The 445,035-nt window shown below is 37.5% G+C and overlaps 2 protein-coding genes, 1 long non-coding RNA gene and 3 other non-coding genes across 18 annotated transcripts; 4 read left to right on the forward strand and 2 right to left on the reverse strand.

The window, feature by feature from the left end:
• Positions 1–49,787: 49,787 nt before the first annotated feature.
• LOC134740833 (uncharacterized) lies at positions 49,788–143,002 on the forward strand. 2 transcript variants are annotated; one of them, XM_063673479.1, is made up of 5 exons: positions 49,788–49,959; positions 79,597–79,733; positions 138,903–139,159; positions 141,554–141,731; positions 142,211–143,002. In XM_063673479.1, the coding sequence occupies exons 2-5, from the start codon at positions 79,599–79,601 to the stop codon at positions 142,505–142,507; spliced, it is 867 nt and encodes a 288-aa protein (XP_063529549.1). In that variant the 5' UTR covers positions 49,788–49,959; positions 79,597–79,598; the 3' UTR covers positions 142,508–143,002. The 2 variants fall into 2 exon arrangements, with proteins under 2 accessions (XP_063529549.1, XP_063529550.1); XM_063673480.1 differs by lacking the exons at positions 49,788–49,959; positions 79,597–79,733 and adding an exon at positions 137,375–137,516.
• A 58-nt stretch (positions 143,003–143,060) lies between these two features.
• On the reverse strand, positions 143,061–419,423 carry LOC134740816 (voltage-dependent L-type calcium channel subunit beta-2). 12 transcript variants are annotated; one of them, XM_063673453.1, is made up of 13 exons: positions 419,288–419,423; positions 399,952–400,061; positions 161,890–162,006; positions 159,131–159,250; positions 157,184–157,370; positions 155,092–155,112; positions 154,086–154,311; positions 153,379–153,502; positions 151,846–151,986; positions 150,313–150,480; positions 149,414–149,516; positions 146,785–146,850; positions 143,061–143,842 (listed from the first exon to the last, which is right to left on the reverse strand). In XM_063673453.1, the coding sequence occupies exons 2-13, from the start codon at positions 400,015–400,017 to the stop codon at positions 143,433–143,435; spliced, it is 1,749 nt and encodes a 582-aa protein (XP_063529523.1). In that variant the 5' UTR covers positions 400,018–400,061; positions 419,288–419,423; the 3' UTR covers positions 143,061–143,432. The 12 variants fall into 12 exon arrangements, with proteins under 12 accessions (XP_063529523.1, XP_063529524.1, XP_063529525.1 ...); XM_063673454.1 differs by having other exon boundaries at positions 419,329–419,418; XM_063673457.1 differs by lacking the exons at positions 399,952–400,061; positions 419,288–419,423 and adding exons at positions 145,242–145,316; positions 192,048–192,275 and having other exon boundaries at positions 143,705–143,842.
• On the forward strand, positions 253,536–253,608 carry Trnaa-agc (transfer RNA alanine (anticodon AGC)). Its single transcript has one exon. It is a non-coding gene; the product is annotated as a tRNA-Ala (tRNA).
• On the forward strand, positions 406,105–406,177 carry Trnay-aua (transfer RNA tyrosine (anticodon AUA)). The gene has a single exon. It is a non-coding gene; the product is annotated as a tRNA-Tyr (tRNA).
• On the forward strand, positions 406,467–406,541 carry Trnai-gau (transfer RNA isoleucine (anticodon GAU)). Its single transcript has one exon. It is a non-coding gene; the product is annotated as a tRNA-Ile (tRNA).
• LOC134741194 (uncharacterized) lies at positions 412,038–413,561 on the reverse strand. The gene is made up of 3 exons (XR_010127861.1): positions 412,948–413,561; positions 412,565–412,672; positions 412,038–412,189 (listed from the first exon to the last, which is right to left on the reverse strand). It is a non-coding gene; the product is annotated as an uncharacterized LOC134741194 (long non-coding RNA).
• Positions 419,424–445,035: the final 25,612 nt, after the last annotated feature.

Consider the following 445,035-nt stretch of genomic DNA (forward strand, 5'->3'; position numbering starts at 1 on the left):
AACACAGACTAACAAGCCAATTCGAAGGTGCACTGACATCAAACTGTAGTTGTATGATTGATATGATTCCAGCATAGAGTAACTCATGGAGACTATATAAAGGAGCCAAATCTCTATGTATGAAAGGTGTCCATCAAAAAACAATAATTAGGTGGCGCCACGATACATCGAAATACTACCAAAAACAACCTACGTAATTTGGTCGGGTTATTTGTTGGTTCATGTTATACTCATGTCCCAGAGCCTAACTAGCGCCACCGGAGAGATTAGGAACTATTATTTAAAGCTGAAAGCGGTCACTTTTGCAACAATTCTGCCATAAGAGATTGGCATCCCAGTAAACCCTCCTCTTGAATCACTCTATATTTCACATTACACACAGCTGTAATGTAATAATTTTAATATTTGACGTGTATATTAAAATAGGATTTCACATCTAAATCTTGGTTTACATTGGTTTTATTATTGGTATAAGGTTATGAGCTTTATTATCTTTTTTAATAATTTTATGAGCGGCATTTCTTTAAATAGCCTAAAAACAACAGCATCCAATAAGATTTGATTTGACCCTTATCTGAAGAATCGAAGATCATCTAAGTGGCTTAATGATCTATATCTAGAACGGAAATTACACCGCGTTGCCGCACTTTTTGCTGAACCGAAACTGGTTTAACTTATTGGGCAATTCCTTTAGCCTTCTAATTACTTTAATAACATTGCGTGCCCGTGGTTGATAAACAATAGAGTTTCCGTTATGTACAAAAAATCTCGCCATCGTTTTTAGTGGTAGGTACTAAAACATAATACTTAATTTTAATCCAGAGGCCGTGAGTTCAAGTCTCACCCAAGGCAGTAATTTTTCCACTTTTAAATTTATTCTAAGCTTAATAGCATCGATCGCAGACGTTTTTGCTTGTTAAAAATTAATAATACTTAATTGTTTTGTTATACATTACTGCCATAGAACCAAAAACCCCTTTATCAGTGTTGCAATTAATTGAAAATAAGGATTGGAAAAACTGTCACGGAACCTTAAACTCACCGTCAGTGCCCGACTTAACCCGAAAAAAGGCCAATATTACATGTATGGTCCTAATTCAAGTTCCAGTCAAATATGTACCGTAAAATGGGGTGAGTAGGGTTCGCGGGGAGAGTTAGGTTATGAATGGGGAGAGAAGGGATGAAAGGGGGGTGAGATGGGATTTTAAGGCTACTGATACAAAAATAATGTATTCCAATTTAAAATGGAGCTATAGTAATACTTAAATAAAAAAAAAATCGATCCAAAAATCTTCCAAAATCACCTTTGTATGAAAACCCATCTCACCCCAATTACGAGGGACTACGGTATGAGGTGGGTTTTCCTGTTTATCGTCAAAGTTATGAAATGGAACTATCCAAAATAAAATAAAAACGTCCGGAACACACCATTCAGTTTGTATATGTAAAAAAAAAATGTTTTCGAGGTTTGAATGTCAGTTTTGCTCCTACTCACCCCATTTTACGATATAGGTATTTTCAATTTATGTTGAGTATATAATATAGAAAGAGCATTAGTGTATCTGAGCTCCTAAATAAATGTAACGAAAGTACATATCATAAAAGCTCGTTAAGAATCAACGTTAAAAACGGGACCATAGTTGTACTTAAGGACTATAGTTTGATTTTACGGTACATATTTGCATTTGTGATACTGCTATTTTACTTATCAGGGCAGCATAATCTTTAACCTACCTAAATATACAATATTAATATACCTCAAAGCCATAATTTAAGTTAACGTCAATTATCATTTAAATTGGTCTTGTGCAGATAAAATCGACCAATAGATCAGCAAGTTAAATTAAATTAAATTATATGTTGAACCTTAGCAATAAATTGGGGCCACCGAATGAACCGCATCCGATCTTGCATCGATAGTTTCGATTTACATAAGAATGCATTCGATACATCGATTCCTCGTCGCGGCTACGGATTCGATCTTCGAGATCTGTCTCGAGATATAATAGGACAGGTAGAAATGCGTTTATTCTTGAGCAGTCTTGTTTCAGTTGCTGCGTAAATTGTCTGTTTTAAAACAATACGCCATTTATTTCTTAAATTCAAACACTTACTGTATTCGATTAAACAGGATACTAATCTAAATGTCAATGTAATGTTATACGTATATGTCTATATGGTACCGTCGAGTTTATCTGACGATGGTGATGGAAGATGGCCACAGGAACTGTGAATACAATAAAATAATAAATAAATAAAAATAAAAATTATTTAATTCAGACTTTCAAAAAATCCATATTTTGTTAGTGATACTTAAACTAGGGAACCTATAAACTAAGTGTTAGTCTAATTATAACATTTACAACATTTACATAATTAAGAGCTAGCCATAAAAACAAAAACAAATACAAACAAATACCTACTTACTTACTTACTTTATTAATTTGTACTGCCTATTACAATATTAGCCCAGTGCCTTAATATAGGGCAGTCGAGGCGTCCAGCTACCATCCTCAGGATGCTGTTACTGCTGCCTCTCACTCGTCTCAGCAAAGAGGCTACCCTCTTGCGTCTGATGGCATGACAATAAAACAAACTATCTTGCAAAAATTTTGGTTATAATTTATATTTTCTATTAAAGCTCAGAAACAATGCAACAATTTCAGTAGGTAGGTACAGATCAAAACTATGTCCGGAGAACGTTTGGGCGAAATAAGTCAAAACCAGAATAAGGATCCAAAAGGAGGACATTATAAATAAGTTTTTGGCAAAAATTTCATTTTTGGTACAAGCTTTTACCGCTGACTGTACTTTTTTTCACAGGCATCTAATACTCATCGACACAATTCTAAAAACCCCAAACACAATTATTAGGTTGCGTTGTTTTATTACAGATTTCCTATGACCACCTATGTTCATCATCAGATCAGCTCAATGGTACCATAATATTGCATTGTCACCCGACTTACATGCGTATGCAAATTTTCAGCATCATCGGAAACCGGGAAGATGGATTAGTTACCTTAGATTCCATTACATAGTTGATTCCATCATGAAGTTCCAGTTCATATCTTCCGGCTCCATCATCAGATCAGTTCGACAGTACCATATTATTGTATTGTCATCAGAACTACATACAGTTGCCAATTTTCATGACGCTACGATCCTTGAAAGATAACTAATTTAACTAACTAAACATACAGGTCGACCTATAAATGCTTGTTAAAAACCTAACCTAGGGTGCCGGCGGCGGCGGAGGCTACCCAGGCTGCCGGTGGTCAGGGCTGCAGAGAGAGGAACCGGCGGACTAGGCATACGCGCCGTGTTTAAGGCGGTTCCCTGAGCCAGAAGGCGAAAAATCTCCTTATATGATCATGTTTTTCTAAGAGGCGTTGATATTCGTAGACGTGAAAAAATATATGTAGTTCTTGACTATATTATCTTTAATATCATAGCTTCCGATACACGAATTATGACACTTCGCTCGATACAATTAATTCCCAAAGTAACCTCTAACTCTGACTTTTAATCCAACTTTACTCGGTTATTTATTATGTGATACTATAAACAAAAAAAGAAGAAAAAACAATCTTCCCTTAAATAGTAATTTCATAGCTTTAGAATTTTGATATTGTAAGGCAACGTTTTTAAAATAAATAAAAATCGACAAAATTCGATCAAAATTGACACTTGGCGCGCATGATCTTTCCCGTTCCTTCTTACGAAATGTGACAGTGACAGCGGCAAACCGATGGAACGGCCTTAAGGTAGTACAGGTAGTAAGGTAGACTCTAAACAATTAACCTTTGTGCAAGTGTGCACAAAAAAAATGTTGGCAATAACTTATTTGAAGCGCGCGCTTCATTCTCTTGGCTCCTTGCAAATATTCCCGGTAGCAATGGGCCACTAAAGTGGTAAGTGGTTACGCAACAGAGTGCACGAACAGTTACTTACTGTCTGATAGGGACCGGTCGGCTGCAGTCACACCGACGCGAACTAAGCGCAAATGAAAACAAACATGAAATGAACTTTGTAGTTAATAGACGCTTGGATTGAAGATGTAGAATTTTATTGTGTTGTGAATCATCCATTTTACAGGATATTTATTTAACCAGCACATCAAAGTAGGCACCTGCTTACTTTGATGTTCTGTGTGCTTTAGTAGCTATTATACTTATCTAATTCTTATAATAACGAATATTGCCTTGCCTTCAATATTTTATTTTATTTTATAATGTGAACCTTGAGGTAGATTATCGAGATGAGGTAGACGGTCATAGATTTAAATTTATGACCCATTTCGTACCTTGTCACAGTGACAAGGATCTCATATCTACTAAGTGTGATAAGGTACAAAATGGGTCCGAAATTAAAAACTTTGACTGTAGGTACAGTAGGACCTATGGCACTTACGATACGGCCATTGTGAGTTCGCTGTGATAATGGCTCAACGAAATAAGTTTTTTAATTCGCGAGGTCTACCTACAGCTTACAGAGCTACTAGTGTGGTTTGTCTTAGTTTAGTTACCTATTTGTATAAAACTTACCTGTTTTTGTTATTTGCAGCTAAAAAATTTTTTCTTCTTGCTTTAATCAAAATTTAATAATTTTACGGTTTAGACTTTTATGTTGTAGAGCCTCACAACAGTTTAAATTCGATTCTTCTTACTTTTCTGTGTGCGGTGTGAGATGCGCCGGCGCGTGTCGCCCCGACCTCGCAAGGCCGCGTCCGCTGCCGAATATGGCTCCCGCGCTACACACGTTTTTTTACAGCCCACATTCCACCGAGTAGCGGTTCGTTTTGCCATCCCTGATCAGTCTGTAGAGATTGTAATGAGGCATTTAATGGTTTTCTGCAGTTTTGTCGGAGTTTTTTGTTTATCCGTCAGGTTACGCCCGGCCCGATTTGTATACACCAACAACCATGCGGTATTACTGCTGCATCCTCATTCAGTTTTAATTTTGTTTAAAATTCATTGTGATTCTCTGCAATTTTGTTCGTTGACACCGACCATACAGATAGCCATCATTTTAATTTCATTTCATTTCATTTCATTTCATTTCGTTTAAGGAAAAAACGTGTCTCGAAAATCAAGAAAATTTATTCTCGATCAGAGGGCGCTACTAGCTTTGGCCTACTGTCGTATAGATGGCGTTGACGGTTTCGTTTGTTATTTAACAATTCTAACGCATATCAGTGAAAGAACATGGGTAAAAATCATAAAAATAATTAATGCAAATAAAAAAAAACATTTATCCATATTTAAATACATTTTATCGTATTTTTATAAATCTTCATTTTTAGTTTTAAAGTGTGTCGATAGATGGCAGTGAATTTACTGTGGTTACAAAATCTACTATGACAGTACCGCTCTATCTTATCCTCTTTGGTATTACGTAAGAGCCGATAAAATACAAACTTACAAAAATTCTCTAGAAATCAAATTAATGGGATATTGTCATTAATATGCGATCTTAAGTTTAAATCTTAACATATAAACTTAATCACATAAGCATGCCATTCCTCAGCTTTTTCGCTGGAAATCATAGTTGGAAGTAAATATCTACTTAATACAATCATTACAATCAATCAATCAATCAATCAAAATATTTATTGTTGGTCATGAGTTACAGGGATGTTATTCTAATGTACAATGGTCTTCATGTCCTGCCTCAGAGAGGCGTACAATATGGAAACTTAATTCTAAATGAGATCATTTATGTAAATATATTAGCTTAAGCTACACATTACAAAATTGGTTAACATAGCGTTTTATATTATTCTGTTAAAAAATCGGAGATGCTGTAAAAACATTTCTCCACAAGCCATTGAAAAAGTTTTCTTTTGAACTCCATAGGCATCAACTTCTTTAGGTGAATTGGTAATTTATTATATATTTTTGGACACATAACCATAACACTCTTTGAAAAAAATGCCGAAGTGGATGTAGGATATCCAATATCATAACCATATTTTGACTGAAGACGTGGTCTTGGATTTCTACTTTCAAACATAATTGGGTTATTTTTTACAAACAGACTTTTTACAGTTTTCTCAACAATAAACTAAACGATTGCGTGGGTTACTTAACTAGTTTTTAATCCGCCTACACCAATCAGGTAACTCGATTGACAGTCCTCACCCATAATTTTCCTATCAACCATATCAACATAATAATATAATCCAATGTCATGTCGAAATGGTAATATTGTAAATACCTGTATGTATACCAACGGTGTCAGCATGGTTGCATTTTTATCACCTGTCACTATGCCTGTCACTTTCGCCCTTACATACTTGTTAGAACGTGACAGGCATGGTGACAGGCGATAAAAATGCTACCGTGCTATGCCCGCAGGACGGGGACGGACACTGGACAGGGCATATAATTACAGGTCGATTTACAAGAATTGGCACAAGCTTTTCTTAGCTGTCCATTCATATGAGTATAATTTATTTACATAATATTAATTTAAGTAAATTTAGTAGCATTACAGCTAAGCCATTTCAGTATTTACCTGGTGGTGTAAGATACGACGTACCTACATGTAAATCTTGTTTCATTTCACGCATAAACCGACCTTTACACGTTCCTTAATAACTACATATTTATACTAGACTTATATTGACCGGGATATACCGTGATTACCTTTTGTATTATTTGTGAGCTCCCGATATTTCGACGCAGTTACATGCATCATGTTCACGGGTGACTGTGACCCGTGAACATGATGCATGTAACTGCGTCGAAATATCGGGAGCTCACAAATAATACAAAAGGTAATCACGGTCTATATCCCGGTCAATATAAGTCTAGTGAAACTAACCGTGAATCATTCAAAACTACATATTTATAATTATAACTTATTAATACATAATTATTATCTTAAGCATTTTTCAGTCTAATTTTATTATATTTCCCCCAACCTTTTCTAATTTTACTATCTGTCCCCTGGGAACCCGTTTTACAAATACCTGTATGTTCCTTGAAAAATTAATTTAAAGCTCCTTTCAACAGAAGTTATAAAAGACTTTCGCTGACATTACACACATTACATACACATTACATTATTATTATTTTATTGACATTTGGCCGAACAAAGTGATGATTTTTACCTAGTGTCGATTCGTAATTTATTTAGTAAGTAATTAATTAATGTACATATATATAAAAAGCATGTTTGTAGGTTAATAATGATAGGGTTAATATTTTTATTAATGTTTTTTTTTTTTTTTTTTTTTTTTTTTTTTTTTTTTTTTTTTATTACACACTTGTAATGTCAGCGAAAGTCTTTTATAACTCCTGTTGTCACTACAAGCGTTTATGAAGTGAGGCCCTGTTAGGCTATCTATATTACAAAAAGTTGTGCTAGCTCTAAAAACAGTAATCCAGTAAAGCAACGTCCTTCCCAAGCAGTTAAACAAATCCACTTGATTAGCACAAATTGTTAATGTTAACGACATTAGGGTCAGCTGTCAGCTCACACCATTGTGCCGCGACCTTGTCTCGTTACCCCGCCTAAACACGGCTCTTTTCTAAAAAGACTTATCTTACAAATAACCTACAAGGCTTTATAACATTTTATAAAGAAGATAAATTTTAGGCCATTGTTTACTGGGAAAATAAACGAATCAGACAACTATTTTAAATATCGTTGATATAAAATTTTATTGAGATTTTTACGGGCCGTTAGCTACGGGAGATTAATTAAATACGTTTAATTAAAACGTCGTTTTTGTAAAAAAAACTATATAGCTTCCGTGTTAATCAACAAGAATAGTTAGTTCAAAATAATGTGTAAGGAAATAATGATGTGAATATTGTAGTTTGACAGAAAAAATACAATAATGGGTATCGTGTTTATTTACCTCTATTGCTAAAATTAATATTGAAGGTCGGAACTTTCTCATATGTACATAAGTATAATAATCCCAAAAAGGAAAAAAAATCAACGTGGCTATTTGTAAAGTCCAGCTGTCACTTTACTAAAAGCAACTACTGAACATGCCACCAACACCAAACGACAATAATAAATAAATAAATATTATAGGGACATTCTTACACAAATTGACTAAGTCCCACGGTAAGCTCAAGAAGGCTTGTGTTGTGGGTACTCCGACAACGATATATATAATACTTATACAAATACTTAAATACATAGAAAACATCCATGACTCAGGAACAAATATCTGTGTTCATCACACAAATAAATGCCTTTACCGGGATTCAAACCCAGGACCATTGGCTCAGGGTCACTACCCACTAGGCCAGACCGGTCGTCAAAATACGACAAATAATAATACGACAAATTCGTAATACGACGTTTCATTTGGGTTCCCCAAAATCTTTGAATCTCTTGTGGTATACTTGCCAGGGTATTTAGGTGTTCAGTCGATCATTAAGGTCGTGGGTTCGTGTGTTCCCACGTCCGTCACGGCCGGCTGCCGCGCGTTCGCCGGTTCGATTCTCACCTTGTTCTCACCGGTGTCTATTTACGACACCTCTGTTTTCTTTATTTGTCGCTCCCGTTAGTTACCTCTTCACGTGACGTGTCGATACTGATGTGATGTCCCAAAGCGAAAATTCAAATGCATAACTTTCCACTTACAATACAATGATTATTTTATTTATTTTATTTTATTTATTAGGAAAACTTACAGCTGAAGTAACACGTTAGGTTATAACATAGAAGCAGTGAGCCAATTACAAGTTTCCACAGATAGAAACTGCGTAAAGTGCATGGTGTGCGAAATTACAACTAATAATACTTACTAACTTATAAATATACTTTACTTATCTTACTAGAGAGGGAATATTGGTTTAAACAGTTAACAAGAAGAACAAAAGAGAGAAAAAAGAACAGGATAGAGATACAATGTTGAGTTAACACTTTTTCCACTGTTAACACTTATTAACAGTGGGAAAAGTCCTGAGTCATTAGCTTACGTATCGAACTAAAGCTATCGCAGAACAGATCGATGAGATCATGATGTTTGCAAAGCTGATTGAAAGACTTACCAGCTCTTAGAAGGAAGGAGTTTTTCCTGTAATTAGTATGAACGGAGGGAATATGGAAGGTTTTTTTGGTGCGAGAGGATATGCGTGGGGGGACTGTGAAAGTTATATTGATTATGTGAATTAAATTTACGGTTTCATCCACGTAATTTTTTTTAAATGAATTCTTATTTGTCCAGAACTCAAGTATTATGTGCAAATAAATAAAAAAAACTAATACTAAGGCCAATCTTGTGTCGGTACAAAAGGTTAGGTCAAATAAAAATCTTAAAGAGTACTTTGCCTTCCCGCCGGTGTTCATTCGCAAGAGTATCTTTACGGATCTTTCGGATGATATTGCTACGAGAGAACAGTAAGATGACCACAGTACAGTCAAGGGCATAAATATATATACATTCCCGAAGTTTTAAATATGTGCACGCTCTTACACCTTAGACAATGTGTTCACATATTTTTGAGCCATTTGTCTGGATCGATATTTTTGCCTTCGACTGTACAAGTAACATAACAGACAAGAACTTTGAAATAAATGTGAGTTTAATCTTTAGATCAATCATAACAGCACTAAGAAAAACGACTGCCCTAGACTTAACAATACTAACAAGTCAATATCCGCATGTATCAGTTACTAGATGGGTGATAGACTATAAGATGACACCGTTTATGTCCAATCAAACATCATCAAACATCAAACATTTATTCAGCAAATAGGCCACAGGCATGGAGACTATATAAGCCACAGGGGCACTTTTACATGTCAATTTTTACAAGCAATAAAATTAACCAAAAATTACAAAAAACAATTACACATATGGAATTAATAAAATATTAGATACTTTGTCAGAGATGTATCCAGTCTAAATGTCAAATTACACAAAAAACTAATAAAAAAATATACAAACAACAGACAAGTACTAAAATTATTTAGAGATGTAAAAGTCTCTAGGGGTCAGAGATAAAATATATGTATATAATAATAAAAAACGATCATCGAATTATCCTTAGAGGTGTAAAGGGTCTCCAAGACTTGAGTTGTATAATTAATAAAAAGACAAGATATTAAATCAGACAAACAGACCACCATCCAGCAATGGAAACAAGCGCTTGAGGACAATGGTCTGCGCATCAGTCGATCCAAGACCGAATACCTAAAATGCAGCTTCAGTGACCAGCCAATTCCAAGCACAGACATCGTCATTGAAGGACAGCCAGTGCCTAAGGTTGATCAGTTTAAGTACCTCGGATCCATGCTGACGGCAGATGCCAACATAGACGCAGACGTCACCCACAGAGTAAACGCAGGATGGTTGAGATGGAGGACCCTAACCGGGGTACTCTGTGACAGCCGCATGCCAGTTCGGCTAAAAGGGCGCGTCTACAAAACCGCAGTACGACCGGCATTAATGTATGGCTCCGAGTGCTGGGCGACCAAGAAGAAACATGAACAGAAGATGCACACCAATGAAATGAAAATGCTGAGGTGGGCAGCGGGAGTGACGAGACTGGACAGAGTCCGAAATGTATATGTACGAGGCTCTTTCAAGGTCGCTCCCATTGCAGAAAAGATGGCTGAAAGCCGTATGAGATGGTTCGGGCATGTGATGAGGCGTAACGAAGAGTATGCTGTCAAAAAAGCCTTGGCCATCCCAGACAAAACGAACGGCAAAGGGAGGCCGCTTACCACGTGGTGGACAACCGTTACCAAAGACATGGAGCGGGCGCAGACTAACATATCGACAACCCAGGACAGAAAAACCTGGCGCCTTCGAACGAGGAGGGCCGATCCCAAATAACGGGACATGGCAAAGAAGAAGTAAGTAAGTAAGTAAGTAAACAGACAAGAACCGAATGAAGTGTCTCACGTTAATGCCACTCAAATCTGACACTGATACTCGTATTGGCATTGATAACAGTGTCAAACTGCCCCATTATAACACCGTCTACGACTGACAAATCGTCAATCTTATTGCCAAAACATAATAGGGTCTGGATGGTCAGTGTTAAAACATTTAAAGATATGTATTCGTATCGTATCGTATCGTATAGGAGTAGGGTTGCCATATGAAAAAATGTAATATCCTGGCAAAAGTCCAGATCATCATCATCATGTCAGCCGATAGACGTCCACTGCTGGACATAGGCCTCCCCCAAGGCTCGCCACTCCGACCGATCCTGTGCCGCTCGCATCCACCGAATTCCCGCGACCTTCACCAGTCCAGATATTACCTTAAAAATCCTGACAGTTCCTTGACGATAATTTTACCAAACCCCACTGGTTTCTTTAATGAGGCCTGCGTATCTCGAAGTTTTTTAGCTGCTGTATTAGCTACAATAAGCCTCCGCTGTAGTTGCAACTCCAAACTTTAACTGGCTTAGTGGTTAGTTGAGCTTTCTAAAAACCTTAATAGCACTCGCGAAGACCTCCCTTAACCCTGACAAAGGACGAAAAATCCTGACATGTCAGGGGAATCCTGATGTATGGCAACCCTATATTAGGAGTGAATTTATCTTATGATGATTTAGATTATGTCAGTATCAGTTTCTGTAAGGCTTCTCACGGGTCGTCACAGCCTCTTTAGCTCGAGGTATGGTCTACCGCGTGTCTGCGATAATCCCACTGTCTACATATCTACACACGCATCCGTCCTTGTTACTCTTGTGTTCTACAGCTAAAGTGTAAATGAGATGGTTGTGTGTGTTGCGGTTGATGGTGTCGGTCTCACGGGGTCGCATCCTTCGGATTGATGTCCGTGTAATTAGGGGACAATTTGAATTCACACCCATTTGTATGTCATTTTGAAGATTATCATACGTTTTGAGGCTTGGGTCTCAAAAGATAGTTATCATATTTGAGTTTGAGACTATTTTATGAATTCATCCCGAAGATGCATTCGTGCGAATGGCGAGACAAATGAAGATTGCAAGCGAGGAAAACGTTTTTGCAGCTTTCACACGATGATACGATGCTCCGTCTTTGGAATGAGTTCCCTGTCGAGAGTGCCGAGGTTTTCTCGACGGACTTCAGTATGGGGTTCTTCAAAAAAAGGAGTTTCTAAGAGCGCTCTTACAAGAAAAGTGGAAATAATGTAATATTGATGATATTCCTGGACGAAATTCAGAACTCTACGCTGACTACGAGACTGAACGTTTCTTAAGAAACATTTATATTTGACACTCCCATCCTCTCCTCCTTCTTCTCCCATCCTCCCTCTCTCTTTCACACCCTTATATACAAACACACCCACACACACGCTCTCTCACACATACTCACTCACCGGCTTTAATTTGTAAATTTATTAGTCGTTTTTAGCTGTAAGTTTCCTCTTATTTTAATTAATCTCTTCTTAAATTAACTTTTCCTTTTCCTTTTATAGTAGTATAGTTTTGAAGTTTTATTATTCAAATTTAAATAAAATAGGTGTAATATTCTTTAATGTCAACTGCATTCTAGGACCCCAAGTCACAGGCATAGCCTAGTTTGGGATCCACTGTATCCATGTGTCTGAAAATTGTTTCTATTGTCAATAAAAATTATTCTTATTCTTATTATTAGAAACAAGGAGTACTTGTTGCAGTAAGAGCGTCTTCTTATCTTTAGGAATATCGTCGTCGGGTCGGTAACGCGCATGTAACACTGGAGTTACTAGCGTCTACAGGCTACGGTGGCCGTATGCTTAATATAAATAAACAAGTTCGCACTCATATTCGCTTCTTGATTAATTCGGACTGTTAGAATTGGATAAAAGTTGTGATCCCTTAGTAAAGAACAACGGTTCCTAGCGATTATTGAAAAATCACTTTCAGCTATAGTTATTTAAGCAATAAAAAGCATCGACAGACTTTCTAAATGTTTTTTCAATAGAAGCCACTGATACATAATACCTACTGTGAAGACTATTTCAATTCATTTTCGTATATGGACGGTTGTGTATGAAGAAACTCCCGCGCAGGTCTCCAGACCGGACGTCACGTTGAAACCACACCGGCATGGTCATCGACATTTTTAATATAATAATTACATACCTACTGCACCTGCGGGCTTAGCACGGTAGCATTTTTATCGCCTGTCACCATGCCTGTCACGTTCTAACAAGTATGTAAGTGCGAAAGTGACAGGTGATAAAAAATGCACAGAAAACTAAAAATGCAACCATGCTGACACCGCTGGCCTGCCATTCCTATCCGTTATGTAACAAACTTTGTGGTTAAAATAGTTTGCTAGAAGAAATACATACCATGACATCAAGCCATAAGCAAAACTCGCTAGTTTTCATTAGGGACTTATAGTTATCAATAGTCATCAACATATTTAAAGTACAGAATCGGAGATTTTATAGCTAAGGAATAAGACCAAGAACAACTAATTTGTCATAAAGCAAGAATTTAATTAAGTATATAGTCATTACTTATACAAAATGACAGTTGGTGGACTTATAACACGAATCTAATGCCTTTTGAAAATGTAATCCCTGTATTTCTGCTAATTAGGACAGTCAGCGGGAGAAGTAGCTTAGCTGGCTATAGGTATCCAAAATTACCTGAAAACGTTATGTTCAGAGAACAAACAATCGGCTTCAACAAATGTATTGTTTTGTTACTATTTTTACACTGATTCTAACTGAGGATGTTGCGGATGCTGATTTTTTGACATCCGCGGACGCGGATGCGGACGCGAATATTTAAAGGCTCACATCCGCGGATGCGGATGTCAAGATTATGCACATAAAAAACGTCAAATATTACATTTTAGTATTTTTTTTTATTATAAAAAACGAAACTTTTAGTATTTGAACAAGAATATATAATAGGTGCCCTACAATCATACTATACTAAAGTCCAAATAAAACAAACTTTTCACTTCTTGTCGTTCATAGGCTAAAGTGCTCAATTGATAAATCACAAAAACGAAACGAGATTCCTATTGGCTAATGACAAAATTACCTAGCACTTACGTCGCCACTAAGACGTTCCTTCACCTACCTGTTCCACATCCGCATCCGCATTAAGCTCCGCATCTTTTTTATGCGGATGCGGATGTCGAAAATTATGCGGAAGTTCCGCGAACGCGGATGCGAATGCATATATTCGCAACATCCCTGATTCTAGCTAATACTTAACCACTAAGCCTTACAAAGAATGCTTCAGAAACTCGAGCCACCCCGACTGCGGTGAGCCGCTCCCACGCATTGTTTACGGACAGGTGCCGCCTCAGGTTCACTTTTCCCGAAGCTACTTGACTCTCGTGTTGAGTTTAGTAGCAAATGTATGAACTCGCACTTAACACTTGACTAGTGTTTGTAATGGGGCTTACGAATTATCAGTAGGTAAACCATCGATGCGGCACTTACATACTTTATTGAATCGAGATAAAGGTCTATCAATAGTCAGTAAAGAGTCAAGAGTGCTGCGGCTGCTACATCACACAGCTACAGCTACAGTCCCCGGCAAGCTCGGCTGAATTTCACCTTCCCATACAAACGGAGTTTCGTTCTCATTTTAAAACTACGTGTTGGATTGTAATGAAACTTTGCACGTACAATGACATGAGGTATATCTAGGTCTGTAATTAGTTTATATAGCTCTAGTATATAAAACAAACGAAATAGAGCAAAAACAAGTTTTGTACGAAAAACTTAAATTCCCTGTATTTTTTTACTATTTGTATCTGAACCTACATAAACTAATTACGGACCTAGATATACCTTATCCTATTGTAAGTACAAAGTTTCAGAGCAATCTAGCTAGTTGTTTTAAAATGAGAGCGTAACTACGTTTGTATGGAGAACCGAGCTTGCCGGAGACTTAAGAACATAACTTCCAAGTAATCCCAGTAACTTGTCACATTGTTCTTCTGAGTAGATATTGAAACCCATTGCAATTTAAGCTTGGTATCATCGTCCCTATGTCCACTAACAATTCCTAAACCTTATTTCAAAGCCATAAGCTCCACCGATCGTGAGTTAAGACTGTTGCTGTTACCGCGGAAGCCCGACTGCGAACAGGCAATTGATTGCGGTTTCAAGTTTCAGTGCTTTCCAAGATATTAAGTAGCAGTATCTGTTCCAATCGAAGTCGGTGACCTGATGAGCCCGTCTGTAGTCATTTGTTTGGATTCTTCAGTACTTAAATAGGTATGTGTTTCGTACCTTAGCTGTGGTGTGACATATCTCGTCGTGCAAATGATTTCTACACAAGAATATCTAGAACTATATCGTAAGCATAATTATTAGACCGAAGTTTGACTTCTGTTCTTTGTAGTGGTAGGCTTAAATTAAGAAACTCGATGTTGCCAGGCTCAAAAGTGTTGCCGTTACTCTCAGCCCTTTAAAATTCCCCTTTACAATTCTTATAGGGACCGTGCGCGTTGGAGGGTCTGCCATCTTGTAGCCTGAATCGGAACCAAACTCGATGTTGCCAGGCTCAAAAGTGTTGCCGTTACTCTCAGCCCTTTAAAATTCCCCTTTACAATTCTTATAGGGACCGTGCGCGTTGGAGGGTCTGCCATCTTGTAGCCTGAATCGGAACCATAAACATGTACATCACATGTACTTTGACACTTCACTCCAAAGCAAGTGCTACCATGTGGGCTACTTTGGTAGCATAAACTACACATTTACGCCTCGCGCCAAAAATCTGACGTCTCCGTGCTGCCCCCTACCCCCTACAGTTTATGCACGCTCCCTATACATTGGGCGTCGAAAAAAAAAGATCACACAAATCGATCGGACATAACTTATGAGTTATATCCGATGTTATGTGTAATTCTAGCTCTTAGCGTAATTTCACAGATACCTAAGGTTTGATTTTGAAGTTTCAAAAAATATTTATCAGTACGGTTTTTACTCACTATTATTTTTAGTCGCTTTTGGCGACATGTTTCGGATTCTTTGGGAATCCATCCTCAGGCACGAGGGTTGTACGTCGTGCACTCAACCGCCGCGGACACTCGTGCCTGAGGATGGATTCCCAAAGAATCCGAAACATGTCGCCAAAAGCGACTAAAAATAATAGTGAGTAAAAACCGTACTGATAAATATTTTGAAATATGTCTCACGATAGTTTAAGTGCGATTAAGTTTCAAAAAATTATATAAGAAACTATTTTGGAGGTTTCTTTACAATATCGAGTACATATATGTATAGGTATTTTGGATTTCATTTCCACTTTCAAAGTCAGGAAATGTAACATGATTGATTAAAATATCCCGTTATATCCTGAGTCCCGAGTAGTGATGTGCCGCCGAGAAATTACGCACTTACCGTAATTCTCATTAGTGAAAATTACCGTAAATTACCGAGAATTTCCGGTAACTTACCCATGAAGTATATTAAATTAAGATTGAATTTTGCTTACAAGTTTTGTGGTTTTAAAATATTTAAATGTTTTTTACGTTATTATTATTAAGTGTACTAATGTTTTCTGACACGTGGTTGATTGGTATAATTTATAGTCTTATTTCTCCTTATCTTAGTACCAGCTCTATTTGGGCTTCATTGTACAGCTGAGCCAAAGTGCTTTATCCTGGGTTACCATAGGGGTTAGGTTCTACTTTCATCTCGCTCTTGATATTGAACTACCATGCGTTGGGAGGTCTTCGTCTTCCCAGAAATCTTGTGAGGATATTGAATTGTATTTGTAGCACAGGCAGGTTTCCGTAACTCGACGACAGGCGCCTAGTTTTCGTAACGGGGGATGGGAGCTAGTCCAGCCAACCCAACCCCTCAACAGGAAAGGTGACCTGCTGGATCCTGGAAGAGCGACTTCGTGAGTCTTTCATTGATGCCATGCATGGCTTGTCGGTCTCCAGCCTGGTGAGCGTATCTTGCTTTGGCATTGGGAAAATCGATTCCGCACCTGATCCTTACCTTGCAACTTGGCAATTTCGTCCGCACCGTTATTAGCTCAGAATCCACTCTGTCCCTTGATCCATTGAAGGGTGAGCTTCTTATTATGACATACAGGTTTGCCATATGGAGGTCTCTATTAGTCGTTCGTGGCATTCATGTATGAGTTTTGATGTAATTATATGGCTTAGGGCCATTAGAGTGCTCTACTGGCGGATAGTATATGGGTGGAGGGATCCTACTAACCTTCCTAGCCGCCGCATTGATGATGCTCATGCACTCAGTTTTGAGCTCCTAGCGGAGTGGTAATGGACACGTTCGGGTCTTCTGAGAAGGTTCCAGAGCCCAAACCACTGTCTGTTTTGGACCCATCAGATCTGAAGATAATCAGTTTATAGGTAAGTCCTCTGTGATTCGTCGTCCTCATATGATTTTATTTTGTACCTTTTATCGAAAATAGTTTATGAATCCGATCCGTGCCTGCTCTGAGAACTGGAAAGTCTTCGTAAACCTTTTCCAGGCATATTGTGTGCCGAGCTCCCAGGTTAGACCATATGTTGAGGTCGTTGAGGTTACAGCTGGGGGGGGTGGCCTCTTGCTGTATGTGTAGGTGAAGCGGTGGAAGGTTTAGCATGACCTTCATGACTGCAGTATTTACCTCATGTTTTGTGGGGATGTAAGACGGATTTAATAGCCAGACCATCTAAGTCTTCTTTTAGTTTGTCAGTAATAGGGACCACTCTGAAAGCTAACTATCACGTGCTCATTGCGCTATCGAGACAAGTAACAGGACATAAAAAAGACAAGCGCTATGAATGCAGGATCTTGATTCTTGAGGGCCATCAGGAGCTAATTTAATCCGTTAGTACCCAAACTGTACAGAAACTGCAGTTTCCACGAGTTTTTTTTTACCTGCGGTAACTGGTGGTGGAACATGCGAACCCAGCTGATAAGCACTTACCTGTTCACAATACAACAGCCTAACTTAAAATAAACATGAGAGATAAAATATCGTCAAACACACTTTTTGTATTGTAAGCAATTACAAATCAAACTCTACACATCAAGCTTGCTTACATATGACTTATTGAAATATTAACGGTTTTTAGATTACATCACTGTACACTGTACATAATTTTTTTATTTTTTTTTGGTAAAGAATAAATGTATTCATTATGAGATGGATTTTATACTACTAAGCTGAAATAATAGAGAACTCACTTTATTTTTCGTTAGGCAAGTACTTACTTTCATTAAAAACACTTTAAATCGCACATCGAATGAAACTTATTAAACATTAGTAAAATCATTTAATATTTATTGTGTATTTCATCTCTAACATCTATTTATATCATTGATTAAAGTTAAAATTTCTCTTAGAAAAATTACCTGAGAACATTCGCGGGGAAGATTCCCCGTAATTTACGCGGTAATTTACGGTAATTTTGGTAATAAACTAGTTCCTTTTGACAGATTTTTTTGAAAATTTCAGTACAGATTGTATTACCAAAATAAAAATAAATTCTGTAAAAAAAAGTTTAAAAAAATGAAAATTAAGACAACTTTCTCCATAATTACCCGTACGGAGAACGTTACCGCGTAATTTACCCCACGATTCTCTTTGTTCTCGTAATTTACGGTAACGGCACATCACTAGTCCCGAGTTACCGAGTATACTTATTTGGTGTTAATTCTACCATTAAAACTCCCACAGCGTACCATTTAGGAAGTATTGTTCCTCGCAGTCGGAACAAATGACGGCACACCGCGCCTTAATGTCCATAAATTACAATTAATTACAGCGTTATTTTATCGTACCGCCGTGTGAAAGTATTTGATACTATGAACAACAAAGTTAACTGACTTATACTTTATGTCGTTGGAGTAAAGTTCACGATGGTTAATTAACACGATGGTTTATTGCCGCGCATAGCGTCACGTATGGATACTTTTGATTCATAATCAATTTATCAGCCCATATACGATACGAGTATCTTACGTCGCACTGCTTGCTCTTATGGCTCGTTTAGGTCCTATGTTAGCTTAGCTCAATGCGGATTGTGAACTTTACAGACACCTTTTGTGTGAAGTGAAGGTTTCCTCACGATACGCTATACTTTCACATTGTAAATACTAAGTGATAAAGTACCACGATATGCATAGCACGAACCGGGCTACGCAATATCTATAGATGTGCGAGTTGAGGAAAGTTTCCAAAAAGTTGGAAAAAATTCGGAAATTTCAGGAGAATTTACAGGAAACAAAAGAAAATTTCATTCTGGATATCGAAAGAGGAAGTTCCCGAAATTTCCCTTTCATGTGGAAATTTTGCCATTTATGGAAACTTCGACGGCACATCAGTAGCTACTACTTACTGTTTCGTAGAATGAGTAGAGTCACAAGCTAATAAAATTATATTTAAATATTCCTTTGAGAACGTTACCCTTTTTGAGTAACGGCTTCCAATATTCATATGAAAAATACAGCACTAAATGTCAATTACCGTTAAATATAGGCTGTCACCTGAAGTCACGCGTAAACGCCTTAAATAGCACCCTGTAGGGACTGTAGCCTTTAGCAATCTGAGATTACATCCCAACAGAAAAACATCTCTATGTGGTTTTCGGCAAGGTTCAATATTGTGTCTAAATTTGAGGAAGGCGCCCCTGTAAATATGTATCATATGGTCTTTAGCAATCTGATATTACTTCTCAACAGAGAACCAACTTTATTTTCTTCTAGACAAGGTTCCATTTTGAGTGTTCATGTGTATGCAGGGTAGAAATAAATCGGTTAGTGCACAAGGGCGCTAAATAGAGACGTATGCGTGAAACGTGACTATTCAAGAAGGGAAACGTATTATGGTTATTGTTTCCTACACTTCCGATATGGGGTGGCTATGGTTGACGAATAATAAAATATATTCTTGGGACCTTGGCCTGCCTGTAAGTTACTAATTAATTGATTAATGATTATTTATATTTAATCCTGAACCACATCCGATCGATCTGTCAACAGTCAACTCATTACAGTTAACACTTAATTCGCCGTCTTTGTTGAAATTCGTCGTCTACGAATGCTTTGTATTCCTAAAGTCATCGTCAATAGAACTTGCAAACGATGTAAATAAATATGACAGATTTTGCTAGCGTTTGACACATAACCTAACATATTTACGAAATATTTATCAGTACGGTTTTTACTCACTATTATTTTTAGTCGCTTTTGGCGACATGTTTCGGATTCTTTGGGAATCCATCCTCAGGCACGAGTGTCCGCGCCGCCCGCCTCGTCGTGCTTGACTTCGTTCGATACAGCCGCCCTACCAGACCTTCACTTGACGACTCCATCTGCGGACTGCCCCGCGCCCCCCGCCCCCGCCCCATCAGCGCGTGCGCAACGAGCGACGAGGCGGGCGGCGCGGGCAGTGCACGACGTACAACCGCCGCGGACACTCGTGCCTGAGGATGGATTCCCAAAGAATCCGAAACATGTCGCCAAAAGCGACTAAAAATAATAGTCAGTAAAAACCGTACTGATAAATATTTTGAAATATGTCTCACGATAGTTTAAGTGCGATCATATTTACGAAGGTTATTTTCCCTGAAATATTAATAATTAACATTTAATTTAACCATTTAATTTAACTAAACATTAATATAAATAAAATATTTAAGTATATAGACTGTTGATAACGTCATAGTTGTCCTTTTAAAGAGCGAGATTACGAAGTAATGAGATTAAAACGGTTTGTTTACATTGTTCGCAAGTTCTATTGACGACAACTTTACTTAAAATTACATCTGTTTCTCCTTAATAGATTATTTCTATTCTATTCTAATATCGCAAACGACTGAGTAAATATAAATATGGTGATTGCAAAGTATTGTTTTGGTACAATTCATTGTATATGTATGCAGTGTGCCTCGAATGTTTGGTACTAAAATGGTTAGGAATCTTTAGGCCGCTTAAAACATTCGCCGAATAAAATTTGACCCTCGTATTCAATGTAAGAACGACACATAAATGTTAGTTTTAAACTAAGCAAAAAAGCCTAAAGCAAGTTACGCGATAAGACCGGCTGTTGTTCGCCTCTACTACTACAAACAATTACACAACACAACTACTACACAACCAATACAACAATAACACACTTACACAACAAACAATTACACAATTACACAACTTACTTAAACAATTGTTTTTTCACATCACCAATTCGAAAAAGGGCTTTTTCTTCCCTACTAGGAAGGAGGGATCAAAGTAACACTTTTCTGTTCTAGGACACTATTTTTAATTTTTTTTCACATTATTTTTTTTAGCTAAATAATAGTTTTAAATATTATAATTACCTCATAGGTGATGTGAAAAGCATTATGTGTCACATGGTAGCAAAATTATTTCCATCTTGGGCGTAACACACTTGAATCCCTCACTACGCTCAGGATTCTACTTTAGAACCGCTCGCTACTCTCGGGATTCTATTATAGAATCCTTAGCTTCGTTTAGGATTCAATTGTACGCCCTCGCCGTAAATATGTCATTTTACTCCCTTGTGACACAATCTACTATTTGTATGTAAAGTGTTTTCTATCTATCATATGATAGGTTTTTCCCTAATTGTATAGTTACGCGTTGGTATAATAGGTATGAGTATTCCACCACCGTACTGTCAGCATGGTCACCGCGGCCAGGTGGCGTTTAGCGGCGCGCGCGCAGCTATTTCAGGAGCAATTAGGAAAGCGCGCGGTTCCGATTTCAAACGCGCCGTTCGATGCGTCAGTCTTAGGTAATGCAACCGGTAATAGTTTGTATAGAAATTACCGGTGAACTGGTAAACTGTCTGTAACTATTTCATATTGATTATTTGCCGTTTGCATTCCCTAGTCTAGTCAATCTAATGCGCCTAATGCCTCTAGCTAGCCATCGGAAGGCATATGAAAGGTCTCTACATTGAATTTTGAATAGACAAACCAAAATTGCATATGTGTTGGCAAATATTGATTTGAACGCGGCTTAGAGTATAGGAGATAATATGCTCGACAAGCCAATTAGGTTAGTATACTATAAATACTCATATGCATTAAAAAGCTGAAAACATGCGTACGCATCTTTAATTCTTTACAAGTAGGTACTGACGTATAACGAGCGATTTCGGCTCGATGCTGATAGATGTGATTCTATCCTTATGTTTCTACGAATTGCGCTCTTTGTTTACTAAATCTGCACCGACTTGGTAGGATGGTAGGGACAAAGTGTGGCAGCGCCAATATAAACATCATATTTTATAATTAGGTATGCACGCATGGAGTTCTGACTCTGTTTTCAGTGAAATTAAATGACATGCGAACCGGAAAACGCAGCAGGAAAAGACCCACAAGATGGTCCAACGATCTAGTTAAAGGTCGTGAGCCGATGGATGAGAGCAGCGCAAGAGTGGTCGTTGTGGAGATCCCTGGGGGAGGCCTATGTCCAGCAGTCGACGTCTTTCGGCTGATATAATGATAAAGATGAAACGACATGTAATTATTTTGGTTCTATATGACGAGCAACTTTCTGCTTGAAACCGAAGCATAAGACTATAACTTACTCTTTTAGACGCTCATCTTAGCATTGCCTATATGTTATTTTTGAATGGAGCTTTAATCCTTAGAATTCAACGTCGCTTTTAAATTTAACAACTTTTTTTTGTCGTATATTTGCTAGGGTGTAAAAGCTTATACGACAAACGCATAAAAGTTTACTGCATTTTTGTGCTGGAATTTCGGGGATTTATGCGAAAGTAGATTATTTTTGTTCGCGTATGTTTTTTCAAGCTGTTTGGTGGGTTGCAGCTGGTTTCCAGTCGATCGAAACCGGATTTTTGCCGAAATCGAAACCGAAACGTTAGGTCGGTCGACTAAGTTTTGCTCGAAATCAAATCTACATGATTTTTATGCCGAAATCTTCCATTTCGGCCGGACGCTACCGAAAATGAAATTTCGGCAAGCCGATAGGACCGGCAGTTTTTTGGTAGAAACCGATGAACCTTCGGCCGAAACATGATTTTTATGCCAAAACCGACACTTCGCTCGGACACCTAAGAGGCCGTAGTCGATTTTGGAGCAAAAATTTAAAATTGACAGATTTAGTCGTTGAAATTATACACGTTTTGTTACGTTATATCTAAATAACAAGTATTGATTTCTATTAGCACGTCTTCTCATCTTGCCTTTTAATAATGAGGTCGCGAGCGTGCGTCACCAGTAATGCATGAAGAGAAGGGGCAGTTTTTAAAAATTCATCAAAAAATCATGGTGGTAAATTATACAAATTGATGTATAAGAATAGTTTCAGCAAATGTTGTAGATTGCTTAAGTATCAAAATTACGTTGAAATTAAGTCGATTTTCAGAGAAATTGTCACTTGTTTTGAAGTAATTTCTGGAGAAAATTGATTTCGTCTAACTTTCATTTACACTACTTCAAAGTCATAATAATAAAAATGTAGTCTGATAAACGTCAAGTACAGGATATGTGTAATACAAAATTACCATGTTTAGTAGTCCAAACTTTACGAAATTTACAAATAACAGCGACAAAATCAGTGCTTTACGCGCGTTTACCTAAACGTCCATCAGAAAAGCAAACATTACTAATTTAGTGAGTCTGTTTTCAAAAAATTGATCTGATAAAAGGTAAGATAAAGAGACGTGCTAATAGAAACCAGTACTTGTTATTTCAATTAGGTAACAAAAGGTGTAAAATTTCACGGGCTAAATCTATCAATTTTTCATTTTTGCGACTAAAATCGACACCGGCCTCTTAATAACAATTACAGAAATTTAGGTTGGAGCCACCCGTTAACCCATTCGCTATGCGATTGAGAATCGATTCATATTGTTTAGTTTTTGTTTTTCCGCAATTTGGCAGGCTTGAAGCACCCATAAACATTCGGACTTGATCGTATCGGGGTCACTGCATAGGTTCGGTCACAGACTTTAATTGTTGATCCATTTAAGGTTCAAGCTAATTTGGTTGTCAATATTACTGGTATGAAATGTCCAATGTAATAACCATCAATGGATCAACAATTAAAGTCCGTCCTATTTATTAATGTTTAATTCTGTTTTATTTATAGGTATATTAAGTTTGTAAGTAATTTTGGCCCCTATAAAATCCGTGACTGTACCTAATATACATTGGACAAAGCCGAAATGTACATATGCATTAGGGTATTTAGAATCAGTATACCAAGTATCATAACAACTGGTGTAGCGGTTACGAAGAAATTAACAAATTACGATTTTTTACTTTGGAGCAGCCTGTATGTGTTAATAGCTCCTGAGGTAATAAGAAGTATGAAACCTTCTTCGATCTTATTGATTATCTTTTTTATTTATGACATTAATAAGATTCTGACTTTTGACAAATGTCATCATTGCCGCACATTTTTGAACAAATTATCTAAAGCACTGCCAATGATTAATACAGCATGTTTCTTTTTGTTGTCGATCATTGGAAATAACTTTCTATTGATAATTTATTTTTTTATCTTTATCAAACAAATATGAACGTTACAGCATTCCTGAGAAGTAACCCTACGTGGGATTTCAGGGTTTTTCCAATGGCTAAGGACAGCCTGTATATTGATAGTAAATAAAGTAAATAAAATAAACAAAGAGATTGACTTTAACGGTAAGTATGATAACTGTGCTTAACTTTTTGAGTCATAAAACGATGCTATAAAAACGATGCGAGCAAAAACCTTGGAACACCCAAAATGCAGGGCTTATCTCTTGTTTTATTACTTTATTAGTAATAAATCTCGTATTTGTAAAGGGCGATTGCTGTAAATGTCGTCTGGCCACTGATTTACTCATTACTGCAAATCATTTTTTAATACAGTTGCTCAAAAAGTGCTACTTTACGTAGCTGTTTAGCGTACGGAAAGTTGGTTTTCGCGACTAGTGCTTTTTACTTTTGCAATTTTTTTAAATTTATACTTGTTCCAATTCATGACTGATGAGTATTAATATTAGTTTCCTTTAAACGTCGTAATCAACATAAAAACCTACTGTTAATGTAAGAATACGAAAAATATACATATTTCATATTTTATTACTTACCTCTTCAATTGTTTCTGTCTTATAGAACATGCATTTAAAAAAAAACTTTCATTGAAGTGGGTTCAATAATAATAACACCCAACTAAAAAAACACCTCTCCATAATGTCAATGTCAATGATGTCACAGAATTAATAATATAAAAGTTTCGAATTCCTTACTTGTTGTTTTTCTTATTTTTTCACAACTGTATTAAAAAACGTCGTTCGATACACGTGCGGAAATATCATTCTTCACTCGTCCCGTATATCTCGGTACTCGTGAAGTAATGACATACTTTCCGCACTAGCATCGAAATGTACTATTTCTTCAGAACTGAACAGTTGAGTACAATCGACCCGATTCGAACTTTAAGATATTACTAGACTTATATTGACCGGGATATAGACCGTGATTACCTTTTGTATTGTTTATGAGCTCCCGATATTCAATATAAGTAAATATTTGTGACATTTTCAACCAAAATGTACTACATTGTCGCTTGTCAATAAGGTTGATTTCAAATTGAAGCTGTATGGAAATAGCGCCTTATTGACAACCGACAATATCAACCTGAAATCTAACCAATGGGAAACGAGCAGGTATTCAAAGATTCAAAGATTTATTTGTTCAACATAGGTAAGTTACAAGATGTTAAATACATATTTCAGTATCACTATGTCGTTCCTATTGGCATACAAATTCAATAAAAATACACGCTAATCATAATATCACAGAAAAACAATAATAGTCAAAACAGGGTTATGTCATGCAGTAAATCTTAATTAGGTAATTCAGTCAAACATTCTATAATAGAGTAATATGCTTTCTCGGTAAGAAAAGCTTTTAGGTTTTTTTTTAAAACATTATTCTTGTCTTTACATGCAATTATATTCGCCGGTAACTTGTTATATATTTTGTGAGCCATTCCAAGTATGCTATAAAGTAAAAGTAAAGTATTATATAAGTTTTGCCATTATTCCTCAGTGCCACGTGGCCACAATAATCATGCAGATGAATTATCCAAAATTATCATTCATGTAACAACGGCGCGGGTGTTTTGCATGCCACCGGTGCGCTTTCCAAGGCTGTTGACGACTTGTACATATATTATATGCGTAGTAGCAGATTATGAGTGGGTCGTTCAACCCTTAAAATGGTCAGATAAGCCCGAGGATGCTTTACAAAAGCATTGGGTATCAAGTATATGTATAAAACAGTCACGTCATCTATGTAAATACTGTAAATAGTTTTACAAAGTGGCAGCATAGAAGGATTTGTATGTAACAATACCTAATAGGTACGCTCACTAAGGAGGCTGTGCATAAAATCCGCGTAGCACAGAGAGCCATGGAGCGCGCCATGCTCGGTATCAAGCTTAAGTAAGGAATGTCGAGATCCGTCGACGCACCAAGGTGCAAGACGTTGGTTTCGCCATTACCAAACTAAAATGGAGTTGGGCGGGACATGTTGCTAGGCAGAGTGATGGCAGGTGGACTAAAATGTTAACGGAATGGTGGCCGCTTTCGAATGAAAGAAGCCCCTGGCGTCCATCGGCTCGTTGGGTGGACGACATCCGGAAGGTTGCGGGTCATTTCTGGATGAGATTGGCTCAGGACCGGGACAAGTGGCGTACTGGAAGAGAGGCCTATGCTCAGCAGTGGGCGATAAAGGGCTGATATGATGATGATGATGATGAATACCTAATAACTAAAGCAACTTATAAGTGGGGTATTTGACCCTTGAAATGATCTGTCTATTTGAAATAAGAAAATTAACCTTTATAGCCCTTAACTTTTGGGTATGTCTACAGGAAAGACGCGAACACAGTTTTGTGTTTGACCCACACACGACGCTAAGTAGGTGTGAGTAAAGCAATGTTACGCTCCGCAGAGCATGTCATGTTTGTGTGACGACATTTTTAAGTGTTCATGTAGGAGTGCGACCGCCAATTACTTACTTATGAGGTTGTTGAAATATCCTGCGGATTTTAGAAACAATTTTATGTTAAAATAAACGATTTAAAAATAAAGTGTGTTTCGAATTTATGTACGTGAGCACCTTGAACGCTGCAGTTAAAAAAATCCAATACGAGATGGCCCCAAAATATGTTGACACTTATTTTTTGCGACATATTGTTTATAATTTTATTTTAACAAACGTTTGCGTTCGATCATTAAAGCTAAATGAGAATATTTTGAAGATTATTATACGTTTTGTTTTAGTTATATGATTGTTTTAATTTTTATTAACCTTTTGTACAAGACGTGTAAGAGAAGTATTTCTAAAAAAATATTTGTCAACGAATTTTTGGGCCATTCTGTGTACTTATTTATTTTTTAAAGCTTTATTGCACAACAAATTAAAAATAATGTACAAATGGCGGACATAATGCCTAATGGCATTCTCAGTCACCCATCGGGCCAAGCAGAGACATGTAAAAATGGTACAACAAAGGAATTATAATGGAGTATATTCAATAAGGTCTTTTTTCAAAAATTGACCTTCAGGCTTCAGCTCTGGATTAGAGAAGGATTTTTGTTATTGACGATGACGACTGTAGGATTTCTTTTTATATACATAGTAGGCATAGAGTAACTGATACTAGAGCGGTACTGTCTTAGTAAATTTTGTAACCCCAGTAAATTCACTGCCATCTGTCGACACACTTTAAAACTAAAAATGAAGATTTATAAAAATACGATAGAATGTATTTAAATATAGATAAATGTTTTTTTTTATTTGCATTAATTATTTTTAAGATTTTGACCCATGTTCTTTCACTGATATGCGTTAAAATTGTTAAATAACAAACGAAACCGTCAACGCCATCTATACGACTGTAGGCCAAAACTAGTAGCGCCCTCTGAACGAGAATCATATATTCTTGATTTTCGAGGCACGTTTTTTCCTTAGACTGTATCCATCTATTACGGAGTTATATCTATCTTTGATAGTAGGTAGGTATCGTTTACCAACATACATTGTTACACTTTAATGACCAAAAACATCCAAATGACTAAATGATAAAGAAGTTCCTTGTATTGTAGACACCCTTATTCTTGAAGATGTATGTTCATCCCCAAGGATTAACCTACTCAAACTAAATATGTTTCGATTTACGTTATGTGGCATAATTTTTAGAATAATTATAATCTAGGGCAGTTTACAAAAGTCATTCCGGTTTACTTCACTTTGAAGTTGGTATAGAACAGATCCCTGATGGCGATTCTCACTCTACACCTGATGTAAACATTGCAGATTTACCTAAACGATGTCGGCCAATCTGTCTGGAGGCCAATTCAGACATTTCACTTACATTTAGACTTCAAAATGATGTCATTTTGTTCTCATTCGCCCGCGCGTATTGCTCGCGCCAATGTACGGAAAATTCTAACAAAATGACATAATTTAGATATCATTTTGACATCAAATGTAAGTTCGAGTTGGCCTCCTGGTTAATGTTCAGACTCAACTTAAAGTAATTGACGAAACCAACAAATATATTACGGGTAAGTACTCAGAAATCATGCAGAAAGCTATAAAGAACCATTTAAAAATATGAACATTAGTAGTTCAATTGCCATTACTATTCGTAAAACCAGCAATCATGATTTATTTCAATTTCAATTTGATATAATATAATTTGACGAAAAAATTATTTAAAGAAAAACATTTTGCACATATTTACCGTAACAATAAATATCAAATTCTAAGGAAAATAATAGAAGGCTAAATAGAAGGCGAAAGAAGTAGAGGAAGGAGGAAGCTTGCCTGGATGGATAATATTAAAAGCTGGACTCATATTAACGACGCTGCCAACCTGAGCAGATTGGCACATGATAGGAATATGTTCCGAGAGATGGTCGCCGACGTCCGATGAGGACATGACACAAGAAGAAGAAGAAGAAAGTAATTGACAGTGAAACTGAAACCAAACAAACTGGGCCCAATATTGTTTATAGTCAACATAACATTATTGCTTTCGTATCAATTTGATTAAAAAGGACATGCCATATTATATGTGTTTTAAAACCATGCAATGGCCCCGGGAAAATAGCTGCTTTCACTTGAGTTGAACACTACTTTTCATTTCAAATAGGTACTAAGTATAAACGACGTATTTCTTCAGGCAATTAGCCTCATGCATGAATCGCACTTAAACTATCGTGAGACATATTTCAAAATATTTATCAGTACGGTTTTTTACTCACTATTATTTTTAGTCGCTTTTGGCGACATGTTTCGGATTCTTTGGGAATCCATCCTCAGGCACGAGTGTCCGCGGCGGTTGTTCGTCGTGCACTGATCGTGCAGTGCAGTGCACGACGAACAACCGCCGCGGACACTCGTGCCTGAGGATGGATTCCCAAAGAATCCGAAACATGTCGCCAAAAGCGACTAAAAATAATAGTGAGTAAAAACCGTACTGATAAATATCTCATGCATGAAGTTTATATTTAAACGAAATATGTTTTATTCGGATGTTTGTTACCGTTATATCATGTTACAAATGCATTTCCGTTTTTAAATTACCATTTAATTACTTAAAATTATAAATAAAAAATACAAAAATTTGCCCGCGAAAAGCTAGTGAGCGAAACGCTCGAAACGCCACGTGACGTCACGCGTTCGACAGATTAGTGTCATTAGTAGCAAACGTCAGTTGGGCCGCCCAACGTGTGACGTCATCACGCTCTGTCGAATTCGCGCCAAAAATTATGAGCGTTTCAACCGCTCAAAAATTTTCAACATTTTAAATATTTTTTAATAAAATAATGTTAAGGTTTACAAAAGTATTTTTATCATTTCCGGTGTTCCAACGATATAAATTATAAATCCAAAAATAAAAATAAATTCATGCATGGAGCTAATTTAACTTTTGAAAATAACTAGAACGTTTATGATCACACTGCTATGCTATGTCAGCGAAAACTTTGTGCAGAGATAGCATAGACGGATTATTTTAATTGTTTGAGATATTTATTACGTATTGACGCCATCGCCATACGGCTAAATAAATCATATAAGTGACTTATACACTTCAGCACATTCCCTCCATATTTATGAAGACTTGTTTTTGCCAGTTACAACTGACGGAATAAACATCAGCTGACGCAAGAACTCGCCACCAACTTTGCATTGCTAAAGGATTTCAGAATAGCGCTATATTTGTATCGCAGGATGTTTTGTTCCACTTGGGCCTACATCCTTTTAATATGAATTTGAAATAGCAGTGAATATTGTTTTCGTATGAAAGTGTAACTATTGCAAAAGGAAGTAATATTATAGCCTATATAATATAGGTACAGTACATTTCCTTAACGTTAATGTGAATGATATGTTTTATTAGCATTCTAAAAATAAATACATTCTCGTGTCTCGTGGTAAAATAAAATCGTTTTCCAGTGAATTTTTTATATAATTTAAGATGGATTGGGTTCAGATTATATGTAGAGGGGGAAATTACATTTACTAACATTTGATAATGATAACGCTAATCAATGGTGTGTCAATGGGGCCAATGTAAGTCAAAATAAAAGTGTGATATTATACACTTTCTAAAAAGGGACAGTAAATAAAATAGCTAAAGAGGAAAAACAATTACCCAATTTGTGTAGGCTAAAAAGTAATGAAAGAAAAAATAATTAATGAAAGTAAAAATCGATGCGCTTATGCAAGTGTTTTTATTCTCGTAGGCGATGGCGCCGTCATGTCAATAAGAGTGTATCACTTATCAAAAGTCCAATTTATCTCAACTACGTTGTCGTTTACGGCTTTTTTCCTATGGAAGATTAATTTTGACGTGTGGGTGTAGCCCTTAATTCTCATTCCATCGATGGTTTGCTAGACAGATGCATAAAAGAACGCAATGAAGAACGATTAATGTTTGATACGTATCTTCACCATGCCGCCTCTGTAGGCGTTGGATTGGAAAGCTCCTAAACAACTGCCATTAAAAGAAAAGCCTTATTTCCCTGTAAAAGGCAAAGGAGATAAGACCTTTTGGTGTAACTTAGAAAAGTGATAAATAGTAAATTTAAAGACCGGATAAAGTCAGCGGGAGTATTTTCCCTGTAAAACAAAAGACGGCGTAACAATGGTGCAATAATTGACGCCATGGGCCTTATTTTAATTGGCGGAATTTGCGTCAAATGGTGTGTTTTACTTTATTACTTTTTTGCTTGTTGACGCAAGTTATGTGTAGATTAAGCTAGGCTAGGTACCTAAAGAAATAGACTTCGAAATGAGGTAACATCTAAAGATCGACCTACTGCGCCTTAATTTTCGGCACATGTCCTTTCATTATTTATTTGCGGAAACTTATAAAATCATTATCATTGTCTGTCAGATAACTCTATCATTATATTATTATCTCAGCACACCTATCTGAAACCAGGCAAAACCACTCAAACTAAAAAACGCAATAAGGAACTGTTTACACACCACACAATAGGATTCTCATTAATTATACGAGATCCATCAAATCAGCGTCTACGCATTAAGATGATAGCTTATATTTTCCAAATATATACGTAGAAAATTCGACTTTGTAACTTAGCAATTAGGTTCAAAATGTAATGTTTTAAACACGAATTGAGTGGCAAACTTGATTGCTGCAATACCGATAGCATCTAAAGGAAGATGACGGACAATGCTAACTTGATGTATTAAAATTGTAAATTACCATTTTCTGAGTTTGTTCCTGAAAGATAATGAATAATCTATTTGGTACTTCGCGCAAGATGTTTATATAAGCTTTGTATTCTGTTCGGAAGTATTTACGTATTGGGATAACATGCAGATGTAGCGCCATTCAAAGCTGGTTAAAACCAAATACCTCAGAAACTATCACAATGCGTGTCTCGCACAAGTTCGCTGATCAAAAATGTTCGTTTTTATTATCATAGTTGGATTCTATCATGCTAAAGTACAACATCAGCTACTACCACTACTACATTTCACACGATCTTCGGTTTTCTCTTTTGTGACGAGTCGCTTGCCTATCGGTGTTCTATCGGATACATTTCGGGGAGTGCGCACAGGAACTGCACGACCTGATCCCACCTTCCCCTTTCCATCATCGGACATCCAGGCGCGGGTAGGGAATGCACCCGTTCGTGGTCCACATTGCATTCGTTCGGACGAAACGTTTTGCCTCCTCCTTTTTGGTACGGACGGCTAAGGAATGGAATGCGCTCCCGCCATCTGTATTCCCTGATCAATATGACCTCGGTCTCTTTAAAACAAGAGTGAATAGGCTGTTACTGAACCGGTGAGCTCCATCTTAGGCCCTGTCTTCACTTTCCATCAGGTGTGACATGGGCCAATCGCCGATCAGTTTATAATAATAAAAAATAAAAAAAACTTGCCGTGGTTTTGGTTATATTTGTCCTATATGTGTATTTATAAAGTGTCAGCGTAACGTAGTTTATGCGATTGGAGAAAGATAGGTGAAAATTATGCTTTAATAAATGAATGGGCTGATAATGACAACGAAGGCATATAGTTCGAAAGAAGTTTTTCCCCTCACTAGCTCGGAAAGCCGTCTTTTATCCTTTAAAACTAGCGGGGAAAAACGCATTTTATCCACTAGTGGGGTAAGTAATTTGACCTTGGATGGAGCGTGTTTAAGTAGCTTGACAGATAACAAAACGTAAAACGCTCATAATAATGGTTCGTTCGATATTAATTATCATTAATTTTTTAATTAATGATAATTATTATCATTAAATTTAATAAAAAATACCTGATTTAGCTTTATTTAATGATTTTAAGTCATAAACCTTAAAATTCCATAATAAACGTTTGTTTTTTAATAATTATGTTAAATATAATTCTGAACGCACAAGTTAAGTCGATGCAATTTCAAAACGCATCATTGACATTTCATACGTCAGAAATGTCAACATTGTCAACAAAAATTTTACTTAAAAACTTCTCAGGTAAAGGTACAGAATTTCCGAGTTTTTTGTTATAATATCGTAAAAAAATGAGTGATTCCAGTTGATGAAGATGATCTAACACCTGTGGATGTTGCACTTTCCTCGCTATAGTGAGGGGAAAAGTTTTGTGTTACACACGGGTGCAAATGTATTTTACTTCTCGTGTGTTAAAACACTCGCTACGCTCAGGATTCCATTTTAGAATCACTCGCTTCGCTCGTGGTTCAACTATAGAATCCTTTCGCTTGCTCGTGTTTCAATTCCACACTCGCGGGTAAAATACAACTTTGCACCCTTGTATAACAAATAACTATTTCTTATTTCCAAGTAGATACCTCGTTACAGTAGACTAGCGCCGCACCCGTCACGGCCCGCGCGTGCGCTAACAACGTCACGTCGCTCGCGCACGATTCGGCGCTGCGCAGGTTCAAGGTCCGGCTAGATCTTTGTTACCTAATGGGGGGTAATTTGCTGTTTCTGCTCACTAATTATGTAAGCGACTTCCTAAAGAACGTTATTTTTACTTGCACTCTTTTATACGGTGGTACCTACAGTGTAAAGGGTTCGAATGTCAACTGCATTACTTGCGGCGTGGTTGATGCCGCCGTACGAGTATCTGTTAATTACCTTGATAAAATGAATGACGGAATGAACGTTTTAATTGCGGTTGTAATGCGGCGACGAATACCACTTCATTTTATAAAGCAAATTGACAGATACAGCCGCGGAAAACTACGTCGACGCAGGAGTTGCAGCTGCAGATTATATTCGAACGTTAGAGCGTTTTTACATCGATCCGATATCGGATGTCAGAAGGAAGAATAATGTAAGATATAATGTGTTTCTCTGTATTTATTTATGCATTTAATAAATAAAAATAAATTATTATTACTAAAAAACGATAAATAACGCAAAAAAGGTAGACTTAATGCCAATGGCACTCTCCTGCAGCTGTTTTTGTCATCGGCGCCTTCCGACATCAGATATCGGAAAGGCGCTTCCGATAAATTCTGCCATGTCGGAGCCCCTCGTCAGCTGTCGGACCGATAATATTTGTTTGTGTGCGTATGCGTGCGCCCGGGCACGCCCCCGCGGCCTGACTACGCGGATGTCGGATCCTACATCCGACATCAGATCGGAAAATATGAAAACGCTCTTACCTTTAATCGACTTAGGTTCTAAATCTAAAGCTGATAAAGACTGCTGGAGCCACTAAGTGACCAGTAAAAGTTTAGAACTGTGTCAAAAATAATGGTATAGTGACCCTGCTGAGTGATGAACTAAAATTCAACAGGTTATTCCTTGAAACTAATCAAAATTCAGGCCACCCAAGCCACATCGCAGAAGTGCCCAGTCAAATATACTGGATTCATTGTACCGCTAGCCCAATCACAGACATATAATAGCCAAGTATATTAACCTAAACCTTATTTCAAGAGTATAAGGTTCAGAATAGTCATTTAGGATTGTTGCTACACCGAAAAAAAAACTGGTTGTTGTAACGAGAATTCGGTAGACCCTACAATTTTTATCGTAGTATATGTGACAACTCTACAGATAGTAAACTCAATTAACTATTATATTAACAAATTAAACATTGCCCGTTACAAACGAATTGTAATCGCTTCAAATATATTTTTTTTATACTACGTCGGTGGCAAACAAGCATACGGCCCGCCTGATGTTAAGCAGTCTCCGTAGCCTATGTACGCCTGCAACTCCAGAGGAGTTACATGCGCGTTGCCGACCTTAACACTCCTCTCCCTCGAGCTCTGGCAACCTTACTCACCGGCAGGAACACAACACTATTAGTAGGGTCTAGTGTTATTTGGCTGCGGTTTTCTGTAAGGTGGAGGACCTCCCCAGTTGGCTAAACAGAAAAAAATGTTAGGATAACGCAAAATTTGTTACAAGAACAAATTCCCATTTACTATACATTCTGGTAGTATTGTAAAAAACATTTTTTTTCCGTGTATTAGTAAATTAAGAGAATGGTGGACGATCGCTTCTCCATACAAACGTAGTGCCCGTTTTCCTCTCTGGATATTGACATCATATTTTTTTTACATAATTTATTGTATATCGACCATAGTTATGATTTTAGTTGAGTTTTTATTTTATTTTATGATTATTATAAGAGTTAGGAGCTAAAAATAAATTCCATACAAATTTGTAAAGCTCCAACGTAACTTATGAGGATAAAAAATTAAAAGTAAATCAAACGAATAGGCATAGCTGTGATTAATATACATTAAATTGCTTAAAAATATTATCTAATATAACGTTAACACGTAAGTTAAGTGACGTCATGTATCATAGAGGAAACAAAAGACTACGCGAATGCTATAGCATACGTGTCCGCGAATGTGTTAATAACAAAAAAAAAACATTTATTTCGGACGATATTACAATCCATATTTTGTTAGTTACAAATATACTTAAATTACTATGTTAGTACCTAAACTAAGATGTTGGGAGGTCCAGTGCCTAATAAGTGCACTGTCCTATCTCCCTGCCACGACGGCCGAGACTGTAAATACCCAGTAAGGAAAGTGGAGACTACGTTAGTATAGTCAAAGATAAATATAACTCCGTAATAGATAGATACAGTCTAAGGAAAAAACGTGCCTCGAAAATCAAGAAAATTTGATTCTCGTTCAGAGGGCGCTACTAGCTTTGGCCAACTGTCGAATAGATGGCGTTGACGGTTTCGTTTGTTATTTAACAATTTTAACGCATATCAGTGAAAGAACATGGGTCAAAATCATAAAAATAATTAATTCAAATAAAAAAAATCATTTATCTATATTTAAATACATTTTATCGTATTTTTACAAACCTTCATTTTTAGTTTTAAAGTGTGTCGACAGATGGCAGTGAATTTACTGGGGTTACAAAATTTACTATATTTACTATATAGTGAAGCGTCCGCTTGACGTCCTCTTCTTTCGTCTTAAACACCCTTATTAGACTAATACCTGCAGAGACTACCGTGTAATAGAGTAGTTTGTCGCTAAGTATAGTTGCCGCAATAATCCACGAGTTTAGGACAAGCGTAATTACTGCGTCCGCCCCTGACGTTCCGGTATAATTTTAACTTGCTGATTGACTCCCGATTCCGGCATTTGATGCCGCTGCGATACAATTACATGATTTGGAACATTCCAGGTTATGCTCCAAATATCTGAAAGGCGGCCTAGCCAAGATGAAAATCGCTTGCGCTTCGCCATCGAATCGCTTTGTGTCTCTATCACTCTTCCATATTAGTACGACAGTGACAGTTGCGTTTTGTTCCCTGCGTAGCCATGGAGACTGTATAAAGGAGCCAAATCTCTATGTATGAAAAGTGTCCATCAAAAAACAGTAATTAGGCGGCGCTACCATACACCGAAATACTACCAAAAACAACCTACGTAATTTGGTCGGGTTATTTGTTGCCTTATATGGTTCATGTTATACTCATGTCCCAGCTTAACGCGGTCACTTTTACAACAATTCTGCCATAAGAGATTGCGATCCTTTCTATACCATCCATATGCGTAGCGTTAGCGATTGGCATGTTGTCAACGGCCACAGCTGTTTTTTTTTAATAGATTGCTAGGATTCCAGTTTTTTTTACCAATTAACATCTTAGATAGAAAGGTGTTTGAAACCCGAGGAGATACTAGTAAACTATTGTAGTAGCCTATTTTGTGTCCTACTACTCCTCTCTTACTGCAGGAGAAAAGCACTCCTTTTCGTTATTCGGTTCTGTCGCCTGTTGTTTTCTTTTCTACCATTTCCTGCAGAATGCGTCTAAGTAGGTAGTTTTTTTGGAAAAAGGTTCAAAAAGGTGGAAATTGACTTAAACGCCATTAGGGTTTATTGTGAGTACCTACGCTGTGATGACTCAACGAAGTTTTGTTTTTACATGCTTTTTAGGGTTCCGTACCTCAAAAGCAAAAAAAGGAACCCTTATAGGATCACTCGTGCGTTTGTATGTCTGTCTGTCTGTCCGTCTGTCACAGCCAATTTTCTCCGAAACTACTGGACCGATTATGTTGAAATTTAGTATACATATGTAAGTTTGTGACCCAAAGATGAACATGTAACGTAAACAAATGAATTTTAAACATGGGGCCACTTTTGGGGGGTAAATGAGAAAATTAAAAAATATAGTTTTGCAAACTATATCGTGCTACATATCAAATGAAAGAGCTCATTGTGAGAATCTCAAATATATTTTTTTTATAATTTTAGGATAAACAGTTTAGAAATAGGCAGAAAATGACCATTCCCCCCCCTTTATCTTCGAAACAACTGAGTCTAAAATTTTGAAAAAAATACACAATATAGTTTTTTACCTATAGATTACTTGTAATCGCACTTGTAATAACGTACTATTAATATACCCTAAGTCATTGCAGTCATCGATTTACAACACCATTATAGCACCGAGCCATGTCCACGTAGTTCCGCTGGTAATTTTAACCAATCAGCTTACAACTCACGCGCAAATACCAGTGGTTTCCCCGACCCAAGGCTACTGTGTACAATATAACAGCGACATAACTGATCATTCATGAACTTTATGTCATTGCAATAAGGTTTACGATCAGGTAACTTTGTACGAAAACCGATGACACTAAAACAGACTTATTTCACATACTAACTATCATACATACGACGCTTTAAAAGGAAACACAATACACTATACCCGAAATTTAAAGCTAATTTAGAGTATTTGCATGACTTTACGAACTTCTTTGAACAGTTTGAACGTGTATTAGTTATATTTAGTCGATAAAAGCAGGTAATAGAGTCACAGAATAACTAATAGTACTAACGTACAGAAAATTGACTCCTTCACAAAAGCCAGATTTAGGTACAAAATTATACCTACACTCGCCGCCTGCAAGCAAAATTGAAACTTATAACGCTTTTTGTGCCTGAGGCTCACACGAAATGGCCACGCGCTCAATCACAAAGGCCACGCGCTCACATAAAAGAAATAATGGCTTTTGTTAAACAGAATGCCATTGTTAGTACAGGTAAGTGAACGAGCTCAGTAGAGATAGCGTTAAATAGACCAGTCGTTAAATTTGAATTAAACTTTAGAACAAGATTCATACAAGAGTTTTGAATGATTCACGGTTTGTTTAACTACACTTATATTGACCGGGATATATACCGTGATTACCTTTCAAACACAACACAACACAACGGTTTACAATTCAAAAGGTAATCACGGTCTATATCCCGGTCAATATAAGTCTAAGATTCATATTTTTGTTCTAAACATGACACAGCCTAGCAGACACGTAGACAGTATCTAAACACATAAGTGAAGATATCCGCGTCCGCGCCGACATTCTCGGGTCGCAGTCGCAGGACAAACTACCACATCCCGGGTTCTAACCTCAATTACTGGAGCATCCAGGCTTGGTAGGTAGGCTTCCTGGACCATTAACTTTTTACAATTATAACAGCTTAATGATATTTAATGTGATATGAACCTGACTAAACACTGTGAAAGAGAAAAACTGATTGTTTTTACAAGCTTTTATTTTTTATTTTCACTTGTCCTGTTGTCTGTCGATAATCAAATCTTGCAAGTTAAGTTTGACCCACTTCCCGGTTTCTATTGAAAACAATGAAGCTAAAAATTTCCATACGTATGTAAGTTGGGTGTAAGTTAGGTGACAATGCAATATTATGTTACCATCGAGCTGATCTGATCATGGAGACAGGAGGTGGCCATTGGAGCTCTATGATAAAACAACGCAACTTTAACCGAGTAGGTATAAGTTGCCTGTGGAAAGAAAAGTACAGTCAGTGATGAAAGCTTGTATCAAAAATTAAGTTTTTGACAAAAAACTTATTTTCTCTCGACTAATCTTTCAATTTCATTCCATCTAAGGCCCCGATTTACACGTTGAAGCTAACCTTAACTTAACTTAAAGTCATCGTTATTTATTTCCACTAATATTTAGGTACAACCGATTTTCAAAACAACATTAAAAACTTTACAACTTTAAAAATAATCTAACATTAACCTTACTGAAAATATTGTTGTGAAGTGAGTTTGGTGAGTTATTAATAGACTAAAAATGCATTGCTCTGTATTACCTATATGGAAGAAAAAATTGTGGTTTACCCATATACCATTGCAACTTATCTTGTAAAGGGCTTCTCTTATTATTTCGGTTATCTTGATTGCATTTGACATACTCCACCGACTCGCTGCCACTTAGGTTGAATCAGCAGAGACATGCGAGCTTACAGTGCTTTTTGTATCAACATCGCCTCCCCCTTGTAGTCTCCTCTTCCTAGTCCTTGCTGCAGGATCTGCTGGCTGGAGTTATCAGTATCAGTTGTTATCTTGATTGCAGTTATAATGCAAATGACTATGTTAGCCAGAAACCGTATGAATTTATTTGTTTACGTAGCTTGAGTCACGTGGCTAGTTTTAGTACCTTTGTGTTATTTTCCACAATGATTCATGGATCATTTGGCTGTTTGTTATCGATACGGTTTATAAGCGTTACCGTGATCGTAAAGGGTGCATGATGTGTGAGTGTGATTCAGTGTGTGATGTGTGCAAACCACAGAAAAGATTTACATTCTGCTTGTCTGTGATTAAGTTTCGCGGAAGTTTGCTTGGGGCCAACACAAAGAGAAGATGGTAGCTGGATAATCCGGAAAAATCAGGAGATAGAAGACCTGGTCTCCGAACCAAATATCATCGGCGAAACCAAGTCAGCAAAACCGCTGGCTAGGGCATCTCGAGAGAATGACAGGCGATAGATAGAGCAGCCAAAAGGGCCTACGTTGGACGCCACGTAGGTCGACGCCCAGCAGGTCGTCCTAAGTACTGCTGGATAGACCAAGTCGAGAAAGATCTACGCGTCCTGCAAGCAGAAAACTGGGAGGGGATCGCAAAAAACAGGGCGTGTTGGCGCCAACTCGTATCGGAGGCCAAGACTCACTTTGGGTCGCTGAGCCAGCGGAGTTAGTTAGTTAGTTAGTGTAGGAAGTTTGCTAGGTTTAGAATTCTTATGCTGGTGCATAATTCTTTCAGGCTTTTTCCGATAAAATATGTTACAATTAGGTATATATTTCTTTTTTACTCGGTTTCAACGAAGCTTCCAGCAACAGCAACACAATTGAGCTACATAAATAAATAAATAAATAAAAATCATTTAATTCAGAAAACACAGGTTCCATAATATGGTTAGTAACTCTTTACTTAAGAACTATGTTAGAATATTATTAAAAGGAAAGGAAAACTAAACTAAAATTAAATTAAATTAAAATTACAAAATAAAAAAACAAAAACATATAAGATGCGGCCACCCCCTCCGCCGCTTCATGCATCCCGTGAACTCCTTCTCATAACATGCAGATCCATGAAGCGGCCGAGGACGGGCGAGTCCAGCCTGTCCGCTATCATCTGCAGGATGCTGTTGCCGCTCCCTCGCACACGTCGTATAACGGACGCCGACTTTTTGCGCTCTTAGTGCATTGTACGCCCGCTGCGTAAAACTGACCCATAGACCACTCGTGTAAAAAAGTACATAGAACATTGTTCTTTAACAATAGGATGAGCAGTTTTATAAATAGGTCCCACTCGTTCCCATACGAGTAAAATGGTAGGTTGTTGCTTAGATATAATTCCGATGGGGCATATGATAAGTTCTTTAACTATTTGTTTGTTGTTAAAAAAATATTGTTTATTAAAATATAATATACTAGCACTAGGCGATAGAACGATAGAATAATGCCCATGCGCAGCGGAGTGTGGCGTGAGTCACCCCCAGCGCGCGCGCGCAAGGCCAAGAGTTAATAATAGCTTCATCTCATCCACAATAACGATTAGATTCCATACTGATGTGCCGTTGGAAAGTTGGAAAAAAAAGTTCACATAGTTTTATACGGATCTCGAAATTTAACAAAATTAATGTTTCCTTGATTTCCTGTTAAATTTTCCTAAAATTTTCGAGAACTTTCCACAAAAGAGTAAGATTCCATATTCCATGGTACACGAATTCATAATTATACATACTGTAGACCGCCCGCGGCTTCGACCCCGTGTAAGAAGATCAAACTATTGACCCCAGCATTTTCACTTCTTTAGGGGTTGAATTTTGGAAAATTCTCTTAGTGATTATTTGAAGAATAAATATCAAACGTCAGGTCGATAGTATAGGTTTAGGGTATGCATCAGCTGTCTGATTTATATAACTCGATCCATTCGTAGGTAAGGCGAAATAAATTGAAACATAACTCACTTTAAAAACATAATTTCACAAAACATCAACTTCCTTCAAGCCCGTCTTTCAAATAGAAACGTCACCCGCTGTTCCAACTTATTACGTTTCACTTCATATTTCATTACGCTCGATTCTGATTTCTGACATGTTCAGATTTCAAGATGGCAGCTTCCGGTGCTTCCTGCGCGGGCGCATGCTTCAGTGGCGGCAGTTTCAGTACCTACACTACACACTTTGATATATATAAGGTAAATCTTGCTACTTAAGAGGGAAGAATAACTTTGCGATTATAATGAAATAACGATACTTTTTCTATGAGTTTCATTTCGGGAGAAAACGGTTTCCAGTTACTAAATCTTAACAAATCACTTTGATTTTAATGTCGATCGCTTCAACATAATATATTCTAAGGTTTACGGGTTTCGCTTATTTTTTAAAACGATTTCTTTTGGATTGCAATTTTTGAAAAATGGGTAACCTATAAACCTAATTTTTCATTGTGTCAATAACGTACTAAAAAATCATGGAGAATGGAAAATATTTAGAAGTGGAAAAACATTTGCTCTTTTTGTATGGACGAGTACATAGTACCCTCTTAACGAATCCTAGATAAACTTCGGAAATGAAGCCTATTACAGCGGAGGCTTAGGCTTTTAGGATTTTGTGAATAAAATACTATTAAAAGTGACATTTTTTCAACAAGATATGTTTGAAGAAATTAGATGCATAAACACCCTCCCTTTGTAATACCATTACGTAAGCCCTTTAAAAACCCTAACCCAATACCATTTTTGGTTAGTGGAAAGAATGGAAGGCTTACCCCGTATACAAGTTGGGTCGATCAAACGGAAACCCAAAGAAATGATAATCTTCAAACGCTTAAAGCCAATAAAAGGCTAAAGTTGTTAAATAAAAAATAGTAAAAAAATAAAAAATAATGAGATACACGGCTTTTAGGATTGTGTGAATAAAAATACCATTAAAAGTGACATTGCTTCAACCAGATATGTTAGAAGAAATTAGATGCATAAACTCCCTCCCTTAAAGCCAATAACCGGCTTAAGTTAAATAAAAAAATTCCCGGTCCCGGAATAATATTTGAATGATTTCACTTAGTTATCGTGCATTTCGCCTGCGCCAATACATGTATGAACATTAGTTAGATGTTATTCTGACATCAGTGTACGATCGAATTGGCCTGCTACTGGGTACGAAGTACATCGGTGCTAGGCGGTGGCAGGCGAGTTATATCACGGTGTTGTTGTGGTCAATGTGTAAGGCCTGTACATACTTTGTAATTACACGTTACTCAAACATGCCATTTTGCCATTACCAATTCTAAATAGGTAACATCAAAGGAAAACGATTTTGTAAATACGGTTAAAGCTTCGTTTTAATGAACATTATTTAATACTTTAATAAATATAAAAGCATAATAAACATAAAACATATTTATTCCTCTTTAAAAATTCAAGTTGATACTTACTTACTGCACTCACGCTGTGGCGCGATGTCCCGAAGTGGATCTTGGTCTCCGACACCAAAGACCGCCATGCTACTCTGTCCAAAGCCGTGTCTGTCCAGTCGACGGCGCCGAGTTCGCTGAGGTCTTTCTGCACGGCAAAAAATTCAAAGAAATCCAAGTTTAAGTTGAATTTCGGGGAAATTCAAGTTGATGCTTACACATAATAAAGAACTATACGGTACAGAATTCGAAAAAACAGGGTTTGTGCCTTCCAGTTGACCGGGTTCTGTCCCATAGGAAACCAGCTTACATCCGAGTTTCACAATTTATAGAAAGTAATAATATATGTCGTATATAATGTATCTTATATTTCCTATGTATTTTATCTTATGTATGTATTTCTTTAATGAAATCAATGTTATCTCGTCAGTGTATCGGGTAACAATGGACAACGTTCTTCCGGGATATATTTCACGCTTCATGACGCCGGTGCTGGGGCCAATACCGTCCTGATTGAAAACAATGAACCATTGGGTGGAGACCTAGACCGGCATTCAGCTAAAATTAAAGTTCTAATTCCGCTCCTATTTTGTGATGTACTCGTATTACGTCGTAACCTGTAAAAATAATTTAATGACAATATTGACACAAAAAAAGAGACTGGACTACATTTTAATATCAGTATAGGAATACATAATCTTAGATAAGTACATAATACTTACAAAACTATATATTTAACTCCTCATCTATTAATCAGTACCTGTAAAAGGTTTATAGCAAAGCAATAAATCTTGCATACTAGCGAATCCTAAACGCCCTTTCTACAGAAGAAGCAAATTTTGTATTATTGGGGTGCAAAATTTCATATTTAGATATAGGTACCGATATATAAGGAATTCAGGTTACAAAATAAATGTGTACGAAGGCTATTTAAAGGCTTACTAATTGCGTGCATGTTTCTTTAAATGACGATCCGGTTCTGGCAAAACATTAATCATTGACATTTACATTTATGTCAACATCGATCCGGTTCGAAGGATCAATCTTAATTATACCTACTTTTTAGATTAATTTTATCACTAAGACGTTTTTAAGAAAATATATACATAGATGTTTGTAAGACAGAGAAGGGGCTACTTAATACATACATACATACATATAATCACGCCTATTTCCCGGAGGGGTAGGCAGAGACCACGGATTTCCACTTGCTACGATCCTGACATACCTCTTTCGCTTCCTTCACTTTCATAACATTCCGCATACACGCTCGCCGGTTTAGGGTGCTCGACCTGGCCTTTCTTCAGGATTTCCCCGATCTGATCAGAGAAAGTCCGCCGAGGTCTGCCCCTTCCAACACCCGTTTCTACCTCTCCTTTATACACTCTCCTTGTTAGCCTTCTTTCACTCATTCTTTCCACGTGTCCAAACCATCTCAACATACCTTTCTCAGTTTTTGTCACTACATTTTTTTTTTTTTTAAATTTATTTATTCACTTTAAATATTCATACAACTTTTGCCAGTATGCCACTATTGTAAACCTCTTTGGTTTATGTAATAGTTGGCGAGTTCGCGCGGTCCGATCCGCGTTTGCTTAATACTATTAGGTATATAATTATATTATACTATTATATATATGTAAAACTAATCTATACACATCAAATCTCTGCATCTATTTTATACATTACTCTAGACTTAGGTAGTATTTTTTTAGTCTTGGCATACATCTGCCGTGGTTTTCAACAATGTTAATGAGATCATACAGTACATACACCTTCTTCACTTCACATCTTCGCTCAGTCCACACTTTTCCCTTATCACACTGTTCCTAATTCCTACTAACTTAACAGTTAATGGCCTTTTAATGGCTTTTATTTTTGTGGCTTCTTAATACTTAATGGACAAAACAGTTTATTGTTTTATTTTTTCTCTAAAATCATTACTCCATTAAAAGGGGAATGCCCTAATACGTCTAACACCTTGTAAAATATGAATCAAATGCATTTGACATCATCATCATTCGCTTGCCCTTGTCCCATTCACTTGGGGTCGGCGCAGCATGTCTTTTTCTTCCATACATCTCTGTCACCCGTCATCTCATCATTCACTTGCGTTAGTTTCATATCATCTTTCACACAGTCCATCCACCTTTTCCTCGGTTTTCCTCTCCTCGTACTTCCCTCCACATTCATTCTTAATACCTTTCTCGTCACATGACTTTCATCCCTCCGCATCACATTTGACATCAATAATAAAAAATAGTTACCAAGCCTATTAACAGAAGAAAAATCGTCAAAATCTTAAGACCAGAGGACCTACCGAGAAGGATTTCTGCGTTCGTTAGTCTATTTACCTCTCTTAGATCGAGTGGGCAAGAGTGGTAAAGAGGCAGATAATGACATTTCGATTTTCGCGGCAGGCCCTCAGTTCCTCCTCGTTTAAGACGAAACAAAGTTAATTGCGCACGCGTCGGGCCGTGTCGCTTTTGTACGGAACCAGTGGCTTATGACCGCGTGTCTTAACACACGTGTGCTATGATTATCCAGACACGGTTGGTTTCTTTCAAGAAGCTAAATTTTAGTGCGTTGGCCGCGTAAGGCCATTGGCCTGGTCAAGGACCGGAAATATTTTACTAAGTAAGCTTTTTTGTCCAAAATGTCATACCTATTGGATACAAGCTTTTATATAGCCTGGCAATTTTCTGTCAATCCAAACTCAATGGGGTTGCATTGTTTTATCACCTAGTTCCTATGGCCATCTTCGGTATCAAATCAATCATATAACAGATAGATATCATAAAATTCATAAAATTGCATTATCAGTTAAAGTGTGCAAACAATTCAGCAGGATTTAACAAGTGGTCAAAATAAGGTAGTTTAACAGCGGTTAGCAAATTTTGGAGACAACTTGACGCAGTTAGTTCCTTAACTTACACATGATTTTTTTATTTATTAATAACAGCTTGAAAACATTGATACTCAATAGTTTTGTGGGAAAGTGGTTTGCTCGGTGACTGGAAACTAATAAATAATCTTAAACATGTATAGCGGTGGTCCCAGGAGAGACCCCTGCGGTAAACCACAGGCATTTCATCGAAGAAGACACTGAAACTGATGAAACCTTACGATAACTTGTTTCAAGCATATAGGTATTAAGAAAATACTTTCGTTTGTATTGTTTAGTTATATTAGATTTGAGTATCCTTCTGTATAAATCTGAAAAAAAAAGTTAATAAAAATATAGTTAATAATATTGTCTTCGGTTACCGCGATAGTTACTCATGAAATAAAACTATGAAAACGGATTATATCGTGTACCTATATATTGAATTTCTCTCCCGTCACCCGTTGACCACGAACGCTGTAAAGAGTTCGAAACGTCGGGATGTATTATAAATTCAATATACGCGATATAATCCGTTTTCATAGTTTTATTTCATGAGTAACTATCGCGGTAACCGAAGACAATATTATTTTAGAATTAACTGAAAAAAAAACATAAGGAATCGTTGAATATGAAACGGTAGAGTATACTTGTGACACTTGGGTACGTTGTTTTGATTTGAATACCTTAGGAGTTAGGACAGATCCTTTTTCTTCGGAAACGGTTTAATTAAACCTTATGCAAATGGCTTATAAAAGGAGGTACTTCAACTCTTCATATGTAGTATAAAAAATAGTGCTGGCGTCATTAGGTACCTAGTGCTAATTCTATAGGTGGCAATGGTGGCATGGAATCAAAATGCCTCAAGATAGTTGCAATGAGAAAGATTTTGTTTTCCTGTGAATTATGGATGGTATAGAAAGGATGCCAATCTCTTATGGCAGAATTGTTGCAAAAGTGACCGCTTTCAGCTTTAAATAATAGTTCCTAATCTCTCCGGTGGCGCTAGTTAGGCTCTGGGACATGAGTATAACATGAACCATATAAGGCAACAAATAACCCGACCAAATTACGTAGTTTGTTTTTGGTAGTATTTCGGTGTATGGTGGCGCCGCCTAATTACTGTTTTTTGATGGACACTTTTCGTACATAGAGATTTGGCTCCTTTATATAGTCTCCATGCTGTGAATAAAGTAAACTTGACTTTGTTTCCCCGTAGTTATATAAACAAGCGTGGCGTGTTATCGCTCACGCCACGTGAGCCGGTTAGTGCAATAATTTACACTTTACTGTGTGAGGAAAAGGAAATAGGAAAGGCACGTGCTTTTTGCAAGGTCAGTCGGCGAGTCATGCTCGATGGCCGGTGATGAAAGTAAAGAGAGTCGGAAGCTACTTTAGTGCAAAAACTGCAGGTTTAATTGCAGCAGAGCAATCTATAAGTTATTATGGTATACATGGAATGGTAGGTAAAGGTTTTAAGTTTTAGTATATTTAAAATGTCTGAGTCTCACTGAAGTTTTGCATTTATATTCTGTAAGAAATCCTGTATATTGCATATTACAGCTACGTAATCTAGTACACTCTTAGAGTATATAACTAAACGGAGTAGCCATTAACAGGCGTTCCGTTCCCCTCTGTTGAAAATAGTCGGCCAATGGTCATACACAAATTACACAATGTATGGACTGACGTTTATCTGATGGCTATTTTGACGTTACGTAGACATTTGACGTTCCCTTGCCCGCAAAATTGGCAGACTTTTATGTACAGCAAATTACAGACAATTTGTCTCCGTTGGTTATATTTTATATCCTCCAAGACTACATTCGTCTTTTACTTTTAAAAATCTGTAATACTTTAAATTCCCCGACTGAATATTAAATGGTTTATTTACAAAAGTACCACATATAAGTAAAAATGCTAATTAAAATATCTATTTGCACTTTTTTGCATAGGTACAATTTTACCTACAAATGGCAGAATTTATGCCAAATAGCAAACTCTACCCAGTCAACCATTTGATATTTGATGATGTAGATATTATAATAAATAAATAATAATAAATAAAAATTAAAAAAAATTTAAAATAAATAAAAATTTAATAAAAATTTAATTTATAATTAATAAAAATTTTGTTTCTTTGTGGTGCAATAAAGAATATTTATTATTATTATTATTATTATTAAATATTATAGGGACATTCTTGAAACACAAATTGACTAAGTCCCTCGGTAAGCTCAAGAAGGCTTGAGGTTGTGGGTACTCAGACAACGACATATACATATCATACTTATACAAATATTTAAATACATAGAAAACATCCATGACTCAAGAACAAATATCTGTGATCATCACACAAATAAATGCCCTTCGAACCCAGGACCATCGGCTTCACAGGCAGGGTCACCACCCACTAGGCCAGATCGGTTGTCATTATCAAACCAAAAAAATAGGCTAATAAATGTAAGAAACTTGTTACATTTGTATATCAAGTGGGTGTGAAAAGGTTAAAAGGTTCTAATAATCCCACATGAACGTTGAATATTCAGAAGGAAATGTTTATTTAACACTACCCACGTTTAGACACTTTAGACGTAACTTGTGCCGTTATTACAGCCTTGAGACTCGAAATCCGAAATACAAATGTCTTAATTACCCAATCAATAATCGACGAGTCTCACGGACGCCGCGGTGTTATTCACCACAAGTACCACAACCATAGAGGTATGGTGGACAACAAATGTGCCATTTTCAACCAAAAGGGTACTTATTGTCGGTTGTCAATAAGGCGCTATTTCCATACAGCTTCAATTACAAATCAAACTTATCGACAACCGACAATGTGGTACCTTTTGGTTGAAAACGTCACAAATAACCCTTGCATTGCGTATGTTCTGTCCCTCACCAGATCTATATAATACTAGGTCTATGACCACAACCGAGCACGGGTGAATTTCGAAGGTTAAGACGATAGTAGAGCGAAAAACTTCATACAATTTTTGTAAAGCCTTTATATCTTTTTTTATTTTTTTGAAATTAACATTTACAGTGAGTAGTAAATGTGAATATCGCCTTTGAAAAAACCGGCCAAGTGCGAGTCGGACTCGCGCACCGAGGGTTCCGTACTTTTTTGTATTTGTTGTTATAGCGGCAACAGAAATACATCATCTGTGAAAATTTCAACTGTCTAGCTCTCACGGTTCATGAGATACAGCCTGGTGACAGACATACGGACAGACGGACAGCGAAGTCTTAGTAATAGGGTCCCGTTTTTACTCTTTGGGTGGGGAACCCTAAAAATAGGTAGGTATGTAGTTCAAAAACTCGCGGAGCTAGAAAATATTGATAGCATCTTGATTCAGTCTTATACTTCGGGATCAACAAGACAACATCAGAGGTAATTTTGAGATTTGTGTTATGTAGCGTATAAGCGATTAAGTTTCTTTTATTGAATAATAAGATTCATCATCATCATCATGTCAGCCGATAGACGTCCACTGCTGGACATAGCCCTCCCCCAAATAATAAGATTAACGTGTAAAAAACCTTGGAAGTCTAAATAAGTGTCAAGTTATGCTGGTTTACTTATCTAACAACACTAACGTTGCTTATTATGAGAATACGGTTTGTAATTAAGTCGATAGATAGAGAACCTGTCGTCGACGGATTAACTGGTAATCAATTAAAGATGGACCCTGATGCGGCATAATGATGAGTCCATAATTAATGACAGATCGACGTCTGACCGATTTAACAATTGTTAATTGATGGGCTTCTGTTTTAGCCTAATTCTGTTAAACAAACAATAGGAAGGTAGGTATGTACTTAATTTTAATTGGTAATAGAACTCCAGCGAAATCGGTAATTAATGTAATTTATCTAATCTTCTTAAACAGAGGCATTCCTGGGAAACATAGGTTATTATCTTTACCTAAAAGAAGTTTCAGCAATTTCAGTAGTGATGTAGTATAGTTTAACGTTGTGGAAATACTACAATCCAGGGTTGCATTTTGCAAAAGGCTCGTAATTTGTTAATTGTTGTTTACAGCATTTGCTCTTAAGTTACAAGCTAAAAAAAGATTAAAACGCGATTCAAGCCATTTAAATCTAATATATACACAAGATAAGACGTGAAATTCAGGGAAGATTCCTGAATTTCCTTGCCACCCTACTTCAGTGACTGTCCTTCTGTCAAATGAAACAAAATGATATTAGTTTAGTACCGATCTCATATAATCCGTTTGTTTTTATCCATGACCCGACGAACCAAAACAAACGCTTGCGCGCACGCAGCCTTCCCGCCACTTCGCGCCGAACCTCCACGCGCGCCGCCCGTGCCGCGCCGCCGCATAGACTCGCGCGCAATCGAACGATCGACTAGTGCAGTGCTGGGATTCTGTGATGTTCTGTTCTGTGACTGCCCTGTAGGGCTCTGGATAATCGTGTGCTTTGTGGATTTTCAGTAAGGTAAAAACTTCTTTGGTGTTGCTTTGATTTTACTTAAGTTTTTTTATGGCGCATTGTTTTTATCGTCTATTGTTTTCGAAACTTTTTTAATGGCAGACCAGCCACGCGTGTTTATAGCCCTTTACCGTTATTAAATTCACGTTCCATATCAGTCATATCACTATTGTAGATATTTATAATTTTTGTTTTTATGTGACCTTTATAATCTTAACGTGTTTTTAATTGAAAATTTTTATGGGAACTTTAAAATCGTAACGCTTTTTTTTCAAGTGGATGCAATGGCATCTTATTAAACAACTTTGGTTCCAAGTCCTTACTATAAATAGGCCATACTGCCTGGGACTGGTAACTGCGTCACTGGAATTACAAAAACGTCGTCTCGTCAGCCAGTTGTTGACGCTCGAGACAATTAGATCTCGACCATCTTGGGATGGGAAAATAAATAATGAATACCAACGTCTAGATTCTTGGCGGCCGTAATAATTATTTATTCTTATAAAGCTGAAAATTGCGAGTGATTATACATCTATCCTGTTTCTAAGTTTGATAAATATCTAACCTTGTTATAAGATTCAAACAATTTATTAAGAAGACGCGAATATAAAAACAAAAATAGCTGTGAGTAGTTGTAATAATGATGATGCTAATTAGATTGTTAAAATATTGAAGCGAGCATAATAAGTATCTCTTATTACAATTAATAATTAGTCTGCCGTACCTTCAATTGAAAATAAAGATACAATATTAATACCGATTCAACTGTTAAGGAGGTCGCGGAAAATGACTCACCGTAAAATTTGTAAAAAGCTCCAGCCGCGAATGAAATACGAAACACCTTTTTGCGTGATTCATAAAGAAAACTGTTTCTTCCTCTATGTTATACTGTTACATTTCTTTATTAAAAACTATTCCAGCGGCGCCATTTTTTATTTGAAACGCATTAACACCTTCAGCATGAAATTCCAAAGCGGCCACGAAGAAATAATCACAAATGCTGTGCGGTGCTTCTAAAATGAAAAGTTTAGGGAATCATCATAGCGAGCATTAATGCGGTAAGCCTACGCTTTTTGATACAAACACTGGAAAAACAACAATAGGCGATGCCACAACACATTGTTGAAGATCGCCCACCCATTTCTATTAACCATTCACTTAGATTTGTATCTTCCAAGTCAATGCACGAACAGAAAAGGTTAATAACGACGTTCCGTCAATCTATTTTATTGTAATAATGATAAATTCGATTAGCTATACACATATCACCGTGTTAAGCAACCTCTTTACCTACCAAAATTATAGGTATTACAAATTACACTATTGACATCTTCTTATACAAAAAAAAACAAAAGATTCCGACTTCTTTATCGCACTCAGCCCTAAGAGTTAATTCCCGAGGTCATTGCTCTACCCACTTGATTGGATTATGTAGGTGCATAGTGCATACCTCTGACTGCTGCAGGAATTCACGCAGCTAATTTGACATGATTGAGTTATTATGCCTCTACTTGCCGGTGATTATTTAACAGGATGATGGATCATTGATCAAGTCTAAATTATCCAAATCCTATTATTGATTTATAAACACGCAAATGCACTTTGTATCTGACGTTTCAATGGTTTTCATGTAGTATTGTTACAGCGTCTTAAATGTAAATTAGTCAGAGAGTGAGCGTTTATAATTGCCATCATTGTAACATCAGTAAAAATCGCATCTTGCTGAAACAATGACGGTAATCAGTTCGTTGATCCATTTTCTAAACAATTATTTTAGCACAAAAACTACGAAGCACATTAGAGCCATGAACACACAGCAGGTAATATATCTTAGTTAAAAATGAGTTAAGATCTCGTTTTTTACTGTTTTGCTTAACATTTCTTTCGGCTTTTCAAATATTAGTTAGTCTCGGTTTCGGTATTATCACAACAGTGGTCGTTCAAATTTGGATCAGAGGCTAATGCATGTTTGCTTAGGACTTAGCCGCTTGCATAGGATTTCGAAGAAATCTCCGAGATTGTTTGCCCAGCTTCAGATACTTGCATTTTTGTGTTGCGTGCTGCAACCTCAAATATTTAAATTACTTAACTGTATGTAAAGTGTAAACAGGCGGCGATGCTAACGTGATAATGACTCGTTTTATTATTTCTCACACTCGGTCACACATAACGTTTAATTTTGAAGAACTTGATAAGAGTTGATAATTTCCATTATTTTCATAACGGGCTTTCCTTTTACAATATTTTATTAGAATCGCAATACATTTTTTATAAGTCGTAAGCACAATTATATAGTTCATACCTAGTTTAAACACAAAAAAGCCACGCAAAAGTCACCATTGAAATTTTAACATTTCTTCGTAGCGTTTAAGTTCTGGTAATGATTTGGTTCTTTTTCACATTATTATGTGCAGTTAATTTGTCCAAATTTGTGATTCAAGTGGTTGAGTTCTCGATAATCTCTGGTTGCGAAAGGATGGACAATGCTCGATATTCTGCGCAGACGCTTGCTCGTGTGAACAGTGCACAATGCTCACGGCTCCCACGCTCGTGGGTGGTTCTTGCGACATTCAGAACATTGTCAGCGGCTGGTAAATTTAATAGATCTCTTTTCCAAGCATGTCCGACGAGGTCAACAATCTTAAGACATACGTTGCCATCCCTGATTACGCAAAGATTTGGTAGATGAGGGTAATTGCATGGTTTCTCTCTTCAAAATTTGGTAAACAGATCAGAATCTGCAAAATTGGATTTCCTTTAAAGGTTATGCTAATTTATTTACCAATCAGTGTCGTCCGGTCACAAGATTTTCCGAGAACTTAAGTGCGCTGATGACGGTCAATAACTATTGACCGATGAGTCACAAATGTCGTGTCGTTTAAACAAAACCTACTTATGGTAACCATTACTTTAATTCATTAGTTCCACGCTCATGATTTGTCGTCGCTAAATGTCGGACCTTGACCTTTTATAATCGGTTGCCGACTGAGAGAAGTCCACGATCTCCAAACACGATTAGAAAAAGACTTCCTTCTTAGTTCACTCTATGTACATCAAACGGTGAGGACAATGATGGATCGTGATCATATAATTCAAAGGAAAAAAGGGGATGACAGAAAACATAATCGGTTGTATAATTGTGGACTTATTATGAGGATTTATAGAAGATCGTAAAGTAATTCCTAAACTTGGATTGACAAGCGAAAGTTTGTTGGTAATCCTGAACTAAACACCACGTTCACACCGCACGCGATGTAGCGTGAGTACCAGAAAGAATGCGAAACTGCGTGTGTCCACAGACGTATGAACCAATGATTTACTCCATATTGCATCGGTAGAAACTGTGGAAAGCATTGAGTTAAGAGCGTTCTTACAAGAAAAGTCGAAATAATGTAAAATTGATGATATTCCCGACAACATTTAAGATTTTACGCTCATTATTAGAAATAAAGAGTACTTGTTCCAGTAAGAGCGTCTTCTTATCCTTAGGAATATCGTTGTACATTTTAGAAAAAGGACTAATTAAATTAGTAATGATTGTTTTTCTGATGGTCGTTTACGAAAAACCGCGTGAAGCACTGAATTGTGAGCTCTTATTTGTAAATTTTGAGAAGTTTACTCTGCTAAAGTTGGATATTTTGTATTACTAATATCCTGTACTTTAGGAATATCGAATGATATTCTTCCTACATGCTTTTAAGAGAGAGAAACTATGAGAATAAGATATTCCAACGGTAGAAACTAGTTGTTTTCTAAATTATTTACTGTTTTAAAGTGTTCCACAATAATGATTGACATCTCCTTGTGTTAGTTACCGTGCTAAATTTGACGCTTTATTTTTGAAACGTGTTTGATGTTATTTGTTACTGTCCCAGTAACATAATAAATGCCCTGTGTTGTGAATCTGTTTACGCTGTACAATGTACATACACATAGCTTGTGAGCATTGTAACAGTTATTGATTCCATAAATAAACCTACCTGAATAGTTGAAGAATTCTCATCTAAACACTGTGAAATTACATGGATTGGTCGGCATATTTTCGATGAAAACTGTTTATCATCGTTAATATTCGATGCGCATTCTTCGGTGTAAAGCGGTAATTGAAGAAGTAATGCCCGTATATTAAGTACACAATGACTCGGTGACTTTTTTGTAACATCCAGTGGCTTTATCCGGAGTGGATCCTATCTTAGGCATTCCATTCTTGGACGATGCCCTTTGATTCGGAAAAAAGGAAAAACGAACTTTCCAATCGTCTAATTTCAAGGCCGTGAGAGCATTAACACGTTTTTCAATTGTTTTTTTCCTGCACGATACTCGAGACGCATTCAAGCGAATTGTCACGAACGTCTTCAGCTGTTTATCATTAATCATCGCTCTTAACACTAAGTTGCACGAAAACGGGGAAACTCTAGATAAACGTAAGACTAGATTTCTTGAAGACAATTTGTGAAACTTCACAAGATTCACCGTCATTGTTTTAACAGTAAAGGATGCAAATACCGTTATTGTTTGGATCAGAAAGTACTAATTCAAAACTTAATTACCATGAGAATGCCGTTTTATTCTAATTAAAATGAAATGCGAGGTTGAAACCGATAAGAATGAGTGTGCAGAGGTTGAAAAAACCTTTCGTTTTATTGTTAGTTGTTTTGACTTTTGAGCAATTTCGTAGAAATCTCTTTTTGATGTCCTTGATAAGGTTAGTTTTTTGGACTAACGGATGCTGGCAGTCAAGGCTAGAGTTGATAAGAGTTTAACTATAGTTTGCCCAATGCAGATAACGGGTTTGGTTTGCAAACATAGCAAATGGGTTAAACCCCTCTGGACCGTTGATACGGGATATCTGATAACAGTTCTAAAATTAACATGTTACAGTTTAGTTTTTTATTATGAAAATGTTTAACACGTTTGGGTGAACGGATACAATACATAGACTCTATTTGTCAATATTAGAGCGTTTGGAGACAATCTCGGCATCCCACACACAAAGACATTAATCATCGTCATTCCCTTGAGTCGGCACATTTGTTTTAATTAGTTACTTGTCACCATAAACTGCGTGTTTAGCACAGACTATTGGATTTTAAATTAATTTGGTGTAGTCACAAGGAACCGGGATGGGAGCATATTGAGCGTAGCTTTTTGGATGCTTGCATGATGTCGGAAAATATACACCGAATAGATTTTACCAAATTTTAGAGCCTAGTTAAATCTACGAATATTACAAATATCTATGTCAATATTTTATTTAGTATCTTTTTCTACTTATACATATATACATTTAGGGAATGTATGAATGTAAGTACGCCATTATGCTTCTTTTTCGTCGTTGTTATCAGCTCTACCTACTTACACATTACAAGCAATAACACAATTTAATTTAGTGTAATCTGCATTCAAAACTATACTGAAAACATCAGTTGTGACAGAATTTAAAGTATAAGTTACTCTTGTCACCCTTTTTTCTTGCACTTCACCCTTCACGCTTCACCCTTTTCTCAGCTTCAAGATTCTCTCGAATCTTCTCCAAATAGCAATGTCATTACCACTTACATTTCCAATTAAAGTCCATCCTTTACTGACGCCGGACACTGGACAAATACGGAGGGTCTGCCGTATCATTTCATACCACCTAACTGACCAATAGTATACCTTATGGTGTTACAATAAGGTATAAAAAAAGGTCAGTGCATGTTTTCGAGTACGCAGCTGAAGGCAATTGAAACAAATGAGCACGGCGCCACGGTCCGGTACCCTGATACCATCGCAACCACTATAATAAGACCTTTTTCATACGACTATAGAAACATTCTTGCTATAATATGTATTTCAAAATAGGGAAGTTCTGGCGTAGTAAGGTTCAACGAAATATGGTTTAAGTCGGAGGTCTTAAGAATTTGACGAGAGTATTATCATTTGATGGATATGAGACGTGCGTTTTGTGGCTAGAATATTATATCATTTATACCCGCTGTAGACTGAGAGACAAAAATTCACTGTAAACCTTGTAAAAATTCTTACAATGAGAAATAGAGAGGAATCTGCTTGAAATATAATTCATTGGACTGCGTGGAATGTTTCAGCTCAAATGCATTTCATTTTAATTTCATTTCTACATTTTTATGGTTTTATATCCTTGCATTGTTTCTTGGTACCTACTTGGCTTTTAGGGTTCCGTACCCAAAGGGTAAAAACGGGACCCTATTATTAAGACTCCGCTGAACGTCTGTCCGTCTATCCGTCTGTCTATCTGTCACCAGGCTGTATCTCATGAACCGTGATAGCTAGACAGTTGAAATTTTCACAGATGATGTATTTCTGTTGACGCTATAACAACAAATACTAAAAAGTACGGAAACCTCGGTGCGCGAATCCGACTCACTCGAGCACTTGGCCGGTTTTTTTTTTCATTATAATACAGTGAAGACAATATACAAGCAAGCAAGTTAACATTAAAAAAATGTGAAATAAAAACATTAGCAATGATTTTGCTGTTTCTATTCTACGTGTTGAAACAGTTATCAGTGTAACATTTATTGAATCAATGTTATGCAAGGAAACACTGATACGATTATTTGTTGAACCTGAATAGCCTGTACTGGCTGTACCACATAAATTTCTATGTGTTGATAACTTGATAACAGCTGATAACAAACTCAATATAGAACTGAAAGTTAGAGAATCGGATATGGTTTATATTGGTTTTAAAATTGATACAATACAATACAATACAAATCATCTTTATTGCTCACCAATATAAAAAGGACATGACATACAAATTAAGCACTTAAACTATGGTAGACAACAGGCGGTCTTATCGCTAAAGAGCGATCTCTTCCAGACAACCTTAGGGTAGTGGAGACAAGGCAAAAAAAAAAACAAGTAATGTGAGTAGGTGATGCAGTGAGTGATAGAAATTGAGAAATAATAATACCTAATAATACACATACATAAATAGCAAATAGTATAAACTACATATACTACCATACATAAATAAATATCATATGTAACATATTTACGAATATATATAAAACACCACAACGAGGACAACAACAATTAGCTCCATGCATGAATTTATTTTTATTTTTGGATTTATAATTTATATCGTTGGAACACCGGAAATGATAAAAATACTTTTGTAAACCTTAACATTATTTTATTAAAAAATATTTAAAATGTTGAAAATTTTTGAGCGGTTGAAACGCTCATAATTTTTGGCGCGAATTCGACAGAGCGTGATGACGTCACACGTTGGGCGGCCCAACTGACGTTTGCTACTTGCTACTAATGACACTAATCTGTCGAACGCGTGACGTCACGTGGCGTTTCGAGCGTTTCGCTCACTAGCTTTTCGCGGGCAAATTTTTGTACTTTTTATTTATAATTTTAAGTGATTAAATAAAGATAAAGATATAAAAAAGATAAAGATATAAAAAAGTAACTAAGTAGGCATTTCTACTACTAATTAAGTTCATTAAGGAAGTGGCAACAATTTTGTGGTCTGCGGAGCTTACTTTTTCCATAGCAGTGTAATGCTACTCACTTTGCTTTAAAAAAAATAAATAAAAAAATTGTAATTGTTCTATAGTCTTATGTAACGTATGTATGTTTGTAAGCATGTTTGATATTTAGGTACTTTATTAGTTGTGTATCTAATTGTTACTTCTGTGTATCTTCCTATTTATAGGCAGTGCCGAACAAGCCCTGTTTCTACTTGTTATTAATATCAGTATGTTATAATTAATGGAACTGGTCTTATTGTATATCTGCAAGTTTAAACTTATCTGTGTGACTGTTTGTTTCCTAAAAAAATTAAAAAAAAAATTGTATTAAATTAGGCAATAAGTTGCGAATACATTTGCTATCAATAACCAAATTTAGATGTTATTTATACATAATAACGTAGGTACATAACATTCAATTCAAACAGACTATTCTTCGGGCCATTTTGATTTCTTAACAATTAAATTTATGATTTTTATCTTCATATTTAATATTATCAGTCTTATCTCGTTGACTCTTTTCAAACTTTCGAGCGTGGGCGCTATCGCCTTATCAAGTATTTGTTACTTTCTTACGAAATCATTCCACGGTGCATTCTAATATAACTGTGTCAATTAATTACATTTGACTGACATTGGTCTGATAATAGACCGTCGTATTAGTAGTACATACGTAAACAAGTTTGGGAACAAATCAATTTTTTTTTATTTTTTTTTAAGTAGTCACAGTACTATATATAAATTAAAAACTGTAATAGATGTCATATATTAAAGAAAAAGTGACGAAGCCCTCCAGTGGTGAAGGCCGGATTCGAACCGGCGTCTTTAGCTATCGCGGCTAACGCCATAAACCCCTAGGCCACCCCGCCACTATATGCCATCTTAGTAAGACTAGGCGTCTTTGACCAGCTCTAAGGGCAAGCAGGGCGCGCTTGCACCTCCTAAACGAACTTCTTACGGATTTACGTTGTAGCGAGAGAGACTGGTGCTGCCATCTATGAACAAGTTTGGGAACAAATTTTTTTTTTTTTTTTTTTTTTTTTAAGTAGTCACAGTACTACTACCCTTTTTCTTTAATATATGACATCTATTACAGTTTTTAGTACATACGTAATTAGAACTCATAAACTTATTACCAAACATACCGTATAAAATTACGGCAAAACTCAGAAGCTTCCATTCTAGGTGACTGATTAATTGATAAAAAACCGGCCAAGTGCGAGTCGGACTCGCGCACGAAGGGTTCCGTACCATTACGGAAAAAAACAGCAAAAAAAAATCACGTTTGTTGTATGGGAGCCCCATTTAAATATTTATATTATTCTGTTTTTAGTATTTGTTGTTATAGCGGCAACAGAAATACATCATATGTGAAAATTTCAACTGTCTAGCTATCACGGTTCATGAGATACAGCCTGGTGACAGACAGACAGACAGACGGACAGCGGAGTCTTAGTAATAGGGTCCCGTTTTTACCCTTTGGGTACGGAACCCTAAAAATCGAGTTTCGGAGGTAAAGCTACTAAACCTACTTTTTTTCGTGTCATTGTAAAAATGGAAGACTAACAATTAAGTCCGCCTATAAAAAAGCTTTTATCGAAGACAAAAACCCATGAAAAATAACATCAAACAACGAACGAGGATAATTAAAAATAATGTCATCAATTTCGTCCGTCGCAAACCGAAGTTTTTGCACTAACTGTTAAATGGAAACCGAGAGAGACAAGGACGGGGCAATTTAGAGACAATTGAGGTAATTAACTGATAGTTAGTTAATTGATTTAACAAGCGATTGGCGATCTTCAGATCTGGCTCATTGGCGCCGCTAAGCGACAAAGATGTAATTGTTCTAGTTTTAATTTAAGTAAAAAAAACATAGGCACTTAGGTACTTAGGTAAAAAATATTTCGCGTATTTTTTGAAAACTTCTAATGGCTGTTCCATTATTTCAGTTGCTAGCTAGTTATTTATCCATGCATGACACAAATAAGCGCCTATATTCGCTTTAATCTACTTAAATACTGGGGGTATAGGCCACCGGCCTAACCAAGGGCTAATCGTATATAATATAAACTATAATAATGTGTGGAAATGATGACGTGACTTTTTGTCGCATATGTCAACTCGGTACTTACAATTTTACTTTTCGTTTAGCGTTTATCGATAAAAAAATAACGCCTTGTCTACGGCCCCTGAACTTATAAATTAAATAGATACTTTTAAATTATGGGTATCACTTATGTAAGGGACGACCTTAAACACGAAACAATAATGAGTGAATGAATCTCGAACTGTTAAGAAAATATTTCTAACTGTAAAATTAGACACGTTTGTACCGCAACGTAATCCATGACATCTCACCGAAACCTGTAGAACAATGTGACCAAATCACTGCAATTACATTTACATGACGTATTCCCGAAATTTGAGCGATTAACTTTCTAAACGTAAGCGCACGTTTTGAACGCTAATTGTCACTGCTCTGTCCGACGCGTGAACAGGCCTAACAACCTTTAGGAAACTGGTTTGAATTTAGAATTTATGGCTCGGGAATAAGGTAGAAAATTGTACGTTTTCCAATGGGTGTTATGAGACTAGGGCATAGCAGCTGCGGTCATAGTATTAAAATTTGTTGTAATATATGGTATTATTGGGTATTTCTTGTGGTTTTGTTCTCATGGGTGTCAAGACGGAGGTCATTTGAAAGGTTCTTCTCCATTCTAAATGGCATAAAAAAGGAAAGGCAATTCTAGTATTTTATTTATAGTTATGTTGAGAACTTATCTCAGTTGTTACAAATAATGATTTGCTCCCGAGAAAAATGCAAACAGAAACAAGACCTGAGATATATAATATATATATGGCGTTAAATATTCATAAACTTTTGTCAAGGCCTTGGTAACAGTCTTGGTAATGTATAATGTAAACACTTTTTTCTACTCGTCGAGTATAATCTGTGAATTACAACTTCACATGCAACACTACAACCTTACTCTTTTCAACTTTGGATAGTCTATGGCACTTCCGACTCAAGCATAAGAATTTTATCGATACGGTTTAGTCAATTATAAAAATTTTGAAAATAGAACTTCAGACATTTCGATAAAATATTTCTTGTTTAAGGAGACTCGATTCAATGCAAATTAGTCTACTTAAACACGCTGCTGCGTCGCATCTGCTTTGTGATTGGTTGGCCAACAAAAACATTTTATTTTATGTTGTAGTAGAAACAATTGCTTCATAAGTCAGAAAAGCGCACGTGACACCATTCATATAGCAACATCCATATCCTACGAAAACCGCTTAGCGTTGCTTGTTAGTCTCCATAGGCTACGGTGGCCAAAATCGAAAAAAAAAACTGTCCAAAAATGGAATTTAGCAAGGAGCAGGTACCAGGGCCTCATGAGTTACGAGGAGGTGTCGTTGACCAACCCGCCGCGCCGGGGGCGCCGGGCCCGCGGCGGCTGCGGCCGGGGCGCGTACGAGTATAAAGGTATCGCGGGCTACGGCAGCTCGCGTATCTTAGCTGTATACTTTTGGTTTGTTTACCTATATGATTCTACTAGTTGAAAGCATTATTTTTTGTCTCGTAGAAAAAGTATTGTATACAATAGTGATATAATCAAGCTTTTCAATCTCGTAACTTAAGCAACTCAGCAAGCTTCGTTGCTTAAACACGGTACTCGACTGAAAAGCTCTCTATTATATCACGATTGTATAAAATACTATATTGCACATAAGACAGGTTAAGATATACAATTAAACAGAAAGTATACAATGTACAAATACAAAGGCGATAACCGTTTGATAAACGACAAAATTTAGCAGAGGTTTGAAAAGTTTTATAAAACTATATAAATTATAAACTGAAATAAATAAATAATAATTATTTTCTGTAAATAATTTAATTTGTTCTAATACTTAACAGTGTTTTATAAAACTCCTGAATTTACTCGCTAGCCGCTGCAAGATACGCTTTTTTTGTTCGGTAAAAATCGTGAGTTTAAATCAGTGCACAGTGTCCGACTCTTGTCAAACATAAACCGTATTGCGAAAGAGTTGTCTTCCCTGTACACGTTCTAGTAAGTATTTCTGCTACCATTATTCGTTGAGTACAAAATGCCTCGATTCCATAGGATCTTTATGGCGTTTGTGACATTCATGCACAGGAATGTCTCGACTCATTTGAGCCGTGGGACTCTTTCTGTATTATTTCAAAAGGACGTATCTGCAAGTAAATCTTATAGTAACATACAACCTTTTTTTGGGTGGTGTGGGATTTGCTTTCCGCTCTAGACGGTTTTGCTCGCATTGTTCATCTTTCTCATGTGCATTAAATTAACGGGACATTTTAGTATTTTGTCGTAACGTAATGATACGGTGGCTATGTGAATATCAGGTTAGTTGAAATGACAAAGGAATATAAACAAAAACTTAAGAGCACGCGTAAACCCAGCAAATTAGAAAGGAAAAAAAAACGGCGCGCCGTGCGAAACTTGCGACGGAAAATTTGACGATCGCGCGGATTTTAACGTTTTTCCTCAATAACTCTTGCAGTTATACTTCTGATTAAAATTTCGTTGCACAAATCCCTCGGCTATATCACTAGCTATTTTATACTAAAATTATACTGCTATGGAATGCAGGATAATGATATAAAATTAAAAATAAATGAAAATTAGACATGTTTTCGTGATTTTTTTTTCTATCGAGCCAACTTTAACCTTTTAAGGTTTCGCTTGCAGTCAGCCCTCGAAAATATAGTCTAGTTTCTATATGATTGTTTTCATTGCCTTTGCCCTTCATTAAAATGTTTAAAAATTGAAAATATAAACTGCAATTTTGCAGGAGCCCCCTCTTAAAGGGACAAAATATTTTTTGGCAATAAACAAGCTTATTTTTAATTTGAATGAAACTCGAGTACCTTTACAATTCTGTCACATTTCGAGGAGAAAAATATAGTTAAGCAAGTAAACGAGTATATTCTGGCATGTTATAATTATAATATACTTAGAAGACTGTCAATAGGAGTGGCTAAACCAACCACACAATTTGTAAAATGTATAAAAATTTATTTAGTAATACAATTTATTTTATTATTTAAATTGTAAAATTACATGTAAAATACGAAATTTTACTAATAAATATCTGAATCTGAATTTAAATAAACAAAAATTGGTTTCGAAATGTTACGCACTATTCTTGGTTAGGTATTTTATGAATGTTTCGTTATCCTTAGTGGATAGAGTTTATCATAATTTCTTAGAAGCGAACAATCACCTTATTAATATTTTATCGTGCCATACTAGAACGTTTGACATTTCTTTCAAACAATAATTACATTTTAACTTATCTGCAAACCCTTAGCCAAGCAAATTTAAATCTTCTCCCCATATAGTTACAGCTTATATTCGTTTATGAAGAATGTGGACTCTGACAATCAGTAAGATCGAAGATTCGCACGCGTACTGAATATCCATTAGATTACGAACTGCCTCTAGTTTAACAGCATACCATGCATTTCTTTATTTATTTAAGTACCTATTTATTCAGATCCAATAATAGATTACGATTATTGAAACACTATTTCATTTTACAACTTTTAAGGCGGTTCCCTGAGCCAGAAGGCGAAAAATCTCCTTATATGATCATGTTTTTCTTGGAGGCGTTGATATTCGTAGACGTGGAAAAAATATATGTAGTTCTTGACTATATAATCTTTAACAACATAGCTTCCGATACACGAATTATGACACTTCGCTCGATACAATTAATTCCCAAAGTAACCTCTTACTCGGACTTTTAATCCTACTTTACTCGGTTATTTATTATGTGATACTTTAAACAAAAAAGAAGAAAAAACAATCTTAACATAAATAGTAATTTTATAGCTTTAGAATTTCGATGTTGTAAGGTAACGTTTTTAAAATAAATAAAAACCGACAAAATTCGAACAAAATTGACACTTGGCGCGTATGTTCTTTCCCGTTCTTTCTTGCGAAATGTGACAAAGACAGCGGCAAACCGATGGAACGGCCTTAATATAAAATTCGAATAGGCATAGTAGTAGGTAATTACTGCATGAGTAATTTTGTGGCATTTAACCACATTTAATCTAATCCTTGTCTGGTAACAATTACTAATACGTTTTATACTATTGTTTAATTATTAATAAATAGGTACAAAACGCCATTCGAAACTTAAATAATAATGTTTTTTTTTTACAATTATGGCCTGGATGCGAGTCCTTTAAGCCAGATAATAATGGGAATGATTATGTGTTTTTCGTCGCATCTGTTTTTGCGATTACTTGGTATAAACGTTACATAAGTCATGTACGCGATGTTAAAAATATGTACAAATATTTTTTATGTATTGAAATATATTTAATATACTTAAATGACAACAAAAGTTATTCGCAAAAAACTAAAGACTTCAACGCGCTTTTCATTATTATATTTTCGAATGAGCTACGATTAATGTATCGAATGTTTCAATAAATAAAATGTAACAGACCGCACAAAGGCGATGATCAAAATTTAAAAGGGGGAGGTGGTCAAAAAAACCGTATACTATCTTGCTAACTTACCAGTAAAGTTTGATAAACTCAAATAATTTTAAACTCGCCGGCTTTGCAATTCTTACTACGGACTGCACATCTACTCATATCATACTTGTAGATAATATTTATAAAAAAAAAATATAGATTCTCAAATGGCAATCATACAAGTATTTTCTATTTAAGCTTTAAGAATTTTTGTAATAGTTAAGTAGATTTTAGTTTATTATGTGTGGCAAATAAATGTAAAAAAAATATTTCCCCTCACTAGCTCGGAAAGTTGTCTTTTATCTTTCAATACAAGCGGGGAAAAACGCGTTTTATCTACTAGTGGGGAAAGTAATTTGACCTTGGATGGAGCGTGTTTAAGTAGCTTGACAGATAACAAAACGTAAATCGTTTATGATAATGATTCGTTCGATATTCATTATCATTAAATAAATGGTTTGAGAATCTAATGAAAAATATCAAATTTAGCTTTATTTAATGATTTTAAGTCATAAACCTTAAAATTCCATAAGAAACGTTTGTTTATTTATAATGATGTTAAATATAATTCTGAACGCACAAGTTGAGTCGATGCAATTTCAAAACGCATCGTTGACATTTCATACATCAGAAATGTCAACATTGTCAACAAATCTCACCGACTCGCGTAAAATTACACAACTTCCAGAGTTTTCTGTTATAATATCGTAAAGAAATGAGTGATTCCAGTGATGAAGATGATCTAACGCCTGTGGATGTTGCATTTTCCTCGCTATAGTGAGGTGAAAAGTTTTGTGTTATACACGGGCGCAAATGCAATTTACTTCTCGTGTGTTGAAACACTCGTTACGCTCAGGATTCTATTTTAGAATCACCTATAGAATCCTTTCGCTTGCTCGTGTTTCAATTCTACACTCGCGGGTAAAATACAACTTTGCACCCTTGTATAACAAATAACTATTTCTTTAAGCTGATGTTTATAGGAAGTATATTCATCTTTAAAATTCTAAACAATCTCACGATCGAGATCAATTAGGCTGAAATTCAACACTCGACTTTGAAACTGATACGTGAAGCATAATATTGTAAACAAAATGAGAGATGTATAACAAAACTGTTTAGTCTCGAGCCTTCCTAGTACAGATAACGACGGGCGATAGCAACACGCCCATCCGTGTCGTTTTACATTTGACAGTAATCTTTTAACAAAAATTATGGATGGTATAGAAAGGATGCCAATCTCTTATGGCAGAATTGTTGCAAAAGTGACCGCTTTCAGCTTTAAATAATAGTTCCTAATCTCTCCGGTGGCGCTAGTTAGGCTCTGGGACATGAGTATAACATGAACCATATAAGCATAGAGTAACTTATACTAGAGCGGTACTGTCATAGTAAATTTTGTAACCCCAGTAAATTCACTGCCACCTGCAGTTTTTAAAAATACGATAAAATGTATTTAAATATGGATAAATGATTTTTTTATTTGCATTAATTATTTTTATATGATTTTGACCCATGTTCTTTCACTGGTATGCGTTAAAATTATAAATAACAAACGAAACAGTCAACGCCCTCTATACGAGTGTAGGCCAAAACTAGTGGCGCCATCTGATCGAGAATCAAATTTTCGTGATTTTCGAGGCACGTTTTTTCCTTAGACTGTATCCATCTATTATGGAGTTATATCTATCTTTGATATAAGGCAACAAATAACCCGACCAAATTACGTAGGTTGTTTTTTGATGTATTTCGGTGTATGATGGCGCCGCCTAGTTACTGTTTTTTGATGGACACTTTTCATATATAGAGATTTGGCTCCTTTATATAGTCTCCATGACAAAAATGATGAGATTGTTTTGTATACAACATACATGCCAGTTATGTCCTTTAAATGGGTAAAAGTAGGTATTATGTTATTATGGTATTATGTCAGTCGTATGCGTAATATAATCAGACAAGTAATATTTAAGATATTTAGAAAACCCAACTTTATTTTATGCACCTATTCTATTTCTTCCTGTTTTTATAGTATTTGTCATAAGAACAACTATGTCAACTATGTTGCCTAAAATACATCTTTAGTTACGGCACGGCATGACTCAATAATTTGCAATTTAAAGTTGCAAATATTTCAAGTTAGCACTGAACCAATCTACACTTGAAGAAATAATGCGACGCTAACTTGCCTATTGTTAAATTATAAATTTAAATTATCAATTTCGTATTTCAAGATAATATTTCTTCAGATTACTTGAATATCAAATTATCAATGTTTTTGCGCATTGATTTATTACTAGCCAGTGCTGCGAAGCACACAAATAAATGTAGTAAAAAAAGTAATTCTAATTTCAAAATTTTATTTAAAATAGTTGTCAGCCAGTGTTTGAGAGTCCGGATATCGGCTTCACACTTTCCAGCGGCGGATACGTCTGACGCCCGTTGCATACAAATTATAACAAATCACCCGCGCGCTATCCGCCTGGCGACGACACTCAAGGATGCACACCATAGACACGCGTAGCTCTTAAAATAGATTGGATACTAGGTTTTTTGCCAAAAGATTTAACTTATAAAAAGTAATGGGGCTTATGACGCGGGTCAGATTGAAAATAATCAAAGTAAATGTACCTGATTAATATCAGAAGCAGAATAAGATTAACCGTTATGTCTAGACAACACCAGTCTACTTTAGAGGTAGAAGAAATTTACCGTGAGTTTTAACGATTAAGTATTTATCAACAAAATAAGATAAGCTAATCCAAACAGTACTAAAAGAGCAATAACAGTAAAACGACAGATATATTGTTTACCGATAAACTTAATTATCTTGTAAGCCTTTCCAAAGGGCTTTTCGTTGCTAGGTCAGTTTCCTATCTGTAAACTAAATCGGCTTTAACTGTAATGCTGTTAGAGCCTTATGGTAGTGTGAAGATAAAATAAATGTCCTTTATAATGAGTGTAACAGAAGTTTAGCCGTAGCGTCACGTTTTGTAGCGACAGAGATTAAGAGGTGTCAGGTTTGACGCCTGTTTCTTATCTGGTCTTTTATGTTCTTTTGTGTTGAACACAGGTGTGGCAAAAAACAGTTCCTGCATAGAATTTCACGAATTTATGAGATTCCATTAGCATAACTTGGACAAAAATACTTACTATAAAATCTTCTTTAATGGAAACGAATCAGTTTTTTACTAACTAAAATATACTTATTTCTGGTCTGGTAATTCATATAAAACATATTTGTTATAAATTTTCTTGTACTAATTTAAACAGGTCCATATATACCTATGTTTACAATTACAAGTCGTTCACATGAAGAAATTCAAGTGCATAAAACCTGTAACCAGCCATTAAAAATGAACCGTTCGTGCTGCACATATTTGGATGTTGTGTAATTGTGTAACATAAAGTTCACATCACACGATCGTTTATTACTTCCTTTAGTCGATTAATTAGCACGAATTTAGATACCGCATCACTGCCAACCTGACGGCGTTAAAATGCAGACCATAAATACACGGATGTGGCGTTCGGTTTTTAAATGTTTTTAAACGTTGCCCAACTGGATTCTAGGGTTTTGAGCTAGGAACGACGAATGCCGTTAGTTTAGATACAGGTTTTAAACATTTTACTTACCGAGGACATTTTGTGAATGTTTGGAAACATTTTATGAGTTTGGAGCTATTTTTGTAACTTGCCTTGACATAATCACGAAAAAATATGTGTCTTAGGTCCTAGTGTGTAATATGTTGCTTACGTTGTATAGTTGCCATCAAATAAACACTAAATCATTATTAACTGATCTAGTCTAGTATCAAGTTATTAGATTGTGTTTAAAAATGTATCTGAACGGATCGGACCACATATATACATAGGTGGTATTAAAATCAACAAAGAATGAAACATTGCCATTTGCCCTACACCAGCGCCATCTTTTTTACTTTATTTTAATTTAAACTTGGTCATCAGTCGTCCTGTCTTCGATTTGCATTCTTTCAACCCGTAATGCATCTTCATTTAGTTAGTTCTCTTGACTATCCATTACGAGATCGACGGAGCATTCGCCCTCGCCCGCATGCGCGTGCGGCTCTGATGGACGCGTGCTCATGAGTTTGCATTTCTATTTACCATTCTAATTTCAACTTTAACGTATTGTCAGTAAGGCTCTTTTTTACGGCACCTTAATGGACCGGAGAACATTGATCACGCTTTGCGATTTCTCATGTTATTGCTTTTGAATATGGTTGGTATTTGTATGTATTTGGTCACAATGAAAGAGTTAAGCATGCAGTCTGTTTGTTATTACATTTAGCTTGCATTCCAGTGGCCACTATTTATCCAAAACCAAAAAGTCGTACTTATAAGGGAAGGGCATTGAGATACCACCATATTGGATATAATTCGTCAGTAATGCACTAGTGTTTTGCCGCGGCACGCGTCTATTTGGTTTGTCATGTTTGCGATTGGCATTTGATTTGTGTTCCCAACTTGTGTTTTGCTTGTAGTGATCGTGTTTTATTGGCGATGGACGCTGTAAATAATGAGAAATGGAAGGAAATAGTGTGTATTTTTAGCACTGTTTTGAAGGTTGCCGTAAACATTAGCGCTAAAATGTTTACCGTTTAGACGCAAGAATGGTATGGTCTGACTCTTCCCAGTGTTTCTCGACTGATGAATTTAATTCGCATCATTCATATGTATAAGTGCGCAGTAAAATCGATTTCTTGTCAAACAGAAAACTAAAAAATCTATATTCTTTTAAAAATATAGTGTCTATGTGGATATCTATATAGGCCACGCATGTATGTATGTATGTGTGTATGGGTACGTAGGAAACATGAAAAATTCCGAGTCATAAAAATCATTGTCAGCACACTATCTTTTCCCATAAAAGTATGTCTATGTTTATCAAAATCGAAAATTTGTTTATCATTACCGGCATGGGAATCTTTATATCCGGGGGCTAATGATCGGATCGGGCCGGACCGGGCCGGATCAATAAAATGCACGTAATGCGTCGGTATGTCGATTGTCGATCGATCGAAACGTTTACGGAATCTCTGGCACTCTCGGTTTCAACAAGACAAAACTATTTGTAAACTGTTCTTAGAAAAGTAAAGCAAGAGAGAATAGTCTTTATCTTAATAATAAGTTTTGCAATTTAGTTTATGTAAATAGTAGGTACCTACCTCAATTTCACAGAAAATTATTCTTGCCCTTCTGAAAATACCTTTTTAGTTCCTTGCCCTTCCATCCACAACCACATGTCACCACATCATTATTGTCATTATAACGCTGCCGCTGCATTAGCTAAAAGTAGGATAAGATCGAATGGAGGGTAAGATCGTATGATCGCAATTGCTTCTAAAATAGTAGTTATTTTACATCAGTAGCAATACAATGTATGACGCCTTTTCATCCCGCCCCTCTTGCCACATTGTAGTAGGTAACCGCTCAGTCGTGTGTTACGGACGTTTGAAAAAAAAAATGCGGAAAATTTTAAATTTTATGGAAAAGACAGAATTTTTTCAACGTATGCAACTCCTCCTCCTCCTCTCCTTGCTTAGAGTTCAAATTAGCAATTAGACCGATCTTAGTCCAAGAGGGTTTTTCGGTTTGGTGCCTTGTAAAAAATTCAACTTTGAGTGTAGATTACTCCTAAACTATTTTATTTAGAGGCATTAAGTGAATTAATAATAAAAGTTTGTTTTCTTTTTTGTCATTTACAATAAACATTCTTATTAACAAATAAGTAATATATTTTTTGTGACGTCCTTCCAACTCGCCGAAAAATAGTCCGGTCTTACCCGAGTATACCTTAAATTATATTCTGATTTTAAAAGACGTTAAAATATTTAAGGAAAGAGTACTTTATCGCGCGAATACCTCTAAAAAACTACAGATAATTAATTAACAAAATTATGATTGAAACCTTATTTAGTACTTGTTTGTTGTGGTTATTTATAACTAACATCTATGGAGTATCAGTGCTTCTAAATAAAGAATTTATTATTATTATTAGTGCTGGTTTTACATAATATGTGCGTGTTTAATATATGCGTGAGCACTTTCGATTGTTGTTTTTATTGCTATCCTAATATGAACGAATGGCATTCTCGTAAAACCAAAACCGTTTATGTATTCTTTATTTGGAAGGTGCACTATAAAAAGATGGACAACAATTTTCTTTCTCTTTTTCGTTATGTTAATTAGCATGACTTAAAAAAAAAAAACTATTGCCACACCTCTGGAAACAATTTACAATTTATGAGAAAATAGCTTAAAAATACAAAATAAACAAACTTATCAACTAAACATAATAACTCTAAATATTCTTTATTGTTTTAAGTCTAATTTATGGATCTATTTATTTTATAATTTCGTTAAATTAAATAATATCCATATTAATTCATATCAATAGGAAGTTATAATTTAGAGTTGTGGACATTATGCGTATCCAGTATGTAAATTCGTGACACGCCTTACAAGATTATTACGTGGGAACATATTTAGGACTGCACCTAATATAGAAGTGGCCACAATGCGTATTTAGCGAGTTGTAAAATCGCTAAATTGATATTTTGACAGCTGATCTTTTGCAAACCAAGCATCTGGGTTATGGATGGTATAGAAAGGATCGCAATCTCTTATGGCAGAATTGTTGTAAAAGTGACCGCGTTAAGCTTTAAATAATAGTTCCTAATCTCTCCGGTGGCGCTAGTTAGGCTTTGGGACATGAGTATAACATGAACCATATAAGGCAACAAATAACCCGACCAAATTACGTAGGTTGTTTTTGGTAGTATTTCGGTGTATGGTGGCGCCGCCTAATTACTGTTTTTTGATGGACACTTTTCATATATAGAGATTTGGCTCCTTTATACAGTCTCCATGATCTGGGTGGTGTAGAATTGTAGATGTAAACATGCTTATTAAAGCAGGTAATAAAAACTTGATTTTTGTCATGTTGATGATCTAGTGTTTTATATAAAAATGTCGGTTTTATGTAATGCTGGCACCACACTTCGTTATGTGTTATTCGTTATGCGGCTTCGCTGTATTTGCCTAAATACATGTTTATGTGAAACGAACAACAAATAGGGGTCCCACACTTCGCCGTATTTGGCGAATAATTGCGCTGCGTCTTTATCGTGTCCTTTGAAGTGTGTCAAAACATACACGTATTTGATATTTGCGCTTATGCGTTATGTGTGCGAATAAGGCCAATACAGACGCATAAGTCCTCCACACTTCGTCGTATTCGGACAAATAACGCGCATAACATAACACATAACGAAGTGTGGTGCCAGCATAAGGTCAGTACTTTAGCATTGTGTAAAATTATGTACTTAACAAAACATGACATTTAGAAGGTGATCATTTCTGACAAGCAGTCTCGGTTATTTTTTATGTTTGTAATTTCTAATGCGTATTCATAGTAAATCTTCAATTATTTAAGGAACTTCAACGACCGTTGGTTTGTGTATGACTCTGCATACAATAAATTAACGTGTAAAATCATCTTTACACAATGAACAAATATAAATCGCCGCTATACTTACTCAACGTCGTATCTGCAACACTCATTTGATGACAAAAACACCCGTATTCCGAATGAAAGAAAAGCGACATTTCCATCAAATGATTGTTTGCAAATATGAGGTTGATAAAGTATAGCGACGAAATATCGCATAACTGTAGCCTTCACCGGACCAAACTAGTCATGCATGGGTCTACAATTAAAACCATTTGTGAACGGAAGTGGGTATCTTTGTACAATTAGATGTTCCTGCTATACACTGTTACAACATTTTCGCCTGAGGAGGTCCGCAATCTATAATAAAGGAGTATTGCCATATTTTAAAGCCTTGATCGGCACTCACGGTCGTCTTAAAAAAGCAAAGTTTAATATGTATTTTTAACTGAAGATATAGAGTTTGTTACTACATTAAAAACAATCGAATTCTTTACTTCGAAAAGCAATTCTAGAAATATCGATCGTATAAAAAAATAATTCCTTAGACGAGACTAGTTCGAGAAAGTAAAGAGTAAGCGTCGTAGACCCGCTGTATGGCCTGTATGAACTGTATGAAGCCTGAGCCACGAATGTATGAAACGGATCAAAATATTTCGACAAGTTATTAATCGGCTAAAATTATACTTATAGCCCGTTTTGTAATAATGTTAATATGAAAATGATATGAAAACTTTTATAAAAGTAAATATTTACGTGTACTATTTACTCGTGCGTACTTTATCAGAGAGCAAAAGTGCTCCTTAATTTTCCCAATGTTACAACAAAATTAGGCATACAGTCGTATATCTGAAGTATTTACTGTATAAATTAGCGTGCATATTCTTGTGTATTTAAGACATTATGAAATTATGAGTACATAATGTATTAGTGAGCTACTTCATGTTTGACAGTTCCGCTCGTTCTGATTGATTGCGATATAATTCGTATTGAATTGCGGTCTGTAATTTAGCGTTTGGGCGACGATTAAATGTTAATCGTGTCGACTGCGGTATGTTAATTTGTAGTTACGGAGAGATTATAATGATAATTATCGAATTTTATCGTATGCTTTCCTATTTTTGTAAGGAATACCTGATAATTATTAATATCCAATATATTCAAGAGAAATATATTCTCTTTTAACATATATATCCTTTTTATAGCTGTATCTATATTTGGACTGTCATAAATAGATAACTGACAAATGAAATCGCATAAATAGCAAGGTACTATTAAATTAATTAATTGCGTTATACATAATTATATTTATCAGAATATATCTTTTATTTCTCTTGTTTCTCAGCTACTTCCTCAGTATCTAATTCTCGTACAACAATCGCTTGAACTTCAAACTGTATGAAATCCTCTTTAAAGTTCAAACAAACCGTTTAATGTTTGAACTTGAAAGGGATTCGTTTCGTCACTCACCTCGTAAGTGTCAACATCTTTAGTACCTGTTATAAATACCCCTTCAATAACCCTTATATCCTTGAAATGAAGTCTACAATTGCAATTGTCTTGGGAATGTTCAGCGTCGGTCGCCCTTTAGCAAGTTAAGAGGCCGGTGTCGATTTTAGTCGCAAAAATGTAAAATTGATAGATTTAGTCCGTGAAATTTTACACCTCTTGTTACCTAATTGAAATAACAAGTACTGGTTTCTATTAGCACGTCTTCTTATCTTACCTTTTATCAGACCAATTTTTTGAAAACAGACTCAGTAAATTAGTAATGTTTGCTTTTCTGATGGACGTTTAGGTAAACGCGCGTAAAGCACTGATTTTGTCGCTCTTATTTGTAAATTTCGTAAAGTTTGGACTGCTAAACATGGTAATTTTGTATTACACATATCCTGTATTTGACGTTTATCAGACTACATTTTTATTATTATGACTTTGAAGTAGTGTAAATGAAAGTTAGACGAAATCAATTTTCTCCAGAAATTACTTTAAAACAAGTGACAATTTCTCTAAAAATCGACTTAATTTCAACGTAATTTTGATACTTAAACAATCTACAACATTTGCTGAAACTATTCTTATACATCAATTTGTATAATTTACCACCATGATTTTTTGATGAATTTTTAAAAATTGCCCCTTCTCTTCATGCATTATCGGTGACGCACGCTCGCGACCTCATTATTAAAAGGCAAGATGAGAAGACGTGCTAAAAGAAATCAATACTTGTTATTTAGATATTACGTAACAAAACGTGTATAATTTTAACGACTAAATCTATCAATTTTACATTTTTGCTCCAAAATCGACTACGGCCTCTTAACGACTTGGCAAAGGGCGCCCACGCAGCGCGCAGATGTTGCGGATGCGCGGGCGTCGCGACACGCCTCTATGGTGGTGTTCAGTCGAGTACACAAACTTACACTCTTTTTCTACTCGTTGGCTGTAATGTTTGAATTATCATTTCGTATACCAAACTATAATGTATTAACAAAATGTGATATAAATATCTAAACATACTTAATTACATTTTGCTTCTTCTTCTTCGCCTAGCCTTTTCCCATATCATTTGGGGTCGGCTCTCCTCGTCATTCTTCGCCAGGCGTATCTGTTCTGGGTCGTCGAGACATCTATTTGGGCTTTCTTAAGGTCTTTGTTAATGACGGACATCCAGGTCGTAAGGGGTCTGCCTCTGCCCGATCTTTTGGAGCCGATGTCGATGTTAAGGACTTGTCTAGTCATGTGATCTTCCGCCCTCCTCATGACATGGCCATACCACTTTAAGCGCGATTCGGAGAGCTTATCTTCTATTGGCCGGATCTTAAAGCTGCCGTGGATGTGCTCATTTCTCACCCTGTCGAGTAGAGTGAGTTACTTAATTACATTTTGCTAATGTAGCAATTAATTAGCATAGTACCTAGCAAAGTAATACGCATAGTAGCAAGTGTAATTGATGTAAACCGTTCTTGTGAATATAAATAAATATAAATAATAATAATTAAATAATTGCGTACGTTTCATGTATGGGCTCCCAACTCATTTATAATATTCATTTCGATACGCTGTAGTCAACTATAAAAAAATTGACCAATGACGTGCCGCCATACTCTCATAGAAAAGACATAAACGAGCAACTGATGCTTAAGTCCTTTCGGTAGTCTTAAATTATATTTCTTCTTTCTCGTTTCCTCGTTGCTGAGGATGCATAACGATGGTTATATACACATTATTGTTAAGAACTAAGCGATAAGTGGGTTATGCCGCGTGGGTAGGTATGTGCTTTGTAATTGAAACTAATTTTCAACATACGACATACGGCATCTCTATACTATCATAGAGTAACTTATACTAGAGCGGTACTGTCATAGTAAATTTTGTAACCCCAGTAAATTCACTGCCATCTGTCGACACACTTTAAAACTAAAAATGAAGAGAGAGAGAAGATTTATAAAAATACGATAAAATGTATTTCAATATGGATAAATGATCTTTTTTATTTGCATTAATTATTTTTATGATTTTGACCCATGTTCTTTCACTGATATGCGTTAAAATTGTTAAATAACAAACGAAACCGTCAACGCCATCTATACGACAGTTGGCCAAAGCTAGTAGCGCCCTCTGAACGAGAATCAAATTTTCTTGATTTTCGAGGCACGTTTTTTCCTTAGACTGTATCCATCTATTACGGAGTTATATCTATCTTTGATACTATCTTAGCATTTGCACCCCATCTTTAATAGATATAGACGACTTATAAACGTGAAAAATTATAATACCATCGACGACTTTCTGAATAGATTACCATTATTCAGCTCTAAACTCATTATCAGCGAACCAAATCTCACAATAGACAGAAGCGTGACATACCGTCGTCACACAGTTAAATGACCATACGTAAGCCTTATTGCAACTACAGAAGGTCCATAAATGCTCCGTTAAGTCTGCTTCTGTTAATACGTGACGCCACAAAAACGCCGAAGCGCGTCAAGATGTTTAGCATTAATTAAACATGAATAGCGTCCCGCGGCGTGCAGGTACCCTGTTCTAAGAAGGGATGTCCATCCCTTATGCTATGCGGTGGAGTATACTCGAAGTGGATTGTAACAAGTATCACATGGTAACACTTGTGAGGGCCTAACGTGAAAAACGAAAATCGAAATTTCGTCATATGCCTCAGTACACTATAGCTTTTGCTTATTTGAACAGTGCGACAGTGGCAGACGAAGAAATGTCGATCTAAGTTTTTTGCAAAGGGTCTACGTCTTTGAATATTCGTTTTAAGGGTAACTAGTGGAGCTATAATTAGGTATCATTTATAAAGAAAAGAAAAAGATCTATAGTGAAATTGCAATTTTCATAACACTAATAACTAATAATATATATAACATTAACATTAGCTTTATTAACTCTAGTCTTGTCAGCGACCAATGAAGATATAGGTATAGGGTTATTATTGGGTTGTTGTCCCATCCTTTTATAAGAGCTTATGGCAAATTAATATTCGTGCCAGTGATAATAGAGGCAACAATATTTTCTTTTATGATTACAATTTACCCCCTTTTTTCTTAATACCTTGGCGTGCCAATGTTTTCTTTAAATGTCTCGGTTCTGCTCACACGATTTCCTTTTACAGAAATAATACGTACCTTATCTATAAGTAAATAATTAACTCTTTGTATGATTGAATTACTCATATATTTAACTATAAATGCAATAGGTATGTGACACATATTACATGTATTTCTACAATTCTAGGCTAGGTTAGTATTACGTAAAATTATCGTTTATCACTATTTACCTTGTAACAACTGGCATACTTCTATTGTCCCGATATAAACTCGGACAAACATAGACATACGTTGAACTACATCCATATTCCAAATACTTTGCAAAATAATGGAACTAAGAAGTAATGACTGTACTATTGTCACAAGCAATAACCTATTTCCTTTCGTTTAGACCAGAATCGGAATCACGGTCAAAAACTGTGTCAGTTTTTAGTGTTCCGTGCAAAACTTTGTTTTGACAAACGGAACACTTATGGGATCACTTCGGTCTTGCATCAGTTAAATGCGTTTTTCTCAGAGACCGTTTGACATAGATACCTAAAATTTGAAACAGTTATAGCAATTACCACCACTAATATTGTAAATAAGTCAAAACCACTTATTTATTTAGACTTTATTTCGACCCGGCCATTTCATAAATCAGTCAGTGTAAAATCAGAACAGAATGTCGAATATTATTATCGTAAAAATGTTATTGCATCCTGCAGAAACTATAAACTGACTTTTTTGACAGGTATGTAAATGAATGCTGCTAAAATGTATCTTGTGTGGCAAGTTTAGGTACTGCAGTCGTACTGTGATTGCATTTCTTATAAAAAGTAGGTATGATTTTTGGCGCGCATATTTTGTTCTATCTAGCGATAAAAAATTTCATCGGATATTACCGCATTGCAAGCGGCTCCTCCTTTTTTAAACTGTTTTTCATTCATTTCAAGTGTGGTTACTCATAGAGTATGTCTGAATGTCTGCCAAATTAAACCAGTTTGACAGTACTGGCTTCCCTCGAATGGCTGACCCAAAAAAAAAATCCTCGCCGGACATATTTTTTTTTATTTAACTAGATTCCCCGCGGTTCCTCGCGGGACGATTTTCGGGACGGCTGAAGTGGTTTTTTTTCATTAGTGTTAGGTTCTAGGATAGTATAGTTTAGAGTAAGAGTAATTTGTTATTGTGATGTATAATTGTATATTTGGTTTAATGTAATGTAATTTAGTATAATTTTTAGAGTATGAAAGATTGACTGTTATAACCAAATAAAACCTACAATAACTACTAGATTCCTAATTGTAAAGTTAAGATACTGCCGACCATATTTAGACCGTGCCTGCGCCGGCGCCGGATGCAAGGTCATTTGATCGCTAACATGTGCGAATTTACACCAGAACAGATCATTTCATCAAAATCCGAGGCAGGGTAGTAAAATGCTTTATTATAGCCATCGTCATTTTTATGACAATTAAAATAGTGCCAAGGTGAAGTTCTGAGAATTTAAACATTTTACAGAAAAACACGGCACGCCTACGTTTTAGTCGTAGAGTAAATTGAAATAAATTTGAGTCTGGAAAATTCATGACATTCATTTAAACAGTGATCATGTTGCCTACTTTTTTTAAAAGAATACTGCAGATTGTTGGATCTTGAGATTACTTTTGTGTCCTCATTCTACACCAATCTGGCAATTGTCACTACAGCGCAGACAAACAGCCAATTTGCTGTACATTTCTGGGTCGACCAGTAACAAACAGTCGTTAGATCTAGTAATTTACCGCGATTGTAGAAACAAGGCGACACCTGCGTAGATGGCTTATTGCCTACTAAGTACTTCAAACCGCTACACATTTTAGGGACGGACGCATGACCACGCGTTTGGCGGACACAATTCAGAATAACGAAAGATGAAGATTAATCAAAGAAACATTGAGAAAATAATCAAACACGGACTAGAATCCTGCATCGACCTTACCGGAGCAAATACTTCTACCTTCAAATTAGTTACAATTTTGAAACGAACGTAAAACCACAAATTCGCTAATCTTTGCCAAATAAGTGCAGTTACAGGTCGATTATCGCAACAGCAACAACCCGTTTAAACAAAAAAAGGAGTCCGCATATAAATTAAAGCTCTTATGTCATTTTGGTTCTAGATTGCAATCGCTTTCGATCGCGTAATGTAAATGATGTGGGTGACCGGTGAGAGTAGTTCAAGGTAGTCACCACCGCAAACACGGTAGCTGTAAGATAGTTCACTTTATCGAATAGTATTTTGTAGTTATTCTATCTCAGTTGAAAACAAAATGTCTCAACAGTTTTCTAAAGTTAAGGACCATCTTATTAAAGTATTTGAAGCGTCCCTAAAATGGTGAGCTCTTGTTTAAGCTATGCTTTGTAGGCATTTTTGAGCTTCAATAAAGACAAATAAAAAAAAAATCGTTTATTTCAGATCTGCATTGATCCATAACGGTGTTAGTATAAAAAAAAACCTAAAAACTATGCTAAGTACTAAATTAATTAATAATAGTACAACTAAAAAATATTTATCTCTAAGTAAAAACTAAAAGCTAGGTATTTGGTTAGACGTGGCCACTCGGAGACCAGGAGCGCAGGTTGCCATGCTTTATTTCGCTCTCCCAATGGCCACCTCCACCCAAAACTTCGTAACAGGGCAGTCGAGGCGCTCGGCCAACACCCTGAGAAGACTGTTGCTGTAAAAGATGACCGATCGATAATAATAAGTCGTTTTCAAGCAAAAGGTACCACATCATCTCTTGCCATAAGAACGCTCTGACAGGTTTTTCGTATAAAGATACAAAGCAATTTTCGTCCTTTTGGTAAGTGACAATATGGTTTTGATTAAAAACGACACAGTTATATATTTATAAGTAAGGACTTTATTGCACAATGTTACGAAAATGTCTTAATGGCCAACTTAATGCGTTTTAGCATTCTCTAACAGTTAAGTGCCTACCAAAGTTGCAAAGAGAAAAGTAATAATGTGATAAACTGGGGATAGAAATATCAGCCATTTATACCAGTGAAATGGCTGTAGATTTGATGCGATATGTTTGGTGCCTTCGGCAGCGTTTCTATATCCTGTTTAGTTGTTATTAAGTGCTTTAATTCTGGCACGCTTTCCTCATGGTCTGCTAGTTTCTGGAAAAGCGCATTCTTTACGAATCAAACTTGATTATATAGAGTACTCGATCTAGTAGAATAGGTGGATCCACGAAGGTGGATCACATTACAATCCGTAGATTAATTCTGGGGTTAGATCGCGAAGATTTTTATGAATCAATCATATCGCGTTGACGCTCGTTTGTTATAGAACCTCGAAAAATATAATTTCATGGCATTTAATCACTTATCCCTTTATTCATAAAACTTGGCAACCTCTCACAAGTCTCTGTTAATTTTGCGGGGCAAACTATCATCAACTGTTTGTAAAATTAAATCGAACACACCGTCTATCCGCCATTAGCAATCACAAGCCTAGTTCATCAATATATGCCGTTTTTCTCTTATCGCTTAAACGCGCATCTTTCTTTACAGACATGCTGAAGCACGTGGCGGTGTCTCCGCACCGCGCACGCGCGGACTCCGTCAGCCTGGCCTCATCGGCCTCTTGCTGCAGTCTCGGCTCGCTGGACCACAGGCACGACTCCGTCGGCGACCTCTCGCAGAGGACGGTAAGTTACAATTTCTTCCCTTAGTGCTCAGCATTTATGAGGTCTTTAACCCGCTTTGGGCCAAAAAAAGCTATGCTATTGTCTTTATCCCTTCCATTTGTGAAAGGAAACCAGCAGTGGGAAGCATACGTCAGCTCAGGACAGACCAAATCATCAGAGAATTTCAATCTGTTGTTAAATTTGTGAAGCTCGTGATGGACTGTTACAAAAATCAATGTGATCCAAAATAATAATGACACCAAACAATGAGAAAATGATGACTTCTTTCCAATCCTTTAAAGGTTAAAGAATTAGAACACTTGTAGCCAAATTTAGGTTTCTTAATATACTGTTAGGTACTACAATTTCCGTGGTCCAGTCCGTCCAGTTTTAATACATTAACTAGATTACTACGACGAATATGTTCGCTACAATAAACCCGGGAATGGGGAAAAATGTGCAATGTGCTTAAGCCCTCTTTGGCATCAGTTTTCGAAAAGGTACTTTTGCGTAATACTTTCATTACTTGCTCAGCTCTATCAGTACCTATTATATCACGAATCATGACGCAATTGAAATATTAAAGAATTGTCAAGTAATTGACTACAACGACAATATTATGTTCCTATCTTCCATCATTAGAAAGCTAGACATTACTTGGAAATAATGCAAGACCTCTGACTCCAGCATATTATTATGTAGTATAAAAAATCCCTCATTTCCTATATTTAGGTACCAGTTAGCATTACGTTTTCTCAAATGATTCTGTAATTCTTTTTGTACGTATAAGGAAATGTCGTCCCTATTTTCTTTTCATGTAAGAAGCAATGAGTTACCCCACAAGGCCTTGACCGCGAGTAAACTTTGATGCAGGAAGCATTATGGACTTTTAAAGCCAATAAATGTTTTTGATAGTGCGTTATCGGTGTTTATTTAAATTGAACATGTTTTGAGTAAATATTAGTTTCCTCCCTTTATGGCCTCGAGTTGTGATATCAGCTCACAAATTTTCATAATTTTTATTATTAATAGCAATGAATTTATTCATGTAGATTCTTTCCACTTGATATGACATCTTCCTGATGCCATTGATGTTAAGAAAAAAATACTTATTGGTATATTTTTGAAAAAAAAATCTATGTTGCTTAGTTTTCATATTACCTAAATAAGAATAAGAATAACATTTATTTGTATTTATTTCTGATTTACTTATAGCAGTATTCTTTACTTTAAAATTATGTTTTTCAATCCAGGCAATGTAGCACAAACATTATCTCAGTGCCTTGCGTGCGGTTAATCACTAATTAGTTTTCTAAATTAATATAAACACATATTAAGAAATCCTGGGAAGACTGCATTGTGCGAATTTGCATTAAAGTCCACAATAGTTAGTTATATTCTATTGTGTGAGCAATAATTCACAAAGAATGAGAACAATCTGGGAGTTATGGAGAAATACCTCGGTTTGAGCCGTGGTTTGTGTTGAAATTATTATTGGCTTGGTCCGTCATCGCCCGCCCTCCAATTTAATATCTGGGTATATCTTCAAATTTCAACTGACAATTTACTATTGTGTTCGAAATATTTGGAGTTATTAAAGAGTTCTATAACAATACAGAAAGGATAAATATTCACGGGTAAGTAAGTTACGAGGTTCCCTATGGTTGCGCTATTGCGCAGTCTAAACGAATCTTGAAGGATATGATTATTCTAATTATGATTCGTCTGATGATTAAGTAGGTACTTTATTCAAGTTAATATTAGCTATAAATTTATTTCAGCCTTTATATCAAAACGATCCACTTATTAAAATCCTTTTAAATACGGCAAGCAGCAGTTAAAACTCCTATATGTAGACATCTTGATGAATGCCATCACCAGTTTTGTGGCCACTTATTTAATTTTGCTAATAGAGTAGTCATTCGTTTAGGCATCTGCGACTGTCTTTTGTCTTCATAGAAACTTCCGTCGAGTTTATCCGTCATCTTGACTGCCTACTAGCAATAATATTTATCTCGTCCAGACGATCAGCCATTATTTTTAATAAAATACATGTAAAACTATTACCTGACTCTCTCTCTGTGGTCGCTCCCTCATGACTGAGGATCGTGGTCATCAGTGGATGTGGATGCTCCACACCTGGTTCTTTTAATCTGCCTCCATCGGTGCCTGTCCATCGCGTCTCTGACGACCGAGCAAAAGCTGGTTGAGGATGGGGCCCCTTTTACTTGATCGCTCCATCTAGTTGGCGACCGTCCCCGGCCTCGATTACCTGACTAGGTAACTATTATTTTATGGCTAGGTACTGATCGAAATTTGTCTTTCACAATGAACAAGTTTTAACATAACACCACGAAATTAAAGCTCACTAATTAAGCGACACTGACATTCTGCATTTATCTTAACTTCAATTTAAAGCGTATAAACAATTAAATTGCAATTTCAACCAAAATACAGTGTGTATTAAGTCCATAATTAAATAATATTGTCTTCGGTTACCGCGATAGTTACTCATGAAATAAAACTATGAAAACGGATTATATCGCGTATATTGAATTTATAATACATCCCGACGTTTCGAACTCTTTACAGCGTTCGTGGTCACCCGTTGACCACGAACGCTGTAAAGAGTTCGAAACGTCGGGATGTATTATAAATTCAATATACGCGATATAATCCGTTTTCATAGTTTTATTTCATCCATAATTAAATGTTTGTTCATTAGATGCTTTATTGTTTCGAATGAGTGATGACCAAGTGAGATAGGGAAGATTTCTCGATTGTTCAGCTCGGTATGGTTTTGAACGCTCTGTTTAGATGAACAACGTCTTAAACTACCTATGAAACTCGTATAGCTAGTGTTGCTATCATTCTCTTTAAAAAAAACCCGGCCAAGTGCGAGTCGGACTCGCGTTCCAAGGGTTCCGTACATTACACAATTTAAACAAATGTATTTTTTATGTGAAACGTGAGTGAAATGTCTTTAAAAAACCCGTAGGGGTCGGATCAAAAACTAAGTAATTAAGTCCGACTCACGCTTGACTGCACATTTCTAATAGGTTTTCCTGTGATCTATAGGTAAAGATCTATTTTGTGTATTTTTTTCAAAATTTTAGACCCAGTAGTTTCAGAGATAAAGGGGGGGGGGGATGGTCATTTTTTGCCTATTTTCTTGAATAACTTCTAAACTGTTTCTCCTAAAATTATAAAAAAAATTTTTTTGAGATTCTCACAATGAGCTCTTTCATTTGATATGTAATATATAGTTTGAAAAACTTTATTTTTTAATTTTCACATTTACCCCCCAAAAGTGGCCCCCGTGTTTAAAATTTATTTGTTTACGTTACATGTTCGTCTTTGGGTTACAAACTTACATATGTATACCAAATTTCAACTTAATTGGTCCAGTAATTTCGGAGAAAATAGGCTGTGACAGACGGACAGACAGACAGACAGACAGACACTCAGACAGACAGACAGACGCACGAGTGATCCTATAAGGGTTCCGTTTTTCCTTTTGAGGTACGGAACCCTAAAAGTATCTCCATACCGTCGTAAGTCACAAAGCACGTTGTATGAAAAAGTGCCTTTTTAAGCACATGGGCGAGCGTGGGAGCATTATAAAACGATGGGATTTGGACAGATGGTCCGAGCAAGTGTACTCAGGGCATTTGTTTTTCAAATATAACCACAATAGGTGCTGTGTGCTAGTTTACTTTCCCTGTTGGTTTAAGTTTGGCTCTGTTTAGAGTCATCGGCTGATCACGTACTGACGGTATTGACTATCTCATATAAACATTAATTTCCCTTTTATTATAAGATAGAAGCTAAATTTGGAAATAAAATACATTTTTTTTATAGAAATATTTACTCGACCTATTTTGTAATAGTGCAACCAATACAAATTCAGTCAAAGGAGTTGTATATTTTTTTAACATTGTGATTAGTCAATGTTTAATATTAAAAAATTGTTTCATTAAAAAAGTATTATTTCCCAAAATGTAAATAAATATAGAGTCTGTGCGGAAAGAGAGAAGTCGTGGAATGTATGTACTACATTTCACCACTGTTCTCTTTCCGAACACTATTAAATAACATTATGATTAAAACAAATAATAAAAACTTAAGTAACTAAAATATGACAATAAAAAAAATGTGGTTGTCTGTAAAGTCGGTTTACGGACGATAATTTTGCGTGATAACGTCATAAGAAAACATTGATGAAAAATTCTATACTTTCAGTTTCCATGGAGATCTGTCCACAACGTTTCCATGGAGATCTGTCCACAACGTTTCCATGGAGATCTGTCCACAACGTTTCCATGAAGATCTGTCCACAACGTTTCCATGGAGATCTGTCCACAACGTTTCCATGGAGATCTGTCCACAACGTTTCCATGGAGATCTGTACATAACGTGACACTTTTTCGTGCATGCCACCGGTGTTCATCGATTTATAAGACGTTATCACGTCAAAAGTTATCGTTCTCTTTCTTGTTAGTCACATAACAAGCATTTTTATCATACCTAAAGTCCATGAAACTAATGTGATGAGACTGAATTGACGTAAGGTTGAAATTTGCTTGTACATACTTAAATGATTTATATTTATTTTGTATTATGTTTTATTTTTGAAGTTTAGTCGTAGTAAGCGCACATGGCGTCGCCTCAGGCATCTGACCTTTTTGTACACATCTTACAGCAATATATAACTTACACATGTGCAATCTGTGCTAACCACTGTCATCACTATTGCCCAATTTACTAATTTAGTGTTTTGTTACTCACAAGCTATTTTTTAGTACAGGATATAGCTAATATTTTGCCAATTGTTTAGGTTTATGGTAAGTTGCACGTTGCACGCGGCGCTGGCGATATTATGCATGAGATGACGCGCGGGTATCATATTTGCAAGCAAGTAATCTATTGCCATCAAAATTGTTATGTAGGTATGTGTAATTCTAAAAGCTTGTAATACAAGTACACACTAATTTAATATGGTATCGGACTAAAGAGAAACTTAAGGTACTTAGGTACCTCATTAAAATGTTTCATATAAGAAGTTTCGTTAAGCAGAACGTTTCATCTTCTGGAATTGGTGTTGTATATACTTAATAAATATTTTACATTCTCTTAGAAGTAAAAGAAAACGTGCAGCATAATAAAATTCCGCAAGGCAATTACTACACCTGTATCTTATTATCGAAATTTTCCTTAGAAGTATTATCAAAATGACACGGAAAACCACACATTGCTCACAAATAGCGACCATGACACAGAATAAATAATAGTACTATATAGGTACAGAAGATTTACTCTCTAACAAAACGCGTCTATTACGACAAATAGGCCGCTAGGTGGCGCAAGCGCGAACAGGCGTCCGTTCCGTAGCGGTGCGCGGCAATTACTATGGCTAGACACCAAAATTGGTGTGGGCCGCATGTACTTGTAGCGACGCGACGAAATCGCGGAGTGAGCCACGCCTGACCATGATTAATCTTAAATTTTCGTCGAATCATCGTGCCGCATGCACTATTGCATGACTGCTTCACAGGGCGGACACGCTATACATCAATAATCACTTGCGTTTATATGTGTGAACGGCACGTCTGTGCACGCGTCATGCGTCATAGTGTGAGTAAGTTGCTTAAAAACAGTACTGAGCGGCCGGCAAACGGCCGTCAATCTGCTGTCGCGGGGCGAGGTAATTCGAGTCGGGGCGGGGCGGTGCGTGGCCGTTCTGTATGATAATACTATTACTTATCTGTGACTGCCTTTAATACATGACATACTATGTATCTACTCAATCAGTAGGTACGGTCAAGGGTTTGATTTCTGTACGATTTTGTACCTTATCATTCTTATCAAACCGTAATAAGTGACTTTCGATCAGAGAAGAGTCCTTATGTTTTCCTGATGGAAAGCCACATATACTACTGACTGATAATGGGATAACCGACGGCTTTCATACAGTATGCGTTTGCGTTAAGTGTCATTTTGTATGAGATTTTGAGTTTCCAAAAGTCCCGCTTGGAGCGCTTTTCAAAATCCCATACAAAATAGACATAACGCAAACGCGAACGCGCGTCACGCTATCGAATTAAATTTACACTAGGGATTCTGGTTATTGTGACAAGTGAATCGTTTTATCGAGTGATATTATATATACTTTAGACTATACGTGTATAATTATTCCATTAATACTTTACATAATTTTAATTGCATATCAATAACTTCGAAAGCGCTTGCAATCACTAATCATTTCTATTTTGTTATTATCTATGGCCTTTTCTTTCCGGATCCCGACAATCTCTCTATTAAATAACCAATGAAATATTCTCATTTCCCTTATCAATGAAGCGTGAAACATAGCATATAATTTTACTAAATATCACCACAGATCAAATATTCGTTTCATGACACGCGAGTTCATTTTCCCGCCGCTAGATGTCGCTTTTTACAACCGACAATGGCACCCACGCCCTCGATTTGCCTTTCCCATGGTTTCTTAGATGATTAGCACACCACGCGATCGTAGTATCGACAATCATGTGAATTATCAGGCCGTTGAATATTATAGCTGCGCATGGGCAAGTGAATTTAAATCTTCGGAAAACCAATGTATCTTGAGCCTTAGATTGGTTGTAACTCTGGCTTATCAGAAAGCTGTTTAACATTGTTTTTTTAGAGTCGTTAACTGGTTTGCGTTGTCAAGCTATTGGAATGGGGTGTTAGGTTAATTTTTGTGTTTTTGCTTGGTAATGTGGGCTCCAGATATGTTTTCCGGGAAAGAGAAGAATATGAGATAATAATTTTAATAATTGTATCGAAACTTTCTCATTATTATAAATATTATAGAGATTGAGCTAAACATATACTTGCTATATACCCGTTAATTACTGATAGCAAGCCTTTAAACATATTTCAATATACATGTTTTTTATAGTACATATATCATTCTAACAATTCTTACAGTAATTTTTAACAAGCAGAAATGTCTGCGATCGATGCTATTAAGCTTAGAATAAATTTAAAAGTGGAAAAATTACTGCCTTGGGTGAGACTTGAACTCACGGCTTCTGGATCCAAGTTCAAGTCTCACCCAAGGAAATAATTTTTTCACTTTTAAATTTATTCTAAGCTTAATTCTTACAGTACCTAAGCATTATTTTGAGGATTTAAAAAAACAATATCTTTAGAATTAATAGTATCCTGGTTTTCGCACAAAACATAAAACATACGAATTGAGAACCTCCTCCTTTTAAAATTGAAGTCTGTTAAAAATAGCGTTAAAGCACCAAAAAATATTAAACAATAATAAAAATACGACACCGTGGGCGTGTATCCTCACACATTTTAATATATAAAATAACATTGTTATACTTACATTGGCTTTTAACATTTTTAAATAAGCTAAATAACCACTTGCGTTAACCGTACCACTTGCGTTACCCAAACGTCCCAAAATTACCATTTGTCCCAAAATTACAAATCACAAAACTGTTCGCTTCATTTGTTTCACATAAACCCACATCTCCCATTCCGAGATCCTTAAACCGATGCTCTAAATGCCATTTCAGTAACATGGAGATGTGCGTGTGACGATATGATACTTAAGTCGGTAGGGTAAGGTTTAGTTTCGCGAGTGAGGTAGTAATGTCTAGTGATGTGATGTATTTGGTTCGAAGGAATATTTTGGAATAGGTATAAGTGTCTCACTGCAAAGTTTTTCCGATGTAATATGCGCACAGTATATTTAGGTATATTATGAAAGTATAAGGCTACAGTATATTATGATTTGTAGTGCTATATTATGATAGTATAAAGTTCTCACCACCTCGGTTAAACCGTAGAATTACATCTTAGTTCAGTTCCCTATTTAATTTCTTAGTTTTAATTTAACTTTAAGTATACACAAGGCCTACAATTAACTGTGCAATAAGTTTAAGAATCGAATGTAACAACGTAACCTAACAATGTATAATTGTAACCCCTGTTGGCAGACCTTTTAAAAAAAAAAAAGAATATTCATTATTTTAATTCCTAATAAATTCTTTATTATGAAACTGTCATGCACAAAATATAGATTCAATCTCTTTTCTTAACCTATAATAACTTAGATTTGCCTGAATTTATAGCTAAACACATTGTAGCACAAGAAAAACGACTAAACTCTTCTGTAAGTTCTAAAATTTCTGTTAATGAATCTATGGCCAATATTCCTGGTAATATTTCCGCATCCCAACACTACTCGTAGTGATGAGATGAGACCGCCGCGCGCGCCGGTTCACACGGCAACATGTGCATCCTGCGGCATTGTTCGGTTTATTTTTCTACATCGCCCATTGTTTGACGCGAAATGCATCTGTGCCAGAGAAATATACAATTTTAGAGCGTTTTTGTGTGTAAGTATATTTTTTTGTACATAAGTCGAAGTGCATGTGTGTTTTTAGGAATGTCCCATCGGAAATCCGGAAAAAAGCCGTGCTGAGACAATTTTGCAAAATGTTTTATGAAATAGGTACCTATTGCGATTTTTGAATCTTAGTAAATTTTACCAATAGGTACGCTAATAATCTTTAATAAAATGATAGAAAAAAGTTTATTTCTGAAATTGCCGAAAGACTAATAAGATGACGTACTAATATTTGCGTATGCTGCGCTACTTTTTAATTATGTCTGATTTTTCAGTAAAGTTGCAACGTATTTTATAAACATTTATTCATTTTATTCCACTAATGAAATGAAATTCTTTATTTTCAGGCAACTATTGGCCCAAAGATAAATACCTTAAAACTAGCATACATATTATATTATATTATGCTAGTTGTTGTGAGGCGATGGATGCTAGGTGCTCAACTGTTCCAACATAATTTGTCTGTCTGTCTATACTAATGTTATGTGATATTATTGTTGTTATAATTGTTGCTGTTTTATGTATTATTATTGCTGTTAGTTTTAAGTTTCGTGACGCATTGGTTCAACTGTAATGTCATGTAAACATTCTTATCAATAAAATAAAAAAATAAATAAAAATATATCTTGAAACTAATAACTAAAACCACACAATTATGGCTGTGATGCAGTTCGCAACCCCGCAGTGTCACTATTGTTTTTAGCTTTTCGTTAAAGCTAAGATAAATTAGAATCTAATGAGTCTAATGTTATTTGACAAGTAGTCAAGTAGACAAGCTAAAATTACTTCAGGCATTCGAATATGCCCTAGGTTGTCAACTTTTCACCGATCTCACATAGAAAGCCGACCGGAAGTCAGTCCTTCCTGCGTCCAATGATCACGCAATTAAGCCATTGCCGCTTCCGGTGTTAGTAAACAAGCGCCGGCCATTGTCGAGTGACCTTTCACTGGCTTGTCAACATGGAGTTAATCTGCATATGTAGATAATGGAGAGCGATGGAGGAAGTTTTTGTGGTTCCTGATATGACAGGGTACATACATACATGTTTCGGAGAGCCTAAAAGTGGAAAGTCGCGCGAGTGACTAAAAACAAGCGAGTGAAACCGCTAAGTTAGTTAACTTTTTCTCTTCTTTATTACATGGACTAATCACCATTTACTCCATTCCACCCTCACTAGCCACGTCTATCGCATGCATCCAGATAGGTGGGCTAACATGGACACCAATGGATGCCGGTAGAGAAGCGTAGGCGGGGTAGGGCCAGGCGGAGATGTCGAAACGACTTTGACAACTTGCTTAAAAACTGGCTCGAAAAAGTACAAAATCGAGTTATGGGAAACCAGGGGAGAGGCCTTTGCCCAGCAGTAGGACACAAAACACGTAAAAACACTTACTTATAACGCAACTTACAGGGTTAGGCTTACCAGATGTCAGGAATTTTCGCCTTTTGTCGGTAATGCGGAAGGAACACGAAAATGTCAGGATTTTTTTTAATTAATAGACTTTTTATATATGTTTTAAAAATCGAAATCATGTTTAATATTCGCATTTGCAGAGATAACAATATAATAAGTAGGTATCGTCTGCCTCTGTAATTAAAAATAATGTAGGTAAATCATCTTGTTTAATTAGACCCCCCCCTCCCATCGTCGTCAACGATGAGTGTCAGGAAAAATATTCGCAATTTAGGAATTTTTTCAGGAAATTCAAAATTTGTACCTGGTAACCCTAAACAGGGTGCATATTATCCATGTGCTTTGATCCAGTTTCAATCGCTCTGCTATGTAAATTGCACTCTTATACTCCATGCCGAGCGGGAACCTACAAATTACCTTTATACAAACAATTGTAACGGCACCGCACCACCCACGCTGTATGCGGTACATATACGTGTAACGAGCAAAACAAAAGCTACCGTATCAAATGAGCCACTCGCTCACGCACGGTGTCATCATAAAGGATGCTCATGCGCATTACACAGTGTAACGCGCAAGCAATATATTAACCTCTCGTCTGTGTATGTTAAGAATCTTGACCGAAATTTAAGTTCATTTTTTTTAATTTTTTGCTGCTCTTTCTTTTTAGGGTTCCGTACCCAAAGGGTAAAAACGGGACCCTATTACTAAGACTCCGCTGTCCGTCTGTCCGTCTGTCTGTCTGTCACCAGGCTGTATCTCATGATCCGTGATAGCTAGACAGTTGAAATTTTCACAGATGATGTATTTCTGTTGCCGCTATAACAACAAATACTAAAAAGTACGGAACCCTCGGTGCGCGAGTCCGACTCGCACTTGGCCGGTTTTTTTTCTATGCTGTAGCACAACCGAGGTTTGAACCGGCGATTTTTTACCCTCACACACACTTAAAAGGTTAATATGTAAAATTATTGTAAGTTAAGGAAATAAACGCGATGATCGCCCTCGCAGAGAAATGTGAGCTTTCGTGGGCTCAAATTTTCACACTATTTAAGTAACAGATATCAACAATCAAACAAATGTATCCCACAGCCGCCAGACGGATATCACTGTCGCCCACTATCCTCTTAATGCAGAATTAAAAGTAAATCTTTTTTATGAGTTTTTACACTGATATTAAAATTAAATACTTATTCCAAATAGACCCAAGGGTCCCACAATGGAGGAGGATATACAATTTAAAACCTGCACCGTTAATTTTATTGTGAAAGTTTTGAATGTTGCAAGTTCCTTTTGTTTCTATAATTGAATACTTTAACTTAATTAAAAAAACAGAACATGAATTAATTGAAATAACAGGTACGCTTAACGCTGCTTTTTATATAAGTCTTTGCTAAAATGGAAAGATACTGTACTGCTTGTATTCGTTAACTGTGGCGAGCCCCGACCAAAGATAACGAAATGTAATGATCTGGGCAATCTGATATATGTCTTCATAACCGTTATACAACTATATTAACACCAATTGAAAACCACTTTCTACTGAACGTTTCAAATGTCAAAGCTATTTTCAATTATTCTCGCTTTGTTTTTTGTTAATAAGTGAGATAATCAAAAATGGTTACTCAGCTTTTGATAAGCAAGGTAACTAAAATACTTGCATTTGTTTTGAGAAGTGGCTTATGTCTATGTCAATATTAGACTTATATTGATCGGGATATAGACCGTGATTGTGATTACCTTTTGTATTGTAGGTAATCACGGTCTATATCCCGGTCAATATAAGTCTAGTGAAACTAACCGTGAATCATTCAAAACTCTTATGTCAATATTAATCAATAACGACCCGCAAATGTTGTTTTCAATGGTCTAGGAACTCTTAAGTGTTATTCTTTTGGGATGCTTCAAGAGAGCTGCAGCTGCAGCTCGCGAGCCGCGATTAGCCGATTCCTGTACTAGACGACAATATATGTGCCATTCTCAACCAAAAGGGCACTTATTGTCGGTTATCAATAAGGCGCTATTACCATGTAACTTCAAATTGAAATCAACCTTACCAACAACCGACAATGTGGTACCTTTTGGTTGAGAACGTCACATATAACACAGACAAATAAGTAGGTACTTAAATAAAAAATAACTCAGCGACATGTGAGAAACCCAGTCTCAGGCCCGCAGTTACACCATAGACAAATAAGCAAGCTTGCTCAAATGCTCACTCTTTACTCCATACATCAATTCCGTTACTTAATCAATAATAAGTTGTATGGGAGGTACATATATGATAAAACGTATTATTCACAAGTTTTAAACCCGTTTAAAACTTTTTAAGTTTAATTCTTATTGCAAATAAATTTTTGCAATCCTCGCTTAGATCCCAGAGCCCAAATTAAGAGCTTTAATCTATGTATGTCCGCCTGTTGTCTAATTTGCTTAATTTGTATGTCATGTCATTTTTGTGGTATGGAAATATGGAATGAGTACTCTAAGCTTACTTATTCCTCTATGGTTACAAAGATGAACACGAAACTTCATGCGCGTGACTCGATTTCAGATCAATTATTTGAAATATACCCAAGAACCGTTACATGACTTGAAATCCTTGCGAATAAAATTACTAAGATTATATATTACTAGTGGCTGCATCCAATTTATATGCACGCATGCCATAACATACTTACATGCTAGTGCTGTGCTATTGAGGTCCATCTGCGTGCAATTGAAATATATATAGAAGATAAACGTAAGATTACATAACGTTCCATCGCTTTGCCGCTGTCTCTGTCACATTTCGCAAGAAAGAACTTGAAAGATCATGCGCGCCAAGTGTCCATTTTGATCGAATTTTGTCGATTTTTATTTAACTTAAAAACGTTACCCTACAATATCGATATTCGAAAGCTATGAAATTACTATTTAAGTTAAGATTGTTTTTTCTTATTTTTTTGTTTATAGTATCACATAATAAATAACCGAGTAAAGTTGGATTAAAAGTCCGAGTTAGAGGTTACTTTGGGAATTAATTGTATCGAGCTAAGTGTCATCATTCGTGTATCGGAAGCTGATATTAAAGATAATATAGTCAAGAACTACATATATTTTTTCCACGTCTACGAATATCAACGCCTCTTAGAAAAACATGATCATATAAGGAGATTTTTCGCCTTCTGGCTCAGGGAACCGCCTTAAGAAGTTATTCCGATTACCGAGCATTCGCCTCATCAGACGAGTACATAAGGGTGAAATTGGTATCCGTGACAAATATACACAATCGGATGTTAACAATTTTTGCATGATTGCGTTAAGCGATAGGAATCACACTTATCTAAATGACTTTTTGTAGATCTTATGTCATTGCACAAAAGGTTTACCAATGGTCAGTTACGTTGTACAGTCGAGTTCACAAACATATTCACAAGCCACCGATCAAAAATTTATTTACACGACCTTATTAATAGTGGTAAATTTATTTTTGGGACGTTGGCTTGTAAAGTTGTTTGTGAACTCGACTGTACTATATGTACAACATTGCGTTTTGTTTCTGAGCGTGCGTGTGCGCAGACACAAGTGACATGACATCACGTAATGATGCGCGCGTGACACATCAGTACTGTACTGTATGTGTTAGTATGGCAAAGGCTTCGGATCCTGGAGTAAATCGATTGGCGAGGCACATGTAGTTTGACGTCATGGTTTTTTTATACTACGTCAGTGGCAAACAAGCATACGGCCCGCCTGATGTTAAAGCATTCTCCGTAGCCTATGTACGCCTGCAACTGCAGAGGAGTTACCGACCCTAACACTCCTCTCCCTTTTTGAGCTCTGGCAACCTTACTCACCGGCAGGAACCCAACACTATGAGTAGGGTCTAGTGTTATTTGGCTGCGGTGGTTGACTAAAATGCTGATTGTACTGTGTAATGTGTATTATTTGGCAAAAAATCGTTTACCTTTGTAAACGCTAAGTGTCTTCCGATTGGTTTATACCATAGGGTGGGCCAGTGATAAATTCTCTTTTCGTATTGACGTCTTTCGTTAAAATGCATTTATCATTGGCCCACCCTATATTATGAACTTAGACCAATCTATTTCTATTTCCTAAAACAGGTGTTAGCAACGAATTAGTTAACTAGAAGTTAAAAATGTATGCAGATAATAAAGTTAGATACTACGTATATATTTTATGATTACTAAGAATGATATATAATCTACAAATAACAAGATTGTAGCACAGAAATGCTCGTGTAAGAGTGACTAATAACCAATCATGTTTCTATGACTGTGCCAAGAACTTTGCTCAGTTGTTAATATGAAAAATCTTTGCATTATGCACAAAGAATCTAATTTCCATATGAAAATGAGTGAGTTATGACTTGTTTCCGCGAAGGCAGTATGTGCCATACCTGCGAAAAATTGTGTAAATTATGTAGTCCAAAATAAAAAGAATATAATTGCCATCTGTTTATATAAGTAGAAACACAAGTACACGAAAAATTTACATTAGCATCCGATGTAAAGGTGACCTCACCACACTATTCGTCTTTTCTTAGATTTTTAGGATTTTGTGTAAATGAATCAATATATAAAATTCGACCGATTTTATTTAAATAAATCAACCACGTCATTGTCGTTTCCATCCGTGAGCATCTCGGGATAAACGATCGCTTCTGTTCATAAAGGCAAATCTTACAGCATGTGGTTGCAAGTTTAGGTATAATTTATAGGTTTATAGGTAGGTGGGGTAGCACACTAGAGCGTTCCATGTTCCCGATTAAAAACGGTTGGAGGAGTCGCCGTCGTCGGACACGGCGAGGAGGACTATATAGTCTATATACATATATAGGTTATAACATAAATACCTATAAAATACCCACCTATAAAACACAAACCCCATCATCGAACCCCCGCGAAGGTACGAAACCCGTAGTGCGCGCGCGGGACTGCTGCGACTCGAGCCGCATAGACTAGCTAAGTTCAAAAAACTCACCCACATCATGGGCCGTAAGGTGTACAATCATCTATCGCGGGAAATTGCACAAAGTGCTTCACTTTTTTAATCAAAATTAAAAAAATGGCTTCTTGAGCAGGCGTTCTACGACCACAAGGAGCTTTTTAATTGATTAATTATTAAGTTTAACCTTATGGTTTAGAATTTTATGATATTTGTATATTCGTATAGTTACACGCTGTACTTGTTGACATGTAATGTTATATTATGAATAAATTATTATGATTATGATTATGATTATGAAATAGTAAACATTCCCATTCATTAAAACATTCTCATTCATTCGACAAACATTTACATTCTAAGAAAATTTGGTAATAATGACTACAGATAAAATTACGCAGATACGCAATAGCTCAATAGCAAAGCGCATGATATCTGTTATCGCTAAATATAAACATAAATACATGTTAACGGCTCCCTTGATCAAAAGAACCGCACAATGGTAACAGTGGTACCAGGGGGGGGGGTAACCCAGTTGCAACAAGTTCTTAGAACAGATAGCGTATCGAGAAAAATAGCTGCATTCAATACGATGCAATCAATAGAAGACAAATTGGAGTCGATCGATAAATTCATAAACATAAAGTAAGATTAGTAGGAATTTTTGTTATCTCCTGAAAGCTATGAATGTGTGTATTCTTTCAGTAATAAATAAAATAACATGTTAATTGCTTGTATAGTAGAGGATCATAATGGAGTGAAAAAAGTTATTGTTTAAATGATGCCCTATAGCTATGTTATAAAAAAATATGTACTATTTCAATAAGCATATACTTAATATGAAGGGTACACGGAAAGAACATGTCTATAGTCACTTTAGTAACATTTTGAGTAATCGCGGTTTTAAAATTTGGAACCATGTCAAAATGTTAATAACAAAACTTCCGTGAGACACAGACATATTAAATATATTAATGTGTCACTCACGTATTTTAAGTCGAAAACGCTCGCGAGTCTGCGCCGGTCCGTCACCGTCGCCGCAAGCTCCTGATGACGCTCCTCGGTACGGAGTGAAAATATGTCGAGCGTTTTCGACTTAAAATACGTGAGTGACCCGTTATTAATATATTTAACATGTCAAAATGTATGGTAATTCCGTGACCAGGTCTCTTTTAACTAAAAAAAAAGTTGTGTTACATATATTATACAGTGGTAGCAAAAGATATAACCAATAGTTCATAAAGAGCTCTACATTTTGAAATGAAAATCTCATTTTCCGAAAAGTGACTAGACATGTTCTTTCCGTGTACCCTTCATATAAGGTAAAGTAATTTAATACCTATTATATTAAACATTTGATAGTCTTCAGCTGATCGGTAGCTTTGGTTCCTTATTACATTTAAAAAGGTTTTCCAAGGTAACATCTATAATCTTTTCTGCTTTGGTCTAAGGTTGACTGGCATAGAATGCATTATGTCATTAAGTTCGCTTTTTCTAAAAATTTTGTGTTAATGAAATAAAACTATGAAAACGGATAATATCGCGTATATTGTATTTATACTACATCTCGATGTTTCGAACCCTTTACAGCGTTCGTGGTCAACGGGTTGGGAATTCAATATACGCGGTATAATTCGTTTTCATAGTTTTATTTCATGAGTATCGCGGTACCCGAAGACAATATTTTGTGTGAAGTTAAGTTTAAATAATATTAACAAAAGACAAACTGTGTAATAAACTAGTAATTGGTGCATTTACGGAAAAAAGTAGACATCATTTTCCCGTGAATTGACCCCTTGCCCTGCCTTGCCTTGACTGCCGGCCTAGCCAAGGTGACAATCGCTATCGCTTCGACAACGAAACGCTTTGTGTCTCTCTATCACTCTTCCATATTAGTGCGACAGTGACAGTTGCGTTTCGATCGCTACGGAGCGTTAGCGATTGGCGTGTTGACTACGCGGCCTGGTAATGCACCGATGGTTAGTCATGTCCGCGGTCGAGGAAAAAACCTCGATTTTAACCGCATGTCCTTTAATCGTGCTTTTCAATTCGCTACTGAAGGATGATTGTCAACTATTAGAGTTGTGCATGCTCGTTCACTGAAAACATCGCTCCCAACTAGTACAATTTCAGTGGTAACAGACAGACAGAATATTATAATATTAGGACTTTTTCAGTTAGAGTTAACTATAATACCTAAGTAAATTCGCAATTATTGGCGTATAAATCATATAGTTTACGAAAATAACTGACATCACCAAATTGGATCTTGTTATCTGCAATAAAGAATACAATACAATACAAAATTCCGAGTAGTTGTTATGACAATGAATGAAATCAAAGCTTCCAATAATGTCGAGGGCACAATTTGTAGACTGATAACCTGTGCACTCGCGACGCGTTAGTTCCACATCGTGTCTATTAGAGCTAGAGATGTACAAGATGTCGATAGTCATGTCACTTATCGAAACATATTTTTATCGCTGTGTGCTAATATTATATGAGATTTAATACAAAATCAGGCGGCCTAGCCAAGGTGAGAATCGCTTGCGCTTCGCCATCGAATCGCTTTGTGTCTCTATCACTCTTCCATATTAGTATGACAGTGACAGTTGCGTTTCGTTCGCTACAGAGCGGTTGCGATTGGCATGTTGTCTACGGGGCCAGTCCAAGGGTATCTGATTGTCTTATTTTTTATCCAATCAGCCACAAAAATACATATTTTATTTCGGGTAGAAATTCAAAGTGCCCTTTGCACTCCTGCACCTTGACCTTTTTATGCTTCGAACTTAGTACTCCATAACCGATCAAAACGACCATAAAAAATTTGAAAACAAAAATCTCGTTGTTAATCGCCTAAGCTCTTCATATACCTATCCAGACCAGTGTAGCTTAATATTGAATCCATATTAAATCACATTTAAAATCGGGTCTATCGCGAATTTATTTTGTTACCTTTATTTACCGATGTTTCGACACAGGTTTCACTGGTCGTGGTCGCGGCTAACTGATGTCCCAGCAAAATGTCAAAACAGAGATTTGTGTGGCTACCCGACGAAAAGTCGACAGACAGTCGAAGAGTCGACGAAAAGTAATATTGAATCAATATGAAGATATCTGGCCGCGGAGCTCCAGCATGCCAGGCGCGCGCTCCAGGCAAACGAGCTCAGGATACCGCGGGTCAACCAGAGGTCCCACATTAAGATCCCCACAGTTGAGCGCAGGCCTGCCATTCTGCCTTTTGTCAGGGGGGTCACGGACAGGATCAGCCACATCTTGAAGCGTGCTTCTATAAAAACATATTTCAAGCCAATGAAGAAGATGTCACAATTCCTGAGGCCTGTAAAATGCAATACCCCTCTACAGACTGCAGGAGTGTACAGGCTGGACTGTGAGTGTGGCCTATCATATGTCGGGCAGACGAAACGGAGCATTTCCACTCGGGTGAAGGAACACATAGCTGATGTCAAGCACCGTCGACCTAGGTCTGCTGTCTTTGAGCATGTCATGGATAAAGCCAATCACTCAATCAAGTTTGATAAGCCTCTGGTTCTTGCCAAGGAGAAGCGTTACATACCCAGAATGCTGCGCGAGGCCATTGAGATTAAGAAATATCCAAACTTTAATAGGGAAGATGGCTTTTCTCTACCACCAGCTTGGGATCCTGTAGTCCACCTGATAAAGGAGCAAGCGAGACATAGACTGTGAGACCGTAGTGTTGGATGATGCTGGACATTCTGATGTTTTGAAAAGATGTGTCCCGCCGAGTTTGTTGCCGGTCCCATATTGGGATACCCTCCTACAATTTAGGAGGGAATTAAATCTTCTCGGGTCCGTGGTGTAGGGTTGGAGCCGGCATCGTTTTTTATCGCGTATATATATATATCTTTACTTGAAAAATAATTATAGTGTATAACTAGCCTTATGAACCGATTTTGCATGTACAACCAGCCTTAAAGTTTGTAGTCTATGATTGTTCATTATTTTAGTATGTGGGTATTTTTGCATTTTGTAATTTTTCCTCAGTCACCCGTTGACCACGAACGCTGTAAAGAGTTCGAAACGTCGGGATGTATTATAAATTCAATATACGCGATATAATCCGTTTTCATAGTTTTATTTCACAATATGAAGAGCTCACTGCAATGATTACAACAAAAAAAAAACAAAACGTATGTATTTAGATGTTTGGGTTGCACAGTAACAGTAGTAGATAGGGTGATAACCTTTGTTACACTTAGCTATTGTGAGTGCTATGTCTAGATATCACCGATTATCGATAATACGGTGACAATGGCAAATAACTGGTGTTGAATAAAACATCGGGATTGTTAGTAAATAAACGGTAAGGGAACAATGGATTTTCAAAAGGGTACTTAAATATTGTTTGTATGAAAGTCAATGCCATTCATGTGTTGAATCACATATACACATAAGTAGTTCATGTTTCGTATCGATGCAATGAAAATTTATATTGTAAACGCGCTTGATAAACAATTTATTATTTATTATTTTTTCGTTATTTTATCGTAACGTAGCCTATTCTTCATCGTTAAAGAGTTCGCAAAATTATATTGTATGGAAAGTTTCATAGTAAACCGCCGCGGCGCGCCGGGTGACGATGCAACTGGCACTCGAGTTAGTGCCAGTTGCATCACTTGCACCATCCGCACTTGACAGACTGATCTTGCGTTTTACCAATCCAGTTCTAATCAAACATATGTAAGCAACATTTCTGTTACATGCATGCCGTGTTTGCCTGTAATTGGGTGAATACTCAAGCAATCTTATTTTATAACTCGTCTATATAAGTATTTTTTGCATTGCACCTGTTGGCAAACCGAAATAAATATATAAAATAAATAATTGCGATATTAAATGAGACTCTTTTATTTTAAAATATAAGCAATTCTATATTATCAAGTTTTATTGTTATTTTGTTATTCACCTTCTTTATGTATAATATTGTGGCGTCTCCTCTAGCTGCCACTGTCGACGTCATCTAACAGATGGCGTTAGGGAGCTAGAACGCAATTAGCTAGAAGCCTACATCGCGGTTACGAAGTTTCAAATGTCACTTACTATATATACTCCTTCTGACTAACTCTCAGTGGACTTCGGTCCCCAGGCATAACACCCGCCTGGAGAGAGTACTCTCTATTGCCCTCTCTCTATTTCTACCACATTGGTGACTTTCCGACATTGGACAGCCATGAAGACCTCAAGATCCTGATGACGCCGCCTCGCAGCAAACCAGTTTCCTCTGAGTGTGCCACCTTGCATGCCTCTGTACAGTTCTGTACATATATATATATCCTGTAATAATCTTGTAAATATTCATGCCTGGCACCTCAACCTCTCTCTCTCTCTCTCTCTCTCTCTCTCTCTCTCTCTCTCCGCTCGCCGCTCTGGCTCTGAGCAACTGCGCTCGTCACACTGGCTCTGAGCAGCTTCGCTCGCCTGTGACTCTGAGCATCTTCGCTCGCCACACTGGCTCGAGCACACACCTGGTTTCGCTGCACGCTTCATACGTCGTCGCTGACCCCTCCGCTCAAAGGGGGGCTGATGTGGCGTCTCCTCTAGCTGCCACTGTCGACGTCATCTAACAGATGGCGTTAGGGAGCTAGAACGCAATTAGCTAGAAGCCTACATCGCGGTTACGAAGTTTCAAATGTCACTTACTATATATACTCCTTCTGACTAACTCTCAGTGGACTTCGGTCCCCAGGCATAACACCCGCCTGGAGAGAGTACTCTCTATTGCCCTCTCTCTACTACCTACCACAATATTAAGGATTTATATCTTAAGATTGTTTCAAATTAATCATCTCTTTAACCATACAAATAAGAATAGGTAAATTATCCTTAAATGTAACAAATCGTAGCAAATCTTTATCTTATTATCATTGTGACTAAGAGAACGCCCTTTACAGTAGCACGCGTGGTGTAAATGGGTGAAGTGAACTATCGTAAAATTATCGATAATTTGATCATGTCCCCACTCCAGCCCGGATGGCGAAGGGCTCCAATGGGCTCAATTGTCCGGAAGTCCCGTCCGACCGGAAATGCACTTGCCGCGGCGCGTGACGATGAGGGCGTGCCATGTTGGGGGTAATCTGATATTAATAGTTCCGTTTTCGAAAGTTCTGCTCGTTTAAGTTGCTTTGTGTTGGGGAATCCCCGTGACATAAAAGGGGAATAATAAATATAAATTTGTATTAGGGTCGTTTAACATTTCGACAATTGTCAAAGGTCCACTCCATTGTGTAAATGAACTTTTGCGTTGCGTTGTTAAATCGTGTCTAGTAAAAAAATCTTAGATGCCTGACTGTCTGTTGAAAATCTTGGTATTAAAAGGTCAGATCTGTGCGAAAACTCCATGGTTCATTTAGTTACGCCCGGTAAGGATGTTTGTAACCTAGAAATGTGTCGTTTTCAAACAAAAGGTACCACATTGTCGCTTGTCATTAGGACGCTGTGACAGGTCATTCGTATAAAGATACAAGCAAATTTCGTCCTTACGATAAGCGACAAAGTGGTACTTTTTGCTTGAAAACGTCACAAATACTTAGTATTTATCTTTGAATGATATGTGCATATCGCAATTGTTATTATATGTTATGTCATTTATGTCATTTACCTTGGCAATAGTTTATAATTTCACTTATTCTGACGTAACGCAATAACTAATTCCGTATTTTTTTAGTATTCCTATTTATTGTAGAAGTCTATTATGTTCAATACAAGTTGTATAAAAATGGAAATGTTTACGTAGATCTTACATTGGTCGACTTTTAAAATGAAGTGAAATGAGATCTCATAACATAAAAGTTATAATTGCTTTGTATGGCCGTATTTTGCTGCTATTCTTAAGTACACTAAATATTAAGTGTACTTTTTGGGGTCCCTTTGTTTGACATAATTATTGAAAGTCATAATGTAATGATTGTCATATTATCATTAATCATAATTCTGAAACCGTTAACTTTTCAGGATTTTCCTCGGGTTATCCTATAGATAGGTTAGGTTAGGTTAGGTTTGTTTTATTGCAATCCTGAAAAGTTACGCGTTTCTGAGAAAAACCAAATTATGACAAAATATGACAATCATTACATGACTTTCAATAATTATGTCAAACAATAGAGACCCGTATTTTTTTTGTGATTAGTTTGGTATTAAGCTAAATTATAATATTTAAAATTGTAGGTATTTAATACATATGTATCTTCTAGGAAACTTTAAAGTATATTGTTAGGAAGGCTTAACCCATTTACACTCACCAGTGCGAATTCCTCTGGTAATGTATGCGGCGCGCGACCTCGCCGTTCTAGGAAACATTTAGTTGCGCTTGCGCCACTGGTAGCACTGGCGACGCGTGCGCAAGTACTTGCCCAATCTCCAGGATCTAGTTATCCGGGGTCTACTGCGTTGTATGTTGTATATGTCTGGCTATGCCAACTCCGACAGGACCCGCTTGCAATCAAAGCCCTGGAGGTGCTGGCTTGACGCCAATGGTTCCATAAAAGTGGACGTCCATGACAATGTGATGCGGAGAAGAAAACATCGGAAAGAAGACCTTGGGCTCCGAAGCACCGGCTGAAAGCGCCAACTGAGGACGCAACCGGGATAGACGCTAAGATAAATAAAAGAGAGCGGGATCTATTGTAAATAAATGATTTGATGCCAATAGGGAATATTACGCGAAACTCTGCGTAGGTGGCGCCAGTACCACAATCTGAGGGTCTATCGCGAAACAAGAACATCTAAATTTTGTTATCTAACATCTCTGTCACTTGCATATTCGAGCGATAAAGAGGCAGATAGCGTAATTTCGGATTCGCGTTTCCCGGTAAGTCCTCTGTAAACAAACCGCTTTGATGCATCAATGTCATATTTTATTATCTCTGAAAACTTGTCAAATACCTGTTAAAGGTAAGTTTGTATAAGTTACTCTATGGTTTACTAAAAAGGCTTGTGATGCACTGGTGGCAGTACATTACAGTAATATCCCCTATTGGTTTGGTAAGGCTTTTTGTTATCCAGTTGACGTATGCTATGCTATGCATAGTGTTCAACTTTAGAGGGCCTAATCGTTTGCAGAGAAACGAAACGAAACGCTGTCGGTCTCTATCGTACTTATATGGAAGAGTGAAGAGACAATAGCGTTTCGTTTCGTTTTCAGCAGACGATTGTCTGTCATTTTGACTATTAGGCCCCCCTGTTCTTTAGAAATACTGCTGTCTTCTCTTAAAATATAATCGAGGCCTAATGTTTGGTTGCTTTGCGCCACTCAGTCGCATAGTTTCCAAATCTTGAAGATAAGCCTTTGAGATTGGACGGGTTGGGAATTCCTTAAGGTCGACAGTAGCGTAACGTGGGCTTTGGAATGTATTACGCGTTTTTTAAGGTTGTTCCGTGATGACAAATACATTTAGCAGTACTCATGGTTCTGCTTGCGATGATCAAAAGGCAGGAGACAGCTTGATGCTAATTATATATATATATATATATATATATATTATATATAAACATAGTTGGTACTTATGCCTAAAAATATATATCCATACTTACTAATATTATAAATGCGAAAGTCTGTCTGTCTATCTGTGTGTTACCTCTTCACGCTTAAACCGCTGTACCGATTTAGTTGAAATTTGGTATACAGATAGTTTAAGTCCCGGGGAAGGACATAGGATACTTTTTATCCCAGAACTCACCCCTCAAGGGGGTCTAAAGGGGGGTGGAAATTTGTATGGGGAATCAATAACCGCTGAGCCGATTTAGATGAAACTTGGTATGGGGATAATTTGAGCTGTGGAAAAGGATATAGAATAACTTTTATCCCCGAAATCATCCCTTAATGGTGTAAAAAATGGGGTTGGGTAATGAATAGTGTGGACCAATTTGGGGGTGAAAAAAGGATGGATTAAAAAGCAGATTTGTTTAAGAATTAAGGTACCCAAACTACTAATTTCACGCAGACGAAGTCGCGGGCAAAAGCTAGTAATATATAATGTAATATAGTGTGATATTCTCCTTGCTATTTGGAATAGTTTTTGTTAAAATGATTCTTATTAATGCTAATTAATGACTGCCCTGAAGCATGCCGTATTTGTCGTGACTCAATTATTGTATCAATAAAGCGGATCAGCAATAAATCAACAACGTCAAACAGAGTCCGGTTTAGTACTCTATTCAATACTAAGCGGAATTTCAAATAGACGTACGTGTAGACATACCAATGTACGCCAAATAGCAGTGTCTTTTGGAACACTGATATACAGATATGTATAACTCTGCCTCTTCTTAAAAACTTCACGTTTCAGTACTCCCGAAAAGAAAATAATGATTGAAAACTTTTTGGTTTCACGCGTCATAATTAGTTGTGTAAAAATATGGGTGCACTCATCATACTCGAAAACATGTCCCAATAGCTCTTATGTCAGCGAATTCAGAACTATGGGACATATTTTTGAGTAAGTTGTATACACACATATTTGTACACTTGACAGTACGTATATACATATATACATACATATAATCACGCCTATTTCCCGGAGGGGTAGGCAGAGACCACGGATTTCCACTTGCTACGATCCTGACATACCTCTTTCGCTTCCTTCACTTTCATAACATTCCTCATACACGCTCGCCGGTTTCGGGTGCTCTTGACTTGGCCTTTCTTCAGGATTTCCCCGATCTGATCAGAGAAAGTCCGCCGAGGTCTGCCCTCTCTTTGTTAGTCTTCTATCACTCATTCTTTCCACGTGTCCAACTCCAAACCATCTCAACATACCTTTCTCAAGTTTTGTCACTACATCTTCGTATATTTGTATCTTCGCATATTACAACAATTACTTTACTATTATGTGCATCAAGTTATCTATACACCTTGACAAATAGTAAATTGGCCATATTAGTACCAGATTAGGAGCTACATTTTGACAGCGTTGTGTTTCTCGACAGCAAAATGAAGTTTGCTTTTACGTCTTGGCGGTGACCTTGCGCTAGGCCGTAGTCCGCATTGCTGATGCTAATTTATTAGTGGCAGCCATTTTACTATGAACATTCTTGCTTGTGTCTCTAGTACTACAAAAGCTGTAACAGATTATAATAGGTATTTATTATAATTAAATAATGAACACTGACAATTACAATTTATGTATACGGGTAACGTTTTAATGGACACTTGGCTGATAATAAATAATGGATACATAGAAAGATATACATTAAAAAAACCGGCCAAGTGCGAGTCGGACTCGCGCACCGAGGTTTCCGTAACGTGAGTGAAAGGTAAATTGCGGTTTACGATTTATGACGTATTAAAAAAAACTACTTACTATATCTCGTTCAAACCAATTTTCGGTGGAAGTTTGCATGGTAATGTACATCATATATTTTTTTAGTTTTATCATTCTCTTATTTTAGAAGTTACAGGGGGGGGGACACCTTTTACCACTTTGGAAGTGTCTCTCGCGCAAACTATTCAGTTTTGAAAAAAAATGATATTAGAAACCTCAATATCATTTTTGAAGACCTATCCATAGATACCCCACATGTATGGGTTTGATAAAATAAAAAAAATTGAGTTTCAGTTCTAAGTATGGGGAACCCCCAAAATTTGTTCATTTTTATTTTTGTGTGAAAATCTTAATGCGGTTCACAGAATACATCTACTTACCAAGGTTCACAGTGTTCTTATAGTTTCGGAAAAAAGTGGCTGTGACATACGGACGGACAGACAGACATGACGAATCTATAAGGGTTCCGTTTTCTGCCATTTGGCTACGGAACCCTAAAAACGAAGGTTTCTTAGTAAATGTTGTACCTTTAACGAATATCCTTATGATATGAAAACAATAAAAATTTGCAATACCATTTACCTTACTATTTGCTAAGATAGATATAACTCCGTAATAGATGGATACAGTCTAAGGAAAAAACGTGCTTCGAAAATCAAGAAAATTTGATTCTCGTTCAGAGGGCGCTACTAGTTTTGGCCTACAGTCGTATAGATGGCGTTGACGGGTTCGTTTGTTATTTAACAATTTTAACGCATATCAGTGAAAGAACATGGGTCAAAATCATCAAAATAATTAATGCAAATAAAAAAAATCATTTATCTATATTTAAATACATTTTATCGTATTTTTACAAATCTTCAATTTTAGTTTTGTTTGTTTGTTTGTTTGTAATACAGATGGCAGTGAATTTACTGGGGTTACAAAATTTTCTATGACAGTACCGCTCTAGTATAAGTTACTCTATGCTATTTGTAATAAACGTATTATATTTAATGGTTTACTAATTAAGGATAAGTGTTTAATCAACGCCAACAATAAGGATTTGTGTGTAACCGCAGTGTTATGCAGTATTATGCGTTTGGTGATTCATAATACAATCATTGCACATGCTAGGAACTGGGCGCGTTCATGCACTTATGTGGGCTGTAAGATAAATCCTGGAGTCCAACTCAGATTCAACAACTGGTTACGGTTTTGATCTTATTTTAATACAAGTAACTGTCAAAAAATTTTTTTGTGACACTTATTGCTGACTGTACTTTTTCTCGTTTGCATGTCTATCGAGTACTTCTTGAGACCTTTATAATGAGCCTAAACTTGATGTGTTTGTGTTTTTCCATCGAGGAGTTCCTTTGGCTACCTACCGGCTGCATCATCAGAACAACTCCATGTTAGCATATTATTGCATTGTCACCGGAATTACGACAGTACTCCAAATTTCAACTGAATCAGATACCGAGAAGTGGTTCAAACTTTAGTTACAAGATTTGAAACACTATACCTAATACAAAGGTAGGTATATACCGTATAGGTAGGTGCGTATATACGCAGTGAAGCTAAATAAAAGTGTGTAAAAACCTTGAAAACGCTCACGCTGATTAGTGCATGCGATATGAAGTGAGAAGAGTATCAATGAGAAGATCGTCAAGGTCGTGTCAAAACCAGTTCAAAACCATAACAAGTTCTAAAATCCGAATCAGGCTCCTGATTAGGTAATAGTTGTAGATATATATAGGTATATTTATATCCTGTAATAGTACATTACGATACAAGTGCGAAAAATAGGAATTTCGCACATGTGTCGTACCTACAACATTTTACAGTACCTATGGCCCCTTTAAGTTTTCGACATAGTTTTACGTAATGTGCTAGTTATCGCACTAGTGCTGTAAAGTAGCACCATATGTACCAATAATAATATGGTTAAAGTAAATATACTGACATCAGATGGTGTGCAATCTAAAGCGCAGGAAATTGAAAATTGGTAGAAAATTTGTGATAGCGAAATTTTGCTATTTCGGTTGATCATTATTTACACTAATATAGCTTAACTGTGTTAATTGGAGAAATTACCGTTCCTGAATCAATAAGACAAACTTGAGTACGGTTAGTATTTAAGTACAAGTAAATTCGAGATGGATTTTCTTTAAAAGCCCCAGCCAAGAAACGAGGAAGATATAACCTTCAACGTTCATACTCCTATGACTAAAACGTTTAACACATGCCCTTAATGAACCCTTCTTGCTTGAGTAAGTACTTGTAGTGACGTCAAACGAGTAATGATCTAATTGACGTGCGCATGAGTCATTCTGCAGCGTCTCCTACTACTATGCGGATTTTGGCTACTTGAGATTTCTCTGGTAGTCTTGGGCAAGGGTACTTTAAAATAAATAAATAAATAAATAAATAAATAAATATTATAGGACATTCTTACACAGATTGACTAAGTCCCACGGTAAGCACAAGGAGGCTTGTGTTATGGGTACTCAGACAACGATATACATAATATATAAATACTTAAATACATAGAAAACACCCATGACTCAGGAACAAATATCTGTGCTCATCACACAAATAAATGCCCTTACCGGGATTCGAACCCAGGACCATCGGCTTCACAGGCAGGGTCACTACCCACTAGGCCAGACCGGTCGTCTTTAAACTTTAAACTGCTTGCACATAATTTAATTGTTATTGTTTTGTTATTAATATGTTATTATAATTATACTAGTAGATTAGATTAGATTAATTGATTTCTTATTGGAAATTACATGGTATTTAACAATGTCACAATGTTTCTAAATAACATGAATTCACAAAAAGATCGTCAAATTGTAAATAATTCAGTAAAATAATTAATAAAAAAAAAAAAACAAATAACAAATAAAAAATTAAAAGTCAAATAAAGTGAGATAAAATGTCAGAGAATAATGATAATAATACTAAATAAAAAGTCAAAAAAATTTCTCTTCCGGAGTATAAATAAGCGGTCAAAATGTATATATTGCTAGGGCACCCTAGTTAATAATAATGTCACAATTAATAATAGTATTGCAGTCAAATTAAAATAAAATTCCAATTAACAGCTAAAACAATAAAAAATAAAAATATAAAACAATAAAACAAAAATAACAATGTCAGATTAAATTATTATAGAACAAATATTATACATTTTAATCGCATTTCAAGTCTGTGTATTCCTTCACAGAATACAGCGATTTTGTGAGTAACATTTCTTTGAGTCGGCATCGTCTTTGAGTAGTGCATCTCGCTTGCACTAATCAAGGTACGAGCGAGGTGCACAGGACAATTATTATCAAATTGAAATCACATTTACATCAATGTCAGAATACTCTCTTTTTCGAAATTTACTTCAGTCTTCAATGAGACTTCAAGATTGAGTGACTCGCAAATTTGTTTCTGTGTTATTTTATGTTTCGTATAATAAAGTATTCGTATCGAATAAATATTTGTGTTTGTTACAGGTAAGTTGATTAAAACAAAAGCTGATTATTCGACGTTGACGACACGGCGTTTTTTATTCATCTGTATGAAGGTATTTTTATTGTCAAATGGTTTTATAAATGCGTACCATTGCATCCAAAAAATGTGCAGAAGATTACCAAAAACCAATGATTGTTTGTTGTTAGTCGGAGCAATAACGATCGGGAAATCCTGGCATTTCTAGTTAGTCGAGGCAAGAACTATTGGGAAATCAGTGACTTTCATGTAAACATTACAGAAGTTAATGATTTGGATATATTTTTCGAAGATTATTATTATATAACTTTAAAGAAGTAGTAAGAAGGTCATGCCTATAAGTACTAAGTAAGAAAATTTGCATTTAAAGTCTGTTTATTTTGTGATGTTCACAAAAATTTGTCTTAATGGTTTCCGAATATTTCTACACGGTAGTCAGTTACTTCAACCTATCACTTAAACGTAAGAGTAATTAGTCGTAATAAACAATTTTGATTGCTTGTACCATTTGCTTAATTACAAATTCATTGGTGGTAAACACAGATCCGGGTATCGGTTAATCCGACCTTGCGATTTTTGAATGTTCGTCATGTCCATATAGTACGAGGAAGTTGACATTTTACCAAGTTACATTTAACGATGTTCTAGGAAAATATTATTATGCAAATATTTATTGAAAATTAAGGTTCGTAGTTCGAGAAATATACTTATTGAAGGAATAGGGAAATTTAGAAGGGGTTTCCTAAAGTTTAGATTATCCTTAATGTTACTTACTCCGTTGGCTCAGCGACCCAAAATGAGACTTGGCCTCCGACACAAGACAGCGCCACTTTTCTCGATCCTGTGCGACCTCTCGTCAATTAGTGACTCGAAGTTCGCGCAGATCCGCCTTTACCCTGTCGCACCAGCGATACCTTATCCTTAATGTTATTTAAGTTATTTTGGTAGTTAATCATAATAATGCGCTTAGGAAGTTTTTACAGAATTACAAATACTCTTATTAAAAAGTTAAAAATGCAGCTGTTTTTAAAAGTCGCCATGGGTTTCACCTATTCTAAATATTATACTACTTAAATACTTTTCTGCCACAAACGCAAAGCCCACTAATAATTTTTTTTGTTTGTCGCTTGATGCAGTCCTCAGCGCTTATTAATCTTCCTTGTGTTATCCCGGCTTTTTGCCACGGCTCATGGGAGCATAGGGTCCGCACCGTATTATAGAAAATAATCATAATATGTGTCGTTTTCAAGCAAAAGGTACCACGTTGTCGCTTGCCATTAGGACGCTCTGACAGGTTATTCATATAAAGATACAAGCAAATTTCGTCCTTATGATAAGCGACAAAGTGGTACCTTTTGCTTGAAAACGTCACATATTTTTATTGGCTACATTGTTCTGACATTTACACAAAATATAACCGTGCTCTCCAATAAGGTACCTAACCTACCTTGTAATTGTAAAAACTCCGTTTAACCGATTACAGCGTATGACGTTAAGTTATTCAACAATTATCATCATTTGCACCAACCGGTAACGTTGACCTTAGCACGACCTATCGGTTCTAAGAACCGCAACATAATTCAATAAGCACTACCTATTTGCCGCCGTTAGTAACTGTCTTCCAATCCCTAAACGAAGTAACAACCATTCTAATTTAATAATCTGTTATGATTTTGAACTGGTTTGGATACGCCCTTGAAGATTGTCTAGTTGATTGGTGCGCATCTCACGCACGACTTTCACCTCATGTCGCTTGCACCAGTTGCACCAATTAGCGTAAGGTCGTATCAAAATAGGATCAATACCGTATCGGGATCGGGCTCCATGAACGTTTAAAAGTCCACCTCTCTCCACACAATTTTTCTACACCAGGTGGTGTCATGCAAAAACTCAGTTCTTAAGAATCAATACCGCATTTAAGATTTATTACCTTTTTTGCTTAATCTCGTTGGCGCCGGTGACTAAGATGTCATTTAGTCGCGTGACAAAAGAATCTTGTTAAATGAATGTCCGAAATGAATGGAATTGGAGTGCATGGAGTCACCAATGGTCCTTAGAGTCGGATAAACCGAAAAATGTGAATTTGGCGGCTTTCTGTTATTTTTTTATGGAGGCGCCATAAACTTTTGCAAGGAATGTGCTTTTTATGATGGATTTGTCCAATACATTGTTAGATACTATAATAAATAGGATTTGTTGCGAAAAGCATTTATAATGTAATATTTTCGGTGGCATATAGTTCCCTACTTTGAGAATTGGTTGTTTTGAATGAAACTGTTGTCAAAATCCGATTGTAGTACATATTTTATTAAGGGTGGTAAACAAGAGTTTATAGTAGTATTTCCTGTATCGCCCGTAGCAAGCACAATGGTTTTCATCACACTCGTGAGGAAAAAAAGGGAAAAAAATATTTTTCTACCTAATTTTGGGCGTACATTACAGCCCTAGCCCTAGTTTTTTTGGTGTAAGTACCTAATTTATCACGTTTAATTTTTTTTTATTAGCCTACTTTGGTGTCCCACTGCTGGGCAAAGGCCTCCACTCGACCCTGTCATCGGCATTTTCCCACCATTTGGGGTAGAATGCGTCCAAGTCGTCCCGCCATCTCCTTTTTGGTCTGCCTGAACCCCGGCCTGCACCGTTTAATTTATAATTTCAAATTTCAAATTCCAAATAGGTTACTACCTTATTTGCAAAGTAAGACAATTCTACAAAGTCCACAATTCCACAATTAACAGCAACATCAAATGTTAGTATAATACTAAATAATTGTAATTTAGATATGGAAGAGCGGTGCCTCCTAGGCCTCCTAGCACAGGTTATTTTGTAAATAACTTAAAAGGAGATACCAGCCACTGTCATATTTGTAAAGTTTTTGAATGCAATAAACTGAAATTTGATTTTTTTTTAATATCTCATATCAACCATCAATAACTAGTTTACTACAAGGTCACTTAGTTTTTACGCTGATCTTATTTAAAACACACGAAAGCGACACTTAATTACACTACATATAGTATGCTGGCTTGATGATACTTATTTTAAAGGGATAAGGTCTCTTTTTGAGCGACTAAACTGTTGTAAAATATGGTATGTCGACTGATAATGAGACTAGAAGTATGTCAATAGGTAAGTGCTTCCCTTGAAACCAGTAATACCTTTTAAAATCACATTGGGAAAGCGATCATCTTCAAGATCTCGTTTTTAATGGTTTACTTGATTTCACTTGTTTTGATTAAAGGGAATGTCATAAGATGTCTGTATATTAAAGATTGCGCATGTGTTTATAAAAACTAAAGATTCACTCGGAGTTACGCTCTCATTTGAAAACAAAATGCTGATATTTCAAGTAACACATAATTATAATGCCGTGTTAGTTTTCGTTGCTAAAAATTGACGTAAAAAGTAAATAGATGTTTTACTTACAAAACTGTGATTTACATACAAAAATTATTAAATCTTAAATGGAGTGAAGATAAATGATGATTATTATGTTTACTGTAACCTAATGGACCAAGAGACTCGCGAATTTAATTACTCGAGAAAAAAATTAAGTGTCATGATCATGAAAGGCTATGATGAATCTATTGTTTTAAGCTCAGTATTGCGATATTATTCAATAAGGGATTATAATTAAAACAATAGAATAATAGATTTATTTATAACGCAGTTATTATTTATTAATGCATAATAGGAAAACCAAGCTATATAAACGCATAAAGGTTATATTCTATTTATACGGAATAATATACAATATACATATACGGATTTATAGCGTTCCAGAAATGACTGGATCGGATGACGCCAAGTGCGTTATACATACGTCAACCAAAATAATTAATTGTAATAAAGAGGTCAAAGAAAAAAACGTGCCACTTAGTTTGCCATCCAAAACAGATGTCGCTATACTGCGCCATATTGCGGTCACTGAATTGTCAAACGTCATCTTTTGACAATCAGAGTTACCTGTGAAATTCGAAGCACGAAACTGTCTTAGATTCTTACACATCTTACTCAATCAATGTATCTTTGCTCGTACACTCGCTCGTACTTGACAGACGTCATTCTTTTTTTTTATAGTTCGTGTAGTTGGCGCTAGTTGCATATGTAGCTGTAATGTTCAGCCAAGGTATGGTTGGACCGGACCGATACAGGGACTGACTGTTATGTTATAAGTACGATGCTTGCTTTATATAAATATTTTTTAATTTAAGCGTTATGTTGTATCTTCTTGCTGTGTACCTTTTTCTTATTTAACTATTTGTTCATTGTATGTTATTTTATGTATCTTTTCTTCTTGTCTGTTACCTTCCGTAATTCTTCTCACCTGATGGTCTCATCGGAAGATCAGCGCTGGAAGTCACCAGCAACATGCTGAGATGAGGCCATTTCGTGGCACTTTAATCTTATTTTATGTTTTCTTTTATATTATGTAATGTCTTGTTTGTTTGTGCTTACGAATAAAATCTCATTCTATTCTATTCTATTCTACACATCAGGGTGTACAAAACAACTTTTTGAATTTTGGCTTCGTTGCAGTATTTGTTAACTATAAGTACATATAAATTGTTACTCTTTAGCTGCTTTCAATTTGGTTTTTTAAACAACTGATGCAGACTATAAAACATGGCATCTGCCATTGCCATTGAGTTCCATACCTACACCAGAATGCCTCACTCATTTATTGTAACAAGATCATATTTGTCATCATGGGTTATATTTATCGCATATTAGAATCATCGTTAGTCAACTTGTTTTCCATTTTCTTTAGTAAACACATTTACTCCAGTTGATGGATTACCTACTAATTATTACTAAATATCCATTCAGGTAATTGTGACATTAAACAAATTTAGAAATCATTTGTATAAGAAAGACGTAGGTGGAATCGCGCAGGCGCCGCGGCGTCAGCATCACGGCTTATTTTTTATTTGCTCGAACTGCTGCATCTCAGACCGAGAAAAGTTAAAGTCTGTTCAGCAGTCTAATCAAATATACTGCTTGTTTATAGAACCTTAAGACCTGAAATGGCGTGCATTTGTACATGGACTTTAAATGTTTTAGCTGTCAGATGTATAGGTAGATAAAGCATTTCTTTGTAAGTAATGTAACCTCATCATTAATCCTTCTGTGTTTTGTCTGGTGCAGTCAAAATATATATCTTGTGAAGGTGCACAAGGTGTAGATACTTAAATAATTCTTAATAACTTTAATAAGTGAGTCCTACCTTATTATAGACCGCGAGCCAGGTGCAAATTTCGTCAGTTGTCGCCTCCCGGGCGAAAACTCGTATAGCGGTTAACGGCTATGTATAATGAACCCTCGTGAACGACAGCTGCCGCTACGTTGGTGGGTTCAGGAATGGCAGCCACCGAAACGCGTAACACGGTCTTTCCACCGCGATACAACCGGCTGACGATTTGTTTTAGTAACAATAGCATCTAAACTATCATCTGACAAAGTATCAAACGGGAGGCGATGACGCCGATGACTGAAAAGAATTTTCTCTTTTACATGTTCATGTGACCAGCTTACGGTCTTTCCACAGCGATACAATCGGCTGACGATTTTGATTATTCACAATAGCATATAAACTATCATCTGACAAAGTATCAAGCGGGGGGCGATGACAAAAAAAAAATATAGACTTAATTTACTGCCATTCCTCAACCCACCAACGGAGCGGCAGCTGACGTTCACGAGGGTTCATCATAAATAGCCGTTAACCACTATACGAGTTTTCGCCCGGGAGGCGATTGGTCATGGAAATCTGTTCCTGGCCCTCTATTAGTTGTTTAAGCCGGGAATAGGAGATCGTAACACGTTTATAACTGTAGGTATATATTTACTATGTAGTGTAGACTGTGTAGTGGCGCAAGTAATACAATAAAGGGATTAAATATATGACAGAGTTAGGAAGATAAACTAATAAGTGACTCTTTGATACATACGAAGTACTCTGCCTTTGAACCAATGTATGATTTTATACCAGTTGCGGTGGAGACTGCAGGACCTTGGGGTGCGGAGGCTAAGGAGTTTGTGTGGGAATTGGGTCGGCGACTGAGAGATAGGGGTTGCGATCCTCGCTCCGGATCGTACCTGGTCCAACAGATCTCCTTGGCAATTCAACGGGGCAACGCAGCCAGTGTCATGGGGACGTTTGGGCCGGCTACGGTCCGGGGTGGCACCATAGCCTAAATAGTTTAATTTAGTGGTTAAGCTAGACAAAGCCTGTTGCGGATTACATCATTTGTAAGTCGATGACGAAGCCTGTTGCTGATTTGCTTTCGTGTCCACTTGACGAAGCCTGCGTTGCCGATCACGATCTATGCATGGATGTTATTTACTGTTTTATTTATTGTGACGTGAAAATAAATGCTTGCTCTTTGATTAAGTTTGGAAATTAGGGTAAATATTTTTATCTTATTAGGATCAAAAAGACTATTAGAAAAAAACCTTTTAACAATTGAAAAAAGTGAAGGCGTGGGTGCGGTTTAAGGTATTGTAACTATCACAAAACTAAATAATTACCCAAACAATTCCAAGTCACAAAATATTAAAATAGTACATATAACACCCTTGAGAAGCACCAGTTCACTGCTTGTCCCACGCAATTTGCCAAGGCTTAGTTAGACAGAACTAAAAAGCTTGGAATCTGTGCACTGTTGAATGCTAAGGTACTCCCACATAAAATTAGTGTGTGGTCCAAGTCCAAGGAAAATACTTTTGTGGAGTTGTCAACAACTGTTAAGGAAAAATTAACACATTTTGTCATAAAAGGTCGCAGAGCATAATTATAGTGAACGTTATACAACCAAATCAATCGTCGACGTCTACTATCAATAACTTTTTTCATGTAGGTAATTATAAATACGCTCAATGATATATACAGTGGTACTACGTAAACGAAATTAATAACTAGCTTAAATCTAAAATACGCTCAGATCAGTATTTTTTTTAAAGTAATGTATATAATGAGCTTTCATTTGAGATATTAAATATTTAAATCGGTTCATTGGTTTGGCTTGTAGAATTTTTTGAAATATTCTTTAAAGAAGTGGCGCCATCTCTGTTCCTAAGGGGTGAAACTGCCGCTGCTGCGGGTCAAATCGCTCAGTTTGGTCCATACTATCACTGTGCAAAGCGGCTTGCTTTTATCATGAAGTGCAGCATTTTGTTCATAACAAGTATGGCTATTTTAACTTTTGAGTGTCATTTTAAATACCTACTAGTAGTTAAAAATAGGCTTCGTGATAGTATGTATGTTTCAATTAAATATCATAAGAAAACATGGGCTTGAAATGTCATAATTTTAAGTTAAGGATCAAGGGGAACTGGATATGTATTTAACTTCTCCGGTCTGTATAAAAGGTTTATTAATATAAGCTTCCGATCTGCGATATTTGCATGCTTAGGTCTATAGTCTGTAATGCAATTTATGCAATGTATGTACCAAGGTACTCGTACTCACACTTTAACTCTTGAAGTGTCAGGAACCGCCTCGAGGACAATTAACTTCATTTAAATTTGGAATTTGATTAATTAAAATTAAATCGAAATTCCTTCAACTCAAAAATGATGTATGCCACTTGAAAGGTTTGAAACAAATATAGTGACCATAGGCCTTCTCGTTTTGAAACTTTACAAAGAGGCCCTCAAAGGTTATTAATCGGGCGCCGGCTTCACAGAACAGCAACAGAGCATCTTAACGAGATCACGGTCCAGTGGTACATCCCGCCATTCCTGTGGGCGGCGAAGCGCGTCCTGAGGGCACGTGTACCGTGCGCGCGCTCGACCGTGTAGAACCGAGATCAGATTTTATCGGGACTTAAACTAACTGAGAAGATGGATTCAAAACATACTTTAAGACCGAATTTGAAAGAAAGAAAATACATTTATTTGACGCCACAACATAGTACATAAAAAAGAAAAGCATGCAGACAAAAAAACATTTGGACGCCAAAAAGGATTCCCACTCAGCATAGTGCCGCGGCAAACCGTGGCGCTGGTGTTCTGTGGGGACCTGGCTTAATCTAAAAATAATGGCGACACGTAAGTACGCCAACGACACACAAATAAATTTACATTGACATAAAAATACAAACATTATTAAACAGAAAATTAAAACAAACAAAATATTAACTACCGCCTTTCTTAAATATACTATTGTGAGACATACTAACGCCTACTTAGGCTCTCCGAAAGATGTCGCGCGAGTGACTAAAACAAGTGAGTCTAAACCGTGAAATTATTTAATGTTTAATACTTTTAAGACATGTGGCGTGACAATGACAACGCTAACTAGGGTAAAATTCGGTGACACATGAGCGGCATGAGGAAGCTGAAGAAATGACTAAAGATTAAATTTGCCATGGTATGGAATGCATAGGAGACCTTCTTGGAGATGGAAAAAATTACAAAACACTCATGATGAAAATGCGTTGCCAGTAAAAAAAATCTCATTTCTTGATTTTTACGACTTATCTTCGTTCTGTTCAAATATGAACTTGGATTCTTTAAAAGATTTAACTTGGTCAGCTGATAATATGCTTTTATTTATTGTATTTAATATTTAATCTACTTAAATTAATACTGTTATTGGGATACCCTCCTACAATTTAGGAGGGAATTAAATCTTCTCGGGTCCGTGGTGTAGGGTTGGAGCCGGCGTAGTTTTTATCGCGTATAAATATATATCTTTACTTGAAAATAATTGTAGTGTATAACTAGCCTTATGAACCGTTTTTGCATGTACAACCAGCCTTAAAGTTTGTAGTCTATGATTGTTCATTATTTTAGTATGTGGGTATTTTTGCACTTTGTAATTTTTCCTCAGTCACCCGTTGACCACGAACGCTGTAAAGGGTTCGAAACGTCGGGATGTATTATAAATATACGCGATATAATCCGTTTTCATAGTTTTATTTCATGAGTAACTATCGCGGTAACCGAAGACAATATTAAGGCTATAGGTAATTTAAAATAAACCAAAAAAGTCTTTATTTAAATTTTAGCCTTTAAGTTTCGCGTCATCACAATAAGCTACACAAATAATACTCTTAATCATCACCAGAGAATTCATTAAGGCATCTGAGGTCAATTCATAGCATTTACTTTTCATCTTAACGCATTCGCGGTCGATTACCTTGCGACCGCAAATTGGTGCGTATGCGCATATGTTTGCCATCAATCTGCGCAGGACCATACCGGGCACGCACGTGTGGTTGCAGTGGCCATTTAAGCATTTATCATACTGATGCGGATTCGTACGTCGCTTCGGTGTCTGAGGGAGACAGCGATATGCATTATAGGTATTTTTTTAAACCCATATTAACCATAAGGTTGCGAAGTGAATATTTAAACATAAAAAATTAGGTCTTGCTTGAGTGGGCTCATAGCGGCTTTCGGATCCGCCGCATCCAATGTGAAGACAGTCTTTAACATGAACGAAACATTTAACTGGAAGCTGGAATAGATCCCTTAAGGGGATAAGTTCGCCTTTGTACACATTTACTGTATTCTCTCTGTGTTATGTACTTGTTTTGTGCAATAAAGTATTTACTACTACATGCGACTGTAAAGTAAAAAGGCATAAGTATGTGTTCTCTGGGTTATTTTAGGGTCCCTATAAGGTTTTAGTTTTGATATATATAATGACGTGGCTTGGAAAGCCTTGGATCAACCTGAGATCCTTGCAAGTGTTACGATTGTGCAAAAGTAGGCGTAGCGTAGGTTGATGCGGATGGTACAGGTTTTAAAGTCTTTAAATAATTTATACACGTTGTGGGAATTAAAAATTAAAAGTGCTATTTGAAGCATATTGATACAAGCTTTCATCGCTGACTGTACCAAGACAACTAATAGGTACAGTCGAAGGCAAAAATATCGATCCGGACAAATGGCTCCAAAATACGTGAACACGACTTTATTGTCTAAGGTGTAAGAGCGTACACATATTTTTGAAACTTTGGGAATAAATAATAATTAAAAAAAAAAAAAATGTTTATTGAGTTCGCACAAACAAACGTAATTATAACTGGGCAGGTGCCTCTTTTTAAGCGTACAATGACACTTGTGTCAAGAGACACCGCTCTCCCGTAGGTGGTAACAGAATTTATATAAAAGCAATAGCTGTGGCTTAAAACTAATGTTTCTTCAAAATAACTAAAAATAGAAAGAAATTAAGTACCTATATATAAAGCTAATTTTAACAAAAATCTGTTCTTAATAGAGTACCTAAGCCTTTTTCTTTTTATGTAAGGTACAATGAGGTGGACTACAATTTTAATAAAGTTTTAATAATCGAGGGGATGTGTGTGTGTGTGTGTGTGTGTGTGTGTGTAAATGTGGGAATGTATATATATTTATGCCCTTGACTGTACTCAACTCAATACAGAGTTCCTATGGTCACCTGTGTCCATCATCAGATCAGCTCGATGGTGCCATAATATTGCATTGTCACCCAATTTATATGTGAAGTTTCACCTCAGTCGAATAATAAGAAGTGGGTCTAATTAAACTTGCAAGATTTGACCCGAATATATAGGTACAATATGTATATATACAAAACTTGCAAGTTAAATAAAAGCTTGTAAAAAATACTCATGTTTACATGAGTTGCACTACCTAAGTAAGTAAACTAAATTAATTAATTTACAAAACCAATTAAAACAATATGTAATCGCTATGTTGCACCGCCTACAAATTCTCTGCTTTGCCCGAAGGTTGACTGGTAGAGAATGCCTCATAGCATTAAGTCCGCCTTTTGTACGATTGTATTTTCTTTTGTGCAATAAAGATTAAATAAATAAATAAAACACCATTGCAACTATAATTGTTATTACTTTGCCCGTTACAAATGCGGGCAGACATTATACCTACATTAACGTTTGCATATAAATTCTATTAATTTTATAACATTTGTAAAGTTATTATACCTTTAATATAGACCTACATACCTACTCGTTTAGCCCTTACTAAGCAGTAAAGATCTCACAATACTTAATGTCAGTACTTATTAATATTAGCTGGTGTTGTGTTCCCTTGCGTGGGCGCAGACGGCTTTGTACGGTAACACTTGTGATTGACCTACTTTTGGAACTCGAATAAATGGGTTTTAAGCAAGTGCAGTTTATTTGTGCCATTTTCAACCTGAAGGGTACTTGTCAGTAAGGCGCTATTTCCATATAGCTTCAATTAGAAATCAACCTTGTCAACAAGCGACAATGTGGTACCTTTTGGTTGAAAACGTCACATTTTAACGTCCGTATTAAGGGAGAAGGTCTTATTTCAAGGATCCTTGCCATGTATGAATTTTAAGATTTTTGCTGCATTAAATTGAAAAAAAAAATCCTTTAAAGATTGTTCAATGATAATATCTGTAGATGTCAGGTATTACGTTTTTTTCGCACCATTGTAGGGTTATAATTATTTTGCTCCCTATGTTATTTTGCAGTGAAATATACATTCAAAATATAAACAATAACTCACCTGTAGAGACTCATTAGATCATTTATGTTAGTTGACATGTAATTTAATTTAAATAATATTAACAACTTTGCTTATTAAGCTAAATTGTAAAGACAATTTTAGCTGTCACCATAACTTCTGCATCTTCCAACCAGTGGCCAAGTTTTTTTTGTTGTACACGCGATTATCCTGCTTATTTCTAAATACATAAAGCATGGATTATGGGTTACATGGACATAGTGCCTTTCGCTTCGAAATATATATATGGCAAAAAATGTGCAGCAAATTAAAATGATTAAAGCTAAAATTAGAACAGTTATCTAAGCGGCTGCAGTTGAAATGAAACGCAACCGTAAAAAAATGGCGTCGCATATTTCGCATTTTTCGGAAGGGAAATAATTTTAAGTTACAGTTTAGGAGCAGCTGTCAAAGACACAGACACATCACTTGATTGAAAAATACTAATATAATTTTTGACAATATAAAGCCTTATAAATGCAGCAGTTTAAATGAAACACAAGTAAAGATTGGGAAAGAAACCAGATGACTAATCGTGAACAGCGATACTCGAAATTTAGTTATCTGCCTCTATCGCTCTTCCACATTTGTGTTAAGCCCTCAGTCTAAAAACAAACCTATAAAAGAACCTTTAAACCGGTGTACAACTCACTTAGCACTTATCTCATAAAACAAAGAGGCTTCAGATTGTAATGTGCGGGTCGAGTTGCCTCGACAACGCGCCCTTGTGCGACCCTTGATCAGTATTGTATTATTTATTTAGTTATCAGATTACGCCGCCTTGACTGACGTTTTGCCGATGATTACGAAAGTGAACTTTCGCGCGATCTTAATTACGGGGGTCGTCCTTATACTCGTTTTTTTTTGTTCTTGTTATGGCTTTTGTTAGGTTAGCCAATGTCAGGTTGTGGAGGAGTTAAAAGTTAGGGAAAAAAAACCGCGTCCGCCGCGCCCGAAGTTTCCCCCTAATACTCTTAATACAACGCGACTAATAATAATGTATAATATAGAATAGGAATAAGCAAAATTGACATGTAAATCTTTTTATATTTTTATCAATAAATGATCTATCTATCTATCTATCTACTACGCGATTGTCGCTAGTCCTACTTGCAAGCCAATTCGAACAATGATCTTGATATCAACTAGATATGAAACAGAAACCACAACGAAATATTTAAGAAAGTCATGTCAAAGAGCCATCATCAAAGAAAGAAAGAGGAAGAGGAGGAATGTGAAAGAAAGAGGTGGATGTGGAAGAGATCCCTTATAGGGATAATTCCGCCTTTGTACATTGTATATATTTTTGTTCTTTTATTGTGTTTCCCAGGTAGCAAAATGACGTCAAATGACGTCAGCGACGTCATAATGACGTAATAATGCCGTCATTATGACGTCGCTGACGTCATTTTACGTCATTTTGCTACCTGGGAATTGTAATCTGTCTTATGTACAATAAAGTGTTTACATACATACATACATACAAATTTTACATTTCCGCAATTCCGGATGTCTTCTTGAACGATTTCTTTAAGATTTGCTTAAGATATTACTTAGACATCCAATGGATATCTAATGGATATCCCAAAACGTCACAATATTTACAATGTAGCGTGAAATGACAATTAGTTTCTCGAATCGAACTGCAAAAGATAACTAGTTGAGAACTAAACTATAACGTATCTATTAGATCTCGTATTATTCTCGTATCTAGTAAATATCACGTTGTTCGAATTGACCGGTTGGTCGCGCGATTGTCAATTAGGACACCTTACTTATTCGAGTTCAATATGTTTTATCGCGCGTTCGAACGAGTAAAATTCGCGCAAACTTGCGATAATCCCGTAGTCGCGCTGTATTAGGACTACCCCTCAAGTTCCATATTTGATAAATTGTTTCATTTGATGCCGCTTTTTGATTATGATATTTATGATCGTTTGAAGAACGGATTTTAGGAATGGATAAGGTGACAATCGCCAATCGTTAACGCTAATTTGTTAACGTTTTATTTGTTATGATTTGTTTAATTGTTTTTTATTTTTTACCTTACTATTTTACTGAATTATTATCTTTTACAATTTGACGATCTTTTTGTGAGTTCATGTTATTTAGAAACATTGTGTCATTGTTAAATATCATGTAATTTTCAAAAAAAATAATAATCTAAATATCTATCTATCTAATCTAAAAATATGTGACGTTTTCAATCAAAAGGTACCACATTGTCGCTTGTCGATAAGGTTGATTTCTAATTGAAGAGATGGAAATAGCGCCTTACTGACAAGCGACAATACCCTTTTGGTTGTAAAATGGCACATATTAAATACATGAAAATGACCACTTGATTTTTCTTCGTATTAACGATTAATGGCGAATATTTCCATAATTACATTAATTGCACTTCTAAGCCATAAAATTGCTACTATCTACATGTTAAAACTTAGTTTACAATAAATTTAAAAGTGGAAAAATTACTGCCTTGGGTGAGACTTGAACTCACGGCCTCTGGAGTTCAAGTCTCACCCAAGGCAGTAATTTTTCCACTTTTAAATTTATTCTAAGCTTAATAGCATCGATCGCAGACGTTTCTGCTTGTTAAAAATTAATTTAGTTTACAATTTTCGTTACCAACTGTACGTACTTACCGCCTAAAGGCAACTACTGTTTTTTCCGAAACTGTTTTGAGAAGCAAACGCCGTTATACACTTGACAATAGATTTGTTATGTCAATCATGGAGACTATATAAAGGAGCCAAATCTCTATGTATGAAAAGTGTCCATCAAAAAACAGTAATTAGGCGGCGCCACCATACACCGAAATACTACCAAAAACAACCAACGTAATTTGGTCGGGTTATTTGTTGCCTTATATGGTTCATGTTATACTCATGTCCCAGAGCCTAACTAGCGCCACCGGAGAGGTTAGGAACTATTATTTAAAGCTGAAAGCGGTCAATTTTGCAACAATTCTGCCATAAGAGATTGGCATCCTTTCTATACCATCCATAATGTCAATATCTGTCTTTATCGTAGGAAACAGTTTATTAAAACGGCACAATGAACCACTATTTAGTTTTTTACATTTTAAAGGCATCAATAGACGGACGATTGTTGGTACAATGCGGTTGTACGCTTGTTAACCCTTAAATGCATGATTTTTTGTATAACTTTTTAATAAATTGAAATAGATGTGTCATGTTGTATAGATTGAGGGAATAATATTTTGGATAGCTGCATATTGAGCCACGGACCATCAAATATACGATGCATATATACATCATTATGCATTTAAGGGTTAAGGTCGCAGATAGGACGTTGTACATCCGGTGTCTTGGTGGTATAAGGTACAAGACATAGCGTGTGAATTTTTGTTAAGGTTGTGGTTCAGAAACACCGGGGCAAGGGAAACAGTTGTATGGAATTTTAACTATAAAACTCCCGTGAGACTCGAACATAATTATTAGATTATTTTAAAACAAACAAACATGAGCTATTCGACTTTATAATACGTGAGTGACCCGTTTTAAAATAATCTAATATACTTGTATGGAATCCTCATTCTGTTTATCTTGCCCCAAGTAAAATAAACTATGTTTGTCTTACCCCACCTGATCTTACACGGTTTTTTTTGACCGAGCGTTAGTGAAGGTCTCCGTTTCAGCTTGAACAAAAATGCTTTAGTATGTCCGGATGTTCATCTATACAGGTCGCATTTCTTAACCGATTCTCGTGAAATTTTTTGAGCCGGTTCAAGCATTAAATATATTTTTTTGTAGATTCAGTTTTCGGATTTTTTTCAAAATGGCGGAGCTATGGGGGTTCGCGAGGTCTACAGGTCACAGAGACACTAGTAATTAGTTGGCAAAGGCCGTCCAAGCTAACTTTGCACCAACAGAACTAAGTGAGGGAAGTTTGACATTAAATATGACATTACCACACTTTATCATTGCAAATGCCATGCAGTTAGCTTTGTAATATTGTCCTTATTATGTAAGGTTTACATCAATGATATAAGAATAAAAAAAAAGAACGAGCCAAAATTGTTTGTTCTCTTTAACTTGTATTTTTCCTAGGAATTGGGATAACGGCTAAGATGATAATCTAGAATTTGAAACACATACTATAACACATATTATAAAAGTAAATTTTAGGAGTAAGTAACATTGTTTTATTACCTTTATGATCTATGAAAAATACCGTTAGGTACTCTAACATCTCCTTTTTCCGGAGATAATTTTTCCCCTTTATCTTTCAAAAATAAATGTTTTCGCTAAGAACAAATTAAAATATTTTTTATGAAAATATTTTTTATGAAAATATTTTAATTTGTTTTTTTCAGTTAATAAATGTTTTACTTTTCGAACAGGATAGACGAAGAATATTCAGTAACAGGTTTTAAAATTTTACATTTAATCTCATATTGATATCACTTGCAGCGATCTCATACTTATTGGTGCGTGCGGGATACACAGTGGCGTCAAAATTAGATCAAATATACGCTCATCACTTGTCGCTTAGTCGTCAAACAATATGTTATCAGAGCTAATTTTAGTTGATACATCAAACGCGGCCGAAACGCTAGCGTTATGGGCCGACGGGACAGTCCAGTCTGCGCGGGAGTTCAGGCAATCCGTTATTACCTACTCAAGTCAAGAGTAATGATATCGGGGCAGTAAACGTTGGTACTCTGAACAGTCAGCAGAAATAGCTTTGAAGGGCAGTGTTAACTGATATTGCGTTGACAATTTAATAGAATTATCCAGGCGATATCGATGAATATATCATCAAAACTGCGTTAAAAATATAATAAAGTAATAGCTTTCTAACCAAGCACTAAGAGATATTTCTCAAGCACTCTCTGATGGACTCATTGGGCTGTCTAGGAAACTAGTATATATTTTGAATATACTTGCAAAAGCAGCGAAAGCGGCGCAAATCCGAAACAAGAACAATACCTGGCCTCGACACGGCACACGCTATTAAGAAAGTAGGTAGTTAATTTGCTATTGTTTACTCAAATCGATTTTAAGCTGAACCAATAATTGTACGGTTAGTTGCCAACATTGACCTAAAGATTTTTTTATTTTAATTGGGATAATTGGGTGTTGGAAAGTTGTAAAACAAGCCTACTTTGGTTGCTATATAAAATAGGCCCTAAGATAACACCTTGGGGTACACCTACCTAAAATTGTTCGTGGTTAACTTTAAATGCTGAGTAAAAAGGACATAAAACGAATCAAACTTCATTTTGAAACATTGTACGCGTAATTTATTAATAAAATATTACAAAATGATACAGATAATGTTAATTGGTAATAGAAAACCATTTCAGAGCACCTTGCCCGTAATGTAACAAATGACCTTAGGCGCCATTAACCCGTTGTCGTTATTAGCGTCCCTCGTCCCGTCTTGGTTCCAGAATTAATTATGAAATTATGCTCAATATTGAGCAGCTGCTCGTAATTGAGCGCTCGTCAATGAGTGTAGCAAACGTACAACGGTCAACACGTCCTTCAACAATATTGCTTAAAATATTCATGTCAATCACTCCTCACTTGTTAGAATTTGAAGATTATTTATTTTAAAAATCTTCAAAAGAATTTCTAATTTCATTGTGATTCAGAAGGTCACACATTTTCACATTAGAACTACAAGTTTTAGATAAGTATTTCTATTAATTCCACTTTTATTTCATATGTTGAGAATATAATGTTATTGTAACGGCGTTGATTACATTATGTGATTAAAGCTAAGTTTATGCTATTGTCTTGATTCTTCCTAAATTTACATAACTATACTACCTATATAAAAAGCACTGTCATAGTGTGATGACAGTGCTCTTTAAAATTTACAAAATTTTAGAGAAAAAATATTTTATCGAAGGCAGAGTCTTCGTTCTTTGGTCTACTGAAATAATTGTCGTGGTTGTAAACGAGTTGGGGACCGCTTGTAAGCGTGAAGCGCTCCTTAGCGACCCGATGTTGACACAGACATTTCTAACAACGAATCCAAAGATTGCAGTTGCTTTTACGTAATGCTGGACTTAAGAAAAAGATGTGCTGCTACAACCATACGAGTACGTTGCTATATGTAGAACCGTAGAAGGGTTATAGTTTTGTTTATCTGATACATACTGGTATAATATTCAAAATAAATGGAAATTAATAGCTAAACTCACAAGACAGGACAGGACAAAGCAGTAGGCTAAAAGTTATAAGGGCAAGGTGTTGAAATTATTATACTTGCCTAAAACAAGTGTGCATTGCGATCTTTTTGTGAATGCATTTTATTTTGACATGTAATATATAATTTACATTTTCAATGAGAAATAATTCTAATCTAATCTAATCATTTTGGTTACCAGTAAAATAATCATAAGTGCATAACCCTACGATGTTAATTAATTATGTAGGTATTCGTTTGTTTAGTTTGAGGGCATTATTATCCTTGGCTGTATATTTAGCACTATTCATAATTTCCTTATAGCAATTTACCTAATGAATATAAGAGACATACCATGTACCGGTACTGGGTAGCTCACTAGGAGCTACATCCCTTTTAGTCCTTTAAAAATACAAACACTTAAGTGACACTTCAAATTGAAATGTTAAATTTGAAACCTTGTCATTGTCACCCGTCAATACCGAGTATTTTGGGAGTAAGTTGGAGAGCCCCTCATTTTTTACAATGTTCAAAATTAGACAGTTTTTAAGTTGATTGTGAAAAATCTTATTTTAATAAATTAGGTACCTTAAAAATACTTGTACAGAATTATGTTACGAATCCAAAAGTTTTTTTAAACTAATGTGGACTCCTTATCTTTCAGAAAAAATATGCCTTAATTTGTGATATCATTTTGTCAAATTTTCGATGAAGGACATGATAATTCTAAACAAAACCACTTTAATAAATTGAAAGTATTAATACACGCACTAAGTATATCATAAATACATTGGTATTAAATTAAGAATTAGCAATCAAATTGCAAAACTAATCCAAGAAAGTCCAAATCATAAACTTACCGGCAACCGGGCCCGTTTCCATATCAGTATATTTACATAACCTCGTTTTACTCAAATAACATTGTTGCCATGGAGTTGCGTTAGCGCATTCTATAAATCGAGTTACATGTCAATAAATTATCCCGTAGTAGCCGGTAGAGGGGCGTGGACGGGGCAGGCCCAAACGGAGATGGCGGGATGACCTGGACAGCTTCCTGAACAACTGGCCGGAGGAAACACCAAATCGGGAGTCGTGGAAATCAAGGGGAGAGGCCTTTCACTTAGATTTCAGGTCTTATAATATTAAGAGAGGTTATGGTTAAAATTATTTATAAGCTATTGTGTTCTATTACTAGCTATTGCATTAACATTAACAATTGCTCTCATTTATTTCTTGGTTGCGTTGATATTGCGTTGACTGTTTTGACAATAACTAGTGAATCTAGTGATTATTCGAAAATAATAAATCTTGTTTTAATAAATACGGAATTGGGAATAATTATGATCGAACGAAGTACATATTGTTTAAAGATGAATGAAGCGCACACCTGCTTGAAAGACATACATATAATCACAGATGAGCACGTGCGTATAAATAAATTTAATAATACGTTGCATACCTGCTCTCTTAAAATCTCTCTTATCTATCTCATTCATACTTATGTACATATAATACCACCAACCTATAAACGGAAAACAATGGATATAAAAAGTGAATATGCTCGAGTTAAAAAAAACTCCCAACAGATGTCGCGCCGTGATTCCGCTTCCTGCACCTGGCTCCGCACGTGCGCAAGTTCTTTCGCTCAAAAGTTCACTAATTTCGAAACGTCATACCTCACGAACAAACTAGTATCACTTAAGACGTTTTGAAAAGTTATATTTCACCCTTTACTCTTGGTCTTTCATTCATTACATTCCAAACGACGTACCTTACGAACAAACTAATGTGACTTGGGGCTTTCTGTAAGTTGATGTTTAACCCTTTACTCTTGGCAATAAAGACATGTCTAAGAAAATGATCACCAAGTTGGTGTCAGCTGGCTTTGTAAAAAACTTCTGCAGCAATATCTGGATCCGGTTTTGGTTTTTTCTTGTTTTAGTGGAGCACATGGTTCCTGCGTTTAGGGTAATCACTATGTAGTATAATGATATGGATGGTTACAGGTGCTCTGGCAGCCGGCTTGTGTTTTGTTTGGCAATTTGTTCTGCTGAAACGGTGTCAGAGTCAGGTTAGTGATACGGCTGTCGCAATTACCAAGGATTACGAAACTATTGGGCTATTTTATCTAGATATATAGGAGGGTCTCTATTATTTGACATAATTATTAAAAGTCATTCTCAGAAACGCGTAACTTTTCAGGATTTCCATAAAACAAACCTAACCTATCTATAGGATAACCCGAGGATAATCCTGAAAGGTTAACGGTTTCAGAATTATGACTAATGATAATGTGACAATCATTACATTATGACTTTCAATAATTATGTCAAACAAATGGACCCCTATATAGGACCGTTGCTTATTTTAAATTATGTTATAAATAGGACGTAGAGGAAATTATTGATAAATATTTGTTTTACAATGCTGCATTCCAAAGTATGCGATTGCGGGTTAACTCGTTTGCGTCTTTTCTATAGAAATCGCACAGTTAAGAGATCTAAAGAAAATTTTTACGCTGCACCCACACAGGGGGGATAAATCTGTGTGTACTTGAGATTTAATAGAGATACATGTATATGCACCTGCCGGGCTAGCGCATGATTGTCACGACAGTATCTCGCCGCGAGATTGACTACCCGTCCCTCTTTAATTAATAAACCTAAAAAAGACGGGTAGTCTATGCCGCGGCGAGATACTGTCGCGTCGCGCCAATGATGTGCTAGGCCTACAGGATCATTAACTTTTATTGTTTTATAATATTTAAAACTTTCGCATCAGGTCTATCGCGAATTTATTTTGTTACCTTTATTTACCGACGTTTCGACACAGGTTTCACTGGTCGTGGTCGCGGCTAAGCTAACTGACGTCCCAGCAAAAGCCATCTCGTTTTATTGTTTTGTCCATGGACCTTTTCCCGAAATTCGAAAAAAATCTATTTGATCTCTCTGTTTTTGGCAATGTACATAGAAAATGTACGGTGTCGTTCATGGTAGCCCATCGAGCTCAACAATCTTCTACTTGTCCGTTCCACTCCAAACCGTATCTAAATCGGTTGCACCACTTGAAGTCATTACAAGCTTCTGCATCTATTTCGGATTCATTGCCTAACAACTGTAACAACATTGAGGTGTCTTCTGTTTATTTGACTGTAAAAAAGGGGTTCTTTACGTGGCAAGAACTTGAAATGACTTTTACGGGTTTTACACTGAAGTCTCTTAGAGTTATACTACCCAGCTGACGTCTTATCCAGTGTTCGAATCGTTTATTAATATTTAAAAATCCATGCATAATATGATTTCAAGAGCATGCAATACATAGTAAAAAGATTAGGTGTGTTACCATTGCATCTTCAAAATGGAAAATTATTTCAATAACCATTTTGGGCGGAACACGTTTGCCGTATGCCGGATGATTTGTGGGCCAAAATAACATCCAATTGGGTGTCACATCAAACCCGGGGTCGCGGCAAACCTCGACGGCGTTGGCGAGATGACCTTGACGCCTTTGACAGGAACTGGTGGAAGACGGGTCAAGACCGGGATACGTGGAAAGGGAGGAGGGAGGCCTTTGCCCAGCAGTGGGATACTCTAGGCTCAGATATATAAAAAACATTGTGTAAATACCCGAAGGGTTTCTTAGCTTAGCCATTTTCATGGTAAACTTTAATTCTTACCTATTTTATGAATGCTTGTAATTTTAGTTTTAAGTTTATCACGAATAAAACATTTGATTCTTTATTCTTTGATCGAGACTGTAGTAGGTACTTACATATTTTGTTTTGTACCAGTGAATCTAAAATTTACAGCATGTAGCTTTTCTCACATTATCTGTCCATTGATAAATTCTTAAAGCCACAATATTCCGGTTATCGCAGTATTGCGACACTCACGACTATCTATTTGCCTAACAGTAACATCGAGTATAATGCTTGTAATACTCCCCAATATTCGTGCGTGTTGACACAAAACTTCCGGACTAGTCAAATAAACCCAGGGTCAATAGCTCCCTGATTGGTCAAATCAGCACAAACATAGATAGAACGCCTTAAGTGAAGCTACATGCTCATTCAGATTTGAACTGTGGTTTCTATGTCATAAAGTTTACTTTCGAACTGGTTGGTATCTTCATCCGGATCGTCTTTTTTTTTAACAGTCCATTAGTTCCATCGTCGCGTGCCATGGCGTTTGTCATTACGGAGCTGAGGGCCTACCGCTTACAAGAAAACCAAAAATTCGTTATCTGCCTCTCTATCACTCTTGCATATTGGAACGATAGAGAAGCAGACATAGAAGTTTCGATTGTCGTGTTTCGCGGTAGTGCCTCTATTTAGTAATAAAGGGAATAAGCGAGACGCTCTGTTTGTTTCGTAATTTTGGTAACTGCGAATCATGCGCAGCTTTCCGACCTGAAAATTATACTATTTTGTTGGTAGCTGTAAAAAAATTATTACTTGGTGCAAATTTAGTAACCTTGATCGTTTTGGTTAGTTTTTGGGATAGTTAGTTGATAAAGCATAAGATATAGATAAGAAAAATTATAACTACTTAGATAAGAAAAAGACCAACAATGTAAGGTAAGGTTACAAACTTGGATTGTTGCTAGGTAGAATATCCACTATCGAACATTAAACAAGGTTTTATGTACCTATTAATATTAAATTACTTACGATCAATTTATGGATTTGGTTAAGTAAATTTGTTGATAGCTTTTTCGAGTAGTACCTAAGTAAAATCCAATTATCTTTTATTATTGCGTTCCCACAACATAAAACATAAATGATGCATCCTTGAACGTTAAAACTAAAATAGCGTTAAACCGATTAAATTGCATCCTCTTTAAATTCACTAATTAAGACCAATTTACGTAAGCCCTGACTAATCGCACAAAAACAGAAGCAAAGCGATCATTTATATAAATAATCACATAAAATTTAACTTCCGACTTCACCTGCCCAAAATAAATATAAAATCTGTAGTTTTCTTTGAAAAAGCGTTACAAATCATCTTAACGCCTTTAATCGGTATGCGGCGGAAATCCAAATTACGACTCTTGGCCTATAATAAGACGACAACAACTTTGTATGAAAGGTCGTAAGTGTCTTATGTAATGGATGGACATACGTCCTTTTCTGTGGATTAATGGCTCGTGCTTCCCATTTCCTAATTTCCTGCGCGTCACACCTCGTTCACTCAATTTAGTTCACGTCCTGTGTCCGAGTATCATATAAAATACTTAAAATAATAATAATTCAGCCTATATACCTACGTCCCTGCTGGGCTCAGACCTCTTCTCAAGCGCGCGAGAGGGTTTGGGCTTGGGGATGGGAACTATACATACACCTTTTGAATGCCTTGGCATATGTGTCGAGGTATCCTCACGATGTTTTCCTTCACCGAAAATACGATATATATTTACATAGTCAGCAGATATAATCAATTTTGATAAGTTTAATAAGTTATACCCCTTATATTTACATAGTAGGGGTAGATAAGGCTCTTTCTGGGTCGTATACATGCAGAAAAACTCTTCAAAATGTCCGTTACTGGAGCCACTGGAGCTTAATTTCTTTATTATCGACGGTTATTTCCGACGTATAATCTAAGAATGATCCTTTTACACTGCGATTTTTGTCAGCTTTTTATACGAGTATCGAATAATCATAATGATTATATTTGAAGTTGTATGTTCAATAAATAATGCTAACGTACAATTTAAGGGCCATCTTTCCCCCAAACTGTCCCATTAGATATGGAGCCGAGCCGGTGATCCGTCTTCTCATGACAACCGCCACAATTTCAAAATTAGAACTAAATTACACGCTAACTAAATGATCATCTGACATAACTCTATCACCACCACTTAATTTAGTTAAAAGAAACCTTAACTCCTTGCCGTCAAGGGCTGAAAGACTTGCAAAGTTAAACTGGTTTGTAATATGTATCGTAGAACCGCCAGGTTGTAGTGAAAACGACCTTAAAGGAAGGGGATAGAGTTCAACAGACACGGAATTAAGTTGGTAGGGCCGGTGACACAGTGGTCGATTCGACGCGCCCTCTGACCTGAAGATTATCCTTCCTCTATTAAGTAATGAGATAAAAGTTCGCCCACATGACATTTTACTTATTATATTAAGTGATGAAAGTTCGCCCACATGACATTTTACTTATTAAATTAAGCGATGAAAGTTCGCCCACGTGACATTTTACTTATTAATTTAAGCGATGAAAGTTCGCCCGCGTGACATTTTATTTATTAAATTAAGCTATGAAATCGCTCATCTAGGCTGTGCCCAATGGATTTCACTAAATTTTGTGTATTTTCACCACTACCAGTAAGCGAAATAAGTAAGTAAGTAAGCGAAGCAGCAAAAAAAATGAAAATTACTCAACTTGATTTGGGCTAGAGTCATTGCTAATTAGGTTTAATCGCAAATCGCTCTATTATACCACAGTTTTATAATATAATATAACACAAAAAAGGTACAATACAGATCCATGTTTATCAATATTCTCTACCTATTTTTTCTCATTTTCTCAATAAGGAATATTTGTATAGGTACACATAGAAAATCTTGTCATTCAACTGGTACCAGATTTATTAACAGCGGTGATTCAGTTAATAACATACTTTATTGTTCTTCTTAATCTGCTTAAAACAGGAAGGCAGTAATAAACACTTGCAAAAACCCATGTCGCCTTCCGCACTACTTCTCAATCTACACACATCTTATATCACTAACAAACCCTTTGTATTTACACCCTTTTAAAACTGAATTAACTAAGATTGAATTAACTGGAGGAAAGTACAAGACTTTCGTGAACTTGACTCGGAGGAAACGTAAAAAGTGGCACCGGACGCCAAGTTAGCTTGGTGCCGGATTCCTTGACCAATGAGCGAATTAACCGCAAAGTTATTTTGGTGCGCGTTAGAAAAGGCGGGGAAAAAATAACGTCATTATGGAAGATTATTGCTGCTTCTCGCAGTGTATTTCATTGACTAAAAGAGCTCAAGCGAGTCGTCTTACTCAAATAAAAAAAAACGGCCAAGGGCGAGTCGGACTAGCGCACCGAGGGTTCCGTACTTTTTAGTATTTGTTGTTATAGCGGCAACAGAAATACATCATCTGTGAAAATTTCAACTGTCTAGCTATCACGGTTCATGAGATACAGCCTAGTGACTGATAGACGGACAGACAGACGGACAGAGGAGTCTTAGTAATAGGGTCTCGTTTTTACCCTTTGGGTACGGAACTGTTACCTACTCTTAATATTTATTTTAAGTTATGTTAACGCAATTTTAACGCATATCAGTGAAAGAACATGGGTCAAAATCATATAAAAACAATTAATGCAAATAAAAAAATACACATCCATATCACTTATACATTTTATCGTATTTTTATAAATCTTCATTGTTAGTTTTGAAGTGTGTCGATAGATGGCAGTGAATTTACTGTGGTTACAAAATTTACTATGACAGTACCGCTCTATCTTATTATATCGTCTTTTGATTCCTACTAATATTAAAAATTTGGATGCAATTTGGATGCAATTTGGTATGTACTTTAAGCCCTATATGTTCCCTACCAGTGAGCTCTACCAAATTTCGGACCTGCTCTCAGTTAGAAAGCTATATGTAATTAATGCAGTTTTACGAAGGCATAAAGAAACCGTATACAAACCTGAAACAGACGATAATAAATCTAAAAGAAGAAAACCCGACGTAATATCCGCTCCTGTACCTAAATCCGTATTCGCAAAGAGGCAGTACGTAGCTCAGTCGGTAAAATTGTATAATTATATAAATAAGTTGTTAAATATTTACCCCGCAAGCTCTAAAGAATGTTTAAGTAAACTAAATACATGGATTAACACTAAAAGCTATAATGATGTTGAAAATATATTAGTTGGAGTCGTCTAATAATAATAATATTAATTGTATACTGTATACTACATCTTAAAAAAAAAAACAAAAAACTTCCTGCAGCTAATGCATGGGTCTTCAGATTCATTTTTATGCATCCAGAACCTATACACACGCACACAGAAAATTTACATAAATTTAATAAACATGCAGAAACACACACACACACACACACACACACACACACACATCCCCTCGATTATTAAAACTTTATTAAAATTGTAGTCCACCTCATTGTACCTTATATAAAAGAAAAAGGCTTAGGTACTCTATTAAGAACAGATTTTTGTTAAAATTAGCTTTATATACTTAATTTCTTTCTATTTTTAGTTATTTTGAAGAAACATTAGTTTTAAGCCACAGCTATTGCTTTTATATACATTCTGTTACCACCTACGGGAGAGCGGTGTCTCTTGACACAAGTGTCATTGTACGCTTAAAAAGAGGCACCTGCCCAGTTATAACTACGTTTGTTTGTGCGAACTCAATAAACATTTTTATTTTTTATTATTTATTTTATTTATGTAGATAGTTAGAGGCCCGAGGAAGAACATCAATCATCATCATAAAAGCCGTAACAGTCAACGGAAAATTCATTAGCAAATTCTCGCGTAATAAATTTAAAGTAACAATATTCACACTTGTTTTCCACAAGCGGCTTCGCCAGTCTAAAGATGAGACTCATCCCTGAAATGCCCTGAAAACCTAAACAAAACCTAAGTAAGGTAAAAACCAGATAATATATTTTCCGAGGCTGATGCTCGTGAAGTGACGGCAAAAGCGGCAGCGCTTGTAGTCGGTCACGGTGATTTGTCGCCGACATTTTCGCTTCCGACCACATTATGTCGGTCCGATATAATCTGCAATCATGTATGCGGGCTTTATGATAGTTGGATACGGTTAAGTACATTTTAAACACGACTTTAGTACGTACTATTATTAGTTACGTGCAGTGCGCGGGGGAAATACAAGCGACGACAACGCACGTCATGAAATAAAAACTTTCTTGGGACGACAACATCATATTTGACAGCTGCCGAACAAAATTTTATAGCACCGAATATTCTCCTCATTATGTGTAAAGAGCATTAGGGGATCCACCTTGTTTAAATCAGCAAGGACTTGAGCCAAAATAAATCACCAGAGCGGCGCCACAGCCACACAACTGTCACGATTTTTTCTTTTACCGAAATTAGCTGGTAAATTTTATGATACATTTTGTATAGGTATCTAAGTTCCAGGACTCAGTGGTACGGAACGGGGTTCGAACCTACGGCCGTTTAAATAACGTTATCCATACGTGTACAAATTGCCGCTAGTTATGAGGGGGACATTGTTTTGATAGTACAGGAAGCACTTAATTTACTTAAAAGGGATGAAAGAGTTCAGTGAGGGGAGGCCTTTGACCGGAAGGTCACAATTTTAATTGGAGTTTATGTACGTTAAAACGATTTTTTAATACCCAAAATATGTCATACCAAATTTTTTCAATACTCTTACTACCTAGCTACTTTTTACTAACTCAACAATCTGAATTGTATAAAACGCTTACGGCTCAAATATTTATCCCGCTCCATAAATAAAAAAAGTTGTCACACAAAGTAGGCCATCTTTAGGTCCATGAATAAAAATAACCTATTCGAATATGCTGCCTTTCATATTAGAAAAGCCAACCTAATAAAAACCACGATAATTCATTGAAGCTTCCTTTCGTTCAATAAGCGTATCCAAATGATCGACTCGCATCCTGTAATACATCAATCGATACTTATACAAAAACTACCCCAACACTAAAGTTGTACAAAAAGTCCTAACCGCCCGTTTAACTCTAATATTTACTGTTGAAAAATCAACCTTAATGAATTTTAATAAGGTTTATTTTCCTAGGTATCATCAGTTTGTAGCTTTCAAATGTAATAGTAGAATAGGAAGCTTCGGTGCTTCCATCGCATTACATGAATTGATTCGAGTTTGCCGAGTTTTAACGAAATATTTTGTTTAAATAGCGACCTTACAATGTGAGCTACAGAGATGAAATTGTATCAACGGTTGTAGTGTATTATTGGATTTCATTCTATACCTGTCGATATGTGATTGTGCAAACGCCCCGCTTCCTGTGTATTGTATCGAGTGTCCATCGATTCCTATACAATTGGTTAGAAAATGTCCTATCTTTATATACATTTCATAGTGACATACGATGTTTTAGCATAAATGAGATACTTGTTACAAAACGAATTATTTATTGCGAAATCAGGAAGTGTAAATCGCTGTTTATTGCCTTATTTTTATTGAAAAAAGTTGAATATGAGTGTTTTCGACTTTGCCCAGCAGGAGGACACCGGTAAAAAATATTATTCTGAAATATTTTCAAAACTGATGTCAAAAAAAGCTATCGTACCTTATATTCTTTTATCATGGGCATGGCGAGATTAAAATGCAAGAATATTTTCAAGAGGGAAAAAAGTGGGATTTTCATCGATTTTTGACAAGTTTTGAATCGTATCTCCTACTTTTGCACTACATATAGAATTATAATACAAGCGGCTATCGGTTCTTCAATCTTTTATCTCCATTTTTGTCTACCGGATTGTGAAAAAAATGAATACTTATTTATTTATGATTGTTTTAAACATTGTCTAAAAAACACTTTTTTCGTATCTCGATTGCTGTGAAAGATCTTACTTATACGAAATCTACATATTTGGGTTCGTCTTAGACGTCTCTAAAAATTTGTCTAAGGTTTTAATTTTAAACTAATTAACACAAAAGTTATGGCCCGAAAACCAGTTTTTTGGGCTAAAATTGTTCAACTTTGATGCCAAATATTTCGAAAACAATGAACTTTGAAGTAAATATGGGATACTATATTGCTAAAATCCGTTGCTGTTAATATGATAAGCTGCAAAAAACATTAGAAAACTAAGGGATTCAAATCAAAGGTCATTGGGGCATGGGATCCCCTTAAGTATGTAATGTTAATTAACCATAGAGACGCTGATTATCAAACAAGTATTGTTAACTGGTTTTAAAAACTATTTAAAGTTTTTTCTATTGTCTAGTTACTCTAGTTAAAGTGTAAATGCGAGTTAAGTGGTTCTTAATTTAATTTATCTTAGTTTATAAAATCCAAGAAATGATAAATCTCAGTTCCGTTTCCCACAACCACCTGACTTCCATCTTCCATCATTAACCATCTGAACCATTCGATAAACCATCTGCCATGCCTTCCCACCCTCAGGAAAGCTTTCCTGTGACAGGTGGTCATATCAACTTACCTATACAATTTAAATCGATGCATCTACACCTTCAAACTACAGCACTTACGTCCTTTAGTTACAAACTGTCAAAACTATGCGTTGTATCAAAAAAGACTTATGATTCTATCAAAAGCGCTGCACTTACAACCTTTTCATAACAGTAAAACTGACCCTCTATATCGTAAAAGATGTAAATACAAGCGAAATCCTCAGCACTTAAGCTCTATTGTAACTAACGTGTCAAAGGGCTGTGTATCCGGCTCGAAGGACCACGGGCACGGGTGTTGGGCTCAGTTGCGCGTGCGACGCGGTCCGAGTGACAGCTAGTGATGATTGAGTTTAACGAGTACAAGCCGGTGCCGGCGCCGCGGCTGCGGCTCGCGTTCCATCCGCATAATATTCATGTGAGTGGTTTAATTCGGTGTGTTTCAGGATTTTTATCGTGAATTTTTGGATTTTTCTAAAAAAAGTTATCGTGTGTCGGAAAATAAGATAGCTTATTGTGCATATTAAAACGGATAAAAATAATCTCCAAAAAGCTTGCCATCAAAAATAAAAATAAAATTTTTTCGCAAAATAAATTTAAGTCTCGGTGATTTTATTTTTTTAAATACTTCTTTAACACTTTTGACAACATTAAATTTGTGTATTTTATTGGGTGCAAAAATTGTGTAGGCACCTAAAATATCAACTGTAAAAAGTACCAAGATTCGCTTCGCTACCCAGTTTTTTTATGGCGATTCATTAGTGTTATCAAAAGTGCATTTTTATTAGCCAATTTAGCCGACCGTGAGAACCTGAGATCTAGACGCCGGGTCTGGCGCGCGGGTGCACGCGGAACCTGATTCGCCGCAATCCTGGCATTCTACCGCGTTGTGCAACTACTAGCACCTTCCTTTGCTCTTAGCCTCTTACAGACTGATTAAAGGGCTTTCTATGTAGTCTGGCACACTGATAAATCATTAAAAAAGCTCCGAATTTCAGGATACTGAAAGATTGAGACCGCGAAGATATACGCGAAACTAACTTATGTTAAAAAAGTATAAAGAAAAACAGATTATTTTGTTTGAGTATTATAATATATATAATATATAAACTTAATTGATTAAGTAATGATACACGTGCATATCTTGGTAGGTTAACAAGTTCAGTTTAATATTTTTTGATAAATCGACCGTCGGTTACTGATATGAGTAACTTGGAAAAAAAATGCCCCTCCTACACCAATTAATTTACATTGAAAAATCTACCTACTGAAAAAACAACACAATTCTACCAAAAGTATATAAATTATAAAGTTTACTTTGCTGCTCTTTTTAGGGTTCCCAAAGGGTAAAAATTGGACCCTATTACTAAGACTCCGCTGTCTGTCTGTCCGTCTATCACCACGTCACCAGGCTGTATCTCATGAACTGTGATAGCCAGAGAGTTAATTTTTTTACAGATGATGTATTTCTGTTGCCGCTATAACAACAAGTACAAAAAAAAAACAGAATAAAATAAACATTTAAGTGGGGCTCCCATACAACAAACGTAATTTTTTTGCAGTTTTTTTGCGTAATGGTCCGACTCGCACTTGTCCGATTTTTACATAATAATTTACGTCGCCATGCTTTTTTAATTGCAATTTCAAAATGTTTTATCCCTAAGACGAATGCTTATTTTTTTCTTTTATTTCAATGTCCTAGCGAAAATAGTACAGAAAAAAAAACCATTGAAGAGTTACATCGTATACGTCGATCTCGTTTTACGTTTTACCGCTCTAACCATATCCTTTCTATTGTCCACAGACCACAATCAAAGTGTACGCCCGTCGGCTCCGCCCGGATATTGAATACAAAACCCTCTCCGTGACCTGGGGCACGAGGGCCCAGGAGGTCGTGGCCACGCTCCTGGGCAAGTTCCGGATGCGGCACAGAGACCCTCGCCTGTTCTATTTGAGCATGGAAGTGAGGGTGCGCGCTGCGGGCTTGAGGACGACGCTGGTGTTGGACGACGATGCGAGGCCGGCGGCGCTGCAGGCTTGCCATCCGAAAGGATACTCTAAGTGAGTGTAATTTCTGTCTAAAATGATTTTAAATGACACCATTTAGACACGACAAGGGACCAGAAGGCTAGCCAGTATTTTGCTCAACGCATTAGCATTGCCATTCAACGTGGCAATGCAGCCAGCCTTCTGGGCACACTGCCCATCGGCAGTGACTTGGAGGACGTGTTTTATTTATATGGCCTTTATTTTAAGTTTATTTATACCTATTAGTTTGTATTAATATTTTTAAACATATATTTATATATAAAGTAACTTAAAATGTTGACTTTTTTTAAATTACATATTTTTTGCTGAAATAAAAAAAATTATGTGCTTGTTTTATGTACTTCTAGTTGGTACTTGTATGTGAAACTCTCATTAGTGAATACTGATCAGTGATTCACAAGGTTAATGAGTTTTGATAACATAATTGAATGTCAACAATTCACTGGGTTTCCCAAACATTTAAATACCTATACTACTTATACATATACCACTTAAATATTAGGTACTAAACATTTTGTCACAAGCATTTTCCGTATCCTCACCTTAATTACAGTAATTGGTTTGGGAAATGATTGTTGTTATAACGTAAACATCTAGCATAAAAATACCTAATGACGCAAATGTAGAAAATATTAAAAGGTAATTATCACAGGCAAAAATAAACCGCAATTAAATTAGTGACTTCCGCAGCTTAAGCCATGAGTCTATTTGCCACAATTCCTGTATTTATAGTTTAGTAAACATATAAGTTGTCTCCAAATTCTCCACCATTGTTTACTGTCCCACATTTCCACACAAATCTCATCGCGATTTGGTTTAAATGTATGGTGACATATACGACATTTGTTTACATTCAGGAAATGTTGTACCTTGTGGTTTACATAAACATGATGAATGAATTAGTCAACAGTGACGGAAATGTAAAATCTTTTTCTGGCGTTTGGATGAATTCTGAATATACTCATGTAGGTTTTTCAGAAATGTTATTACTACATACTGGCTCCAACATAATTACACTATTTTTGCTTGAGCATATTTTTGTCCAGTATTTTTTTTATTAGTGGACAGTGGAATAACTGGTGTAATAGTCAATAAATGAATCCATCGTTGATGGATGGATGAATTGTCAATGGTAGAGCCCAAAGTTTTCGGCGCAAGAAAAACAAGAGGACGCTATTTTTCCTGCAGAAAATCTGACAGGCGAAAGTTAATGATCCCCACTTTAGCTATACCAAACACTGCCATATAAATAACCTCGGCTTTTCTCCGGACCACCGGCTAGCCTCTTAAAAAATACTTTTGTCTTCCGCTGCTATTCCTGTTCACTAAAAATAAAAAACTTATGATCTTCAACTCTTCAAACGATAGATCTTACTACGTTGACATAAAACATGCTTCAGCTTGGTAACAAATAAAGTTTAGGTACTTTAGGTTCTTTACACGGACCATATGGACCGTGTTGTGTTGACATTTCGAATTACAGACCAAACTTAAGTAACAGTTATTAGAGTTCTTATTCTAAAGTAGTAGTGGATATAATTGCTTGACAAATTGTTATAGTTTTTAGGTTGGTGTACGTTTTGTAAACATAATACTTCTAATTATTGCTCTGTGTCGATAAAAAGGGCTTTTTGATCCAGTAATAGATTTAGAGGGGTTGGTTTCTTACACTTTGGATTAGAAAGTACTTCATTTTAATGAGGTAATTAAAATGGGCCACCCTTTTGTTGAGCGGTGCTATTAAAGATACCAAAAAACTAATTAGTTGCCTTTCAAATATCTTATTTTAATGTTATGCTGGTAATTTATCAGAAGAGGTATTTTAGGAGAAGAGCGGATAATTTATCTAATTACAAAATGCGTCTTTAAACAATGATAACATTACTAATTTAACTCAGTGGATGCAGAACTTAACTAATCACCTATGTTTTATGTCTTGCTTTTAATTACTTACACTTATATTCAATTCTCTTACTAATATGTGTAGGTACTTTTATGCATTAACAATAATTGTAGGTAACTTGGATGTGTTCGTCCCGATCTATCGAATGCGTGGAATTTGCGAAAGCATCTGACTGCTCGCAGGCATTTTAGAGTAGGAAAGAAGTGCAACGCGCGTTCAGTGTGCAAGAAACTCGTGAATGGCGTATTTTATAGATCTGAATGCAATTTTAGATGATCCTCTCTACTCGACTAAAGCGCTTCACACATCTTTACTTAATTCAGAATCCTAAATCATCGTACAGGTGTAACCGCGTTTTGTAAGTCTGACTGCACTAGGGTTTGTAGTTAGGATGCCAGTTAGGCGACTGAATTGAGTAAGATGTGTCAAGCGTTAAGCTCCTACTCGACTTACAAGTTTCCTTTACCAGAACAATGTCTGCAACCTCTTTTCCTTAATTCCAGGTTCTCTCTCGAGATGCGCCCCGGCGGTCTGGTGAAGATCTACGACTCGGCGCTGATGTCGTCCTCCCAGTACAAGTGTTTGCTGACGAGCGAGCGGACGACCGCCGACGAGCTGCTGGCGATCCTCCTGCAGTGCTACAATTCTGCCGAGGGCGTGGAGCGGTTCTCTCTGTATGAGGTAGGTTTTACACCAACATGTTTGCAAAATCTATGATTGTAAACTAATACATTATTGAAGGTAGCTGAAACTCATGTAAAACGACTGCACTTTTAAAATACGTGTGTCTGCTACAGCAAACTACGAATCAATGTGTAACTTTTTTTTATTAACCTCATCAAAATATTTATCTGAAATAAACGCCTAATGCTAAACGCTCCGCGCTTGTGTTAACAATACTCATTGCTATTAAAAATCTGCAGGCGTTCCAAAATCTTATACTTAACAAAAATAAATTAATTACTAATTAGAAATATACAATACCTGCTAACGTGGATCCGCGTTCCCGTTTATTTATTTTTGTTAAGTAAGTGTAAGTGTGTAAGTGTGTATTCTAATTAATTAATTAGAATTCAATACTCACTGCTCTGATCCACGTCCGCCATATGAGAGGTTAAACCCTTCAACATCATTGTAACATGTTTATTTTAAACTTACAGGTGTGTCCCTCACAAGAGTATGAGCGCAAACTACACCCTGACGACCTACCCCTGCTCGTTCAACGAGCGTGGCCCGCCGACAGCGACTGCCACTTCCGGGTCCGGCGCAACCCCCGCGCCCCGCCCCTCCCGCCGCGGACCCTCCCCCCGCCAGAGGAACCAGAAGACGAACCCTCCCGAGCCCTCTCAGCTCTCTCCCTAGAATCAGACAGTGACAACAGGAGGTACAGTCCAGTCTACAAATTCCCCAGCATCAGCTATTGCAAGGAAACGAAAAACGACTATCTCTACATATGACTCGCTAAGTGAACTGTGCAAGTGTAAATAAGACTTCGTGTGAAGTGTAAATAGCTTTTACCTCAGGACGTTTCTAGGAGTGAAACCAAAGACATGGCTTTGATTAATTGGTTACTAAACTGTATCGACAATGCAATAGAGACTATTAATCGATGAGGTGAAATACGTAACTTTCCCATCTTAACTTAAATGTATTGGATTATGTAAAAATAGTATGTAACAAATTATTTTCTAGTCTTGTAGTATTTCACCTCAGTAAAGCGTATGTATCTTCTATCGTTACCAAAATTCGGACAATAATTGAATCGGGCTTAATGTAAATTATCTTGTAAATAACTAATATAAATATTAGCTAGTAGAGACCAAAGAGGCAAGCGAGAATATATAAAATTAGTTATTTTCCTGTTATGTATTGTAATGTTTAATTTATTTATGAAGATGGCTGCCGCCTGTCGAATTTCAACGTCTGTAATAAAACGCAAGTTTTTCATAAAATGTGGACTTTATTTCACCCCAAGCCCCTAATACGATCCATATCAAAGAAAACGGCCACTCGATATAAAGTATTTTATTTACAAATGATTGCAACAATGAAGTACAGACGATGCAATATAATTACAGAGTATGTATGTTCAAAAAATGGGAAATGGATAATATCTAATCGGTACTAAAATTATGTTTTATGTAAAATTTATACATTCCACGCGAGCTCCGTACACAGTGCGACCGTGCGACAGTGTCACTAGCCTAATCTGCCGCGCGCACAGTCCTCGGCCTCCGCGCAAGCGTGCCATAAAGCTCAGCGAATCGAAACAGCGCGGAAACTAGACCCGCGACCGCCCGAGCCCATCGAGGCGGCGGGTCTGCAAAACAACCGTTCACAAGCACCACTCACTCGACGCGACGGCGGCCCGCCCGGCGCGCGCTACACGGCGTTGAGCGCGCGCCGCGACGGCCCGTACTCCTCCGCCGGCTCCCGCTCTCGCCGCGCCCGCTCGTCCCGCGCGTACTCCCGCCCGTAGCCGCGCTCGTACTCCTCGCGCGCGTACGCGTCGCGCGTGTAGTCGTGCCCGTACGCCTCCCGCCCGTAGCCCTCCGCGGCGTAGCCCTCGTAGTCCCGGGGATCTCGCGCCTCCCTGCCCTCCCCGCGGCCGTAGCGCGCGTACCGCTCGCGAGGATCTCTCTGGTCCCTCGCGTCTCTCGGATCTCTCGAGTCCCTCATATCTCTCGAGTCCCGCAGCTCCCGCACGTCCCGCGGGTCCCGCAGCTCCCGCGGGTCGCGCGGGTAGTACTCCTCCTCGAGCCGGTCCGGCCGCGGCTGTCGAGACCTTCCACCTGGAAAAAGAGCCGGCATAAGGAAGTGATGAGAGCCGTTGTTGATGCGAGGAGCCCGCCAGCAGAGACGTTTTCTTATCACCATCGTTAGTGTTTGGCTAAAATGCCCTCGACGAGGCAACATACCTCTATTAAAACGCAACGGGGGAAATTGGGGGCGCTTTTCCCATGATATACCCTGTAACTCGGGCGGAAAAACTTCGTCGACAGGACACACACTTCAACCTCGTAGAGATGAACACCTAACAACCTGGCTTAACAACTCCATGCCAATGAGTAATGATAATAAAACCCTTGGATTCCGTAGTACACGCCCATCTCGACTAATAACATTTATCCATGACGTAAAACAATCATCTCATAAACTTGCTCGCATGTGTTAGATGACTGTTTATAATCGAAGTCAAAGGGAATTTGCTTGGGAGGTAGGCTCAGGTGACAATACAAATAAATTCCTCCAAACACTAAGATAAGAAAACGTCTCAGCCCACAATGAAATCCAGCACACTGCAAACACACGGGCTTGACACGCGCACTTACGGCCCTACGACACAAGACTGAGGGACATCTGCATGATGGCGCCGGTCGTCCGGACCTTGCCCGGGCACGGCAGCACGTATTCCGCGCACGGCGGCGGCGTCGGCGCGGCTGTGGAGAAGCAAGCGTCAAGCAAGCCCTAACTTAAACGATGACCATTGTTATATGCCGGTCCGTCATCTGGGTATCGCTAATAGATCACGACAATGACTTCACAGATGCGATATCGATCCAAACTCCGATCCGAACTTACTGAGGGAATCCTCAGAGGATTCTCGAGATCACTCAGATAACTTCAAATATGAAGTGAGTTTATATAATGACCCGTTGTTAGACGAAGGGTTCAAACGGATGTGATAATATAGAACACAGAGTGAATCTAGATCAACACACAGTTACAAGTATATCACACGCACTGGATGCCATAACACCAACCAAGTGTTTAGGGGTAGGGATATTAATAAAGAAAATTGTGCTCACTATATTAATTAGGGATTTGTATTAATGTTGGATATTCGTAAAGGGTACACGTAAAAATTCCATTTCACAATGTAATCATTCCATTACACAATTTCAATCAGCTGAGTGATCTCTGTAGGTTATCTATTGCAGATAGCACGTTAATATTATAATGGGGAATCGATATCGATCTCCGAATGCATGTCGACCTGTACAGTAAGCTGCATCAAAGATCACCCTCGACCATGTTGTATGCGTGGTCTTATTTAACCTTACCATGATGAGGTATATAGAACCTGTATGAAGCTGACCATACATCTATTAGGAGAAACCTAAGCACAGTTAGTAAGCGGCACCCTCAATGCTAGTGAAGCGGGTTATGCCGCTAGAAAGAGTTCGGAACCTGTGGTGGCTGCTGCTATATTATATACTGGAATAATGTCTTCTGCTCTTTAGTGCGCCTGGCCTGACGCTTGTACTGAAATAAACAGGTCAGTGGGTGAGGGGCAGTGCTAGGGCTGTGGGATTAGCTACAATTGACACGGAAATAGGACACATTAAGGCATTCATTAGAACACTTATAGGTACAACATTGCTACAAAGATATACCTTCTATGTATCTACTGCAGTCGCGTTTAGGTATAAACAAAGTAAGAAATATCTTTATCAATTGATAGACACAACTATATATAAGGGCATCACCGTGTTTGCTGACGTCAAATGTTTATGACGTGTCATAAGAGCGTTAATAACAGAGCCAAGATCAACGCATAAAGAGGAGTATAAATTGAAGTCAGAAATGACATCTGCTCAAGCCGATTCTGTGTGGAAAATTCGGTGATACCAACGCCTCTAGAAATATTATGATTCATGGGCAATTGCACACGGCGATAATTTGTTGCACCGCTTATTTGTCATATTGTAAAATGACACGTAAAATACTAAATTTTATTAATAAATATCTGAATTATGTCATGTATTTTGAAAACTTGCTCGTTCTACATTTATTTCAAAATAGGTAATAAGCGATAAGTAATATAACTGAGTCGATGCTGAAATGCGACTTCATCGTGATTTAGAAAAAACATCGCCGTGTGCAATGGTTCTAAAATTTCCGTAAATCAGTAATTTACGGTTTTAAGATACTGCTATTGACAATCATACTTGTATTTCGTACATAAAGTTAAAATGCATGTCTAACTACAAGGTACCTCGTGCATCTAATATTAAATCGTGCCTTTTGCCCAATTTTCCATATTATAGAGATCTCTATTGTATTTGCAAAATTGGGCCTAATTACGTACGGTGGTACATTACCTTCAGTGGTTCACAGAATTGGCTATACCGGCTGTACGAGTATTACTGACAACTTGACGAACGGCATTTATGAATTGGGCATATTCAGGGCCAAGTTCAAGGAAGGGTTTTTTTACAAGATTCATAAATTCCTCTATGAATTACTTTTGGCAAAATACCATCGTGTAAATTATATATGTTAACTGTTATAGGGCATTCGATATTAACTGACGTGTTTCTATAGAGTTTCTTAATTAAAACATTTCCTGTGATTTGCAAGGGCCTTTTGTTGTTAGGTATCTTTTGGTCACGTAGTTAGTTCACTTCACACGTAATTCAACTTTGTAAACTGAGTGAGGGCCTACCGCGAGCACTGAAGTTTGCAAATTGCGGGCATCTCTCTGTCACTCTAATTACGCCTTAATTGAAGTAATAGAGAAAGGTGCCTGCAATTTGCGAATTTCGGTATTCACGGTAGGCCCTCTGTAGGTATTACGTTGGCACAAACGCCATACACTTGTAACAACGATTCTCTTACAAATAAACACGTCAATTAACACCCAATGATCTACATTGTTATTTCTAACAGTTAGTCTTCAAGCCAGTAACAGTAAGATCTAAGATCTACATGCAGTTGAGTAAGCAGTTACCTCTGTCCCGGTCATAGGTGTAGGAGTCTGCGCGCTCGCGGTGGCCGCCGGGGTGCGCGGGGGGATCAACAGAGGAACACACGGTTACACACACACACACACACACACATTGTTAGAGGTTAGAGAAGTGAATCGAGACAAGAAAAATATGCACAGTTAGTGTTAAATGCTTAGGGCCAATTGCACCAAGACCCTAAGAGTCGGTTGCACCAAACCATCTGTCACCATTAAGAGGCCGGTGTCGATTTTAGTCGCAAAAATGTAAAATTGATAGATTTAGTCCGTGAAATTTTACACCTTTTGTTACCTAATTGAAATAACAAGTACTGGTTTCTATTAGCACGTCTTCTTATCTTACCTTTTATCAGATCAGTTTTTTGAAAACAGACACTAAATTAGTAATGTTTGCTTTTCTGATGGACGTTTAGGCAAACGCGCGTAAAGCGCTGATTTTGTCGCTCTTATTTGTAAATTTCGTAAAGTTTGGACTGCTAAACATGGTAATTTTGTATTACACATATCCTGTACTTGACGTTTATCAGACTACATTTTTATTATTATGACCTTGAAGTAGTGTAAATGAAAGTTAGACGAAATCAATTTTCTCCAGAAATTACTTCAAAACAAGTGACAATTTCTCTGAAAATCGACTTAATTTCAACGTAATTTTGATACTTAAACAATCTACAACATTTGCTGAAACTATACTTATACATCAATTTGTATAATTTACCACCATGATTTTTTGATGAATTTTTAAAAACTGCCCCTTCTCTTCATGCATTACCGGTGACGCACGCTCGCGACCTCATTATTTAAAGGCAAGATGAGAAGACGTGCTAATAGAAATCAATACTTGTTATTTAGATATTACGTAACAAAACGTGTATAATTTCAACGATTAAATCTATCAATTTTACATTTTTGCTCTAAAATCGACTACGGCCTCTAGCGTTCGCTAAATTTTGTTGTATTGGTAGCTACACACTTCACCGCTGCTGCTGAGCGACGTTTCTGAGCCTGCTAAATGTAAATGTAGTTGGTGCAACTGGCCCTTAATGAGACGTATTAGAATGTAGGGTAGGGTAGGAAACAGTGGCTCAGTCGCCCCAATATCGCCTCTATGATGTTGGAATTAGGTTGAGTGTGCTACTGTACCCGGCTATTTTTCCTACCTTACCCTAGTCGGACGATGAAACAACACTTAACAGTGATCGTATTCAGAAATGTTATATAGGTATGTGATATAAATCAATTTCATGGTCAAAATTCGATGAGTATGATCTTGGTTATTAATTTATCATGTATTAAGCACGTCGACTATAATAAAGACTAGGTATGTTGCACTATTTACAAAATACCTGTGCTTATAATGATAGAAAAGAAATATCGTTCTTTATTTGTGGTATTTTCTACAAAAAGGGACCTTATTGTCGATGGCGGTTACGCCATTATTAACGATGCTCCGATATAAATACAATGCCGCGCGGCGCTGTGCGGCGTAAGCGCCATCGACAATAAGGTCCCTTTTCATAGAAAATGCCCCATTTTATAACTATAAAATACAAGGTTACTCTTTCCTAACTAGAAAAGTTTTATATATGATTTAACCCTTATTCATTGAGTTCTTGTTTAACCTCTCGTGCTAATATTGACACCCGAGCAAGGGAAAGATTAAGTTGAACCACGAGCGTAGCGAGTAGCACTTAAGCGTTGCGAGGGCTTCAAGGCACGAGGGTTAAACAAATTTTACCACCGAGTGAAACAGAAAATTTTTCACCACACCAACACAAGGAAAATACTAACTAAAATATCAAACAAAATCGAAGCAAATCGATTCAAAATTAATGTTATTAAATATTTATCATTCAAAATCATCATTTAAAAGTCAATTCTACCAGCAAACATAAGAAAACAACCCAAAATTTGCATTTGATTACTTTGCCTCACATGTGAATAAAATGAAACTTATCAGTTCTTGAGCAATCAAGAGAGCCTTTAGCAGCTGGTGTGGTGTAAAATATTAACAATATATATATAGACGACCGAAAAATTATACGACAGTTGCCGGATAAGAGTAGGTATTATTAGACTCGGCTAGCATGTGAAACACGGGACGTTTTGTCCTCTAACAAATTCAATGCTTTAAAACATTACAATCAGTAGACGAGAATTATTAAAGCTTAACGTACAACATCAACATTAGAACAAATACTGTGTCTTAAAGCATAGTTGACTCAAGAAGGAAATTTCAATAAGTTTGTTACCAGTTTATATTAAAAAAACAACAAAATTCAAGACTAAAAATCACGATTTAAGGTATCCACAGGTCGATGGTTCATATCTGGCTCGAAGGACAAACAATCGCATGTATGAATCAAATCAGCAGCGCTTAGAATATTATTAAATTGATGATGGAAGATATTGCATGCTAGTATGCTACCGTTCCGTTAAACAAGGTGTCAATTCAAAACAACAGTTTTAAAATCTCTAAAAAAAATAACGACATTTGTTTTCAATCTTGGATTTTGTTGCTTAGTTTCAGTGTCCTTGTTTTTTTTCTGAGCTTCACCTGTACCAGCTGTACCTGTCCCCGTCGGGCGCTCGTGTGGACGTGTCATATACTCACCAGGTTGCGCGTGTGTGGACGTGTGCGACGGGTGCGGCATGGCGTGCGGCAGCGGCCGCGGGACCTGCGGCGTCTCCGTCGGGTGCGTCGCTCGCCAGTACGCCTGAAAAATTAGATAATAGGGTATTTGACAATTTTTTATTAATGGTATCAGTCGATCAGGTTTGTTTTGAGGATCAAATGTCGGTATGGGACCCATTGTCTTAAAGCAATGAGGATATAAAAAGACGCTTCTAACAAAATCGTGACGTCACCATGTAACGTCGCTATTGCTTAGAAGGGTTTCGATGTATGGAAAACAAGGAATTGCGATTTTGTCGGTGAACTATTGCGTTTATGTATGTTGTAGCTGTACATTTTTTTAAAATAAAAATCGAATGGTACCATTATTATTATTTATTTTTTATACCACGACGGTGGCAAACAAGTATACGGCCCGCCTGATAGTAAGCAGCCACCGTAGCCTATGGACGCCTGCAACACCACAGATATTACATGCGCGTTGCCGACCCTTTTGGAAGTTTCCCATTTGGAAGTTAAAACTTTAACATTGAGTATTTTCTTGTATTTTTAGTATATATTTTCAGTTTCCAATTTATTGTCATAAATTGCTCATTTTCTATCTATTTAACAAGATTTAGTTATAAAATTCAACATGTGTCAACAAAGAAGGCAACACCAAGCGAGACCACTGCGAGAGCTTCTCCTCTTGCTCTCACCATACGAGACTTCCCTTCACAGAAGAAGAAGGGTGTAACCGTACGTAAGGGTTTACCTCCAAATTGTCCGTGTTCACAGTTCACTATTCACACGCGTCACGTATAACGTCAAACATGCCGGAGGACTGCGCTGTGAGAGCTTCTCGTCTTGCTCTAACTTTACGAGATAATAGGGAGTACCTCCAAATAGTCCGCGATGTGTTCACACGCATCTTCTAGTTGGTTCTCGTCGAGAATGACGTCGAACATATCTGGAGGGCACTGTGATAGCTTCTCCGCAGCCACCATTTGCACGGAGAGACTCTTGCTTTGGCCTTTCCCTCGGGATTTGATAAGCCGTTGTAACACCTGAAAATATTATGAGGCTAATGAGGGCTAACGCGTATGAATTCGCCGCTAGGGGCGCTAGTGTAAATGGTGGTCTTTTCCATATATGGATGGTATAGAAAGGATCGCAATCTCTTATGGCAGAATTGTTGTAAAAGTGACCGCGTTAAGCTTTAAATAATAGTTCCTAATCTCTCCGGTGGCGCTAGTTAGGCTCTGGGACATGAGTAATAACATGAACCATATAAGGCAACAAATAACCCGACCAAATTACGTAGGTTGTTATTGGTAGTATTTCGGTGTATGGTGGCGCCGCCTAATTACTGTTTTTTGATGGACACTTTTCATACATAGAGATTTGGCTCCTTTATACAGTCTCCATGTTTTCCATAGTTCGAAATGTCAGATGTCACTTGTCACTTCAATGACTGACAGCTGTTCTTTAGTCTTTTGGACCACCATCAACAGAGGCGCCAACTGGTGAGCAAAAAAACGATAGCCCTCATTTGAACATGGGTTGTGAGTTGTGACGCTGCAGAATAATGTCCAATGAAAGCTTTAAGGCGAGGTATGAAAGTTAATTAAATAAGTAAAACTATGAAAACGGATTATACCGCGTATATTGAATTTATAATACATCCCGACGTTTCGAACCCTTTACAGCATTCGTGGTCAACGGGTTCGAAACGTAGTAGTAGTAAACTCTTTATTGTACAAATATACATATTAAAAATTACATGGTACAAATAATAAGATGTACAAAGGCAAATTTAACCCTTTGTGGGATCTCTTCCAGTTAACCTTTGAGTAGATGAGAGGAGAAAGTGAAAAGAGGGTGACAAATGTAGCAAAATGTACAACAAGGTACCAGAAAGACAAAGGATATAAATACATACAAAATTAATAGGATAAACATACAATATAATTATATATTACACAAAAAGGAATGGGGAAAATACACTAAAAATTGGAAAGAAGTAGAAACGTCTTCAATATACGCGATGTAATCCGTTTTCATAGTTTTATTTCATGAGTAACTATCGCGGTAACCGAAGACAATATTAAAGAAGTAAAGTACATTCTATTCTAGAAAATTGTGATTGTCTGAGTAATTTGCGCTTGGTCATCTCATTCGATATCTGGTCTGGATCTTTATGATATAAGATGTATGGTTTTATTATGACTTAGTTACATCAACCACCACCATGCAGTGCAACCTATAAACCGACAAGCAACGCGATTCGCGAAATGTATGTATATGTATAACGTTTGTCCCATTCACTTTGGGTCTGCGGCGGGTTTTCTTCCATGTCTCTCTGTCACCCATCATCACATCGTTCACATCCTTTATAGAAAGAAATAATACCTATCTAATGGAAAAGTTACCTTAGGACTAGAGATCTTCAGGTACACTATAGTGGGCGCGAGCGAAGTCTTGGCGAGCTGCGACGGGTGGTTGATGGTGTCACAGTCCAGCACCACCAGCTGCAGTCCTCGCGCCAGGTCAAATATCCTCTCGATCTCCGCCTGGAAAGTCAGCAGTTAGCAGGTCTACAGTGACCAAGGTGAGGCTTAGTTTTCCCTTGGATTGGAAGGTCAGATGCGGCATTCTCTAAAAACCAATGCTAATTTCTTTCCAAATCTGGGGCTCCATTAGGATGTGAACGGGAAAGCGCTCCAAGGAGACCAGACATTAAAGTTCGGGGATAATAGAACTCTGATAAAATTCTAGTTAAGGAACGCATGGTTCAGCACTCTCACAAGATCAGAACATCCAGAATATGGAATAGGATTGCACATCAGTCATCAGTGCTACTGTTGGTTAAACCTATGTGGACACATGTAGGCAGGATGATAATATTTGTTAATTCTTCGCTATAAATGTTTTTAGACAGGTAAGATATTATTCTTTTCGTAAAAAGTTTTTGTTGCTAATTTCAAAAATAATGGCTAATAAAGGCTGCGTGCATGTAGAATAACTCCATTATTTTAATGGACCTGGTCACTGTCCTAAATGTTATTTGAGCATTCCTAATCTCCACTGAAAACCCCCTCTGGAATTTCGGAACGAAATATAAGTATGTACCTCAACTTAAAGACTGTAAAAACAGATGTTTGGTAAACTTAGTGGTTAGAAATGTTAGTGATCAAGTTAGCAAATGTGAGAAATATTCAACTGCTGCAAAACAAATTATCTCGGCAACTGCAAGCTTTAATGAGTGCGTGTTATTCAAATAAATTTAATTTACGTAAAATGTTATTAATATTATAACGATGCAGTGTTTAGTCGTTATTATTGTAATCGCAAAAGCACTCTTTTAAAATGCCCTGTTAAACCTGTTGGCAAAATTATCATTTGGATCATGAACCCTATCTATGACTTTGGTCTTCACATTGGATGCGGATCCGCATGCCTGTCCATAGTTCGAGAGAGACATCGCTATATGCGTGCATTAGCGCTGACCCACTTCCACACCGGAATGACTTGCGAATTCGCATCAGTGTGATAACCGCGATAAACGAGTGACATGCGTAAGGTATCAGGCAGTATTATTAGGAATGGAAGTGTTGTGAGTCAATGCATTTTCAACCCAAGCATTACCGCGTCTGTACTCTTAGGTGGCCTCTTTACTCGCGCTTTTCAAAGTTTAAGGTTTAAATGTTTTTGTGGTAAGTGTTTTGATTTTAATAACATACATGGGCAAGAATTAAACTAGATTCCTCTTTACCTAATTGCCCATTGTTAACTTTTGCTTGGTGCTTTGTTGTATAACAACTTCACCAATAATACAGATTAGTGGCAGTAATTCGGATGTTATAAGTGTGAAAGTGCGGGCAAGAAGGCATCCACCGCGGAGAATAGACCGCTCGCAGCAGTACTAGCGTTCTACGATGAGTACATAGCACAATCAGGCGCACCTGAACCTCGGCTAAACAATTCGACCTCGAGTTTGACCTGTCCATGATCGGTTTCTTTTGCGGGTTATTCAATAAGGAGCGTTTTGCCAGCGAAATGTCCGCTGACACCCGTGTGATGATGATCCTGTAACATCAAGACAATTATTACCTGGACTTCTGCAAGGCATGAGGAACGCGAGTTGGAGCGTTCCATGATAGCTCGTTTCGACGGGTTGGTGAGGAGCGACCGCTTCGCTAGGGATATGTCGGCCATCACTCGAGTTATTATTATCCTGCAACGTTAATTTCGCTTACGTTTTGGCCGATTCGTCTAGTTTTGTCTACTTTACCAATCGGCTAGTTTCCACTACGGAAGGAGCTAGCGAAATACTATGTTTAAATCTAAAAGCTGGTTTCCAAGACTAAAATTTACAACCTACTAAAACTATCAATGACTAATACCTATGGAACTATTAAAACGGTCTAATCGTTTACAAAATCACATCTAAATCAAAATCATATATAATTATTATAGAAATCCATAAAACTAGAATATATTGTTAAAAAATTCAGGAAATTTTTGGGGTAGGTTAGTTGTCTTGGAAGATTGTGGGTCAGCATTTTGCTCAAGTTATCTCAGTGAATATACAAAGAAAGTACCAAATGTCAAGTTGGTGAAAATTCACCACATTCTTGACATACATCATTAGAATCATCATCGACCTCACCTGCCTTCGAACCTCCTCTTCAAGAAGTCAAAGAGCGCTTTCTGCATCATGTCCGTAACCTCGTACCCCTTGAGCGAGGGCCCCACGAGCACCACGGGCCGCATGGAAGGCACGACGTCGTAGGGCGTGCACGCCTCCTGCTTCTTGAAAAAGGGTTTCCTCTTCTCCTTGTTGGTGGGGAGCGCGCCGGCGCCGCGCCCGCGACCGGCGGAGTCTGAATCTTCGCCTGTGGATTTGTGTTTGTTAGCGTGTGTGTTTGACGATGGCTTTTCTATATTGGAAATGCTAGAGTTCATATTGATAGTTTGTCATAGTGTGTTACAAAATACTGTCAGAGGAACGATTTTAGTCAAAGTTTTCTATTTGTAGAGCTGCAGTGTTTTAAGAGAATTTTTTTATTAATTAGATAATACTATTTTGAATTGTGTATGTGTCTCATTTTTCACTCTCACTTGTCACGAAATTGGTTTCAAGTTGTTTTAGGACATTTTCCATTCCTGAATGTAAAAAAGCATTTCAGTAAGTGGCGTTTTATATATCCCCTTTCGTTTATATAAGAGTTAATTATGATAGTCGCAGGCATACACTAGAAATACTCCACCTAGTTTAAATACAATCAAAGGTATACATAATTATGTTACAATAAAACATAATTCAAATACAAGATACATACATAAACATAAGACCTACCTACTTTAAAAACTAACATTTACTAAGTAATGATTAGAACTAAGATACTGAAAAAAAGACCATCAACACATAATATTATTTGACGTCCAATATACTGTAAGAAAATAAAGGGTAAATAATTATTATAATTATATCAGTCGATATTATACAGGATAGTAGAATGAGGATGGCACGCAAGGTAAACTAATAATTAATAATATAAAGAAAATCATTAATATAAATAAAGATAATTAATAACAAGGCGAAATCAAGAGGGCTGCTGGTGGAGAATTGGCAAAATTTCCTGGTGTTCAGGTAATGGGTGAAGTGAGCTTACCTCGGTCGAAGGAAGTGGCATCTGAAAACATGGCAAGAGTGAGTGCTACGCTCGCCGCGTCACAAGACACCCGGGACTTGAGCGTGAAGACAAAGCCAACAAAAGTCAGTGGCATGAGGTATCTAATCTCTCATTCACAAATAAATATGAATGTAAGTACCTATTGATTTTATCAGAAAAGAAATAACAAAATAAAAAAATGCTTAACATAACAATTAATAGTAAAAAGGACTGTTTGCATTTCAGCAAAATATGCAAACCGTAGGATTCTGCTCAATTGCTTTACTCAGAGAAAAAGGAATTTCTAAGATATGTGTTTGTGTTCTTCTGTAGTTCTGTTTCTCAATTCCGTGGCAAAACAATAAACAAATACAAAGTTATTACCAAAAACCAAATACATTCGTTTTCATAAGAGTTTCATCATGCATTTTAGGTTGTTTAATTGCCACATTATCAACAATCAGGGTATATTATTGTTGCTTTGCCACGTACCAAAGTTGGAAGCTTAGAGCCCGTCACAAAAGAAACAATGGCTTTTGTTTAACAGATTACGGTCTTAGGCGTAAAAATCATTTGAGAAGATTCAAACTATAATCAGATTTTATTAACAAGTTGTTTATTGTCTTCAGCCGGGTATCCATAGGTGTCGTGTTAAGTGGCCCACTCAGGAAACCCCATCAATTTCCACCCGAGTCATTATGGGTTGTGAGATGAAATGGTAGTACAAAGCAGTTATACATTCCATACATAATTATTAATATTTATATAATTACAGATCTATATATAAAGGAGAATTTTGATTCGCTACTGAACCACAAGTGACATTGGACATGTCTAGATAGAGAACTAATGTACAGGGGTAATCTACATCGGAAGAGTTAAATAGTTAATAATACAATATAAATCTAAATACTAAAGAACATATGATAGAACCCATCATTTTAGAAGAAGAAATGCCACTTGCAATTTAGATTAAAGAATTGTTTTTTGTCAATATTCACAGAACAGCCAATTACACCGAATCACGCCTACATATACACGATCGCCTGGTTTTTCTATTAGTAAGGTATTGTTACTTGCTAGTGTTGTTAAAGGAAGTATATTAATAACAATCACAGACATAGATATTAGAAAGAGCCAGACGATCAGTTAAGAAGATACAAACAACTGCGTTGTACGTAACGCACCAGACAAAACTGAGCTGTGACAATTTCATTATATAGAAGAATATTCAGATCATACAGTAAATTTGCTTCTCAATACATTTTCAAAAAGTAAGTTAAATCTAGGGCTGACGTTTCCTGAATATATTTTCGTACATGGATATTTTCATTAGGCACATGTTCAATAATTGTCACTAAAGTCTGTCTAAGCTAACTTCGCACCAATATTGTCGTAACAAAGTGTGGGAGTTCTATTATAAACGTCATATTTACATAGTAATTCGACGTTAATTTTGACTTTCCTACACTAAGGTGGTAAAGATGCGGACTCAGCTCGGTCAGATTCTAGTAGCATTAAAAATTGACTGCATACTGAAAGCAAATTCACTATATTCAATTTTAGTTAGTGCATGCTTGTTTTCAAGGTAGGTAGTAATAATGCAATAGTAGGTATAGGGGACTTTGCCTTAGTCTCATATTGTCTGGCGCATGATAAAAGCGGTACGTGGACGGTCGAGCCTTCTGCCGGAACCCCATTGACAGTAACACTGCTATCAGTAATTTGCTCAAGTTTCTTCAATTTCTTCACATTCAATTCCATACCCGTATTTCAAACTTACTTTAAATATAATATCAGAAAGTTAGTTTTGTGTAGTACTTAATTATGTTTTGATATAGTTTCGTGCAATAACTCTATACGTGATATCAAGAGTACGACCAGTATTCGGTGCAATGGCGATTGTATATGGGTATGTATCGGCCAAAGCGCGATAAAGTCCGTAAGGTGTTAAAACTTCTTCCTATCTTAGATCTTCGGAAGAAACATTCAGCCCGATTTCAAAGAATTCTGAGCATCTTACAGACTGGAAACTTGAGCAAACTCCCAGGAAAACCGGCAGCCCCAGACCATCCAGCACCAGTGAACGTACCGGGCGTGGGAGGGGTGCTACCTCTGCTGGCGTCAGGCGCGAGGTTGGCGGCGGAGGCGGGGCGCGGGTAGCGGCCGCGGTGCAGCCCGGCGCGCACCGTCTCCAGCTTCACCGGCGACGGTATGAAGCCGATGTCGCAGCCCTCTTTCACGAGACGCCCGATCCACCAGTTGTTGTCGTACTTCTCCTGAAAGTTGAAAGTGGATTGCTGAGATTTTTTTTAAACCGACAGTATTATTGACAAACGTTTTTGACGCAAAATTGGCAAAAGATCTTAATTTTTTTGAATCTAATGATGAAAACATAGTGATTAGTTATACCAAGATGCAATAATTTACATTGGCTACTGATATTTGTATTCGTATGTGGAGAGATTCGACAAAGATTACCATCATATCAGCCTTTTATCGCCCACTAATGGGCATAGGCCTCTCTTCGAGACACAGAGACACATTAAGACTACTGAATAAGAAGGTAGTAAGACTCAATAGTACGGCTAACTCAACACTCGTATTTCTATGAAAGCAGAATTAGTATTAAATTAACTATTAAACAAATTTACCGTTAATCATTAAGGTATGAGATACAGATACAGGAATGTGCATATTTAAGTCAAATGGCATTACAAAACTGCCCAACCCTGTAACTAGCACCTGTACCTATACCTGCCTGTAGCCTGTGTACTGTACCTGTAGTAGGTAACTAGTTTTATTAAAAAAATCTTACTGACTCCTATTGTTGTTTTATTTGTAGTCATATAAAAAGACAAAACGATCGTCATTTTCTGACGCCTCACATATAGGTATATTAAGATGTAGCATTCACAACATGAACTAGCGGATATAAGTGAAGTAAAAGCGGCACACCCTAATTGGCCGGCGTTTTGTGGTCTGCTATTATCATCGGCCTTTCTAATGCCATAACAATGGACGTGGGTCAATCGATCCAATAATAAGCTTTTAGGTCCGGTAGACAAAGGTACGATATGTACAGTTGACTACAAAGAGATGTGTGACTTCTTTATTTTATTACAAAGCAGTAACGTGATAAAGTGGATACATCTCTTTGAAGTCGGCGTCGACTGTACTTGCTATAGAGTATTTTATTGTTTGTACTACATACTACATATCATGAGATGAGATTCATAAGATAACACTCTTCAAAAATTTCTTTTGGCATTTCATTTGAAAACTTTGTATCATCCACAAGCTTCTCTTTTCCTATTTCTTAGCTTCATTGGTTCTACAATAAAACGATAAGAAAAACATATATAGTCTGCTTCTTTTCAAATGACTTTTTCGTCTAAGACGGTAATCTGTCAAAAAAAGTCTTTGTTTCTTTTGTGCGTGCGGTCGCCCATTGTGTACCATTGAGTCTGAGAGCGTGCTACGGCGCGTGCCATAGTCAGAGACAATGGTATACATTCCACAATGGGCGACCGCACGCACAACAGAAACAAAGGCTTTTGTTTGACAGATTACCGTCTTAGACGAAAAAGTCATTTGAAAAGAACTATACGGTCTACTTATTGTCTTTCCTCCTTTTGCCAATACTGTTTATTAAATTCGAATTTGTTCTTTTTTCTGTAAATGCCATTTCAAAGTAACTACCTTTCTAATTTAGAGAGCTATATCCCCTTTAGTTTTCACGTACATGTCCGTGTCCAAAGTCGACTTGCTCGTCTCTGGGCGGTTTTGTGAAAACGTACACATTTTATTGTTTTCCATAAATCTAAGTACCTATGCGGGGAGATAAGAGTATGCATATACCACACACGAATAACCACGAGTAGTTCTGATTTTGAAAAAAGTGTCTCCCCACAATCTTCCGAGCGGTGAGCGGTGACCATTAGGTTGCGCTAAGCTCTTGACAGCAATCTTGATATAGTCGAACCATTGTGAGATATCATCATATCATATTGGTATGAATGAAATATACGAGACATACCTTGATGTGCAAGAAATCCCGCACCTCGAAGGAGATGGCGCTGCCGTGGACGGGGGAGTCATCGTCCACCGCGGCATCGTAAGACACGTTGGTGCGCACGGCGAACGCGACCGGCTTCGACTGGAATTAGACAAGTTATCATAAGATTATGAATTCTGGTGTGGTGTACTAGAATCCACATTTGTGGAATGTGGAAAACCCACAAATGTGGAAATGTGGACATGGAAGGTATAAGCTGGAAATTGAGGAAAACGAATGCAGAAGTATTGGATTTGGTAGGTGAGAAGCGATCTCTGCTAAGAATAATTGAAAACAGAAGGGGAAACATGTTGGGGCACTAGATACGGCACGATACTTAGATAAAGTCTATCATAAAAGGAAGAATAGAAGAAAGGAGAGGCAGAGGAAGACCAAAACGTGCGCTTTTGGAGCAAGCCAAAGAGAAAATCAACGTAGTGACGTATCAGGAGCTCAAAACAGTGGCAGAAAGAAGAACGGAGTGGCAGTTACTCCACCGACAAGAGCCAGGCTCTTAAGAGTTATGATGATGATGTACTAGAATCAACTTAAATAATGTAGAGGGGCAATAAAGAGGACTCTCTCCCGGCGGGTGTTAAGCCTGGGGACAGAAATATTTTGCAACTGCCATTCGGAACACCGTAAGCGCGATATAAGGAAAGAATGGCGCTTCGGTGATTGCATTAGATGAATGTTACAGTGGACTTATTATGATTTAATGCTAGTTAAAGCGAAGTTATGTTTAGTTCTACTGAAGGCGAATTTAGGGTACATCATTTTTACTAATCTTTATTTTCAATGAACTTCAGAATTAATAACGGGGTTCGTTTAAAACACATTCAAAGCTCCAATTTGGCTTAGACTTTTCAAACGTATGTAATACAATATACAATCAAGGAATATATCCTTGATAAGTATTACTTAGGTAGGTACTGTTACAGATGTGCACGTTGCGGAAAGTATCCAAAAACTTGGAGTTCTCGGATATTTTAGAAAATTTCATGAAAAAATGTTTTAGGGATATTTTGTGAAAACTTTTCCAACTTTTTGGTAACTTTCCACAACTTGCATAGGTATCTGTACTTACTGTTAGGTTTATCTATCTATGTGAAAAGGTGAACTAAACCGATTTATTAATGCGTATCAAGAGATGTCTAGACAGAAATAAGATGTCTAGGCAAGTTAATAGATTTATCACCCAAAACAATAAATTCCATTTATTTACAAATCTTCATAGTTTATCTCAGCAAACACTGCTGGCACACACCACTAATCAATAGTCCAAAAAGATTTAAAACCTTCGCGCTTTGAACACATATTAAATCACATTTATAATCATAGTTACCTTTATTTACCGACGTTTCGACACAGGTGTCACTGGTCGTGGTCGCGATAGACCCGATTATAAATGTGATAAATCACATTATATGAGTCCAACAAGAGCCAAACTAGCAACAAAAAGCCAACAGCAAGTTTTATTTTTTCATCACTATCCATCGCTTTTAAACGCTGGTTCAACAAAATGACTCAGGTATTTACAGCACACTTTCCACGACCACGGAACGACCATAGCACTTAAACTTATCGCCTTACAATAAGGTCTCCGAAAGGGAATTTAACTATTTTGCCAATGATATTGTTACGGGCTGTTTTAGGCCAGAGAATGGTGTTGGCTTGGAGCCAATTACTTGAATCAATACCGGTCCAGCGGCGGTGTTTGTGGAACGGCCAATTTGACCCTAGATCTGCTGGGCTGTGATCTGCTTTTAGTTTACTCCTTTTTTTATGATGATTAAGCAGGCGTTTGACCACGATCCCACCTGATGGTAAGTGATGATGCGGTCTACGGTGGAACACGCTTAGCTATGAGATACCTATTAACTCTTGCCTTGAAGAGCCTCGTTTTAGTTGAGGATGAATCAGACAAAGAGAATTGCAATTGTGGATCCATGATCTCACCCGACTACAAACTTGGATTGGAAACGCAAAGATATGTGTGTGTGTATGTGCTTTTATATGTGTGTATCGAAAATCGTAGATCTACACCTCGGTTGAGCTTTACAGAGCAGAAAAATACGTTTTCGAAAAAAATGCAAAAAGATGGATCAATTTCTGTCAGGATCAACTATCATACACAGACAAGAGGTTAAGGCCCAGTAGGTTCGTGTTTTCTCACTCTCACTGAGCGTGTGAGTATTGATGAGCATTAGTCCAAGCATAATTATGCACCAAGAGGAATTATGAACTCACCAGAATCTAGTTATGGCCGCCAACACCACTTCGCCACTTGTCACTGGGTTGTGTTTTATAAGAAAAGGGGATTAAGACCTACGCAATTAGACAAAGTCACACATTACTTCCCTGTCACATCCGTAGTAAAAGAAAGACAATAACTGCATCTACAAGCAACTCCGGAGCATCGTGTCTCATTATGTCAGACCACCGGACAGGTGGGCTCGGGACCTGCCCCAACAGCAGCTGGCAGGACAGAGTCTGCGAGCCTTCATTGCGATCCCGAAATCCGGCCCCGTTCAAACAGTATTACCGGGATAGGGGTTTAATAACGGCCGGTAGCGGAAAGCTGGCAAGCAATAGACGCCCAATTATACCCAAACTAACGAGAGAAACTACCTCCACACAGTGGTGGGCTGCGAATCGTGACAGCTATCAAAGACGAAAAGCGGATAAAGCAGCTGATATCCTCCAGAGTAGAGGGCAAAGAAAGAAAGAGAGGCACATACCCGAGCCTTGTCAAGCTGGGAGAGAGCCTGCGCTTCCTTCTCTCGGCGCAGAGCCTCCTTGTCTTCGTCCAGCGACAGCTCCGACGAAGGTTGCGAATAGTTTGAATCCGCTGAGCCCTGGAATTGAGAAAGTTTGGCTTTAGAAATACATAGAAATATTACTATAACAAATAAGATAGGTAGGTTCTACCGAAAATATACCCAACTATAGTCCAGGAGCGGTATTCGACATGCGTTAAGTGACGTTTCGTGTTGAACTTCAGTTGAATGGAAGAAATCGTGTGTTGTCGAATAGGTAAATTTGACATTAGCAATCCACAGTTAGGTGACAACGAAACCAAACCGAACCACGCAGAGTTCAGAGCCATTTTAAACCGTATAGTAGTAAGAAAACAAAGTTGATTTTTGTTGCATAATTTTTTCAATGAATGAGTTTTGGTGTACAACCAAATGATACTTTCCACAGTTGATGAACAAATGATTCATTCCACTGTTGAACTGATGTTGAAGCCGAAACTGACAGTTGTGCATCTCGAATAGGGCCCCAGTAGGTAGTACAGTTTTTACTAAAACCCAGTAACTTCGAATACGAGAGCTCTTGCTCTATGAAGGTATTGATGGCCCTGCCATAACCTTTTCCACATCGACTTTAATTATTTGCTGATAATCTTAATTTTTTATATTTAAGACCATCAAATGAATTCTTGCTATGCTAGTTACCTACCTATCATAACCAGATAGGTGACTATACACAGCCTCCCAATACTAACTCAAAAGCATTCATGAACCTTAAGCTAAATCAATTTTACACTTTATTTACTCGTGAATACAGTCTAAACTTGTTTAAACTGCATAGTTAAACAAAGCCCACGTTAATCCAATCAAATGCTTTGCATAGCGAATACAGGCGAGAGTCGCTTAAAGTCAGAGGGTCTACCTCGAACACAATTGCGGGCATCTCTTTTACTCCAATGAAGGCGTAACTAGAGTGATAGAGAAAGATGCCCGCAATTTGCGAACTTCGCGGTAGATCCTCGGTTAAAGCTAAGCCTAGTCGACACGTGTTTAATAATTCGGTGGTGCGCGCGCCGCCCGCTGCAGTAATGGAGTTGCAGTACTCGTGTTTACTACCAAGAGATTGGGTTGATTATACCAGAGTTGTGTATGCAATCGTAAACCTTCATGCAACGGGATACGGTCTAACAGTGGTCAATTAGGAGTTGGTAATAGTCCTGATAGTAATAACAAAATTAGTCGTCTTGGCTTTAAAGACTGACGCTGAAATGAAATATCCTCGCTATACTTACTCAACCTTCCGCAACAGTCATTTGATGACAAAAACACCCGTATTCCGAATGAAAGAAAAGCGACATTTCCATCAAATGACTGTTGCAGATATGAGGTTGAGTAAGTATAGCGATGATATGGAGATTGAGGAAAAACTGAAGTTTACTCGTAACAGGGTCCTACACAACGAGTTCGTGTAGTGTTGGTAGGAACTGTACAATCGAGACTCGGAATTTATAAGACTCGAGTGGAGTTCGTCAAATTTAAACTCAAAACTCGGGGCTTTTGAGTTTAAGAACTCCACTCGAGTCTTATAAATTCCGTGTCAGTCTATCGCACTAATATGGAAGATTGATAGAGAGGCAGATAGCTAGAGTTTAGTTTTCTGCAAACAATTGTCATTTTGGCTAGGCCCCTAGGGCAACTCATGAAATACCTCTACTACTATACATATCTGTTTCAGTTTATAAGGAATAAACATTCAAAAGTAATGAAAGAGGATTTTGGGAAGAAAATTCAAATCAAATGTGACCCTGATACTAAAGCAATCAAAACTAATAAAGCTGAATTTAATTTAAGCTTAACTTAAGCGCAGACCCACCGCCTACATGCGGACGTGTGATACTTTATAGACATCGAAGTCTAGATTCGCAGATCTAGACTAGCTTATTACATTAGTCTGGGACTAATTTAATGCTCAAGTAACGCTATGACTCCCACGTGCACTGGATTTAGTTTAAAGGCTTCATTCGATACACCTGGGAAGCTAAAATGGCATTAAGCAGGTAATGCAGTTTTAAGGATGACTCATGTTAGACCGGGCCGTGACCGGGCCGGAGCTTCCGGCGCTTCGTTTTCTATGGAAAGCATCACGTGATCACCTGTCATAGAAAAGTAAGTGCCGGAATCTCCGGCCCGGTCACGGCCCGGTCTAACGTGAGTCATCCTTCTTCTTCTTCTTCTTCTTTTTCTAGGGGCTATGTAAGGCTCCAGAGCCTATGTATCACTGCGACCATCTCTGATCTATTGTGATCGCCACCTACTACAACTCTCGATCCAAACCTGCAACTTCAAACAGCTGCAGGATCTTTTTGGTTTCGAGAGACTTTAACTCCTCCGGGCGCAATATATGTCCACCCAGGATCAAGTCACGAGTGCGCATTAGGCAGGGGCACTCTGTGAGGATGTGTAGGGGCGTCTCCTCTGCCTCCATACAGAGTCTGCACCGCCCCATGTCACGTTTCCCCATAGTGTGCATGTGCTTATTTAGGCCGCAGTGCCCGGTAAGCACCCTAACCAAGTTGCGCAGTTGGTTCCTAGGCAGCGCCAAGGCGCTCGAAGACGCCTTTTTAGAGTCATCCTTTAGTAATGGATTTTCATAAATTTACTGTTTTTATTTTGTGGGGCATCGTTACTATAGAATTGGTAATTAAAAACTTCCAGTCAGAGATGTTTCGTCATACTACCTTCCTCATTTTTTTTCTTAGCAAGTAGCCAATGTGCAAATTATATTGATTGATTGTACCTATCATCGGAGATAAATTATGATACAGAGGTACGTTTACACCAAATATGTAATAGACGAGGATTGAACTTTCCGGACTTGAAAGGGGCCCACTGACTATCAGTCCGCCGGAAGATATCAGCTTGTCAGTTAGAAAAATTTGGCAGTTCCGAACAACTGGCAGGCCGATAATCGATATCGTCCGGCGGACTGTTAGTCAGTGGGCCCCTTTAGACTAAATGCTACGACGGCGTAGCGCTAAGGAGTGAAATGCGCAGTGAAAACTTTAATGAAAACTTTCAAGTTTAATAAATTTATGTAAATGATGCTGTAACTTATACACAGCTAAGTTACAGTCGTAGCGATATGTTGCAGAGAAAATGCTTCGAAAAAAAATTTACGCAAGTTAACTTTGGGTTATATCAGATTACCATTTGTTTAATATGCATACGTCTTAATTAAACTGCCAACCAATTTTTAAATCTTGCTGACCAAATAATAATTTTGCAGCTCAACTATTTATTAAGCAGGTGGATATTGGTTATAATGTTGACAGTTTGTGAATTATTTGCTGAACAAGAGTTGCAGCTCGATTTTTATTTATTGCCGGCAACATATTTGTATGCTGACCAAATTATTTAATGGCAATTTTTTTTTGAGATCAGTTTTAAAAATGGCTGATCATTTAATTACTTCCCGTTAACTTTAAGCATGTTTCTTTCTTTAATGCACCTATAGAGTTAGACCAAGAAAAGTCTGCAGATATTTTTACAGCACACGCAGTGCCAGTGTTATTTATACGTCATAATTTCATAGAAGTTTGACGTTTAAAATAACACCTGCACTGTACTGCGTGTGCTGTCAAAATCTCTGCACGACTTTTCTTGGATTGACTCTACCTATATATACCTACTTAGATAATTGCGAATTTGCATTTCGTTGCATATCCTCGTAAGAACCTGGTCGATATTTGCGCTTTTGAAATTGGATCTTTCTTATATTTGCCAATACCAATGTAAGTATAAGCTCATCCCAGTATGTTGCTGGCGACTTCTAGCGCTGATACATGAATGGTGAATGAATAAATGAATCACGCGCAGGTCAAGATAGTAATGGGCATTATAAATTTAAAATGCTGACAGTTCCATGCCTACTGGTACTGGTACATGAGTGTTTCTTGTGTATGTGGCAATGGCGATAGCTCGCGAAAAGCGGTAAAAGGTGCTTACCAATATTTTGTAGTTGGTCATTGGGTGCGGGTGCGGGCTGCATGCAACGTACACGGACAGTCAGACGAACATGCAGACAAGTGTTATTGTTATGTAGGATAGTGGGAAGTAGCTGTGTGGTTTAGCTAACTTAGCGGTTTCACTTACGTGTTTTTTATTTATTACAAAAAGGCAAGCATTTGACCGCAATCTCACCTGATGGTAAGTGCCGATGCAGTCTAGGATGGATCATGCTTACCATGCTTACGAGTATGGTGTTTTTAGTCACTCGCGCGACATGTTTCGGAGAGTCTCCATTTTCAAGCACTAACAGTGCTTAGCGGTCACGACTGTTAGTGCTTGAGAATGGAGACCCAGGCTCTCCGAAACATGTCGCGCGAGTGACTAAAAATACGTGAGTGAAACCGCTAAGTTAGCTAAGTTAATATGTCTCACGATAGTTTAAATTCGATTATAGCTGTGTGGTTCATAAATCAGTACAGGTAGGTACAGGGTCCGTCAACTTTTTCTTGTCAGTTGCCATTTTTACTTTCTGTTGTTCATTGTTTCGGTCTGGTTTTAAGTTATTTTAATTTACTAATCATGCATTTTATGCTAGTTTATGTAATCAATTTCCATAATGGGTCATCTACCAAGCATGTTATTTGGTTGAACGTGTTATAATTATAACCTATAAACTGATATTGTCCCCTAGCTACCGGGACAGAATTACAACATGAAATAGTTAATCCACCCATTTTTTACTTTGATGTTTATACTCGTAGAAATTAAATATGTTTCCACTGTTGTTTTAAATGTTAGTAAGATGTGCAAGTATTAATGGTACGCATGTATGCATTTACTTAAAATAAATTGTAAACTCTTAGTTAATAAATATTTTTTTCATTTTTCATTTTTTTTTCAATAAATAAACATTATAGGGACATTCTTACACAAATTGACTAAGTCCCACGGTAAGCTCAAGAAGGCTTGTGTTGTGGGTACTCAGACAACGATATATATAATACTTATATAAATACTTAAATACATAGAAAACTCAGGAACAAATATTTGTGCTCATCACACAAATAAATGCCCTTTACCGGGATTCGAACCCAGACTATCGGCTTCACAGGCAGGGTCAATAACCCTACCCACTAGGCCAGACCGGTCGTCAAAAATAATGGAACTAGATATTTATTATTTTTAATTTGCTTAGAATTTTGGTTTCTAAAGTTTATTTATAATCAATAGCATATTATGTATCAGATAGATGTAGATGTCATAGTAAGCTGAATAAGTTTCATGATATGCATGGTTAAATAGTTAGGTACCTAACTGGTTTAAATGACTACCGTAAACACTGTCTACTAAGTCTAGTAAATAAAGAAGAACATTAGTAAAGGAAAGGAAACAACAATAAGAAAACCGGACAAGTGCAAGTCGGACTCGCCCACCGAGGGTTCCGTACTTTTTAGTATTTCAAGTTCAAATACCTATACATTATTCACGTAGGACTAGCAACAAACACTTATGAATGGTGAATAATATGTACATTATGTATTATATTGAGTTAATTATCAGAGCAATTTGTGACGTTTTCAACCAAAAGGTACCACATTGTCGGTTGTCAATAAGGTTGATTTCAAATTGAAGCTATATGGAAATAGCGCCTTATTGACAACCGACAATAAGTACCCTTTTGATTGAGAATGGCACATTTATTCCATAATAATATTGAATCAAGCAAATTTAAAACTAAAAATTTAACAAATAGATCGTCAAACATAAAAAAATTGTATAAAAAATACTAGTCTAGAATGTTACTGGAATAAAATCTAAATGTAAAAAAAAAAACAAAAGAAGTACATACATTGGATTATCCATTTCCTCATCATTAATCAAATATACCTTAAATAATTAATCGTTTCGAATCAAAATTAATCCCACTTTGTTGTTATAGCGACAACAATAATACATCATGTGTGAAAATTTAAACTGTCTAGCTATCACGGCTCATGAGATACAGCCTGGTGACAGACAGACGGACATTGGAGTGTTAGTAATGGGAACCCGTTTTTACCCTTTGGGTACGGAATGCGGAATTAATCGTTTCGAATTAAAATTAATCCCACTTTGTTGTTAGCGACACCAAAAATACATCATCTGTGAAAATTTAAACTGTCTAGCTATCACGGCTCATGAGATACAGCCTGGTGACAGACAGACGGACAGTGGAGTGTTAGTAATGGGATCCCGTTTTTACCCTTTGGGTACGGAATCCGGAATTAATCGTTTCGAATCAAAATTAATCCCACTTTGTTGTTAGCGACAACAAAAATACATCATCTGTGAAAATTTAAACTGTCTAGCTATCACGGCTCATGAGATACAGCCTGGTGACAGACAGACAGACAGTGGAGTGTTAGTAATAGGATCCCGTTTTAACCCTTTGGGTACGGAATCCGGAATTAATCGTTTCGAATCAAAATTAATACCACTTTGTTGTTAGCGACAACAAAAATACATCATCTGTGAAAATTTAAACTGTCTAGCTATCACGGCTCATGAGATACAGCCTGGTGACAGACAGACGGACAGTGGAGTGTTAGTAATGGGATCCCGTTTTTACCCTTTGGGTACGGAATCCGGAATTAATCGTTTCGAATCAAAATTAATCCCACTTTGTTGTTAGCGACAACAAAAATACATCATCTGTGAAAATTTCAACTGTCTAGCTATCACAGCTAATGAGATACATCCTGGTGACAGACAGACGGACAGTGGAGTCTTAGTAATAGGATCCCGTTTTTACCCGGTACGGAATCCTAAAAAAGAGAATATCTAAAAGAGTTAGTGTGAGAGATATTCGGGTCTCAAAGTAGAATTTAATACTCGTAATGTAAAAAATACAGTATCTAGTAAAGTAAAAAGTACCTATAAAACAAATAAAAACAATTTAACTACGCAAATGACACTACAAAACTAAACTCAACCGCGCTTACCTCAGCTACAGCTCAACACGAAATAAAAAAAAATAAAAAAACAAAAAAAAAATTTTTTTTTTTTTTTTTTAACGTCCGCGCTTACCTCAGCTACAGCTCAACACGAAATAAAAAAAATAAAAAAACAAAAGAACATCGACGAATTAACCAAATCAACGACGTTTTATAATTTGTCTAGATATATCCGGGCAGTGCTAGGCTCGAGCTCGCAGGTTTGACTGGAGGGCTGGAGGCTCCGGCGGCGGCAGCGCGGCGGGCCGGCGGGTCGAAGCGTGACGTCACCGCCCCCCCCACCCCCTGAATATTTTACGCCCAAAAACGGCCCAGCGCTATTTTTCGGTGACATTTGTGCGGCTATTCAGTTGTATTTTGTTGTGAATGCAAGTTTTTGCCGCTTTGCGGATGTTTGGCGTCGCGTTGGTTTGAAAAAGCTTTGGTTTCGATTTTATAATCGTTTTAAACGAGTTTGTAGCCTTGTTTATAAAAAAATAGAAGCCAAGCAGTGGTTTATGGTTTCCAAATACAATTATATTTTTTAGCGAATAGCGAATTTCGTATTCGTAGCGTTAACAATATTTACAACGGTTATTGCACAGCTTTTTAGGGTTCCGTACCCAAAGGGTAAAAACGGGACCCTATTACTACGACTCTGCTGTCCGTCTGTCTGTCACCAGGCTGTATCTCATGAACCGTGATAGCTAGACAGTAGACAGATGATGTATTTCTGTTGCCGCTATAACAACAAATACTAAAAAGTACGGAACCCTCGGTGCGCGAATCCGACTCGCACTTGGCCGGTTTTTTTATTTTAACAATACTGTTTTTTTTTTATTCAAGTGGGATACTTATGGCGCATTTTCTCGCAAATCTCTTGATAGGAAAATGCCTTAGGTAGTCCATATAACTAAATATTGCGTCACATTTTCCCAACAGGGCAGTAAATAATTTCATTCTAAAATCAATGAGTATTATGTTACGTAAAATATTTCATTTAAGCAAAGACCTAAGCAAAAAAATACAGCAAACAATGTTTAAACCACACCATGTTTTCGGATCAATTCTACATCTGGAAAGTCACCAAAACGCATTATGGCAAACATTATGGACAGTACAAGAGTGCAACTGCATAATTGACGTCAGAATGACGTAAAAAAGAGCCTCCATTAATTATAGCCTGACTTGTGACCGTACTTTTTAGTATTAATAATATATATAGCTACATCCCGACTGATTTCTCATATACGCCTTTTATTTGGAAAGTACAAGGGTTAAGAGAAAACCAAAAAAAGTTTTGTATAGAGGGCGGAATTTGTAGGTCCAGAAAAATATGGATTTTTGGATTCGGCTCCTGGGTCAAAAAATGTCGGACGACCCGGCCAAACGGTGAGAGCTAGGTGGGGGGTGCTCGACCAAATGTCATAGAGGACCCTGGGCAGTTTTTGAAGCCACCATTTTTTTTTCAAAATGGCGGATTCAAAATGGCGGCCAATTTTCAAGTTTGTCCTAGCGCGCTGAAATTTCGGTCACGGAATCTCGGGGTCCCCTAGATTGGTATGGAAAAAAAATTTTTTGAAAAAATTCAAAATGGCGGAAAAAATGGCCACTTTTTTTTTGTATGGCAACTTTTAAACGGTGCTAGATGGGTGGGGGGTGCTCGACCAAATGTCATAGAGGGCCCCGAGAGAAGTAAAACTGCATTTAAAATTTTTCAAAATGGCCGACTTTTTTTTTTTTTTTTTTTCAAGTTGGTCCGAGCGCGCTGAGATTTGGCATGCGGCGAGCCTCGGAGCCCGAGATTAGTATGTCGAAAAAATTTTTTGGAAAAATCCAAAATGGCGGCGGACAGGGGCAAAGTCAAATTTTCGAGTAGGTTAAGCGAGCCCGAAGGGCGAGCTTCAGGCCGGGAGGCCGAAGGCCGACCCCGCGACGGGCCGTCAGGCCCGGAGCTTCACCCCGAATGGCCAGGCTTCCTAAAACCCCAGTAATTTTGGGCGAGGCCGAAGGCCGAGCTGCGTTAAGGACGAACAAAGCAAAATCCTATACAAAAAGTGTGTTAAGCGAGCCCGAAGGGCGAGCTTCGGGCCGGGAGGCCGAAGGCCGACCCCGGCGGAGGGCCGAAGGCCCGGAGCCTTCACCCCGACTCCCAAGCGCGTCAACCCCAAGTAATTTAAAGCGAGGCCGAAGGCCGAGCTGCGTGAATGCAGTGCTCCCAAGCGTTCTACCAAGTCAACTGTGTTGATAAGCGAAGCCGGCGGGCCGAAGGCCCGACGGCGGAGCGTCGAGGCTCGCGAAGGCCGAAGGCCGAGCTCCGCGTAGGGCCGAAGGCCCGAAGCGTCACACGAGAGGGGGAAGTTGGAGCTTAAACACGACCCAATAGTGAAAATGTCTTAGACGAGCGAAACGGCGGGCCGAAGGCCGAAGGCCGTAGGCCCGACGTGAGCTTGTCAAGACATTTTTACTATTGGGTCGTGTTTAAGCTCCAACTTCCCGCTTACCGCCCAAAGCAAATCCAACCCTCCCCAAGTGTCTTAATAAGCGAAGCCGGCGGGCCGAAGGCCCGACGGCGGAGCGTCGAGACTAGCGAAGGCCGAAGGCCGAGCTCCGCGTAGGGCCGAAGGCCCGAAGCGTCACACGAGAGGGGGAAGTTGGAGCTTAAACACGACCCAATAGTGAAAATGTCTTAGACGAGCGAAACGGCGGGCCGAAGGCCGAAGGCCGTAGGCCCGACGTGAGCTTGTCAAGACATTTTTACTATTGGGTCGTGTTTAAGCTCCAACTTCCCGCTTACCGCCCAAAGCAGAACCAACCCTCCCCAAGTGTCTTAATAAGCGAAGCCGGCGGGCCGAAGGCCCGACGGCGGAGCGTCGAGGCTCGCGAAGGCCGAAGGCCGAGCTCCGCGTAGGGCCGAAGGCCCGAAGCGTCACACGAGAGGGGGAAGTTGGAGCTTAAACACGACCCAATAGTGAAAATGTCTTAGACAAGCGAAACGGCGGGCCGAAGGCCGAAGGCCGTAGGCCCGACGTGAGCCTGTCAAGACATTTTTACTATTGGGTCGTGTTTAAGCTCCAACTTCCCGCTTACCGCCCAAAGCAAAACCAACCCTCCCCAAGTGTTTTAATAAGCGAAGCGGCGGGCCGAAGGCCCGACGCTGAGCTTCGAAACCCAGCGAAGGCCGAAGGCCGAGCTCCGCGTAGGGCCGAAGGCCCGAAGCGTCCCTTACGATTTCCCAAGCACGCGAGGCCGAAGGCCGAGCTGCGGGTATGAAGTGCTCGCATGCGGATCTTTTCTTTCTACCAAAAGTACAACTTTATTACTTTTTCCATTGGAAAACAAAACTACTGCACCAACATTAGCAACAACAACAACTACACATCAACAACAGCACCAACAACAACAACACATCAACAACAGCACAAACAACAGCACAAACAACGGCACCAACAACAACAACTACAGCACCAAAACAACAGCACCAAAAACAACAAGACAAACAACAAGACCAACAACAAAACAACAACAACAACAACAACAACAACAACAACACGATGACCGCGGGGCCCTCGGGCCCCGCGCACCGCGCAAAAAACTAGTTAATAATATATATAGCTACATTACGACTCATTTCTCATATATACGTTTTATTTGGAAAGTAGAAGGGTTGGACCAAAAAAAAAAAAAGTATTGTATAGAGGGCGGAATTTGTAGGTCCAGAAAAATATGGATTTTTTGGACAAGTGGAAGACGACAAAAATGTTGGACGGCCCGGCTAAACGGTAAGACTTAGTGGGGGGGTGCTCGACCAAATGTCATAGAGGACCCTGGGCAGTTTCTAAAGCCGCCATTTTTTTTTCAAAATGGCGGATTCAAAATGGCGGCCAATTTTGAAAATGGTCCTAGCGCGCTGAAATTTCGGTCACGGAATCTCGGGGTCCCCTAGATTGGTATGGAAAAAAAAATTTTGGAAAAAATTCAAAATGGCGGAAAAAATGGCCACTTTTTTTTTGTATGGTAACTTTTAAACGGTGGTAGATAGGTGGGGGGTGCTCGACCAAATGTCATAGAGGGCCCCGAGAGAAGTTCGACTGCATTTAAAATTTTTCAAAATGGCCGACTTTTTTTTTTTTTTTTTTTCAAGTTGGTCCGAGCGCGCTGAGATTTGGCATGCGGCGAGCCTCGGGGCCCGAGATTAGTATGTTTAAAAATTTTTTTGGAAAAATCCAAAATGGCGGCGGACAGGGGCAAAGTCAAATTTTCGAGTAGGTTAAGCGAGCCCGAAGGGTGAGCTTCAGGCCGGGAGGCCGAAGGCCGACCCCGCGACGGGCCGTCAGGCCCGGAGCTTCACCCCGAACGGCCAGGCACCCCCAACCCCCAGTAATTTTGGGCGAGGCCGAAGGCCGAGCTGCGTTAAGGACGAACAAAGCAAAATCCTATACAAAAAGTGTGTTAAGCGAGCCCGAAGGGCGAGCTTCAGGCCGGGAGGCCGAAGGCTGACCCCGGCGGAGGGCCGAAGGCCCGGAGCCTTCACCCCGACTCCCAAGCGTGCCAACCCCAAGTAATTTAAAGCGAGGCCGAAGGCCGAGCTGCGTGAATGCAGTGCTCCCAAGCGTTCTACCAAGTCAACTGTCTCGATAAGCGAAGCCGGCGGGCCGAAGGCCCGACGGCAAAGCGTCAAGGCTTGCGAAGGCCGAAGGCCGAGCTCCGCGTAGGGCCGAAGGCCCGAAGCGTCACACGAGAGGGGGAAGTTGGAGCTTAAACACGACCCAATAGTGAAAATGTCTTAGACGAGCGAAACGGCGGGCCGAAGGCCGAAGGCCGTAGGCCCGACGTGAGCTTGTCAAGACATTTTTACTATTGGGTCGTGTTTAAGCTCCAACTTCCCGCTTACCGCCCAAAGCAGAACCAACCCTCCCCAAGTGTCTTAATAAGCGAAGCCGGCGGGCCGAAGGCCCGACGGCGCAGCGTCAAGGCTTGCGAAGGCCGAAGGCCGAGCTCCGCGTAGGGCCGAAGGCCCGAAGCGTCACACGAGAGGGGGAAGTTGGAGCTTAAACACGACCCAATAGTGAAAATGTCTTAGACGAGCGAAACGGCGGGCCGAAGGCCGAAGGCCGTAGGCCCGACGTGAGCTTGTCAAGACATTTTTACTATTGGGTCGTGTTTAAGCTCCAACTTCCCGCTTACCGCCTAAAGCAAAACCAATCATCCAAGTGTTTTAATAAGCGAAGCGGCGGGCCGAAGGCCCGACGCTGAGCTTCGAAACCCGGCGAAGGCCGAAGGCCGAGCTCCGCGTAGGGCCGAAGGCCCGAAGCGTCCCTTACGATTTCCCAAGCACGCGAGGCCGAAGGCCGAGCTGCGGGTATGAAGTGCTCGCATGCGGATCTTTTCTTTCTACCAAAAGTACAACTTTATTACTTTTTCCATTGGAAAACAAAACTACTGCACCAACAACAGCAACAACAACAACAACACATCAACAACAGCACCAACAACAACAACACATCAACAACAGCACCAAAAACAACTGCACCAACAACTACAGCACCAAAAACAACTGCACCAACATCAACAACAGCACCAAAAACAACAAGACCAACAACAAAACAACAGCACAAACAACAAGACCAAAAACAACAGCACAAACAACAACAACACGATGACCGCGGGGCCCTCGGGCCCCGCGCACCGCGCAAAAAACTAGTTAATAATATATATAGCTACATTCCGATACATTTCTCATATACGCCTTTTATTTGGAAAGTACAAGGGTTAAGAGAAAACCAAAAAAAGTTTTGTATAGAGGGCGGAATTTGTAGGTCCAGAAAAATATGGATTTTTGGCTCCGGCTCCTGGGTCAAAAAATGTCGGACGGCCCGGCCAAACGGTGAGAGCTAGGTGGGGGGTGCTCGACCAAATGTCATAGAGGACCCTGGGCAGTTTTTGAAGCCACCATTTTTTTTTCAAAATGGCGGATTCAAAATGGCGGCCAATTTTCAAAATGGTCCTAGCGCGCTGAAATTTCGGTCACGGAATCTCGGGGTCCCCTAGATTGGTATGGAAAAAAAAAATTTCAAAAAAATTCAAAATGGCGGAAAAAATGGCCACTTTTTTTTTGTATGGGAACTTTTAAACGGTGCTAGATAGGTGGGGGGTGCTCGACCAAATGTCATAGAGGGCCCCGAGAGAAGTACGACTGCATTTAAAATTTTTCAAAATGGCCGACTTTTTTTTTTTTTTTTTTTCAAGTTGGTCCGAGCGCGCTGAGATTTGGCATGCGGCGAGCCTCGGGGCCCAAGATTAGTATGTCGAAAAAATTTTTTGGAAAAATCCAAAATGGCGGCGGACAGGGGCAAAATAAAAATTTCGAGTAGGTTAAGCGAGCCCGAAGGGCGAGCTTCAGGCCGGGAGGCCGAAGGCCGACCCCGCGACGGGCCGTTAGGCCCGGAGCTTCACCCCGAATGGCCAGGCACCCCCAACCCCCAGTAATTTTGGGCGAGGCCGAAGGCCGAGCTGCGTTAAGGACGAACAAAGCAAAATCCTATACAAAAAGTGTCTTAAGCGAGCCCGAAGGGCGAGCTTCGGGCCGGGAGGCCGAAGGCCGACCCCGGCGGAGGGCCGAAGGCCCGGAGCCTTCACCCCGACTCCCAAGCGCGTCAACCCCAAGTAATTTAAAGCGAGGCCGAAGGCCGAGCTGCGTGAATGCAGTGCTACCAAGCGTTCTACCAAGTCAACTGTCTCGATAAGCGAAGCCGGCGGGCCGAAGGCCCGACGGCAAAGCGTCGAGGCTCGCGAAGGCCGAAGGCCGAGCTCCGCGTAGGGCCGAAGGCCCGAAGCGTCACACGAGAGGGGGAAGTTGGAGCTTAAACACGACCCAATAGTGAAAATGTCTTAGACGAGCGAAACGGCGGGCCGAAGGCCGAAGGCCGTAGGCCCGACGTGAGCTTGTCAAGACATTTTCACTATTGGGTCGTGTTTAAGCTCCAACTTCCCGCTTACCGCCCAAAGCAGAACCGACCCTCCCCAAGTGTCTTGATAAGCGAAGCCGGCGGGCCGAAGGCCCGACGGCGAAGCGTCGAGACTAGCGAAGGCCGAAGGCCGAGCTCCGCGTAGGGCCGAAGGCCCGAAGCGTCACACGAGAGGGGGAAGTTGGAGCTTAAACACGACCCAATAGTGAAAATGTCTTAGACGAGCGAAACGGCGGGCCGAAGGCCGAAGGCCGTAGGCCCGACGTGAGCTTGTCAAGACATTTTCACTATTGGGTCGTGTTTAAGCTCCAACTTCCCGCTTACCGCCCAAAGCAGAACCGACCCTCCCCAAGTGTCTTGATAAGCGAAGCCGGCGGGCCGAAGGCCCGACGGCGAAGCGTCGAGACTAGCGAAGGCCGAAGGCCGAGCTCCGCGTAGGGCCGAAGGCCCGAAGCGTCACACGAGAGGGGGAAGTTGGAGCTTAAACACGACCCAATAGTGAAAATGTCTTAGACGAGCGAAACGGCGGGCCGAAGGCCGAAGGCCGTAGGCCCGACGTGAGCTTGTCAAGACATTTTTACTATTGGGTCGTGTTTAAGCTCCAACTTCCCGCTTACCGCCCAAAGCAGAACCAACCCTCCCCAAGTGTCTTAATAAGCGAAGCGGCGGGCCGAAGGCCCGACGCTGAGCTTCGAAACCCAGCGAAGGCCGAAGGCCGAGCTCCGCGTAGGGCCGAAGGCCCGAAGCGTCCCCTACGAATTCCCAAGCACGCGAGGCCGAAGGCCGAGCTGCGGGTATGAAGTGCTCGCATGCGGATCTTTTCTTTCTACCAAAAGTACAACTTTATTACTTTTTCCATTGGAAAACAAAACTACTGCACCAACAACAGCAACAACAACAACTACACATCAACAACAGCACCAACAACAACAACACATCAACAACAGCACAAACAACAGCACAAACAACGGCACCAACAACAACAACTACAGCACCAAAACAACAGCACCAAAAACAACTGCACCAACATCAACAACAGCACCAAAAACAACAAGACCAACAACAAAACAACAGCACAAACAACAACAACAACAACAACAACAACAACAACACGATGACCGCGGGGCCCTCGGGCCCCGCGCACCGCGCAAAAAACTAGTTAATATTATATATAGCTACATCCCCACTCATTTCTAACCTCTCCCTATTTCTCGGAAACGGCTCAGCAGATCGGGACGAGTTTGACGGTTTCGTATAGAGGGCCGCGGGAGACGTATGGGAAAAATATGGATTTTTGGCTCCGGCTCCTGGGTCAAAAAATGTCGGACGGCCCGGCCAAACGGTGAGAGCTAGGCGGGGGGTGCTCGACCAAATGTCATAGAGGACCCTGGGCAGTTTTTGAAGCCACCATTTTTTTTTCAAAATGGCGGATTCAAAATGGCGGCCGATTTTCAAGTTTGTCCTAGCGCGCTGAAATTTTGGTCACGGAATCTCGGGGTCCCCTAGATTGGTATGGAAAAAAAATTTTTGGAAAAAATTCAAAATGGCGGAAAAAATGGCCACTTTTTTTTTGTATGGGAACTTTTAAACGGTGCTAGATAGGTGGGGGGTGCTCGACCAAATGTCATAGAGGGCCCCGAGAGAAGTACGACTGCATTTAAAATTTTTCAAAATGGCCGACTTTTTTTTTTTTTTTTTTTCAAGTTGGTCCGAGCGCGCTGAGATTTGGCATGCGGCGAGCCTCGGGGCCCGAGATTAGTATGTCGAAAAAATTTTTTGGAAAAATCCAAAATGGCGGCGGACAGGGGCAAAGTCAAATTTTCGAGTAGGTTAAGCGAGCCCGAAGGGCGAGCTTCGGGCCGGGAGGCCGAAGGCCGACCCCGCGACGGGCCGTGAGGCCCGGAGCTTCACCCCGAACGGCCAGGCACCCCCAACCCCCAGTAATTTTGGGCGAGGCCGAAGGCCGAGCTGCGTTAAGGACGAACAAAGCAAAATCCTATACAAAAAGTGTGTTAAGCGAGCCCGAAGGGCGAGCTTCGGGCCGGGAGGCCGAAGGCCGACCCCGGCGGAGGGCCGAAGGCCCGGAGCCTTCATCCCGACTCCCAAGCGTGCCAGCCCCAAGTAATTTAAAGCGAGGCCGAAGGCCGAGCTGCGTGAATGCAGTGCTCCCAAGCGTTCTACCAAGTCAACTGTCTCGATAAGCGAAGCCGGCGGGCCGAAGGCCCGACGGCAAAGCGTCAAGGCTTGCGAAGGCCGAAGGCCGAGCTCCGCGTAGGGCCGAAGGCCCGAAGCGTCACACGAGAGGGGGAAGTTGGAGCTTAAACACGACCCAATAGTGAAAATGTCTTAGACGAGCGAAACGGCGGGCCGAAGGCCGAAGGCCGTAGGCCCGACGTGAGCTTGTCGAGACATTTTTACTATTGGGTCGTGTTTAAGCTCCAACTTCCCGCTTACCGCCCAAAGCAGAACCAACCCTCCCCAAGTGTCTTAATAAGCGAAGCCGGCGGGCCGAAGGCCCGACGGCGAAGCGTCGAGGCTAGCGAAGGCCGAAGGCCGAGCTCCGCGTAGGGCCGAAGGCCCGAAGCGTCACACGAGAGGGGGAAGTTGGAGCTTAAACACGACCCAATAGTGAAAATGTCTTAGACGAGCGAAACGGCGGGCCGAAGGCCGAAGGCCGTAGGCCCGACGTGAGCTTGTCAAGACATTTTTACTATTGGGTCGTGTTTAAGCTCCAACTTCCCGCTTACCGCCCAAAGCAGAACCGACTCTCCCCAAGTGTCTTAATAAGCGAAGCCGGCGGGCCGAAGGCCCGACGGCGGAGCGTCAAGGCTTGCGAAGGCCGAAGGCCGAGCTCCGCGTAGGGCCGAAGGCCCGAAGCGTCACACGAGAGGGGGAAGTTGGAGCTTAAACACGACCCAATAGTGAAAATGTCTTAGACGAGCGAAACGGCGGGCCGAAGGCCGAAGGCCGTAGGCCCGACGTGAGCTTGTCAAGACATTTTTACTATTGGGTCGTGTTTAAGCTCCAACTTCCCGCTTACCGCCCAAAGCAGAACCAACCCTCCCCAAGTGTCTTAATAAGCGAAGCCGGCGGGCCGAAGGCCCGACGGCGAAGCGTCGAGGCTAGCGAAGGCCGAAGGCCGAGCTCCGCGTAGGGCCGAAGGCCCGAAGCGTCACACGAGAGGGGGAAGTCTTCGGCCTTCGGCCCGCCGTTTCGCTCGTCTAAGACATTTTCACTATTGGGTCGTGTTTAAGCTCCAACTTCCCGCTTACCGCCCAAAGCAGAACCGACTCTCCCCAAGTGTCTTAATAAGCGAAGCCGGCGGGCCGAAGGCCCGACGGCGAAGCGTCGAGGCTAGCGAAGGCCGAAGGCCGAGCTCCGCGTAGGGCCGAAGGCCCGAAGCGTCACACGAGAGGGGGAAGTTGGAGCTTAAACACGACCCAATAGTGAAAATGTCTTAGACGAGCGAAACGGCGGGCCGAAGGCCGAAGGCCGTAGGCCCGACGTGAGCTTGTCAAGACATTTTTACTATTGGGTCGTGTTTAAGCTCCAACTTCCCGCTTACCGCCCAAAGCAGAACCGACTCTCCCCAAGTGTCTTAATAAGCGAAGCGGCGGGCCGAAGGCCCGACGCTGAGCTTCGAAACCCAGCGAAGGCCGAAGGCCGAGCTCCGCGTAGGGCCGAAGGCCCGAAGCGTCCCTTACGAATTCCCAAGCACGCGAGGCCGAAGGCCGAGCTGCGGGTATGAAGTGCTCGCATGCGGATCTTTTCTTTCTACCCAAAGTACAACTTTATTACTTTTTCCATTGGAAAACAAAACTACTGCACCAACAACAGCAACAACAACAACTACACATCAACAACAGCACCAACAACAACAACACATCAACAACAGCACCAACAACAACACCTCAACAACTACAGCACCAATAACAACAACTACAGCACCAAAACAACAAGACGAACAACAACACAACAACAAGACCAACAACAAAACAACAACAACAACAACAACACGATGACCGCGGGGCCCTCGGGCCCCGCGCACCGCGCAAAAAACTAGTTAATAATATATATAGCTACATTACGACTCATTTCTCATATATACGTTTTATTTGGAAAGTAGAAGGGTTGGACCAAAAAAAAAAAAAGTTTTGTATAGAGGGCGGAATTTGTAGGTCCAGAAAAATATGGATTTTTGGATTCGGCTCCTGGGTCAAAAAATGTCGGACGGCCCGGCCAAACGGTGAGAGCTAGGTGGGGGGTGCTCGACCAAATGTCATAGAGGACCCTGGGCAGTTTCTGAAGCCACCATTTTTTTTTCAAAATGGCGGATTCAAAATGGCGGCCAATTTTCAAAATGGTCCTAGCGCGCTGAAATTTCGGTCACGGAATCTCGGGGTCCCCTAGATTGGTATGGAAAAAAAAAATTTGGAAAAAATTCAAAATGGCGGAAAAAATGGCCACTTTTTTTTTGTATGGAAACTTTTAAACGGTGCGAGATGGGTGGGGGGTGCTCGACCAAATGTCATAGAGGGCCCCGAGAGAAGTACGACTGCATTTAAAAATTTTCAAAATGGCCGACTTTTTTTTTTTTTTTTTTTCAAGTTGGTCCGAGCGCGCTGAGATTTGGCATGCGGCGAGCCTCGGGGCCCAAGATTAGTATGTCGTAAAAATTTTTTGGAAAAATCCAAAATGGCGGCGGACAGGGGCAAAATCAAAATTTCGAGTAGGTTAAGCGAGCCCGAAGGGCGAGCTTCAGGCCGGGAGGCCGAAGGCCGACCCCGCGACGGGCCGCCAGGCCCGGAGCTTCACCCCGAATGGCCAGGCACCCCCAACCCCCAGTAATTTTGGGCGAGGCCGAAGTCCGAGCTGCGTTAAGGACGAACAAAGCAAAATCCTATACAAAAAGTGTGTTAAGCGAGCCCGAAGGGCGAGCTTCGGGCCGGGAGGCCGAAGGCCGACCCCGGCGGAGGGCCGAAGGCCCGGAGCCTTCATCCCGACTCCCAAGCGTGCCAGCCCCAAGTAATTTAAAGCGAGGCCGAAGGCCGAGCTGCGTGAATGCAGTGCTCCCAAGCGTTCTACCAAGTCAACTGTGTTGATAAGCGAAGCCGGCGGGCCGAAGGCCCGACGGCGGAGCGTCGAGGCTCGCGAAGGCCGAAGGCCGAGCTCCGCGTAGGGCCGAAGGCCCGAAGCGTCACACGAGAGGGGGAAGTTGGAGCTTAAACACGACCCAATAGTGAAAATGTCTTAGACGAGCGAAACGGCGGGCCGAAGGCCGAAGGCCGTAGGCCCGACGTGAGCTTGTCAAGACATTTTTACTATTGGGTCGTGTTTAAGCTCCAACTTCCCGCTTACCGCCCACAGCAGAACCAACCCTCCCCAAGTGTCTTAATAAGCGAAGCCGGCGGGCCGAAGGCCCGACGGCGAAGCGTCAAGGCTCGCGAAGGCCGAAGGCCGAGCTCCGCGTTGGGCCGAAGGCCCGAAGCGTCACACGAGAGGGGGAAGTTGGAGCTTAAACACGACCCAATAGTGAAAATGTCTTAGACGAGCGAAACGGCGGGCCGAAGGCCGAAGGCCGTAGGCCCGACGTGAGCTTGTCAAGACATTTTTACTATTGGGTCGTGTTTAAGCTCCAACTTCCCGCTTACCGCCCAAAGCAGAACCAACCCTCCCCAAGTGTCTTAATAAGCGAAGCCGGCGGGCCGAAGGCCCGACGGCGGAGCGTCAAGGCTCGCGAAGGCCGAAGGCCGAGCTCCGCGTAGGGCCGAAGGCCCGAAGCGTCACACGAGAGGGGGAAGTTGGAGCTTAAACACGACCCAATCGTGAAAATGTCTTAGACCAGCGAAACGGCGGGCCGAAGGCCGAAGGCCGTAGGCCCGACGTGAGCTTGTCAAGACATTTTTACTATTGGGTCGTGTTTAAGCTCCAACTTCCCGCTTACCGCCCAAAGCAGAACCAACCCTCCCCAAGTGTCTTAATAAGCGAAGCCGGCGGGCCGAAGGCCCGACGGCGAAGCGTCGAGGCTAGCGAAGGCCGAAGGCCGAGCTCCGCGTAGGGCCGAAGGCCCGAAGCGTCCCTTACGAATTCCCAAGCACGCGAGGCCGAAGGCCGAGCTGCGGGTATGAAGTGCTCGCATGCGGATCTTTTCTTTCTACCAAAAGTACAACTTTATTACTTTTTCCATTGGAAAACAAAACTACTGCACCAACAACAGCAACAACAACAACTACACATCAACAACAGCACCAACAACAACAACACATCAACAACAGCACCAACAACAACACCTCAACAACTACAGCACCAATAACAACAACTACAGCACCAAAACAACAAGACCAACAACAACAACAAGACCAACAACAAAACAACAACAACAACAACAACAACACGATGACCGCGGGGCCCTCGGGCCCCGCGCACCGCGCAAAAAACTAGTTAATAATATATATAGCTACAAAACCACTCATTTCTCATGTACCACTTTTATTTGGAAACTGCAAGGGTTAGGAGAAAACCAAAAAAAGTTTTGTATAGAGCTCGGAAAATGTAGGTCCAGAAAAATATGGATTTTTGGCTCCGGCTCCTGGGTCAAAAAATGTCGGACGGCCCGGCCAAACGGTGAGAGCTAGGTGGGGGGTGCTCGACCAAATGTCATAGAGGACCCTGGGCAGTTTCTGAAGCCGCCATTTTTTTTTCAAAATGGCGGATTCAAAATGGCGGCCAATTTTCAAAATGGTCCTAGCGCGCTGAAATTTCGGTCACGGAATCTCGGGCTCCCCTAGATTGGTATGGAGAAAAAAAATTTTGAAAAAATTCAAAATGGCGGAAAAAATGGCCACTTTTTTTTTGTATGGTAACTTTTAAACGGTGCTAGATAGGTGGGGGGTGCTCGACCAAATGTCATAGAGGGCCCCGAGAGAAGTACGACTGCATTTAAAAATTTTCAAAATGGCCGACTTTTTTTTTTTTTTTTTTTCAAGTTGGTCCGAGCGCGCTGAGATTTGGCATGCGGCGAGCCTCGGGGCCCAAGATTAGTATGTCCAAAAAATTTTTTGGAAAAATCCAAAATGGCGGCGGACAGAGGCAAAGGCAAATTTTCGAGTAGGTTAAGCGAGCCCGAAGGGCGAGCTTCAGGCCGGGAGGCCGAAGGCCGACCCCGCGACGGGCCGTCAGGCCCGGAGCTTCACCCCGAATGGCCAGGCGTGCTAAACCCCAGTAATTTTGGGCGAGGCCGAAGGCCGAGCTGCGTTAAGGTCGAACAAAGCAAAATCCTATACAAAAAGTGTGTTAAGCGAGCCCGAAGGGCGAGCTTCGGGCCGGGAGGCCGAAGGCCGACCCCGGCGGAGGGCCGAAGGCCCGGAGCCTTCACCCCGACTCCCAAGCGTGCCAACCCCAAGTAATTTAAAGCGAGGCCGAAGGCCGAGCTGCGTGAATGCAGTGCTCCCAAGCGTTCTACCAAGTCAACTGTCTTGATAAGCGAAGCCGGCGGGCCGAAGGCCCGACGGCAAAGCGTCAAGGTTTGCGAAGGCCGAAGGCCGAGCTCCGCGTAGGGCCGAAGGCCCGAAGCGTCACACGAGAGGGGGAAGTTGGAGCTTAAACACGACCCAATAGTGAAAATGTCTTAGACGAGCGAAACGGCGGGCCGAAGGCCCGACGCTGAGCTTCGAAACCCAGCGAAGGCCGAAGGCCGAGCTCCGCGTAGGGCCGAAGGCCCGAAGCGTCCCTTACGAATTCCCAAGCACGCGAGGCCGAAGGCCGAGCTGCGGGTATGAAGTGCTCGCATGCGGATCTTTTCTTTCTACCAAAAGTACAACTTTATTACTTTTTTCCATTGGAAAACAAAACTACTGCACCAACAACAACAACACAACAACAACACAACAACAACACAACAACAACAGCACCAACAACAACACCTCAACAACTACAGCACCAAAAACAACAGCACCAAAAACAACTGCACCAAAAACAACACCTCGACAACTACAGCACCAACAACAACAACTACAGCACCAAAACAACAGCACCAAAAACAACAACACCAAAAACAACAGCACAAACAACAACAACACGATGACCGCGGGGCCCTCGGGCCCCGCGCACCGCGCAAAAAACTAGTTTGTTGTTATAGCGGCAACATCATCTGTGAAAATTTCAACTGTCTAGCTATCACTATACAGCCTGGTGATAAAAGAAGTCATGCACCAATAGTTCGGTATTTCAAATTGACGGTAGGCCCAAACAGAGGGGGGGGGGGGGGTGTAGGGGTAGTACAGGTTGGCCCAAAAATACGTTGACAAAGTATGTTTAAGAATATTTTTCTTAATTACTTATCTTTTAAAAAGTGACATAAAAATGTTATCTTCAAAATATTCTCGTTTTAGCTTTGATCATCATCATCATCATAATTTAAGAGCATGGCTCTTGTCGGTGGAGTATGCGCCAGTTTTCTCGGTCCTGGCCCAAAAATACGTTGACAAAGAATGTTTAAGAAAATTTTTCTTAGTTATCTTTTAAACAGTGACATTAAAATGTTATCTTCAAAATATTCTCCTTTTAGCTTTGATATACAAACGCGAAACGTTTGTTAAAATTACCAACAGTACAGTGGGTTGACCTAATTCATCTCGTTCCTCAAAATGACAGCATTTGCATCTATAGGTAATAGCATAGGTAATTTACATTTGACTAGTCTTCGAAAGCTTATTAAGCACATATGCACTAACTATTAGGTAAGTATAAAAAATATAAATTGTAGATGTTGTCCAACCTAACCATGGAACAACATCTCGTGTCTCCGACAGATATCCCGTCTCCCCGAGGTCCTACTCACATCAGAGGTTTGATAGGATTGCTTGAGGAGTTGGGCTGTCAGGACTAAGGGCTGTTGGACTGACAGGTAGTTCATTGAGACGTAAACATTGGAGCGCACGCGCGGACATTAAGATACACAATACCAAAGATAGATATAACTCCGTAATAGATGGATACAGTCTAAGGAAAAAACGTGCCTCGCAAATCAAGAAAATTTGATTCTCGTTCAGAGGGCGCTACTAGTTTTGGCCTACAGTCGTATAGATGGCGTTGACGGTTTCGTTTGTTATTTAACAATTTTAACGCATATCAGTGAAGGAACATGGGTCAAAATCATAAAAATAATTAATGCAAATAAAAAAAATCATTTATCTATATTTAAATACATTCTATCGTATTTTTATAAATCTTCATTTTTAGTTTTAAAGTGTGTCGACAGATGGCAGTGAATTTACTGGGGTTACAAAATTTACTATGACAGTACCGCTCTAGTATAAGTTACTCTATGACAATACATATACTTATGTGCTTAGATGTAATAAATAAATAATAATAATAATATATAAATATTATATGACACTCTTACACAGATTGACTAAGTCCCACGGTAAACCCAAGGAAGCTTATTATGTTATGTTTAAAAACAAGGCTTGTGTTATGGGTACTCAGATAACATAGAAAACACCCATGACTAAGGAACAAATATCTGTGCTCATCACACAAATAAATGCCTTTACCGGGATTCGAACCCAGGACCATCGGCTTCACAGGCAGGAACACCCACTAGGCCAGACCGGTCGTCAAAAGATGTGTCTTTTGGTAGATCTTTTTTTTTTAATTAGCCTACTTTGATGTCCCTCTGCTGGGCAAAGGCCTCCCCTCGTTTTTTCCACTCGACCCTGTCATCGGCATTTTCCCACCATTTGGGGTAGAATGCGTCCAAGTCGTCCCGCCATCTCATTTGCGATCTGCCTGAACCCCGGCCTACGCTGTCTATGGTGTGTGGTGGTAGATCTTATCACGTTGAAAGTTTCAACTTGAAACAAGGCTCACAAATGGTTAGTGAACTCTGTTCACGGTCACCTTAAGGGTAACTTGGTCATTCTTCAGCATTGTCATCAGTCTAACTATGTGTGTACCCCTGTGCTGGACACAGGCCTCTTATTATACAAGGGCTACACGTAGTCCATACGCTCGGCTAATTGGGAATAATACCAGCGTCGGAGTTTGCCTTATTTTCACGCAGTTAAGTAATTTTCCTTGAGCTCATGGTGAAAAGCAAAGTCAAAATAACTAACGCTTACCTACTTATATTTTTGAGTTCCCGTAGAAAGACTAACGCAGATTTTATAAGTAAGTAACTTTGAATTTGTCTAGACATTGCAGGTTTGTTCACAATGAAAACCAGTCAAACAGCAAATGAATTTGAGTGTTTTGTGTAGATTTAAAAAAATTAATAGGCTGCTCAAATACTAGAGTATACACGTAAAGTAAGATGCAGGCCTATTTGTGGTATTTTCTACAAAAAGGGACCTTATTGTCGATGGCGCTTACGCCATTATTAACGATGCTCCGATATAAATACAATGCCGCGCGACGCTGTGCGGCGTAAGCGCCATAGACAATAAGGTCCCTTTTCATAGAGAATGCCCCATTTATGCTTTGTATGACTAACTGTGTGGGATGTAAATAGATGCTGATAATGATGAGTGGCAGGTAATTAATAAATAGTGGAATATGAGCCATGACGCAATGGCTTACGTTAAAAGTTGGCTTTAAAGTAAATTCCTTCTTCTACTTCTGGTACAATACAAACCTATTACATAAGCCATGAATATACAACACCAACAAATTGCATTGCGTTCAGAACACGTCTATAAAATCAAAACAACATCGAATTCAATTTCAAGCTACAACCATTTTAGACTTTATTTACACCATTCAAATTTGATATTTGAACGACACAACTTGATTTGTTACAATGTACTAACAGCAACATATATTTGACTTAATAGTTAGATGTAGACCTTATCTCCTTATAATAAGGTTTACGAAAGGACAGAAAACTGTCGAAGATTGTTAGCCAGCATACGTACGGAAGTCGTAGTGGGTTTTACTGCCCTATTTCACACTAGTTGTAGTGAAATAGTTCCCTTCAATATACTTGTGTAGTGAATCAGCTATGCGATTGGATGACTCATAATGTAAAGTTGTGCTTTTACTGGAATAACTGTGGTATTTTAAATAATGCTGTAATGATTATGAACATTTTAAATCAAAGAACCGCTATGAGAATTCAGGGGGCCTAACAGCCATGATGAATACGTTTGGCTTTTGTCAATAAATAGTACGACTGTTATCTTGACTATTGGGCCCCCAGGTAAGCTTAAGTGAGAATGGGATGGGAACGATTTAAAGCCACTAAAACATTTTAAGACTAACACCAATGACTATAACGACAGTGTAAGATGCACAGACCTGTGAAGCATACATACAAATAAGCAATGTTTCTTTTAGATTGAAGGTTTTTGCTTTTTAATCTAAGAAACTGAATTTTTTCCGTCCTACTTCACCTACCATACCATGGAGTTATCACCGTCCGAGCGCGAGTTCATTACTACCTCTATTATCTATAATGTTTATACTTATACCTGTTCGGTAAATAGGGATGGGTCAGAAGCCCTGGTAACGCGGCTGCTACTGCCTAGTCTTAATTGATAGTATTTCGTTAAGGTACCTTTCAGTCAATATAACATTGAAAGGATATTTGTGGTTAAATTATTGCCATCTGCACTTAGTATGTAGTTACCTAGTGGATTATTACGTACATACTGTTACAAATAATCTTGGTATTTCAAACCGCACAGTAAACATAATCGGAATGTAAGTCGTAAATTCCACCGGGCATGATTAGCGACCTTGCCTTGATTTATCCGCATATTGTTTTATAATTAGCTCAATCTGACGGAGTTTCCCCGCGACAGTGATGGCATCCTGAGACGATCAAGCACATACGATGAAAGTCATAATAGACCATTTTAGATCTCGATTGATGTGATTTACTAGCTCAATTTTGGTAAATTTTGACAGACGGTGACGCCAATCGATTAATCGTATCGCTATGTTATTGAATATTGACAATCATTTCTTATTGTTATACATTTTTGTTTTCACCTCAGCAGCTCGAACAAGCCTACTTTCGTGTGAAAGTGCGACTTTCCTCACTCCAGGGAGTGAAACAATGTAGCTTTTTAATTTAGTGAAGGCCAAGAACTTCATACTTTTATTACATTTTTTTTATGGTACGGTACGGTACGGTACTTTTTTTCTGTTTATTCTGTGTAATTCGAAATACATTTTAACCTTTAATATGTTCTCACTACTGAGGTGAAAAATTATGTGTGCAACACGAGAGCAAAGTTATTTTACATCTCGTGTTTTTGAGTCCCTCGCTACGCTCAAGATTCTACCTTAGAATCACTCGCTTCGCTCGTGGTTCAATTATAGAATCTTTCGCTTTCTCGGGACTCAAAATAAACACTCGCAAGAAAAACCAACTTTCCTCTATTGTTGCACAAATAACTATTTCCCTTTGGCAAAACATTGAACCATAGATTGAATTTGCATATTGCTGGCTGAGTAGAACCGTGGCCGCTGGGGCAAGAAAGGTTCTTGAGCGGCGTGGCTGCTGATATAAAGAGCGTGGAGACTTAAGGGCTGTAATAAATGGCATTATGCAGCTGACAAATCATATCCGTAACAATTTGATAACAAGAAATTACTGTATGAATAGATCTTCATGCTGCATGCATGCGTGGCCTTGTTTTTCAGATCACTTTCTATGAGTTTTACCAAAATTGTACTGAAGATTTATCAATAAGAAAAATAGGACGCAACCAGCAGAACGATAGGTTTGTAATATATTATACTACAAACCTCTCGTGCTTAATATAATCCAACATAAGCGGATCATATGGCAATGGCGATATCATGCGAAATTTAAATTTAAATATGTTATGCAACTAGGCATCTGAAAAAGCGTGAATGATGGATAAAGCGTCATGATAGTGGACAATTCTTAAGAAGCAAAGACATCAAGTGTAGAAGTGGAAACGCATGGATAAATCATGCAGGGATTCATAAACATTCATTTTGCAAGTCAAGGTTGCTAATAAACGCAATAATGACTGTCGTACTTGTGTCTGCTTCTTGTTCATTTGTTTATGCGTGAGACGAGAAGCATGCAATATGTATTACCGTCATACCATACGACATTGGCGCCTAATCAATGAAGATGTACCTATCCTACTGCCACAGACCCTAAGATAAATGACTTTCATTTAGTGAAATTCGTAGCAAAGCACGTAAGTATCTATTTCTTACTTTCAATTTCTGCTGTAGCGTTAAGTAATCAATTATTATTATTCAAATAAAAGTAAAACTAAAAGTAACTATGAATAACAACTTATAAATAAAAAAAAAATAAAAAAACAAAACTACTCTTAATTAAAAAACATCTAAATAAGGCCCCCGCGGCATTGTGCCAAAGATGCTGGCAGCATTCCCTCGCTGAATGGCAATACTTATGCGCTGCGAGAGAAAGCCGCCAGCTCAGCGTTAAGTTGGAATATTTGGGTTGGGCCGCGAGTGGTGGTGCGAAACACATGTCAAACTAGCTGTTGTCCGCGACTTCGTACGCGTGGATTTGTATGTTGGTGGTTATATATTTTAAATGAGTATAGAACATTATGCAGCAAAAGATAACAGTAGGGACGGTAAATCATTTGTTAATAATTATATTCACGAAGTACGAAGTTTCAAGCCCCTATCTGAAAAAAATTGTTCTCGATATAATCCCTCTCAACACTTAGATTTTCAAGTCCACTATTTAAAAAAAATGTTCGCTCCCGCTGCAAACTTTATTAATACAAACTTTTGAAACACGGTGCAATCAGTTTTCGTCTATTTTAATATAAAACCCTTTTCAACGTATCAGCATTGCGATACAGCGGGGAAATGCCGCCAGCATCCTTGGTACAATGCCTCAAGGGCCTATTTTAGATTTAAGCTAGTTATTAATTTCGTTTACGTAGTACCACTGTATATATCTTGTATGTAAATAAATGTTTCCACATGCCCTTTTACCAAGTTTCATGTTCCTAGCTAAAACGAAAACTTGTACTACATATAAACTTACATCCCCTTTTTAACACCCTTAGGGCTAGAATTATTAAGAACGTTGAAATAACTTTTTTTGTAATATTATACAATGCCTTTCTAAGAAGTTTCAATAAGCATTTGTAATGGATTCAAACTTTCAACCCCTTCTTAACCCTTTCAGGGGATGAATATTTAAAAACGCTTAAATTACTTTTCTTGTATTCTAATAATATGCCTTTATACAAAGACTGAAGTCCTGTACTCAAAAAAAGATTTGATCTCCATACAAACTTTCAACCTCTTTTTTACCACCTTGGGGGATGAATTTTCAAAAATGCTGAAATAAGTTTTTTTTCCCTTTTAATTAAATACCTTTCTACGAAGTTTCAAGTACCTAGCTTAAAATAAAATTAGGACCCCTACAAATTTTTTAACCACTTTAAAAACGCTAAAATACTTTTCTTGTATTCTAATAAATATGCCTTTAAGTCCCGCACTCAAAGAAATGTTTGATCTCCATACAAACTTTCAGCCCCCTTTTTTATCACTTTGGGGGATGAATTTTCATAACGCTAAAATCAGTTTTCTACTCTTTTAATGATATACCTTTTTACGAAGTTTCTAATTCCTAGCTTAAAATAAAATTTGAATCCTATACAAACTTTCAAACCCTTTTCAACCCCTTTCAGGGGTGAATTTTTAAAATCGCTGAAATTACTTTTCTTCTATGCTAATAATATACCTTTATACAAAGATTCCAGTCCCGTTCCAGTTGATCTCCATACAAACTTTCAACCCCCTTTTCACCACCTTAGGGGATGAATTTTTAAAAACGCTGAAATTAGTTTTCTTGTATTTTAATAATATATCTTTTAACGAAGTTTCAAAATGGCTGGGCGTTGATTTAAGTGAGTCAGTCAGTCAGGACTTTTACGTTTATATATATAGATTTTGTGACAATTGTCTCACCTACTGTCACTGTCACCGATGTGAAATTGGGGCCAGTTAATAAAATAACTATTTGAGGCATATTTGAGGAATTAGGACTGACAGGGGCTAATTCCTTAAATATACCTCACATTTGTGCTGTTTTAGCTCACTCGAGCAACATACTGGACGCATGATGTCATTGTAATAGATTCGGACAAACACTCCATTGTGATTGGCCAATAAAAACGATGCAAATAGTTTTATGTACAGTCGCAAGTATTGTTTATTTTATTTTAAACTTTATTGCACATAAAAGTGTACAACAGGCGGACTTAATGCCATTATAGGCATTCTCTACCAGTCAACCATAGGGCTAAACAGAAAAGCGTCAAGCGTAATGTTCCGTTAGTGTTTATATTACTATAAAGCGTTCAAGTGTTAACACTTAAGGCGTGGCTTCTTATTCCGGTAGAACAACAAATAAGTCCGTTTAGAACACTACGAGAAATATAATCATGTTGCTTTGAAAACACCCAAATCACCATACATGTCTTTAAAAATTGAGGAGTTCCCTCAATTCCTCAGGGATCACATCATCAGATCAGAACCAGATTAATATGGGACCAACTTGGAAGTAGCTCCTTTCGAAGAAAAAAGAATTACTCAAATCGGACCACGGGTCTCGGAGTAATCGGTAAACATACATAAAAAATAGCCCCAATCGAATACAGAACCTCCTCCTTCTATGAAATTGAAGTCGGTTAAAAACTAGTCAACATTCTGCATGTAGGTACAAAACATAACTTCAGAAAAAAACTGAAATAGAACTCGTATGAGGACTAATACAGTAGTTTTCGCTTGTGTCTAAACAATGGGTGGATGTAATTCAATAGAGGCAAAATAAGGATCTAAATCCTAGTAAAACTTCTTAGTTCTAGCTTTCAAGAGACCAAGACAACTGAGGGCATTGAGGCTTATGTCTGTATTCAATGTAAAAACAAAGAACATTGCAGAACATCACGGACAACATGTTGGTCTGTTTCAGTCCCTAAACGGTCACCACATTTAATCGTGTACAACCAAGCATATGTTCCACTCCCTTTACAAAACGTCGCATGTGAACCTAAACATGCATACACTTAGGCTTTTTTATCCAAGGGCACCCTACAGCTTTACACGCGATTATCAATACCGATAAGTACTACGTAAACAATACATACCGACCTTAGGCCTAACTATTAATACACTAAAGATCACAAACACAACAGACACTATGCGCGCGCACCTGCGTGAACAACTTGTTGTATCCATGGCCTTGGTTATAGATCATCCGGCATGGCGGCGGTTGGTGGCCACTGCGGACCACCAGCGGGATGGCGTCGGGGTCGGCCGTGGTGCACGCGCGGCGGCGCGCGAGGCCGCGGGCGAACAAGCCCGACACTGGCGCCCGAACCGCCCCGACGCCGGCGGTGAATGGGTGCGCGCGCACCCGGTTCATCAACCGTACGCCAAGATTAAACGATTACTGGAGTGACAACTAGGTCACCTTAGATAGCGTGTACAACTGTACGTGTACGCAAATGTCATTAATACGCACTTTTTGGAAAAAAAAACCGAAAAGGGGAAGCCAAAGGGAAGAACGCATCTAATACCAAACGCACTTTGGTTGCTACTTGCTAGCTGATTAGCTAAAATGAAATGTTGACAGTTGCCAACCCCATTGGGTTCCTTATCTAGTAAAATTTGCCAACTGTATCCGTTGCTGGTTGCAGAACGTAATATAGAGAACAATGAATACATAGAGTATACCTGCTTCATCATGTTCAATAAGTATTTGCTTAGTTTTTTATAAGCGACTGTTAGTGATTACCTTTCATATTATTGTTGTGCTCATATAAAAAATAAAAAAAAATATTCAATATAAGCATATAAGTGTTGGCCAAGCGCGCACTACGATTTTGATTTTTGCGAAACGATTTTAAAATCGCGATGTAATATATTTTTTTTGTCATATATGCGCGCACTGACATCCATACTAATATTATAAATGCGAAAGTCTGTCTGTCTGTCTGTGTGTTCCCTCTTCACGCTTAAACCGCTGAATCGATTTAGATGAAATTTGGCATAGAGATAGGATAGTTTTTATCCCGAAAATCATCCCTTAAGAAAGTAAAAAGCGGGGTGGAATTGAGATAATTAATGAAGTGTCTGCTAATTTGTGTGCATAATATGCTCAAATTGAATAATTGCTATAAGATTTTCTCCAGGCGCTATTCTTACTCTAGCGGGGGTTACTAAGTCCACGCAGACGAAGTCGCGGGCAAAAGCTAGTATTATTATAAACACATACGTTGCATTTCTGCGACAAAATTATCGCGCGACAAAAAATCGTAGTCGTAGTCGTTTTAGAATCTTTTTCAGTCTTTCCTAACTACACACTAATAGAGAAATGTCACTTTAACAGCTAACAGATAAAACCCATAACATTTTCAGAATAAGGAATTAAAATTAGAACAGGGCTCGTAATCAATTCTTAACTTATCTGTTAGTTCTTCAGGGTTTTCAATATTTTTTTACCCACCTACAAGAAGGACTTTACATTTCTTAATTTAGGAATAAAATCTTTCACTTTGGCTGCAGACAGTGACAAAACCGGACTCCCAAGTCAAAACATTATCCTTGGTTAACAATTGTTAAACATATTCCTATCCGTGACGAAAAAATAGGTCAAACAAATCAGGTTCATTGAAGCGTATCCTTGCGAGTTCCATTGATTTATATCATACAGTCGCCATCGGATACATCGGAGCAGCCGAGATGCTCAAAAATATCTGAACACGCACTCTAGCGCCTTGACAATAGAGGCGTGTTCAGATATTTGTGAGCACTTTGGCCGCCCCGATATATCAGATGGCGACTATCGTACGTATACAGTTATTGAGACGCATCATTGCCCGGATATATGGGTGATAATGATAATACGCGGGATGTTTGGGCGGTGGCAACTATCGTAAAATTGAAGTAAATTGAATAATTTATGGGTGCTTTGAAAGAAAATTTTGAGAAAAGTAAATGAATGTATAGATTTTTGCATTTAAAACGTAGGTTTAATAAGAATATGACCAAATTTTGTAAATAAGTAAGTTCATATAGTTATCCTAGGAAAAACCTTGTTTCCTGGCTGACTGGGGCATCAAAGGCTTTCCATTCTGCACGATAAAAATGATAATGATGTGAAATGTCTACAGAAGGATATTCACTTCTGTGTTACAGTAGTGATAGGATTCTAGGACTCAATCTGTCAATAATAGGTATCGACATAATTAACTTTCTCTTCTTAACTCTTTCTACAGAAAAACTACTAGCCTATTAACACTTGCAACCTTGTACTTGCCATATGAGACTGTCTCGATACTCTTAAACACCTCCTGCAACGTTAATGAGAGATGGACCCAAGAATGGAACGAGAACTTGTCCACCAATAAGGAAAAACATCAACCCTTTAGAAAAACCTGCAGGTTTCACACTACCCAGATTAGGTTGGTGCCAGTTAAATCGTCTACGAACGGGTTGGGGTAGAAGTCGAGAGTTTCTGCACAGATGCGGCTGGAGAGAGTCGCCAGCATGCAAATGCGGAGCTGCGGTGCAAAGTATAGACCATATTATCCGCGAATGTCCACTCACCAAATACCAGGGCAACCCAGTGGACTTGTTCACCCTAGACAAAAATGTCACACAATGGATCCAGCAATTGGGCGTACTGCTATAATAGATATACCTGTTACCCACTATAAGTTAGTAAATAAAGTCATTATTGAGCAATTAGGTCATAATACCGCGGGCCAGGAAAGATTTTCATAACCAATCGCCTCCCGGGCGAAAACTCGTATAGTGGTTAATGGCTATGTATGATGAACCCTTGTGAACGTCAGCTGCCGCTTCGTTGGTGGGTTGAGGAAAGCCGGCAAATAGTCTATAAAAAAAAATTTGTCATCGCCTCCCGCTTGATACTTTGTCAGATGATAGTTTAGATGCTATTGTAAATAAACAAAATCGTCAGCCGATTGTATTGCGGTGGAAAGACCGTGATACGCGTTTCGGTGACTGCCATTCTTCAACCCACCAACGGAGCGGCAGCTCACGTTCACGAGGGTTCATCATACATAGCCGTTAACCGCTATACGAGTTTTCGCCCGGGAGGCGATGACTGACGAAATTTGTGCCTGGCTCGCGGTCTATAACCGCTCGCTCGCTAGTTAATTTATACATATTAAGTTGAATACAGTGAAATCTGACTTGGATCACGAGCAATCATTTATTATAGACATTTCAAATGGGCACAAAAATAGAATATACAGACTGGCGGGTCAAACCTTCCGAAATAGCTCTCCAAATTAAGGCTGCCTTCAATTTATAGCTCAGACCTGGGTCGGGGCGGCCAGATTTGGCATCATCGGCATCGTTAACCCGTGGCGCGCCCTCTTGTATCACACATCACACGTGTGATACTAACTTCATACCAAAGACAGATATAACTCCGTAATAGATGGATACAGTCTAAGGAAAAAACGTGCCTCGCAAAATCAAGAAAATTTGATTATCGATCAGATGGCGCCACTACCTTTGGCCTACTCTCGGATAGATAGTGTTGACGGTTTTGTTTGTTATTAACAATTTTAACGCATATCAGTGAAAGAACATGGGTCAAAATCATATAAAAATAATTAATGCAAATAAAAAAAAACATTTGTCCATATATAAATACATTTCATCGTATTTTATACATCTTCATTTTTAGTTTTAATCGTGTCGATAGATGGCAGTGAATTTACTGTGGTTACAAAATTTACTATGACAGTACCGCTCTATCCTATTATATCCTCTTTGCTCCTTACTAATATGATACTGCGTCGCTTAACGGGCACAGAATATATAATAGCCATGGAGACTATATAAAGGAGTCAAATCTCTATGTATGAAAAGTGTCCATCAAAAAACAGTAATTAGGCGGCGCCACTATACACCGAAATACTACCAAAAACAAACTACGTAATTTGGTCGGGTTATTTCACGGCGGAACCCATTGTATTACAATTTGCCAAAACATCGGTAGGCCGCTCCAAATTATAACTTTACCGCAGCAATGTAAACTACTTTTTACTAAAAACTGTTTTTTACAGTATTGCGTATATAGGTACTACAAAAACGCTGCTGCAAATTTAAACTTTTTACTGCAGAAAGGTTTGTAAACGACTTTTAAAAAGTGGTTTTTGTAATATTTGGACCACACTTTGACAGGTAAATAGGGGTATATTCTGCCGCCTTAAGGAGAAAAACCATAAGTGACAATTTTTGCGAAATTGAGTTATTGACACCCTCGAAATCAGGAAGAAAAATGTGATTTTTCTATCTAGCAGTTATTTCTTTATCTCTAACAGGTCAAGATTTAGACAAGCATAACTACACGCCATTTTGGTAAAGTTAGTTCCTTTTTGAGAAAGAAAAAGCATAAGTATATATTCATAGACAGAAAAGTACTAAAGTGACGACTTGTGTTTTTTTCCCCTTTTGTGTTGAATTTAAGCCCAACATCTATTTCATAAGAAGAAAAACCATAGTTTAGTATTACATAAAATTTCTATGTAAAAAACCCTTAAGTTGACAAAAATGTTCATTTTTGTTAATAAAAAAATATTATTAGCCATAACTCTTGGAACCTAAAAAAACATAAGTTGCACGTTATGTTTTTTCTGTCTCGTATGACTCTTCCTTATGCTTTTTCTGCTTAGTGTCGATTTCAAAAACAGTGAACTTGTGGTTTATTTCTTAAACATTGTTGTCAGTTATGCTTTATCAGGCTAGTAGGTAGTCCCCCTCCGGTCTCCTCAAAGACAGATTTCGGGCGGTTCACTTGGCGCGCGCGGCTTGATCGGTTTTTTTCCTTTGGAAAAGGTTGCGAGTACGACGCAGTACGCACGTATTAATACTCCTGCCTATTTTGAAAAACATGAGAAGTGTTAACGTGTATTGGTGTACCGCATTCTGTTTAAACCTTAGATTTTAATACAAAAGGACATTTTTGCAGGTAAAAATTTTGGCTTGGCATTTGGTTTCAGTTTTAGGGTTATATTTGCCTTTTTAAAACTACCCCAGCCTGGTTCAAATACAAAAGAGCTCTTTTTTCATTTTCTCTAGATACGCTGTTTAGCTGTTTAGTTGGAACATCTAGACACGCGGCAGCGTGTCCAGCCAAGTTAAAAGAAAAAGCAGCAACCGTGTGTAATATTACACGAACCATTTCGAGCTACTTTTGACCCCTTCATAACTTGAAACCTTTATATAACCTGCACATATGAAAATTAGCACATTTATTCAAGCCCCTTAGCTTGTCTAGAATACGAAATTTGGGTTGGTTATATTTGGAGCACCTAATGACAATGTGTCAGAAACGTTACTATTTAATTTTGTTATCAAGAGAGAGACCTTTTTTTCTTCCGAATTGTCATGTAATAACCTGTAATTATAACAATTCAGATGTTCCTCGTAACTCCTCCAATTAGCTCCATGCATGAATTTATTTTTATTTTTGGATTCATAATTTATATCGTTGGAACACCGGAAATGATAAAAATACTTTTGTAAACCTTAACATTATTTTATTAAAAAATATTTAAAATGTTGAAAATTTTTGAGCGGTTGAAACGCTCATAATTTTTGGCGCGAATTCGACAGAGCGTGATGACGTCACACGTTGGGCGGCCCAACTGACGTTTGCTACTAATGACACTAATCTGTCGAACGCGTGACGTCACGTGGCATTTCGAGCGTTTCGCTCACTAGCTTATCGCGGGCAAATTTTTGTACTTTTTATTTATAATTTTAAGTAATTAAATGGTAATTTAAAAACGGAAATGCATTTGTAACATGATATAACGGTAACAAACATCCGAATAAAACATATTTCGTTCAAATATAAACTTCATGCATGAGGCTAATTCCCACCACTAAATTTTTCTAAACTCGTAATAGGGAGCATGACTGGTGTGACATCTTAATGTTTTTGGTTTTTTCTTATTCTGGAAGCAATTTTCGTAAGTCGACGATACTCGGATTTGAGCCTGGCGATGATCGTAATTGTTTTATGAGTTGCGATAATGCATCCTTTGTTAATTCTTGTATTACCACTTGCAATTTTTATTTTAAATTCCTCTAGTAGTGACATTCTCGATCTTTATATTGTACCTCAGTTTCATTACATTATTACCTAACGATCTCTAAAAGCATCTGTACTTAGTGGAATCTAATTGTAATAAATTTGAGTTTTGTATTACATTATTACTATTATCTCAAAGAATTAGTAATTACTTAGTGCAATCAAATTGTGGCTAATTTTAGTTTTGTGTTACATTATTACTCAAAGATCTCTAAAAGTATCTTATTTGTTTTCTTTTAATAAATAATTTTGAGTCCTCATCGTATTGTTATGAATTCCTTTAACGAGATAAATCATAATTTGATTACTTTAACTAAGCAAAAAAACCACAAATTACCCAATTGTGCTTTTTCAGCTTCTAGATCGATTCGTAACATAAGCACAACTGTGTACTTGTGCTTTTATTTCTTAGACATCGTAGTGCAAAACTAACACAAAAAACATAAGTACGCACTTATGTCATTTAATCTTAGTAAAGATATTTTTATTCTATTTGTTTTACGAGGTAGTAACAATTTTTTCTAAATAACTTATTTAAATAAATAGATAAGCGAATAAATTATAATGCATAAAAATTCTACACTATTACTTTGTTCATCAACAAAAGTTTCAACTTTGTACTTAGAATTTAACCTATTTGAACAGGAGCGCAAAGTTTTTTGGCTTTTTCTCGAAACTTACTTTTTGTCAGTTATGGTTTTTTTCCTTGAGACGGCAGTATTGATTTATATAAGGGTTTTTAGCGTTATTATTTATTATGTGTGTTAATGGGTTATGATATTGTACACTTTATATGTATGTATGTATGTATATATAGACTCTTTATTTTACAAAGACAGAACACAAATATGGCACAGAAATAGGCAGTACAAAGCAATGTTGTAATCTCGCAGCATTTTTAGGGTAAAGACGGGACCTTATTACCAAGACTCCGCTGTCTGTCTGTCTGTCCGTCTGTCACCAGGCTATATCTCGTTAACCGTGATAGCTAGACAGTTGAAATTTTAACAGATGTATTTCTGTTGCCGCTATAACAACAAATACTAAAAACAGAATAAAATAAATATTTAAGTGGGGCTCCCATACAACCAACGTGATTGTTTTGCCGTTATTGAGCGTAATGGTACGGAACCCTTCGTGCGCGAGTCCGACTCGCACTTGCCCGGTTTTTTATTTAGGCATATTTATATATGCTTGAATCAAAAAATAAGTAAAAAGTGAATGATTGTTCCACCATACTCTAAATACGCTCCGTGTTCGCCCACACACCATCTCAGTGAGTTTCATCTCCCATCGGCCTTGAGAGGCTGACTCACCGAACTAAAGTCAAACGTGCGAAGGCTCTTAGAGTATATGAGAGTTAAAGGCGCTTACGACACTTATGGCACACCGAACTAAAGCCAAGCAACGTACAAAGTCATTATAGTATTTTATACAATCGTGATATAATAGAGAGCTTTTCAGAAGCTTGCTGAGTTGCTTAAGTTGAAAAGCTTGATTATATCACTATTGTATACAATACTTTTTCTACGAGACAAAAAAATAATACTTTCAACTATAGGTAGTAGAATCATATACTTAAGTAAACAAACCAAAAGTATACAGCTAAGATACGCGAGCTGCCGCGACCCGCGATACATTCATACTCGTACGCGCACCGGCCGCCGGGTCCGGCGCCCCCGGCGGGTTGGTCAACGACACCTCCTCGTAACTCATGAGACCCTGGTACCTGCTCCGCGCTAAATTCAATTTTAAGACAGTTTTCTTCTCGATTTTGGCCACCGTAGCCTATGGAGACTAACAAGCAACGCTAAGCGGTTTTCGTAGGATATGGATGTTACTATATGAAGGGTGTCACGTGCGCGTTTATGACTTATGAAGCAATTGTTGGCCAACCAATCACAAAGCAGATACGACGCAGCAGCGTGTTTAAGTAGACTAATTTGCATTGAATCGAGTCTCCTTAAACAAGAAATATTTTACTGAAATGTATGAAGTTCTATTTTCAAAATTTTTATAATTGACTAAACCGTATCGATAAAATTCTTATGCTTGAGTTGGAAGTGCCATAGACTATTCAACGTTGAAAAGAGTAAGGTTGTAGTGTTGCATGTGAAGTCGTAATACACAGATTATACTCGACGAGTAGAAAAAGAGTATATGCAAGTTATAGGCGCTTACGACATTTTGAGTTGGGCGACACGGTGGCGCCGGCAAACGCCTATAAAACAAGCCCTAATGGGAATTTTTACATACTATAATGCTGTCATATGATGAAAATGAAGAACTTAATAAAAAAAATAGTGCGTGGAGTCCCTCCGCGCGAAAGAAGTGAAACTAGCATCAATTGCCCTACTTTCGGGAAATTACCCTATTTAACTTACTGGTCACACTTGTTTCGTAGTTTGATAATTTATAAAAATTTGAGCGTAAACATAGTTATGTTCGCCTGGTACATGTATGTATTCAAACAAGTATACACACAGAGAGAGCGAGCGAAAGTTAACTTTAGTTTAGTTAGGTTTAGTAATAGAGTATAAAATTAAATTATCTATGGTAGCGTTAAACGTTTAACGCAACCTTGTTGGAAGTCGCATTAGAAGTTTCACTTCAATAAAATAATGTCCTCATCGGCGTGTCCGAGGACGGCGACTCCAACTGTTTTTAATGGGGAACTTGGAACGCTCTAATGTGGCTTGAGAAGCCAAACTTGGTTTTGAACATACAATGTAATCGCAATGGAGCTGGCCGGCAGAGTTGCAGGTGTAGGAACTTAATAGCAAAAAAACCGGTCAAGTGCGATGGTTCCGTACTTTTTAGTATTTGTTGTTATAGTGGCAACAGAAAATTCGCGGCTGTGAAAATTTCAACTGTCTAGCTATCACGGTTCATGAGATACAGCCTGGTGACAGACAGACAGACGGACAGACTGACAGCGGAGTCTTAGTAATAGGGTCCCGTTTTTATCATTTGGGTACGGAACCCTAAAAATGTGTCAAACTGTTTTTGTGAATAATCAGTAATCACTTATTTCACGGAAAATTTCACATTTTTAACGGTTTTTTTCCTTAAGGGGCTACCTGAGGTTTTCATCGATTTTTGACAAGTTTTGAATCGTATCTCCTATATAATTATACGACAAGCGGCTATCGGTTCTTCAATCTTTTATCTCCATTTTTGTCTACCGGATTGTGAAAAAAATGAATACTTATTTATTTGTGATTGTTTTAAACATTGTCTAAAAAAACACTTTTTTCGTATCTCGATTGCTGTGAAAGATCTTACTTATACGAAATCTACATATTTGGGTTCGTCTTAGACGTCTCTAAAAATTTGTCTAAGGTTTTAATTTTAAACTAATTAACACAAAAGTTATAGCCAGAAAACCAGTTTTTTGGCCTAAACTTGTTCAAATTTGATGCCAAATATTTCGAAAACAATGAACTTTGAAGTAAATATGGGATACTATATTGCTAAAATCCGTTGCTGTTAATATGATAAGCTACAAAAAACATTAGAAAACTAAGGGATTCAAATCGAAGGTCATTGGGGCATGGGATCCCCTTAAAGAACAAAATTAGATAAAACATTGAAGAATTATAACCTAGTTATCATAAGGGTGCAATCATACTTAATGTTATGACGTTCTTAATGTGACCGTGGCCTTATGTGCAATCGACAATGTTCTTCATCAATTCTCATCTACTCAAAGGTTAACTAGAAGAAATCCCTTAAAGGGATAATTTCGCCTTTGTACTGCCTATTTCTGTGTCATATTTGTGTTCTGTGTTTTGTACAATAAAGAGTTTATACATACATACATACATACATACATACATACATACATACATACATACATACATACATACAATGTTTGCATGCGGCGAACAACCCAGTGTGATTGCACTATAAACCTTTACTGACCCTTACGCCTTAAATAATGAAAATTAATAAAATTTGCTTTTGTTTAAAAAACTCAAGTGCTTAGGTAAAATATGCATGCTTTTATTTTACAGTATGGGCCAAATACTGTAAAAAAAACACTCAAGTCACACACCATAATTGTGGTATTTTCTATAAAAAGGGACCTTATTGTCGATGGCGCTTACACCATTATTAACGATGCTCCGATATAAATACAATGCCGCGCGACGCTTTGCGGCGTAAGCGCCATCGACAATAAGGTCCCTTTTCATAGAAAATGCCCCAATTATAGACCTTATCTCTTAGCAACAAGCTTCACGTATGATCAGTTACTTGTGTTAATTATGGTAAAAGCTGTTAACTGACCATCAATATATCTTATTAACTTACAATAAAGTTCACAAATGATCAACTTGTGTACAAGCGAGGATCCCGGGCGTATTCGAATTTTAGTTTTTCGATTTGTTTCCGATACGTAACAATAACAGGTCAGTATCATATCGGAATCAAATCGAATAACTAAAATTCGAACACGCCTGTTCGTAGCACTGAAAGGCTACCGCGTAGCGGCGGCGCGTAGCAACACCGCAGTGGCAATGCCCTTCGTAGCTGCATGCTACGCGGCCCACGCTACGCTGCGTAGGGGTTACAAAGACAGGGTTCCGTACCCAAAGAGTAAAACGGGACCCTATTACTAAGACTCCGCTGTCCGTCCGTCTGTCTGTCTGTCCGTCTGTCACCAGGCTGTATCTCATTAAACGTGATAGACAGTTAAAATTTTCACAGATGTATTTCTATTGCCGCTATAACATTAATACTAAAAAACAGAATAAAATAAATATTTTAGGGGGCTCCCATATAACAAACGTGATTTTTTGCCGTTTTTATAGATAATGGTACGAAACCCTTCGTGCGCGAGTCCGACTCGCACTTGGCCGGTTTTTTTATTTAGCTAACTGCGAGATGGTAGGTCATAGCATAGGCATTTAAATAAAGTCGTGTACACATATTTTTGAGCCATTTGTCAGGATCGATATTTTTGCCTTCGACTGTACAATAATACGTGTAATAAATAAGTAGAAGGAAAATCCTACGGCAAAATCCAGACATAGTCCGAAGTTCCGAACACAGTTTTAATAATAAATTCTCCCAAACGCTACACAACCTTTAACACAACTATCCAAGCGAAAATCAACCTTACAACCTTAAACATTAAACATATTTAAAATTAAACCCGCGCCGATAGAAAAGCAACTGTAATCCGTAAACAATAAAACTCATAACAGCCTGGCTAGTACATGATTGGCGCGACAGTATCTCGCCCGCGAGATAGGCTACCTGTCCCTCTTTAATTAATACAGTTAGAAAAAGACGCTCCGACTGTGTTGTGCTAGGCCTACGGTTACGGTTGCCGTTGTTGTAATAGACATGCGGTGTACGGGAACGCTCTCATCGCGACCGTTCTGATTTGAACCTTGTTGTTATAGTTTTAGGGTCGGGTTTGGGTTGTGCTGTTTTGACAGGAGCGCGCATGCGCGGAGCTGGATCGATGGTTGACCTACATGCGGCAGACGGCTACGGGTGAAAGCGGCAGGCCGAATGTTGTCTTCGCTCGGCGAGTGAGGGTGAGGGGGTGATTCGGGAGATTGGTCGAACCGTCAGCGAGATCGGTGGCAATCAGCGAGTAGCGAGTATTTTCTTCCCATGCGAGTGTTTTCGCATGCTTTTGTTTAAAATGAATAAGAAATTTCATTCATGCAATTATTTTTATACCTTTTTGCAAGTACAAAAACCAGATTTATGGACGTATAACGGAAATTATTTTAAACATTTTCGTCATTTGGCCACTATTTTTCCCTTCAAAATCGCAGTATTATTATTTGTCATAATGCAAAGAGAATCGTTGGTAAAGAAAGGCACAAAGAATTTCGTACTGTTCATGTCTCTATCGCACGCGCGTAATTATACTGATTAACTATATTGCTGTCCCGTCCCGCCCATGATGCCGGCACGGCGGTCAATGCCACTGTGCGAGTGGGACAGAAATGCCACTGTGCGAGTGGGACAGAAATGCCACTGTGGTGTGAGTGGGATAGAAATGTCACTGTGCGAGTGGGACAGAAATATAAATATGCGGAACGGGCGGGGAAATTATTCGTGGTTGGTCAAACCAAATTGTCAGTAAATAAGAACAAAAAAAAAACCTTTTCTTTTGGGTGCTAGTCTTCTTTTTTTTTAATTTCTTTATTTAATAAAATATCGCAATAATATTTACTTATCTAGTGTACATTATAATCCTAGACAGTAAGAACCTGAAAAACAAGATAGTTTTAGAGCTAGTTCGCTCACTTTGAACTTAAAAATAAGCCAAGGCTTATGAAACTTTTCATTTTGAGTACTAGTGTAAGATAAAGATAGCATGATTCTCTCTGTCTATGTTTGAAATGAGACAGTCCTTACACAAAATAAATAAAAATAAGTCCTTACTGTACCTAAACTGGATAAACTGAAGACTCGACACCCTCACTATGTAAGCGATCGCAACAACACTCGGCTAGTGTCGACGACACAAATACCCGCGTGACCTCGCACTGCGGTCACGGCGACCCCGCTGCCAAGCGACAACCAACCTTAAGACAATGACACACGATCTACAACAACTGCATTACTAACATTGTTTTGTTTCTATAGCTACTACATTCGAAATTCAACCGTAAAGTTTTGTAATAAGGTGTACTTTGGAATGATGTGAAATGGTGTTAGTGCGTTTAGGAATGAGCAGTTTTTCGGATCCTGTAGTAGACAGTACTTTTACAGGGATAGTTTTGCGCGAAAAATGTTTGTTTTTTAATTAGGGCCGATGCAGACGGACTGCAAACCGACTGCAATTTGTATGAGAACTGCAAGCCGACTGCATGCCAACTGCAACGTCGCCGTGCAATTCCTATACAAGTTGCAGTCGGGTTGCAGTCCGTCTGTCATCATAGTAGTAGTAGTAGTAAAACTCTTTATTGTACAAAGGCGAACTTATCCCCTTCAGGGATCTCTTCCAGTTAACCTTTGATCAATTGAGGGAGAATTGGAGAACGGTAGACATGAAAGCTGTACTAAAAGGCATGAAAGAAAATATTTAATTTCCTAAAAAATAGGAAATAATAATCCTACCTATAATCTACATGGCATTTCTGGTTATTTACAGAAACAAGTTTACGTTTATACAAAAAAGAACCGGCCAAGTGCGAGTCGGACTCGCGCACGAAGGGTTTCACAAAAAACGGCAAAAAAATGACGTTTGGTGTATGGGAGCCCTCTTAAATATTTATTCTATTCCGTTGTTAGTATTTGTTGGTAATGTTGTTATAGCGCCAACAGAAATACATCATCTGTGAAAATTTCAACTGTCTATCTATCACGGTTCATGAGATACAGCTTAGTGGCAGACAGACGGACAGACGGACAATGGAGTCTTAGTAATAGGGTCATTCAATTCCAAATTCTATAAAAATATATGACGTTAATACTGACACTCCCTCACACAGCCAAATAGAGGGTGTTAGTGAGAAAACAAGACCATAAACCTGAGGTAAACCATTATATACGCCAAGAAACTTGATAAGCACATAGTGTGGGCATTATTTTACGATCATAATTATGTAGATAAATGTCGTGGCTATTATGTGGGTGTCTCACGGCCTTAATAGGGTGCGACAGGGGTGGCATGACGTCTCGTGGGCAGCGGCCGCAATCAAGGGTTGGGTGGGAGTGATAGCGTATTTCAATGAGTGATGCAATAGGGATGATGACACATGTTGAATTTTATAACACAATCCAGTGAAATAGAAAGAAAATGATCAATTTATCACAATACATTGGAAAATATTAAACATATTAATAACGGGTCACTCACGTATCACCGTCACCGTCGACTCCTGATGACTCTACTCGGTACGGAGTGAAACATGTCGAGCGTTTTCGACTTAAAATACGTGAGTGACCCGTTATTAATATGTTTAATATCTGTGTCTCACGGAAGTTTTGCTATTAAAATACATTGGAAACAAAAAAAAATGGAATGGATAATTAATACAACAAAAAATTCAAGTTTACACTTAAGAAAGGAAACGGTATCATTCGATTCCTTACATTTTATTTAAAAAATTTGTGGTAGTCTAAACGGCTTCAACTTGATCGTGACGTCACGATCAAGTACCGTTTACTTAGTAAGGGGGCGTTTTGCTCGCTTTAATGCATTTGGTCCTATCTTAAGAGGCCCACTGACTATCAGTCCGCCGGACGATACCGGCCGGTCAGTTAGAACAAAAATTTGACAGTTCCGAACAACTGACAGACCGATATCGTCCGGCGGACTGATAGTCAGTGGGCCCCTTTTTCCTCAAAACAAGTGATACCATTAATAAAAACTTGTTATCTAGCCTATTATAAGATAAGTGATGCAATTATTATACAGCGTATTTCGAATAATGATTCTATCATCATCTGCCAATTCATATTGTAAAGATATATAGTGTTATTCATAAGCGTCTGTAGAGTTTAATACGCATTTGGCAATCGCCAACAAGCAACAAGACAACAACAACACAATAAGCGACAACAACAACAACAACACGCGACAAGCGATTTTTAAAATTTAAACTGTTTATTTCATAAGAGGTTAGGTACAAACATTCATCTTAACTCAGTTACAATCTCTATATTATGAGTTTGTCCCTATTCGTCATTTTGAATAGGTATTTGTTTCGCACTTAAACTATCGTGAGACATATTTCAAAATATTTATCAGTACGGTTTTTACTCACTATTATTTTTAGTCGCTTTTGGCGACATGTTTCGGATTCTTTGGGAATCCATCCTCAGGCACGAGTGTCCGCGGCGGTTGTACGTCGTGCACAACGCAACCGCCGCGGACACTCGTGCCTGAGGATGGATTCCCAAAGAATCCGAAACATGTCGCCAAAAGCGACTAAAAATAATAGTGAGTAAAAACCGTACTGATAAATATTAGGTATTTGTTTGTTAGAAAGCTTTAACTGTCAGACATCGTTCAGATTCTCAATAGTGCACTCTAAATGGGATAAAAAATATAACTGAAAAAATACGTGGCTAATAATTTTTAGTTAAGAAATATTCTGCGTTAAAAATGTTATTATTAAACACGAATATTATTTGCCGGGTATCTCGGAGTAGAATTTATCTGTATGAGTATTTATTCTACTCCTTTAACTACATCGTTTTTAGGGTTCCGTACCCAAAGGGTAAAAACGGGATCCTATCACTAAGACTCCGCTGTCCGTCTGTCTGTCTGTCACCAGGCTGTATCTCTTGAACCGTGATAGAAAACAAACACACAAAAATACAAAAGGTAATCACGGTCTATATCCCGGTCAATATAAGTCTCGTGATAGACAGTTGAAATTTTCACAGATGATGTATTTCTGTTGCCGCTATAACAACAAATACTAAAAAGTACGGTGGGCGAGTCCGACTCGCAATTGGCCGGTTTTTAATTTAACAAAATTCAGCCTTTAACAACCCGGCCACGACATCGCGCGGCAGCGGCAACGGCGAGCGGCGGCCATAGGTTGGACCGAGACACAGCGATCGGACCTTTTGTTCCCACCTATGGCCGCCGCTCGACGCTGCCGCCGCCGCGCGATGTCGTGGCCGGGCCGTAAGGTAGAGGTACTGAGAGTACCCTGTAGACAGCGAAAACCTTGTAATACTCGCTACCAGTAGGACCCCACCCAAAAATATACTGACTGGCAAGACCTTCAGAACATCTCGTATCTCAAGAGTGCACTATGCACTCCAGTCAAGGTCCAAAACAGCTTGAGGGCCGTTCAGATATTCCGTATCTAAGTTTGTTTTTCAGCGGATCGCGGGTTCATTAGAGCAAAGATAGATATATATCCTCTTTGATTAGAGTAAAGCTGGCCATACACACTAGGGTATGGCTGCGCAATTTTGCCAACTGCACAGGTAAAACGTAGCGTGTGTGGCATTTGACTGCGCAGTTTTCTAACCAGCTTTACCTGTGCAGTTGAACTGTACAGGTAAAACTGCGCTGGCGTACCCTAGTGTGTATGGTCAGCTTAAGGCACTATAGAAAACTGCCCGTCAGCAGTATTGGGGTAGTGCATGATAGTGTGTGCGGGTTTTATCTGTATATACCTATGTTAAACAAATTAACTCTGATTCTGATAAATGATGAGCACTAAAAACTAACTAACTAACTCCTAAATACAAAATTTAAACTTGAACGGCCTCCTAGACTACTTTATGATCCTGCTTCGAAGCAGGGACCTCCTGTTCAGACTTCTATAAACATAAACATTATTTTAAACAGAAACATAATTTATTCCAAAAAACACGTGGCATGCTTACATTCATACAAAACAGACTTACAAAATACATGTATTTATAAATATAGAGTTTATTACCACACCACCTCCTTCTTCTCCCTTGAATGAGAAATTAAAATGTTAAGTCTCAATTATTTCGCTAAATATAAATACATCATCAAATAATGTAAATACTGTAAACAATGTACCTACCTAAGTATGTGTTAATTTAATAAATGGCTATTCTGATTCTGATACTATTAATGTTACTAATATGCAAACAATTCTTTCAGTGTGCAATTAATTGGTGATGACGTTTGGCGAAATCTGAAGGTGAAGAATGAAGACAGATTAGAATCCGACCTCGGCCACCGGGCGGAGGTCTTTTGTCACTTTGTCTTAGGTATATGACATATATTTCAGTCTATAATTTCCTATTTGCAAATAATAATAAGACTAATAAGTTTAAAAAATACTGGCTTTAAAAAGTTTAAATAATTTCTTCTTGATATGTTCAAGAAGAAATTATGTTGTGATTTTTAAATTTAGAAAATGCTTTGCATTATTGTCGTGATTATAGTATTTTTCAAACACGATGGGTACAGTACAATTTTGCGAGATTTTGCGCTTTAAGGTTATAAATTGTATTGAAATGACAAGTGTCATCGTATTAAAAAAATACTATAGAACGTTCAATCCGTCACTAGTCTCATTTTATCTAGAACAGTGGTTCCCAAAGTTGACGGCTCCGACCCACCTAACAAAAACTACCAAATTCGGGACTTAAAAAGGGGGCACGGGCATATATAGGCCAAGCAACAAAAAGGTATAGAGGGAAATGCTTGGAACAAAATTTTTGACTCTGTAATTTTGTTTGGAGTTTGGACTAGTTAGGTGAACATATCAAAAGTCCCCGGCCGTAGCCCTTGAGCCGGAGGAGAGATAATAAAACATAATAATAATAAAATAAAAAATAAAATTAAAAAGCATCCTATTTGGTGTAGTTTCTTGTGATTAATTACTTTGTTGGTTTTATACATTTGTTTTTACGCCAAATAATTATTTTTCTATTCTATTCTATTATTTTTCAACCTTATGGCTTTAATACGAAAATTTCAAACTTGCCAATCTTGCCATCAACAATTCAATAAGTACTTATCGCAAATAAAGAGGGCATTACCGTGCTGCCCCTCACAATTAAAGGATGATTCACGCCAGACCGGGCCGGAGCTTTCCGGCGCGTCGTTTTCTATGGAAATTACCACGCGATCACCGATCAGCCGTCATTCTTCTTCTTCTTCTTCGTGTTAGGGGCTATATAAGGCTCCAAAGCCTATGTATCACTGCGACCATCCCTGATCTATTGTGATCGCCACCTACTACAACACTCGATCCAAACCTGCAACTTCAAACAGCTGCAGGATCTTTTTGATCCCGAGAGACTATAACTCCTCGATTAAGTCACGAGTACGCATTAGGCAAGGGCACTCTGTGAGGATGTGCAAGGGCGTCTCCTCTGCCTCCATACACAGTCTGCACCGCCCCATGTCACGTTTCCCCATATTGTGCATGTGCTTATTTAGGAGGCCGCCGTCATAGAAAATGACATGTCCGACGCCTCGGCCTGGGCCCGGCCCGGTCTAGTCATCCTTAAATGTACGCCCTCTATCAAAGGTAAGCCTACCCAAACTTAAAAGCCGTAGGGTAGCCGTTGTGTTTGTATCATTTTAACATCTTGTTTGACACGGTAATGAACAAAGTCAAGTCTTGTTCTTAAAGTAAAATACCCAAATTCGTCACACCATCACGAATTCACCGAACATCGTGTAGGCGGGAATTTTTAATGGTTTCCATGGAATTTTGACTGTTTTCAGGCGACGTTGCGTGCCAGCGTGCCACGTCACTTCCGTCCGGACACGCTGCTGTTCCGGTCGCTGGAAACGCAAGCGATTCATGAAAGCGAATGAAGAGCAATCGCTTTTAAAATCTTAATCGCTTCGACAACGAAAAGCTTTGTGTCTATCACTCTTCCATATTAGTGCGACAGTGACAGTTGCGTGTCGATCGCTACGGAGCGTTAGCAATTGGCGTGTTGGCTACGCGGCCAGTGCTGTGTGAGAGATGATATGAAACCATAGTTGAATAAGTAAGAGGCTCACTCCATACCTAGGTACATCAGTTTTGTTAGCAAAACGCTTATTATTTTCGTAGTCGACATCTAGTGCGACAACTGAATGCGCCAGAGCCGTGTTGAAGGATATTTGTATGGGAACTTAAACATTTTTTTTTCTCGAAAACTATGGGATTTCGCACCATAAGACTTGGTGGGGAGATTCCTTATGGTGAGTACTTTCTATAAAAAAAAATATCAGCCCTGAACTCCGCATCAGCTAAAGTGGAGTTGAGCCCACGGATTCCTCGGAACATAAGGTTTTCGTTACAAATCGGTAGTTAGCACCTATGTTATTGACATTCATAAGTTTATCGATATTAAATAAAAATAAAATAAAAACTGAATAAAAATAATGTCTGTGTCAGTTTCGTGAGGCCTCTGTTATTGATATGAGGTATGAGTATTGACACTAGTGAACTCAGGTTGTCAATTACTTTAACTATTATTTAGACGCGAATGGGTGTCATTATCCATTTGAACATATGTCACACGCACGCGTGGAGGTCAAAAACTATCGGATCCTTTAATATACTCATAAGTACTACACTGTGGACTATGAGTACGTATATATTTTATGTCAAAACATGGATTAATGGCCGCACAGATATTGATATTGCCGTAAAATTTTATTAATGATAATTCCACAACACTTGCTTACGCACAATATAATAAGTAGATAATGTTTTTATTTGTATCTATTCTAAACAGACTTTAAAATCTGTAATCTCATCAAAACTGTATAAATGCAATTAAAGAAATCAATGGTTAAAACCATTTGACTGTAAAATAAAGACAGAGTTAAAACAATAACAAGATATTTAATGTCATAAAAATGTAATGCCACTAAAGTTTTCGTGACATTGGTTCAACTGTCATGTCATTTAAACATGTTTATCAATAAAAAAAATACCCTACACAGGGCAAATATAACACGACAATTGAATCAAAAAAATCTATCCCTTACATAGCTCTGTAACCTAAAAATATTGCAGATAATCACTGAAGGTACAAGACAAAAGTTCAACGATCGCGTAATCGTAATCACATTCAAATCGTTTTATGATTGCTGTTAAAAACATTACTGTATTTCAATATCTATTCGATACTGAATACCTTCAAAGTTCCTACGATAAATGTCAATCTTTGCGATTGAGTTTTAGCTGTCAACTGAGCAAATCTGTCACGAGACGGTGTTTTAGCCAAAACGCCAAAACCTAATGTAAGATTAACACAAAACTGCACTCACCCGTCTCCTCCCCAGCTTGTAAAGGCGCTGTCGCCTTATCCTGTCCATTGTCATAAGCACATGTTACACTTTAGATCACTAATTATGCATTATATTAGTGTTTTGGGGCGACGGCGCGGAGCTGCGCGCTAAAAATACTGACTCACGCGCACCCGTCGCAGCTTCCCGTACGATCTGGGGGACTACCACGTACAAACATTCGACAATCAACTATTTTCATCTCTCACACTCTTGCGTCAATAGAGAGAGATGTAGGATGATCTTAGAATCTTAACGCATGCGATAGTTTCCTGGCATTTCCATCTTATCGTCTAAAAACCAATTTATTTGCGGCTTTTAGTTCCACGGCAACTATGCGTAATCAAAGAGCGTTCTTATAATGGTCCTGGTATTCCGTAAAATCTAGCCATTGGAATGACCTTTGGCGTATTCCCAATTCTCAACCAGTCTTAGGCGTAACCAAGACAGGAGTAAACTACGATCACAAAATGTCTCACGGCTATATTTTACCTGGTTTTATCGAGGCGAGTGCTCGGTAAAAGATTGTAAATAGGGTCAGATTTCTTTACTTCTATTAACTTATTAATGTAAAAACCATTCTCTTCGTTTTATATTATCTTCCTATCTGTTTTTTTCCCCAATAAAGAAAAAATAAAATAAAATAAAACTAGCGTGTATGGGTTCGAATGAGGAGAAGTATCTAATCTCGTAATTTGTAAATATAACGTACATACGAGTATTACGAGTAGACTAATCATAGATAAATTTAATTAGTAGTTTTCCTGCAACGAATGATTGGTTAGTTATGAAAATAACAGCGCTGGATATACTCAATGGTTCGCCAGCGCAGAGTGGAGTTTTCAGTAATATAGTATAGTGTTCTTCGGTAAGTTGTCAGTAAAGTATACAACACTATTGTTCGATGGGGAGATTGGGGAGTTATTATTATTGAGACTATGCGACTGAGGGTAGTTCGAAAATCTATGCTCCTACAGCCTGGAGTTTCAATATTGATCTTGATTGATCTCTTTCTATTACTTTGAGAAATAGGTACTCATCACTCAGTTGTCATTATTCTGAAAAAAAACCGGCCAAGTGCGAGTCGACTCGCGCACGAAGGGTTTACCGTACGGAAAAAAACAGCAAAAAAATCACTTTTGTTGTATGGGAGCCCCATTTAAATATTTTCCCCTCACTAGCTCGGAAAGCCGTCTTTTATCCTTTAAAACAAGCGGGGAAAAACGCATTTTATCCACTAGTGGGGAAAGTAATTTGACCTTGGATGGAGCGTGTTTAAGTAGCTTGACAGATAACAAAACGTAAAACGCTCATAATAATGGTTCGTTCGATATTAATTATCATTAAATAAATGGTTTGAGAATCTAATAAAAAATACCAAATTTAGCTTTATATAATAATTTTAAGTGATAAACCTTAAATTTCCATAAGAAACGTTAGATTTTTTATTTATATAAATATAATTCTGAACGCACAAGTTGAGTTGATGCAATTTCAAAACGCATCGTTGACATTTCATACGTCAGAACAGAAATGTCAACATTGTCAACAAATTTTTTACTTAAAAACACTTCTCACCGACTCACGTAAAAATCAGAATTTCCAGTGTTTTCTGTTATAATATCGTTAAAAAATAAGTGATTCCAGTGATGAAGATGATCTAACGCCTGTGAATGTTGCACTTTCCTCGCTATAGTGAGGGGAAAAGTTTTGTGTTACACACGGGTGCAAATGTATTTTACTTCTCGTGTGTTTAAACACTCGCTACGCTCAGGATTCTATTTTAGAACCACTCGCTTCGCTCGTGGTTCAACTATAGATTCCTTTCGCTAGCTCGTGTTTCAATTCCACACTCGCGGGTAAAATACAACTTTGCACCCTTGTATAACAAATAACTATTATATTATTCTGTTTTTAGTATTTGTTGTTATAGCGGCAACAGAAATACATCATCTGTGAAAATTTCAACTGTCTAGCTATCACGGTTCATGAGATACAGCCTGGTGACAGACGGACGGACAGACGGACAGCGGAGTCTTAGTAATAGGGTCCCGATTTTACCCTTTGGGTATGGAACCCTAAAAATAACTAGCAAACGTTACGATAATACTGGCCACACTTCCGCATTGTCCGTGCACTTGACTCTTGACACTGAATTCCTGAAAAACATCTAAATCTTAATCTTAACATGTGTCCCGTCTTGAGCTAATAGGACACTGTCCAGACCACATCTATTTACAAAACATTAGGTAGGTACTCAAGTGCCTAGTATATTTTGACATCAAGATTTGAACTAAGTGTTATGACAGATTTATACTGGTTTTCGACGAAGTGGACGTAAACTTTGTGAATCACAAAATTGCAAATCAATGTCACACTATCCGGAACTGTTGGCGACACTCATCACTGCAGAAAACGGTAAATAAAATGTCAAACAAGCGAATATGAACCTTAATATGATCTGGGAAGAGCTAAAGCAGATGCAAAGCAGCAAAGTTATACGGTATACCAAGTCCATCAAATTTCGATTTTATCTCGTACGAGTAAGAAACCGTGTGCGGGGCAGCAATGTTGCTGGTTTGCATGCATGCCGGTAGCACTGTGTGAACTTATCGCTGAAAGGTAAGGTATTTTTCATTTCTCATGCTCTGAAAGAGGGTCCTTGTTGTTCTAAAAGGTGTGCAGAAAATGATACGTGTCTGCACTAGAGTATTTTACGTTCGAAGTACGATTTTTTTAATTTTTACAATAAACAATTAAGTTTTGAGTTTAAATGGATTTGTTATACAATTTCCATTCTGATATTTGACTACCCATTCCATAAATAACGATACTTTTGCATAAATTCTTAATTGAAAGTACCCTCAAGAAATACTGTAAAAATGTATCCTGTCATGTTTAAAAAAAAACACATGCATTTTACTTTTCTCGTATTCGAAATGAAAAGCATCATTTCATCCCTTGGTTAACAATCTACTATACCTATAAGGTAACCTATTCATTGGTCAGTTTTGGTTCTCACAATAGAAAATAATTCGTTTCCTCCATCAATATACTATACTTATCTAAAAAAAAGTTATCCTGGAGTTAACGTACCTATTTAAAAACATACAATACAAAATATGTATCCTGACATTCCTGATTGTGATTAGATGCTAATTAAATAAAACTATGAAAACGGATTATATCGCGTATATTGAATTTATAATACATCCCGACGTTTCGAATCCTTTACAGCGTTCACCCCTTTCGGGAAACGTCGGGATGTATTATAAATTCAATATACCTACGCGATATAATCCGTTTTTATAGTTTTATTTCATGAGTAACTATCGCGGTAACCGAAGACAATATTAGATGCTAATTAGTTAGTGTTAGTACGAAATACTAATTTATACTTCATATTTATTTTTATGAAAGTGGTCTTGAGGAGTAAAGTTTGCCTTCGTTTGGGGATCAAGGATTAATTTGAATTTGAACTAGAAAATAACAGATAAATTGCTTAAAAACATTTAGGTTGGCTAGGTATTTACGTATTTATAATAGCAAATTTTTACATATTTAGCCTGCGTACATTTGGTATAAATATTATAGGATTATAGATAACAAAAATTATACTTGTGACTGTACTAAGCATACTAAAAGCAAAGATAGATATAACTCCGTAATAGATGGATACAGTCTAAGGAAAAAACGTGCCTCGAAAATCACGAAAACTTGATTCTCGATCAGAGGGCGCCACTAGTTTTGGCCTACACTCGTATAGAGGGCGTTGACAGTTTGAAAAAAAAAAATGAAAAAATGAAAAATTGTTTATTTCGTTTAAGAATTACTTATGCAGGTAAGTGTTGGTGCCTCTTTTTAAGTAAGAAAATACCTGTGTTAAGAGGCACCGCTCTTCCTTAAAATTGGTAATAAACGAATAATAAAATAAGTTTAGTTTGTTATTTATAATTTTAACGCATATCAATGAAAGAACATGGGTCAAAATAATAAAAATAATTAATGCAAATAAAAAAAAACATTTATCCATATTTAAATACATTTTATAGTATTTTTATAAATATTTATTTTTAGTTTTAAAGTGTGTCGACAGATGGCAGTGAATTTACTGGGGTTACAAAATTTACTATGACAGTACCGCTCTAGTATAAGTTACTAGTAATAAATGCTAAAAGTAATAAAAAGTTCCGCATCCGGAACCCGCAATACAAGGGAATAAACAAGCCAGTTTACGTGATACCACTAACGCCATCTGCTACATGTAAGCTATACTACATCGTAACGAAACCAACCGAGTGCACTAGTCAAGTATGAGCGAACTCGATAGCTTTTAATGCTTTTTATGTGTGCCGCTAGACGGCGCTGAAATTAGATACTCTGTATAGTTTGAAAGATTGATCATAGATGGCGCTACTGATATGATGAATCAGTTAACTATCTGAAAATAAGTATACTTAAAATTAAATTAAATCTCAAATACGAAAATGCTTGCCCAATTATTTAACAATTGTATTTAAAGAAATTAGTTTATATATATATTTTACCGAACAATTTTTTTGATAATCTAAGTAACTATTTACTTAAATATTTTTGGAAACAGGCATACTTTTTTAGTTAATGTATAAAAACAAATTTCATTAATAGGATGAAGCTGTATTCGTAGACCAAATCTGTACCTAATTCTGAATATAACAACGTCTGAAATAGACGGTACGTTCACCCCCTGCGACAGAAAGTTGCTTATAAGTTCAAAGAGTTCAATCACAGCTCGTCACCAATTACTAACACTTTGGCATCCGTATCAATTTCAACCGTTCTATGTGATAAGTATGTAAACCGATATCCGTTTTTTGCAGCTTGCATATGTGATTATAATTGATACAACAGCATAAAACAGCATGCCAAAACTAAGCGTTGTTGTTTTTATAAGCTTTTATTTAACTTTCAATGTGTGTATGTGTGTTCAAGTCAAATCTTTCAAGCTAAATTAGACACACTTCCCATTATTTGATTGTACTAATCAATCAATCTTTAATGTCAAAAACACATGTCAAAAATTACAATACAAATAAAATTAAAAATACACAACTTACCCTAAATTAAATACCAAAAATCAAAAACCATTAAAAATCAAAAATACAAATGTCAATAATACTATGGGAATTAAATCATTTCTTCTAAAACTTCATATTTACATAAATGCATAATATACCTAGGTTGGGTGACAATGCAATATTATGGTACCATCGAACTGATCTCGACCAGGTGGCCATAGGAACTCTGTAATAAAACAACGTAAACTAATTGTGTTTGGGGTTGTTAGAATTGTCTCGATAAGTATTAGTTGCTTGATGCAAGTAAGAGTACAGCATATACTGTCAGCGATAAAAGCTTGTATCAAAAATGAAATTTTTCTCAAAAAAACATGGTATAAGTATAATAAAGGTACTTATAACTTATAAAACTACGGAATGAGCTTTCTGTATTTGTTTTTAAATTAAATGCGCAACATCTTGGCCCCACGTTGGGCCCCAAAATATCGGGGTTTGTAAAACAAAACCGGCTAAGTGCGAGTCGGACTCGCGTTCCAAGGGTTTCGTACATTACACAATTTAAACAATGTATTTTTTATGTGAAATGTCTTTAAAAAACCCGTGGGTCGGATCTAAAACTAAGTAATTAAGTCCGACTCACGCTTGACTGCACATTTCTAATAGATTTTCCGGTGATCTATAGGTAAAGATCTATTTTGTGTATTTTTTTCAAAATTTTTGACCCAGTAGTTTCGGAGATAAAGGGGGGGAATGGTAATTCTTTGCCTATTTTCTTGAATAACTTCTAAACTGTTTATCATAAAATTATAAAAAAATATATTTGAGATTCTCACAATGAGCTCTTTCATTTGATATGTAACACGATATAGTTTGACAAACTTTATTTTATAATTTTCTCATTTACCCCCCAAAAGTGGCCCCCCTGTTTAAAATTAATCCATCCGTCCATCTTTGGGTCACAAACTTACATATGTGTACCAAATTTAAACTTAATTGGTCCAGTAGTTTCGGAGAAAATAGGCTGTGACAGACGGACAGACAGACGCACGAGTGATCCTATAAGGGTTCCGTTTTTTACTTTTGAGGTAAGGAACCCTAAAAACAGTTATTCTTTTAGGTCTTTTTCAACCGTCGTCCACCAGGTAGGTGGTCTGCCTGAGTTGCGTTTAGTAGTTGGCAGTTTTAGGGCAAGTTTCACCATATGGTCTACTGAACGCCTTTGGACATGACCATACCATCTTAAGCGTTTCTCCTTGACCTTTTCGATAATCGGGGCAATCTTGAAGCTTCCTCTGACATACTGATTTCGGTTTCTATCCAGTAGCGTGACACCCGCTGACCAGCGTAGCATACGCATTTCCGTAGTGTGCAGCTAGTCTAGATGCTGCTTATTGGTTGCCCAACATTCAGATCCATACAGAACAGCCGGTCTTATACGCTCTTTCGCTTTGTGGAGACCGGTCTGTTTAAAAAAAAAAATCATTTATTTCAAGCTGCAAGGCTCATAATCAGTTTTTGCACGTCATAAAAATAATAAAAACAAATATAAAATTAAAATTGAAATTGAAATCGAAAAATTGGTACCTATTAATAAAACAATAAAATCAATTTAAAGCATACACTAAGTCCCTATCCTATCCCAGTCTTAATTACATGCCTGTCACAGCAGTGCATGATGTAAGGACAGTCCACTCTGTCCGCGATCATCGCTAGGACTGTTTAAGTTTACACGGGCTTCATTTTACCTATGTAACTTTACTTTTGAGTGGCATTAACGTGAGGTACTTCATTCGGTTCTTGTCTGTTTGTTTGATTTAATATCTTGTCTTTTTATTAATTATATAACATTTCAAGTCTTGGAGACCCTTTACATCTCTGGATAATTTGATGATCTTTTTTATTATTATATACATTTTATCTCTGACACCTAGAGACTTTTACATCTCTAAACAATGTTAGTACTTCTGTTGTTTGTATATTTTTTTATTAGCTTTTTTTGTGTAATTTGACATTTATATTTATGTAATTGTTTTATTTTTTTGTAATTTTGGGTTAATTTTATTGTTTGTAAAAATTAACATGTAAAAGTGCCCCTGTGGCCTATTTGCTGAATAACTGTTTGATGTTTGATGTTAGAGCGGCATCTTTCTGTCGCACATCACGCCTGTGAGTCGACGCCACTTCATCCATCCAGTAGTAGTTCTGTGCGTAACGTCCTTGTCAAATCCTAGATATTAAAATTGCGTTATCGAAGGTAAAAACGTGTTTCCCATAACAATCTTGATACTAAGCTTAGAAATAAACTAAAAGAGGAAAAATTTACTAATAATAGCATCGTTCGCAAACGTTTCTGATTGATACAAAATTAATTTAATCTTGATACTTTCGGAATTAGTGACATCATCAAAAATGCAGGACATGTGTTCCGTCTTCTTACTGCTAATTTTAAGACCGCATTTGATATATTTATTTTTAGGGTTCCGTACCCAAAGGGTAAAAACGGGACCCTATTACTAAGACTCCGCTGTCCGTCTGTCCGTCTGTCTGTCACCAGGCTGTATCTCATGAACCGTGATAGCTAGACAGTTGAAATTTTCACAGACATATTTTTGTTACCGCTATAACAACATAGTGTTGTGTTCCTGCCGGTGCGTAAGGTTGCCAGAGCTTAACGAGGGAGAGGAGTGTTAGGGTCGGCAACGCGCATGTAACTCCTCTGGAGTTGCAGGCGTATTATAATTCATAATTCATAATTTATTTATTGCATCCATGGTTTACATTTGGTGGTACATACATAGTGGGTTTCACATGGACCCTGGTAGGGCACAGCAATAGTCTTAAATCTAAAGTATGCTAGGTATTAGTATTAATGTAATCATTATATAAACTTGGTCTTATGACAATGGTTAAGACATTGTAATTTAAAATTATATTGCAACAAATTTATTAATGTCTTGGAGATATTATTAACAATTAAATTTAACATTGAAAATGTAGGGTATATGTATAATATTTGTTTATTTAATAGTTATGTCAAGAATGTCAAGATTAAGAATTTGTATGTCATGCAATGTTTAATAAGAATTGGTAAAAAATAAATCGAATAAAAATAATAATGTGGGTAATAATTAAAACTAATAATTAACAATTAACATTAAATTCCATAGGCTACGGAGACTGCTTAACATCAGGCGGGCCGTATGCTTGTTTGCCACCGACGTAGTATAAAAAAAACATATACTAAAAACAGAATGAAATAAATATTTAAGTGGGGCTCCTATACAACAAACGTGATTTTGTATGCCATTTTTTTGCGTCATGGTGCGGAACCCTTCGTGCGTGTCGTTTTATTTAATACAGTATTTCTGTTGCGATTGGCGTTTTCTATTAATGATTGCCACTTGGCTTAGATCCCTTGCTGGAAAAATCCAACGATTGCCACGAGACACTATTACTGTTTATTGTAGTCATTCTATTTTAATGTAACTTTTATATTCGCTGGGAATAGTTGGTATTGCGCAAGCCACACCTAACGAAACTCAGTACCATCGTCAACAAAGTTAACCAATCGCACACCTTACTGTAACGATATAAAGTCTACTAAAGGTCAGTGTGTGTGTTGCTGTTTGTATAAACCAGGGATGTTGCGAATATTCGCATCAGCATCCGCAATCGAGGAACTTCCGCATTATTTTCAAAATCCGCATCCGCATAAAATCGATGGAGCTTAATGTGGTGTGGATGCGGATGTGGAATAGGTCGGTACAGGAACGTCTTAGCGGTGGCATAAGTGCTAGGTAATTTCGTAATAAGCCAATAGGAATCTCGTTACGTTTTTGTGATTCTTCGATCCAGCACTTTAGCCTATGGCGGACAGCGACAAGAAGTGACGAGTTTGTTTTATTTGGACTTTAGTATAGTAATGCAATTGTAGGCCGAAGATGTTATATGAGTAGTGTTGTTAATTTATAAATAGAAGTTGTAAATTGCGGATATTCAGTTTTGTTGTGTGTTTCGTTCCGAGTGATGAAACCAAGGCCAGCGCCGGCGCAGTGTGATTTAAACTTAATTTTAACAAGACGAACATGATCGTGAAAAAGCTCTATGTACTTATTATCATAATATCGGAAGAAACTTACAACCACCTCATCAAAAAAAACGACCATTAATCTATGCACTGGACACGTTCAACTTATTGTAGAGCGGTGAAGTGGCGGTAACAAGAATTAGAGACATATCAGGTATTTTTTATTTTAATATATTTATTTTTTAATTAAATAGTGTAGAACTAGAATAGTTCAGTAAATAGATATTTTACTTAAGTATAACGAAACCGTTTAGATCCAGAAAAGTCGGCCAATAAGTTACTTTTTATTAAATATGTATAACGCACCTATATTCTTGTTCAAATACTAAAAGTTTCGTTTTTTTACCAATATTTGTTAGTCTAGTAGTAGTAAAACGCACCCGACAGTAAGAAAATAAGCTTAGAGCAACATGGAAAACCTTAGTCATCATTAGTAACTATAAAAATTACTAAAATGTTTGACGTTTTTATATGTACCTAATCTTGACATCCGCATCCGCATCCGCGAGTGTAAAAAAATATCCATCCGCAACATCCCTGGTATAAACGCACGAAAACTCCAGTTGGAACCTTGCCATATTATTCAATGAGTAAGATGTGATGTTTACGGTTCATTCATTGATTAGATGATAGGATCGTGTCTTTGTTTGTGATATTTTAGTGGGATTGAGTCTTGTTTTATTTCAAGCGACGTCGGAAACAGTGGGTCCATATTGGCTCACATAACATTACTTGTCATATTATTTTTCATAATAACGCTTTTTGATCATAATAATCATTTGTCATAATTTTTTTGCGTACAAATTTGTTGTATATAAATTTGTATTACCAAAATCATTGCTCATAATTATCTGTAGGCAGATTTTTTTAACAACATAATGTCATTTCCAACTATTCGTCACGACTCATAATGGCTTTTATAATAAACTTATTAATTATAAACTTAAATTGTATAAGTATTTGAAAGCATAACATATAAAGTATGGGTGTATTGGAACGTACACAGCGATATTTAGAAAATTAAAAGTAATAAATAAAGCCAATTACATGTAAAGTTATTATGTCATACCCCATTTAATTTAATTATTATTATTAATTTTTATTAGTCATGTCCCCGCAACTTTTTTATTTTTCATGTACCTATTTCGGCCCGCCAAGGAGTCGACGAAGCCCCGCTTCGCGGGGCTCCTTTTTCCGCTCTGAGGAACACAAGAAACCTAACACTCCTCCTCGCTTCGCTCGTCGTCGTACCTATCCCGACTCTGGGACTGTATTTCTTTTTTGATAGCAAGTTGAATGTGGTGTGGATGCAAGATACCTGACAGTTTATAAATAAAACCAGGTAAAGTTTAAAATAAATATTATATAAAATTTTATTACTTAAAATCGTTATGTTAAAAAATAAATATGATATAAAATTTTATTATTCAAAATCGTTATATTAAAAGAATATATGAAAATTAACATTAGTATTACAGATATTTATTATGATTGACATTATTAACATGAATGATTTGGTGTTACGATAGTTATGCGCAAAGACAAGTTATAAGTAATGATCATTATGATATAAAATTATATAACAAACATTTTCGGACTTAAAATAATCGAAGTCGCAATTTTATGTGAACTTTGGCGCACCCGGAAACAGTATTTTTAAAATATTTGTTAGTCTAGTAGTAGTGAATCGCACCCAGTTGACAGTAAGAAAATAAGCTTAGAGAAACATGGAAAACCTTAGTCATCCTTAGTAACTATAAAAATTGAAACATTTTTTTAAATTATATTTATGACAATAATAACGAGAAACGCGGACCGTATCTGGAAAGTTTCAATTGAAATCTTATACTAGTTACTATTCATTATTTATGTTTGCAACTTAATAAACAGACTAATTATTATGTTTCTTCCTGTAATAGTGGTTAAAACGGAAATCACCTGCGAAGCATACTAAACCGTTCAACCGCGTTATTTTCAAAATTTACAACCCCCACGGACCCCCCAGAGCCACGAAACTAGTACGTTGGGAAGTTAATTACCCTATCAGTCAATCGGGCAGTCGCAGTATCTGCTTCACACAATCCTGCGTGCCAAACTTGCCCCGAGGCTCACGCAGTTACCTGCTGCCTTTGCAGAGGATAGTTACTGGAATACAGTTACTGGAATTACTCACGTCACGTCAGTACTTAATGATTTAAAAATAAAGAAGAAAATTGCATTTACTAAATGCTCTTGTTGACTGTCTAATGATAAATACTAAAGTTTTTCGCTTAAAGAAGCAAACAGCGCTTAAAGGAACGTTTACCTATTTGGAGGACTTTTTAAGCTTTTTCTAGCAGCATTCACATGACCGCTCTGTCAGTTGCAGCGACTGGCCAAGTTTCCCTTACACAGCTGCTGCAGCTGGTAAGTAAACTTAAATTTATTTAATTAATAAACTGTAATAGATAACATACACGCGGCATTACGCGGCTAACGTCCTGACCACGTCAAGTCCACTTGTCAGTTTCCAATGCTTGCTCAAGCAGGATAATCCGTAAAACATGGCACTAGCGAGCAATTAAATAAGAGCGTACGTGAGGCGCTACGCTACAAAAGCTGTCAATTCGCGCAGAGTAAGTAGACACTGTAGACAGTCAAATATACAGAGACAGAGAAGTAAGTAGACTGGCTTTTTCAAAGTTCACTGCTCGCTTAAGCCATATACATATTATAATTTGTAAAGCATGGCACTTGCAAGCAATCAAGAATAGAATAGAATATAAAATATTATTTGCTTGAATACGTAACAATCAGATCTTATAAAATAATTAGACACAGTATTCAGTCGATACAACATCAACATGCTAAATATTTACAAAATTGTACATAAGTGCAAGGGCGCATAAGTGGCGCAAGTCACGTAGGTAAGGCAAGTAGACATGCTAGTGAACTCGCTTGTTCAAAGCGCTCACTTAAGCCGTATAATGCGTAAAACATGGCACTAGCAAGCAATTAAGGGTGCACGCGAGGCGCCGACGTCCCCGCGCCCTAATAGCGAGTGTCTTGACGCGAATTACCCACTTCCCAATCTGGTGGCTCGACTTAATGCTCGTAGAAAGTGGGGGTTATATGTAATGCTATGATTTCAGTGTTTTTAATAGCGAATGTTTTGACGCGAATTACGCACATCCCAATCTAGTGGCTCGGCTTAATGCTCGTAGAAAGAGGGGGTTGTATGTAATGCTATGATTTTAGTGGTTTTTTTGGATCCGCGCGCTAATAGCGAATGTTTTGACGCGAATTACGCACATCCCAATCTCGTCGCTCGGCTTAATGCTCGTAGAAAGAGGGGGTTGTATGTCATGCTATGATTTTTGTGTTTTTTTGGATGCGCAGCCAGATAGCGAATGTTTTGACGCGAATTACTCACATCCCAATCTCGTGGCTCGGCTTAATGCTCGTAGAAAGAGGGGGTTATATGTAATGCTATGATTTCAGTGTTTTTTTTTGGATCCGCGCCCTAATAGCGAATGTTTTGACGCGAATTACGCACATCCCAATCTCGTGGCTAAGCTTAATGCTCGTAGAAAGAGGGAATGCTATGATTTCAGTGTTTTATTTTGGATCCGCGCCCTAATAGCGAATGTTTTGACGCGAATTACGCACATCCCAATCTCGTCGCTCGGCTTAATGCTCGTAGAAAGAGGGGGTTGTATGTCATGCTATGATTTTAGTGTTTTTTTGGATGCGCGCCCTAATAGCGAATGTTTTGACGCGAATTACTCACATCCCAATCTGGAGACGGCTTAATGCCCATGGAAAGAGTGGGTTACATGACACACGATGATGATGATGATGATGACACGATGATGATGGGTGATGGGATGTTTACAAAATTTAGTTTTTTAATTTTCAAAAAAAAACAAATAACAGCTATTATTAAGCAATGAAAGAATTAAAATGTCTTTGAAATGTTTCGCAATAAAATACAAAAAAACTCTTATACAAAATGTCAACTCGTCTATGTAAAACCACTCCTAAAGTAATTTACATACTCAGAAAACATACATTAGAGGCAGTAAAACAGTGATTACATTACTAGCTCCACAATATTAGCTGCAAGCACGCAAAACTACCACAAATGTTCCAACGCAAGTGTCTATCGATTCCCCGTCCACAAGTTACCAGTGATGGCCTGCAATTATTCACAGAACAGAACTAATCCTCGTACAAAACAACGTAAACGCCATGTTATTTTGACCAAAAATAAGACATTTAGCTTCGCACAATCCATAACCTGCACCAGCGTGAACTTGCGGCTTTTAAATGTTTTCACGCAGCGCACGAGTTTCACTGCCTGTTTTGTGTTTATGAAAGTATTGGGGATCGTAAGACACCGTTCAATGGATGCATGCTGTATTTATGTGTCGGGAGGACAGACAGGTGCTGGATTTATGCGTCCCGTCGGCGATTACATCGATGGCGAACATCTAAGGTTTTACGGTTCTCCGTTGCCATTCCCATTGCCTTGAGCATGGGGAGTGTCAATTTTCTTTATACCATGCTGGTCGAAAACAAGCATGCGATCGTGATCTCCGCCTTACCGTTAGGCGGACCGTATGCTTGCAGTTTTAACTGCGTTACAATACGCGTTGCTAACCTTTTAAGAAAATGCATATTACGGGGATTCAATATATTGACCGCTGGCGCTTTAGCGGATCACTATTGTAGGTTACCACTATCATTAACAACACATTCCATCTTGGAAGAATCATCCATACACAATCATCACGGGACAAACTACAAAGGATAAATAAACTAAAAGAAAAAAGTATCGGGATGACGGATGCTACGAAAAGTCATGTGACTATTTTCATACATTTTATTGGGGTTTTATATTACCTACATTTGTAATAGTTACCTATATCAAGGATCATGATACAATGGTTCAACTAAACACTCGCTTTGAGCGCGAGTACGACCAATAAATATACGGCATGGTATCCTGAAAACGGTCGATTTATGACTGGGACTGCGTATATTGTTTATTGAATATTACTGCTGCGTTCACGTGCGTTATTGTTATGTGGTTAAGTAGTTTTAATAGTGAAGATACGAGTAACTTTAAGGCCGTTCCATCGGTTTGCCGCTGTCTTTGTCACATTTCGCAAGAAAGAACGGGAAAGAACATACGCGCCGAGTGTCAATTTTGATCGAATTTTGTCGGTTTTTATTTATTTTGAAAACGTTACCTTACAATATCGAAATTCTAAAGCTATGAATATACTATTTATGTTAAGATTGTTTTTTCATCTTTTTTTGTTTATAGTATCACATAATAAATAACCGAGTAAAATAGGATTAAAAGTCCGAGTTAGAGGCTACTTTGGGAATTAATTGTATCGAGCGAAGTGTCATAATTCGTGTATCGGAAGCTATGTTGTTAAAGATAATATAGTCAAGAACTACATATATTTTTTCCAGGTCTACGAATATCAACGCCTCTTAGAAAAACATGATCATATAAGGAGATTTTTCGCCTTCTGGCTCAGGGAACCGCCTTAAAGTACGTTAGTTAAAAGGTAAGACAGTTTAGACAGTACCTAAATTAAAACCACTCTCACACTAATAATGATGCTGATTCGAAGATCATAGTCCCGATAGTCGTTTCAGCGAACGGTCTCATAGCGAAGTCTCGACCAACACTAGAGGGACTCTCGCTGGTTGGCTGGATCAAGGGTCAGTGCAAAAGGCGGTTTTACCATAGATGTCATACTTATACGAAAATGAGTCATAAAAGGCGTTCAGCGGCCAGGGAGGGGAGGGGGGAAGGAGGACTCACGCTTCAGCGCGTTTCGGAAACGTGAAAATAAGGGGATTTGTTCCGCAGTTTATTAGAAAAATATTTAAAAAAATACTCTGTCTGCTACATGTACCAAAATTCTTCAAGTCCACATGTTTCGAAAAAATCGTATCAAAAATGTATTTCCTCGTACGCAGAAATTTGAATTGTAGGTATGATCGATGCAAAGATAGATAATCTAATAATATTTCATGCATTTCCTATCTGTACACGATATGTTATCATACCGAACAATAAGAGGGTTGAAAGAATTATTATGTGACCCGATAAGGGGATGAATTATTCAGTTCAATGCACGATTTTTTTTGCATCAAATATAAGATAAGCATAATAAATGCCACGAATTTGTACTTGTATATTCCAATATCAAAGACTAGATAGGCGGCGGCAGATAAGGTAGTTCATAAAGCAACCTGTTCCAAGTTAAGTATCCTTAGAAAATTTTGCTGCTCGAAAACAGTTAGCAAAATTACATTTTGTTATGCTCAAGGCTACGCTTGGCATCCGATTACTTGTAGAGTTTTTCGCTTTTACAGGACATAAAGTCATCTCTTCTTATTGTACGAATAACGGTTTCTAACGCTATCAAAACAAAATAACATATCCGAAACTCAGACGTCTAAAAATAATCTGTAGTAATTTTTGATTTGCTATAGTTGCTTTTAAAGTCTGATCTCGAGTGTCAAAAAAATTTACAATGAATTCATTAGTGCTCGCGTGTGAACAAATGTGTGGTCATTAATATTGAAATATGTATCTTAAAAACAATTTATAATATTAAATTAATCATTAACAAGCAGAAACGTCTGCGATCGATGCAATTAAGCTTAGAATAAATTTAAAAGTGGAAAAATTACTGCCTTGGGTGAGACTTGAACTCACGGCCTCTGGATCGATACTCCAGCGCTCTGCCAACTGAGCCACCAAGATCTCATCCATAGTCAGCAAATCTTCCCACTATATGGGTCTAGGGGACCCTAGCGACATCTACCGTAAGAGTGTTACACTTCTTAAACGGCCACCGGAGTTCCAAGTCGTATTGGAAATTCACCAGTTACGATGTGCTACCCATTCTAAATTAATTCACCCAAGGCAGTAATTTTGCTACTTTTAAATTTATTCTAAGCTTAATTTATAATATGTTTTATTATCTCAGACTTTAAGCTGTTCTAATACATGTCTGACGATCATAATCTTCAACATATCTCCCTAAACTCGTACATAAAAACGAAAGCTACGCATAAAACTAAAACCTAACGAATACGGAAGCTCATTTCGTCGCTCCGAAAATGCACTCGAAAAGTCAATGAACTCTCATTAAAGGGACACTCATTTCCACCGACTTTTCTATCCGTTACTTCTTTACTTCGCTTTTAAAAGTATCCCTTTGTAAAAGAACCAGTAGTGTACGTAAAAGTTATATTTAAGCCCAGCAGTGTCATGTTACGCGCCGATGGCCCTTCCATTTTGTCAAATTGAAATAAAACGGGTGTGTAATAAAAATACCGCGTATGTGTATGTGTGTGTGTGCTATTGAAGATGGAAATAGCGATGGGATGTGGTATGGGAATGCAGTGGGAAAAATAGACGTGGACATACGAAACGTAAGTGTTTCACGCGTGCTCTCTTACTACATAAACATACATAAGTACCTATATTCATGTGTATATTCTCTAATCTCATTGGCATATTTTTTTGCGAGTTCTAATGTTGTTGTATGATAATGACGAGGTATATGTTAATTTTTGTGCACTGTCTATAGCCTGATATGTTTGAGAAAACATATCAATAAGGGAAAGTTATATGTATTGTAGACTACGAGCAATTGCAGTATTTTCTAAGGAAGTTAAATGCGTATATTCGGTACCTAAGTATATGTTACCAGTTTTTATAGGTACATGATTCTTGATATTAAAATTATTGCAGCTAAATATTTCTCGTAGGTATATCGAACACAAAATAATAATGAAGCAATGACACACAGACACTATTTTTAAATTAAAAGATTAACCAAAAAAACCTGACTGACCAAAAAACTCGACGTTCTGTAATTATAAACTGTAATTGCGATAACCAAGATTCAATTAACAGCGTTATAGGAAACAATTAAATTAATATTCCACCCACACGACCTCGCTAAGAATAAAAGGACTTAAGGCACTAGATTTATATGAAGATACGACGTTTTGGTATTAACAACGCACAGGTTAAAAAAAACGACATAGATCATAAAACTAAAGCTAACACTCGTGGCAAGCAATTCATGATTACAAAAATCAAATTATTTTTTCGACCAGTTACAATTCAATAGGAAGATTCGCGATTTAAAACTGCAAGGAAACTACGGCTGAAACAGGAAACTTCTGTTTCTTAAAACTCAATTTAATTAAGAAACAAAGAGGTGTTAACACTAAAGTTTGTATGCCAAAAATTATTGAGAACTATAAAGGCGCCCACTGACTATCAGTCCGCTGGACGATATCGGCCTGTCACTTAGAACAAAAATTTGACAGTTCCGAACAACTGACAGGCCGATATCGTCCGGCGGACTGATAGTCAGTGGGCCCCTTAGGCACAAAGATTTATAATAATTTTTTGCAAAAAATTGTATGACCGGATCGCGATCGCGTTAAATTTTCGATGCGATAAATATTAGAATCGGCATACAGGAAATAATAGTGTAAGTATGTGCTATCAATTTGTGTTTTTAATACGGGTGTGATTGGTTTTTATTATTTTGCGGATTGCGATAGTTGGCGGAGGCGGTAACGGCCGTGGCGAATTGACAGCCATACTGCATGAATTGTTACGTGGTAAATCCGTGTACCCGTGTAGTCAAATTAAGATGATACAATGATAGATAGATGCGGGTCTCAAGAATAAAGGATCTATAATTATACTTATGAAACGCATTTTAATTACGTAAGTCAGCATATATATTATCGATCAAATAACTCTTAGCTATTAACTACATAAATTAAATTGGATTGCGACTAAATAAAAACTACTCATTTTTTGTAATTATTTTAAATACTTATAAGCTCAAATAGTGGCTCAGAAGAAACGAAATGTTGCCCTCGTTTGCTTGCCTCACAAGCATTTGCGCGCATACAAGCATTCGCCGTAGGATACCCTCCTTATGTTTTGTAGTTTGAACTTCTACAAATTAGACAACTGGTGTGTATACCACATGAAATATGACGTGTAAAAAATCGTATCGTAATCGTATTCTTTTTACCAATAAGGAATCTGAATCTGAAGGTTTCTTTGGCACTGCAAAATACTGAAGACAGCGATTTTTTTAATGATCTTTCGCATGGTGTGTATGAAGATGTTTAAGTGCATCTTCCAAAGCGAAAGACAGCTAGACAGCAGAGCTGAAGGGCAGGAGATTCTAACAAACCAAACATGTCTCAGCTCTGTGGTATCTACCATAAGCATCATCTAGCTCTAAACCCATACGCTACGTCTGGGTATATTCCATATCCTCGTAAGACCCACCATATAAAGTTTTCAATTTTTAATTTGAACCTTATTCTATAAGTAAATTGGAACGAATTTCGTTTGTTTTACAACGCGGTGAAACAAAAGAAATGCTACTCTATTTGTTTCATTAAAAGGTTCAAATTAACTTGCAATGAATATGTACATATTAATGTAAGTACATTTAGACTCACGGAAAAGGTGGATGGACTGTGTGAAAGATGATATGAAACTAACGCAAGTGAATGATGAGATGACGGGTGACAGAGATGTATGGAAGAAAAAGACATGCTGCGCCGACCCCAAGTGAATGGGACAAGGGCAAGCGAATGATGATTTAGACTCACGAGGTAAAGTAACCGTTCACTTCTTAATTGCTCCTTATTCGCATGGATCGAGGCTGCAATCGCCATTTTGCTATAGTTATGCTTGATGACTTGTGATAGATGTTGCCAGGCAGTGATGGCAGGTGAACAAAAATGTTGACGGATTGGTGGCCGCTTTCGGATGAAAGAAGCGCCTGGCGTCCGTTGGCTCCGTTGGGTGGACGTTCGAAAAATTGCGGGGCACTTTTGGATGAGATTAGCCCAGGACCGAGATAAGTGGCGTACACGAAGAGAGGCCTATGCTCAGCAGTGGGCGACTGAAGGCTAGAATGATGATGATGGTGATATACCGGACTGGAATATCGTAAAAACATGTTGTAAAAGTTGCGTTATAATTGGTAAGAAATAGGAGTCAATAAATTACATTTGCATTTTGATTTTTATGGCACGGTAGGAAATACAGAGACTAATCCGGTGATAAGTTGGGTTCCGAGATCCATAGATATTTTTATAATATCTATAATAAAATGCGAGCAAAGTGGCAAAATGTCATCTCTCTGGATACCAGACTCATAGGACCAAAGTACCTGGAGCAAACGAACGTACGGTGCGTAGTTGTAATGTTGCTGTAATGTACTTACCTAACTGTGGAAGATTCCATAAATAAATGAATAAAAATGCTATATTAGTTTTCCATAATATATTGTGCATCCGCACAAGCAAACGATCAGGATAGAATGACATGTTTATACATGTGACATCTGTCTTAGAAAACATATTCTATACAGCCAGAGTTTATAGAGAGTCATATTACGAACTATGTTCTAACAACGGTATAAGGCACATGCCAACATCATTCTTGTAAGCTAGTTCCAACAGTAACAAGATCGCAATAAGACATTACAAGCATAGATATGGTACAGTCGCCATCAGATGTATCGGAGCGGCTCAGGCGCTCACAATATCTGAACACACCTCTATTGTCAGGGCGTTAGAGTGCGTATTCAGATATTATGAACACGTTGTCCGCTCAGATATATCTGATGGCGACTGTACAAATCAATCAGCCAGCTTTGGTTAACTTGCCATTGTAGTCCTCCATATTATTGTTGGCACGGCAAATGATAGAACAAAAAACTCACGAAATAATCACTATTATTAGTAAGTACCTAGTACCTAAGTACAATATAATAAAACCAAATGAAACATTCATGAAGGCGAAATTGGCAGTTTGCCTAATTCGCGTGTTTATGAAAACCAGCGAGATTTTCGGGATAGTTTTTATTTTATGAGGTGCAATTTCATGAAAATTATTAACCGGATATGTTTTAGCTTAAACTGGCCTTTAAGTAGGAGTGCAATTAACTTACCGAACACAGATAACACATAATTGTCTTATTTTTCTGTTATTCAAAAGTTATTTTAGTAATTAGTAATTAGGGTCCAAAGGCTCGTACCTACTTAGAAGAGACGACTTTTATTTTTCTATTTATCAGACCCACCTAACTACTTAAGAGTCCCCAGCAAGCTCGGTTCTCCATACAAACGTAGTTACGCTCTCATTTTAAAGGGGCCCACTGACTATCAGTCCGCCGGACGATATAGGCCTGTCAGTTAGAACAAAAATTTGACAGTTCCGAACAACTGACAGGCCGATATCGTCCGGCGGACTGATAGTCAGTGGGCCCCTTAAAACGACTAGCTAGATTGCTGTGAAACTTTGTACTTACAATAGGATAAGGTATAACTAGTCCTGCGGCGGTATTGTGGTCGCATGGTGCCATGCGTCCCTTTCTCACTTTCATACTCGTAAGCACGTGACAGGCTAGTGACAGATGATAAAAAGGCTACCATCTTAGTCCTATTTTAATTAGTTTATATAGCTTCAGATACCATAGTTAAAGTTATAACAGTGAATTTTTCATACAAAACTTGCCGCGCGTCTGTCTGTTTGTATGTTCGCGATAAACTCAAAAACTACTGAACGGATTTTCGTGCGGTTTCCACCTATCAATAGAGTTATAATCATAATCATAATCATAATCATAATCATTTATTTGCACATAAAAAATAAAATAAAAAATAAAAAAAAAGGAAAAGAAGAGAGTGATTCTTGAGGAAGGTTTAGGTGTATAATTTGTTAAGGTTTACCCGTACGAAGCCGGGGCGGGTCGTGTGTTTTATAAACTGGAGCTTTATAAACTAATAAGGTGGATTTGATATACCTCATGTCATTGTATGTGCAAAGTTTCATTACAATCCAAAACGTAGTTTTCAAATGAGAACATAACTCCGACTCCGTTTGTTTTTTTTTATACCACGACGGTGGCCAACAAGCATACGGCCCGCCTGATGGTAAGCAGTCACCGTAGCCTATGGACGCCTGCAACACCAGAGATATTACATGCGCGTTGCCGACCCTTTAAAAACCTGTACACTCCTTTTTTGAAGAACCCCATACTGTAGCTCCTCGGGAAAACCTCGTATGGGAAGGTGAAATTCGGCCTAGCTTACCGGGGGCCAGCTATGAATTTCATATTAGATTCTGTAGCAGCTATCCATATGAAACCCACATGAAAGAACTGCTGGCATATCAAACAAAATAAAAAACATAAATTACGTCTGCGTACAAATAGTCATCTTCAAAATAATTCCCAGTAATGTAATCCGCATTGCGCACGTACTATTAATACTTTTCGTAAAATCGCGTTTGTCACAGCGCTGCGCCGGCGCCGGACATGCCGCCATCTTTGATCTATGCTCACTTGTTATTTTAAGTGTGTTATTCACACGTACATTTAAGAGGCCGTAGTCGATTTTGGAGCAAAAATGTAAAATTGATGGATTTAGTCGTTGAAATTATACACGTTTTGTTACGTAATATCTAAATAACAAGTATTGATTTCTATTAGCACGTCTTCTCATCTTGCCTTTTAATAATGAGGTCGCGAGCGTGCGTCACCGGTAATGCATGAAGAGAAGGGGCAGTTTTTAAAAATTCATCAAAAAATCATGGTGGTAAATTATACAAATTGATGTATAAGTATAGTTTCAGCAAATGTTGTAGATTGTTTAAGTATCAAAATTACGTTGAAATTAAGTCGATTTTCAGAGAAATTGTCACTTGTTTTGAAGTAATTTCTGGAGAAAATTGATTTCGTCTAACTTTCATTTACACTACTTCAAAGTCATAATAATAAAAATGTAGTCTGATAAACGTCAAGTACAGGATATGTGTAATACAAAATTACCATGTTTAGCAGTCCAAACTTTACGAAATTTACAAATAAGAGCGACAAAATCAGTGCTTTACGCGCGTTTACCTAAACGTCCATCAGAAAAGCAAACATTACTAATTTTGTGAGTCTGTTTTCAAAAAACTGATCTGATAAAAGGTAAGATAAGAAGACGTGCTAATAGAAACCAGTACTTGTTATTTCAATTAGGTAACAAAAGGTGTAAAATTTCACGGACTAAATCTATCAATTTTACATTTTTGCGACTAAAATCGACACCGGCCTCTTAATCGTGACTGTCATACGTACGCGGATTTAGATTCAATGTTATCGGGTTGCTAATACGAGATTTTATGCGCGGTGAGACAAATTGAAGTAACAAGATCGCTGCGGGCTGAGCACGGTAGCGTTTTTATCGCCTGTCACGTTCTAACAAGTATGTAAGTGCGAAAGTGACAGGCATAGTGACAGGTGATAAAAATGCAACCATGCTGAAACCGCTGGGCTAAAGGAGAACCGCGAGGACGAGATGCACGACGAAAACACGTACCGGTTAATTCGAACAACGTGATAATTTACTAGATATGAGAACAATACGAGATCTAATAGATCTTATAGAAATAGTTATCTTTTGCAGTTCGATTCGAGAAACCAATTGTCATTTCACGCTACAATTATCGTGACGTTTTGGGATATCCATTAGATATCCATTGGATGTCTAAGTAATATCTTAAGCAAATCTTAAAGACATCGTTCAAGAGGACATTCGGAATCGCGGAAATGTCAAATTTTACATGGTAGTATATCTTGCGCGCGAGATTCCATCGCGACGCTCCTGTGCTAAGCTTACAGCGTTGGTATATAAGTACACTAGGTGCCAAGGTATTATCTTTGTTAAATAAACGACGAATCGGCGCAAATTAAGTTTACGCAAAGATTAATATTGTCCACGACATTCCACATCACTAACATTCTAACCATAGAGTAACTTATACTAGAGCGGTACTGTCATAGTAAATTTTGTAACCCCAGTAAATTCACTGCCATCTGTCGACACACTTTAAAACTAAAAATGAAGATTATTAAAATACGTTAAAATGTATTTAAATATGGATAAATGATTTTTTTATTAGCATTAATTATTTTTATATGATTTTGACCCATGTTCTTTCACTGATATGCGTTAAAATTATAAATAACAAGCGAAACCGTCAACGCCCTCTATACGAGAGTAGGCCAAAACTAGTGGCGCCCTCTGATCGAGAATAAAATTTACGTGATTTTCGAGGCACGTTTTTTCCTTAGACTGTATCCATCTATTACGGAGTTATATCTATCTTTGATTCTAACCAACTACGAAGTCTACGAGCGTGTGTAGGTACAATACGAGTGTCAAATAAGTTACAACATGTAAAAAATATAAAAGCTAAAATTTCCATGACATATACTTAATATTCTTAATAATAACGCCGCATTAAATATAGAAGCAGTAAATCAGTTCTCTAATTACAAGCAGCCTCAAGAGAGTCGAGCGAGACTGCGTTACACCGTTACGATCATTCTTAATCAAACATTTCTTCGAAATTAGAAAAATGTTATTTAAGTTTTAAAGATAATATGTAATAGGTAATCATGGCCTCTCCTGTAGCAGGAGTGCTGGTCGGATTCCTCGTCATGCCAGTTTAAACGATGTCATCCGAAGGGCTCTTGTCAGCGTAAAGGTGCCGGCTATACTGGAGCCTGTTGGTTTGGCGAGGGATGACGGCAAGAGGCCCGACGGCATGACGCTGGTGCCCTGGAGTATGGGGCGGCCTCTGGTTTGGGACGCTACGTGCGTAGACACTTTTGCCACGTCCCACTTACCGGGCACCAGCACTGGGGCTGGGCATGCGGCCTCAACAGCCGAGGATAACAAACGGCGCAAGTACAGCACGCTCGGCAGTGGCTACATATTTGAGCCTTTTGGGGTCGAAACGTTAGGGCCGTGGGGACCCAGCGCCCGGCGCTTATATAAGGGTTTGGCGTCGCGTTTGGTGGATGCCACGGGCGACCAAAGGGCTGGTCAGTATTTTGCCCAGAGAATTAGCATCGCTATTCAACGGGGAAATGCAGCCAGCCTGTTGGGCACACTGCCTGCTGGCGGCGAGTTAGAGGGGGTGTTTTGTTTGTAGGGTTTTTTAATGTACATCATTTTAGAGTAAGTAAGTTGACGAAGCCTGTTGCGGATAGTGAGTTTGTGTTCACCTGACGAAGCCTGCGTTGCGGATATAAAATTATGGTCCCTGAATAAATAATCTGCTTATAGGTAATAGGAAAACTTATTAGTATGAGTAGGTATGTTGACAAGGCCATCACGCATTGGTATTGGATAAAAATTTAGATCAAACTTTAACATAGCACTTTGAATCGTAAAATTTAAGAGGCGTTTTCTTTGCGTCTTGAGGGCATGTCAGGCGAATTATAATTAAGGCTTCTATGTAGTATTTATTTACCCCCTTATTCATAAAACTTTACGGGGCTGATTTAGTTAAATTATGTTTTATCCCTTTCTTACAAATACATACGTCAAAATGACTGTTAAAGAAACGATTCATAGCTAATCCAGGCCAGTAATGCGTTTATGAATAGTGTTATTTAGTCTCTATTTTTTAAATCTAAGTTCGGCATGGAAAAATCTCGCCGTAACCGATTTTAGCAGACGACTTAGGTACTAACTTTAACGATTAATTAAATCACTTAATTTCCTCCCGCGTACGCTTCGGCTGTGGAATGAGCTCCCTGCCGAGGTTTTCCCGAGGGGCTACAGGATGGGGTTCTTCAAAAAAGGAGTGTACAGGTTCTTAAAGGGTCGGCAACGCGCGTGTAATATCTCCGGTGTTGCAGGCGTCCATAGGCTACGGTAACTGCTTACCATCCAGGCAGGCCGTATGCTTGATTGCCACCGACGTGGTATAAAAAAAAACTTAATATATCAATTGTAATTCTATATTAGCCTTTTACAACAGTCAACATTAACTAAGTAGGTTACTATTTTTGAAAATACATGATCTTTAAAAGTGACTTGCAAAATTTGTATCTATTTCAAACAATTCCAATAACTTTTAACAAGTTCGCTAAGTACCGAGGTCTCGGCCCACAATACCACTTTGTGGCATTTGGTGTCGAGACACTGGGGCCGTGGGGTCCAAGCGCAAAAGTTCTTTTTAAAGAACTTAGCAAAAAGCTCGTCGACGCAACCGGTGACCAGAGAGCTGGCGGCTTTCTCTCGCAGCGCATAAGTATTGCCATTCAGCGAGGGAATGCTGCCAGCATCTTTGGCACAATGCCGCGGGGGCCTTATTTAGATGTTTTTTAATTAAGAGTAGTTTTGTTTTAATTTTGTGTTAATTTTTTTATTTATTTATAATTTGTTATTCTTAGTTACTTTTAGTTTTACATTTAATACATAACTAAATAAAACATTGCTGTTTAGGGATTATTTACTTTTAAATCTTTCAATAAATACTTGTTGGTAATTATAAAAAAAAAAAAACTTTTTTAGTACACTAGAAAATTTAATACTCACTGGGCTTGTGAGGTATAACTAGTAAAATTTGGTATTTTTCCGACTAAGTTTTGGTGACATAAGCGAATGTTTCGACTAAGCTGGCCAACTTGCGGCTCGGCACGTAGCGTGGGCACTCGGATTAACACAATACTTCAAGCTGTTAAACTAATTGAATCAGAGAAAACACTCATAGAAGAGGATTTTTACGGTATCCTTACTACCAAACCATGACCAAAATACTTTCACCATGAGTTTTACGCGGCCTTAAACGCAGACCTCAACTCAAACACAGTACATCTTGCTTGCACCATAGAGTAACTTATACTAGAGCGGTACTGTCATAGTAAATTTTGTAACCCCAGTAAATTCACTGCCATCTGTCGACACACTTTAAAACTAAAAATAAATATTTATAAAAATACGATAAAATGTATTTAAATATGGATAAATGATTTTTTTTTATTTGCATTAATTATTTTTATATGATTTTGACCCATGTTCTTTCACTGATATGCGTTTTTATAAATAACAAACGTAACAGTAAACGCCCTCTATACGAGTGTAGGCCAAAACTAGTGGCGCCATCTGATCGAGAATCAAATTTTCGTGATTTTCGAGGCACGTTTTTTCCTTAGACTGTATCCATCTATTACGGAGTTACATCTATCTTTGCTTGCACCAATGTCCGTACGATAGATGCATTGTGAGTTAGTTTACGCAGTCGCTAGCAAATATGTTAGTGTCAGAGTCGTGACTAGGATAAAAGTTTACAAGCGTGGCTGGCTTTACAGGATAGAGTTTTTTTAATGATGTAAGATGTAAGAGGCTAACGAGCCAGAGGGCTTGCAATTTCGTTGCTGGCCTTTAAGATGGGAGTACGCTCTTTTCAAGTGTTTGTCATGAGCATATTGTATGTATACGTTATATTGCTGGACACAGGTTCCCTTTTGTTGTTAAAAAAGTGTTTTAGGTTTTAGCTATCTGTAATAATCTGGAAGAAGCTGTCAACCTTCTGTCTGTCACTTTGCATTTGTGATATTTTTGGCTTATTTTTCAAATTATGCATGGCTCTAGATGCCTGAAACTGCTTTTATCTTATCTAAAAACATCAGATTACTGTGCAATAGTGTGGGCAGGCCCAATACTGAACAAATAATAACATATCTTTTTGTTTCAGACGTTGCGGCCTTGTACGGCTACGTCGTGTCGTCCTGACGGCCGACGTCAACGTCTATTACGAACTATAAATTTTATTTTTAGTGAATACTGTTATTTTGTGTTTAAGTTTTTTGTGCTTTAGTTATTGTAGATACTGTTACGGTAAGTGGATGCATGCCGCAACTCAATCAGGCGATGGCACACCATATCTAAATTTTAATTGTGTACAATGCGACAACTCTTTTAAAACGCAGAGAGGCCTCAATATTCATATTTCCAAAAAACACCGTCTTTGTATCAGCCAAAATGATGCCGTTTTAAATTTAGACCAACCCTTTTTGACCACCCCCCTTTCTGACCAACCAAATTCCATCCCTTTCCATTCATACCTTAGCGAACTTAAAAATAATGTGCCCGTTGTTAAAAGAGTTCCGCGCGGCGCCAGGATCACAGTCGCTAATCACCTTTCAGGCCTAATTATAAAATGTGTGGAAAATAATCAAATTGATGATTGGCATAATCTTTTCCTTTTTTCATTCAAAACCCTTCATGCCAAAAAGGATAAGACAATTTCTTTAACACAAAAAATCAAAAACAATTGCGTTTCGAATACAATTCCACACATTTCTCGACCTTCTGGATGCGCCTCATCCACTTTCAATAGAACTAAATTAATTGAAAGTAAAATTAGCGACGGCGATCTTAAAGGTGCCGCTCGTCTTCTTTTCACAAATGACGTGCTATCGCCAGATACTCCTGATACCCTCTCGGCTTTACGTTCTAAACATCCCCCAGCTCCTTCAGTACCACACTTGTTTGCCCCACCTACATCTGACCGGGCCTGCCTCCAAATCGAAGACAAAGACGTTATTGACGCCATATTTTCTTTCAAAAACGGTTCGGCGGCCGGCCTGGATGGGATCTCGCCCCAACATTTGAAGGATCTAATTTCTCATTCCGTGGGCGACGCAGGTGTGCAGCTTATCAGTTCCCTTACTAAATTAGTAAATTTTATGTTTTCAGGCAAAATTAACACTGAAATCCTCCCTATTCTATACGGTGCAAACCTGATCGCCCTAACCAAAAAGGACGGAGGGGTGAGACCCATTGCTGTGGGGTCTACTTTACGACGTCTGGCATCAAAAATTGCGGTTAGACACGTTAGATCAAAATTGCAGTCCCTTTTTGAACCAATACAGCTAGGTTTCGGCACGAAAGGTGGGTGCGAGGCAGCCGTCCATGCCCTAAGGACCTACCTTTCACTCAATGATTGCGAAATTGTAGTCAAAATTGACGTTAAAAATGCTTTTAATTCGGTTAGTAGGGACACTTTGCTGACAGAAGTAAAGGACAAAATTCCAGAGCTATACAATTACCTTTTCTTTTGCTATTCAAACTCATCTAAATTAATGTACAAGTCACATGAATTATCTTCTGAGGTTGGCTGTCAGCAGGGTGACCCTCTCGGGCCAGCAATTTTTAGTTTGGCTATAAATCCAATTATTAAAAATTTAAAATCAAAATTCAATGTCTGGTATTTAGATGACGGAACTCTAGGAGGCGACGTGAATACTGTGCTCTCTGATTTGTCTTTTATTAAGAGTAGTTTCGAAAATATTGGTTTAGAACTGAATTTCAGCAAATGTGAACTCTTTATTCAAAAACCTTCTTGTTCTTTGGCAGACTTACAACCCAAATTTGACGATCTGGCTCCTGATATCAAATCAGTAGACAAGTATTCTCTTTGCCTCCTGGGATCTCCTATATTCGAAGAATCTTTTCCCGGTTATATTTCTAACTCTATAACTAAATTCAAAAGTCACACGAATCGCTTACTCGAAATTAGCCCTCATTATGCTCTTGTGATTCTTAAATTTTGTCTTTTTGTCCCTAAATTTACATATGTGCTCCGCTGCTGTCCTTTTTGGAAACATCAAAATTTATTGTCGCCTTTAGATGATTTGATCAAAATTAGTTTAGAGACTATTCTAAACATTCAGCTAAGTGAGCCTTCCTGGTCTCAAGCGTCCCTCCCTATTCGGTTTGGAGGTTTAGGAATTCGCAAAATTTCCAGTGTGGCTTCCCCAGCCTTTTTGGCGTCCACTCATAGCACGTCTGGTCTCATAGGAAATATTTTAAGGGCTTTGCCCACAAACTGTGAGATTGCGGGCTTTGAGGACGCCAAAAATGCTTTTAAAATTGCTTGCCCGGGAAAACAATTTCCAGACAACCCAAATTCACAAAGGAGTTGGGATAATGTTTACTGTGATTTAACTTACAATATTCTCCTAAACAACTGTACAGGTCCAGACCGCGCGAGGCTTTTGGCGGTCGGAGCCCGGGAAGCGGGTTACTGGCTACATGCCCATCCTTCGCCTAATACTGGTACTTTCTTGGATCCGGCCTCCCTTAGACTGGCGACTGGTTTGCGACTCGGGGTTTCGGTGTGTACGCCACACATATGCTCTTGTGGAACGGACGTGGACCGACTGGGACACCATGGATTATCTTGTCAAAAAAGTGCCGGCCGTTTTTCAAGACATGCGTCGCTTAATGACATAATCCGTCGGTCTCTTGCCACCATCAATGTACCCGCTCTTCTTGAGCCGACTGGCATTATCAGAGATGATGGCAAGAGGCCCGATGGGATGTCCTTGGTTCCTTGGAGCTTGGGACGGATGTTGGTGTGGGATGCTACCTGCGTAGACACACTGGCACCGTCCCACCTCCAACGGACTAATGTAAAAGCGGGCGGAGCGGCGGAAAGCGCCGAAATTTTAAAACGTAATAAATATAAGAGCCTCGGTAGAGAGTATCATTTCGTTCCATTTGGAGTTGAAACTCTAGGTCCATGGGGTCCCAGCGCGCATAAGTTGTTTGCAGAAATCGCGAAGCGTCTGGTTGACGTAACTGGTGACCGAAGAGCTGGCGGCTTTCTCGCACAACGTATCAGCATTGCGATACAGCGGGGAAATGCCGCCAGCATCCTTGGTACAATGCCTCAAGGGCCTATTTTAGATTTAAGCTAGTTATTAATTTCGTTTACGTAGTACCACTGTATATATCTTGTATCTGTAATATAGTTTGCATATTCACAGTTTTAATAACAAAACTTCCGTGAGACACAGACATATTAAATATATTAATAACGGGTCACTCACGTGTTTTAAGTCGAAAACGCTCGACATGTTTCACTCCGTACCGAGGAGCGTCATCAGGAGCTTGCGTCGACGGTGACGGACCGCAGTCTGCGCCGGTCCGTCACCGTCGACGCAAGCTTCTGATGACGCTCCTCGGTACGGAGTGAAACATAAATAATAAATAAATAAATAAATAAATATTATAGGACATTCTTACACAGATTGACCAAGTCCCACGGTAAGCTCAAGAAGGCTTGTGTTGTGGGTACTTTGACAACGATATATATAATATACAAATACATAAATACATATAAAACACCCAAGACTCAGGAACAAATATCTGTGCTCATCACACAAATAAATGCCCTTACCGGGATTCGAACCCAGGACCATCGGCTTCGCAGGCAGGGTCACTACCCACTAGGCCAGACCGGTCGGCAGAGTCATGTCGAGCGTTTTCGACTTAAAACACGTGAGTGTCCCGTTATTAATATATTTAATACGCATATTCACAGTATGCAGGTTTCCTTATAAATCTTCAACAAGCACGAGAAATCAAAAATAGTAAAAAGTTTCTAACGGTAGGTATTATTCTGAATACGTTACATCACAAACTATAGTCGCTATGCACTGAACATATTTACGATATTTTCCAAGATGGCGGCGCACTATTTTCCTAATAAATAGCGCAATAACGGCTGGAATGACATCATTTGCAGACTACTAACATTGAAATTACTACTTTTCTAATTCGAGAGCACTCACTCGAGTCATTTGGACGGTAATTCAAAATAAGAATTATCTGCCAAGAAACATTGCACACGGCTGACACGGCGTCACAGTCTCGTTACTAACGCGTTTTTTCGTGGAAAGCATTTGGGATAATTTCTTATATATATAAATCATATACGATCTTGTACATTATTATGCTTTCATAAATCTTATTATTTATTTACATACAAGATATATACAGTGGTACTACGTAAACGAAATTAATAACTAGCTTAAATCTAAAATAGGCCCTTGAGGCGTTGTACCAAGGATGCTGGCGGCATTTCCCCGCTGTATCGCAATGCTGATACGTTGTGCGAGAAAGCCGCCAGCTCAAATTTCTTATATTGTTTTTCAATCCGGAGGTCGCGGGTTCAAATCCTAGCTCGTACCAAAGATAGATATAACTCCGTAATAGATAGATACAGTCTAAGGAAAAAACGTGCCTCGAAAATCAAGAAAATTTGATTCTCGTTCAGAGGGCGCTACTAGCTTTGGCCAACTGTCGTATAGATGGCGTTAACGGTTTCGTTTGTTATTTAACAATTTTAACGCATATCAGTGAAAGAACATGGGTCAAAATCATATAAAAATAATTAATGCAAATAAAAAAAATCATTTATCCATATTTAAATAAATTTTATCGTATTTTTATAAATCTTCATTTTTAGTTTTAAAGTGTGTCGACAGATGGCAGTGAATTTACTGGGGTTACAAAATTTACTATGACAGTACCGCTCTAGTATAAGTTACTCTATGCTCGTACCAATGAGTTTTTCGGAAATATGTATGGAATATCATCTAATATTTACCACTAGCTCGGTGAAGGAAAACATCGTGAGGAAACCTGCATATATCTGCAAAAAGATTCAAAAGTCCCCAATCTGCATTGGGCTAGCGTGGGGACTATAGCGCAAGCCCTCTCGCGCATGAGAGGAGGCATGTGCCCAGCTGTGGGACGTATATGTATAGGCTGAATTATTATTATTCTCCGCAAATGCGTAGGTATTAATATTTGGCTATAGCTCTTGGAGAATTAATCACTATCACTACATAGGAGTATAAAACAAAGTTGCTTTCTGCTGTCTGGATGGATGTATGCTTAGATCTTTAAAACTACGCAACGGATTTAGATGCGATTTTTTTATATAAATAGAGTGATTCAAGAGGAAGGTTTATATGTATAATACATCAGCATTGCACCCGTGCGAAGCCGGGGCGGGTCGCTAGTACTAGTACTACATAACTAAATGAATTTCCTCCCGCGGACGCTCCGGCTGTAGAGGTTTTCCCGAGGCGCTAAAGTATAGGGTTCTTCAAAAAGGGAGTTTTTAAAGGGTCGGCAACGCGCATGTCGCAACTACGGTGACTGCTTACCATTAGGTGGGCCGTATTCATTTTTGCCACCGACGCGAGGTATAAAAACGTTTTTTCACAGAGATAAAAATGTGTTTTTATGTCTGTCAGAGAGGTATGGAGCGCAGCATATTAGGTGTGAAACTCGGGGATCGCATCCGGAACACCACGCTGCGCTCTAAAACCCAAATAATAGAATTGTTCGGATTAATCCCTGCAGCTTCTTTTCGCCATCGCCCTACGCGAAAACATTACCATCCTCACCACTTAGATGGTTGGCAGTCCTCAACTGTGCGTTTCTCTAGAAACTTCCTGCCTCGCACAGCTAAACTGTGGAATGAACTGTCGCCTGCGGTATTTCCGGACCGATATGACCTTCAAACCTTCAAGAAAAGAGCGTATTCCCATCTTAAAGGCCGGCAACGCACTTACAACCCCTCTGGTGTTGCGGGTGTCCATGGGCGGCGGTAATCGCTTTCCATCAGGTGATCCGTCTGCTCGTTTGCCTCCTATTTCATAAAAAAAAAAAAAAAAAAAAATGTAGCTCGGAAAGCGGACAAGTTAAAGTGGGACTGGGCTGGTCATGTCTGCCGCATGCCGAATGACATGTGGGCCAAAATAACCACAGAGTGGGTGCCCCATGAGTTAAACCGGGGATCCGGCAGACCTCGTCGGCGATGGCGGGATAACTTGGACTCCTTTTTGAGCGACTGGCCAGATGTAGCTCAAAACCGGGAGGTGTGGAAGAAGAGGGGGGAGGCCTTTGCCCAGCAGTGGGACACAATAGGCTCGTAATAATAATAATGTCTTTAAGGAAAGACCGATGACATTTTCTTGCGAGAATTTCATAAGTGCCAGAGTACAAAACTGATGATGATTTGTGTCAGGAACAAACTCTTTGGTTTATTTAAAATGCAATAATGCGGCTATTAGTATATATAGTTAAGTAGTTATTTATTTTATTCATTGACAATATTAATTGTGTGTATTTATCAGTACGGTTTTTACTCACTATTATTTTTAGTCGCTTTTGGCGACATGTTTCGGATTCTTTGGGAATCCATCCTCAGGCACGAGTGTCCGCGGCGGTTGTACGTCGTGCACTGCCCGCGCCGCCCGCCTCGTCGCTCGTTGCGCACGCGCTGATGATGGATTCGCATAAAATTGTATGACCGGATCGCGATCGCGTTAAATTTTCGATGCGATAAATATTAGAATCGGCATACAGGAAATAATGTAATAGTGTAAGTATGTGCTATCAATTTGTGTTTTTAATACGGGTGTGATTGGTTTTTATTATTTTGCGGATTGCGATAGTTGGCGGAGGCGGTAACGGCCGTGGCGAATTGACAGCCATACTGCATGAATTGTTACGTGGTAAATCCGTGTACCCGTGTAGTCAAATTAAGATGATACAATGATAGATAGATGCGGGTCTCAAGAATAAAGGATCTATAATTATACTTATGAAACGCATTTGAATTACATAAGTCAGCATATAATCGCACTTAAACTATCGTGAGACATATTTCAAAATATAATATTCCATCAGCGCGTGCGCAACGAGCGACGAGGCGGGCGGCGCGGGCAGTGCACGACGTACAACCGCCGCGGACACTCGTGCCTGAGGATGGATTCCCAAAGAATCCGAAACATGTCGCCAAAAGCGACTAAAAATAATAGTGAGTAAAAACCGTACTGATAAATATTTTGAAATATGTCTCACGATAGTTTAAGTGCGATTAATTGTGTGGGTAATTGCAATTATTTACAGATACGGTTGCCGCATACAAACCTAAGATTGTCAAATAACCGACATTATATCCGCTGCGGCGACCACATTCGCTATGTTTTACTTGAAAACTATAAGAAAATGGCATGTTCTCAAATGATACCACAACTTTGGTTGGTACGACAGTTGCTCTTTAATAGCGTATGAAAATAAAATTTAATCCACTGTTATTGCCAATAAAAAACAAAATAAACCCGCCAGATGAATCAAACGCAACATAAAATTATCAATAGCATCGAATATAAACACAAATGATACATTATTGGGTGCAAATATACAAGAAGCGCTGGTGGCCTAGCGGTAAGAGCGTGTGACTTTCAATCCGGAGGTCGCGGGTTCAAACCCCGGCTTGTACCAATGAGTTTTTCGGAACTTATGTACGAAATATCATTTGATATTTACCAGTCGCTTTTCGGTGAAGGGAAACATCGTGAGGAAACCGGACTGATCCTAACAAGGCCTAGTTCCCCCTCTGTGTTGAAAGGTCAGATGGCAGTCGCTTTCGTAAAAACTAGTGCCTACGTCGATTCTTAGGATTAGTTGTCAAGCGGACCCCAGGCTCCCAGGAGCCGTGGTAAAATGCCGGGATAACGCGAGGAAGGAAGAAGGAAGGATACATTATTGGGTGATGTTTACCTAATGTTTAAGTGTTTACAAAACTAACTTTTATTAATCAGGTTTATATCATTTGATACTGTGTACTGCTGATGATGAATCTATCTATTATACATAATATAAATCCACACCACCAGAGATCCTAGAGCTGGCTCATTCCTTGGTCAAAGGATCGGAATTGCCATTCAGCGGGGGAATGTAGCCAGCATTATGGGCACCCTTCCGCAGGGATCAGATCTGGGGGAATTTTTTAGTTAGTTCTAATTTAGTTGTAATTTATTTTATAAGGTTTTAGTTTTATTTTAATTTAAGATTAGTTATTGTATTTTAAATGTAATTTGTATGTGATGTAATTGTTATTGTGGAAATTAAATATTAGCTATTTATATAAATTATAGGAGTAATTACGAGTAAATGTAAGTTACCTATGCCTTTTCTCGTCCGTCAAACCTAGTAGCTCTTTACCTATGCGAAAAATATGTGTACGCTCTTACACCTTAGACAATAAAGTCGTGGTTACATATTTTTGAGCCATTTGTCTGGATTGATATTTTTGCTTTCGACTGTACCTACTACTAAAACTAAAAGACATCCTTAACATATATATATATATTATGGATATTATGTAGTTCGAAGATAAGTAGATTGAGGTAAAACTAAAAGCCCTGAAATTTCCAGTCGGCTGTCCAGTCGCCATCAGATATATCGGAGCGGCCGAGGTGCTCACAAATATCTGAACACGCCTCTATTGTCAAGGCGTTAGAGTGCGTGTTCAGATATTGTGACCACCTTGGCCGCTCCGATATATATGATGGCGACTGTCCCATAAAAACCTAGTAAGGGAAAAATTTCTCAAAATTCGTTTTTTTAATTTGGACCCACCTAGTAAGTCCTCACCCGATTACAAAGACACCTGCTCAAAAATCGGCATAAATAACAGACATTTTGACATCTCTACACCTAGTAAGTAGCATGTCTAGTGTCGGTTTACCATTGTAAAACACAGCAAGTCACAAATCCCATATCAAAACCCAGTAAGGGACTGAGACATACTAGGTTTTAGCGTGGTTATCCAAGCTGGCAGGATTTACTAGGTTTTTGAACAGGGTATCAATGCATGGCAGACGGGCGGGGCGGGGCACTGCGCCTGCCCCATATCAAAACCTAGTAAGGACTTCAGACACACAATTACAATAGCGTAATATGCTATTATTTAGTAGTAGTACTAGTAGTAAACTCTTTATTGTACAAATATACACATTAAAAATTACATTGTACAAATAATAAGATGTACAAAGGCGAACTTATCCCTTTGAGGGATCTCTTCCAGTTAACCTTTGAGTAGATGTGAGGAGAAAGTGAAAATAGGATGACAAATGTAGCAAAATGTACAACAAGGTACCAGAAAGATAAAGGATATAAATACATACAAAATTAATAGGATACCGATACAGATAAAAATAATTCCTAGTAGTTACCAACATCTCAACAAATTAAACAAAATCTTGAGTTAGACACATTTTATATTTTACGCTCTTCTGTAAAATTTGGTTTGAAGCACTTACTGGGTTTTGATATGGGACAGCCGCTTCTCATGTATTGGCGCGCAAACCCAAAAAAAAAGAATTGACAAAGATATCGTCTAAGAACAAATTAAATTATTTTCTATGAAAATATTTTAATTTGTGGTTTTTCAAGTAGACACACTACTATTCCAGCTCTGGACACTGGAGGCTTTGGTCATTTTTTCCTTCGTATATGACATTTATTTCAGTTTAAAGATATCGTCGTTAAATATATATTGGACCAACCACACATAACCGAATACGCGCTTGTATTAATCCGGCAGAGCATATTAAACATAATAATAGCACAGTAGGGCTGTTTATTAGCGTAGAAGAAAACTCCCAACTCATACCTAAATGTTGTATATCAGTTTAAAATTGTATGGAGACGAGACGTTTTGGTTTCACGAGACAAAAGTAAAAAGTAAATATATCGTTCAACGGGCGTGAATAATCTTAGAGAAGATAAAAGTTTACCGAGACACGGGATGTACGAAGATGTAGGGCTACGATTTAGTGGATGCGGTATGCCAACATTGCCAACTGTGACGTAAGAAGTAATTCATATAAAAGACTAGCGACCCGCCCCGGCTTTGCACTGGCAAAACCTTAACAAATTATATACCTTACAACCCCTCTGGTGTTGCGGGTGTCCATCATGGGCGGCGGTAATCGCTTACCATCAGGTGATCCGTCTGCTCGTTTGCCTCCTATTTCATAAAAAAAAAAACCTAAAACCTTCCTCAGTATTCACTCTATTGATAGGTGAAAACCGCATGAAAATACGTTGAGTAGTTTTTGAGTTTATCGCGAACATACATACACACAGACAGACGCGGGAGAGGACTTTGTTTTATAAAATGTATTGATAATGACAGCAGAATTTGCATATTATAGAGCATAACTAACCATATAGTACACAATGAACTAAATCACTAAACAAGTAAACCGGAACCTATATCGAATAGCACAGGAAGGTTTTCCGTAGTTATTGCTTCACTAAAAGGAGTAATATGTAAAAGTATAATTGTCTCAATTGTCTGACAATTAAATGACTACATAGGCCATTGAAGGCGATCATGGTCTAAATAAATTTTCAATATTGCAAATCCACCTCAAATACCTCAATATGCCATTTTCCCAGTTTCAATGGAATGTGCTCTCTCATATTAGAGGTTACCTTGTAATATGAATGTAAAATTAGGAATGTAAATATCTTTGTTAATACTCCTTTTGGTGATGAAAATATTATATGCATCATACCTTCATGTACAACACCCACGTCGCGGCACCTCACTTTCTTCGATCCGTCATGATTCACGTGTCTCAGTAGTAAGGACATACTTAAAATATGTACTTTAACTTACCTAAAACAAAAAAATACAACACTATAATGACAAAGCACTGAAATGAACGATAAATGAACTACTTTCATATGTCAGAGCAGAAGAAATATAATAAGAAATAGAATAATAAATTTAACAGGCTCTGCTACACTTTCCCAATCACTTTCTTTTCACTAGGTGAGACTAGGCCGCTGGTTAGGTTATAATTAAAAAAAAATGTTGACACTTATGCCACATCTAGAGTGCATTCACCCACACGCTCAGTTTTATTTCGGTTGTCTCTTTCCACATACCTACCAGTGAAATGTGCAATACGTCTAAATAGAGGTAGTACCTTCCTTTTGGCGAAATTAATGCCACAATGCCACATCCAACACACACGGATCCCGAACGCCACGAGTGCATCCACCCACGCGCTCAGTATTATTTCGGTTGTCGTTTTCCGCATACCTACCAGTGAAATGTGCAATACGTCTAAATAGAGGTAGTACCTTCCTTTTGGCGACATTAATGCCACAATGCCACATCCAACACACACGGATCCCGAACGCCACGAGTGCATCCACCCACGCGCTCAGTATTATTTCGGTTGTCTCTTTCCACATACCTACCAGTGAAATGTGCAATACGTCTAAATAGAGGTAGTACCTTCCTTTTGGCGACATTAATGCCACATCCAACACACACGGATCCCGAACGCCACGAGTGCATCCACCCACGCGCTCAGTATTATTTCGGTTGTCGCTTTCCACATACTAGTGAAATGCTCGAGCAATGCGCACAATTTATAAAGATTACAGGCGAGGAATCTACGGCGTTCCGATTTGGAGTAAACAATCACGTACTTAGTCTGCTTATAGCTCGAGTGACACAAAAAACGAATGAAAATTTTGGTATTGTTTGAGTATGTGTTTGCCATTACAGACAATTTGTCTCAGAAACGTCGGTTGTCCTAGATATCCTATTGGAGAATCGGGCCACAAAAAGTTTTTATGCCAAGAGCTAAGCGAAATATGAAGCTTATAGTTTGTGCAACCTCGCGCTCGGCCTCATGCCTCATCAACATCAACATCAAACATTTATTCAGCAAATAGGCCACAGGGGCACTTTTACATGTCAATTTTTACAAACAATAAAATTAACCCAAAATTACAAAAAAAATAAAAAAACAATTACATAAATATAAATGTCAAATTACAGAAAAAAGCTAATAAAAAAAATACAAACAACAGAAGTACTAACATTGTTTAGAGATGTAAAAGTCTCTAGGTGTCAGAGATAAAATGTATATAATAATAAAAAAAGATCATCAAATTATCCAGAGATGTAAAGGGTCTCATCATCAGTCAGGCCCTCACGCGGCGTAGAGGAGTCTCCCCCGGTTGGTGGATGGGGGAAGGGTCGGTAGCATAGCTTAGCTACGCTGTCCGGCTAAGTCCGATGGATGGATGGATGGACTCGCTGAGGATGTGGTCCTCCAGCATATTGGGGGTTGTGCGGCGGGGTAACATCCCTCCCACATAAAAAAATACCAGTTACGATACCGACAAGAGAAAGAAACCGATCTGACAACTGGCGTTTACTCGTGTCGGAGGCCAAGACTCATTTTGGGTCGCTGCGCCATTAAGTAGTATAGTTTGTGCAAAGTTAGCGTGGTCAAAGTCCAAACATGATCTTACTATGAAATAAAACTATGAAAACGCATACACGCGATATAATCCGTTTTCATAGTTTTATTTCATGTGTAACTATCGCGGTAACCGAAGAAAATATTATGATCTAACTAAACAATATGGTTACAAAACTGGATGGTGTAAAGTGGATAATAATAAATATATTTGATAACGAGAAGCACAATAGTTATTTGTTATACAAGGGTGCAAATTTGTATTTTACCAGCGAGTGTGGAAGTGAAACACGATCAAGTGAAAGGATTCTATAGTTGAACCACGAGCGAAGCGAGTGGTTTTAAAATAGAATCCTGAGCGTAGCGAGTGTTTCAACACACGAGAAGTAAAATACATTTGCACCCGTGTGTAACACAAAACTTTTAATATATTATATACTATATCCTACTAATATATTATATACTATATATATACTATATATTATATACTATATATTTATTTTATCTACATATTACATTTATATTTGTCTATTAAAGCATTTAGTTTTAGTGTTCTTTACATACCCCGCACCAACTATGTTTCTCTGTTTGGCCTAGAGGTTGACTGGTAGAGAATGCTGTGTAGCATTAAGTCCGCCTTTTGTCATTGTATATTCTTACTGTGCAATAAAGTTTAAAATAAATAAAAATAAATAAATAAAAGTTTTTATATAATATTTTGTCAACTATATCCCGATGCCTGCGAAAATTAAGTCAGGAAGAAAATTTTCGTCTACAACATATTCTCTTTACAACCTGTTACCTAATCAAATGATCTTCATTGCCTACAATTAAACGCTCCTACGTTTCCTCTACATCCCCTTATACACGTGTCGCAACCAAAATGCACTCACATACTATCACCACTTCATACCAAAACATCCCAAGTCACTAAAAACTGTATGGCGCGTTCGACATGTTGAAAGCAAGCGATAGAAGAAAAAAAACCGCGATGTCGATGCCACGTGCGTCGCGGCGGAAGCGTATCCCCTCCTCCCCCACCCCCTGTTGTCTATGGCTATTTCCACTGCAGAGACACTTTGTGAGTACACTTACTGGATGTGTGACTCCTGCATAGAGTTAGGAAGTGAATAGAAGCGGCAAAATAAAGTTTTTGAAAGCTTATTCTGGACTATGAATTGTAAAAGTTTATCTGGTACTATACGCTAACGTCGACGTAATATAATTTCTATACGTCTCGCTCGCACTAATATGCGAGTACGAGCGAGATGTATAGAAAATTATGTTACGTTCTCGATAGCGTTTATGTCAGTGGCAAACTGGTGGTGGCCACATTGTTGACTATCATAGAAGGGAAATTTGAAAGAAAAGAGGGAAGTAAAGAAGGGCATACATGGATCAGCGATGGATAAATTGTCAGTGTCGTATCAGAGACTTGTCTTGCTCTTGAGCGTAGTTTAGTTTATGATGATGATTCGGTATTGGCGAAATCCGGTTCAAACGGCCATACATCAAACATCAAACATTTATTCAGCAAATAGGCCGCAGGGGCACTTTAACATGTCAATATTTACAAGCAATAAAATTAACCATAAATTACAAAAAAACAATTACAAATATGGAATCAATAAAATATTAGATACTTTGTCAAAAATGTATCCAGTCTAAATGTCAAATTACACAAAAAAAAACTAATAAAAATATACAAACAACAGACAAGTACTAAAAATGTAAAAGTCTAGGTGTCAGAGATAAAATATATATAATAAAAAAAACGATCAAATTATCCTTAGAGGTGTAAAGGGTCTCCAACACTTAAATTATTATATAAGTAATAAAAGGACAAGATATTAAATCAGGCAAACAGACAAGAACCGAATGAAGTGTCTCACGTTAATGCCACTTAAAAGTAAAGTTACATAGGTACTTATAACGTAACATGAACCCCGTGTAAAAAACTGCCAGCTCTAGATGTTTGTAGGTGCACGCACGCAGCGGCATGCGCCGGAGTGGCTCGCGGTGTATCCGGCGCGAACGAAAACAACTCGCACGCGCCATTATATAGATATATAAACACTACTAAAATGTATAAATAATTGTATGCAATGATTATAGAAATAAGTTATTATAGATATGTATCAAATTGAATTATTCTACATAGGTACAGATTGCGGCCACCCAATATTTAAGAAAAGAAAATTAATAAAACTCCACTATAGATTTAAGTATTTAGTGTTTTATGTTTCTGACTAAGTGACTACTTATATCTGTTCGTGTAAAAAATCATGATATTACCTATTTGGAAATACGCACCAGAACAGAACAGTCAAATTCTACTACGTACTTAAAATTGTTAAGAAATAATTTTCCTTAGATATTGCATTTGTAAGGGTAATAGAGATGTGAAATTTAAAATTAAAATAATATAAATATTCTTTTCAAATTAAATTTCAAAGGGCATGTAAGGGCAAAGTCGATATTCAGGTCGAACCATAATACTCACAATCGATATGTGATAACCCCGTAAGAGTGATAAGGATAGATATATGTAAAAACAATAATGTTAGAGCAGGATAGCGCTTTAGAGAATAAAGAACACTTCCAATATGTCGTTGTTTCAATCAGCAAGTCCTTACACATTGATAAAATTACCTATTTCAATTTCGTTAAACAGCGTGATATAGTCTTACCAGTCTGTATATTTCTTACTCGTCTTTTTATCCAGAATCAAATTGGCTTTTATAAACAACTATTAGATTTTTTACCAAGAATTATATGATCCAACTAGGGAACAAAGCAAATTATTTTATGAAATATTTTTTTGATTTGTGTTGCGCCTTAACTTTCAAAGATAGCATATACCAGAGAATTTGGGACGGGTACCGCAGTGGCCGGGTGGTCTAGTTAGTCAGGACGTTAGCCGAGCAAGCTAAAGACGCGGGTTCGATTCCCGCCTCGGCCACCAGTGGAAGATGGTGAAGATGTAACAAAACCGGCCAAGTGCGAGTCGGACTCGCGTTCCAAAGGTTTCCGTACATTACGCAATTTAAACAATGTATTTTTTATGTGAAATGTCTTTAAAAAACCTGTAGGGGTCGGATCAAAAACTAAGTAATTAAGTCCGACTCACGCTTGACTGCACATTTCTAATAGGTTTTTCGGTAATTTATAGGTAAATATCTATTTTGTGTATTTTTTTCAATTTTTTTTCAAAATGGTAAATTTTTGCCTAATTTCTTGAATAACTTCTAAACCATTTATCATAAAATTATATAAAAAATATATTTGAGAGTCAAAATATGTTTGACAAACTTTATTTTTAATTTTCTCATTTACTCCCCAAAAGTGGCCCCCGTGTTTAAAATTAATTTGTTTACGTTACATTTCCATCTTTGGGTCACAAACTTACATATGTGTACCAAATTTCAACTTAATTGGTCCAGTAGTTTCGGAGAAAATAGGCTGTGACAGACGGACAGACAGACAGACAGACGCACGAGTGGTCCTATAAGGGTTCCGTTTTTTCCTTTTGAGGTACGGAACCCTAAAAAAACTATAAATATATCTTATAAGCCCGAACTGCCTGGCACTTAAGACATTTACATTAAAGTTGCTGGCACTTAATCGTGGTGTACTTGCAGATGTTAATCTTAAGCTGGTTACTCATCTTGGTGAGTAATTCGTTTGGTATTTTTATTAATATTCGTGGTCAAATGCAGTACAAGTCAGACCTTCGTCCCGAGTCATGCTCTACATGAAGATAATTTATTTAATCAAGTTTCATCCTCAATTACGTACTTGAGCAGATTTAAACTTATAAACGATAATGTAAATTGATAAAACTCATATTTAGGCATATTTATGTAGTTATTTTAGTTACACGAGAGAAATGTAAGATAAGATAAGATAAGATAATCTTTATTGGTAGCATACTGATACACGTCAAATACAGTTTTGTACAATAAACATACAAATTCCACATTACAGAGTAGGTACATAAGTACGAAATATACACAGCATAGTAATGTCAGTTTTCTGAGTAAAAAAATAAAATTATTACATAGTCAGTGGCAATTCCATCATTTCGTTAAGAGTATAAAAGGTTTTTGTGAGTAGCCACGATTCCAAATTACTTTTAAAGTATTGGTGAGATGGTGCATGTCTTAAGTCTGTAAGAAGTGTTACTTCTATAACTTGAAGCGCATTCTGCTTTTAATAACATAATATGTTATGAATTCGATCTGGATTTGTTATGGAAAAGAAAAATATGACGTAGAGAAAAATTATACCATACGAGTAGGTAGGTACAGTTTTTTTTTCAATAAATTTTATTTATATAACTTAAGGCGTGTTCTGATTGTGATAACAGGTTACAAATTCAACATGGATGTGTTACAATCATAATTGAAAAAAATGACAATTCCGATACTAACAGATCATATCCATAACAGATCCAGATCAAATTAGACCTTTCATTACAATCAGGATGTATTTAGCGACAATAAAACGGTTACTCGGTTACTTAATAAAGTTTTAATAGAAATCATCATCATCATCATCATGTCAGCCGATAGACGTCCACTGCTGGACATAGGCCTCCCCCAAGTACCTTGGGGGGATTGCCGTAGTCGCCACGCTTGGCAGGCGGGTTGGCGACCGCAGTTTGATAGAGGTAGTTCTCGGAGGACGCGGAATAGAAATACGAATCTAAAATTTGATAGATCTGCCTAAAGGCGTTTCTCACTTTCTTCACTTTAAATTAAAAAGAAACAAATATAATATTGTCTTCGGTTACCGCGATAGTTCTTCTTCTTTCTTCTTCTTTTCTAGGGGCTATGTAAGGCTCCAGAGCCTATGTATCACTGCGACCATCTCTGATCTATTGTGATCGCCACCTACTACAACTCTCGATCCAAACCTGCAACTTCAAACAGCTGCAGGATCTTTTTGGTTTCGAGAGACTTTAACTCCTCCGGGCGCAATATATGTCCACCCAGGATCAAGTCACGAGTGCGCATTAGGCAGGGGCACTCTGTGAGGATGTGTAGAGGCGTCTCCTCTGCCTCCATACAGAGTCTGCACCGCCCCATGTCACGTTTCCCCATAGTGTGCATGTGCTTATTTAGGCCGCAGTGCCCGGTAAGCACCCTGACCAAGTTGCGCAGTTGGTTCCTAGGCAGCGCCAAGGCGCTCGAAGACGCCTTTTTGCTGAAGGCCTTGATAAGCGCTTTGGAATGGTTCAACCCTGGTTTCTCCCTCCAGAGTTGAATGGTTTTGTATTGACAGTAGGTCTTTAGGGTGAGCCGCGTTAGGCTTCTGGGAATCCCACAAAACGGCTCAGGACTGTAGTTCTTCCCCTTAGCCCCTGCTCGCGCGAGTTCGTCGGCCTTTTCGTTTCCAACGATACCCGCATGCCCCGGGACCCAACGTAGAACAACCTTGTTCCTGGCTCCAAGGTTGTTCAATAATTGCCTGCAGTTCTCAACCAGCCTCGATGTGGTGACATCAGAGGTTAGGGCTAAGAGTGCCGCCTGGCTATCCGAATGGATATAGATAGTATGGTTGCCGTAGTTGCTTTGCAGATTCATTGACGCACATTCAATAATGGCGTATACCTCTGCCTGGAATATAGAGCAAAAACGCCCTAGGTTTAAGCTGATGCTTTTCCTGGGCGCTTCACCATATACTCCGCAGCCTACTTCAGATCCGGATTTGGAGCCATCAGTGTACCACCTCAGGCTTCCTTCTTTCCACTTAATTTGACTGTTTGACCAGTCCTCCCTTTTGGGGAGTTCCACTGAGTAGAGTTTGAGTGGACAAAATTTGGGTGCCATAGTGTCGGACGGCATCCCAAGAACAGGAATAACCGCGATAGTTACTCATGAAATAAAACTATGAAAACGGATTATATCGCGTATATTGAATTTATAATACATCCCGACGTTTCGAACTCTTTATATATTTTTGCACTTTGTAATTTTTCCTCAGTCACCCGTTGACCACGAACGCTGTAAAGAGTTCGAAACGTCGGGATGTATTATAAATTCAATATACGCGATATAATCCGTTTTCATAGTTTTATTTCAAGAAACAAATACATAAATCTAATAAATATACGTATGTATGTATAAGACGACTAGAACAGAAGTTCCTTATTAACATTTTAAGTGAACGAGCCATCGAGCGCACCGGCTTCACGCATTTGTTTTTTATTACTGTTCTTAATCCGTGTGTGGCCTAAACTCTTATTTATAGTACTTACATAGTATGTATATTTAAATGTAACTGTCGCGGTTTAAACACATATTAAATCACATTTAGAAACGGGTCTATCGCGAATTTATTTTGTTACCTTTATTTACCGACGTTTCGACACAGGTTTCACTGGTGGTGGTGGTGGTGGTGGTGGTCGGTAAATAAAGGTAACAAAATAAATTCGCGTTAGACCCGTTTCTAAATGTGATTTAATAAATGTAACTGATTCACGTGTTCATGAGTGCTTAAATGTCATTAATTTAAGAAGGACGAAGTTCATAATTCACGTTGATTTGTTTAATCATTTTGTGTATTTTTTTACTCAGGCGCAAGAAACTATATTCCCTTCGGTTTGCTTAATTATCAGATAGTTTAATTTAGCACTTTTCTAAGTAAAGAAAAGGAAAACTTAAGATTCATTATAATCAAATAGGCCAGGTCTATAAAATATAAATACATTTAACCCAACTTGACTTTTGAGGAACTGCCATGTAAATATTTGGCTTCAGATTCATACTTGGCAGTTGGCAGCTTGGCAGTAAGAATACCTACATATTCCTATAAACTCCACATTTGACGTAGCACTTAGCATGAAAACTTAGCGTGGACCGACTGTATAGTTCAAACTAACATTCCGGAGGTTGTGAGTAAAATCACTTTTTTTAAACAAAATCCGCATGAATTAAGAAATGAAGCAATTGTTTAATGAGCTGCCTAATGATGTTAGTACCCATAAGCCACCGCCCACGCGCACGCCGTCCGACATCGCAAGCAACCTGTTTAATTAAAATAAATTATCGAAACCGGAGACATCCACTGTGGTCAGGTGGATGAGACGACCGCTTTTGTGGTGATGGTTCCGTACGTAAACTGCATTCTGAAAATAATGGCTCAGAAACCTAACTATGTTCAAAGTACCGATAGAGTATTCGATAGAGGAAATACTAGCTGAGCCCCTTCTCAGATTTGAGAATTTTAGGTAAATATCTCCGTCGCGCTGACGGGGCTTCTTAAATTAGTGCGATAAGGACAACTGTAGCTTAGGTAGCCTTAAACCCTGCGTAAATATCTCAAAAATTGAGGTTTCGTTACTTTCGTTCTCGACATTTTGCTCCTCTAAAACTTAACCAAACGTAACGAAATTTTGGGAACGGAATGAAAAAGAAATTATCCTCCGTGAAATTATCTATGTCTGACGGTTTTGATTGTTGCCGATTTTGTATGCTAGGTGTCGTTTTACTACGCATTCATTTGGCCGTTTTTTGCGCTTTTTAAAGGCACACACACTACTGTCAACGCCATCTGTGTGTCTGTCTGTGGCATCATAGCTCTCAAACGGATGGACCGATTTCGATGCGATTTTTAAGTGAAAGTGAGTTTCCTTGAGGTGGTTCTCAGCTGTTTGATAAAAATCGATAAAGCAGTTTGAAGAGAATCCGCTCTTCTAAAATGGTGTAAGGCATTTTTGGCATAAAAAGTTTTTAAATGTTATTATTTTTGATTTATTTATTGATAATAACGATACAGCTATCATAACAGTTGCCCAATGCGATAGTGTAGCAAAATGTAAACGAGAGACATAATAAAATATTCATAAAACTATTCCTAAGTAACTATAACACAAACAAAGTGACTTTGATGATTAGCGTAGGTGTTTTTCTGCTCTAAATATACAACACAACAGGTTTGAAGTTTGAACCCACGATTTTTGACAACACACACACACACACACACACACACACACACACACACACACACACACACACACACACACACATATGAAAGGTTTTTTATTTTATTTATTTAACCTTTCGCATTCTCTACTAGTCAACAATTGGGCCAAACAGAGAATTTACAATTGGTGCGGAAAAGAAAATCAGTACAGAAAGATAAAAGTCACTATCTGAATACTACTTACTATTATCAATAAACATACATAAAATACATACACATATATATATATACACAAATATACATACATATAATGATATATGTATATGTATGATATATATATATATACTGTACCCATTTAAAACCGAAAGGTTCCCTCTGAAACCTCTGATCAACGGCCGCGGAACCCTGACGATGTTTGTCTCTGTACATTATTTTTTTACCGTAACTCGAAATAGAAGATACCTGCACATTATGGAGCCGACCGACAATTTTGGAATGTTAACGTTCCGTCGCCATCTTTACTCCGCCAAGCACAAGTCGCGACAATCGGTTATTGGCTAATTTATTTAATTGTTGTTTTTACCCACTATAAATATTACCGATGACATCACCATTAAACAAATTTAATAAGATTACCGATTGTAATGTCTAAAATACATGTGACGTTTTCAACCAAAAGGTACCACATTGACGCTTGTTGATAAGGTTGATTTCTAATTGAAGCAATATGGAAATAGCGCCTTACTGACAAGCGACAATAAGTACCCTTTTGGTTGAAAATGGCACATATACGTACGCATTTCTGGTAATTTCAATACTTATACTTTTAATTTTCTGTACAAAATTACCTAAATATTTAAATTTCTCTTGTATGTGCGATAACACACATACACATACATTTACAAACGCAACACGGAGGGTAGAGCTATCCTAGCAACGGTGACGTCGCCGGCACCGCCGACGCCGTCTGTCGTGAGCGGCCGGGCGAGTCGGGCTTTGGCCCGCAGTACACGCCGCGCCCTCGACCAGTGAAGTCGTGTCGTGTCTCCGTGAAGACGGTCCTCGTAAATTGGGCCGAAACATGTCGAGCTATTCGACTTAATAATACGTGAGTGACCCGGTTTAAAATAATCTAATATGTGTATCTAATCTATAATGTGCGATAACTATTAAAAATTTTGTAATTATTTTAGTCTTAGATATATTTGTATGTAGAATTAGACCGTTATAATAACATACCGTTGTAATAAAACTATTCTTACAGCAGTCATTGGAAATCAATAAAATACGTATCCAATGGTTGACAGGAAACAAGGATGTGCGATGGTTTTAGACTAGCAGGCCCCAATTTCACCACGGTGACAGGTGCGACAATTGTCGAAATCACTATTACTGACGTCACATGCCTCCATAGGCTACGGTAACCGCTTACCATCGAATGGGCTGTGTGCTTGTTTGCCACCAACATTTTAATAAATAAAAAAAAACTCCATTATATCGCCAATAAATAAGTACTTATTTTGCGATGCTAATGACAATTGTCACAAAATTCCGACACAGAACTTATTTCCTGTCAAGAATTACCGAAAATGCTTATAAATCTTGTGACAATTGTTATAATAAAGTTTTTTTAAATATTACAATGATGGTGGCAAACAGGAATACAGCCCGCCCGATGGTAAGCGGTAACCGTAGCCCATGGATGCCTGAGACGTCAGCAACATTGATGTTTTACAATTGTCGCACCTGTCACCGTGGTGAAATTGGGGCCAGTTACTACAACAAATTTATATGTCTGTTCAAATATGCATATATCTTAGTATAAAACTCCCGTGAGACTCAAACATATTAGATTATTTTAAACCGGGTCACTCACGTATTATTAAGTCGAATAGCTCGACATGTTTCGGTCCAATTTACGAGGACCGTCTTCACGGAGACACGACACGTCTTCACTGGTCGAGGGCGCGACGTGTACACCGCGTCGTGTCTCCGTGAAGACGGTCCTCGTAAATTGGACCGAAACATGTCGAGCTATTCGACTTAATAATACGTGAGTGACCCGGTTTAAAATAATCTAATATATCTTAGTGTTTTCCAATTCATCAGATATATATATTACGTTAAACTGGTACTTTAGAATAATCAGAATTGTATCAAAGTAGGAGTGGCCGGTCTTTAATAGGCAATCATAAAAATACATACATAATCCTCTATTTATCGTAGGATTGCGTGCAGATCCTGGCATTAATCTAAATTCATATCAAATCCGAAGCTATGTTTAATAACATTCGTATTCACGACCATTAACTTAAATTAGACGATACATAATGTATGTAAAGTGGCCAATAATAATATGTGGACGTATGTGTAGATAAATAACAGTAAAATTCGGAAACTAGTCCGATTACTGTCTCTTATATTGTGTTAGTTAATACATGTAAACGGTATTTGTCAAAACTGGACGTAGACATAGGTACCATAGAGTAACTTATACTAGAGCGGTACTGTCATAGTAAATTTTGTAACCCCAGTAAATTCACTGCCATCTGTCGACACACTTTAAAACTAAAAATGAAGATTTATAAAAATACGATAAAATGTATTTAAATATGGATAAATGTTTGTTTTTTATTTGAATTAATTATTTTTATGATTTTGACCCATGTTCTTTCACTGATATGCGTTAAAATTGTTAAATAACAAACGAAACCGTCAACGCCATATATACGACTGTAGGCCAAAGCTAGCAGCGCCCTCTGAATGAGAATCAAATTTTCTTGATTTTCGAGGCACGTTTTTTCCTTAGACTGTATCCATCTATTACGGAGTTATATCTATCTTTGTAGGTACTTTGCCACACATATAATCTGTGGCCACACTAAATCACTGTTCATATTATAACTTCATAATCATTTCAAAATGGTAAAAATCACCGCATCGGGCGAGAAAAAGTGGTCTTGCCCGATGAGGTCATTTTTAGGGTTCCGTACCCAAAGGGTAAAAACGGGACCCCATTACTAAGACTCCGCTGTCCGTCTGTCTGTCTGTCACCAGGCTGTATCTCATGAACCGTGATAGCTAGACAGTTGAAGTTTTCACAGATGATGTATTTCTGTTGCCGCTATAACAACAAATACTAAAAAGTACGGAACCCTCGGTGCGCGAGTCCGAGTCGCACTTGGCCGGTTTTTTAGGTTTCCGTACCCAAAGGGTAAAAACGGGACCCTATTACTAGGACTCCGCTATCTGTCTGTATGTCTGTATGGTCTGTCACCAGGCATCTCACGAACCGTGATAGCTAGACAGTTGAAATTTTCACGGACGATGTATTTCTGTTGCCGCTATAACAACAAATACTAAAAACAGAATAAAATGAATATTTAAGTGGGGCTCCCATACAACAAACGTGATTTTTTTGCTGTTTTTTTTGCGTAATGGTACGGAACCCTTCGTGCGCACGCCCGACTTGCACTTGGCCAGTGTTTTTCAATTTTCCCTTCAATATTAAAGTTTGTAGTATCGCTCGCAGACGTCTCCGCTACTTGATAAACATTTCCAAATTAAAAGGGATGGCTGTACAGTCGCCATCAGATATATCGGAGCGGGCAAGGTGCTCACAAATATCTGAACACGCACTCTAACGCCTTGACAATAGAGGCGTGTTCAGATATTTGTGAGCGCCGTGGACGCTCCGATATATCTGATGGCGGCTGTACGAGTAAGTGCCGCTGTGCTGGAAATAGTTCGTGTAACGTGTCATTTGGACGTGTCACGCCTGTCTTAACATCTATTATATAGCTCCAAATATAGCGGCAAATGAATGGCGGTAGCATGCATAAACAATTCACATTCAAAGATAAATAATGTTACACACAACACGATGGACGACAGGATGAGAATGTCTATCTAAAACTAATATTTTCGGTAAATGCGATAGTCCGTGTAAGCTAACTGTCTGTAACTTAAGCATCAATACAACAACGCTTTCAGAATGCTGCTGAGACTTCCAAAATGGCGCAGTGCATCAGGAATCCCAAGCGCACACGGACGATTTTCAATTTTTCACGCAATTATGCGTAAAAAAATCACGTCGCTAATGGGTCGAAACAGCATTCTGAAGGTGATTGCTAACAGATTTAGCTGCCCCATAATGTGGCACTGGATGGAGCAGGTTACGTCTACTTTGACCTGTATCAAGTGACCTAGGTGTGTAAAAAAAAATGTAATTAAAAATACTTAGTGTATGTAACTAATATAGCTTTTAAGTTAATGTAACTAACCATATATGGACTTATAGGTCTGAAATAAAGATATATTTAATTGAATTTTAATTTAAGCAGTCAAATTTAGATCGATACAGTATTGCTTGTTCTAATCAAAGAGAAGTTCTAATATAATCGACCTGTCTTAGCTGTGATTTTAGTTTAGTTTGCGTATGCGCATGGCACTAGTTATAATCTTAGGCATAATGTACGGCCAAACTGAGTTCAGCCGGATATAACAGCTGTACGTAATAATACCGTTTATTGTTATATGTATTTTTAACTTATCTCTGTCTCTGTCTTTTGTATGTTATATTATATATTAATTTTGTTGTTTTTCTTGTTACCTGTCGTGATTGTTTCACCGGATGGTCTCACCGGAAGATCAGCGCTGGAAGTCGCCGGCAACATGCTGAGGTGAGACCATTTCGTGGCACTTTTTCTTTTACAATGCATGTGCTCGAAAAGTGCGTTTCCTACGGAGCCATATCATGCGGAAAGTACTACTTTTCCGAACTAGTGCTTTTTGTTTTCAATTTTTTTTAGAGTAAATATGGTGCTACTTTCTCGCACTAGTGCGGAAAAGAGCACTTTTCGTGCATATATCGAAAGTTTACAGGGCCATATGTACTGTAAAACGTTGTACGATACACGTGCGAATAGGTAATTCGCAACTCGTGTCTATTTAAAACACTCCTTTTAATAATTAAACTTATTTGCCATGATATGTTTTTTTATTTACTCGCACAATGCATAGTAAAAATTTCCGCACTTGTTGCATAAATAGCTATTTTATGTTTCTCTGTTTTGTATAATTTTCTATTTGTGCGTGCTAACGAATAAATTATTTCTATTCTATTCTATTCTATTCTATTCTAACTTTGCACAGACTTTAACAGAACAAAATGAGGGAATGTAAATATCACATTTTCATTTAAAAAATATATTAATGACGGCAATACCACAATTTATCATAGCAAAAGTCATGGAGAATTAGCTTGGTCTGCCTCTAAAATATTAATACACACTTATAAATCTTATAATAGGAAAACAGTAAATGAGGGCAATTGAAACGATGATTTCCCAAACATTAAGCAAAACTATAATATTAGCATGAGCTTCAAACACGAAATTACTTGACTTTTATCTCGTTACTATATGCCTCGCCTAGTTCACCTTTGTACTGCCTATCCTGTGCCATATTTGTGTTTTGTACAATAAAGAGTATATGCATACATACATATATGCTATATTCCGAAATTCCGAAACATTTTTCTCCGATGTATGTTTTATTGAAATTAATTTTAACGAAAGCATTTTTTTTAATGATGTAAAAAAATAATCGATTATTTATAAAGCGTAAAATACAATTTTAATTGTTGATTTGACAGAATCCATACGAAGATGTATTTAAGGTTCTCGAAGGGATAGTGACATTAATTGTTAATCTTTAGGGTTCCGTACCCTTTTGCCTAAAAATAAAATTACGCCCGTAACAGCGATAGTTTAATGTCACCGTATACCTAGGTATATATGGACCTAAGTATGTGTAATATATTAAATTCATAATAGTAAAAATAAACAATGTTTATAGGTAAGATTCAATTGGTAAAATATTGTTTTTAATATGCAAGGGACATTTATTTTATATTAGTTAGTCAAAAAAAAGAATTATCAAAATCGGACTACTTTGTAAAAAGTTTCGAAAATATATGTTTTTTGTTTGTTTTAATAATAATTTCAGTTTTCAACTTGACGTACTTTTTTTTATTTTTTGATATATCTAGTTAATTATTTTTAGACATTGTATAGAGGATATTCGCAGTCATTTGGTATAAAATTTGGAATAATTTATTTAGTCATTTTTCAATTTAGAGCAGTTCAAAGTCAACTCTGGGTTGTGAAATTTTTGAAAGTTTTCTAATAATTTGTTAAACCAAGTAGTGAAAATGTTACAGTTTGTTATATAAATGTAATCTTATATTATGTAATTATGTAATCAGTATGTTATATAAATGTACTCTTGAACTTTATATAAATACAGTATGTAAGTGTTTAAGTTTTTAAGTTTTTGTTTTTTTTTTTTTTTATATAATACTTTAAGCTATATGTATCACCTAGTATTAGCACAATGTCAAAACTTCAGCGTAGGAAGATGTTAATTAAAAATTGGAATTGTCTCAACTGACTCCACAAGACAGGCCTAGCCTAGTGTGGAGATCATAGGTTAATAAAACAATGTATAATTTTTTGGTAAATAAACTATTTTTATTTTTATTATTTATTTTTATTATTATGTTACATAAAGTTCAAGACTTTATGACGTCACAGCAACTACACCCACCACTTTCGCGCTTGTCATCTCATATATTTGTGTTCAGGGCATTATACTGAATGCATTAATACCATATTCAGCCATATCCAAGACGACATGAACGAAAAGTAACCTAAAGCCTGTTCGGCCACCCTACTATTACTAAAAGTACTAAAACGTACCGCTATTACTCAACTTTATGACTCACGACACAAACTCTACCAAAATGCCGTTCGCGGAAGAAAAGCGAAACGAAAGGGCACGACAGGAAAATGTCGCATCCCACGATATTTTGCATCAATATTTATTAACCCCGGAACGATTCCTCAGAAAAATCCAACTCAATTATTATAACAAAAACGTTATTCGACTAACGACCCTATTGACGTATTTATACCAGAAATAGGTATTAAAACCAAAGTGTTATTACAGTACTCTAAACGTATCAAAATAATTACTCTAAACAAAGCGTTGCAAAAACATCTCAATGCTAGCAAAAACGTTCGCATGCTCTCGGGACGAGCAAAAAACCACTCTTCCTTTCTTAAATTATCCTGTCACGCTCAGCTCACCTATAAAATGCAATTGGTTTTAAAAATTTAAACTCGAAATTGGAACTCGTTAGAATAACGTATCATGCAGCTAATCAAAGTTAAGCTTTGATACAAGCCCATAAAGTTTACAACAGGTTGAAGGTTTGGAGGTGTGCGGGTGTCAGGTTGCGGACAATAGAGCGCATGTACCTGCGCGCAAGGTGACCGCGCGAAGGGCACGAGACTGCCCTTGCGCGCGCGCACCCTCCCCGCGTTGTTGCATTCGCATGCGCTGTCCGACACGCCATTACTGAAATGACCAGCCGTAGGGAGGGGCGCGGTGTGTTTACTTTAGGATTGTCGATAAAAAAGACAGGTGAGATAACTAAGTTGATCAGATTCAAACGTGCGATTGTGAATTCATTTTTTCACTTTGCCAAGTATACGAAAAAATTGTAGTGAAAATTGCGAAACAATTACATATTTGTTAATGATTTATAACTTATACACATAAATCATTATTATCACATACTTATTACAATAAATGAAACCTTGAAAGGCATCATAACTGTTAATTAGTGTTGAGCGTTCTATTAATATGTCATAATACCAGCAATAACTGAATAACATTTACTTTGATTACATAAAATTAAAATGTGTTACGAAATCATTGAAGCAGCGATAAAGAAATCATATTAATGCGTATTACAAATGTATGATAACGTTTGATTATTGCATTGCCATTCTCACGTGGTACAATTTTGACACTTTTTTTTTATGAAATAGGAGGCAAACGAGCAGACGGATCACCTGATGGTAAGCGATTACCGCCGCCCATGGACACCCACAACACCAGAGGAGTACCCCAGGGGGGGTAAAGGGGGGGTTTGGGTATAGGGGGGTTTAGTACTTTAAATAAGGAAGATAATTAATGAGTGTTTACGCATGTCATCTTACGAGGATGATAATTATTTTATATTGTGGATATTTATACTAAATTTTGTGAAGTAAATTGCTTAATAATGCGATAAGTGATTAATTTATTGATTCATGCAATTTATAAACTTAACCTAAGAAGCTGGCAATATTCGAGTAGGTAGCTAAAAGGAAATGAATTTTAGGCCATAATTAAAAGGTCGTGATCTATTCCGAAAAGACATAACTTTGCCTGACCTAACCCAATCTATGTATGTATTTTAGGTGCTCAAAAACAATAGACTCAATGCAAAAAAAATATGTATTTTAATTAAGTTGCCTTCTCTGTCTTAACAGAAACTACTACAGGACTAAAATGGCAAAGTGAAAAGTCAAAAATTCAAAAGCATTTATTTGTTCAACATAGGAATATATAAGTTCAGAAATACATAAGTACAGTACAGGTCCCATATTCAATTCAATTATTTATTTATTTAATTCGAATCATTTTGATCCATATAGTGTTAGTAAGTACAACAAAACTTAGAATGAAATAAGGTTAGTGACATGCAATTACAATTCACAAAACACACACATAAATTATAAAATAAAATACAATAACAGCTAGAATAAAATCTAGGCAATCTAGATGCACCATACATCATCATCAATTGTTTACTAATGGACTGTGACTGCGTGGCGGCATCGATATCGAAAATTGCAACGCATCGCCATCCCTCGGGCTGTCAAAATTCGCGAGTCTGACAGCGGGGCTCGAAGCGACAGGTGCTGTTTCGACCTAACACGAATCATACCGAATTAGGACGGCAAAAAGCTAATTATTGATCGCGGTACTGGCAACATCTATACGATGGATGAGTAAATGGTGCAATTTACTTAACGATTCGTACCTCAATAAAACAAAGACAGCTTTGTGAATAAGTATGTGATTCAAATACTTTGTTGTCTAAAATATATGTATTGAAATAGCCCGCAATATCGTCTGCGCCGATTGACGATTTTCGTAAACTATCCTAAATACATATATGAAGGACATAAGAAATTTCGCCTTAATCAGTTTAACGGTTTAAGCGTGCAGAGGTAGCAAACAGGCGCACATACAGAGTTATTTTTGCATTTATAATATATAGTTGGGACAGTATAGTTTGACATACCTGCTTCTACAGATAGACCGTTAAAGATTAATGCGAAATCGAATGAAAATAAAACCGAAAGTAAACTGGTCGGGTATAATTCGAGTAATTTCGACGGAAATGCCAGTGACTCATCTCATGAGTCTTGAGCATTTCTCGGGAACACAAGCAGATCCAGAAGCGTGAGAGAATATTCCAGTGCTTTTTTACCTAGAGCTTAGTTTTAATTTTTATTTTATCCGCTACCGAAATATTGTCTAGAAATGGTCGCTCATTAAGAATAAGGTCGTCAGTTTCTTGCTTCTATAAATTCTTTAGGTTCTGACCATGAAGATATGTATTACATATATTGTATATTAAATATATTAATAACGGGGGCGGGTTCTGCGCCGGTCCGTCACCGTCGACGCAAGCTCCTGATGACGCTCCTTGGTACGGAGTGATACATGTCGAGCGTTTTCGACTTAAAATACGTGAGTGACCCGTTATTAATATATTTAATATGTCTGTGTCTCACGAAAGTTTTGTTACATATATCATAGAGTAACTTATACTAGAGCGGTACTGTCATAGTAAATTTTGTAACCCCAGTAAATTCACTGCCATCTGTCGACACACTTTAAAACTAAAAATGAAGATTTATAAAAATACGATAAAATGTATTTAAATATGGATAAATGATTTTTTTTTATTTGCATTAATTATTTTTATGATTTTGACCCATGTTCTTTCACTGATATGTGGTAAAATTGTTAAATAACAAACGAAACCGTCAACGCCATCTATACGACTGTAGGCCAAAGCTAGTAGCGCCCCCTGAACAAGAATCTAATTTTCTTGATTTTCGAGGCACGTTTTTTCCTTAGACTGTATCCATCTATTACGGAGTTATATCTATCTTTGCATATATTATACCTACTTGTAGTTATGGTACGATAATCATAATCATAATATTTTTATGAAATAAAACTGGGTGACACCTGTTGACCACGAACGCTGTAAAGAGTTCGAAACGTCGGGATGTATTATAAATTCAATATACGCGATATAATCCGTTTTATAGTTTTATTTCATGAGTAACTATCGCGGTAACCGAAGACAATATTACATAATATTTTTATTCAAAATAGATTCATACAGAACACTTTTTGAGTCAAAAAAAAAATTGTAGAGAATAATTAAAAATAATTAAAATAGTTGACATTGAATATATAGGTCTATTAAAATTAGATAATATATAGGTCTATAAAATTATAACTTTTATGCCACGCTTAGCTGTACAGATAAGTTATCCGACCATACGTGTTTGTCTGTTAAATAATCGTCTACTCTGTAAAAGCCTTTCTTTATTAAGAGCGCTATTACATTTCGGCGTTAAGCGAGTTTAGGTATTTTACGCGCTGCGGCGGGCTGTGCGAGCTCAGTATGCCGATCCCTTCTACCACGTTTTCCCTCTCGCTCGCACTACAATGATGGATTAAATAATCTTGATCCTTCGTGAAGCATACTGAAAACAATTATAACGACACTAACTGTACTTAAATTTTAAAATCCTAATTATTGTTATTTGGTACGAAAATACTAAATCCAGTGCAAATGTACTTACTTTTGTATTATAAAAGAATTATTTTATACTAGAAAGAAATTATACTCGCTTGTTTACATGTTTCGTCATTACATTTGGTATAAGTACAGGATAACCGTACCGCTTGGGTAGCGAAACTATTTTAGCTATATGTAGCAGTGTTGGCCGTAATTGTTAATTTTAATTAACCATTGATCAATTGCGTTAACCATTAGTTCCGCCATTAACCAATTGCATTACGCACCAATTGCATTAAAGTTAATTCGAATTAAATTTTTGAGACGTTAATGGCCATTGAAGCTAAAGTTTTGTTTAGTGTTGTTTGACATATCAGTCAAATTTGACAGATTGACAGTTTTTGTCTTTTTTAGTGAAAATGAACATGGTTTGTTTGCTAAATTATATCCCAAAAAGATAATTTTCACTGAAAATGACAAAAACTGTCAATCTATCAAACTTGACTGATATGTCAAACAACACTAAACTATGTCACTTAGTACCAAACTTTAACAAAACGTTAATTTTCACAAAAAATTACAAAAACTGCCAAACTGACAATTTTGACAGTTTTGACAGATGTGTCAAACTACATTTTCCATCCCATGACTAATGATGAAGGTCCTATCAAAATCGGACAAGCCGTTTCGTTTTGGGATCCAAAACTGTCAAAATGTCACAAACTGTCAATTTTGACAGATAGTATAAATCTACACTTAACAATGTCACTGGGTGCTAAATTCTATCCCAAAAAGATAATTTTCACTGAAAATGACAAAAACTGTCAATCTGTCAAATTTGACTGATATGTCAAACAACACTAAACTATGTCACTTAGTACCAAACTTTAACAAAACATGTTAATTTTCACTAAAAATTACAAAACCTGTCAATTTTGAGTTTTGACAGATGTGTCAAACTACATTTTCCATCCCATAACTAATGTTGAAGGTCCTATCAAAATCGGACAAACCGTTTCGATTTGGGATCCAAAAATGTCAAACTGTCACAAAATGTCAATTGTGACAGATTGTATAAATCTACACTTGACAATGTGACTTGGTGCTAAATTATATCCCAAAAAGATAGTTTTCACTGAAAATGACAAAAACTGTCAATCTGTCAAATTTGATTGATATGTCAAACAACACTAAACTATGTCACTTAGTACCAAACTTTAACAAAACATGTTAATTTTCACTAAAAATGACAAAAACTGTCAAACTGTAAATTTTGACAGTTTTGACAGATGTGTCAAACTACATTTTCCATCCCATGACTAATGTTGAAGGTCCTATCAAAATCGGACAAACCGTTTCGATTTGGGATCCAAAAATGTCAAAATGTCGCAAAATGACAATTTTGACATTGTATAAATTTACACTTAACAATGTCACTTGGTGCTAAATATATCCCAAAAAGATAATTATTGTTTATTATTGTTTTATTGTGTTTGTAATCTGTCTTATGTACAATAAAGTGTTTACATACATACATACATAATTTTCACTGAAAATGACAAAAACTGTCAATCTGTCATATTTGATTGATATGTCAAACAACACTAAACTATGTCACTTAGTACCAAACTTTAACAAAACATGTTATTTTTCACTAAAAATGACAAAAACTGTCAAACTGTCAATTTTGACAGTTTTGACAGATGTGTCAAACTACATTTTCCATCCCATGACTAATGTTGAAGGTCCTATCAAAATTGGACAAGCCGTTTCGATCTGAGATCCAAAACTGTCAAAAATGTCAATTTTGACAGATAGTATAAATCTACACTTAACAATGTTACTTGGTGCTAAATTCTATCCCAAAAAGATAATTTTCCCTGAAAATGACAAAAACTGTCAATCTGTCAAATTTGACTGATATGTCAACCAAACCTTACTTCCACTAGGTACTGCCAGGGTTCAGCATCAGCTCTATCATGGGTACTGCTCTCCTAAGTGCTCATCAAGACGAGTCGGATGACTAAAACAGCGTGTGCCTATGTTGCACCAAACCTTAGATCCACTAGGTACTGCCAGGGTTCAGCATCAGCTCTATCATGGGTACTGCTCTCCTAAGTGCTCATCAAGACGAGTCGGATGACTAAAACAGCGTGTGCCTATGTTGCACCAATCCTAAGTTCCACTAGGTACTGCCACGGTTCAGCATCAGCTCTATCATGAGTACTGCTCTCCCAAGTTGCTCATCAAGACGAGTCGAATGATCAAAACAGTGTGCGCCTATGTTGCACCAAACCTAAGTTCCAGTAGGTACTGCCAGGGTTCATAAGGAGGATGAGTAATACATACTCAAAACTTATACAAGTTCAGTCTTAGTTATATCGGAGCATCGTTTATAATGGCGTAAACACCATCGACAATAAGGTCCCTTTTTATAGGAAATACCACATTTTATTCTGTTTTTAGTATTTGTTGTTATAGCGGCAACAGAAATACATCTGTGAAACTTTCAACTGTCTAGCTATCACGGTTCATGAGATACAGCCTGGTGACAGACGGACAGACAGACAGACAGACAGCGGAGTCCTAGTAATAGGGTCCCGTTTTTACCCTTTGGGTACGGAACCCTAAAAACAGAATAAAATAGATATTTAAGTGGTGCTCCCATACAACAAACGTGATTTATTTACCGTTTTGTGCATAGTACGGAACCCTTTGTGCGCGAGTCCGACTCGCACTTGGCTGTTTTTTTTTTTTAATTTACTACCTATAAAATGTCAGGTAATTTCAAATATTTTTATTGTTGTTCGGAAGTTTGTTATGTTACTATACTATATAGGTATTATAATACTATAACAACAAATACAGTACTCGGATCAAAGTTTCTCAGTCGCAGTTTACACGCACACAGTATAGCGTTTTACACGGCGCCTGCCGCACACAACGAAAAAAAACCTCGTTGTCGCCGTCGAAAACGTGCGGAGCCGACCGACACAGGTCCGACCTCTTCAAGCTCTGCCGCGGTACTGAGATCGCCAGCGCGCGTCATTGGCAATATAGAGTAGTTTTCAAAAAATTGCCAAATAATCAAAGTAGAATTTGATAAACACAAATGTATACCAACAGTATAAGCAAACGTTGTAGATTGCTCGTGTATAAAAATGACTTCGGTACTAAGTAGATTTTCGTAGGAATTTACACTTGTTTCGAAGAGAAAATTCAATTCGTTTAACATTGATTTTTTCTTTCTTAAAAGCATGTAGGAAGAATATCGTTCGATATTCCTAAAGTACAGGATATTAGTAATACAAAATATCCAACTTTAGCAGAGTAAACTTCTCAAAATTTACAAATAAGAGCTCACAATTCAGTGCTTCACGCGGTTTTTCGTAAACGACCATCAGAAAAAAAATCATTACTAATTTAATTAGTCCTTTTTCTAAAATGTACAACGATATTCCTAAAGATAAGAAGACGCTCTTACTGGAACAAGTACTCTTTATTTCTAATAATGAGCGTAAAATCTTAAATCTTGTCGGGAATATCATCAATTTTACATTATTTCGACTTTTCTTGTAAGAACGCTCTTAAAGTATCTTTTATTATAGTTTTGAACTTGTTTTCTGTCATATTCACAATATGATCGGGTATCTTATTGTAGCAACGTGTACAGAGCCCCAAAAATGATTTTTGTACTTTGCTTAGCCTAGTTCTTATATCTAATAAATTATTCTTATTCCTAGTATTAAAATTGTGTACGAGTTTTGATGAGTAAATAAAACAATTAAGAAGTTTCAGTAGGAGGAGTTTGTCACTGTTATAATACTTTTTTATTTATTTATTGATAAAATAAAAAAATAAAACACAAGGAGATCCAGACGCGGAAATGGCATTGGATTGGGCATATCCTTAGGAAACCTGACACCCACCTATCCAAAGTGGCCCTGACCTGGAAGATGTCCGGCAAGAGGAAACATGGTCGCCCTAAATCCACTTGGCGTCGTTCTGTGGAGCAAGAGCTGGGTGTATTGGGGATGGGGTGGGAGGAGGTTACCCAAGCTGCCCAAGACCGAAGTCAATGGAAGAACAAGATTCGAGCCCTACACCCCAGCAGGGTACAGGAAATGTAGAAGAGAAGATTGATAAAAATGTTTAAATGACATTACAGTTGAATCAATGCGTCACCAAACTTAAGACTAACAGCAAATACATATAACAGCAACAATAATAGCACATTACATTAGCATAGTAGCCTATATACCATAACCTAGCGTCCATCGCCTCACAGAATCTCAGGCATTCATACACTGTCGTCCATCGGCACGCAAATAGGTCGCACTCAGGCGTCGATGCCTGGAGCGCATTGAGGAGTGAAAGGGCGGACGCGGGGCTTACTGATACCATAGAGTAACTTATACTAGAGCGGTACTGTCATAGTAAATTTTGTTACCCCAGTAAATTCACTGCCATCTGTTGACACACTTTAAAACTAAAAATGAAGATTTATAAAAATACGATAAAATGTATTTAAATATGGATAAATGATTTTTTTTATTTACATTAATTATTTTTATGATTTTGACCCATGTTCTTTCACTGATATGCGTTAAAATTGTTAAATAACAAACGAAACCGTCAACGCCATCTATACGACAGTAGGCCAAAGCTAGTAGCGCCCTCTGAACGAGAATCAAATTTTTTTGATTTTCGAGGCACGTTTTTTCCTTAGACTGTATCCATCTATTACGGAGTTATATCGATCTTTGCTGATACAATATCAGGTATCAATACTATCAACATCGCGTCAAAACATCAGGATGACTAATAAAGTCCCGTTTCGTTTCAAATAACCTGTATCTGTAACACTTGTAATGAATTACGCAAACCAGTGGCACGGCGTAAACAAAACTACCCGCCCTGCACGCGGGCGGGGCCCGGGGCCGGAAGTGACCCAGTTCTACCTCCGCCTTTCAATCGCGCTGAAAGAGTTTCAGAGCGATTCATGACGGCGCTTCTGCAAGTGAAGGTTTTCCAGTGCAAAATACAACTACTGACAGTGAAATTATAGTTATGTGAACAGTTTTCCATGTTTATTTACTCTATTGATGTGCCATCGGAACCTATTCATAATTGCGAAATTTTCACTTGGAAAAATTACTTTTATTATTAAATCTTCCTTTGATTTCTGTGATATTTTCAACTATCTGACATTTTGAAGCTTGAATGGCATTTTTTTAGCCTAAGTATTTTTCTTATTCTTACTATTGTAATTTTCATGTCACTGTAAATGTTTAAATTGCCTCGTGAAAGAGCCTTACGGCTTTCAGAATTTTTTGGGCTTTGATTTGCTTCTTGTAATTTAGATAGAAAACGGCCCAATTTAGGGCTACTTAAGTAGTAGTGCGAATAATAGGTTTGAATTTTTTTTTATCAATTCGGATTCTGATTGAAATTTTGATAATTTTTGAGTAGTCAAAATAATACAGCTACGTTTTCAATTAATGTAATATGTACAGTCGCCATCATATATATCGGAGCGGCCAAGGTGGTCACAATATCTGAACACGCACTCTAACGCCTTGACAATAGAGGCGTGTTCACATATTTGTGAGCACCTCGGCCGCTCCGATGGCGCCTGTACGTGTAACATTATTGACGGAGGATAACCTAATATAAATCACTTCGCAGGTGTATTAGAAACATTAGAAATATAAAGGCTTCGCCATAAAACAATGACTTCGAAATTCAAATACCAACTGCTCGATTCGATCGTCGTTTGTTTTATGTTAATAACCGTGCAAAGTTGAAACTGCACGAACAGTCGGCAGGTGCGTGCACGCATGCCGCGGATAAATCATTTTTTGCCGACAACTCCGACCTAATTCTTATAAATTCGTATTCTATTTTTTATTACTTATATTGCGATACTAAGTTCTGAGCTGCTTTCGGCATCTTAAAAATAAGGCTGTGTTATGTAACAAGTAATTCAAAAATGTATTTTGAGATTTAACTATAATAATAATAGATTTTCTTTTCAACCAATTCAATGTAAACACTATTTTCCATTTTATTGTAGGTATCATTTAATGCTATTTTATTCTACTAAGCGCGCAAAAATATTTCACTTCTTATAACTCTGTGACTGTGACTAAATCAATGGTCTGTCAGCATATTTTCATATTGAAGGAAAAATAGAAAAATTCACCCATTGTAAAAATGGAAATCGTTTTTACTTTAATATACTAATTTTTAGCATCGCTCGCTTACATATCTGCGAGAAATTAGTTTAAATGTAATGTATGTTTATATTGCTTAAGATCGTATACAAAACCGTATGCATAACACGTACCACAGGAACACTACAGTACCCATAGTTTAGTTTCGACCATGGAGACTGTATAAAGGAGCCAAATCTCTATGTATGAAAAGTGTCCATCAAAAAACAGTAATTAGGCGGCGCCACCATACACCGAAATACTACCAAAAACGACCTACGTAATTTGGTCGGGTTATTTGTTGCCTTATATGGTTCATGTTATACTCATGTCCCAGAGCCTAACTAGCGCCACCGGAGAGATTAGGAACTATTATTTAAAGCTTAACGCGGTCACTTTTGCAACAATTCTGCCATAAGAGATTGCGATCCTTTCTATACCATCCATAGTTTCGACCATAAAACGTACGACGCACGCTAAAATTTCCCGGCGGTGTTTAAAAGCCTACAAAACATTCGTGCCACTGCCCACCCCTCACCCCTCCGAGTGGCAGTTAATCGTAAAAGTTACCCTATTAAACGTTTACAGCCTTCTAAAACTTTACGCAGTGTTAGTGCTATACACATCTAAAACCAGAAAGACGTAACTTTATGATTTTGAGTATTAAAGTACCGCTTTTGAGTTTTCAGTATAATAGCGGTAAAAAACGTGGTATAAAGCTTACGGCCGCCGAATATTTGGGAGTTACCGCTTGGGATAATAATATGTGGGCTGAATTATTGTTTTAGTGGCAGTGGGTTACTGAGAAGAGTCGTTTTGAATTTGTAAATCGTTTGAACCGAGGGCAGGTAATATGAGTCGGCATTGAACGTATACATAAGGAAATTTCTGTTATAATGTATTCGTTACTATTGTTCCTAACTTTTTCGGAATGTTATTTTAGACTCCCTGTGTGACTAACGAGAGCCAAATTACAAATACATAAATACAAAGTTAATTCCATTTAAGTTCTTTAGTAAACTATTTATTTTATTTTATTTTTATTTCATACATAGAAAACCAACAGCTATAAACATTTTTAAAGCTACAATAGAATTACAGAGCCAATTACAGGTTCTCACTTATAAAAATTAAATATACAAAAATCAAATATAACTAAAATTCAGTTCAACACACAAGTACCGACAGCACAAGCCAAGGTTAGTGTGTACTGCCAGCTGCAAAACCGCATAGACACAACAGGAATGGAATTCATTCAGAAAGTAACCATGCACTTCAACCGCTGACTGCACAAAACTTTAAAGATTAAACAAAAAATAAATAAAAAAAAAACAAAAAGCAAATACACCTATAAAGGACAACTTTAGTAAGCCGAGCCCGAACCTGCGCTAGAAGTATCACCCATATAAAATGCAATTAATTTCTTTCTTATTACAGATATGCTATCATTGAATATATCGAAGTCTAAATTAAGCAAAACTTTATTTAAAGTCTTGCCTGCCCTGCACAAAAAACTTATCTACTCAACAACAAAGAAATTGGATCATATCGTAGGAAAATTTCCACTCAAAGTGATCTGTTAAATAAATAAAATATAACTGATATCTGAAACTATATTTTTTATACCCAATTCTACAAACTGTTATTTAGCTGTCAATATACAGGTGGCTGTACCTACGAACATATTTTTATAAATAATTATTCAAGATCAAACTTACACCAATTGATGGCGAATTCTAATCAACAGCCTCCGGTCAAAATCAGTCATAAATTGAAGTAATCTCGAATCTCGACCAAACAGGTACTCATCTCAATCCACCGCCGAGCTCGGGACCACTAAAATCGCGTAAACAACACTAATTAAATGATACCGAAATTCTGGTACCGACGTACAGTCGCCATCAGATATATCGGAGCGGCCGAGGTGCTCACAAATATCTGAACACGCCTCTATTGTCAAGGCGCTAGGTGCGTGTTCAGATATTTTTGAGCACCTCGGCCGCTCCGATATATCTGATGGTGACTGTACACTTATCTAAGCTGTAGACGTTTATTTTTATTAGCGGTACCCTAAAAAATTGGGATTGGTGTAATAACAGGCTGCAAAAATGCTTAACAGAAAAAAGTCTAAAGCGCGTAAGCTGTTTAAATTATTATTCGCCCTTATGATTTTGAAACTAAAGTTTACAATTTAGATGAATAAGGTTACAAGTTGTTAAAGAATTTAATCCTTCTAACTCTTTATTTAAAAGTTGTGATTAAATACAATGAAAAAGGTAGCAATTTAGTAAACAGTTAAGTTGTTATAAGCCGTTTTGGAGTCGGGCGCGGGGGATCGGGAACCAAGGCCGCCCGGTCGGCAATGTGACCCATTGCGCTACATTTGTTACGTGTATTTTGAGTTTAGAGGTCCCCATTGTTTTGTGGAGTTGGCAGTAAAACTTGGCTATTCTTGTGGTCTCTACTACATTTTTTTTTTTTTTTTTTATACCACGTCGGTGGCAATCAAGCATACGGCCCGCCTGATGGTAAGCAGTTACCGTAGCCTATGAACGCCTGCAACACCAGAGATATTACACGCGCGTTGCCGACCCTTTAACATTATTGTATTTGTGTTGTATTTAGTTTGAAGAGTTTTATGACTACTGTAACGTATAGGTACTTACAACTTAACTGCTACTACTAAACTACTTACATAATTAAATTGTCTAGTAACAAGTTTATTTTTTAATTTCAATACTTTATCGCTTATGGCACTAAATTTTTAAACGAATCCAAACTCCATTTGGTACATAGGCATACCTATACTAAATAGACTGTATTTGGTACATAGGCATACCTATACTAAATAGACTGTACAGTCGAAGGCAAAAATATCGATCCAGACAAATGGCTCAAAAATATGTGAACACGACTTTATTGTCTAAGGTGTAAGAGCGTACACATATTTTTAACTTTGGGAATGTATAATATATATATATATATATATATATATTTATGCCCTTGACTGAACAAGTACATACATACCTAATACATCTATTTTACGTACTTAGTGTGGACTATTAAGAGGATGATGCATGAAGACATATTAAACTAAACAAAAACTTGTTACAATTCTATAAATAAACTTTAGTATTTTATTTATTTTTTATTCTAAGTAAGTTTATTCTAAGTAAGGGCTGGTCATGTCTGCCGCATGCCGAATGACTTGTGGGCCAAAATAACCACAGAGTGGGTGCCCCATAAGTCAAACCGGGGATCCGGCAGACCTCGTCGGCGATGGCGGGATAACTTGGACTCCTTTTTGAGCGACTGGCCAGATGTAGCTCAAAACCGGGAGGAGTGGAAGAAGAGGGGGGAGGCCTTTGCCCAGCAGTGGGACACAATAGGCTCGTAATCAATCTAAGTAAGTTTAACTACTTTGCCCCGGTTGCCTTGGTTTGGCCCGCATTGGGCCAGAGCGTGGGGACTATAGCCCAAACCTTCTCGCGCACGAGAGGAGGCCTGTGCCACTTGTGCCCAGCAGTGGGACCTATATAGGCTGAATTATTATTAAGTATACCTATAGGCAGTTCAATTCATATCGCTTTCTACCAAGCAACGTAATAACAAATTCCTAGCACAACAAACCATATCTTATAATACCCAATATAAATTCTCATCGCAATCATACCAAAAAAATTAAAATAAAATATGATTTCCGCTACAATGGCCCAATAATAATTCCACACCCCGCCTCTACCTGCTAAGAGTCAAAAATCAAAGCCGTCGCAAGAAATAAAACGTCACAAACAATCCCTAAGAATAAATATAATCCCCATTAGTGCACTTCGCGAACGACCCCTAGTTACTCTGTCTCGCTTGCACCCTGACAAAAAACTAGTACCTACGCGAGACGCGCAATCCGTTGCATTCCATACCCTGCATTAAACAACATTAAGAACCCAATTGGTTGTGTAAAACGTAACTCTATCTGAATGCAGTAAGAATCAAATGAGATGCATAAGTAAAGCGGCTTATTTTTTTTTCTCGCCAAGTGCGAAGGGTCTGGGCAATTCGGCCAGCCCTGATACCCGTAAATAACAATAACAAGTCGAGTCGGGTCGGATTCGGATTTCGAACGCATGGCGATTATGTATGACACACGATTTAGAACGCTTTTGAATTTTAAAATTAGAATGCGGTTTTCTTTTTCAGGAGTTGACAGGTGAGGGTCAGCGTCTTTAGTAATCTTTCAAATCTAATCCGATAAGTCTTAAGTTTTTTACGTAATCAAAATTTTATTCAAGTAGCAAAATGAGCATCACCCAGAAAACAAATTAATTGACGTTATTTAATTAAATAGTGACTTATGATTATGTATAATAATTGGATAGTAAACCTTATGAGAATGGTAATCTTTGATCGAACATTTTTGGAGATACAAATCCATTACGATAATTAGGTAATTTATTTACTCGAACAAAAATAATTTCAACATAAACCGATCTTACGTTGTTCCGACAATTTCAAACGAGATCTTCGCTGTACCGTTATGAGATAAAAATTTAGAAATGTAGAAGTTAGGGATGTGCTAGGCATTCGGTAGTTTTATACATTCAGCATATACCTAACATTCGCAATCTTCAAGTAATTTTTTTGATGAATGTTAACTGCTAGATGTAAATAAGACATTTAACAGTACCTAGAAAGAATGGCGATGTGAATATTATACATTAAGAAGGATACTCGTATTAGGTTATGAATGAAATCTAAGGTACGATAAAGAGAAAGGACTGATCGCCGACAGAGATATAGATAACATGCAGCATGCAGCTATGATTGCCACTTAAGTGAGGTAAAGACACACAGGTCTAAGGTTTCTACCAGTGAAATCGCAAATGACGCTACAGAGCATCCAACGACGTTTTTTCAAATAAATAGTAAAATTTGATTGGGAAAAGAAAACAATTTTGTTAAAATTCCTACCTTTGCGCCTACTATCTGTACCTTCTTACGATTTATGTTTCTTCACCATTACCCACCAGTCATTTTCTTGAGGCTTGAGATTGCTAGAGAATGTGACTTTTGCCAAGCATCGGTAGTACAGTATGATTACGGTACAGTACGATTCGGTACAGTATACGAGTAGGTTATTCAGCATTTCACTGTAGAACTTCCACAAACATCGATCACGTTCGTCAAAGCCGGCGCATCACTAGAATAGAAGAGGCAGCAGATTTGCGCGGGCGCACATGTCCATAAGTCCATAACTACTTGAACTCTGCGGCTAATGGTCGATATTTACATAAAAACGTGATAATATCTACAATTGCCGGCGCGACGTCGCTCGTGGAAATATACGCGACACCCATTTCTAGCGTATTAACCTTCGTTTTTTACACTAACAGATACATTGTGAATGCTTAGCTCATTATTAATAAAGCATTACTGGTTTTGGAACGTTTATTACGTAGGTAATACATATTTATAATAATAATATATGGTCATGTAATTTATATGCAAATATATTGATGTTGCAAATATGTCACACGAGAGGAAGCACAGGATCGCGCAAAGTGGAGAAAGGCAAGTAGGAAAGCGGACGTTGGCAAAGGCCGGGATAACGCTAGGTAAGGTAGAAGATTGATGTTGCAAATATGTCACACGAGAGGAAGCACAGGATCGCGCAAAGTGGAGAAAGGCAAGTAGGAAAGCGGACGTTGGCAAAGGCCGGGATAACGCTAGGTAAGGTAGAAGATTGATGTTGCAAATATGTCACACGAGAGGAAGCACAGGATCGCGCAAAGTGGAGAAAGGCAAGTAGGAAAGCGGACGTTGGCAAAGGCCGGGATAACGCTAGGTAAGGTAGAAGATTGATGTTGCAAATATAATTTTATCACGCAAAAATAGATTGTACATAATTCAAACTTTTATAGAATGTCTCTATAAATCTTCACTACTTCTAAAAATCCGTGTCTTGTCTGTCAATCAAAAGAAAAATGTGATCAAATCAAAAAAGTTACTGCGTTTAAAATTTGAGTTGCAGTGTGAATTACTAGATTTTGTTCAAAGTAATGACGAAACCTGTAGTATACTAAGTAAATAATTTAATATGCTAAATGTGTAAAATAAGTTACATTCTTATCGATTTGTTAGGTATGATATCGAACAAAGCTTCAATATGTCAATTGTTATAAAAAATGGCTCTATGCCTAGATGACGCCATAGCGATTATCCGTTTGAGATAAGCGCGTAAAATATTCAATGTTCAATGTTTCCAATTACATTACCTGATTCACGTCGGTATTTCCGTGATTGTGGCCACGTTGAGCAATATACGTTTTAACATAACGATAATTGTGAAGATTCAACATGAATGTGAATAAGTAATGTGTTATAAGTGACTTTAACCGTTAACTGAGTACGTTGTATGTCATAGAGCAAAGAGGTTCAAAAGGGAAATGCCTCGTGTGTTAACGCATTTAGGAATGAAATAGACACTACAGAAATAAAAATGTAAGTAATAAAGGGTTATTCACAGGAATTTAGTGTTTGTAAAAACCATAAATAATTGAAAAAAATATATACAGTTAAAAATCCTTACTTACATAGAAACGTAAAATGCAAAATTGTGTCGATGTGTCGATAAATATGGAGTAACAAACATTAAAAAAAAAACAACCGAATTGAGAACCTCCTCCTTTTGAAATCTTGCAGTCGGTTAAAAATAGAGTCACGCCAATGGTTTTGTAGCATTAGGTCATTAAAACAGATGGCAATTGTTTTAAAGATTTTTAAACTGGCACGCAAGAAAAAAACTATAGATAGTAAAATTTCTCAGTAGCTATTTCCGATTCTAAAAAACCGTCATAAATAGTTCTTAAAAGTAAAATAAACATGTACTTAGCAAGAACAGAAACAGTAGTTATAAGAATGTAGGTGTAATAATCTAAACAGCGAGGTGCAATATGGTCATAATGACCATATGGTTACGACACCTCGCACTATGAGACGCTCTTGAAAACTTGATTTAATCTCACATTAGAAAAAATAAATTTAAATAAGTATCTAAAGAGCGACATGAACTAATGTCACCGGCCACGCACTATTAAAAAGAAAAGTACAGTTACAACATTAGCCATGTAGCTTCTTTACATAATTAGAAAATTCTAAGAACAAAATAATTGGTTGTTAAATGCGAAACGTTTTATGTTTTCATATAAATCTGTGCTCACTTCCGGTGCTTCATTAATTTGGATTTAATTTTAAAAAAGTATCTTTATCGGTCGGATTAGCATACCGGCTGCGGCCGTGCAATATTGAGTTTACTTTTACGTAAGCAGACTAGTTTGAATTCAATTAGACCAGTTTGTGTTTTATTGTTTTATCCTAGATTCTTCGTACGCTTTCTTTACTGTCCATTAGACTTGCTTTTATAGTTCAGCTTGGTATAGTGTGACTAGTGGTCAGACTATTGAAGGTGAAACTTTGACCAGGAATTCTTGATGAGCCTCTAGATCTTTAGGACTCAACTTTTTATTTTTGCACAAATTATGACTAGTAATCAAACTTGATAACCACATATGTAGCTAGGTTTATACCTCTGCCTAAAAATCGGTAATAACAAAACCGAATTCCTAAGTCATAAAAACGCATCCCTCAAAACGATTCTAACCTAAAATTGTAACAAAAAGCTCTGTAAGTTAAAGTTTTTTTTCTGCCGGGAGCAATGCTGGCCGCATAGACAATGCCGGCCATTATGGCGGACAGTGCGCTCATTACCGGCTTTTTGCGTTTGAATTTGGAACGGGCGCGGGCATTGTTCTGCGTCTACCTGTGCCTGTGTGAAATCTTTTAAATAAAATCGACCGTCAAAATGCAATGTGTGTCAATATTCACGTATCGTTTTAAGGCGGTTCCCTGAGCCAGAAGACGAAAAATCTCCTTATATGATCATGTTTTTCTAAGAGGCGTTGATATTCGTAGACGTGGAAAAAATATATGTAGTTCTTGACTAATCTTTAACAACATAGCTTCCGATACACGAATTATGACACTTCGCTCGATACAATTAATTCCCAAAGTAACCTCTAACTCGGACTTTTAATCCTACTTTACTCGGTTATTTATTATGTGATACTATAAACAAAAAAAGAAGAAAAAACAATTTTAACATAAATAGTAATTTCATAGCTTTAGAATTTCGATATTGTAAGGTAACGTTTTTAAAATAAATAAAAACCGACAAAATTCGATCAAAATTGACACTTGGCGCGTATGTTCTTTCCCGTTCTTTCTTGCGAAATGTGACAAAGACAGTGGCAAACCGATGGAACGGCCTTAATAAAAAAAATCTCTATTTTATCCTTAATATATAAATTTTATTGCAAGTAATAATTTAACAAGTACAGCACAGACTGCGCTATCAAAATCGCTACCTACCGCGTTAGCTTGGTCTGACTCCTGCCATATTATATAATCTGTGCTCCTGCTCCGTTTAAATCGGATAATTAGAAAAGTTCCAAGGAAACGAACTCAATAAGTAAGATCAAAGGTCAATTGATCAAATTCTTACAACCAAGATATCAAAGTGCATATTTAAACAAAAAATACCTAAGGTACTTAAAGCCGATACAAAAACAACAATAGCACAGCATCCAAGATAACCCTAAAGCATTTACAACCATTATAATACGTCGCGTTTAAAAAATAATGCCGCATTAAATCCCCACACACACATGTAGTGTAATAAGATAAATTCCATATATAAATTCGGTCGGGTCGTGTTTTTTTGGTGTCAATTAAAAATTACCGACTGGCAGGTACTCGACAATGCTGGCCCACGCAAACTCCGATGAAAAAGGTCTTAAATCTGTATGAGGACCATAGACGGTTATCTTTTTTGGTTTGGACGGAACGGATGCTGTCTCTGTCTATTTGAATTTGGAACTTGTTCGATTATAGAAACAATCGTTTTCGTTTGGTATAGGAGGCCGGTATGGTAATGTTATATTGTGGAAAGTTTTAGATAGCTTATAATGATATTATACGTATAATATCTGTGATATAGAGATAACGCGTTAATAAGGTTGTTGATTAGCATCAAATGTTAAATTTTGATTTTAACCTAGTTCACTAACGTTTTACTATTCTCTTGCCGCCGAATTCATCTAATTACCTTCCATAATTTGATATATTGTCTTCAATTTCGTGTAAATTGAGCAAGTACAGCTTCATTAGGTTCTTATTAAACTGAAAAATTTGGCTACATTACACCCAAGTTTTCAAGGCTTTGCAAGGTAACTTAAGGTCGTTAGTGGATATATTTTATAATAATCATAATTTAGCCCGCTTAATCATAATTTTCGGTGGCTAAATTACAGTTTTTAAGAAGAGATATACATACATAATTATGTCATCACACCATGCATGGCGTTATCCTACAAAATTTATCGAATAGTGTTTATTTGATATGGAATATTACACGAAACTCTGCGTAGAGGGCGCTACTACCACAATCTGCGCGAAACAAGAAAAAACGAAATTTTATTACTTATCTAACATTTCGGTCACTTGCATATTCGAGCGATAAAGAAGCAGATAGCGAAATTTCGGATTCGCGTTTCCCGGTAGGTCCTCTGTAAACAAACCTCCTTGATGCATCAATGTCATATTTTATTATCTCTGAAAACTTGTCAAAAACCTATTAAAGGTACAGTATGTCTAAGTTACTCTATGGTTTACTAAAAAGGGTAGTGCTGCGCTCTGGTGGCAGATCATTGCAGCCCCTATTGGTTCCAATATTGTTAGGTATAATCTGCTTTAGTTTTAGATAAGATAAGATAAGATACATTTATTGATAAAATTGTACAAATTTTACACATCAATTCAGCCATACTATAATATACAATGTCAACCATATAATTATAATAAATTTATACTACGTTACAATATACAATTTGTGTTCGTAGTTCGTAGTGGAGGAAGACTCATAAATAACGATATTTAACCTATACTTGGAAGTTTCCATTTCCCACTTATCTACAGAGACTTTCGTTTGCTGTACGCTAAAGTTTTGTAACTAAAATTGATTTTAACAAAGTCCCAAAAATACTCCCTAATTGAAAACCGCGTCAACCCGCCACGCTCCCAAAGTCATACATCTCCCGCGGGTACCTGCATACGAAGGCAATTAGCGGCGGTACCTGCGCACGCACATGTGTGCGCGTGCGACGCGCCTGCGTGCGTGTGTGCGTGTGCGTGGCACTTGCGCAAACACGGCCCTACTGATAAATCCTCTAATGGAATGGAGTTACAGCGTTATTCGATGCATTAAATTACGTTACTTGGATTTTTTGTTTTACATAAAAGTAAATTTAAAACTTGAGAATTAGAGAGTAACTCAGTGGCTTAAATAGAATAGGTTAAAGTCGTCGTCAATAGAACTTGCAGACAATGTAAACAAATATGACAGATTTTGCTAGCGTTTGACACATAACCTAACATATTTACGAAGGTTATTTTCGCTGAAATATTAATAATTAACATTTAATTTAACTAATTTAGGATCCGGATCGTATCTGGTCCAACAGATCTCCTTGGCAATTCAACGGGGCAACGCTGCCAGTGTCATGGGGACTTTTGGGCCGGCTACGGTCCGAAGTGGGGACTTGGCCTAGTTTAATTTAGTGTTTAAGATTGACCAAGCCTGTTGCGGATTATATCATTTGTTAGTAGGTGACGAAGCCTGTAGCTAATTTATTGTTGTAAGCACTTGACGAAGCCTGCGTTGCTGATCATGAACTATGTGTTGTATATAATAAATTTTAACAAAATTTAACTAACTATCATTATCTTCCTCGCGTTATACCGGCATTTTGCCACAGCTCATGGGAGCCTGGGGTCCGCTTGACAACTAATCCTAAGAATTGGCGTAGGCACTAGTTTTAATTTAACTAAAAATTTATATAAATAAAATATTTAAGTATATAGACTGTTGATAAGGTCATAGTTGCCCTTGAGATTACGAAGTAATGAGAGTAAAACGGTTTGTTTACATTGTTCGCAAGTTCTATTGACGACGACTTTAGACTTTTAAAGCTATATTAAAACGTAGGTATCTAGTGAACTATTTTACGTCATTTGTTTACTTATTTTTAATTCTCTGGTCTCTAGGGACATGCGCCTAAAAGCTTTGCAACAATATCTTTCAAATCACCACCTCCATACAATGCTATTACGTAAACTTATAACACAACAAACGCTGAGTAAATCCTGTCAAATTGACCAAAAGGAAAGTGCTCGCAGCGTGCGCAAAAAAAGGCAATGCAAAAAAGAAAAAACAGAAGCTTTGCCGCCGCCGTACCATATAATACAGTCTAACCATAAATATACCCTATTGCGAGGACATACGGTCTTCTAATGGTCATTTGATTGTTTTCGTACAGACGGGACATATGGCCAGCCGTAATGGGCAATTAAAATGTGTCTGAACAATTTTTTGACCGCCATGACTTGAAGGACAGAAGTCGATATAAGTACCGAACTTTAATAACCATTTGAACAACACCGCATTTATTCACGATGACGCTAAGCATGTAAGACACAATTTTATCCTATTAATTAAAAAATAAATAAGTTTCCGTTTCAAATTTCATTTCTTACACTAGTTAAGTCTAAAATCTATGAATTTGTGACGTGATATAAAGTTTAACAAAGTACTCAAGGCGACCATTTGATTTACACCGCTATTTTCTGGTTCGCCCTATGGAGAAATTTGTTTGGTATGACCATCACCACATCTAAACACATTTTTGACATTCAGGATTACGACCTCAAAATCACCCAGTATTACATAATGTTATATATACGAAGTACAATTCTCATCCAGTGTATTCAAAATAATTATGACTTCCTAAGTTACAGCATGAGAATAGCTGCCAGATTCTAAATTGGCAACATCATTGGTAATTTTTAGGGTTCCGTATTACCCAAAGGGTAAAAACGGGACCCTATTACTAAGACTCCGCTATCCGTCTGTCCGTCTGTCCGTCTGTCCGTCTGTCCGTCTGTCCGTCTGTCCGTCTGTCCGTCTGTCCGTCTGTCCGTCTGTCCGTCTGTCCGTCTGTCTGTCTGTCACCAGGCTGTCTCATGAACCGTGATAGCTAGACAGTTGAAATTTTCACAGATGATGTATTTCTGTTGCCGCTATAACAACAAATACTATAAAAGTACGAAACCCTTGGTGCGCGAGTCCGACTCGCACTTGGCCGGTTTTTTAAACCTGAATAGGTATTGATTACTCGCAAACTTTTATCCCCTGAAAGTTGAAACCATCACCACTCAACTTTTTCTAATTAAAAAGTAAAGTCCATGACCGTAATCTCCACCACCCGCAGCGTCCGCTCAAATCCACAGTTGCAATTACCGCCCTCACCAAAAAAATTATGCGAATCCAAATAACAGGGCGCCAACGGGCGCTGATTTACGAGTCATTCTTAGAAAAAGTCAGGTAAAAAACTTACTTGTTTTAATCGCGTGCAGTCATGATTCATTTATAGAGTAATACACACGACTAGACACGAAAAAAATCGATATTTATTTACGAAGGCCATACGCGGCGTGGCTTGCGGCAATTAAAAATAATTAGGGAGCAAGATGGCTGGTTCTCGGAAGGATGGGTACATTTACATACGATCTAAGTAAGTATACTGAACGCGATTAGGGGCACCACTAGTGATTGAAAAGGGTAAACGGCCAGTATTAATTTCGAGTTATTTGGGGCTCTAAAGTTTTTATTTATTTTCAGTACTTAAACGAGTTTGTGGTCATTATGCTATAAAATCTAACGAAGTTCTTTAAATGGTTGCGATTGAAACATTATAAATACATTGCGATGAGAATTATGATATGACCACTTTCTGAAAAACGACGTACTTAACTTTAAAGCGTCTTCTTAGTCTTAGCCTTCTTTTGAGTGACATAATAGTACGTCGTTTGCATTAAAACTGTAGTAACATTCTATAAACTTTCCTGGTTTTTTTAACCCTTTTTCGCTTGGCCGGCGAAATAGGCCATTTCTTTTAAGTCCGCGTGTCAGTCGGCCAGTAGGTCGGGTGCAGCATTCTGCAATTTCAAACTGGTCGGTTCATTCACGCTCTTTATATGCGCTGAATTTTCCTCTTCCACCCTCCCACACCCAAACGCCGTATGTTCATTCTACTGAAGCGCGAATTTAAACCTAACACCGTTAATTATAACTTGCAATTTTATAAAAATTGTAGCGATGTTGAGATCTATGTTGTGTGGATAAATCGTAGTAAATTTCCTGGTAAAATAATGACGCTGCAGCCGCAAATTGGATTGCGTGAAAGTATATAAAAACGTGGGAATTCAACGCACAATTTATAAAATATTACGCACTTCAGTATGAATCATAAGCTTCAAGCTTTTACTATGACGCATTTCATTTTCTATCTTAATGCGAAACAAACGAATATTAGGTATTAACGTAGTTTCACCAAATACTTATAATTATAAATACTTACAGATATAAATAGTATAAGTATATCTTACAAGACAAATGAAGCTAAAGATTTGAAAGTACCTATTTCATTACCTATTACGATCGAGAAAATGCCCAATCAAAGTTATGATAAATACAACTTACGCTGTAAAACAAAACGCTGTAAAGGGTTCGAAACGTCGGGATGTATTATAAATTCAATATACGCGATATAATCCGTTTTTATAGTTTCATTTCATGAGTAACTAATGCGGTAACCGAAGACAATATTAAGTACGACTTTGTTTACTTACATTGAAAAAGAGTAAGAGTAATCTAACCGACCCCACATAACGTGGGATAAGGGTAGGAAGAAGGAGAGTAATCTAAAATTTGAAATCTTCTGCATATGAGGAAAAGCGTAAGATTCAACAGAATACATTCATAATCCACGGCTTTATCTAATTTAAAATACAACAATACCGACGAATATGCCATTTCATTTGACTTGGTTGATTCTAATTGAACAATTTGTTATGACTTTCAACTGGTTTTGATACGATCTTGACGATCATCTTGGTGATTGGCGCGCATCTCACGCATGACTCCGCATAGACCAATCAGCATGAGCGATCTTCAAGGTGATATCAAAATAAGAACAAAACCGTATCAAGTCGTTAAATCTGAATCAGGCTCATTGAGTCACTGCCTCTACATTATATAATTTATAGTTATAGGTACTCTATCAAACTTTTTTCAGAAGCAGCCACAACGAGAAACTACTTATTCAAGTCCACGCAAAACAAAAGAGCCGCTCCATCGACAAGAACAAAACAATGCCATTTGTTGCACCACGATCAAAGCCTGTTCACGTGTTTATCCAACGATTCGTACACAAGTTTGCACATGAAAGACGTCTAAGTCTTTGATGTAGTCTAGTCTAGTCCTGTGTGCATTGGATGCACGCTATAATTGTGCCGCCGGGCAACGAGTGTAGCCAAGGGTGAAGGATTTGCCAATGGCTATAGCTGACATTTATTTTATACCTTCACGATCCGTGTAGGACTTGAGACTGAAGAGTAGAAACTAATAGAGTGGAAATGGGCCCTTACGTATCACGACGTCCCTGACGATATCAAAGGTTAGTTATTTACATAATAATATTGTACATTTCAATATCAGCAACTCTATTATAATACTTATAACTACGAAAGTTTCCTTAGGTACAGTCGCCATCAGATATATCGGGGCGCCCGAGGTGCTCACAAATATCTGAACACGCCCCTATTGTCAAGGCGTTAGAGTGCGTGTTCAGATATTTGTAAGCACCTCGGGCGCTCCGATATATCTGATGGCGACTGTACCTACCTAAGGATTATTACAAAAAGCAAATGAAAAATTGCAGCTTTCTAGCACTTATGGTCAGCGAGCTAAGCCGTAAAAGGACAGGCAGATGGACATTGAAAAACTATAGGGGTTCCTAATTAAGGCGGTTCCCTGAGCCAGAAGGCGAAAAACCTCCTTATATGATCCTGTTTTTCTAAGAGGCGTTGATATTCGTAGACGTGGAAAAAATATAATATAATGTAGTTCTTGACTATATTATCTTTAATAGCATAGCTTCCGATACACGAATTATGAAACTTCGCTCGATACAATTAATTCCCAAAGTAACATCTAACTCGGACTTTTAATCCAACTTTACTCGGTTATTTATTACGTGATACTATAAACAAAAAAAGAAGAAAAAACAATGTTAACTTAAATAATAATTTCATAGCTTTCGAATTTCGATATTGTAGGGTAACGTTTTTAAAATAAATAAAAATCGACAAAATTCGATCAAAATTGACACTTGGCGCGCATGATCTTTCCCGTTCTTTCTTGCGAAATGTGACAGAAACAGCGGCAAACCGATGGAACGGCCTTAACTACGGAACCCTAAAAATTACGTTTAGGGGCAGCGGCAGACTCTACGGCGATATAACATGTATCTTAACTGGTTCTACGCGTGCACTAACTCCTGTGTAGTTATAGTCACGCGCTGATAATATTTTGCTGACCCCGGCTTAGCACGGTCGTATTTTTATCGCCTGTCACCATGCCTGTCACGTTCTAACAAGTAAGTAATTACGAAATTGACAGGCATAGTGACAGGCGATAAAAATGCCACCATGCTGCCACCGCAGCGGGCTTAGCACGGTAGCATTTTTATCGCCTGTCACCATGCCTGTCACGTTCTAACAAGTAAGTAAGTACGAAATTGACAGGCATAGTGACAGGCGATAAAAATGCCACCATGCTGCCACCGCAGCGGGCTTAGCACGGTCGTATTTTTATCGCCTGTCACCATGCCTGTCACGTTCTAACAAGTAAGTAAGTACGAAATTGACAGGCATAGTGACAGGCGATAAAAATGCCACCATGCTGCCACCGCAGCGGGTTTAGCACGGTAGCATTTTTATCGCCTGTCACCATGCCTGTCACGTTCTAACAAGTAGGTAAGTACGAAAGTAAACTATACTGACGCCGCTGTATATGACGAATTATATAAAAAAATATAAATATGTCATCGTCGGATGACATTCAGAAGTTTAGTGGTATGGATGGTATAGAAAGGATCGCAATCTCTTATGGCAGAATTTTTGTAAAAGTGACCGCGTTAAGCTTTAAATAATAGTTCCTAATCTCTCCGGTGGCGCTAGTTAGGCTCTGGGACATGAGTATAACATGAACCATATAAGGCAACAAATAACCCGACCAATTTACGTAGGTTGTTTTTGGTAGTATTTCGGTGTATGGTGGCGCCGCCTAATTACTGTTTTTTGATGGACACTTTTCATCAGCGGCGGCTGGTGATTCTATATTATGGGTGTTCACTATCACAGTAAAAAACTACACATTGAATTAACCGACACAAAATACGGTCATTGAACTCTCTTATAGAATTTCGCTATTACGAATATCTTGACGACCGATAGACGCCAACTGCAGTTCATTTTACAAATGGATTCTAGGTTGTGAATGTTGTTTTCAAATTTTATGGAAATATGTGCTAAATTGTTAACACATCGGTTTCGGTCCAAGCAAACTCACCGCACAGCCGTCGCCCGGCCCGCCCGCGCCCGCTCCAAACAAGACATATACTTAGGTACATACATGTACTTAGGTAGGTAACACGATAAACTAAAACACCTAGTTACTTTTATCACAGCGACATAACACAACCACGGTGTTTTTTCATATTGATCTTATTTAATGACATATAAGTTTTTGTTTTTGACGAACATTGTTACGAAAGTTCAAGGTTTTCCTTTTATATTGAACTCGAGTCGATTTTGTAAACTTTTTTCACATTCTCCCGTTAAATTCATTCATTTTAAACACCTCACAACAAACAAATTATGTGCACTTACTGCTTAAACTCTTGGTTAATTATTTATAATAAAAAAATGCCAAAATTCCATTCACGCGCGTACTTTAAAATTGACTACTAACTAAGGTCTGTTTACAAACAAGTGACAATATGGCGCACACAATGCGCGCGCATTCGACGAGAGGGCGCAAGGTCAAACGGGCTACGGAGCGCCGCTCCAATTTTACCTCTTTCTTCATAGAAAATCTTCTGTTTCACGTGCGGAACTGTAGCGAAACTTCTCTTTCGCTCTCATTGAATTTCCTATTGATTTTATGTACTAAATCTTTTTCATAGGAGCGCAATCCAAAGCGCTCCGCTTCGCGCGTTACCTATGATTCCCATGAAATTATAGGAGTAGGCCGAGTAGTATAGGCCGTCTATAAACTTATAATGAATATAGGTAATTATTTAATTGGTATTGACTTTTGTACGATAGATCTTAAAGAGTAATATATTAATTAGGCACTATAATTTTATGGGAGTGCACTGCACAAGCGCTCCTTAGAGGAAGCCGCGCCTGCTTTTCATACATATAGATTTGGCTCCTGTATACAGTCTCCATGTTTAGTAGGTTTAAATCAAACAAACAAACAGAGTATAGAGTTTTCTACTTTGCAATATACATAAGTACCTACCCACTCTTTGTTGTAAGTTTGTATAAAATACTATATTACAGACCACGCAATTATTTGTATCGCAAACTCAGTTGAGTTAATTCGAAAAGCAATACAATAAGTATAATGCTATTACACCGGTTGGTATAATCTGAACTTTTTCTATTAAACGTGAAGTCGCGGATGCACAGTACACATAAATTTATTGAACACAGTATCGTAATTCGTTACGACGTGATATTGAGGTAGGAAGTCTTTGTATAGCTTGTTCAAACTCGGCCATCACCACAGTTACCCGCACTGTTTTTACGTTTCATACACAAATATCGTGAATCGCGAATGAAAATATATACCTATATACCGTGTTTTAATTGAATTCCGTTTACTTGGGGGTATGGGTAAGTACGTTTAAAGAAACTATATAACATAGTTAAGAGGCCGTAGTCGATTTTGGAGCAAAAATTTTAAATTGATACATTTAGTCGTTGAAATTATACTTGTTTTGTTACGTAATATCTAAATAACAAGTATTGGTTTCTATTAGCACGTTTTCTCATCTTGCCTTTTAATAATGAGGTCGCGAGCGTGCTTCACCGGTAATATGTGAAGAGAATGGGCAGTTTTTAAAAATTCATCAAAAAATTATGGTGGTAAATTATACAAATTGATGTATAAGAATAGTTTCAGCAAATGTTGTAGATTGTTCAAGTATCCAAATTACGTTGAAATTAAGTCGATTTTTCAGAGAAATTGTAACTTGTTTTGAAGTAATTTCTGGAGAAAATTGAATTCGTTTAACTTTCATTTCCTCGAACTCTAAGTCATATAACAAAAATGTAATCTGATAAAGGCCAAGTACAGAATATGTGTAATACAAATTTACCATTTTTAGCAGTCCAAACTTTACAAAATTTACAAATAAGAGCGACAAAATCAATGCTTTACGCGCGTTTACCTACACGTCCTTCAGAAAAAAAATCATTACTAATTTAGTGAGTCTGTTTTCAAAAAATTGATCTGATAAAAGGCAAGATAAGAAGACGTGCTAATAGAAACCAGTACTTGTTATTTAAATTTGGTAACAAAAGGTGTACAATTTCATCGAAGAAATCTATCAATTTTACATTTTTGCGACTAAAATCGACACCGGCCTCTTAATTTATAAAAAATAGTTTTGTACATTTTTAGTTATAAAAAGTAATTAAATGTTACATATAGCATTGTTGTAACACGGTCATTACATTTAATTCAACCAAACAATTGAAAACTGTGACATATCAATGTCATTTCGATTCGAACATCGATCGTCCGAGATAGTTATCATAATCATAATAGGAGTTGCGCCTTCAAACGCGTACTAAAAACATTAGGCCAACTTTCTACCCTAGACAACAAGCTGCAAGGCATAGTGTGAAATACCAGGCTGTCAGAATCTTTAACAAGCTGCCTGTAGAACTAAAAGTCATCACGGACTATGAACATTTTAGAAAAAAATTAAAAATATTTTTATTGAGGGGGTGCTTCTACAGTATTGACGAGATCTTTGCGGATTTCCCACATTGAGCGATTGTTTGTATTGTCTTAACTGTATTAGTGTTTTTTTTTTTTTTTTTTTATAATTAAATTTTATTTTATTTTTATTAATAGGTATATGCACGTTGACTTGTTAAATTGTAGATGCATAGTTTAAACTTATATTTAATTTAAGGCTGTATATATTGTAAATTTTATATTGTAAGGATTTCAAACACAATGCTTGTATTGTTTCTGAATAAACTAAATCTAATCTAAAAATCTAATCATTTTATTCATAAAACCAATTTACATGTCAAAAACTTAAAATTCATATCTAAACAATAAATAAATAAATAAAAATAAATGTTAATAAATATTATAGGACATTCTTACACAGATTGACTAAGTCCCACGGTCCACGGTTGACAATTAGGTGTAACAAAAATAATAAATAAAATAAAGTAAATCAAGATCGAAATTAGAGATGTTGCGTCTAGTGCCTAATTCGTCTGTTGAACATTGGAGATCTAGACTGCTGAGTGAAATGATACGATACTGTAAACACTAATTTTAATTGCCAGTTACAAAGATTAATTTTAACGCGACGCGACATGTGTCGTTCCGCGAGCCGTTGTTTCGAATCTGACGTCCCCCCGCGGACCGGCCCCCGGGCCCGTCACCGGCTAACCGGTCCGGTGACGTGAAGGTGGACGTCATCGCTGTTGCTTGGGGAGTTAATTTGATGCGGCGGCGGGTTTGTCGCCAACAAGAGATTAATATCAATAGTACTTACGTTTAGTAGCAAAGCAAATGTATAAACTCGTATTAAACACTAATCAATATGCAAACAGGCCCTAAGGCAAGTGTACACGCTTGTAGGGGTAGAGTTAATTAGAATACCGGTGTCTTAGATAAAGTTATGTACTTTAAGCTCGAACGGCGTAGGCCCGCCGCGCCGCGCCGCGACGCTTCGCGTTCGCGAGTTGCTTACGTAAAATGCTGCGTTAAAGTTAAAATACTGTCAATACTTACTACTCGTATTTCTGTCGTTTTTTTTTTACGCGCGATCTAAACGCTTTAGCAGCTAACCGAGTGTGAAGCGACAAAGACTAACGTACGGCATTGCATGCAGCCGGTCATGCAGCATCCACATTCATTTGTGCGGATTAATCCGCTATTGATGGTTAAGCTCACTACTGCTGCCGATGCCAGCGGAGAGAAATGAACTGAAATGCAATGAGATTCTCATATAATCGTTTGACGTTTTGTTTTCTGATTAAAAAGTCTGCTATTGCTGGTTAAGCTCACTACTGCTGCCGATGCAAGCGGAGAGAAATGAACTGAAATGCAATGAGATTCTCATATAATCGTTTGACGTTTTGTTTTCTGATTAAAAAGTCTGCTATTGCTGGTTAAGCTCACTACTGCTGCCGATGCAAGCGGAGAGAAATGAACTGAAATGCAATGAGATTCTCATATAATCGTTTGACGTTTTGTTTTCTGATTAAAAAGTGCTATTGATGGTTAAGCTCACTACTGCTGCCGATGCAAGCGGAGATAAATGAACTGAAATGCAATGAGATTCTCATATAATCGTTTGACGTTTTGTTTTCTGATTAAAAAGTCTGCTATTGATGGTTAAGCTCACTACTGCTGCCGATGCCAGCGGAGAGAAATGAACTGAAATGCAATGAGATTCTCATATAATCGTTTGACGTTTTGTTTTCTGATTAAAAAGTCTGCTATTGATGGTTAAGCTCACTACTGCTGCCGATGCAAGCGGAGAGAAATGAACTGAAATGCAATGAGATTCTCATATAATCGTTTGACGTTTTGTTTTCTGATTAAAAAGTCTGCTATTGATGGTTAAGCTCACTACTGCTGCCGATGCAAGCGGAGAGAAATGAACTGAAATGCAATGAGATTCTCATATAATCGTTTGACGTTTTGTTTTCTGATTAAAAAGTCTGCTATTGATGGTTAAGCTCACTACTGCTGCCGATGCAAGCGGAGAGAAATGAACTGAAATGCAATGAGATTCTCATATAATCGTTTGACGTTTTGTTTTCTGATTAAAAAGTCTGCTATTGATGGTTAAGCTCACTACTGCTGCCGATGCAAGCGGAGAGAAATGAACTGAAATGCAATGAGATTCTCATATAATCGTTTGACGTTTTGTTTTCTGATTAAAAAGTCTGCTATTGATGGTTAAGCTCACTACTGCTGCCGATGCAAGCGGAGATAAATGAACTGAAATGCAATGAGATTCTCATATAATCGTTTGACGTTTTGTTTTCTGATTAAAAAGTCTGCTATTGATGGTTAAGCTCACTACTGCTGCCGATGCAAGCGGAGAGAAATGAACTGAAATGCAATGAGATTCTCATATAATCGTTTGACGTTTTGTTTTCTGATTAAAAAGTGCTATTGATGGTTAAGCTCACTCTACTGCTGCCGATGCAAGCGGAGATAAATGAACTGAAATGCAATGAGATTCTCATATAATCGTTTGACGTTTTGTTTTCTGATTAAAAAGTGCTATTGATGGTTAAGCTCACTACTGCTGCCGATGCAAGCGGAGATAAATGAACTGAAATGCAATGAGATTCTCATATAATCGTTTGACGTTTTGTTTTCTGATTAAAAAGTCTGCTATTGATGGTTAAGCTCACTACTGCTGCCGATGCCAGCGGAGAGAAATGAACTGAAATGCAATGAGATTCTCATATAATCGTTTGACGTTTTGTTTTCTGATTAAAAAGTCTGCTATTGATGGTTAAGCTCACTACTGCTGCCGATGCAAGCGGAGAGAAATGAACTGAAATGCAATGAGATTCTCATATAATCGTTTGACGTTTTGTTTTCTGATTAAAAAGTCTGCTATTGATGGTTAAGCTCACTACTGCTGCCGATGCAAGCGGAGAGAAATGAACTGAAATGCAATGAGATTCTCATATAATCGTTTGACGTTTTGTTTTCTGATTAAAAAGTCTGCTATTGATGGTTAAGCTCACTACTGCTGCCGATGCAAGCGGAGAGAAATGAACTGAAATGCAATGAGATTCTCATATAATCGTTTGACGTTTTGTTTTCTGATTAAAAAGTCTGCTATTGATGGTTAAGCTCACTACTGCTGCCGATGCAAGCGGAGAGAAATGAACTGAAATGCAATGAGATTCTCATATAATCGTTTGACGTTTTGTTTTCTGATTAAAAAGTCTGCTATTGATGGTTAAGCTCACTACTGCTGCCGATGCAAGCGGAGAGAAATGAACTGAAATGCAATGAGATTCTCATATAATCGTTTGACGTTTTGTTTTCTGATTAAAAAGTCTGCTATTGATGGTTAAGCTCACTACTGCTGCCGATGCAAGCGGAGAGAAATGAACTGAAATGCAATGAGATTCTCATATAATCGTTTGACGTTTTGTTTTCTGATTAAAAAGTGCTATTGATGGTTAAGCTCACTACTGCTGCCGATGCAAGCGGAGAGAAATGAACTGAAATGCAATGAGATTCTCATATAATCGTTTGACGTTTTGTTTTCTGATTAAAAAGTCTGCTATTGATGGTTAAGCTCACTACTGCTGCCGATGCAAGCGGAGAGAAATGAACTGAAATGCAATGAGATTCTCATATAATCGTTTGACGTTTTGTTTTCTGATTAAAAAGTCTGCTATTGATGGTTAAGCTCACTACTGCTGCCGATGCAAGCGGAGAGAAATGAACTGAAATGCGATGAGATTCTCATATAATCGTTTGACGTTTTGTTTTCTGATTAAAAAGTCTGGTATTGATGGTTAAGCTCGCTACTGCTGCCGATGCAAGCGGAGAGAAATGAACTGAAATGCAATGAGATTCTCATATAATCGTTTGACGTTTTGTTTTCTGATTAAAAAGTCTGCTATTGATGGTTAAGCTCACTACTGCTGCCGATGCAAGCGGAGAGAAATGAACTGAAATGCAATGAGATTCTCATATAATCGTTTGACGTTTTGTTTTCTGATTAAAAAGTCTGCTATTGATGGTTAAGCTCACTACTGCTGCCGATGCAAGCGGAGAGAAATGAACTGAAATGCAATGAGATTCTCATATAATCGTTTGACGTTTTGTTTTCTGATTAAAAAGTCTGCTATTGATGGTTAAGCTCACTACTGCTGCCGATGCAAGCGGAGAGAAATGAACTGAAATGCAATGAGATTCTCATATAATCGTTTGACGTTTTGTTTTCTGATTAAAAAGTCTGCTATTGATGGTTAAGCTCACTACTGCTGCCGATGCAAGCGGAGAGAAATGAACTGAAATGCAATGAGATTCTCATATAATCGTTTGACGTTTTGTTTTCTGATTAAAAAGTCTGCTATTGATGGTTAAGCTCACTACTGCTGCCGATGCAAGCGGAGAGAAATGAACTGAAATGCAATGAGATTCTCATATAATCGTTTGACGTTTTGTTTTCTGATTAAAAAGTCTGCTATTGATGGTTAAGCTCACTACTGCTGCCGATGCAAGCGGAGAGAAATGAACTGAAATGCAATGAGATTCTCATATAATCGTTTGACGTTTTGTTTTCTGATTAAAAAGTCTGCTATTGATGGTTAAGCTCACTACTGCTGCCGATGCAAGCGGAGAGAAATGAACTGAAATGCAATGAGATTCTCATATAATCGTTTGACGTTTTGTTTTCTGATTAAAAAGTCTGCTATTGATGGTTAAGCTCACTACTGCTGCCGATGCAAGCGGAGAGAAATGAACTGAAATGCAATGAGATTCTCATATAATCGTTTGACGTTTTGTTTTCTGATTAAAAAGTCTGCTATTGATGGTTAAGCTCACTACTGCTGCCGATGCAAGCGGAGAGAAATGAACTGAAATGCAATGAGATTCTCATATAATCGTTTGACGTTTTGTTTTCTGATTAAAAAGTCTGCTATTGATGGTTAAGCTCACTACTGCTGCCGATGCAAGCGGAGAGAAATGAACTGAAATGCGATGAGATTCTCATATAATCGTTTGACGTTTTGTTTTCTGATTAAAAAGTCTGGTATTGATGGTTAAGCTCGCTACTGCTGCCGATGCAAGCGGAGAGAAATGAACTGAAATGCAATGAGATTCTCATATAATCGTTTGACGTTTTGTTTTCTGATTAAAAAGTCTGCTATTGATGGTTAAGCTCACTACTGCTGCCGATGCAAGCGGAGAGAAATGAACTGAAATGCAATGAGATTCTCATATAATCGTTTGACGTTTTGTTTTCTGATTAAAAAGTCTGCTATTGATGGTTAAGCTCACTACTGCTGCCGATGCAAGCGGAGAGAAATGAACTGAAATGCAATGAGATTCTCATATAATCGTTTGACGTTTTGTTTTCTGATTAAAAAGTCTGCTATTGATGGTTAAGCTCACTACTGCTGCCGATGCAAGCGGAGAGAAATGAACTGAAATGCAATGAGATTCTCATATAATCGTTTGACGTTTTGTTTTCTGATTAAAAAGTCTGCTATTGATGGTTAAGCTCACTACTGCTGCCGATGCAAGCGGAGAGAAATGAACTGAAATGCAATGAGATTCTCATATAATCGTTTGACGTTTTGTTTTCTGATTAAAAAGTCTGCTATTGATGGTTAAGCTCACTACTGCTGCCGATGCAAGCGGAGATAAATGAACTGAAATGCAATGAGATTCTCATATAATCGTTTGACGTTTTGTTTTCTGATTAAAAAGTCTGCTATTGATGGTTAAGCTCACTACTGCTGCCGATGCAAGCGGAGAGAAATGAACTGAAATGCAATGAGATTCTCATATAATCGTTTGTCGTTTTGTTTTCTGATTAAAAAGTCTGCTATTGATGGTTAAGCTCACTACTGCTGCCGATGCAAGCGGAGAGAAATGAACTGAAATGCAATGAGATTCTCATATAATCGTTTGACGTTTTGTTTTCTGATTAAAAAGTCTGCTATTGATGGTTAAGCTCACTACTGCTGCCGATGCAAGCGGAGAGAAATGAACTGAAATGCAATGAGATTCTCATATAATCGTTTGACGTTTTGTTTTCTGATTAAAAAGTCTGCTATTGATGGTTAAGCTCACTACTGCTGCCGATGCAAGCGGAGAGAAATGAACTGAAATGCAATGAGATTCTCATATAATCGTTTGACGTTTTGTTTTCTGATTAAAAAGTCTGCTATTGATGGTTAAGCTCACTACTGCTGCCGATGCAAGCGGAGAGAAATGAACTGAAATGCAATGAGATTCTCATATAATCGTTTGACGTTTTGTTTTCTGATTAAAAAGTCTGCTATTGATGGTTAAGCTCACTACTGCTGCCGATGCAAGCGGAGAGAAATGAACTGAAATGCAATGAGATTCTCATATAATCGTTTGACGTTTTGTTTTCTGATTAAAAAGTCTGCTATTGATGGTTAAGCTCACTACTGCTGCCGATGCAAGCGGAGAGAAATGAACTGAAATGCAATGAGATTCTCATATAATCGTTTGACGTTTTGTTTTCTGATTAAAAAGTCTGCTATTGATGGTTAAGCTCACTACTGCTGCCGATGCAAGCGGAGATAAATGAACTGAAATGCAATGAGATTCTCATATAATCGTTTGACGTTTTGTTTTCTGATTAAAAAGTCTGCTATTGATGGTTAAGCTCACTACTGCTGCCGATGCCAGCGGAGAGAAATGAACTGAAATGCAATGAGATTCTCATATAATCGTTTGACGTTTTGTTTTCTGATTAAAAAGTCTGCTATTGATGGTTAAGCTCACTACTGCTGCCGATGCAAGCGGAGAGAAATGAACTGAAATGCAATGAGATTCTCATATAATCGTTTGACGTTTTGTTTTCTGATTAAAAAGTCTGCTATTGATGGTTAAGCTCACTACTGCTGCCGATGCAAGCGGAGAGAAATGAACTGAAATGCAATGAGATTCTCATATAATCGTTTGACGTTTTGTTTTCTGATTAAAAAGTCTGCTATTGATGGTTAAGCTCACTACTGCTGCCGATGCAAGCGGAGAGAAATGAACTGAAATGCAATGAGATTCTCATATAATCGTTTGACGTTTTGTTTTCTGATTAAAAAGTCTGCTATTGATGGTTAAGCTCACTACTGCTGCCGATGCAAGCGGAGATAAATGAACTGAAATGCAATGAGATTCTCATATAATCGTTTGACGTTTTGTTTTCTGATTAAAAAGTCTGCTATTGATGGTTAAGCTCACTACTGCTGCCGATGCCAGCGGAGAGAAATGAACTGAAATGCAATGAGATTCTCATATAATCGTTTGACGTTTTGTTTTCTGATTAAAAAGTCTGCTATTGATGGTTAAGCTCACTACTGCTGCCGATGCAAGCGGAGAGAAATGAACTGAAATGCAATGAGATTCTCATATAATCGTTTGACGTTTTGTTTTCTGATTAAAAAGTCTGCTATTGATGGTTAAGCTCACTACTGCTGCCGATGCAAGCGGAGAGAAATGAACTGAAATGCAATGAGATTCTCATATAATCGTTTGACGTTTTGTTTTCTGATTAAAAAGTCTGCTATTGATGGTTAAGCTCACTACTGCTGCCGATGCAAGCGGAGATAAATGAACTGAAATGCAATGAGATTCTCATATAATCGTTTGACGTTTTGTTTTCTGATTAAAAAGTCTGCTATTGATGGTTTTAAGCTCACTACTGCTGCCGATGCAAGCGGAGAGAAATGAACTGAAATGCAATGAGATTCTCATATAATCGTTTGACGTTTTGTTTTCTGATTAAAAAGTCTGCTATTGATGGTTAAGCTCACTACTGCTGCCGATGCCAGCGGAGAGAAATGAACTGAAATGCAATGAGATTCTCATATAATCGTTTGACGTTTTGTTTTCTGATTAAAAAGTCTGCTATTGATGGTTAAGCTCACTACTGCTGCCGATGCCAGCGGAGAGAAATGAACTGAAATGCAATGAGATTCTCATATAATCGTTTGACGTTTTGTTTTCTGATTAAAAAGTCTGCTATTGATGGTTAAGCTCACTACTGCTGCCGATGCCAGCGGAGAGAAATGAACTGAAATGCAATGAGATTCTCATATAATCGTTTGACGTTTTGTTTTCTGATTAAAAAGTCTGCTATTGATGGTTAAGCTCACTACTGCTGCCGATGCCAGCGGAGAGAAATGAACTGAAATGCAATGAGATTCTCATATAATCGTTTGACGTTTTGTTTTCTGATTAAAAAGTCTGCTATTGATGGTTAAGCTCACTACTGCTGCCGATGCCAGCGGAGAGAAATGAACTGAAATGCAATGAGATTCTCATATAATCGTTTGACGTTTTGTTTTCTGATTAAAAAGTCTGCTATTGATGGTTAAGCTCACTACTGCTGCCGATGCCAGCGGAGAGAAATGAACTGAAATGCAATGAGATTCTCATATAATCGTTTGACGTTTTGTTTTCTGATTAAAAAGTCTGCTATTGATGGTTAAGCTCACTACTGCTGCCGATGCCAGCGGAGAGAAATGAACTGAAATGCAATGAGATTCTCATATAATCGTTTGACGTTTTGTTTTCTGATTAAAAAGTCTGCTATTGATGGTTAAGCTCACTACTGCTGCCGATGCAAGCGGAGAGAAATGAACTGAAATGCAATGAGATTCTCATATAATCGTTTGACGTTTTGTTTTCTGATTAAAAAGTCTGCTATTGATGGTTAAGCTCACTACTGCTGCCGATGCAAGCGGAGAGAAATGAACTGAAATGCAATGAGATTCTCATATAATCGTTTGACGTTTTGTTTTCTGATTAAAAAGTCTGCTATTGATGGTTAAGCTCACTACTGCTGCCGATGCAAGCGGAGAGAAATGAACTGAAATGCAATGAGATTCTCATATAATCGTTTGACGTTTTGTTTTCTGATTAAAAAGTCTGCTATTGATGGTTAAGCTCACTACTGCTGCCGATGCAAGCGGAGAGAAATGAACTGAAATGCAATGAGATTCTCATATAATCGTTTGACGTTTTGTTTTCTGATTAAAAAGTCTGCTATTGATGGTTAAGCTCACTACTGCTGCCGATGCAAGCGGAGAGAAATGAACTGAAATGCAATGAGATTCTCATATAATCGTTTGACGTTTTGTTTTCTGATTAAAAAGTCTGCTATTGATGGTTAAGCTCACTACTGCTGCCGATGCAAGCGGAGAGAAATGAACTGAAATGCAATGAGATTCTCATATAATCGTTTGACGTTTTGTTTTCTGATTAAAAAGTGCTATTGATGGTTAAGCTCACTACTGCTGCCGATGCAAGCGGAGAGAAATGAACTGAAATGCAATGAGATTCTCATATAATCGTTTGACGTTTTGTTTTCTGATTAAAAAGTCTGCTATTGATGGTTAAGCTCACTACTGCTGCCGATGCCAGCGGAGAGAAATGAACTGAAATGCAATGAGATTCTCATATAATCGTTTGACGTTTTGTTTTCTGATTAAAAAGTCTGCTATTGATGGTTAAGCTCACTACTGCTGCCGATGCCAGCGGAGAGAAATGAACTGAAATGCAATGAGATTCTCATATAATCGTTTGACGTTTTGTTTTCTGATTAAAAAGTCTGCTATTGATGGTTAAGCTCACTACTGCTGCCGATGCAAGCGGAGAGAAATGAACTGAAATGCAATGAGATTCTCATATAATCGTTTGACGTTTTGTTTTCTGATTAAAAAGTGCTATTGATGGTTAAGCTCGCTACTGCTGCCGATGCAAGCGGAGAGAAATGAACTGAAATGCAATGAGATTCTCATATAATTGTTTGACGTTTTGTTTTCTGATTAAAAAGTCTGCTATTGATGGTTAAGCTCACTACTGCTGCCGATGCAAGCGGAGAGAAATGAACTGAAATGCAATGAGATTCTCATATTGACGTTTTGTTTTCTGATTAAAATCGCGACAGTGTTGGTTAAGACTCGAGTCCTTAATATTTCTTCCTGAGTTATGGATGTTGTATATCGTCGCTATACTTACTCAACCTCATATCTGCAACAATCATTTGATGGAAATGTCGCTTTTCTTTCATTCGGAATACAGGTGTTTTTGTCATCAAATGAGTGTTGCAGATACGAGGTTGAGTAAGTATAGCGGCGATATGTAATTGTAATGAGGGCTAACGCGTATGAATTCGCCGCTAGGGGCGCTAATGTAGATGGTGGTCTTTTCCATAGTTCGAAATGTCAAACGTCACTTGTCACTTCAATGACTGACAGCTGTTCTTTAGTCTTTTGCATGGAGACTGTATAAAGGAGCCAAATCTCTATGTATGATAAGTGTCCATCAAAGAACAATAATTAGGTGGCGCCACCATACACCGAAATACTACCAAAAACAACCTACGTAATTTGGTCGGGTTATTTGTTGCCTTATATGGTTCATGTTATACTCATGTCCCAGAGCCTAACTAGCGCCACCGGAGAGATTAGGAACTATTATTTAAAGCTTAATGCGGTCACTTTTACAACAATTCTGCCATAAGAGATTGCGATCCTTTCTATACCATCCATAGTCTTTTGGACCACCATCAACAGAGGCGCCAACTGGTGAGCAAAAAAACGATAGCCCTCATTATATAAGTATTTATACATAACTGTATATTATATACCGTGTGGGGCCTGTAATACTAGCAACTAATTAAAACATAGATTGTACTCCTCAAACGATGACACTTGTTCAATAACTTTAAAAAATTATGAAGTTCAATGTACGCCATCATCGTGTTAATTGATGTTGCTTGTCACGCTTTAATAATAACAAAATTCGCAATACATTACGTCTGAGAATAAATTTTAAAGTACACTAAATTTCAAAACATGTTATTTTAAGGCGGTTCCCTGAGCCAGAAGACCGAAAATCTTCTTATATGTACCTGTTTTTCTAAGAGGCGTTGATTTTCGTAGACGTGGAAACAATATATGTAGTTCTTGACTATATTATCTTTAATATCATAGCTTCCGATACACGAATTATGACACTTCGCTCGATACAATTAATTCCCAAAGTAACCTCTAACTCGGACTTTTAATCCAACTTTACTCGGTTATTTATTATGTGATACTATAAACAAAAAAAGAAGAAAAAACAATCTTAACTTAAATAGTAATTTCATAGCTTTCGAATTTCGATATTGTAGGGTAACGTTTTTAAAATAAATAAAAATCGACAAAATTCGATCAAAATTGACACTTGGCGCGCATGATCTTTCCCGTTCTTTCTTGCGAAATGTGACAGAGACAGCGGCAAACCGATGGAACGGCCTTAAGTCGCTGAACAAATGTTGTCCAGTTTCAGTAGTACAGCCTGCAGTCCTACTAGCGGTCGTCGCAGATCGATTTGACTCTCCATTTGTGAGGCACTGGTTATCATTGCATGTACCAGTGTCTCAAAAATGGTTTAATTGTAATTATAGGTATTAATTAATTTGCTGGAGCCATGGAACTTACTTTTTACCCGACTATGATATTAGATTTGAATTTAGTTTATTTGAAATTTTATATTAATCATATTTTATTTATTTCTCAATTTGTATTCTTTTTTTAACATGTTTCCTATAAGTTAGTTAATATTTTAATTTACGTTTGTATTTTAATTCTAATTTTGTATGTTTCAAAGCTTTTATAAGCCATGTTGCTTGAATATTAAATTAATACAATATAGGCCCCACCCGATATACAGTATCTAAGTCGTCTAGGACCCACAACACAAGTCTTACTTATAGCGCTTACTGTGGGACTATATAGGTTCAATTGTGTAAAATTGTCCTATAATATTTATTAATTTATCCAATAAAAAAGCACACTATTGAATTCTTTAAATATTTTTTCATTGCTTTATTTTCCATCCTTATTATCATGGAGACTATATAAAGGAGCCAAATCTCTATGTATGAAAAGTGTCCATCAAAAAACAGTAATTAGGCGGCGCCATCATACACCGAAATACTACCAAAAACAACCTACGTAATTTGGTCGGGTTATTTGTTGCCTTATATGGTTCATGTTATACTCATGTCCCGGAGCCTAACTAGCGCCACCGGAGAGATTAGGAACTATTATTTAAAGCTGAAAGCGGTCACTTTTGCAACAATTCTGCCATAAGAGATTGGCATCCTTTCTATACCATCCATACTTATTATTCCCAGTTCAATGACATTCCATGCCCTGTGTTGCTAGCTCACATCACACATTCACCTCGCAAATGTTGCCATTGAAATTCACACATTTTCATTTGAAATGCTTATCATTGTCGACGCTGGTTGCGTTTGTACTTTTAAATCCGAGTGCGTTAACCGCTGTACCGATACATTTGGGAGTCAAAATGATTTAGCGAGTTCAAAAGTTCATTGGAAGCAGCAAATATGGCATTGTTATTAACAGTAGGCACTAAACAGGGACAAAGTGATAAGTAAGTTTGCATTTGTAGCCATCAGACGAAGCCTGCGTTGCGGATTTCTTACATGCAACTAAATAATTATTTAAGATCTTCTCATTTTCTGTATTATTTTAATGTATAGGTAGTGTGCACATTTTTGTTGTATTGTGTAAATAAATAATTTGAAAAGGAAGTAGGTAAGTAGTTGTATTCTATTTAATAATTTATGTGTGTGTTTTATAAATTGTAATTGTATGTCACTAACCTTAATTAATTTTAAGTTTTGTTGTACTTACTATAACACTATATGGATCAGATTTATTCCTAACAAAGATAGATATAACTCCGTAATAGATGGATACAGTCTAAGGAAAAAACGTGCCTCGAAAATCAAGAAAATTTGATTCTCGTTCAGAGGGCGCTACTAGCTTTGGCCTACTGTCGTATAGATGGCGTTGATGGTTTCGTTTGTTATTTAATAATTTTAACGCATTTCAGTGAAAGAACATGGGTGAAAATCATAAAAATAATTAACGCAAATAAAAAAATCATTTATCCATATTTAAATACATTTTATCGTATTTTTATAAATCTTCATTTTTAGTTTTAAAGTGTGTCAAAAGATGGCAGTGAATTTACTGGGGTTACAAAATTTACTATGACAGTACCGCTCTAGTATAAGTTACTCTATGATTCCTAATAAATAATTGAATTGAATTGAAAGGCTTATTTGTGGTTTTTCATTAGAGAAGGTTCCTTAGGCTTCATGTACAGTCAAAGGCAAAAATATCGATAGATAGATAGATAGATAGATTTTTATTCGGTATTAATCATACATTGTCAATTACATAATAAAAATTGATTACAAAAATCATAATAAATTAAAATTATTTAAATTCACATAAAAATTAATGTCGACAATTTTGAGATTCTAATACTTACATTAGGACACAGACAAATGGCTCAAAAATATGTGAACACGACTTTATAAAGTGTAAGAGCGTACATATATTTTTGTAACTTTGGGAATGTATATATATTTATGGCCTTGACTGTACTATACATCAGAAAAGGAATTCTAGTTGGAATTATGCATACGAACTATTATGATGGTAGCAATTATAGTTAATTTTTTTTAGCATTAGAAAATGTAAGCGATCTTGCCGTGTTTTTTTTATTAAAATTCACTTTTGAAAAATAAGTCAGCAAATATGTTACAATTATACATCTTAATAACAAAACTTCCGTGAGACACAGACAGAGTGTGGACGAACCATTAGCGAATGACGTAGTGACTGTTGTGTGCAACCCATCATTTGACAATAATGCCGTAAACGAGGGTAGTTTCTCGCCCCCCCCCCCTGCCGCCACCGGCGCCCGCGCCGAGTCATCGGGCGCGGAGGGCTGCGGCCCGCAGTCTGCGCCGGTCCGTCACCGTCGACGCAAGCTCCTGATGACGCTACTCGGTACGGAGTGAAACATGTCGAGCGTTTTCGACTTAAAACACGTGAGTGACCCGTTATTAATACAATTATAAATCATATACGATCTTTTACATTCTTTTGCTTTCATAAGTAATATATAAACTAATTTTTTAAGTTTTAGTGTTTCAATATTTTTCAATAAAAAGACACGTTAAGATTGTTTACCTTTTTTCTGAAAAAACGAACTATAGATACTTTCTTACGGCTTTGACTATAAGATTTTTGATATAGATAATTTCAATTTTTTAACATGCAGATACGTCTGCGAGCAATACTCCAAATAACTAACTACTGTAATTTTTTCCATTTTTTCCTTTAATATAAAATATAGATAATTTATTATTATATATATATAGATGTTTTTTTTTAAACCCACTCACATATTAATATCGTCTCGGACGCATTATTTAGCTTGGATTAATATTTATGCAACAGTATTTTAAAAAGGGCACATTTGATTTCATTCATATGTATCCACTAACAAAACTTATTAATATGTACTAGCATATAACATTAGAAAATCGTCTTATAAATATAGATTTAAGCTTCGTACACAAATAAAAAAAAATCTATAAAATAAAATAATCTTTATTGCAACTTTAAATTATTACATAACATTGGTTCCTGGCTCTCAAAGTAGGTTTCCCTGTGTCTCAAGAGCCAACCGCCAATGTTACCTTTTTACCATAGGAGTATGATAATAAAAACAATATTAGAAATTCAAACCTTACCTGGGTGTACAAAAGTAGTATTTGCTTGCTATTTCTTTGCGTTGATATATCTAAGAATATTTTTTTCCGTCGCCATACAATAATATCACGTGTTTTATTATGCTATGGTAATTGCTATCGCTTTTGCTTTCGACTTTATCAATGAATTCATTAATAATTTCTTCATGCAATTTCGCAGCTCACTATACCTACAATTGTATATTGACGCTTGGATCCTCAAAGCCTGGCCTGTATCAGTAAGTTCCTAGGAGGTTCAAGCTGATGCGATTTATTTTGTGGGCGTTGTAGTAAGGATTGAGTTGAGGAATAAAAATATAGGTTACACTACAGTTTGAAGAATAGCAGGTTATTTTATTTGTATTTAAATTAAACCTCTCTCAACAAACAGAAAAAAAACTACAGGAATTGTTTAACCTTTCGTCTGTGTATGTGTGACATTCGTGGACGAATTTTTAGTCATTTTTTTACATAATTTTCCAGAATGATTTGTTTTCTTTCATACAAACCGAGGTTTGAACCTACGACTTTTGACCACCACAAGGTTAAATTAAATAAGTTGATGCATTTGTACTTTTATACAAGTTCAGTAAAAACTAACGAAATTTTTAAATTATTTATTTATAACTATTTTAAATACGTGTGTACTAAGATGCATTCTTAATAACAAAACTTCCGTGAGACACAGACATATTAAACATATTAATAACGAGCGTTTTTCCACTTAAAATACGTGAGTGACCCGTTATTAATATATTTAAGATGCATTGATTCTTCTCTTGAATTAAACTGTTTGCTGTGCCCTACAGGGTGTCATGTTGTACACGATTCTATGTTAAGTATAGGTTAAGATACAATGTGATATGCAATAAAGATTATGAGTATGAGTATGAGTATTCTCTTGAAGTATTGCAATAGCGATTGACATACGTAATAAGTCCCCCGGCGAGTATAATAGCAAGTAATACAAGGGATATAATGAGAGTAAATAAATCCCCCAACTATCGTGTCCTAAACAAACAGCATTATAGGTACATTTCTGTCACGTTACTCTCATACAGGTATAGAGGTTTGGGCAATTTTTTCATACCACAGTTGGAGAGTGTGTGTTCCTGGAATTATTCGGATGTGTGATGAACACATATATGTTTTTTTGTGAATTTAGTCAGCATTTATAAAGCTTGGCAATATTCTATTTTATCATCATCATTTTAAAGTCCAAACTCAAAGTTTGCCAGCGAGCGATGGAGCGCAGTATACTAGGTGTTCGCAGAACTGATAGAATCAGTAACACGGAGCTGCGCTCCAGAACTCGAGTTGTAGATGTAGGTGTCCAGACCGCTAAGCTTAAGTGGGACTGGGCTGGGCATGTCTGCCGCATGCACCCGGAAAGGTGGGCCAAAATGGTTACCGAGTGGGACCCACGGAACAACATAGATGGTGCTGGCCGAGGTGCAGGCAGACCGAAAAGGAGATGGCGGGACGACTTAGACGCATTTTATCCGGATTGGCGGGACACTACAAACGACAGGGTCGAGTGGAGGAAACGAGGGGAGGCCTTTGCCCAGCAGTGGGACACTAAATTAGGCTAGTAAAAAAAAAAAAAAAACATCATCATCATCGACGACCGGTCTGGCCTAGTGGGTAGTGACCCTGCCTGTGAAGCCGATGGTCCTGGGTTCGAATCCCGGTAAGGGCATTTATTTGTGTGATGAGCACAGATATTTGTTCCTGAGTCATGGGTGTTTTATTATGAATTTAACTATTTATATATTATGTATATCGTTGTCTGAGTACCCATAACACAAGCCTCCTTGGGCTTACCGTGGGACTTAGTCAATCTGTGTAAGAATAATGTCCTATAATATTTATTTATTTATTTTTATTTATTTATCATATCAGCCTTTTATCGCCCACTGCTGAGCATAGGTCTCTCTTCGAGTACGCCACTTATCCCGGTCCTGAAGCCAATCTCATCCAGAAGTGACCCGCAGTCTTCCGAATGTCGTCCACCCAACGAGCCAACGGACGCCAGGCACTCCTTTCGTCTGAAAGCGGCCACCATTCCGTTAACATTTTGGCCCACCTGCCATCACTCTGTCTGGCAACAGTGGCAACATGTCCCGCCCAGCTCCAGTTAAGTTTGATAATGACGTATCCGACGTCTTGCACCTTGGTGCGGCGTCGGATCTCGACATTTCTCACTCGGTCTTGAATATTCTATTTGGGCCTGAGATAGTGTCGCTGCACTCGCTACGTGCACCAGCCGGGGTATGAACCCGGGACCTCCGGATAGTCCGGATTGAAAGTAAACCAAACTTCAGTATTTAGTCAACAAAATCAACCATTGAACACGCGAATTTCTATTTGCAAAGTAACTACATCTCTAAGTCATGTCTAGAAAAACCACGTGTATAATAGTTAAGTGTTTCTTAGTTTTAATTCAGTTTTAAATGTCCATTGTATACCCGAATTGGGTTACCGTTGAAACTCACATGTATCACATCACATAACACCTCTGTAACACGGTTGTACAATAAATAACTATCTTATCTTAATAAACAATACAAATTGCAACGCAAACCATCTGCAAAAACAAGTTTAGCGTTACAAGCGGGTCAACACAACTTGCTAACAAGAGCTAAGATAAAAATGGAGACGCAGAAACGCCCTCGTGCTCAAGTGCGCCACTGAGGCACAGCCGACCCAGTTCCGTACAAAGCCACTCGCTGAGCTTACTTAGCTAGTTGTGACCCTGTTTGCTAGTTGCTGACGAGTTGAAAGCATATGCTTGGTTTTATGGAGACTTCAACAACTAAAAAAACCGGCCAAGTGCGAGTCGGATTCGAGCACGCAGGGTTCCGTACCATTACGCAAAAAACGGAAAAAAAATCACGTTTATTGTATGGGAGCCCCACTTAAATATTTTTTTATTCTGGTTTTAGTATTTGTTGTTATAGCGGCAACAGGAATACATCACCTGTGAAAATTTTAATTGTCTAGCTATCACAGTTCATGAGATACAGCCTGGTGATAGACGAACAGACAGACAGATAGCGAAGTCTTAGTAAAAGGGTCCCGTTTTTACCCTTTGGGTACGGAACCCTAAAAACCTGCCAGGTGCGAGTCTCACTCGCCCACCGAGGGTTCTGTACAAATTTGACTAATTTTTTTACAAATTTACAGTTTTCAGATTTTTTCCTGTATTTGTAGTGTAAGACGATATTACATACCAAATTTTATAGTTCGGACGAACAGACGGACAGACGGACGGACGGACAAAAAGTGATCATAAGGGTTCCGTTTTTTTCCTTTTGAGGTACGGAACCTTAAAAATTATTATTTTCCCACTGATTACAGTGAAACCCGCTTAAAAATATTCTGAAGCTACCACCTCCAAAACGCATTTTAAGCGGAAAAACGACTTTATCGTGAAAAACTGCAAGAAACAAACGCAGGGACCAGTGTCAAAAGGCGTTTTACGCGGGACTTGGTTCTAAACGTGTTCGTATTATTTGAGTTCTACAATATGCATGGTACAGTCAACCAATTTAATTCCTAGGCCACTATAGAACCATGCCATAATGAATCAATTTGATCTTCTACGACAGTGCTTAATGACTGATGTATTACCTAGTGGTTAAAGCGACAAGGTTCTGTAGTGACCTAGGAATCTAATTGGTTGACTGTATGTACATAAACTTTTTTTTAGTTAAGAAGAAACCGCAATTTCTCATATTCGACACCTCCAATATGTTTGTCATACAAAAAATCATAGGTATTTCTACAAAATCGGTTATGATCTATGCACCTAATGACCCATGCAGCGCAACAACAGGTCGATTTTACAACCTGAAACCAAAAGAACGTAAATCCATTCAAAGCTTCAACACATTCGACCTATTAAGAACTACGACGAAAGAAGGGCATATGTATATGCGGGGCTTTTCCGCACAATTTGACGGTCTGCGACTGATAAATCGATAGACAAAAAAATCGCAGAGTCCACATGTCGCACGACACACGTGCATGCGATCTCGTTGAACGGAGTATTCTCACGTCCGGCGACATTCGCACAATGCGGGGTGATTTATCGCGACTCGCGACCCGGTCGCCCCCGCCCTTCGACACCGCACTGCCGGCAAGGTGCGTGGTTTGGATACGAAAGCTGCGTTCCTAAGCTAAAAGGCGGTATCTCAAAAATACCATACCATCGGCACTTAATCAGGTGAGATTGTGGTTGAATCCTTCCCTTTTTGCAATAAATAAATAAATGAATTCAGATTAAGGTTTTAAAGTACATGTTTGTATTGAATTGTAATGTAAATACTGCTTTTTAGCGTAGCAAGGCAGAAAGAAACTCAGTCACGGAATTTGAAAATAAAAATTTCGTTATCAGGTTCTGCTTAAATAAGTAAGAACGTAAGAAGGAGGATAACGAAAATGCGATTGTTGACGTTGGATAGGCTCTCAAGATTTTTAAACGTACACACCGAAACAAATAGTAATACTATCATAAATTAGCTTTACTTTTATAGTTAGAGTACCTACCTATGTGTCATCGAATTCACCGATGTAAGTACCTGACGGTCGGGTCGGGGTACTTTAGCCCTCCAAGCTTTGCACACCCATGAAAACCTATTTTATTAAATTGATACATTCTTAAAAACGACATTATGTGATTAATCTGCTTTTACGTAAGCGTTTAGTGTCGTTTTTAAGAATTTATTAATTTAAAAAATGGGTTTTCATGGGTGGACAAAGTAACCTTGTAAGGGCTAAAGTACAGTTATTGTAGTAGTTTAAAGTTCATGCACAAACTAAAATGTATCCCGATCGATCGAGAACTTAAAATACCCAGTTAAATTAATACATTTTAACTTACGTTCTCTTAAAAAATAACCAAAATAGTTTTCAGAGCATTAGTGTCGAATCCTGGCACATAACCGCGAGCACGCCCCTCCCCCGCGTTTATCCGAAATTTGACCAAAAAACAAATGCACCTAACATCAACTTCGAATATTTCCTGGTACCCATCCAAGCTAAATTTTACCTAAATATAAGCTGTGAGAGTTTTAATTTGCTTAACAGTTAGCGTTGTTTTCTTTTGTGAATGCTTGCATTGATTTGGTCAATGTTATATTTTGATGGAACTTACTTCAAATAAGAGATGATAAGTGTACAAATAGTACATTAAGATACAAGTGCGAAAAATAGGAAGTTCGCAACGAGTGGCGATAGATTAAAAAAACGACCGAAGGAGTGTTTTAAGTCGACAAGAGTTGCGAATGACCTATTCGCACATGTACAACGTTTTACAGTACATATGGGCCTTAAAATTTTCGACATAGTAGGGTAATGAGCTTATTATCGCACTAGTGCGGTGAAGTAGACCCATATGTCCTGTAAAAATAATTATGTTCTACACAGCAGTAAATAAATAAATATTATAGGACATTCTTACACAGATTGACCAAGTCCCACGGTAAGCCCAAGGAGGCTTGTGTTATGGGTACTCAGACAACGATATATATAATATATAAATACTTAAATACATAGAAAACACCCATGACTCGGGAACAAATATCTGTGCTCATCACACAAATAAATGCCCTTACCGGGATTCGAACCCAGGACCATCGGCTTCACAGGCATGGTAACTACCCACTAGGCCAGACCGGTCGTCGTAGCAGTACTAATTGTGTGAAGATCATTTTGTACACTACTGCACAGCTACTTTTTCTGAAAGTTTAACATTGTGAAACATAAACACTATACAGTTTCATTTGAGATTTTGTACTAAGACAAGATATGATATAGTTATAAATAAATAAATAAATATTATAGGACATTCTTACACAGATTGACTAAGTCCCACGGTAAGCCCAAGGAGGCTTGTGTTATGGGCACTCAGACAACGATATATAAAATATATAAATACTTAAATACATAGAAAACACCCATGACTCAGGAGCAAATATCTGTGCTCATCACACAAATAAATGCCCTTACCGGGATTCGAACCCAGGACCATCGGCTTCACAGGCAGGGTCACTACCCACTAGGCCAGGCCGGTCGTCGTCAGTTATTGTCAAAAGCCAAACAAAAAACGTGTGGTCTTTGTTCTATAATCGCGTTCGGAAAAACATGCGAAAAGAGAATTAACGGCAAGGAAAATATGCGTTTTGGCACAGAAAAAGTAATAGTATGTTTTGGTAAATAATCTAACAAATCTTCTGAAAATGCCAATACAACATTATCAGTTACTTAATTAATATTATGTTGACTCTGTCATATAAGCACTTGATACATACATACATACATACATACATACATATAATCACGCCTATTTCCCGGAGGGGTAGGCAGAGACCACGGATTTCCACTTGCTACGATCCTGACATACCTCTTTCGCTTCCTTCACTTTCATAACAGTCCTCATACACGCTCGCCGGTTTATGGTGCTCTTGACCTGGCCTTTCTTCAGGATTTCCCCGATCTGATCAGAGAAAGTCCGCCGAGGTCTGCCCCTTCCAACTCCCGTTTCTACCTCTCCCTTATACACTCTCTTTGTTAGCCTTCTTTCACTCATTCTTTCCACGTGTCCAAACCATCTCAACATACCTTTCTCAATTTTTGTCACTACATCTTCGCTCAGTCCACACTTTTCCCTTATCACACTGTTCCTAATTCTATCTTGTAATCTCACACCACACACACTTCTCAACGCTCTCATTTCCACTGCATTCACTTGGCTCTGATGCCTCTTCTGCCATACCCAACTTTCGCTACCATACATAAGCACTTGATATTAGTATTAATCAACCATTTTGTGGATGACCAGAGGAAAACTTAGAAATACTGTGTTGCCATCACAACAAGAGTGTAGGTACCTAATTATTACCAACAGCCTCTCCGATAGGTGCCAAAGTTAACGGTTTATAATCGAAACAACTTCACGAAATACTTAACGCAAGTATTAATTTATGACACTTTCTACATAAACTCCGTAAACCCGCCGTATATTTGAAATTAAAGAAATGATAGTTATAAATTACAATCAAACTGTCACATTTTGTCGTTACGCAAACACTTAGAAAGCTATGCTAATACGTACATACACACTTGAAATTTTACACAAAAATACACATACATTTCGCGACACTTAAAGCATAAATCATCGATTTAATCTAAACCTTAATATTATTTCAATATGAGTTGAAATATAATATGTTTTTCTGGGCACCGCCAGATGTATGTTTGTTGATGTCTCTGGGTAAATCACCGAGTAAGCCATTTACATAAAATCATTTCGATATCTGCGTCAGTACGGCCGGTGCCGCTGTCCGTAATTTGAGCATACAGACGGAAACATCTGGCCCTTGGCTTATAGAGACAAGACACGTATTACATTATTCCTCTTTATCTTGGCATCTTCTAAGTTTTATGTTGCACCTTCAACGTTTCATCTTAGGAGATCCTATGGTAGGTACCAAACCTACTCTGAGCAAAATAATTTAGCGTATTAAATTCAACTTTATATTAAAGTTTGTCTGTAACTGCGTTTCTCATGTTTTTTTTGTACAATAAAAGAAATCTAATAAATACATACATACATAACTTTAATAATTTGATCTTTCAAACCCGATACTAAGACTAGGCCTAACTCTCATTAAGGGCTGGTTTCCTAATAGTTTTTTAGGGTTCCGTACCCAAAGGGTAAAAACGGGACCCTATAACTAAGACTCCGCTGTCCGTCTGTCCGTCCGTCTGTCCGTCTGTCTGTCTGTCTGTCACCAGGCTGTATCTCATGAACCGTGATAGCTAGACAGTTGAAATTTTCACAGATGATTTATTCCTGTTGCCGCTATAACAACAAATACTAAAAACAGAATAATATAAATATTTAAATGGGGCTCCCATACAACAAACGTGATTTTTTTGCTGTTTTTTTTCCGTAATGGTACGGAACCCTTCGTGCGCGAGTCCGACTCGCACTTGGCTGGTTTTTAAAACTTTTTTTATACCGAAAAAGCTAACAGTAGGTAGATATTGCGCACATTAGTTCCCCAGAAATCGTTGTTATACAAATTAATGACTTTCGAAATTTCTCCGCTGCCACAGCTTTTCCGGTACGATCATGGTAGGTAATGTAGGTATAAAGAAAACATTATGGCGACCATAACCATTCTATAAGCTCCATCCCGGACCACCATACGACCACAAAACGGTGCCATCAAACTATTTACTATCCCAAAGTAGAAATTAATCTAGCAACATAATACTTGACACGACCGTCGACCGTCGCCATCCCACCCGAGATCGTAACGTGATATTGCGCACACGACTCACTCAAAAACATTCCAAAAAGGTCACATATCCAATCGAATACCTCACTCATACGTTGTTACAAACGCAAGAGCATCTCAGACAATACACCATGTTTTTATCTAAAAGGATTTCGCCTGCTTCATATCTAATATTATGCTATAGACAAAAACGTTTTTTTTAATGAAAAAAAAAGGTTAAAAGCATTACTCGCAGTACCTGACTCCGACGCAAAAAATATGATTAATGAAGGTCAAAATTAAATAATCTGGGAGCAGGTAAAGTGGCGATTTTTTAACCGTCGAGGCATTGTGAGGACGCATGGCGTAATTATAAATCGACCATTTAATACCTGAGTGATTCACACGTTTGAATCATGATATCCTATTGTGTAATCTGCGTACTTTTGACTTGCGAGGTGCTGCACGGACATTACATTACTTCTAAATTATACACGTCATGATGTGACATGGTTTAGCGTGAGAAAAAGATTGAGGCTAGCTAAATAGGTCATTAATAGTTCGATAGGTATTTGTCTTTGACAAAATATGAAAATCTAACCAGTTGCTAAAACTTCTCAGATGACAGACTAATGCCCAAGTAAGGGGTGTGATACTACTTATGGTGTAAATAATAACTTTAACACTTGTAACTACTTCTCTATCAAATTAGATATCACAGAGCCCCTATACGAAGCGCTGGTATGCACTTAGGTAGTCTAGCGGTATGAGCTTGCGACTTTTAATCCGCGGGTAACGCATTCAGTTCAAATCTCGGCTCGTACCACTGAGTTTTTTGGACCTTAAGTATTATTTAATACTGACCAGTCGCTTTTCGGTGAAGAAAAACATCGTGAGGAAACTAGACTAATCCCAATAAGGCCTAGTTTCCCGTCTGAGTTGAAAGGTTATTTGGCATGTGGCTTTCGAAAAACTAGTGACTACGCCAATCTTGGGATAAGTTGCCTAGCGGACCTCAAACTCCCATGACCCGTGGCAATAAATAAGCCGGGACAAACGCTAGTTAGGAGGAAGAGAATTAGAGTCCCTATAGAGTAGATATTTTTTTCTCAAAAATGGACGGCAAAGTCGACGTTGCCGGTTAAAAATTAGGTCGCGAAGTGCGTAGTTTATGGTCAGTCAAAAACTTAAAAAGTTGAAAACATTGCAGTCTCGATTTCGGGACTGCAATGTTGCATACAAATTCCATTATTTGTCGAGTTCCAAACTTTTTAAAAGTTGAAGTGGCCATATCAAATGAAGGCATAGGTCCATTAAACAGCCAAACAAATGATCAGTACTTATTATTATAATGTTTTACTGCGACTATTTAGCTGTCTCAAATAGGTTGGCGTATTTTCGGCAAAAAATACACTTAGTTTTTCAATAAAAATAAATAAAAAGGCGGCAAAGCAAATCTTATCAATTGTTTTTACTTTTTTCTGTGAAAATATATACGTAAGAACGTTGCTTCTGTAAAATATTTATATTATATTTGTATCTATTGCGCCATTTTTGAGAAAAGCACTATATATGACTCCCAAGGTCGTCCGTTTAAAACGAATCCTCAGCCAGCAAGTAGCTACTTCCGAGCCTCGACAATAATGTACTATTATAGTACACCACAATAATGTACTATTATAGTATTATAGTAGTTCTAATATCGTACTTATCTCTCTCGAGGAAATAAAAATAATACCTAAGAAAATGTACAGATTTATTTAACCCATAGCGATGTTGTCGAGCAAGTATCACCAAGTGGTTTGTTTGGTGACTAATAAAAGTAATAAAATTGAAGATTCCCAAATAAATCGCGTAGTTAACACATTCTTCTCAATCGTGATGCATTCAAGCTCAACATAATTGGCCACTACTATCACTATCATTCAGAACAAAAAGGGCCCAACTGGAATGCATGTTCAAAGAAAAATGCACTCTGTGCTACTAAATATAAGACACAGGTTACACTACGTTTTTTTTTTTAAATAAAGCCTTTTGTTGTCAGCGAACGAGCTGTTTTGACACCTAGCTACACGTACGATTGATAACAAGACGACCATACATTGCGTATGAATAATAAGGCTATAAAATTTTTATTAAACCCGCTAACAAGTACCCACGCCAGGCCACGTAAGTATTTTTAATAACGGGGCTATGCCAAAGAATATGCCAACCGATTTTTCAGACAAGTTCACGTAAATAAAATAATAACAATATGTAAGTCAATGCATATTTTGTATATATATATAAATTCGATGTATATATTTATATTATTAGTACTCAATATTATTATGTCACGTCGTCCACAACGTGTCCCGTGTCCCGTCCCGCACTATGCTGTCCCGCACACTCTGCTAGCTCCACAGAAAACCAGCGCCGTTGACCACGCTAGTCGTGCCAGCTGCATTGCTGAGTGGAGACCATTTCGGCTTTTGTATTTGCTATATATGTATTGTATTGATGTGTTGTCTGAATAAATGATTTCTATTCTATTCTATTTTGTAGTTAGCATCAAACCAGCTCTACATTTTTTCTGGTTTAGTCATTGAACTATTATTACTGACGTATATGACCGGCACAGAGAACCAGTATTTTGCGGCATGAGTTGTTTTGACATCAAACCTTAGAAGCGGAGCGTGAATTTCGCGACCTAAACGCGTAAGCGCCATTAATAGGGGATATTACCTGAATGTTCTGCCGCCAGAGTGCAGGACTATAGCCTTTTTAGTAAACCATAGAGTTACTTATACATACTGTACCTTTAACAGGTTTTTGACAAGTTTTCAGAGATAGTAAAATATGACATTGATGCATCAAGGCGGTTTGCTTACAGAGGACCTACCGGGAAATGCGAATCCGTAAATTCGCTATCTGCCTCTTTATCATTCGAATAAGCAAGTGACAGAGATGTTAGATAAAGAAATTTTCTTGTTTCACGATAGACCCTCAGATTGTGGTAGTGGCGCCCTGGCGCCCCCTACGCAGAGTTTCGCGTAATATTCCCTATTTTACGCGCTTACGACGGTTTGGTCGAGTGGTACTCGTTGTGATTGCGACAATTCATTGTTTGGTATGGCTTCTCTGTAATAATAATCTCAATGGGTTTTTTCAAGATTTTAGGTAGGTATGAATATCAATAAAAGTTTGTTAACCGTACAGTTTTAATTATAGATATAACACCTAACCTAAACAGAAACACTAAAGAAACAAAATCCGCTTATCTCCAGCTTACGTTGACTCCACGCTAACCAATAAGTACCCTAACTCCCTAAGTAGCAAAGAGGCATCGTCACCGATACGTCTCGGGTCAGGGGGCAAGGGGGCAAGGGGCAGGTTGGGGGGAAAAGAGGACGTAACTCGACCCGGCAGATGCCACGCTCCTTGCACTTCCGAAAACCGGCAAAAAGCTTCTTACGGCCGAAGTTGAGGCAAAAAGTATGGAACAAATTAGAAGATGTGCAGGGTTCCTTCGTAATCATGTACAAGTTATCTGCAGATAGTTGACCCTATCTGTAAACAAACTTTTTTGCAGGAGCAGTTTTGAAGCGGACTGTAGGTACTAGTAATTTCCAAAAAAATATATGCATAAACAAGAAACTGCAAAAAAATACATAGTGACACGCTGGGATTCCAAGGAACGACAGTATGTTAACACAATTTCGTCTAGACGTAGAGACCGATACAAGACGTATATGGGCCATTTTCTATGAAAAGGGACCTTATTGTCGATGGCGCTTACGCCGCACAGCGTCGCGCGGCATTGTTTATAATGGCGTAAGCGCCATCGACAATAAGTTCCCTTTTCATAGCAAATACCACATACATATATCAAACATACATATTGACACCAAAATGATGTCATTTTGTTATCATTCGCCCGTGCGGGTATGTACGGACAAGTACGAGCGACATGCACGCGCGACTGATATCTAAATGACATCATTTAGATATCAATATGTAAGTTCGAATTGACCTCCTAGTACTTTAGCTATTTCACACACTGTTTGCTAATTGACAAATGATTAGTATACAAAATTAATATGATTTTTCATTGCACAGGCTGTAGAGTAAAAACAAATTAGATATATGGACAGTGCTGTTTAATTAACTTGTATTTCGTTTTTACTGTACAAGTATAATAACAAAGGTTTCAAAGGTTATCTGGAAGAGATCGCTCTTTAGCGATAAGACCGCCTGTTGTCTACCTCTATCTTTAATCAATTGTTTGTTTAGGCTGTATCTTTTATTTAGGTTTGTCAATAAATAGTAGGTATTCTATCTATCTATCTAGGTCGGTATGAGCATAGAGTTACTTATACTAGAGCGGTACTGTCATAGTAAATTTTGTAACCCCAGTAAATTCACTGCCATCTGTCGACACACTTTAAAACTAAAAATGAAGATTATTAAAATACATTAAAATGTATTTCTTCTTCTTCTTCTTCTTGTGCCATGTCCTCATCGGACGTCGGCGACCATCTCTCGGAACTTATTCCTATCCTGTGCCAATCTGCTCAGGTTGGCAGCGTCGTTAATATGAGTCCAGCTTTTAATATTGTCCATCCAGGCTAGCTTCCTTCTTCCTCTACCTCTTTTGCCCTCTACTTTGCCCTCTATTATTTTCTTTAGGATTTGATATTTATTGTTGCGGTAGATATGTCCAAAATATGAGATTTTTCTTTTCTTTACCGTTACCAAAAGTTCCAATTTTTTCTTCATTCTTTGCAAGACTTCTACATTGGTTATTCGATCTCTCCATGATATTTTAAGCATTCTTCGGTAGAGCCACATTTCAAAAGCGTTTATTTTTGCCTCTATGGTTCGGTCTATGGTCCAGCCTTCGACGCCATACATAAATACAGATAACACGTAACATTTAACCATTCTCCATCTGAGTTTCAGGTTTATGTCTTTGTTGGTGAATAGCTTGTTCATTTTCATGAATGTGCTTCTTGCTATCTCTATTCTTGTACGTATCTCTTTACGTGGGTCCCATTTTTCGTTGAGAGAGCTTCCTAAATACTTGTAATGTTTGACTCTTTCAAGTGGCTTGCCGTTAATAGACAGCGTGGGCGATTCTACCGCGTTCTTGCTCATGATCATATACTTGGTCTTTGATATGTTCATCTTTAGACCGTAATCTTCCACGACAGTATTTAAGCGGTTTAAGGGTTGTTGGAGGTCTTGTAGGGAGTGAGCTAAGATAACGGTATCATCGGCGTATCGGAGGTTATTTATCACTGTACCGTTTACTCTGATACCAGTTTTAACGCCATCAAAAGCTTCTTGAAATATAGTTTCGGAGTAAAGATTAAACAATAATGGTGATAGGATACATCCTTGTCTCACTCCTTTACGTAGTTTGATATCATCAGTGCCAGATGTTCCGACTTTAATGTGTGCTGACTGGTTCCAGTACAGGTTTCTGATAATTCTTTGATCTTTGCTGTCCACTTCGGTCTTGTTGAGTATATGCATTAATTTGTCATGTTTTACGTTATCGAATGCTTTCTCAAAATCAATGAAACAGGCATATACTTCATTATTATATTCCAAACTGTTCTGCACTAGCACTTGAACTGCAACCAGGGCTTCTCGTGTTCCTAAACCATTTCTGAATCCAAATTGGTTGTCTGATATAATTTTATCGATTTTGTTATAAATTCTCATGTGAATCACTTTAAGAAATACTTTTAGGGCGTGACTCATCAGGCTGATGAGCCTATGGTCACCGCATGTCTTAGCATTTGCCTTTTTAGGGAGCGGGAGGAATGTGGATTTTAACCAGTCTTCTGGTAATGTTCCTTTATCATAAATTTTATTGTACATTTTAACTAATAATTTCAAATTGTCGTCATCCAATAGTTTTAACAGTTCTACATATATCCCATCTGGGCCAGCCGCTTTTCCGTCTTTCATAGATCTTATTGCTTTTTCAATTTCTATTTGGAGTATTGGTGGTCCCTCCACGTTGCTTTGGGTTTCCATTACGTTTGTATCCAAATCTGCTCTATCATCTTCGAACAGTTGCTCAATATACAGTTCCCATGTTTTACATTGTTTTTCGTTATCGATTACTACTTTGTTATGTGAGTCTGTTAATTTACCAATTATTTGTTTTCTATGTGTTTTAGTAAATTCTTTTATTTTCTTGTGTAAATTGAAGCTGTCTCTTTTCTCTTGAAGTTTTTCAATTTGTTCACAATCTTCATTTAAGCACCTATCCCTAGTTTTTCTGATTTTAGTTCGGATAATATTGTCTATTTCTTTGTATTTATTTTTATCAGTTCCTTTAAATTGTCTTCTCTGTTCCATAAGATCAAGGATTTCAGCTGTAATCCATTCTAGTTTTTTTTCCCTTTTTTTGAAACCCAAACATTTTTCTGAAGTCGTTACAATTGCTTTTTTAATTTTATTCCAGTGGCTTTCAATATTATCTTCGTACTCGTTATCTGTGGCATCTCGTATCTGTTTATTTAATGCTTCCATTGTTTCCATTTTAACATCAATATTTTTAAGTTTTCCAATATCAATTTTCTTGTGACTATTTGGTTTCCTCAGTATTTTTAATTTTAGATTTAATTTTGCAACTAGAGGATTATGGTCCGAACCAATATCAGCCCCAGGGTACGTTTTCACATTTACTATTGAGTTTCTATAGCGTGCTTTTATCATTATATAGTCAATTTGATTTCTAACAATATGTTCGGCTGTATCTTGGGGGGATGTCCACGTGTATAGCCGTCTAGGTGGGTGTTGATACCAGGTGTTAGTTATAATTAAGTCCTTTTCGACGCAGAACTGTAGCAATCTGTCACCCCTTGCGTTTCTGTTGCCAAGACCATAGCCACCTACTGTTTTTCCTACAGCTCCTCTACCAATCTTGGCATTCATATCGCCCAGTATAATGACCATGTCTTGTGATTTGATGCTCTCCATTAAATCTTCTAATTCTTTATAAAATGATTCTATTTCTTCATCTGTGCTTTGAGCTGTAGGCGCATAGACCTGAAGAATACTTAAGTTGAAAGGTTTAGCATTGAACTGTAAAAGCATACATCTATCCGAGTACGGAACAAAGTTGGTTACGAACTTTGACATTTCCTTCTTTATCATCATACCGACACCGTAATGGTGGTTCTTTTCTGCTGCTGGCTTTCCAGAGTAGTATAAAGTTACGTCCTCTTTATCTACTATACCATTGTCAGACCATTTGATCTCACTCAGTCCCAGAATACTCAGCTGGAGTCTTTTCATTTCCTGAATGGTATTCTCTAGTTTACCTGTCTTGATAAGGCTTCTTACATTCCAAGTGGCTATCAGTAGCTGTTCATTCTTCTTTCTTCTTGACAATGGCATGGCTTCTGTGATCGCATTTTCTTCTCCGGTTACACATTTCACATCGGGAGACCCGGTACTCTCCCGACGCCGGGCGCTAGCCGGATTGCTGGGCATAATCATTCTGCTGGGTGTACTGATCATGTTTTATTTGTTGTAAGTCCGAGATGGTGTTCTTAGGGCATATTGGTGTGCAGTAGCACCCCACGTCTTTCTGCACTGCTCCTTTTTGAGGGTATTTAATCCTCAAGGCTTGCTAGGCCTCCTCCGACCGGTTGCCCGGCCAGGGTAGTAGTTATACCGCCACTTATTCGGTCGCCAGAGCCCCGTTCGTTGTCTAGCAGGGAGCACCACGGCAACCAATTGGTCGCCGCCGCCATGCCACGCCACGCCAAAATGTATTTAAATATGGATAAATGATTTTTTTATTAGCATTAATTATTTTTATATGATTTTGACCCATGTTCTTTCACTGATATGCGTTAAAATTATAAATAACTAGCGAAACCGTCAACGCCCTCTATACGAGAGTAGGCCAAAACTAGTGGCGCCCTCTGATCGAGAATAAAATTTTCGTGATTTTCGAGGCACGTTTTTTCCTTAGACTGTATCCATCTATCTTTGCTATGAGTAATTATGTGTGTTTAATCGTCAGTGTTTTCATACGTCATAGCTTACAAAAATTATATGTTGAAGATTTCCTTTTAGTTGCGAAATGCAACGATAAAGTGTATCTCTGATTTCCCGGTACTGAGATACAATGCACGTTACAGGGGTGACTCACACAGAGCTCTCACCACAAATATTGAGGTAAATATACTTGATTGTTGGTAAACCCAAATTGACGTGACTAATACGCGATACACATTAAACATATATTCATGACTATCTACATAATTAATAGTACATTATTGTCGAGGCTCGGAAGTAGCTACTTGCTGGCTGAGGATTCGTTTTAAACGGACGACCTTGGGAATTTGTATGCAACATTGCAGTCCCGAAATCCATTATTTGTCGAGTTCCAAACTTTTTAAAAGTTGAAGTGGCCATATCAAATGAATGCATAGGTCCATTAAACAGCCAAACAGATGATCAGTACTTATTATTACAATGTTGGTACCGCGACTATTTTGGTGTCTCAAATAGGTTGGCGTATTTTCAGCAGAAAAATACACTTATATTTTTAATTAAAAAAATAAAAAGGCGGCAAAGCAAATCTTTTTACTTTTTTCTGTGAAAATATATACATAATAACGTTCCTTCTGTAAAATATTTCTATTATATTTGTGTTTATTGCGCCATTTTTGAGAAAAACACTATATATGACTCGGCTGGAAGGCTACTTGCTGGCTTCGGATTCAATTAAACGGACTCCCAAGGTCGTCCGTTTAAAACGAATCCTCAGCCAGCAAGTAGCTACTTCCGAGCCTCGACAATAATGTACTATTATCCACTCTCGCAATTCATGAAGAAGGATAGGTATACATAATAATTAGGTATAAGTGTATTTTCTCCGTGAGTAATCGGTATTAGGAAACAATACAAGTGCAAATAATTTTTTTATGATTAACAAGGCAGTAGGTAAATTTTCAAAAGTATTCATTTAAAAGCCCCTAAAATATGGTTTAATTAAGAAACAAAACAAAACATGGACAATACGAGCCCGAGAAAGGCAAAGGATCGATGCATTCGAGATGTGGTGCTGGAGGCGTATGTTAAGGATACCCTGGACCGCCATGCGCACCAATGTATCGATCCTTTCACAGCTTCGTGTCCAAACTCGCCTATCCACAGTCTGTCAACAGCGCATATTGTCCTACTTCGGCCACATAATGAGGAGGGGAGATGAAAGCCTTGAAAAGCTGATCATCGTTGGAAACACGGAGGGCAAACGAGGCCGGGGACGGTCTCCAACTAGATGGAGCGATCAAGTAAAAGGGGCCCCATCCTCAACCAGCTTTTGCTCGGTCGTCAGAGACGCGATGGACAGGCACCGATGGAGGCAGATTAAAAGAACCAGGTGTGGAGCATCCACATCCACTGATGACCACGATCCTCAGTCATGAGGGAGCGACCACAGAGAGAGAAGAAACAAAAGATGATCACATTATGGAAGCCACAAAACTATAGTCTGTTAGTATTAAATAGTATTAAATCTATACTCGCATTTGTAATTAGATTCCAAAAAACTAACCTCACTTTTTCTCTTTTCCGTATGTTTTAGGAAAATAAACAAAGCTAAAAGGATATATCTATATTTATTTTAAATGCTAGAGTATGCAAAAGGGAAATTTGAGTTTACTTCTTTACATATTTTCCATTATTACGAAAGAAAAAGGATCTGAGTGAGGTTAGCTTTTGGAATCTAATTACAAATCAGTTTAATAGACATACATGTGCACTGATTTACTTACAACATTATAATTATAACAAAAATTGCAGTAAACAGTAACAAACAGGGTTTTTTATATGAACCATAGCAGGGATGTTGCGAATATTCGCATCCGCATCCGCAACCGCGGAACTTCCGCTTTATTTTCAACATCCGCATCCGCATAAAATCGATGCGGAGCTTAATGCGGATGCGGATTTGGAACAGGTAGGTATGGGAACGTCTTAGCGGCGGCGAAGTGCTAGGTGATTTCATCATTAGCCAATAATAGGAATCTCGTTTCGTTTTTGTGATTCGTCGATTGAGCACTTTAGCGACGGACAGCAACAAGAAGTGAAAAGTTTGTTTTATTTGGATTTTAGTATAGTAATGCGATTGTGCGGCACCTATATTCTTGTTCAAATACCAAAAGTTGCGTTTTTTTTTTAAATAAAAAGTACTAAAGTGTAATACTTGACGTTTATTATGTGCCTAATCTCGACATCCGCATCCGCATCCGTGGATGTCAAAAAATCGGCATCCTCAACATCCCTGAACCATAGTCCCGAGGGTCCCTAAAAGCGGCACTTGATGAACATTTGGCATATCCGTACGAGCAATGCGCACATCTGCTTTACAAAAACACTGCATCTAATGAACTCACTGCAGTGTTGTTTTTGCAACAGACGGCATGGGTAAAGGAATACACACACTCTTGCTTAAGTTTACTCTGTCGATATTATAAAGAAAACAGCCAACATGGCAGATTAATAAAATATTGTTTTAATTTGGATACTACTTATATCCTACTGATTCTCCTCCCTAGAATTTATGAATAAACTAAACACAGTCAGTCAGTCAAGAACATTGTTTTTATTCAAAAAAAAAATTACAAAAAAAAGATTTAATGTTTAAACATTTGCATACTGTTTCGGTTGAATACTGTGACTATGTTTATACTATATTATAGGTAGCTACTTTAAATGTACGTACGTATTCTTGCAAATGAACATTTCTATTCATTCCACTAACACTAACATCATTCAATAACACTAGACCTTACTCATAGTGTTGTGTTCCTGCCGGTGAGTAAGGTTAATGCCAGAGCTTAACGAGGGAGAGGAGTGTTAGGGTCGGCAACGCGCATGTAACTCCTCTGGAGGAGGCTACGGAGACTGCTTAACATCAGGCGGGCCGTATGCTTGTTTGCCACCGACGTAATATAAAAAAAAACCCTGGATACTAGGTACTATTCTCCATTATAGAAAATATATTATTACGAAACAGATATAGCATACGACATTAAAAATTCATCTAAAGAAAACTTTTTCGTTGTAAAAAATACCCTTGGAAAAAAGTGTTTACTCTTTCCGGTATGATCATTGAACACGCAATGGAAAACTACCAAAATCATTATGTATAATATACAATGCAAATTAAAAACAAAATTAAATTAAATGGAAGCATAAGCAAGCAATTTCCGAACAAACATAAAACATATTCGGTATGTCACCCGTGACCCACGGTACCGTTACAGCAAACGAGAACGTTTAGAAAAATAGAAGCAACAAAATAATTTTATATTCAATCCGAATAAATTAAACCAAATCGTAACTAATAATTAATAAACCACGCTTATTTCTGGGACACGCGAGCGGAGATCTCGGCAACAAACGACGCGACGCGTGTTTATATCAAGTGGAGAGAAACATATACGCATATAAACGCAGAATCAGCAAACAAAGTTCAATACAAACTTTTTACATTCTAGCAACCTCTTACGGGATATAAAATTTAACATAACAAAAAACAGAGTTTTTTTGTATTTAATGGGACTTCCACGACTCAGTCGGCAGACCACATCAGCGCTGGCCTTGGAATCCTTTTTAAGAGACTGACCAGATGTAATACAAAATAGAAACAAGAACAATAAGAGGGAGATCTTTGCTCAACAATGCTAGCTAATGAAATAATACATAAAACATTTCCATAACTATACAGGTCCCGACTTATGACATGTCTAATCAATCGATTTAAAACCCAAAACTGTGATTCCTTCTGCTATTTGTTTCCGTGTGTGCCATTGCCCGCGACGATGTTACCCCGCTAATACGGTCGTGATAGCCAAGTGTTTCCGCCCGAACTGGTATAGATGGAATCTCCATATAAATTAAGCGCAATTTTGGCCGGTAACGTCCTCGATGAAATTGAAATTGCACTAATAGAAGCGTCTACTACCGAAATACATTGCCATTTCTGAATGTTCGATATCCATTTATTTTGTTTTTTACTACCGAGCTAAGAGTTTCTTGAATAGAATTGCAAGAAGATGGAGATATAGTTTACTCGTATTGACAAATTTGGTTAATCGAAATACGGGACGGGTTGGTATGCCTTCTGAGACTCCGATAGAGATCGACAGGCAAATTCTAGTTTTAATTATTAGATCTGTTTCCAATATGATACAGATATGATACTGACTGATTGGTTGAAGAAATATCACTTTTGACACTGACAGATCAGTATCATATTGGAAACAGGTATAATAAATAAAACTAGAATTGACCTTTACAAGTCTTACCTTGTAACGTTTAAAAAAGCGGTCTATTCAGACAGGTAGTAATTTTTTGTTATGAAACGAATATGAATATGATCTATCAGCTGTAAACTGTGATATTTCTAGTTGATTAAATGAAATAGTAGATTGTTAACCAAGGGTGGAAAGAGAACCATTTCACCCGAGATATTTTGGCGATCGAAGTGAGAGCGCCAATAGTTCGAGGGTGAGATGGTTACTTTTACTTTTAATTTCGATTATGAGGAAAGTCAAACACAAGAAATTTAGGTTTATTATTGGTAAGTACATATATTTCTTTAGAATAAATTATTTAAAAAATTGTTTATTATTTGGTAAGTATATTTCTTTAGAACAAAATTATAGGTAAACCACATAACAACAATGACATTAAATCAGTTGAAGATTACAGATTACGGGTAAATTTTAACAATTCGAAAAATTAAAAGTTTTGCCAGGCATATTTATATTTGAATTACTTTCCACCCTAGGGTGGGAAAAGCAATTTTCAACCCGGCTATCAGCCTATGAAAGGTGAACTTTCCGAACAGGAGAGATGAAATGATGAGAGATGAGATGAATGTTATGCACGAATGTTAGAAAAGAGCAGAAAATTAATTGTTTGTATTTTGCTTAATATAACATTTTTGTGATATGTACTTAAATAAGTAGGTACTTATTACATTTTTGTTGTACCAACTCACTAATTGTTCTATTGAACGGAACTAAGTCCCGATAAAGTTGGAAATGATAAAACTTTTAGTGCATATTTAACGCTTCCTTGTGCAAATTTAAATTGGTTTTGTTCAGAACTTGTGCAAGTGTGAATTGTGCAGGCGATATTGCTTTTGTTGCTTCCCTCTTCCCTTTCTTACATGCAACTCAATATGACCTCGGTCTCTTTAAAACAAGAGTGAATAGGCTGTTACTGAACCGGTGAGCTCCATCTTAGGCCCTGTCTTCACTTTCCATCAGGTGTGACTAGGGCCAATCGCCGATCAGTTTATAATAAAAATAAATAAAAAACTTGTACTTTTATTGCTTCCCTTTCTTACATGTAGTGTACTTTTTACAAAAAGCAGTCGATAAACTTTGTGCCGAAAGTATCAATGCGTAGAATATTCTTAAAAGCAAAGACCTTGTATAGCTGGTCAAGCAAATCTTAATTGTCAGTAGAAAAAGGCGCGAAATTCAAATTTTCAATGAGACGATATCCCTTCGCGCCTACATTTTTTAAATTTGCCGCATTTTTGTACTAACAAGATTTGCTTGACCAGCTATATATCTGATGTCGCCATGATACCAATTTCCACGCAACGGTGCTTTCCCGTTTCCCCAACTTGCGCGCTGACAATGACTGCGCCGGCGCGCATTGATCTTCCATCCATAAATCACACTACGAGATTTATTTATGGCCCAGCGTTAAACATATCAGCGTCTATAAACTAACGTAACATATGAAATACTATCCTTGACAACCTCCTATTAAAAAACAAGCATTATTCAACTTTAAACTCTATCCCTAAACAACTAGGAGGAGTTTTTGATGGTAAAAAAATGAGATGTGAGTTTGCGAGTTCTGTTGTTATGTCACTTAACGTAAGGTGGAAATTTGTGTAGCATAAGTAATGAGGTTTTCTAAATTCTATTTTGTGGTTATCCAAGACAATAAATTGGAAAGTTGGAAGGTTCTATTAATGAAGGTAGGTGTAAGGTGCGCGCAATTAGTCTTGTCGTGTGAGGTCTTACGTAAAGTGTAAGCCTGTTATCTTTGTGTTTGTCCAACTGCAGTAAAAGAGAGGTAGTATTTTCTGATATATATGTATTTATAAACAAAGTACGAATTTCTATGTATTTGGCATTGTAGCACGTTTATTTAAGGCATTAAATAATTTCACGGTTTAGACTCACTTGTTTTAGTCACTCGCGCGACATGTTAATATGTCCATGTTAATGTGTGTTCGAGGTGTGTAATGTTAGTATTTCTCACAACAGCTTAAGGGGCCCACTGACTATCAGTCCGCCGGACGATATCGGCATGTCAGTTAGAACAAAAATTTGACAGTTCCGAACAACTGACAGGCCGATATCGTCCGGCGGACTGATAGTCTGTGGGCCCCTTTAAATTCGATGGTTTATTTAAGGCTGAAAACTAAATACATATGAAAATAACACGCCAAATAAGTTGAGGATATCTGACCAATAAAAACGATTTCATTAAAGTTCTATGTATAATAAGTTTCACAATGGAACAATAAAATTGTCGACCCACGGATCTCCAAAATGATTACACATACACTACCAATAAATAACAACGAACATTAAGCGAGTCCAGGTAAACCCAGGGCGATATTGATTGTAATTGTAACCGGTCTTAGCCGGTTTTAACCACTTCTAACCGGATCGCGCTCGTAAATCTACTCCTCTACTCGTAGCTATATATTCCCATTAGTTTCATGAGCGTAGGCGAGTCGATTCATAGCCAGTGTAAAGTAAATTCTAGATCAGTAACAACAGAAGAAAGAGCACGAGAAAGAAGAAAAACGTTCAGCGCAAACGTTTTGGACCCGGGTACGTCCTTAAACTACGTCCGAAGGAGAGGTATGGGCACTCGCTTTGTGTGGTAGGGCACAGGACAGCGGATGTCATTTCAGATCTAGGGCAGAGCCCAACTGGGGAAGTACCTCCACCTTACAGAAAACCGCAGCCAAATAACACTAGACCCTACTCATAGTGTTGTTCCTGCCGGTGAGTAAGGTTGCCAGAGCTCAACGAGGGTGCGGAGTGTTAGGGTCGGCAACGCGCACATAACTCCTCTGGAGTTGCAGGCGTACATAGGCTAGGGAGGCTGCTTAACATCAGGCGGGCCGTATGCTTGTTTGCCACCGACGTAGTTTAAAAAAAAACAGCTTTAGAGTCGGTTGCACCAAGCCGTCTGTTACCGTTAAGAGGAAACATTAATGGTCAATACAAACGTTCTCGAAATTTTCCTTTCTGAATTTTGCCGTTCGCTAAATATTATTGTATGGAATGTTCATAGTACCCTGCTAAGTGATGTTGATCAGTCTGTTAAGTGTGGTTGGTGTAACTGGCCCTTAATGAGTTTTCGGCTCAAGTTTTAACGGCCTCGTAGCCAAGCCGTAGGTCCTGGATTGAGAAAAAAATGCGCAAAGAGGTCGGGAAATTGAGGTTACAAAAGGCATACTTCTTGATTGACTTATCCTCCTTGCGTCGTATTCCTCAGTATTGAGGGTCGTGACCTCCCTTTTGTATCACTTTCTCTCTTACGATCTTTCTTCTTTCGATTGACTCATATCGATCGACCAAAACTTCTTTATTTCAGAATTAACATTTTGGACCAGAAAATACTAATAATAATGGCCAACAAATGTTGTTAATTTTACACCAACCACAATTAACGGACCGATCAACGTCACTCAGCAGAGATCTATGAAACTTCCCGTACAATAAAATTTTGTGAGCGCTTTAAGGATTTGCCACACTGGATGCGTTCTGCGTCAGCGGTCAGGTCAAACCCGCATTATGTATGAACAACATTGACAGCAACATTTGAAGTTGAAGTTTGACCTGATCGCTGCCCGCAGAACGCATCCAGTGTGGCAAATCCTTTAACAATGACAGACGGTTTAGTGCAATGCAACCGACCTTAAGGCAAGCGATTAGAATGTCGGTTCCATATCACTATATCAGTGAAAAGTGTGTGACTGTGATAGATGTGGGGTTTAGCGCTTTGTTTATCGATTCATTAAAATCGTATAAAATCTCTAAAATGGTAGCCATAATGTCACGTCAGTCACGTCTCATGCATATGCAAAAATCTGCTCCCTTTTTGATTTTAAGCGTATGATAAATGATGGTCTTCCTTATTCCTATATCTCGATACCTATCGAAAATTATTTTGCGAATAGTTAATTTACACTATTTACTTTACAAACTTAAGTGTCAAAGGCCTAGAAAATATCTAAAAAATTAAAAAGTACTACGGATCACAATTAAGAGGCCGTAGTCGATTTTGGAGCCAAAATTTTAAATTGATAGATTTAGTCGTTGAGCTTATACACGTTTTGTTACGTAATATCTAAATAACAAGTATTGGTTTCTATTAGCACGTTTTCTCATCTTGCCTTTTAATAATGAGGTCGCGAGCGTGCGTCACCAGTAATATATGAAGAGAAGGGTTCGTTTTTAAAAATTATCAAAAAATTATGGTGGTATATTATACAAATTGATGTATATGAATAGTTTCAGCAAATGTTGTAGATTATTTAAGTATCAAAATTACGTTGAAATTAAGTCGATTTTCAGAGAAATTGTCACTTGTTTTGAAGTAATTTCTGGAGAAAATTGAATTCGTTTAACTTTCATTTCCTCGAACTCTAAGTCATATAACAAAAATGTAATCTGATAGAGGTCAAGTACAGAATATGCATAATACAAATTTACCACTTTTAGCAGTCCAAACTTTACGAAATTTATAAATAAGAGCGACAAAATCAGTGCTTTACGCGCGTTTGCCTAAACGTCCTTCAGAAAAAAAAACATTACTAATTTAGTGAGTCAGTTTTCAAAAAATTGATCTGATAAAAGGCAAGATAAGAAGAAATGCTAATAGAAACCAGTACTTGTTATTTCAATTTGGTAACAAAAGGTGTACAATTTCATCGACTAAATCTATCAATTTTACATTTTTGCGACTAAAATCGACACCCGCCTCTTAACGTTCACAACGTTCTAACATTTACTTCAAGGATGTCCTTGCCGTCCTGAATACTGAAATTCCTGAAGAACTTATTCCACAATAAAGAGTATTGTTAAAAAAACGTATGAAAACCATTTTTAATAAGTATATCACATTCTAAAATGGCACTTATATTCACCGTCTCTAATGTGAGAACTATAAAATAAACTAATTTCTGATCAACAAGTTTAATATCGGTTGTTAAACCCGCATTCTAACGAAGAAAGTTTCCCATAAGACACTCGTTACCCCCCAAATCTAAAAGGCATTAAGTGCTCAGTCTTATACGTGGTTGTTTCGTTTTAGTGGTGAGATGGAACCAGTATATACTTAAATAGATGACATTACGACAAATTCTTGTCTATTTGTAACACAGCTATCGCCAAATTGAATATGTATTTGGGGTCGTACTGTTGGTGTGGTTCAGTGTGGTGAATTGCTATGAACTTTGGTTTTGATTGCTGTGTGTTTGTTTCACGATTCTTTAGATGCTGATGCTGCTTATTACAGCAATACAATATGACGCTCAAACAAACATTATTTCTTAGTGTTTATTAACTAATAAATAAAAATGTGAAATTAATTCTGTTTTCTATCTTCTTATAGGCTTTAAGTTATGTAAATTAATTGTATAAACTCATTCGAGTCTGGGTTACCTACGAGACAGGCTAAGCCTAGTGTAGGAACCAGAGTAACCTGACTGTATTTTTCTATGCCAGGTACATTTTGTCAACTGTGTTTAATTTAAGTTAATCTTAACAACCCCGTAAATATTTTTGTGTACCTACAATAAAATTTTTGAAGTTTGAAGTTTTTGAAGTTTTAATAATCTACATAATAGACCACAAAATTGTCTGAATATGTTTTTAAAGCGTACAAAACTTTGTTCATAGAGCACTTGTGGGATCAATTCTTTGGTGTTTTTTTTTAATGGTTCTTAAGACTGACTGCTTTTTAAAACCTGCTTATTAATATAAATATATATTTTGTATCAATGAAAGAAAACAGAAAAATTTAACTGATATTTTTTTAAATTTTAAACATATTTTTGTAAGCATTTTGTGACAAAAAAAACGTGAGTTCAATTGCTCCTAAAGACTAAAAAGAATTATCTTAAGATGACTTGCGAAGAAAATAAATAAATATTATAGGACATTCTTACACAGATTGACCAAGTCCCACGGTAAGCCCAAGGAGGCTTGTGTGTTATGGGTATTCAGACAACGATATATATAATATATAAATACTTAAATACATAGAAAACACCCATGACTCAGGAACAAATATCTGTGCTCATCACACAAATAAATGCCCTTACCGGGATTCGAACCCAGGACCATCGGCTTCACAGGCAGGGTCACTACTCACTAGGCCAACCGGTCGTCAAAACACGTCACGTCACGTCAACGTCAGAAAAGGTTTAAACCATTGTATTGTCAATCCTAAATCTGGTAAGCTGCTTGTACATATTGTAACGTTAAATAAAAATACATCCGCATGAGCAATGTTACATTTTCATTCCTGTCATATGGATCGGTATCGTTATTGCTATCATCTGGGATAGCAATAACGATACCCATAGCACCGTTAACGTCTGAGTATCCACACAGTTTTATTCGGAGCACTATGCTCCATCGACGACACGGTCAGGTGACCGTCCGTAAACCTTATTGGAAGGCCATAAGATCCACCAACACTCAGTCAACTGCTGCTGTGTGTTCATGAATAATTAATATCTATTTACTACTCGGCGATAAAATCACTAACGTTTAATTAAATTTAATCCTAACGCTAACGAAGAAGAAACTTCTATGCGAATTGGGGCATTGTCTCGAATTTGTACCAAAGCCAGATCTTTGAATGATATATTGACCGGGATATAGACCGTGATTACCTTTTGTATTGTTTATGAACTCCCGATATTACACACACAAGACATGATGATGAAGATGCATGTAACTGCGTCGAAATATCGAGAGCTCATAAACAATACTAAAGGTAAGTAAGTAAGTAAGTAAGTAAGTATTTATTTGCAAAGAATAAGTAGGTACAATAGTGTCTTAGGTGGTAAGTGACAATTGGTTGCTTATTCTGCTATTTGTACTATACAGGTTACACAGGTTATACAGGTAATCACGGTCTATATCCCGGTCAATATAAGTTTAGCAAAGCCAGATCATCTACACATATCTGGATTGGTGGAATCTGGTCCTCATTTGTTTTTATATATTACCTATTCGAATGACTGTAACAAATTAAGTAGAAGTATTGTGACTGAAACTGATTTCAGAGTGATTGACGACCGGTCTGGCCTAAGTGCGTAGTGACCCTGCCTGTGAAGCCGATGGTCCTGGGTTCGAATCCCGGTAAGGGCATTTATTTGTGTGATGAGCACAGATATTTGTTCCTGAGTCATGGGTGTTTTCTATGTATTTAAGTATTTATATATTATATATATCGTTGTCTGAATACCCATAATACAAGCCTCCTTGGGCTTACCGTGGGACTTAGTCAATCTGTGTAAGAATGTCCTTTAATATTTATTTATTTAATAACATTGATATATTTCTTAGTATTTATTATATTCACTATTGGTACTGGCCACAAAATTGTCTAAACTTAAAGATGTTTTTGTTATTGCTCCATATAAAACTATATTCACGGAGAACGTATTCGGTGTTGTAAGCTGGTTACAGGCGTTTTTATTAGAATATCTGCATCAAAGCTGCTTAATTTACTTATTAATTAAAAAATAATCATCTGCATTTATGTAAATATCACATTTATGCAATAGATGGACGTCTTATTTATTATATGTGCATTACTTAATGTTAAGTCCAGCAATTGTGTGTCGACATCTCATCTCGTATTCACACAATAAAACAGAATAACGAGCGAAACTCTCACAAGACCATGCAGTTAAGTGGTGACACAACTCGAAACGAAATTGATTGCTCTAATAGTGAAATTTACAAGAATTACGTTTCTAAGCTTAGCATACTCGCACATTCAGCAGTAGCATAGAGTAACTTATACTAGAGCGGTACTGTCATAGTAAATTTTGTAACCCCAGTAAATTCACTGCCATCTGTCGACACACTTTAAAACTAAAAATAAATATTTATAAAAATACGATAAAATGTATTTAAATATGGATAAATGATTTTTTTTATTTGCATTAATTATTTTTATGATTTTGACCCATTTTCTTTCACTGATATGCGTTAAAATTGTTAAATAACAAACGAAACCGTCAACGCCATCTATATGACAGTAAGCCAAAGCTAGTAGCGCCCTCTGAACGAGAATCAAATTTTCTTGATTTTCGAGGCACGTTTTTTCCTTAGACTGTATCCATCTATTACGGAGTTATATCTATCTTTGGCAGTAGGTATATACAAACTTAACCATTCTTTCTGCTCAATCATTTAATTGATGCGAGAGAAACGTAACTGTGACTAATTATATCAGATTAATGTAGGTCTGTTTATCTGTATCAAATTTTCTTGAAATATACACGGTGTTTCATGACCTACTGAAAACCTAAAAATAGTTTGTTCAGAATCGATAGGAGAATCGATCGCGCTATGTTTTAATGGGGGTATTTTTTTATTTTTTATTATTATTTTTACATGCCCATTTTACAGGTTTGTAATGCAACAATATCAATAACTAGCATTTGACACGTTATTTGTCAATGAGCAACACCCTTAACTGGCCATTGGTAAACCTTATCTCGTTGCAGTAAGGTATGCATATGGTCTGTTAACAGTGTTTACGATGGTAACTAGCAATTGTTTGATGTCACTAAAACGACGAAATCTTGTGTAGAATTACCAGTCGAATAGAATTGTTAAGAAAACTAAACAACTATTTTTTTTAAATATTTATCGGATGAAAGAATAAATACTCAAGATGAATTCAAAATAATAAAAAAACTCTTGGGGTTTCTAAGGTTTTCAGTGGATCAAGTAACACCGTGTAGAGGTATTAATAAATACTTTAAATGACTCCATAGAGCGTCTAGTGGTGCAGGGTAGAGCAAACTGGATCAAATCTGCTATGGAAGGATCCCTGAACAAATTTGCCAGAATGATCTCCAACCTTCTGAGAGGTATGGGCACTGTGAATGACATCTCGCTTTGTGTGGTAGGGCAGAGGACAGCGGGTGTCATTCCAGATCTAGAGCAGAGCCCAACTGGGGAGGTACCTCCACCTTACAGAAAACCGCAGCCAAATAACACTAGACCCTACTAATAGTGTTGTGTTCCTGCCGGTGAGTAAGGTTGCCAGAGCTCGAGGGAGAGGAGTGTTAGGGTCGGCAACGCGCATGTAACTCCTCTGGAGTTGCAGGCGTACATAGGCTTCGGAGACTGCTTAACATCAGGCGGGCCGTATGCTTGTTTGCCACCGACGTAGTATTTAAAAAAAAACGCGGAATATGGCGAGAAATTGTACGGCAAGCAATTAGCAGTTGACCAAGACAATGCAAAGAGTATAACTCGACTGAGAAGAAGAAGAAGATAATCAATACTTTATCTTTATGCTTGCAGAAATAAAGCTTCACGTTGACTAATATAATTCGCATCTTACACATGTCAATACGTAAATTTTTAATTGGTAATAATTGATAACAAAATCTTGTGGGATGTAAGAATTTCAACATTGATAGTCGAGACTAATCTAGTTATCCTTTACTCTATGGCTGACATGTTGCTGTTATATCTATTATATTTTTGGTCAGTATTTCTATTTTAATTTTCTTATTTGTGTATGTTCATTTAGTGTAATTGTGTGTATGAAAGTAGACTTCATAACGTTTTATGCAACACCTACTCTTCTTGACTAAATGATTTGTTTCCGCTACCCAAAGATTGTCTGGAAGAGATCGCTCTTCAGCGATAAGACCGCCTGTTGTCTACCTCTATCCTTAATCAATTGTTTCTGTAAGCTGTTTCTTTTACTGAGGTGTTCCAATAAAGAGTAGTTATCTATCTATCTATCTAATCGAGAGTCGAGACCTATACGTTTAATATGACCCTTAGATTCCCGATGGTAATTATAATTATAATCTGACATTAACAGTAGCATATATTACAGTATCCACTAATCAGAGCCCGATACACAGATCGTATCACGGTTACTACCAATAAAGAGTTTACGATACGCCGCAAACGTGGCATCTGATAATAGCAGTTACGTTCGAATAAAAACTGTTTACCGTGAGAGAGCCACCGGGTAAGTGTTTCATTTTATGTTGTTTTAGGGGTCCACAGTGGTACATATTAGAATTGCTTAGGCTATTTTACTCGAAAACAAATCAAATTATTTCATGAATATACGATACGATAGGAGGTACAAACCATACTGTTTTAACTTAGTTGGCCAACGGGTGCCATAAGCCTTTAAGAGATTGCATATATAATATACTCTAGAAAACTCGACCCACATCGCCGTGACTCGGGTGGCCGAATGGTTGAGGCATCTGCCGCGAATGGAGAGGACGCTGGTTCGATCCCAGCCCTGGGCACTGGACGCCTTGGTCACTTTTTCTTTCATATAGTGACATCTATTTCCGTTTAATGGGGTTGGCCGGTCGAAATAATTAGCAGATGGCGCCAGCATGCCCTGTCTGTCCCTAGAATTGTGTCAATTTTTTGTTTTTTTAATGCCCTGGATGCCAGCCCTTTAAGCCAAATCTCATAGAAAAAGAGGCAAGCTATGATGGCGCCATCTCTGCAAACCTTTGACAGTTGCCAACCCCATTGATTTGAGTATTAGAATTTTAGTTCATCCATCTAAAAGGACCAACACGCATAGGATGGTCGTGCTTTTATCGCCTGAGTTTCCAAATTTTCGCTGGATTATAGGAAAAATATCCATGTCAATCAATCATTTCAGTTTTAATCAAGTAGTTTCTGCTCAAATCAAGGTCAGAGACTTGAAATTAACTAGAACATTTTATCATTATTCATTATCATTCGCTGTATATCACTTATTGGAATCGGCGCAGCATGTACTTTTCTTACATAAAAGATGTGTGTGTGTGTGTGTGTGTGTGTGTGTGTGTGTGCGTGTATGTGTGTGTGTGTGTGTGTGTGTGTGTGTGTGTGTGTGTGTGTGTGTGTGTGTGTGTACAATTACAAATAGTTTATTTTGGTTTAACATTATGATACACTTTACATAAAAGGCTGGAGTCTCCCATTAAGTAAAACAATACTTGTCACGGGAGAGCCCGCTCTTCCATTAGGAAATAGGGTACTTAACAAGCTGTACTTAACTTAATTAATATACTTTATACACATTATTATACAATTTACAATTTATGATCAGTTTCAATTGTGTGATTAAAATTAAAGATCTTTAATATTCTATATAATAACAAAGTTATAATATTATAAATAATATAATTATGTTTAAGGTGAAAGTGTGTGCGTGTCTCTCTCTCTCTCTCTCTGTGTGTGTGTGTGCATTATTAACATGTAAAATAATCAGCGGACCCTTATTTAATGCAAGGCACCACCCCTTATTTGGAACGATATCCATAGGCTAAATGTAACTTGACATCTCATCTACAATGCATACGGAACCAACTTCACTTATTAGTCCTATATCAAAAATGTTCCCTCATAGATTAATAGTCCACCTAATTAACCTGCCGTACTCGAATAAAACATTGTTCATAAAAATTCGAACTCGTTAAACCCACAATAAACCCCAGCACTAAAGCACCCATAAATACCGTATTAATATGGGAAAACAAAATACTAATGTCTGGTTAGTGTAAGTTTTTATCGATGATGTTAAAAAGTTTGCGCGTTTAAAGAAGGGATGGATGTTTGTCACGATTAACCGTAAAACGGTTAGTAATACTTTTATTTTTTTATAGACAAGGGAGATAAAAACTAGGTAAGTTAAAGATATTTGTTATTCTTCCTATATAAAGGCTGTCCCAAAAAGGACGCAAGATTTGGAATTGATCAAAAACGCATTTTTTTTATCGTTATAATACATTTGTATATAATATCTTGAAATACATAAAATAGGGTTATTTGTGGAATAATACGTCAGGCAAATGTCCTCCTAGGCTTGCATGAGTGGTTGTGGGCTTATTGGCATAGACTTAAGACTTTAAATAACCCTAAAAAGAAGTCTAAAGGCGTTAAATCGCCAGATCTAGGGGGCCAAATCTGATCACCGAACTTTCATTACTTTTGAAATATTGTTCAATAATAAAAACGCGTTGATCTTTCGTACACTCATAACCCGCCATTTTTACAAACCCTAAACATTCAGCTATCAAATTGTTTTTTTTTAGGGTTGCCAGCACTAAAATACAAAAATGGCGGTAAATTGAAATCTTGCGTCCTTTTTGGGACATCCCTTATTTTATATAGGAAGAATAACATAACACATAAATTAGCTAAAACGGATAAAAAGTTTGACCGAAATCTTAAAACAATGTTAACTGACTTAGCATGCTACAGCGTCGACGAATTTGTTGAAACGTGTACTAACCCTAAGTAATTTATCTCCTAATTAATATGTATAAGCAAATTTATACCTTATAAATTAAAATGACGACTTGTTAAGCCATATGCGACCCTATTGTCTACTGTTTACGAACCTGCTTTGCTTAAAATATGTTTTATTTAATAATAATTATGTTTAAGTGACATAAATACTTACTCTAGAAATGTTGTACCTACTATGTACCTACTGTTAGCGGAGTTCGGAACGCGCCCCTAACTGACAGGCCGGTTGTCATGAGCGCGAGCTGTCAAGATGGCTTGGCGCCGGATCCACGGAAGCGTCGGTCAAGCATTGTTGTGTATCGAGTTAAAATAAATCGTTTACTCAAGACCTAGTGTGTTTTGCTGTTAATAATTCAGAAGTGAGATATGAAACATGCATGCTCACAAAATATTTCCATCAAATAAATTGATTCGCGTACGAAATCGTAATATTGGAAGTAGCATCAAAGTACGCACTAAATGGACGCGTACGTATTTTGGTAAAATGCACTAAGTTTTGGGTCGCAAAGTGTTTGAAATGTGTATTGTACAAATGCCTATTTAACAAAGAAGTAAAATGTTAGAAATCATACGATTTCGAAAAAGTACGTAAGTAATATTACCGCCTGCATGCCGGTAAGTTATGCGCTCGAGGAGAGTCAACAACTCGATCAAGATTGCCAGTGGTAAATGAAACATTATTAGTATTTAAAAACTATTTGGAAATGGTTTCTGCCAATCCTGAATGCAGGTATGTCGAATTGCTAAACCGACTGAACGTTTTGTGTGATTAAAAGTGCGTAATACCACTTATAACCTAACACGTAAAATGATATTGGAATTTGATCTTTAATGTATGGAGATTATGTCCTATAAACAAATACATAACATGAATGTGCATTATATAGGTATATCATTTGGTATGGTATTCACTGCTTTGGTGTGTTATTTGTATGGATTTATTATTGGATAACTGTATCCACAACATGCATTGTTATTGTAATACCACACTAGGCTTAGTGTGGCTGTGGTGTGCTTGTGTTTAATTTCCAGAGCAGAAATGAATTGCATTTGATGGTGCAACTAATCTGAAGTTACCGTCGGGCTAGACAAATTTATAGATTGTATATTGTACGGCCGAACATGGCCCATATGAAACAAAGTTACAATACAACAAAGTGGTTTGCTTATGATAGCTAAGCAGGTAATAAATACTGTGAGATACTTAAATTGAAAGGTGTAAGTATATTTGAATATGTTGTAGTGAATAGTTACCTGAACCTTCAAAGTGTGGTATTGGATTATGCACATAGTCTAGTTTGTGCCATTGAGAAAGTATATAAGCAATCAAAATAGGACATGATATGCTTGGACCCATGGGACATGACACATGACTTTTATTTCAAGTTATGAAACTAGTCTTGGCATCTTCAATCTTAAAATTCTTAAATATAGTGTACAATAAATGTACTTGGTGTCTTGAAAAAATGCTGAATTCAATATTAATCATGATTGAGACAAGCAATCATTTGTATTGAGTGAATTTTTAGTTACCATTTAGGTAATATAAGGTGTAATATTGCTAATGTTCACCGGGGTCATATAAGATCATTCAGCTTTATGCCTATCAATGGGAAAAAGTATTGGAATAATATTTAAATTAATTTCAAATGATATTTAGTACATTCTCTTTATGGTAAGAAATGAGTAATGAATTATTATTAAGTACTTTTTAAGCAGAGTTTAGTAGCTTCTGTAGCACAGTGATTTTGCTGGTGTACCAACTGGTGTCTTTACCCTAGATTGAATGGTTAACTGTAATATTGTCATGATCTCATCTGAGTTTCAACTGATCTCTTGATTGGTATTTCTTAGTGACTAAATTAGTCATTTTATTAAATTGTCATTTATTTAAATGACTGGTATGACGGGATTAGTGTACCCACCTGATGGTAAAGTGTGTTAAGTGGTCTTAAATATACTTACTCTTTATATGGTTTTTGAGTTGTGTGTCTGTGTGTGTTTACATTATGTTCACAGATACTTATTATGATGTAACATTGGCTTGTGCAACTAATACAAATATGATGGTAATAGCTGGTTGGTTCACAAAGAAAAAGTAAAGACAGATTAGGTTTCAAATGAAATTTACAAGCTGAAAAGAATAATGAGATACCTCATAAGATTTTATTCATGTACAATAATTGCAACGGGGTATGTAAAATTGTGGAGATGAACTGAACATTATGTTCACAGATAGTAAATGTGATGGAATATTGACCTGCACAACTAATACAAGTGTGATGCTAATATATCCTATAGTTGGTTGGTTTACACGAGAGGAAGTAAAAGGACAAAATTGACCACTACTGAGTCGGGTGTTGTTAACACATCTCAAATGACTTTTACTAGCAGCGAGAAATGATGATATGCATAAGGGTTTTATTACAGTATTGGCTTATGCAACACAAGCATGGTGTTGGCTGGTGGGTTATTGTTTAAAGTTCACACAAGATAAACTAAGGGCAAAGTTGACCACTACTTGTTAGAAGTTTGTAACATGTCAAATATATTTGACTAATAGATAATAATGGTGAGATGTATACTTAAGGGTTTTAAGTCCTGAGCAATTGAATCAGGTGAGTGCTTGTTAGTCTGATTTTGACAAACAATTTACAAATCATGGTGATGTCTATTACTGTCACTAAAGTACAACCTTTACCTGAATTATGAGTAAGGGAGGTTAGGTTAATGTTAATAATGTTTGGGAGTAATGAATGATGGTAATAAAACTGCAATGTTTTACATCATGGGTAGTATACACTACCAACATGAAAAAAAAAATATCTGCGATTCGTAAATTTCTTCAGAAAATATAAAAATAAGAGTGTGTTTACTAAGTGTTCTAGCCCTGAGATTATGTGGCTAGAGTAACTGAGTTTAGGATTGACATGTTAGTCCAGTAAAATAATTAAATTGAAGTATGAATAAATGTTTTTGTACTTTGGGAGTTTCTTAAAATATGTTTATTTGGAAAGATGATTAATAATTATATAATGGAACATGATTGAGTGGTATGCAACAACATAAAGCTGCATAAAGCCATCGGTGTTACGTGGTTGCATGAACCAATTTACTGCCCTTAATATGTTTTCAGAGGGACATATGCAAGAGTGTCATGTGTTCGGCGTATTGCTGCTAGCGAGAAATGCTGACACGGCTGATGCGGCATAATGTGAAATGAGGCTACTCGGTGGCCTGAGCTCGAAGACATGATTGCGGTTGGCAATGAGATGAGTTGAACAGTAAGCCGTCAGCTTCAGACTCGCAAGAGGGTAAGCCTGTTTTCACACGCCTCTGGGCGGTGATGCCTGTTGTCACGACGCTTCTTGCGGTGACGTATGTTTTCATACGCCGTTGGGCGGTGATGCCTGTGGTCACGACGCTCCATGCGGTGACGTATGTTTTCACACGCCGTTGGGCGGTGACGCCTGTTGTCAAGACGCTCCTTGCGTGACGTATGTTTTCACATGTCTCTGTGCGATGATGCTTGTTTTCACGACGCCTGTGTGCGGTGATGCCTGTAGTCACGTCGCTTCTTGCGGTGACGCCTGATTCAATAACGCCTATGTGCGATGATGCTTGTTTTCATGACGCCTGTGTGCGGTGATGCCTGTAGTCACGACGCTTCTTGCGGTGACGCCTGGTTCAATGACGCCTATGTGCGATGATGCTTGTTTTCACGACGCCTGTGTGCGGTGATGCCTGTAGTCACGACGCTTCTTGCGGTGACGCCTGGTTCAATGACGCCTATGTGCGATGATGCTTGTTTTCACGACGCCTGTGTGCGGTGATGCCTGTAGTCACGACGCTTCTTGCGGTGACGCCTGATTCAATAACGCCTATGTGCGATGATGCTTGTTTTCACGACGCCTGTGTGCGGTGATGCCTGTAGTCACGACGCTTCTTGCGGTGACGCCTGGTTCAATGACGCCTATGTGCGGTAATGTCTCTTTTCACGACGCTACATGCGGTGATGCCTGTTTTCACGATGCTTTATGCGGTGATGTCTGTTTTCACGACGCCTATGCGCGGTGATGTCTGTAGTCATGACGCCTACGTGCAATAATGCCGGTAATGTCTGTTTTCACGACGCTTGTGTGCGGTGATGCCTGTAGTCACGACGCTTCTTGCGGTGACGCCTGGTCCAATGACGCCTATGTGCGGTAATGTCTCTTTTCACGACGCTACATGCGGTGATGCCTGTTTTCACGACGCTTTATGCGGTGATGCCTGTTTTCACGACGCTTTATGCGGTGATGCCTGTTTTCACGACGCTTTATGCGGTGATGCCTGTTCTCACGACGCTACTGCGCTTTCGGGCGGAAATGTTCAGTGTCTACTCTGCGTGCAAGACTTGAGAGACGTGGACAACGGTGCTTTCCGCACTGGTTGACGAAGTGACCAGGGAATGCTGCCATGGTGCGGTGATGATGTCTGCGAACTCCCTCACGCCTATGGCTAGGCTTGAGATGAACATCGAGGAATGGTAACAAAGTTGATGCTGGTAAGGCAAAATATAATATAAAGTACAAGCAAGGTTAGATGACCCATAATCATGTTAGAGTAATAATTAGCAAGGCTTAATGACTTAATTTGAGTTTTGATGAATACAACATTGATATTATTAGAAATCAGATCACTGTGGTCTTTTTATGATATATGAAATGTTTAAATGTTATGCAGCCTGTTTAGAAGGTGCAAATGTCGAAATTGTAATACCTAATGTTTTACCTTGTAGGTTGGACTACGAAAGACACAGTTTGTTTTGAAGGCATAGTGTTCCTTGTTGTATAACGGAACGTTTAGAGCATTAATATGTATTACAGAGTTGGAGAGGCTGTGATGCCAGGTTTTTATCATGTGCTGTATTTAATTGGAGGCGGCCATGGATGTGGAGCTGTGCGCTTGTTGTTCGGCCGATGCCCAGCGAGCCGAGCGAGCACCGTCTCTTGTGCTGGTCCTGCGTGGAGCACGCATCATCTACAACACTGACGTCAGATGTGAGCCCGTTCCTTTTTCTCGTTAATAAAGCAGTGTGGTGCATACCTATTCTGTTTTGCGATCAGTTGATCACGCAAGTCGTGCATCATTTTAGAAGGATCTAAATTTAATAATGATATGATAAATTTGATTTAGTACCTGAACCTAATACCTGACATTTATTATTCAAAGTCTTGAAGTTGACTAAGGGAAGTTTCTAAAAGTATGTAAACTGTAAAAGTAAATTATAGCAGTCTGTTTTTATCGTGATAAAAGAGATAATATTATAGGTTATTACTTATTAGACACTTTAATAGTTGATGTAGAAAGTTAGTGGAAAGGCTTTTGAAACAAAAACGGTTTGTACGGGCTACGCATTCAGATTGTTTGGTTGGTTCACAGAGCTAGTGAGCTAACTACCGCTGCTGAGCTGAGCTGTGAAGTGTGGTGGTGAGTGGTGAAGTTCAGCGCGGCACGGGTGGAAGACACCTTCGAGGGCGAAGGTTATTTGGTCAGATGGCCGACTGTTAGCGGAGTTCGGAACGCGCCCCTAACTGACAGGCCGGTTGTCATGAGCGCGAGCTGTCAAGATGGCTTGGCGCCGGATCCACGGAAGCGTCGGTCAAGCATTGTTGTGTATCGAGTTAAAATAAATCGTTTACTCAAGACCTAGTGTGTTTTGCTGTTAATACTACCTATTCTGCCGTCTCAAGGAAAAAAACCATAACTGACAAAGTTTCGAGAAAAAGCCAAAAAACTTTGCGCTCCTGTTCAAATAGGTTAAATTCTAAGTACAAAGTTGAAACTTTTGTTAATGAACAAAGTAATAGTGTAGAATTTTTATGCATTATAAATTATTCGATTATCTATTTATTTAAATAAGTTATTTAGAAAAAATAGTTACTACCTCGTAAAACAAATAGAATAAAAATATCTTTACTAAGATTAAATGACATAAGTGCGTACTTATGTTTTTTGTATTAGTTTTGCACTACGATGTCTAAGAAATAAAAGCACAAGTACACAGTTGTGCTTATGTTACAAATCGATCTAGAAGCTGAAAAAGCACAATTGGGTACTTTGTGGTTTTTTGCTTAGTTAAAGTAATCAATTTATGATTTATCTCGTTAAAGGAATTCATAAAAATACGATGAGGAATCAAAATTATTTATTAAAAGAAAACAAATAAGATACTTTTAGAAATAATGTAACACAAAACTAAAATTAACCACAATTTGATTGCACTAAGTAATTACTAATTCTTTGAGATACCCTTAATAATAGTAATAATGTAATACAAAACTCAAATTTATTACAATTAGATTCCACTAAGATAAGATGCTTTTAGAGATCTTTAGGTAATAATGTAATGAAAATGAGGTACAATCTAAAGATCGATAATGTCACTACTAGAGGAATTTAAAATAAAAATTGCAAGTGGTAATACAAGAATTAACAAAGGATACATTATCGCAACTCATAAAACAATTACGATCATCGCCAGGCTCAAATCAGAGTATCGTCGACTTACGAAAATTGCTTCCAGAATAAGAAGAAACCAAAAACATTAAGATGTCACACCAGTCATGCTCCCTATTACGAGTTTAGAAAAATTTTGTGGTGGAAATTGGAGGAGTTACGAGGAACAACTGAATTGTTATAATTACAAGTTATTACATGACATTTCGGAAGAAAAAAAGGTCTCTCTCTTGATAACAAAATTAAATAGTAACATTTATGACACATGCCATTAGGTGCTCCAAATATACCCAACCCAAATTTCGTATTCTAGACAAGCTAAGGGGCTTGAATAAATGTGCCAATTTTCATATGTGCAGGTTATATAAAAGTTTCAAGTTATGAAGGGGCCAAAAGTAGCTCGAAATGGTTCGTGTAATATTACACACGGTTGCTGCTTTTTCTTTTAACTTGGCTGGACACGCTGCCGCGTGTCCAGATGTTCCAACTAAACAGCTAGGCGTATCTAGAGAAAATAAAAAAAGAGCTCTTTTGTATTTGAACCAGGCTGGGGTAGTTTTAAAAAGGCAAATAATAACCCTGAAACTGAAACCAAATGCCAAGCCAAAATTTTTACCTGCAAAAATGTCCTTTTGTATTAAAATCTAAGGTTAAAACAGAATGCGGTACACCAATACACGTTAACACTTCTCATGTTTTTCAAAATAGGCAGGAGTATTAATACGTGCGTACTGCGTCGTACTCGCAACGTCTTCCAAAGGAAAAAAACCGATCAAGCCGCGCGCGCCAAGTGAACCGCCCGAAATCTGTCTTTGAGGAGACCGGAGGGGGACTACCTACTAGCCTAATAAAGCATAACTGACAACAATGTTTAAGAAATAAACCACAAGTTCACTGTTTTTGAAACCGACACTAAGCAGAAAAAGCATAAGGAAGAGTCATACGAGACAGAAAAAACATAACGTGCAACTTATGTTTTTTTTAGGTTCCAAGAGTTATGACTAATAATATTTTTTTACTAACAAAAATGAACAGTTTTGTCAACTTAAGGGTTTTTTACATAGAAATTTTATGTAATACTAAACTATGGTTTTTCTTCTTATGAAATAGATGTTGGGCTTAAATTCAACACAAAAGGGGAAAAAAACACAAGTCGTCACTTTAGTACTTTTCTGTCTATGAATATATACTTATGCTTTTTCTTTCTCAAAAAGGAACTAACTTTACCAAAATGGCGTGTAGTTATGCATGTCTAAATCTTGACCTGTTAGAGATAAAGAAATAACTGCTAGATAGAAAAATCACATTTTTCTTCCTGATTTCGAGGGTGTCAATAACTCAATTTCGCAAAAATTGTCACTTATGGTTTTTCTCCTTAAGGCGGCAGTATTTTACTGACCTGTAAAACATTAACTTTTACCAATAAATGTCTTGTATCTTGTAACAACGTTAACATTATGTGCCAAATATACTAAAGCGTTTAGTGTTCGGGATACTTAATTAAAATATCAGCTTGAGGAAACTATGCACGTAAGACACAGAGTAATAATAATAACTAAGTTTCCAATTTGAATGCTACCAATGTGAATAAATTATCGAATGCCACAGAGTAACAATCACTGAGCCGGGTATTCCAAAAATCTACCGAATGTAAGTGGCTACGTAAGGAAATTATTTACTGTGTCGTGTGTGTGGTCCAATTAAAATTATCTTTTGTAATTTATTTGACGACAACGTACCTACTTCTTGTTTTGGGCGCGATCAACCAATCAGAGAGCGAGATACGTTATGTAGGTACACAGTCATAAAGTTCAGTGGGTAAATGATTTATCGGACATTTAAAAAGTGTTTTAGCATTTAGTGTTCTCGTATTTTAATTGCGGATTTTTTATAGTTAAATAATCACTTTATAAGTTTTCGGACTTTAAAATGCTAAAAGGATCTTAAGACAACATTTATTTGAACTTTGATTGTAAACCGCAAATAAAAAATGCGTGCCATCGTAAGCAATCGAATCCATGTATAATTCACAAACTTACAATTTTTTATACTTTATTTTTAAACCGTTAAACTTATCTGCTTTCTAGTCGACCATAAACCAGAGATTTACGACAACCGTCGTAATTACAGGCGAAAATTTTAAATTAACTCTAAAAAAAGAACAAATTGCAATTACCAACAAAAACTCAGACATAAATCGTGGTAACAAAAGATCGCGGCTCGCTAATTGGGCGTCACCGTAAACCGCCGCCATCTTGGAATACAAAAGTCAATTTACTCGACAAAGAGTAGAAAAAACTAACGGACGGAAACACAATCTCTTACCGCGAAAGAACATAAAAATCGTTTGACTATTAGATTCCGCGGCTATAGCGTACGACATTTTTATTTTGAAAGCGGCACACATGCATAGTTTATGAAGCTAAATTAATACAGTACCTTGACTACATACCTTTGAAAATTTATAATTATAGCAAAGATAGATATAACTCCGTAATAGATGGATACAGTCTAAGGAAAAAATCACGAAAATTTGATTCTCGATCAGAGGGCGCCACTAGTTCTGGCTTACTCTCGTATAGAGGGCGTTAACGGTTTCGTTTGTTATTTATAATTTCAACGCAAATCCGTTAAAGAACATGGGTCAAAATCATATAATAATAATTAATGCAAATAAAAAAATCATTTATCCATATTTAAATAAATTTTTAACGCATTTTTATAAATCTTCATTTTTAGTTTCAAGGTATGTCGATAGATGGCAGTGAATTTACAGTGGTTACAAAATTTACTATGACAGTACCGCTCTATCTTATTATATCCTCTTTGATTATAGGCAATGACTTATACGATGGACAGCTACAATCCACGTCGCCGCTCCCGTTTCACGCTTTTGACAGTAAATTCACAGTAAATACATTGGTCCGAGTAGTAATTATTGACGCTACACACTGTCGTTAGGGCGTTACTTCCGACAAAAAAACGTACGGAAAATTGTCATTCCAAAGTTAAAATGGGTCAAGGACTCACGCACCAGGCCACTGAGAAGCTGCACCAAACTTATCGTACCCAGGCATGAGACAGCGTTCTTCAGAGGGAGTTTCAAATTTGCTGCTGCTAAAGTCTGGAATGACCTGCCACCACCACTCCGTGAGCCTATACAGCTTTCTCAATACAAACGGTTACTACAGGCACATCTATTAGCCAAGCAGAGCGAAGGATACCCTCCCTCCTAACAACGATGATTCATGCAAACAGATCACACAAACATACAGAAACACACACACACACACACACACACACGCGCGCGCGCGCGCGTACACACAGGCACTCACATAACCGCGAGCATTCCTAATGTCTAGTTATTATTTTTATTAAAATGTCATGTTGTTTCCTTATGTTATAAGTTTCCATTTTGTAATTTAACTTGTTATTATTATCTTCCATTGTTCCTATTTTAATGACCATAGCATCAATTGTACTTAATTACGAGCACAGATGTTATCATTGTAATTGATATAGTTAATAATTATGCTACCCTCCGGCCGTCCTAGTCTGGGACCGGTCTGAAAACCAGCGCCGGGCATCTCGGCCCGGCACACGCTGAGACTGGAAACCCTTTGCCCAATTGTTTGTACTTACTTATAAATTAATAATTGTTTTTCTTATTCTTGTTTTATGTAATTTTATTTTATTTTTCTTTTGTAAAGAAAATGAAATAAAATCATTTTCTTTTGTACTTGATAATGTGGCAATAAACAATTCTTATTCTTATTCTTATTCTTATTCAAAGTGACAACTGTCAAGTTGTCTAAAATAGATGCGTGGGTTTATGTTCAAGAATAAATTCAGTTACTTTTAAACAGATTCGTCTGGAAAAAAAGTCGTGGTAAAGAATAGTTCATGTGGTAGTAACAGCCAACTTTTGGCTGAAATAATACTTTATGCTAATAAAGGCTTAAATACCAAAAGTCTAATGCCAACAATACTAAAGGATGATATACAATTAATCCGATGTAACCGCATTTATTGTATAATAGCATTAATAGCATATTTTATTGATATGCTTCATATTTTCACTTTAATCCTTTATTCAAATATTTTTTCTCCCCAAAGCATCAACTTTCGTCATGCTGCGCTAAACAAATTTGCCACTTTCTGGCTCCGTTGAGCAGAAAAGTAATTTGTACCTAAATACACCACATTTCGGCCAGTAAATATGAAAGCCTCAGATCACATTAAATATGGTCTGTGGCGATTTTTTCTTTACTGCCCTAGGTATGTTATATAGGTACTAACGCCTTGCCACCCACGCTCGTCCAGAGTTAGAGTACTGTCAATGTGTTAGCTGTGGCTGCGCCGGCGCTGGTCGCAGGTATAAACAAATGTGCTAAGTAAAAAATATTATTATGGCATAATGCGCCATAAAACACGGCGCGGTCGGCGCCCGCGGCTCTCAAACTGCGTAGCGCGTAGCGAGTAGCGCGTAGACGCGTAGCGGGTGTGCGCGCTACGAACCACGGTGACAGTTCTTTTATAAAACATAATTAGTTTTAGTTTGCACGACAATGACATTTTTAATTTTGAAAATTTATTACTTATTATTATTTTAATGTAATAGGTTGATACCTAAATAACATTTTTTATTTATATTTACCTATAAGTCTTTGTATCAAAACTGTTTTTGTAAACATATGAATGACATAACACAACAAGAAGCGAAATTTGAGATAACGTCATGTTTTTCTGAGTACTTATTAAATTTACAAAATTATGGTGTCTTCTGTTTTTTAACAGTACATATGGTGCTAATTTACCGCCCTAGTGCGGTAACTATGTCGTGCGTATGTCGAAAATTTAAAGGGCCATGTGTACTGTAAAACGTTGTACAATACACGTGCGAAAGGGTTATTCACGACTCGTGTCGATTTAAACCACTCCCTTCGGTCATGTTTTAATTTATCGCCACTCGGTGCAAATTTCGTATTTTTCGCACTTGTATCGTAATGTACTATTACTGAACAGTTGAACACTATATTACAAGAAATTTTAATTATCAAACCAAATGCAAGAAGCAACAAAAAAAAAACTTAACTAACTTAGCGGTTTCACTCACGTATTTTTAGTCACTCGCGCGACATGTTTCGGAGTGCCTAGGTCTCCATTTTCAAGCACTAACAGTGACTGAGTGAGTGAGTGAGTGACTAAAAATACGTGATTTAAACCGCTAAGTTAGTTAAGTTAATATGTCTCACATTAGTTTAAATTCAAAAAATAAAAAAGTTTGAGAGCCACTAAAAGATGGTACTTTAACATAAACAATGTTAGTGATTTCTATTAAAACCATTCGGCATTTCGATTTACGAATTATATTAGAATAACCTCTGGGAACGGGTATCTGCGCAATGCGCAATAAATAACCCGAACGGACAGGCGCGTGCGCAACTCAAACACAACGTTATGTTCTTCGTGATAAAGTCTAATTTCGAATGTTCCGTGTTATTCTATTTGGTAACTATCAGTAATAAAAATTGTTAGAATTTGGTAAGCGGTATCATCGAAGTATGTCTCATACAATCTAGTTTATTATAGTTTATTTATTTAAAGTATATGTAAGTAGGTGTCGTATGGTTTCCGCTATCGACGTACTTTTTTGGTGTCACTCGTGATTCTTGTGTGGAGATTTGTTTTCTTATTGCAAGAGTTTATTTTATGTTGATACTCCGACATCGATGTATTTTTTTAAAATATAAAAGTATCTGCCTTACTGTTAGACTCTCCGTACTGTTGGTACTATAAGAACAACAAATATAATTATTTACATCTGTACGATCTTCCTTTTTTTAATACTATGTCGGTGGCAAACAAGCATACGGCCAGCCTGATGTTAAGCAGTCTCCGTAGCCTATGTACGCCTGCAACTCCAGAGGAGTTACATGCGCGTTGCCGACCCTGACACTCCTCTCCTTCGTTGAGCTCTGGCAACCTCACCGCACCGGCTGCCGCGTGTTGAGCACCGGCAGGAACACAACACTATGAGTAGGGTCTAGTGTTATTTGGCTGCGGTTTTCTGTAAGGTGGAGGTACTTCCTTTTGCATAAACCTATTAATAAAACATTTTTTGCATTACAAGTGTTGCGAACGCAACTAATTACTGTATTAAAAATATTCCCAAAGCAGTAGCTAAACGCAGCCGTCGGGCTGGGCTAGTAAGCTCCAATAGTAGGGCTCCACATATGTTGTATCCAATCAGAGGCACCTATATTTAAAACCTTTTTGTACTGTTCAAATTGTGCAAATTCACTCTTTCATCAGCGTCTATACAATAACCACCACTTCTGCACCTTTTAACCGTTTTTGTCAAAAAACCTTTGTAAATCAGTACTTATTGGAAGAATATAATCAGTAAATAATTTTACGGCTTAGACTTAGGGGAGACCGCGGTGAGTTGTGACAGAGGAGAGTTGTGACATTGAAGATTTTTTGAAACCTATTAACTGTTATCGAGCTCGCAACAGTGCGCATTTGTTAGCTAGTAACTTAAACTAACAAATACGCACTATTGCGAGCTCGTTATTAGTTAATAGTTACCAAAAAATCGACGATGTCACAACTCTCCTCTGTCACAACTCACCTCGGTCTCCCCTACTTGTTTTAGTCACTCGCGCAACATGTTTCGGAGAGCCTAGGTCTCCTTTCTCAAGCACTAACAGTGCGAGCAGCGTTCACTTCAGCCGTGAACGTTCACAACACACAACAGTTTAAATTCGTATATAATCAGTTCACTAAGAATTGAAGTTTTATATGAGTCGTCGTGATCCTGGTCTGCACGGCGGCTATAACAAGACTGAAATAATGCGACTGAATCCTTTTTAAAAGAGAAAATTTGTAGGAACATAGTGTTACCTGCATATTAAACACACATGCTTAAAAAACAAAGCACAAAGTCACTAGACTTATATTGACCGGGATATAGACCGTGATTACCTTTTGTATTATTTGTGAGCTCCCGATATTTCGACGCAGTTACAAGCATCATGTTCACGGGTGACCATGTAACTGCGTCGAAATATCGGGAGCTCACAAATAATACAAAAGGTAATCACGGTCTATATCCCGGTCAATATAAGTCTAGTGAAACTAACCGTGAATCATTCAAAACTCTAAAAGCACAAAGTATCTTACGTAAAATTATAGTAATTATGTGGTTACTAAACAAGTGAACATACTTGCAGGACACTATATTTACTATACTACTATACTACAGTGCAGTGTAAGTACCTATACACGGTGGCTAAAAAATAAGTGCATTCCCGTTGCCAGGGAGGTTTTGGGATTATACTGAGCAACTTTTACTAATTTGGGACCCCCGAAATCGCGTTTTTTTTTTTTTGGATGTTTCATACATTTTGGTTGGTCCATTTTCTATGGAAGTTATTGTTGGTCCCATAGTAAAAGTTGTTTATAAGCCCAAAACCTCCCTGGCAACGGGAATGCACTTATTTATTAGCCACCTTGTGTAAGCGCAGATAGCTGTGTTGAGATGAAAGAGGTACGAGAACAAAAGAGTCTTTGGTAACATTTTATCTCATCACATATTAAAGAAGAGGTGTGAAACAATGTGCATAGGGCAGTATTAAGATATATTAAACGCTTAAAGCATAAATGGCTGACGGTAATTTCAAGTAAAAGTTCCTATCTTTTGCCAAATGTTTCAAAGGGGTTAATTATAAATAAATGCAAATACAAGAGCTACACCTACATTTTAGGATAATAAATAATATTTTAGGATAACAGACTGCGCCGGTCCGTCACGCAAGCTTCTGATGAAGCTCCTCGGTACGGAGTGAAACATGTCGAGCGTTTTCGACTTAAAACTTTTAGTTAAAACACGTGAGTGACCCGTTATTAATATATTTAATATGTCTATGTCTCACGGAAGCTTTGTTATTAAAATTGCTAATCTTTACGGGGATAATAAATACTTTAACAATCGGATAAAACTGTCATAATACGTATGTTACTTACAATTAGATTGATTTTTAGTACATATTCTTTTTTATGAAAATATTACATAATGTAAGAATAAGACTCCTAAAAGCAATTTATTGGTAAAGAACATTTCAATTGAGGTAGGTTTGATAATCAGTACTATTGGGTAAAATTAAAATACGTAAATAGATAACTATTTAAGGGGCCCACTGACTATCAGTCCGCCGGACGATATCGGCCTGTCAGTTGTTCGGAGCTGTCAAATTTTTGTTCTAACTGACAGGCCGATATCGTCCGGCGGACTGATAGTCAGTGGGCCCCTTAAAGTCAAATAAGTCAAAAACTGTAATTAATTACTTGTAATATATTAATCTGAAACTCTAGGTCCATGGGGTCCCAGCGCGCATAAGTTGTTTGCAGAAATCGCGAAGCGTCTGGTTGACGTAACTGGTGACCGAAGAGCTGGCGGCTTTCTCGCACAACGTATCAGCATTGCGATACAGCGGGGAAATGCCGCCAGCATCCTTGGTACAATGCCTCAAGGGCCTATTTTAGATTTAAGCTAGTTATTAATTTCGTTTACGTAGTACCACTGTATATATCTTGTATCCTTACATTAAATTATAAAAACTGTAATAGATGTCATATATTAAAGAAAAAGTGACGAAGCCCTCCAGTGGTGAGTGGTGCCGTTTTTCTTTAATATATGACATCTATTACAGTTTTTAATCTATATATAGTAGTGTGACTACCTAAAAAAACACAAATCAAAATATTTAATTAAATAATCAATCTTCTGCTGCGGTTTTTACTTTCAAGGGCACATTTTAAAAGCTACAGGTAACAATTTTACGAGTAAAGCAACACTGTTTAAAATGCCTCTCGACGTTCGTAAAGCACGTGTCAAACGCCGTTTTACACCAGTCAACATGTACCTTGTAGCTTTATAATGGTCCTGATATACATTTTACAGGATTCAAAAGGCCGGCCACCAAGCATTGAAAAAGGTTCGCTCACCCAGCCGACGTTGAGGTTGGGCTGCAGCCGGATGTTGAGGTCGGGGTCGGAGTGCGCGCCGCTGCGGCCCAGCGAGCCCGACGTGCTGGAGCCGGAGGCCCGCTGGCCGCGCCCGCCGCCCTGCGCACCACGCCAGCGTCAGCGCCGGCATGATCACACATCCACGCTGCCTATGAGAGGCACCTATTTAACCTACTGAGCTCAACACATCGACGCTTAGCGCTTCTGCCTACTTTGCTTATAACCTACTGGTAAGCTCAACCGCTGCGCTACCTACTCTGCTTATTAACCTACTACTGAGCTCAACGTTGACTTCTTTTGGACTGCTTATAAGCTTTAGTTGCTCGAAGTTGATGCTACACTCTTAATGCTAATACCCTACTGCTTATATCTCTTTGATTGCTTATACAATTTTTTAGTTGAAACAATTGGACGCTGATGATTGAAACATGTATTGCTAAGCTTCTACTGCATGTAACTTTTTCTTTTACTGCTTAAAGTTTTAGCCAGCTTTATTATTACGCTTCAATCGTAATCCTGCTATTCTACCTTCTAAAGAAATATAATACGTACATACATATAATCACACCTATTTCCCGGAGGGGTAGGCAGAGACCACGGATTTCCACTTGCTACGGTTTCCATTTGCTTACGAGAAATATAATAATGAGCTAAGAAATGTAATATCTTATTCTTTCTATTTTGGTTTTACTTTTAATGCTGTGCTTTAAAATCTTGCGCTCAAATATAAAACCTCCTACGTTACCAGACTGCTAAACTAGGACTTGTAAAATGTATTGAGCTGCCACCATACCAAGATATATAAAGTATACATACTGGGGTTTGTTTGCTAGTGGCTGTGATTCTAGAGATTATAAAAAAAGAGTCAGGTTCGTTTTCAAGCAAGTTCGGGGTAGGGCTACGGTCAAGGTATGATAGATGGTAATTATTTTTTGCACAATAATTTCAAAGTACTGGTAATATTACAAATAAATACATGAATTTAACCTAGTATTCAAAGTAACAATAACACTTTTCTGGATTATCTTGAGTTTAAAAAAATAGGAATATTTATAAGGCTAGAACGAAGGCTGATCCGGCGCATCCTGTGGAGGAAGCTATATGGGCTCTGGTGATGGCGTCAGAGGTGAGACACAAAATGAGGACAGTACGAGTAAATGAAGGACAGAAGAACTATGTCAAGAATGCAGATCTAAAGGTGGTTGCTACTAGTGGTTATCGTATGTACACTTCATATAGTAGAAAAATTTGCTACTATTTCTGTCATAAACTAACGTTCTAAACTTTAACAGAAATATTAGCATTTGGTTATATGGAAACTAAAGAACGCGTAGAGGTTTTAATTTTTTATTGTTCCTTTAGTTAGCGAATATGCTGTTATGAAACGCATTCTACATTTCCACATACCCTTTATTATATCCAATAACACTACGGCATAGAATGGACACGTCTTTAAAGTCGGTGTAAGCACTGCTTATTTGTGTGCGTCTACATTAAGAGCATGAAAACCACATGTTGTTGATCTTTAGCCAACAACCATGGAAAATATATAATGGTGGTTTTCATACTCTAGGGGTTATTACATCTATCCTTTCACCGGATACTTTCTGCTATCCTTCTGGTAAAGGTCCGAAGAAGAATAGATATAATAACACCTTCAGTGCATGGTGTGCTACATTCATTATTACAAAAGAAGTGCCATCATATACAGTAGTGTTATTTATATCTGCGTCACCCCGCGTGTAGTGCCTAAGATAAGCATCGAGATGTGTGATCATGTAGCGTCTAAAAAAGCATACTATATCTATCAGTAACTAGTCATATTCTAAACATTCTTTAGCGTTTGCAATGGTTGTCGTAGTAAAACGTACTTTTACATATTTTTTGCAATGTGGCAGTACACGCAAACTTAGTAAAATATTTAAAATTAACGCTGTACTCCCTTTTTGGCAAAAATTGTATTGCCGAATTTCGCTTGGCAACCAACTTTTCGCCAAAGTTTCATTTGACAAACCAATCGTTACCAAATAATTATTTCGCAAACATTTCATTTCCCAACCCCATAGTTGGGATATGAAAATAACGTACTAGGTTGGGTTAGGTTAGGTTTGGTTATGTAAAGTTGGGAAATGAAATTCGGCCAAATGAAACTTTGGCGAAAAGCTGGTTGCCAAGTGAAATTCTGCAATACAATTTTCGGCGAAAAGGCAGAGAACCAAAATTAACATGATGGTCATTCGTGGCCTGTTTCACGTAAAAATTAAATAAGTTACACACACAATGTAAACATTTGTACGTTTTGCTATCACAAGTAAGAGATATTGTGAAGAAAGTAAACGTTAAGCCAAAAACATATGCTAGAAAAAACATTCAAAGATAACATTTACTTCTTCGGTACACGTAAAAAACAAACAGTAGAATATCGTTGCACCCATCTAAAAGTATTGTAGTAAATATATAAAATGCTGTCAAAATCACAATTAACATAGTAGAGAGACCATTTAAAATGGAAAAATATCCAAATTATAATCCTTTTGGCGAATTTATACTTAAGTGCATGTATATTAGAAATAATAATAAGTTTAACTAATAAAGTTCTTATTATTTGTAATTTTACTTAAGTTTGAATTTTAAGTTAATAAAACTTGTTATTTCTTAGAACTTTTAATAGGTAGGTAGGTACTTAATCTTAGAGGTAGTAAAATATTTATTAGTTTTCCAACCAATAGCTTCCGAGATTTGGTATCAAATTACGCGATTTATAATAGAGCAGTATACTTTAAATAGGTTTGAAGATTCTGGTAATATGTATATGAGTCATGATTTTCACAATTTTAAAACATTATTATTAAACACGACACAGGCTTGACCTAGTGCGAGGGCTACTGCTAACCAAATTGTCATATTTGTAAGTGAAACCGATTTGTTTTGTCTTATATTTCATCTATGCCTGGTAACGAAATATTTTTTTGGATTTTTGGATTTTGTATTATGTCAATGTGTCAATGACATTTTTTTTCTATCCATTTACATTTAATCCTCATCATCATCATATATTTAAGAGTTATACTCTTGTCGGTTGAGCGATTTCTATATGTGTCGGTCCTCTGCCTTCTCCTTGACAGCCTGATACGACATCGTTGAGTTTTTCCTTTACTTGATCTATGTATGTTCTCCTTGGTCTCCCCCTCCGTCTTCTTGCCTCAACTCCTTGCATTTAATCCTAATGGAATCGTATTAATTCTTAAACGCCTATAATCCGCAGTTCAAATTTTAGCTACAAACATTTTTACATATTGTTCTCGGCAAGTTTGCGTAAGTGACAGAAATATATATTTATGGGCATAGAGCGCTCGCCCACACGATATTCATCGGTTCACTTCAAAAACTGTTATAAATTCTGTGATTTAAGAACTACATATATGTATGTATGGTCGTTGGGCATGTGCAGCTACGTCCAAACCGCTCTGAACCCCACAACCAATTTTGAATTAGGAACACAGTTGTAAATCGAACTTAAACTATCGTGAGACATATTTCAAAATAAAGATCAGTACGGTTTCACTTACTATTATTTTTAGTCGCTTTTGGCGACATGTTTCGGATTCTTTGGGAATCCTTCCTCAAGCACGAGTGTGCGCGGCTAAAAATAATAGTGAGTGAAACCGCACTGATCGAAATACAGTTGTAAATGGTAAATAAATCTAATTACACTCATATTATGAGCAAAGAGCTTGGTTAGCTTTTCGGTAGATTGTCTCAGGAGAGAGAACCCCAGAAGATGTAACTTAATAGAAATACCCTTGAGGTGTATTTCTGTTTCTACCATCACGGAAGTATATCACCGGGGCTAAATAGAAGATCTTTTTCAAACTATCTCAAAAACGCGTTGAATTCATTGCTGTGCCAAAATACGATTATTAGAGTTCACATAATGCCTAATGTCTTTTGCTCGGTCGTCAGAGACGCGATGGACAGGCACCGATGGAGGCAGATTACAAGAACCAGGTGTGGAGCATCCACATCCACTGATGACCACGATCCTCAGTCATGAGGGAGCGACCACAGAGAGAGAATGCCTAATGTCTAATTACACAATTATAAACACTCTTTAATTAACATTTCTGAAGCAGAGACGAGACGACAGTAGGCAAAACTCAGTTAAAGGCCAGTTTTTTATTTTGTAGGTACAAAAATTATGATCACATCTCTCACTAAAAAAAATCTAGTTGGCATTAGTAGTAAGGTATACTTTCCGCACACAAAGATTCCGCGAATCCTTATATTTGGCGAGAACGAGATATGATTTAAATAAGTAAGTATACATTACGGCTAGACGACGAATATATTAAGGAGAAACAGCGCTATTATGGCGGAAACGACTCATCACAGCTACAGTTAAACCTGTATTCATAATGTACGTAAAGTCAACTAAATAACACTTGGTTTACATTTATTTTACAAGCTTTTATTTAACTTGCAATGTACCTATGTAAGTATGTATGTAATATGTATGTAACAGGGTCAAATCTTGCAAGTTAAATTTGACCCACTTCCCGGTTTCCGATAAAGCTGAAAATTTGCACACATATGTAAGTCGCTTGACAATGCAATATTATGGTACCATCGAGCTCATCTGATGATGGATACAGGAGGTGGCCATAGGAACTCTGTGATAAAACAACGAAACCTAATTGTGTTTGGGGTTTTTAGATGTGTCTCGATGAGTATTAGTTGCCTGTGGAAAAAAGTACAGTCAGCGATAAAAGCTTTTGTCAAAACTTATTATCATGAGATTTGAGCATGAGCAGACAAATTTTGCACGAAAATAGGTCAGTACAGTCACCAGCAACCAGCAATAATTATGTTATATATATGTACAACGAAGTCAGCAACAATATCTGACGCGATCTTATTTGTAGAGCTATACATGTAGAGTAATACTATGTTCTTGCAATAAATTATTGATTGATTGATTGATTATAAGAGCGTGTCACATATTTTTGCGGCTTTCGAATAGTAACATAGTATTGCAGGTGACTGTACGCAGAGTATTATTTCAGTTCATAACTGTGTATCGTACGTTTATAAAGGAATAAGCACCTTTCTTAGTTTACTACTAAAGGAAACCCTTTGTCAACTATGACAAAGTCTTATATGACTGTGCAACAAAGGTACATAAGTATACATAACATTGAAAATGTCACATATGTAAATTTAATTGAAATATTGCAATGTACCTCTCTAAGACAGTGTTTTTCGAACACTTTATAGGTATTAAATAAATGTGACTGTATCGAAACTATAAAAAACGGGCCTTGCCCACGTTAGCCGCTATTATCGTTCCATAATCCATACTCATAAGATTCATTACACTTATTGGATAGAGCGAATGTTACCATTTTCGTGTGTCGCTAGGGATGAAAATATGGCTGGATATATCGATAATTTGTAAATTTTATCGAATGTTCCTGCTCTTTTAAACTCATTGACATATTTTAGGTTTTTTTCCTTTTGTTTAATTAAAAGCAAATTGTACAGGTTAAACTGAACTTATAATTCATGTAATTGTAAGATAATTGAAAGCAATTCACCTTTTATCATTATAGTCTATTAACTTATAAATAAGTTATATTTAATTATGAAGTCAGGTTTGCAAGTTAGATTATAATAAATATTCAGATTCTTTGTTTCGATACCCGCAAAACTTACTAAAACTGTTTAAGTTTACAAATTATTGTAATAAAATTCGCAAACGTTGGAAATTTATTGAAATTTCAACAAGCTAATGACCCGTATAAAATGTCTAAATTAAAACCCACTTATTTAATATTATTATTTTCTATTTACATATAGAAACTAAATAATATGTCTTTCACTTATTCAACTTGCATGCATATCGAAGCAGATGGGCGCAATAAAAAGATCGTATCGCTCGGGTAATTTATCGACAAATCCCGTCACTAGTGGAACCAGTTCGCGTGTTAATTGCGGTACCGAATCGGTATCGGGCCATTTAAATATCGGTTATTAATGGTCGCGACATCGTTGAGTACATCTCTACTTGTCGTAATCCTGCTAATGTATGCGCGCACACTTTAAACCGACCTATCCACTGCATTTTACATAACTTCTATTTTCATATAAATAAGGTTGATATTAGCTTGGTATTTGTTGGATTTAAGTTGGTTTGGTGTACGTGCGTGGTCACTTGGTCGATGTAGTGGGGTTTTACCTAATTGCGTAAAGACGAATAATGTTTCGTGTTGAAAACTGGTTGTCTTTGCTGAGATGAGGCGGTATTACAATAAGATGTTTTTTGACCTTTATGAGCACAGCCTGTTTAATATTTAACAATTAATGGGTTTATTTTCTAAGAGTAATTAAAGTTGTGATCTTTAATGTTTAAGGTTTTTTTTTTGCTATTTCTGTGTTTTAAGAAATAAAAATCAAAAGTTATAAGAATGAACGTGCAACTATTTTTTTTGACATCTCTGAATTTGACTGTACAATACAAACCACCCAAATTCAAAATTCCCCATCTATGGTCCAAAATTAACTTGAACTTCTGAGATATTTTCATAAATAAGAGAAATACTGAACTGGTTTAACTTGGCCGATATTCTGAATCATCAATTTATTTAACAAAATTATCAAAATGCAAAGCAATACATTAACTTCAAATAACTCAAACAAAAATAACATTGGTTTTGATGCTTAATAACGTGTTGAAACTGTGAATCATAGTTTAGCATTGGACGGAAACTGTCTGTGTCCAGAAGGATTTGCACTTAATATGCAACCTCCGTGTCTTAATCGAAGCCAAATTGGTATCAGTTTATGGCCACTGATCGTTCAATCCCTCTTTTTTAAACTACGCCTTCTAAATTTATAGAATTTTATCCATCCTGGATACTTATATACCGTCGGAAAGTTTCCAAAATTACAAAATTTTCAAGTGGAAAATTTTCGGGAATTTTCGTATTTATATATGAACTCGCCAATTCTTCGTGCTCTCACACTATTGAATGCGCTCCTGACATCAGCTACTGACTGCGATATGTTTGCGTGGCGATGGACGGCTGTGTACAGTGAATGTCTGAGGTTTTGTGAGAGGATGGATGATAGGTGCTCAACTGTAATAATTTAGTGTTGTAAATATATCATAGTACTAGTTGTAATTTAAATGTAATTAACTTTCGTGGCGCATTCGTTTTACACTGTAATGTCACGTAAATGTGTTTTTAATAAATAAATAAATAAATATGGGAATCGAAATTTTTAACTTCCAAAATTAAAGTTCCTTTTGTTTCCTGTGTTTTTTTTCTGAAATTTCCGCGAACTTTTCAACTTTTTGGAATCTTTCTTCAACTTTATTACATATCAAACCTAAATCAACGATCTAATGACTAGATAATAACATACCTAGTTTCGTTACAAATGGTTTATTTCTCAAAAAAGATTAATCTTAAACTAAAGAGCGGTCAAGTGCTCGTAAATTAAGAAAAAAGACAGCTACAAATATTCACGATACATTAGCAGCTAAAAGTCAAAAAAGATATGGCATAATATAGGTACAGTCGAAGGCAAATATATCGATCCAGACAAATGGCTCAAAAATATGTGAACACGACTTTATTGTCTAAGGTGTAAGAGCGTACACATATTTTTGAAACTTTAGGAATGTATATATATATTTATGCCCTTGACTGTACATATTTCAACATCACTGATTCGATTGATAGTTAGGTACCAACAAGTTTGGGAAATTCATAAATGAATTATAAATTCAATATACGCGATATAATCCGTTTTCATGGTTTTATTTCCTTTTAGATTTTAGATTTAGGTTTACAGTAACTTTTTGAGCAAATTTTATTTTATATAGGAGGCGAACGAGCAGACGGGACGCCTGACGGTCGCTAATGGTGGTGGATGGATGGAAATACCGCAGACTTAGGGCCAGTTGCAGTAATTCTCATACAATAAAATTTAGCGAACGCTAAAACGGTGACCTAGGGCGTCCAGACGGTCTTCGGCCACTGGGTACTCCAGAGTACGCCCTCCAGGCTGCGCGATCTTCCACAATCCGGACTACGTGCCCGAGCCATCGGAGCCTGGCGGCTTTCGTTTCTCCGATGATGTTCGCTGGAGAGACGAAGTGCAGAAAGACCTCAGCGAACTCGGCGCCGTCGACTGGACAGTAACGGCTTTGGACAGAGAAGCATGGCGGTCTTTGGTGTCGGAGGCCAAGATCCACTTCGGGTCGTCGCGCCGCAGCAGTAAGTAAGTAAAACGGTGACTGACGGTTTAGTGCAACTCGACCTTAATGTTTGTAATATTTTTATTTAGGAATGGAACAACATTTTTTAAATTCAGCACAAAAAAAAACAACATTCAAATTATTACACATGTAACTGAGCAGGAAATGCCGATTATATATGACGCTCTAAAGTCCGATAAACCACTTAACATGTGTGAGGTGTGAGTGTGAGTGGCCTAATCGAAGCTTACCAGTTCTGTGGGCGATTATATCTACGGCCAGTATGGGAGCACAGGGTGCACTTAATTTTCTTGACGTTTATGGTCTATTTAAGCGAGTTCTCACTAACTAAACTTACATTCTAAAAGGTCGGATATAATTTTAGAGCATAACAGTACATGTGACGTTTTAAAACGGTGCGGTGGCGTACAGTTAAGCCGGTTACAATAGTTTCGAGAAGCGTGTCGTAAAATAGATCGCGTTTCGCTGGACCGATAATGTTCCTAGGTCATAAAAGAGAACTAATGAAAGCAAGACATCACTTAGATTTGTTAGCCGTTTGTCTGGCTCGCATTTGGTCCAGGTCGCTGTTTCTCCAATTAGCGTTTGGTCCAATACACTATTTTTGATTGACGATGAAGATATTAGTACACTAGTGAATTTTGAAATTCGAAGTGTTTTTATTGTTTGTGAGTGTAGAACAAAATATGCGAAACAACAATGCTTAGATGTCTTAATTTTTACTTCTTATATTTGGTGTAGGTATGCGATAATGCAATATCATAGATGATTACCAAATATTTGTACTAATCAAATAGGCCAAGGGTGGTCTCTTAGCGAAGGGAAGCGAAGTTTTTACATTCGACTTTACACGGCTGGCTAGGGCCTAGCTAGGGGCACGTCCCGGCATTTCGATGTTTTTAACTTGAACCATCAAAGGATTGTTTATTACGCAATAACTTAAGTAAATTTGTTCTAATTTAAATGAAATTAGGCATACGTGTAGTTGAGGGCATACATTTATAGTCATTAAATTATGAGCAGGCTCGATCAAGGGATTATGGAGCTAGAAGACCCTAAAAGCCTAAAAGCTAATTGTGAGAGGTCTTGCTATACTGGTCAACTCCTTTGAAAGAAAGTAAGCGTGACCATAGTGTAGGTGGCCTAGTACATAGTTAGCGTAGGTGTGCACTGTTATCTGGTCAATTGTGATGGGTACGTGGAAAACTGGGCGTTTAGGACGCATATAAAATATTAGCAGGTATCAGTATCACTGGTCTGATTGAGTTAGAAATCAAAACATGAGGGTGCGCGGACTGCGCGGTAGTTTTCGGCGAATGCGAATTCTCAGTTCGGGGCGAACTACTAGTATTTAAATAAATAACAGTTGTCATAATCTCATCTCACTAATTATTGTTATATTAATTAGATACGTTACCTGCTTAATTATGTATCAGCGCTTTAATACTGCCAATAAATAATCGAAATAACCGGTAATGTCCAATATAATAAACTCATTAAAATATGATGTTTTTATTTTAGATATAAATCAAAACGACTAGGCATTTTACGACTACAAAAATTAACGAAAAACGGAACCGTTCTCATGCAACGTCGCCTACGCAAACATAGAAACGTTCGTTATTTAAAAGTAAAAAAAAGTTTTTTCGGCCAGTATCGTTCGTAAGTTTTTTATAATTATTTACGCCTGGCACAATGCAACGATCATGACTTTGAAGATAAATGAAATAAACCTTTGTATAAAAAACGCGACGTCAATTTGAGGGCCGGGGCTGCATAAAAACGAAAGTGCATCCATTGTTGGATGAAACAGGACGATTTGGATGCGGCATTTGATACGAACTTTCTGAAACTTTAATGTCATTTAAGGCGCAGGCGCAGGTTAGATGGCGCTGACGTGAGTGGATGCGTTCGGTGATAGATAAGGCCGTGTTGTACTTACGGTTGCGTTCGTTGCCGGCGTGGCCCACAAATGGTCTCGCCGAAAGATCAGCGCTGACTTTAGGGTAAGAATTGTGCTTAGGCGGGACCATTTCGTGGTAAACTATATACTTTTTGTTTTAAACATACTTTTTCTTTGTAATCCATGAATAAATGAATTATTCCAATTATTCTATTCTTATTCTATTTAATAAAATGACTATAAAAATATGTATAGATAAAAATTGTATTTTGATATTCTACTTTGTTATCAAAATCTGTGAAGAATCTTCATTAACTTACAAGCCGATTCGAACGTGGAACGTACCCACACTGACATCAAGACGTCAATCGAATCATGTTATTTAGTTATGTATCGTGTGTCTAACCCAGGCCAACACATGTACGGACAAGTATGAGAGAAATGTGGATATTTTGAAACTAGCTTCTAGCCGTGACTTTGTCTACGATGAATAATGATGATTGATAACTTAGACTATCCTTTGTCCTTTTGCCGCTAAACCAATATCATAAATTTTTCTTGATTTTTCAAGGTACTTACGTTTTTTCCTTAGACTTTACTTATACTACGGAGTTACATATATCTTTGCTCTCGCATTTATATTATCCGCAACGCAGGCCACGTCAGGTGGAGACAAATTTGCGATCGGCTACAGGCTTTATTAAATGTAAAATTTAACGTCTTATATGTTGCCAGTTCCACACCTTACCCGATCCTCCGTAACCGAGGTAGATTCGGTAAGGAGATATGATATTATTTTTTGTCCGGGCCGGCACGGGGGTGGCGACACACAAAGGTGTAAATGTCTCTGTGTGCGTGCATGGCATAATTCGGGAACTAACGATAATAAAGAAAATACACAGTTGGCTTAAGTGTTTCATTTTATACCCAAAAATAAGTATACTCCTCTTGTTACAGTTTTTCTTTATTATAAATCGACACGCTTCTATTTATATACACTATTTAAGTTAAGGATTCATAAAATTTAAAACGTATGTTTTTCAAACGGTAAACTCATTAAGTTCATCATCAAGTGCTTTTTGATTGCAACTTAAAACAAAATTGACATGCAAATATTTTGATATACATATTTAAATTGCGAGACTTTACTTTTAAATGTTACGTCTTTGATGGGAATGGGATTTAACATTTCATATGTGTGTGGTGGACAAATATCGTAGGTTCAAACCTCGATTGTGCTGTATCTAGAGGCAGGAGCAAAAATTGCAAAAAGATAACTAAAAAGTATTTTGAGGAACCTAAATCCTGACCAGTAATATATGACCATTGTCAAGAGGGCGCTGTTATTCTCATGTAAAGGGTAACAGTTCATTATAGTATTAAAAAATTAGTTCCAGTGAAATTCCGCAACATGGCGCGTGATATATTATGTTATTATATGTGAGTAATATAATGTTAGTGTAAGTAATATAATGCCAAATAGCACGTAAGGTTTATCTGTTAGTGCTGTCTGATTGATATAAATAAATAAACAATATATTCCTGGTCAGGCTTTACATAGGTTGTTTCAACTCTAACTAGTGTTGTAATGTTCTAATAATGCAATTTAGCAAAGTTAACCCAACTTAAATGAATTATTTAACACACCCCACGCCACCCCGTATACCTGCATCACGTATTACATGTGTGCACACAACATTCTAACACTTATTCTGCGTGCGTCTGAATGCATTATTTGTGCGCCCTTACGTGTGTGCGTGCTGAGTCAGGTGGATTTTACCTTTGCCTTTGGTAAAAAAGGGCCTATGAGTCTTGCAACTTATACAAAAGTTTCATCTTTTTTAAGGGTACCTGTCAGTGTCACGGTACCATCGACATATCGATAATTTATGTGTTGCGAGGGTACGTGAGAAATCGCGGCAGGTTTTAGTGAGGTGGTGAAATGTTTCTTTAGGATGCAAACTTTTAATTATTTATATGTGTAAATCGTTTTGACAAATAATATAAACTTTAGGAAGTTTTTACTAGGACGCTTTGTTGCTCGAGTCTTTATTATATTTCATTTAATTTTAATGTACTAAAATAAGTACATAAATGTGCGTTTTAGAAACAATATGTGAAATATCAGTTCAGAGTCAATTTAGGCGGACTCTACTATAGATGTGCAAGTTGAGGAGAGTTTCAAAGAGCTGGATATGTCGGAAATTTTGGGAAAATTTAACAAGAAATTGAGGAAACTTTAATTTTCGGAACCTATTAACAATACAAATGTTAAAGGGCCTAATTTGAGGCTCACTGAAGATTTAACCAGCGATATCAGTAAGCTATATAGCGGGGGACGCGGGAATGATAATGCGCCCGATTTATTTGCGCTGGCGCAGGTTTTAGAATGCGACATACTTGTCCATTGTAGACCTGTGATATAGACGGACTTTAGGTTTACCCATTAATAATACAAAAGTGTCTAATTAGAGGCTTATTGAAGATTTAACCACTGATATCAGCGGGTGAGCAATATGGCGGGGGACGCGGGAGGAATGTTAATGCGCCCGATTTATTTGCGCCGGCGCAGGGCTGCGGCTGCAACATACGATGTTGTTAATATCTATACAAGTACAGATACTCGAGTACAGACGCATTAAAGACAATGTATTTTGTATGTGGTTTACTGTCATTAAAATATATTGGGTAATAAGAACATTACATGATTTACACGGGTATAAGTAGGTATACTATTTTTTAATATTTAAAGTCCTAAAGACTGCAAAAGTGATCATCTGTCTTTATCCATTTTTGTTTTATATCTATTAATTAACATATTTTAATGCACCTTACTAATGTACAAATACGTATTAATATTAAGTTATAAGATGGGCATTCATGTGAGATCCAACAAAAAATTTAAATTTGTTTAATTTAATTTAATTTTTCTTTGAATTGATCTAATTTAATGAGATTTAATTTAAATATTTAATTTAATTTTTTATTACTTACTAACGAAACGTCTTCAGATAAACGATTTCAATTTCAATTAAACATTAAAGAGTAACTTGCTCTTCTTTATTTCAAAAACAAAACAACAAATAATTTCCAATAAAACATAAACCCTTATAATTAATCACAACGACCAACCCTACAGGTACTTGCAGGTACTCTTATCGCGCCATCTTTCCACTCCGTATTATATTTCCCAACTTGTGCCATACCCGCCAATCAAAAGTAACCCTTCATACATTTAACATAGGGTGCATGGGAAGTGCAAAATAAAGTTGGTTTCAGGGCTGTCGGGGCCGTGTGACGTTTCATTAGAGCTTCGAGATTAACTTATTTGGGTGTTTTTTAGCATCTTTGGCGGGCGCCGGTGAACAGATCAAATTGAAACAGGTGACTTGATATGGTTTTAGAGGTTTCTGTGTTTCGTGTTCATTTTTGTTCACCGGCGCACGCCAAAGAACGCATAAATAAATAAATAAAATAAAAAGCCTTTAATTCTCTACATAAAAAAAAATATTAAAATATGTTTATAAAAGTAAAAAAAAGTTTTCTATTGTGTAGAGACCCCTCTACGGGTGAAGGCCTCCTCCAGATTCAGCCAGTTTTTCCTGTCCTTGGCCTTCTGTGACCAGTCTTGACCGGCTGTAGCCACGATTTCGTCGAGCCATTTTTCTTTAGGTTTCCCTTTGTTTCTTGTCCCCGAAGGGCCCCGCCATAGGGTGGTTATTTTTGCCCATCTGTCCCTATGCATACGTGCTGTATGGCCACACCATTTCCATTTTAATTTTATAAGAACGCATACATATCCCTATAACCTTACTTGACGTAGAACTTGGCATGAAAACTTAGTGTTGTCCGACTCTAGTTTAGTTTTAAAATGTTATTTCGCAACTGTTTCCCTAGGACCTTGGGCCTTTAGGGCGTCCGCTAGCTGGCGCGTTTGAACGAAGCGGGTGAGCGGATTAACAAAAAATAGTATGAGGAACTAGCGCGAACGCGTGCGACGCATTTTACCTACAATGGATGGCTACAATGTCACCCGCGTGCGTGCGCCCGCTCCGTGCATCCGCGCCAGCTAGCAGGCGCCCTTAGTAACCATTTCAAAACTAAAGCATTGTTTCGTTGCGTCAGATGTTATGACACGGAGCAGCTCGCAGGCAGGCTGCGCCAAGTGTAAATCTGCGCGTGTGCGCGCGCGCACCTGCTGCGCTAAAAAAGCCGGGACGCGAAGGGAAGGGAAAGAACAAGAAGAGAGAGAACTGAAAGGAGTGGGTACTGGTTGCTTCGTGAGCTGTAGGCCTCGCAGACTGTAGGATAGAGAAAAAATAAATTAAAATTATTGACCCCACTCACAAAAATGTAAGAATATTTTAAGAAATGTAACCAGGTCAGGGTCATCCGAAAAAATTAAGCATTTTGGCAAGTAATAAGTTAATAACTTATTCATGATTTATAATTCTCTTCTTTTCTTCCTAGCGTTTGTCCAGGCTTATTGCTCATGGGAGCTGGGAGCCCGGGGTCCGCTTGGCAACGAATCCCAAGAATTGGTCGGCACTATTTTTTAAGAAAGCGACTGCCATCTGTCTGACCTTCCAAGCCAGAGGGAAAACTCCTTATTGGGATTAGTCCGGTTTCCTCACGATATTTCCTCCACCGACAAGTAACAGCTAAATATCAACTGATATATCATACATACATAAAAGACAACATGGACTTTACAATTTGTAAAAGTATTATTACGTAGATACAGTCGAAGGCATAAATATATATACATTCGTAAAGTTTCAAAAATATGTGTACGCTATTACACCTCAGTCGTCTTCACATATTGTTGAGCCATTTGTCTGGATCGATATTTTTGCCTTCGACTGTACGTTGTTTAGTTACTGCAATCAAATGTTATTGTTAGTATCCCAGTACCTAACAAGCCAGGCTGCGCCGGCGCACCTGCTGCTGCTAACAATCAATAATTATTGTTACAGAGGTGACCCCGGTCCCAACGCGTGCCCACGTGTTACGGCAGGAAGGCACTTACATTTTATATTTAGTGCCTGCGTAATTACGCTGCGTAAATGTCATAATGTAATTAGGTAAGTACACCAACATACTTGCTAAAATTGATAGATTAACTAGATAATTTTTATTCTACAAACCAGTCATAAGAAAGCCCTTAAGCGACAAATAAGTTTATTCACCATGATAAGTAGTAGGTATGTATAGGTACTCGTAATTAAAATAATAATAACTGGAATAAAATTACTGGGAAAATTAAGCAAAAATAATTATCGTAATAATTATGTAGGTAATTATCCACTTTTTATTTTAATCAACTGCATTCAAACCATTATTTTGGCCAAGTGCATCCAATTTTCACGCCCTACTTTAGCATAGTAGCCTTCGTTCATACAAATTACCATTAATTCAAAATAACGGATTTAACATATTATGTCCACAGAAAACCTCGCCAAAATTTCAAATAACTGACCTACCCAACAAAATTCGGCGAGCCCGCAATTTGGGCATTATCCCAGCAAGATGGCGTCCCGCATGCGCCGCGGCCCAAGGCCGCGCGGACGCCACAAGGGCACTCCCGCGCAGCGCGCAGGGCGCATCTGGCCCTGTGTTCAAGCAGCTAACTTGCGTCTCAGTTCAGGGCATCCATTTTAAGCTTGAATCTTAAGACTTATTTATGGTATTAGATGAGTAAAGTCTTAACCAATTTCGTTGTTGTAATTTGACAGCTACACGATGGCACTGTAAGTACGTCTCAGTACATTATGCGGTAACTGTGGTTGTGGTTGACAAAACGTTTAATAAGTCAGTGACCACAAAATATACGGCGCAGTAAAGCACTATCTGTTTCGGCTATTAAACTAGATGACTCGTTTCCTAGACGTTACCTTTCTTAAGTTAGTGGGAAAATGCCGATGACAGGGTCGAGTGGAGAAAACGAGGGGAGGCCTTTGCCCAGCAGTTTGACACCAAAGTAGGCTAAAAAATATATCATATCTTAAGGTTAAAGTTATACTGGATTTTGTGTTGGTCAGTTATGATAAGCGTCAATAATAACTACTCTTTTGTTTTTATGCTAACTTTTTACCAGTTTTGTAGTGAGTTAAATCAGTTTGAGTGCGACATCTGCTGTCTTCGTATTTTTTGATGCAACATAATATCTTAATATGGAGTGTTTGAATTTCAATTTGACTGCAATTTATGGTGAAGGGGGTTAGAATAATGTTTGATGTATGTAATAAATGGGGTAGCGGCACCTTGCGCAAAATTTTGTTTTTATGGTATTATTCTAAAGCCCCTAAGTATTATTTATTTGAGTTGTTTGTCCAAAACGGTATTCTGACAGGACAGCACAATCGGGTTAATGCTTTTAATTTTCTTGAATGATACAACAATAAATATCAAATCCTAAAGAAAATAATAGAGGGCAAAGTAGAGGGCAAAAGAGGTAGAGGAAGAAGGAAGCTAGCCTGGATGGACAATATTAAAAGCTGGACTCATATTGACGACGCTGTCAACCTGAGCAGATTGGCACAGGATAGGAATAAGTTCCGAGAGATGGTCGCCGACGTCCGATGAGGACATGGCACAAGAAGAAGAAGAAGAAGAATGATACAAACAAATTGCAAAACGAAATACCTAAATACTTCTTGCTTTGCAATAGAAAAGTCAAAACAGATGGTTTTTATAAATTATAATTGAAAGGAAATTCCAGTTCATTCATCTAATACACTCCTATTCTGTCTAGGTGTTTTTTTCTACGGCTACATATTAGATATTATTTATCATCAACATAGAGCTCTGATGTAGGAGGTAGGAAAGTTTAAAATCAAAAAACCGACCAAGTGCGAGTCGGACCCGCGTTCCAAGGGTTCCGTACATTACACAATTTAAACAATGTATTTTTATGTGAAAATTGCGTGAAATGTCTAATAAACCGGTAGGGGTTGGATCAAAAACTAAATAATTAAGTCCGACTCACGCTTGATTGCACATTTCTAATAGGTTTTCCTGTTATCTATAGGTAAAGATCTATTTTGTGTATTTTTTTTTCAAAATTTTAGACCCAGTAGTTTCGGAGATAAAGGGGGAAAGCTATTTTTTTGCCTATATTCTTGAATAACTTCTAAACTGTTTATCCTAAAATTATAAAAAAAATATATTCTCTCAATGAGCTCTTTCATTTGATATACAACACAGTATAGTTTGAGACTTTTTTTTTTCTCATTTATACCCCAAAAGTGGCTCCCATGTTTAAAATTAATTTGTTTACATTATATGTCCGTCTTTGGGTCACAAACTTACATATGTATACCAAATTTTAAATAGGCTGTGACAGACGGACAGACAGACACAGACAGACGCACGAGTGATCCTATAAGGGTTCCGTTTTTTCCTTTTGAGGTACGGAACCCTAAAAACAGCTAAAAAGGCTATAGCACCTTTTATGTAAAACCCATTTTTATGTGCAAATAAATGATTATGAATCTGAAAAAACCGCGAAATTTTCACATCGAAAAATTTCAGAAACTTCAAATTTTTGTATAAGGTTTGAAATTTACCATTTCAAAAATGAGAGTTTCCACTATTTTCCTAAAATTCCCGAGAATTTTCCAACTTTTTGGAAACATTCCGCAAATTGCACATCTTTAGCTCTGATATTTGGTATAAAATCCTGTTAGCAGTAAGTTATTATAATGTTAGTTTCGAAACAGACGCGCTGATAAATTACAATTCCCTTACCTGGTTTATAATAACCGCAAGGCATCATAAGTTAGCTGAGCGATATCGCACATGCACTCTAATGCATCCGCTACTTGCACCGTGACTAAGTGCAGTAATAATAGCGCATAATGGCTGCATATTAAACTTGCATGTGCTATGTGTTTGACATGTTATGATGAATATTAAAGTTATCCCTCTTCGGTGGGTACCTATACCTACATAGGCGACATATTGGCACGAAAAATGAAGGATACATAATCTAATGTATTTTCTATGATTATTCACAATTCACAAATATGTAGGTAGAGGTACTCATTTAGCCCTTTTTGAAACTAATAATAGATTAATTTTGCAAAAATTAAAAAGGTTAAGGTAAGGTAGGCTACGGAGACTGCTTAACATCAGGCGGGCCGTATGCTTGTTTGCCACCGATGTAGCATAAAAAAAAGGTTGTTTAAGTACATGTTTTTTACTATGCAAGTTCAGTTCATTCTAAATTATAATGACATAGCTATTTTAGTGCAAATATTTTCTTATTTTTTGGTTTTATTCTAGGGGACCCTTTAAAAATGAGCCACACCCATCACCAATTATTGAACACAAAACTAAATTTTAGTGACTACCTATCACTTTCAAGTTTATTTATACAGTCGCCATCAGATATATCAGAGCGCCCGAGGTGCTCGAAATATCTGAACACGCACTCTAACGCCTTGACAATAGAGACGTGTTCAGATATTTGTGAGCACCTCGGGCGCTCCGATATATCTGATGGCGACTGTACGCAAGCTCTTTCCGTAAAAAAACACGTTAAAAATGGATCACCAAAATATAAAAGCGAACCCTCCCTTATTAAGGATCACTTGTACCTTGTACACCTTCACCTCTTGTCTATAACAAACACAACAGCTCCATCAGATATAACGAAACAACCGAGGTATTCACAAATATCTGAACACGACACTTTTTCGAACGTTACTAGAGCGTTATCACAATCTTAATTTATAAAAAAAAACCGGCCAAGTGCGAGCCGGACTCGCGCACGAAGGGTTCCGTACCATAACGCAAAAAACGGCAATAAAATCACTTTTCTTTGTATGGGATGAGCCCCACTTAAATATTTGTTTTATTCTGTTTATAGTATTTGTTGTTATAACGGCAACAACAATACAATACAATACAATCATTTATTAATAAAATTACAATTTTACACGTCATAGTAATAACATAACAATGCTATTCTAAATTAAATCATTTTACGGTTTAGACTCACTTGTTTTAGTCACTCGCGCGACATGTTCGCAATACACGGTCGTCGTGAACGCTGCTCGCACTATTAGTGCTTGAGAAAGGAGACCTAGGCTCTCCGAAACATGTCGCGCGAGTGACTAAAACAAGTGAGTCTAAACCGTAAAATGATTTAATATTAGTATGTCTCACAACAGTTTAAATTCGATTATTCTAAATTACATTATTATTCATATACATTAAATTATAAAAATTACAATGCATTATTATAAATTCGGTACACAATTACAACAGAAATACAACTTTTATTCTGTTTTTAGTATTTGTTGTTATAGCGGCAACAGGAATACATCATCTGTAAAAATTTCAACTGTCTAGCTATCACGATTCACAAGATACAGCCTGGTGACAGACGGACAGATAGACAGACAGAGGAGTCTTAGTAATAGGGTCCCGTTTTTACCCTTTGGGTACGGAACTTAATAACATAGAGCATTTTCTAGCAGCTATTGTTCTCATAGGCACCATCCGACATCCGATATCGGAGAGGCACCTCCGATAATTTCAGCCATGTCGGACCACCGTAAGCTGTCGTCCCGACTTTATCGGATGCATATTATCGGATGTCCTATACAGTCATGTTGGATCCTACATCTGACATGCCATGACATGACATGCAGAATAGAATAGATGTGATACTGCAGAAAAGAATGTAGGAACCTACATCAAATATTAGATCGGACAATGTAAAAAACGCGCTTAGAGTGCATGTTTATATATTTGTGAGCACACTGGCCGTTCAGATATATTTGGTGGCTGTACGAACGGACGCATCGCAATTTGAATAAAAGATGGCCGACTTCGACTATCCTCGTTATTGCCGACATACCTCTTGCATTTCCGATCGAGGGCCAACGCTTTATTAAGTGATTTATAGGTAGGGTCAAATGTAATGGTTGGCACTATGCCCAAAGGTCTTTTATTCAAATCAGATATCAGTGATATTGAAATTTTAGGCACAGTTGACACAGGTACCAGTTAACTTGAGTCTGACTTTATTATTGTCTTTGAAATTGTATAGTCTGACTTTGTAATATCATACAAACTAATTTCTCAGCATTAACTTTCAGTTTTCATCACTGTATTTTTTTTATAAGCATTGAGCACTAAAAAGCCAAGTTACCTCCGTTGTTACTATAAAAAAAAACCTTCCATCCACGCACCTCATAAAAAAACCAAACAAAGTGCGTTCTCGGCTCAAATCCAAAACCGGCTCACGCACGGTCCCGTTGCGTAGCGGGCCGCGGTGCGTAAACGTACGGTGAAAGCATTTCGCCAGCGCTACGACCTGCTACGAACGCTACGCCGTAGTTAAATTTTAATTTATGTTCATTGGTACAAAATGCTTATAATTGATGTGTTTAAGTTTTAAATAATAGATGGCGCAGAAATCAAAGCACGCAACGGTAAAAAAAACCGGCCAAGTGCGAGTCGGACTCACACACGAAGGGTTCCGTACCATTAACTATAAAAACGGTCACCCATCCAAGTACTGACCCCGCCCGACGTTGCTTAACTTCGGTCAAAAATCACGTTTGTTGTATGGGAGCCCCACTTATATTTGTTGTTATAGCGGCAACCGAAATACATCATCTGTGAAAATTTCAACTGTCTAGCTATCATGAGATACAGCCTGGTGACAGACAGACAGACGGACAGACGGACAGACGGACAGACGAACAGACGGACGGACAGACGGACAGCGGAGTTTTAGTAATATATATAATAGAATAAAAATGCAACTCTCTAAATATAAGTTAACCCGTGTAGTTCATTTGAACTTAGAACATAACTCTATTTAATAAGCAGCACTCATTAAGGCCCGTCGCATCGGACTCAAGTTTAATTAACATCAAAGGTTCAAGTTAAATGTATCGTGCTGTAATTATTAGCGAAGGGATGCGCCCGTCGGACCGAAATAACTCAGTAAAAATAATAAACCACTTGCACTAATGACACGCGTCGTCCCGCTCTAGCTTATAATTGTGAAGTGAGACGAAATTGCAAGCTTACATTATTCATTAGTGCAAAACGAGCAAAAATTGTATAAGCAAAATTAAATTACTTTGACGCTTTGAAATCGATCTGCGTTGTTGTCGTTACGTTTAACATCCAAAGCGTGTTTAGCTCAGGGCGTGCTCGGATTTTTCTCCTTAAAGGAAGCAATGTATGAGTGAAATGTAAAGAAATATTTTTATTATATTATTTGTAGGGTGTGTATTGGTAGAGGACAGACAGGGCGAGGTTATTTCGAGTGCGGACGCCGAATCAAGCGTTATTTATTCAAGTAAAGTGTAAGGACGAAAGGATACAGTCTTGTATTTATTTTGGAAGGGATTTAATTTCAGTTTGCTCGGCGTCGGAACTGAGGGCTTCAATCTGGATTCGCTTCACTTCGAACAAATGTGATATTTCTATTTCTTACTTATGTAGTATTTATTTTATTATCATAAATTAGGACACTGAAAAAGGATAAACGGTTGAAGGAAAGGATTTTAAAATGTATCTGTAAAATAATATAAGTAAAGGCGCCTAATACCGTGGTATTTTGAAATTTTTCAATTATTTCAACAACAACAACAATCAATATGGAGAACAATCAAGGCATCGTTTTGAATAATAATAAACTAAAATGAGTCTTAAAAGTTACGAAGGTGAAAGTTTAAATAAAAAAAAAACTAAATAAATAAAAATATGTTATGAATACACTGTGAGGTTCGTCAAAAAAGGAGTGTACAGGTTTTTTAAAGGGTCGGCGACCGCGCATGTTACACTCCTTGAGTTGCAAGCGTCCATAGGCTACGGCGAACACTTCACCACCATGAGGCGGACCGTATAATTGTTTGCCACCGATGTGTTATAAGAGAAGTTGTTTATCATATAAATTGTCAGCTAAAGCTCTTCTGAAGCAGCTACATTCGACACTTATGTGCCTATGTGGGCAGCTATCTGTCATAAACTTTACGACGGGGTCAGTGGCCTGGTGGCGACGGTAATACTCGTAGTTCGCGCGTCTTATCTCGGCAATTAGTCGTCTTAGCACTCATTAAACAAGCTGAAGACAAGTTTGGGAAGACTTGAGGCTAGCGAGGGTTTGGCAAAAAAAATCTGAACGGTGATACCTACTTAGAGCCATAATGCCAGAGGAATAAATAATAGAGCTAAAGTTAAGTTTAACTACACACAAGAGAAATGAAAGTGGGTCACTTTTCACAGAATTTACACTTTGTACTTTTTTGCTTTGGACTAGCCTGCGCTCAGGTGCCAATGGGGTTGGCAACTGTCAAAGGTTTGCAGAGATGGCGCCATCATAGCTTGCCCCTTTTTAGGGTTCCGTACCCAAAGGGTATAAACGGGACCCTATTACTAAGACTCCGCTGTCCGTCTGTCACCGGGCTGTATCTCATGAACCGTGGTAGCTAGACAGTTGAAATTTTCACAGATGATGTATTTTTGTTGCCGCTATAACAACAAATACTAAAAAGTACGGAACCCTCGGTGCGCGAGTCCGACTCGCACTTGGCCGGTTTTTCTATGAGATTTGGCTTAAAGGGCTGGCATCCAGGGCATTAAAAAAACAAAATTTTGACACAATTCTAGGGATTGACAGGGCAAGCTATGCTGGCGCCATCTGCTAATTATTTCGACCGGCCAACACCATTAGAATCATACGCCAATGACCGAAACTTTTTTCGCGACGGTGCGGTTTTAATTACAATAGACAAAGAGTTATCCGTAAAGGGCCAGCTTGAAAGCTAACGACTATGACATTGCTTATTAAGCTAAACAGATTAAGTACAACCTCAAGCTTGCCCAGTATCATTGCCCTGTTTAATAACAAAATGGACCTTTAACCTGTTATGTATATTATAAAAGCTTACTTCAAACCTCCACGCCGACAATCCTGAATCTGTGCTGCATTTAAATAGCCCAAATATTAGGTGAACCTTACACATAAAGCAATTTTGATATTCAAGGTCTGCATGACCAACATTTTACTTCCACTCACCTTATGATCAGTCCAAACATTTAGCTGGTTTGTGATTAAATGCGGCTACGATGAAACCTAACCTTTTATATGAACCAAAGATAGATATAACTCCGTAATAGATGGATACAGTCTAAGGAAAAAACGTGCCTCGAAAATCACGAAAATTTGACTCTCGATCAGATGGCGCCACTAGTTTTGGCCTACACTCGTATAGAGGGCGTTGACTGTTTCGTTTGTTATTTATAATTTTAACGCATATCAGTGAAAGAACATGGGTCAAAATCATATAAAAATAATTAATGCAAATAAAAAAATCATTTATTCATATTTAAATACATTTTAACGTATTTTTATAAATCTTAATTTTTAGTTTCAAAGTATGTCGATAGATGGCAGTGAATTTACAGTGGTTACAAAATTTACTATGACAGTACCGCTCTATCTTATTATATCCTCATTGTATGAACTAAGTACTAATTTGTAAGAATTACTTAATCAAGAATGTTTTTTTTTATCGCGTATATATATAACTTTACTTGAAAATAATTGTAGTGAACCGATTTTGCATGTACAACCAGCCTTAAAGTTTATAGTCTATGATTGTTCATTATTTTTAGTATGTGGGTATTTTTGCACTTTGTAATTTTTCCTCAGTCACCCGTTGACCACGAACGCTGTAAAGGGTTCGAAACGTCGGGATATATTATAATTCAATATACGCGATATAATCCGTTTTCATAGTTTTATTTCAAGAAAGTTATTGAAGCTCTGTAATTTTCATACATTATATAAATTTATTACGTAACAAATGTTCACGACTTTGTATTCAAAATATTCACTATACAAGTAGGTGGTCTTAGGGCTTGACTTTAAGGTTCCAATTCCACTAATGAACGGTATATAATCCTTGTTGTGCTACTTTATATTCGATCTTTCGATCCATCAAATAGTTTTTGGCTCACTCCGGAATACCAGCCCACTGCTCTGAGCTTCATGGCTGCCTGTTATTAAAACAGTAAATTTTAAATTTTCCCTATTTCTAAGCATTGTGGTATCAAGAACAAATTAAATTATTTTCTATGAAAATATTTTAATTTGTGTTTTTTCAAGTAGACACACCAGGGCTCGGAACAGGTATTTTTTAAAAACCCCGAAATAGCCCAAACGTCCCATTAAAAATGAAATTATAAACAAAAGAACGAAAAAGAACGTAATAATACCGGTATTTTTGTATGGAGCAAATACCGGTTTCCGACCCCTGAGACACACTACTATTTAAACTATAAATTGAAATAAATGTCATATACGAAGGAAAAAATTACCAAAGCCTCCAGTGTCCAGAGCTGGAATCGAACCAGCGTCCCCCATTTACCGGACAGGTGCCTGAACCGCTCGGCTATACGGTCACAGTGGCATGAGTCGAAATTTCCAAGTATATGACAATTTCCCGAAGGCTTGTGGCGCCCCCTGGCCATCTCTAAGGTGGGTTTATTTCAGTTCATTGTGGTATCGTTAGCAGACGTCTGTGTTCAATACAAAATTATTTCCAAACGCATTTAATGCAGCCCTGTATAATATACAGCGTGACATGATATTATCATACTATTCTCCATCCATCAATGATCGCGTTCGCGTCACCCTGTATCGTGTGCACACAGTGCGCATACGCATTTGGACATTACACGTAACTAACATTATTTATAGGCCGTAAATCTCGCGTCCTCATTAGCCGCGTGTGTGTGGGCACCTTTATGGCTGGACTTAAAAGGCGAAACACTTTTTACCGCGGGCTAGATTGTGACAATGGACTCGTTCAGTGCTTTTGAATTAGACGAAAATTAGTGGATTTCATATTCGTTTTGTTACTGGTAGGACACGTTCTTTACCTTTACTTTTATTAGTCATTTCTATAATCCCTACTAACTTTAAGTATAGGTATTACTTACTATAATAATAAAAAAGGCTAAAGTAACTCTATCTGTCTTCACACTTAAACCGCATAACCTAATTTATATGAAATTTGGTATGGACATAGTTTGAGGACCAGGAAAGGACATAGGATATATAGGTAGGAATCGAACCCGCGTCTTCAGCTTTAGCCGCGTAAGCTGAAGACGTGGGTTCGATTCCCGCCTTGGCCACCCGTGGACTTGGTCACTTTTTCTTTATTGTATGATATCTATTTCAGTTTATAATTTGTATATACTTGGTAGTGTGATTACTTAAAACACAAATCAAAATATTTCATAAAATAATTTAATTCGTTCCCTAGTTAAATCTTTGTCATTAAAATATTTAAGAAATCCTTATTAAACTATTCAGTTCTATTCCCAGGAAAGGCGAGCGAGCATTCCGTAGCAAAATTACAGTAAATCAAAAAACGAACAAAGCTAGTCGCATAGCATTACTAATAACAGTAAAACATTTGAAACCGCTAAAAAACAATACGCGTTTCGACCGCCATTTTCGGATTTAATTGACTTAGAAAAATGTTCGGAATAATTTCTATGGGAGATTTTTAAGACGATTCTCGCTGATTTGGCCTTGAGCGTCTCAGCGTCTCTGTACCCGCACCCCGCTCACTGCGATCGTACGTGAATTTCGTCTCGGTGCGGCGACTGCGGCGGAACGAGGTTCAAAGAATAACCTACAGCCCAGAGGCGCGCGGCATTTGGCGCTATACCTCGTATTTGTGTATCTTTTGCAGATATTTTGTTGTTTGAGTATGAGTAGATCATGCGTGTAGTGGAGGTCGTAAATTATAATAAAAATATATTCCTTTATGCATTATACTTTACAAGCCTCAATTAGTTAATTTGTGTTTTATCTGTTTCTTATAAATAAATACCTAAGTCAAATCGACGGATTAAGATTTATAGCTAAAGCTTGGTATGTACTAAATTGAGGCGTACAGTGCGTTTATTTTATACAGTTTTTTTATCCGTAATAAATAAATATAAATAATGCCTTTAATAGTTAACTTATAAAATTAAAGTACCTACTAGCTTCATATACTACTACAAATGTGTTATTTTTCGAAGTTCGAAGTTTTCTCAATCATTACGTGGGAATATCATCATTATTAGGGTTCCGTACCTCAAAAGGAAAAAACGGAACCCTTATAGGATCACTCGTGCGTCTGTCTGTCTGTCTGTCACAGCCTATTTTCTCGGAAACGACTGAACCAATTAAGTTGAAATTTTGTGTATATATGTAAGTTTGTGACCCAAAGACGGACATGTACATAAACAAATTAATTTTAAACACGGGGGCCACTTTTGGGGGGTAAAAGAGAAAATTAAAAAAAAAAGTTTTTCAAACTATATCGTGTTACATATCAAATGAAAGAGCTCATTGTGAGAATCTCAAATGTATATTTTTTATAATTTTAGGATAAACAGTCAATTCAATTCAATTCAATTCAATATATTCTTTATTCAAATAGGCCTAGCAACAAGCACTTTTAAATTGTTTAGAAGTTATTCACGAAAATAGGCAAAAAATGAGCATTCCCCCCCCCCCCCCCTTTATCTCCGAAACTACTGGGTATAAAATTTTGAAAAAAAATACACAAAATAGATCTTTACCAGATAGATCACAGGAAAACTTATTAGAAATGAGCAGTCAAGCGTGAGTCGGACTTAATTAATGTTATTGATCCAACCCCTACGGGTTTATTAAAGACATTTCACGCACGTTTCACATAAAAAATAAATTGTTTAATTTGAGTAATGTACGGAACCCTTGGAACGCGACTCCGACTCGCACTTGGCCAGTTTTTATTACAAGCGCGCCACAACCAAATCAGCGCTTTGCAGTTATTTATTTTTTTAGTGGTTAACGGCTCTATGTATGATGAACCCCTGTGGACGTCAGCTGCCGCTCCGTTGATGGGTTGAGGAATCGTAGCCACCGAAACACGCAAAAAAAATTGTTATCGCCTCCCGCTTGATACTGTGTCAGATGATAGTTTAGATGCTATTGTGAATTAAAAAAATGGTCAGCCGGTTGTATCTCGGTGGACCGTCAGCTGGTCACGTGAACATGTAAAAAAATCTTTTCAGTCATCGCATCCCATTTCATACTTTGTCAGATGGTAGTTTAGATGATATTGTTAATAAAACAAATCGTCGGCCGGTTGTATCGCGGTGGAAAGACCGTCAGCTATTAAAACATTATTGTTAGTTTAAAAATAATTTTAATTATTTAGCCGTTTAGTAAAAATAACCATAGTTAGCCGCAAATTGGCCTGTTTTATTATTTTTATTACGGTAAAACTATAAATGAAGATTCATATATATTTTTTTCATAATTTTTTGTTTACCCATTTAGAAGACATAATACACCAAGTTGACCCAATGAAATAATTACTGAAATCCAGAAGGAGATACAAATAATAATAAAATAATAAAACGTTTATTAACAGGCAAGGATCACCCATGAAAAATTTACAGACATAACTACCTACAATTACACTATTTAACACTAATTACTACTTAACTAAACCTACAATAAACTTAATAGTAAGATTTCCGTAAATAAAAATACGATAGGCCGTTTTGCTAGTTCTTAATCGATTAAAATTATTTTTAAACTACAAAACAATGTTTTTTAACAGGTACTATTCATACATACAACGTAATAGGTAATAGGTAGCTTATGTTAAATCAATTATTTATTGTTTCGAGATGGAATGGAACATTATTCAAAACGTAAAACCTGAATGACATTATAATATGTCGGTTAGAAAACATTTATTTATTTATTTCAAATGAAGTTTTCTCAAACATACGTATATTATAGTATAATATACGGATATTATCATTACATTCATTGTAATAGACCGCAAAATACCGTGTTGCGCTCGCTAAAGGTGACTGTCCATTTTCAACCGCAGCTGCGTTACTGCTCCGACACTACTGCAGCGGCCTGAACGCGTCGGTGTTATTGTCAATTTCCATAGTAAAATGAATGACGATATCGACTGCACGTAATATGGTGATTTTAACGTTTTCCCGACCGCAGCTGCACTACTGCTCCGACACGTCGGTGTTATTGTCAATTTCCATAGTAAAATGAATGACAAGACCGACTGCACGTAGCATGGCCATTTTTGCGTATTTGGTGTATTATTGCAACTGCGGCTACAGACCGCACGTCAAATCTGTCACCTGCACTGAATTGTCTTTGATCACAGATATTAGTAGTTTTAAGCAAAGAGGATATAACCACTACGTTCTAAGGAGTTATTACACCCACGGATAAACAACCCCGATGGTACCGTCGCCATATATCGCAGATATATCGGGGCGGCCAAGGAGCTCACAGATATCTGAACACGCCTTTATTGTCAAGGCGCTAGAGTGCATGTTCAGATATATTTAGCACCTCGGTCGCTCCGACATATCTGATGGCGACTGTAGTACTACTGTAAACTTTTTTGCTAATCTATATTGAGCCATACGAGTATCACAGAGCCAGTTAGGAAACTAGAATGATAGGTCCGAAAAAGAGAGTGTCAAATTCGGAAGTTAACTATAGTCTGGCAAACCCTTCGAGCAACACCGGCTTCCGACACGTCGGAAGGGAGGAGCCCAAGCGATATCTTACCGTACAAATCGTTCTGCCATTTTTTGCGGGGGAAAACGTGCACACAGTCGCACTTCTCACTCACTACTTGCAAAATCCAATCTCTAATTAGGATTGTTCATTTTTTTTAATGTTCTATTTCGAAAACCATTTCGAGATATTAGGTTTTTAAACAGTTTCCGACATTTGCTGCGATATAATAATCGAGGATTGAAGATATTTCAACAAATATACTGATGACCTTAGTTTGACCTTCTCGCGAGGCTGAATATAATAATGTCATCGTATAGTAAAAGTTATCGAACCATAGTAAATAAATCCGTCACTCACGTAATTGTCAAAGATGTCATTGTCATCAATTGTCATAATATAAAAATTCAGTTAAACCGCTAGTTTCTTACGATTTGATTTATAATTTTTAATACCTAAACAGTAGATTTTGATTGCTTAATATACCAAAAACCATGTTTCCACTTGTGGGAATGATTTACAAAAATTATAGTCCGCGAAGACCTACGTGAAAGACAGTGTTGTCATGAAAATGTGGAATGGAATACTTCAAGTGTTACACACAATATTGCTGTGAGGATCACGTCGATGTAAGTATAAAATTAATATTATTTTACTACGAATATTTAAAAGTCCATTTTGGTGGTCGGGTCACTATTACCTATTTATTTTCTGTGATGATGTGGCCAGAATATCTAAAGACAAACCGTTTAACACAGCTTGTCCGCTACTAGCTCCGTTTTACTGATTTGAAGTTAAATTCAACAAACAGACATACATATATGTAACTTATAACCATCTTGCAAGCAATAAATCATATACATACAAAAATACATAGTTATATTCAAAATACAACATGAAACTGAAAAGATAATTTCTAATTTCCAGGTACCTACAAGTTGCAGTTCAAGGCTCAAGCTGCTGATATCACGGTCATGGCGGACAAAACTAAAGTTAATAAAGAGTTGTGAAAAATAAAACATGTCTTATTTTTTACTTTTTTATTAATTTGCGAAAAACCTGTTTCCCAAAAAAGTGTATACATTATATGTTCAACATGTTCTGCACGTAAGGTTGACATTGAGGGCTTTGTTTAGTAGCATTCAGTTGAAGTTGATTTAGGTTCTACTCTTGTTGATCCAGAAAATAATTGTATAGTTTATTATTAAATCTATGCCCACGCCCAGGCACTATTCTTGCTATAACTTTACATTCTCCGCCTTCTCTAGAAATTTGTACATTATATACATCCAATAAAACTAAGGTATATAACTTAAGGCAGATTTGTGGAATCAGCTTTCACAAATTTAGCGTATTTTGAGATTATTGATTTAGGGATTCAAATAATACGACGATATTATTTATAGATTCATTAAATAAACTGTTCTTTTATTTTTTCGTAGTTTTGCGAGGATAGCTATAAGCTCGACAGGGCACGAGCGATAGAGAGGCAAATAGAATACCGAATATCCGGCAAAGTGGCCAAATACCGAATAGTTGCCGAATATTCCTGGCAACTGTAATTGTATTGTAATATATCATATTATATAATGTCGTTTATGGTGACAATTTCTCATTTTGTCATTGCAAAGCCATTCCTGAGCTAAATAAAAGAAGCAATCATTTATTTTTATTACAAGGGGCAAAGATGTTATTTAATACCTCATGGTAACATATTGATATCCAAACATACGAAACGATACAAAATTGAACCACGAGAGAAGCGAATGGTTTAAAATTTAGAATATTGACAGTTGCGGAGGTCTCAAGGCATGAGGGTTAAACAAACTGTGTTACAGTGCAACACGTAATTCTTCACACCAACACGAGGAAACCATTTATTATTCAAATTAATTTATTAAAAGTTCTTTCTATCGGCCAAGGCGAGGGAAATATCTTTCTTCATAAAGGATTTCTTGTCTCGCCCGTCAAGTTTTATATGGATGGTGCGGTCATATCATAGAGTGCCGTCGCCCATTCACACCTGCAACTGGACAATATGAAGTGTAAATTATAAATTATTTTATTCATCATACTTCACTGTTTGGTACCTAAGGAAAGTAAAATTGGCTTAATATAGTACTTAGAAAGATAAATCTGTAATATTTTGCTAACACCGAACGACTGCCTGCCCACCATTGGATAATTTTATTCTTACGTGTCGCATCGTCATCTCCAGAACCCACGAATCACTTTGCAGAAATCAATAAAAGGCCTGCTAAAAGAGCCTACCTGGCATGGTTTTGAGGGGACGTTTATTACAGACTTCTAAATCCAGCCGCACTTTTCTGACGGGCGAGTACCTATACGTGATGCAGGTGGATCAAGTGCGCACTCCCCCCGTATATATCACGAACTCCATGAGTCCCGTTTCCGTCGGATTGCTGTGTGCGGTGGTCACGCATTTAGGCAAGAGGATGGGGAAGAAAATTTCACATTGTGAACTTACCTTAATGTTAAGAATAATTTTTCCTCTGCATTAATTTTATTTGAGTAATTTGATTGTATTTCGTCAATTATTAAGTCTCATTCAATGTTGAATTATCTGAATAAAGGATCACCATTAAATATCAGATTTTTTATTAATATTGCGTAGCTGCCTTCGTCGGACTCTGACTATTGTAGAAAGGCAAACTGGTCTTCTTTTTCATGTAGCATGTAGCATTATCGTCACTCGCTTCTTCACGTAAAAATACAAAAGTAAATTAGTATTTTATTTGTACGTCTGACATTATATGACTTGACATTGACAAGCCATCAACGAACGCTGTCGCGACTGCACGCCGCAACAGCCGCAGTCGTGCTGCTACAGTAATGCGGCACCGCGTAACGTCGCAACTGCAGTGCAGCGGCAGTTACAAACGGACAGTCACCTTAATGCGCGTCGCAACCAAATCAGCGCTCTGCAGTTATTTATTCTTTGGCCACAATAACTCCGATATTATAGCACTTTACTTGTGCATAAGCGAACATAGTGCAAGGAAGGCACGGAGCGACAAGCGACACAGCCTCCTCGTCTCAAAGCTGGCACACGACTGCCGGCCACGCCATTTTCAGGCTGCATACGCATGAAATGTGGAAAAACGTTCGATTTCTTAAGAAAATATTTTTTGATTAAGAAAAGCTATGTTGCATTTGTAGAACCTGTTAAAACATTTTTGTTAGTTTAAAAATAATTTTAATCGATTAAGCCGTTTAGAAGTTATAAGCAAAGTTAGCCGCAAAACGGCCTGTCGTGTTATTTTTTTTTCGGTGAAACTACAAATTTCAGGAAAAAAGTCAAATGTTGCGATTGTTATCCATAGAGTGAAGATGCATATATATTTTTTTCATAATTTTTGGTTGACTCATTTAGAAGTTATAAGCTCTAAAAAGTAACAGTTTTTGGCCAAAAACTGCGCGAAGCGCCTTAACTAGCTTTTGAGAGCACCATTGGACGTTGGGTCTAACTTTTTAAGGTTACGTTTAGAGTGAGGAAATTTTTGTTGAGTATTATATACCTTTTGTTTTGTTTAGTTTCTTATGTTGAGTGTCACACTGTCTCGTTTCCGCGTCGTATTGTTTCAAGAAATACTTACGTTTAGCCGTAGGTAATATATGAAATGTTTTGAAGTGACAGCAATTTAGTGACAAAAATACTTATATAAGACAATTTAGTAACAAAAATAGTATCGTAGAAATGAGCTTTGTAATGTGTACACATTATATTTTTAGGATAAATTATTAAAATTATCTGAATAACTGGCGCGAAAAAAATTCGGTCGGATAGAACTAAATAGAAAAGTAATAGAAAACAACTGCTCGTAGCAAGCAAAAAATATTGCATTAATCAAACGGTTTTATTAAAATTAAAATAATATTCCTGCTCGGTAAATTTGCATATGAGACAGTTAACTCAACCTTCGGAAATCGACTATACGGCCAAATTTCTGAGAAAACATTTACAGGATAATGTTCCAAGTCCAGTTCGCCACAAAATAAAACTCTGACCTTCGTAACTCGAACAATAGCTGACTTTTTATCAGACTAACTGGCCGGAATGTAGAAGGAGTACCGCATAATGAGTCCGCCAAATTTATTACATAGCCTTTGCCTTTCCGAGAACAGCGGAATAATTCGCGGCGGATGCCATGCGCCCGCGCAAACTTCTAAAAACAAACCTGCACACTATCTCGCTCGCCCTTGGGGGTGAAACGCAAGAGGGAGAGGGACAGTGAAAGTATGTCGATGAAATAGGATTGTTGTTGGCTCCCGTGTAACTGTTAGGGAAAGAATACAAAAGGTCTATGTTTCATCTACAGGGTGACAAAGGAGATGTAATTTTAATTTCGCTTAATCGCCATTCTAGATATCTGAATATACCAGTTTAGAAAAATACCTATGTAATTGTAGATTGATCGACGGAATTACTACACAAAATATTTTAATTCTTAGAAACTTAAGATAGAAACCGTGGCTAGGCCACCAGCGTTTAATTCGCGCTTAGCAAAGTAATGTTTTTGTTTTAATTAGATAATATATATTACGGTAGGACTGGTCCATAAATTCAAAGTCGCTCAGCGAGCTATGGAAAGGGCTATGCTCACTCTCTGAGGGATCGTATTCGTAATGAAGTCATCCGTCAGAGAACTAAAGTCGTCGACATAGCCCACCGGATTAGCAAGCTGAAGTGGCAGTGGGCCGGTCATATTAGCCGTAGAACCGATAACCGTTGGGGTAGACGAGCTCTCGAGTGGAGACCGCGTATCGCCAAACGTAGCATAAGACGCCCTCAAACTAGATGGAGCGATGACCTTCGCAAGGTGGCCTGGCAAGAGCTGGATCAGAGTTGCCGCAAATCGTGCTCAATGGCGGGCAATAGGAGAGGCCTATGTCCAGCAGTGGACGAGAGTAGGCTGATAATGATGATGATGAACATATATATTTCCGTAAAGTAATTTTTATTCCAATTATTATGTCTGACTGAATTAAAAACCATCCTGTACTCGACCTTGTATCGGGTCCTATGGCTATTCTTACGTAAGAAGCCGATGGGAGATAAGTGAGGGGTTTTATAGGATCATTATCTTCGGGATGCTGCGGGGCTCGGCTCGGGATAAATAAGCAATGGCCATTGAAACGCGTTTAATTGCAAACGGGTATGTACCTATAAGTATTTCGGAAACTGGAATTACTTATTACGTGTTTATTGACAGTAGGTACTAATCGTAAAACTTTCTTTTGTGATTGAAATGTTTTTTTAATACAGTTGCTCAAAAAGTGCTACTTTTCGTGGCTGTTTAGCGTGCGGAAAGTTGGTTTTAGTACTAGTGCTTTTTACTTTTCCAATTTTTTTAAATTTTTACTTGTTCCAATTCATGACTACTTATTGATGAGTGTTAATATTAGTTTCCTTTAAACGTCGTAATCAACATAAAAACCTACTGTTAATGTAATAATACGAAAAATATGCATATTTCATATTTTAATACTTACCTCTTTATCATTATAAGTATTATAACACGTTTATTTTTTAATGTTGAAAAACCGTTCTTAATAAGTTGTCTAAATGGAACGGAACGCCTGTCAAAGAAGAGGCGTATTTTCTTACTGCAAGAATGTTTTAAGTTTCCAAAGGCAACATTCGATATTGTTTTTATAAATATACGATACACAAATAATCGTAAATAACGATATTTAGGTAATAATAGTACAATGTTTTAATATTTACAATTGTTTCTGTCTTATAGAACATGCATTTGAAAAAAAAAACTTTCATTGAAGTGGGTTCAATAATAATAACAAAATCTATTCTAGTCGAATAAAAGCTAGAAAAACACCTCTTCATAATGTCAATGTCAATGATGTCAGTGTCACAGAATTAATAATATAAAAGTTTCGAATTCCATTCCTTACTTGTTGCTTTTCTTATTTTTTCGCAACTGTATTAAAAAACGTCGTTCGTTACACGTGCGGATATGTCAATCTTCACTCGTCCCGAGATATCTCGGTACTCGTGAAGTAATGACATACTTTCCGCACTAGCATCGAAATGTACTATTACAGTTCTTTCCAGAGGTTTTTTCTATAGTCTGCCGTTAACCACCAACTCTGTAAAGGGTTCGAAACGTCGGAATGTATTTTAAATTCATTATACGCGATATAATCTGTTTATATGGTTTATTTTCATGAGTAACTAGGTATTGCGATAACCGAGGACAATATTTGTTTATGTACTTATGTCGATTACCTATTTTGTGTGAACAAAGCAACAATTATCTAAATCTAAACACAATAATATATATTTTGAGCATCATATTCAATAAAATATTTAGTAAATATATTAATAACGGGTCACTCACGTATTTTAGTCGAAAACGCTCGACATCCGGTCCGTCACCGTCAACGCAAGCTCCTGATGACACCACTCGCTACGGAGTGAAACATCTCGAGCCTTTTTAGAATTAAAATACGTGAGTGACCCGTTATTAATATATTTAATATGTCCGTGTCTCACGGAAATTTTGTTATTAAAATATTTAGTATCTATTTTTGTACAAATCCAGTTTCGAATCACAGATATGATCCGAGTTCATTAGCATCCCTAACATATAAGGCCTGATTTAAATAAACCCATATACAACAAACATTAATATTCACCAAACGCCATTCACATCCACATCCATTCACTCATCTCAATGAATGGATCAGCATATGCGCAATGAGCAAACACTTAACTCCAAAAGATCGTATATGACTTCTAAATGTAACCATTGTTAAGTCATTCAACAAGCGATGGATTTCGCGACGTTATTCTAAAAGGGCGTAAGTGTGTACTAGATATTAGGGGAGTTGAGTCGTTATTGAGTAGTGAAGGAACGATAACAGTGGGTCAGAGCGGCGCCCACGCAGCCACGCCCCCTCCCGCCGATCCCTCCCCGTAATGAGATATTAAATATTGCTCATATTGTGTATGGAAGCACAGGAAAATCTAACTCATATTTGCTGTTAAGCTGTCTTTGTACCTATAGGAAAATATTATGACGTACGTAAGGGTCTTTTATTAAACTTTATTATTTCTAAACTATACTTGATTTATCAAGATGTAGACAAGATATAATTACTCGAATCGCAATAAGCCTTCAACAATAAAAAACATATTTTCAAATCAAAAATCTCTACTAACACTATCTTTACCTTTACCAAGCACAAGTCCGATCGTGTGTAGAATACTGTTCTCATCTGTGGGATGGCTCTGCAAAGTACCAGCTTGAGGCGCTCGAGTCAGTTGAGAGGAGGGCCAAGAGAATCATAAATGACAGCAATCTGACGAATGCTCGACTCCAAAGTCTGGAGCATCGTCGCAAGGTAGCCAGCCTTTCGATCTTTTATAGGATACATTTCGGAGAGTGTGCCGAGGAACTGCACAACCTTATTCCTCCGTCCCATTTTTACCATCGGACCACACGACAAACGGCACTCCGGCATCGCTTCATGGTAGGAATTCCAAAAATAAGCACGAAGCGTTTTGCTTCCACATTTCTTATGCGAACTGCCAAGGAGTGGAACGCCCTGCCCGAGTCTGTGTTTCCGTATGAGTACAATTTGGAGCTCTTCAAGGCAAGAATTAATAGGTATCTCATAGGTAAGCGTGCTCCACCGTAGACCACATTATCACTTACCATCAGGTGGGATCGTGGTCAAACGCCTGCCTATTCATCATAAAAAAAAAAAACTAAAAAACATTTTATTAAATCGTACATCAGGAGCATCGCCTTATACGCCTGCGAAACGTGGACACTGACACAAAGAGATAGAGAAAGATTTGAAAGCTTCGAAATGTGGTGTTGGCTTAAAGAAAAAAGAGAAAATAGAAGAGTACTAATTGGACATCTGCTACGACACGCCCTGTTCCTTAAGAACACCATAGAAGGAAAAATAGAGGGAAAGAGAAAAAGAGGAAGACCGAGAAAAAAAACATTTTTCCCTCACTAGCTCGGAAAGTTGTCGTTTATCCTTCAATACAAGCGGGGAAAAACGCGTTTTATCCACTAGTGGGGAAAGTAATTTGACCTTGAATGGAGCGTGTTTAAGTAGCTTGACAGATAACAAAAGGTAAAACGCTCATGATAATGGTTCGTTCGATATTAATTATCATTAAATAAATGTTTTGAGAATCTAACAAAAAATACCAAATTTAGCTTTATTTAATGATTTTAAGTCATAAAGCTTAAAATTCCATAAAAAACGTTTGTTTTTTAATAATTATGTTAAATATAATTCTGAACGCACAAGTTAAGTCGATGCAATTTCAAAACGCATCATTGACATTTCATACGTCAGAAATGGCAACATTGTCAATTTTTTTTACTTAAAAACTTCTCACGTAAAAGTACAGAATTTGTAGAGTTTTTTTGTTATAATATCGTAAAAAAAATGAGTGAGTCCAGTTGATGAAGATGATCTAACGCCTGTGGATGTTGCACTTTCCTCGCTATAGTGAGGGGAAAAGTTTTGTGTTACACACGGGTGCAAATGTATTTTACTTCTCGTGTGTTAAAACACTCGCGGGTAAAATACAACTTTGCACCCTTGTATAACAAATAACTATTTAACCAAATAAAAGAAAAGGTTCAGGTCGTGTCATACCAGAAGGTTAAGCAGTTGGCAGAGGACCGCACGAGTTGGAGATTGCTCCACCCACAAGAGCACAGCTCTTAAATATAAAGAAGAAGAAGAAGGGTCTTTTATTAAAGAAGTAAGTAAAAGAAACGAAATATTGATAACTGTACAAATGCGAGGATAAAGTGTTTGAAATATAAGTTGGATGTCAGGTACTCGAATAATGTGCAGTAGCAAATATCTCCTCAGCTAGTTATTCCTTCTAAAATAACTCTATAAAAATAAATAAATAAGTGCCTAATAAGTATACATACAGTGTATCTAAATACGTATTGTTAATTGCACCACATACAAAACAGATTTACAATTAAAAACTGTAATAGATGTCATATATTAAAGAAAAAGTGACGAAGCCCTCCAGTGGTGAAGGCCGGATTCGAACCGGCGTCTTTAGCTATCGCGGCTAACGCCATGAACCCCTAGGCCACCCCGCCACGGCGGTGCCCGTCCGAATTTCTCGACTATATGCCATCTTAGTAAGACTAGGCGTCTTTGACCAGCTCTAAGGGCAAGCAGTGCGCGCTTGCACCTCCTAAACGAACTCCTTACGGATTAACGTTGTAGCGAGAGAGACTGGTGCTGCCATCTATGAACAAGTTTGAGAACAAATACAATTATTTTATTAAATATTTTGATTTGTGTTTATCAAAATATTTAATAAAATAATTGAATTTGTTCTCAAACTTGTTCAGATTTACAATGTTAATAAGGGTAGCAACAGGCATAGTATGACTTTCTGTACTGTATCTGCCTATCTGTACGAGTATTTGTGCAGTAATAGCTTCACTTTCAAGAGTTTAAAGTAACCTGTTCTTACGTCGTTGTATTTAATAATTGTGAATCAAGATAACCCATTCACCTCCAAGAACATTTCGTTCATGACTAACTCTAACCTAAAACCAATTAATTCGTGGTTATTTTCTAAGAGCACACGTTTAGGCATGGCCGTATATTGACTATTCTGCCGTGTATTCAAAAGTAACAACATATAATGATATGTATTGTATTTAATACATTTTAAAATTGAATGACTTGCATGTTGTAATTGCAAATTTGCGTATTGGAATTTTAATAGTTTTAACCCGGAAAGGTGATTCTCGACTATTATACTCATTTCGGAATTTCCATGTTTACAGATTGTATATTTATCTACCCTACTACCTGTACCTTTTAGTTGTATGAGTGTGTTCGTATACGACCTATACTTAGTAGCATTATGAAAGCAACTAACGTAATTTTAGTACAGAATAGTACAGATTACAAAAAAAAGTTATCTCTGTCTATCTGTTCCCCTTAACGCTTAAATTGCTCAACCGATTTAGATGAAATTTGGTATAGAAATATCTTGAGGTCCGGGGAAGGACATAAGTTAGTTCTTGTCAATCATCATCATCATTCAACGCAGACGAAGCGGCGGACAAAGGCGTTCCAGATCAAAAAATTTTGAGACACGACCATGTTTATTCACCAAAAATTACCATAGAATATTATAGAAAAGTAGACTTGCATTATTTGGTGACACGCCTAATTCGGTGATACAAGGTTTGAAGCATGACACCCAGGAAAGCTAGTGAATTAGGGCCTTTTAAGTGGGACTTCACGGCTTCACGGCTTCAGCGGCTTCGCCGTGAGGCCCATTTAAAAAGCCCGAATTCACTAGCTTTCCTGGTTGTCATGCTTCAAATCTTGTAGGTATCACCGAATTAGGCGTGTCACCAAATGTGCCAGTCTCAATCAAAAGAGTCGGTTGTCAATAAGGCGCTATTTCCATATAGCTTCAATTTGAAATCAACCTTATTGACAAGCGACAATGTGTCATAAATGTCACAAATAATGCGAGTTTACCCTACGCAAAGATAGATATAACTCCGTAATAGATGGATACAGTCTAAGGAAAAAACGTGCCTCGAAAATCAAGAAAATTTGATTCTCGATCAGAGGGCGCCACTAGTTTTGGCCTACACTCGTATAGAGGGCGTTGACGGTTTCGTTTGTTATTTATAATTTTAACGCATATCAGTGAAAGAACATGGGTCAAAATCATAAAAATAATTAATGCAAATAAAAAAAATCATTTATCCATATTTAAATACATTTTATCGTATTTTTATAAATATTTATTTTTAGTTTTAAAGTGAGTCGACAGATGGCAGTGAATTTACTGGGGTTACAAAATTTACTATGACAGTACCGCTCTAGTATAAGTTACTCTATGCCCTACGTCAAGCTGTGCTTTCATACGCCGAACCCCCGATCCGATTAACCCGATCACTGGCGCGTCCACTTTCTGACAATAAAAGTTATCGACGCCGTTAACACGTCCGCGTAGGCGTGGTGGGTGTTGACGGATCGCGAATATTCTAATTGATCATTTTTTGTGCATTTCTTAAAGAGAGGTTTTACTATACGCAACGTTAGATAAATAAAATTAGGAAGATTGTGTTGTGGATTTTTTTTTTTACTTTTATTGCTCGAGAATCTAACTTTAAAGTTTTAAAGTTTCTAATTAAAAAAGGTTTTTTAAATAAATCACTTTGTAAGTAAAAAAAAAATATACCTAGAAAAAATTTATCTAAAGCCTGACCAGTGATATATGATCATTGTCAAGAGGGCGCTGTTTATTCTCGTGTATAGGGTGACAGTTCAGTATAGTATGAAAAAATTAGTGCCAGTGAAATTCCGCAACATGAAGCGTGATCATATATTCCTGGTCAGGCTTTAAAACAGTACTTTCAAGAGTGTTTAAATGCTTTAGACACGCGCTCCAAAGACCAGACGGTCACTTGTCCAAGCAGTAGCCGGTCGGGGCGTCCTTGTACAAGGACAGTACACCACACACTACACTACATGGAGACGATCAGTTAAGGAGGAGGCAAGCACAGAGACTAAGGACAAAATACGAAAGTACTTGCCCTTCAAAAATATACGCAACCGGCATAAGTATAAAATTTTGTTGGTTTCTCCACAATGACCTTTTTGAATAAAAGGACGCTTGAAGAGAAAATCTTGTTCTTACATGTTTTGTAGGATTCTTCACTTATGCAGGTACCTCATAAAGAAAATTGGAACCCTTATAGAACCACTATGTCTCCGAATCCGTCTGTCACGCCAATCCGGTTGATTTTCAGTATACGAATCTGTGATTGCGATCGCGTGTCGTCCACAATTTCGAGATAACTCGTCCGGCGCGTGCGCAAGCTAATTATTCTGTACGCATCGGACAACACCATGGATTGTTTTTGTTCACTGAGGACAGGCGGGTCGCGGGCTCAAATACACCAGTAAGAGACCTCACGTACCATTACGCAAAAAACGGCAAAAAATCACGTTTGTTGTATGGGAGCCCCACTTAAATATTTATTTTATTCTGTTTTTAGTATTTGTTGTTATACATCATCTGTGAAAATTTCAACTGTCTAGCTATCTTGGTTGATGAGATACAGCCTGGTGACAGACGTTTAGACAGACAGATAGACAGACAGACAGCGGAGTCTTAGTAATAGGGTCCCGTTTTTACCCTTTGGGTACGGAACCCTAAAAATGATGTCGCTGCGCAGTTGCGTCCAGCAGCAGCCATTGAGTTGACTAGAAAGCCGACATTAAACTCGTCTACGTTTATCATGCGTTTGGAAGAACACCTAAGCAATGTGTGGCCACTTTTATCCGTATAAAACCTCGTGGACCTTATACGCCAATATTACGTCTTATTTTCATCTAATCTCGTGATTTCATGGTTTTATTTGAACGTCTGCAACTCAAATTGATTGGGCACAATTACTCTGTAGACAAGTTTTGTTTCCGTGACGCGTGTTTGTTTTCGATTGATTGAGATTTAGCCCATCTTTTTTTGAATAAGTACAAATAGTACAATTACTTTAATAACATATCAAGATGCAAGTACGATAAGTAATTGAACATATCAAGATGCAAGTACGAAAAAGTATAAATTGTTTCAGAACTATGAAGCCCATAGTGAGCGCATTGTAACAATTAACATTTTAGAAAATTTGTATATAGGTTACCTTGCAACCAAAAGTCATATATATGAAGTCAACTTCCTGTTAATGCTACTAAACTCAACTGTCATCTTCCTGTGTGTTAGTTTTTAAGTCCTATAATAAGTCTTCATGTATATTGCTGTGCCCCAATGGGATTTATGCTGGAACGTGTAAATACCTATTTTAAAATCTTATATAACCCATAAAAGCAATAAATGAGTTATGAATCATGAATCACGAATTCGGGTGCTACCCGAAAGCCTCAAGTAGAATATTCAGCTTTCCTCGATTTCGACATTAGCAGCATCGTATAGAGCCCGATGCCGCCAGCGTTAACGTCAAGTCATTCGCTCTGAGCGTTTTTTTTTTTCATGACGAAAAGGGTATAACAGTTTAAGCACGATTTCGTGCAATAAGCTTAGAGCCGGCGCCTCTTGTATATGCAGCACATCGGCTCTCTTTGCATTAGATCACTTACATCACGTAGAGTAGGTATGCAATACGCAGAGAACCGTGCAGTGTAGTTTAGAGAACGTGCACCGCGGAACTCTAAAGAGCGCATCGGCGTAAGGAAACAACCGGAGCTTTCTTCACACACTGTGCAATCCGTGTGGTCATTCGAGCGACGACGACCAGCGGGGCGTTCAAACGTATGTGGCCTTCGGAGGAGGCTGCTCAAACCCCTTGGGCGCTAAAGGCAACACTGTACGCCCCGCTGCTCACTCGCCACTGAGAGCCACCCCACACTAGCGTCTCGAGCGTCAGCGCTGCGCAGTTGCGCCAACGTTGCGTCGAGCAGCAGCCATAGAGTTCACTTAGTGTGAGGTGGGTCTGAGACCGTGTGAGGCATTCCTAGGATCCTCGGAGCTGCATACCTGGTGCCGGTGAGAGCGGTGGTGGCGCGGGTCGCGGGGCTCGGCCGGGCGCGCCACCACGCTCATGCCGCAGCGCCGCCCCGCATACCCGCCGCGGCCCGGGCGCCGCGCTGTGGGCAGTTCAATCATGATTATAAAGTAAATGTAGGTCATTATGGATTGACGGCTGGACTGTGGACAGGATAATATTGAGTACTAGATCTATTATAAAGGTAAAATAGTCCGTCTAAGCCAGGTCTAGGCTATGTATGCACCATAGATGCTGTCGCTTGCCAAATCGATGTTACTTAGCTTATGGACTATTCAAGTTTACGGAAATTTGGACATTGTTCTAGGCTGATAGAAAATTATTAACAAAACATAAAAACGCAGACATTTAGTACCTACTTGTATCCAAAATTCACTCTGATGTTTATGGTGATATCAAAACAAAACTAACTTAAAACCCGAAAATCTTCAATTATCCTAAATTTTAAAGAACGGGTTATAAATGCTGGCTAAATTGGAAATCTAACTGCATACAATAAATCTCAATTAACCTAAATAACTCTAAATAAATATGACCTAAATATTATCAGACCGTTCTTTCTGCCTTAACATAGACATCTGAAAATAACTGTAGCTGGAACCAATTATTGATTATTGATTCTATTTTCATTTTAGCTAATTGGGTGACCTGTTATGCTTCATTAATCATTAGTGGCAATTTTAGACTTAAATACAAAAGTTCATCAAGTAAATTAACAATTAACTTTTTTGACCTATTTTCCCAAAACTTCGTCTTTTATTTGACTGATTAAAAAATCATTACATTTTTATTTGTAACCGGTTCTTGGTCAATTTAGTAGGGAACCGGTAACTATACTTATATAATCAAGAGCAATGCTAACGAGTCACTTCAATAAAGAAAACCTGAATTACCCGTTTTCATTGATATTCAATCAGTCAATCAATCAATCAATAATGATTTTTTTCGAACAAAAGTCCATGATGTGTTAGTAACATACATACTAATACTTATATATTATACATATAATATATAAGTATTAGATGTACGCAAATAATTGTCAACAATGAAGTAATCAAATTAAAAGTATTGAGAAACAGTATAGCCTATGTTTTCTGCATGTACAATCGAAGGCAAAAATATCGATCCAGACAAATGGCTCAATAATATGTGAACACGACTTGATTATCTAAGGTATAAGAGCGTACACTTATTTTTGAAACTTTGGAAATGTATATATATTTATGCCCTTAACTGTACTTAAGTATCTTTTATAGTTTAACGTCTCAGTAAATTAACACTTTAAACTCTCGCGTTTTGTTCACATAATTAATGTCATTACCGGGTCTAACGCGATTAAATTTCATTATTTTACCTTTTCTCCGACGTTTCAACTAGGTTGCACTAGCTGTGGTCACGGAAGACCTAGTTGAAACGTCGGAGAAAAGGTAAAATAATGAAATTTAATCGCGTTAGACCCGGTAATGACATTAATTATCAGTCAATTAAGCTCTAAAATATGTGAGTGATGTACGAATTTGTTTACCTATATAAACTAAGTTAAAACATATAAGTATGTAATAAAACTATGACACTATAAAACTATATATATATATCTTTACTTGAAAATAATTGTAGTGTATAACTAGCCTTATGAACCGATTTTGCATGTACAACCAGCCTTAAAGTTTATAGTCTATGATTGTTCATTATTTTAGTATGTGGGCATTTTTGCACTTTGTAATTTTTCCTCAGTCACCCGTTGACCACGAACGCTGTAAAGGGTTCGAAACGTCGGGATGTATTATAAATTCAATATACGCGATATAATCCGTATTCATAGTTTTATTTCATGAGTAACTATCGCGGTAACCGAAGACAATATTATATAAGTATGTAGTTTATAGACCTGTGCAGACCTGCGGGCTTAGCACGGTTATTGTCATATTGCGCGTGAAATGGTTATTATCATATTGCGCGTGATAGGACTGCTGTCTTCTAACGTTATCGTAAAAAACTGTCATTTTGCGAGCATGGTACCGGGCTACGATAACAATATCCCGTCGATAATGCAAGTAATCGACAATCTTTTTTTTTTCCTTTTCTTGGTGGACTTGAGGGCAGTGTTGCCCGTAGCCAATGTCACGTAAAAGGGTAGGAACAAAGAAATGCTCTTAGAGCACGACGCTGTTCGGTGGTTGTTGTAGTTGTCTCGTAAAACCGATAGCTGGATTTTACGAGAAGCACGTGGACTACCGGCCGTTGACTCCAAAATGGTGGTTAAACACGCTTTGAGATTAATTCTCCATTCACTGCACACTACCACATTAGATTATTGTATAATAAAGCTATCGATATTACACTTTAAACAATATTAATGAGCAAAAAACAAAGGAATTAATCACGAGGCTACTATCAAGATGGCGTTAGAACCGGAAATCTCTAATCGACAATCATTCGTTAGTGACCACGATTGTCTATGCCTAGAGTTTTTGAAAGATCCATTCAATAGGTGGCCTTATTCAATTGTCGGACATGTGTCTGATGAAGTTTGAACGCGAATAGCTAGATTTATTATTACACTTCGAAATTATAGGCCATAACACACCATCGTACCGCACCGTGACCTTGGAGCAATTCTAGAGGGTCCTTTACGCTCATGCGCGAATCACGGCGCGAAGCCGCGAACGCGAGTGTGGAGTCTAGTTCGCTATTCAGCGAAATCGACTCCACATTCGCGTTCGCGGCTTCGCGCCGCGATTCGCGCACGAGTGTGGAGGGCCCTTAGGAATAGGGACACAAACAGTGTCCCATATTTCCATGTTTTTCTTTTTTTTTCATGGAAATATGGGACACTTGGCAACACTGGCGCACGTGTGCGGCAGTCTGTAAGGTAGGATCGCACCGTTTTGACGGTTCGGTGCGATAGTATGGAAGCCCACGCCAGTACTACCTATTCCTAGAACTGCACCAAGGTCATTGTGCGACGCCCCCATAAGTAAGAGCGAGAAAGAGATATCGCTTTGTCGCTCTTACTTATGGATGCGTCGCACAATGACCTTGGTGCGGTGCGACGGTGTGTTACGACCTGTAAAGGCAAATACGTCAAAACGGTGCGAACATTACAGACTGCCGCACACGTGCGCCAGTGTTGCCAAGTGTCCCATATTTCCATGAAAAACATTCATTCATTCATACATGACTACGATAACAATATCACGTCGGTAATGAAAAAAGTTATCGACAATCATTCGAAAGTGACCACGATTATCTATGCCTAGAGTGTATGTCAATGGCTGGCCTTATTTAAATTTCGGACGTGTGTCGGACAAAGATTGAACACGAATAGTTAGTTTTATTACTACACTTCCAAATTGAAAAGAGTTTAAATGAGTGACAGTTGAGTGACAGCTTTATACAAATTGACTTGCATTATATAGTTTGTCAAAAGGGCCCTCCCCACTCATGCGCGAATCGCGGCGCGAAGCCGCGAACGCGAGTTTGGAGTCTAGTTCGCTAATCAGCGAAATCGAATCCACACTTGCGTTCGCGGCTTCGCGCCGCGTAGTCTGGAGCGGGCTAAACATGAATCTAGTATAACATGGATCGGTCATGAGGGGTGGGGCGAAATGACCGAACGGGATAGTCTTATGTATCTTTAAGTAGTAGTGACAGAGAGCAATATATTACTTTTTGTCTTTGTCATAGTTTCACTTTTCCACCGCTGCCACAACCGAAATTGTGGCAAACAAATAAGTACGTGACATGTCATGCTTCGTTGCTTGTTTAATTATTGTTGTTTTCTATGAAATTGTGCTTTCTCTTATAAAACATAGTGATGGTTAGCGTTTTGAATTGATAAAATAATGGTGAATTGTTCTGTAATTGGCTGTCATAGCCGCTCTGAGCAAAAATATGAGAACATAACCTTTCACACGTAAGTACGGTATTTTACACCTTCCTCTTAACGCAATATGTGAGAATAACATCGTAAAATTACGTGACACTCAAAGCAATGTAGAATCAAACGATTTCAATAAAAATATCACAATTATTTACGCAAATTAACAAAACATTATTTGTAAAATTATCCGCCCAAATTACGTAGGTTGTTTGTGGTAATCTGTCAGCTACTCAGACGAGTCTGAAGTCAGCCGTTTTTAATCTTCTTCTTAATTTAGCTGCATAACAATCATGTTAGGGATACCAGATGAAGATATCATCATTTTATGGGTAATTTTGACTTAAGTTTTTCGTATTTCTAATTCTAAAAAATAAAATAAACAAATGTTGTGAAGATTAAATGTGGTGTACATTAATTGGTGTGAATAATGTGATTGTGATTTGTGATTTCATAAAATTTTAACTCATAATACATTTTATTTTACGTTTTATTTACTAAACATGTTTAGTTTTGTACCACCTGCGGGAATTATAGGAGGTATTTCATTGTTCATACGCCTAAATAGAACGGCCCATTGACATTTATTCAACAATTTTAATACCGTCAAACTTTGCCTCCAGGGTAATCGCCCCAACGTAATTTTTACCAATATGGTACCCCCACGTTTATGACGTCATCTATGTCTATCCCTTACGGGCGCACGCGGTAGCCCGCATCTATGTAATGCTACTCGTAGAGTCGTAGGTCTATGGGGCTAAAGGACCGTCTCATTTCAAACATAGACATTTCAAACAAGAGAGAGAATCATACTATCTTTGTCTTACACTAGTACTAGCACCCAAAAGAAAAGGATGAGTATAGTTTTTTTTGTTCTTATTTACTGATAAGATTTGCTTGACCAACTATAAGGCCCCATACGCACGAGAGCTTAAAAAGCGTTGCGTGTGGGACGCACCCATAAGTAAGAGCGAGAAAGCGATATCTCTTTCTATAAGCTCTCGTGCGAATGGGTGGGGCCTAACATGCACGGATAATTGTGTTCTCTCAACTTAAAGCACACTCGAGCGCGAATCGCGGCGCGAAGCCGCGAACGCAAGTTAATCTAAAGCGAAATCGACTCACGCTCGCGTTCGCGGCTTCGCACCGCGTAGTCTGTAGCGGGCTTAACGTTTTGACAATTGACAATATTGACATTGACAAGCACGCGTGCGCGTCTGAAGAAAATACTTCGAGCGCCATCTTGATAGTTAGCATCGTGATTAATTACTTTTTTTTTTGCTTATTAATATTGTTTAAAGTGTAATATCGATAGCTTATTATACAGTAAACTAATGTGGTAGTGTGCAGTGAATGGAGAATTAATTTTGAAGCGCGTTTAACCACCATCTTGGAGTCAACGGCCGGTAGTCCACGTGCTTCTTGTAAAGACTAGCTATCGATTTACAAGAGCTAACAAATCACCGTACACTGTCTTGTACAACCGTACAATTTTTGTCGTTTGTAAACCTCTCAATACTGGCGAAATAGTCCCACTGGGCTGAAGCCATAATTTTAAAAGAAGAAGAAGAAGAAGAAGACAACTGACTAGAAAAAAATATATACTGATTTGATGTGAAAACTAAAGACAATGCCACCGATAATGTAAGTTTCTCTAAAGAACAATAATTTATTTATAGAAAAAGTTATAGTTCGTGTAGATTGTTTGACCAATAATCAATAACTGACTCTATCATGAATTTGTTTTTCAGTCGATGACGATGCTTAGGCGCAGAAGAAAATGCTAGCGAAATATATATATATACTCCCTGTTTAGACACGTGGAAAGAATGAGTGGAAAAAGGCTAACAAAGAGAGTGTATAAGGGAGAGGTAGAAACGGGAGTTGGGAAGGGGCAGACCTCGGCGGACTTTTTCTGATCAGATCGGGGAAATCCTGAAGAAAGACCAGGTAGAGCACCCTAAACCGGCGAGCGTGTATGAGGAACGTTATGAAAGTGAAGGTAGCGAAAGAGGTATGTCAGGATCGTAACAAGTGGAAATCCGTGGCCTCTGCCTACCCCTCCGGGAAATAGGCGTGATTATATGTATGTATGTAAGTTTGTTAAACTATCACTAACTGAACGTGAACTTCCAATATTACTTGGAACTCCGGTGGCCGTTTAAGAAGTGTAACACTCTTACGGTAGATATCGCTAGGGTCCCCTAGACCCATATAGTGGGAAGATTTGCTGACTATGGATGAGGTCTTGGTGGCTCAATTGGCAGAGCGCTGGAGTATAGATCCAGAGGCCGTGAGTTCAAGTCTCACCCAAGGCAGTAATTTTTCCACTTTTAAATTTATTCTAAGCTTAATAGCATCGATCGCAGACGTTTCTGCTTGTTAAAAACTACGTAATTATTCATACATTTACTCACACTATAGAAAAAGTGCATAAGGATTCTAACAAATATTAAAAACTTTGAAACCCGTCGACCTCACTCAAAACTTCAAAAACATTTTTTTCTTACCCTGTCTGTACCTATATTCTAGAACCTGGTTTTGTATGCAAGAATCCAAGTTTATTGACAAAAAAGACCACCACACTTTGTGCCATAAATTATGTAGGGCTCCGTGGCTCAGTTGGCAGAAGCGATTGGACCGATGTTCCAATGGTCGCAGGTTCGAGTCCTGCCGGAGGTGTAAATTATTCCATTTTTCCTTTAATTTAAAAATCTGGAGTAACGCTCGCATATGTTTCTGCTTAAAAAAAAAGTTAAGTATGGGTATTAGCACATTGTGTGTGTGTGTGTGTGTGTGTGTGTGTGTGTGTGTGTGTGTGTGTGTGTGTGTGTTAAGATCATTTCTTACAGGTAGATGTTGCTGAATACTGAGAAACAAAAAAATCCCCCTGACTTAAAAACGAGAGCTTTCTAAAAGTGACATTATTTTCTCATAATTTGCCAATGAACCGCCATACTAGCCTGCACCACTATACCTATACAACTCATGACCTCATCTAATCTATTTTGTTTCTGTTTCAGTCATAACATATTAGAGGACACTCAAATTATCGAGGACATGGAAGACTTATTTAGAAAAGGGATAGTCATAAAATTTAGCTATCGAACGAAAGAAGAAAAGTTCTTACATTCCGCCTGGAACAAACCTCTCAGCAAGTGGCATGTCCATGCATTTCGAATAGTCAATAGTCAGTGTTTATTTGTAAAACATATGTAGGTGAATCTATTACAGTGTAAAGGATTTTTTTTTACAAACTTAAGTTGCAACGTTGCAATGTATGTATCAAGTCCTGCAAGATAAATTAGACCACACTTCCCTGTATTCGATTGAGCTAAAACTTCACATACACTCTTTAAGTTGGGTGATAACATAATACATTATATGAGTTGGGTGATAACGCAATATTATGGTACAGTCAGCTGCAGAGAAAAGGCACCCCCTGCATACAAATTTAAATTTGCATGAACGTGGGGTACCTTTTCCCTGCAGTACCATCGAATATCTGATGATGGACGCAGGAAGTGGTCATATAGGAGGTCATAGAAGGAGATAAAATAACGCAACCGAATTTGTGTCTGGATTTGTTAGAATTGTCTTGATAAGTATTAGCATAGAGTTACTTATACTAGAGCGGTACTGTCATATTAAATTTTGTAACCCCAGTAAATTCACTGCCATCTGTCGACATACTTTAAAACTAAAAATGAAGATTTATAAAAATACGATAAAATGTATTTAGATATATAGATAAATGATTTTTTTTATTTGCATTAATTATTTTTATGATTTTTACCCATGTTCTTTCACTGATATGCGTTAAAATTGTTAAATAATAAACGAAACCGTCAACGCCATCTATACGACTGTAGGCCAAAACTAGTAGCGCCCTCTGAACGAGAATCAAATTGTCTTGATTTTCGAGGCACGTTTTTTCCTTAGACTGTATCCATCTATTGGTATTAGTGAGGGCTAACGCGTATGAATTCGCCGCTAGGGGCGCTAGTGTAGATGGTGGTCTTTTCCATAGTTCGAAATGTCAAATGTCACTTGTCACTTTAATGACTGACAACTGTTCTTTAGTGTTTTGGACCACCATCAACAGAGGCGCCAACTGGTGAGCAAAAAAACGATAGTCCTCTTTGCCTGTTAAAAGAATCGGCAATAAAAACTTGTATCAAAAATATCAGTTTTAACAAAATCCTTATTTCATTTCATTTATTTAACATTAAAAGTCATGTGCATTACAGAAGATGTTAGTAAAATGTAGTCAGTACATTGACACCCGGGTAGGGCACATAATGTTAGTACTTGTGAGGTACCTACAGAGGGCTACAGTTTTTGTGCTCACCAGTTGGCGCCACTGTAGATGTAAATTCTTCTATGCTTATTTTTATAAAATCAATACGACCACACTTCCCTGTATTCGATTGAGCTAAAACTTCACATACATTCTTTAAGTTGGGTGATAACATAATACATTATATAAGTTGGGTGATAACGGAATATTATGGTACAGTCAGCTGCAGAGAAAAGGCACCCCCCTGCATACAAATTTAAATTTGTATGAACGTAGGGTACCTTTTCCCTGCAGTACGATCGAATATCTGATGATGGACGCAGGAAGTGGTCATATAGGAGGTCATAGAAGGAGATAAAATAACGCAACCTAATTTGTGTCTGGATTTGTTAGAATTGTCTTGATAAGTATTAGTGAGGGCTAACGCGTATGAATTCGCCGCTAGGGGCGCTAGTGTAGATGGTGGTCTTTTCCATAGTTCGAAATGTCAAATGTCACTTCAATGACTGACAGCTGTTCTTTAGTGTTTTGGACCACCATCAACAGAGGCGCCGGACTTCCGGTTCGAGCGCCATCTTGATAGTTAGCATCGTGATTAATTACTTTGTTTTTTGCTCATTAATATTGTTTAAAGTGTAATATCGATAGCTTATTATACAGTAAACTAATGTGGTAGTGTGCAGTAAATGGTTTAACCACCATCTTGGAGTCAACGGCCGGTAGTCCACGTGCTTCTTGTAAAGTCTAGCTATCGATTTACAAGAGCTAACAAATCACCGTACACTGTCTTGTACAACCGTACAATTTTTGTCGTTTTTAAACCTCTTAATACCTTGATACTGGCGAAATAGTCCCACTGGGCTGAAGCCATAATTTTAAAAGAAGAAGAAGAACAGAGGCGCCAACTGGTGAGCAAAAAAACGATAGTCCTCCTTGCCTGTTAAAAGAATCGGCAATAAAAACTTGTATCAAAAATATCAGTTTGAACAAAATCCTTATTTCATTTCATTTATTTAACATTAAAAGTCATGTGCATTACAGAAGATGTTAGTAAAATGTAGTCAGTACATTGACACCCGGGTAGGGCACATAATGTTAGTACTTATGAGGTACCTACAGAGGGCTAAAGTTTCTGTGCTCACCAGTTGGCGCCACTGTAGATGTAAATTCTTCTATGCTTATTTTTATAAAATCAATACGTTCTAATATACACAAAGGTATTTTAACGTCTAAATGTGCCATTTTTTCAACTTGTTTAATTTTGCATATATTTTAGTTGGCAGTTTTTATAAACCACTAACATTTATTGAGCTATATCATGTTTACCATGATTAATCAAAGACGAACAAACATTTACCACAATTATGAATAAGGAAGGAGTTAAGTAATTTCCCGATAAAAAAGCTTGAAGCTCCTAAAACTTCTTTGCATTGGACATTTTGAAAGACCTCCATCTACACTCGCGCCCCTAGCGGCGGAATTAAACGCGGTAGCCCTCATTACCTACACTAGAGCGGTACTGTCATAGTAAATCTTGTAACCACAGTAAATTCACTGCCATCTATCGACACACTTTAAAACTAAAAATGAAGATTTATAAAAATACGATAAAATGTATTTAAATATGGATAAATGAGTTTTTTTATTTGCATTAATTATTATTATGATTTTGACCCATGTTCTTTTACTGATATGCGTTAAAATTGTTTTAATGACAAACGAAACCGTCAACGCCATCTATACGACAGTAGGCCAAAACTAGTAGCGCCCTCTGAACGAGAATCAAATTTTCTTGATTTTCGAAGCACTTTTTTTCCTTAGACTGTATTCATCTATTACGGAGTTATATCTATCTTTGTTACCTACTTATACTTATATTATAATCTATTGCTTGTACCAATTATAATGCCTGCATATCTAATTTAATTTAACATTTTTATAATATGTCAAGAAGCTAATAATTATAACAATAATTTGGAACCCTTTTCAAACTCAAACATATTTATTGCTCATAGTATTACAAATTACAAGAATACAGACCCTGTAAGGGCACAGCAATTTTGTTTTGCTGCAACGCACACAGCAATCCTACGGGTTTTTTTGTTTTGTTTTTATATTTTTCTTTTGTTTCTTTTATATGTGTGTATTGTGGCAAAAGAATAAATGATTTGTCTATCTATCTAATAATAATAATAATAATAATAAAATGCTTTATTGTGCACACTACATGAAAAAAAGATACAGACATTGAGAAAAGATATAAATTGGTAGGTAACAACAGGCGGACTTATCGCTAAACAGCGATCTCTTCCAGCCAACCTTCAGATAGAGAGATGGCGAACGAAACGGTAGTTATCGGGTGGTGCAAAATAAAGAAAACAATAAAAATATAATATAATACATATACTACACATATATAGTTAAATTAGACTACATGTATTATTGTATACAAATATATATATATATAAACACATAGTATACATATATATATATAAATGACAAAGGAAGCCATAATAACGACAAATAAATTAAAGGACAACAGGATCATAATGAGATAGACAAGTAATGATCTTTTAATAGGTTTTTAAAAATGGGGAGTGATTTAGCACGTCTAATATTAATGGGCAGATTATTCCAGAGCCGGACAGCACGAAAACTGAAAGAGTTGGTGTAAAATTTTGAACAACAGGGAGGGGGAACAAGTAGCAGATTTTGAGAGCATCTAAGTGAGGAAAGATATTTAAACCGGGCTTTAAGATAGGAAGGAGTATTGGGGTGAAATAGAGTGGCATACAGAAGAGAAAGAATATGTGTGTTGCGTCGGAATCGGATGGGCAGCCACTTAAGCTGCGAACGAAAGCTTGAAATATGGTCGAATTTGCGCAATCCGAAAATGAACCTAATGCAGACGTTTTGAAGTCGTTCGAGTTTGTTCAATTGCTCTTCAGTAAGGTCTAAATAGCAGATATCAGCATATATTACGCCCAGATTTTCTACATCTACATTTACTTAATAGGTTTGTGTAAATAAACTTCGTTTATTTTCTTGGCAATGGTTGTATTATTTACTCATTTATAATATTCTCTCCAGCAGCACAGAGCCGACAATCCGACATTGTTACATATCTGTATCAGAGTTTACATTAGTAAACACAGAAGACTGACAACGCCGCGAGAATTGTCATTGTTGTAAATGGAATTTAAGTTACTTATAGCAAAGACATAATTATGTAACTCCGTATAAGCAAGATAAATAGTATAAGGAAAAAATGTGCCTCGGAAAGCAAGAAAAAGTTATACTCGAATAGATGGCGCCACACCTTTAGCCTATACTCATCTCATCAAGGGGGGGCAATATTTCTCACTTATAAGAAACTAGTTATAAGAAACATGTACCGTTTGTGCCCAAATAAACATTAAAACATTATGTCCTGTCTTTGTTTGTAACATGTATTTTTCTTTGTAGTGCACAATAAAGAATTTTATTATTATTATTCCACCTACCCAGGGTCTCAGCCAGGTATAAGTAAATTTCTGTCTCATTTACAGAGGGTTCCATTTATAGAGATGAGACTTGAGGTTATTTCAGTTATAGAGGCTTGTTTTGTCTCAGCACTAACAGAGATAATTCAGTGCTAAAGTATCGGGACCGCGCTATGAGTCAGCTATAATAGAGGTACTAAGTACCTAACAGTGACAGATTTATTACGTATAAAGCTAAAATAAAAAATAGGAATAAGCGAAACCTATTCACCTATGTCGAGTCCATTAAAGTTGCGGGGAATGCTGTTTTGTATGAAGATTGTCCGTCTTGAATGTTTACTAGTCTCTACTTGTATAGAAACATAGGTAAATAGTTTAGGTAGGTATTCGTGTGATAGTAAAACATAGGCGACATAAGTATGTATTTATTAAGCTCGCTAGCAACTCGCAAGCGCACACTCTTAGTAACAGCCGGTTTTGTGCATGATGCTTAGGAAGTCCTTGAGGAGCGCCTTCCTTAATTTCTCCCTTGATCCAAGAGAAGTTTTCTGGAAGAAATAGAAGGAAATAAGTAAAAGTAGGTTCATGTGGCAGCAACGGAGGAAATATTTTCACATGAGAACAGTATATTTGCACCCAAGATATACTAACTAATCGCCGGGAACAATCATTTGTCTTTATGTCTGTAAACAAGGCGCAGATTAGATTAGAACTGGGTGCCTTATTTAAACCTAATATTGCATTCCCAGATTATGTATCTCAGAGGTACCTAACTATCAAATAATAGGTACCTATCTCATTGCACAATACAGCCACACTCATACTTATTCAAAAGAGTAAAAGTTACCTACTAAGACAGACCTAGTGGAGCGTTACAGTTTTTTTTATGTCTAGTACTTAATTCGGTACTCAAAAGAACCTACCTTCTATTTACAGCTATTACAAATTGCTTCAATAGCTACTGGCTCACAGTAGTCTGACCAATGGACTAGTTGCCATCAGCTAGCAGGTGTTATTACACCTGTTAGAACCTAAAACAAAAAAGTATCTACCTAGATGTAAGTTTTTCAAGTAGATTTTCCCCCTTAGGTTAGGATTTGAATGTTGAGGTAAAAAGTAGCTTAGTAATGTAACCTAACCTAGGTTAATAGCATAAGTAAGAGATTGTGCAACAGATATCTTATCATACTAACTTTTACATTTATAATGTGAGGTAGTATTTAAGAGTTTAGGAGCATTGTTATCGAGAGGTTTGTTTGACAGACATGTAAACTTTACGAGAAACACTGCAATTTTATAGCTTTACCTTTAGGTGTTTTAGTAATCCATCACCGTTTTGACTTTTGAGGCTCGGCGTTAAGTTCGGCACATAACTGTAAATATGCGAAATGCCCGAAATTCTTCGTCTGGCATATCAGACGGGTTGTAAGAGTGTCTTGATAAAGCTATGCACGAGATTTTTAGACGCTCTTTTTCTTTAACAGCATCCGCGAGTAGGAATAATAAAATTTGACTTTCCTGCAAAGAAAAAATTGACAATATATATATACAGCGGAACATTGTAACTAATAACTCAATATCATAGAAAAACTGATATTTACCCGTAATTTATACCTTAAAATTGGTTTATTCAATAATTTTGCTTTCACGACAAGGCTTATCGTCACCTAAGAAGCACGTAGATAGAATTAACGAAGTTGAACTGTCAAAATGGGACAATGTGTCAAATTATCAACGACGGCAACGACTATGTTATGCAAATTGTCGTCTGTCAAGCTCCTGTCATCTACCGCTGTCATTCTGTCATCTACCGCTGTCATTCTGTCATCTACCGCTGTCATTCTGTCGTCTACCGCTGTCATTCTGTCGTCTACCGCTGTCATTCTGTCATCTACCGCTGTCATTCTGTCATCTACCGCTGTCAGATGTGGATAACTATCACGATTTCGCCCTATCACGGCCTTGTCACGCTACCATGCTAAGCCCGCTGTGCTACATTTGCGATGTGCGTAGTAGTGCAAGTGTGCGTACGCTAATATATTAGAGCCGTGCACACAGCACGCAAGCAGTGTACGGTCTCTTATAAGGATCCGTAGGTAGGTAATATGTATATTAAAACCATATTAAAACACGCATGTGGATGTTCACTACTACACACGCATCCGGTATGCACACACCCTTATGACCTATGGTATGTGACAGATGTATGAAACCTATTCAAGTAGAAACATTTTTTTATTGTCACAAAACTTTAAGGATCGAAGTTCAAACGTTTCCATTTTCCGCAGGTACCTACTACCTACTAAATACCTCCAACTGTGACCCAGCCTCATTTATTACCATAAAACCAACCACATAACCACAGAAAACGTCTAATTTGCATACAAATCGTTGACAAAGCGTTAAACAATCGGAAAATAAACAAATTATTATGATCTTATGTTCACAAGGGCCTCAATGTGGATATTACTTTCCTAGTTTACGCATTATCGTATAAAATATTCGTTCATATTTGAAAATTCAACTTTGCCGAAAGGTAACATAGTCAAAAATTTAAAGTTTAATTCTTAAGGCCATTCCATCGGTTTGCCGCTGTCTCTGTAACATTTGGCAAGAAAGAACGGGAAAGAGCATGCGCGCCAAGTGTCAATTTTGATCAAATTTTGTCGATTTTTATTTATTTTAAAAACGTTACCCTACGACATCGAAATTCGAAAGCTATGAAATTACTATTTAAGTTAAGATTGTTTTTTCTTCTTTTTTTGTTTATAGTATCATATAATAAATAACCGAGTAAAGTTAGATTAAAAGTCCGAGTTAGAGGTTACTTTGGGAATTAATTGTATCGAGCAAAGTGTCATAATTCGTGTATCGGAAGCTATGATATTAAAGATAATATGTATAGTCAAGAACTACATATATTTTTTCCACGTCTACGAATATCAACGCCTTTTAGAAAAACATGATCATATAAGGAGATTTTTCGCCTTCTGGCTCAGGGAACCGCCTTAATGGGATATGAGGACGAGGACGCTTGTGAAAACTACATTAGCAAGTTTCGCACAGTCGTATAATTTTATATTCGGACTGTAAAATTGAGCATTAACTCAAGTAATTAAAGTCCAAATTGATTCATCAGTTGTTATGTTATGCGTGATTTATCCAACGGATTATAGCTTCACTTTTATTCGGAAATAGTTGACCCGGTAATCAGAGGCCGGCGACATTCACAAACTAAGACTTACTCGTAATATAAATAGGCCTTATTTTAATGTAATAAAGTATATTATTAGTCAGTTGAGAATTTTTTTAAAGTATCAAAGAGCGGAAAGACAACTTTCGAATGGTCAAAACGCACCGCTGTTAACCTATGACCTTATGTATTCTCCGCACTATCAATGCTCATTATCAGCATAATTTGGTCTATAAGCTCGTAGAAATTGTACATAATCGGGGGTCAGGCTTATAATGGTTTTGTTCTGATGTTGAGCATTACGAGGATGAGTTTAGGTTCGTCGCCCGTGCTTGTCACCTTACGATATATCACAAGTATTTGTTGGAAGTATCCGCTGATGTTAGCTTTCTATGAAGTGTGAAAGTTTAATTTTAGATAAGTGCTAAATTATTGTGATGTCTTCATTTTGAGGTTAAGTTGGACATGCAATGCAATATACAATGCGCATGTTATTTAAGCTTTTCACACGAAATGCAGGAAACATAAAATATTCTTAAATATATGAATTTATTCGTACATAACATACATACATAATTATTTGCCTGTCAGTACATGAACCATTGCCATATGATACATGTGCTGACAGGTAAGCCAATTTACTGTATGTAAAAATAGAATGCTGTGTATATATACTAACCTTAGTTGTAAGGCTTCATACTGCTAATAACAAAGGAAATTTATTATATAATTTAATAATAATTTTACATATATATGGACATGGTCTGAAATAAAGAATATTCATTCATTCATAACTACCTTTTTTATTAAAATAACTTTAGTCAGTATCAAGTCCAAATGACCTTACGTCCCCGAACGAATCTCAAGTTCATAATACGTATTTTGTAATTATTTATGCTCTTGGAAAATAGACCTTTTCACATTTAAAGATATATTGTATTGAATAAGTTTATATAGGGTAAACTCACATTATTTGGTGACACGCCTAATTTGATGATACAAGTTTTGAAGCATGACACCCAGAAAAGCTAGTGAATTAGGGCCTTTTAAATGGGCCTCACGGCAAAGCCGCCGAAGAACTTCACGTCCCATTTAAAAGGCCCCACAGAAAACCTAAAGGCCTGTGAAAAGGCCCTAATTTACTAGCTTTCCTGGTCATGCTTCAAAACTTGTATCACCGAATTAGGCGTGTCACCAAATAATACGAGTTTACCCTATATATATTAAGTTAAAAATGGCAAAAGCTTATGCAAGCCATGCATGCTATGAATAAGTACGCCTTTTACCAGGTAGTTATTGTTACTATGCTGTCACATGCCTACAGTAGTATAACACGCGCGTACTACATCTGCACGTACTGACCCCAATTTCACCAAGGTGACAGGTGCGACAATTGTCGAAATGACTATTACTGACGTCACATGCCTCCATAGGCTACGGTAACCGCTTACCATCGAACGGGCTGTGTGCTTGTTTGCCACCAACATTTTAATAAAAACAAAACTCCATTATATATATCGCCAATAAATAAGTACTTACTTTGCGATGCTAATGACAATTGTCACAAGAAACACGACAATTGTCGCAAAATTCCGACACAGAACTTATTACCTGTCAAGAATTACCGAAAATTCTTATAAATCTTGTGACAATTGTCATCATCATCGTCATAAACGTACCTGTTTTTTGCCGATATAATAGTTTTTTTTAAATATTACAGTGATGGTGGCAAACAGGAATACAGCCCGCCCAATGGTAAGCGGTAACCGTAGCCGATGGATGCCTGTGACGACAGCAACATTGATGTTTTACAATTGTCGAACCTGTCACCGTGGTGAAATTGGGGCCTGCTGTTATGCACTACATGCTCAATATTGCTTGTGCGCCAATTCTACTTTCAAAATTATCATGCATAATTGCATGCAGTTTCTTATTGCGACGTTAGAAAGTTGGGTTAATATATTATGTTACTAATAAAATGGATGCCAGAAGAGGGGCGCGGACCCGGCAGGCCCAGACGGAGATGGCGGGACGACCTAGACACCTTTCTCAACAACTGGCCGGAGGAGGCACTATATCGGGAGTCGTGGAAGACAAGGGGAGAGGCCTTTGCCCAGCAGTGGGACACCATAATGGGCTAGTAAAAAAAATATATATATATATATGTATCTTACGTTTCTTCCTGCAGGGCCCTTTTAAAATGGATTTATAATCGTCCTTGCAAGGTTCTTGCTATTGTATAAACCGGGAGGCACTCACGTCAAATCCCAACACGTTCATAATCCGATTTCATCTTTAACTAAAGGGTGGCAGTTCCACTTCACCGTGGCATAGAATTTTCTGTCTCCGAACACCACATAATCTTATCGGCGAAATATTGTTTCCTCTCGCTACAACGCTACGCTACAACCATGCTACAACTTACGCGAAAACGTCAAATGACGTCAAATTGATATTCGTGTAGAGCATGGAGACTGTATAAAGGAGCCAAATCTCTATGTATGAAAAGTGTCCATCAAAAAGCAGTAATTAGGCGGCGCCACCATACACCGAAATACTACCAAAAACAACCTACGTAATTTGGTCGGGTTATTTGTTGCCTTATATGGTTCATGTTATACTCATGTCCCAGAGCCTAACTAGCGCCACCGGAGAGATTAGGAACTATTATTTAAAGCTTAACCCTTAAATGCATGATTTTTTTGTATAACTTTTTAATAAATTGAAATAGATGTGTCATGCTGTATAAAAGTAATAAATGTGATTTTGGATAGCTGCATATTGAGCCACGGACCATCAAATATACGATGCATATATACATCATTATGCATTTAAGGGTTAACGAGGTCACTTTTACAACAATTCTGCCATAAGAGATTGCGATCCTTTCTATACCATCCATAGATAGTGTAGAGGTTTGATAGGCTCAGGTTGTGATTGAGTCTAAATGTGACCGACCTTTTCTGTTTATTTAAACATCACCATCATTGTCAAAACAAAAAGTCAGTCTTGTTTGTTATTGTATTGTATTGATGTTTACGTTTTACATTGTTATTAAAATTGCATTTTTTGTGGCTAGGACACGGTTGTGTTAACCCGCGTAGGTAGTTAATTCGTATTATTGCGCTTAGCTGCACTCTTTATTGTCCCGTGAACGTTTGTCAAGATGGGTGCATACAGTGCATAATACAGGACTATATGAAACATGTTAGCCGAAGTTAAAACACATAGGTATGTCAAGTATTTAATTATTTTTCTAAAGCATTCTAGCAAAAACAGTACATTATACTTTAAACCTTTACAATTGCATTCTAATTCCAAAACCCTCAGGAATGAGTGGTCACATGTCTGCAAAAGTGCATTCAACCCGCCGAGAGATGTAATCTATCACCATCCTTCTCTAATTCACGAACTAAAATTTCACATTTCCTTCCATTTTCAAACTTCATAGTTCGATTTCCATCATGCCGTCCTGGTCACACGGGTGACCTCGAAATTGTCACATTGATAGGCCATCTCGCACCCTCGCCAAACTGAACTGGGCTGTTGAGGATGGTGTTTGAGCCTTATGTATATGGGATTAGAGTTGAGTTCGCGATGAGCGCAGGTCTTGTTGTAACGGCGGCCGGTGCGACTGCAGCGCCGCGCGCAGGCTGGCGGGGAAATTGGTCAAGGTCACCGCCGTTATAGCGAAAATCGCTGCAGTTTAGCGTTTAAATGACTTTTTTAACGCTTCTAAAGCACTTTTATGCGTAACTTATCCTTAAAACTTTTTTTTATATCTACTTACCTGGTTCTTAATGTTTTCAAGTAAATAGACATTTTATTTTAATAAATATTGATATAAGGTAGATGATTATGCCTAAATGATTTTGGTTCAACGAAATCATAATCATCCATTCCTATTTCTACAGTGAAATAAACAAAACATAAGTATTCGAAACTTCAAAAGTTTCTCCAATCGAAGTACATAAATCTAGCACGAACACAAGTGCTTAAACTAATTCCTATTTGAGTGGATTGTTAATTAACACCTGTTAATCTGCCACACGGCCCATTAAATGTAAGAAAACACATGACGCAGAGCGGGCCCAGCGCGCATGCGCGCGGATCCTCCCTGTAATTCTATTAAAACATTTTCTACATTTTATACAATTACCATCGTTAATTACCACGTCAAACAGATGAGGTTCAAAAGCTTAAGTGTGACACGCATTAAATTGAAATAAAAATATTGATTTATGAGGATAATGTACGTGACAAGTCTGACAGATGCTAAACACTAAAAGTTATTGATATTTCATGCTTTCGAAGAAAATTCACGAAAGAAAAGACTTTAACTGGTCAAATTGAATTGCCAGAGACCAACTATGCCCTTTCATGCGAGAAAACATGCAAAATTAATTCACAAACTAAAGATACTCTATTCTAAACAACCCTCTAGAATACTTACACTACACACAAATATCCACGTTAAAAACAGTTGTCACGTACAATAGCAATAGCAAATATCACCGCACTGATTGTCTCATCACACCACCGATGCACTTTTCCACGGATTTCCACGGCTTCAGCGAGGCTCTGCTGGTGCAGGGACGTCGCGCGCTGACATTTGTCATGTGCGGCCGCGCTCGGGGCCACTCGGGCGTCGTCGAGCGCGCTCGGGCGGCGCCGGCCCGCCTCGGGCCGGCTCGTGGGGTCGGTTCGGGTATTGATCGGGCGCGGTCGGCGCCCGGCCGCCGGTCGCCGGTGGCGCCCTCGCCTGCTAATGAGAGCTGATGGCTGTCCATTATTTAGCAGCCTCCATCCTCTATCCAAGAGTGCGGTGCGAATTAATGGCGATTTTATTGATTTATTGCCGCGAAATTAAAGATTGATTGGAGTTCCTCAAGGAGGCTGCGGCATGCGTCCGCTTTATGGCTCCACGTGGTAGCTCACATGTGGCGGATATACCTACATATGTAACGTGGGTGGTACTTTTAAGACTTACCGTTTCTGTCATTGACAAACTGCAGTTTTTAAAACTTTTCGCGACTACTTCTAGACTTTTATTGATTTATTTATTCAAATAGTCAATAACTTGTTTTGGCTGAGTCAGTATTTTTACGGGACACGGACGCGCCCAAAACGACGGAGGTAGTTTTAAGTTTATTTTATACGACTAAATCCCGTTTTAGTTAACAACTGTGCAGTTGTTTAATGTTATATATAATTTAAAAGGGCTCACTGACAACGAAGACTAAATCCCATATACATATATACACATCACCATTTCTATTCTGTCGCTAATCTATGGACCTTGATAAAAAATTAAATATGAAATCACGAAAATAATATACTATTATCTTTGCCTCCTAAAACTTGTAAAAGACTTTTAAGATTTAAAAAAACCGGCCAAGTGCGAGTCGGACTCGCCCACCGAGGGTTCCGTACTTTTTAGTATTTGTTGTTATAGCGGCAACAGAAATACATCATCTGTGAAAATTTCAACTGTCTAGCTATCACGGTTCATGAGATACAGCCTGGTGACAGACGGAGAGACGGACAGACGGACAGCGGAGTCTTAGTAATAGGGTCCCGTTTTTACCCTTTGGGTACGGAACCCTAAAAAACCGTTCGATCATCCATCTTCTTGGTAAAACATGGTCGGCATTCAGCATCAATTAATATAATACCAATTTCATCCAAATTCAATCTAACCGTGCTGCGAGTGCCACGGTCTACGCCGTTAACTGAAATTAAGTACCTTCGTCTGCTTTTACAAGTTCCTACTGAGTAGTACTGAGACGGAGATGATAGGAGACGTGTGGGAATCAACCAATAGCATTAGTTCTAATCCACGTCTCTGTTCCGCTGGATTACAACCTACGCACGTCTCCTTTTGTTTCCTTCTCAGTGCCTTGCTATTTACTTTTCCCCTCACTAGCTCGGAAAGCCGTCTTTTATCCTTTAAAACAAGCGGAGAAAAACGCATTTTATCTACTAGTGGGGAAAGTAATTTGACCTTGGATGGAGCGTGTTTAAGTAGCTTTTGACAGATAACAAAACGTAAAACGTCATAATAATGGTTCGTTCGATATTAATTATAATTAAATAAATGGTTCGAGAATTTAATAAAAAATACCAAATTTAGTTTTATTTAATGATTTTAAGTCATAAACCTTAAATTCCATAAGAAACACTTGTTTTTTTAAATGATGTTGAATGTAATTCTGAACGCACAAGTTGAGTCGATGCAATTTCAAAACGCATCGTCAGAAATGTCAACATTGTCAACAAAAAAAATTTCACCGACTCCGACACGTAAAAATACACAACTTCCCGAGTTTTCTGTTATAATATCGTATTATCGTAAAAAAATCTCGCTTCGCTCGTGGTTCAACTATAGAATCCTTTCGCTTGCTCTTATTTCAATTCTACACTCGCGGGTAAAATACAACTTTGCACCCTTGTATAACAAATAACTATTTAACCTTAGTGCAAAAACGTAAGGTCCAACGATGATTACTTTAAAGTGTTGCTGTTGGTACTGCGAGCTGCAAAATTGCACGGACATATTATGAATGACTTTCAATCATAAAGTGGATATGCGCTTTTGCAGCTGGGTGTAACATCACCATTTAAAACTTGTTTCGTGTAAGCGCAAGCTAGCGTGCGAATGCAAACTATTACTATTTCAATCTAATTCCAATACCTACGTTGAAATCCCATTCCATGCTCAGTTCTCACGTCAGGTTTTGTCAAGAAGTGTTTGAATGTTTTAAGAAGTCTGTTATAAATTTTAATCACAAAATCAGCTGAGTAGTACTCTCTGTACTCTTGAAACTACTGTAGAACATAAGTAAAATACATATACTGCTAGGACCATAATCATACCTTCCTAGCTATGCCGTAGTTGGTTAAAAATCATAGGCCTAAAATCATTTTAGTCAACGCAGTGTCTTAGACACAAAGGAGATATACCCATCGGCGATCGGCTGGCCAGATCGAGTGCACTTGTTTTTCACTGTCTGAGGGGCTAATTGCGCAATTTTTCATTCGCGGCCCTTCCCCCTCTTTACCCTCTCCCGTCCCCGCCCTTTCCACTAGGTTGGACCCCCCATTTGGCCATTTCAACTACTTACTTCCGAAACATCGTCTGACGCTACTACTTAAAATTGAACGCTATTTCAGAAAGGTTAAGGTTTATTTTTAGATTGTTAAGGTAAGTGAAATAAGAGATTGATAGAGTAAGAAGGCGATTTGATAGAATAGGGCTCTTCACGCATAAATATTAACGCGGTACTTAGTGTTTTGTTTTACGAAGCGCTTCCTCCGAAATGTGGGGGTGTAGCTGCACTACGTATAAGTACTGCTAAGTAACCGTTTTTGTAAATGTTATTAAATTTGTAAGTAGCTTGGAAGCTTACGGCAGCTGACGTTTCTTCAAGTCCTTAAGTGCTACCAAAAAGCAACAAATATAAAAAGCACAAAAATGAGAAAAATAAGTATTCGTAGCGTTATCGGGGTTAGCCTCATCTACATCAATTGTTCAGTATGATTTACATATTTCTAGATATGGTAGGACATTCCAAAAACCAATATTTTTCATACCGTAAAACCATAACTATATACTTTAGTCCAAAAGATCCTAACATTCCCAACTATATGGTCCAAAATTAACTCTATTAAGCCATAGAACTAGTACATTAAAATAATAGTCCCTTTATTTAAATGTATTAGTTCTGTGGCAAATCCTTCGCATCTTTTGGCCTAACTGGATCACAAACGCTCACTTATGGAGAATAACCGGACAAACACCCGTACACAAGGAGATACAAACGCGAAAATGACATTGGATTGGACATATCCTCAGGAAACCTGACACCCACCTATCCAAAGTGGCCCTGACCTGGAAGATGCCCGGCAAGCGGAAACATGGTCGCCCTAAATCCACTTGGCGTCGTTCTGTGGAGCAAGAGCTGGGTGTATTGGGGATGGGGTGGGAGGAGGTTACCCAAGCTGCCCAAGACCGTAGTCAATGGAAAAACAAGATTCGAGCCCTACACCCCAGCAGGGGGTAACAGGAAAAGAAGAAGAAGAAGTTCTGTGGCTAAATATTTTTAGAAATGGAAGAAAAACCTCAGACTAAGCCAAATAGAACATTGGCACTTATACTTAATAGGTACCGTAAAATGGGGTGAGTAGGAGCAAAACTGACATTCAAACCTCGATAACATTTTATTTTTACATATGCAAACTGAAAAATTGAATTGGATTTTTGAATTGCTCAAAGGTTAACTGGAAGAGATCCCTGAAAGGGATAAGTTCGCCTTTGTACAAATGATGCGTTTTCTCTTGTTGTATGTTTCTTTTTTTACAATAAAGAGTTTTTACTACTACTACTACTACTGAATGGTGTATATAATAAGTATTCCGGACGTTTGTATTTTATTTTGGGTAGTTCCATTTCATAACTTTGACGATAACAGGAAAAACCACCTCACCCCGTGGTCCCTCGTAATTGGGGTGAGATGGGTTTTCATACAAAGGTGATTTTTGGAAGATTGTTGGATCGATTTTTTTTTATTATGAGTATTACTATAGCTCCATTTTAAATTGGAATACATTATTTTTGTAGCAGTAGCCCTAAAAACCCATCTCACCCCCCATTCAAACCTTCTCTCCCCATTCATAACCCAACTCTCCCCGCGAACCCTACTCGCCCCATTTTACGGTACGTGTTAAAGTTGTAGCCCTTGGTTGTAGTGGTGCATGGGCTATAGCTGGGTGGGTTAACAGTATATCAGTAGATTTGGAAGCAGTTTAAATTTAATGTCTAATTAATAAGAGCCGGCAGGTCGGCCACCCCACAAAGAGTAATCGTGATAAAACTTAACGACGACAAACATGTTTGCCGGCAGCGAGAGACAATCACCAGCAACCAGCAACGAAACTTGTCATGGAGCAGCTCCTGCGATTCCCATTCACATTCCTGGCAGGGTCGCCATGTGAGGTGTGGCGTCAATTGAGACAACTTGTTGGTTGGAAGTATAGTTTAATAGATGAAATATGAGCCTTAACCTACGGAATATATAGAGATACAGTATGAAGGTGTGTGTAATGTACGTAGCGCATACTACAATATCATAATCTAAACATTTACAGTATTTTAATTATGTATAAAACACCAGTAATATATGCGACTAAATTTAACCTAGCTGTTTTGGTTACATTTCCATGCATAGATCTTAAAATAATATGCTCTAAACTCGGACAATGTTCATTCAAAACCTGCATTCAATTTCTGCCACGCATACATATAAAAATTACTTAAATACTCAAAAGGTATAAGTTGACGATATTAGAATTTGCACACACCAACAACTTGTCGAATCGGTGTAAACTATATAATATAGCGTCATTCATACACAAATTTGTCATATCGTAGATTAATTCGAACAGTTTTCAAATTTGCAGCATCTATAAAAATATAGTATGACATTGTGGAAATAAAACTCAAGCTCTATTCAAAGGGGTTAAATAAAATATTTAAAAAAAAACTTAAAAGCTTTAAAATGAATGGATTAATAGATTTTTATTAGGAAATCTCGAAATACATTTTGTAGCTTACCACGGGAAAATCTTCTAAAATCGAGTCAAGTCAAAGGAATGCATGTATAGTAGCGATCGAACCCCTGAAAGAAAGTTCTCCAGTCTCCACTCACGATTAAAAATAACCTCTTGCAACGCATCACGCAGTCATAGACAGTTAAAATACTGTATCAATTATTATAAAACTTATATCAATCCAATCATTCACAAAGTTGAGATATATATCCGGTGCGCCCGCGCAGTAGCTAATGAATCGACAGAATTACCCATCAGACCTAGCTACGATCATTCTAATAGAAATATAATTGCCGATATCGATGCTAGCTCATTATGGGCTGCAAGTACTTGTGTTCCCACACTCGCGTGTTTCCATTAGCAGTTTCATACTATTTTATTAGCTTTAATGGTTGATCGATGAATTTGTAATCAGGCTGCGAGAATTTGGATATTATTTAAAAAAAGAAAATAACTGGTATGCTTATATTAGTCTGTTGTGATTGTGATATCATAATAAGTAGCGGCATTTTGAATCAAATTATATTAATAGATGATTACGTAGGTTAAGTACCCAGCTTCAATCCCTCAGCATTTATTTATACTGTATAGGTTTGTAACTGTTCTGTCTGATTCTTCAAGAATCTGTTATCATTGCCTTTTATTTGTCAATCTTAACCTATTATTGACAACTTGACAAGGCATGACGGAACACAGCGCATTATATGTAGGTATGTTACAGATGTAGTACATAATTGTTTTCCATCGTACTTTCTCGGAAACGTTCGTATTTGTCATACTACTTCGGTCAACCTCAGTATTTTTTGTACCGAGTACGTTTCCGTGAAAATATTACGATGGAAAATAATTATGCACTACATCTGTACCTATGTTTTTCCGCTTATCGCTACCTATAAAATTATGTAATTTTTTTGGCATTATCTAGGCAGTATTTTCTTCCCTTAATGAACAAAGCTTTATTATGGTAATGTATGTTAGAAGCAGTTCGTTAAAACGGACAATAACGTCCGTCATTACAATTTCAAATTCTCCCCCGTAATAACAAGCGGATCATCCAAATTAAACGCAAACTCCAATAACGCCCATTAAAATAATATCACGACGTCAATTAGGCTTTCTAGCACCGCCCAGAAACTACGACCACTTAGCAAATAAAACATCATCAAAACCCTCGACGGAACGTCAAAGATTGCTCCTTGAAGGTGGTCAGTTAGGACGTTTTTAAGAGAATGATAGCAAGACCCTTGCAATAACTCGCTAGATGCCGTGACGGGAGGGCATTACTGAAGACAACGGTAGGTGCGGCTCGGGCCTATTGACCGCGGGTTTACGCGTAAACACCGCACCCTACCACGACTCCCTCCGGAACTCACCAAACACGCACACCACGCAAGATACTCCATAGACTGCCCCATAAACAGCGAGCGGTTTGAGAGATACTCCATCAAAAGCGGCAATGGTTAGATCCGCTAGCGATGTGTAAAGAGTCCGTTTCAAGTTAGCAAGCCGCAAGCTAACCTCCAGATGAGTGCGTACAAATCACGTTTCGCGCGAATCAATACTTAAGTTCAGGCGATCGTCTCCCTGTTTATTGCAGGGGGTTAGTTGGGGGGGAGGGGGAACCCACCTGACCATTACTAATCAGCTCATCCCACCGACACCTCTGTAATTGTATGTACTTTATTGCGAGGTTTGATCGGTAGTTGCTCCGCTTTGAGGTTGCGACTGCGAGTGAAGTTTGCTGATAGATTTATGCGGAATGTTTTGTGTTGGTCGCTTTTATGAGGATTGTTTCCAAAGTACTGTTGCGTTTGTTGAAAAAGTAGATTGTTTTGAATGTTTTCCATCGAATATTTGTTTCTTTTACACAGTTGAACACATGGGTAGGTAGGTACACTTTAACGTTTATCACCGTCACGCTATTTGGAACCACTCCAAGGGGTCTTATAAATAAATAAACGTTTACTGTTTTCGCATATTGTTTTAACTAAACGAAACTTATTTAATCGCGTACACATTTATTAATTATCCTGACGTTTAAAGGTAGTCACATTACGTAATTAGTCGTAAGACTGACAGAAATGTCACAATACTTTTAAATGTACGCGCGTTTTTGGACTACCCTCAGTTAACATATTTCAGGGGTTTTAAACTCTGTACCAAATATTTTGCCCCATGATGTACATACATGTTAATATCGCCTAAGAATAAATACTTAATGACATAGAGATAGTAGCGTTTACTGCATTGTCTTTGACGTAATAGCCCCCCAACGGCCTAGTTTCACATCGAGATTACGTCCGACTTATTGTTATTGTTATTGCATCTCCGGCACTCCCTCCACGAGCGATTCTTCTTCACATTTCTTGATTTCTTGTTAGCTTGATTGTGTTTGAATTTTTTAACATATGCGTATTAAAAAGGGCTCTTTTAAGTATTCGGACACCTACATTCCAACTTTACCATCATCACAATTTATCTGATCTGCTCTTGTCGGTGGAGTAAACGCTATTTCATTTATCTCTCTACTCTACCACTGTCTGAACTGTCATATGTGTCGTATATCAATTATACGAAGCGTGCTTACAGTGCTCTGCGTGTCCAGTTCAATAACGGCTTCAGGATGATGTTGGGGCTACCACGCTTTTGCAGTGCATCAGGCATGTTTGCACAAGCACGAATGGACGATTTTCATGCCATAATGAGAAAAAGAATCGCCTCTCAAATGTATCGCCTGCGGGGTAGCACCAACAGCTTGCTGGTAGATATAGCCGAGAGGTGGGATTGTCCGTTTTTAGCCACTGGGCGTCGGCTCATCGTCCTGTTTACCGGGACCCCAAATAAGTAAAAAAAATAAGAACTGTAATGCCTAGGTTAAGATGTACTAACTCTAATATTATAAGTCTGTATATAACCATAGAGTAACTTATACTAGAGCGTTACTGTCATAGTAAATTTTGTAACCCCAGTAAATTCACTGCCATCTGTCGACACACTTTAAAACTAAAATAAATATTTATAAAAATACGATAAAATGTATTTAAATATGGATAAATGATTTTTTTATTTGCATTAATTATTTTTATATGATTTTGACCCATGTTCTTTCACTGGTATGCGTTAAAATATAAATAACAAACAAAACAGTCAACGCCCTCTATACGAGTGTAGGCCAAAACTAGTGGCGCCATCTGATCGAGAATCAAATTTTCGTGATTTTCGAGGCACGTTTTTTCCTTAGACTGTATCCATCTATTACGGAGTTATATCTATCTTTGATATAACTAACAATCTATGGGCAGTCTGGCCTGAAATAAAGAATTGTATTATTATTATTATATATATGTCACTACGTTGTTTTTTCTTTACATTTTTCACGGGCAATTGGAATATCAGTTTTATCGTTTTCAACAGTGACCATGCATCAAGAACCTTTCTACTTATTCGGGTGTCGTTTGATTGTATCGCCTTGAGTATATCTACTATATCTAGAGTCGAGAATATCTAGAGTCGTGGTACATATTAACTATTGGTCTATAAATACAAATCCCAATTGCATAAATATGGCCGACCTAGTTTGGAAGGCCTTGATCGAATATTGTAATAGGGAAAGTGTACAGAGGGTGTGAATTTATACCCGGCACAAGGTTCGAAACAACTTCCACTTTGCGGAAGGGGGAACTATGGATGTCTTTATCTTTCACATGTTAGGAAGTTTAATCTCCAAAACATAATAGATTTTGAGAATATGTAGTAATTTTATTTAATATTTATTTATTTATTATATTTATACATACGTTTTGCTCCTTAACCACGAGGTCGATTATCTTAAAAATTGAATTGAGATGACCTACGAGCTACGTTCCTACCAAATTTCAATAATACTATTGTTAAAAATACTACTAAAATTATCGTCTAACAAAACAACCAAAGCTTTTACAAATATGAAGGTGCACCCCTAGACATTGCCACATTACCCTTAGACCTTAAGTACTTCGCTCTAAGGTAGAAAATGCGGACTCAAGGCAATGCTGATATACATTTTTCGGTACAAGCCTTTAGGATATAAATCGAAAGAAAATGGATTTATTTAAATAAAGCAAAACCATTTCCTACAATATACCTACCCTACCCCTGCTTAACATGTAACATCTCCAACGTTAGGTACTCTGGAAACGTGAAATTAATTTCGTTTCTAGATTACGTATAATCAAAGATAGATATAACTCCGTAATAGATGGATACAGTCTAAGGAAAAAACGTGCCTCGAAAATCAAGAAAATTTGATTCTCGTTCAGAGGGCGCTACTAGCTTTGGCTTACTGTCGTATAGATGGCGTTGACGGTTTCGTTTGTTATTGAACAATTTAAACGTATATCAGTGAAAGAACATAGGTCAAAATCATAAAAATAATTAATGCAAATAAAAAAAATCATTTATCCATATATTTAAATACATTTTATCGTATTTTTATAAATCTTCATTTTTAGTTTTAAAGTGTGTCGACAGATGGCAGTGAATTTACTGGGGTTACAAAATTTACTATGACAGTACCGCTCTGGTATAAGTTACTCTATGCGTATAATAATTGCAATAGGTCTGCAATTACCATGGCGCAATCACGGCATGTTTCCTTCCACAAAAGGACTTATTTCCGTACAAATCGTACGGCACTCATGACCTTATGTGGAGGGTGTACGGCGTGATGGCGTGCTGGCGTAATTGTGAGACTCCAAAATATATAATTAGATAGGTTACCCCTGTCTGTCTGAAGGTTTGACTGTTTAGGAGTTTTGTTACATTTTTAGGGTTCCGTACCCAAAGGGTAAAAACGGGACCCTATTACTAAGACTCCGCTGTCCGTCTGTCCGTCTGTCTGTCTGTCTGTCACCAGGCTGTATCTCATGAACTGTGATAGCTAGACAGTTGAAATTTTCACAGAAGATGTATTTCTGTTGCTGCTATAACAAATACTAAAAACAGAATAATATAAATATTTAAATGGGGCTCCCATACAAAAAACGTGATTTTTTGGCTGTTTTTTTCCGTAATTGTACGGAACCCTTCGTGCGCGAGTCCGACTCGCACTTGGCCGGTTTTAGTGATTATCGAGATTTTGTAATATAATACACAGTTTTGCTAAAAACTAAAGAATATACCCATTTAATTAGTTTTTCGTATATATCTTATTTTAATTTATATTATGTCTTAACCAAAACCTATAAATCTAAATTGTTCTACCCTGATTTTAAATAGAAGCTGAAATATAAAATAGCAAACCTGCGTTACATCAAAGACAATAGAATGTTATGGTATAATTATTACATACCAAAGATAGTTAGATGTTAGAGATAGAAAATATATATCGGTATTTCCGGACCGATATGACCTTCAAACCTTCAAGAAAAGAGCGTATTCCCATCTTAAAGGCCGGCAACGCACTTACAACCCCTCTGGTGTTGCGGGTGTCCATGGGCGGCGGTAATCGCTTACCATCAGGTGATCCGTCTGCTCGTTTGCCTCCTATTTCATAAAAAAAAAAAAGTTTCATAGGTAATCTGTAATAGTTAAGTAATAACAGGCAGCCCATGTCCTATCCCCAATTAAATTTATTAGTTTAGGATCAACTTGCCTAGTAATTTTAATAATTATTCACAACTTGTTAATTTTAAAATAGGGAAAATCTCGTAAATAAAATGTAATGAATATCTCAATCTCAATTAATTGCGGATGATAATAGTGAAGTAATTTCAAACAGGACGATTAGGTAATAGTCTTCAGAATCTATGGACCATAGACTATGGACTACTTTGTGTAAAAAACCAGTGATATCCAAATCAAACACGCGTAGTGACACTGTGTGTAGCATGCTTGGACAGACCAACGAGTGTGAACGCGACCACCAACGAGTGTGAATGCGACCGATGGTAACGTTGAAAGCGAACGCAGCCGACGCGCAAGAATGAGGGTAGACCGAGCGCGGTCTACACAACTTTGACACGCATCCGCTATCTTCAGTCACCCGTGAACAAGATGCATATAACTGCGTCGAAATATCGGGAGCTCATAAATACCATAGACTATGGTTAAAGTTTGTTGTTATTCCAGGTTATTCGGACACCACGCACCCGTGCCCGCGTGATCGATGTACGTAACTACGTACACCATTACCGTGCGTGGCGTACACCGTACACGCGGGTATTCGGGTAATTTCCCGCGGAAGTCGAGGGCATGTAGCGCCCACATGGTGAAGTGACGAATTCTAAACCTTAATCTAAAGTGGTAAGGTTCACCTAAGGTAAGTTAATTGTATTTTGTAGCGCCCGTCACGCGAGTACACCGCAATTTGGGCTGCTTAAAGGGAAGGAAATAGGTAATAGCGATATTGTAATAAACCATTAACGAGCAACTTGACATTTACCCACAGCAACTATATGACTGTAAAAAAATCGTTATTGAATATCTAAAAAAGTTAACATACGTAGAAATTGAATCCATTTTGCAATAATGTAATTTAAAAGTTTAAAATAGATACCACATGTAGACACACACACACACACACACACACACACACACACACACACACACACACACACACACACACACACACGCGCGCGCGCGCATGCACAAGCACAAGCATGTTAAATAGAAATTCATGGTAATATTATATAATATGTATTAAATTAAACTTAGTTTCTAATCTAAAGTACCTAATGTACCTATCTTACCTTATAATAAGTATAAGCTTAAGATTTAAGATAATTTAATTTAATTTAAGATAATTTTGGTAAACCTTGTACTTAATGGAAGAGCGGAGCCTTCTGGCACAAGTATCTTTTTACTTAAAAGAAGGTTCTTGTTTCGATCCTAGTTAAAACCTGTTGTGTACCCAATAAATCATTTTTCATTTTCATTCATTTTCATTTAATATCAACATCCATTATAAGGCTGTAGGTACGTAGTTTAAGTGATAATTTTTGCCTATTGAAGAAAAACATTTATATTGGTATGGTCTAACTATTTTTAAACTTTTTTTCCGCTTTTAGGTTCCACCCGTTATAATATCTTCAGCTTTGTTTTCAGATTTCTCATGTCAAAATTTGCTCGATGTATAATTTGAAAATAACATTTCCAACTAAGTATATACTTGGAAAGCAAACTATCAGAGATTTTGTTTGTTATATTATATCCAGTTTTCTTAATAAAACTTTATATTTGAGAACACGTTTCCACTATATTTTTATCGTATCGGAATAGGCTACATGCATGCCAAGTCCCGTTCTTACTGCCGCATGGGACCAAACTTTTGATATTAGATCTCGGAGTCGTACTAAACAGCCGGTCTAGCCAAGGTGACAATCGCTATCGTTTCACCATCGAATCGCCTTGTGTCTCTCTCCACTCTTCCATATTAGTGTGACAGTGACATTTGCGTTTCGCTCGCTACGTACTACGTAGCGTTAGCGATTGTTGGCTACGCGGCCAGATCTCCTCATCACAAGCAATCGGTAATATACTGAGTTCTCTCCCTATACTCCACGTGTATCATCGTCCACATTCATTGACAATATGCAAGCCTTATCCCAAAGACATAAAGACGCATCTATCACTGTAGGTGTTGCTGTTAATACACTGCCCGATCGCCTTAACCTACCCTATTACTCATACTCAATTTAAAAATCAACGTCCATCTGAACAAATTAGGTTTACTTCTCAATCAGCGGTTATAAGATATGAGCTTTACAAAATTACTCCATACTGAAGAAAAATAACGTAGGTAGGTATAAGATTTGGTGTAACTAAGTTTAGGTGCCTTCAGTTTCTAGTTTAGTAAGTTGGGGCCCTATCTGATGTATAAATCAGCCCAGGTAAAGCAGATAATGTACCTATCGGGTAAGCAGGCCTAACCAAGGGTGACAATCGCTTGCGCTACGACAACGAAACGCTTTGTGTCTCTCTAACTCTTCCATATAAGTGCAACAGTGACAGTTGCGTTTCGTTCGCTACGGAGCGTAAGCGATTGGCATGTTGGGTACGCGGCAAGGTAGGGTCGGGTACGGGTATCAGTGCAAACGTCCCCCACCCAATGATGACCATTTCGGAAACAGACGTTTTCTTTACACGACTGTAAATAAAAAAAACTTGTAGCCTATTGTAACGGTGTTACATAGTGTATGACGTCAGACATATCCGCCCAGCCTTCTGGTGATCTATGTCCAGTAAAGCCGATAACGTATCGGCTAAATTGGGCGCGGGACCTTTGCACTGATGGCTCTTTCAGTAACAGCCCAGTTTTTTTTACACGAGTGTAATTATTTGGCTAAAGAAATATTTATGTGTCTTAATAAGAAATCACGGAATCGCATTAATTATTTAAAAAATTAACAATACATTCGCTGCTATAAATCAATGCAAATTTATAAAAATAATAGAATACCTTTAAATATTTTGATTTTAAATTAAAGTTACTCGTCAGAACTAAAATTCAGCACTAGCAATCACCAATTTTGAGATATATTTTACATTTGACTTTTTTTTCTTTTTAACACAATAAATACTTAATTTGTCCAGGAAAGTGCACTATAATCCTATTATTCTACTACCCATTAAATGTCTACGCAATAAACGCTATTTTTCTGACCACAATCACAGTCACCAATAATGTCTTAAATATCCTCACTACTAATCCACATACGTCCTTTTAACGAACTCTTAAGGCAGGAGATATAATTTTGAAGGCTTATTTACGACTATTGATACAAATAGTCGTGTTTACGCGCCGGGAACAAACAACCGTGGAACAATGGCTTTATTAACGCTATCACAACACAAGGCAATCACCGATAACGATAACGAAGAGAGACGTTGGCTCTCTGCATGTTCTACCGGCTGTACAATAGGGAATGTTCTGAAGAACTTTTTGATTTGGTGCCATCGTCTCGTTTCTATCACCGCACCTCCCGCCAAAGGAGCAAAGCTCATCCTCACTTCTTAGATACATGGCACCAAGAATAAGCGGGCATCTCGCTCGTTTCTTCCCAGAACGTGCAAAATGTGGAATGAGTTGCCTCCTGAGGTATTTCCTTTGCGCTACGACATGGGATTCTTCAAGAAGCGGGTATTTGAGGGTTATCAATGGTCGGCAACGCTTAAGTGGCTCCTGTGATGTTGCTTATGTCCATGGGCGACGATGACCGCTTCCCATCAGGGGGCTCGTCTGCTCGTTTGCTGACTATCACATAAATAAATAACCACTACTTTTCTACACACAAATTGGTCCATTTGTAGGTAACAAATGCACGGTTAACTAACACAGAAGAGGAGCCCGATTCAAATAAAACAAATTGAAACGGTTTTGGTCTTATTTTGATACGACCTTGAAGAAAGTGAAAGTCGTGAGTGAGATGCGCGCCAATCACTGAGACGATTATCAAGGTACCCACTATCAATACCAGTTCAAATACATAACAAATTGTTAAATTTGACGTTCTTTAGTAGTCTTAATTTTTGTAGTTTTTTGTTTAATGTTTGTGTTTTGGTTAATGTTTGTGTTTTATTTAATGCTTGTGTTTTGTTTAATGTTTGTATTATGTAAGTACTTATGAGTCACATCAGATACTCGAAATAAATGATTTTTTTTTTTTAATTTAGGAAGATGTTTTATCTATTCAAGTTTTCAAGTAATTTGACGTATTCTTACATCAATATTGGTGAAAAAAGCAAGTGTCATTGAAAAACACTCGGTTGTAAACGAACTTAAAATATATTATTATTATTATTTATCCCTTTATTTATTTTTAGTCTTAGGCTAGGCTTTTTACAACATGAATATAAAAGTAAAATATAAAAACACTTATAAAACATTACAAAGAAATATAAACAGATTATAAAAAACCTAACCTAGGGTGCCACCGGCAGCGGGGCAGGGCCCAAGCTGCCGGTGGTCAGGGCCGCAGAGAGAGGAACCGGCGGACTATCCGCGCCGTGTCCAAGATCACCGCCTTCTGCATCTGACCCTTAATCCAACCACCTAGCGAGAGTCTCTCAAGGTGTTGGTCGAGACTCTTCGCTATGAGACCGTTCGCTGAAACGCTTATTATTTATTATTATTATTTAATAAGCAGGCAGGCAGTTATGGTAACTGATATGGCCTGTATCCAGTAATCATAAAGATATATACATAGTTATCATGAACGAGTATTAGATGTAGTGTTATGATTGTATAATTTATTTTTAAACTGGTTCACATTTTGTGCTGAAACTACGTCTTCTGGGAGGTTGTTCCAAGCCCTTACTACTCGGTTGCTCAGAAAGTGTTTGTAAGGGTTACTGTGAGACCTATGCCTTTCTAGCTTTAAGTGATGACCTCTCAGACGGTTGTTGTTGTTGCGCTTGCACATCTTAATGCTGTAGGTGTTAATGCAGCTCGAATTATATATGTCACATACCTACTAAAGAAATAGTGACCTGACCCTCCAGTGTCCTTGTGAGTGAAGCAAGTTATTAATAATCTACTTGAGTAAAGAACATTTAAGTAAAAATTATTTTGAACGAATCACAATAGAGTCAATAGAGTCCGTGTAACCTGTAACGTGTAACTGCACCGATTTGAACAGAACAAAGGGAGGGAGTGCCATTTTTACTCTTATTTTCATAGAAATAAAATTGGACATTAATGATGACATTGCCACACACATGCAGAGTCAGCTTGGTCCGACTCTACTATTTTTCATTTCATTTCATTTTATTTATTTTCCATTCTATCAGCACTAACAGCTAAACCTTACTTGCTAATTGGCATTATAATTATTACTTAATGGCTAACATGCATTAATTGCTAATAACAATAAATAGAAATAGACATACAAATTGCAAGTTAACTTAAATAAATAAGATTTCATTAATAAACCGGAATAAATGTCATATACAAAACACACATTTTTTTTATACTACGTCGGTGGCAAACAAGCATACGGCCCGCCCGATGTTAAGCAGTCTCCGTAGCCTATGTACGCCTGCAACTCCAGAGGAGTTACATGCGCGTTGCCGACCGTAACACTCCTCTCCCTCGTTGAGCTCTGGCATTAACCTTTCTCACCGGCAGGAACACAACACTATGAGTATGGTCTAGTGTTATTTGGCTGCGGTTTTCTGTAAGGTGGAGGTACTTCCCCAGTTGGGCTCTGCTCTAGATCTGGAATGACATCCGCTGTCCTGTGCCCTACCACACAAAGCGAGATGTCATTCACAGTGCCCATACCTCTCTTTTGGACGTAGTTTAAGGACATACCCGGGTCCAAAATTTCACTTGTTACATATAATAGGCATTATTATTAAGAATATACATGGTGGCTAAAAAATAAGTGCATTCCCGTTGCCATGGAGATTTTGGGATTATACTGAGCAACATTTACTATGAGACCAACCTCGAAATAGCGAAAAAAAATTGTCTTTTTCATACATTATGGCTGGTCCATTTTCTATAGGAAGGTATTTTTTTTTTCGCGATTTCGTGGTTGGTCCCATAGTAAAAGTTGCTCAGTACAATCCCAAAACCTTCCTGGCAACGGGAATGCACTTATTTTTAGTCACCCTGTATACTATAGTTTCTGGAGAAACCAGTATAGAACGTATTTCTTTGCGCGCATTTCAAATCCTTTAATGATTGTAATTTGTCGAAATAAAATAATAAAACACAATAGTACAGTGGGCACCCCTTTGAACACTTGGGTTGGAAACAAACTTAGTGGCGTGGTGCCGAATGGTACCGAATGGAATGAGTCATAAGTTTCTTAACGCAAGGCGCTGATTCACGCACACCTCTGCAACAAATTAAGTACCGTAATCTAAAATCACCCAAATATATATGTTCAGCTTTGGCTTTGTATTTTTAGGATTTTTTCTTGTAATTACTGTGGCAACACCAAAGTCACGGTTTGAATTTGAATATTGCTCCGTCATAAGCTGTCAGAGCCAGTATGTCATGAGCCTACTACCAGTTAAAGTTCGTAGATTTCAAACAGTCCCCTTTCGGCTTATCCTTTGTCTATTGTTAAATGAAACTGCACGTGCTACTTACTAGCATAAAAAAATGGTATGGCCGTTTTAACCGGTTATTCAATTACCACTCTATGGAGATTGCAATAAGGTTTAAAATGAACTAATGGGAAAACATATTCCTTAGCTGTGTGGTCTTTGCGGTTACTGAGTGCCGGCAAGTCGAACGCTACAGAACCAGTCTAAAATGTGTCATCGATATGCGTAACAAAGGCGCGTTATCGGAGAGCGCACTTACACTGGTTTTTTTAGCGTTGGACTAGCCCGCGCTCGCCACGATGCACGAACCAGGTAAGGGACAGGGACGGATTGCGATTAAAACATTTTGATGGATTCATGACAAGTATGTATTTACATATTTAAAACAAACAATAATAACATTTTTTTACTAATCAGTTAAATAATAACATTAGGTAATAATCCGTTTTACAAATAATCAACTAATAAAATATTCCTCTGTAATGTTACAGACTAAAAACTAAAACTATATTTAACAAAATTAATACATATATGCCCTTTTTAAACTATATCGGCTTTTTTACAATATATAGGTATTACAGACAAATTTTTAATAAACTAAAATAACGTTTTTTTATACAATGTAAATAATAAACAACCACCCCTCTGTCATAATTAATGTGACAGAAGATTCCGAAGATAAAGAAACTAGTTAAAAAAAGCAGTCGTCTACATCTTTATTTATATTGTACCAATGCATGTTTATTTATATTTTTAGTTAGTAATTTATATTTTATGTATGTATAACTCAGTACTGTTTGGCTGGTTGTTTATTATTTACATCGTATAAAAAAACGTTATTTTAGTTTATTAAAAATTTGTTTGTAATACCTATATATTGTAAAAAAGCCGATATAGTTTAAAAAGGGCATATATGTATTAATTTTGTTAAATATAGTTTTAGTTTTTAGTCTGTAACATTAGAGAGGAATATTTTAATAGTTGATTATTTGTAAAACGGATTATTACCTAATGTTATTATTTAACTGATTAGTAAAAAAATGTTATTGTTGTTTGTTTTAAATATGTAAATACATACTTGTCATGAATCCATCAAAATGTTTTAATCGCAATCCGTCCCTGTCCCTTACCTGGTTCGTGCATCGTGGCGAGCGCGGGCTAGTCAAACGCTAACAAAACCAGTGTAAGTGCGCTCTCCGATAACGCGCATTTGTTACGCATATCGATGACACATTTTAGACTGGTTCTGTAGCGTTCGACTTGCCGGCACTCAGTAACCGCAAAGACCACACAGCTAAGGAATATGTTTTCCCATTAGTTCATTTTAAACCTTATTGCAATCTCCATAGAGTGGTAATTGAATAACCGGTTAAAACGGCCATACCATTTTTTTATGCTAGTAAGTAGCACGTGCGGTTTCATTTAACAATAGACAAAGGATAAGCCGGAAGGGGACTGTTTGAAATCTACGAACTATAACACTGTGTCTCGCCAATATCGCTAATTTAATTTTTATTTAATAGTCAATTTCATTTTATTCAGAGACCAACTGAGATCATTGTTGTTAGTACAAATAAAGCTGAAATATATGGTCAGTATACTTAGTAATAATACACTATAGAACGAATGTCAATAAATTTAGTAATAATTAAGAATTAATTAATTAAAATGAAAAAGAAATGAAATTAAATCAAGCAAAATACAATAAAAACAAAATAAACAATAAACAAAATTTAGTAAAATAAATACCACACCTAAACGAAGATATTCAAGTTAATTTTGGACCGAATTAGGTATGTAGTTATTTAGTAGCTTGTGGACTTTTTAGATGATGATGATGATGATTAAAAGGAGATCTGTGTATAAATCAGTCCCGTTATATAGATTAACATAGCAATCTCAGTTTAGCAACTTCAACTCGGTCTTGGAAATTTGTTTATCTGTCATATTGTCATATATAATATGTAGGTATACACATTAGAGTTTCTACGAAAGATTTTCTTGAACACTTTTTTGATGTGGTTGCAAATGAATGTATTTCATTCAAGAAGTAAGCAACAGACAGACGGACTAAAATCTGCCTTCCTCAAGTCAATTCAAATTGTATTACAGAATTACAGAGCGCAGACATGAAAAGCCAAAAGAGTAAAACAAACGTATCACCACTTTACAGGACAAAATGAAAAATCTTCCACCGAACATTGCCGATCATCCCCGATTTCCCCCCGATCTGTACAAGTATACACTATCGTATTTTTCCAACACACCTCCTAAGTCAGGGAGAACAAGCCAGCTTCATTACACCCGCCCCCCTCCACCCTCGTCACGTACAGGGGGGGCGTGAACTAAGTGAAGTTCTATTTCCTACAAAACTATTTATACCACAGTCGGAAATAGAGGAATATCTTTGACTTACATATACCTAAACGTGCTGGAAATGGACTTATAGGTTTATATTAATTGATATACGAGTACTTACCAGGGATGTTGCGAATATTCGCATCCGCATCCGCAACCGCGGAACTTCCGCATTATTTTCAACATCCGCATCCGCATTAAATCGATGCGGAGCTTAATGCGGATGCGGATGTGGAACAGGTAGGTAAAGGAACGTCTTAGCGGCGGCGTAAGTGCTAGGTAATTTCATTATTAACCAATAGGAATCTCGTTTCGTTTTTAGGGTTCCGTACCCAAAGGGTAAAAACGGGACCCTATTACTAAGACCCCGCTGTCCGTCTGTCCATCTGTCCGTCTGTCCGTCTGTCCGTCTGTCACCAGGCTGTATCTCATGAACGGTGATAGCTAGACAGTTGAAATTTTCACAGATGATGTATTTCTGTTGCCGCTGTAACAACAAATACTAAAAAGTACGGAACCCTCGGTGTGCGAGTCCGACTCGCACTTGGCCGGTTTTTGTGATTCGTCTATCAAGCACTTTAGCCTATGACGGACAGCGAAAAGAAGTGAAAAGTTTGTTTTATTTGGACTTTAGTATAGTAATGCGATAGTGGGGCACCTATATTCTTGATCAAATACTAAGTTTCGTTTTTTTTAAATGAAAATTACTAAAGTGTAATATTTGACGTTTTGTATGTGCCTAATCTCGACATCCGCATCCGCATCCGCATCCGCGGATGTGAGCCTTTAAAAATCAGCATCTGCATCCGCTTCCGCGGATGTCAAAAAATCGGCATCCACAACATCCCTGGTACTGACACTGACAGGGTCCGCGATTATTTACGTTCAAAAACTGTGACGGAGCGGAGTTTTTGTATCCGGTTACAGAGTGACCGAAAACACATCAACGGCCAACAACAGGAACAGAAAATAATTTTGACCCATAACCGTAAACACGATTACTGAAAAGTGTTTTTTTAGGGTTCCGTGCCCAAATCGTAAAAACGGAACCCTATTACTAAGACTCCGCTGTCCGTCTGTCCGTTTGTCTGTCGCCAGGCTGTATCTCATGAACCGTGATAGGTAATAGACAGTTGAAATTTTCACAGATGATGTATTTCTGTTGCCGCTATAAAAACAAATACTAAAAAGTACGGAACCCTCGGCGGAAGTCAGACTCGCAATTGGCCGGTTTTTTTTATCGTATAAAAATATTCATGACTAAGATAAACAAACTTTTTTGTTTATTTTATTGTAGGGTCTTGTAGGTCTTAATGCAACTTGAATTATATTGAATTGATTTTTTTTATTATTCGTTTGGATATTGAATGCAAATTTTAGTAAACATTTGTTGCACTTCTGACATATGCATCGATTTATATTTTATATACATGAAAACGACATACAAATTGTATAAATATAAATACATACCAAAAGTCAATACAAAACTAAGTCTCACATTCCGTAAATTTTAATATTCCTAATAAAGTGTCAGGCTGGCAGTACAGACATTTGTCAGCAGCGACAGACTCCTTGACGGACGGGCGGTGGGTAGGGAGCGGGGGGGGCGACCCCAGATTATTGCGCCGTAACGCGGGGTCACTAGTGCCGCGCGTAATACAAGGATTTGGGATGCCTAGAGCGCCCTCAAGTACTTTTATGGGAATGTGATAGCTTTAATTGAGGGGAATGAGGTGTTTAAGAAGATAGTGGAGGTCGGATTCTATTAGATACATACTATTTTATCTGATGCATGATGACGGATGTTGTTATGAAACATGCACCGTGCGTTTGCGATTTACTGACCGGAAGTACCTACAAGAGTAAAAGCTAGTGTTTTGTTTTATGTACCTACATAAAACCAGATAAGGGTCGGCAATGCTCAAGTGGCTCCTGTGATGTTGCTTATGTCCATGGGCGACGTTGGCCGCTTCCCATCAGGCGGCTCGTCTGCTCGTTTGCGTTATCACATAAAAAACAAAAACAAAAAACCTAAACTACTGACGTTATAATATAAAGGTCGTGTAAATATAATTTTGCAACTTTGGCTTTTAAAGATGTTTGTGAACTCAACCGTAATGTAAGAATCATTGTAAACGCAAATATCTGTATTCTAGTTCTTTAGTTTACACTACTCTCAGTGCACCTAATTTATATCGACACCGTATTCTAAGTTAAAATAAAAAATCTAAGTACTACTTGTTTTGTTACTCTTAAACATTTTTATTTTTCACAAATCGTAAGCGATACTCATTAAAAATCCAACCTAGTTTCATTTTCCGTGCTTGGAAAACCTTATAATAATCATCATTACCATTCATTACATTACAATCAATCGCAGCTTCTAACTGCACCAAATGCGAAAAGCATTAAAGTTGTTTGTCGATCCGGACCAACGCGGTAAAGTGACGATTTCCCGATTTAATTATTATTAAAAATAACTACGCGTACCTGACTACGTACCTAGTAGTTTTATATTTTCCAAAAACCGTAAATGATCAGTCTACATAAACCCAACCAAGTCTAATTTCTTATGCAGCCTGAAAACCTTAACGTCATTACATTACAACCAATCGCAGCTTCTAACTACTGCCCCTAATCCAAACAGCGTTAAAGTAGTAAAAGCGGCCGGGACATAAGTCATTCCGGGCCAGCGCGGCAAAGTAACGATTGCAGGGTAATGCGCGCCGCGCACAGCGCACGATTACTGTACAACTATCATTACGGCACTATTGATTCCTTAATCCGCGCTTCCGGGCCGGCTGACGGATTGCCGGCCTTTGTTTTGCGATGTCTTGGATTTTAGTTGTCGGGTGGGAATGACCGTTGTGGTGAGCTCTTCGCGAGGTTATTCCGATAATAGTTTATTAGATTTTATTATTTTTTTTATAAAATGTACTGTAAGTCTGTAACATGCAAATAGTCTTCTATATAAATGCACGTGTCCTGACTGATTGACTCTGTTATGACTTATGAACGCAGAGCCGAAACTACAAACGCTAGAAAGTTGAAATTTACACACCAGGTTACATTTATAATGTGTACAAGAGCTAAGAAGCGATTTTGAGAAATTCAACCCCTAAGGGGGTTAAAAAGGAGATGAGTTTGTATGGGGTTCAAGTTTTATTTTAAATAAGCTAGCAATTTGAAACTTCGAAAAAAGATATATTATTAAAATACAAGAAAACTGATTTCAGCGTTTTTGAAAATTCATGCCCTAAAGGGAATGAAAGTTTGTATGGAGTTCATCACGAGTTCATATATTTTTTAAGTAGGACTTGAATTTGTGCTTTATACACATAATAATATAATTAGAATACGAGAAAAGTAATTTCACCTTTTTTAATTTAAAAATTTATCAATTCGCGTTCAAAGTTTGAATCCATAACCAATACCTTTAAACTTCTTAAAAAGGCATGATATACTTAAGATTACAAAAAAAAGTTTATTGAACGTCATAAAAAATTCAACCCCTAGGGGGGTTAAAAAGGGATGAAAGTTTGTTTTGGGGTTCAAATTTTATTTTAAACTAGGAACTTGAAACTTTGTAAAAAATTATTATAGTAAAATACGTGAAAAGGGGTTGAAAGTTTGTATGGAGATAAAATATTTTTGTGAGTGCAAACTTGAATCTTTGTATAAGGGCATATTATTAGAATAAAAGAATAGTAACTTCAGCGTTTTTAAAAATTCATCCCTTAAAAGGGTTCTTATAGGGGGTTGAAAGTTTGTATGGGGTTCAAATTTAATTTTAAGCTAGGAATTTGAAACTTGGTAAAAAGGTATTTCATTAAAAATAGAAGAAAACTAATTTCAGCGTTTTTGAAAATTCATCCCTTAAGGTGGTGAAACCTTGTATCCTGTATTGTATGAACCCATAATTTTGTAGGACATACTTGACCGATAAAAAATCATGTTTTGCTTACATGTGTGTAACATGTGACTATTTTTTTTTTGAGAATTGCATCATCTAATTTAATTCTTTTGTCTGCAGACTAAGAATAAGTTGAAATTTTATTTTGTAAAAATACTGATTAGACACCAACACTTTTTTTCAAAAAAATCTTTCATTTTATAAGTTTCCCCATCGCCATTACAAGACCTTGACACAGCGTTAGATTGGAGCACGTTTCACAAAAGGTTTATCATTTTACGGGTATTTTTATGAACGTGGCCCGAGCCCCGCGGCAGACGGCGGGGAGCTTGAACTGAACACATTCTCGTTGCCTGCATGAGCGAAGCGATTCACGGACATCAGGGCTAAGTTACCCCAATTTCTGTAACGTACCATCTTTGACACAATTAACTGATAATTCTTAAGGGGACAAAACTAAAAATTTTAGTATTAATATTGAATTTTTAGTATTTTTACACGTTTTAATTAAGGATGAATGGCATGAAGAATTCTCACGGAAATTAGACTATATTTGCTAGTGCAGACTCCAACCGAAATCCTAAAAGGTTGAAGTTGGCTTGATAGAAAAATAACACGAAAACATGTCTAACGACCGGTCTGGCCTAGTGGGCAGTGACCCTGCCTGTGAAGCCGATGGTCCTGGGTTCGAATCCCGGTAAGGGCATTTATTTGTATCATGAGCACAGATATTTGTATTTGTACTATTTATATATTATATATATCGTTGTCTGAGTACCAATAACACAAGCCTCCTTAGGCTTACCGTGGGACTTGGTCAATGTGTAAGAATGTCCTATAATATTTATTTATTATTTAATTTTCATTTATTTTCAGTTGTATATCGCTACCCTTCATACAATACTTAGCAGTATAATTTTAGTATAAAATATCTAGTAATATAGCCGCAGAATTATAAAAAGATGTATGGTTTTATAGTAGATAATTGAAAATCCTGGTTTTACACCCCCTCTTAACTGATAATTCTTAAATCCTATTGCAAAGCCATAAGGTATACGTATGATAAGAATACGTACCTATACTAGACGCTTTGATCAGAACTGACTTACTTGCATTAAGCTAGCCATACACACTAGGGTATGCCTGCGCAGTTTTGCCTGTACAGTTCAACTGCACAGGTAAAGCTGTATAAGAAACTGCACAGTCGAATGCCACACACGCTCCGTTTTACCTGTGCAGTTGATAAAACTGCGCAGGCTTACCCTAGTGTGTATGGCCAGCTTTACCTGAGAGAACGTATCGCGTGAAGCTATCGGAATGCCCATTCGATAAGAAATTCGCTTACAGTGTGTTACAGTATTTTAAGATTCACCTCTAGGTACTGATGTGCTGTCGGAAACTTTCCACACTTGCGAAATATCCACATTGAATAATTTTCATATTTTTGTACGGGGATCGAAGTTGTCCGTTTCCAAAATCAAAGATTCCTTATTTTCCTTTAGAATTTCCGTGTACTTTTACAATTTTAGTAGGAGATACATTACCTTATCTTATGGTCGACCTTCACCGATACGTCTGACGGATGAAAGTTATATTTTATATAAAAAAAAATATGTTCCTGAACATAAATAAATAGGGTTGCCTAAAAAATAGTCCAGGATATTTTTAATTAATTTTAGAAAATAAATAAATATATAAAAAATCTTCAAATTTCACCGACTTGTCAGACGAACGAAATAAGTTCCAATGGAAACATAAGTCACTCATAAAAAGGATATCAAATAACACAAAACAATCTTATAATTCCATATTAAGATCAATGTAATCCCTTATCAGCCAATAAAAATGTTAATCTCAGAATAAATTAATCCGATTGATGAAAAATCGAATTGTTAATGAAATCCTCAAGAGACTGACACATAACTCTACCGCTGTGAGAAGCAGTAACTCTATATTAGATTTATTAGAACTTAAGACCTTCTTAATCTAGATGGCTGGGCAAGACAGCTTGTTCTGACAACTCGATGAAAAGATTTAATATCAAACGGTAGACATCGATCGTCGTAAAATTGTAAAATGTGGAATAGTTAATAATGCACTAACTATAAATTAGGTACAGTCAATGGCATAATTATATATACATTTCCAAAGTTTCAAAAATATGTGTACGCTCTTACACCTTAGACAATAAAGTCGTGTTCACATATTTTTGAGTCATTTGTCTGTATCGATATTTTTGCCTTTGACTGTACATGCAGAAAACAAGTGGATAGTTAGGTATAGCT

This window comes from Cydia strobilella, chromosome 4, assembly GCF_947568885.1.
Source record: "Cydia strobilella chromosome 4, ilCydStro3.1, whole genome shotgun sequence".
NCBI lineage: Eukaryota > Metazoa > Arthropoda > Insecta > Lepidoptera > Tortricidae > Cydia > Cydia strobilella.

Bases quoted from the DNA above. Each gene is read 5' to 3' on its own strand.
- LOC134740816 (XM_063673445.1), bottom strand. From the start codon at position 192,260: ATGAACCGGGTGCGCGCGCACCCATTCACCGCCGGCGTCGGGGCGGTT. The intron at 162,007-192,047 runs GTGCGCGCGCAT...TCTCAATTCCAG, and splicing joins ACAACAAGTTGTTCACGCAG to GGCTCAGCGGATTCAAACTA. The intron at 153,503-154,085 runs GTGAGGTCGATG...TTGATGTTACAG, and splicing joins AAGAGGAGGTTCGAAGGCAG to GATCATCATCACACGGGTGT.
- LOC134740833 (XM_063673479.1), top strand. From the start codon at position 79,599: ATGCTGAAGCACGTGGCGGTGTCTCCGCACCGCGCACGCGCGGACTCC. The intron at 79,734-138,902 runs GTAAGTTACAAT...TATTGTCCACAG, and splicing joins GCGACCTCTCGCAGAGGACG to ACCACAATCAAAGTGTACGC. The intron at 141,732-142,210 runs GTAGGTTTTACA...TTAAACTTACAG, and splicing joins AGCGGTTCTCTCTGTATGAG to GTGTGTCCCTCACAAGAGTA.